The 539,230-nt window shown below is 42.7% G+C and overlaps 1 protein-coding gene across 2 annotated transcripts; it reads right to left on the bottom strand.

Moving 5' to 3' along the window:
• Nucleotides 1-68,335: 68,335 nt before the first annotated feature.
• P3H2 (prolyl 3-hydroxylase 2) lies at nt 68,336-341,225 on the bottom strand. 2 transcript variants are annotated; one of them, XM_077487547.1, is made up of 16 exons: nt 340,697-341,225; nt 179,699-179,842; nt 174,707-174,896; nt 145,622-145,753; nt 142,240-142,382; nt 136,800-136,889; nt 128,943-128,983; nt 127,866-127,904; nt 125,498-125,586; nt 101,695-101,822; nt 95,940-96,035; nt 86,065-86,215; nt 78,811-78,928; nt 73,368-73,443; nt 70,578-70,718; nt 68,336-68,961 (listed from the first exon to the last, which is right to left on the bottom strand). In XM_077487547.1, exons 1-16 carry the CDS (start codon nt 341,102-341,104, stop codon nt 68,860-68,862), a joined length of 2,088 nt encoding a protein of 695 aa, XP_077343673.1. In that variant the 5' UTR covers nt 341,105-341,225; the 3' UTR covers nt 68,336-68,859. The 2 variants fall into 2 exon arrangements, with proteins under 2 accessions (XP_077343673.1, XP_077343674.1); XM_077487548.1 differs by lacking the exon at nt 127,866-127,904 and having other exon boundaries at nt 340,697-341,224.
• Nucleotides 341,226-539,230: the final 198,005 nt, after the last annotated feature.

Genomic DNA, 539,230 nt, shown 5'->3' with positions numbered 1-539,230 from the left:
TCATTCTTATCCCAATCATTAGGTTTATTTGTTAAAAAAGGGGTGGTTTACCTGCCACAGACAGGGCAGCTCCCTGTACATAGCAATGAATATGGGGATAAAGTCCTCATCATAAAGTCCTCATTCAATAGATACATTTTCTCTCCAAAACACAACACAAGACAAACCCTAATGTCAGACTAAACTCTCCTAATCTTGTCTCAATATAGGCCTCAATCTAGAAGCAATATAGGCCACTGATGCACCAAATTCAAATTGTACCTTCGGCGCTTCTGATACTCCTTCCTCAGCTCACAGATCGTACCTACGACACATGTGTGTTACGCTTTATATACACTGTGCATGCATGAAACTCCACCCACCCCTGACCTTCTTTCTAGTATATTCCCCGCCCCTTGTCTTTCAGAGAGCACATGACGGAGAGACAACAGGTGCATGCAGCAGAGAGCAGCAATGACAAAAGGCTGGAGCCACAAATGTCCCGATCCCAGAGGAGATCTAAGGCCTCTGATATGGCCTTTATAGAGATGGTGGAGACGGTGGACATCTTCAAGATGCTATCCTATGATGGAAAGCATGGACCGTACCCAAACCCAATTGTCAGAAAGGCCAAGATCAGAAGAAATTTTGGGGTATGGCGATCCAAGGAGCAACTGAGGAAAAAATGGTCAGACCTCAAATTGAGGGAGCAGGATCAGTACAGAAGAATCAAGCGAGTGCTGCAAAAATGTATTTTGTTGTGTGTTCCTATTACTCTGCATGTGCTTTTCGTTACTGTTGTACAGCATAAAATGTCAAGTTTCAGGTTCGTGGGCACAGTAATCGTTCGTAATAAACATAGTTCTTTTTCGTCCACTAAGACAATGTTTTTGGCAGATGCAGGTTAACTACATTTGTTCATGACTATTTGGATTAAAAGAAGTTTAGAACATTGTTGTCTAGATGTATTTGTAACTAGAATAAAATGCAAACTTGATTCAGTGTAAGGAGAGGACACTCAGCAGCTGTTTACACACCTGGACGTAGGAGCACTAGTGTGGGACACCAGAACAAACTTTTTAGGGTGTCCCACATAGGTGTTCCAGTGGATACTAGGGGTGTCTCCATGTGTGAAACTTTACCCAAAGAGGTAGGTATTCCAGCTTTAATAAAGTGAAAAAAACATGTCTTCAGCTTGGAACTTTGCCAAAACAGACAATTGTGTTGAAAAAATTCTCAAAAACATCATTGATGTTTTTGTCAAAATTGAAAACACACCAACATTTCTAAAATTTTTCTATTTTTCTAACATTTCTCCAAAATTTTGAAAGCCAAATTTTGAAGATGCACACAGTGTGTCAATATGTGCTTTCTGCCATCCCGGGATATCAAGGTACGCGTTTTGGGGGTGCAACCCCTTTCTCGCAACTCAAGTAGCTGAGAGGAAGGGGCTGCACCCCCGAAACAAGTCCATTGATCCCCAATGATGGGAGCTAGTACATGTTGACATTAGGCATGGGATCAGGAGGGAAATCCCCATTTTGACTGTCAATTTGTGCGCCTCTTCAAAATTTGGCTTTCATAGGGGTGACATCACCTCATGTGATGAAAGCAATATCAACACAGTTTGGAAATACTAATGTCTCATATTGCCTTTACTTTGTAAGTTCCTGAGTTGTGTATTGTTTTATGGTTTTAAACATGCCTGTTTTAACACAAAAAAGGCTATTTGTACTGTACAAAATAAAAATGGTCTTACTAAAATATGTTGGTTGGTTCAAAAACCCTTTTCTAATGCACATGTGAATGTGCACAGAGTAAAAGGTTTTCTACTCAACAATGTGTGGCTTCTTCTTTCAAGGCTCAATATAATTTTTTGGACTAAGTTGGTGTTTACACTGAAATGGGGGTTATTTACTAAAGACAAATCCACTTTGCACTACAAGTACACTTTCAGTGCAGTTTCGCGTGCAGTTTCATGTGCATGTTTGCAGTGCACTTGGAGTGCAAAGTGGATTTTCCTTTAACTAACTCCCACAATGCTTTATAATTTTCCACAATCATGCTATTTTCGTGACTGACCAAAATTCATTCATGGTACAGAAAAGGATGAATATTTTTAACATTAATGCATTAACAACAAAAACAAGGTGTGTGTGTGTATAGCAGACCCACAACATAATAATAGTTTGCTAAAGAAAAGATTGTCACCTCATGTATCAAATAAATTACATTTGCACTATTGAAGAAAATGGCCCATGCAGTAAATCAAAGGAAATCTTATTTCAGTTTAAGTCAAAACATTTTTGGGATATCAATGGCCCCCCCTACCCGCAAAGTACTCAACATACTTCTGTCTTACTTTGCGGGCGCTTTGGGGGGGGTACAAGCAAGGACGGCCAGCTTAAAGCATCCTCAGGGTTTCTTCTTGAAGTCTGGCCTCAGGCCCAACTGAAGCCATATAGTTCATTGAATTTCTCCTTAACCGCTTGCCGACTGCCTCACGCCGATATACGTCGGCAGAAGGGCTCGTACAGGCAGAATCATGTACCTGTACGTTGCCCTGTAAGAGGCAGCCAGCGGCAAGCTTTGTGAGTCGGATCACGTGTCTCGCAGACTTGATCGCCGCGGGGATACCCGCGATTGCCTCACAGGGAGGAAGAACGAGGAGATGCTAATGTAAACAAGCATCTCCCCATTCTGCCTAGTGACAGTTTCACTGATCTCTGCTCCCTGTTTTCGGGAGCAGAGATCATTGACGTGTCACATGTTGCCACACCCCCCAAAGTTAGAAACATGCCCCAGGACACACTGAACCCCTACACTGCCCCCTAGTGGTTAACCCCTTCACTGCCAGTGTCATTTACACAGAAATCAGTGTATTTGTATAGCACTGATTGCTATATAAATGACAATGGTCCCAAAAATGTGTCAGAAATGCCCCATGTGTCCGCCGTAATGTCGCAGGCCTGATACAAAATTGCTGATCACCGCTATTACTAGTAAAAAATAATAACTATTTAATAACATGAATAAAAATGCCATAAAACTATCCCCTATTTTGTAAATGCTGTAACTTTTGCGCAAACCAATCAATAAATGCTTATTGTGATTTTTTTTTTTTTACCAAAAATATGTAGAAGAATACATATCAGCCTAAATTGAGGAAATTTTTTTTTTATATATATTTGGGGATATTTATTATAGTAAAATAATAATGCATTTTTTTCAAAATTGTCGCTATTTTTTTTTATAGCGCAAAAACTATAAACCGCAGGGGTGATCAAATACCACCAAAAAAAAGCTCTATTTTTGAGGAAAAAAAGGATATTGATTTTGTTTGGGAGCCATGTCGCAAGGCCGCACAATTGTCAGTTATGCAGTGCCAAATTGCAAAAAGTGCTCTGGTCAGGAAGGGGGTAAATTCTTCCTGGGCTGAAGTGGTTAAATAGTTGTGTAGAATGCAGCATGCAAGGATTATATGGTTAAGTTTATATTCTGCCATCTTGATTGGCATAAGGAATAGGCAGAACCAGCTGGCCATTATCACAAAAGCATTATCCACCACTCTTCTGGCTCTGGCCAGATGGTAGTTATAAACCCTCTGGTCCGGTTGAGGGTCCTCATGGCTTAAAAACGGTCAGCTGGTCAGAACAATCTAACAGAAAGCACTGAAAAACAGAAATGCCGGAGCTGAAAATCAGAAAAGAGCAGACAAGAACGCACTGAAAATCAAATACGTAATATGCACAAACTGAAGAGCAGTAATGATCAGAAAAGCATGAGCCTGAAAAGCACGAATCGTCTCAGACTCTCACCAAACTTCTACTAACACGAGATTAGCAGAAGGAGCCCATGGATTCCCATCATATGTGTTGTAGGTCACTGCGTTGAATTTCCGACAAGATTTGTGTGACTATGTATATGCTTTATACATATTTCTGAAATAAACCGTCTGTTTTGTTCAAGAACTGGATGCTTGTTGCCTCTACATTGAGTTCAACCTCATAATATAAAATCAAATATTTCAGCTTGTTCTTCATTTCCTTCAGTTAAACTTAAGTGCAATACAACATCTGAGAATTTACACAACCCCAGCAAAGTAATAAAAAGGGATACCGGTAATTAAACTTCAAAGTCACCCTTACTGTGCCTTCTCCTGTGATTACTGATTATTATTGTGTTCTATACACTGTGCATATTATTTAATAAGTCATTTTAATGAATTCAATTAATGCTAGTTTATTTTCTAAAACACTAAGCCAAGTTAGTACCCCTCCACAACAAACAAGAAAACGTGCTGTGCCATGATCCAGCATAAGAAGGCTGGTTGAAACTTTTTGAACTATAAAAATCATCACTTTGAAAATCACTCCCGATTCATAATGATGCTGATTGCAAGAATAGGTTTTCTAGTAAGACACTTGTTTTTCTAATTCAGAAACATAGAAACATTAATCAAAGCCTATGCTTTAAAGAGTTCCAGTATTAACTGTTAGGATGAATTTAGTTTTTGGTTCCTTAGAAATCATTGGAGCAGTTGTTGATTTCTTTTGGCTGTTCTGAGTTCCACAGGTTGCAGTTTTGATTGTTCTCCCCTGCCTTACAGAAAGTTCTAGAACATAGGGGTGGAGTAAGGAAAATGGGCAGCATTTTTCATGATATAGTGCCATGTGCCAGTCCCATGTGCTTATCATCAATTTGAATTAATTGATGAATATTTTTTTGCCTTTGCATTTATTAAACAATATCTCATTACTAAATGATACTGCAATACAGTGATCTATGTGCAGTTTAATGCAAACAAAATTTGTTAGGATTTTAGTATTATTGTTTTATTTATTTTCCATATATATATATATATATATATATATATATATATATATATATACACATATATATATATATTTATATATATTTATATATTTATTTATATTTTGTTGTCCTAGTTACATCTCTTAGCATTGTGTTCTTCCTGGACCTATGGTTTTCTATACACAGGCACCCTCCCCCTTTATCTTTAAGCTCTGAGTTTACTTGCTTTTAGTAAGTATTTCCTTTGTGAACTCTTTAACCGGTTCCCGACCGGTGCACGCCGATTTACGTCAGCAGAATGGCACAGCTAGGCAAATGGGCGTACAGGTACGTCCCTTTAAATATGCCACTGTGACATCACATGCAGGTTCCGGCCGGGACCTCCGCGAGTCAGGTTGCGGGTCCCGCGGACTCAATCGCCACAGGGATACCCACGATCGTCTCACGTTCTGGCTAGTGACAGTGTCACTGATCTCTGCTTCCTGTGATCGAGAGCAGAGATCGGTGACATGTCACATGTAGCCACACCCCCCCACAGTTAGAAACACTCCCCAGGACACACTTAACCCTTACCCTGCCCCCTAGTGGTTAAACCCTTAACTGCCAGTGTCATTTACACAGGAATCTGTGCATTTGCATAGCACTGATTGCTGTATAAATGACAATGGTCCCAAAAATGTGTCAAAAATGTCCGATGTATCCACCATAATGTCGCAGTCACGATAAAAATCGCAGATTGCCGCCATTACTAGTAAAAAAAAATATTAATAAAAAGGCCATAAAACTATCCCCTATTTTGTAACCGCTGTAACTTTTGCGCAAACCAATCAATAAACCCTTATTGCGATTTTTTTAAAACAAAAATATGTAGAAGAATACGTATCGGCCTAAACTGAGGAAAAGAAAAGTTTTTTTTATATATTTTTGGGGGTATTTATTATAGCAAAATGTAAAAACAAATGTATTTTTTTTCAAAATGTACGTTTTTTTTTTGTTTATAGCGCAAAAAATAAAAACCGCAGGGGTGATCAAATACCACCAAAAGAAGTCAGTTAAAGCGACGCACTGGCGAATTGCAAAAAGTGCTCTGGTCAGGAAGGGGGCAAAATCTTCCGGGGCTGAAGCGGTTAATTAATTATATCATTGAGGCCTACCTTTATGCAACTTATATCAACAAACCTTTAGATCTATTTAGGATTTATCCTACTTTTTCTTGTTAGCCTGGTCGTTGTGTCTGCTCACTATGGCCGCATTATTTGTTATTATTATTATTTAAGGTACTTATATAGTGCCGTCAATTTACACAGCGTTTTACATTTACATTGTACATTCACATCAGTCCCTACCCTCAAGGAGCTTACAAACTAAGGTCCCTAACTCACATTCATATACTAGGGCCAATTTAGACAGAAGCTAATTAACCTACCAGCATGTCTTTGGAGTATGGGAGGAAACCGGAGTACCCGGAGGAAACCCACACAGTCAAAGGAAGAACATGGAAACTCCAGGCAGGTAGTGTCGTGGTTGGGATTCAAACCAGCGACCCTTTTCACTGCTAGGCCACTGTGCCACCCATTTTTTGTGGTGATCTCCACATTATGGTTGACCCCTCTCTTGCCCTCTTGCTGGGGGTGGGGGGGGGGGGGCTTTGAGGTGGTGAGTTTCTGTCCTTTGGTGAATCTTGGCCAATGTGTTTTTGTGTCTTTCTTATGTCTTTGTAATTTTGATGAGTCTATCTGTGATGCATTTTCTAATGTAATCCTTTTTTTTTTTTGCATAGTTTGTTCGTTAATCCATGGTTGATGCATTTATACACTGATGAAGCTATAAGGCGAAACATGTTGGGATAACATATGACTATTCAACCTTTGTTCAACTGAAAAACCTCTATGCTTAACCACCATAATGGAGATATGCTATAAAACCCAACGACTTACCATGTCCTGTTATTAGTTTTAGCATTTCTCTGTGAAAAAAACATTTGTTTTATATATATATATATATATATATATATATATATATATATATATAGACAGGTTTCCATTATTATCTGTAAAGCACCTTTATAGTCCCTTCCCAAACCTGTTCCTTTTTTGACTGGGCAGCATAAATAGTTATGGTGCTGCAGCCAATCACTGGGGAGGTGTGCCCAGAAGGTGGTTGAGGAGCAAATAAACAGTCTGGGCTGCAGAACAGCAAGGTTCCAGGGATCCTACCTGTTTGAGTGGGGGTGGCTCTCCCCCTAACTCCAATCATCCAACTGTCTCAAGTGGTTGTTCACCAAGGTCCTGGCTGTGGCAGAGCTGGGGGGGGGGCTACATTTGAGAGTCCAGGCAGGCATTTGGAAGCATCTGGAAGAAGCATTGTTACTCCTCTGGCCTTTTGACTTCTGTAAGATCCTAGTGACTGAGTATTATTGGGATTGCTGGGCCTTGTAGTTCCTCTCTTGGGAAATTCAAACAGTCCCTTTTAGTTTTGCTTTGTGGAAGGGTTTTAAGTTAAGTAGCTCCTCCACTGAGAGGTGCAAACATTCGTCTCCTCTGATTTCTTCTGAGAGGACTGTCCTGAAAAACTGGGTCAAGTAGTTCCCCTCATGAGGAGTACATACCTCTAGCCTTTTCTAGCTTTACAGGAGGATTGTATGCTGAGCCAAGTAGAAGAATTGTTCCTACAGTTTGCAACTTAGAGAAGAGTGCCCTCTGTTTCTGTTTGTGGTTCTTAAGTATCCCATTCTACCCTACACCCCATCCAAGTTACTTAAAATAAAAGCACAAAATACATAGAGACAAAGAGACTGCTCTTTGTATCAGTGTACCTGGACTGTGCTCTGTGTGTGCTGGCAGCCTCTACATTCATGAGGGAGAGCTCTGGTCATCATCACCATCATCAATGTGCAATGCCTGTACCTTTGACCATCAACAAGCTGCCCTTACAGGGGTAGTGCGACATAGGTAACAGTGTCTGATGTTTACAAATTGTGTATTATTCCAATATCCAAACCTATTTCCAAATGCTGAAACTGTCCAATCCATGAAATAAAAAAAAAAAATGTCACATGAAAGTGAAAATATAATGATAAAATAATATGCCAAGTGTGTCAAGCTTTATCAAACCTAAAGCGGACGTCCGTCCCCCCCCCTTCACTAAACATCATATCAGCATGCAGCTCTTCATACTAATATGAAATCGTAAAACAATTATTTTTTTTGCTTTTTGTTATAATTACTGTTTTTCCACTTTCTTGAGGCACTGGTGACAAAATGCTGGTCGCACAGATGCATCCTGGGAAATTCCTGTCACGCGTTCCAGGAGGTAGACCAAAGTTCTAGGCAGAGTTCTAAGGCATAAAAATGGTCTTGGGGAGAAAAAGAAAAATAATGTGTACAAAAAAGAAAAAGTCTGCAATTATCTATACATATTTGCTTGTAAATTGCCAATACTAAACATTTATAAAGGTGCATTTGTTGTCATTTAAAAAAAAAAAAAAAAAGTTTTTCTTTAATTACCGACCACAAAATAACATGCAAATAAATTGTTCTAATCTAGCTGGAGGACCACAGGTTGAGCTCCCATAGACTGCAGTAGGGAACAGACACAAAAGATACGCTCAGCATCTTTCTAAATAACTGTTCTCTTTATTATGACGCATTTGAAGGTTTTTATACACATGATTATGTAGGTATCACATTAATATTATAATTGTACGTTTATGGTAACAAGGGTACAACTTACAAATTTCCATTACAATTATCGATTGTTTGTTTCAGCACTCAGCAGGAGCAAAATAAAATATACTATTACTATACATTTACAGGCAACTATACATTTTAAACATAGTATATGCAATAGATATATTGTTCTAATGGAATACACTCTCTCCTAAAACAAAGTCTACTGTATGGTAGGATAACTAGTATGTAATGGATGCATATCTGGCTTTTAAATAGTGCCACCTAGTGGTAGAAGGTAAACTTACAATCATGCACAATAATATCTGCTGTGGTATAAGTTGCTTTGCCATCCTGATTTTACTATGTAAACTTGGCAAGAATATATTAAAGCACATACAAATATTGAATGAAGACATAGAATTTTTTACTTACCATAAAATTATGAGTGCATTAAGGTACACAGAATGAAGTAATTTGGGTACATTGAATTACACTACTGCTGTAATGAGAGTGGACACTGGCAAGCAAAGCTGTAGGATAGCTTAGTACTACTTCCATCATGCCTCAAATTTGCAACAAACGCAACAAAAGGAAATGGACCTGCATCCCTTATTGTACTCCAAGAAAAGGATTTAATAGTAAGTCAAACATTCTATTTTCCTAATTGTACACTGGGATATTCCAAAACAGTTCAACGGAGGGGTGGATAAATGGGAAAAGCCACCAGTCCCATGAAAACCTGCAGGTTAACAGACGAGGCTCTACAGAGCCACCTAAAAAATCATATGACCCAAAGGCCTGAATGTCCACCTGGTAAAATCTTATGAATGTGTGAACAGAAGGCCAGGTGGCAGCATTGGAAAAGCAGAGAAACAAATGCTTGATGCTGAAAAGCCCAGGAAGCACTAACAGATATGACACAGTGTGCTTTGACAGGAAAAGATGGCACCTTGTCCATACGTCTTTAATTATGAGCTGCCAAATCCCCCTGGCAATAGTGAAATGAAAAGCATGCTGCTCCCTATGGGAACATTGAGGAATGGCAAGCATTCAGATTGTTTAAAGGGAGCTGTAGCTGAGATAAAGACTTGAACAGTGTGTACTACATCCAGATAATGGAGTGAAAACTCCTTTGCATAACATTGAGCAGGACATAGAAGGGGCAGAATAATGTCCTGGTTAAGGTGAAAAAAAGAAACCACCTTGGGTAGAAAGAAAGCTTGGGCCTCAAGACAACCTTCTCTGTTTCTGTGAAGCACTTAAAAATAGGCCACCATTAAGCCTAGAATCCTCATGTGAATGCAGGGGGTTAGATTGTTGACTTGAGGTCTCTAGAGTCCAAACATGGGAGCAGAGAGTCTGAGGTTGGCCTGTAGAAGGAACATCTTAGCCAGTACCAGGTCCAGATGATGAGATGACTTTTGGAAGTTAAGGATCCACTCAAACCACTGTATGGTCTGTGGGACATTGGCTGAGCCTGTGCTGACTGATCCCTCACAAGATTGTCATTTAGAATTTCCAATTTGGCAAGCAAAATAGAGTGAAAAACAGGGGCTTAGCACATTGGTGAAGACCCAATGTGCAGTGGACAGAGCTAAGGGAAGAGTGTATGCCCAAAGCAAAATATGTGTAGCGTTGGTGTGCCAGGAAGAGGGGAAAGTGTATGAAGGCTTCCTTGATGTCAGAAGGTTTCCTGGGTGGAGAAAAGCAGCAAATAACTCTGTGGATTCTGTGTGGAATTTTTGTATCAGGAGGAAAGTATTGTGAACTCTCTAGATCTAATATGGGGCAGATGCCCCCTTTTGCCATGGAGGTGGTGAACAAGTTTGGATGGAAACCTTAGAATCTTTCCTTTTGAGGAACACTAGTAAGTTTGCCAACATAAAGCAGTGTGGAGGCAGAGGCAGAAATTCCAGTTTGTACCCTCTGGACACAATTTTCTATAGCCAAATGTCTGAAATGTTCTAGTCAATTGGTAACATGCAAAGGCCAGCAGACGTCCCTTCATTCTGGCAAGTGGGGATGCCCCTTCATTGAGAGAGAGAGAGACTTGTTCACAGATTTGGAAGTCCAAACTTGAGAACCTTTAAAATAAAGGCACCCCAACATATCCAGCTCCTCTAAGCGAATGAGTAATGAGTACATATTACAGCTGGCAACTTACTCACAGAAAAGAAAAAATAGTAAATAAACAAAAAACACGGTGACAAGGTCCATTCTTTAACCACTTTCAGACCGGACCATTTTGCTGGTCAATGACCAGAGGTCTTTTTACAATTTGGCACTGCGCTGCTTTAACTGGTAATTGCGCGGTCATGCAATGTTGTACCCAAACAAAATTTGCGTCCTTTTTTTCCCACAAATAGAGCTTTCTTTTAAAGGTATTTGACTGACTCTGCGATTTTTATTTTTTGCGATATAAATGTAAAAAGACCGCAAATTTTGAAAAAAAATAATATTTTCTACTTTTTGTTATTAGAAAAATCCAATAAACTCAATTTTAGTCATACATTTAGGCCAAAATGTATTCAGCCACATGTCTTTGGTAAAAAAAAAGTCAATAACTGTATATTTATTGGTTTGCGCAAAAGTTGTCACATCTACAAACTAAGGTAAGTTTTCTGGAATTTACGCAGCTTTTAGTTTATGACTGCCTATCTCATTTCTTGAGGTGCTAAAATGGCAGGGCAGTACAAAACCCCCCCAAATGACCCCATTTTGGAAAGTAGACACCCTAAGGAAATTGATAAGAGTCATGTTGAGCCCATTGAATATTTTATTTTTTTGCCTCAAGCGATTGAATAATGACAAAAATTTTTTTTTTTTTTTTTTTTTTTTACACAAAGTTGTCACTAAATGATATATTGCTCACACATGCCATAGTTATATGTGGAATTGTACCCCAAAATACATTCTGCTGCTTCTCCTGAGTACGGGGATACCACATGTGGTCGACTTTTTGGAAGCCTAGCCACGTACGGGGCCCCGAAAGCCAAGCACCGCCTTCAGTATTTCTAAGGGTATACATTTGTAATTTCACTCCTCACTACCTATCACAGTTTTGAAGGCCATAAAATGCCAAGATGGCACAAAACACCCACAAATGACCCCATTTTAGAAAGTAGATACCCCAAGCTATTTGCTGAGAGGCATGTTGAGTCCATGGAATATTTTATATTTTGCCCCAAGTTGCGGGAAAATTACAAACTTTTATTTATTTTTTATTTTTTTTCACAAAGTTGTCACTAAATGATATATTGCTCACACATGCTATGGGCATATGTGAAATGGCACCCCAAAATAAATTTTGCTGCTTCTCCTGAGTACGGGGATACCACATATGTGGGACTTTTTGGGAGCCTAGCCGCGTACGGGGCCCCCAAAACCAAGCACCGCCTTCAGGCTTTCTAAGGGCGTAAATTTTTGATTTCACTCCTCACTACCTATTACAGTTTTGAAGGCCATAAAATGCCAAGATGGCACAAAACCCCCCAAATGACCCCATTTTAGAAAGTAGACACCCCAAGCTATTTGCTGAGAGGCATGTTGAGTCCATGGAATATTTTATATTTTGCCACAAGTTGCGGGAATATTACAAACTTTTTTTTTTTTTTCACAAAGTTGTCACTAAATGATATATTGCTCACACATGCCATGGGCATATGTGAAATGACACCCCAAAATTAATTCTGCTGCTTCTCCTGAGTACGGGGATACCACATGTGTGGGACTTTTTGGGAGCCTAGCCGCGTACGGGGCCCCGAAAACCAAGCACCGCCTTCAGGATTTCTAAGGGTGTAAATTTTTGAATTCACTCCTCACTACCTATCGCAGTTTTGAAGGCCATAAAATGCCAAGATGGCACAACCCCCCCCCCCCAAATGACCCCATTTTGGAAAGTAGACACCCCTAAATTTAGGGGTGCACTAGTGAGACTCACAGGTAAAAAAGCACCTAGGCTGTCAGCGACTGTATCAAAACGCTACAAAAAAAACTGTTAGGCCGCGTACACACGGGCGGACTATCCGTCCAACTAAGTCCGTCAGACAATCCGACAGACAGTCCGTCCTACTTTTGAATGAACGGACTTGACCACACACGACGAACAGACAGTCCACTGAAAGCTTGCGCGATGACGTATACGGCACGTACGACTGGACTAGAAATACGACGTCCAATACACTGCAATGCAACCTTCGGCCGTGTAAATCCTTTCTGAGCATGCGCCATACTTAGTCCGTCCAACTTGCCTACTCACGAGCGGACTGTCCGCTGAAACCAAGTTTGGACGGACAATATTACGGAAATTCCGAAAGACTTAGTCCGCCAGACTGTCCGCTGAAAAAGTCCGCTGAAGCCCACACACGAGCGGATTGTGTTTCAGCGGACCAAGTCCGTCAGACAGTCCGCCCGTGTGTACGCGGCCTTAGCGATTGCAGGGATCAGGCATGACTCTGCGAACACTGCAGTTATGTGTGTTGTGTTTTGTAAGTGACAGTGATCGATCGATACTGCACTTGGGTGGGCTGGGCTGGGCTTGGCGGAGGGGCTAAACGCAAGTGCTAGCAGGTATCTGGGCTGATCCCGCTAACAATGCGTTTTGGGAAACCTAAACTGCTGGCGACGCTAATATAGATCTGATCAGATACTATATTACTAAGGGAGGTGTATGCTTTGCGCGTGGGTGTTAGCGGTACTGGCACTAACCTGACGCTGCCTGGGGCGACGCAGACCCTATCTGACCCTCAAACTTATATCACCCGCCGGGTGATCAGGGGGTTAAACCTTTATTAGGTAATAAATGGCGGGTGCCCTGAAACTATAAAAAAATAACTAACCAACCAGCGTCACCTGTAACAGTTATATGGTGATCACTGGTGAAAGGGATAACTAGGGGGCAATCAGGGGGCTTTATGCGGTAGTATATGGGGGTCCCTGGCGCTATAAAAAGCTGCGGCGAACCTAAATACCTACCTGCCTAACTAGCGTCACCTGTGACACTAATACAGCGATCAGAAAAACGATCGCTTATTAGGCTGGGTTCACACTGGAGTGATGCGGGAACGCCACGAATCCGCGGCGGGTTCCCGCATCACACTGCCCTATGCGGACTGCTGGGAGTGTCAGTGAAATGTTAATGACACCCCCAGATCAGTTTGCATATCGCAGTGCTATCTGCAAACTCGGACAGGAATCGGAACGCATGGTGTGAACACCCATGCGATCCGATTCTGCTGCGGACCAAAAAAAGGGTCCCGTGCGAGTTTGCGGCGGGTGCGGCGGGTGCGATGCGAATTCAGCCATACTATCTGTATGGCTGAACTCGCATCGCACAACAGAGATCGGATGTGATTTGCACTGCAGTGCGGTGCGAATCACATCCGTTCTCATAAACCGCTGCAATGTGAACCCAGCCTTAGTGACACTGGCGACGGGGGGTGATCACGGGGTTAAACCTTTATTGGGGGGGTTAGGGGGGTACCCTAGAACTAAAGGGGGCTAACCCTAACTGCCCTAACAGTTATTACAGTCACAAATGACACCAATGCAATAAAAAAAAAAAAATGCAATTGGTGTCACTGTGACTGGGAGTGCAGGGGTGATTGGGGGGGTGATCGGGGGGTGAAGGGGGGGGTGAGAGTGTGCCTGGCATGTTCTACTGTGTAGTGTAGTGTTGGTGCAACTCACCGATCCTCTCTCCTCGGTGCCGGAACGAAAAATACCGACACGGAGGAGAGATTACATCACTTCCTCTGCCTGTGTTTACATTACAGGAGAGGAAGCCCCCTCATCCCGGATCGCTCCTGAATGGATTCCGACCGCCGCTGGCACCGGGGGGGGGGCGGTCGGGCCCCCCACCCACGGGAAGGCAGGGACGTACAGGTACGCCCATATGCCTGCCCGTGCCATTCTGTCGACGTACATCGTCGTGCGGCGGTCGGCAACTGGTTAAACAATAAAACCCCAATAATATAAAGTTCCACAATCTAAATTAATTTTCAATCATGTTATTGAGCGTTGTAGATCCATGTCAATTACAATAAACGATGCCTGACGACCCACTGAAACAAAACATGCCAAGATAATCTGCTCCAGATGCATTGAAAATTGAAATGCATTGAAATGCTGAATGTAAGTAAAAGAAAGACATGAGATTCCAAGTGACATCATTGTCAATGTTGAGGGCATGTGGCCTGGTATGGTTCAGTAGGCTGGGGAAAATATTCACTGCCACTTCCTTTCTTAGCCAGCAAGGCTGCATGCTCAGATAACAGTCTGGCATAGATTTTTTGGAGAACCTATACTTTTTTCATCTTACTTGTGGTGTACCACCTTGTGATCAATACCAGATACTTCTATACTAAAATTATTTTGGGAGAACTTTGTGTTGTTTGTGTTTTTTTCACAGCGTCGGTGGTTGTTATGGTGCAAAATAACAAACAATAACTCTGTGGCCATGCTGTTTATGACCAGGTCACTCCGAGGCAACATTGTACCCAGGCAAACATTCAGAAGGCCATAGAAGTGGTGCATAGGCAGAGGAGATGGCAGGATTGGAAAGCAACAAGCTTCATGCGTGTAGTGGATAATGGCATGCTCATGCACAGTGAGAACCCCCAGGAGTAGACTTATGCAGGAGCAATATCATCAGAGAACCCACACAGCTCTCCTTCTTGCCACCTGTGCAATCAGTAGTCAGATCCCCACAATTCTTCACCACTGTTGTGGGCATACTCCTTAAAGCAGAACTAAATTTACCTCCTCTCTAAAAGTCTGGATCATTCACCAGCATGTTTTCCGAGAGCACTGGTCATCTCCATTGGTTGGCATGGGAAGACATACAGTGATGCCGTGTACACACGATCGGAAATTTCTGCCAGCAAAAGACCAATGAGAGCTTTTCATCAGAAAATGCGACTGTGTGTATGCTCCATCGGAATATAGCTGTCCGAATTCCCACCAGCAAAAATTTGAGAGCATATTCTCAATTTTTTCCGACAGAAAAACTTTCTATCGGAAATTCTGATTTTGTGTATGCAATTCCGACGCGCAAAAACTCACACATGCTCAGATTCAACTACGATATGGAAGCTATTGGCTACTGGGTATTGAACTCCCTTTTTCTAGTCCTGTCATACGTGTTGTACGTGACCGCGTTCTTGACAGTTGGAATTTAGTGTGACTGTGTGTATGCAAGACAGCTTGAGTGAAATCCCATCGGAATTCCGTCGGGAAAACCATCAGAGCTTTTTCCAACCAAAATTCCGATTGTGTGTACGCAGCATAACTCTTGCACAAGTGCAGGAATCAGTCATCCTGGCACACAGGGACTGTGCATGCACAGCTCAGTTTACATGCTGCAGAAGACTGAGAGCAGACAGGTAGGTTTCTTTATTGCAGAAGAAACATTGCATGTCTAGTCAAGCGCCTTCAGCAGATTACAATTATGAATTAATGTAGTCCAGTTATGTCTTACATGGCAATACTGAGTATGCCAATTTGAAAAGCTACAAAACAAGCCTCTTCTGGTTCTGCAGCAGATGAAGAAACTTGCTAGAAATATTCATGATAAAAAAATAAAGAAAAGTTTTTTCTTCTCTCAGAGAAGAGAAGATGTCCATTCTCCAAGTACACTGCAAAAAAGAGGCATGAGGGGAGCAGTTATATTAGACCGTCCTTGCAGCTTTGTTTGCCAGTGTTCACTTTCCTGTAGGCAGCAGCATAACTCAATGTACCTGAAATACTTCATCCTGTGTCCTTTAGTGTACAATTAAGAAAAATTATGTTGTCAACATATTAGATAAGATATTGTGTACAAGATAATCAAATAAAAATCATTATAATCATAAGAAACACTCAGAAACTGAGAATGATATTCTGAGATTTATGTAGAGACAGCATAGTCTACCTGTTAAATAGTTCAGTTTTATATTTAAACATTATTGTTCTGTGCCCATCCTTTCCTTTTTACCTGTAATCCGGTGGTCCTGAAATATACCTGCAGATAATGCTGGAACATTCTGCTTTGTCTGGTGTAAAAAAGTTTCTACGTTTCTAATGACTAGTTTCAAGTCATCAATCAAATTCAAACTACCTTGGCTGTTTGATTCTGCTGGGCGATACAGGTAGTGACAAAGAGAAAGGTCCATAGTGCAAACTACAGGAAGCAGGTGTTTTCTGTCCTAACTCCATCTAGAGCTGTGCGCTTCTTAAACATCATTGCACAAAACTTGGATTATACTTTTAGTACAGTTATCCTCAAAAGTCCCTCCTCTTCCCCTATCAGCTACCTTTACACTATGATTCTGCTCATCTGAGATCCTCACTGTGCTGCCTGCTGAGAGTTACATAAGTGCGACACATGTCATAAAACAACAAACCAAAATTCCCATCTCCCTTACCAGCCAGCCTGCAACTAATCAAATTGGCCCTGTCTAAACAGTTCACATTAAAAACAAGGCGTTTCATTTGCACAGATTTGAAAAGATATGTGTAAGCTGCAGCGGCCACGTCACAGCACCCAAGTGTACTGCAGTTCTAACTCTATAAGAGACTGTGTAGAGGGGGTGTGTCCATTCCTTCCACTTACATTTCATATTACACTCTGTGATGTGTACTCTGCAGTGTGACATCAGATCCCACCCCCGCCTTCTGAAAGCTCAGAAATAGCATTTGATCTGTGTACTTTGAACAACTTTAGAGAAGAGAGGGCTGCAGATAAACAGGTACAGCTTATGAAGGAGGATCTGTTTTATTTCTGCGTATCACTTCAGGATAGTCACTTCACTGGGTATATGTAAGAGTTTACAACCACCTTAAAGTGGTTGTAAACCCTTACAACACACTAGATTAAGGCTTACCTGTATGTGCTGTAATTATCTCCTAAACCTACATGGTTAAGGAGATATTTAAGGAGATATTTACAATTCCCCGTAGGATTGCTTTTGCGCATGCGCCAATGTATTCGGCGCATGCACACTTTAGAAGGGTCACGGCGTGCCGTTTTCATTAAAGGGCATGCTGTGACTGGCAGCTCCCGTGCACACGTGTGGGAGTGACATCACGCGACTTCAGCCAGTCACAGAGCCGGAGTCCGTGACCCTGGAAGGAAGATGGATGCTTCCAGCCGGCGAGGAAATCGCAGGCTCCTGTGTCAGGTAAGACACATAATGAACTACTATGCGAAGCATAGTAGCCCATTATGCTTTGGCTTTGCAGGGAAACAAAGAAGAAGTAAACGCATAATGCCGCGTACACACGACCGGACTTTTCAACATCAAAGGTCCGACGGAACAATTCCGGCAGACTATTTGATCGTGTGTGGGCTGCAGCGGACTTTTGATTTGCAAAAGTCTGACAGACTTTAGAAATGGAACATGTTTCAAATTTTTCAGCCAGAACTCTGCCGGACCGAGAAATCCGCTCGTGTGTATGCTAGTCCGACGGACAAAAACCGACGCTAGGGCAGCTATTGGCTACTGGCTATGACCTTCCTTATTCTAGTCCTGTCGTATGTCATCACGTTCGAATCCGTCGGACTTTGGTGTGATTGTGTGTGGCCAAGTCCGTTCATTCGGAAAGTCTGTCAGAACTCTGTCAGAACTCCGTCAGAACTCCGTCGAAAGTCTGTCGGACCTAAGTCCGGTCGTGTGTACGCGGCATTAGGGTTTACTTCCTCTTTAAGGGCTTGTTCACACTAGCAGTTGGGGATGGTAAAACCCTGTGTTTGAGCCACACTCTTACCTCCCCTTAACCACTACCATCTTTAATTGCAGAGGCATCGGCTGGGGGTGTACACATGCTGTGGTCACGATGCTCCTTTGTGGCAGCAGTTATACCCACTGTTTTTCTTTGCCGGGCGTGGTGCCTGGCGATTTTGATCCATTCAAGTGAATGGGGTCATTCTGCAAGCACTCTGTAAACATGTGTAATGCACTAGTGTGGGTTTCACAGGGTTAAAGGAGGAGGTGATACAATGCCTACTCACTGCCTGTCAAATACTCTCTGAAGAGTTATTCAAGTTCAGATCGAAGCTAGCATGAACAAGCCTTAAATAGCATTTCACATGGAACATGTGCAGAGCCCGCCAGGAAGTCAGCGCTGCGCTAATCACAAGCAGTGAGACATTGCCCGATCTCTGCAGCCGCACATTGGGGTAATGTCTCACTGCCTGTGATTAGCACAGCACTGTGCCGACTTCCTGGCGAGCTCTGCACGTGGAGTGTGCGAACACGCCTGAGCTCATCCCTAGTGGAGACTGCTTCATGCATGCATGGAAGAAGCGTCTGGCCGATATACATTTCAAGTGTATATATTTCAACTGTATGGCTCCCTGCAGACTGCACAGTATATATCTCATAACATTGTGGATAGGTAAGTGTGAGACTTGAGAGTGTTGCTCGGGTCAAAGGTTAACTGTACTAAAAGCATAATTATTATTTAAAGTGATTCTAAAGACTGAAGTTTTTTTTTTTACTTTCATGCATTCTATGCATGAAGGTAAAGAACCTTTAGTATGCAGTCCCCCCCCCCCCCTTATGCTTACTTATTCCCAGTATGCAGTGCCCCCCCCCCCCCTTCCGAGTCACCCCTTGACTCTGCCCCCTACCCACCTCTGAGCACCGTTCCTTGGGTCCAAACCTTACCCACCTCCCAGTACTGCCCCTTTTAGAGAATAGAGAACCAAGTATTTTATATGGAGTTTGTTAATGATAACAAGAAAGGCAATAAAATAGATCTAGAAACAATAGACAGCCCAGCAACAATAGATACCCTCCGGCAACAATGCATACCCAACAGCCAGCATCAATTGATCCTTCAGCAGCCAGCAACATTAGACCCCCTCCCTAAACAGTAGATCCCACCCAGCAACGATTGACCCCCTGCAACATAACACTCACCCCCGGCAACAATAGATCCCCCATCAGCAACAATAGACCCCCCTGAAAAAAAAAAGATTCCATCCAGCACCAATAGATTCCCCAACAGTCAGCATCTATAGACCCTCCAGCAGCAATCTACAAAGACCCCTCCCTCAACAGTAGGATTCCTCCCAGCAATGATTGACTTCACTGAAACATAAGACCCACACCCAGCAACAATAGATCCCCCACGAGCAACAGACGTCCTCCCCAGCAACAATAGACCTCATTCCTTCCCAAAAATAGATTCCATCCAGCAATAATAGATTCCTCAACAGCCTGCATCAATAGACTCTCCAGCACACCCCAGCACCCCTTGCCATTCAGTTTTGGAGGTGCCGGAACTGCGTTTCCCCAAGTTCCTGCTGAAAAAAAGCCCTGCCTATGCCCAATCTTGATCCAGTGATGTGCACGAGAGCAGCTGCTCTCCCTGGCCACTGCCTACTAATTGGTTCAGACACAGCAGTGGGAGCCAACTGCTTTCAATCATAGCCAGTGAGGAAGGAGCGTAGGGCGGGCTGTATGTCTTATGGACAGATAGAGCAGGGCTCGAGAGTGAGCATGCATGAATTCCCCCCACAGCAAGTTGCTTGCTATAGGGGCACTCAGCAGGGGGGGAGCCAGGAACACCATTGGAGGACCAGAGAAGAGGCAGATAGGGGATGCTCTATGAAAAACCATTGCACAGAGCAGGTAAGTATAAGACCCCTTTTACACTGAGGCAGTTTACAGGCGTTTTAGTGCTAGAAATAGCGCTTGTAAAGCACTTGAAAAATGCCTCTCATGCTGCCCAAATCTGAAAGCCTGAGTGCTTTCACACCCGGGCAGTGCGCTTGCAGGACATTAGAAAAACATTTACAGCATACACAGCGCTCCCAAAACGCCCCTGCCCATTGCAAAGTTTTCATTTTTCTTTAATGTACCTTAAGGCTTCATGTACATCGGATGTTAGAAAAATATCAGTAGCGTTAGCTGTAGAAAGCTGTAGCTGTAGAATGAGTTTTGCAGTGTTTTTGTAGTAGCGTTTTTCAGCTGTAGCATTTTTTTTTTAACAAAACCATACTCCCACAAAAGCTTATGGCTCAAAAACGCTAATAAATACCATATAGCCATGTTTTTCAGCATTTTATAGTGTTGTTAAGGTTTTATTCGAGTTAGAGCGTTTTTACAGCTGAAAAACTCCTCTTAAAACCAACTAGTTCTGGGTTTTTTTCCAGCCAGAATACGCCCCTACCAAAAAACCCTGATAACAGCCTGTGTGTGCATGGACATAAAGGGTAACATGCTGGGGAGTTTACTGTCTGCGGTTTTCCCGATAGGAATTAGTTCCGTCAGATATATTTAAAACATGTTCTATTTCTAGGTCCATCAGAATTTTCGATAAAAAAGTCAGATAAGGCACACACACGGTCGGAATATACGATGAAAAGCTTCCGTCTGACTTTTTTGTCGTGTTTACGCAGCATTACTGTCACTTTAGCCTGGGTTCATACCACCGACAGATGCGGCTCACAGCAGGGGTCCGATGTGTACCTGTTCTCCGTATCAGGGACGAATCAGGGCTGAATTTTTGCCTGAATGCACAGGACTCCTGTGCAATTCACTCTGCAGCCATCACGGAGATATGTGAACCGGCTCCATAGAGAGCCAGGCACAATCACTTGACATGTGAATTGTTTGGGGAGAAAGACCCACATTCAATTCGCATAGGTGTAAACCCAGCCTCAAAGTAAAATGAAGGGACATTTAGACTTTACCACAGTTGCCTTATTTACTGAAAACCATTAATAACTTACTGAACATTTTCTCTCATTTAAAACTTTATCATTATCAGTTTGCCATCTTTCTTTCATAATTTTGTGGTAGTCAGAATATTGATATTAATATTATTTCTGCCAACTGTGTGAAAAAAGTGACAGATCGCCACAAGTGCAACTCCCTTGTGACAGCTGGATAAACCCAGGGCATTATGTAGATATGACTGTGGGAAGTGGGTGAGGCACCGTCTTATTAGCTTAGAACTTTGCATACATCAACCTATTGTGTCAGAACCTCATCATACTCCGATGCCACCCTGGCCTCAGGCTGCTTACAGCACTCATTGATGTACAATGGAAATTGTCTACCTGGTTTAATAATGTGTCTCACGCACAAATAGTGAGAAGAGATTTGTGGCTTTTACTAAGACCAATTTAATAATGAGTCAAAAAGGGCATCTGCCCTCAGCAGATCTTACTGTGGGCTGGTGTGGGCTCCTGTGGGCTGGTGTTGTAGAACAGCTCATATGTCAGACCCTTGAATGACTTGGAGTAGGCATAATCATTTAAATAAAAAGCAGAGACATTACAAGAATCATAAAATACTCTGGACTCTCCAGGGCACTATTCTACAATTAAATGAGGTACTTTTTAAAGCTTATATATTTTTTTGTCCTTCAGGCTTTTGTGCCTTTAATCTCACCTGGTGATCCTGCAAATAACACATGTCCTGTCCTAGGGTGACAACATGCACTCACTGTTCTGTATTTATGGCGCTGTTAACCGGGTGGACATATGCGTTTACAGTGTGAAAGAACTTTGACCCATGATGACACATCCATCATGGGGTACAGGACAGACAATTGAGACATTTCAGCACATGGACAATTGGATATACCCCCTACCATATAAATAGACCTGATCTGGTGGCCATTTTACATTCTGTCTTATGTCAGTGTAGGGACAGGATGCTGTGTGGAGCAGGGAGAGACTATAGTGACACAAATCACTAGCTATTAGGTCCACAAAAGTCCTTTTAAGGACTGGTATAGGTGTAGTACAGTATATAGGGTTCAGTGCACTGCTGTGCTGGTGATTGCAGCTGTCTTTTGTCAGTGTAGGGACAGGACGCTGTGTGGAGCAGGGACAGTCAGTTTAATCATTAGCTAGTTATTACTACTAGGTCCACAAAGGTCCTTTTAAGGACTGGTATAGGTGTACAATATATAGGGTTGTGGTGCACTGCTGTGCTGCAGATTACTGCTCGTTTCTGCAGCTGTCTTTTATCAGTGTAGGGACTGAGGGACAGTCTGCAAATCACTAGCTACTAGGTCCACAAAGGTCCTTTTAAGGACTGATATAGGTGTACAATATATAGGGTTGTGGTGCACTGCTGTGCTGCAGATTATTCCTCGTTTCTGCTTCTGTCTTTTATCAGTGTAGGGACTGAGGGACAGTCTGCAAATCACTAGCTACTAGGTCCACAAAGGTCTTTTTAAGGACTTGTATAGGTGTACAATATATAGGGTTGTGGTGCACTGCTGTGCTGCAGATTACTTCTCATTACTCCAGCTGTCTTTTTTCAGTGTAGGGACTGAGGGACAGTCTGAAAATCACTAGCTACTAGGTCCACAAAGGTTCTTTTAAGGACTGCTATAGGTGTACAATATATAGGGTTGTGGTCCACTGCTGTGCTGCAGATTACTGCTCGTTTCTGCAGCTGTTTTTTATCAGTGTAGGGACTGAGAGACAGTCTGCAAATCACTAGCTACTAGGTCCACAAAGGTCCTTTTAAGGACTGGTATAGGTGTACAATATATAGGGTTGTGGTGCACTGCTGTGCTACAGATTACTGCTCGTTTCTGCAGCAGTCTTTTATCAGTGTAGGGACTGAGGGACAGTCTGCAAATCACTAGCTACTAGATCCACGAAGGTCCTTTTAAGGACTGGTATAGGTGTACAATATATAGGGTTGTGGTACACTGCTGTGCTGCAGATTACTGCTCGTTTCTGCAGCTGTCTTTTATCAGTGTAGGGACTGAGGGACAGTCTTCAAATCACTAGCTACTAGGTCCACAAAGGTTCTTTTAATAACTGGTATAGGTGTACTATTTGGTGTGCAGTATACAGGTGTGTAAAATATAAATACTTGAACATATAGAAAGCATAGTATAGTGCATTTCCACTGTGCAACATTGTGACTGCTGAGCGGTTCTGCAGCGATACTACAAAGAGTAACAAACGCAATAAAAATAAAAGTATTATAACTGGTCTGATAGACCAGTGGCCCCCAAAAACGACAGATTGAAGCGGGGTGTTATATACCTTCTTCCACATACATACTGCACTTCTCTAGAGACTTTTGTCACAGGGTCATTTAACCACTTCAATACAGGGCACTTTCACCCCCTTCCTTCCCAGCCCAATTTTCAGCTTTCAGCGCTCTAGCGCTTTCAGTGACAATTGCGCGGTCGTGCTACACTGTACCCAAATGAAATTGTTATCATTTTGTTCGCACAAATAGAGCTTTATTTTGGTGGTATTTATTCACGACTCCGTTTTTTTTTTTTTGCGATATAAGCGCAAAAAAAGCGGAAATTTGGGAAAAAAACAATATTTTCTTTTTTCTATTTGAAAAGAAATCCAATAAAATCAAATTTTGTCATAAATTTAAGCCAAAATGTATTCTGCTACATGTTTTTGGTAAAAAAAATTCCGTTAAGTGTATAATAATTGGTTTGTGTGATCACGGACATATGTACGCAAATGATCATGTACATATGTGTGCAGGTGATCACGTACATATGTGTGCAGATAATCATTGGGACATGTGATTTTAGTGGGACATATGTGGGGGACATTTTTTATTATTAGGGACATGTGTTTTTATTATTTGGGGACATGTATGTTTTGGGACATGTGTGTTTTGGGGACATATGTGGGGACTGTGTTTGTACTGTGTGGTGTGTTGTGTGTTGACACTACACTGATGATCAGTGAGTAAAAAGCTGTGAAAAGCAGCCCATACTCACTGATCATCAGCCGGCTGCAGCGATCCGCTCTCCTCTCCTCTGCGATGACTTCCGTGTGAGGAGAGGAGAGCCGATTGCCTAGCAACCGGCTGTTTGTTTACATCACATGACGGCCGTGATTGGACACGGCCGTCATGTGATCAGGAGGGCCATTCACAGAGCCCTCCTGCCGATCTGAGATGTGCCGTGTCCGGGTGACACGAGCACATCGGGATCGCGCTGCTGCGCGGGCGCGCGCGCGATCCCGCTACTCCTGAAGGACGTTCCTGAACGTCCTATCAGGAGCAGGCGGCTCCCACCCGGCCGTATATATACATTGGCCGGGTGGGAAGTGGTTAAAAAATGACAGGCAGAGGAAGAGGCAGGCCCTTCCGCAGGGGTGGTAGGGGTAGTGCAGGAGCAACAGGCTTGAGCTAAAGTGGCAAATTGCAGAAGGTGCGTGCGATTTCGTCAAAGGACGCACCAGACTTGGTTGAATGGCTCACTCAGCCTTACTCTTCGGCACCCTCCTCATCCTCTCGATCTGCACCCTCTTCTTCACTCTCTGCTGTGTGCACCCCCAAAGACACTACCACCAACACCACCACCACCATATACCTTCCGCTTGAGTCACAGGAATTATTTTCCGATCCATATCAAGACATTTCCGATGCGCAGCCACTCTTGGCATTGGATCAGGAAGAGGAGGTAGCAACAACCGCCACTCAGAAGTCTGACGACAGTACCCAGATCAGCCCAAGGAGGAGGTTGGTCCCTGGTGTTGCTGCCTACTCCGAGATCTCTAATTATAGCGGTGGGGAAGGTGACGTTGATGATGACGTGTCTAGTGATGTCACGTGGGTGCCCACAAGAGAGGAAGAGGAGGGGAGTTCAGAGGGAGATATGGACCAGCAGATAGGGAAGAGAAGCAGGAAGAACTTACATTGCACAGGAGGGACAAAGCAGACTGCAAATGTATCAGGAGCGAGGCATCAACCATGTACGGTCACATCTGGCGCTCCCAGGATGCCGGCACATGGCTCCGCAGTGTTGGCTTTTTTTAACGTGTCCACTGCTGACAATAGTGTTGCCATCTGCAATCTTTGCAGTCAACTCATAAGTCGTGGTAAGCCCAACACTCACCTAGGGACGACCGCCTTAAGAAGGCACATGAGCTGCCATCACCGAGCCCAGTGGGAGCAACGGAACACACAAAGCCACACTCCAGGCTCTCACCATCCAGCCTCGTCTTCTACTTCTCCTTCTTCTCTCTCCTCACAATTGTCCTCCACTCCACCTTCCATCATGCAATCCTAAAGTTTTTCTGGAAAAAGGCAGGCTTCCGTGGGCCAAATGTTTGAGCGTAAAAAAATGATGACGCGGGATAACCCTCTTGCCCAACGGTTGACGGCTGGCTTGTCAGAACTGATAGCCTACCAACTACTGCCATATAAACTGGTGGACTCAGAGGCCTTTCGAAAATTTGTGGCCATTAGAACACCACAATGGAAGGTACCAGGATGGAAGTATTTCTCACAGAAGGGCATCCCAGAGCTATATGGCCATGTTCAGCGGCAAGTAAATGTATCTCTGGCACACAGTGTCGGTGCCAAGATACATCTGACCACAGACACGTGGTCTAGCAAACACGGGCAGGGAAGGTATATCACTTTTACTGCCCACTGGGTGAACCTTCTGACGGCCGTCAAGCATGTAACCCGTGGTACCCGTGTAGATTTGGTTTTACCACCACAGATTGCATGCAGGCCTGGCTCTTCTTTTCCTCCTCCTACTCCATCCTCCTCTCTCTCCTCCTCGGCGGACTCCTCCTTTTATGCTGCTAGTGTCTCTTCCACTGCATTGCCCAAGCTCCCCAGAACCTATTCGACATGCCAGGTGAGACGTTGCCATGCTGTGCTGCGTCTGTTGTGCCTGGAAGCCAAGAGCCACACTGGCCCTGCACTCCTTTCAGCTTTGCGTTCACAGGCAGATCAGTGGCTAACACCGCTCAATTTGACAGTTGGTAAAGTGGTGTGTGACAACGGTGCCAATCTGCTTAGCGTATTGAAACAGGGCAAAATTCTGCACGTGCCATGCATGGCACATGTCTTAAACTTGGTCGTGCAGCAATTCGTTGTCAAATACCCTGGGGTCCAGGACATCTTGCGGCAGGCAAGGAAAATCTCGGCCCATTTCAGAAGATCTTACATGGCCATGGCTTGCCTTGCTGACATTCAGAGGCGACACAATCTGCCGGTCAGACGTCTTATTTGCGATTGCCCGACGTGATGGAACTCAACCTTCTATATGCTTGATAGGCTGCTCCAGCAGAAACGTGCAGTTAATGTCTACTTGTACGAATTCTGCGGCAGAACAGGTTCTGGGGAGCTTGTTTTTTTTTTCACCGCGCCAGTGGCTGCTCATGCGCATTGCATTCAGACTTCTGCGGCCATTTAATGAGATCACTAAACTGGTCAGTTGTAGTCATGGTGCCATCAGTGACATGGTAACTTATGCCTTCTTTATGGAGCATGCATTGCGTCGTGTCATTGATCAAGCCGTGGAGGAGCAGGAAGATGAGGAAGTCGCAATGCTGGATGAATTCCCTGGGGGGGCTACTCTATCTGAGACAAGTCAACAACAGGAGTCTGAAGAGGAGTCAGAGGAGGATGGTGCCGGGGCAGATGAGGAGGAGCAAGAAGAGCATGCTTTAAACCTTTCTGGGATCCCTGTTGTTGTGTGTGGATGGGGAGAGGAGAACGAGGAGGACGACATTATCCTGGATGATGAGCAGGAGCCAGGCCACCACACCGCTTCCAGTTTAGTGCAAATGGGGGCCTTTATGTTCCAGTGTTTTAACAGGGACCCCCGTATAAAAAGCATAAGGGTCAAGTACCAGTACTGGGTGGCAACGTACTTAGACCCTTGGTACAAACACAAAATGGCGGAAATGTTACCACTGTCACAGAGGGCTGACAGAATGGAACACTTCTAGGCCTTGCTTCGAGAAATGCTGCATTCTGCTTTTGCGTGCGCTGGCAGAGGAGGAATTCCCACTCCCAGAGAAAGAGTTGTGGGTACCAATCCAACAGCACCGGCAAGAAGAGGACGGTTTGAAGATGTGTTGGTGACTTCTGATATGAGGTCATTCTTTCAGCCGACCCATCGACAGGTCTCATCCGGATCCAGGATCAGGGAACGCCTAGACCATCAGGTGTCCGACTACATCGGGTTAACGGCCGATGTGGACGCTCTGAGGAGTGATGAACCCCTGGACTACTTGGTGGGCAGGCTTGACCTCTGGCCAGAGCTTGCCCAATTTGCAATGGAATTGTTGGCTTGCCCCTCATCCAGTGTCCTGTCCGAAAAGGACGTTCAGCGCAGCAGGGGGGATCGTGACCGATAAGTGCACTCGCCTAGCTCACGACAGTGTTGACTACCTCACATTTATAGAAATGAATGATGCATGGATCTCGGAGGAATTCAACACATGTGACCAGTAGACCATGTATATCTCTATAAACGATTCATTTAATCGAGCACACAGACCTTTTTTCTACATTTGACTCACTTCCTTGTACAAAAAAAGCACACCGTACTATATGCCCGTACCCTCCTGTTTGAAGAGGTTGAGCGGTGTCATATTTTTGGTGCCCAGCAGCGAGATGCTTGTCTCAGTGCTGCTGTCAGTGCTCTCTATCTCGGTGCTGGTGTCAGTGCTCTCTCTCTATTTCGGTGCTGGTGTAGTGTCAGTGCTCTATATCATGGTGCTGGTGTCAGTGCTCTATATCACGATGCTAGTGTCAGTGCTCTATATCACGGTGCTGGTGTCAGTGCTCTATATCACGGTGCTGGTGTCAGTGCTCTATATCTCGGTGCTGGTGTCAGTGCTCTATATCACGATGTTGGTGTCAGTGCTCTATATCACGGTGCTGGTGTCAGTGCACTCTATATCACGGTGCTGGTGTCAGTGCTCTCTATCTCGGTGCTGGTGTCAGTGCTCTATATCAAGGTGCTGCTGTCAGTACTCTATATCTCGGTGCTGGTGTCAGTGCTCTATATCACGGTGCTGGTGTCCTTGCTCTCTCTCTATCTCGGTGCTGGTGTCAGTGCTCTCTATCTGGGTGCTGGTGCCAGTGCTCTCTATCACGGTGCTGGTGTCAGTGCTTTCTCTCTATCTTGGTGCTGCTGTCAGTGCTCTCTCTCTATCTCGGTGCTGGTGTGGTGTCAGTGCTCTCTATCTCGGTGCTGGTGTCAGTGCTCTCTATCACAGTTCTGGTGTCAGTACTCTCTCTCTATCTCAGTGCTGGTGTCAGTGCTCTCTATCACAGTGCTGGTGTCAGTGCTCTCTCTCTATCTCGGTGCTGGTGTCAGTGCTCTCTCTCTATCTCGGTGCTGGTGTGGTCTCAGTGCTCTCTATCACGGTGATGGTGTGGTGTCAGTGCTCTCTATCTCGGTGCTGGTGTCAGTGCTCTCTATCACGGAGCTGGTGTCAGTGCTCTCTATCTGGGTGCTGGTGCCAGTGCTCTCTATCACGGTGCTGGTGTCAGTGCTTTCTCTCTATCTTGGTGCTGCTGTCAGTGCTCTCTCTCTATCTCGGTGCTGGTGTGGTGTCAGTGCTCTCTATCTCGGTGCTGGTGTCAGTGCTCTCTATCACAGTTCTGGTGTCAGTGCTCTCTCTCTATCTCAGTGCTGGTGCTGGTGTCAGTGCTCTCTATCACAGTGCTGGTGTCAGTGCTCTCTCTCTCTATCTCGGTGCTGGTGTCAGTGCTCTCTCTCTGCTCTCTCTCTATCTCAGTGCTGGTGTGGTCTCAGTGCTCTCTATCACGGTGATGGTGTGGTGTCAGTGCTCTCTATCTTGGTGCTGGTGTCAGTGCTCTCTATCACGGAGCTGGTGTCAGTGCTCTCTATCTCGGTGCTGGTGTCTGTGCTCTCTATCTCGGTGCTGGTGTCAGTGCTCTCTATCTTGGTGCTGGTGTCAGTGCTCTCTATCTTGGTGCTGGTGTCAGTGCTCTCTCTCTATCTCAGTGCTGATGCTGCTGTCAGTGCTCTCTATCACAGTGCTGGTGTCAGTGCTCTCTATCTCGGTGCTGGTGTCAGTGCTCTCTCTCTATCTCGGTGCTGTTGTTAGTGCTCTCTATCTCAGTGACGGTGTCAGTGCTCTCTATCTCGGTGCTGCTGTCAGTGCTCTCTATCACGCTGCTGGTGTCAGTGCTCTCTATCACGGTGCTGGTGTCAGTGCTCTCTATCACGTGATGGTGTCAGTGATCTCTATCACGGTGCTGGTGATCATCTCCTGCACCCTCTTCATAGCCTACCCTGACCTTTCTTCTCCTCCATGGCCTTCATGCGCTCCTGATTGCTGGTGTCAGTGCTCTCTATCACGGTGCTGTGTCAGTGCTCTCTATCACAGTGCTGGTGATCATCTCCTGCACCCTCTTCATAGCCTACCCTGACCTTTCTTCTCCTCCATGGCCTTCATGCGCTCCTGATTCCTTAATTGTCAAAATTTCACAGATAAAAAAAGAATGCTTGTCGTTGTCGATCCCAGATTCACTTCATACTTTTGTTATGTCAGTGACCATGTGGTGGGACTACGTGTGCACAGCTAGTAAGTATTTTGTGGCTGAAAATATGACCTGTAGGTTTTTAAGGTTCGCCTGCCATTGAAGTCAATGGGGCCCGCCGTGAACTTTGCGGTTCGCAAACTTTTGCCCGCATTCGCGAAACATCCCGTCGGAAATTCGTCCATCTCTACTTGTCACCCTAGAACAGGAAGTGTGGTAGGATAATAGAAAACCTCCTCCTTCTCTCCATATCATAGGGTGTTATGAAGTTCACATATGATGAACTGGCAGAGCTGCTGGAGATAACACTGTAGAAAGGACAAGAACTTCCAAACTTACTGGATATATGGCAGGATCCACAGATATTTTTTACACTTCTCAAATTTGTTATAAGAAAACACTTTTGCTGGCCAAATTTCCGCCAGCAAAAGATCGAGAGCAGGTTCTCAATTTTTTGCGACAGAAAAAGTTTCTATCAGAAATTCCGATCGTGTGTATGCGGCATCACAATGGTATATTTATCAGACCAAAGCAAATAAGACACATTCATTGGTCTGTTTCACCAGTGGGTTTGCACCTGGCACAGGATGTCAAAGAAAACATTTGACACCATGAGTTCATTGACGTACTGACGCTGGTGCCTTTTGACAAGGAGACAGTGGATAAGTCTAGGCGGATAGATGTTAATGTTCAGGATGAAAAGACGAAGCAGCTTCCTTGCACATTTGGGAACTGGCTGCAGGGTTTCTGCTCCTATGCAGGGGTGCTCTGTGAAAAATTTCAGGAGCTGGTCCCTCATCTCTTTGGTTACATGGATCTCTTTTGGGGGGGGGCATACAAAAGATATGGTGGGCAGTACTGGTTCAATTATGACACCCAGTTTCGCCAGAGGATGGCTGCCCGAAAAGACCTGCATTTTGACTGCCAGGATGGGAGTCTGTGGCTGCCACTCATGTGCCCACATAGACCTTTTAGTCCCCTGCCGGCGTTCTTGCAGAAAGAAAGGTATCTGCTGGATGTTTAATGAAAGCCACTGAAAGTGGTACACCTTGTGTTGGTTTAAGTGTGAGTGTTTCATTTGCGGAGGGGCTCACCCAGTGGTCTGCTGTTTTCGGAAACCTAAAGGGCCCCAAACGACTATGCAGGGTTACGGAGCAGACCTTCCTAAGTCAGAGGATGCCAGTGAACGTCCCAAGGATGCTTCGCTGGCTCGACCAGTACCCCCTCAGTAGGGAGGCAGCGATCGTTCGGGATGTTTTTTCCCGGGGTTTTTGGATCCCCTTTGTGCCATCAGATGAGCCCACCATGTCCACTAATTTGATCTCTACTACACAGTTCGAGTCCATGGTAGCCAATAAAATTGAGAAAGAATTACTGATGGGCCGCTTGGCAGGTCCGTTTGAGCTCTCTGCTTATCATAACTGGGTTTCCCCACTTGATGTGGTACCCAAAAAAAGATACGGGCAAATTCCGACTGATCCATCACCTTTCCTTTCCGCCAGCTTCTTCTTTTAATGACGGTATTTACAAAGAGGAGTCCCGGGTGCAAAATGCCTCTTTTGATGGGGCGCTTGGTCTGCCGAGGGCTGCGGGTGCTTCTGTCCTCCTGGCGAAGGCAGACATAGAATCTGCCTTTTGTCTCCTGCCCGTCCACCTGGACTGTTTCCATCTCTTGGGTTGTTTTTTTCCTGTAGAGTTACTATGTTGATATGTGCCTCCCCATGGGTTGTACCACATCGTGCTATTATTTCAAACTTTCCAGCTGCTTCCTGGAGTGGGTTTTGATTCAGTTCTCTGGGTTGCACTCTACAGTTCTACACTACCTGGACAACTTTTTGTTTATAGGTCCAATTGGTAGCGACGAGTGCCTTTGCATGTTGTCCACCTTTCAGGAGGTTTGTAGTGACTTGAGCATCCCACTGTCGATTGCTAAAACCGAGGGCCCTTCCCATGTTTTCTCCTTTTTGGGTATTGAAATTGACTCAGTGGAGATGGTCTTCTGGTTCCCAGCAGATAAATTGTCCAAGCTTCAGGCATCGGTGCGATTCCCCAGGGACACCAGGAAGCTCCAGCTTCAGCAGCTTCAATCCCTGTTGGGACGTCTTGTATTTGCTTGCTGGGTGCTTACCATGGGTAGGGCCTTCTGAAGGAGACTATCATGGGCCACGAAGGGTATAGAGGCTCCTCATTATTACGTATACATAATGAAGCCTATACATGATGATTTGAAAGTGTGGCTTTCCTTCCTGAAGACCTATAATGGTCACTTCTGCTGGCAGCTGGAGTAAGTACCCAACTCGCAGTTGGAATTCTACATGGATGCATCCGGCTCCTGGGGTTTCGGTGCCTTCTTCCAAGGTGCTTGGTCTGCTGAACCCTGGTCGGCCTCATGAGCCCAACTAGATTTATTGTGGAACTTGACATTGTTGGAACACTTTCCCATCATGGTTACATTGGAATTGTGGAGGGAGGAATTGCGGAACAGGCGTGTGATTTTTTGAACAGATAATATGAGTGTGCTCAGGTTGTCAATCGCCTAACCGCATGTTCGGCCCCGGTAATCTCACTGTTGCGTTTCTTGGTTCTGAGATGCTTATAATTGAATGTGTGGTTCTGGAAACATGTCCCGGGTGTTTCTAATGTCATCGCTGATTCCCTTTCTTGTTCACAGTTCGACCGTTTCCACTCCTTGGCCCCGAATGTTTATCCAAAGTTCTTGTGGACCCTTGTTTCTGAAGCCTGTTAGACCATGTCAGTGCCCCTCTCTCCGAATACGTGGGTGGCGGATTTTGACTGACTTTCCTTCCCACAGGGCAGGTGCTTGGCTCTCTTCTTATACCTGGTCCACCTGCAAGAAAAGAAGGTCTCTGGCTCATTGGTGGGTACTGCTCTCTCTACTTTCTCCTTTTGGTTCAGGCTCCTTGGCTAGGAAGACATCACCAAGGATTTTGGTGTTCGGAGGGTCCTGAAAGGATGGAGATGTCTGACTTGCTTCCCTGACTCTCAGCGCCCAGTGTCGGTCCAAATTATAACAAGTATTTTATCTATTTTACCCAGGGTATGCTTTTCCTCCTACGAGGCCCTCCTTTTCCAGCTTTCCTTTTCCTGAGTATTCTTTGGCGCATTCCAGCTCAGCGAGTTGGTTTCCAAGGATAGACATTCCATTTTGGCCGAGAATGTACTTAGCTCGGATTCTTTTGTCTCTATTCTTTTGCTCGCTTCTAAAATGGACCATTCCTCCGAAGGTAGGCGCATCGTTCTCAAGGCCTGCGGGGGCCCCTTTTGCCCGGTTAGCTTCTTCCTTTTCTGCTGTCCGCCCCCCTTCTTCCATTTATCTGGTGCATGCTGATTTCTCCAATATCAGCAGATTTCAGTTCCTTCAGGTTTTCCTCCCTTGTCTTTTTCAGTTGGGCCTTCCTCCTGCGGATTTCTCTGCGCATTCCTTTTGCATTGCCGCAGCCACCACTGCTCATGGGATGGGTTTTTCAGACGAGGGACTGCAGCGCTTGGGTAGGTGGGATTCTTCTTGTTTTTCCCTGTATGTTCGTCCTCATCTTTTGTATTGATTTCAGGTTTCTCTCCAGTTCGGATTTGGATCATCGGCCATTCTTTTGTGTACCGGGCTGCCTGACGTGCCTCTGACAGTTGCTATGGGAGGAACCTTGGATTTCCTTTCGCAGTTGCCAAAATACGCTGGTGTGGATTCCGTGGGCTTCGATGGGTGCAAATGTTGCCTGAGCGGTTGAACCTCAGGAAATTTGTCCATGGTCTGATTGTACTGATCATCCACGCTAGGGGGAATGATGTAGGCGAGAATGTCTCATTCCGTGGACCTAATTTTGTCAATTAAACGTGCCATAAATCATTGCTGTGCCACGTTCACCAACCTGACTATTGTCTGGTCTGAAATTGCCCCCCGCCTGGTCTGGGTTCATCACACCCTAGGTGAAAGCCTGGAGCGTTTTCAGCGCAAGGTAAATGCGAAAGTTTCCAAATGTGTTTTACGAATCAATGGTATAGTGGTGCGCCACAAAGACCTGGAGGGGGACAACCTTAATTTACTTAGACCAGATGGGGTCCATTTGAATGAGATTGGCCTGGATATTTTCAACCTGGGCCTTGTTGGTGGTGTTGAGATAGCGCTGGCTGTGGTGGGGCGCTAGTCAGTGTAAAGCCGCGTACACACGGGCAGACTGTATGGCCTACTTAGTCCGTCATACAATCCGATGGACAGTCCGTCATACTTTCGAATGAACGGACTTGACCACACACGGATGCACAAACAGTCCGTTGAAAGCTTGCGCGATGACGTGTACAGCACGTACGACGGGACTAGAAATAGGAAGTCCAATACACAGCAATGCACCCTTCCGCCGTGTAAATCCTTTCTGAGCATGCGCCATTCTTAGTCCGTCGAACTAGCCTACTCACGAGCGGATTGTCCGCTGAAACCAAAGTATGACGGACAGAATTTCGAAAAATCCGAAATACTTAGTACGCCAGACTGCACGCTGAAAAAGTCCGCTGAAGCCCACACACGAGCGGACTGTCCGCTGAAATGTGTTTCGACGGACTAAGTAGGCCATACAGTCCGCCCGTGTGTATGCGGCATACCAATGACTTGCATGTGGAGGTTTTAGCTTGCCAGCAATTGCTATTACTTTATGGGCTATGCCCTTAAGTTAATTACGGGGTCAGTTTAATGCCTGCCTTGCACTGATGGTGGAGACAGGCCTCTTAGACTATACCGATTGGTTGTAGATGCTCACGGTGTAACCATGACCAGCATGGTATTTGTATTTGGAAGGTTGTTATACTAAGATGTTCAAAAAAGCTGTGGCCTTGCCCTACTTCCAACTTAAAGTGGCCTATGTGTCTTTTTTGGGGAGCAAGGTTTTGTTGTGGTTTAAATAAGTGGGGTTTAAGACAAGACTTCTCAGGAGTCATGCCTTTTTCATGATTGATGCACACTGTAAAGCAATCTTAAGTTGAAAATGAAAAAACAAAGAAAAAACAAAGCTAACAGCAGCAGCCAATAGATCATGGCATAAGCTCTCCCTTCAAGAAAAGGTCATATATATATTTATTGATCATACACCCAAATCTCTCATTGATCTCCATAATATACACTATATTGTCAAAAGTATTGGGACACCTGCCTTTACACGCACATGAACTTTAATGACATCCCAGTCTTAGTCCGTAGGGTTCAATAAAGAGTTGGCCCACCCATAACAGCTTCAACTCTTCTGGGGAGGCTGTCCACAAGGTTTAGGGGTTTATCTATGGGAATGTTTGACCATTCTTCCAGAAGTGAATTTGTGAGGTCAGGCATTGATGTTGGATGAGAAGGCTTGGCTTGCAGTCTCCACTCTAATTCAACCTAAAGGTATTCTATGGGGTTGAGGTCAGAACTCTATGCAGGCCAGTCAAGTTCCTCCACCCCAAACTCACTTATTCATGTCTTTATGGACTTTGCTTTGTGTCCTGGTCCATATCATTTGGTGGAGGGGGGATTATGGTGTAGAGCTGTTTTTCAGGGGTTGGGCTTGGCCCCTTAGTTCCAGTAAAGGGAACACTTAAGGTGTCAGCAAACCATGACAATGTAATGCTCCCAACTTTGTGGGAACAGTTTGGGGATGGCCCTTTCCTATTCCAACATGACTGTGCACCAGTGCACAAAGCAATGTCTATAAAGACATGGATACTGACAGGTGGATTTACGTGCTGGAACTTGGTCAGGCACTGGGCTCCGCTGCGGGGTTCAGTCCAGATTTGAGGTACAACAGGATTTACTTGAAATCCCGGGACAGTCCCAGCAAATCCAGGAATGGTTGGGAGATATGCAATATTATCACTTCAAGACAACATTACAATGCAGTTTCAATGTAGGGACTGTGGAAAGTGAGGAAACTGGAGGGCCCCAATAAATTTCCATTTTTATTAAAAAATCCTTTTAATTTTATCTGAACTGAATTTTAGTGAACATACTAAGAAATAAATCTCGTCCTGTACATTAGGTACATTTTCTCTATTTACAATACCTTAAGTGCTAGGTTTAATAGTGTTATTCTTACAGATTAGTAATCAATCATTTGTGGCTCCTGGCAGTCACTGAAAACATTGTGGAAGAAAACAGAAGAGCTTTGGCGAGACTTTAGCTTCCCTCCACCCTGTTCTTGACCTTGTTACATTGGCTTAACATTAGAAAGAAGAGAGCAGCTGATACCATAAAGCTTCCTACATACATGCAAATATCAGTAGGGCCAAAGCAAATGTGACATTGGGTAATGATCTGATCTCATTTAATAGTAAATGTTCTTTAGCCAGGTGCTGAACAGTTGCTTTCATTTAATTAAAGGGGAGGTAACAGCTGGCCATATTTGAATCGTTAATTGAAATCTGCATTCACATGGAGCCTCAGAGGAGAAATGCACTAGAGTTTACATAACTGGAGTTATGTTTGATATGGCAGAGTATATATGAATCTACGTTAAGGTGATATAATGTTTGCATCCTGTGTTTTTTATTTAAAGAGTAGTATTGACAATGATGTCATAGTGTACATTTCTTGTTCCACTGTCTTGTTTAGCAGAAACAACTTACCTAGATTACACATTTTAACACATAAGTGTGATTTTATTACGGTATTGCAAAAAAACATGCTGTAAAAGATAGGTAAACCTTGTATTCAGAATGGGCAGTCTCCTACTGACTGCTAGTGCTATATCACCACCCTCTAAAATGCTGTTCATGTTTGGGCATGAGTGCACAAATATAAACTTTAAACATGAAAAGCAGCACTGTTCTGTTTCAAATGCTGCTTTATGCATTGACATATACCTTCTAAGACACAGGCAGCCCAGACAGTATAGTCACCTGCTGACTTGGCACCATTCACAGGCAGCTTGACTCTTCAATAAGACACAGATGTTGAATGTAACACAGCTTTACTTCAGCTTATTGCAGTACAGAGGATGTTTTTTTCCCATTTTTTTTGAAGTGTAAGAACAAAATGGCTTTCCTGAGCCCTGTCTCTGTGCATAACTAGCACTGAATGACAGAACATGAAAGAAGTGGGAGGGTCTAGCTAGGACTAAATCAACTATCACTCCCCAACAGAAGCGGAGAACAGAGAAAGATACCAAAAGCACATTAGTATACTAATTGGACATGTGTCAAAGAATAGGAAGTAAAAGAGCCCCTGTCCCTTTTGTTTTAAATTTAATTTCCAATAATTTGTATTATTTTTTCCAATAAAAGAAAAAGGGGCTTTACAAAGCATAGTGGGATTGACACATACGTACAGTTGCCTCCCATGTATAAAAAGAGCAAGAAACAAATAAAACATCATATAAAAAGAAAGAAAAAGCAAATGCAAGTCAAATTTCACAACTTAGGTTGTAGGCAGTGACATACAAATCAGGGAATGCGACTTCAAACGTTAGATACAAAAATATACAGGCAAATAATGCATACGTTTGCCCAAAACTACAACTAGATGAGCATACTACAAAACAATAGCACCTTAATGCAGTACAACAGAGCAAAAAAGAAGTAAAAAGGGTGGGACCTTAAATGAAGCTCATGATAGCAAATGAATGAATGAATGAAGGTGGATGATAAAATATTTAATAATCCATAAATACATGTTTACATACATTAAATTTCATATACATAGAAATGCACACTTTCATAGTGTCAATTTCTGAAACAGTAATATCTGGTAATAACATATTTATAAACATTAATCACATGGTAAGGTTAACCACTTAAGGATCAGCCCCGTTTTGAGATTTTGGTGTTTACATGTTTAAAACTATTTTTTTTGCTAGAATAAATTACTTAGCACCCCCAAACATAATATATTGTTTTTTGTCATTGCAATATTTTTTTTCACACCGTATTACACCATATTACAAGCGCACTTTTTTTGGAAAAAAATCCCTTTTGTTAAAGATAATGTTACGCCGAGTAAATTGATACCCAACATGTCACACTTCAAAATTGTGCTCGTTCGTGGAATGGAGACAAACTTTTACCCTTAAAAATCTCCATAGGCGACATTTAAAAAATTCTACAGGTTGCATGTGTTCGCTTCTGCACGCGAGCTCGTCAGGACGGGCGCATTTAAACATTTTTTTAATTATTATTATTTATTTTACCTTTTATTTTTTGTTTTTACACTGTTTAAAATAAAAATTGTCACTTTTATTCCTATTACAAGGAATGCAAACATCCTTTGTAAACATCTCTTGTTTTTTCCCTAAGAAAAAAGCATGACAGGACCTCTTAAATATGCGATCTGGGGTCAAAAAGTCCCCAGAGCTCATATTTAGACTAAAATGCAAACAAAAAAAAAATTGTCATTTAAAGAAATCATTTAAATAAAATGGCCCTATAAGAGCTGTGGGCAGAAGTGACATTCTGACATTGCTTCCGCCCAGCAATTGGAGACAGGTGGTGGCCTTCTTTCCCTCATTTGTCTCCATACCCAGCAAATTGAGAGGATCTGGATCGCGGCGGGAGGGAAGGGGCCCCTCTTCCGCCACTGATAAAAGTAATCTTGCGGCAAATCCGCCACAGGGACCACTTTTATCTTGTAGCGGACTGCCCCCTGAAGACGAGGATACCGGGGTTATGGCAGCTAGTTGCTACCATAACAACGATATCCTCCTTCAAACAGCTGCCGTAAAACTGCAGCAGACGGTCCGTAAGTGGTTAAGGGGATCCACCGAAATTCATGATTGGATGTATACATATAACGAGCATAGTCTGGTCTTTCTGATCCTTGACACAATATAAAATTATAGATACAAGGGCACATATCTTAATAGGCATGTAATTGTGCTGCATGACAACTGGTAGCTCGATGCGTTTCGTGGCTTTAAGCCACTCTTCAGGAGCAGGAGTGTGATGTATCTGCAATGAAAAAATAGATTGACTAAGTAGACTAGCTTCTTATCAATGAAAGGGAGGATCAAAAAACACCCCCTCTAAAAAGATTGCTATCACGTACCTGGTGGAGACTGGAATGTGATAGAGGCCTCCCTTGCTCCTCTCGCCTACACTCCTGAAGGTGGGAACAGAAAGTGTAAAGCCAAGGAGTGGCACGATTGACGGGTAGCTGGCTGGTGATGTCCCCTCTGAAGGTGGGTAGAGCTGGCAGCCACGGTCCTTGGAGCAAAAAGTAGAAGCAGCTGAGCACCAGAGCGTGGACATGAGCGAAACCAGAAGAAGAGCAGCAGTCAGCAACAACCAGGCAGCCGGGTACTGAATCAGCAGGCAAAAGCAAGTCCAGAGGGCAGGCCAAGGTCAGGTAACAGCCGGGCAATGTGGTACCAAGTCAGCAGGCAGATCAAGTCCAATAATAAACAGGCCAAAGTCAGGATACCAGGTAACAGAGTAAAGGAGCAAGCAGAGGGGAAGTCCAAAGGCGAGCTGGGCCATACACGAACAAACAGGAGCAACGGATCAGGACTTGGTGGGTCCAGAAGGAGCTGAAAATCATCCAGCACTTGTTTGCAGTGACAGAGCAAGTGGTAATTGGTGTGTGCACGCGCGCACACCTGCGCACACGCATGCGCACATGCACACTTGTGCGTGCACGTGCACATATCCGTGCGCAATGACCTAGCATTATGGGCATTATGTTGGTCCTTTGCTTATGAATATTAGCATGTGTGCAATGTGTACGAGCATGAGCAGGTATCCGCACTGGCCTTTTAGTGCGGTCCGGTTTACCTTACAATCATTTACAAGTATATATGCACTTGATGGCACAATGTTAGGGACCCTAAGCCATCCAAGGGCATCATTATCGGGAGCTAAGGGGGCATGTTCAGCAGCGGCACCCATCACATACAACACCCCGGGCGGATCCGGGCACACAGAGCCCTCCTAGTGTAAACATAGGAAACATCAATAATGAGTCAACCCAGTGAGCCAGTAATTGGGCTATGTGAGTTAATTACAAATGAAAGCTAACTAAGTAGTGCAGATAGTATGTGCAGAGATAGAAACTAATATTATGGTGACTAAGCAGGAGTGGAGGTGGAAGGTCTCCACTAAGACACCTGAATGCAGGGGGGGGGTTGTGGAGAACAGAGGGAGAGAGTGACTTGTGAAGATGTGATAAGTACCTGGTGCTGGAGGAGGGGGGAAGGGACCAATCCAACTGGAGACGTGAGCGCTGAGCGAACCAATCCCAGCAAGAGCAGCTACCTATAAGGCCCCTTTCACACGGACGGATAGAATGGTTCTTTTAGCTGCAGATTTTCTAGTTTTCTACCGCAGCTAAAAGCACACAATGCTTTCCTATGGCCCCATTCAAACACAGCTTTTAGCTGCGATTTCGTTACATGCGGTTCGGTGCGAATAGAAAAAATAGAATTGAATGCGTCCAGGTGCGATGTAGCGCAGCTATATGCACATAACCACAGGTAATCGCAGACTTTTGTGTCAACTGTAGATAGCACCGTGAGAAAAAAAAACACCCGGAAGCACATCATAATCAGTAGGTGTACCTGGGAAATGACACATGAAGTTCAGAGGGATAGAGGAAAGGGGAGAAGACAGCATGGCAGCGCAAGACATTTTACATGAGGCCATTATAGCCCTGGTGCATGCCCGACCAGAGTTATGGGACTCAGAATGCCCAGGAAGAATATGCCAACCGAGTGCTGAAGAGAGCAAAGTGGGAGGAAGTATACACCTATGTCACACTGAACTGGGAAGAGATGTCTGCAACTGAACAGGATAACCGAGGTGAGTGCAAGGTTTGTTGTGTCTATGAAGCAGGGTACAAATGCATCATAGCTGTTTCCCATAATAACCATCCGCTGAAGATTTACCCCCTAAATGACCAGGCCATTTTTTATCGATACAGCACTGTGTCACAGACAATTGTGCAATGCTACAAACAAACCAAATTTGAGAATTGAAAATCAAATGGTTGGTGTCTTCCCTAAAAGTGTTTTGTGGGTGGGTGGGAGGTTTGAGAGCAGATCTCTCTCGACTTTTGTTCCTAACATGCGTTATGTTTTTTATATATTGCAGGAAAGGAGGTTTATACACGTTGGAGGTCCCTTTACGACCGGTACAAAAAAGAAGTCAACGAAGAGAAGGCTATGGAGAGAAGCGGAGCACCCTCAACTCGTCGCAGGCCTAACCCCCATGCAGAGGCTTTGTCATTTTTGAGGCGCACCACCGAGATGCGCGTGCAAGTATATATATTATTTATTTTACTTTTACGCTTTGTGGCCAGTATAGCCGCACTGTCCAATTGATTAGAATGGGCTAACCCCTTTTTTTAATGTTCCCCCAGCTCCATATAGAGGGTGTAGTGTACACATGACAGTATTCATGTTTATTTTTTTAAACTTGTAATGTTGTTATTGTTACCTAGAACTGTGTCAAGTATTCCTGTGAGAGCAAGCGCAAGGCCTGAAAGTTTGTCACCATCAGGAGACGCTGACACCAGTCAAGAAACCAATTCAGAGACAGTGTCATCCCAAGAATATCATCCATCCACTCAAGAACCTGCGGTATGTATTTTAAAGGGCAGCTGGTGTTGGTACATATGTTCTTAAGAGGAGAAACAACGGCTTTTTGGGCAAAGTACCACTTCAGTACTTCTGGCTTTGGAGGTTTTGCTGCTAATACAGTGACATCAGGTTTTTGGGGCTAAAACAAGTGCCTGTGTCTGATCTATTGTAAACAGGTGCTGCAAGCTCTGACATGACTTCAATATTTGTACAAGCATCATATAGTGTTCACTAAAGTGTGACCTCAATATCACCTCAATATCAGAAGCATAATCTATATATTTGATCTATTTGCAGGCAAATCTAGATTTGAGTCCGGTCTACTTCCACCACCCGTCGAATATGCCTTACTCAACAAGAGACATCTTTTGAGGAATATTTCAACTGTATTATTGAAGAAATGAGAAATCAATCACAAAACCAGTCCAAAGATGATGAATTCCTCAACATCTCAGACCCAGATGTTATGTTTTTGAGAATGTTGCTTCGTGTAATCAGAGAGATTCCTCCAAATAAGCACACTGAGGTCAGGGGTGATATACATGCCTATTTAACGTATATTGTGTCCGCTTGCAAAGAGCAATGCCCATATCCAAAATTTCAGCCATAGGCTATGGGTTTTACTTCACCTAGTGGCTCTTTCAGTAAACCAATGCCCAGTCAGCAGTGCCATGACACCACACCTGCCATTAACCCTTATGCTGGACCCCCACCGCTGTATACACCTTATGTGCGCATATAATTGTCTTTTTTTCTTAAAGCGGGGTTCCATCCTAAAGTGGAAATTCCGCTGATCGGAACCCTCCCCCCCTCCGGTGTCACAATTGGCACCTTTCAGGGGGGAGGGGGGTGGAGATACCTGTCAAAGACAGGTATTTACACCCACTTCCAGGCATAGACTCCCGTGGGAGTCTATGCCTCTTCCTGTCCTGCCACGCTGTCTGCTGGAACACACACGGGTCCCAGAGACAGCGCAGACAATTCCTATTGCGCTGCGCGACTCGCGCATGCGCAGTAGGGAACCGGGAAGTGAAGCCGATTCGCTTCACTTCCTGATTCCCTCACCTAGAATGGTGGCGGCAGCAGCCGAGAGCCGAGCGATCGATCGGCCTCGGCTGCCGGCATCGCTGGACCCCGGGACAGGTGAGTGTCCATTTATTAAAAGTCAGCAGCTGTAGTATTTATAGCTGCTGGCTTTTAATATTTTTTTCCCCAGTACAGTCCCGCTTTAATAACTATTCCTGCATTTAGAAATAATGGTTTTATGATAGGTTTCCCCAGACAATCTGATTTTCCTTCCAATTAACCATAATCTAATTAAACTCTGGTGATGTATTTCTACATACTTATTAGGCATACAACTGTGCACATGGCAACATGTTGGTTGACTTGTGGTGATGCCCAGATTCCATCCAGTTTGGGAGCTGCAATGCACACTGTGGACGTTCTTTCCCCCACCCACACTTCGACGCTCGGGGTGGATGCGCCGTCACTGCCCATTGACATCACGCCATCGCGCCGGATGTGCGGCGTCTTCATGATGCTGTTTTGCCAGCGGGTTTTCTCCATCTCCATGAGCCCCTTAGTGATGCTATGCTCGTGTGTGTGATGTTGGGGGTTGGTCTGTGGTGGGGCACATTTATAGACAGCTGTTCTGGCTGGGTTTGCTTCGCTCAGAGCTCTCTTGCACACTGGTTTTCACGTCTCCCGTTGGATCGGCCCCTTACCCGCTCCTTCAGCACCAGGTACTTATCATATCTTCACGAGTCACTCTCTCCCTCTGTTCCCACAAACCTCCCCCCCCCCGCATTCAGGTGTCTTGGTGGCAACCTTCCGTCATGGTCCTCCACCTCCACTCCTGCTTAGTCACCATAATATTAGTTTATATCTCTGCAAATACTATCTCCACCACTTAGTTCACATTCACTTGTAATTAACTCACATAGCCTCATTACTGGCTCACTGGGTTGACTCACTCATTATTGATGTTACCTATGTTTACACTAGGAGGGCTCTGTGTGCCCGGATCCACCCAGGGTGTTGTCTGTGATGGGTGCCGCTGTTGAACATGCCCCCTCAGCTCCCGATATTAATGCCCTTGGGTGGCTCACGGTCCCTGACATCGTGCCATCAAGTACACATATACTTGTAAGTGATCTTTTTAGAGGGGGTGGTTTTTGATCCTCCCCTATATTGATACAAGCTAGTCTACTGAGTCAATCTATTTTACCATTGCAGATACATCATACGCCTGCTCCTGAAGAGCGGCTTAAAGCCGCCTATTAAGATATGTGTTTAAAATAAACAGTATTCAGCACAGACTGATAAAACACACATAAAACAACAAAAATTGAAAGCTGACACTTAAGGTTAATTCAAAATAATACCTCACATGAACAGAAAAAGCAAATTAGAGCAGCGCAATAGATATTAATAGTCCATAGTAACTATATTAATGCTGATAATCCATAGAAAATCATCCAAGGATGTCACTTCTGCACCTGGATAAATCAAGACAGCTTCCCCAATTGAACTGGCAGACACGACAATGTAGTGCCGATTGAGGTCCTTCCACCACAAATACTCTAGCCTCTCACCTTATACATTCGACCTGAGACAGGACACTGAGCCTTATACCCACTCCTGGGGTAGTGATCGTAGATTGATAAAGCGGTTGATCTTCCACAGCATATGATAATAAAAGAGAGGAAGGGGACAAACGAATTCTCTCCATATAAACTTGTTTAATTTCAAGATAAAATAATAAAATCTACTTACAAAAGCTGCACTCACAAACGAGTGCCAGTTACACAAGCATGTAATTTTTTTGCCAACCTAGAAGATGGCCACGGGTGACAAAACATGACTCCTCCCCCCGTACACGTTACGTCCTGTAGACGGAGACTTCTTCAGCGTGGGGTTGGATACATGACGATGGCCCCGCAATGCCTTTATATTGCCATAGTGGCCGTCCAACAACAAAACACACTCTCAGACAGGGTGGACCAGCCACACACCTGATCATATGAATGTACATCCAATACAAGGAGAGCCATTAGTTGGAAGACAGATCACCACAAAACAATAATGCATAATAAAGAACAAAGAAAAAATCAGACCGATAGTGCCATTCATAAAGTGTAAGGGAACGGTTCAGCCCGGGCATAAGTTCGGGCCGAACTTTGGTTGTTCGGGTGTTCTGCAGAACACCAAACAATATGCTGTGTTCGGGAACAAATGCAAAAGCCGCCGGAACACCGTTAAAGTCTATGGGACAAAAATCAAAAGTGCTAATTTTAATAAAAGTAAAAATAAAAGTAATAAAAAGTGTTTGGGGACCTGGGTCCTGCCCCAGGGGACATGTATCAATGCAAATATTTTTTTTAAAACTGCAGTTTTTTCAGGAGCAGTGATTTTAATAATGCTTAAAGTGAAACAATAAAAGTGAAATATTCCTTTAAATTTCGTACCTGGAAGGTGTCTATATATTATGCCTGTAAAGTGGCATGTTTCCCGTGTTTAGAACAGTCCCTGCACAAAATGACATTTCTAAAGGTAAAAAGGTAATTTAAACATACTCGCGGCTATAATGTATTGTCGGTCCCGGCAATACAAATAAAAGTCATTGAAAAAAATGGCATGGGATTCCCCCAGTCCAAACCAAAATGTAAAAAAAATTTATTGCGTGGGGGTCCCTCCAAATTCCATACCAGGTCCTATATTAAGGGGAACCCCGTGCCCAAATTTTTAAAACGATGGCTTGGGGTCCCCCCAAAAATCCATACCAGACCCTTATCTGAGCACGCAACCTGGCAGGCTGCAGGAAAAGAGGGGGGACAAGAGAGTGCTCCCCCTCTTGAACTGCATCAGGCCACATGCCCTCAACATGGGGAGGGTGCTTTGGGGTAGCCCCCGAAAGCAACTTGTCCCAATGTTGATGGGGACAGGGGCCTCATCCCCACAACCCTTGTCCGGTGGTTGTGGGGGTCTGCGGGCGGGGGGCTTATCGGAATCTGGGAGCCCTCTTTAACAAGGGGACCCCCAGATCTCAGCCTCCCCCCTGTTTGAAATGGTAACGGGGTACAAATGTACCCCTACCATTTCACAAAAAAAGTTGTCAAAATGATACAAAAGACAAGACACAAATTGGCACAATTCCTTTATTAACCACTTCAGCCCCGGACCAATTAACAGCCTAAGGACCAGAGCTCTTTTTACAATTTCGCACTGCACTGCTTTAACTGGTAATTGCGCGGTCATGCAATGTTGTATCCAAACGAAATTTGCGTTCTTTTCTTCCCACAAATAGAGCTTTCTTTTGATGGTATTTGATTGCCTCTGCGATTTTTACTTTTTGCGATATAAATGGAAAAAGACCAAAAATTTTGAGAAAAAAATATATTTCGGGTAGCCCCCGAAAGCAACTTGTCCCAATGTTGATGGGGACAGGGGCCTCATCCCCACAACCCTTGTCCGGTGGTTGTGGGGGTCTGCGGGCGGGGGGCTTATCGGAATCTGGGAGCCCTCTTTAACAAGGGGACCCCCAGATCTCAGCCTCCCCCCTGTTTGAAATGGTAACGGGGTACAAATGTACCCCTACCATTTCACAAAAAAAGTTGTCAAAATGATACAAAAGACAAGACACAAATTGGCACAATTCCTTTATTAACCACTTCAGCCCCGGACCAATTAACAGCCTAAGGACCAGAGCTCTTTTTACAATTTCGCACTGCACTGCTTTAACTGGTAATTGCGCGGTCATGCAATGTTGTATCCAAACGAAATTTGCGTTCTTTTCTTCCCACAAATAGAGCTTTCTTTTGATGGTATTTGATTGCCTCTGCGATTTTTACTTTTTGCGATATAAATGGAAAAAGACCAAAAATTTTGAGAAAAAAATATATTTTCTACTTTTTGTTATAAGAAAAATCAAATAAACTCAATTTTAGTCATACATTTAGGGCAAAATGTATTCAGCCACATGTCTTTAGTAAAAAAAATGTCAATAAGCGTATATATTTATTGGTTTGCGCAAAAGTTATAGCGTCTACAAACTAGAGTACATTTTCTGGAATTTACACAGCTTTTAATTTATGACTGCCTATCTCATTTCTTGAGGTGCTAAAATGGCAGGGCAGTACAAACCCCCCCCCCCATGACCCCATTTTGGAAAGTAGACACCCCACAGAAATTGCTGAGGGGCATGTTGAGCCCATTGAATATTTTTTTTTTTTGTCCCAAGTGATTGAATAATGACACAAAAAAAAAAAAAGTTTACAAAAAGTTGTCACTAAATGATATATTGCTCACACATGCCATAGTTATATGTGGAATTGCACCCCAAAATATATTCTGCTGCTTCTCCTGAGTACGGGGATACCACATATGTGGGACTTTTTGGGAGTCTAGCCGCGCACGGCACCCCGAAAACCAATCACTGCCTTCAGGATTTCTAAGGGTGCAAATTTTTGATTTCACTCCTCACTACCTATCAGTTTCGAAGGCCATAAAATGCCAAAATAGCACAACCCCCCCCCCCCCAAATGACCCCATTTTGGAAAGTAGACACCCCAAGCTATTTACTGAGAGGCATGTTGAGTCCATGAAATATTTTATATATTGCCACAAGTTGCAGGAATATTACATTTTTTTATTTTTTTTGCACAAAGTTGTCACTAAATGATATATTGCTCACACATGCTAAGGGCATAAGTAAAATTACACCCCAAAATAAATTCTGCTGCTTCTCCCGAGTACGAGGATACCACATGTGGGGGACTTTTTGGGAGTCTAGCCACATACGGGGACCCCGAAAACCAAGCACTGCCTTCCGGATTTAAATATAAAACGCTACAAAAAAAACCTGTTAGCGATCGCAGGCATCAGGCCTGACTCTGCGATCGCTGCAGTTATGTGTTTAGTGTTTTGTAAGTGACAGTGATCGATCGATACTGCCCTTGGGTGGGCTGGGCGGAGGGGCAAAATGCAGGTGCCAGCAGGTATCTGGGCTGATCCCGCTAACAATGCGTTTTTTGGAACCCTAAACTGCTGGGGACGCTAGTATAGATCTGATCATATCAGATATTGATCTGTTCAGATTCTATACCACTACAGGAGGTGTATGCTTTGCGCGTGGGTGTTAGCAGTACTGGCACTAACCTAGCGCTGCCTGGGGCGACACAGACCCTTGACCCTAAAACCTAATTGATATCACCCACCGGGTGATCAGGGGGTTAAACCTTTATTGGGTAATAAATGGTGGGTGCCCTGATGCTATAAAAAGCAAATTAACCAGAGTCACCCGTAACACTTATACGGTGATCACTGGTAAAAGGGTTAATTAGGGGCAATCAGGGGGTTAAGATCTTTATTAGGTAGTGAATGGGGGTCCCTGGCGCTATATAAAAACCCAACGGGGAACCTAAATAACGAACTGGCTAACCAGCGTCACCAGTGGCACTTATACGGTGATCGCTGGTGAAAGGGTTAACTAGGGGCAATCAGAGAGTTAAAACCATTATTGGGTAGTATAAGGGGGTACCTAGCGCTATAAAAACCTGGCGGTGAACCTAAAAAAATAACTAGCTACCTAGCAGCACTAGTGACACTAATTCAGCGATCAGAAAAATGATCGCATAGTGACACTGGCAAAAGGGGGTGAAAGGGTTAACTAGGGGCAATCAGGGGGTTAAAACCATTATTGGGTAGTATATCGGGGTACCTAGCGCTATAAAAACCTGGCGGTGAACCTAAAAAAATAACTAGCTACTTAGCGGCACCAGTGACACTAATGCAGCGATCAGAAAAATGATCGCTTAGTGACACTGGCAAAAGGGGGTGAAAGGGTTAACTAGGGGCAATCAGGGGGTTAAAACCATTATTGGGTAGTATATTGGGGTACCTAGCGCTATAAAAACCTGGTGGTGAACCTAAAAAAATAACTAGCTACTTAGCGGCACCAGTGACACTAATGCAGCGATCAGAAAAATGATCGCTTAGTGACACTGGCAAAAGGGGGTGAAAGGGTTAACTCTAGGGGCAATCAGGGGGTTAAACCTTTATTGGGGGGTGGTAGGGGGCTACCCTGGACCTAACAATAACTGCCCTGACAGTTTTTACTTTTACAACTGACACTGAATGCAGTGATCAGAAAATAAATGATCACTGCAATCAGTGACACTGTGACTGGGAGGGGGGGCGATTGGGGGGGTGATCGGGGGGATTTGTGTGCCTATGTGTGCCTACATGTTAGTGTAGTGTTGGTGCACGCTTACTTTCACTCTTCTCCTCGTAGTCCGGTCAAAAAGACCGCCCCGAGGAGAATGACATCACTTCCTCCCTGCCTGTGTTTACTATACACAGCGGGGGAAGCTTCTCAATCACCAGGACCGATCGAGAGGAGATGGCCAGAAACCAACGGCCATCCCCTCATCCCGGATCGCTCGTGAAGTGAAACGGACCGCCGCATCCAGCGGGAGGGGGTCCGATCGGACCCCCCACCCGCTGAAAGGCAAGCACGTACATGTACGTGCTTGTGCCTGTACATGCCATTCTGATGGCGTACATTGGCATGTGGCGGTCCTTAAGTGGTTAAAAAATAAAAAAATAAAAATGTCCTACGAAGTCCATTCATCCTCTTCTCTCACCCTGCCGACGGACAGCAAAAAGAAAAAAAAAGCCTGCACACCGCCACCGATCCGCCTCCACAGGAGGCACCCGCTGTAAAGACCATCCTCTCAGGTGACAGTTCTTTCATAAATAAGGGCAGGGCCACACGGGACGTATCCGGGTGATCCGGCCCCCCTCTGATGCACAGGAAATTCCCCATGGGGCTTCAGAGGGGGCGGGGCCACCAGTTTATATAACTCTGGTGCCACGGGGAAGCCATGAATAACTTGTTGATGTATGGCGTCTGCTTCACAGCAAGGAGGGGGGCTATTTGTTTTACTGATCGACACATGTATCATATTCTAGAATAGGCTACTTCCTACTCAAGCACTCATTTACCCAATGTAGATGTTGCCTCTATAATGACCTGTATTCTGTCTGATCACTCTCTTATCATTTTAGAATTTTAGACATCGATCACAATATCTGGGGTGGAAGGGGAACTTGTGTCTTTTCTGTACATCATGAAAAATGCCCCATCTCCCCGATGATGATCGGAGGCCCACAAATGCATCATTAGGGAATTACTCATTTTCCAGGATACAGCATTATATTATTATTATAGGCTTTCCTGTAGGTAAAAGTTAAAAAATTGACCATACAACCACTTTAAGATGAACCTACTCCTCAGACTTTTATATTTATTCTAGACCCTTCCAAAAGGTGTTCTGGGATCTTTTCTCAGACAACTGACGAGTGAGTTCTTTAAGGGTGTGTCACAGATTGTACACTCCCATGGCGACTAGCTAACCACGACGTGCGTTCCGTGACTGGGGTATATGAGGAACTAAGGGAATAAATGGGAACTTATACTGAGCATGTAAGACTGGCTATGGTACTTTCACAGCCTGCACTACCTTTGGCCACCACTAGAGAGAGACTCCACTCTAATCCAGCTAGCTGACCACACACAGGCAGATACGAATCTTACATACAATCTGGTGCACTCTTATGCCCCATACACACATTTTTTCTGATGGAATTTGGCCGAAACTTGTGTTGCATACAAATGGTCGCACAAAGTTGTTGGACAATCTGATCGTTCTGAATGAGGTGACGTCAAACACATACGGTATTAATCACTCTTCCCACTGTCCCCACACCCACACACCAAACACACAATAAACAATAACCTGCCAACACCCAACAGTTTGTCCGCAGACTGTTCTGCGGAGCCACCACACACACAGATCTCTGTCTGGAAGATCTGTTAGCTTACAATCAGCATTCAATCTGCCAACATGCAGTGCAATTGCATACCGATTGGCAGATAACTTAGACCGAGTACTTAGGCACTAAAATACAACAAGCTCTCCAGAGATATGAGTCCTAGCTTAGTACACGGAAGTCACTAATTCATTTTATCATTTAATATCCCAAAAGTGGGAAGTGCATATAAGATATATAAAGAAAAAGGATTTACCAAAAAAAATACAAAAAATACAGAAAGACACACAAATTGGCAATTTGCTATGAAAATAAAAAGGGATAAAAACAGAAATTAACTTTACCAAAGTCTACCCTCTTGTAGAAGCATACTGGAACATGTGGGAACTCCCCAATTTCAAACTGGCTTCGTGGAAGAATGATGTCCATATCTCAGGCTACCCAATTTATTGAAATATCGATGTGGGCTGGACTTTAGCCCTTGGCCAATCAACCCTGGGGGTGTTCTTGTCTCAACCCACAGGATTCTTTGTGTTCTGAAATTACCAGAGTCGAATTGGCCCAGAACGGCGCTGATTGCTGGGTCATGGATAGGATTTGCGATACCAGCACATCAGTCGGATCGCAACAGTACTAATCACTGCCTGCCTGACGCAATCAGGCACCATATAACGATTTTGGGTGGTTCTCTAGGATTCCACACATACTAAAAATACAGAGTTACATGTACACGCAACCCATCACGTGTATGCTCAAAAGGAATTGTTTTCATCTCTCTGCCGCTAATATTTTAGCTTTTATGAGAGATAAAATAGGTTCCTTAGATCTGTTGATATTAATCAAAGTTTGCAGACCGACTGGGGCCTTGCGAATGCCCCCTGCAGATCTGTGTAGCGAAAATGACTAGCAGTTTTCTTTGAAGCCTCAGGCCGCGTACACACGGGCGGACTGTTCGCCCAACTTTGTCCGCTGAACAGTGTTTCAGCGGACAGTCCGCTCGTGTGTGGGCTTCAGCGGACAGTTTCAGCGGACAGTCTGACGAACAAAGTTTTTCGGAATTTCCGTAAGACAGTCCGCTGAAACCAAGTCCGCTCGTGTGTAGGCTTGTTCGACAAACTAAGTTTCGCGCATGCTCAGAAAGGATTTACACGGCGAAGGTTGCATTGCAGTGTATTGGACGTCGAATTTCTCGTCCCGTCGTACGTGCCGTTCACGTCATCGCGCACGCTTTCAGCGGACTGTTCGTTCATCGTGTGTGGTCAAGTCCGTTCATGCAAATTTTGAGCGGACTGTTTGTCGGATTGTTTGACGAACAAAGTTGGGCGAACAGTCCGCCCGTGTGTACGCGGCCTCAGGAAGGTGGCAATCTATGTTTACTCTAATGGGAACTTTTATTGGTATCTATGTGTCACTTGGATCCTAGAAACGGGTTCTGTCCTTTTCAAATGCTAATGAAAGAACATATGTTTTTTATTTATTTTTAATAACCGTGAATTAAACTACATCTACAATTACACTACTTCTACAGATCACATCACAGCTTGTTAAGGCAAAACTATCCTATGCTTACATTTTTGTTACCGGGTAGGTAAGGCCTTTAGGCTTTGCCAACAATTGTTGACCAGACCAAAGTCCCTGAGCGGTATTGGTTTACTGGACGTGCACAAATATCATATGACCTGGATTTTAAATTGTTATACTCCAGAATCAGGGAAAAGCTGGGTACAATTCAACAATCTTTTTCAGAATGCCTGTTAGGGAGTCTGTGGCATTCATCATAATGTACCACACTATCTTTTCAACCATCTGACTATTGGAGCTGACATTGATGTGGAATTCAGTAGGTTTGATCTTTTGGACTTTGACCCTTTCTGGACTAACCCTTGTGATTTCCCATCTGTACTTTTCTCCAGGAGTTCGGGATGTGTTGTTTTTTGTTACTCTTGGAGTGTGTTGATTTTGAGTTCTATGCTTCCACATTGGCGCTCCTTTTCAGAGATTTAAGCTATATTTGAACCCCCTCTTCCTACATGGAAAGCCATGCAGTTACTTCACTTTGTGGCCTACAACTGGGAAGAAAAGTGCTATTCTTAACTTTTCCCACTGAATTAGAAAATCTTTTTTATTGACAGGAGTGGTTCCACATGGCCTCTGGGAACGCAACCTAGGTACTACCTTTTCTGACCAAAAAAGAGACAGACCCATACAAATTACCCATAGGGCATCCATCTCTTGCAAGACTCAAGATATGGGTTTCAAAATATTTAGCTAGGTATAGGGCCCCTAAGGTTCTACATAAAGTATTCCCACAGATTTCTCCGCTATGCTGGAGAAACCAGGAGGAAGAGGGGTCTTTGTTTCACGTCTTCTGGTCTTCAAGACCTCTGGATGCAAGTTAAACCATTAAATCATTGGATTCTAAAATGAACAGATGTTAAAATGCCCAACAACACTGCTACTTTTCTTCCTCAGCTCACCCCTAAGTTGTTGAAGCACTATAAGCATTCTGTTGCTGCATCTACTTGATGATGCAAAGAGTTCTATCCCCTTATTTTGGGAACAAACTATTGCTCCTCCCATCAGCTTGTGCTTCATTAAAAATAATAAATTCAAGCTTATGGAAGAAACCATTGTCTCAGCAAATCAGAGGGAAGAACTTTTCCCTAAAATGTGATTCTTTTGGACTGAATTCACCTGCTCCTCTGAATACCATGACATAGCAAGTCAACTTCTGTAAAGTTGCCAAGGGCCCTGGGTGGTTTGTGGTCTTGTTGCACACATATCCCCTTTGTCTTTGTCCTCCTCCTTGTTTTTCTTCCTCTTTTCGCTCTCTTTACCCAAACCCATTCCATAACTTCATGGCTTCCTCATTTCCTCTTCAGTTTTGGAGTCCATGTTTATATGGTTGTGCGGGAGGTTTCCTCCATTCACACCATAGCATTCTGTTTTGTGAACGGAATCACTGTGATTCTGCCCGCGATTCAGAAATGCTGCAAATCGCAGGGCACCCTTGCAATCCCCACTATTTTGAATTGCACCAAACGAATCGCAGTAAAATTGAGGTAAAAATGCGTAAACAGAATCGTGGGAAGCCCAACGCCCAAAAGAAGTACAAGAGAGAGGTAATGCAACTTACCTATAGGCAAGACAAACCCCAGCTAAAATGCAATGCAGGAACAAAAAGATACAAATACCTCAAGTCAAACAATAGTGGACTCCTAAAATTAGCATAAGCCACAGAAGATTGGCACTCAAGTCTATCTCACTCAAGCTTCTGTCAGTCCCTGGAGTGAAGTGGTTTATGCTAATTTTGACTGCAATTATCAGGATATTGTATTAAATAAATGGAGTCCACTGCTGTTTGTCATGAGGTATATAGGAAGCAGAGGGCCATATTTGGGGGCCTCATACCTACTGACATAAAACAAGTATAGCGGAATGGGGTTCAGATTGGTTGAATGCTTGCTCTAAGTCAATGTTTACCGATACCAGGCAAGCCCCAGAACCTGCAGTTTTTTTCAACAGGTTCACTTTAACCACTTGCCGACCGCCGCACGACGATATACGTCGGCAGAATGGCACGGGCAGGCATATGGGCGTATATATAAGTCCCTGCCTGCCCGCGGGTGGGGGGCCCCCCCGGTGCCTGCGGCGGTCGGCATTCCTTCGAGAGCGATCCGGGAGGAGGGGGCGGCCATTCATTCATGGCCACCCCCTCGCGATCGCTCTCGACGAATGGAAATCCTCCGTGACATCACTTCCTCTCCTGTAATGTAAACACAGGAGAGGAAGTGATGTATTCTCTCCTCCTCCTCCTCTCCGTGTCGGTATTTTTCGTTCCAGAACCGAGGAGAGAGGTTCAGTGAGTTGCACCAACACACCACACATACAGTAGAACATGTCAGGCACACTCACACCCCCCCTTTACCCCCCGATCACCCCCCCAATTACCCCTGCCCCCCCAGTCACAGTGACACCAATTGCTTTTTTTTTTTTTTTGCATTGGTGTCATTTGTGACTGTAATAACTGTTAGGGCAGTTAGGGTTAGCCCCCTTTAGTTCTAAGGTACCCCCCTAACCCCCCCCAATAAAGGTTTAACCCCGTGATCACCCCCCGTCGCCAGTGTCACTAAGGCTGGGTTCACATTGCAGCGGTTTGAGAACGGATGTGATTCGCACCGCACTGCAGTGCAAATCACATCCGATCTCTGTGCGATTCGAGTTCAGCCATACAGATAGTATGGCTGAATTCGTGTCGCACCCGCCGCAAACTCGCACGGGACCCTTTTTTTGGTCCGCAGCAGAATCGGATCGCATGGGTGTTCACACCATGCGATCCGAGTTTGCAGATCGCACTGCGATATGCGAACTGATCTGGGGGTGTCATTAACATTTCACTGACACTCCCAGCAGTTCGCATAGGGCAGTGTGAACTGCCGCCGGGAGGCATGCGATGCGGGAACCCGCCGCGGATTCGTGGCGTTCCCGCATCGCTCCAGTGTGAACCCAGCCTAATAAGCGATCATTTTTCTGATCGCTGTATTAGTGTCACAGGTGACGCTAGTTAGGCAGGTAGGTATTTAGGTTCGCCGCAACTTTTTATAGCGCCAGGGACCCCCATATACTACCGCATAAAGCCCCCTGATTGCCCCCTAGTTAACCCTTTCACCAGTGATCACCATATAACTGTTACAGGTGACGCTGGTTGGTTAGTTATTTTTTTATAGTTTCAGGGCACCCGCCATTTATTACCTAATAAAGGTTTAACCCCCTGATCACCCGGCGGGTGTCATTTGTGACTGTAATAACTGTTAGGGAAGTTAGGGTTAGCCCCCTTTAGTTCTAAGGTACCCCCCTAACCCCCCCAATAAAGGTTTAACCCCATGATCACCCCCCGTCGCCAGTGTCACTAAGGCTGGGTTCACATTGCAGCGGTTTGAGAACGGATGTGATTCGCACCGCACTGCAGTGCAAATCACATCCGATCTCTGTGCGATTCGAGTTCAGCCATACAGATAGTATGGCTGAATTCGTGTCGCACCCGCCGCACCCGCCGCAAACTCGCACGGGACCCTTTTTTTGGTCCGCAGCAGAATCGGATCGCATGGGTGTTCACACCATGCGATCCGAGTTTGCAGATGGCACTGCGATATGCGAACTGATCTGGGGGTGTCATTAACATTTCACTGACACTCCCAGCAGTTCGCATAGGGCAGTGTGAACTGCCGCCGGGAGGCATGTGATGCGGGAACCCGCTGCGCATTCGTGGCGTTCCCACATCGCTCCAGTGTGAACCCAGCCTAATAAGCGATCGTTTTTCTGATCACTGTATTAGTGTCACAGGTGACGCTAGTTAGGCAGGTAGGTATTTAGGTTCGCCGCAGCTTTTTATAGCGCCAGGGACCCCCATATACTACCGCATAAAGCCCCCTGATTGCCCCCTAGTTAACCCTTTCACCAGTGATCACCATATAACTGTTACAGGTGACGCTGGTTGGTTAGTTATTTTTTTTATAGTTTGAGGGCACCCGCCATTTATTACCTAGTCTCACTAGTGTACCCCTAAATTTAGGGGTGTCTACTTTCCAAAATTGGGTCATTTGGGGGGGGTTTGTGCCATCTTGGCATTTTATGGCCTTCAAAACTGTAACGCCCTTAGAAAGCCTGAAGGCGGTGCTTGGTTTTCGGGGCCCCGTGCGCGGCTAGGCTCCCAAAAAGTCCCACATATGTGGTATCCCCGTACTCAGGAGAAGCAGCAGAATTTATTTTGGGGTGTCATTTCACATATGCCCATGGCATGCGTGAGCAATATATCATTTAGTGACAACTTTGTGAAAAAAAAAAAAAAAAGTTTGTAATTTTCCCGCAACTTGTGGCAAAATATAAAATATTCCATGGACTCAACATGCCTCTCAGCAAATAGCTTGGGGTGTCTACTTTCTAAAATGGGGTCATTTGTGGGGGTTTTGTGCCATCTTGGCATTTTATGGCCTTCAAAACTGTAATAGGTAGTGAGGAGTGAAGTCAAATATTTACGCCCTTAGAAAACCTGAAGGCGGTTCTTGGTTTTCGGGGCCCCGTACGTGGCTAGGCTCCCAAAAAGTCCCACATATGTGGTATCCCCGTACTCAGGAGAAGCAGCAGAATTTATTTTGGGGTGTCATTTCACATATGCCCATAGCATGTGTGAGCAATATATCATTTAGTGACAACTTTGTGAAAAAAAAATAAAAAAAAATTAAAGTTTGTAATTTTCCCGCAACTTGTGGCAAAATATAAAATATTCCATGGACTCAAAATGCCTCTCAGCAAATAGCTTGGGGTGTCTACTTTCTAAAATGGGGTCATTTGTGGGGGTTTTGTGCCATCTTGGCATTTTATGGCCTTCAAAACTGTAATAGGTAGTGAGGAGTGAAGTCAAATATTTACGCCCTTAGAAAACCTGAAGGCGGTTCTTGGCTTTCGGGGCCCCGTACGCGGCTAGGCTCCCAAAAAATCCCACACGTGTGATATCCCCGTACTCAGGAGAAGCAGCAGAATTTATTTTGGGGTGTCATTTCACATATGCCCATAGCATGTGTGAGCAATATATCATTTAGTGACAACTTTGTGTAAAAAAAAAAATAATTATTTTTTTGTCATTATTCAATCGCTTGAGGCAAAAAAATAAAATATTCGATGGGCTCAACATGCCACTTATCAATTTCCTTAGGGGGTCTACTTTCCAAAATGGGGTCATTTGGGGGGGTTTTGTACTGCCCTGCCATTTTAGCACCTCAAGAACTGAGATAGGCAGTCGTAAACTAAAAGCTGCGTAAATTCCAGAAAACGTACCTTAGTTTGTAGATGTGACAACTTTTGCGCAAACCAATAAATATACAGTTATTGACTTTTTTTTTACCAAAGACATGTGGCTGAATACATTTTGGCCTAAATGTATGACTAAAATTGAATTTATTGGATTTTTCTAATAACAAAACGTAGAAAATATCATTTTTTTTCCAAATTTGCGGTCTTTTTCCATTTATATCGCAAAAAATAAAAATCGCAGAGGCAATCAAATACCATCAAAAGAAAGCTCTATTTGTGGGAAGAAAAGGACGCAAATTTTGTTTGGGTACAACATTGCATGACCGCGCAATTACCAGTTAAAGCAGCGCAGTGCCAAATTGTAAAAAGACCTCTGGTCATTTACCAGCAAAATGGTCCGGTCTGAAAGTGGTTAAACTACACAGTGATCACAGAAAGACTATGATAGTTTGTTATAAAATTTGAACAATAAGCACAGTAATCATTTTAGAACTGGCTTTGATTGCCTGTTAATATGTCAAATACACAGATTTTTCCAGCTTTACCTGTTTTGTTTCACAACGTTTAACATAGATTATTTGCTGATTAGGAGGTTGCTTACTGTAGGTTTTAGTTTTTATGCCCTAATGTCAATTTTGTGAGCGGTTATCCCCTGCAGCAAAAAAACTAGATAAAAAACAGGCTCAGAGAGCTAAGGCAGTTTCTCTCAAACTACATAGTTAAGTTCAGCTTCTCATAAACTCCAAGGTTAGGTCAAGAATGTTGTGATGCCATACTCTATGTACGCTGAGACTCATGCTACGTTGTTTATTTGAATGGGCTACCTAACGTACCAAATCACAACAAAAATGGTGTATGTACAATTATTTATGACACAATGCACCACAACACCTGGTAGTATGTTACTGCGTGTTGTGTATGCTACAATGCATGTCTATTGGCAAGATGTGCTGGTACACAGCACAGCACTTCAACCTGCAATGTACAGTGTGAGCTCAGTGGTTCATTCCAAGGGAGGCTAAAATAACCCCAGACTTCAATGGTGAAATCCTTTCTGACCACAGATGGTTGGTTTTGGTATTCTAGATTAGTTAGATTTATTAGAAAAAAAGCACCAAAATGAAACAATGGAAAATGACAGCTCTTCTGTATTTCATATACATTTCTAAAAACCATGAAAATGGGGCCCATTTATAAAACAGCACTATTCACTGCAACAACATTGCTAAATTTCTAATAGTGCCAGCATTTTTAAATTCTTTATTCCACTCTTGAACACACTTCTCCTTAGTAGCACTGCTTGGGAGATATGAAACACTATGCATTCCTCCCAACTGTTTTGGATTCTGTGAGACTGTCCCAGAATTTCTACAAAATCTTGGTGTCCTGTGAATTTGATACTTGGCTCCACACCTAATGAAGCCCACAGTGTGACAGTATGCAGATGTGTAGGCATGGCCACTTGCCCTGCACGTGGGTATATCTTTCATTATGCATGTGCTCAGCAATGCCCAAGACTGCAGTCATTTGAAGGTCTAACATTTGAATGAATGAATGAATGAATGAAATACTTGTATAGCGCACAATGCGAACTGAATCGCCTCTAGGCGCTGTGGCGAGCTTTGATCATCTGCTAAAAGAGGAAGGTCTTGAGTTTTTTCCTAAAAGCCAGGTGATTTTCTTCCAGGCGGATGTTGATTGGTAGAGCATTCCATAGCAGAGGCCCTTGGACAGCGAATCTCCGATCACCCTTGGATTTATACCGGGCTTTGGGCACGAGAAGGAGGTTTTTGTTGGCTGATCGAAGACTGCGGTTTGGTGTGTAATGATTTATTTTCTCCATTAGGTATTGCGGAGCTTCTCTATGCACGCATTTGTGGGTGAGGCAAAGGGTCTTGAACGTGATCTGATTTTTTACGGTTAGCCAATGTAAGCTCCTCAGTGAAGGAGAAATGGATTCCCAGGGTTTTTTTCCTGTTATCAGCCTTGCCGCCGTGTTTTGGATCAGTTGTAATCGCGCAAGTTGATATTGTGGTAATCCTATGTAAAGCGAGTTTGCGTAGTCCAGTGCTGAATTAATGATTGTTCCAACTACCACTGCTTTGTCATTCTTTGGGATAAAAGGGATGAGTCTGCGAAGCATGTGCAGTAGATGGTGAGATCGACTGACTACAGATCCTATTTGCGCATCCATTGACATTTGTGCGTCTAAAATAACCCCGAGACTCTTCACTTTGGTCTTTGGGGAGATAGTCTGCCCAAAGACGGTTGGTGGAGACCAGGAGGTTTTGGTTGCGGGCTTATGATTTGGGTGTAAGATAAGAAGCTCTGTCTTTGATTGGTTCAGCTGGAGGGAGTTGGTGGTCATCCAGTCCTCTATTGATTTGAGGCAGTTTTCAAGTTGTTGTTGGTGATCTTTTTTTCCATTGATCCGGAAAAAAAGTTGCATGTCGTCAGCGTAAGAGTGGAAGCAGAGATCTGAGCATCTGATGATTTGAAGGAGCGGGCGAATGTAAATGTTGAAGAGAACGGGTGACAAAGGAGAGCCTTGAGGGACTCCGCAGGTGACTGCCCGAGTTTCGGAGAGGAATTTTCCTAGTTTCACTGTCTGTGACCGATTTCCTAGGAAGGACGCGAACCAATGGAGATCTATGTCTTGGACTCCGGCTACTTCTGTGAGGCGGACGAGTAGAGTATTGTGATCTACTGTATCAAACGCTGCACTTAGGTCTAGCAGTACGAGGAGACACGGCTCTCCGTCATCTGCTGCTTCGAGGGCGTCATCCCAAATCTTGAGGAGAGCTGTTTCTGTTCCATGACCCGGGCGGAAGCCTGATTGCAGCGGGTCCAGGAGTTTGTGAGTATCCAGGTGAAGTTGTAGCTGATGTACTACAGCTTTCTCCATGATCTTAGAAATGGTGTTGAGGCTTGTAATCGGCCTACGGTTGTTTGGATCCTGAGGGTCCAGGTTTGGTTTCTTGAGTAGAGGTTTGACAATGCCTTGTTTGAGGATGCTGGGAACAATCCCTTCGTGGAATGATCGGTTTATGAGGTGCGTTATGGTTGGAGCCACGATGTCGGAGCATTCTTTCAGTAGTTTTGTGGGGATGATGTCAATAGGTGAGGTACTGTCACGCAGTTTATTAATGATGTTTTTTGCGGTGTCTACGGTAATTGGGGATAGTGAAAATTTTGGCGGTTGCGGTTCACCTACTTGGAGATGAGCATTTGGTTCACCTACTTGGAGATGAGCTGTGTCACTGTGTGCAGCAAAATGACAGAGTTCCTTTGAAAAGTGCAGTCCTGTGTCACTATACTCAGTTGCCTGATGTATATTGCATTTAGAAGGGGGCCCTGCTTAGCCCATGCCCTCTCCACCAGTCCAGCGTACTTCACTCCCAGTAACAAAATGGGGGTCATGCACATAGGGTGGACCTAATGTGTACAATTTTTAATTCCTTAACTCTCGTACCATGTGACCAGGTCATGGATTTCTATAATGCAGGTTTGGTTGCAGTTGCTACTGGGGAGGAAGCCAGAACATCGATGCCCTCTCTACCAGAAGGCCTGTTACCCATACCAGGTACCATGCTTCACGACTGACTGCAATGTACCTTGTACTAGTCTTTGGTTACCCACAGCAAGTACATTGCTCCTCCTGCTTGACTTGCAGCGTTAACCACTTCTTACAGCTTTGCTTCATACCCCATGTGTGCTTTATTGACCCAAGTTTTTGAATATGCCAGAACCAACATGCACCCCTTTAAATAACTTCAGACCAGGCTCAGAACAGTTGATGAAACTTTACTTAAAATTATTTCACCATTAAAGTCCATGTTAGCTTCAGAATAACCCTATCCCAAGCTGGCTGCCCAGGCATACCTCCAAAAGTTAGTAGTCCATTTAGGCATCCTCCAAATGTTGACTAGTCTGTGGATCCATGGTGCCTCAGACAGAATGTAAGGCACAGCACTCCCCCTCCACAGATGTCACAGTAGGTCCTGCTTAGTGTGGCCATACAAGAGCCCATGATTTACCTGGAGAATACATCTTTAGGCTTGACTCTGTCTTCTTCACATGCAGCAGAGCTCTTCCCCTTTTTTTATTTACAGCACAGTGGAGAGGAAACAGAATGGGCTTGAATGGGCTGCCCTAAGCGTGACACGTAGGAAAGCGTGCGAATCACTGAAAAACAATTATGAGCGTGAACGCGCATTCCCATGTGTGAAATGTAAATGGGGCCTAATATAATACAGTATATCTGTCATGCACTGTATCATTTCTCCATCACTCGTATCATCTTTGCCAGAGATGGGATAATGTGTCTTTGTAGCTAATTTATTCTAAAGAATTTATGTAAATGTTAAAACCACAGCAAAAATATTGCACAATTCCTTTTTCTCAAAACTAGATTTGGAACACACATACATATTGGATTAATGTTATAGCTGCAAGTTTACTAGAATAAGGAAAACAAAGCAAAAACTTAAAAAAAAAACCAAGCAGGTGTGCTGTACTAGATATAGGCGTATTCTCCAGATTTTCAGCAGAAATAGAGTATATTTTAGAAATGCTGACTGTACAAGAATCAAGTTCTACCTATAATGACAGTGTCAGCAATCTTATTGTTGCAGGGTTCACACAGGGTGGGCAGACGGTAAATAATATCATCTCGTTTCCCTAAGGTGTGGTGACTACATTTTCCACCTCAGCCAGTTAGACAGGAATACGATTTGTTTGTTTTTTGTGATATTTTGATAGCGCACAATCAAACAAGAACCTGTATCAAACGCAAAATACTAGCAACTCCTGTCTTCTGATCACATTATGAATAAGGTGACGATGATAAATGTATGAAAGGCTGCTGACAAACCTTTCCTCCCCTCCATCAGTATATTACCTCCAGACAAATTATTCCTATGATGAGCCAGATACTGTAGATGAACATAGTTACAGTGTCACGAGAAGGTGAGTATATCTAATGTTCTTTGACTTCCCTGCCTTTTTCTGTTGACAAGTGAGTATGCTCAACAGCAATTTATATAAAAAAAAAAACTATGCTCAACATATTACAGTACTTTCGGCTCTCAGAAATAGTTCTTTAAAAACAACGCCACAGCTGCAGTTTTCTAGATGTTCCTGTTCTCACAGAATGGTTTCTGCACAGAGGGGGCTTACAATCAGCTGGACAAGATGGATGGAGCAAAGGGTTGGGCTTATGCCACGTACACACGTATCAGACTATCCGGTGGACTTAGTCTGGCGGACAAACCGCCGGACTTTCCGAATGAGCTACCTGCCCACACAGGGTACTTTTGCGGCGGACTAGGTCCGGCAGACTTAGTCCGCCGGACTATCCGCTGTACCGCCGGACTATCCGCCGTACTTTTGAAATGAACGGACTCCCCCACACACACGGAGGAAAGTCTGTTCATTTTGAGCGTGGCTCCAGGTAGCCGGGAGCAGCGAAGGAGGCGTCGCTGGCCCCGTCACCTGTTATGGACTTAAAGGGGAATCCCTACACTGAAAAAATGGCGTGGGGTCCCCCTCTAGGTCCATATCAGACCCTTATCCGAGCAGGCTACCCAACCGGTCAGGAAAGGGGGTGGGAACGAGCGAGCGCCCCCCCCCCCTCCTGAGCCGTACCAGGCCGCATGCCCTCAACATGGGGGGGTGCTTTGGGGAAGGGGGGGCCGCGTGCCCCCCACTCCAAAGCACCTTGTCCCCATGTTGTTGAGGACAAGGGCCTCTTCCCGACAACCCTGGCCGTTGGTTGTCAGGTTCTGCTGGCGGGTGGCTTATCAGAATCCGGGAGCCCCCTTTAATAAGGGGGCCCCCGGATCCCAGCCCCCCACCCTATGTGAATGAGTATGGGGTACAATGTACCCCTACCCATTCACCTGTAAAAAAAATGTAAAAAAAAACACAACACACAAGGGTTAAAGGAGGATGCTGGGACTGTGACATCATAATGGGCGGGGACATCATCCGGCGATGTCCCTATATAAATCGCCGCACGCCACGTGCCTGTCATGGTGGCCAGAGACAGCGACGAGGCAACAGCTGAAGAAGAGAAGGCGGTGACAGCGGCGACAGAAGACCGGGCCACCGCTTGTAAAAGAGCTAGAAGAACGCGTGGTGGCCCGGCAAGAAGAACCGAAGAGGGGGACAAGACCCCCGAAGTCGGAAGAAGAGGGCGGCGGCAAAGAAGAAAGCCAGGCTCCTCCGCTAGTAAAAGAGCTAGCAGAAGATAGCGGAGGAGTCTGGCGAGAAGACCCCCGAAGATGGAAGAAGACCCCCGGAGCTGTGCAATAAACTATTTTAACCCTTGTGTGTTGTGTTTTTTTTTTACATTTTTTAACAGGTGAATGGGTAGGGGTACATTGTACCCTATACTCATTCACATAGGGTGGGGGGCCGGGATCCAGGGGCCCCCTTATTAAAAGGGGTTCCTGGATTCTTATAAGCCCCCGCCCGCAGACCCCGACAACCAACGGCCAGGGTTGTCGGGAAGAGGCCCTTGTCCTCATCAACATTGGGACAAGGTGCTTTGGGGTGGGGGGGCCGCGCGGCCCCCCTTCCCCAAAGCACCCCCCCATGTTGAGGGCATGTGGCCTGGTATGGCTCAGGAGGGGGGGTGCTCGCTCGTCCCCACCCCCTTTCCTGGCCGGCCGGATAGTGTGCTCGGATAAGGGTCTGATATGGACCTAGAGGGGGACCTCCACGCCGTTTTTTGGGCATAGGGCTTCCCTTTTAATTTCATGCCAGGTGACGGGGCCAGCGACGCCTCCTTCGCTGGTCCCGGCTACCTGGAGCCGCGCTCAAAATGAGCGGACTTTTCTCCAGGCGGGAAAAGTCCGTTCATTTCAAAAGTACGGCGGACTAGCACACACAAGGCCGTATTGTCCGCTGGACTAGCACACACGCGGCCATATTGTCCGCCGGACATATTTATGTGCAAAACTACTTTCTTAGTCCGCCCACACACGGGCGGATTGTCCGGCGGACTTTTCCACCAGATTGTTTGATCGTGTGTACGTGACTTTAGAGTTATCATCAAAGTAGTATTAAACTGTCAGAAACCATGAAATCAGACCGAGACAGAAGTACAGATAAATCACACTTGTTTCATAATAAAAGAAAATAGAACAAACTTAGTCAAAACATAGCCAGAGTTCAAGAACCAGAAGGGATAATCAGACAAACCAAATGTCAGGGAGCCGGAGATGAGTGTAGTAAAACAGCAAGCAGAATCTGGAGCCAGAAGGGATGTCAGCCAAGCAAGTCTTTAACAGGAAAGCAGGAGATAGTCTCTGTGATGTTGACCAAGGTAGAGATCCTCTGGGCTTGACGGCTTAAGTAGGCAGGACTGACGAGCAGGATATCATCAACAGCTGAGTAACTGTGGAGAGATAGGAGCTGGCAATTAGCCGACAGCTGAGCAGCCAGCTCAAAGAAGGAAGGGCTAAGCCCAGCCCTGACATAAACCCAATCATTTAATATTTTTCAGCTGAAGGATTTTTTTCCTTAATTTTCACCTGGTCATTCTGGCGTGTCTCCACTCTGAATGGAAGAGCAACTAAGACAACCTTAGACAGGAGCATTGTCAGTCTTTGAAGAGAGTTAAGCCTCGTACACACAATCGGATTTCCAGCAGACAATGCATCGGCCTTTTGTCCGAAGGGCGTGTGCCAGGAACTTGTCGTGTATACAAACGGTACACAATTGTCGGCCAACAAACACGAACGTAGTGACGTACTACGAGGAATTTCAGCTTTTGAGCGCCAACCTTTGGGCACCTTCTGCTAATGTCGTGTTTGGTGAGCATTGATTCCAAGCATACGTGTTTGTACTTTCAACTTTTGTGTGATGGACTTGTGTACAGATGATAGGAAAATCTTACAACAGACCGTTGCCCGCGGAAAATTTACTAGCCTGCCATCCAACATTTGTTGGCGGAAAGTTGGACAACAATTGTCTGATGGAGCGTACTAACGGTTGGATTTTAGGCCAACAGTCTGTCATCACGCAATTCCCTGCCAAAAATCTGATCATGTGTACGAGGCACTAGCAAATATAGATGGAATTGGCCAACAAATTGAACAGACTCCTGCTCATCCACAGATGTTACATCATCCTGCAATGGCCAATCAAGACAGCTGAAGACTTGAACAAAGAAGGAGCTGGGGAGAGGGCCCCCTTGCTGACTTAAGACCAATGTAAAGGAGGAAAATATAGTGACTTTAGTTCCTCCTTAAGGAATAAGTTCACATTTTGAGGGAAAAAAAAATAAATACACATATTTTTGAAGGAAAAGATGTACATTGATTATTTTTCCTTAAGGAGCCTTGAAAGCATTCAGCCATGATCAGTGGATCAGGGGTGCAATGCCAGACTCTTGCAGACAAGTCCTGCAGCTTTCTTTCAGCCCCAACCTTCATACGGGGCTGACTGTTTACAAGCTGCAGTGCTTGTGAATGAACTAAGAGGCCACTCATCAGTGACATTGCAGTCCACTCAGAACTACAACCCATCAGCCACAATGGTCGACTATAGTTGTAGTTCATGCATTCACAGCAAACTGTGAATGAATGACGCAGCCATGTGGGTGGAGCCCTGCACTAGCACGTTATTTTCAAATAGTGACAGCCGGCACAGAGAGAAGTTCTCCTACATGCTGTCACAGGGAGGGGAGAGGCTGCAGCTTCTGGAACATGTTAATGTACAAGTGACTAACACAAGGGAACTCTGGTTCCGGTGTGTTATGCTGGCCATACACAGTTGGAATCTCGGCTGGTTCAGCAGGAACTGCCCGAGATTCCAACCGTTAATGGGCAGGCTGAATGTACCAAGTTGACAAATCTATCAACTTGGGTACAACCAGCCTGACAGATTTTCTTGCGATTATCACTAGCAGATGCTATAGCCGCTAGTGATAGTCACTGTCTTCTCCCAGTGGGGACGGCTTCCCAAACCACCTTGTCAGGAGAAGACAGTTGCCGATTTCCCAGTCAACACTACATGTGTTGATAGGGGAAACAAGCACATTTCTTTCCTGCAACCCATGGTTGCTAGAAAGAAATTTGCACCATGTATGGCCAGCCTTAGTTAGTGGCTGCTGCAGGAGAGAGGAGGGAGCACCAACAATGGCTGGTAATGGGAGCCTATGAGTGATATCACTGCTTTGGGAATTCACAACTGTTGTTGAGTGTTCCCTTACACAGGGGACCTTGATCTGCTGAATCATGTGACCAGACTGGATTAAAAAAATTCAGATGGACGTTTATTTGGTGATCAATAGCATTAAGCCAAGTTATGAAAAATTATGTAGGCCCAGCTTGTAAATTATTTACGTAGAATCATATCTTAATTTACTTACAACATGATAAAATACTATTTGTGTTACAAACCTGCCAACCATAGTCAGAGAGAGCCCACCCTGACCATTGCTGGGTTCAATGAGCAGCAGATTCTAAGGAATGAGCAGTCTTCAGAGCTCCTGATGGTGGAGATGTATTGGCGGCATCCCACACCCAGGTTCAGTTACCACCAGCTGTGGCAAGGTGAGAAAATGGCTCCAGCAAAGTGCTAGTCAATGGAATGGCAAGTGGTGGATTAGTACCACACACAGGTTTTGAAGGACTTAATACAGGGCAGCATACAGGGGTCCCAGGACACTGGAGACTGAACAGGGTACAGAATTTCCAGGGACAAGTTCTAAGGACTGGGTACTATTCAGCATGTAGGATTATAGGGACAGGTGGGTAGAGTGCAGAGTGGAAATTCCATTAAAAGGGTAACGCTCAGCATTCAGGATTTCTAGGTACAGGTGAGCAGAGTGCACAGCAGAACTTCCAGGGACATAGACTGTTTAACATGCAGGGTTTCTACGGACAGGTGGGCAGAGCACACAATGGAACTACCTGGGACAAGGAGCTACAAAGTACAGGGTTCAGCAACACATGGAAAAACATTGCTTGAGCAAGGATGGCTGAGATGTACACAGCTTAAATGGAGCCCCCAGGCTACCAAACTGGACAGAGACAGGTCCCATATTAGACAGCAGGTGGACTCAGTCAGCACCTAAGGCTGCCTGACCAGTGAAAGCATCTGGTGAGAACAGACCATCCGTCAATAGGACCACAGGAAAGGCTACATTAACAATGGAGTCGATTTACTAAAACTGGAGAGTGCAAAATCTGGTGCAGCTCTGCATAGAAACCAACCAGTTTCCATTTGTCTTTGTTTTTGTCAAAGCTTAATTGAACAAGCTGAAGTTAGAAGCTGACTGGCTATCATGTACAGCTGCACCAGATTTTGCACTCTCCAGTTTTAGTAAAGCAACCCCACAGTGTGTAAACACAGCAGCAGTGAAAGCCGTCAGACTTGTAGTTTGTAGAAATCAATGGCCAGCAATACCGCCGTCCACGTGTAACTGTTTATCTGAGTAGGTATGTGCAAATAAAGCCTCTGACCAAACCTGGACGCAGACAGTTAGCAGATAGAAATACAATTAAAAAATGTGACAATATGCTACCAAGGTTCCCAAAATAAAACTATTTTAGGGCCCCCAATAATTATAATCATAGAGTCAAACATGTAACGTTTGACCAGAATCAGTCTGTGGTGATTTGCAGTTCAGGCTGACAGTATAACATACAGTAAAATACAATGATTTCAAAAGTATTCATATCAGTGAAATATCTAGTCCTGATTTTTTAAAATAAAAAATGAAATAAAACCATAAAAATAGAAAATCTCCAAAATAAATTAAAAAAACCTACCTAGCAAACAGAATTTTTTAAAAGAGTGTATATGTGAAGAATCTATAGGTATGGTAAGGTTGTGGCAGTAGGAACCAGAGGGCGGAGGCATTTTAGGTAAGTACATATCTCATAAATAAAAGATCCATTTGAACCAAAATATATTGATATTTATCAGTGCTACAGACAACATTTTGCAATTTAATGTTATTAAAAATGTGCATGATACAAATTCAGTCTGTAGCCATTTTGATTTTCTTTTTTTGCCAAAAATATCAAAATGTTGCTTTCTAGTAACTATGGCCAATCTGTGCACCATTTGTATACTGAACACTTCCGAAGTATAATTTCCTCCATATATGACTGGAATATTGAGTATTACTCCCCTGCAGGTTCTCTCTCATTAGAACATTGGGAAAGTGATCCAGCAGTGATCCCCCAATCAGCACCCTGGAAGGAGGAAGGGCGGGCACTCCATGTGACAGCAACTACAGAGCGTCTCATTTCAGTTTGCTAGATTCCTTGCAATGTATATAATTGACCTGGAGAGTTTTTTCTCAACAAAAATGAGTTGTGTGAAGTAATTGACTGCAATTGTCAGCAAAGAGACAATTTTGTAACATTGTATTTATTAGATAAAAACACTCTAGATGCAAGGCTATTTCATTCCCCTGATTTATTTTTCATTTATTTTAAAAGTGAATTATAACATGTTTTCCTTATCATAAAAAATAAATATAATCTTGAATGAGAACGTTACATATACTGTATGTAAATAAATATACGAGCAGCTGAAACATAATGACAGACTCATTTACAGTAAAGAATTCATTCTTCTGACTAGTATGAGAACAACCTAAACAGGTTAACTCCTTGCATGTGTATCTCCAGTAGCACTATATATAAGTGAAGAGAACAATGGAACTTATTATGAAGTAAGCATTAACATATAGCGGATGGGTAATACTGGCAACTAACAAAAACTCTAACAGTAATACAGTACAATGCTCAGTAGTAATTTCCAGAACACAATACAGTTATAAAAAATATGTCTCAGGGGAAGTAGCTTTATAGGAGTTCATTTTTCTCCATTATATAAATTACATTTTTTCGCTTTGTACAAAAATAAAATTGTTCTAATAAGATTAATTAATAAATATTTTTTTAATTTAAATATTCTTTGTTATAGCTCATCCTTAGGATTGATATTCAGATCTTCACTTCTTCCTTGTGTATAGTCATCTTGATCTAGCGATCGTATGACCTCGTCTGCTTGCAGCCTCTCCTGGAAAAAGAGAATTATTGGTGTACATTACGTGGTTCATACAGAAACACTACAATATCTACGCTTAATAAAAATACAGATGTTTCTGTAGACTAAAGGCCCGTGCACACTATACAAAAATCGGATGGAAAAATTCGTACAACGAGCTGTCTGATGATTTTCGGATCGTTAGTACTGTGCTTTCGACAGGCAATTTAGCTTTTTCGACAAAATGTGGATGTGCAGACTATAACATTTTTATCAGATGTGAACTCAGTGTCTGATTTGCGTTTAATCAGTATAGTTTTCATTCTGAAAAAATCGTATGAGCAAGACTACGCATGCTCAGAAATGAAAGACTACATACAAAACTATTCAACACATTACATCACTTTTTGACCTTGTATTCCGTCATATGAATTTTTTTGTTTGGTGGGTAACCTCTTAACTTTCAACATGTGTACAAGGCTTTAAAGTAGATTAAGGCCTGCCATTAAAAAAGATATGTGCCACATACACTTAATTATTAATTCATCTGCAATTTGTTTTCTCTTCATCCCCCTGCAAAGTCCCCCAAGTACTCTTTGATCCTGCCAGGTAAGTCCACCTATTGCAGTGTCCTGTGATGGTGTGGCAACAATGCTGCACTGTTCTTGAATTCAAAGCAGGGTTGCCACTGGCTATAACTGCTTACACATTGTCACTGCTGATTTATAAACCTGTAACTTGTGAATCACAACCAGGTTCCAGGGCTTGGTATCTCTCACCTGTCTTCCCTGCTCCCGTACATATTTTGCTACCACTCGTTATCGACCTTTGGCTTGTTCCTTGAATATGCTTCTGCCTGATCCCAACCTGAAACTACTACCCTGTTTCCCCTAAAATAAGACCTAGCGTGATTGTCGGTGTTGGCTGCAATATAAGCCCTACCCCCCAAATAAGCCCTACCCTGTTTCCCTTAAAATAAGCCTTACCCTAAAAATAAGACCTACAGGGACTTTAACTAGGGCTTATTTGGAGGGGTGGGGTTTATATTGCAACCATCACCGACAATCACGCTAGGTCTTATTTTAGGGGAAACAGGGTAGTCACTGACCCTTTGGCGTGTTTACTTACTACTCAGTTTGATCCCTACCTGATTATCTTCTACTTCACTCTGGCTTGCTCACCTCCTGGTGGGGGGATCCTGAGAATTGCAACCTGGTACTAACACATGGCAAAATCAATTTCTACCATCAGAAGCTCTGGTGAGCACTGGTTAGTACTTAGACACTGCACCTCAAGTGAGCCTACGTCATTCACCAGGGTGACTGCCTTTGTACCTATCCTGCTGGTTGGTGGTAGTTCCACTACTGCTATAGCAACTGGTCTTCAAGGCTGACCCCTGATCATGACACCAGGCAATACCCAGTCCTGCCTACTGCTTTCTGGATTGATATCACTGCCTCTGTTGCTGGAACCCTCCCATTGTGAGCTGCAGTGTCTAGTAGGGGAGCTGAAGTGGATATTCTAGGGTTCCAATTCAATCCATTTAATGCCATTTACATTTTAATCAGGTCTTAAGCAGTGCTTTAAAATACAAACATTTTTTTATTTTAACAATGCTCGTATGTTTCATTTGGTTGCATAAAACTCACCACTTCTCTGTACATAGGATCCAGTGTAAACCATAGTGCTACAGCACATCTTTGTCCTTTGGTTACAGCTTTAACTCCATGAGGATTCTCTCCTCCTGAAGAGAACCCAACCAAACGGCCACATTTAGGTTTTATGGAAGCCTGGAGAAAAAAAAGAAGGGGAAGTTAGATTTCTTCCACATACTTAGATAGGATTTATATATATATATATATATATATATATATATATATATATATATATATATACATACATACATACATACATACATATATATATATACACACAAGCACACACACACTGAGCAAAATTATATATGCAACACTTTTGTGTTTGCCCCTATTTATAATGAGCTGAACTCAAAGATCTACCACTTTTTCTACGTACACAGAAGGCCTATTACTCTCTAAATATTGTACACAAATTTGTCTAAATCTGTGTTCGTGAGCATATCTCCTTTGGCGAGATAATCCATCCACCTCACAGGTTTGGCATATCTTGATTATTGTACAGATGTGCTTTAGGCTGGCCACTAGAAAAGGCCACTCTGAAATACAACCCCTTTAACTACTCTTAGAACCTTTATATATCTGCTGGGGGAGGAGCATAGGGAAATACTATAAAGCGTAACTTGATTGACAGCACTGAGTGTAGTGGGGCTGCTGACATCACATACCAGGTGTCAGCAGCCAGTAGAGAAGTATCAGGCCTTTTGGACATCTACAGCCAAAAGTTTGGAGAATGAAACAAATATGCATTTTCACAGTCTGCTGCTTAAGGGTTTTTAGATCTTTTTGCCAGATGTTACTATGGTACACTGAAGTATAATTACAAGCATTTTTAATTTTCAAAGGCTTTTATTGACAATTACACTAAGGCGTACACACGCGGGGACTGTTCGCTCAACTTTGTCCGCTGAACAGTGTTTCGGCGGACAGTCCGCTCGTGTGTGGGCTTTCAGCGGACAGTTTCAGCGGACAGTCTGCTGAACAAAGTTTTTCGGAAATTCCGAAAAACTGTCCGCTGAAACTTTGTTTCAGCGAACAGTCCCCTCGTGTGTAGGCTTGTTCGTCAAACTAAGTTCCGCGCATGCTCAGAAAGGATTTACACGCCGAAGGTTGCATTGCAGTGTATAGGACGTCGTTTTCTAGTCCCGTCGTACGTGCCGTTCACGTCATCGCGCACGGTTTCAGCGGACTGTTCGTTCGTCGTGTGTGGCCAAGTCCGTCCATGCTAATTTTGAGCGGACTGTCCGCTGAAACTGTTTGACGGACAAAGTTGAGCGAACAGTCCCCGCGTGTGTACGCGGCCTAAGTTTATGCAAAAAGTCAATATTTTCAGTGTTGACCCTTCTTTTTCAAGACCTCTGCAATTTGCCCTGGAATGCTGACAATCAACTTCTGGGCCCCATCCTGACTGATGGCAGATCATTCATGCATAATCAATTCTTGGAGTTCGTCAGAATTTTTTTGTTTTTGTTTACCAGCCTTATGAGGATTGGCCACAAATGCTCACTGGGATTAAGGTCTGGGGAGTTTCCTGGCCATGGACCCAAAATTTTGATGTTCTGTTCCCCAAGACACTTGGTTATCAGTTTTGCCTTATGGCAAGATGTTCCATCATGCTGGAAAAGGCATTGTTCCTCACCAAACTGTTCTTGGATGGTTGGGAGAAGTTGCTCTCGGAGGATGGTTTATGTATCATTCTTTATTCATGGCAAAATTGTGAGTGAGCCCACTCCCTTTGCTGAGAGGCAACCCCACACATGAATGGTCTCAAAATGCTTTACTGTTGGTATGACACAGGACTGAAGGTAGCGCTCACCTTTTCTTCTCCGGACAAGTTTTTTTCTGGTATTGCCCAAAACAATCGAAAAGGGGATTCATCAGAGGAAATTACTTTAGCCCAGTCCTCAGTAGTCCAATCCGTGTACCTTTTGCAGAATATCAGTCTGTCCCTGATGTTTTTCCTGAAGAGAAGTGGCTTCTTTGCTGCCCTTCTTGACACCAGGCCATCCCATCCTCCAAAAGTCTTCACCTCACTCTGTATGCAGATGCACTCACACCTGCCTTGCTGTCATTCCTGAGCGAGCTCTGCATTGGTGGTGCCCCGATCCCACAACTGAATCCACTATGGGAGATGGTCCTGGAACTTGCTGGACTTTCTTGGGCGCCCTGAAGCCTTCTTCACAAATGCAATGGAAATTATTTTTTGGGATTAGGTTAATTTTCATGGCAAAGAGGGACTTTGCAATTAATTACAATTCATCTGATAACTCTTCATAACATTCTGGAATATATGCAAATTGCCAACATAAAAATTGAGGCATTAGACTTTGTGAAAATTTATATTTATGTCATTCTCAAAACTTTTGGCCAGGCCTGTACACAATGGAGCCTTTTACAGGTAAATAACGCACATAACCTACATTGAAAATCGCATGAGAAGATTTTTGTTGAAATGAATGGTCTGGAGACAGATTCACTGACACTTAACCCTGCACTACCCCTAATCTTAATCTAACGCTACATAACACCTTAGAATAATAAATGTTTCCCATATCCATGGGCAATTACAGTTTAATATTGAACTGCAAATTCTTCAAAACAGTGAACTGAAGAAATGTAATCTGTTTGACTTCTTTAGTTTATTGGTATTCTGTCTCGCTGCTAATTGCTATTGAGACTCGTGAATGCAGAGCAATGCTTAGTAATGATCTATAAAGCCAACACAGCATTTCTTCCACACTATTTATTTCCACACTTAGAAGATCAGATATCTAGAAGATTTACCGTGACAGTTTTTGCATCCATTTCAGTAAACACAAATTCCCCACCATCAAAATCTCCATTAAGATATAACAGTGCGCTGCAAGAAGAAAAAAATAATTTATGGTTTCATTTTTTGGTAAGGTCTTACAAGCATAGTAGCAGTTATTGGCAACACTAAGATTAACATTATGCAGGTGAATATCACAGGTATATTTTTGTCAATAATAAATGCGGTGTTATTAGAGTGGCAGTATTTTCCACTATTAACCAACTTAAAGAGGAGGGCCGGTTATACAAAAAAAAAAAAAAAAAGTCAGCAGCTGCAAACACTGCAGCTGCTGACTTAATCAACACACTCACCTGTCCAGGGTGCCCGCGATGTCGGCCGCCCGAGGCCGACCCGTCCCTCGGCTCTCGGGTCCCGGTGCTGCCATTCCTTGTAAGGGAAACAGGCAGTGGAGTCTTACGGCTTCACTGCCCGTTTCCTACTGCGCATGCGCGAGTCCCGCAGCTACTGCGCATGCGCGAGTCCCGCAGCGCTATCTGAATGGGACGCGCTGTGTTCTGGAACACACAGTTCCCAGAACACAGCGCGACTCATTACCCAGAAGACGCCGCGACGAAGACAGAAGACAGAAGATCTCCGCGGAGGAGGAAGAGGAAGATTAGGAGAAAGTGCCTAGCAACAGGCATTTCTGGTAAGTAAAAAAAAAAACTTTTTTTCATTTTTTTTTTTATATTTTTTTGTAATTTTTAATATTTTTTTTGTTTTCAGGGTGGCCCTCCACTTTAAGTCTGGATACATTCACCCCCTTCTAGACCGCTTCCAGTCTGCACAGTATATATTGTTCTCTTTCCCTTTCTGCCTTTTTCTTTTTTTTCAGTAATGCATTTTTTTTTTTTTTTTTAAATGACAAAACAATAATGGAACTTAAAGAAGCACTAGATGCATTTTCGAATTGAATAAACAAAGTTATATTTACTAAAAGACAGGATTCTTTTCTTGCATATATTATCAAAAGGTATGTGCGATAAAGCCTAAAATAGTGATATTATCTGTCTGTCTTTGGATTAGGGGAAAGAAAGGAAATATTTGTCTTCCTGCGTGGAAAAATTTGCAACATTGACGTTCTGGTTTGGCCTTTTCCTAAAACTGTTGAACTTATAGGACCTCAGACTTTTATTTCAATTTAATGCTACCTTATTATCTTACAGAGTTGGCATAAATGCTTTTAGAGTCTATACATCTAGCAGTCATACACATGTGGAGGAATGTAAACAATAGGTCTTGTGTCTTGTGTCACCTCGTCCTCTCAGCAGTAGGTTAAAATCAGGTAGATATAAAAAGCCCTGCTCCTCTGAATTAAGCAACTGCTCTTTCTTTTGTTTAAGTGGCAATCATGAAGAGCAATGGTGGAGGTAGGCACAATCCCAATGGCCCCTCTTAAAACAGGAGGGCACAGAAAAATGATCAGGTTGTTTTTAGCAGCACATCAGCAAGAAAGCAGTAGCTACACTTCAAGCTTTAGCAACTACCACAGAAAATCTACGATAAAGTAATTTAGGCTCCAATCAGACCTATGTGACCCTTCTTCTGCAGATAAGACAGTCTGTTCATTTCAATGGGCTCCCCGACCCGCAGAAGCATGGGGAATGACATTCAGGAAACTTTTTGAAAATAGTGCTTCACAGAATCGCATGGTGCTTAAAAATGAATGGCACCTTGTTGCAGTTGAGTGCTAGGGTTAGGAGGCAGCGGACAGAAAGGCTTAATGGTCTATTAGAGAAAATAGAGGCTTTGGAGACTATAAACAAACAAACCTCAACACTAAAACTTAGGGAAGAACTGTTCGGGTTGCGACAAGATTTGCGTGCGTTGCTGGTCTCGCAGCAGGAGAACCGCCTTCGTTTTCTCAAAGCTCACAACTACAGATATGGCAACAAGGCAACTGCTAGCGAGCCAGCTTCGTGAAAGGTTGATACAGCAAAAAATTGGCTGCATGGTTAACCCCATTACGAAGCGTACAGTGCACAACCCTAAGGAAATCGCGGACGCTTTCAGCGACTATTATGAATCTCTTTATAATCTTAAGAATGACCCGGATACACTCCAACCATCCGAGCGATCGATTTCGGATTTTCTAAGTTCACTAAATTTACCCAAGGTCTCTCAAAGTGATTTAGAGGCATTGAACGCGCCTTGTACAATTACAGAAATTCAAAAAATCATTGGCAGTATGCCACATAATAAAGCGCCGGGCCCGGATGGTTACTCGGCTGAGTACTATCAACTATTCCAAGATGAATTGTCCCCATATATGCAACAGATCTTTGGGGCCGCAATGTCCGCTGCCTCATTTCCGTGCGAGATGCTTACAGCTTCCATTATTACGTTACCCAAAGAAGGTAAGGATCCCACACTTCCACAAAGTTACAGACCGATATCGTTACTAAACGTAGATATCAAAATCTATGCGAAGCTCATTGCTGGGAGATTGGCGAGATTACTACCGGGTCTTGTCAACCATGATCAGGTTGGCTTTGTGCTAGGCCGACAGGCTAATGACGCAACTAGAAGATTGATAAATCTAATTTATACGGCTGAAAGGTCGGGAAGGCCTTCTCTGCTCCTTTCTTTGGATGCAGAGAAGGCCTTCGATAGAATACATTGGGGTTATCTAGCCGAAGTTCTAAAAAAGTTTGGATTGACGGGAAACATTCACCAGGCCATTCTAGCTTTGTACTCATCCCCATCTGCCTATGTGTACACTGAAGGTATGTTCTCCAAAAAATTCATTATCTCAAACGGCACTAGGCAGGGCTGTCCGTTATCCCCCATTATTTTTGCTTTGGTAATGGAACCCTTTGCCGAAACCATTAGGAAACAGTTGGCAGTGAAGGGCATTATCTCTCAGACAACTCAACATAAACTGTCATTGTTTGCGGATGACGTCATTTTGACTCTATCTGATTCCTTTAACTCTATCATGGCAGCGCATAACGTTATCGTACAATTTGGGGAAGCCTCATATTATAAAATAAACGAAAACAAGTCCTGCATTTTAGGCATTGGTGTAGATGCCCACATGCAATCTCAAATTCAAGCAGCCCTCCCATACCCATGGGCCTCCAATTCCATTAAGTACCTGGGCACAAATCTTACTCCTTCAATCAAACAGCTGTTTCAAGCTAATTTTCCCCCCTTATTTGAATCACTGCAAATGGATATGAATAGACTTAAGAAACATTATATTACATGGCATGGAAGACTAGCGGCTTACAAAATGTTGCTCCTCCCAAAATTGACATATTTATTTAGGGCTCTTCCTATCCTCATACCTGACCAATTTTTTAAAGCATTACAAAAACAAATGTTAACATTTATTTGGGCGGGGAAGAGAGCTAGATTTTCCACCACGGTACAGGGCAAGAAGAAATGGGTTGGGGGCCTGGGTGTACCCATATTAAAGGACTACACTACGGCAGCGGTTCTAGATCAGCTCCGGGAGTGGTTCTCTTCCCGGGAGCTGAAACCCTGGTGCCAATTGGAACAGGCAGAGGTTCGTTATGGGTCACTACGCTCCCTCCTAATTGCATATAATATTGAACAATTTCATGTTAATACTGATCTACCAACTGTGCAGGCTTCCCTTGGGGCCTGGAGAACCCTCCTGGCATCGTACCAAGCCACAAACACATTTACACGGACTCTTATTCCAGTGGAGTCGCTCCTGTGGTTGATCCCGAACTTATCACTGGTCGGGTGGCGACAGAGCGGGATATCTACGGTTCAGGATCTTATGGTAAATAACCGCCCCATGGACTTCCCGACATTTCAAACCAAGTATCGGCTATCTCAGAATGCATTTTTGCCGCATTGCCAAGTTGTGTCTTGGCTTCAAACTAAGAAAACCTCAGGTACTCAATTTATTACGGAAGTGTGGGATTTCCTGACCTCGCCTCATACAAAAAATAAGGGTATTTCATTAATGTACAACGTATTAGGTACGAAATCTCAGTTTTCCAGATTTGGTCACCTGGAGAAATGGGAAAAAGACCTAGGTCAGAAATTTACTGAGTTACAATGGTTGCAGGCCTTTAGGACTAATGTTAGTTTTTCGAGATGTGCTAACTATGAGGAACTGGCTGCGAAGATTACGGCAAGATGGCACCTTACCCCTTATGTTTTAGCCAAATTTTCAGGTGACAGCTCAAGCGAGTGTTGGAGGGGATGTGGACAGGTGGGGACGTTACTACACATGTGGTGGAGATGTCCGCACCTGCGGAGCTTCTGGAACGAGGTATTTAAACTGATTGCCCGTATCACTGGCGTTCTCATTGAGCCCTCCCCGGAAAAAGCCCTACTCAGTATTGGTATGTCGTCTTATCCAGTCAACAAGAGAACGATAGCAATGTATGTTATCTTCGCGGCCAGAACTCTAATAGTATATAACTGGAAAACGAACAACATTCCTAGCATATCAGAATTGATTAGGAAAGTAAACATTATCTCAGAATTTGAGAAAATTTTAGCGTATAGAGATGGGTCAATTAAGAAATATCTGAATAACTGGTCTGAATGGAATACCTCTGCCAAGAATTGAGCTTCGTAAAAGTCTGGTATAAGCTGGGCCATCTATCAGTATTCTAGTTTCTCTTCTCCTTTTATCTTTGTTATTCTACTCTATTCTCTATTATTCTTTTTTCTGCTTTATTCCCATTCTGTTTAACTCTTGCTCTCCGTGGTCAGTAATAATTGTGTCAGTGCCTAAACTGGAGAGTAGTAGATTGTATGTGGCATACTATGCAAGTAAGTGATGGATGTGCAGTGGAGACTATTGTATAGCTCCGTACATATGTATAGTAGGCCTTGATTTCTTGTACACATACTGTTATGTATCTGATGTGTATGTATATTGCTGCCTAATATGGGCAAGTATTTAAAAGTTGTTCTTCTGTTTCTTTCTTGTAAAATCCTAATAAAAACCATTTTAAATAAAAATGAATGGCACCACCAGCAGTGTGTTTCTCTCAAGTGACCGGACACACAATATGGTGCACCTACCCTTAGACAAACATTCATATATTTTTGCACTCCAATATTCCTGAAAATCATTTTATTATATGAAGACTTCATACCCATACAGTGTATAATAAGACCTTCCATAAAACCAAAATTGTCAGGCAGTAGATACATCTAAAACTTTCAAGTACAAACTTTCAGAAGTCATGTAATATACTACTTTACAACCTATTGATAGTGTTTTAAAGGTGGCATCAGGGCCGGGACAAGGGGTGGGCAGTAGGGACGGCTGCCCCTGGCGCAATGGTTTATTGCAGGGGTAGGGGGCACCCTGACCCTAACTCTAAGGGAAAGGGGGGCGCAGTTTGGCATCTTTGCCCTGGGCATTGGATGATCTTGTCCCGGCACTGGGTGGCATGCACCAAGAATGGAGATATGCACCTGTAATCTCTGTATGTGTAGGCTGGAGACTCCTTCCAACATTCATTGGCTTCTGGATCTAGGAGACAGTTATCAGCATGAATGGGATGGCTCAAATCATTCCTGTTGTCTTGCTGACCTGCAACAAACAGCAAGGGGCTTAATTAATAAGATAATTTCGCCTTGTAACAAGATGTGCCGTAAACCACAACCACAAATACAAAAAAGGTGAAAACAGCATTTAATGGGAAAAACAAGTCTATTGCTTATAACAGTGCTTTAAAAAAAAAAATCTAATATTTCACCACTAAAATTTGTTATTTTACAAATAAATATATGTTACAGAGGGATCATTCTATATTGTAAACCTTCACTACAGAGGGTGCCCACGACACTCTAAAAAATACCCAGGACTTTCTTATAAGAAAGCCTAAGGCTAGGTTCCCACTATTTGTGGCCGCTTTTGTGTGGACACAGCAGCCCAGTCATTTGAATGGGCTGCCGTATCTATGGAAAAGGTGCTTGCAACTTAAAAAAAAAAAATTCAGCTGCAGGGAAAATGCATAGCGCTATGCAGTCCCCAGCACAGGAAAACATGCTGCAGTTTCCAATGTGTGGCGGCGTCATTAGGAATTAATGGCACTCTTGCACCTCTGCTAACAGAAGCAAGTTTTTGTTGCGGGTGCTTGTGATTTACGCATAGTATGTTTATTCGTAAGTGTGAACCTAGCTTAACACCACTTTTATATCTTTTTTCATACTGTGTTGATTCATCAATTAAAACGTTACCATCTTTGGTCTTAAATAGAATAAGATAGGCTAGGATCATATTGTATTGGTGGATATAAATAAAAGGTGCATAGTAAAATAAAACGCCTATAGATTTCCTGTAAATGATAGAGCATCTAGTCCAAACAAGGAAAAGTTATGAGCAGAACTTGCCAATAAAATTGAGTGCTCAGAGCAATCCACTATGGAACTGAGGACATCTAGTGTACAAACAGGTCAGATGCAGGCAGTTAATGTGCTATTATTATTCTAGGTATAAATCTAGGGCACGGGATTCATTTGCTTTTCTATGCCATGCATTGTTTGTCTGCTAAATGAAAGCAATAATGACCATCATTATTATAGTAATTTTGTAAAGCTGTACATGTCTTAACAAAAAGCTGAAACAGTTCCTCAGAAATAACTTAATAGGACTATCCTGTTGTTACCAGTGTTAACACTTCTGTTGCCAGGCCAAAAATCCCTTTTCTCAATGCTCAGTGAAACACGCATTATGGGCCTGAAAACTCAAAAAAACTTGCAAGTATTAGATACTTAATAATACGGTAAGTTCTTGATTTTGTACACTGCACCAAACTCACTAGCATTTTTTTAAAAACAATATTATGAATATAAAAACACCAGAAAATTATTTTTTTATAAACATAATCTCCTGAATTCCCATTAAATATTAATAGTTGAATTGTGTAGCAGTAAGTCACATTACAAAGTCTTATAATGCTATAGACTGAAAACTGGCATCACTTGTGCCGGTTTCACACTTACTGTATGTGCTAGGTGTTTTTTGTTAGGGCAGCCCTTTAATTTGAATAGGATGCCAAACCATCATAGTGGACATAAAAATGCACCTGCACTTTTTTCCCCCTCAACGTAGGCCACCATAGCATATGGTATTGTGTTATTGTGTGTGTTACAGTGCACTGTAACGCCATTCAATATGAAGGACACAGCACTTAAATAATGTAATGGGGTGGTAAATCAGAGTTTAGAGGAGAAGTACAGCCAAAGCTTGTTTTGCTGTACTTCTCCTGTGGATCACAAGAGTGTAGTTTGTTCTGCACTCTCGTGACCCGTTTTCCACCGACATCAGGCTAAAGCTGCTGCCGGCTGATGTCACAGAGCCGGTCCATACTAAGCCGGCAGCTCCCATCCCCTCCACAGCCCTGCACTCCAGTGAGCATGGGAGGGGGGGGGGGGGGCAGAGCAGAGAGTCGGTGACTGACAGTCCCCAGCTCTATGCTCATGGAGCTCTGAGAACTGAGCAATCAGCAGTGTTTGATGGTTTGATTCTCAGTGTTAGAGCCAATGGGAGACAGATGCAGCATTCGCCTGATGTTGCATTTGGCTAGGCAAGTCTGATAAAAAAAAAAAAAACTAAACTAAAATGTTGCTCTTAAATTATTTCAAAGTTTCTAACATCTATGGCAAATAATATGCATTTATACATATGTACATATTTATACATTATCTCACAAAAGTAAGTACAGCCCTCACATTTTTGTAAATAATTTATTATATATTTTCAGGTGACAGCAGTGAAGAAATTATACTTTGCTACAATGTAGTGGTGAGTGTACAGATTGTATAACAGTTGTGAGAGTGACAGCCCCTACCTCGGTGAAAATGAGTGTAAAATGGACACAGGACTTTCAAAGAGGCAGTTTGTGAAGTTCCAGCAGAAGATTGGTGAGCAGAGAAAATTATGCTTTAACTCTTCTCTGGATTTGTAAGTCTGGATTGGGGCTGGAGACTTGAAGACTTCAAAGAGTTTTGGGAGGGATGGAGTCTTCAGTCTTGTGTCTGGGCTTTCCAGAAGTTCTGCAGGTTGTGTGTGTGTCCAGGTGCACACATTCATTATAAGGCAGATATGAGCATAGCTCAGGGGAGTTGGTGTTGGAGCAGTTGCTATATCCAGGAGGGAGGTTTGCTACCATTTAAAAACCCGAGCAATATCCTTGAGATGGCACTCCATGTGGGAGAGTTTCCAGGTCAGTGGATTGATTGAGTTGGGCCAGCTGAGAGAGTTGGGGAGACCATAGCTGAGACAACTGGAAGAGAGAGTCCTGAGGACCAGAGGGCACCATGAGTCTTGGAGGAGAGCGAAAGTCTGGAGTGTCAGGAGAACCCGTTTCTAGAGACCAGGAGTGGACCTGTGTAGCAAGGTACTGCGGCCAAGGCTGATGAGCCTTAAGAGCCAGGTGGGTTGGCATTTTTCATTTAGTGTATGTCTGCTGGAGAAGAACCCCTGTGGGGGCAATCCATGTGTGTATGAACTTTCATTTGTTGATACTTTCAATAAAAGTGGGATACCACGCCCTTAAACTTAAGTTCCTGTTGGCTGTGAACTCGCTGAAAACACATCTACTACTGATCTAGACATCCCCCATATTACAGAGTGTAAATTTGCTATCCCATTAAAATAACTCACAGCCATTAATGTCTAAACCACTGGCAACAAAAGTGAGTTCAACCCTATGTGAAAATGTCCAAATTGAGCCCAAAGTGTCAATATGTTGTGTGGCCACCATTATTTTCCAGCACTGCCTTAGCCCTCTTGGGCATGGAGTTCATCAGAACTTCACAGGTTGCCACTGGAGTCCTCTTTCACTCCTCCATGACAGCATCACAGAGCTGGTGGGTGTTAGAGACCTTGCGCTCATCCACCTAACTTTTGAGGATGCCCCACAGATGATCAATAGGGTTTAGGTCTGGAGACATGTTTGGCCAGTCCATCACCTTTACCCTCAGCTTCTATAACAAGGCAGTGGTCATCTTGGAAGTGCACTTGGGGTCGTTATTTTGGAAAACTGCCCTGTGGCCCAGTCTCCGAAGGGAGGGGATCATGCTCTACTCCAGTATGTCACAATACATGCTGGCATTCATGCTTCCTTCAATGAATTGTAGCTCCCCAGTGCCAGCAGCATTCATGCAGCCTCAGACTATGACACTCCCACCACCATGCTTGACTGTAGGCAAGACACACTTGTCTTTGTACTTCTCACCTGGTTGCCACCACACACACTTGACACCATCTAAACCAAATACGTTTATCTTGGTCTCATCAGACCACAGGACATGGTTACAGTAATCCATGTCCTTAGTCTGCTTGTGTTCAGCAAACTGTTTGCAGGCTTTCTTGTGCATCATCTTTAGAAGAGACCTCCTTCTGGGATGACAGCCATGCAGACCAATTTGATGCAGTGTGAGGGATATGGTCTGAACACTGACAGGCTGACCCCCCCACCCCTTCAACCTCTGCAGCAGTGCTGGCAGCACTTATACGTCTATTTCCCAAAGACAACCTCTGGATATGACTCTGAGCACGTGCACTCAACTTCTTTGGTCGACCATGGCAAGGTCTGTTCTGAGTGGAACCTGTCCTGTTAAACCACTGTATGGTCTTGGCCACCGAGCTGCAGCTCAGTTTCAGGGTCTTGGCAATCTTCTTATAGCCTAGGACTTCTTTATGTAGCAACAATTCTTTTTTTCAGATCCTCAGAGTTCTTTGCCATGAGGTGCCATGTTGAACTTCCAGTGACCAATATGAGAGAGTGAGAGTGATAACACAAAATTTAACACACCTGCTCCCCATTCACACCTGAAACCTCGGCAGAATAACACAGTCCCAGTGCAGTGAAAGAACTTATATTAAAATAATGAAAGAACAGTTTCAAATAACCCGGCAGGAAGGCAGCCCAACCAGGAACACTCACAGCTCCAACAGTGTGTAGAGAGCAGACTGCAGCCAAACTGACAGTGCCTGTTGAAAGGGGCAGAATGTGGCCTCGCCATCTTATGTCAAACAGGCAAGGGTCCAGAGAAGTTGTGAGTCCTATGATTTCCCTCCTCATCAGGAACTGTTCCCTGCTGCTAGGATGGTCCCTACCAGACAGGGTACCTGTCCCTATTCTTCCAACTCTCCTGACTCAAGATGGCTGCCAGAGTCACTTGGGGTAGGAGCATCCAATTGGATGCTTGCCCAGTGACCCAGGATACCATAGTGGACCTGTATTCCTCCTGACCTCTTCTCCAACTGCTGCGCTGCTGCGGAAGAGGGCCACTTGCAGTGGAGAAAGGAGACTGCAACCTGTCTATGCACTTATAACTTGTACAGCTAATCCAATCTTATGCACGTGAGCTTAATTTAACACTTTAATTTCAATGGTGCATACCATTGGCAGTCTAAAGATGAAATTGTATTTTACTCAAAACTTAATTAAAACATGGAGCATATACATATGTATATACCAGAACAGAGGGAAACAAGATATTTCACACTGACTTTCACTTTGAAAAGGTCTTGAAAAGTTGAACAGGGAATTTATCACAACCACCTTGCAGTGGATTGGCACACCAAGGATTCGTTTACATCATACATGCATTAAAACTGATGGGAACTGAAGGGAAAACTGCACAGATTTCACTTACAGAGACATAAGTTTCACATCAGTTTACATCAGTTTTCATGCAGGTTGATATCAGTTTTCATGTGCGTCAGTTATGTGCCCTGTTCACACCAATGTTGATGTCTTATCATTTTTTTTATTTATTTTTTTTGTTGCAGATTCCTGTGCAGAAAAAAAAATCCACACGTTGTGGTGTGAACAGGGCACATTGAAAACAATTGTTTTTTTGTGCCCTTGCAGAAAGTGTGTCGAATAACTGATGTATCTGCACCATGGTGTGAACAAGGCCTAAATGTTTTGCACACCAAACTGCAGGGGAAACGTTTTTAAATAATTTCCTGCCAAAGGCCCTCCTACTTAGCCATGTACAAATCAACTTGCTTTCTGGGATGGAAAAGAGGGAAACCTATTTGCACAGAATACTTGGGTAAAGAATACATCCTTGCAAACATGCAGACCATGATGAATTAAAGCACAAGAATGATCATTAATCCCTACTTACCACTACTTTTTTGGTAAATTACCTTTTAAAATTAACCAAAATTAACCAATGCAATATTCTGAAGGATAGATGGAAGGTTTAGCATTTAAACAGTATACATATTTATATCAATCTCTATATCATCTATATCTATATCAGCTAGAACAGGGACATTTAAAAGGGAATGAAGGATTTGATTCTAAAGGACAAACAGTTCCTCCAAATGAGGAAAAGTCCTCCATGAACTGCAAGTGTGTTTCTTTATATTTCAGTTTAACTATCCATCAATTTCTGTTGAGACTTGTTAAATCGTAATCTATATCACCTTCAAACCTAATTTTAACTATCACAGTTCTGAAAATATTAGAAAAAAATGGACTAGTGCAAAAAAATAAAAAATAAAAAGTCCCTTACAAGCTTTATTTAGGTATTTATCACCATCACGCCCACTGCAGCGACTGAGCACAGCCTATACAATTAAGAATCATTACCATATATCTCTCCCAGCTAAACTACCAGCACCTACAAAGGAGAATGGTCTCTCCATAATGTTAATTTGAACACACACACACACATATTGGTTCAGTATGCACCTTGTAATAGTCACTGCTGCTAGCAGACACTAGACTTAAATAGGAAGTAAACCCTGATGGGTTTACTTCCTCTTTGTCTCCCTGCAAAGGTAAAGCATAATGGGCTACTATGCATCGCATAGTAGCCCATTATGTGTCACTTACCTGACACAGGAGCCAGCAATGTCACCACTGTCCCCTGTAGTTCGGCGCATCCATCTTCTTCCGGGTATTGCTGCTCCGGCCGCTCACAGCGCCGGAGCAGCGATGACGTCACTCCCGCGCATGCGCACAGGAGCCGCCACTAACGGTATATCGCTATAAGCAGTGGCATGCTGCTAATGGCGATAGTGCGCCTGCGCGCCACTGTCTACGGCGCATGCGCCGTAGACAGCTATCACTGTCTTTTAGTAAATATCCCCTAAACCGTGTAGGTTTAGGAGATATTTCTTGGACCTACAGGTAAGCCTTAATCTAGTCTTACCTGTAGGTCAAAGTGGTTTGTAAAGCCCCATACACACTATCAGTTTTTCTGCTGAGTTTTTCCTTCAGGTTTACCAAAAACCATATAGTGCAAGGGCCTGCTTGATTACATACAAATTGAAACTCCTAAGGTTTGACCTCATATTATATGGTTTTGGTAAATATGAAGGAAAAACTCAGGGGAAAAACTGATAGTGTGTATGTGGCTTAAGGGTTTATAACCACTTTAATATAGTCTTCCATAAGGCAGTTATGTACAGAATTTCTGAGCCCTGAAGTGTTCCACACTTAAAAACACTACAGTGAATCATTAATAATATCTTCAACTGTATAAATAAAGTGCATATGCATATTATTTAGTGTTGCACATTGTGTGACAGCCGCATAACAGCAATCAGACTACTAGCAGGTTAAATGGATCAGTTTGAGAAAAACTGGTTAAGAGTACAACACCTTTTTCTGGCAGCCAATAGCTTAGTATGAATGCTAAACTTAATTCAAAACTAAAGAAATAACCATAGCATAGCTCAACGTCTTTACTTACCATGCAAGGCTGTCCTGCATACTAGGTGCGTGTAAGAAAAGTACAGTGAAGTGTTCAGTATGAAGTAAGACTGGACAATCTTCCGAGCTTTTTCACTCACATCGTAAAACAAGCGAGCACTTTTCATTGGTACACGTCCTTCAAATCCAAACTTAAGAAAAATAATATCAATAGGAAATATTAGCATATTGCATATGGACTATAAATGATAAATTCTTTCATAAAAAAAAACAAAAGCGAGTTTGATTTACATTTTATTTTTTTCAATTTATGGTTGTTATAGATGTTTGGGATTAATTTCTAACTTCAATAAAACCAGCCAGGTGTAATAGGATTTTTCCTACAGTTTACCTGTAAAAATAGGATTTTTTCGTCAATACTTATCTGTAAAATCCTTTTCTGTGAGTACATCATGGGACACAGTTTTAGGCTAATATTCTTTACCTACTGGGTTATACGCCAGCTCTAGGTGAATGCACAATTAACAGGAAGTGATCCCCTATATAACCCCTTCCATACACAAAGTACATCAGTTTTTGTAGCAAGCACTGAATCCTCAAAAAAGAGGGGATGGATCTCTATCCCGTGATGTACTCAAAAGGATTTTATAGGTAAGTATGATAAAAACAATTCTATTTTCTTTTTCATACATCATGGTACACAGTTAGGCTAATATTAATTACCTACTAGGGTGTGCCAGAACAATAGCCTTGAGGGGAGGGAGACACCCTGCCAAACAATAGCCATCAGACCCTATACGGCGGCCCGCAGTACACTGTGGCTAAAAGCCGAATCCTTGGGCTGCTCGAACATCCACTTGATAAAATGTTGTGAACGTATGCACTGAAGACCAGGTGACAGCCTTATAAATCTGAGCCCCAGATACCTGATGGCGAAAAGCCCAGGAGGTTGCTACACCCCTGGTAGAATGAGCTCTCACCCTAAAGGGAGGAGCTTTGCGTTTCAGAGCATAGGTCTGAATGACCAATTGACGGACCCAATTGGCAATAGAAGCTTTGGAAACTGCCTGCCCCTTCCTGGGTCCTTTTGGTAAAACAGTCTGATCCTCGGATCTCCGCAGATATAGACAAATAATCCTTGACTGCCCAAACAATATCCAAGGAATGCAGTCGTCTCTCCTCCACCGAACTAGGCTGAGAGAAAAAAAAAGGCAAAATAATGTCCTGATTTAAATGAAAGGCTGACACCACTTTTGGCAAAAATGATGGAACAGGTTGTAACATGACCCTGTTGTGGTGAAGGATCAAGTATGGTTCCCTGCATGATAGGGCTGCCAACTCCAACACCCTTCTAGCTGAGGTGATGGCCATCAGGAAGGCTAGCTTGCGTGACAGCAAGTCTAATGGAATTCACTTGATAGGCTCACATTGTTGTTTCTGTAACACAGACAGCACCAAGTTCAAGTCCCAAGGACCTAATGGGGGTAAGCAAATGAGTTGCCCTCTGCAGAAAGGTTCAGACCAGCGAATAGGAGGCTAAAGGCCTTTGGAAGAAGACTGACAGGGCAGAAATCTGACCTCTGATTGTAGTCAAAGCCAATCTGATTTCCACAGCTGACTGTAGAAAAGAGAGAATTCTCCCAATCATGTATTTCCAAGGATGCCATTTTCTGGCTTCACTCCAAGCAATATAAAAGTCTTCCAGACCTCATGATGGCTCTTCCCAGTGACAGCTTTTTTAGCATTCACTAGTGTAGATACCACTGGTCCCAAGATGCCACGGACGTTCAACACCCTGGCTTCAATAGCCATTCCCTCAAATTTAGAGACTGTAAACTGGGGTGGAATATAGGACCCTGAGACAGAAGATCGGGGCAACGTGGAAGCGTCCATGGTCCGTCTATTGTCAGTCTCAATCTCCGGGAATCTGGGCCTTCTGGGCCAGGCTGGTGCCACCATAATGACTGGAGCCCCATCTCTCCAAATCCTGTGCAACAAAAGGAGAGGGATAGGGGGAAAGCATAAACCAGGGAGTACTGGCTCCATGGAACTACCAGAGCATCTGCTCAGATTGCCACAGATTGTTCGGGACACAAACTGCTGTAGCTTGTTGTTGAACCTGGATGCCAATAGGTCGACCTCTGGCCATCCCCAGCGCTGGCAAATTTCCTGAAACACCTGAAACACCCTAGGTGCAGGGACCATTCCCCCCGGCAGATCTGCTGGCGGCTGAGATAATCTGCATTCCCGTTATCTACTCCCGGGATATGGACTGCCAATAGAATCGGAACATGTCCCTCTGCCCAGGCTAGTATGTGGTTCACCTCCTTTAGAGATAAACCACTCCTAGTACCGCCTTGGTGGTTTATATAGGCCACTGCAGTGGCATTGTTGGACTGAACCCTGATAGGGTAGTCCTGAAGCGCCAATGTCAAGGACCGTAGGGCCATACATACTGCCCGTAACTCCAGGACGTTGATGGGCAGAATCTGTTCTGTCCTTGACCATTTCCCCTGAGCTGTGAGCCCCTCTATGGTTGTTCCCCAGCCTGAGAGACTGGCTTCTATAGTCAGTACTCTCTAAGTTACCTGCAGAAAGGATCTTCTTTTTCATAGGTTCTGATCCTGCAACCACCAGTTTAGGTTTAAGTGTGCCCGAGGAGATAAGAACATTGGATAATCCAGAGCTTGTCCTCTTCTGTTCCAAGCCAACAAGATGTCTTGTGGTATAGGTCTGGAATGGAACTGGGCATATGGCACTGCCTCGAAGGAAGACGCCATCCTTTCTAGAAGACTCATACAGAGCCCAATGGAGGGTTGTCTGGTGTCCCTTATCTGACGCACACCTGATTCTTCAGGGCACAGATCCTTATGGGTGGCAAAAATACCATTGCTTGGACCGTATCTAGGATCAGACCTAAATACTTCAGACTTTGAGCTTGTATCAAGGCTGACTTTTTGGTATTTATAATCCAGCCTAAGCTTTCCAAATACTGCACTGTGCAGGTTATGCTCTGTTCTAGAGCCTGTAGTGAGTGATCTCTGAGCAGGAGCTCATCCAGCTAGCCGAGCACCAAGATCCCTTGGACCCTTAAAACCACAAAAGAATCTTGGTGGATTTACGATGTAAACAAAATATAGAGTATTGAGAGCATGACAGCGGACAGTATGTGCAGGAGTGGAGTTTAGGTATATGACGTCAGCAGTATGTGCAGGAGAAAAGTGCAGAGTGTATGACAGCATCAGTATGTGCAGGAGCAGAGTGCAGAGGGTATGACAGCATCAGTATGTGCAGGAGCAGAGTACAGAGGGTATAACAGCAACAGTATGTGTAGGAGCAGAGTGCAAAGGGTATGACAGCAAAAGTACGTGTAGGAGAAGAATGCGGAGCATATGACAACAGCAGTATGTGCAGGTGCAGAGGGTATGACAGCAGCAGTATGTACAGGAGAAGAGTGTAGATGGTATGACAGCAGCAGTATGTGTAGAAGAAGAGTGCATGACAGCAGCAGTATGTGTAGGAGAAGAGTGCAGGACAGCAGCAGTATGTGTAGGAGAAGAGTGAATCTCTGCTGAGAAAATTAAACTCTAGTTAGGCTTATACAATTAAAGCATATCCAAACCCAGAAGAATTTTTTTTTTAAATATTTTGCAACTTATGAAACATTAGATGTGGTAGGTGCATTTGTTTGCTTTCAATATGCTTTTTCGTGTATTTTTACCTGGTAATCTGGTCAGTAACACACTTCCTTTCTTAGCCTTTGTACACACGGTCGGACATTCCGACAACAAAATCCGTCTGCTTTTTTCCGACGGATTTTGTCCGAAACTGGTGTTGCATACACACGGTCGGACAAAGTTGCCGGAAAATCCGATCGTTAAGAACGTGATGACATTCGTTCGTGGCGACGGGACTACGTTGCGGCTAGTAGCTTTGGTCTCATAATTTTATCTGAGCATGCGTGGCACTTTATCCGATCGTAATTCTCTACAAACGATTGGAAGTCAAATCGGATCAGGTTGTCGGAAAATTTTATATCCAGCTCTCAAACTTTGTTGGTCGGACATTCCGACGGAAAAAGTCCGATGTAGCGCACACACGGTCGGATTATCCGACAACATGGTCCAATCGGACCTTTTCCGTCAGAATGTCCGACCGTGTGTACAAGGGCTTAGGGTGGCTACCCTGACTCCTGCACTGTATCTATGGAGAAGCAAACCCTTGGATAGCAACACTGTCAACCTGTAGAGAGGGTAGTGTTAGATGCACTACTAGATTCAGATAAACCTTACATCAATGACTAACACAATGATTTTATTGCAGAAGAAACATGCAATGCCTATTCTACAATAAGAAAAAACTACCTGCTGCAGTCTTCTTTGGAATGTAAGCTGGCTGAGTTTGGATTCTGGCACAGTGCCTATGTTCCAGAATAAAAACAAATGGCCACTGCCCCCACCTATAACTGGCCTTTGCAGCAAGGAGCACATGGAAGGGACGACGGATGCCAAACAAAACCAAAGAAAATTCCCAGCTCAACTTGTCGTGTTATACGCCGATATAGGCTGCCACTGAGGGGAAGGGAGGGACGAGCTCCGCCGAAATAGACAAAGCCAGATCTCCTGTATACTCAGCTCTGATCTCAGTCACGCTCAATCCTGCCCCCTGGATGGCTCCTAGCATTGAAGTTCCAGCATTGGACCGGCGTTATGTCCATCATAGGATCCGGACCAAAGGGTGGGACTGGGTGTGACGCCGAACCATGTACACAGGAGATCCAGCTCTGTCTATTTCGGCAAAGTTGCAGATGGGCACTGATCAGGCTGCAGTGAGGAGCAATGCTGCAGATGGGCACTAATCAGACTGCAATGAGGAGCAAGGCTGCAAATGGGCACTGATTAGACTGCAGTGAAGAGCAAGGCTGCAGATGGGCACAGATCAGGCTGCAGATGGACACAGATCAGGCTGCAGATGGACACAGATCAGGCTGCAGATGGACACAGATCAGGCTGCATTGAGGCTGCAGATGGGCACTAATCAGGCTACATTGATGCTCACTGACCATTATTTTGCTTCAAAAGTGGTTTATTTAAAAAAAAAGTTATTTTCCTGAAACTTCCCTCTTAAATTGGAGTGCATGTTATACGCTGGCGTGCGTTATACGCCGGCGTGTGTTATACGGCGGCACGTGTTATACGCTGATAACTACGGTATATGTGTAGCACCCTGCTCCTAATGGGCAGATGCTATAATTTTTCAAATTTAGTTGTCTGAAGCTGCACTTTGGCTCAGGCAAATTTTTCCTAAAAGTTCTGGTTTCTGTGCCAGTCCAGCTGCGTTGCACTGGTTCCCACTTGACCGTAGGTGTCGCTGTCACCGCCGGTAAGTGTGGAAATGCAGCAGGCTGGATATATTGAATACCACCTCTTCGGAAGTAGCTCGGTGGGAGTGGGTTCACTGCTGTGCCTTTTGGGAGAGGGTATTTAAGGTACCAACGCCATTTTTGGTGGTTCTTTTCTGGGGTCTGCTATCCAGAACGCATGGCCCTCCTGGCCTGGGGTCTGTGTCGCATGGTCCTGCGCCTCGGGGCCGGATGGCTCTGCAACTGAGAGGGTAGGCCCAGAAAAGTCTTGGGGCCTACTGATCCCTGGGTGGTCCTCTGCTGTCTCACCTGCGGGGAGAGGCCAAGAAAACTGGAGGATCCAGGGGAGGACTTTTGTAGTAGAGGACCTCTCTGGAGGAGCCTGGAAACTCAGAGGGCGCAGCCCGGATCGACACCCATACAGTATCACCGGGTCGGCTGAAAGAAAACTGGTACTGTATGGTAGTTCTTTTAACCTCTCAAGATTTCTCAAGAATGCTTAGTTAATTGACAAGTCTGTGGCAGAGACTTTGTTGAGCATCTCATCGGTTGCTAGGTCAAGTGAGAGGGGCCTATCCGATGGTTTCTGGATCCAGTCTGTGGAACTGTTTGTACTCTGGATCTGACCAATACCTCTAACCCACAATTACTAGGTGCCTGAACTCCCCTTGACCCTTTGAACCGCTATTGAAGGACTTTGTGCTTATCCTGAATAAATGTTAAAAAAAGGATTCAACATCATTTGGGCTACTTTCCAACTGGACCCCTGTGATGGAGAAGCGAGCAGGTGAGGTAACGGTAAGCCCAAATAAAACCAGCAGCTCCTTCCGGGGTCAGTGCTACATATGTGTAAGCTACAGAGCCACTTCATGGCACCCCAGTATTATCTCAGTCCTAACTCCAAATTTTGAGGGCCTCCATAGTGGAAGCACATGCATTATAATGGATGGGCAAAGGAGCCTGGAGGGAACCCATCCCTCCTTAAAGGCTGCAGATAATACTGTGGAGCCGTGAAGTGGCTCTGCAGCTTACACATGTATTTGCAAATGTGCGCAAACTAAACCCCTGTTTTCAATGCATACTATTAAACAGGATATTTGGTTGGTTGCAGACTGGTCGGTAAGTTGAGCTGGGAATTTTCTTTGATTTTGTCTGTGTGCCAGGATGACTGCACTCTATTGCATAGGCATGATGTAATTCTGCACCAGACACTGATAATGGCTGCTGCCTGACACCCAGAAGAAGCCAAGTAGAAGATGCCGGTGCAAATGAGGGACTTCTTACCATTGAATGGAGGTAAGTATCACAAAGATTAGCTTTCCTTTAAAACCTAGCTCATGCAATCACTGTTTAACCACTTACAGACCGGACCATTTTGCTGGTCAAAGACCAGACCACTTTTTGCGATTCGGCACTGCGTCGCTTTAACTGACAATTGCGCGGTCATGCGACATGGCTCCCAAACAAAATTGACGTCCTTTTTTTCCCACAAATAGAGCTTTCTTTTTGTGGTATTTGATCACCCCTGCGGTTTTTATTTTTTGCGCTATAAACAAAAATAGAGCGCCAATTTTGAAAAAAAACACATTATTTTTTACTTTTTGTTATAATAAATATCCCCCAAAAATATATAAAAAAACATTTTTTTCCCTCAGTTTAGGCCGATACGTATTCTTCTACATATTTTTGGTAAAAAAAAAATCGCAATAAGCGATTATTGATTGGTTTGCGCAAAAGTTATAGCATTTACAAAATAGGGATAGTTTTATAGCATTTTTATTAATAATTTTTTATTATTTTTTTTTTTTACTAGTAATGGCGGCAATCAGCGATTTTTATTGTGACTGCGACATTGTGGGGGACCCATTGGACATTTTTGACACATTTTTGGGACCATTGTCATTTATACAGTAATCACTGCTATATAAATGCAGTGATTCCTGTGTAAATGACACTGGCAGTGAAGGGGTAAACCAGTGGGTGGCAGTGTAGGGGTTAAGTGTTCCTAGGGGTGTGTTACTAACTGTGGGGGGGTTGGGCTTTCATTTAGTGAACACTGATCTCTGCTCCAATCACATGGAGCAGAGATCAGCATCACTAGTTGCTAGGCAGAATGGAGAAATGCTGTTTACACGGCATTTCCTCCATTCAGCCGTCCCGTGAGACGATCGCGGGGATGCCCGCGGCGATCGAGTCCGCGGGTCCCGCGACCGGACTCACGGGGGTACCGACCACAGCGGGAGCGCATCACCGGCGGCGCGCTCCCGATGGCAGGGCGGCATTGAAGATTGGACGTACCTGTACGCCAATATGCCTGCCCGTGCCATTCTGTCGACGTACATCGGCATGCGCTGGTCGGGAACCGGTTAAAGTTACAAAAACTCCTTTCATGATTGGAGATAAAGATATTAACTAAGCGAATTAAAATCTGAGTAGTGTAAGTGTAGCAGCGGGCTCCTGAAGAGCATGCGCTATGTTTTCAAAATGAAAGCTTTACCCAAACCACAGTTTGGTTTGGGCCTATTTGACTAAACTTGGTTTCGATGTCAGTCTGACTGGACTGTGAAATGTTCAGCCTGGCCACAGGAGGCGCTGTCTCTGGTGGCAGGCGTGGAACTTTGGTCTGGTTGGGCGCTTGAATTATTCCCTCTCGGAGTCAGGTCAGTGGGAGTGGCCCTCCCGATGTGCCCTCTGGGAGAGGGTATTTAAGACACAGACGTCACGTGGTTCTGGGTTCCGGTCCAGTATGCTGTGCTGATTGTATGGTCCTGGTCCTCCTGACCAGCCCACAAGAAGGCTATGGCCTGGGGTGCGGTTCCACCCGACTTTGATGCCTCTGAGCTGGCTAGCCCAAGGCAGAGGAACTAAGGAAGGATTCTGAGGTGAATGGGTGCGGTCTCCGGTCCGGGAGAAAACCAGTGTACTTCGAGCATTCCAGGCGAGGACTCTTTAGAAGAATGCCCCATGTGAGGTTGGTTTTTCTTAAAGTGGATGTCCACCCTAAAGTGGACCTTCTGCTCATTGGATTCCTCCCCCCCTCCGGCGCCACAATTGGCACCTTTCAGGGGGGAGGGGGGTGCATGTACCTGTACAGTACAGGTATCTGCACCCACTTCCGGGATAGCTCTCTGCGGAAAGGGGCGTAGATTACGCCCCTTTCCGAAAGTCCCCCGCAGCCTGCTGGGAAACACACAGATCCCAGAGGCAGCGGGTCCATCCTTATTGCGCAGCGCGACTCGCGCATGTGCAGTAGGGAACCGGGAAATGAAGCCGAAAGGCTCCACTTCCTGATTCCCATACCCAAGATGGCGGCGGCAGCACCCGAGAGACGATCGAGAGATCGGCTTCGGGTGCCGACATCGCGGGCGCGCTGGACAGGTAAGTGTCACTATTTTAAAAGTCAGCAGCTGCAGTATTTGTAGCTGCTGGCTTTTAAAAAAAAAAAAAAAATGCGGACTCCCGCTTTAACAAGAGCCTAGAAGGGCTGAAGTAACTGAGAGAATCTGGTCTTGGGGGATATCACCAAGTGAGCTGAAAGATCCAGGTATCCTACAAGTGTTCTACAGCTTAGTTTCTCTGCATGTTCTGCAACAACTACAGTGATAAAGACTTTGTTCTTGAGTAAGCACCTTGTTGGCTGCTAGGCTTTGTGAGAGAGGGACTGTCCAACCTAAGTGCTCATCCAGCTGCGAATGGCTATTCTCTGGATGCAGTCAAAGTGAGCAAGTTCCTTAACGTTTATAGACTTTGACATTGAGAGTACCTGAACTTTCCTTTCCAACCCTCTGATCCCAAGTTAAAAAATGTTCAATGGTTGGCGTTTGCAAATAAAAATCCATTCAACTGGATCTATTGTCAGTCTCAAGTTACTGGGCCATCTACCACGGGACATCCCCTAGACGTGTCACAAGGAGAACGAAAGGTAACGGTAATCCCAAAAATAACCAGCAGCTCCTTGGGGGGTTAGTGCTACATAAGAACCTCTGTTAATGTTCAGACGTTTGCCTCAACCCTCGAACTGCCACTTTCGCTGGACCACTGGGCCTGGTACAGTTAGTGGAATAATAACACACTTATGGGCAGGCTAACCAGGTAATACAACTATATAACAAGGGGACTCAGAAAAACAAAGACTGCTGGTGTTAATGCTACTGACAGACTGTTTCATTAATGTCATTTTTCGATTGCATCTAAACTGTCTAAATGCGGTCATATTGGAGCAGAAACAATTATACAGATTGTCAGCAGAGGGCACTCTAGTTTTTGTTTTATCCAAGCAAGGTTTTTTTGTTTCATAAATTGTTTGAAGGAAGAACAGTTTTTATATCAATAATAACCACTAAATTATACTTTTGTTTCTTGCATAATGCAGACAGAAAGTAAATGGGAGTAAATGACTAGCTTGTACTGGCAATAACAAGTGTTCTTTTAAATACAACTAGACAAATAAAGTGTCCTATTTTTTTTGCAAAAAAAATAATAAAATTGCAGATAGAAATGTGTAGTAGCACATTCATTTTGTTACCCATTACTCATACAAAAAGTGATTTTACCTTTAAAGCATTCAACACCGTGGCACCTTCAAACTTCTCATTTGGAGTGTGAGGTGAGGTTTTTCCTCTGTATCCATCTCCTGCCAGAGTTATCATCTGAAAACACAGTTAAAATAAGCAGTTGCACAAAGTAATGCATGCTATTGAGCACAGATGAACATTTCAACTAACAATGCTAAATTAATAGGCTTAGGCAGTCTACTATATAGGGCAGATACCAAGGCATCTACATATTCTATATAGTACATGGTCAGATATGTTAATAGGATTTTTGGTTACTGCTGTTGAGGCGGCTTCACAATGATATGTTGAACTTTGGTCACAGTACGGTGTACCTGTGCTTTTTCGGTCAAGTTAGCTGCGCTCTCCCATAAATGTCTTATTTTCCATGTTTTTGGTGCATTTTCCTGCATTCAGGACTTTTGGTGCGATTTGAGAAAGTGCAGAAAAACTGCGGGATGTAATAGAAGTCTATGGGAAAGCCCAGCTAACCCACACAAAACCGCAAGCACATGGTGCTGGGGCCAAAGCGCAGCAGGGGCAGTGTGAAACCACCCTAAAAGAAGACATGATACTAAGACCCCATTACACTTTATTATACCGTGTCCACATGATCGGACATTCCGACAACAAAATCCATGTGATTTTTTTCGACGGATGTTGGCTCAAATTTGTCTTGCATACACACTGTCACACAATGTTGTCGGAAAGTCTGAATGTCAAAAACATGGTGATGTACAACGAGACGAGAAAATTGAAGTTCAATAGCCAGTGCAGCTCTTCTGCTTGATTCTGAGCATTGCGTAGAACTTGCGTTGGAATTGTGTACACACGATCGGAATTTCCGACAACAGATTTCAAATTTTGTGTGTCGGAAATTCCAGATGGAAAATGTCTGATGGAGCCTACACACGGTCAGAATTTCCGACAAAAAGCTTCCATTGAACATTTTCCGTTGGAAAATCTGACCGTGTGTACACGGCATTAGATTGTCTTCAGATTTAACAAAGCCATGTAGTGCAAGGGCCTGCCTGATTGCATACAAATTGAAACTCTTATACCCTGTACACACGGTCGGAAATTCCGACGGAAAAGGCTCCAATCAGATGTTGTCGGAAAATCCGATCGTGTGTGGGCTCTATCGGATTTTTTCCATCGGAAATTCAAACGGAGAAAGTTTGAGAGCTGGATCTAATATTTTCCGACAACAAAATCCGATCAGACTTTTTCCAATCGTTTGTAGAGAATTCCGACGGACAAAGTTCCACGCATGCTCAGAATAAGTTACAAGACGAAAGCTATTGGCTACTGGCCTCTACGTAGTCCCGTCGCACGCAACGAACGTCACCGCGTTCAGAATGATCAGATTTTCCAACAACTTTGTCTGACCGTGTGTATGCAACACAAGTTTCGGCCAAAATCCGTCGGAAAAAATCTGACGGATTTTGTGGTCGGAATGTCCGACCGTGTGTACAGGGCATTAAAGTTTGACCTCATATTATATGGTTTTGGTAAATCTGAAGAGAAAAATCTGCAGAAAATCTAATAGTGTGTATGGGGTCTTAGTTTGGAGGTTAGAGAATTTAGCATTCTCAAAAGGCAATTTTCAATTAACCTATTAACTTTTCTTTCACATTTTGTGTTAGCATTTTTTTTTTTTACATTATTCTTACATCATTATATTGCTTACATTAATTTTAGGCTGCATGCACATGGGCTGATTAAAATACGTCTATCCACGCTGAATCTTTCTTTCAGCAGTTAACAGAAAAATCCAGTGTAAAAAAAAATGGCACATATTTCTGCACATTTATGCACATATGGAATTTAGAAGCATATGCATGCAAACTCATTCAATTGGCTGGAATATTCATTTATTCTTGGATACATTTACATGCAAGCATGTGTCTTTATGTGTGTAAATTATGCTACTTTTTATGCCCCTGAAAGCTGCTCTAAAATAAAATCTAAACAGCACAATAACAGCTGCAATCAGAGGCATAACATAAAAAGATAAAAAGCCTTTAAAAGCAGTGTTTTTTTTTTCCTTGCCATGTGCACGAGGCCTAATGCATCTGGTAAATACATATTGAAGAGCACAAGGCCATTTGACTGAAGCATGGCAGTGGAATGTAATCATACATACCTAAATAATAACATAGGGGCAAAAACTTAAATTTTCCCTTCCCTCCCACTGCTCTGTTTATCCTGGCAACCATTATGACCAGATAGAAAGTAAAGAGAAACCCTCAATTTTAGAGCTGTTAAGTTAAGGGAAAAAACTCCAGTGTGGACCCCTGTTTCTAAATAACTATTTTGTTAAAGGTTTTCTCTAATTTCCGGTTGTATCTCCAGAATAGCAAGTTAAGTGAGCCTCATTAGAGTTTTAACACTTCCCTACTGTAAAAGATACAAAAAAAAAATTTGCAGAGATTCTGTGAATCAGAAGTGAATGTACTGTGACTGCATGTAGTAGACCCGTCACACTGGTCCAGTTTCCAATTCAGATACCCCTCTTGGGAATGGGACTTCAGGCACAAACTAAAGAGTGTTGACAATAAAAGATTTCGGTAATTTTTTTGTACAAAAAGTTAAAAAGCATACTAGAATAGACATCCTAAAATACATATAGTTCACAGCGACTCACTATCTGAGAGGGTGTTCTGACCAGCTTTCTTCTTCTCAAATCCTCACAGTGTTCTATTAGCATCCATCAATTTTCTTATACAACACCAATATCAATGAAGCTTCTCATTTTAATGCATTGATGGGAGATCTCAGCTGGTGGGCCCCTGTGGCTTTCGCCTCCCTCTGATAATGGAGTTGTTCATGTTGGTGCCACCAGCAACTATCCATGGTTTTATATGCAGCGGTTGATATGCTTTCATATATCTTTATTATTAGGCAGCGGTTTCCTTCTACAGACACCTCTGAAGATGAGTCCTGAAAACAAGTCTGATGTCTTCATCTATATTACTTTGGGACAGTTCCCTTATAATTGCTGTGCTTTTATCCAATTTCTGTATTATGTGTGTATACATACAGTATCTCACAAAAGTGAGTACACCCCTCACATTTTTGTAAATATTTTATTATATCCTTCAATGTGACAACACTGAAGAAATTACACTTTGCTACAATGTAAAGTAGTGAGTGTACAGCTTGTATAACAGTGTACATTTGTTGTCCCCTCAAAATAACTCATTACACAACCATAAATGTCTAAACCACTGGCAACAAAAGTGAGTACACCACCTAAGTGAAAATTTCCAAATTGTACCCAAAGTATCAATATTTTGTGTGGCCACTTTTATTTTCCAGCACTGCCTTAACCCTCTTGGGCATGTAGCTTCACAGGTTGCAACTGGAGTCCTCCTCCACTCTTCCATTATGCTGGCAACAAAAGTGAGTACACCCCTAAATAAAAATGTCCAAATTGGGCCCAATTTTTCCTTCCAGGTGTCATGTGACTCATTAGTGTTACAAGGTCTCAGGTGTGAAGCAGGTCTGGTAAATTTGGTGCTCTCTCTCTCATTCTCTCATACTAGTCACTGGAAGTTCAATATGGCATCCCTGGCAAAGGACTCTCTGAGGATCTGAAAAAAAGAATAGTTGCTCTACATAAAGATGGCCTAGGCTATAAGAAGATTGCCAAGACCGTGAAACTGAGCTGCAGCATGATGGCTGTTCAACAGGACAGGTTCCACTCAGAACAGACCTCTCCATGGTCAACCAAAGAGGTTGAGTTCACATGCTCAGCGTCATATCCAGGGGTAATACAGATATGCCCAAAAGGGTTAAGGCAGTGCTGGAAAATAATGGTGGCCACACAAAATATTGATACTTTGAGTACAATTTGGAAATTTTCACTTAGGGGTGCACTCACTTTTGTTGCCAGTGGTTTAGACATTAAATGACTGCGTGTGGAGTTATTTTGAGGGGGCAGCTAATTTACACTGTTATACAAGCTGTACACTCACCACTTTACATTGTAGCACATTGTCATTTCTTTACAAAAATGTGTGGGGTGTACTCACTTTTTTAAGATACTGCGTATATATATATATATATATATATATATATATATGTATATATATAGATATATTGATATACATATACACTCGTCTGCTCGCTTGTGCGAGTGGATTTTGAGGGCTGGCAAGCTATGACTACCTGGGAGCGAGGGGCGAGCATTGCTGGCAGCCTGGGTTGAATGGGAGCCCTTCTCCCAGCGATCGCAGAGGGGAAGAGAAAGAAGAGCCACCCCGGTGATCAGAGCGCAGGGAACACAGCAATAACAGGTTTCATTTTAATTGCTGTGTTCCCTGCTGCTCGCTGTCACATACAACCCCTCCTCCTGATTCCGGGACTTTGATAGACAGGTCACCCATCCAATCCCGGGATGGCCGATCTGTCATTCAAGGTTCTCTGGCCAGGGGGTGGGGCTATATGTGATGTTGAGCAGTGGGAAAACAGCACACAGGCTGCATTGGTGGGCACAGGCTGCAATGGCGGGCACGGATTCAGTTGTTGTTGTTAATATTTATTTTTATAACTTAATTCTGCATAAAACATTTAATTGTCATTTCATGAGATTTCGGGCGGAATTAGGGATGGGTTGGGGTCAGGGTTGGATGGGCAAGTGGTGGCCAGTAACCTCTGAGGCTGGCTAGTAGCTCAGGACTTGAAATTGTGATATATAAAATATCAATGGCTGTGAACAATATGTATTCTAGGATGTCTATACTACTGTAAAATGCTTTTTAACTTTTTGGACCAATAAATGATCAAAATTCTTTATTGTTAACACTGTTTAGTTCTTGCCTTTATAGTCCTATTCCCAAGAGGAGTATTTGTTCTATATATGTATTTAAGGGATGATGGCATACAGCATTATTTGACCAGATCTATATACTATATTTTCCAATTCAGCATCCCAGGTTCCTTAAATCCCAGGACGGGAATCCCAGCCTTGCTCCACCCTGCCTGCCTTGTAAGTCTCAAAATTGGCCCATTGCTGTGATAGCTATCCTCAGTAGCCCATAGTGATGCTTGGGAGGCAATAAGGGGCAAGGCTAAGCATTCAAACCAGAAAAAAAAGGGTTAATACATGCATATCTAGACACACCAGGATTTGGGGTCTCTAGGATGTTGAACTAAACAATGGTTCTAGCCTGTGGGCATCTAGAGGTGACAGCCATGTGGAATAGTAAAGAATTGGATACTTGTATATTGTGGTACTTCATAATTTAGTTTTCCTTTAAGTTTGTCAACCAAATGCTTAGGTTACTGACTACTCTTACAAAACAGAGATAACCTCTAGTGATCCATGGGTCAGACAGTATTTTCTGTTTTATATTAGAGCTGAAAAAAAAAAACTAGCGTTGAACTCAATAAAAATATCAAAGCAGTACCCATGCTAAGTTTTGTGTGTTGTAAAGTATAGAAAGCTTTAAAACAGTCTAATATGAAACACTCAAAGCTTCTGAACGCGTTAAATTAAATGGTTTAGTACAGGCTTTAAAAGAAACATAGATGTTTCATTCTGTTTTCCAGGAATCCTACAAGCAAATATTTTCAAACTTCCCTATTTCCAAGGACTATGCGTACAGGCCTTTCCTGTAATAAACAGCTATCATACCGTATTCATTATCAGTGTTATCAATACTTTACTTTTGAATCGGCATAATTGTTTTGTAGCAGAATGTACAAATCTAGAAAAACACAAGACAACGGGTGCAAAGTGTTCACTTACACTGGCAACTCCCTGGAGCTCTTGACATTCCTCCTCTGAAATAACATTATCCAGCTGTACCCTCTGAGTGCCATTAAGGTACTCTGAATTGTGAACAAATTTTACTTCATCGTACAGTAATGGTCCTCCTGAAATAAGCAACATTGTGACGTGTATTAAGAAACAGACATAATTTCCATTACACACATCAATAGACAATAATAAAGTACTAGGATGTAAACATGTTTCCAATAAAATTAACAAACATAACACATATTAGATTCACTGTGCAACTTTTTCATATGAACACCAGAGGGCACTACACCTTCTAAATAGCACCACAGCACCTGAGTAGTGCATAGAAATAGATTGCATTAACTTAGCAATACATATGAACATTCCGCTTCTGCTCTCTTAAAGGCCGCATAAAATCTAGAATACAATAGCAAATAAAGGCAACTAGTATACAGTATAGGTTCTTGCAGATAATAAAAAAAGCTTAATTTTCTTTTTGTATACACTGTATATTCCTCAGCCCCTGTACACACGGTCGGACATTCTGCCAACCAAATCCGTCGGATTTTGCCCGTCGGATCTTGTCCGAAACTGTTGCATACACACGGTCGGACTAAGTTGTCGAAAAATCAGATCATTCAGAACGTGATGATGTAATTTCGTTACGATGGGACTAGTAGCCAATAGCTTTGATGTAGGAATTTGATCTGAGCATGCGTGGCACTTGGTCCGATCAAAATTCTCTACACATGATCGGAGTATGTGCGATCAAACTAGTTGGTCGGAAAATATTTCCAACATGTTGGAAAATTGGGTCCGACGGAGATTCGGACAGAATCAGTCCGATGCATACCACACACAGTCGGATTATCCGACGACACGGTCTGATAAGACGCATTCCGATGGATTCTCCGACCGTGTGTACAAGGCTTAACACAAAGACTTTGTCATATCAGTAAAACAAAAAAAAAAGATGATAGGTAATGGAGTGCACTGCTCATTTCAGAGGATATAGGTTCTTGCAGAGATAACTATAGTGATAAATGTCCATAGTGTGAGAAGCAATGCATTATTAAAGAGGAAGTAAACCCTTCCAAACAACTTGGACCTATAGGTAAGCCTAGATTAAGGCTTACCTGTAGGTCCAAGCAATATCTCCTAAACCTATATGGTTTAGGAGATATTTGCCCGAAAATGGGCACCGCTGTCTACGGCGCATGCGCCGTAGACAGCGGCGCGCAGGCGCACTAAATGCGGCAAATCCAAGAATGGATTTGCCAAATTTGTCGACTCCCGTGCGCATGCGCGGGAGTGACGTCATCGCGGCTTCGCCGTATGACAGCAACGGAGCTGCGAGGCGCGACTCCCGTGCGCATGCGCGGGAGTGACGTCATCGCGGTTGCGCCGCTGTCATTGGTCGGAGCTGCGAGACGCCACCAGCAAGATGGACGCGGCGGACTACAGGGATCAGCGGCGACTTCGCTGGCTCCTGTGTCAGGTAAGTGACACATAATGAGCTACTATGCGATGCATAGTAGTCCATTATGCTTTACCTTTGCAGGGAAAAAAAGAGGAAGTAAACCCATCAGGGTTTACTTCCTCTTTAAGTGCTGTGACAGAGGGAGGCTGTAAGAATGTAGGAAAATGGCACACAGGAATATGATTCACATTATAGGCTAATGCGAGGTTCTGAACTTTCATTTCTGTGAAAAGCTGTGTTTTTGTCTTTATCCGGGTTCTGTAGTTTTGGATCCGAACATTCAATCCTGTGTGAGTTTTGCAAGATGCCACCAACCTGGCTGTCTACACAGTAGTGGTAGTATAGGATAGCTCAGAGCTCCCAATTGGAGACAGCTCCCAGTGTGGGAGATGGGAGGTCTCATCAGGGGATCAGAAGGCCCACCCAATGGCCATGAGACAGAGGTCTCATTAAAGTGGATGTAAACCCACTCTTGTTTTTTCTAAACTACTACAATATTGGTTATCTAGAAGGATATACATGCCTCCTGCATGTATAATTATCTGTCAAATGTCTCCCCTCTGTCTGCAGATTTTGTGGGTGGGTCTGTTTTCCAGGGCTCAGTGGGTGGAGTAGTGATGTCAGTAGACTCCCCACCCACCTCTACACTCCCCTTACCAACATGCATTTTCTCCTGTGTATTTCTTACACTGAACTTCTGCTATGATCACTAACATCTATTCAAAACCCAGAAAAGTCCCCACATGATTTCAGCATGTCAAATTATGCTGAGGTGTGGAACAGCCAATCCTTGCAGAGCAGCAGAAGAAAGGAGTGGGAGGGAATTAAAAAATAATGCATGTCTCTTAGGCTAGTGCACGAGATATGTAAATCACCTGTCACCCACAGCAAGGGGGAAGATTTGACAAGTTTGTTTGTCAAGATTTATCTCACTGAACAATAAAAGAGGATTGCTCAGAGCTGGATTAACTATCTGTGGCAAGAATGGGCTCAAATGATAATAAATCTTATACTCTAGATTATGACATCAAAAAAAAAAAAAATCGCATTTACATCTGCTTTAAGGGGTCAAATGGCCCAGCCGAAAGCCAAGAGCCAGACCTTCTCAGTTCTAGGAATCTGGTCCCTTCCTATCGGAGTGTCAGGAGAACCCCAACCCATAAGTCAGAGACAGGTCGTGGAGCAGGGCACTGCGACTAAACGCTAGAGAGCTGAGTGTTCCAGGAGAGCTGAACAACACAGTCAAAAGGGACTGGTACGAGGAGCAGCAGTGCTGCCAACAAGTGAGCCAGGCGGCTCAGTATTTTCCTTTGTGCATATTGTGTGGAATAATCCTCTGTGTGGGCAACTGATGTACATGTAAACTTTCCATTTATTGAATAAAAGTGGGCTGCCATGCACTAAAATACAGGTTTGGATTGGCACAAGTCATTGTAAATGCAACTACCGCTTGAGTTTAATCACCCCAATCCCACAATGCACATTATCTGAATCTGAGTCATGATCTGAATACACAGTAGTCAGTTGTACTTCCCACCTAATAGAAGACATTACTAAAATGTATAATACACAAAAGTTATTTCATATTTAGTGTATCCCCCGCCCTCCCAGCTGGCTTCCACATAAATATACTCACCCACCAAATCCTACGTTGTGCTGTTGTGACCCTCTGCTCCATCACCACAAGTCAGGCTATGTGTCGTCATTTTCTTTCTGACATCATCAGGAGCTTGTCTCTTCCACATACCACCCAAAAGTCACTCACTAATCTTACAAATGCTCCCCCCCCCCTTCTCTAATACCCAACACCTAATCTGACTAACCTTTGTTAGAATGATCTGTTTACTTACTTATTTTCAGGCCACTCTTGTCCATGTGACAAGATGCTTCACAAAGACTGGTTATGCCTGGAAGTGGTGACATCATCCATGGGCTTCTATGGTACACCTATTGTTGGTGCACCCTCCTCTCCCCTGCAGCCACCATTGACTGTCATAGGGGAGCCGGATCATGTGACCAGACCGAAGTTACCTGAAAATTAGCAATGTAACCAGGCATGCTGTCATTGAGCTATGCATGACATTCAAGCTACTTTCACACTGAGCCGCCGGTCAGTTCGCGCTAAAACGCTGCTCGTTTTAGTAGCGCCTTAGTGCAGTTTAAGCTTTTCGGCCTCTAGCGGGGTGCTTTTTACCCAAAAAAAGGGTAAAAAGTCCCATTTCACGGTGGCTTGAAATCGCTGCCCATCCGATGGGCAGGGTGTTTTGGGAGCGCTAAATAGAGTGCTCCCAGCTCGCCCCAAAGATGCTGCTTGCAGGACTTTTAGGAACGTCCTGCAAGCACACCATCCCAGTGTGAAAAGATGCACTGGAATGAATGTGAGGCGCTTTTCAGGCACTTTGCAGATGCTATTTCTAGCGCTGAAGCGCCTGAAAACTGCCCCAGTGCGAAAGGGTTCTCATAGACTATAATGCAAAATTACTGAGTCATGCAGTTCTTTTTGGCCACAAGATGAGATCATTGAGATGTTCACCCTTTCCTCAACCATCTTTTAAAATTACCTACAATTTCCCAGAGGCCTCAGGAAAGCAGCTGTGGTTAGATGGGGAGAGGTAAAAACAAAGCCCGGGAAGGATCAGGGCAGTTGCCTCCAAGCATAGGGTCTTGTAAAGAAGCTGCTTAGGGGACCTGAAGACTACTGCAAGCCACTGAGAAAGACTGAGTGGGCACGATAGCACTGCGTATCACTCGCCAATCTGCCCAGAGTGTCACAGTGGCCCCTCATCCAGCTTAAATAAAGGGCACTACTGTAATTACCCATCAGCCTAAATAAAGGGAACTAGCGTAATTACCTATCAGCTTAAATAAAGGACACTACCGTTATTACCTGTCAGCTTTACCGCTTGACGACCACCCACTGCACTTATACAGCGGCAGGTTGGCTCTGCTGCTGTAGCAGGCGCACGCTCATGGCGCATTGCCAAAGCCAATTCACGTGGCCGGCGACCGCAATGTCCGCCGGCCACCCACGATCGTTCCACAGTGAGCCAGAATAGAGATCTGTTTGTTTATTTTGACAGATCCCCGTTCTGGCTCACTGTGCAGTAGAGAGAAATCGTCTGTTCCTAGTGATCAGGAACAGTGAGCTCTCTCTATTTCCTGTCAGTCCACTCCCTCCACAGTTATAAACACCTCCATAGGGAGCAATTAACTCCTTGATCTCCCCTAGTGTTAACCCCTTCCCTGCCAATGTCATTTATACAGTGACCAGTAGCTATTTTTAGCTCTAAGCGCTGTATAAATGTCACTGGTCCCAAAAAAAAAAAGCGTCAAAAGGTCCACTGAAATGTTTCAGTCCTGCTAAAAATTGCTGATCACCGCCATTACTAGTACAAATAAATAAAAATAAAATAAATACATCCCCTATTTTGTAGACGCTTTAACTTTTGCGATTTTTTTTTTAACCAAAAATATGTACAAGAGTACATATTGACCTAAACTGATGAAGACAATTTTTTTTTCTTTTTTAGGATATTTTTTTACAGCAAAAAGTAAAAATTATAGTTTTTTAGTTTCAAAATTGTCGCTTTTTTTTTGTTTATAGCGCATTAAAAAAAACGCAGAGGTGATCAAATACCACCAAAAGAAAGTTCTATTTGTGGGAAAAAAGGACCTCAATTTTGTTTGGGTACAATGTCACATGACCACGCAATTGTCAGTCAAATTGACGCAGTGCTGTATCGCAAAAAATGGCCTGATCATTAAGAGGGTAAATCATTCCGGGGCTGAAGTGGTTAAATAAAGAACACTACTGTAATTACCTGTAAGCTTAAATAAAGGACACTCCGTAATTACTTGTCAGCTTAAATAAAGGACACTACGGTAATTACTCGTCAGCCTAAATAACTGCACTATTGTAATTACTCGGAAGTTTAAATAAAGGGCACTACCATAATTACCCATCAGTTTAAAGGGGAATACCGTAATTACTCATCAGATTAAATAAAGGGCACTGCCCTAATCAACCGTCAGCTTAACCACTTGCCGACCGCCGCACGACGATGTACGTCGACAGAATGGCACGGGCAGGCATAAGGGCTTACATGTACGTCCTTGCCTGCCCGCCGGTCAGGGGCCCTGCGGCGGTCGGTATTCGTTCGGGAGCGATCCCGGACGAGGGGACGGCCATTCATTCATGGCCACCCCCTCGCGATCTCTCCCAACGAATGAAAATGTCCCGTGACATCACTTCCTCTCCTGTAATGTAAACAAAGGAGAGGAAGTGATGTATTCTCTCCTCCGTGTCGGTATTTTTCGTTCCGGCACCGAGGAGAGAGCATCGGTGAGTTGCACAAGCACTACACTACACAGTAGAACATGCCAGGCACACTCACACCCCCCCTTTACCCCCCGATCACCCCCCAAGTACCCCTGCCCCCCCCAGTCACAGTGACACGAATTGCTTTTTTTTTTTTTTTTTTTTTGCATTGGTGTCATTTGTGACTGTAATAACTGTTAGGGCAGTTAGGGTTAGCCCCCTTTAGTTCTAAGGTACCCCCCTAACCCCCCCAATAAAGGTTTAACCCCGTGATCACCCCCCGTCGCCAGTGTCACTAAGGCTGGGTTCACATTGCAGCGGTTTATGAGAACGGATGTGATTCGCACCGCACTGCAGTGCAAATCACATCCGATCTCTGTGCGATTCGAGTTCAGCCATACAGATAGTATGGCTGAATTCGTGTCGCACCCGCCGCACCTGCCGCAAATTCGCACGGGACCCTTTTTTTGGCCCGCAGCAGAATCAGATCGCATGGGTGTTCACACCATGCGATCCGAGTTTGCAGATCGCACTGCGATATGCGAACTGATCTGGGGGTGTCATTAACATTTCACTGACACTCCCAGCAGTTCGCATAGGGCAGTGTGAACTGCCGCCGGGAGGCATGCGATGCGGGAACCCGCCGCAGATTCGTGGCGTTTCCGCATCGCTCCAGTGTGAACCCAGCCTAATAAGCGATCATTTTTCTGATCGCCGTATTAGTGTCACAGGTGACGCTAGTTAGGCAGGTAGGTATTTAGGTTCGCCGCAGCTTTTTATAGCGCCAGGGACCCCCATATACTACCGCATAAAGCCCCCTGATTGCCCCCTAGTTAACCCTTTCACCAGTGATCACCATATAACTGTTACAGGTGACGCTGGTTGGTTAGTTATTTTTTTATAGTTTCAGGGCACCCGCCATTTATTACCTAATAAAGGTTTAACCCCCTGATCACCCGGCGGGTGTCATTTGTGACTGTAATAACTGTTAGGGCAGTTAGGGTTAGCCCCCTTTAGTTCTAAGGTACCCCCCTAACCCCCCCAATAAAGGTTTAACCCCGTGATCACCCCCCGTCGCCAGTGTCACTAAGGCTGGGTTCACATTGCAGCGGTTTATGAGAACGGATGTGATTCGCACCGCACTGCAGTGCAAATCACATCCGATCTCTGTGCGATTCGAGTTCAGCCATACAGATAGTATGGCTGAATTCGTGTAGCACCCGCCGCAAACTCGCACGGGACCCTTTTTTTGGTCCGCAGCAGAATCGGATCGCATGGGTGTTCACACCATGCGATCCGAGTTTGCAGATCGCACTGCGATATGCGAACTGATCTGGGGGTGTCATTAACATTTCACTGACACTCCCAGCAGTTCGCATAGGGCAGTGTGAACTGCCGCCGGGAGGCATGTGATGCGGGAACCCGCCGCGCATTCGTGGCGTTCCCACATCGCTCCAGTGTGAACCCAGCCTAATAAGCGATCGTTTTTCTGATCACTGTATTAGTGTCACAGGTGACGCTAGTTAGGCAGGTAGGTATTTAGGTTCGCCGCAGCTTTTTATAGCGCCAGGGACCCCCATATACTACCGCATAAAGCCCCCTGATTGCCCCCTAGTTAACCCTTTCACCAGTGATCACCATATAACTGTTACAGGTGACGCTGGTTGGTTAGTTATTTTTTTTATAGTTTCAGGGCACCCGCCATTTATTACCTAGTCTCACTAGTGTACCCCTAAATTTAGGGGTGTCTACTTTCCAAAATGGGGTCATTTGGGGGGGGGTTGTGCCATCTTGGCATTTTATGGCCTTCAAAACTGTAACGCCCTTAGAAAGCCTGAAGGCGGTGCTTGGTTTTCGGGGCCCCGTACGCGGCTAGGCTCCCAAAAAGTCCCACATATGTGGTATCCCCGTACTTAGGAGAAGCAGCAGAATTTATTTTGGGGTGTCATTTCACATATGCCCATGCCATGCGTGAGCAATATATCATTTAGTGACAACTTTGTGAAAAAAAAAAAAAAAAAAAAAAAAGTTTGTAATTTTCCCGCAACTTGTGGCAAAATATAAAATATTCCATGGACTCAACATGCCTCTCAGCAAATAGCTTGGGGTGTCTACTTTCTAAAATGGGGTCATTTGTGGGGGTTTTGTGCCATCTTGGCATTTTATGGCCTTCAAAACTGTAATAGGTAGTGAGGAGTGAAGTCAAATATTTACGCCCTTAGAAAACCTGAAGGCGGTTCTTGGTTTTCGGGGCCCCGTACGTGGCTAGGCTCCCAAAAAGTCCCACATATGTGGTATTCCCGTACTCAGGAGAAGCAGCAGAATTTATTTTGGGGTGTCATTTCACATATGCCCATAGCATGTGTGAGCAATATATCATTTAGTGACAACTTTGTGAAAAAAAAATTAAAAAAAATGTATTTTTTGTCATTATTCAATCGATTGAGGCAAAGAAATAAAATATTCAATGGGCTCAACATGCCACTTATCAATTTCCTTAGGGTGTCTACTTTCCAAAATGGGGTCATTTGGGGGGGTTTTGTACTGCCCTGCCATTTTAGCACCTCAAGAAATGAGATAGGCAGTCGTAAACTAAAAGCTGCGTAAATTCCAGAAAACGTACCTTAGTTTGTAGATGTGACAACTTTTGCGCAAACCAATAAATATACAATTATTGACTTTTTTTTTTACCAAAGACATGTGGCTGAATACATTTTGGCCTAAATGTATGACTAAAATTGAGTTTATTGGATTTTTCTAATAACAAAAAGTAGAAAATATCATTTTTTTTCAAAATTTGCGGTCTTTTTACGTTTATATCGCAAAAAATAAAAATCGCAGAGGCAATCAAATACCATCAAAAGAAAGCTCTATTTGTGAGAAGAAAAGGACGCAAATTTTGTTTGGGTACAACATTGCATGACCGCGCAATTACCAGTTAAAGCAGCGCAGTGCCAAACTGTAAAAAGACCTCTGGTCATTTACCAGCAAAATGGTCCGGTCTGAAGGTGGTTAAATAAAGGACTCTACCATAATTACTCATCAGCTTAAATAAAGGGCATTGCCGTAATTACTCGTCAGTTTTAATCAAAGGCACTACCATAATTACTCGTCAGCCTAAATAAAGGGCACTAACCGTAATTACCCATCCATTTAAAGAAAGGGCACTACCATAATTACCCGCCAGCTTAAATAAACTTCCAGGGGAGGGCTTCCAATAAGGAGACAAGCTGGTGTTGGATGGGTGGATAAGCTACACGCTCGGAGCAGCTGCTCTTTCAATAGGCAGCTCCGAGCGTGTAGCCTATCCACCCATCCAGCACCAGCTTGTCTCCTTGTTGGAAGTCCTCCCCCGGAAGTGTTCCATGCTGGCCCCAGTGTCTTCCTGATGGCCACAGGAAGTATTCTCTGCTGATAGTCATTCATCTGCAGCCTTACATCTCTTCAGTGTCACCCGGATTGGGAATTGAGGAAATCTCCATGGACCACTGAATAACAGATGAGCCATTTTATCTTTGTTGTTTTGTAAGTGTAATCATATCTTGTGTAATTAAAACATATATTTTAATACTGCACTTAGGTGGCGCTTCCCTTTTTACCCTTCTCTAGCTTAAATAAAGGGCACTGAGGTAATTACCCATCAGCCTAAATAAAGGCCACTACTGTAGTTACTCATCAGCTTAAAAAAAAAGGGCACTACTGTAATTACTCATCAGCTTAAAAAAAAAAAAAAGGGGGCACTACTGTAATTACTCGTCAGCTTAAATAAAGGGCACTACCGTAATTACTTGTTACCTGCTGCTGTTGCCTTTAGTTTGACTTCTCGACCTAACCTATGTCTGCAAAATGAAATCACGACACATGGTAGGCTATTTTACTGTGTGCAGGATTACAAACATCATAAAGCGCAAGGCAGCCAGCTTGTAATGAGGACTGTACATAGTCACCATCCAGTTTAGATGTTTTGCACACTGTCTTATTTGCTTAGGAAAGCCTAGACCTAGCCCACCCACCATAGGTACACTCCGGCGAGTTAGCCCTACACGTTTTCTATATCAACCTTCTGTTGCTTATTGTTTTACGCTAGTGGAAAAGGCTACAGTTTACGTCACTTGGGTCTAAGTGCAGTTTTCCCTATATTTGTGTACATTGCCAGTGTGTTGCTTGTTTTGTTATATACTTTAATACTAAATTCTGTGCATCTGCTTCAAGAGATAATACACTCAGTTATTTACTAGTCTCAATATTAATATCAGGGTGATCCTAAGGTATTGAGAAACCTCTCATATAGAGTTGAGTGGGCATCTGGATGTTCGGGTTCGACCGGACTTAGCAAAAAAGTTTCAACTTGACCCCGAACCCGAACCCCATTGAAGTCAATGGGGACCAGAACTTTTGAGGACTAAAATGGCTCTAAAAAAGTAATGGAAAGGGCTAGAGGGCTGAAAATGGCAGCAAAATGTTAATAGTAAGGATGAGCCGAACACCCCCCATTTCGGTTCCCACCAGAACCTGGGAACAGACCTAAACTTCATGTGAACTTTAGAACCCTATCCATTTCGGTTCCCACCAGAACCTGGGAACAGACCTAAACTTCATGTGAACTTTAGAACCCTATTAAAGTCTATGGGACTTGAACGTTCAAAATCAAAAGTGCTAATTTTAAAGGCTAATATGCAAGTTATTGTCCTGCCCCAGGGGACATGTATCAATGCAAAAAAAGTTTTAAAAACTGCAGTTTTTTCAGGAGCAGTGATTTTAATAATGCTTAACCACTTCAGGACCGCCGTATTGCCAATGTACGTCAGCACAATGGCACAGGCAGGCACAATCACGTAGATGTACGTGATTGCCTTCCAGCGGGTGGGGGGTCCGATCGGACCCCCTCCCGTTGGATACGACGGTCCAGTTCGCTCCAGGAGCGCTCCGTGATGAGGGGATGGCCGTTGGTTTTCGGCCACCCCCTCTGGATCGCTCCTGGCCAATGAGAAGCTTCCTCCCACTGTGTATTGTTTACACAGGAAGGAGGAAGTGATGTCATTCTCCTCGGGGCGGTCTTTTTGACCGGACTACGAGGAGAAGACTAATAGTAAGTGTGCACCAACACTACACTGATATGTAGGTACACACAGGCACACAAACCCCCCCCCCCCCCCCGATCGCCCCCCGCCCCCCCCCCCCCCCCCCCAGTCACAGTGTCACTGATTGCATTGATCATTTCTTTACTGATCAATGCATTCAGTGTCAGTTGTGACAGTAAAAACTGTCAGGACAGTTAGTGTTAGGTCCAGGGTAGCCCCCTATCACCCCCCAATAAAGATTTAACCCCCTGATTGCCCCTAGAGTTAACCCTTTCACCCCCTTTTGCCAGTGTCACTAAGCGATCATTTTTCTGATCGCTGCATGTGTCGCTAGGTGGCCAGTTATTTTTTTAGGTTCACCGCCAGGTTTTTATATCGCTAGGTACCCCGATATACTACCCAATAATGTTTTTAACCCCCTTATTGCCGCTAGTTAACCCTTTCACCCCCTTTTGCCAGTGTCACTAAGCAATCATTTTTCTGATCGCTGCATCAGTGTCGCTAGTGTCGCTAGGTAGCTAGTTATTTTTTTAGGTTCACCGCCAGGTTTTTATAGCGCTAGGTACCCCGATATACTACCCAATAATGGTTTTAACCCCCTGATTGCCGCTAGTTAACCCTTTCACCCCCTTTTGCCAGTGTCACTAAGCGATCATTTTTCTGATCGCTGCATCAGTGTCGCTAGTGTCGCTAGGTAGCTAGTTATTTTTTTAGGTTCACCGCCAGGTTTTTATAGCGCTAGGTACCCCGATATACTACCCAATAATGGTTTTAACCCCCTGATTGCTGCTAGTTAACCCTTTCACCCCCTTTCACCAGCGATCACAGTATAAGTGTCACTGGTGACGCTGGTTAGCCAGTTAGTTATTTAGGTTCCCCGTCAGGTTTTTATATAGCGCCAGGGACCCCCATATACTACCTAATAAAAATTTGAACCCCCTGATTGCCCCTAGTTAACCCTTTCACCACTGATCACCGTATAAGTGTTACGGGTGACTCTGGTTAGTTTGTTTTTTATAGCATCAGGGCAGCCACCATTTATTACCCAATAAAGGTTTAACCCCCTGATCACCCGGCGGGTGATATCAATTAGGTTTTAGGGTCAGGGTCTGCGTCGCCCCAGGCAGCGCTAGGTTAGTGCCAGTACCGCTAACACCCACACGCAAAGCATACACCTCCCGTAGTGCTATAGAATCTGAACAGATCAATATCTGATCTGATCAGATCTATACTAGCGTCCCCAGCAGTTTAGGGTTCCAAAAAAACGCATTGTTAGCGGGATCAGCCCAGATACCTGCTAGCACCTGCGTTTTGCCCCTCTGCCCAGCCCACCCAAGTGCAGTATCGATCGATCACTGTCACTTACAAAACACTAAACACATAACTGCAGCGATCGCAGAGTCAGGCCTGATCCCTGCCATCGCTAAGGCCGCGTACACACGCGGGGACTGTTCGCCCAACTTTGTCCGCTGAACAGTGTTTCGGCGGACAGTCCGCCCGTGTGTGGGCTTTCAGCGGACAGTTTCAGCGAACAGTTTGCTGAACAAGGTTTTTCGGAATTTCCGAAAAACTGTCCGCTGAAACTTGGTTTCAGCGAACAGTCCCCTCGTGTGTAGGCTTGTTCGTCAAACTAAGTTCCGCGCATGCTCAGAAAGGATTTACACGCTGAAAGTTGTAATGCAGTGTATAGGACGTTGTATTTTCCGTCCCGTCGTACGTGCCGTTCACGTCATCGCGCACGGTTTCAGCAAACTGTTCGTCGTGTGTGGGCAAGTCCGTCCATGCTAATTTTGAGCGGACTGTTTGCTGAAACTGTTTGACGGACAAAGTTGAGCGAACAGTCCCCGCGTGTGTACGCGGCCTAACAGGTTTTTTGGTAGCATTTTATATTTAAATCCGGAAGGCAGTGCTTGGTTTTCGGGGTCCCGTACGTGGCTAGGCTCCCAAAAAGTCCCCCACATGTGGTATCCCCGTACTCGGGAGAAGCAGCAGAATTTATTTTGGGGTGTAATTTGACTTCTGCCCATAGCATGTGTGAGCAATATATCATTTAGTGACAACTTTGTGCAAAAAAAAAAAAAGTTTGTAATCTTCCCGCAACTTTTGGCAAAATATAAAATATTCCATGGACTCAACATGCCTCTCAGTAAATAGCTTGGGGTGTCTACTTTCCAAAATGGGGTCATTTAGGGGGGTTTTGTGCTATTTTGGCATTTTATGGCCTTCGAAACTGTGATAGGTAGTGAGGAGTTAAATCAAAAATTTGCACCCTTAGAAATCCTGAAGGTGGTGATTGGTTTTCGGGGTGCCGTGCGCGACTAGACTCCCAAAAAGTCCCACACATGTGGTATCCCCGTACTCAGGAGAAGCAGCAGAATGTATTTTGGGGTGTCATTTCACATATGCCCATAGCATGTGTGAGCAATATATCATTTAGTGACAACTTTGTGCAAAAAAAAAAAAAGTTTGTAATCTTCCCGCAACTTTTGGCAAAATATAAAATATTCCATGGACTCAACATGCCTCTCAGTAAATAGCTTGGGGTGTCTACTTTCCAAAATGGGGTCATTTAGGGGGGTTTTGTGCTATTTTGGCATTTTATGGCCTTCGAAACTGTGATAGGTAGTGAGGAGTTAAATCAAAAATTTGCACCCTTAGAAATCCTGAAGGTGGTGATTGGTTTTCGGGGTGCCGTGCGCGACTAGACTCCCAAAAAGTCCCACACATGTGGTATCCCCGTACTCAGGAGAAGCAGCAGAATGTATTTTGGGGTGTCATTTCACATATGCCCATAGCATGTGTGAGCAATATATCATTTAGTGACAACTTTGTGCAAAAAAAAAAAAGTTTGTAATATTCCCGCAACTTGTGGCAAAATATAAAATATTCCATGGACTCAACATGCCTCTCAGTAAATAGCTTGGGGTGTCTACTTTCCAAAATGGGGTCATTTTGGGGGGTTTTGTGCTATTTTGGCATTTTATGGCCTTCGAAACTGTGATAGGTAGTGAGGAGTTAAATCAAAAATTTGCACCCTTAGAAATCCTGAAGGTGGTGATTGGTTTTCGGGGTGCCGTGCGCGACTAGACTCCCAAAAAGTCCCACACATGTGGTATCCCCATACTCGGGAGAAGTAGCGGAATATATTTTGGGGTGCAATTCCACATATAACTATGGCATGTGTGAGCAATATATCATTTAGTGACAACTTTTTGTAAAAAAATTTTTTTTTTTTTTTTTTTGTCATTATTCAATCCCTTAGGACAAAAAAAATAAATATTCAATGGGCTCAACATACCCATTAGCAATTTCCTTGGGGTGTCTACTTTCCAAAATGGGGTCATTTGGGGGGGATTTGTACTGCCCTGCCATTTTAGCACCTCAAGAAATGAGATCGGCAGTCATAAATTAAAAGCTGTGTAAATTCCAGAAAATGTACTCTAGTTTGTAGACGCTATAACTTTTGCGCAAACCAAAAAATATACGCTTATTGACATTTTTTTTACTAAAGACATGTGGCTGAATAAATTTTGCCCTCAATGTATGACTAAAATTTAGTTTATTCGATTTTTCTTATAACAAAAAGAAGAAAATATCTTTTTTTTTCAAAATTTTCGCTCTTTTTCCATTTATATCGCAAAAAAAAATAAAAAATCGCAGAGGCAATCAAATACCATCAAAAGAAAGCTCTATTTGTGGGAAGAAAAGGACGCAAATTTCGTTTGGGTGCAATATTGCATGACCGCGCAATTACCAGTTAAAGCAGCGCAGTGCGAAATTGGAAAAAGACCTCTGGTCCTTAAGGTGTTTATTGGTCCGGGGCTGAAGTGGTTAAAGTCAAGCAATAAAAGTGTAATATTCCTTTAAATTTCATACCTGGGGGGTGTGTATAGTATGCATGTATGCCATACCAGGTCTGGTATGTATTTTAAGGGGAACTCCACGCCAAATAAAAAAAAATGGCTTGGAGTTCCCCCCAAAAATCCACACCAGACCCTTTATCCGAGCACGCAACTTGGCAGGCCGCAGGAAAAGAGGGAGGGACGAGAGAGCATCCCCCCCGAACCGTACCAGGCCACATGCCCTCAGCATTGGGAGGATGCTTTTGGGGTCCGTGACCCCTCAAAGCACCATGTCCCCATGTTGATGGGGATAAGGGCCTCAGCCCCACAACCCTGGCTGGTGGTTGTGGGGGTCTGCGGGCGGGGGGCTCATCAGAATCTGGAAGCCCAGATCCCACCCCCCTGTTTGAAATGGTAAGATGAGATGATCATACATCGCTGGATAGCAAGAGTGTATTACCACCTTTGGAATCTTTTTTTTTATTTTTAATAAAGGACTTTTCCCAACGGTGTGTGTTTAACAATTTTTTACACTTTCTTTGTGAAATGGTAGGGGTACTTTTGTACACAACAAAATCACAACAAAATCAAGGTAGATCGCTGAGTAATTAGATTGCTGAAGCAGGACTCCTATCTAATTCTCTCCATCAAAACAGCAGCAGCAGGGGCGCATGCGCGGAAGCGTCCAAGATGGCCGCATAGACCGGGAGCTCCGCGCCACCCTGGACTAACGTTCGCCGCCACGACTTTCTGAGCCCTCGTTTTTACCGGTAAACGGTCACATCGGATTGGGGAAAACGCAGGCTCCACACGAATGCCCGGTTCTAAGTCCCGACGGAACCCCAAACCCGCGCTTTCCACAGCGTTAGAGAGGTCAGGCCGATCCAAGGTGGCCGCCGTTACCTCACAACACACAGCCTGCAATGTGGAATCCATAGCGGACCAAGATTACACAGTTAAGCACCTCTCTTCAACTTCAAACGGCACAGTGAGTGAAATTCAACCCGGGACCCCATCCCCAGCATCCACGGACCCCCTTCTGAGACATATTGGGGGGGAAAGTAACCCATCCATACAGCATATGTTACCTATCAGCTTTGCCCCATGGGACATAGTTCCTAGAGATGCGCCCTCACCTCCCACAGACTTTGCCTCCATGATGAACGCATTCTCCCAAATGTTGTCCAGAGGTTTATCTCAGACTGCCACACAGATCACAGCTTCCATCCATGCTGATTTGCAACAATTAGGAACCAGAATTGATGCAATAGAGCAACAATCAGATCAGTCATGCATACGCATTAACCAAAACACAGCCAGGATTCAAGAACTCCAGGATCATTTGGAAACAGCCACAGCTAAAATTGACGACCTCGAAAATAGGTCGAGGAGATATAATTTCCGTGTTAGAGGCATTCCTGAATCTATCAAGGACATTCATCTCGCTATCCAAGACCTCATCAAAAGTTTAATTCCCACAATTTCACAGGATCGTCTAGAATTAGACAGGGCTCACAGGGCTCTGCAACCTCTTCGCACAGATGGTCTTCCTAGAGACATTATAGTGAAACCTCACTACTATTTAGTGAAAGAAGAGATAATGAAAGTTTCCAGAACCTCAGATTCTCTGTCATTTCAGGATCATTCCATACAAATTTTTTCCGATCTATCACCATACACAGTCCAAAAACGACGAGCTCTTAAACCACTACTTCAAGTTCTGATGAGCAAAGAAATCCCTTATAGGTGGGCCTTTCCTATACGCCTGAATTTTTCATATCACAATGAAAAGAACGATGGAGAACGACTTCTGCTTCAGTTGGGATTGATTAATCAGGAACTTCCACAGACTCCTACACCGAAAGGAACCTCTTCATCCAAAAGCCCCTCACCGACAAGCCCCTTGACGCAAATATGGCAGAAACAGATGCCCAAGAGGTCGAGGGAATCTCCACCAACCTGAATATACACCTGAACTGTCAAATTTTTTGTTTGAAAAATTGACTTCCTTACGGTTTGTCCTCAGGGCCGAACCTTTACCCCGGGCCGGGTTGATAATAGGTCCCGTTTTTCCTTGGAAAATCTCCAGGTTTTTTTTTTTTTTTTTCCTCAAGAAGAAATTATTTTTATTTTTTATTTTTTTTAGTTTTTGCTTCCAATGTGGAAAATTTAAAAATATCTTTTCTTTTTGACATATAAGTTTACTGTGGTGCCTGTATTACCCTCCTCTTCCTCTATAATTGTATTATTTATTTCTCTCTCCAATTGACCTTTTGGCTATATATTTGATGTTTTTTTTTTTTTTTCTCTTATAATGGCTCTTTCTGCCATTAATTCATGGTCACCCACTTTGTAGAGGAAGAGGAGGGCAGCTGCTCATTATTTATATATCCCCTATGCTTATTTTAGTAGGGGCTCAGATTTTTTTTTTTTTCTGATTTCAGTACCTTTGAGATAATCAACCTCTGCGGCGGGGTTGTCCAGGGTGGGTACAATGCACCCCCCTCTTTACTTCGATGGGAGAACTAAATCTCCTACCGGGGTTTGACTGCAGCGTCCCTTTAGGGCCGCTTTGGGATTTTTCCCTTCCTATTTTATTTATTGTATACATTACTAATTTTTTCTGTCCTGAATTGCTATTTTATATAATGCATATTCTGATGTTCTTTTATTTTTTTCATCTTTTTCTAGCTCTATTCTCTCTTTACCTTCTTCTTCCCCCCTTTTCATCCTCTCTTTCTTACCCTTCCCATTCTACCCACATCCTCCTTCCTATCTCCCTTGTACAGGATCAGGGCCTGGTTGGATTCTCCTCGTTTTTTTTCCACAAGCATTTCTTCAGAAGAATGGGTGTCATCTCCTATCTGCCAGGGATCACCACAAAGACAGGTACTCCTTTCGCACATAGCATAAACTCTTCCATGCTCTTCCCTTGATCTCTACTTCACCGGTACAATCTAATCTCCGTATAATGTCCAATAATGTTCAAGGCCTTAATTCCCCAGTGAAAAGGCGTAAAATTATGCAACAATTTCATGCCCTCAAAGCTGATGTTATCTTGATGCAGGAGACGCACTTCCCCATTTCTTATAACCCCATTTTCCTACACAAAAACTTTTCTCAATTTTATTTAGCTAATGCTCCCAATAAAACAAGAGGGGTTGCGATTTGCTTTGCCAACAAAGTTCATTTTCATCATTCCAAAACGATTAGAGACCCAGAAGGCCGATACATCCTGGTCTCTGGGACAATTAATACAGTGACTTACACGTTTGTATCCTACTATGCTCCAAACTCCCGCCAGGACCATTTTTTTGAAAAGACTCTCTTGATGCTGAAATCCCATCTGAAGGGATTTATTATACTGGCGGGAGATTTGAACATTCCATTTGACCTTTCCTCAGACAGATCTAATCCTACAAAGCCAATGCCCAAAAGACCTCCTAAAAGCAGTCTTAGGGTTGCACATTCCATACAATCAGCAGGCCTAATAGACATATGGAGAGAAATGAATCCCCGATCCAAAGACTATACTCACTTTTCTATCCCTCATAATACATTAACCAGAATAGACCATATTTTTATTCCTCCACATTTCATCTCTTTGGTCGAATCCTCCAAAATTTATGATTCCTCTCTCTCTGACCATTCCATTGTTTCTTTAATTATTCGTGGGGGAGGAGGAGATAAACGACCATTCCAATGGCGGCTTAATGAGTCTCTACTAAACAATCAAGCTCACTGTGCGTTATTAAACTCAGCCCTTTCGGACTACTTTACAGATAACAATACAGACTCAATTTCGCCAGGCTCCCTGTGGGCGGCACACAAGGCGGTTATGCGGGGTAAAATAATTCAACTCTCAGCCCGTCTCAAAAAGGAACACTCTGCAGAGCTTATACGACTCAAAGAGGAATTCCAAACACTTAGCAAAAGTCACAAACGACATGCTACCCCAGAGAGTCTGGCTGAACTTGATAGGGCACGCATCGCACTTAATCTTTTACTCACTACCTCAGCAGAAAAACATCTGCGATGGACAGGAGCTCGCTTCTATTACCAAAAGGATAAAATAGGTGCCAAACTCGCGAGTAAATTGTGTCCTCGAACTCGTACCTCGGTCTTCCCCAAAATTAGACAATGTTCGGGTACCCTCACACAAAATCCGGTAGAAATTTTGAAATCATTTCATGGATTATAAAAACCTCTACACTAAGACAACTCATACACATTCCAAAGCTAGGAATCAGTTCCTCGATCACCTCGATCTACCTTACATACATCAATCTCATAAAGAACTAATGGATGAATCCTTTACCCCTGGCGAAATACTTGACGTCATTAAAACCCTTAAATCTGAATCAGCACCGGGCCCCGACGGTTTCTCCGTCAGATATTACAAAACTTTTGGATCAAAATTAGCTCCCTACATGGCCCGGTTCTTTAATTCTCTCCGGGATGGAGCCCCCCTCCCGAATGATTCTAATACCGCATTTATCTCTGTTATACCGAAACCTGGTAAAGATACTAGTGAAGTGGGAAATTACAGACCCATCTCGCTGATCAATAATGATCTTAAAATTATGACTAAGATATTAGCCAACAGAATGTCCAGTTTTATATCTAACTATATTCATAAGGATCAGGTGGGCTTCATCCCGGGGAGACAGGGAACGGATCAGGTGAGAAGGGCAATTGACTTAATATCACTATTGAATTCGCAATGGGACGGGGGCCCGGCACAAGAAGGCCTTCTGCTGTCTTTGGACTTGCAGAAGGCATTTGATTCTGTTTCATGGCCATATCTTTTTGAAATTCTCACCAAATGGGGTTTCGGGGCAAATTTTATGAACATTCTAAAATCCCTATATTCAACCCCCTCTGCTCAAGTACGTCTATTAGGCCACCTTTCTCAACCATTAGATATCTGTAGAGGTACTAGACAGGGGTGTCCCTTGTCACCGTTAATCTTTATTATAGCTATAGAAACTCTAGCCATCGCCATTAGAGCAGATACAAATATTAAAGGTGTTCGCTGTGGTTTAGAAGAGCATAAATGTGCTCTCTTTGCCGATGATATGCTTATATTTCTGACCTCACCCCTAATCTCCACCCCCGACTTACTTCATCTCCTCCGGGACTTTGGAACTATCTCAGGTCTCCAAGTTAACACTTCCAAGTCAGTTGCTCTTAATATTTCAGTTCCCTCATTAACCATCTCCCGTCTTGCGCCCTTCTTTCCCTTCTCCTGGGCTACAGATAGGATTCCCTATTTGGGTATTTCTCTCACTAAATGTGTCAGTAATTTATACAATGCTAATTACCCACCCGCCTTCAGATCTTTAGAAGCAGATTTAACTAAATGGTCTAAAGAAGGATTGTCTTGGCTGGGCAGGCTCAATGCAGTCAAGATGAACTTATTTCCTCGAATTTTGTACTTATTTAGAGCCCTTCCCATACCTATTAAAAAGTTGACCCTCAACAAATTCTAATCAAAAGTGGTTGGATTTGTCTGGGGAAAACAGGGACATAGACTGACGCGTGACATCCTGTTCCGCCGGACAACCCAAGGCGGTTTAGGACTTCCTAACCTCTTTTTATATTATTAAGCAGCACAACTAGCACAATTTTCAGCAATATATACTAAAACTAATAGCCCAGACTGGGTTTCTATTGAGAACCAGGCAGTACCTGACTACACATTAGATCATCTATTATGGAGACCAACAAAACAAAGACCTGCCATATTGTCCCCCACACTTTCTCAATCCCTAGCACTATGTGACAGACTATACAAAAACGAACACCTGATTTCCCCACTGAAACCTCTCGTACATTTATTCCATAACCCTGATTTCCCTCCTGGCCTGAATACCCAAGATTTTCAATGGTGGTTGAACAAGGGCCTTTTCAGAATTGGACATTTCATTACACCAAATGGACCCATTTCAATGGGACACTGCTACTCCAAACTAGAGATGACCGATTCAGAACAATTGAGACTTTCACAGATTAAACGTTTTATACATTCTCTTGAACTTGACAAATCAAATAGTTACAATGCTACGATTTACGAGCAATGGTGCTTAAAACAAGGTCACCGCAAAGGAGGTATTTCCCTCATCTACTCGTCCCTGGTAGATACGGGTGACAAACCGACATATGCTCGTTCTTGGGAGGAAGACTTGGACATCCAACTAGATACGGAAATGTGGTTTCGAATTTTTAGACGTTCTTCCAAAGGTATTTTGAATATTTCCTTAATCGAAGCTAATGTCAAAATTCTAACGAAATGGTATTATGTTCCTGTGAGACTTTCAAAGATCTATTCAGAGATTTCACCGCTTTGTTTCAGAGGATGTGGTCTTTTAGGTACAATGTTACATATATGGTGGACATGTCCCCGCATACGAAATTTTTGGAATAACTTTATACATCTAGTGAGGAAGGTCTCGAAAGCCCCAATCCCACAAGATCCTTCATATATCCTTCTGAACCGCAGGCTACACAATACCCCTAAACATACTCAACAACTAATCTTTTTTATGTGCTTGGGAGCCAAGATCACTTTAGCAAAAGCTTGGAAAACTTCTAGGGTTTCCCTTGTGGCTACCAGGCACAAAATCTCCTGGATTATGGTTCAAGAACAAATAGTAGCTAAATTACGGAATACCATTCAACAATTTGAATTGACATGGGATCCATGGGCCCAACACATCAAAGTACAATTGTTTCCAGGACACCTTCTGTCTTAAATTCTACATGGATGGAGCCAGGACCCTGAATCCTGTACATCTCTCCCTTCCTTACCCTCCCTCTTTTCTCCTGAATTCATTTTCTACTTCTCCCTTTTTATTTTTTGCTTTTCTTTACGCAGGATTTTTCATATTTAGTTATGGATTTGATGTTGCCTTATTCTACTACATTCTTCCTCAGTTAACCTTTGTAGTTCTAACTGGAGTTTACTAGTTCTAAAGAGTTCATTTGGAATTGAATTGGGAATTTTGAAGTTTGGCAGTCCGCTTCCCTCCGGGGAGCACAATTTCTGGGTGCTGTCCGGGGGTTTAAAGGGATGTAGATGGGGGGTTCTTCGGCGGGAGTCCCCCGAGCTATCCCACTCCACAGTGTGAGCCCATTGGGGTGGAGTGGTGACCTTGGGGGTCTCCTTAGAAGTTGCCGCTATGTTTATGACTTAAATCTTCTACACCTCCCAATTAAACCTTAATCAAATCCTTTTTTTTTTCCTATTTCCCTTTTCTCTATATATATGTATGTATATATATATATATATATATATATATATATATATATATATATATATATATATACATATATATATATATATATATTTTTTTTTTTTTTTTTTTGTGTCCCCTTTTTTATACATCATTAATATAAATTTTAAATTAAGTGGATCTTTACACTCCAATTTTTTTATGACATATAATAGTCCCAAATATATCTGTATAAGATACCTTGTATAACTTGTCTTTTTCTGATTGATGCATCCTGCCTTATTTGAATTCTCTGTCTTTTATGTTATGTTTTTGCTTTATATTTATTTTTTGATTATATATGATGTATTTACCAAAGAGTTAAATTCAATAAAAATTATTGAAAGAGAAAACAGCAGCAGCAACCTTTCCCTACATTATCTAAAGCAGAGTGACGTGTTGTGCTATGCACCTCTAGCTTATATAGAGGCTGGGTCACATGCTGCACTGGCCAATCACAGCCATGCCATTAGTAGGTATGGCTGTGATGGCTTCTAAGGTCACACAAGTTAAACAAATGTTGATTGGCTGCCCTGCAGCTGTTTAAACAGCGCCATTATATTACCGGACACTGAACTCGAACATACAGTAAATTGTTCGAGTTCGGGTCCGGGACCCAAAAACCCAAAAGTCCGGTACGAACCCGAACTTTACAGTTCAGGTTCTCTCAACCCTACTCTCATATAGAATATGCTAAAGTAGGGCAACCTGGTATCGGTGGGGCTGATGCCTTTATCAGAGTCCAGGTAAGAGCACAGGACCCAATACAACCAGCAGCTCCTGCGTAAGTATATGCATCTTTCTTACAGAGATTAGTCAGCATAGGTGATGGGAGGGGGGAGGAAGCATTTTTAAGCCTATATAGGTTTAGCCTGGACTTCTACTTTGCTACCATAAGTGTTACATTACACTACGCTACACTGAACCTTTCATACAGATGTTTTTGTTATAAAATTGCTTTATAAGGCCAGTATAAAGGAAACCATGATAAAAAAAATCCCTTTTGAGTTTAGCCAAATATTTTTTGCTTATTAATTCTTCATGGGCCACATAACTGGGGGTGTTGCAGTTGCAGGGGGTATATCCTTTGTCTATACACTTTGTACTAAAGGGTGTCCCTCTTTCCCATATCTGAACATTTTCAAGATATGATGTCTGGGTTCAGACAGCTAGGCCTTCTGATGATGCACACCAGCTTCTCCTCCTTCAGTGCTGCGTTTTTCCTCCTCTGGTCACTTAAAGGAACCAGGAGGCTGCAGAAGAGGAAGAGACAACCATAGCAATTATATAATCCTGTTATTTACACTCCTGTGGCACACTGCATAACCAATACAATAACTCCACTATTTCCATTCCACTTCTTGTGTCAACGGACAATGGACAATGAGCAGATAGGTGACTCCGAAGCACAAACAAGTAACTTGCTTAGCTAGCTGTCACTTGCTATGATATGGTAGGGATGTGTGAATTACAAGACTGAAACACAAAATACAAAACTTTAGAAGATAAAACAGTTCACGTATATTCATTTTACTGGTGTATTTATTTGTTTGCATGGAGTTTTGCATTTATGTACAGCAATAAGGAACATGAATTTTAGTCTGAACCAATCTTGTTGACTGGCTAGGACAGTAGATTTTGCAATAAACTCAACCAATAAAAATTCTTATATATAATACAGCTGGTAATTGTTAGTTGCATTTAATTTGACTTATTCTCTATACCTGAAGATCTTTCACCACTGATTCAAGTAGTGTATTAGTTCTATATAAGTAGAGAGCCACTCTCACTATATAAAGAAATTTTGTACATACCTTCCCTGAGCTCTCTATCAATCTTCAGGACTGCCTTTTTTCCTGATAGAAGCCCCTTGACATCAATCAACTCATTCACAGATGGAACCCTGTTAGATATCAAAAGTAGTGTTCAAATACCAGATACAAATCTATACAACTACATTTTAGCATCCCCTTTTCTCAAACAAAAAGCACAATCCTAGTAACTTTGGATTACTGGAAAAAAATGTTCACAATTTGAATCTCTTCTACATCCCAATATCCACCTTGCTTTACCTATTGCTGTCATAACTCTACTGTTACCCGACTTATGCTTATCCAGGTGGACATCTGGGGGAATAAAATGGATTTCAGACCTTTACAACAACATTAAACTGAAAACCTTCACACAACTACAATCATAATTTAACCTCTCCCCACATGAACAATTCAACTATCTCAGGATAGCATCATATCTCAACAATAAAAAAAGCTACACTACAATATGTATTGGAAAATACATGTTTATCTCACTACTAAAGAAAACAATAGAGGCAGTATATCGCTCTTCTATAATTTTCTAGATAATAAATCTACTCTCGAAAAAACAAACCTTTACTTGCATGGGAAAGGGACTTAGACATAACCTACACAGAAGACCAGTGGCACAAAGCATTACAACACATACACTCAGCGACTAAATGTACCAATCTTTGGGAACTGGCACACAACGTTTGACAGAGATGGTATCTTACTCCTTACAGAATAGCTAAGTTTGATCCATTTACATCCTCCTTATGCTGGAGGAACTGTTCACAAACAGGAACCTTATTCCACATATTATGGACATGTGGGAAACTAGCCAAATTCTGGCCCAGTGTATTTGCAATTTTCCATCAAGTCACAGGACTCTCGACACAATGTACACCCTCACTAGCCATACTTAATTTGGGAATAGAAAAATACCACTACTCTTCAGAAAATTTACTAACCATCTATTTCTAGCTGCCAAGCTAGTCATTCTTAGACTATGGAAATCTCCTGCTCTTCCTGAAGTCGCAGAGATCATCTGCATGCTTACAATTCACCACACGTATGAAGGCATGTTAGCCAACATAGCAGGGAAATACAAAAAAATTCTTAAACATTGGGAACCATGGATAGAATGGTATAAAGGTTATAATACTCCCACAGGTCGATAATCTCTGAACAAATATAGTAGGATAAAATAACCCTTTCCACAATCTTTGCGCCATCCAAAATTGTCCTACAAATAAGGCTGACATCATCTATAGGATCATAGTTCCTTTTAATTCTTATTTCCATTTTTTTCTTCATTCATTTCCTTCCATCCTTCCTTCGTTATCTCCAAGTTCATTTCCCTTATATGCCTCAAACAAACTAAGAAATCAATGATACAGGTCGATGGGTTATACAATACCCCAAGATAAGCAACATTGAAGGTACCAGGACATTCAAAATTCAAATGTTAGCCTGGAAGGTACCCCTCTTCTGGCTGCAGCTAGACCCCATTGGGGCGACCTAGGTAGAGGGTCAGACCTAACAGCTAAACGTTAATAACTGAGATGTTTGTAGAAGTATAGAATATAGTTAAAATGTCTAATATCTAGATTACATTTTAACGTCTGTTCCAACCTCATACTGATGATTTCTGTTATACCTGATTTTGTATTATTGTGAAACTCAATAAAAATGTATTAAAAAAAAAAAAATGTAGTGTTGAGTGCTAGGAGTAACAGATTTACACTATTAACTGCTTTTGTTGTGTGGACATTCCTAATCAAAAGCTCTAATTCTCATAAGTATGTAAAATGACTTAAAGTGGTTGTAAACCCATACAAACCACTTTGACCTACAGGTAAGCCTAGATTAAGGCTTACCTGTAGGTCCAAGCAATATCTCCTAAACCTATATGGTTTAGGAGATATTTGCCTGAAAATGGGCACCGCTGTCTACGGCGCATGCGCCGTAGACAGCGGCGCGCAGGCGCACTGAGCGCGGCATTCTCAGAGACGGAGCTGCCGCGCGTGTCGGCTCCCGTGCGCATGCGCAGGAGTGACGTCATCGCGGCTTCGCCGAATGACAGCGGCGGAGCTGCGAGACCCACCGAGAAGATGGATGCGGCAGACTACAGGGGACAGCAGTCTTCGCTGGCTCCTGTGTCAGGTGAGTGACACATAATGGGCTACTATGCGATGCATAGTAGTTCATTATGCTTTGCCTTTGCAGGGAATGAAAGAGGAAGCAAACTCATCAGGGTTTACTTCCTCTTTAATTAACCTTATACAAATAAAAACATAATTATTTTAAATACATAGTACCCTTGCGTGTATGCATCTATATGCTATATGATAAAACGGTTTGGAGAAAATGATATGAAAACTACCTGTAGTAGTGCTTTCTGGCTTGAGGCAAGGATGTGTTTCTGCAGTAATTGTATATAAATATTGGAAATGAATAACAGCAAAATTAATTGACAACACGTTATTATAGTTCTAATGAATCTGCTGGCCGATTGGTGCCCTTACTAATTATCATTACCTATATGCAATCTAGAGAGAACAACTAAGGTTAGGGTGCCTACAAACTTTAGAAGCCAGCTGTGCATGTACACAGCTATTAAACAAATGTTCTGATCAACATCCACTGAACAAATATGCAAGTGCCCATGGTAAACCATGCAGACGCCAATTGTCTCTACCAAAAACAAACACAATTGGATTGAACAAGCCTTCTCAGTCAATTTATTATTTCCCAGAGCAGGCTTGGCCAGGTAGAATCAGGGAAGACCTGTAGACTTGCAAATGTTCCCTGATCAAACACTAAAGGGTCACATCAGGAAAACATGAATTTATGCTTGTAGGCCAGCTGTACATTTTAATATACAAAGAGATCATGGGGGTCAGTGTAAGCCACACCCCATCTTGGTTCTTGTACCCCCACTCCACTGTTTTCAAATCTTGATGTGATCCAATTACGAGAATCTGTATTAGCACCATACATGGCTATGGATAGGTCTCTAGTTCTTGGGGACTATAATCCAACTACCAGCCTTGTAAATGTTTTGCAGTAGGACTTGCAAAGAACAAAGATTGAATATACTTCTCACCTTTCCCCTTTAACATGGTCTTCGCTTTGTATTTATATGTAGAGTTACTTTTTAAAAGAAGACCCGTTGGCATATCTAGATATCTAAACTGACATCAAAAATGAAAAGCAGGTAGGCATAGTACTTCTGTAGAACTTCATGAATACCTAGGAATGCTAAATCCCTGGTCATAATAGTCAAGTACTTTTTGCCACTCTCTCTTTCCCCAATTCACTATTATTCAAAGAGGACCACAGGGAATTAGAGGAGTAGGAATGGATGAGTTAGTCCTCAATTTTATTTAGACTGGAGCTCCACTTTAATGACCAAGTGCACATTACTGTCTACAAGTGTGATAGGTTGTACTAGACATACCTGTTTTCATCTTGCCTATCTCCACTGGTAACCCAAAAGTCCTGTAAAGAGATAATTCATAATTCAATAAATGTTTTAATCATAGAATAGTTTGTTACTTCATCTTTTTTTTATATTTCACATGATGAGTAAACTGGTTTCAAAACTGCAAACATTTTAAAGTAAAATATTAGAGCCTATAATCACATGTGTATGTTAACCCATTCAGGCCCGGCATGTTACACCTCTTTCTTCTCAGGCTATTTTTCATTTTTCAGTGCTGTGATAGTCTGACAATTACTTAATCATGCAACCCTGTACCCAAATTAATTTTATATCATTTTTTGAGAAAGATGGAACTTTCTTTTGGTGTTAGTTAAGACTTCATGCACACGAGACGCAGATGCAAACGCTGCTGGACACATGTTGAAACCGGCGTTTAGAAACGCGCATTTTGCCGCGATTTTTACCGCGATTTAGCGGTGTTTTACCGCGTTTTACCGCGTTTGCGTCTAGAAGCGTTTAGTTAAGCTAACATCATAGACCCTCCCCAGCTCAAAAATTAACTATTTCAGCAATTTTGTGAGACCAGAGTGAGTAGCAGCAGCTGTGAGAGCTGCAGTGTACTTGTATTTAGCGTGTCACTTGCCACGGCACCTGCCACAAGTTGTGGATTGTCCACTTGCCAAGTGACTTGCCACATCACCTGCCACGTCACTTGCCATGTCATCTGCCACAAGTTGTGGATTGTCCAACTGCCACGTCACCTGCCACAAGTTGTGGATTGTCCACTTGCCACGTCACTTGCCACATCACCTGCCACGTCACTTGCCACGTCACCTGCCACAAGTTTTGGATTGTCCACTTGCCACGTCACTTGCCACGTCACTTGCCACAAGTTGGGGATTGTCCACTTGCCACATCACCTGCCACGTCACCTGCCACAAGTTGTGGATTGTCCACTTGCCACGTCACTTGCCACATCACCTGCCACGTCACTTGCCACGAGATATGGATTGTCCACTTGCCACGTCACTTGCCACGTCACCTGCCACGTCACTTGCCACGTCACCTGCCACAAGTTTTGGATTGTCCACTTGCCAAGTCACTTGCCACGTCAGCTGCCACGTCACTTGCCCACAAGATGTGGATTGTCCACTTGCCACGTCACTTGCCACATCACCTGCCACGTCACTTGCCACGAGATGTGGATTGTCCACTTGCCACGTCACTTGCCATGTCACCTGCCACGTCACTTGCCACGTCACCTGCCACAAGTTTTGGATTGTCCACTTGCCACATCACTTGCCACATCACCTGCCACGTCACCTGCCATAAGTTGTGGATTGTCCACTTGCCACGTCACTTGCCACATCACCTGCCACGTCACTTGCCACGATATGTGGATTGTCCACTTGCCACGTCACTTGCCACGTCACCTGCCACGTCACTTGCCACGCCACCTGCCACAAGTTTTGGATTGTCCATTTGCCACGTCACTTGCCACGTCAGCTGCCACGTCACTTGCCACAAGATGTGGATTGTCCACTTGTCACATCACCTGCCACATCACTTGCCACATCACCTGCCACGTCACCTGCCACAAGTTGTGGATTGTCCACTTGCCACGTCACTTGCCACATCACCTGCCACGTCACTTGCCACGAGATGTGGATTGTCCACTTGCCACGTCACCTGCCACGTCACTTGCCACGTCACCTGCCACAAGTTTTGGATTGTCCACTTGCCACATCACTTGCCACATCACCTGCCACGTCACCTGCCATAAGTTGTGGATTGTCCACTTGCCACGTCACTTGCCACGTCACCTGCCACAAGTTTTGGATTGTCCACTTGCCACGTCACTTGCCACGTCAGCTGCCACGTCACTTGCCACAAGATGTGGATTGTCCACTTGTCACATCACCTGCCACATCACTTGCCACATCACCTGCCACGTCACCTGCCACAAGTTGTGGATTGTCCACTTGCCACGTCACTTGCCACATCACCTGCCATGTCACTTGCCACGAGATGTGGATTGTCCACTTGCCACGTCACTTGCCACGTCACCTGCCACGTCACTTGCCACGTCACCTGCCACAAGTTTTGGATTGTCCACTTGCCACGTCACTTGCCACGTCAGCTGCCACGTCACTTGCCACAAGATGTGGATTGTCCACTTGTCACATCACCTGCCACATCACTTGCCACATCACCTGCCACGTCACCTGCCACAAGTTGTGGATTGTCCACTTGCCACGTCACTTGCCACATCACCTGCCACGTCACTTGCCACAAGATGTGGATTGTCCACTTTCCACGTCACCTGCCATGACACCTGCCACAAGTTGTGGATTGTCCACTTGCCACGTCACCAGCCACATCACCTGCCACAAGTTGTGGATTGTCCACTTGCCACACCACTTTCCACGTCACCTGCCACGTCACCTGCCACAAGATGTGGATTGTCCACTTGCCACGTCACCAGCCACATCACCTGCCACAAGTTGTGGATTGTCCACTTGCCACATCACTTTCCACGTCACCTGCCACGTCACCTGCCACAAGTTGTGGATTGTCCACTTGCCACGTCCCTTGCCACGTCCCCTGCCACAAGTGGATTGTCCACTTGCCACATCACTTGCCACATCACCTGCCACAAGTTGTGGATTGTCCACTTGCCACGTCACCTGACACAAGTTGTGGATTGTCCACTCGCCACGTCACTTGCCACATCCCCTGCCACAAGTGGATTGTCCACTTGCCATGTCACTTGCCACGTCCCCTGCCACAAGTGGATTGTCCACTTGCCACGTCACCTGCCACAAGTTATGGATTGTCCACTTGCCACGTCACATGCCAGTCACCTGCCACAAGTTGTTGATTTTCCACTTGCCACGTCACCTGCCAGGTCACTTGCCGCGTCACCTGCCAGGTCACTTGCCGCGTCACCTGCCAGGTCACTTGCCACGTCACCTGCCACAAGTTGTGGATTGTCCACTTTCCACGTCACTTGCCACTTCACCTGCCACGTCACTTGCCACAAGTTGTGGATTGTCCACTTGCCACGTCACTTGCCACCTGCCATGTCACTTGCCACAAGTTGTGGATTGTCCACTTGCAATTGCAATTGTTTAAAATATTTTTCTAATGGTTTTTCATCATTTGCAATCATTTTTGAGATTTTTAATGTAAAAAAAAAGGTCACCTTTAAAAACGCATATAAACGCAAACGCGGCTAAACGCGGTAGCGGCGTTTTGCCACGTTTTACCCCGTTTTGCCGCGTTTTGCGTCTGAAACGTGGAAATTTTTGCTTCTGAACGCATTTTTTTGCTTCTGGAAAAACGAGATTAAACGCAACTGCATAAAAACGGAAAAAAACGAGACTGTGTGCATGTACACATAGGATAACATTGAATGAGTTCAGGAGCAGTTGAAAAAACTGTCCAACTGCATCTGAACGCGCGTTTAACTGCGTCTCGTGTGCATGAGGCCTAATAGCCACAGGGCTATTTATTACTATGTAAAGGAAAAAAAGTTATATTTTTTCTAAATGTTTGTATTTTTTCTCATTATATCTCCTATCTCCATCTTGGAGGTTAGTAAATGTAACGTAAAGTGTAACATATGTATAGACATATTTTAATGTTTTCATGTGTACTATTCAAACTGTTGTTCTTCCTGTAACATGGATTTGTTTTTCGTTTTTATTACTTTTTGGTACAAATAAAAATTTAGAATTTTATATCTTATGTGTACTGTGTTCAGGGTACCGAGATAGCACTTTTTTTCTTCTTTTCCCTGGAGACTATTAGGGGAATTGTTAGCTTCAAATGTATTCATTGTCATTAGGATGAAGGTACCCCCTTTTGTATACAATCTTAAGTTTATTAGAGGCCTTTCTTTTGTTATAAGAATAAATACATAGGTAAATTACTTTTTTGTCTTTTGCTGTGCTTTGAGAGCTGTCATCAAGGACCCTACCTGTATCTAACACTTCCTTTTTATTTTCTCTTATGCTGTCTCTCACACATGCAGTAATGGATGAAGATCTAAGTTAATACAAGGAAGGCATCTCCTGATCTCTGTAACTGTGCACTGCTACCTCAAAAATGGCTGACCTGGATTGGATAGGGTAGAATATGAGATGGGTGTAGCTAAATTCATGTAGCCTCATTTTTGCGGCTTCAATCATTTATACACTATAAAAAAATTATATTATCATTGGGTAGGGAATGAGATGGGTTTAGGTAAATTCATATAGCCTCATTTCTGTGGCTTCAATAATTTATACATAAAAAAATTATATATATATATATATATATATATATATATATATATATATATATATATATATATATATATATATATATATATATATATATATATATTCTTCTGTGATATCAACTTCTGTGTGAAACCATCCTCCATTGATGTTCTTTTTTTTTAATATCTCTTTATTAGTTTTTTTTTGCATATCCATGATACATTTCACCATTTATATTCATTCATGTCCTCAAATACTGTAAAATTGTACATGCATTTATACATTCATATCCCTCTTACCCCCTCCCCCCTCCCCCCTTTTGGTGTGGCTTGCCCTATCTCCATACTCCATGATTGATAACACAAAAACTTTTCTTTCACTCATGGTTAGTATTTGGCTGAAGCCATTTCTTATCAATCAACTGTGTTTAAGTCATAATCACAACAGAAACTACCCAAATGACCCTGATCAAAAGTTTACATACCCTGCTGATTTTGGCCTGATAACATGCACACAAGTTGACACAAAGGGGTTTGAATGGATTTTAAAAGGTAACCATCCTCACCTGTGATCTGTTTGACCTTTAATACACACACACACTAATTAGAAGCAATGAGTTTTTGGACTCCTGAGAGACCCTTGCATCTTTCATCTAGTGCACTGATGTTTCTGGAATCTGAGTCATGGGGAAAGCAAAAGAATTGTCAAAGGATCTGCGGAAAAGGTAGTTGAACTGTATAAAACAGGATTACACCATTCCTACTATGAAACACGGAGGTGAATCACCGATGTTTTTGGGATGTGTGAGCTACAAAGGCACATAACAAATTGGTCAAAATTGATTGCAAGATGAATGCAGTATGTTATCAAGAAATACTGGAGGAATATTTGCATTCATTAGCTAGGAAGCTGCGCATGGGACGTACTTGGACATTCCAGCATGACAATGATGTAAAACACAAGGCCAAATTGACCTGTCACTGGCTACAGCAGAATAAAATGAAGGTTCTGGAGTAGCTGTCTCAGTCTCCTGACCTCAATATCATTGAGCCCCTCTGGGGAGATCTCAAACATGCAGTTCATGCAAGACAGCCCAAGAATTTACAGGAACTGGAGGCTTTTTGCCAAGAGGAATGGGCAGCTTTACCATCTGAGAAGAGCCTCATCCACAAATACCACAAAAGACTTCACGCTGTCATTGGTGTTAAAGAGAAAGTAAACCCTGATGAGTTTACTTCCTCTTTCATTCCCTGCAAAGGCAAAGCATAATGGATTACTATGCATCGCATAGTAGCCCATTATGTGTCACTCACCTGACACAGGAGCCAGCAAAGACTGCTGTCCCCTGTAGTCCGCCGCATCCATCTTCTCGGTGGGTCTCGCAGCTCCGCCGCTGTCATTCGGCGAAGCCACGATGACGTCACTCCCGCGCATTCGCACAGGAGCCAAGACGCGCGGCATTGCGCGGCATCTTCGTTATCAAGGTTGCCACGCTCAGTGTGCCTGCGCGCCACTGGCGGTGCCCGTCTTCGGGCAAATATCTCCTAAACCGTATAGGTTTGGGAGATATTTCTTGGACCTACAGGTAAGCCTTAATCTAGGCTTACCTGTAGGTCAAAGTGGTTTGTAAGGGTTTACAACCACTTTAAAGGGGGCAATACACAGTATAAGAACTGGGGTATGTAAACATTTGATCAGGGTCGCTTGGGTAGTTTCTGTTATTATGATTTCAAAAGAGTAAACACAGTTGATTGATAATAAATGGCTTCAGCCAAACACTAACCATGAGTAAAAGAAAAGTTTTTGTGTTATTCATATTCTCTGAAAAATGGTCAAGAAATCATAAATCATCTGCCAGGGTATGTAAACTTATGAGCACAAATTATATATATATTGAGATATATATATATATATATATATATATATATATATATATATATATATATATATATATATATATATATATATATATATATATAAAAACAGTTTTGCTATGGTTACCCTTTACAATCAAAGAACTTTACATTTTGTGTTTTAAAGCATTCATCTATCCCTTAAAATCCCAGCTGGAACACCACAATGAATTTGTTAACTCCTTCTGTAATCAGTGTATTATCACACAAGGGTATCTGTAGCCACCCCTATTCGCTTACACAAGCAAAAAAGTTGTCACGTAATCTTTTAGAATTAATACGTTGCAGATAGACAAATCGCACCCAAGTAGAAACAATAACTGTGAATTTGTTTCTGAAAGTCCTGGTTTTCATGCTGCATTAATATCTGTCCTACTCTGTTTGCTGTAAAGTGCTCTGAAAGGTGGGGGAAGCCTGTTTTATCACCATAGGTTCTGCTCTGCTAAACACTTTCTATTTTAACTATTGAGCTAAATCATGTATTGTTGTCTAGGGATTCCTTCCTCACCTACGTTCTTCAAGGATGAAGGAATTTCAGAACGCTTTATATGAGTTTATTGTTTGATGGATCTGACTACTCATATGCATTGAACAATGTTGTTTTTAAATGAGGCATGATAGGCTCAATTTACAAGTGCCTTGACATCATGGACAGTATAGTGGCAGGGAAAGAAAAATGTAAGAGGACGCTTCAAGAGAGTTTTCAATCAATCACCATACTGACAATTAAGTAAATGTTGGCTTTTCAATGAACACTATAAAATAATTCACACAAAAGAGTTGTTGGATTTAGGCCCCTTCACACCCAGCCCCACTAACTCTTTAACTGGGCTAGTAACCCTGGGGGGGGGGCAAGAAGGTCTACCCGATCACGTGATCACTGTTATGGGCTATTACGGTGGTCACATCATCAGGAACCAGTCCCACTGTTTTTAAAACTCCTTAACTGTGCTCTCTCAAGTTGCAAAGGCAGCAAATGTGGGTGTACACTTGTTACATCCCACAGCGTGACAAAGGTTGTCCCCAACTGAATGGAGCCACACTTCAACTACCCCACAGTCAAATGCAATACACATAGTTGCAGCATGGTGGTGCAGGTTTTTGGAGATTAAGACAGGCAGCGAGGTGGCGACATAACATCTCTTCACCATTTGTCAAATGCCTTTTGCAATTCACTGTGGATCCCTCATCAAAGGGTAATGCTAGTGTAAGTGAGTCCTTCGACAGTTGCCACCAAAACACGTCACCTATGGACAATTTCTGTCTATTTCTGTTGTAGGGAACAGGATTTTGTGTTAAATACACAGCCAAACGAAATATATCACATGAGAGAAAAGCCTAAAAAAGCCAATTAAGGCAGAAATATACAATTCATGAATCCCGATGATTGGCATTCACAAATTGCATGGTTTTCCTTGGATGGGGTAATTGCTTGCTAACTGCTTGCATGTTCATAATAATTGGTAAACTGCATTTTGCCTGGAAAGTATCATTCATACCTGTCCTATTTCTTTTTCTTAGTCTTTTATTTTTTTATTTTTTATTTTTTTTACAACTGGTAATAATAATGATAGACTGGTAGTAATAATGATAATAATAAAAAAAAGAAAAATAATAACTGAAGTGCTATATTCGTAAACACAGACTCTTTGATCTCTCAGTACTTACTGGCTCATTATACTCTCAGTACTTACTGGCTCATTATATGAAAACCCAAGTCCTTGAGCTGCAATGTGTATGATTTCTGATTCCAGTCTGTGACGTCTTATAAATTCTTCAGCCTCCTGGAAAAAACACCACATGTCTATTACATGGAAACTTATTTATATAACCAATTATATTAATGCCTACCTTTAAATTACTTTCCACTGAAGTCAACACAAAAAAAACAACATATTCAAACCAGTCAATTGAACAGAATCACATACACACATGCACAGTCCATTCAAGAATACTATGTAGAGGACCTGTTTTTTTTTTAGTTCAATCATTTTTATTCAAAGACATTTGCAATTGCAAATATAAAAGGGTGGGCACACCCTTTATCCAAATCATTATTCAGAAATACCCAAGTACATCAAACTTGATAAGCCAAATCTACAGGCTATTAAAGAACAAGGCAGGTATTATTCCAACTATACTGAAAAATAGGGAACTGTAGTATTAATCAACTAGTATTTCCTTTACTGCAAAGTGTTATGCTTTACATCCCAATTTAGGTTAAAAATGTTTTTTTCAAGGAAAAAAAGATTTTGAAAAAACAAAGCAATTTTTGAGAAAAGAAGAGGAAAGTTAGGCCTGCCATACACGTTTCAAATCTTAGCTGGTTCCTGCTGAACTGGCCGTGATTGGAACTATGTGTGGGCAGGTTGAAGGTATCAAGTTGATCAATCAACTTGGGTACTACCAACCTGCCGCCGGATTCATTTGCAATGATCGCTAGTGGTTGTTATAGCTGCTAGCAATAATCACTGTATAATCACTGACTTCCCTCAGCTGCCCAGACCCCCCCCCCCCCCCCCCCCCACCGGGAGCAGACAATTTCTCAACAGGAGGGATTCCCCTGTCAGCACTGACAGTGTTAATGGGGGAACCATGCAAATTTCTTTCCTGCAACCACTGCAGGAAAGAAATTTGGACCATCTATGACGGCCTTAATAAAGGACAGAAAAGCGAAGAAAAAAAAGAGCAAAATGGGGGGGGGGGGGCAGGAGTGGGTGCCCCCATCCCCGGAACTAAGGAGCCAAGGTATTCAGTTCAGGGACTCCATATTTTCTCAAATCTGGCTTGTTTGTCCCTTAGAATACTCGTCAATTTTTCATTAATCAGGATCCAAGATATTTTATTTTTGACCAACGCTAGATTAACCATGGGGGACTTCCATTCTTGTGCTATGGCAATTTTGGCTGCTAGTAAATGAAAGAACATGAGGGTTCGCAGGTGTCTGGGGATCTCGTCCAAGATCTCCATAAGCTGTCTTTGCTTTCTTGGGTATTTTCATCCCTGTAACCAAATAGATAAGGTTGAATATTCTGATCCAAAATTGCTGGACCTTTGGACAGGCCCACCAGACATAGGACCTGTTTTTTTTCAAAATATAGTGATCCTCATGCAATTGTGTGTGTGTGTGTGTGTCCCTTTAAATTGCCTGCTTATGGCAGTGTTGGTGGCTACCAGTGTCCACCTTCATAACTCCAGGTTCTGAAGGTGTTTATAAAATCTATGGCACTTACCACTTCAAAATACATTGCTTACACTATTTTCCCTGTGTGAGCCTTGACATCATAGGATACTAGTGAATGCAACAAAGTATTTGGCTAGTCAAAAGCTAACACAGTTAAAAATGGGAAGCTCTGCTTGTCTGCCTCTCCCCCCTCCACTGCCAAATTTTGCACCTTTCTTGGTAGGGATGGGGTAGCGGGTTTTGACAGGTGCTCGCTTGCCGCTCCCACTTTTGGCTCAGTTCACCATGGCGAACTGAGCCAGAGGCCCGTTGCACCTCCTTCCCCCACAGCCTTCTGGGACATTTCACAGGCCCCAGAAGACTGTAACCCATCCACAAAGAGCAGCTCAATTCGTGCATGCACAGTAGAAAACTGTCTGTGAAGCCGCAAGGCTTTGCTGACGGTTTCCCTTGATCAAGATGGCAGTGCCAGCACCTGATAGCTGATTGAAGAATTGGCTCGGGTGAGGACACTGCTGGACGTCTGGACAGTGCCCCATTATTAAAAGTCAGCAGCTACAGTATTTTTTGGGGGGAGCTTGGAGCTCCGCTTTAATCCCAAAATGTTGTAGGGTCTGTCAACCCCAAAGTAGTATTTTAGATATAGATGGAGTATTGTGGTTGTCAGCCACTGTCTTCTCGCTGTATATGTCTTGGATCTGTCAACATATAGATAGCTTTAGCATTTAACAAAAAATGAAATTTTCGGTTGTTTGACACTTACCTACACTCTTTACATACAAAGCTTACTTAAAGCGGGGTTCCACCCTAAAGTGGAACCTCCGCTGATCGGATCCCTCCCCCCCTCCGGTGTCACAATTGGCACCTTTCAGGGGGGAGGGGGTGGAGATACCTGTCAAAGACAGGTATTTACACCCACTTCCGGGCATAGACTCCCGTGGGAGTCTACACCATTTCCTGTCCTGCCGCGCTGTCTGCTGGGACACACACGGGTCCCAGTGACAGCGCAGAGAATTCCTATTGCGTTGCGCAACTCGCGCATGCGCAGTAGGGAACCGGGAAGTGAAGCCGATTCGCTTCACTTCCTGATTCCCTCACCTAGAATGGTGGCGGCAGCAGCCGAGGGATCGATCGGCCTCGGCATCGCTGGAACCCGGGACAGTTGAGTGTCCATTTATTAAAAGTCAGCAGCTGTAGTATTTGTAGCTGCTGGCTTTTAATATTTTTTTTTTGGTGGAATCCCTCTTTAAATATACAGGTTTACTTGCAAAACGAATGTACTTCTGTAACCATATGTCAGATGCATTTGTTTGCTAGGAGGAATACCAATGCAGATATGGTATACCCCAGCATTCCACCTAACAGAACTCTCCTGTAATGTAGAAAAACTTAAAGTGAATTTCACACTCCCAATCAACATTGACCTTTTTAGTCCTTATGCTGCTAGCATTAGTAAATAGATACAATGGAATATCATATTTACTTGTTTTAACCTTTTTTTTTTACATTTCTTCAGGTACTTGATATGATGTCATACATCCCAGGAGTCTCCAGGTAGGAAGGAAGGGATTTCTCAGCTAAGCACGCCTTCCTGCCTGCATGTCTGAGCTAAAGACAGATGAATTCCAGGAAGTAAATGCTGTATGAATCATCTGCCCTTACTGAAAAAAAGGCCAGGGCCAGGGCCAGAAATGCTAAGAGGTGTTTTTCAAAGCATTTTCTCAGCAAAATAAAGCATGAAGACGTGGATGAATAGCTACATTTGCTTTGAATATTAAAAATGAATGAAAAAGCATTTTGGTTTGTGGTGCTCAGATGTAGTGTAGTTCCATCAGGTAACAGTTGTTGAAAATCTTGAATAAAAGCAAGACAAGGGGTAGATAGTGTTGATCATGTACAAGAACATAAGAGGTGAGCATCAAAGAAAAATAATTATGATATTTGAGACTGCTGGATCGGATTACTGCAACTTCTGCTATGCACAGTCAATGATAACTAAACCCAAGAAAAATACAAATTTCATATTTTGCAGTTTTACCAGTACTTAGATGTGGAGACTGCATTTGTTTTCCACTTCAGGCTTAAACCATTTTTATAAAATACAGAAAATATCTGTTGAACCTGCTAAAAATACAGTATCCTTGGCGCTTCCTGTGAGCTAAACTGGAATGCCCCATACACATGGTTGGACATTCCGATGCACATGAACTTTAACGGCATCCCAGTCTTAGTCCATAGGGTTCAATATTGAATTGACCCACCCTTTGCACAAAATCCGTCTGATTTTTTCCAACAGATTTTGGCCGAAACTTGTGTTGCACACACACGGTCGCACACAGTTGTCGGAAAAGAAGATCGTTCTGAACGAGGTGACCTCAAACACGTACGTCGGGCTACAAACGGGCCAGTAGCCAATAGCTTTCGTCTCTTAGTTTATTCTGAGCATGCATGGCACTTTGTCCATCGGAATTGTCTGCACACGATAGGATTTTATGCAATCGGATTTTGTTGTCGGAAAATTTTAGATCCTGCTCTCAAACTTTGCGCGTCAGAAAATCAGACGGAAAAAGTCCAATGGAGCCCACACATGATCCGCTCACACATTTTCCATTGGAAAATCAGACCGTGTGTATGGGGCATTAAGCATGAAACAATCTTATTTTCCTTCTATAATCTCCCCATCCTCCGTGTAAGAGATGAACAAATGCAAACATGTCCACCTAGTGTGACAGCCATGGCTCCCTCCATAGATACAGTGAACTGAGTCCCATAATCAGCTAGGTGACGGGGGGTATTATTTTGCAGAATTACCAGTTACAAATTGAAAAAAAAAAAAAAAGAAGCCAGATAATATAAAGTACCAATTGTTAATATGGATCTGCAATATATATATATATATATATATATATATATATATATATATATATATATATATGTCATTTTTGTTTTTGGGTTTAGATACACTTTAAATTAGCTGTAAACCTTTACTGGATTACATCTAGCTTGCTTTATGACCAAGTATCATAAACAATTGGTATTTTTTATTGTTTTCTTGTAAAATAATGTTTTCACCTTTTTTTAACCTCTGCTACATCCCAGTGCTATTGATTTTTTTCTGCCTTTTACAGTCTACACACTCATACTCTAGTGGCGGCTACACATCATTGCTCTGGATAAGCTTTCTAGTAATTACAATAGTGGACAATGCCTATGCAATATGTGTTGGCACAACCCCCAGTGTCAGCAGCAGTGTTGCATGTGAAAGGGTAATAATTCATTAGCACAACCGGTAGATTGTCACCAACTTAACATTAAGTGCCTGGACAAGGACCGTCATGATAGAATCATCAGCCATTATATTACTGAAAGCTGTAGATGTAAAAAAAAAAAAAAAAAGACTTAAGGACTTTTGAAATTTTAATAACATGTTGAGATATATTTATGATTGGGTTTTGAGGAACTTTAAAGGATCTTTTCCTTTACTAGTTCTTTATTTGTTCACTTAAAGCAGAACTTCATTGCATCTGAATATCACAAACCAAAAACGCAGTTTCATAATTTTTTTTAGATTCAAAGCAAACTCCCTCATCCCTCTCACGTCTTCTTGCTTTATTTTGCTAAGAAATCACAAGCCATGGCCATCTTGTGTAAGGGCAGATGATTTATGTAGCATTTACTTCCTAAATACCAATCTTCCCTGAGCTCAGGCATGAATTCCTCCCTCCCTGAAGACTCCTGGGATGTATGACATCATTTGCCTAGGCATGGAAACCAGGAAGAAACTGAAAAATTAAAAAAAAAAAGTTTAAAACAAGTAAATATGATATAAAATCTTATGTGTTTACTAATGCTGGATTAAAAATAAGGATTAAAAATAGTCAAAGCTGATTGAGAGACTGAAGTTCCGCTTTCAATTTCAGGGAGATTTAAATATGGATACTTCTGCTTACCTTCCTAGGCCTGACATCAGCTGGATCCAAATAATCTTGTAAAAGACCCTCATAAAAGCTGACATTTTCCAACACATCCTTATCTTCAGGATGGAAGAGCAGATAGGATTTGGCGCATTCCAAAGCTTTCAAGTGATCTCCAACTAAATGGAAAAATCCAAACAATGCATTACAGCCAAAAACAGAGATGGGTGCCTGAATAATTTAATGACAAACATAATAACTAAGGCCCCTTTAACACTGGGGTGTCAGTGGTAAAGCGCCACTATTTTTAGCAGAGCTTTACCATTTTGCAGGGGTTTTCGGCTGCTAGCATAAAAGCTGCAGGGGATGATCTTATGGAGGTGACTCAAGTACAGGTGGAGGTGAGGTAGGCTTCCCTGAATAAGTGAGTTTTCAAGTATCACCCAACAGCAGACCGGGTAAGAGATGACCGGACCTACTGGAGCAGAGAGTTCCCGAGGATTGGACAGGCTCTGGAGAAGTCCTGGGAGGTGGTAACAGGGGAGCTAGAGAGCAAGAGGTCCTGGGAAAAGTGGAGAGGACGATTTCTGTGATATCTGCAGATGAGATAGCTTGGGGTGATGTTGTGGATGGCCTTGTATGTTGTGGTTAGTATTTTGACTTTTATAGGATGGGGTAGGGGAAGTCAGTAAAAAGAGATTGTCAGAGAGGGATTGGAGCAGGTACTTGAGAAAGGGGCCTCTGACTGTTGTCATAGACAGTGTGCATTCACTTTGGCATTTCTGCATGAGTGCAAATTGCACAACATGCACAAACTGAACATAACTTAATCGGACAGTTAGTAGTAAACTATCTGCTGCTATTCTGCCATGTGAATGTAGCCCAAAACTCTAAAAATCAAAAGTCTCCAACTTTTTAAAATCCTGCTTAAAAATGATGTTACCAACTAAAAACCTGCAGGTGAAACAAAAAAAATCAAGTACTTAGTGCAGTTTTTATTTCTTCTAGCTACAATGCAAACTTGCAAAATGTGTATAACATGCTCCAAATTTTGACTACTCCATAAGGAGTATATTCCTTAGTGCTGCCCCCTCCTTCCTAGCATGTCACAGCCTTCTCCCCTTTTGGAAGTGTGTAGTTACTCTCATGTACTGGCCCTTCTGCTCCAACTCATCCCTCACCTGCCCCCCTTTTATGCAGGTGAAGGGGAATAATATAGCTTGTCACTTGAATCGCAGCACTAAATTTAGTGGGGCTTCTGACATCACATCAAAGGTGGGGACACCCAGCAGCAGTCTTAGGGCTTTTATGTGTCTACACAAGGGGTCTTCTAACTTCTACAGCTAAATGTTACAATGGGGTTGGCTATTTGCAGGGATTAGCCCCTTAACCAGTAGAGTTGCCACCCATCTGGGATTTAACTGGACAGTCCGGGTTTTAAATCATTTGTCCGAGTTTCAGATTACCGGACACCCGGACATATTATTCAGATACATAGGCGCGTTCACAGGGTGTGCCAGGTATGAGAGCTGCTCCTTCTCCTCCCACCTCTATCCTTTAGTGTCTGCCTGATCACACTCCAGTCCCTGGCATGCTATGCCTCAGAAAAGGGATTTGTGGGTGGGAAGTTTGAAGCCCAGCAGCCAGCAGATACAAGGTGCCGATGCCTAAGCCTCCATCCTCGGGTGAGTGAGCTCACCATACTCTGTCTGTGACTGATATCTCCTCCCTCTCACCCTTTTCTCTCCTGCTTCCAGTTGAGTACACTAAAGTAAGTGGGGGCTTTGGTGAGTAGAAACACCTTTCCATCAGAGTTCCCCTTTACACCAGTCCACAGTGTTCACCCTAGAAAAAAAATTGCTGTGCACCACTAAAGTGTTCAGGTTTGGCTTGAAGAAAAAGTGGGATTCCTATTGACCAGTGAGGGTGCATCTGCTGTCAATAAAATTCATTGCTTGTCAATGAACAAGACAGGGAAATTGCAGTTGTTTGGATCTAGTTCAGAAGTAAGCAAACTCAGAATGCTAGAAACAGAGAATTGTATATATTAAAAGAATGTAAACAAGAATCATATTGTTGCCCATAGCAGCCAAACAGCGGCACAGTGGTTTAGTGGGTGGCACTCTCTCCTAGCAGTAAAAGGGTCGCTGGTTCAAATCCCAACAATGACACTACCTGCCTGGAGTTTGCATGTTCTCCCTGTGCCTGTGTGGGTTTCCTCCCACGCTCCAAAGACATGCTGGTAGGTTAATCTGCTTCTGTCTAAATCGGCCCTAGTATATGAATGTGAGTTAGGGACCTAAGATTGTGAGCTCCTTGAGGCTAGGGACCGATGTGAATGTACAATGTATATGTAAAGCTCTGCGTAAATTGACGGTGCTATACAAGTACCTTAAATAATAATAATAAACAGTGGTCAGCAGGACAAATGGAGAGGGTGAATACCCTCTCTCCTACCTGGACACAGATGGCATTAAAAACCAGAGAGGAATTGTGCCCTCTCTCATTCAATCCAACATTAGGGCCTAATGCACAAAGGGTATTTGCCCAGCTCTCCTAAAGGCCTTTCCTCCTGGTTTGATGTGTGTAAAGACATCTAGATCAGGGGTCTCAAACTGGCAGCCCTCCAGCTGTTGCGAAAACTACATGTCTCGTGATGCACTGCAAGGCTGACAGTTACAAGCATGACTCCCACAGGCAGAGCCATGATGAGACTTGTAGTTTCAGAACAGCTGGAGGGCCGCCAGTTTGAGACCCCCGATCTAGATGCTTTTAGGTGCACCAAGCACTTGGGTAATAATTTGTTATGTTAAAATAAATCAACACTCAATCACTAAACACACCTAGAGTTAACACATCTTTACATACATCAAGCATTGTTTTCTGCCAAAAAGCTGCTGCTCCTAGACGTGCCTGCAGTGTTTTTTTTCTACCTGTCAATGCCCCTGCTTCTAAACGACTATGGGGGTTATTTACTAAAGGAAAATCCACTTTGCACTGCAAGTGCACTTGGAAGTAAAGTCGCTGTAGATCCGAGGGGGGCATACAAGGAAAATAAAAAACAGCATTTTAGCTTGCACATGATTGGATGATAAAATCAGCAGAGCTTCCCCTCATTTCAGATCTACTCCTTAGTTTTACATCGACTGCACTTCCAAGTACACGTGCAGTGCAAAGTGGATTTGCCTTTCGTAAATAACCCCCTATGCGTGCATGGGAGCATAGGCTAACTCGGAGGAGCATTTAGAGACAGAAAAAAAAGCCAGACTCCCCTAAAAGCAGCGTTTTTAATGAAAGGTTAAATGCTTCGATTTTACATATATTTTAATTATTTAGTGCATAATTCAAAAAAAACGACATACAACTTGTAAGAAGCTTAAAGACACCAAAAAAGGAATTCGAATAAAAGTAATATTACCTCTGTAGTAGCTGAATTGCAGGAAGTCATAATGTAAGGGAAGGAAGTTCTCAATAGGCGATAGGCGTCCTGGACGTGTGGACAGCTCTCTTATGCATTCATGTTCACAAACTAAGATCTGGATATAGTGATCTTTAAATGGGGGGGAAAAAAAAACATATAATTCAAAATAACTTAACTGGATGCCAATTATACATTTTTTCTTTATTTTATACCATAACTGTACAGAAGGAAATTCAATCTATTGTCAGCAGTTACCCACTTCTCAAAATCATTGCTTATAAATCTGCTAGTTCGTGTTTTCTGTTAATAGAAATTCACTGACTTGGCAAAGAACATATAGCCACATAAAAGCTATTCATCATAAGGCTTGTCTTCAGGAAAAAAAAACTCCAATGAGAAAACTTTTTGCTTGCCAATTTGGGAAGAAACTTCCCAGGTTTTAAGGTACATCACTAAAAACATAACATTTCCATAGTCCGGACACTCTGCTAATGACTTGCAGAGCTTGTCTACAAGTTCTTAGCTATCTGACAATCTTTTTCTTTTATGGGTGTAATCCATCTCAAAATCAGCAGTACCAAGTCTCCTGGAGTCACACTGAGCAGTAAACCAATTTGCGAATATTCAGGGTCATAAAACAGACTGGCCCTGAAACATTTTATCTTGATTATTAGCAGCCTATTTTTCAGCCATTATAATGTGGTATAAAGGCAGATTGCAGTCAAAGAACGAGTGACCTCCGCAGAGTAATTGTATGGCTGCTCAGTACTACAGCTTACTAAAGACTTCCATATGTGCAATTTCTGGGCAGTGTGCAAAGATTTACTAGGGTGGTGGCTGGGACACAGACATGTGATAATCATTGTGTGATGGTAATAATCAATACGCCAAGGTGAAAGAATAATTAATGGAATGAATTTAACCTTTTTAGTGTAAAAAACAAACAAACAAAAAAAAAATGTGTCTTTTATAATGTTACTTACTGGGTTTCAAATGGCATCATTCATCATTGAAGCAGGTCTCCAAAAATAGGTATTTTCCTTGGTAACTAAACAATTCCATTGGTAACTTGGTGCAGTCATAGAACTCTCAGATAAGAAAAATCTGTAGTCCTAGTACCCTCTCTGGAAATGTGCTCTTTCTCCGTTATAGAACTGCTCTCAAGTAGATGCATCACTCCTGAAAAGCACTGCTCTCCTATCACTCTCTCTAGTAAATGCACCACTCTCAGATAAAGCACTGCTCTCATATCACTCTCTCTAGTAAATACACCACTCTCGGGTAAAGCACTGCTCTCATATCACTCCCTCTAGTAGATGCACCACTCTCAGGTAAAGCACTGCACTCATATCACTCTCTCTAGTAGATACACCACTCTCAGGTAAAGCACTGCTCTCATAACACACTCTCTAGTAGATGCAGCACTCTCAGGTAAACCACTGATCTCATTTCACTCTCCCTCTAGTAGCTACACCACTCTCAGGTAAAGCACTCCTCTCATAGCACTCTCTCTAGTAGATGCAGCACTCTCAGGTAAAGGACTCCTTTCATAGCTCTCTTAGGTAAAGCACTGATCTCATAGCACGCTGTCTAGTAGATGCACCACTCTCAGGTAAAGCACTGCTCTCATATCACTCTTTCTAGTAGATGCACCACTCTCAGGTAAAGCACTGCTCTCTTAGCACACTCTCTAGTAGATGCATCACTCTCAGGTAAAGCACTGCTCTCATATCACTCTCTAGTAGATACACCACTCTCAGGTAAAGCACTGCTCTCACAGCATGCTCTCTAGCAGATACAGCACTCTCAGGTAAAGCACTGCTCTCTGAGCACGCTCTCTAGTAGATGCAGCACTCTCAGGTAAACTACTGATCTCATTGCACTCTCTAGTAGCTACACCACTCTCAGGCAAAGCACTGCTCTCATAGCACTCTCTCTAGTAGATGCAGCTCTCTCAGGTAAAGCACTGCTCTCCTAGTACCCTCTCTAGTAGATACACCACTCTCAGGTAAAGCACTGCTCTCATTGCACTCTCTCAGGTAAAGCACTGCTCTCTGAGCATGCTCTCTAGTAGATGTACCACTCTCAGGTAAAGCACTGATCTCATAGCATGCTGTCTAGTGGATGCACCACTCTCAGGAAAAATATTTCTCTCATAATACTCTCTCTCTCTCTAGTAGATGCAGCACTCTCAGGTTAAGCACTAATCTTATAGCACTCATTTTAGTAAATTCAACACTCTCAGGTAAAGCACTGCTCACATAGTGCTGCATCTACTAGGAAGAGTGCTATAGAGCAATGTTTTACCTATGGGTGCCATACATACTAGACAGAGTGTTACTAGGTAAAACATTGCTCTCATGCAGCAGACCTCTCTCTCTAGTAGCTACAGCATTCTCGGTTAAGGCACTACTCTCATAGCACTCTCTAGCAGATGCACCACTCTCAGATAAAGCACTGCTCTCATCACACTTCCTCTAACAGATGCAGCACTCTCAGATCACATATCACACTCTAGTAGAAATACCACTCTCAGGTGAGCATTGCTCTCATAGCTCCCCCTCCAATAGGTGCTAAAAATATGCACAGTCACTGTACTAATGGCACTGGCTAGGAAGGGGTTAACATTAGGGAGAATCAAAGGGTTAACTGTGGGCCTAGCCTGTGCTTTCTTTCGGTGTGGGAGGTGCTTTCACTAGGGGAAGGCGTTGATCCATGTTCCTTGATTTGAAGGAACACAGGATCAATGCCTTCCCTACTGACAGAGTGGCAATCTGCCTTGTTTACATAGGCAGATCGCCATTCTGCCTGTGTACTGTATATACAGTGGGTGCCAGTAGACATTGAGTCCACAGTACCCGCCACTGGGCTTGCACTAGATACATGATCTGGCACAGAATGGCCTCCCTGCCGCAGTATATGTACGGTGGGCGGTCCACAACTGGTTAAAGTGATTCTAAAGGTACATTTTTTATCTTTTGCAATGGTTTTGCACAGAGCCCTGATTCTCCTCTTCTTGGGTCCTCCCCACAGATGCTTCTGGCTCCTTCCACCTGCCTAATGTCTCCATAGCAAGCGGCTTGCTCCGGGGGGCACTTGAGTGAGCTTGCTGCTGTCTGTGTGCCAATAAGACTCACAAAGCATAACTCGGCCCCACCTCTGATCCCTCCACACTGGCTGTGATTGACAGCAATGGGAGCCACTGGCTCCTGCTGCTGTGTCTCAGCCAATAAGAAGGGAGAGATCGGGGGAAGCTGCTGCTCTCATGTACATCGCTGAATCAGGATCGAGCTCAGATAAGGATAGGTGGGGGCTGCAGGGGAAGCTGCACTCAAGGGTTTTTACCTTCATGCATTGAATGCATGAAGGTAAAAAACCTTCTGTGTTTACAACCACTTTAAGGACTGCTCTCATAGCACTCTCACTGGTAACATGAAACCTTCAGAGCACTCTCTCTGCAATCCTGCAAGACGTGCTAGAGCCTGAACTGTAATGATCCTACAGCCTACCATAAAGTCACACATTTTTTGACACATTGTTAAAGAGTGTTTTTTTTTTTTTTTATTCTGGTTAAGAGTAGGAAAGTGTTATATCCTTCTTAACCACTTGATGCCCGCCCTATTACAAATAGACGGCGGCAAAGTGGTTTGATAATCCTGACCGGACGTCATATGACGTCCTCAGGATTATGAGCCGCTGCGCGCTCCCGGGGGCGCGCATCGCGGCGATCGTTGTTGCGGGGTGTCAGTCTGACACCCGGCAACTACGATCTCGGTAAAGAGTCTCCGAAGGAGACTCTTTACCACGTGATCAGCCGTGTCCAATCACGGCTGATCACAGTGTAAATGGGAAGAGCCGGTGATCGGCTTTTCCTCACTCGCGTCTGTCAGACGCGAGTAGAGGAGAGCCGATTGGCTGCTCCTCTGACAGGGGGGGGTCTGTGCTGATCGATTATCAGCACAGCCCCCCCGAGGATGCCCACACTGGACTACCTGGGACACCACCAGGGAAAAGGTAATCCTCCCTAGACCACCAGGGATGCCCATGGTCAGCACAATGGATGCCAATCAGTGCCCATATAGGATGCCAATCAGTGCCCACAATGGGCATCACTGATTGGCATGCATTATTGTTTGGCACTGATTGGCATCCATTAGTACAGTATAAAACCAATGCCGCCTATGAGTGCCCACCCGTGCCGCCTATGAGTGCCCACCTGTTATGAGTGCCCACCTGTGCCGCCTATGAGTGCCCACCTGTGCCGCCTATCAGTGCCCACCTGTGCCGCCTATCAGTGCCCACCCATGCCCATCTGTGCCGCCTATCCATGCCCATCTGTGCCAGCTATCAGTGCCAATTTGTGCCACCTATCAGTGTCCATCCGTGTCGCCCATCCGTGTTGCCCATCCGTGTCGCCCATCTGTGTCGCCCATCCGTGTCGCCCATCCGTGCCGCCCATCCGTGCCACCCATCCGTGTCCATCAATGCCACCTCATCAGTGCCACTTCATTGGTGCCCATCAGTGCCGCCTTATCAGTGCCCATCAGTGTAGCCCCATCAGTGCCCATCAGTGAAGGAGAAAACTTACTTATTTACAAAGTTTTGAAACTGAAACAAAAAAAAACATTTTTTTTTCAAAATTTTCGGTATTTTTTTATTTGTAGCGCAAAAAATAAAAACCATAGAGGTGATCAAATACCACCAAAAGAAAGCTCTATTTGTGGGAAAAAAATGATAAAAATTTCATTTGGGTACAGTGTAGCATGACCGCGCAATTGTCATTCAAAGTGCGACAGCGCTGAAAGCTCAAAATTGGTCTGGGCAGGAAGGTGTTTAAGTGCCCTGTATTGAAGTGGTTAACCACTGTAGCCTCGGAACAATTTACCCCCCTCCTGACCAGAGCCCTTTTAGCGATTTGGCACTGTGTCGCTTTAACTGACAATTGCGCAGATGTCCTTTCTTCCCCACAAATAGAGCTTTATTTTGGTGGTATTTGATCGCCTCTGCGGTTTTTATTTTTTGCGCTATAAACAAAAAAAGAGCGTCAATTTTGGAAAAATGCAATATTTTTTTACTTTTTACTATAATAAATATCCCCAAAAAATATATGATTTTTTTTCCTCAGGTTAGGCCGATATTTATTCTTCTACATATTTTAGGTAAAACAAAAAAGAAGAAAAATCCCAATAAGCCTATATTGATTGGTTTGTGCAAAATAGGGGATAGTTTTATGGCTTTTATTATTAATTATTTATTTTTTACTAGTAATGGTGGCGATCGGGACTGCGACATTATGGTGGACAATTTTGACACATTTTTGGGACCTTTGGCATTTTTACAGCGATCAATGTTATAAAATTGCATTTATTACTGTAAAAAAATTCACTGTTAGTGAAGGGGTTAACCGCTATGGGGCAGTGAAGGGGTTAAGTGTGTCCTAGTATGTGTTCTAACTGAAGGGGGAAGGGACTGTGCAGGGGAGAGGACAGATCGCTGTTCATACTTTGTCTGTTTATACTCTGTATAAACAGACAATCTGTCTGTTCTCCCCTCAGAGCACCGGAAACTGTGCGTTTACACACACAGATCCCAGTTCTCGGTGTGCCCAGAGTCATCGCGACTGCTGGGCACTCGCACGCTCCCCCTAGTGGGCGTCTATGGTACCAAAGTACCATGACGGTGATTTGCGCAGCCTAGCCATGTTGCCACAGTACACCTGAGGCGGCTGGTCGGCATGCAGTTAAAGTTGCTCTAGCTCTGACTGGTGAGTTCCTGTTTGCTCTCAGATGGGGATTTTATTCATATTTTGTTCACTCTCTAGTACAAAAAGTGATAGGAAATCTCCACAGCAGAACACAGGCAACAAAAAATAACCTTATAGGGCAGAGGTCTAAACATTTTTTTAAACAAAGAGCCAGTTTAATTTCCTTCAGACTTTAGGGGGGCCGAACTGTGCCCAGGGGGAGTGGAAATCTGACTGGTATCAGTGGGGGTAAACATCACAATATTTGGTATTAGGGGAAGGAATAGTGCACCATCACTGGTATTGTTGGGAGGCATAATGCCCCATTGTTGGCGTAAGTTGGTGTCCCAAGGGCCAGATAAAAACAAGCAAAGGGCTGCAGTTTGGAGACCACTGTCATAGGGTTTTTAACCATTCTCTAATAGTCTCGCGCTGCCTGAACTAAAAATAAATAAATATGGTGCTTGGTTGTGGCAAGCACCGATTGGGTCAAACACTACCCAGCAGGAAATATAATAAAAAATTAATATATGGTGCTGCGCTCCAAGTATAGAAAACAAATAAAGTGATCGGTGATTCATACAAAGTGCTAAGTGTACAAGATAATAGACTCCAAAAAATTATTCAAATTCATACACTATAAAACACAGTAAATGCAGAATGTGCTAAATGATCAAAGAAATAGGTGATGAACTTCCCATGTGCAATAGGTGCAAATAGTCCAGTATAGTACAGAGTCCAACACGACGCAAATCTAAACAGAATAAGGTGCAAGTGAGACAAAATTCAAAGTAAACCTATATCTTCAGAATGGTGCTAGTGATTACAGTGTTAAGTGCTGATTTCCAAATGGCATTTGTGATGTGAATAAGTTATTCTTTTCTTCAGTGCAGTTACACCTAAGGGTGCAGTGGCTCCTTACCTTACCGCTGTAAGGTAACAGCATTAAGATAACCAAGGGTAATCTGAATTCCAGGATCCTGCAATGGGTCTCCCTGAATATTTCTTTATGGATGGAGATCTATATGGAGCCTGGTATTCTGATTAATGCTTCTTATTTATATATATGTGTCTCCTTTACATGGGTTACTAGCGATGGAGATCCCCTCAGGTGGACACATCACCTGATGGAGAAAAAAAAAAAAAGAGAGCGGGGGGGGGCCCCAATGGTGAAGTATATAAAACTAGAGATTTATTTGCTTACAGCAAAAGTAAGGTACTCACAAAAAAGTAGTTAAAATTAAGTAAAAAACAAAACGAGTAGCGAGCTCACTGCCTGACGTTACTTCGGGTGCCCTCTGTAGAATTCCGTGGTGACGAAACCTGTCAGGGTGTGGCCTACACGACAGCCCAGCAGTGACGCTCTGCGCTTCACAGCCCTCCTGAGCTTTAACCGGCAGTGTTTACATCTTTTCCCTGGAATCGTGTGTCCCACTTGGATGGCTGAGTATTGCAAAGAGCGTCCTCTGCTTGCACTGAATTATGCTTGTGCCATTTTATTATTATGTATGCAGTTTTTACTAAGGGGTCTATTTGCGCAAGGGGGGGTTGTCTTTAATAAATGATATTACACTATATGTGACTTTTTGTTTGCATTCTTATGACAACACTGTGGAACCCCTGCACTTTTGGAGATTTTTTGATGTTGATGAGGAAAGAGGACGAGGCTGTATAACGAGTTATTTGATTGAATGCCTATTGACCAAGAGGAATCTGGTGAGTGTGCCCCCCCCAGGGGGAATGCGTTACACGTGGTGGACTGCATTTGGGTGACAGGTACACTTTCAGATTCTACCCCGAGCAACAGCTGCTGCTCTACACTTTTTAAATATTTTAGTATATTTTTAAGGTTATTTATCTCTTCCGCTGCTTTTCTGTTAGAGGTCAGAACTGGCGCTGAGTTGGTGTTATTCGTAGACCTCACATACACCGTTGCTAAGACCTTTTGTATATAAATTTAAGGTTCTGAGGTAAGAGCCCTTGAAGATGTTTATCTGTTAGCAGTATGTGCCAATGCCATTTTATGATTCTTTAAATTTTTTTTATATTGGGCATTGTAATCCAAAATGATCAGTACTGTATTTACCCTAGAATCTCATTTTTTCTTGTCTTTAACCACTTGCCAACCACTGCACGCCGATATACGCCGGGACAATGGCAGCGGTGGGCAAATGGACGTACCTGTATGTCCCCTTTAAGAGCCGGAAATAGCAGGCGTACAGCATGACCATGCCCACGGCCCGGCAGACTCAATGTCAGCCGGTCTCCTGGTGATCGTGTCACAGAGCTTCAGAACAGGGAAGTGCCTTGTACACATCATCATCACCTGTCATCAGGAGCGGTGATCGTTGTCATGTGACTTGAAGCCCATCCCCCCCAGTTAGAATCACTCCCTAGGACACACTTAACCCCTTCATTGCCCCCTAGTGGTAAACCCCTTCACTACCCATGCCATTTACACAGTAATCAGTGCATTTGTATAGCACTGTTTGCTGTATAAAAGACAATGGTCCCAAAATAGCGTCAAAAGTGTCCAATGTTTCCACCATAATGTCGCAGTCCTGATAAAAATTGCAGATCGCCACCATTACCAATAAAATTTTTTTTAAATAAAAATGCCATAAAACTATCCCCTATTTTGTAGACGCTATAACTTTTGCGCAAACCAATCTATATACGCTTATTGCGATTTTTTTTTAACCAAAAATATGTAAAAGAGTACGTATCAGCCTAAACTGTGGAAAAAAAAAGTTTCTATACTATTGGGGATATTTATTATAGCAAAAAGTAAAAAAATATTTGTTTTTTTCAAAATTGACGCTTTTTTTGTCAATAGCGTAAAAAATAAACGCAGAGGTGATCAAATACTACCAAAAGAAAGCTCTATTTATCGGAAAAAAAGGATGTAAATTTTGTTTGGGTGCAACGTTGCATGACTGCGCAATTGTCAGTTAAAACTAATCTTCCAGTCTTTCGATCCATTTCTGCAACTTCTAATATTTTCTCTTTTATATGTTTGCTGTTGTATCCTTTATTGATGAATCCGTGTCCTATTTTATTTGCTTGGGCTAAAAAGTAATTCATTTGGGTGCAATTTTGTCTCAGGTGCATCAATTGGCCTTTCATTATATATTATAGAACCAATTTTGACAATGACAGCTCTCCAATGGGAGATTGATGTTTTTATCTATATTTTTAAACTTAGTTTTTGAACCGAGTATGCACCTTTTTTTGTATAATTTCTAAATCCAGAAATTATATAGTCTTCTTACTGATGACCCAGGTTAGTTTAATACTTCTATCATTCCTTTTCAGTTTTTCTAGGAAATATACCAAATGGTTCTGTTCCCCTTTTCACAAAATAAAAATGTCATCAATATATCTTTTGAAGATGACAAGTTCCACTGATGTATTTGTAAACACAGTTTCATCTTCCCATTAGGTCATAAACAGACTCGCTACACTGTGTGCAAATTGTGCTCCCATAGCAACTCCTGTTTTTTGATAGTAGTAGTTGCGATTATACCAGAGGTAGCTGTTCTTTAGGCAGAAGTCTAGACATTTGACAAGAAATTTTCTCGGAATACAGGGTAGTGTGGTATACATTCTTAAGCCCCATTTTGTAGCTTCACACGCCTGATGGTGAAGTATTACTGTATAGAGTGATGACACATCGGCTGTGGCGATAATCCATGGTCCTTCTTCCTTGGCATCCTTTCTAGGATTTGCAGCATTTGCTTTGTATCTTTCAGGTACACTCTTGTGTTCTGTACGGCTGGCTGTAAATAGTTGTCTATGTATTGTCCAATTCTAGCAGTAAGGGAATCTATCCCATTAACTATCATTCTGGGAGGAGGGTTCACATTATCTTTATGCAACTTTGGTAATTAATATATAATCAGTGTACTACAGGATTCGGATATTAGGAACTTGGCCTCTTTTTTACTCAATATATTCCCTTTTAAACCTAGATGTACAACTTGTTCAAGTTCCTTCCTACATCTGAATATAGGTTTGCTGGGTAGTAAGTGTTTTCATCCTCTAAGTGTTTAATCGTACTCTCATTATATTGTGCTTTATAGAGGATCACAATTCCTCCTCCCTTATCCGCTGGTCAGATAACGCCATCTTTCCTTCTTTTTTCTTTATCTTCAAATCTTGTAGTACTATTTTTTTTGAACACCTCAATGTGTTTATTATTGTTCACAGGGGGATTGAAAATTTATTTATTTTCTAAGTTCGTTGTGTAGAATCTCCTGTTTTTTTACTTAAAGTCCGGTTTTAATTGGGTTAATTGCTATGTATTTTTTAATATTCAGCTTCCTAATAGATTTTTGGATCCCTATAGGTTTGAAATTTGTCCAAGTTCTTCGTAGGTGCATATTTTAACCCCTTGTCCAAAACTCCAATTTCTTCTTGTGTGAGTGGCATGCCACTTAGATTAAAGATACCCTCTTTTTTTACTCTCTTTTTTGCTTGTTGCCTCTACCCTGATCTATATCCTCTCTTCTTCCTGGACTTCTCGTCCCTCTTATTTCGTCTGTTCATCTTGTGGATAGTTCTCTGTGCCCCTCCCTAAAAAAGACCTATTGTGGTGTGGATCTTGATAGTATGTCTGATAGCATCTCTCATCTTTCTTCTTCATGGCGGTCTCTAAGGGGAGCATAGTAGTTGTGTGTTGGTATAGGGCTATGTTCGTAAGGACGGTCCTTGAGGTGGACCCCCTCTATCTCTATGTCCATGTTCATAGTTGGGTATTGGGCTTCTTCCACATTGTCCATGTGTCACATGTGGTACCCCCCTTGTGTTTCTTTGTTCTTAGGGTGGTCTATTCCAATTGTTATTTCCATTGTAAGGCTTCTTGTTATTTCTCCTATGCACTTTTTTTCCAACTGTTTTGAGGAGTCCAATTGTGGTATGGAGGTCTTCTGTCTGAATATTGTGCGGTATGATGATTGGAGTTCCCATACCATTCATTAGGTCTTGGTTGTCTTGGAGTTTCAACTCTATTTCTATCATGTCTGATCATTATACTGATAGAGTCTATTTGATGTATTACAATCAGATTGTGTGTTCACATGTTGTGGATTAACTCTAAGTTTTCTCTGGTGTAGAGTAGGTAGAGATGGGATCTAAATGTCCCAAATGGCTTTGCCATTTAAAAACGTAGTCATTTTTAAAATTACTAATATCTCTAGTGTATTTCTTACTTTTTGTACTTTGAACATCTTTATCTTTTTTAATCATGAACATCTACAAAAAAAATGGCCGCCATACTGTTTTAACTATAGGATTACAAAAAAATGGCCGTTCGTTAGTACACAACATTAAACCTATTTAAGGACACTTCGAGTGCTAATATTTATTCCCTGATGAAGTCACCTGATCGTGACGATACACGTCAGAATAGATGGGCAACGGAAGTGACATCATGCAGCAAGCTCGCTGCTTGTTTTTGTGTTTTACTCCATTTTAACTGCTTTTATACGAGTACCTTACTTTGTCTGTAAGCAAATAAATGTCTAGTTTTATATACTTCCCCATTGGGGCCCCCTGCTCTCTTTTTTATCTATCTGTTGATGTGTCCACTTGAGAGGATCTCCACCGCTAGTAACCCACGTAAAGGAGACACATAAATAAGAAGCATTCACACGGATACCAGGCTCCATATAGATCACCATCCATAAAGAAATATTCAGTGAGACCCATTGCAGGATCCTGGAATTCAGATTACCCTTGGTTATCTTTATGCTGTTACCTTGCAGCGGTAAGGTAAGGAGCCACTGCACCCTTAGGTGTAACTGTACTAAAGGATCACTTATGCCAGTTGGAATTCAGCACTTAACACTGTAATCACTAGCACCATTCTGAAGATATATGCTTACTTTGAATTTTGTGTCACTTGCACCTTATTCTGTTTAGGTTATCATCGTTTGGACGCTCTACTATACTGGACTATTTGCACGTACTGCATATGGGAAGTTCATCACCTATTTCTGTGATCATTAGCACTTTAGAGTTTGCATTTACTGTGTTTTTTTAGTGTATGAATTTGAATAATTCTTTGGAGTCCATTGTCTTGTACACTTAGTACTTTATATTAATCACTGAGCGCTTTGTTTTCTATACTTGGAGCGCAGCACCATATATTGATTTTGTATTATATTCTAAACCATGATTCAAATGATACACAAATACCATTCAACATCAGCAATCAGGCACATAGATCAAGTTCAAGATCAGCCCACCTACAAGTTCTTAATATATGGGAATTTTACAAGCTCATTTCCAGATGTGGATATCTATAATTGTTACTGATAAGATATGCTTTTCAGGAAAAATCACATACAGATGGCTGCTAGCCATATTCCACACATTATAAATCACATAAAAAGGCCGGAAATATTACATTGTTTTCTTTTAAATTAATCATTGGCACCTATCATATGTCCTTGACAAACATGTTACAGACAAGTGCCCTAGACCACTACAATTATTTTGCAGTCAACATATGCACTATATATATTATGGTAAAGAAGAAGTATGGCCAAAGCTTTTTTTGGCCCTACATCTCCTGTAGGTCACAGAAGTGTACTTACAGTATTTCTGCATTCCTGTGACCCAGATTCAGCCAATAGTGGGCTAAAGTCTGCTGCCAGCTGATGTCACAGAGCTGCTCCAGGCACTGTAGGGATCCTGACAATGTCAAATTCACCCAGATGTCTGACTGGCAGCTGGCCCAGCCACTCAGTGCATTGTTGAGAGCCTGAGCCAACTGCTCCTGCCTCTCCACAGCCCGGCTCTCCAGTGAGTGCTGGAGAGGCAGAGGAGAAAGCCAGTGACTGACAGTCACATCTCTGTGCTCAGAGGACCCAAGAACTACGGTAAGTGACCAGTGGTCTTTGATTGTTTATTTCTTAGGGTAGGTCTGTTGGGGGACAGCTGCAGCATCAAACTGATGCTGCAACGATTTAAGCGAGTATGAATTTTGCAAAAAGCTAAATTGTACATTCATTTTCATTGGAGCCTGCAAAACACTGCACAATGCTGTGGCTCCTGTAGACTCTTCCTCCAGCCCCGGGCTCATACAGAGGTAAAGACCTTCGACTACAGGGCTGGATGAAGTATCAATAGACTACAAGTGTGGTGACATCACCACATTTGTGTTCCACTGAGAATTACAAGACCCACTGTCATGGTAGAAGATGGGACTTGTAATATTTTCGTTCACGGCTTTCAACTTCCTGTGAAAGAATGATGCCTCTGATGCTGTAGGGAAAATGACCTTCTGATTCTGTAAAAATAAGGAGGAAGGAATGGACAGTTTGGGGTTGGGGGGCTGTGCATACTGACCATGATTCAAGTTACAGTCTAAATATGGGTGTAACATAATATATGGTAAGAAAAATGAAGTGATTTTTGTGTAAAAAATCTGGATAAGTTATCACATTCTTGACAGAGCTAGAGATAAAACCAAGAACCCTGGTGTCTTTTTCCAACAGTCTTGTGGTATTAGTGTGCCTATGTGTTAAGAGTGGTATTGAGGGCTAGGTGCTTTGATGCAGGTTTAGAATTTTCTATATATTTACTTTCTTATTATTGCAAAAACAAAGAACTGGAAGTCTTCAGAAAGCTGCTCCAGAAATGCAACTGTAGGTGAGAAGAAATTCCTAAAAAGTGAGAGCAATTTGGTTCTTTGACAGTTGTCACCAAACAGGTCTCCCCATTTGGAAGATCTACCCTTTTTTTGATGACAACATAACATTTTGGATTTCCCATCACTTCTTATTTCAGTGATTATGATCACCAGAACAAATGAAGAGGGGCAATCTCCACATTGGGAGATAAATAAAATCCCACACAGGTTCTAACATATTCCCATTCTATTCAAAAAGAATTGCGCTATATATACACTTTAAAGTAGTTCTAAAGGCTTGACATTTTTTTATCTTAATGCATTACCTGCATTAAAGTTAAATACCACTAGCAATATGGCCCCCCACCTCTCTTTATACTTCCCATCTCGATCCAGTGCTGTGCCCATCAGCACTAGTGCTGCTCTCTTCTCGCAGGCCATTGACTCCTGCTGCTGTCATTAAAATCCTTTAAGGAGGGAGCAGGGGGTGGGGCACAGTCATGCTGGGTGTGCCAATGGATGCACACAGCCCACAGGTTTGCCACCATAGGAGACAGCTTTATATAGTGGCACACTCAGAAGAGGAGGCGCCAAGAGTACCAGCGGGGGACCCCAAAAGAGGAGGTTCTGGGCTGCTTTGTGCACTACCATTGCACAGACCAGATAAGTATACCATTTTTATTAATTCCTCTCAATGAATACCATCCAGTCAATGCACATTTGAACTTGGTGACTTGCACAAGAATTTATCTTTCATTATGAGATAAAAATATTAAAAATGATGGAGCAGGTGTGACATGGCGTATACTTTTCTATGTGCAGCTTTGTGGTCAAGAGTAATATGTCGGAGATAGAATTAAATGGACACACTTAAAAAAAAATTACATTTCAACTAACGTAGGAAGGAAAAAAATAATAAATAAATGAATAAAATAAAGCTTTGCTTAAAACCATTGTAACATAAGAAAAGAAAATCATATTAAAGCTCTTCTAATTGCCAGAAACAAGGCATTTTGGCATTAAGTCAAGTTTCATTTTAATAAAAATTCCAGAGAAAATGGAAAATGTGAAAATGTGTGTTCAGCCTGATGAAGGTCATGTCCATCTATTCATGTTATTTTTTTAATACAATAATCATCATTGTGAAAATCTCCCCTACAACAGCTATGGAGGTCTGCAGGGGTAATATAAACCACTACTCTATGTGCCAAGGTGCTTCAACTCCAGCCCATGGTTACTTTTGCTTCTACCAATAAAACTCAATATTTAGGTGTTATGCAAAATAGGCCCGGCATAAATAAATGAGCCAGGCAACATCTATGTATGTGTTCTAACACAGTTATATACAGTATAGTGGTAATGTGTATAAAAACTGGCACCATCCTTAACTCAGGAATGTACTGAGGTTGGGCACAAGAGATATGTATGGGTAAAAAATACACATACTTATGCATTAATGTGAAGGGCTATATGAGACCGTGTCCTAATGGCATCTTTAGCTTTATAACATGTCTCGCCAGCATGTCTTACCCCACACATAAGTTCTATACTCATTCGGCAACATGGATCTCTAAAAGTGGAACTTTAAGTAACAAATAAAAACAGGCGAACAGGCAGGATTTTTAATGCAGAAGAGGAGTGCTTTGTCTCTTCTGCATTAAAATGGCCTAACTGCCTGTCCATCCCTATACAGTGAGCTGCGCACGCATGTGTGACATTTGTCAATAAATGTTTTATAAATAGACCCTTAATATTTAATTTATTACATTTTACCACATAGCTTTTGTGTCCTGTAGTCTGAGAGGCAAAGTAGTTATAGAGTGCTTTATTAACAAGTTCAGGCATCCATACTACACTTGTAGGCTTCTGAGTATATTATAACTGGAAAAGGAACTAACTTGTATACAGTATAGAAATTATTATAAAATTTAACAACTGGAATTAGTAATATCTACCGGCCATTACACCTCTTCCAGCCAAGCCCCAAAATCCCATTTAACAAGGTCTTTACTCTATAGGGCGGGAAGGACAATCTGATTATATGACCACTGTGATTGGCTGTCACAGTGGTCACATGAGAGCTGGTCCTGCCAGCCCCCAGTCATAAGTAGAAACCAGTACTTTACTGGTACCTGGAATCCCACCAGGCCGAAGATGACAGCTTTAGGAGACTGCAGCTATGGATAGAAGGTAGGTATAGCTCTGATTTATCGATGTGTTAACAAACACATGGATGCATACCGCTTTATGTAGACATGGATGTCCTACCTAGATGTTTCCATTATAGACAGTAAAGGGTCAGATAAAAGTGTAAACATTATTTTCATACCCATTAGCCAGCTTTGCTTCCAGTGACTTTTTTAAAGCATTCAAAGCATGATACATTGGGCCTGTAGGTTTTATCTTCTTCCTCTTGACTATTCAGTGGTGGGGTTCTCTTAAGCCCCAGAAGAATGTACAGAATGATGACCTCATGGAGAGGTAACGCTGACGTGGGCACAGAATACAGTTCTGGCTCACCTGTTGCCATTCATGGAAGCAACACCAGCAAAGGCACCGACAGTGTAGATAGGCAGTGTTTTTTTTAAGTGGATGAATGGGTGGAAGGGAAGAATGGGAGAGGGCTTCACCCTTATTCAGACATGGGCTTTAAAAAGCAAATCTATACTGAAAAAAATGGAAGGTTCTTAAAAATGATGGCTTCCTTGCTTGCATGCTGACACAAATGGCTTCAGTGCTTGTTAGTATGTAATGTGGAACAATCATGGATTTCAGAGGGAGGTTCTGACATCACCTTGACTTTGCTCACCACATGCTTATCCTGCTGTAGTGACTCTGAGGCCAGAGGCAACCAAGCCCCTACAATTTCTATGGGGGGGAGCAGTAGTGGCAACCTTAATATTTCTTATACTAGAGGTTTTCTTTAGCATGGATGGGGAATAGATTTTTTTTCATTAAGGTGGTCTGATGTTAGTAGATTATTGCTTGATCATCTTCCTTAAAAGTAAATGCATTTTATTAAAAGGATATGAGAGCCTGTCATAGCCATGTGTTACGCAAACCAGAATCGAATACTACAAATTAATCACACTCACAGAAAAACTCCAGCACATGCCGTTCTTGGATTCTAAGTTATAAAGTTTTATAGAACTTCTAGGAAGCTTTTTAGGAATTATATACTGACAAATTGTGAGTGTCCAAAATGAAATGTTTAAATTTAAATTATGGTAGCTATATTAAAATTTCCCTCCTCACAAAATAGCCAGCGGTCCAATTCTGGCAGACAATTCCCACGATAATCTCAAATGATTCACTTTATTTAACAGAAACTTCCAAAAAGCACTGGATTCCTTTTTCTCTGCCAAGAAAACGGTTTAATGCTGAAATACAGCATAAATATCCCAGAAAGTATACAGCAGATGATGCATGGATCCAGACTCCTGTAGGGAGAACCAAATATGTCCCTGTGGCCAGCTGGCTTGTGACAGCTGCTTTTTATGTTTCTGCCATTTTAGAGCAATTTAACTTTTGAGAAAAGGTTTTGATTAGTGTTACGTGGGCTTAGCACCAAGTCGAACGTGCCAGTGACATGAAAAACAGAATAATGAGTTGAGCAGAAAAAGAAATGATATCTGGTCCCTATTGCGTAATGAGATGAATTTTTTATTTCTATTTTAAATCTCTTTAAGCTGTAATATTATTGCTCCCATGGGATCTTTTATTATATAGATTTGGATGCTAGTCCAAAAAAGATTCAGATTTTACTTAGTTGCTATAGCACTGTCTTTCCACAATCCCAAATATTTCGTAGTTCATGCATTGGAAATTCTTATTCGGGTTTGGAATCCCTTTACTCAGAGCCAGATTTATGACTTCCAGCTTGGTCAATTTATGTTTGATGGCTTAAGCCGTCAGGCAAACACTAGCATGAAGTGCCAATAAATCTATGGGTGACACGAATACTACTGAAAAGTAAATACATCCCAGCTTCCTCTTGTCAATAATGATATTTACCAAGGCATGTTTCCTGCTAATTGCCACCTGGACAGCAGATGACATCAAAACAACAGGATACAAGAGAAAAAACTAAACATCTCCATTGCAGGAGCACAGAAACAGTGATAAAAATATAGTAGAAATTTAGATACTTATCAAATTTTCATAAATTTAGTAATTTTGTAATGAAATAATTATTTATTAGGACAAAATTTTAAAAAGCATGTGTCAGTGGAAGAACTGCACTTCCTCCACGGGGCTCATGGTCTGAAAGTAAATCTGCCAAGAGAGAAATATGTGGACATGTATATGTGTGGGGAAAGTGCTGAAGGGGTTTTTCTTGCCCTTTGTCGGTTTTTCCTCTCCTACTTGGCCTTTTTTACTCTAAGGACTGAACACCTGGACATGCATATAGATATTGGATCGAGTCACTATACTCCCAAGACCTCATAACCACATATATGGGCACTTTTTATCTGGTGTAATATCCCTTACCTGGGTGTGATACATACAACGAATTTGACCTAAATCCATACTTCTTTACAGATCAAATAACCATGGATTATCCTCCAAGGTCCCCTGGTTGGGTTTCTCAGGCTTCCATCTTCATGATTTTGAGTATTATGATGTGTATGATTGTTTATCCCAATATTTGAGTTAGAATTTTGATTCAAGATTATGGGAACACATCCCCAATCTTTTCACACATTGTTGTGTTCTACCTGTTCCTGATGAAGCAGGCCATAGAGCTTTAGAAACACTTTGAAGAGCTATACCCGTGCTCACACAGGTGGACCATCTGTCAGGGATGGCTTAACCCTTCCTCTTCTGGGCTGGCCGCTCAGCTGACGGCTAATTGCCAGCTCTCTTCTCTTTCCACGGTTACCAGCTGTTCCCAATGATGCTAGTTTGACCTGCCTATTTAAAGCCTTCCAGCCCACTTCTCCTTTGCCTTCACGTTGGTCACATCACAAGGAACCATCTCCTGCTGCTTGTTTCAAGACTGGAGAAAGTGTACTGCATTTGTGTAAGAATTAAATGGGTACTAATGTGATTAAGCTATTCTGATATGTAGATAACATTATAGGTTATGCTAAATTGTAAATCCACTTCAAAGCTGCCACAACTTTATGGTTTTTATTCAACTTTTTAAGTATGTTTATACAAATAAAATACACGTTTTTTAAATAAGTTTTATGAGTTATGACTCTTAAGGTGCACCTGAAAAGTCCTATGTGAGTTTTGTTTTCTATAGTACATACTCACAAAAGGTGGTACATTTTTCCAACTGGCAGTGGAATAGAGTGACCGGACTATGAAGAAAAGGTGGAGCTGCACAGCTTCCTATCCCAGGGCTGTCCCTCCTCTCCCCTGAAGCTGGCCACTGGGAGCCAATGACATGCCCATCTCCGAGGGCCTTGAGAATAGGTAAGTATAAGCATCTTCCTTCTACAGCGTAGTTAGTAAAGCTTTAGGAAAGGGGATGGGAGCTATTTTAGGCTAAGTTAGTTCTAGCCCACATTTCTGCTTTAAGTTCATTCCAATTATTATTTTTATTTATTTAAAGTAATTTTGTGCAGGACATAACTGTAGGCAGGTGTCCAATTTGTTATGGGTACTTCTGTTAAACTACACCAATGTGTTGAAGTTGAACAGGTGCCATGTGGGAACCCGCAGTGGATTTGCAGGGTTCCCGCATTGCACCAATGTGAACTGAGCCTCAAAGTGTGACTGCGCTGAAAGCTCAAAATTGGTCTGGCTAGAAAGGAGGAGACAGTGTCCGGTAGGCAAGTGGTTAAATGACAAGGCTGAGGGAGAGGAATTTGGGAGAGTAAAAAGGAAGAGAGGGAGGAGGGGAGAGTCTGGTCACAGCTCACTCACTTGCACAGTCCCAGTAGGAGGTTCACTGGCTCAGTCAGCTTATTCATGTCTAGGATTGTGGCTGCCGACTTTAACCATCATTTTGCTATGTTCTGTTATCCCGACTGGACGTCATATGGCGCAGTGCAGTGATCAGTGGTGCAGTGTGCCAGTCTGACACACCGCAACACCAATCTCGGTAAAGAGTTTCTGACAGTCTCTTTACCTCGTGATCATCTGTGTCAGATCACAGGGAGAGCCGTGCATTGGATTTTTCTCACTCGCGTCTGACAGACGCGAGTAGAGGAGAGACGTCTGGCAGCTCCCCTGACGGGGGGGGGGGGGGGGGTCTGCACTGATTGATTATCAGCGCAGCCCCCCCCCCCCCCCCGAGGATGCCCACCCAGAACCACCAGGGATGCCAGCAGGTCCACCAGAGATGCCCATCACTGATAAACACCAGGTATGCCACACATGACCTGCCAATCAGCGCCCATATATGATGCTAATCAGTGCCCGTTAGTAATGCCTGCCAGTGCCTGCTAATCAGTGATGCCCACCAGTGCCATCTATCAGTGTCCATCAGTGCCACCGATCAGACTTCATCAGTGCCACCTATTAGTGCCCATCAGTGCCATCCATACGTATCCATCAGTGCCACCTTTCAGTGCCCAGTTTCACCTATCAGTTCCCATCAGTGCTACCTACCAGTGATGCATATTAGTGCCCCTCATTAGTGCGCATCAGTGCCACCTTATCAGTGCCAACTCATTGATGCCACCTCATCAGTGACCATTAGTGCCACCTTATAAGTGCTCATCAGTGCAACCTCATCAGTGCCCACCAGTGAAGGAGAAAACCTACTTATTTACAAAATTTTATAACAGAAACCCCAGAGGTGATCAAATGCCACCAACAGAAAGCTCTATTTGTGGGAACAAAATAATACAAATTTGGTTTGGGTACAGTGTTGCATGACCGCACAATTGTCATTCAAAGTGAGACAAAGTGAGAAGAAATGAAAATTGGCCTGGGCAGGAAGTTGGGAAAGTGCCTGGTATTGAAGTGGTTAAAGTTCCCCACCCAAACATTCTCTTCACAGCACACAGGCTGCATCGAGTCACAGTACACAGGGCGTGAGGTGTGGGAGGAGGCAGAGCAGATCCGTTCTCCCATTTGTGTAGAGGAGGGGGGAGGACTGTGCTCTGTAAGGCAGAACACACACACTTTCACCCCGTGAGAGGTGCAGCTAACTTCCCTGTCAGAGGACACATCACCGGCTTGCAGCTGCAGCACGGGATGGAGGGATCACCATGTTTTTTCACTGCTTATCGGCCGCTAATTCAACCCAGTTAACACCCCCCCCCCCCCCCGCAGGGCCACACAAGCAGTAGCACTTGCTACACATGGGCAATTCTGAGCTGGCAGCAGAGCAACCTTTTTACAGGGAATCAGAGCGGCCCGGGCTCCCTCTGCCCCTCTGGCCCAGTCTGCCCCTGGCCACTTTCACCTAGGTGGGCCAACCTTGTGGTGGAGGGAGTCTGCTGTATGAAGCATACAGTGAGCACCTGTGTTAACATGTAAGCTCTTATTCAGGCTAACCGCCTGCAATGCGACCTGTTCTTTGTGGCTTGGTCTCCATCTTGGAACCTGTTTTGGTACAGGGTTTTCCTAAGGACCAAGCCTGGGGTCACATTCTGCAAGGCCTTGTAAATCAGTTCATCATCTTGGCTTCATTGTGTGCTCAATAGTTGGTATCAACTAAAAATACAAATTTGAGAGTTAAAGATTACAGTGCCTAGTGAAGATGAAAGAGGGCTGGTGGAGTTTAGGAAATGAATTGCTCAAAATTGAATTCATTATCGAGGCAGGCAGAAACAGACCTAGCCACCAGCTGAGAAGGGGATGCGATCCTTCAGTAAGTGTGTGGGGCTAAAGTGTCAACTGGCTTTTGGCCTGAAGTGTGTTAACACCTTCATTGAACAGTGAATCGGAGTTCACTAACGGCTTGCAGGCCATGTGGCCAGACCCTAGTAGGTGGAAAAAAACAAAACATAATTGCTTCACTTGGTTCCATTATAGGCACTTCCTGGATACAAGACCTTCTTGTGGTGTTTTCCTCAACTCAACAACACACATGTGCAGAGTTACCTGACTATTGTGCTTAGGGATACATCTGGTTATTGGTATTATAAAATATAATATATACTTGAGTCACATTTTGGCTGTAATAGCCTGAATTTACTACTTTCAGATATGTGCTGTTCTTGTCTGGTCATGATAGATTGTGTTTAAGATTACGGATATGAAAAATGTGCTTAAGTCATAAGCCAACATTAAAACATAGAAGGAATTACATATTAGATCTTGCACATATAAACATTTACTCAACCTGCTGAGGCTATGGAAAAATATCTTGAAGCCAATTTGTGAGCTGGATAGAGTCCAGATTCCCCAACAATTCCATTTGCATTAGCAGAGCAGCTTACAGAAACAGCTCACAGAATAAAATACTCAATGGGCATTAATTAAAGAGAGAGAGAGAGCACTGTATAAATATTTATCATCTTATGTATGTGATGTAACCAAACTATCATCAGCTTTAATGAGTTCTTGTTTTGTAGGATGCCTGCAAGGAGTGAAATATGTACTGTAGGATGCCATTGCTGACCTCCTTGTGTGATTGCTAGTTGCCTGGGTCTCTCTGGCTTTAATAGTTTCTGAGTCAGTGGTCCAGGAGAATCATGTAGTTGGTGATGTTATAACTGTAGCTCTGTATACCCAATTATGTTTATAAAAGGTATCGAGGACTTTCTATGCACCATCATCCAGTTGTCCAGCATTTTTTGGAAAGAGTATAGAAAAGGCAGTCTATATAAAATTATTTAGGTAATGGTTTGCTTTAAAGTGATAAATACATTTTTTAGGGATGAAAGTAAAAAGAGGGCAGAACCGTGTGTTGGAAATGTAGCCAAAATGGCAGCTCACATGGTATTTCTTCAATAGGCAGACTTGAAGTGATTGTCGCCGTATTAGTGCAATAGGCAGAGAAAGGCATGCTACTGCTATTGATATTTTGCATTGATTTGCTATTGGCATTTAGTTGGGCACAGCCACATGTTCACGTGCAATATAAAGAAATTCTTAAGTGCATGAGGACAGCCAGGTCAAGATATTTACTATGCACACATACTGTATAGCAGTAAAACTCAATTATCAAATCAAGCTGCATTGAAAAGACTATAATTAGAATCCAATTTCAAGCAGGTGCTGGGAAACTTTTCCTTTTCAATAGACTGTGCTTTGCTGTAATGGAGATGAAAATGTAATTACAGAACTATATTTATTATTAATAACGATCTTGTGCTAGCTATATTTATGTTCATATGGACTCCTAATTGTGCCAAAGAAATTGGCCAATACAAAGAATACTACTAAGAGGAAGTGTGGTGTTTCCCAGGCTTTATGGAATGAATCCCTCATAATGTCCAGTAAAATCACTAACTTAGAGCAGTCCAATGAGGTTCAAATACATCATTGATAGTATTAATAATACATATTGATTTTTTTTTTATACCCCCATATACCATCTGACAGATCCTTATGGGCAGAGGTTGGCAGTCTATATATGCCTTGTACCGAAGCTGCCGCATGCAGCCCCTTGGTACTTAATGTGCGACCCTGCAGCTCTAGCTGTCTAAAGTGGGAGTCATAGATTTGTAAAGCAGTAATAGCAGTGCTCTCTGTTGACCTCATATAACATATCCCTGCTTTCTCACTGTCGTCTGTAGCATATCACTCTCCAACCACACCTGTAGCATGTTCATCATCTCGGACCATCATTTCCTCCAGTAAGTCTGCAGTCTCTGACAATCCTGTCCAGGATACTGGCTATCATTTACTAAACATTATTGTAGTAATTTTTAAAGAATTTGCATAGCTATTCACACAGTGAAAGTGCATATACTTCTGTTCTGTGCGAATGGGGTAACAAACAAATGTAAATAGGATATATTCTGTGCTGTTCAAATGTAATACATTGATTTTAAAAGAAAAATACTACATTTGACCACTAGATGGAAAACCATAGAAAATTTCTTAGCTCCATTTAGTGGTCAATGGGGTAGTTTCTGTTTTAATTCAATGGTTGACATTTGAGTAGTACATCACATAACCATTTTAAATACATTTTTTGCCCCATTTGCGCATAATAATGTACATGCACTTTTACTGGGCAAATGGCTATGCATTTTATTTTATTTATAAATCAATCCCTATGTGTGGTTATTTTCTGATGCCAGGGGCTGCAGTGGAAAACTACTGCTGCCTATCTAGCCCCATAGACCGTACTAGCTGGCTATTTGTTAGGGCATATAATTGGCAATCCATTCTATATTTAGGCAATGGAGTTTAATTACTAAAGCTGGAGATTGCAAAATCAGGCTCACTTTTTCATAGAAACCAATCAGGTTCCAGGTTTAATTGCCAAAGCTTAAAGCGGAGTTCCAGCCTTTTTTCTTTTATTAAAAGTCAGCAGCTACAAAAAGTTTAGCTGCTGACTTTTAATAAACAGACACTTACCTGCTCCACGGTCCAGCGATGCCGCTGCACTAAGCTCTCCTCAGCGCATCCATTGGAACTGTGGGCACCTGGTCATGACAGCTTGCGGCTTCACGGCCTGGGCGCGCACTGCGCATGTGCGAGTTGCGCTTCACTCTCCCAGTGGACAGGCAATCTTCACCTGTCACGTGTCCTAGAAGAACGTTGAGAGGGAGGGACCGCCTAGGGGAAGTGGAGGAGTCGCACTCTAAAGTAGTCACCCCCCCAAAAAAACAATTGGCATGTAAGGGGGGGGGGGAGTGCTTAAAGTGGAAGTTCCACTTTTGGGTGGAACTCCGCTTTAATTAAATAAGCTGAGGCTAGAAGCTGATTGGTTTAAGCTTTATTAAATAAACCCCAATGTGTGTAAAACCTTATCTCAAAAGAACAAAACTGTTGCTGTAACTGATTAAAAAGTTTTCGATGGAGTTTGGCTTAAACTTTAACCTCCCTGGCGGTATGATTCAGTCTGGAATAAGGTGCTGAAAGCGGTACAATTATTTTGCATGGAAATCTGGCTTTTATTTTGTAGTCCTGTAATTCTTAGGAATAACGCTCTGAAATCTCTTCAAACCAGAGTCTAGCAGACATCCCGGGTATGATAAAGTTTATAATATAATAAAGAATAATAAAAATTATTCAATAATGTAATCAAATCCCCAAAAAAATGAAAAAGGGACATGTTTTGGTTGCTATGGACAATCTCCAAATTACAAGCAGTAAAAAACAGTATTTATAATATAAAAGTGCATGCAGGGCATTGCACAAACCACTAGGGACAAAGGGGGTGTGTATTTTTTACTACAGCACTGTAATCTGTAAGATTACAGTGCTGTGTGTCTTTTGTGTCTTTTTACATTTTTGAATTTGCCGCCGTTCTCCGCTCCCGTGCGCCGTAACGTCGCAGGGAACGGAGCTCGGCGGCATTCGGCACTGTGAATCGAGCGCAGGACGGCTCGATCGCACAGCGCGGCGGACATCGCTGGATCCAGGGGACAAGGTAAGTGACGTTACCTGTGTCCTCCCCTGCATCGAGCGGTGCAAGCCCGAGTCTGGCTCGGGGTTACCGCTATTGTAATGAAATTCCCAACCCGAGCCAGACTCGGGATTACCGCTAAGGAGGTTAATGTATATAAATCTGCTAGTGCATCTAACACTCCCCTTCCCCTAATCTGACAATGCTGCTGTCCAAAGATCCCCGTGCACCTTCATCCAGAGTGTAGGCATGGGTAAACTGCAATACATTACCTTTTTGGCGTTGGGTTTATTACCACTTTAAAAAGGTATACCCGAAGACATTAGAACACCATTCAGGTTTTTATCACCATCTACGCCCCCATATTGGAGATTCACTCTCCGATTGTCTTGTTTCGGCTATCTCCAAGGGAGAAATAAATGTGATAATGCAAAATTAAACAAATGTGCGGTGCTAAGACCAAACAGTGAATAAATAGATGAATAACTATAAAAATATCTAATGCACAAATCTATTAATAAATAAATTAAATAGATTAAATAAAATATATTGACTTGAATAATAAATATATCATGTGCAAAAAAAGTCCAAAAATGTGCAGAACGGGGAGATACTTATGTAAGGCATTTCCCTGTTCTGCCTAGCAACATGAGAGAGATCTACTGCTCACTGCCATTGGGAGCAGTGATCTGTCATGTTGTAGTGAGCCCACCCCCCCTCACAGTTAGAATCACTCCCTAGGACACACTTAACCACTTGATCGCCCACTAGTGTTTAACCCCTTCTCTGCCACTGTAATTTACACAGTAATCAGTGCATTTTTATAGCACTAATCTCTGTATAAATGACAATGGTCCCAAAATAGTGTCAAAAGTGTCCGATGTGTCTGCCATAATGTCACAGTCACGATAAAAATCGCAGATCGCCGGCATTACTGATAAAAAAATGAATAATAAAAATGCCATAAATATATCCCCTATTTTGTAGACGCTATAACTTTTGCGCAAACCAACCAATATAGCTTATTGCAATTTTTTTTTACCAAAAATATGTAGAAGAATACATATTGGCCTAAACTGAGAAAAAAAATAGTTTTTTATATATTTTGTGGGGATATTTATTATAGCAAAAAGTAAAAAATATAGAATTTTTTCAAAATTGTCCCTATTTTTTTGTTTATAATGCAAAAAATTAAAACCACAGAGGTGATCAAATACCACCAAAAGAAAGCTACATTTGTGGGGAAAAAAAGTACAGCAATTTTGTTTGGGTGCAATGTCACACGATCGCGCAATTGGCAGTTAAAGAGATGCAGTGGCGTATCGCAAAAAGTGCTCTGGTCAGGAAGGGGGTAAATCTTTCTGGGGCTGAAGTGTTTAATATATTAAATCAGAATCTGACAGTCCATCATAAAGATATGGATAAAAGTGATGCTGGTGCCTTCATGCAGTGCGCACACAATCCTATTGTACCCCTCCACCAGATGTACACAGCCAGTTACAGGCATACCCCACTCGAAAGTGCAAAATCAGGCTCACTTATGCATAGAAACCAATGAGCTGCTAACCTCAGCTTGTTCAGTTGAGCTTTGGTAATACAACCTGGAAGCTCATTGGTTTCTATGCAGAAGTGAGCCTGATTTTGCGCTTTCGAGCTTTAGTAAATAAATCCCATTGTGTACTTAAAAGCGGGGCATGCCTGTAATGTGTAACAGCTTAGGGGATCCTCCTGTGATTCCTCCTTCCTATAGTAACTATTTGGCTCAAATTGCGCATCAAGAACAACTCCTTCCTCCTGGTTAACAGTGACTTCCTTTCATATATGCCACACAAACAACAGAAGCTTGCAATAGTGTGATACTGTGTTTTTTTTTTTTTTAAATGTATTACAACGTAAACTCCACAAAATTACACTCACATTTCATAGTAAAAAAACAAACATGCCTTAGTATACTCATGTGTGATGGGGGGATGGTGTCACTTGAAACCCGATCTGCAGCCCCCTAAGCCTGTGCTCCAAAGCACTTCCTAATTACTTTCACATTAGCCGATCAAGCTCCTCCTACCGACTTCATCACTATCTTTTAACTTAAAAAATTTTTAAAAATTTTTTAACGCTAAAAATAGTGCCTGCAAAGCACCCTGAAAGAGCCACTGCTGTGTCTCCAGTGTGAAAGCCCTGAGGGCTTCCACACTGGAGCTGTGTGCTGGCAGGACCGTAAAAAAAAGTCCTGCTAGCAGCATCTTTGGAGCGGTGAAATAACGGGGTGTACACAGCTCCTTCACCGCTCCTGCCCATTGAAATCAATGGGGCAGCGTAGCTATACCGCCGACAGCAGCGCTTAGCAGTGGTTTTAACCCTTTCTCGGCTGCTAGCGGGGGGTAAAAGTGCCCCGCCAGTGGCGGAATAGTGACACAAAATTGGCGGTAGTCGCTAAAAATAGCAGCATTTTGCCGCCAACGCCACCCTGCCCCAGTGTGAAAGGGGTCTTACAGTAAAGAACCCTCTACGTAGTTTAAGGTTAAACCTCTTTTCTTCTAATTTTAATGAGTGGCCACAAGTCTTATTAAACTCCCTTCTGCGAAAAAGTTTTATCCCTATTGTGGGGTCACCAGTATGGTATTTGTATATTGAAATCATATGCCCTCTCAAGCATCTATTCCCCAGAGAGAATAAGTTCAGTACTCGCAAACCTTTCCTCATAACTAATATCCTCCAGACCCTTTATTAGCTTTGTTGCCCTTCTTTGTACTCACTCCATTTCCAGTACATCCTTCCTGAGGACTGTTGCCCAGAACTGGACAGCCTACTCTAGGTGTGGCCAGACCAGAGTCTTGTAGAGTGGGAGAATTATCGTTTTATCTCTGGAGTTGATCCCCCTTTTTAATGCATGGCAATATTCTGTTTGCTTTGTTAGCAGCAGTTTGGCATTGCATGCCATTGCGGGTCCCATCATCTACTAGGACCCCTAGGTCCTTTTCCATCTTACATTCTCCCAGAGGTTCTCCCCCCAGTGTATAGATTGCATTCAGATTTTTTCCACCCAAATGCATTATTTTACATTTTTCTACATTGAACCTCATTTGCCATGTAGTTGCCCACCCATTAATTTGTTCAGATCTTTTTGCAAGGTTTCCACATCTTGCGGAGAAGTTATTGCCCTGCTTAGCTTAGTATCATCCACAAATATAGAGATTGAACTGTTTACCCCATCCTCCAGGTCGTTTATGAACAAATTAAATAGGATTGGTCCCAGCTCAGAACCCTGGGGGGCCCCACTACCCACCCCTGACCATCCAGAGTACTCCCCATTTATCACTACCCTCTGAACTCGCAATTGTAGCCAGTTTTCAATCCATGTACTCACCCTATGGTCCATGCCAATGGACCTTATTTTGTACAGTAATCGTTTATGGGGAACTGTGTCAAATGCTTTTGCAAAATCCAGATACACCACGTCCACAGACCTTCCTTTATCTAGATGGCAACTCACCTCCTCATAGAAGGTTAATAGATTGGTTTGGCAAGAATGATTTTTCATGAATCCATGCTGATTACTGCTAATGATACCATTCTCATTTCTAAAATCTTGTATATAGTCCCTTATCATCCCCTCCAAGAGTTTACATACTACTGATGTTAGGCTAACTGGTCTGTAATTCCCAGGGATGTATTTTGGACCCTTTTTTTTTTATATTGGTGCTACATTGGCTTTTCTCCAATCAGCTGGTACTATCCCAGTCAGTAAACTATCAGTAAAAATTAGGAACAATGGTCTGGCAATTACTTGACTGAGTTCCCTCGGGTGCAAGCCAGCTGATCCAAATTGTGATAGGAGATCTGTCTCCCATTTAATTTAATTAATTTATTAGTAGATTTTTGTAGTTGTATGTCTATTCATTCACTATTTGGTCCTAGCGTTGCACATTTGTTATTTAATTTTAAACGGAACTCTCTCTAATGTAACAGAGATGGCAAAAAAAATTAAAAAAATCGACAGGGTTTATATCCCTCCCTTTTTCTATTCCAAATAATAAAATGAATTGCCTTTTGCTCTACTTTAATATAAATTGTCATCCAAACTCTGAAGAAAAGCGTGGTTTCATCTATAAACACTACATGAAGTAGTTTCCATGTTGGAACCATTTCCATTGCCGATGCTGACCTCAGACAGGCTGCTTGGCTCCAACTTTTTAGCATTTTGCATTACATATTCACTTTATAGGATTACAAGTGCCAGCACTAAGTACATGAAATGTAGTACGAGCTTACCTGCCATGACTTCATACAACGTTGCTTTGTAGTCCACATATTCATATTCATCAAATTTCTGTGGCCCCCAACACATAGCTCTGCAGTCAACATCTGCTCGAAAATAGCCCTTCAAAGCATCCTCAAAGTGCTTGATAGCCTGTTCAAATTGTTCCTTATCATAGAGCTTCAAACCTGTATGATAATCTTCCTAACAGACAGAATGAGATACATTTAAGTCTTTACCGTAGTTATACAATCAGTATGCAATGTCAGAACTGTATTGCTTCTACATTTCTACGTATACAATATGCCTGCAGATAATTTCTGTCTGGAGTAACAATTTCCCCCACGTATGTGACCTGATATGTGTGGTTGTTTTATTTTCCACTTTGGTGTCCAGAAATGATTTAAAAAGGAAATGTAATCTCCATCTGGCAAACCAGTCACAGAAAATGTGTTTTCAGGCAGTGAAGGGTATTTTATTGTCAGAGGTAGCAGAGTCAGCTAAAATCTCAAATGTCATTAGCTATTACTGCTGGCTCAGTCTGACACAATATTATGTGTATGTGTAGGAGCTAATAAGTACTATACCTTTAAAGTCACTAATGCTGGGTGAGCCTCCCATGCATATTGACAGGATAGTGTCATATAGGGGCCGATTTACTAAAGGCTGCCGGGAATAAGAAACCAAAGAAAGTATGCAGGCAGTTGCTGTGAATTAAATAATAAAAAGTACCGTAATAAAGCCAGAGGCAAGCATAGCACTGTGTTATTTTTTTGCATCCTTTACAAAATATGTAGTATATATATAAAAATAAATAAAATGAATGGTATTTTCTATAAAATGTTGTTCTAATTCCTTCTAAGTCTATGGTGTTGATTTACTAAAGGCAAATAGACTGTGCACTTTGCAAATGAGCAAAAGCTCAGCTGACTTCCATCATCATGTGCAAGCTAAAATGCAGTTTTTTTTTTGTTTTTTTATTTTTCATGCGTGTGATTGGGCATTCTTTGCAAAGTGAAGCTTTACCTCATTTACTAAGCTCTGGATCAACTGCAGTCTATTTACCTTTAGTAAATAACCCCATTGCTACATCTGAGCATGGTGAGTAAATAGGCACTCTGGCAGTGGACATGTCACTATAATACAGAGAAGGAAATAATTTAAATCTTTCAGTACAGTACAATTCCAATTATTCAGGAGTGACAATGTAGGTTTTTGTTTTTTTGGTATTTTAAGAGCTTCCCCTTCTATTACACAATAGAAAGGAGTAAAAAAAAAAATGGGATACCAAAACTGTATGTATAGCAGTTAATCTTTATAGCTGAACTTCACCCAAAAGGTAAAGTTCCACTATTCCTCTTCACACCCAATTCTTAATATTTGGAATCTATTTTTTTGTGGGGGGGGGGGGGGCGTGGGTACCTGGTTTTGACCTTCCCCTGCAGCCTTCTTGGACTTGGCACTTGGAAAGACGTGGGACCAATCAAATAGAAAAGCGTGCCTCGTGCATGTTTAGTGAGCAGCCGGCTGTGACTGCTTGCAGCTTTACAGCCGACTGCCGACAGTTAGTATGCCAGTGCCAGGGATCGAAGAAGAAACCGGCCAGGTGAGGACTTAGCTGGATCCTGGGGCAGGTGAGTGTCCCACTATTAAAAGTCAGCAGCTACAGTTTGTGTTCATTTTTGAACAGTTGACTGGACAACCACTTTAAAGTATATCTAAAGTCAAACTTTGTTTTTGTTTTTTTCTTTTTTTATGACAATGGTTCCCAAGACAAATAGAGAGGGTGAGGGTCAGTTCACACTGGGGTGACTTGTCAGGCAACTTAGCCGCCTGACAAGTCGCATTCCATTCTGCACAATGGATCCATTCTAATCGGAGCGACACAAGTCTCCCGTACGACTTTGGGGGCGACTTGAGGCGACTTGCATTGACTTATATAGAGAAGTCATTTTGCAAGTCGCCGCAGCTGTTGTGGCCAGGAGGCAGCACGACTTGCAGAATGGGACGCGACTTGTCAGGCGGCTAAGTCGCCTGCCAAGTCGTCCCAGTGTGAACCAAAAAGAGTAATTAAAACCCACTCCCACTCTAGTCAACACACACACACACAAAAAAAAAATGCTTGAGATAAACATTATTGTTTTGAAGGACACCCTAGGAAGCACTGATGGGTGAGGTGTTTACACCATGCTTTACACTTCATGCCCACAGGTACAATGATTACTTCCCTCTTTCAACCCCATTACTATAGACAAGGTTGCTAAACTACTTGCCAACGCTCAGATATCTACCTGCCCTCTGTATCCTGTTCCCTTGCAAATGCTACATTCACCCTCTGGCTCTATTCTACACTCTCTAAACCACATCTCCAATCTCTCCTCTGGCATCTTCCCCAACTCTCTAAAATATGCACTAGTCAGCCCCATACTTAAAAAGCCCTCATTGGACCCAACCAATCTTAAATTACACCCCATCTCCTTGCTCCCCTTTTTATCCAAACTCCTTGAATGTCTGGTCTACAAACGAATGAGGGACCACCTTGCTGAGAAAAGCCATCTTGATCCCCTTCAGTCTGGATTTTGTCCTCAACACTCCACAGAAACTGCTCTCCTAAAACTAACAAATGATCTACTAATGGCCAAAACCAATGGATACTTATCACCTACTCCTGGACCTTTCTGCTGACTTTGATACGATTGACCACCCCCTCCCCTTCACACCTTTGGCCTCCGTGACTGTACTCTTCACTGGCTTTCTTCCTACTTATCCAACCACACAGTTACTCATAATTCTACTTCCTCCTCTCCCCTTCTTTTCTCTGTTGGGGTCCCCCAAGGTTCTGTTTTCAGACCTCTTCTTTTTTTCAATCTACACCTACTCCCTGGGTCAGCTGATGGCCTTTCAATACCATCTCTATGCTGACAACACTCAAATCTATTGCTCTACCCCTCAGCTCACTCCCTCCATCTCCTCACGTATCACTAATTTACTGACAGGTATATCAGCCTGGATGTCACACCACTTCCTCAAACTCCATCTATCCAAAACAGAACTTAGAATTTTTCCTCTCCCATGTGCCCCTTCCCCTGATCTCTCTGTCAAAATCAATGGCACAACTATAAGCCCATTCCTGCATGCCAAGGTCCTAGGTGTAGTCCTGGACTCTGAACTTTCCTTCAAAAGGGTAACTCCACTTTTGTGGGGAACAAAAATAGCAAAGAAAAAATAATATAGCGCATATAATTGCAACAGAAGTCATATTGTAATAGAATGTTATTAAAAATTACCTTTCCTTTTCAATCTGCAGCAGCTGTAATTTTCTGAAAATGGGCTACCTGGAGTTGTGCTGTACACAGAATATGTACTGGACACACCCCAGAAACATAATTTCCTGCTTGTGTGATTGGCTCACCAATTTTCCCAGAAGTCTACCTAAGATATAAGTCAGATTTCAGGCACCCCTTGCAATAAAAATGTCATTTTTGGAGAGATATTTTCAATAGGAACATGTCTACAGGGATGCAGGCCCAGCAGATTTCTTCATTAGTGCTCTGCAGTCACACAGCTGACAGTTAATTATGAAACCACTCCCATTAGACCCACTCAGAACAGAGGCACAGAAAAACACAGAGGGATTTCTTCAGAATAACAAAAAGGTAGAAATCTGCAAAGGTTGTTATAATCCTTGCAATGTACATAGATCACCCAGAGGGGAATGTTTTTTTCTCAACAAAAGTGGAGTTACACTTTAAGCCCCACGTCCAATCACTGTCCATATCTTGCCACCTCCGCAAAATCTCCAAAATACGACCCTTTCTAACCAATGACTCAACAAAGCTCTTAATTCACTGGTTATCTCTCGATGCCTCGACTACTGCAACTTGACTACCTCTACACAGTCTATCCCCCCTTCAATCCATCATGAATACTGCTGCCAGACTTATCCACCTTACCAATCGCTCGGTGCCTGCTACTCCTCTCCGTGAATCCCTCCATTGGCTTCCACTCACCAAACAAATGAAATTCAAAATAGTAACAACTACTTATAAAGCCATCCACAATTTAGCCCCCAGTTACATCACTAGTCTAGTCTCAAAATACCAATCTATTCATTCTCTGCATTCCTCTCAAGACCTTCTGCCTCTAGCTCCCTCGTCAACCCCTCCCATGCTCACCTCCAGGACTTTTCCAGAGCTATCAAACCTACAGAACTCCTTACCCCAATCTGCCTGATTATCTCCTACTCTATTAGCTTTTAGACAATCCCTGAAAACCCTCCTTTTCAGAGAAGCCTACCCTACCCTCACCTAACAACTGTATTTTCATTTTCTCCATCAGCTCATCCCCCACAGTTATTATCTTTTGTTTCATTTGACCCTCCCTTCTAGATTGTAAGCTCTAATGAGCAGGGCCCTCTGATTCCTCCTGTATTGAATTGTATTGTAACTGTACTATCTGCCCTCATGTTGTAAAGCACTGCACAAATTGCTGCTGCTATATAAATCCTGGGTAATAGTTATAATAATACTTCATTTCAGAGCCTGAAATCTTCTCAAACATGAAACAAACCCATAGTAGAAATGTCTGATATCCCTTTAATCATGTGGTTCCTAACTAGCCGAAGAACTGTGAAATTTGTGATATCCCTTTAATCATGTGGTTCCTAAATTCCTTCAAGGTGGGATAGTATTATTGTGCTAAAACACACAAACACAAACCACATTTTAAAAAAAGCACAGTCACTGAGGAAATGGTTCAATTTAATCACAGATGCTAAAATAAAAAGGCATGACAAATACGGTCGCTTGAATTGAAACTGAATGACCAGTGGGAAAAGCTTTATAATTAGAAGCATGTGTGCTGTGGTTTCTGTTCAATTACGTAAACCAACTTGGATTCCAGCACACTAAAGATTGGATAATGTAACAGAAAAATTCTACAATTTTTATACCGGACTACCTGGACTAGCAAATTCAAAGATTTATAAATCGGACAGGGATACTTACCATATAAGCATGACTCTCCCTGTCGACCAGTGGGCTATCTGACTTGGTTTGATACGTTTTTAAATTCTGCTGCACTTCCATATGCTCGGGATTGGCCATAAAGAAGGTATGAGCAGCTTGAGTGGCTTCATCCAGCTGATTCAACTAGAAAATAGAAAAATACATCCAATCAGTTTCTTTGACTAGTACATATATTTTATTAAATCATAGCATATAAAGCAAAACATTAATCTTGTTGACCCAATTAAAAAGACATGAGTTTATCCCCCACAATGATTTCTAAGTCCAAGTAAATCTAACACTAAATACTCAGCTTTTAGAACATTTATAGTGTTTATGACACTCAATATAAAATATCCTTGTGAGCTCCAATGCCATTTATTACAAAGTCCTGCACAGCATAACATTGGTGTCATATGAAAGAATATTGCAGCACATGCCAAAATGTTCATACATGAACCTGGATATATTGTTACAGGGTCACTAAAATGCTAGCATTTCTTTTTTTATCTTGGGTATACTTTTATTTGCGTATAAATCCATCTTCTTCTTCTTGCTGTGATCTTTTCAGATTACCAGGTAAATGATAACAAAAAATGTAGGAACCCCTAAAAAACAATTCAGATTTGATCTTCAGGTCTGTTAGCTGAGACTACATCAAACTGAAATCTGGGTTCAATTCATTACGAAGGCTTATTGTGAGGCCTTAATTGGGACATATTTAAATATACAGTATTTATAAACAGGAGGATGAATCCAAGCACAAATTCAATGTCATGAAAAATGGGTGCATGACCATTCCTGAAGATCATCTTATGGTCCAGTGCATAGAGTCAAGGCTGTGCATGCATCAGGCATATTGAAGTGGATGTAAACCGCTTTCATGAAATTTGGGCTGGGCACACATATCTGCAGTGTTTTCTTATCTCTCTTAAAAGCACCAAGTCATGTGGCTTTTTCCTGCTCTGTTCTTCTGTTATCAGCATGATAACTTCTGACAAGTTCTCCGACACAGGAGATAAAACTAGCCTGACATTTGTGTCAGGGTGGGTGCTATAAATAGATTAGCAGAAAGCTGCTTTACTCACAGGACAGCTCTGAAAGTCTCTGCTTATCTGGAGGGGGGTTGTGTGCCTTTCCTCCAATGTTTCATCTCTGTGTATCGTCTGAGGCTGTTCACTTCACTAGGTGTATATTAGGGTTTACAGCCACTTTAACGAACGCGTATACACATGAATGTTTAGCACAGGCTTTTGGCACCCAGAACCAGCCGTGGCCCATCCTTTAGGGGAGCCCGGGCACTGCCCCTTGTCTCCAGGCCACCCCTAAATGCAATAGATATGCATGAATCTTTCCATGGCCACACCTAATTCATGCATCCAGCCCCTTTAAGAACCTGTTTAGAGCCAGAGGCTCTAATAGGCTTCAAAATAGGGTAGACTCAGGTCAAATAGCCCCCCGCCCCCAGGTGTGTTACAACAGTGAATGAATAGTTTTCATGGGGACCAGATAATCCACCAGGCTTAACAGACACACCCCAATAGAGGGGGTAATGACCGATTTGGGTATAACTTACTGTACAATCTCCTGCCAATGTTGTTGACTGAATGGGCACTATATGTATAACATTGGCATTAGGGATGAGCCGAACACCCCCCCGATTCGGTTCGCACCAGAATTTGGGAACAGACCAAAAAATTTGTGCGATCATGTGAACACCATTAAAGTCTATGGCACACGAACATGAAAAATCAAAATTGCAAATTTTAAAGGCTTATATGCAAGTTATTGCCATAAAAAGTATTTGGGGACCCAGGTCCTGCCCCAGGGGACATGTATCAATGCAAAATAAAGTTTTTTACCAGGAGCAGCGATTTTAAGAATGCTTAAAGTGAAACAATAAAAATTTAATATTCCTTTTAATATAGTGCCTGGGGGTCAGTCTGCCTGTAATATAGCACATTTTTCCCATGTTTAGAACAGTACTGCAGAAAAATAACATTTCTAAAAGGAAAAATGTCATTTAAAATTGCTCATGGCTGTAATGTATTGCCAGATTCCGGCAACATACAAAAAAAAAATAATTGAAAAAAACAGCTTGCCCCCCCCCAGTCCATACCAGACCCAAAAAGCCTGGTATGGACGGGGAAACCATGCCATTTTTTTACACTATATTATATGTTGTACACTGCACTATATACTCTGAACTGCAGTATATACACTATACAGGCTGCACTATATACTCTGCTGATAAATGGGCCTTAGGTGTTGGTGGTGGCAGAACACGGTAACCCCTCACAGTTACTCTTGTTATGTGCAGGAATGGTCCCTGCTGTTAAATATTATTTTGAAAGTTGTAATTACATGCCTCTGTTAAACAGGAGCAGAAACATTGGGCCTTGGGTGGTGGGGGTGCCCTAAACCAAAAATATTGTTGGAAGCAAGCCTCATCATGATTGAGGAGGAATAGGATAGGCAGCATAGGCAGCCTTCAAGGGATCCCAGATCCACAGCAAATTCAATCAGCATCAGGTGCTTGATAGTTGCTAACGCAGGACTAATTCATTTTATTAAATGTGAGCCTATCAACGAAGTCTGTGGACAGGCACACTCTTTGATCCATTAGAAACCCTCCATCAGCACTGAATGTGCGTTCAGAAAGCATGCTGGATGTAGGACAGGCAAGTAGATCAATTGCATATTGAGCAAGTTCTGGACAGTGGTCTAACCTCAAGACCCAGTAACTCAGTGGATGCTCTGTTGGAAAGGTCTCCAAGTCTGCTCTTACCCCTGGATATTCCTGCATCACATAATACAGACGCTGGTTATGGCTGCTGGAACCTATCATACCTTAGCACTCAGGACTAAAAAACTGTTTAAAGGCATCGGTCAGCTGGCCATCTTCTCCACCACTCTTCCTCTGACCAAACGAAGCCTCAAACATGTTGTCCAGCACCAGGAAATGGTAACCTCCCTGGGTCTGGAAATGCGTTACATACACTTTTCTTCAAGGCCTCCTGAAGAGGTTTCATCCTCTGCTCCCTCTGGGAAGGCAGGATGAATTCTGAAACCTTACCCTTGTAATGTGGATCAAGAAGGGTTGCCAGCCAGTAATGATCCCTCTTCTTAATACCAGGAAATCCTAGGGTCCTTTTGCAGGCTTTGCAGAATCAGGGAGGCCATGCAGTGGCATTTGGTTCTGAGTCCTCTGTGTCACCGAGGATCACATTACCAGTAACTGCCTCCACCCAGCCACATACAACTCCTTGGGTTTCTGAGGACTGAAAACCATCCATTGAAGACTGCTGCAGAGTGTTATCCTCTACATCCATGCTGATACAATCCCCCTCCTCCTTCTCCTTTCCTGTGTGTTTGGTGAGCCCACAGGAATGCTATCTGGATAAAGGGGGCCTTGAGAGGAAAGGAAGTCCTCCTCTTCCTCCCGCTGTTCTGCCTCAAGTGCCCTGTCAATGATTCCATGAAGCATGTGCTCCAACAGGAAGACTAGAGGGACAGTGTCACTGATGTATGCATTGTCACTGCTCACCATCCGTTTTTCCTCCTCGAATGGTGACAGGACAGTGCATGCATCCTTATCAGTAGCCACTAGCGTGATGAAAAGAAGCTAAGCTCCCCTGACCCTGTCCTGGTGCCATACTCACACAGGTACCCATTGATAGCCCTCTGCTGTGTGTGCAGCCACTGTAGCATTGCCAACGTTGAGTTCCACCTGGTGGGCATGTCACAAATGAGGCGATTGGTGGGCAGGTTGCATTCCCTTTGAATGTGAGCCAGCCAAGCACTGGCATTGTATGACTGCTGGAAATGACCATAGACTTTTCTGGCCTGCCTCAGGAGATCTTGTAAGCCTGGGTACCTGGTCAAGAAACGGTGCATCACCAAATTCAGGACATGTGCCAAACATGGAACATGGGTCAAGTGTCCCTGTCGGAGGGCAGAGAGAAGGTTGGTGACATTGTTGCATACAACCATTCCTAGCTGAAGCTGGTGTGGTGTCAACCATCTCTGAGCCTGCCCCTGCAGAGCTGACAGAATTTTGAAGATACGGACATGCGTTTGCATGTTCAATTGTGTGAGCTAGTTCTTAATTCTGGCATACATTCTTATGCGTACATCCTCTACAAGTGGTTGTGCTTCTGTGTACTTTACTGTAAATAGTACTTTATCTTTATTTCAAACTTTTTTCTATGTATTATTTGTGTGAAATGTGTTATAAACCTATTATAGTAATTTATTGAGCCAATTGTGTTGGTTGGATACTTTATTAGACTTGCAAACATATTGGACTTATGAACATGCTCTCAGAAAAGAACTTTTTCATATGTAGGGGGCTTACTGTACACCCTGGCTGTTTTGGTACTTCTGATGGTCATTTGATATTGACCCTGGCCTAGCTTCTGACCATGCTCCTGTCTTTTGGTTTGGTACCACTACCATTCAGTTACTGCTGACTCTGACTCATGTTGACTATGAAATATAGATTGGATGCCTGGATCAACCGATAATAATTATGACCATAAATAAATTAAATTGCTCTAATTAATCACTAAATTCTGGAAGATTACCACCAGAAAAGTGATCCTCCCGACCCTAAAGCACATCATACAAAACAGAGAGAAGACAGTTCTCCCAAGAAGGACGATGAGGGTACTGTGATTAATTAATAAATTTATTGAATAGAAAAACACACACTAATCAAAAATAGCAAGACCGAGTATACTGTAAGTGTATTCAACAGATGAATTAAAAAGACAATGTTGTCGTGTTAAAATGGGGGGGGGGGGGGGGGGCGCAGCTGCACATACACACCATGCTCACAAACACACACTCTCATATGCACCAGTTAATCATTGAGGTAGAAACTACAAGTTAATAATCAGTTAAGAATCAATAGGCATATGGCAACTTAACGGTGTTTAGTGGCAATACAGCGAGGTCATCAACAAACAGGCAGTCTAGTAATCTAAAACCGGGTAATTGGACACAGTTCACAGAAACTCCATAAATAGTAAAGATCCCTTCTGTAAAGATTATTGGTTAGCCTCGTTTAATGGAAATCTGAGGTGTGGAGTGTGGAGTGTGTACTGCACAAGCTCCAGTATGAGAATTCACAGTATCCCAGCAGCATCCAGATTGTCACCTGGACAAACCACGGTGCCAGGACCTACCACAGGTACCCAAGCTACTCCTTGTCCTGCTACACCCTGTCAACAACTCCAGGGGCCATTGGACAGGAAATGTAATAGAAGCCCCCTTATTGGCTCTACTTCAACAAGAGACATGACATCCAATATCATTTCCCTCTGCAGAATTCATTACATTTAGTGGCACTGGGTGTAGAGATCATTTACTGGTGTATGCAAATACTTTTTTGCATATAAATGTACAGCTGTAAAAGCAATCAAGGCTAAAGAAACAATGGTCATGATACAAATACAGCAAACATTACTGAGACCTAGGATCTCCACTGAAAAACTGTAAATCCAGACATTGAAGGAATGGAGGCAAATTCATGATCCATACAGACAAATCCAGCCAGTAATTACACTCTAGTGGAGAACTCTCACAGGTGGGCAGCAGCCAAAAAGCTTTGAATGGTCAGCAAATCAATCATTTTCTGCTTATTAAATATGCCCTGTTTCGAGTCAAGTTTCAGCTTGCTAAAAATCAAGCCCACATTCCTAAATCATTTGTTGCTTTTGAATAGTAAAATGTATACTTAAAACACATCTGCAAACTGCATTATTTAGATAAAGATTTTCCACTTGAGGTCAATAATCAATTGCAGAAAAATAAAATGATGATAGTTTAGCCAAGTATTCAAGACGATAAAAAAAGCACATGGTATAAGGTAATAGATTATATGCTATGCCAAATTAGACAACTCCTTTTAATCAGCGTTCAACAAGCTATTCTGTGCTTTGTTCCCAAGAGACTAAGTCTAAGGATGGAAGTTTTTTTTCCAGGACCTTATAGGTTGAAATGCTAGATTTGTTTGGAGAGTTTCAGGCTTCCTGGAGTGACATCATGACCACACAATGATTTTCCTGTTCGGAGTGACGTCGCTGACTGAGAGCAGGCTTTCCCCTTGAGCTCTGCATTCCAAAGCAGTGAGCTCTGTTGTATTACGCTTCCTTCCATTCTGAATGTGGCTATTAGATCTGATTTTCATACATTCTAAAAGGATCCCTTCGGGGCTTTACAATCTTCATACCTTCACAGAAAGACGTCCTTCACTGACGTAGTGTCAAAAACTGCATTCTTTGTTGTAGAGATTTTTCAGATCACCTGTGTTTAATCTGGAAAATTTGTTCTAAGTAGTGAAATGATAAAATGGTCTTGTTGGAATAGCTATAACTTTTGACATAATGACAATAACACAACTAGTTGGTTTTCCTTGCTGTGCCCAGACATAAGTAAGATGTTAAGGCTTGTTTTTTATTTAAATGCTCTCCACCTCAAAGCAACGGGATCTGACTTATGTTCCAGCACACCTGTGTATATCAGACATCATAAATCTAGGTGTTTGGACATTACTCATCATTTTACCACCACAGATGCCATTGCTAGAAGCCATTTGCTGCATCAGTGTAAAGATCTCATCATGGAAATTTTGTTGTGTGATGGACTGACATTTTACAGGATCTGGTGATGTTCTGCAGTGCATCCAAGGTAACCTATGTCTAGCAAGAATATGCAACAATCACTTCAGAAATATGACATTTGTAACACATATCCCTCATATGTTGACATCTGTGTGAGGGCAGAAATGTGTGCAAATCACACACCCCCCCCACACCTACATGCTGCTGTACACAACATGTGGTGCTTTAATGGAAACGTGCGGGGTGCCATTAATTCCTAAAGGCACCACCGCAAACTCAAAAATCTGGTGCAGTTTGCCACACATGGAAACACATGGTATAAAAGTATTAAAAATAAATAAAAAATGAAGGTTTGTACTAGCAGTCTAAAACAGAATCACACAAGCTGTGCCAAAATAGAATCGATATTGTTGGATAGAATCCCTAAATATGAGGAGCCATTGGGTTGAACACGATTTACCCTCCAACTTTGAAAATTCAGTTTTACTTCCATAGATGTTCCCATGTACAAGCGCAGAGCAATGTCCACAACACCCCCTAGATGACCCAGTTTCCCCCGGGGATAGTTACCTCCTCCCCTATTATTTCTTCTACCCTTCCACAATTCACCACCTATATTCCTCTCTTCTGTACTTAACACTCTCTCACATTTCTTTCTCGTTAATTTTCATGGTTTATCGTAACCTTAACATATTCCATATCCAATCATCCCACAGGTCACCATCTACCATACAACACAGGTCCACTCTGATACTTAAGGTTGGAAGCAACTAAAAGATGCCTTCTTCAACCTCACTTCCAGGCCTACACATATTGCTGTTCAAACCCCTTATGGTTTTCAGTACAACCTGGAACCACTCCATGACTTGGGCATCATTTATAAAAAAAACAGTTTGCTGCGCTTAGGGTTGATCACATTCATGTAAACATGCAGAACACACAAAAAAAATAATAAAGTCACATTAGGTGATGAAACAAAGTGCTCGTGCTTAAATTGACATCTCATGTGCAACGGTGCTCAGACTGGGTGCCCCACATAGATGTACACTCACCCTGGATGTTGACCAACTATTGCTAGTATGGCCGCTTAGGCATGTGGGGATACCCACATGCCTAAGCCACAAATGCCACAAATTAAAATATTTCACTCACATTTAAAAGTGCCTTATAGTCCTGGCACCCAGCATGTGTAGCAGGTGATTATTAAGGGTAATCGCCCCTGATAGGAAAAGCCACCGTTTGCGGCGTTCAGCTCAATTCCCGGGTAGTTTCGTATGGGCGGAAGTAACGCGATGACGTGGTGTAACCTTCAAAGTTACACAGCGTCATTGCGTAACTTCCGCTCATACGAAACTACTCGGGAATCGAGCTGAATGTGGTGTAATCTTCAACCTTTAAGGTTACACTGCGTCATCGCGTTACTTCCGCCCATATGAAACTACCCGGGAATCGAGCCGAACACCGCGAATGGCAGCTTTTCCTATCAGGGCCGATTACCCTTAATAATCACCTGCTACACACGCCGGGTGCCAAGACTATAAGGCACTTTTAAATGTGAGTGAATTATTTTAATTTGTGTATTTAACCCCCCTGGCGGTATTCCCGAGTCTGGCTCGGGGTGAAAATTCAGAACCAAAAGTGGTAACCCCAAGCCAGACTCAGGATCGCATCGCTGGATCCAGGATGAGTTTACTTACCTTGTGCCCTGGATCCAGCGATGTCCCCCCGCTGTACGAAAGCGAGCCATCCTCTGCTCGATCTTTAATGGAGTAGGGCTCCGTTCTTTGCAAGCATTGCGACGTTCGGGGACGGAGAACAGCGCCAAATTCAAAAAGTAAAAAACACACATTACATACAGTATAATGTAATCTTACAGATTACAGATTACATTGCTGTATGTAATTATTTCACATCCCCTTTGTCTCTAGTGGTTTCTCCAGTGTTCTGCATGCAGTTTTATATTATAAAAACTGTTTTTTATGACTGGAAACTGGAGATTGTCCATAGCAACCAAAACTGTCCCTTTACATCAAAATGGTTTTAGACCAGCTAGAAAACAGTGATAATAAATTAGAAATCAAATTTCTTTGTTTTTGATTTGATTACATTATTGAATTATTATTATATTATTATTTGGTATAATTATTTATAATGTATTATATTATAATTTATGATTAAATTTTTCAAACTTTATCATACTCGGGATGTCTACTAGACTCTGGTTTGGACAGATTTAAGTGAGTTATTCCTAAGAATTACAGGACTACAATATAAAACGCAAAATTTCCATGCAAAATAATGGTACCGCTTTCAGCACCTAAAATCTTAAATAATCATACCGCCACAGAGGTTAATAAACCCGTTTTTATGGCATTGCGCAAAAAAGGTTCCAATTTGTCATTTCCATCCATACTTATGAGGTGCATTCATGCATGAGACGTCATTTCAACAGGCTCCTTAGGGGTATCCCCACATGCCTAAACGACCATACTAGTGATAGTTGGTCAACATCCAGGGTAAGTGTACATTTATGTGGGGCACCCAGTCTGAGCACTATTGCACAGGAGATGTCAATTTAAGCACGAGCACTTTATTTACGAGCACCATTATTCATCACCTAATGGGACTTTATTTTTTGTGTGTTCTGCATGTTTACATGAATCTGATCAACCCTAAGCGCAGAAAACAGTTTTTATATTCTCGCTTTACTTCTTTGCCATTTGCTTATTAGCGAGTTTATTACTGCAGCTGGATTTTGCTGATCAGTTATTTTATCCAAAGGCTCTAAGGTTTATATTTTTCTTGAGTGTAGATTGCCTTGACCAAACCTTGACCATATAATTCTAAAGCAATCACACTACGTTGCACTGTTGTCAAGATGGTTTTCATTTCCGTTTCAAAGGAGGATGAATCTTCCTGCGCCACAAAATGTATCTGTGACATGTTCATTGTATTTTGTTCATTTCCACTCCAATAAAATATTTGAAAAAAAAAAAAGGTTCAGGAACTTTTTCCATGCAGGAAACGCAGGTAGAGCAGCCCACTCAAATGAATGATCTGCTGTGCCCACGCAAACATGGCATGCAGAGCCACTTAGGTGTAAACCTAGCTTCAGTCTTCATGCACACTTGGCATTTATCCTCAGTGCATGAGGCTCTGGCATTTAAGTGAGATTGGGAAGTACAGGTGCACCATCCAGCCGCACTGCTGGCAGCCTGTAAAAATGTATGAGAGGTTGACAACTAGTATTTTATATTATATTATATATAATATTTTTATATTATATTCAATTTCTTGCATTTAATATAACCTATTAGTACTGAAATAAGGCATTACTACAGAGGAAGAATGGTTCTGTAAACTCAACATACTTTCTGTCTAAGGCCCCTTTCACACAGAACGGATCTGTAATGATCTGCCCTGTGATGATCCCCTTGCTCAGCGGGATCACTGCGTTTATCCCCGCTGAGCTGGCGGATGACAGGGCGGTCCCGACACACTGTGCCGGGACCACCCTGTCAGATCTCCACTCTCCTCTATGGGGGATCGGACGAGCACGGACCGTCTGTCCATGTTCGTCTGATCCACTCTGCAGACGGATAGAAAAATAGGATTTTCCTCAGTCTGCAGAATCGGACAATAGCGGAGAAAGACGGTATTGGGTTTCTACGGATGTTCATCCGCAGACACCCACTATCCCATAGGAATGCATGTATGTCTGTATTTCATCCGCAAACGGATGGATGAAATACGGACATACGGCCGCATGTGTGAAAGGGGCCCTAAGGTGACAACTAGTGATGGACGAACTTCCGACGGGACGTTTCGCGAACGCGAAACGCGAACGGACACAAACGTTCGCGAAAACGACCGTTCGCCGCGGGCTCCATTGACTTCAATGGGAGGCGAATTTCGCAAACCTTTAGGTCGAATTTGCGGCCACGGGGTAATTATTAGGGGGTAGCACGTAGTCCCACCACCTGGACAATAGCATAATACATGTATGAGGTGAATTTGGGATCGATAACTACAAGCATTTTTTTTTTATTTGGGAAATTGTTCTGACAATTCAGGACTATGGAGCTAATGAAGGCAATGGAGGAGAGGGAAGGTCAGGGACCAGGGTAGGCAAACAAGAGGGTGCAGGAGATACAGAGCACTGACAGCAGCACCGTAATACAGAGCACTGACATCAGCACCGTGACATACAGCGCTGACAGCAGCTCCGTGACATACAGCGCTGACAGCAGCTCCGTGACATACAGCGCTGACAGCAGCTCCGTGACATACAGCGCTGACAGCAGCTCCGTGACATACAGCGCTGACAGCAGCTCCGTGACATACAGCGCTGACAGCAGCACCGTGACATACAGCGCTGACAGCAGCTCCGTGACATACAGCGCTGACAGCAGCTCCGTGACATACAGCGCTGACAGCAGCTCCGTGACATACAGCACTGACAGCAGCTCCGTGACATACAGCGCTGACAGCAGCTCCGTGACATACAGCGCTGACAGCAGCACCGTGACATACAGCGCTGACAGCAGCTCCGTGACATACAGCGCTGACAGCAGCTCCGTGACATACAGCGCTGACAGCAGCTCCGTGACATACAGCGCTGACAGCAGCTCCGTGACATACAGCGCTGACAGCAGCTCCGTGACATACAGCGCTGACAGCAGCACCGTGACATACAGCGCTGACAGCAGCTCCGTGACATACAGCGCTGACAGCAGCTCCGTGACATACAGCGCTGACAGCAGCTCCGTGACATACAGCACTGACAGCAGCTCCGTGACATACAGCGCTGACAGCAGCTCCGTGACATACAGCGCTGACAGCAGCACCGTGACATACAGCGCTGACAGCAGCTCCGTGACATACAGCGCTGACAGCAGCTCCGTGACATACAGCGCTGACAGCAGCTCCGTGACATACAGCGCTGACAGCAGCTCCGTGACATACAGCGCTGACAGCAGCTCCGTGACATACAGCGCTGACAGCAGCTCCGTGACATACAGCGCTGACAGCAGCTCCGTGACATACAGCGCTGACAGCAGCTCCGTGACATACAGCGCTGACAGCAGCTCCGTGACATACAGCGCTGACAGCAGCTCCGTGACATACAGCGCTGACAGCAGCTCCGTGACATACAGCGCTGACAGCAGCTCCGTGACATACAGCGCTGACAGCAGCACCGTAAGCAGCCCCAGGAGGAAGTCAGCACAGCACAGGGATGGTGTGATCCCCTCATAATAAGAACCCCCAGGAGGAAGTCAGCACAGCACAGGGATGGTGGGAGCCCCTCATAATAAGAACACCCAGGAGGAAGTCAGCACAGCACAGGGATGGTGGGAACCCCTCATAATAAGCAGCCCCAGTAGAAATATGACACCGCTCAACCTCTTCAAAGAGGAGGGTAGGGGCATATAGTACGGTGTGCTTTTTTGGGTCAGGGAAGTGAGCCAAATGAATTAAGAAGGTCTGTGTGCTTGATTCCAAAAATTGTTTATAGACATATACATGGTCTACTGATCACATGTGTTGAATTCCTCCGAGATCCATGCCTCATTCATTTTTAGAAATGTGAGGTAGTTAACACTGTGGTGAGCTAGGCGAGTACGCTTATCGGTCACAATCCCCCCTGCTGCGCTGAACGTCCTTTCGGACAGGACACTGGATGAGGGGCAAGCCAACAGTTCGATTGCAAATTGGGCAAGCTCTGGCCAGAGGTCAAGCCTGCCCACCCAGTAGTCTAGGGGTTCATCACTCCTCAGAGCGTCCACATCGGCCGTTAACCCAATGTAGTCGGACACCTGACGGTCTAGGCGTTCCCTGATGCTGGATCCGGATGACACCTGTCGATGGGTCGGCTGAAAGAATGACCTCATATCCGAAGTCACCAACACATCTTCAAACCGGCCTCTTCTTGCAGGCGCTGTTGGATTGGTACCCGCAAATCCTTCTCTGGGAGTGGGAATTGCTCCTCTGCCAGCGCACGCAAAAGCAGAATGCAGCATTTCTCGAAGCAAGGCCTGGAAGTGCTGCATTCTGACAGCCCTCTGCGACGGCGGTAACATTTCCGCCATTTTGTGTTTGTACCGGGGGTCTAAGTACGTTGCCACCCAGTACTGGTCCTTGACCCTCATGCTTTTTATACGGGGGTCCCTATTAAAACACTGGAGCATGAAGGCCCCCATTTGCACTAAAGTGGAAGCGGTGTGGTGGCCTGGCTCCTGCTCATCATCCAGGATAATGTCGTCCTCTTCATTCTCCTCTCCCCATCCTCGCACAACAGGGATCCCAGAAAGGTTTAAAGCATGCTCTTCTTGCTCCTGCTCATCCGCCCCGGCACCATCCTCCTCTGACTCCTCATCAGACTCCTGTTGTTGACTTGTCTCAGATAGAGTAGCCCCCCCTGGGAATTCATCCAGCATTGCGACTTCCTCATCTTCCCGCTCCTGCTCCTCCACAGCCTGATCAATGACACGACGCAATGCACGCTCCAGAAAGAAGGCATAAGGTACCATGTCACTGATGGCGCCATGGCTGCGACTGACCAGTTTGGTGATCTCCTCAAATGGCCGCAGAAGTCTGCATGTGTCGCGCATGAGCAGCCACTGGCGCGGTGAAAAAAAACCCAGCTCCCCAGAACCGTTTCTTTCGCAGAGTTCATACAGGTAGACGTTAACTGCACGTTTCTGCTGGAGCAGCCTATCAAGCATATAGAAGGTTGAGTTCCATCGCGTCGGGCAATCGCAAATAAGACGTCTGACCGGCAGATGGTGTCGCCGCTGAATGTCAGCAAGGCGAGCCATGGCCGTGTAAGATCTTCTGAAATGGGCCGAGATTTTCCTTGCCTGCCGCAAGATGTCCTGGACCCCAGGGTATTTGACAAGGAATCGCTGCACGACCAAGTTTAAGACGTGTGCCATGCACGGCACGTGCGTGATTTTGCCCTGTTTCAATGCGCTAAGCAGATTGGCACCGTTGTCACACACCACTTTACCAACTGTCAAATTGAGCGGTGTTAGCCACTCATCTGCCTGTGAACGCAAAGCTGAAAGGAGTGCCGGGCCAGTGTGGCTCTTTGCTTCCAGGCACAACAGACGCAGCACGGCATGGCAACGTCTCACCTGGCATGTGGAATAGGTTCTGGGGAGCTTGGGCGGTGCAGTGGAAGAGACGCTAGCAGCGGAAAAGGAGGAGGCAGCTGAGGAGGAGAGGGAGGAGGATGGAGTAGGAGGAGGAGAAGAAGAGTCAGGCCTGCATGCAATCCGTGGCGGTAAAACCAAATCTACACGGGTGCCACGGGTTACATGCTTGACGGCCGTCAGAAGGTTCACCCAGTGGGCAGTAAAACTGATATACCTTCCCTGCCCGTGTTTGCTAGACCACGTGTCTGTGGTCAGATGTATCTTGGCACCGACACTGTGTGCCAGAGATACATTCACTTGCCGCTGAACATGGCCATATAGCTCTGGGATGCCCTTCTCTGAGAAATACTTCCTTCCTGGGACCTTCCATTGTGGTGTTCCAATGGCCACAAATTTGCGAAAGGCCTCCGAGTCCACCAGTTTATATGGCAGTAGTTGGCGGGCTATGAGTTCTGACAAGCCAGCCGCCAACCGTTGGGCAAGAGGGTTATCCGGCGTCATCATTTTTTTACGCTCAAACATTAGGCCCACGGAAGCCTGCCTTTTTGCAGAAAAATGTGAGCTTGGCGTGATGGAAGGTGGAGTGGAGGACAATTGTGAGGAGAGAGGAGAAGGAGAAGTAGAAGACGAGGCTGGACGGTGAGAGCCTGCAGTGTGGCTTTGTGTGTTCCGTTGCTCCCACTGGGCTCGGTGATGGCTGCTCATGTGCCTTCTTAAGGCGGTCGTCCCTAGGTGAGTATTGGGCTTACCGCGACTAACGCGTTGACTGCAAAGATTGCAGATGGCAACGCTATTGTCAGCAGCGGACACGTTAAAAAAAGCCCACACTGCGGAGCCATGTGCCGGTGTCCTGGGAGCGCCAGATGTGACCGTACATGGTCGATGACTCGCTCCTGATACATTTGCAGTCTGCTTTGTCCCTGCTGTGCAATGTAAGTCATTGCTGCTTCTCCTCCCTATCTGCTGGTCCATATCTCCCTCTGAACTCCCCTCCTCTTCCTCTCTTGTGGGCACCCACGTGACATCACTAGACACGTCATCATCAACGTCACCTTCCCCACCGCTATAAGTAGAGTAGGCAGCAACACCGGGGACCAACCTCCTCCTTGGGCTGATCTGGGTACTGGCGTCAGACTGCTGAGTAGCGCTTGTTGCTACCTCCTCTTCCTGATCCAATACCAAGAGTGGCTGCGCATCAGAAATGTCCTCTTGATATGGATCGGAAAATAATTCCAGTGACTCAAGCGGAAGGTATGTGGTGGTGGTGGTGGTGGTCGTGTTGTTGGTGGTAGTGTCTTTGGGGGTGCACATAGCAGAGAGTGAAGAAGAGGGTGCAGATCGAGAGGATGAGGAGGGTGCAGAAGAGTAAGGCTGAGCGAGCCACTCAACCAAGTCTGGTGCATCCTTTAAAGTAATTGAACGCACCTTCTGCAACTTCCCACTTTGGCTCAAGCCTGTTGCTCCTGCCCTACCCCTACCACCCCTGCGGAAGGGCCTGCCTCTTCCTCTGCATGTCATTTTTTAAATGACCCTGTGACAAAACTCTTAGTCCCTATACCGCTGAAGGACTGCTGCAGTATAGGTGAGCGGTCAGCAGTGGTGCACGTCAACCCTATCTATTGTGGACCTATAGCGGTCCTTACAGAACAGCAGACTGTACCGCACTCAAGCCTATGTACCGTAGCACCCTATACCAAGTTACCAGTCCTTATAAGAACTTTTGTGGACCAAGCAGGTTGTGTATTAGTGTTTAGCAGACTGTACGTCAGTCCCTATACCGCTGAAGGACTGCTGCAGTATAGGGCAGCGGTCAGCAGTGGTGCACGTCAACCCTATCTATTGTGGACCGATAGCGGTCCTTACAGAACAGCAGACTGTACCGCACTCAAGCCTATGTACCGTAGCACCCTATACCAAGTTACCAGTCCTTATAAGAACTTTTGTGGACCAAGCAGGTTGTGTATTAGTGTTTAGCAGACTGTACGTCAGTCCCTATACCGCTGAAGGACTGCTGCAGTATAGGGCAGCGGTCAGCAGTGGTGCACGTCAACCCTATCTATTGTGGACCGATAGCGGTCCTTACAGAACAGCAGACTGTACCGCACTCAAGCCTATGTACCGTAGCACCCTATACCAAGTTACCAGTCCTTATAAGAACTTTTGTGGAACAAGCAGGTTGTGTGTTAGTGATTAGCAGACTGTACGTCAGTCCCTATACCAATGAAGGACTGCTGCAGTATAGGGCAGCGGTCAGCAGTAGTGCACGGCAACCCTATGTATTGTGGACCGATAGCGGTCCTTACAGAACAGCAGACTGTACCGCACTCAAGCCTATGTACCGTAGCACCCTATACCAAGTTACCAGTCCTTATAAGAACTTTTGTGGACCAAGCAGGTTGTGTATTAGTGTTTAGCAGACTGTACGTCAGTCCCTATACCGCTGAAGGACTGCTGCAGTATAGGGCAGCGGTCAGCAGTGGTGCACGTCAACCCTATCTATTGTGGACCGATAGCGGTCCTTACAGAACAGCAGACTGTACCGCACTCAAGCCTATGTACCGTAGCACCCTATACCAAGTTACCAGTCCTTATAAGAACTTTTGTGGACCAAGCAGGTTGTGTATTAGTGTTTAGCAGACTGTACGTCAGTCCCTATACCGCTGAAGGACTGCTGCAGTATAGGGCAGCGGTCAGCAGTGGTGCACGTCAACCCTATCTATTGTGGACCGATAGCGGTCCTTACAGAACAGCAGACTGTACCGCACTCAAGCCTATGTACCGTAGCACCCTATACCAAGTTACCAGTCCTTATAAGAACTTTTGTGGAACAAGCAGGTTGTGTGTTAGTGATTAGCAGACTGTACGTCAGTCCCTATACCAATGAAGGACTGCTGCAGTATAGGGCAGCGGTCAGCAGTAGTGCACGGCAACCCTATGTATTGTGGACCGATAGCGGTCCTTACAGAACAGCAGACTGTACCGCACTCAAGCCTATGTACCGTAGCACCCTATACCAAGTTACCAGTCCTTATAAGAACTTTTGTGGACCAAGCAGGTTGTGTATTAGTGTTTAGCAGACTGTACGTCAGTCCCTATACCGCTGAAGGACTGCTGCAGTATAGGGCAGCGGTCAGCAGTGGTGCACGTCAACCCTATGTATTGTGGACCGATAGCGGTCCTTACAGAACAGCAGACTGTAACGCACTCAGGCCTATGTACCGTAGCACCCTATACCAAGTTACCAGTCCTTATAAGAACTTTTGTGGACCAAGCAGGTTGTGTGTTAGTGATTAGCAGACTGTACGTCAGTCCCTATACCAATGAAGGACTGCTGCAGTATAGGGCAGCGGTCAGCAGTAGTGCACGGCAACCCTATGTATTGTGGACCGATAGCGGTCCTTACAGAACAGCAGACTGTAACGCACTCAGGCCTATGTACCGTAGCACCCTATACCAAGTTACCAGTCCTTATAAAAACTTTTGTGGACCAAGCAGGTTGTGTGTTAGTGTTTAGCAGACTGTGCGTCAGTCCCTATACCGCTGAAGGACTGCTGCAGTATAGGGCAGCGGTCAGCAGTGGTGCACGTCAACCCTATCTATTGTGGACCGATAGCGGTCCTTACAGAACAGCAGACTGTACCGCACTCAAGCCTATGTACCGTAGCACCCTATACCAAGTTACCAGTCCTTATAAGAACTTTTGTGGACCAAGCAGGTTGTGTATTAGTGTTTAGCAGACTGTACGTCAGTCCCTATACCGCTGAAGGACTGCTGCAGTATAGGGCAGCGGTCAGCAGTGGTGCACGTCAACCCTATGTATTGTGGACCGATAGCGGTCCTTACAGAACAGCAGACTGTAACGCACTCAGGCCTATGTACCGTAGCACCCTATACCAAGTTACCAGTCCTTATAAGAACTTTTGTGGACCAAGCAGGTTGTGTGTTAGTGATTAGCAGACTGTACGTCAGTCCCTATACCAATGAAGGACTGCTGCAGTATAGGGCAGCGGTCAGCAGTAGTGCACGGCAACCCTATGTATTGTGGACCGATAGCGGTCCTTACAGAACAGCAGACTGTACTGCACTCAGGCCTATGTACCGTAGCACCCTATACCAAGTTACCAGTCCTTATAAAAACTTTTGTGGACCAAGCAGGTTGTGTGTTAGTGTTTAGCAGACTGTGCGTCAGTCCCTATACCGCTGAAGGACTGCTGCAGTATAGGGCAGCGGTCAGCAGTAGTGCACGGCAACCCTATGTATTGTGGACCGATAGCGGTCCTTACAGAACAGCAGACTGTAACGCACTCAGGCCTATGTACCGTAGCACCCTATACCAAGTTACCAGTCCTTATAAGAACTTTTGTGGACCAAGCAGGTTGTGTGTTAGTGATTAGCAGACTGTACGTCAGTCCCTATACCAATGAAGGACTGCTGCAGTATAGGGCAGCGGTCAGCAGTAGTGCACGGCAACCCTATGTATTGTGGACCGATAGCGGTCCTTACAGAACAGCAGACTGTACCGCACCCAAGCCTATGTACCGTAGCACCCTAGACAGACCAAGTTACCAGTCCTGATAAAGAGCTTTGTGGAACAAGTGAGTTGTGAATGATTAGCAGACTGCAGCAGAAGGGCAGCAGTCAAGTATAATATTCTTTCTATATTTGGAAGAAAGAATATTATACGTGTACAAGCCTATTACCGTACCACTGATACCAGTCCTGAAAAGAACCTTTGTGGAACTAATAGTAACAGCAAGTCTTTAAAATTATCCTCACTGCCTGACACACTGCTTCCTGCCTGTCCCTATACAAATTGGCAAAAAAGAGTAGGCTGGAACGATTAGCTGGAACAGCTCTTTTGTGGACCTGATAGTAACAGCTAATGATGATGATGATGATGATGATGAAGAAAGACTAATCTGGCTGAGCTGTCCCTAAAATAGCAGCATACAGCGCTCTGTCCCTTTATCTAAACTGACAAAAGAAACTCAGGCTGCTGACCTAACACCTATACCAGTCCTGAAAAGAACTTTTGTGTACCAAATAGCTAGCGTTTTCTCTGTCCCTACTCCACACAGGATCCTTTCCCTACAGTGACAGAAGAAAGAATGTAAAATGGCCACCGGATCGGGTGTATTTATAGGTTAGGGGGAATGTCCAAGTGTCCATGAGCTGTCATGTCTCAATTGGTTGTCCTGTAACACATGATAAACGTGTCACGAAAGGTTAAAGTTCTTGTATACATTAAACACGTAAGTCCGCCGGGGCGAACGACGGAAAAAGGCGTTCGAACCCGCGGACGGCGAAAGTCGGAAATTCGCCGCGAAACGACCGCCGGGCGAACCGTTCGGCCATCACTAGTGACAACACTGTTCCACCCCATATACAGTACGGCGAGTGTTGCCACCATAAGACAGAAAGTATGTTACTGACAGGATCACCAATTAAAAAAAAGAAAAGAAAATAATGCACAAAAAACAAATGCAGCTACCACATGGACCGGTAATCTGCCATGTATTGCTGTTCTTGTGGTATGGTATGACAGTCTACTATATTTAGGGTCTGGCGAGCGACCCATTACTATGTCTTGTTAATGAAAACACAAGTTGGATCTTGGTTGGACAAACTGTCATGTTGTTTATAAGCCAGAAAATGCTGGTGACTGATGTCCTCAGTGAGCTGATGAGGTGCATATTCCCCAGTGAGATTGTGTAGGGGGGTGTGTGTTCATTCCCTTTACTCAGGTGTCAGATTACACTCAGCTTTGTGCAGTGTGTGAAGTCAGATCCCTGCTCACTGACCTGATCTGTGTACTTTAGAGGGCTCTGGAGGAGAGAGTTGAAAATAAACAGGTATGAAATGTATTGGAGCATTTTCTTCATCATTGCTGATCACCTGAGGCTAGTCATTTCAGTGAGTTTATGTAAAGCTTTATTACAACTTTAAAGTGGATCTCCAGATAAACCACACAATCTGTGAATAATCAGACTCTCCTCATTCACAGTGTTAATCAGGAAAATACCTTTTCTCAGTGGAGGAGAGGACAGGAGGGGCACGTCCCTGATGGATCATCTTTACTGCATCTGAGCCTGGAGACCCATTGCCCATGGTCCAACAGCAGAAAGAGAATCCAGCAGACAAAAAATTGTGGGGCATAAGGTCTTGTTCACATGGGTGTACTTAAAGTGGTTGTAAACCTCTGAAATAAAAATTAACAAAGCATATCCTTCTATAGTGTCTACTTGCTCTGATTCAAAGAACCTATTGTGACTTCTGTGTCTCTCATTCCTCTGATCTGATCGGATTAGGGGGGTGTCTATACTGCGTGGGTCTGCACTAAATGTGGGGTGTCTATACTGCAGGAGTTTTCTCTAAGGGGGTGTCTATACTGATGGGGGGGGGGGTCTATACTAATGGAGAGTGGTCTGTACTGAGGGAGGGGGTCTGTACTTAGTGGGAGGTCTATTCTGATGGAGGGTGGTCTGTATTGAGGGAGGGGTGGTCTGTACTTAGTGAGGGGGATCTATACTGTGGGAGGGGGTTCTGTACTGAGGGAGGGAGATCTGTACTTAGTGGAGGGGGGGTCTGTACTGAGGGGGGGTCTATAGTTGGTGGAGGGGGGGGTGACACCAATGTTTTCCACACCCGGTGACATCAATCCTGGTGATGCCACTGATCTGATATAGCCTTCTGACAGCCTATGCTGACAGGAGATTGCTCCAACCCCCCCAGTACAAAGCACGTGAATGACAGCCTCAGCTGTGCATGTTTCCCTATAAGACTGTGTGTGTTCATTCCCTCCACTCACATCTTAGATTCGATTTAGCTTGATGCTCTGTGCTGTGCAGTGTGTGACATTAGATTCCTGCCTTCTGGAGCACAGAAATGCTGTGTAAAATGTGTGCTTTAGGAGGCTGTAGAGGAAGAAGCAGATAAACAGGTACAACTTACGTCGGAGGAAAAGTTTCATTTGAGGCCAGTCACTTCAGGGGGTATATGTAAGGGTTGATAAGCATTCTAAACGTACACGTGTGTGAGGACTGTGTTTTTCCTGCATGGGATGCTCAGGTGTTCCATGCATTTGTGTGCATGCAGTACCATTCATGCTGCTCCCAAATTCATATCTGTGTGGGTGCATGTGGGTCCCCAAACTCACATTCAAGGACATGCACCCGCACGAAAGCTAAATTAGAAGCAGCGGCTGTGTCCATGCAGCAGCTGCGTCCCAGTTGACATGAATTGTATTGCCTGCACACAGATGTATAGAGCACCTGTGCATGCAAAACACGGCCCTCAAACTTCAGCTTTAACATACTGGGGGTTATTTACTAAAGGAAAGTCCACTTTGCACTGCAAGTGCACTTGGAAGTAAAGTCGCTGTAGATCCGAGGGGGACATGCAAGGAAAATAAAAACAGCATTTTAGCTTGCACATGATAGGATGATAAAATCAGCAGAGCTTCCACTCATTTCAGATCTACCCCTTAGATTTAGAGCGACTGCACTTCCAAGTGCACTTGCAGTGCAAAGTGGATTTGCCTTTGGTTACATTCTATTAAAATGTAAACTGGTTAGAGTCATGTACAACACGATTAACTCACAACAACTCTGAACAAGTTTGCTAATTATTTAGGGTTTTTACAGGGCGTGGATGCTATTGATGTTGCCCTCCAGATATTTATGAAAATTCCACCTTGGTTACCCTTATACACTTTTTAAAATATTTAGAAATATAATACTGTTTTTTTTTTTTTCTTAAAGATTTCAGTAAACAAGATATCCTCCAAAGCACGTGCTTACTAGGGATGGGCTCGGGCGTGTTCGCACACTCCACGTGCAGAGCCCGCCAGGAAGTCGGCACTGAGAAGCGCAAATCACAAGCTGTGAGACATTTCCTGATCTCTGCAGCCGCACATCGGAAAAATGTCTCACTGCCTTTGATTAGCACAGTGCAGTGCCAAATTCCTGGGGGGCTCTGCACGTGGAGTGTGCGAACATGCCCAAGCCCATCCTTAGTGCTTACAAAAAGTCCTTTATTTTTTTTTAGGGTCCTTTTTTTTTCTTTTTGTATCAGTGCAAAAGTACAACACAAAAACAACTACATTTATTCAAGTACACTCATTTTGTCTGACAGTTACAAAAGTTAGTTGCTTGAATATTAAAGCTAGTCACTCATTATGTTTTAAGGAAATTTGCAACGATCAGCTTTGACCCTTTGACATCTCCATCTTAATTTGGCCGCTTTCACACAGGCTGTCTGATCGGGTCCACCTGTCAGCTTTTCAAGCAGACCTGATCGAATCCTGCATTGTCCTCTATGGAGCGACAGATACCCGCCACCATCCGAGCGATCATGTCCGCCAAAAACAGATGGATGGTGGTCCCATTTTCCATCTATCCAGTAGATCGGATTGGATGGCATCGGAGGGAAATGGACAGACTGTTTCCAACTGTTTGCCCCATAGAGAAGAGTGGCACTCAGGAGGAAAGGGTGGGGGGTCCCCTGCTGAGCAAGCGGATTCCACTTAGTGGAGGGGCCTGTGTTAAAGGGGCCTTAAGCCTCGTACACACGATCAGATTTTTGGACGACCGTTCATCCGTTTTTTGTTACATGCTAGTCTCATGTCAAAAGTGAAGATGTTATTCACCATACGAAAAAATCTAGTATGACAGAATTCAACTTCAGAAGGGACGTAATATGTTGAATAGTTGTGTATGTATTCTTTCGTTTCTGAGCATGCGTAGTCTTGCTCTTACGTTTGTTTTCGGATAAAACGAAAATTGGACGTTGTGTTCACATGCAACAAAAAGGTTCTAGTCTGCACATCCAGCTTTTGTCGTCCGAAAAATCGGAATTGACTGTGGAAAGCACCATCCGAAAATCGGCAGATCGTTCATTTTCATAGTGTGTGTGCGCGGACATTTAGGCCTGATTCACACCTATGCATTTTTAGTGCTTTTTGCTTATTTGCACTACAGAACTGGTTCAATAGGAAACCATGGTAAATGGACTGTAGTGCAAATCTGCAAAATGCAAAAATCACTAAAGCTGCATAGGTGTAAATCAGGCCTTAGCGGCAGTTCACACTGGTGCAACACGACTTACAGCGCAACTTTGCGAGGCGACTTGGAGGCAACTTGAATGTAAACTTCAACGCGACTCTGATAAGCCCCCCACCAACGGCCAGGGTTGTTTGGAAGAGGCCCTTGTCCTCATCAGCCCCCCTTCCCCAAGCCAAAGAGGGCATGTGGCCTGCTACGATTCAGGATGGGGGGTGCTCGCTCATCCCCACCCCATTTCCTGACCGACCAGGCTGCATGCTCAGATAGGGGTCTAGTATGGATTTTGTGGGGACCCCCACAACATTTTTCGGCATGGGGTTCCCCTTAAAATCCATATCAGACCTAAGGGCCCGATGTGACCCTGGAGGGGAACCCATGCCGTTTTTTTATTTAGAGAGGCCACATTGTCGCTTCTTTCTCGCGCTCGCTGCAGTAGGAAAATGTGTTTTTTCTATTGCAGCCAGTGCGAGATGTACAGTATTCTCTTGCCGAGAACCAGCACAATGGGATCAAGTTGGAAACACATTCTCGCGGGCAGGTACTGTAATTTATTTTCCTGTAAAGTCACTTCAATATAGATTGAGATCTGACTTGGAGGTGACTTCCACTGAATTCTATGAGTACAAGTTGCCTAGAAGTCGGATTCAAGTAGTACAGGAACCTTTTCTTAAGTTGGAGCCACTTCAGTAGTGTACATTAAGGTGGCTCTCATTGATTATAATGTAATTCCTAATGTCAAGTGACTTGGGGTGACTTGAGGGCTGACAAGTCGGATCCCAAGTCGTTGTAGTGTGAACCGCAGAACCTCAAGTCTACACCTGAATTTGTTTGTTCGCTCATACTCTGGACTCAGGTCTTCCTGTCTTTGACTGCTTATGCTTGGGGATCTGTTTGACTGCTTATGCTTGGGGATCATTCCTATGTATTGTTTGGACTTTGTTTGTACACATCTGCTAATGGATGTCATTCTGCTACTGTTTGTCTTTTTTCCTGACCATCTGTCTGAGGACACACACCATTGGAACATCTGTTGACTGTCGCCCATGGCAACACCGAGAATCTACCAAAGTGAAAAATCATCTCTAAATGTTTACACATATAGTAAGGTAACAATCTTGTTATGCAAATGATTTTTGCCATTTATTTATGTATCACCAATATTTTAAACAATGGTCTCCATTAATATCATTTGTTGGGGTTGATTTACTAAAGGCAAATAGACTGCTCACTTTGCAAGTGAAGTTGTAATTTGCATTGGAATTTTCCCAGAGCTCAGTGAATAAAGGAAAGCTCTTCCATCATCCAATCATGGGCAAGCAAAAATGCTGTTTTTTTTTTTTGTTTGTTTGCATGCAATTAGCTAATATTTGCAAAGTGAAATTTCATCACATTCACTAAGCTCAGAGGAAAATTCCCATGAAAAGTGCAACTTTCCTTATAAAGTGAACAGCCTATATGCCTTTAGCAAATCAACCCCTTCAATTCAATAGCGGTTACTAAAATGATCACCATTACAAAGGTCAATATCTAACCAGATTTCAGGTAATGGAACAACTAAAAACGGGACCCTCCACATGGATATGAACTGAACACATACACACCACCAAAAACCTTGAGCTGAATGTACCTGAAATGCTCTGCACACAAATGTACATTTTGGGGATTATTTACCAAAGGCAAATCCACTTTGCATTACAAGTGCACTTTGAAGTGCAGTCGCTGTAGATCCGAGGGGGACATGCAAGGAAAATAAACAGCATTTTTGCTTGCAGACGATTGGATGATAAAATCAGCAGAGCTTCCCCTCATTTCAGAGTTTCCCCTCAGATCTACAGCGACTGCACTTGCAGTGCACTTGTAATGCAAAGTGGAGTTACCTTTCATAAATAACCACTTTTGTGCTAGTTTATGTTTGTGGAATAAGGACGCTAACCTGGGTTGCTGTTGCCAAAAAAATTTCATGTAGTGATTAGTCGCTATGACATTTCTTCATGGCTTGCACATTACATTTTCTAGACAATATATGTAATGTAAAAAGACCATTACCTTTTCTTAGAAACATACTTGCTTTTTGAAAAACATTTTGTGAAGTCTGTAACTAATTCTAAGCGTTAGTGATATCCTATACTATCTGATAATTGTCGGCAAAATGTGTGTCATTTCTACTGGAAAGTAGGAATGTATGGTATTTAGAACCAAAAATGTTGAGCAATGAGAGAACTACTGTTTACTTATTCTCTATCCAGTGAGATACTACGAACAGCAGTTCTGTTATATATACTGTGTGTGTGTGTATATATACACACACACACACACACACACACACACACACACACACACACACACACACGTGTATGTGTGTTCTAAAAACTAAATGGCGGTATGCTGCTAAAAACTAAATGGCGGTCTACTGTTAAGTTAAACTCTGTTTTTTACTACCCAGCAATAACCCTGATGCAATTTATGTGAATATGCCTTGAGCACCATTTTACGACTGCTGGTGTTGAACAAGCCGAGGTATATGTGTTTCCAGATAGCGTAACTTCAGTGCATGTCAAGACTGGATGTCCAAAGATTGACAAATAAGATTAAGGAGAAATGGAAAACATTAGATGTGCGTGGGTTTATAGCTTGAAACTGCAAACACCCCCTGTGATCCTCATTTGAGACCCTCTACTGATGTTCAAGTCAACAATGCTTCAAGGATCTTTAGTCAGCATGAAAGAAAAACACTATATTAATTTTTTACTAATAATTTATGCAGTGCTTTACATATTGTGCACTCACATCAGTTCGGTATAGCTAAAGTGGTTCACATCATTACAATAAAGCTGATTTTGGACAGGAACCAGTATTGCTATGCATATGATTAGATTTTGGGTTGTTAACAGAGATTTTTGTGGGTTGTGCAGTTTCTTTTAAGTGTGACTAGTACATACAAACTCCATACAGATGGTATTGTGTGGTAAAACATAAATCCACATGTCAGCATTCTTATGCCATGTACACATGACCGGTTTTCCCATCGGAATAAACTCTAAAGGTTTTTCCGACGGAGTTCTGCTGAAACCGTCTTGTGTACACACAATCACACCAAAGTCTGACCATCAAGAACGCAGTGACGTACAACAAATACGACGAGACTAGAAAAAGGAAGTTCAATAGCCAGTAGCCAATAGCTTCCGTCTCGTACTTGCTTCAGAGCATGCGTCGTTTTTGGTCCATTGGAAACAGCATACAGATGAGCGGTTTTCCCGATAGGAATTGGTCCTGTCAGAAATATTTAGAACATGTTCTATTTCTAGGTCCGTCAGAATTTTCAAAAAAAAAAGTCAGATGAGGCACACACACGGTCGGAATATACAATGAAAAGCTTCCGTCTGACTTTTTCTGTCAGACATTACGCTCGTGTGTACGCGGCATAAGAGAAAGAAAGTACAAATGTAGTCCCTGAATTAATAGCCCAGTAATTTAGTTACTAGCAATCCTGATATATGTGAAAAAAAAAAAAAATAGAATTTTGTAAAAAAAAAAATAGAATTTTGTAAAAAAAAAAAAAAAAAAAGTTAAAAACGGCTACAGCTATGCACTTGTTTTGATCAACCAGGTTTATGATTTAGGTACCACTGTCAGACAGTACAGTCAGCTCCTGGAACTTTCTGTAAAGCACAAAGAAGTTGAGTAGTACAGCTTTGCCTACGTCCTTCCCTAGCGTAACAATGAAGGAGCAACAGCACACAAAGGATGTCGTTATTCTTCTTTTCAGTGAGTTTCCAGCTTATGATTGACAGTTATTGAGAAATGCAGTGGAGCTTAACTGGTGCAGAATGAGGCCTCTTCTCTTCCCAAGGCCCTCATTGCACGGGGATAACAGAAACATATCAAGAGCGCTTCAGATTCAAATATTAGGTGTTTTTAATCTACATTGAGTTGAGCTTTGTATTATATTGCGATATTTTACTGTAATGTCTTTTGCTGTCTGTATAGCAGCCGTTTTCAACCAGGGTGCCTTCAGGCTTCTTCAACGGTGCCTTGCCAAAATTCCTAAAAATTTTATACAAATCTGTAAGGGGCCTGCCTTTCATTTACACAAATTCATACGTTTTCATTGTGCACCATTACAACTTTCCAGCCGTTGGCGTCCTAACAAATGATGACATCATTGGTTGATAAGGAGGGTGGCAGGCCCCTACACAGCATGCTTGTTTGTCCCTCTATGTCAGCACTGGGGTCACATTAGTTGAGTGAGGGACAGAAACATTACAATACAAGTCAGTACCAATGTGCAAAGGTGTATTGGATGAATAAATCACATTGCGTGACCTACGTGCGTGATGCTCCTGCGTTACGTAAAACTATATACTTTAACATTTTAGGATCGGGTGCCTTGAGATTGTACATCATTTTAAAGGGTGCCTTGACTTAAAAAAGGTTGAGAAACTGCTGTATAGTATGTGTTGCTTATAGCTGTCCATACAGAAGGCCTATCATCATTATTATAAAATGGATAACCTGTGGAAGACTCGTATGTCTAATTACACTGCCAGCTGCTCTAGTCTTAAGCATATCATATGATCACTGCATAACCTACAACCAGGGCTTTTTTCTCAGAGAATAGGTGCAGACACTCCCCCTCCTTGTCGCCGGCCCTTACCCACCTCCAAGCACCGTCCCTCAATTCCACCCCCTGTCCACCTCCCAGTACTGCCCCAAGTATCATTTGCTAAATAATTTGTATGGAATTTATTCTTGGCTAATAACAAGAAAAGCAGTAAAATTAGATGCACTGGAGCCAGCAACAATAGACCCCACCCTAGTAATAATAGATCCTCCCAAGCAACAATAGATTCCCCTCCCACAAATAATAGACCCCACTCCAACAACAATAGATCCTCCTCCCAAGCAACAAAAAATCCCCTCCCAGTAATAATAGACCCCACCTCAGCAACAATAGACCTCTCACCTAACAATAGACTCCCCCAGCAACAATGGGCCCCACCCCAACAATAGGGTCCCCTGCCAGCAACAATAGAGCCCTCACCCAACAATAGACCCCCCCAGCAACAATGGTCCTCACCCCAGTAACAATAGTTCCCCCCCAGTAACAATAGACCTCACCCCAGAAACAATAGTTCTCCACACAACAATAGACCCCCCCCCCCCCCCCACACAGAAACAATGACCCATACACAACAAAATACCATCCCCAGCAACAAAAGATCCACCCCAGCAACATTAGATCCCCCCTTCCCCCCCCCACCCCCCAGCAGCATCAACAGATCCCCCAGCAGACAGCATCAATAGACCATCCAGCACATCCATTGCTATCACATATATTTGGTGCTGGAGGTGCCGGAACTGCGTTCCTCCATGTTCCCGCTGAAAAAAAGACCTGCCTACAACATAATACAAACAAGGAACCAGACCAAAATGTTTAATTCCTTGGATGTTTCCCAAGGATGCACTTCAGTGTTCTGCACTGATATTACAATCTTTTGTACTATGTGACAATTTCTGTTGTACTCTGTTATCTGGGCTATGTGGAAAAGACTGAGCATAACCACATATACTGGCATTTCTTCACAGCCAAGGTAGATGATTGGCAATATACTTGGTGGGTTTCACCTATTGCTGGTCAGTAAAATAAAGAGCAATGCTTGCCAACTACTAATGCTATTCAGATAATTTTACTTTTAAAGTAAGTCCACTTTACCTTTATTATTGGATTTATACAGTCCACTGTACATTGATTCAGCAATGCTTTTGGATAAAATTCCTGCTTCTTGTTACACAAATCTGTGTAAGCGTTCTATCTTAGAAGTGCAGAGGACAGCATTCAGACCACTTGGCCTTCATCTCCACAGGCTCAAATTCAGGGTCATTAAGATACGAGGAAAGGATGCAGGGATTTAGCAAGTGTGGCAGCCAGCTGCATAAGTTGAATGCCAGGATGAAAATTAAAGACTCTCAGCAAGTTGACTATGTCTTCCAAGAGAAAATTAAAAACAAATATGTTATGCTTTGCTAAGTTGTACTTGTATGTTGCATTCATGTTATCAAAAATAGTGGAAGGGCTATCTAAATGGCATCCATTTTCTGATAGACCTTTAATTGAAACTGCATATTCAGCTTCAGCTTAATGTAGCTCTAAATCCAATTTATTGAAATTTTCCATAAGCTTAACCTGATAATATCATTTAAAAAGTAATTCTTAATACTCTTACATTTTCAGTTTTAATGAAAAGAATCCCTGATTATCTTGCCATATAGGTCCTTGTTCAGGCACGTTGTGTAAAAAGGGGCGAGCATTGTCTCCCAGTTGTGCTCCTGCATTTTTACCCTGTCACATGTAGCCCTGGTGGAGACTTCAAGTAGCCATACTGACATTCACTATATTGACATACACTACACCTGCCTTTACACGGCATTTCAGTCTTAGTCCATAGGGTTCAATATTGAGTTGATGCACCCTTTGCAGCTATAACAGCTTCAACTCTTCTGGGAAGGCTGTCGACGAGGTTTATGAGCGTGTCTATGGGAATGTTGGACCACTCTTCCAGAAGCACATTATTGAGGTCTGGAACTGATGTGGACGTGAAGGCCTGGCTTTGCAGTCTCCGCTCTAATTCATCCCGAAGGTGTTGTATCGGGTTAAGGTCAAAACTGTGTAAGCCAGTCAAGTTCCTCCACTCCAAACTCGTTCATCCTTGTCTTTATGGACCTTGCTTTGTGCACTGGTCCAAAACATTTGGTGGAGGTGGGATTATAGTGTGGGGTTGTTTTTCAGGGGTCGGATTGGCCCCTTAGTTCCAGTGAAAGGAACACTTAAGGCGTCAACATACCAAGACATTTTGGACAAATTGATGCTCCCAACTTTGCGGGAAGAGTTTGGGGAGGGCCCCTTTCTGTTCCAACATGACTATGCACCAGTGCACAAGGTAAGGTCCAAAAAGACACAGATGAGTGAGTTTGGAGTGGCGGAACTTGACTGGCCTGCACAGAATTCTGACCTCAACCCAATAGAACACCTTTGGAATGAATTTGATCGGAAACTGCAAGCCAGACTTACTCCTCCAAAATCAGTGCCTGACCTTACAAATGCGCTTCTGGAAAAATGGTCAAACATTCCCATAGACACACTCTTAAACCTTGTGGACAGCCTTCCCAGAAGAGTTGAAGCTGTTATAGCTGCAAAGGGTTGGCCAACTCAATATTGAACCCTACGGACTAAGACTGGGATGCCATTAACGTTCATGTGTATGTAAAAGGCGGGCTTCCCAATACTTTCAGCAATATAGTGTATATTGTATTTGCCTGGTCCACCATTTTCACTATCAGGTAGCCGGTCCAGAGCAATAATTTGCAGTCAGTGCTGAAGCACATGCATGTAGACAGGGAGTGATTTAAAGTCTGCAAGAGACCAGCAGCACCAATATAATAGAATAATATTCTATATTTTAAAAAGCAGCAATTGCTTTTTAAAATAGTGAAAAGTAAATGTCACCCAGTTAAGGTTTAGATCAACTTGTAAAATGCAATCATTTCAATATACACTAGTGTGCTCTTATTGTGTGATGAAAGACTTTGTTATCTTTGTTACACTAAAAATTCCCTTCAAGCAAAAATCTAGTAAACACCCAACCATATGCCTGGTGGCCCACTTCTAAAGGGCTCAGCATACCACACAGTGACCTTAAGCAAATTAATATAAGACTGGATTGTTTAGTTGAAAGATTAAAAACAAACCGACACCAAACGTTTGCTGCTTTGGTTAACATGAAGCAGACTGGTTCTCTTTACCTTTCGGCTTATCCACAAGTCTTATAGAGAAAGTCAAATAAATGATCGCCAGCCAACAGCAATACACCCTCCCTTCTTGGCCCCCAGAGGAGAAACTGCATAAAAGTAATGCTGTGTATACTTCAAAACCAACTAGCTGCTATGAGTTTGGAATCCATGCCAAAAAATGGGAATGCGATTACATACAGCTCACCTGCGACTGGAATGTAAGCCATTCATTTGTACATACCACCAGTCAACAAGCCCTGTGCACCAATACTTAGAATTAAAATAACAAAAAACAAACTAAAAGCTAAATCAATGAAACAGTGGGCCAGGCTGAGTGGGACACATTAGGGCCAATTTACTAAAGGCAATTAGACTGTGCACCCAAGTACAGTTGCCCAAAGCTTAGTAAATGGGGTAAAGCGTCATGTTACAAAAACAATAGACAATCACATGGAAGGAAAATACATAAAAAAAATAACAAAAATAGCATTTTTGCTTGCACATGATTAAATGATGGAAATCAGAAGGGCTTCCCCTCACTTACTAAGCTCTGGAGCAACTGCACTTGTAGAGTGCACAGCCTATTTGCCTAATAAATGAACCCTATTATGTCAACTATAGGATGCACCAATCTATTTTCTGAAAAATACTGTATAATAGCACTTAGGTGATTAACATTTTTGTAATAATTACAACTTGCAGGATAACTAAAAGACAGCTGCTATTAAACATTTCCTTAGGGAACTCAACTGCAAAATTAAGTAGGAACAGTGGCGGTGCGCCCATAAGGGCGCATGGGCGCCGCCCCCTCTCTCCTGCCACCCCCCCAGCACCAATAGATAGATTCATGTACTGCATAAATCTATCTATGGCCACCACTGCCACTCCCTATTCAGGCGCCCGGCCCCATTTCAGGTGCCTGAATTACATCGGCGGGGGGTGATTTTGAAGCATCTGATTAGAGCCATAGGCTCTAATAGGCGTAAAAAAAAGGTGACCTGCGAGCGCCATGCTAGGCTGGGTTAGAAAATTTGCTTTCCTAACACTAAACCCCCCTCTCCACCAATCAGGTGCTCGGATCTGTTACCCGTCACCTGATTGGCTGAAACGACAGGCGCTGTCATAGCAGAGCACAGAAATAAAGGACGGGAGAAGGCATCGAGGACCTGTCCCACCGAGACAGGTAAGTGCAGATGGCGGGGGGCACACTGGCAGCATTTGATATGGCACAGTGGCAGCATTTGATGGCACAGTGGCAGCATTGGATATGGCAAAGTGGCAGCATTGGATATGGCACAGTGGCAGCATTTGATATGGCACAGTGGCAGCATTTGATGGGCACAAGGGCTGCATATGATGGACACGATGGCTGCATATGATGGGCACACATGGCAGCATTTGGGCACAGTGAGGCTGCAATTGATGGGCACAGTAAGGCTGCAATTGATTGGGGGGGTTTCAGTATTTTTCAGTTTGTTTGCACCCCCTAAAAATTTTGATTACCAGCTGCCACTGAGTAGGAAGGTAAAGTTTTAATTAACCAGAAAATAGTTGGGGCCTTGTTCAGTTGAAATGATTAAAGTGACTAAGGGCTGCAAAGGAGAAGAAGTGAGAGGCCCCACGTGCAGCCCAAAGAATACCAGCTTTCAGGCTCTGAACACAATGGCATTTTGGATCGCAGGCGGAATATATCCGATTCTGAATTGCAGTAAATCGCGGTAAACCCTTGCAATCCCCATGGTTTCCAATCGCACTCAAATCACGGAGTGATTTTGCCACAAATGTTGCCCGGCGAATCGCAAACAGAATCACAGGATGCTTGTCGTCAGAACTTCTTTTGGGCGACAGGCATCCTGCACCAAAATCACAATGTGATTTGGGAGCCATTAAAAATAACGGGGATCGTAAAGGCATCCCGCAATTTGCAGCAATTAGGAACCGCTGTGATTCCACCCGCAATCCAGAACGCCATAGTGTTAACGGAGGCCAAAGCAGTATTATACCCAAAAGCAAACATTTGTTATATTGTAGCTTAACATTACTTAGAATTGATGGCTGCATTCATTTTCTTTTTAGGCTTTCTTTCTTTTATTTTTACCCCCTGAGCTCCTTCATCCAGAGTGGGGGCTCTCTATTACAGGAGGTGTGCTACTGGCTAGATCAACAGGGGAAAAAGCCTAAAATAAGAAAACCGATGCAGCCACCACATCCAATGACTGGTAAACTGTTTTTGGGTTTAATGCCACTTTAAGAATTTAGACTCATGTGACCATTTTTTAATTTTTTTATCCCTAGATTGGTGCAAGTTTATAGAACTGCATGGGGTCATACAGAGGATAATAACGGCAATCTGGCACCTACAAAACACTATGAAGTCACACAGCACTTCACAAAAAAAGTAATATCATTCTACAGCATCCAAGCACAGAGAAGTGTTAATGTCTTTGGCTTCAATTTATTCAACAGCTACGCACTTCGCAGTTTGCCAAACCCACTGATTTTCCAATAGTAAGTACTGGGCACAAACATAATGTACAATTACTTTCAGACAAATTAGTTTTAAACTTATCAGGATAGACACATGGGAGCTGCTGTTGCAGACTTTTTTCTAAAAAAAAAATGCATGGTGTGGGGCTATTATCCTTATTCTTCTCTACCTGATCAATCACTGTCAAGCTATACAGTATCCATGCTCCAGAATAATGATTTGCCTAATATCTATGGTCAACATGTAAAATCATTATATTCATTTCTACATTGTATTTCAAGGATGCCTACCACTTAAGCCCCAGACCATTTGGCTGGCCAAAGACCGGAGCACTTTTTGCGATTCGGCACTGCGTCGCTTTAACTGACAATTGTGCGGGCGTGCGACGTGGCTCCCAAACAAAATTGACGTTCTTTTTTTCCTTCACATAGAGCTTTCTTTTGGTGGTATTTGATCACCTCTGCATTTGTTTTTATTGTTTGTGCTATAAACCAAAAAATAGCGACAATTTTGAAAAGAAACGCATTGATTTTTACTTTTTTCTATAATAAATATCCCTAAAAAATATATAAAAAAACTTTTTTTTTCTCATTTTAGGCCGATACGTATTCTTCTGCTAATTGTTGTTAAAAAAATAAAAATAAATCGCAATAAGCATTTGATTGGTTTGCACAAACGTTATAGTGTTTACAAAATAGGGGATAGTTTTATGGCATTTATATATATATTTTTTTATTAGTAATGGCAGCGATTAGTGATTTTTATCATGACTGCGACATTATGGCGGACAGATTGGACACTTTTGGCGTGATTTTGGGACCATTGTCATTTATACACCTTCATAAACAAGTTGGAAATAGCAGTTGCCTCATTTGTATTCTAAATTTCTTTAAGAGAAGAGTGAAAGCGGAGAGAAGGGTCAAAGCGTGCGTTAGTGACTGCAGTTTTAATAACAATAAAGAAAAATATATAAATGTGTTCCACTCACAAAAGGTATGAACAAAGGGTTTGGTGTAGAGATGTCCTGCCCATGGAGAAGCCGTCAGTCCATCCTGCTGCAGCATCCCAGTGTAGGAGGTGGTCAGAGGACAGCAAGTTAGCTTTCAAAAGCCAGGTACACAGTCTGTCAACCTCGGAGGGCAACAGCCAATCAGGACGCATTTTGGAGGCAAGTCACACCTCTTAGCTAGCTTTGGTTGAGGAAGGAGGCGTGCCTTGCCTCCCAAAAATGTTGGCTGAGGAAAGAGGCATGCCTTGCCTCCCAAACGTGTTGGTTGAGGAAGAAGGCATGCCTTGCCTCCCAAACGTGTTGGCTGAGGAATGAGGCGTGGCTTGCCTCTGAAACGCTCCCCAATTGGCTTTTCCCCTCTGAGGTCAACAGACTGTGTTCCCGGCTTTTGACAGCTCGCTTCCCTGGCATCGTCCAACATCCTCCTACACTGGGGCCACCGCAGCGCCATGGACTGACGGCTTCTCCTCACCTTTCGCGAGTGGAACACTTTTATGGATTTTACTTTTTTGTCATTAAAACTGTACTACACCAGAGCACGCTTGGCGCTTCTCTCCCCTTTCCCTCTTCTCTTGCAGCATGGGTCTCCCAGCCCGAACATAAGCAGCCTTGCATCCCTCTTGGACTACAGTTACGTATTTAAATGCTTCCAGGTTACGTGCTTTCATCTAATATCCTGGACATTTATATGGACAGTGCACCTTAGCATTTTATGGACAACAATTTTCAGTCATTGAATTCTTGAATCTTTGAAGTTTTTGGCATCCCTGCTGAGTAGGGTAGTGCTGGGAATACTTTTTGTTTCTAAGTTTATGGTCAATACCTTTGGACTAATGGCATTCTCACAGGGAAGGGTAACGGTAAGAATTTTTGTCTGTATCTAAATTCCTTACACAACTGTAAAACATTCAAATGAATAAATTTAAAGGATACTTCTTTTTTAGAAACAGTTAGCAGCAATATTATTGCTCTGTTTAAACAGAGAAACACTTCACCATATCAGTCCATGCACCTTTAACCACGGATAGCAGATTCTGTCATTAAGGTCGCAGTTTTGCCCAGGCCACCACAGAAAAAACCAATACCACCTTTTACAGTGGTCTTATAACATAAAATTAAGCTAATACACTGCTATTTGATTTGCAGAGGCATCTGTACTCAAATTCAACTATTTGCACCCACTGGAAGAGAAAATATGACATAAGAATTGAAAACCTCAGCCTAGCTCCTTATTTTATTTTTATTTTTTCTCGTTTGAGTGCATTTTCTAATAACCTGTCAAGGACAGTACTAATCTGAATTTCCACACTTGAATAGTTAGAATAAAATAGCCTTACCTCTCAGGGATTTTTTTTTTATTTTTATTTTTTTTTTATACATTTGCTTTTTCTCATTTGCAGAAAAAAGTGTCAGCCTGTAAGGCTGTACTATTTTCTGGACTATATATATATATTTTCTGAAAAAATAACTGATCTTTAAAAAAGGTGCTGCCCCGATTACATATATGAAAATTAATGACATTAATTATCCTTTTCCAACAATCAGAGCAGAGTGTCACTTTTCATTTCTGAGCTCAGGAAATAAATATGTTAGCCTGCATACTGGCCTTTACAGACCAAGACTGAGCTGTCATTTCCATTCTGACAAGGAATGAATACAAGTTAGTACCTGCACATACACCTATCCCTGAAAAGTAAGAATGAAAACCTATTGCAAATTACCAGGGGACATTAAAGTGGGGTTCCACCCTAAAGTGGAACTTCCGCTCATCGGAACCCTCCCCCCCTCCGGTGTCACAGTTGGCACCTTTCAGGGGGGTGCAGATGCCTGTCTAAGTCAGGTATTTGCACTCACTTCCAGGCATAGACTCCCACGGGAGTCTATGCCGTTTCCTGTCTCGCCGCCGCTGTCTGCTGGGACACACACGGGTCCCAGAGACAGCGTGGACCATTCCTAGTGCGCTGCGTGACTCGCGCATGCGCAGTAGGGGAGCCACAACGCTTCACTTCCTGATTCTCTCACCTAGAATGGCAGCGGCGGCAGCAGCCGAGAGCCGAGCGATCGAACGGTCTCGGCTGCCGGCATTGCTGGACCCTGGGACAGGTGAGTGTCCATTTATTAAAAGTCAGCAGCTGTAGCATTTATAGTTGCTGGCTTTTAATATTTTTTTTTTTAGGTGGAATCCCTCTTTAAGATACCCTTTTCTGAATTGATTGTGTATTGACTTTCAAAAGTACATGTGCTACTATGACTTTTTTTGGTGATTTTTTTTTTATAGTATAGATATGTGAATTGTGCAACCTGGGGCCCTCCAGCTGTCATGGAACTACATTTCCCATAAGGCATTGCAAGTCTGACAGTTACAATTACTCCCAGAGGCATGATGGAACTTGTAGTTCTGCAACAGCTAGAGGGCCCCAGATTGCCTACCCCTGCTTTAGACCATATATTATTTAGAAGCTAATATTCCCCTATTGATATGCCAATGAAACTGTTGGACTGGTTCATGAAGCTCGGAACAGGAATTTGTGCTACAGGAAATAGGAGGAGGAGAAAGGTCTCAAACAAGCCACGTGTAGACAATAAAGGAACAGTTGTTTGCAAGACTCTGAGAAGGAAGGCGCCCCAAGAAGATGCCATTAAAGGAAGGCCCAAGTTAAATAGAGGTTTAGTGTACTTATAGCATACATTGCGCATGCTTATTTATTAGGAAGGATAGATAGCTTGTATATTGTAGGCATATTTTGTAATATCTGTCAGTCTTTTATTGTAACAATGTGTAGGTATTGCATTTTTGTGTGGTAAAAGCACATTCATATACTACGGTTTTCTAATAGGGGTGCACCGGATGGGTTTTTTGGTGCTGAAACCGATAACGAAAATGAAAAATACACTAGGCCAAAAACCGATACCAAAAATGACAGTTTTAAAAAAATGTTTTTATATATTTTAAATAAAATGTATACATTTTTATATAACACTTTGCTAATAGTATTAGCAAAATTTCAATGCGGTGCACCTCTAGAAAATATGATGCAGGAAATGGTCAGAGACTGGGGACATGGTACAGGAGGTGGTCAGAGACTGGGGACATGGTACAGGAGGTGGTCAGAGAATGCGGGCATGGTACAGGAGGTGGTTAAAGACTGTGAACATGGCACAGGAGGTGGTCAGAGACTGTGAATATGGTACGGGAGGTAGTCAGAGACTGCGGACATGGTACAAGAGATAGTCAGAGACTGCGGACATGGTACAAGAGATCAAATGCATCCTCACCAGTGCCTGTCAGATGCAGCCTCACCAGTGCCATCATGCAGCCTGGGTGTGAACTCGGATGCAGCCTGCCTGTGCCCATAAGATGCAGCCTGCCTGTGCCCATAAGATGCAATCCAGTGGATAAAATCCACTTTGCACTGCAAGTGCACTTAGAAGTAAAGTTGCTGTAGATCTGAGGGGGACATGCAAGGAAAATAAAAAACAGCATTTCAGACCTACCCCTTGGATTTAGAGTGACTGCACTTCCAAGTGCCCTTTCAGTGCAAAGTGGATTTGCCTTTCATAAATAACCCCCCCATGTGTTAATGACAGGTTTGCTTTAAGAATTTATGGAAATAAAGGCAATTGGGGAGATTTACTACAACTAGAGCGTGCAAAATATGGTGCTGCTCGGCAGAGAAACCAGTCAGCTTCCAGGTTTAATTGACAGGGTTTAACAAGCTGAAGCTAGAACCTGATTGGCTACAATATACCGCTACACCAGATTCTGAGTGCTCCAATTATAGTAAATCTCTGTAATGTCAAACTGGTGATCCTGTCACTGGTGGAAACTTGCTAAAGAAACCACTCCTCTTTTGTTACAGTATTAATCCTCCTCTGATTGAAATGGTGTGGAATTTTGCTCACTAGCAAGGAAGCATCACCTTGGATATTCACTCTACGAGGGAGAAGCTCCATAGGAACAGAAAATTTTATTTTTTCGTGTCTTTGCACTGATTAATTTTGTAGCACTAATGATGGCTTTATATTGAAGGTACTCACTTAGCCTTCTAATATTAATACTTAATTCACAGACCTAATCTTTGTTGACGGCCATTTGTCATTGAAATAGGTTGTCTGCTGTGCCCAAATACCTGCTCTTGCTAATATGGCAGAGCACCAAAAGTTTTATTACTGTACTTGAGTATTCTGTCTTATTTGCTGGACTAGTCTGTAAGGGAATGAAATGAATTTGCACAGTTTCCGTTAAATATTTTTCTAGTCCCGGAACTTCTCTCTATTTTCTGTGTTTTTTGTTCCCAAATTGGATTTCTCAGCTATATTGGAATCTCACATGTACTGCCACAGGCTTTCCATCCACATTTGTGCTCTGGTTTTACACTTTGGAAACTTTCATAAATGACTCTCTCAGTATTTCAGATTCCTTGGGCAAATGTAGTTGAGCTAATGTCAATATCAATAGAATGTGGTCCTCTTATATACACGCCTTTTACTTCCAGAAATAATATAAATATTTTTTTCCTGTAAACACTGTGCTCGGCATATCACTGGCCATTTGAAATCCCTCTGATGTTTTATAAATGCTGACAGTGACAGCAGGGGTCCAAGTAGAACCTGCTAAAAAATAAAAACACGCTAAAGGAGCAGGAAAAAAGGAGAAAAACACCTTCAAAGTTAAGGCGAATGTATGACTAGCCCTGTACTGATTGACTTCACCTATCCATTTAGGTTAAGCACTGAAAGGCTTATTTATTGATCTGCAAGAAAGATGGCTAAATGAAAGGATAGTACAAGAATCCTTTCATACACTCAATTGGTAAAGAAGAACAATTTTAATTACTCATGCTCTGCAATCAACAAATATTTAGAAAATTATTTGTACTGCCCATGGACCATTTACTACAAGTGTATAGCTGGCAAAAGAAATGAAATATGTAGGAAAGAAAAAAAAAAAAAAGAAGGTTAAACAGCTAGTTTATTTAGTAAAAAAGAACTGTGCTGACCCTAAATATTAAAACTAAACACAAATAGGCTGCAGTAAAAGTGGGCTAAACACAAAAATAGTAAAAAACAATAAAACTGAGCCACCAATAAGTCCACCAAGGTCCACCACAGACCAACAAATTATGGTTTAAATGTTCAAAAATGAATAGTGAAGACGGCAAATAAAGTCTCTTATTATATTGGTGTCCTAATTAGGAATGAATGAACCACCACCGTGCCCCACAACATAAGTGAAAACCGCCACCAATTGGAAAGCCACTTACCAGAGGGTAAGCACAAACAGCGTTTGGCTATAACCCAGTCGCACCCTTTGATGTCCCTCCAGGAAACCTTTTCAGTGCGATCAGGGTGCTGGACTCAGTATGTGATATGATCCGTAAGATCGCGGGGCATATAAGAAAGAAGGGGGCCATAGCATGATACCGCAACAAAGATAGATTTATTATAAAAAGTAAGTTGTACTTGCAAGCATCCAAATATTAAAAGCATTGTAGGAGCCCTACCTCCAGTGGTAGGGCGTGCAAAGACGTCACTGCATCGTTTCCATAGGAGGAAGGGCTCCTAGAATGCCGGCCGGTGTTTTTCCTACAATGCTTTTAATATTTGGATGTTTAATCTATCTTTGTGGCAGTATCACGCTATGGCCCCCTTCCCCTTCTGGCTCTGAAAGCGAATGACCTATAAGTCCTGACCTCCTTAGTGGCTGTCGGCTTGTAGTTCTCAATGGACTACTACTATGTGGAGCGCTGTGGTAGTTCACTGATTCTAACTGTCAGTGTATCTACTTGGCCGTACAGCAAGTAAGGCACACAGACACACTGACAGATGTGCAGGAGACCTGCATGGCACCAGCGATCTGCTGATCACTGATACAATGCTTTACAGGCTCCAAAAGTTTAAAATAAATAAAAGATTTTTTTTACCTGCAAAACTTATCCTTTTAGACCCTATGTACACTGCTGCTGCTAAACGGACGTTCAGAGGCAGTTGGACACTTTTTTCAAATGTCCCTGAGCTCATTCAATGTTATCTTATGTGTACATGTACACAGGTTTGTTTATTGTCGTTTTTAGGCAGTTGTGTTTATATGCCTTTTTTTGAAGGCAAAAATATGAGTTCAGATGAGTTCAGATGCCAAAGTTTCCAATGTTTCAGATGCCAACGTATTTTTCCTTTATAGGCGTTTTTCATTTTTGGCCATTTAAAAAAAAAAGAATGTAATTTTTTTTTAGAAACGCTTCTAAACGCAAATGCGGCTAAACGCGGCATGTAAATGCTGCAAAACAGATATTTTAAACGTGGGTTACTATATGTCTAAGTTAAGCCATTCAGAAGAGGTTGTGAAAACGTCCCCTGTACATGAAGCCTAAATGAGTGTAGGGAAGAGATGGCTGCAGATAAACAGGCACAACTTATGTAGAAGGAGTTCATCTCTGTGTATCACCTGAGGCTAGTCACTTCACTGTATATGTAAGGGTTTACAACTACTAATATGTAATAAAAGGAAAACAAGTCACAGACTCAATACTGCTTAGGCACGTATACATTCTGGCCTGTCTTTGTATTTGCAGTCACGTATTATTTGCCATTGTTATTACAGATTTGGAAACCACATTTCTTTAAAAGTTTTACACAATAAACATGAAAATAAAAACAAATTACTTGACAATATAAACCACAATTGTGCACAGACAAGTCCTAGCACATCCACAATTTTTTTTTTATTATTTGTTCCTGTTATTTAATCTTGAGAACAGGCATAGTAAAGATTTCAATACAAAGACAGCATTCTTATGGAACTCTTTAAGCAAAGGCCGATAGAGATTTGTCCCAAGCTTCCATTCAGCAATATCCTTATCAGTTTGAGACTTTTACCTTCCAAGTATTGCTAACCATCAAAAAGTAAAAGAAAAAGGATAGAATCCTAACTTACTCAGCACTACTGCCCCAACTACAACATTATATTAAACTGAAAAAAGGAAGCATAAGCCAGAATCAAGTGAAGGATTGTTAGAATAATATTACATCACTCAATAAAAATTCTGAAAATGAAATAAAGGAAACTGAAACAAGTAGCAAGCTGAAGTTAAAACTTAAGAAGTTTTTTGTTAAAGGAAAATTTGCTGTCGACTTTGGCCAGTTAGATGTACTGTCTCTGCACTTTTGCTTGGTTATTTGACCTGCCTATTCTCCCAAAATGTTTCCCAAAGGAAATTTCTTTTTCAGGTTTACATGACATTTCCTATTCTGATTCATCCTACCATGGAACATAAATCAAATGTTATGAATTTGCATCTTGGTGTTTTACAACATCTTGTGCCCAATAATGGATTGATGCACTAATGTCTTTAAATTTAAAAGTCCCCAAAGCAAAGCAGATCTATGACATTTAGTAAGAAATGCCATTTATGTCAAATGTTTTTTTTTTGTCTCATGTAACCATGGTCCTGCTTATCAGATACTAATGCCGTGTACACACGGCCAGACTTTGACAGCAAAGGTCCGATGGATTCGTTCCTTCGGACCTTTGCTGTCAAAGTCCGACCGTGTGTACATGGCATTAGTATCTCATAAGCAGGACGATGGTTACATGAGACTAAAAAAACATTTGGCATACAATGCGACCGGGTGTGGGCTTCATCGGATCTTTACTGTTGAAAAATCAGACGGACTTTAGATTTAGAACATGTTTCAAATCTTTCAGACGGACTTGAGTCTGGTTGAAACATCTGTTCGTCTGTATGCTAGTACCACGGACTAAAACCGACACTAGAGCAGCTATTGGCTACTGGCTATGAACTTCCTTATTCTAGTCCAGTCGTATGTCATCACGGCCGAATCAGTCGGACTTTGGTGTGATTGTGTGTAGACAAGTCCAATTCGACGGAAGTCCGTCGAAATGCCGTAGAAAAGTCAGACGGAATTCAGTCCGTCGAAAAGCCCTGTCTTGTGTACACAGCATTAGGAGTCCTACAAAACTTTTCAAAAGGTGTGAGAGCATGTTGTGTGACGCTTTGCTGGTAAGATACTTCCAATACTGGGTAAGTGATATTTTCTGTCTAAGGTCCCTTTCACATAGGGCAGATTCCATTCCAATCAGCAGGGGATCAGCTCACAGATCCCCTTCTGATCATTGCAGAACTGGCGGATGACACCTCTATGTGCGCTCAGTTTCTGCAAAGTGGACAGAGCCCGCTCCCCTGTATGGGTGGCAAGGAGTAAACTGACTCCTCTGTCCACTTACACATGACTATCTTCCGATCTGCCTAAATGGAAGAGGACAGATCCCCTTCTGTTTCTTTTTAGTGGACCAGATCAGATCCAGAGGTAGGCAGGTTTAAATGGACATAAGTCAGTTTACACCCACCCTTCCATAGGAATGCTTGGACCTTCTGATCCGGTCTGCCTGAAAAACTGACAGTTGGACCTGCTTGGATTGCCCGTTTGAAAGGAGCCTAACTATAGTATTTAATGAATCCTTAATTTCTGCATCTATCTTTTCTACATCCAGTAACCAGAGATTGATTTTTAGACCACCTTTATCATTTACATTAAACACAATCCTTGTGTCTCTATAACAGTTTTTACATTTTCACTCATGATTAACCCCTTGACGTCAACCACCCACATATTTACAGCCACTCGCCAGGTGGACCTCAACACTGAGCAGCTGCATATATGCTGTTAAAACTTACCATGCTCCCAAATCACTCTCAGCACGGTGGCTCACGTGTGCCTGAAAGTCTCCGATGCATACTAGCAAACTGGAACATTCCGTTCATGTGACCACTGTGACAGCCAATCATAACCAAAATGCCCACTTACGCCTCCCGCTTTTAGAACACTTAAAATGTCTGGGAGGTGGTCGGCGGGAAAGGGTTAACCAAGTACAAGCGCATGCACAACACCCCAGAATGTAAAGCAGCCCAAGCTGTAGTCACTCCAGCCCAGTTCCTGCATGGTTCCCACATCAGAGAAATTTATTTTTCCCCAGGTAATGTCAGGTAATGTCATCTCTCTTTTTCTGATGCTTATTGTGAGAAAGCAGTTTGGGTTAGCAATAGAGGAGTCCTAAAATCTGTATTAAATGGGTGGACTTTGATCCAATCTGACAAAAACCAGAGAAACCAAGCTATGGGAACTTTCCAAAAAACGTCTCCTAAGATGGTACCGAACTCCCTCTTCAAAGGACATACCTCTGACTGCTGTTGGAGAGACTGTGGCCAAAGACATACTCCATGTTTTCTGGTGTTGTCCTAAAATTACACACTTTTGGGGCGATATATTTAATCTCATATCGATTATTTCCCAGGTCCACATTTCATCCCCCCCCTCCACCTGGGAACAGCATTATTGAATCTGGACTCCTAGACTCCTTGCCATATAATACCCAACATACAACCATTCATATACTCCTTGCAACACAGCTTATCATTACTAGGCACTGGAAATCCCCCATACTTCCTGTCTTGCTATAAACCATTGATCTAAATCACATGCACTATTCTTATGTGCAATTGATGGCTGCTAGTAGAGTGAATCTGCAACAATTAACTAAAAATGTAGCAACTGTGGCAAAGCTGCGGGTCAGGCAAGACCGAAACTTATTACTCAACTTGACTCTTGGTGAAACAGTCTAATGATTCCAGTTCTTTTTCTAAACTTGTTTCTTAAGTTGTGTTTTTTTTTTCTATTAAGAATCAAGATCTGATATGTGAATATGACTCTAGTAGTAATCTATGTGGGTTATTTACTAAAGGAAAATTCACTTTGCACTGCAAGTGCACTTGGAAGTAATATTGCTTCATCAGTTTAGGGTGAGAGATTATATATATATATATATATATATATATATATATATATATATATATATATATATATATATATATATATATATATATATATATATATATATAACCATAAGCCAAGAGTTAAGGCCCGTACACACGATACCAAAATCAGAAGTAAAATTTCATCCGAAAAAAGATCTACCGGTACTAATTTTTGGATCGTTAGTACAGTGTTTTCGATAGCCAAATCATTTTTTTTGTCCAACAAAAGCTGGATGTGCAGACTATAAAATTTTTGTTGTACGTGAACTTAACGTCCGATTTTCATTTTATTAGTGCGGTTTTCGTCCGAAAAAAATCGTAAGAGCAAGACTGCGCATGCTCAGAAATGAAAGAATACATACAAAACTATTCAACACATTCCGTCACTTCTGAAATTGAATTCTTTCGTACAAGAATTTGCATATGGTGAGTAACCTCTTCCCTTTTGACATGAGACTAGCATGCAACAAAAAAACGGATGAATGGTTGTCCGAAAAATCTGATTGTGTGTACGAGGCTAAAGACTGTCTCACTGATGGGTCAGAGGAGTTCCAGCCAGAAGCCAAGAGACAGAGGGTCTCACTGAGGAGTTAGAGGTACTGGATGCTTACACAGCCAGCCAGCAGTCAGGAGACAGGAAGTCTCATTCCAGAAGTCAGGTTAGCTCCTCTCAGGGTGTCAGGAGAGCCCCAATCCAGAGGCCAAGAGTGGGTTGTGCAGGGCATTGCAACCAAAGGCTAGCAGAGCCAAGTGACCCAGGAGAGCTGGGCAATAGTCAGGCTGGTAGGAGGAGCAGCGTTGCTGTCAACAAGCGAGCCAAGTGGGGTGGCATTTTCATTGTTTGGATTTTGTGTTGCAGAAATCCTTGCTTGGGCAACGAATGTGCATGTGAACTTTCTGTTTATTTAATAAAAGTGGGCTACCATGACCCAAAATACAGTTTTGGACTGGCACAACTCATTGTAAACGTTCCTACTGTTTGAGTATTATCTCCCTAATACCACAATAGTTAGACACAATTTCAATACCATTGGGTAGTGTAACCTCATTCTTATATGCTGTAGTGATTATACGTAAGTCAACAAGAGCAAAAACAATGAGTACAAGCAATATTAACATTGGGATCCTTGCACACAAAAGGGCTAGAGAAAGCACTGAATGATGTAACAGGAAAAACAACCCATTGGGTCAGAAGCAAAGGGAAAAGATATCATTGTGAACTCTGAGTGGAAGGCACTCAGTGGTGCAATTATACCCTATTTCCCCGAAAATAAGACCTAGCGTGATTGTCGGTGATGGCTGCAATATAAGCCCTACCTCCACAAATAAGCCCTACCCTGAAAATAAGACCTACAAGGACTTTAACTAGGGCTTATTAGGGGGGGTAGGGCTTATATTGCAGCCATCACCGACAATCACACTAGGTCTTATTTTCGGGGAAACAGGGTATCACAATCCTGTCAATCTCTAACATTATAAAACAGGGGACAACTTTATGTAAAATTGTAAAGTGATCAGACTACAGCACAACTGAGTAACCTCCACCCCCCCCCCCCCCCCCCCAAAAAAAAAAAATTTTACGTGTTTGAAATTTACCAGTGACATCTAGCAAAATGCAAAAAGACTGAACTTTATTTGGAACAATTACATCACTAATGCATGGTATTACACGAATCACTACCTCATGCACAATGTGTTTTGTGTCTGGATCCAAGACATCCTTGGCCATAGTCCCAACTCATCAGGAGCAATTTATCAAGTAGTTGTCACTTACTTCCTGCTTTTCTGGGACCAATTGTTCACCTAGGAAACACACTTGTGATAATGGATTCAAAGAATTTCTCAATTCACAGAAATTTCCCCCTAGCGTATATCCTTCTGTTAGTAATATTTAACTAATGTACAGTAAATACTGTGCTTAGTACATTGTTAGCATTATGACATTTCTTCTCAGAATTAAATTTTTATAAATGTGCAACTATTCTGTAGGAAACACTGTAAAAATAAAAAATAAAAAGACTAAATCCAGTAATACATGGATAGAAATTCAGCCAGTTCAGCAGGGACCGGACGAATTTCAGTCCATGTATTGACAGGGTGATTGTACGGAAGTTGATCTTCTGAATGACTTCTGTACAACCGCTCTTTTGGATGTTTGCCACTTGATCAGCACCGCCAGCTATAGCCTGTAACACTGATCAGTGTATTCTGATGGCACTGTCAGAATAAAAAGACTCAGCAGGAGGATTCTCCCAATCACATTAAGGCCGCGTACACACGGGCGGACTGTTCGCTCAACTTTGTCCGCTGAACAGTGTTTCAGCGGACAGTCCGCTCGTGTGTGGGCTTCAGCGGACAGTCTGACGAACAAAGTTTTTCGGAATTTCCGTAAAACTGTCCGCTGAAACTTGGTTTGAGCGGACAGTCCGCTCGTGTGTAGGCTTGTTCGTCAAACTAAGTCTCGCGCATGCTCAGAAAGAATTTACACGCCGAAGGTTGCATTGCAGTGTATAGGACGTCGTTTTTCTAGTCCCGTCGTACGTGCCGTTCACGTCATCGCGCACGGTTTCAGCGGACTGTTCGTTCATCGTGTGTGGTCAAGCTAATTTTGAGCGGACTGTTTGTCAAACTGTTTGACGAACAAAGTTGAGCGAACAGTCCGCCCGTGTGTACGCGGCCTTAGGCCTGATTCACACCTATGCATTTTTAGTGCTTTTTGCATTTTGCAGATTTGTACTTCAGAACGCGTTCCATAGGAATCCATGTTAAATGGACTGTAGTGCAAATCTGCAAAATGCAAAAAGCACTAAAAATGCATAGCTGTGAATTCAGCCTAAATGTGTGGATGAGGGAATTGGGTCAGTTTCCTTTTTTAACCCACTGGTTAAATGAAAAAAAAAAAATGAATCATCGAAGGCCAGCCTAAAGCTGGATTCACACCTATGCAGTTTTAGTGCTTTTTGCATTTTGCAGATTTGCACTACAGTCCATTCAACATTGTTTCTTATGGAACACTTTCTGTAGTGCAAATCTGCAAAATGCAAAAAGCACAAAAAATGCCTAGGTGTGAATCAGGCCTAAGATAACTATCTTGTGAAATGACAGTGCACGCTAACACAATGTGACCTATTTTAATTGTTAACTGTTATGTGCCAAATATGGACATCTCCTCTCAGCTCTGACCCAAAGAGATATGTGTCAGAACTCTGCAAAGAGACCACTGCTTCCATGCTTGGAACAAAGGTCCTTCTTTACAGCATACTGCCTGGAGCCAGACCTTTCTACTCAGGTTGTGGATGTGCTCTAAAAAAAAAAAAAAAAAAAAAAAAAAACTGTACGACTTTACATACCTTTTTGTTTTGATGCACCCGGAATGTTTTTATTGGATTTAAACAAATTAGTTGGGTTTTAAAAAGGTTTTTATTGAAAATGAAAATAGCAAAAAATTAAAACTTTTAATTCCCAGAGAGAGTTCCAGTTGTCTTAGGTCAGAAATTATAAGGCCTTAACATTTTGGGTTGTGGTCAGTTTTAGTCGTTTAGACTTAACATAAAACTAGTGCTGGGACTGGAAAATAATGTCCTAAATTCCATGGCTGATGATTGAAATAGAGATGTGTCACATGCTACTTTTTCTATGTCTGAACATGATGTACTTACTACTAGACTGACAAATAGCTTTTTTTTTTCTGAAGCTATTATGTTTGAACACTTAAGTACCTTAGAATGTCATTTGTTATTGCAAACACATGTGAAACATGGTATACTCACAAGTTAGCTTTCCAAGGCCTTATCCTTGCAACTCAAAGCAACTAACAGCTGTAGAATGCCTATTGTCAACTAGCAGAAAGGAGTTCTTGTTCCCTACCTAACACTTCACATCTGGTCATATCTGATTGATGTATGATGATGTAAACCCAAGAATATGTCAGCACTCAGCTGAAGGGTCTTTCCATTTATTTGTGCTAGAGGCCAAACAAATATGTAATTAAGGTTCTTTTTCTTAAAGAGGACCACTAAGGAAAAAAAAAACAACACCTCCCCTCTGGCATCACAGAGCTCAAGAATTGGCAAATATCCCACATTTCTGATTTTCTCTATATATGTACAGTAGTGGCTGACAGTATGGCTGTTAGGCTGTCCTACTCGAATGTCTTATGCCGCATACACACGATTGGAATTCTCATCAGAAAAAGCGCTGATGGTTTTCCCGATGGAATTCTGCTGAAGCTGTCTTGCACACACCAAATTCCGATCATTTAGAACACGATGACGTACAACACGTAAGACGGGACTAGAAAAAGGAAGTTCAATAGCCAGTAGCCAATAGCTTCCGTCTCGTAGTTGAATATGAGCATGCGTGATTTTTAGCGTGTCGGAATTGCATACACACGATCGGAATTTCCGATAGAAAGTTTTTCCGTTGGGAAAATTGAGAACATGCTATCAATTTTTGGCTGGCGGAAATTCGGACAGCTAAATTCCAATGGAGCATACACCCGGTCGCCTTTTCCGATGAAAATCTCTCAATCGGTCTTTTTCTGTCCAGAATTCCGATTGTGTGTACGCGGCATTAGTTGTAGCCAGATTTGTAAGATGTTGGCCTTTAAATCTTTATCAAGCTTTCAATAAAACTGAGTTTTTCTGTATTTTATAAAGATGTTGCAAAGATGACAAAAACATAGAAAATGTAGCGATGGTTTTTATAAGGGTTCACTAAAATACCATTTTATTAGGCACATGCAAAAGTATATCCTTTAAATTGACAATATTCTAAAATGAATGGTTTGGAAAAAAAAGGAATTGCATTGTGAGTGAAGCACTGGCGGACATATCAATTATATCAGTTCTATAACATCAATTTCAGGGAACAGGAGTTGTGAGCTAATTTCTTACCACACATTCACACTTGTTGCAGTAATGCACAGTAAAACCTTTTGGGGGGGAGGGGGGTATTAATTGCTTTTGTTAGTGTGTTGCACCCAATTCAAAGAACATCTGCAACATTTTTGGTTCCGACAGCAATTCCACTTTTAAACTGTGGTAGTCCTAATTTGCTCCACTTCTACATTGTGGTAGTCCTAATTTGCTCCACTTCTACATTGTGGTAGTCCTAATTTGCTCCACTTCTACATTGTGGTAGTCCTAATTTGCTCCACTTCTACATTGTGGTAGTCCTAATTTGCTCCACTTCTACATTGTGGTAGTCCTAATTTGCTCCACTTCTACATTGTGGTAGTTCTACTATGCTCCACTTCAACATTGTGGTAGTTCTACTATGCTCCACTTCTACATTGTGGTAGTTCTACTATGCTCCACTTCTACATTGTGGTAGTTCTACTATGCTCCACTTCTACATTGTGGAGCAACACCTATGCCAAATTCCAACTATAGTAACAACAGCTCAAATCTTATGAACGTAGAGCTAAATGAGCCCAACTTTCTTTTGGTTTACAGGTATCCGTTGACATTTGCTGCTACATAGAGGACAATGATGGTCCGATCGGGCCTACCTATAAAACTGACAAGTGGACTTTATCGGCCCTCCTGTGTGAAAGGCACCAAGGGCTTTTCTGGACACAGTTTCATGCTTGTCTCTTCTAAAACCAATGCTGGGTTAATAGCCCTACATCGTATGTGATAATGCTAAGGGATTGTCCACAGCCCTGAGTGTCAGGGAGAGTGCTGAAGCCTGCCAAAGCAGAGGATTAAGGTAAGACCCGGAGTCAGTCTTTAATGTATAGGACAGTGGTCTTGGTTGCCCATTCAGGCTTAGCTTGTCTGCCTTCCTTGTCTGCCAGCTCCAGTCTAAATACCCTTGTACATACATTCCTTATCAAATTTTCCCATCACTAGTATAAATAATATAATTTTCCTTGCATTTAACTTTGTCATATTTTTTTGTCAGAAGATGTTATTATTTTCTTTTTAAAGCTGAACCCCAGGAAAATATTGAAAACAATGTTTAATCCAGTTATAGATTAATCAGAAAAATCATTGTATTATTTTTTTTTACATAGAACGTATGTAGTGTGTATATATATATATATATATATATATATATATATATATATATATATATATATACACACACACACAATTTTTTTAGAACTACTGTAGTATAATTTTCTTATATCTCACGCACATATTTGAATGCACTTGATCTGTTTTTGATATATTTTAGTTTTTTTTTTTGCCTGTGCTTTTGAGTAATGTTAAATACCTATTGTACACTACCTATTTTATCACCTTAAACTGAAGAAGTGGAAATGCAAAGACACCAAACACATTCTATTTAATGAAATCAAGTAACTGGATTTTTCAATAAAGTAGACGACTCAGGGTTACCCATACAATATCCACTTTGGGCACCTCTGCCAATTAGACTAATCGACAGGCTTTTTTTGTGGTCTCCTCTTATCAAGTATAAAATACCTAAATCTGTCTTTATTTTCACCTTCTGTAATTTAATTTACTATACAGCATCACTCACAATCACAGACATAGAGGGTCAGTGCTTCAGGCCAGCATAATGCACAATGCTATATCTAATACTAAAAAAGCTTACAGGAGAAGAGAACAAGGATCTCCTTAGGGATAACCTCATCAGTGTGCTGCTCTTTCATTGGCTAGTCACAGGCGGAGGATGGTAGACCAGTTCGCAATATATTCTGCATAGAGATCCAGGACTTGGCTGTACTGTTTGGTAGGAGTGGTTGGATCATAAATGTGGCTGAGAAGAATTACAAATCCTTTAAAAGGATATATTTATTTTAACTTAGGGATATTTGTAAATGTTCCTGCACATTTAGGGGTTTCATGCAGTTTTGGATCTCAAAGTTTATGTCTAGGCAAAACTTTTTTGAATAGCGTGGGGAAGAATTGCAACACATGTTGGGTTTTTGCGACCCTGTCTATAACCCTATTGCAGATCTTCTACAACAGAAATACACAGGCCATTCATGAGGCCCTTTGAGGCTGTTACACACCATCTTCAGTGCATGTTTAGCATGGTGTATGTCCAGCCCTTCAGTCACACAATGCCATTGGGTGTTGTGATACTGTAACCAATTATGCTGTGTGACCTGTCACTTGTGTCCTAGCAACCAATGATGGGGGAGCTTCAAAAATGTCCGCCTCGGGTGTCATCAACCCCATCATGGTCCTGGGTATATAGACAGCAATTCCCCTACTGTACCCAAAGCATCACTTTCATAGGTGTACACAGCGTATTGCATTTGGGTGTTAGCAGGGCAGTGGATGGTGTCCATAGAGCAGTGGACTTGTCAGTAGCTTTATTATTATTTTATTGCTTTATTATTATTTTTTTTAGGAGTCCCCTTGGGAGGCTTTGGTGATATATCAGCAGGGGGAATCCATGCCACACAGGGTGATCAGGGTGTGCCCAGGCACATCTGGTACACCCCCTGCGCATGCCTATGATTACTTTATTGTATTGTTTACTTATTTGTTTTTTCTAGGGCCCAAATATTGTACATTACTTTTAAGTTTATACTATTCTAAAGTAATAGATACATGGCATATGAGTTTATATTATTTTTATACTTTACAGATCCATGTGCCTAGAAGACAATGAAGACATTACAGCAGAATAGTATCATGGTGTTGAAAAGGGTGTTAGAGGCAAGAGGAAAGCTAAAAATCTCTAAACTGAAGAGTTACCTGATTGGAGATAATACTTGCTACGATTTATTACATTTTTGGGTTAGGAAAGAAATCTAGAATAGCCATCTGCTTTTGAAGGCTTTATGCTATTAGACACAATAAAATCCTATAAGTGAACCCTCCTTCTTCAAGGTTTAGAAGCTTACCTTTGACTGTGAACGGCTGATTTATAATGTGTAGTGTTCTGTGACAGATACTGCCGCAACTCCGAAACAAAAAAAAAGAAAAAATACCACATTTGTATGCTGACTGTAGTTCTCAGTTAATTCTGCACTTCATCGTCATTTCCAGGACTTCTGTTTGCAGTGACTTAAGAAAAATGGTATTTCAAAAGAGTTGTGTGTGTTATGATATACTGTTGTCACAGTAAAAGCTATTAAATATTATCCTATGAATACAAGGCAATAGAATGATCTCACAGCTGATAATGAAATGTTTTTATAACCAGTCATTTTCGATATTTCCTAAATAAACTTTTTCCTGATTAAGCTCATCCATATTTGCTTTCTTTGCCTGGGGTGTTTATTTTTACTATATAATCACATTAATTTCATGGGAACTCATGGATATGCACCCAAGGCACGATATCCTGGGCTTGTAGTATTCAAAGCTTTTATCTTGTTATAAATGAATTTTGTGGAACAGTAGAAAAATAAAGCAGAGCTCTGGGCACAAAGATGCCAATCTGTTCACTGATGATGATGTTGCTGAATATATTTTATATATATATATATATTTTTTTTTTCGGCATATAATACGCACGTTAATTTTAAGAGAGAAGTTTCAGGAAAAAAAACCTTACATTTTAAATAAAGAATTTTGAAGCAAAATAAGGGTCAATGCCCATCAATGCAGCCCTATCAGTGCCCATCCTCTATTGCCCATTAATGAAGCCTAAACAGTGCCCAACTGCAGCCTCTGCATTGCTCATCATTGCAGCCTGAGCAGTATCCAGCTGCAGCCTCGCCATTGCCCATCATTGCAGCCTGATCAGTGCCCATCTGCAGCCTTGCTCCTCACTGCAGCCTGATCATTGCTCATCTGCAGCCTTGCCATTGCCGAAATAGACAGAGGCAGATCTCCTGTGTACTCGGCTCAGCTCGGTGTCATGCCCAGTCCTGCCCCTTGGCCTGGATCCTATGATGGACATAATGCCGGGACATGCCATCCAGGGGGTGGGACAGGGCGTGACTGCAAGCCAAATACACAGGAGATCCGGCTATATTTCAGCAGCTTTCGTCCCCTCCTTCCCCACCGTGGCAGCCTATATCAGCATGTAACATGCACATGCAATTTTCCCCCTATTTTAAGTTTGTGTTATACGCCAATAAATACGGAATATATATATATACACACACACATACACACATACACACACACACACGCACATATATATATATATATATATATATATATATATATATATATATATATATATACACAGTATATCAATTTTAACTAAGGCACAAGTCATCTGCTTTATAGTAGTGACGAAAAACCATTCTGTTGGGACTGGTGACGAAAAACCATTCTGGTGGGCAGGTGACATGCTCCCTAGCTATATCAAAGCAACTTTTGATGTAGCCTCCTCCCATTTGTTTCTTTGAATCTATAGCCCTATCCTGGTCATTCAATATTAGAAGGATCAGAAGAAGGAATGCCAAGATGACATGGGTATCTGAGAACTGTTGCCCCCCACTGTTGTACTGCACTGTCTTTTCTTTTTTTTTTTACTTTTATTGATAGGTTGTGGTATGATGTAGGCTTTTCATTTAAACTTGATTTCAGGTTTACAGGAATACTAGAGAAGCCTTATTGTAGGCACCATTCACATCCTTAGATCATCTTCACTGCTCTGGGGATACCCAAGTCTTGTGTGCAAACAGCAACCACAGCTTCCTGGTCATACCTGCAAACTATTGTCTCCTCCCCATTATTCTTTTTTGTTGGCCATTGTGGCTTTGATTTTGGTAGCCAATAAGAAGATGGCATGGGCTGGAGTGGGAGTGCCAAAAGTGTGACCAGACCACTGTGCGGGAAATTTACTGAAATTGAAGTGTACCAAATCTGGGGCAACTCTGCATAGAAACCAGCTTCCAGGTTTTAATGTCAATGCTTAATTGAACAAGTTGGAGTTAGACGCTGATTGACTACCATACACAGCTGTACCAGATTCTGAGTGCACCAGTTTTAGCAACTCTCTCCCAGTGTTTGCTGTTTATGCCCCAGCTATTGGAATCCTAGAGCATTATAAAGATGTGAGGAAATACACTAGGGGTGGGGGCACGTTTAGGATATAGGAACTGCTCACAGGTTCCTTAAGTTGACTAATTAATATGGCAGTACATAGTTGACTGAAGCAGTTTTGCGGGCAGTAATATACATTCATTTATATAGCATCAAGATATTTCAGAGCATTTTAAAGGAAAAATGAAATATATGTATAGGTGTTAGAGCTGCACGATTATTCATTAAGAATCAAAATCGCAATCTTATTCCCCTCCCGATCTTAAAACAGCATTTCCAAATTGTATGTAACAAGCGCAGAAAGCTCTCTGCTCACTTCTGACAGCTGAAATCTGTCAGGTTTATCTCAACTGATAACTATAAACAAAGTAACATTTCATCCTTACATCAAAGGGATGAACTTTGGTCTGTAAATTAGGTCAGTTTAACCACTTAAAGACTAAACCTTTTTCTGACACTTGCTGCTTACAAGTAAAAAATCTGTATTTTTTGCTAGAAAATTTTTGGAGAAAAAATACACTTTAATAAGAAAAAAAAAACGGAATCTTTAACCACTTGCCGACCAGCCACCGCAGTTATACTCGGCTGCATAAATCGCTGTAGGTGTACATCGGACTCGTACACGGCACTCTGTGGACAGACTGACCAGCAGGGAGGCCAATCAGCGGTCCAGGGGGCGCAGTGTCTGCCGGCCGTCCACGATCGTTCCCCACAGAGACAGAACGGGCATCTGTCAAAGTAAACAAGGCAGATCTCTGTTTTGTCAGGGGATGACACACAGATCCTGTCTTTCTGCTATGCAGGAAGACGGATCTGTGTGTTGTCCCAGGCAGCCCATCCCCCATGCAGTTAGTAAACACACCGAGGGAACGCAGTTAACCCCTTGATCACCCCTGATGTTAACCCCTTCCTTGCCAGTGCCATTAGTACAATGTCAGTGCATATTTTTAGCATTGATTACTGTAATAATGTCACTGGTTCCCAAAAAAGTGTCAAATGTCAATTAGGTTTCCAATCTGTCCCCTGCAATGTCGCAGTTCCGCTAAAAATCACCGATCACTGCCATTACTAGTAAAAAAATAAAAATAAAATGGGCCTAAATTAATGAAGAAATTTGATTTTTTTTTTTTTTTTAACAAGAAGGAAATTTGATTTTTTTTAATTAAGTTATTGGGTATGTTTTATAGCAGAAAATAAAAAAAAAATTCTTTTCAAAAAATTGTCAGTCTTTTTTTGTTTATAGCGAAAATAATAAACCGCAGAGGTGATCAAATACCACCAAAAGAAAGCTATTTGTTGGGAAAAAAGGACATAAATGTTATTTGCATACAGCGTTGCATGGCCGCGCAATTGTCGGCTAAAGTAACGCAGTGCCGTATCGCAAAAAATGGCCTGGTCATTAAGGGGGTAGATCCTTCCGGAGCTGAAGTGGTTAAAGTTATCCCAATTTTTTTGTATAATGTATGTAGCGCCGGATCCTGACGAGCATGCGCTATATGTTTTTGAAAATTAATATTTCTGAAACCACAGTTGGGTTTTAGGGCTAATTTTGCTAAATTATGGTTTCGGTACCAGTATGGCTGGATTGCACTGAGTTCTCCTTGGCCGCAGGTGTCGCTGTAACCGCTGGCAAATGGTGGAATGCAGTTTAGCTGGGTGTATTGAGTACCACGTTTTCTCAGAACCAGCCCAGTGGGAGTGTTCTCCTGCTGTGCACTCTGCGAGGTGGTATTTAAGGTACTGACATCACGTGCTTCGGGGTTCCGGTCCAGAAGATATTTTCTGTCTGTTGGGTCCTGGTCCTACTGACCAGCCCTCATGGCCCTCCTGGCCTGGAGTGCAGATCCATGCAATTCCAAGTCTCGGGGCTGGATAGCCCAAGGCGAAGTAACTGCAGGCAGAGGCCTGAATGGATATCGAGGCCTGTGGATTCAAAGGTGGTCCGGTGCCGTCTCATCTAAGGAGAGGCCCAGCCACTGGAGAAGCATCCAGGGGAGGACTCTTCAGGAGAAGGCCATGCACAAGGCTGGTTTCTCTGAAGGAGCCTGGAGGCTCAGTTGAAGAACATTTCATGGAACTACACTCATACGGTATCGCCAGATCAGCTGAGAGATACTGGTACCGTATGATAATTCTCAAAATTTGTATATGTCCCTCGATTACGCTCAAATCCGTGGCAGAGACTTTTCTCAAGTATTTTACATTCAAGTCTGTGGCAGAGACTTTTCTTTACTTAAAGCGGGGTTCCACCCTAAAGTGGAACTTCCGCTGATCAGAACCCCCCCTCCGGTATCACAATTGGCACCTTTCAGGGGGAGGGGGGTGCAGATACCTGTCAAAGACAGGTATTTACACCCACTTCCGGGCATAGACTCCCACGGGAGTCTATGCCTCTTCCTGTCCTAGCGCGCTGTCTGCTGGGACACACACAAGTCCCAGAGACAGCGCGGACAATTCCTATTGCGCTGCGCGACTCGCGCATGCGCAGTAGGGAAGCGGGAAGTGAAGCCGCAGCGCTTCACTTCCTGATTCCCTCACCTAGAATGGTGGCGGGAGCAGCCGAGAGCCGAGCAATCGATCGGCCTCGGCTGCCGGCATCGCTGGACCCTGGGACAGGTGAGTGTCCATTTATTAAAAGTCAGCAGCTGCAGTATTTGTAGCCTACAAATGTGGCCTAGTGAGAGGAGGTCTATCCGGAGGTTGTGAGAATCCAGCTGTGAAATGGTTATTCTCTGGATTTCTTCTATAGGAGACTTTCTATTTTTGCAGTCCAAAAGTACCTGAACTTCCTCCTAACCCTCTACCCTAAACTGAAAGATCGTGTTTCTATTTCAAATAAATAACCCAAAAGAAGATCCAGTGTCAGTTTCTGCATTTCTTTGGGCCATCTACCACGGCAAACCCTAGACAGAGACGAGGTCAAGAAGGTAACGGTAAGCCCAATAAAACCAGCAGCTCCTTCGGGGGTCAGTGCTACATGTAAAAGATGATGTTACGTGCTGAATAGTGATCTTTATTCTAAGCAAAAAAATGTATTCTCATTTTAGCCTGCAGCTCTAATAGGTGTGCAGTTCTTTGAGACGATCCACCTTGAGTCTCTTCCCAGACAGCTCACTTTTCCCAGCAGACACTATTGTACAGCAATTGTCTGAATGCATCCTCTGTATTGTAGCTCAACAGTCTTTCTTGAATATGCAGGACAGTCTATCAGACTATCTTCTGTTTGAACAGGTAGCTGAAAATATAGTAGTACTGTATGGTAGCAAAGTAATGCGATTCTGGAAACCGGACAGACCTTTACTGTGACACAAACAGATTCTCTGTTCTTTCCTCTAGGCACAAACTGCAATCGGACTGAAGGTTGCCACAGAAAGTCTCTCTGAAAACTCCCTTCTTACAGAAAGTTCTGTCACTGATCTATTTCTGCCCAGCCTGTGCTGCAGAATATCCCTTCCCCTAAATGTTACATCCACACACCAGACTGGCACATGTGTCCTTTTTCAGTAGCCATCCCATAGAGGTAAATCGGCCATCTTGGGATAGCCTGAAATCCATTGCTGGCAAGCTACTGGGAATAGAGTGTCTTCTAGTTGCAAGAAACAGGAAACATTTGCTGCCACAAGACAGGCGGAAATAATTATTATTTCAAAGTGTAACAATTCTGCTGAACACCTACACAATGGGGGTTATTTACTAAAGGAAAATCCACTTTGCACTGCAAGTGCACTTGAAAGTAAAGTCGCTGTAGATCCGAGGGGGACATGGAAGGAAAATAAAAAACAGCATTTTAGCTTGCACATGATTGGATGATAAAATCAGCAGAGCTTCCACTCATTTCAGATTTACCCCTTTGATTTACAGCGACTGCACTTCCAAGTGTACTTTCAGTGCAGTACAAAGTAGATTTGCCTTTTGTAAATAACCCCCACTATGTAGGATAGCAAACGTCATTGAGCTGGCTCCATTTGGAAGCCAACTACTCTACTAGCAAGTGTTTTGATTGCTGGATGAATTCAAATCATCTGGTGTAAACCCATGCTTGGAACTGTATTGTTAGTGTGTAGTGTTAATGCGCTGCGTCACAGTACAGGGTGGAATGTACCCCGTTGTAGTATTTGTTTTTTGTATATTTTTATGCAAAATAAAGTATACATTTTCAATCTAGTGTAAACCCATGCAAACATGGAAAGAACATCCAAGCGCTGTGAAGAAATTATTGGCAATGCTTATTTCAGGCAAGGGTACCAATTAGTTAGCCATTACGCTGACCACATTAACCACTTAAGCCCCGGACCATTTTGTAGGCCAAAGACCATTGACAATTGCACGGTCTGCGTCTCCCAAACAAAATGTATGTATTTTTTTCCCACAAATAGAGCTTTCTTTTGGTGGTACTTGATCACCCCTGGGGTTTTTATTTTTTGCGCTATAAACAATAAAAGAGCGACAATTTAAAAAAAAAAGCATGAATTTTTTACATTTTGCTATAACTATCCCCCAAAAATATATTAAAAAAACATTTTTTTTTCCCTCAGTTTAGGCCAATATGTATTCTTCAACATACTTTTGGTAAAAAAAATTAAAAATAAAAATCGCAATAAGCGTTTATTAATTGGTTTGCAGAAAAGTTATAGTGTTTACAAAATAGGGGATAGTTTATGGCATTTTTATTAATAATTTTTTTGTTACTAGTTATAGCGGCAATCAGCGATTTTTATCATGACTGCGACTTTATGGCGGACATATTGGACATTTTTTATACATTTTTGGGGACCATTGTCATTTATACAGCAATCAGTATGCAAATGCACTGATTCCTATCCTAGCCTATCCCACACCCACCTAACTGTCCTCGAGCCACCCCCATCAAATCATTCTCTGCAGTTATTACCTTTTGTACCACCACCCCCTCCCTTTAGAATGTAAGCTCTACGAGCAGGGCCCTCCTGTAACTTTTGTATTGTACTGTAATTGTGCCCCCCCTATAAATTGTAAAGCGCTGCGCAAACTGTTGGCGCTATATAAATCGTGTATAATAATAATTCCTGTGTAAATGACACTGGCAGTGAAGAGGTTAACTACTAGGTGGCAGTGTAGGGGTTAAGTGTTTCCTAGGGGAGTGTTTCTAACTGTGGGGGGGGGGGGGCGTGGCTGTGTTTGACACCTCACTGATCTCTGCTCCGATCACATGGAGCAGAGATCAGTGACACTGTCACTAGGCTTGTTTATATTAGCATCTACCCGTTCTTCTTCCCCATGAGGTGATTGTGGGTATCCCGCGGCGATCGAGTCCACGGGACTTGCGATCGGACTCACGGAGGTTCCGACTGGGGCGCGCGCCATGGCACAGCGGCAAATTTAAAAGGGACGTACCTGTACGCCCATTTGCCTGTTCGTACCATTCTGCCCACGTACATCGCCGTGCGCCGGTCGGCAAGTGGTTAAAGCAGCATTCCACCCAAAAAAGGGAAGTTCCACTGATCGGATTCCTCCCCCCTCCGGTATCACATTTGGCACCTTTCAGGAGGGGAAGGGGGGGGAGCAGAAACATTTCTAATCCAGGTATTTGCTCCCACTTCCGGACATAGATCACCGCAGGCTCCGCGGTGATCTACGCCATGTCCGGCCCCTCCTCCCCCCTGCTGTCTTCTGGGAGATACACAGGTCCCAGAAGACAGCAGGGACCAGTAAGGACTCGCAGTAGGGAACCAGGCTGTGAAGCTGCAAGGCTTCCCTTCCTGAATCCCTTACCGAAGATGGTGGCGCATCCACCCGAGAGCCAAGGGACAGATCGGCTTCAGGTGAAGACATTGCGGGTGCCCTGGACAGGTAAGTGTCCATATTTTAAAAGTCAACAGCTGCAGTATTTGTAGCTGCTGACTTTTGGGCGGAACTCCGCTTTAAGCCAATTAGATGCACTAGGTTACGGTATTTACATTCAATTGCCTTTTGCTTTAACTCAGCTCATTTGTATATATTTAATAACAGAATGTTGCAGGGCAACAAGACTGGATGATACATAATGTCCTTTTCACAGTATTAACCATATCATCATATCTGTGAATCACCTCTATAACGGAAAACACACATTTCTGAGGTGACATAAGGACACCTAGCATAGCATCCGAAATAAACAGGACCATCTGGTAAGTATTTATTTTTCCCCTACTTTCCATAAACAGCAAGGTATAATTTATATGGATCTGACAAAACAGATCAAAAACTGGCAAAATGTATTTGTAGTAGTTTTACTATACTTTTTCTTCCAACAGTCTGTAAAACTTTAAAGACAGCCATCTTTGCCAAACTGGACATATGCCTTTACACAAAAAGATAATACAATTGGGGAGTAAGGCTAAGTAGTCACATGTGGCAGTCTTTTCTGACCCTCTGAAAATTAATCAATGGTGGATCATTTTTCAGAGGTGTTTGACAGGTGACAAGGAGGTGATATGTTGCTACCCCACCACCTGTTTTAACCCTATACATGATGCAACACCAGACTGCAACTACATGCATTGCACGCACCATTCATTTGAATAGGTTGCTTTGGTGATGGTACTGCTCACTGAATGTGACAAGAGGGATCATTTTTGGCACAATGTTTTGTACAACCCTATCCAGATGCCTTTGCAGTTTAAAGCAGAACTAAACTCTCTCAATCAAAATTAACTATGTATAACCCTTTATGGTAGCATTAGTAAATAGATAGGAAGGTATATTATTTTTACTTATTTTTTTACATTTATTCAATTGCTCCCTGGTTTCTGGCCTAGGCCAAAATGATGTTATACATCCATGGGCATTTTTTTTTTCTTTCATGGGGAGGAGGGGATTTTTCAGCTAAGCATGCCTTCTTACCTGCATGCCGGAGCTAAAGGTGCATGGATTCCAGGAAATAAATGCTATATGAATTATCTGCCCTTACTTAAGATGGCTGCGGCTAGAAATACTAGTGGGTGTTTTTCAAAGTGATTTCCCAACAAAATAAAGCATGGAGGCATGGATGGATGGGCGAGTTTGCATTGAATAATAAAAATAAATGAAATAGCTTTTTTTCAGTTTGTGGTGCTCATATACATATATAACAACAATATTGCGCAAATAGAGAAAAATAGAAAAAATGTTGAAAAGGTGATAAGAAAAAGGAAAAAAATAATAATTAATAAGCAATCAGCTGCTAACACGCTAAAATTAGGGACCCTTTTAGCTAAAAGACATATCAAAAGTATAGTGTAAGCGCTCTACTTATATATACCTTAAGGTGATCCAAAATGGTATGTGTTCACGTGTACCACCACATGTGAAATTACCCCAAAAAAACAGGGATGGTGCTACATGGTAACAAAACTTAAATGTACATATAAAATAACATCCAAATATGTGTATAAACAGAAATACTATATAAATGATTGTCCCAATGATAGGACAACCAAAAATTATAAATAAATAATCACAGTGATAAAGTCCATAAATGTACATATAGTCCAAATGAACGTGTAAGATGTTGATCCGAATATGTTGTGGTAACAACCAAGATTCTGTGATATTGTGATCCAAGAAAATAATATTTCACCCTGTGACGATCCCACCACCTTATAGGGCACGAGCTTACCAGATCAATATGACCCTAGTAGACATACGCCTCAGGGGTCAATCAAAGCTTGTGATCTCAGCCAGTATAATGGACATATCAGTCATGGCATTTACGATTCCAACAAACGATTAGATGAAGTCACAGTTCTTCAAGTACAAGTCCGACAACAGATCAATATGACCCTAGTAGACATACGCCTCAGGGGTCAATCAAAGCTTGTGATCTCAGCCAGTATAATGGACATATCAGTCATGGCATTTACGATTCCAACAAACGATTAGATGAAGTCACAGTTCTTCAAGTACAAGTCCGACAACAACTCAGGCATGGAAGATGAAGAAATAAAGCATTTCCGAGATGAATAATACAGCATATCAGAGAGAAAAAGGTGGCAGTAGCGAAGTCCTCCCGACGCGTTTCGACCCACCGGTCATCATCTGGGGTGGGCTACCGCTACTGCCATACTGCCTTATATAGGTACTCACAAAAATGAAGCAATTCACTCGTGTCGCAATTATGCCCACTTCCGGTATTTCCAAGATGGCGGCCGGGCGTGCGTTCCACGCCTCGATTATTGTGTGTTCCACCTATACATTCAATCTGTTTAAAGTTGAAATTGGAAATAGGAAGTGATCATGGCCCCACTTCCGATGTAAGTGGAAATGGTGGCCTTAGCGTGCGTTCCACGCCTCGATCTAGCGTGCGTTCCACGCCTCGCATTGCGTCCGTACCGCACATTCCGGTTCCGGTTCACAATCGGCGAAATGGATGGTGACATCCTCCTATGTCCACCCAATTCATATCGAGGATTGGTCTCCCCTTTGTTATTCAAAATTGTAACACACGAGAAGGTTTTATACCCTCCTTTTTTTCCTATATACCAATGCAATTGCGCGGACGGACGTAATGCGAGGCGTGGAACACACGCAAATGTGCGGTACGGACGCAATGCGAGGCGTGGAACGCACGCTAGATCGAGGCGTGGAACGCACGCTAAGGCCACCATTTCCACTTACATCGGAAGTGGGGCCATGATCACTTCCTATTTCCAATTTCAACTTTAAACAGATTGAATGTATAGGTGGAACACACAATAATCGATGCGTGGAACGCACGCCCGGCCGCCATCTTGGAAATACCGGAAGTGGGCATAATTGCGACACATGAGTGAATTGCTTCATTTTTGTGAGTACCTATATAAGGCAGTATGGCAGTAGCGGTAGCCCACCCCAGATGATGACCGATGGGTCGAAACGCGTCGGGAGGACTTCGCTACTGCCACCTTTTTCTCTCTGATATGCTGTATTATTCATCTCGGAAATGCTTTATTTCTTCATCTTCCATGCCTGAGTTGTTGTCGGACTTGTACTTGAAGAACTGTGACTTCATCTAATCGTTTGTTGGAATCGTAAATGCCATGACTGATATGTCCATTATACTGGCTGAGATCACAAGCTTTGATTGACCCCTGAGGCGTATGTCTACTAGGGTCATATTGATCTGGTAAGCTCGTGCCCTATAAGGTGGTGGGATCGTCACAGGGTGAAATATTATTTTCTTGGATCACAATATCACAGAATCTTGGTTGTTACCACAACATATTCGGATCAACATCTTACACGTTCATTTGGACTATATGTACATTTATGGACTTTATCACTGTGATTATTTATTTATAATTTTTGGTTGTCCTATCATTGGGACAATCATTTATATAGTATTTCTGTTTATACACATATTTGGATGTTATTTTATATGTACATTTAAGTTTTGTTACCATGTAGCACCATCCCTGTTTTTTTGGGGTAATTTCACATGTGGTGGTACACGTGAACACATACCATTTTGGATCACCTTAAGGTATATATAAGTAGAGCGCTTACACTATACTTTTGATATGGTGCTCATATACAGTTTAGTTACATTTTAAAGAGGCTTCTGGGGGTGGTAAACTCAATTGTCTGTTTTTATCACCCACCCACTCCCCTTTGCCTCTGACTACTAGTGTATACAAATCCTAATTGTACTTTTATATTCTGAGTCAATTCCCAATCTTTGTGCCAATATCTAAAAAAGTCATATTTGTATTATTTTTAAAAGACCAAGCTCTGTCTTTATTGTGCTAAAAGAAGATGAAACTAAGATTTGCATAAAGACTCCATTAAATAATGTAGTGATGTTTATATATATATATATATATATATATATATATATATATATATATATATATATACACATACACACACATACATACACATATATATATATATATATATATATATATATATATATATATATATATATATATATATATTTTACACATATACACACACACACACACACACACACACACACATATACATACATATATATTATATATATATGTATGTATAAATTAAATAAATAAATATAATAATATATCAGGAAATATGCTGGGTTAATAGCACAAACTCTGCTTAACCACTTAATAACCGCCCTATAGCCGAATGACGGCTTCAGGGCGGTTTCTTAACTCTGGGAGGCCGTCATATGACGTCCTCCCAGAATTCCGCTCTCGCGCGCCCCCTGGGGTGCGCACTTGAGAGCATCCGTGACCGCCGGGTCCACAGGACCCGGCACATCACGGATCACGGTAAACGGCCGCTCATAGCGGCAGTTTACCACGTGATCGCTCCGTCAAATGACGGAGTGATCACTTGTAAACAAACCGGCGTCATGTTATGACGCCGGTTCCTCCCTCCCCCTCTCTGTACCGATCGGAACAGCGGAGGGGGAAGAGATCGGTGTCAGCAGCGATGTGGGCTGCATCTGCAGTGCCCACATCGCTGCTCACCGAAAATTAACCCTGCAATAACCCTGCAATAACCCTGCAATAACCCTGCAATAACCCTGCAATAACCCTGCAATAACTCTGCAATAACCCTGCAATAACCCTGCAATAACCCTGCAATAACTGCAATAACTCTGCAATACCCTGCAATACCCTGCAATACCCTGCATTACCCTGCAATACCGTGCAATACCGTGCAATACCGTGCAATACCGTGCAATACTCTGCAACGCTCTGCAATGCTCTGCAACACTCTGCAATGCTCTGCAACACCCGCCAATACCGTGCAACACTCTGCAATGCTCTGCAACACCCGCCAATATCCTGCAATGCTCTGCAACGCAATACTCTGCAATGCCATACTCTGAGATACCCAGCCATACCCAGCCATAGTCGGTGATACCCTGCAATACCCAGCCATAGACACCCCCCCCTCCCGCCGCCCTCCGGTGCTTCTACCGACTCGCCAATACGATCAAATCCAGAATCTTTTTTTTTTTTTCAGGCTTCCCAGCTTAGAGGTGAGATGTGGGGTCTTATTGACCCCATATCTCACTGTAAAGAGGACCTGTCATGCCATATTCGTATTACAAGGGATGTTTACATTCCTTGTAATAGGAATAAAAGTGATCAAAAAATTTATTTTTGGGGAAAAAAAATTTCAAACTAAAATAAATAAAGTAAAATGAACAATAAATTTTTTTTTATTTTTTTAAAGCGCCCCTGTCCCCATGTGCTCGCATGCAGAAGCGAACGCATACGTAAGTCCCGCCCACATATGAAAACGGTGTTCAAACCACACATGTGAGGTATCGCTGCGAACGTTAGAGCGAGAGCAATAAATTCTAGCCCTAGACCTCCTCTGTAACTCAAAACATATAACCAGTAAAAAAAATTAAATCGTCGCCTATGGGGATTTTTAAGTAGCGACGTTTGGCGCCATTCCACGAGCCTGTGCAATTTTGAAGAGTGACATGTTGGGTATCGATTTACTCGGTGTAACTTCATCTTTCACATTATGCAAAAATTGGGCTAACTTTACTGTGTTTTTTTTTTTTAAGCACAAAACTGTTTTTTTTCCCCAAAAAAAGCATTCGAAAAATTGCTGCACAAATACCGTGCGAGATAAAAAGTTGCAACAACCACCATTGTATTCTCCAGGGTGTTTGCTAAAAAAACATATATAATGTTTTGGGATTCGATGTAATTTTCTAGCAAATAAATGATGATTTTTACATGTAGGAGAGAAATGTCAGAATTGTCCTGGGTGCTCCAGAACGCCTGATGGTGCTCCCTGCATGTTGGGCCTCTGTATGTGGCCACACTGTGTAAAAGTCTCACACATGTGGTATCGCCGTACACGGGAGTAATAGCAGAATGTGTTTTGGGGTGTAATTTGTGGTATGCATATGCTGTGTGAGAAATAAACTGATAATATGACAATTTTGTGAAAAAAAAAAAAAAAGTAAAAAAAAAATCTTGATTTGCAAAGAATTGTGGGAAAAAATGACAACTTCAAAAAACTCATCATGCCTCTTACTAAATACCTTGGAATGTCTTCTTTCCAAAAAGGGGTCATTTGGGGGGTATTTGTACTTTTCTGGCATGTTAGGGTCTCAAGAATTGAAATAGGCCGTCAGTACTTCAGGTGTGATCAATTTTCAGATATTGGCACCACAGCTTGTGGACTCTATAACTTTCACAAAGACCAAATAATATCCACCAATTTGTACTTATTTTTACCAAAGATATGTAGTAGTATACATTTTGGCCAAAATTTATGAAGAAAAAATTACTAATCTGCTAAATTTTATAACAGAAATTAAGAAAAATTCATTTTTTTACAGAATTTTCAGTATTTGTTCTTTTATAGCACAAAAAATAAACAACCCAGCGGTGATTAAATACCACCAAACGAAAGCTCCATTTGTGTGAAAAAAAGGACAAAAATTTCATATAGGTCCAGTGTTGCATGACTGAGTAACTGTCATTCAAAATGTGAGAGCACCGAAAGCTGAAAATTGGTCTGGTTATTAAGGGTGTTTAAGTGCCCAGTGGTCAAGTGGTTAAATATAATAGATTTGCACACTAGAATAAAGCATATATAATAAACATCAAAAAAATTATTATTTAAAGTGACTAAAAATATCTGGTGAAAAAATGCTAAAAGTGAAAACTAAGGCAGAGTCCCAAAAAGTGAAAATCAGTCCATAGATACAAGTCCTTAGGTGAATTGCCAACAAAGATCAGCGAGTATGAAATCCCTTTGCCAAGTTGAAAAACACCCAGGAAGTGAGCAAATATTCTCCTTACCGACTCCAAAGACCAATAGAATGGTCTCAGCAAGCCCAGGGAATTCGGTCTCCCAAAAACCTATGCCACAATACAGCTGATCCTGGATCGGTACCACTCAGGGAATATAAATAATAAAAGCTCCCATTGTGTAGTATTTAAATAAAGAATTTAATAAAAATAAATAGATCACACTTACAAGAAAGTTGTAATATAGCGCGATATAAAATCATCGGTGTCCCATAACACTCTCCCTGCTCGCTGTCCTCCGCAGAGCTACACCTGCAACGATGTCAAAGCACCTCCCTACATGGCGTTTCGTCACAAGTGGACGTTGTCTGGGGATTGGCTGAGGCTTCTGGGGGTGGTAAACTCAATTGTCTGTTTTTATCACCCACCCACTCCCCTTTGCCTCTGACTACTAGTGTATACAAATCCTAATTGTACTTTTATATTCTGAGTCAACTCCCAATCTTTGTGCTAATATTTAAAAAAGTTATATTTGTATTATTTTTAAAAGACCAAGCTCTGTCTTTATTGTGCTAAAAGAAGATGAAACTAAGATTTGCATAAAGACTCCATTAAATAATGTAGTGATGTTTACATATATATAAATACATAAATATAAAACTATCCATTGAGCTTTTATTATTTGTAGAACAACCCAGGAAACATGCTAAAGTGTCAACAACATCATTAGGCTGTGCATTGAAATATTAAATAATGTTGTTCAGTTGCCAATGCTGTTTATTAACGCTTCATTTCTGCTAACAAAATAACACCCTGAAGTACAAACTCCATTTTACACCACACAAAGACATTTTTTTTTACTATTTCTAAAGCGATAAGTATACTATATTATTATTATATTATACACAATTTATACAGCGCCAACAGTTTACACATCACTTTACAATGTATAGGGGGGACAACACAATTACAGTACAATACAAAAGTTACAGGAGGGCCTTGCTCGTAGAGCTTACATTCTAAAGGGAGGGGGTGGTGGTACAAAAGGTAATAGCTGCAGAGAATGATTTGATTTGATGATTTGATACATCTAAAGCTGAGCCTAAATGTGAAACTAAAAAAGCTAATTTCCTAATTCCTACACCAAGCTACATCATTGGATGGTTAACCTGTAATAATGGGCACTCGTTTATTCCTTTTTTCAGTAAACATAATTTTAGGAACTCATCTTAGTAGGAACTCAAAGCCAAGACAGTGGAATGAAAACGATAAAAAAAGGAGAGATAAATGATAATATTCTGGGCATGGACTCATGGCCTCATGGACCCAGGAGAGTTGAAACCCCTTCGCCCCTTGCAATGATTTCCTTGGCTGGACCAATGTTTCCTGTTAGCTACTTTTAGGCCAATTACATCCAGAACCTTAACTGTATCATCATCCCTCTGGCCAACCACTTTCCCAGCAGAACACCCAGATCTGACTAGCAAGGCCCAGACACTGCATGCAACAAACAGGAAATGCATACTGAATTATTCAGTCCTATATAACTTTTCATATGTGTGGTTTGTTAACAAAAGGGAAAATATGTATCCTTTTTATTTATATTGTTATTGTAAATATGGCCATATTTCTTTGCATGGCTACCACCTGTCATTTATTTGAAGGGACTATCCTTCTTTTAGGCCAAATCCATCTTTTTTCCTTAGGTGTCCATGTTTTATCACTTTATTTAATTTAATTTATAGATCTCTAGAAAATAAAATGTTTTAACTATCAAAAGTGTTTTTTTTGTGCACTAAGACGCCTTTTACACCTATGTAGGTGCAACAGTGCATGTACGTGTTTGTGCACATTTTTGCAAGTCATGTTTAGGGCAGCCTATTAATTTCAATGGGCTGCGCTATATTAAAATGCACGAAGGAAGTGCAGAAGAACCTTTTTTTTTTTTTTAAAGCGCACCTCATCAAAATGCATTTTACATTGGCCCCATACAATAACAAGTTTAAAATACTCCTGCACAACCACTATGAAAATAAACCAATCTATTATGAACCTTATATATTCATATATACTACTGCTAGACACTCATGTGCTGTACACACCACTAACCAGTATTTTAACCTTCAGTGCTGCATAAATTAAATTCTTAGAAATGTAACACACAACGCAACAATTTTAAGAAAAATAAACAGATAATAAAAGTTCTGAAGTACTGTATGTCCCATATGTGAAAATATCAGTCCAAATCTTTCCAGTTTCATGCTTCACACTTTATCTTCTGTGTTTGACATCCTGCGATACCGCAATCCCTCTGAGGCCACGTATGGGGTGGAGCCGGAGATGCACAACAAATTTACAGGAAGTAGGATGAAAGATCTCTTTGCCAAGTTCAAATGGTAATGTCAAGCCCACTACATTTATTAAGGAGACGGTTTTAAAAAGTTATATTCTTGCCCAATGTCAATACAGACTGCAGCTTCATGTTGGATTGCCTCCAGTGGTATATTGTGGGATGGTGAATGCTATATATCGGAGGTGCACCAATATTGTGAACTTTTTCATGTGAGTGTATTTTCATTTGGTAGATTAATACATTTTTGGTTATATGGAAAGAACTATGATGGTCTTTTTTTTTTGTCATTGAGCACTAATGTTAAGATTTGAGAGATTTACATATATTGTCCAAAGGAATTGTGGATCGATTTCAGGCTCATGCTGAGCAAAGGAAACAATTTCCCTTAAAGTGACATGTGCAATTAGACGGGGTGTCATATACAAAGGATAAAGTGTGGAGCATGAAATTGGAAATATTTGGACTGATATTTTTACATACGGGGCATATTTCAGAACTTTATTATTAATTCCCTTTTCTTTAATTTTTTTCAGAACTTTATAATCTTTATAATTTCATTTTCTTGCAATTTGTGAATTGTACGATGCATTTCTAAGAAGTCATTTATGTGTCACTGAATCATTTGGTTAAAAAACATTTGTACCATGCTTTTTGGCAAGCAATAACATGGTGCATTGGGGTGAAATTACAAGTTTTGGCATAGCCTTGCACTTGCAAAAGGGACAATTATTTTGCCAATAAAAGGAAATGTGAACCTAGCCTAGCCCTTTAGTCAAACCTCTGAATTATTGCATAGTGGGGGTTATTTACGAAAAGACAAATCCACTTTGCACTGCAATCTGAGGGGTAGATCTGAAATGAGGGGAAGCTCTGCTGATTTTATCATCCAATCACGTGCAAGCTAAAATGCTGTTTTTTTATTTTCCTTGCATGTCCCCCTCGGATCTACAGGGACTGCACTTCCAAGTGCACTTGTAGTGCAAAGTGGATTTGCCTTTCGTAAATAACCCCCATTGATTCTTTCTGGTCCATGTAAGAGGAGCATAGCAGGGGTAAGTCTTCTTACATACTTTGTGCTAAACGATATCCCTATTTCTCATTCCAGAAAGTTGGGAGGTATCCTTTTGCACGCTAATGTGCTTTTCATATTCTGTTAATTACAAGACATCTATGGACCATTAAATTAAAATAGGCTTTTACAAGTTACAGTGAGTATTCTCCTCTTTTAGAAGGAGATGCTTTGTGCCTAGCCCCAGCAAGTACTGTATATTTTATGAATAATTCCACTACCGTATTTGAAATCTCAAACATAAATGTTGTTGTCTGTCTTCATAATTTGGCACTTTCTTTGCTTACCTAATTTAGAAAATCCTTCTGCAAACTCATGTCAAAACCTGAAATGAACATGCAATTCCAAGATACAGTAGGAATTTTATCTTTTGACCTCACTTGGCATGTAAGCCAGTCTTCAGTTTAACTTATGACCAATTAAACCATAAACCAATGACCTCAGAATTCTGCTTCAAAGGCATTGCAATTTATGCTTGGAAAGGTTATAGGTGAATGCTTGGGAGGCAAAAGGGGGTAAGGAAATACCACTTTTCTGGAAAGATTTCTGAAATATTCTAAAGTAATCATGAAGAGCAGAAACTCTAGAATGTCATATATTATTGAAAAGTCTCCAAAGATAATTGGACCAAGATCCAAGTTCATAGCAAAGTCACAGTGTGTGGTGTTAAACTATGTTCATGTACATTTTTGTATGGTTTTACAGAAATCATAGAGATCCCTCTTCAAACTCTGTGATTGATGGGCTGAAGGAAGCCACAAGTGTCTTTAAATAACATTCAGGGGGAAAGCTTGCCAGAAATGTATTAAGATTGAAGATCAGGAATTAAACTGCTTCTTTTGAGACCAGAGGAATAGGAAGAATGTTGTCCAGGGGGAGCTTGTATCATTCAGCCTAGACGGCACCAAGCAGGGGACTTTAAGCTGCCAATGATTTACACAGCATACAAATGTGATTGAGCAATGCACTTGTGTGAGATACCACCACCTTGATATCAGTATGTGCTGACAACACAGGAGAATTGCTCCAAAGCGCTCAGCATGAGCCGGTAGAGACAGGCAGTAGTCAGACATACAACCACTCATTTCATATATTACAACCTGAGGCAGAGAAGGGTGATCAAGAAGTCAAATTTGTTCACTTATCACAGGTGTATGCAGGGGCGGACTGACCACTGGGCCACTCGGGCCCTGCCCGAGGGCCCCAAGCCACTAGGATGCCCCATCAGGGTTGCCAGCCTCAGTAAAACGAGGGGCAGTATGTCTGTGTTTTTTTTACATCTGTCTCTGAAATGTCCCTTACCGACATCCTTTTGGTCTAAAAATCTCAAGATTATAGCTTCCCCACCTCTCCAGTACCTTCTCAGCCAATAGAAACATGTCTGTGTATACTGTGTGTACGTGTGTGTGTGTGTGTGTGTGTGTGTGTGTGTGTGTGTGTGTGTGTGTGTATACTGTGTGGCCCCATAAACTCGGATTGCTTGGGGGCCCCATAATCTCCTATTGCCCGGGGACCCCATGAGTTGTCAGTCCACCCCTGGGTGTATGTGTGCCAGTTTCAGAGCTCTGATGGGCATACTTTCCTTCCATGTTTCTAAAGGAACCCTGTGGGTAGAAAAAGATGGCGGCTGCCAATAATTACCTTTCATTTGGAAATATTAGATTCCTGGGTGTCAAAGTGACGTCAGTAAGGGCCCCCTCAGACCTTTGTGGCCTGTTACTGCATCTGAGTTAACCTGAGGTATTTCACACTTTAAAGTGCATTGCATTAAGTCAGCCCACTCATTTTACCAATGGGATTACATGCCACACCCCTCCCAAAAATGCTTCTTTCCCCAGGTACAATATATAAAATAACGACTCAAGACACCAAATTTTTTGGGCAAATAAAATGGTCATGGCCAGGGGCGTTGCTAGGTCTACAAAAGATATGGGGCTAGAGCTCATAGCAGTGTAGTAAAGAAAGTCATATGCTTGGGTGGGCATACACATGTATATACAGTACTATGTGTGTGTGTGTGTGTGTGTGTGTGTGTGTGTGTGTGTGTGTGTGTATAGATATCCCCAGAGAGCCCCACCTTACATCAGGGTCCCCAGGGACCCGCCTTACATCAGGGTCCCCAGGGACCCCCCTTACATCAGGGTCCCCAGAGAGCCTCCTCCTTACATCAGAGTCCCCAGAGAGCCCCCCCCTTGCATCAGGGACCCCAGAGAGCTCCCTCCACTTACATCAGGGCTCCCAGAGAGCCCCCCTTACATTAGGGTCCCCAAAGAGCCTTGGTGACCCCTGCAGAGACTCGGGGCTATGGGCCCCAGATTCAGAGCAATAGCCCCAAAAGCCAGCCCCTAGCAACGCCACTGGCCACGGCACTTTATTGACTTTTCACATAAAAAATTCTTCAATACTTTTTATTATTAACCAAATGACATCATGAATTCAAATAGACCTCAATTATTGCTGCTCAGTTTTTGGAACACAAGCAGCAGTACCACATATTTTTTTTTACATAGAAATTAACAGGGTGACCCAACCACAAAGTGCTTGTGACTGGGGTGGGGAGGAGGGAGCTTTCTTCTTCTCGTCTTGCCGCCAGGAAAGAGGGAGAACTCTATCTCCCCAGCCCTTAAATAAAAACTCTCCCAAAAAAATACCAGCTGCCGCTGTGTATAATCACAGCGGGAGTGAGTCGCCGGAAGTGCAGGATCATGTATATATGTGTGATCCTGCGGACAGTGGCTGCCCTGTAGCAGTAAAACTGCTATAGGGTGGTCTGCAAGTGGTTAATACATTCTACAACATTCGGCATGAGTGGTGGTGACACATCTGTTTGTAAGCAAAAACCTATTTGTCGAGGTCAGACATGACCTCTGCTGATGGCATAGCTATAGATCTGATTTAGTAGGGGGCATGCTGAACCTTTGCAATGAGGTCACTGCTTCCATAGAGAGCAAGGGTCTCAATCCGCAGCTGCAGGCAGAAGACAGGCTTTTCTATGCAGGCTGTGGCTGCTTTTTGAAAGAAACCAATTTGTGAGACTTATCTTTGCTTTGGTGCTCCTAGGATGTATTTAGCAGATTTAAAGGGTATCTATAGTCACAGAATAAATTTTGATTTTATAATATCAGCATTCTTGTAGCAATACAAGCAATAGTTATTTTTGAAAATCCAATATAAGCTTCTGGCCAGTAAGTCTGTTTTTCAACAGACCAAGCTCTCCTACACATGTATCAGTTAGCATGTTGAGACAAACCATTTACCACTGACAGTGTGCTTACAATCATCAGATTTTAGTTATTCATGTAAAACGTTTATCCCAAAAGGAAAACAACTGTTTGCTGTAACTGCAATGTGATTTGGAGTTTGGCTTAAATTTGTTTAGTGTATTCAAATCTGCTAATACATTAAACATTCCCTTCCCTGCCAGACTGACAATGCTGCTGTCTGCTGTGCCCCCTATACTCCTTCATATAGAGTGGTGTCTCACTAAACAGACGTTGTGTTACTGGCCATATCACCAGGTGAAAACAAAGGAAAAACTCCTAGAGCAGAAGGGCGGGTGAAACGGTCGGTACTCATGGTCCAGTCAAAGTTCCTCATAAAGGACTCAGGGCTGTTGAAAGGTTGGTGAGTGTTACCACAGTGGGCCTGGAGGTGCCAAGGGCTAGAAGTGCCAACGAGTCTGTGAAGGAAACTCTGCTAGTACACGGTCACTAGTGGAGTCTTCATCAATACACACGGTGGATGATGGGGGGTCCTGAATCAGAAAAGAGACTGTGGGGATCTGTGTCAAGTCGATGTAGCCTGCAGGCACATGATTTGCAAGTTGGGCTGGCTGGGAACAGTAGCCATATTTCCTAGAAGATATGCTTTTAACCCGCTAGGCCTCCGGAGGTTCTGCAGGCCTCAGGCCTAGTGGCAGCGAGCAACCAGAGCCACAGTAGGGAGGCTTATTCAGAGTGGGCCCCTACCATTCAATAGAAGAGGATGTGTCATATTTTAATACAGTAACTACAAGTTTGTGCAGGAGGAAACAAGTTATGGGCAGGAGGGGAAAGAGATCTAAAAACATTGCTTTTACACGGTCATTAGTGATGTCTCTGCCACCACACGGTCGGATCGCAAGAGAACTCTTAGATGGAATAGTCTGTGGAGGTTGAGCCGCAGGAGGAGCAACAATCTGCATGGGGATGCAGGAGATTCATATCTAATTCAAATTTCACATTCATTCCTCTGGCTCTAACTTTGTCAAAAGCGTATTCAAATCCTTAAAAATGATAGCAAAAGACACTATGGGTATCCCATATTCCTATCCAAGTTGTACCCCCCCCCCCCCCCAATAAAACAACAAAAACAAAGCTTGCAAATGACTGTTCATTGTCCCTGGAAGTGATATATTAAGTCTGGCAGTGGGGTGATTTGGCGGATTGTTTGTCATTAGCTGCAACACCATGGCTACACACAAATGGCCAGAGTGAATTTTTTTACATAAAGAGATACCACACACACACCAAGCAGCACGTTTCTGTATAATTGCATAGGATGTCTGAAATATACATCCTCCCTATTTTAAGGTGAAAAGGACTTTTAGTAAGTGTCCTGCTGACTAAATAAAGGACAAGTGAAGTGAGGGTTAACAGGCGCTGCCATTCCGGTGACATCACATGGTACAGTCATGTCAGTATGAATCTTCAGCTCTCCTATCCACTTTGGGAAATAGGGCAAAGAAACTTTTCAGTCTCCTGCATCCTGCCAAATAAGTAGTTTGGACTGCGAGTCTGGAAGCTTTCTCTTGTTTGGACAAACTCTCTGGCACAGAGACCTAAAAAGTTTGAAATTAAAAAACATACACCACACTTTGACCTTGTGACAGTAATGCTTTGCCAAGAATTAGCAAATGTAGAAACTATTCTTTGCTACATCTGACCACAAAACGCAATGGAGATTTTTTTTCACATGACTACTTGGAAAGAAATTCCAAAAAACAATCACAATTATTCTCTTTAAAGGTTTATTTGATTTTTTTTTTTTTTTTTTTTTTTAACAAAGAACAAGAAATGATACATTGAATGAGAAGTGTTACTGGTGGCTGTTCTCAGTTAAAATCTGCACCCCCCCCCCCCCCACACACACACACACCCCTACTTTCTTATTGGGGGTTAATACAAGCCACTGGGCCTGTCATAGGCACTCATCAAGAGTGCCAACTATACCCTCCTATTAGTTTCCTATTATAGAAACTATATTAGTAATATAGTTTCCATGAATAAAAAAGGTTATATGAATGAAGGTGGTGGATCTTTCATTCATCCATCTGTCCTCCATTCATAGAACAAGTTTCATTCCTGAAAGCTTTAGTACAGGGTAGAAAGGACAGGTATAGTCAGCACTTTTGACAAGTGTCTATGACAAATCCAGCAGCTTGTATTAAAGTGTAACAAAAGGCAAAACTGTCCTTTTAGTTTTGGATAGAGATGGATTAGAACTCCTATCAGGTTTTTTATTGCTGGAAAAAACAATAATGTTGGTATTATTTTTGTGATTCTTTCAATGATACCTGATACCCCCCCCCCCCCCCAACAAGGAGGGGGAGGAGCATGGGATTTTCGCATGACATTCTGTTAGATATACAAGGCCAGGCTACAGGCAATACACCATTTGGCTCTGATGAAGAGGAGACTCCCCTTGAAACACGTCAGCCATTTTAACCTGGATGCCTTCTTCCCGTAACAAGGAATATGTGCAGTAGATCTGGCACTTCTGCTTCTGAAACATATCTATGAGCTTGTGAAAAAAGTTGTTTGTGAGTATAAATCTGTTTTATACAATTAATAAAAGGTATATAAAAAAGGTAACACACTAGGCTGATGCACCCTCTTTTTTTCTCCTGTGCCATGTGTATCAGGGCTTTTATTGGTTGCAGGTTTTTGATTTCTGTCTATGTCCCCTTTTAGGGAGATTTACCCTCTCTAAATGGTCCCGTTTTCTGCTAATATTGAAAGTGAAAGAAAATATCCCAAATTTTGGATTGTCCCCAGAACAGTAGTAAAGGGGAACTCTTCTGGTGACCTTGGCAACAACATGGGTTTCCCTCACTTTGGTGGGATTTCAACTCACCTGCTATGTAGAATGGGACAAGAGGCAAAGGGAAATCTCCCCATGTAGACAGAGATGGAAAAATAAACCTGCCAGGGATTATAACCCTCCCTTACTGTATCCAAAGTGAAAAAGGATGTATGGGGAGTGTGGCAGAGGGCAGAAGATGTCAACTAAGAGAGCAACCACCAGCACAAGGCACACTTCTCACTGAATGTAAGTACCGTCCCGTGTGCAGATTTAAAAAGAATAAATAAATAACTAAACTTAAGCCCTGTACACGCGATCGGAAATCCTGCCAGCAAAAGTCTGTTGAGAGCTTTTGGTCGGGAATTCCAACCATGTGTATGCTCCATCAGACTTTTGCTGGCGGAAATTCTGCCAGCAAAAGATTGAGAGCAGATTCTCTATTTTTCTGACGGAAAAAGTTCTGATCGTCTGTAGCAATTCCGACGTGTAAAATTCATACACATGCTCGGAAACAATTTTGACGCATGCTCGGAAGCATTGAACTTAATTTTCTTGGCTCGTCGTAGTGTTGTACGTCACCGCGTTCTTGACGGTCGAAAGTTCAGAGAGTTTTTGTGTGGCCAAGCTTGAGCGGAATTCCGTCAGACAAACCATCCAAGATTATTCCGATGGAAAACTCCGATCGTGTGTACACGGCATTAGGCTTTAAAAAATCTACAGGAACAGGATATTTCATAAAGGAAAATAAGCCAAAAGTAAACCTTTAGTATAGAAAATAGCTGCGACTGTCCACATTTATGTATAGTTTTCATTTTATGGATAGCGTGTCCCCCTGATTGATGGCTCTAAAGACCCACCAGCTGCTTTGGAGGAAAACCAGACATGCACTGTTTTCTAAAGTGAAATTCAAGGATTCCTTGATAAACTCAACAGAACTTGCATATTATAAGTTTCATTGCTGGATCAAACTGCAGTATATGTAATGGCAGGTTTATCATCTACTGTATCCTCTTTGCTAGTTTCTCATTCTTACAACAGGTCTACATTGCATAAACAAACACCACAAAGGAGACATGGGTAACCATCCTTTCACTTTCACCCAGCCTGGAGTGCCCTTTTAAAGTATGTTTGAATGCATTTTTACATCAGTAGTCCCAGGACACATTTTGTAAATGTGCATATTACTACTAGCCATAGCTGGTATATCTACAAATACATTTATGAATATAGAATGACATTTAGCAGCAAGCACATTTTCTTTTGATTAGTAAGCCAAGACATAATTTCAGTGGATCAGTGGGGCACAAACAGCATTTATTTGTAAAGGAGAGAGAGCATCAAAGGCCTTCTCTCCATGCCAAGTTTTACGCTCTAAAAGATTTACCAGATCAGTGCATCCAAAAGGTCATTCTTTAAGAATGAGCAATGAAAATGTATCCCCCTCGTTATAGCTCTAGCAACTACTTTACTAAAAGAGAAAAACAGATCAGAAGCGTGAAGGAAAACAAAAGGAACCAACAAAAAAAAAGTACTCTGGTATTTGATATAAAGCACGTCACTGAGCGTGAGAACAATTTGTTCCTGCAGACACAAATAAGTGTTTTTGTAGTGCTTGCAGTATTGGCTTTAAAGTGTACTCATCATTGCTTTATAAAATCCTCCTGCTTTTTTTCTTAAGAAATCTTGACCTGTAGTCAAGACTGATGGAAATAATGAGCTAGGAGGCACAACAATTTTATACTTATCCATCATTTTTTAGATGCTGCAGTTCTCAGTAATATTATCCTTTAAAAATGGGTTTTGTGGCTGACTGCGGGGGAGTTCTTTAGTTACCTTGCAGATACACAGATAAGGGCTCATTTACAGTTGCAGCAGGAGGCTCTAAAAAATTAACCAGCTGAGCTGTGTTTATAGCGCGCCTCTTAAGCTGCTAAAACAGCCAAACCGGGACGTACACATGCCACGGTCACAACAAAAATCAGCCCACTGTTATGTTCGGTGGGCAGTACAGGTGCTGACTTTGACCCTTTCAAGTGAATAGGGCCAGGGTACAACTGCCCTGCAACCGTGTGTAATACATACAAGTGCAGTGCAGTGCAGTGGTGCAGCATTTACAGGGTAGAACAGGCAATGAGGAGGAGGCGTATTGCTTTCTCACTGCCTGTAAAATTCTGAAAAGCAATTCACTACTTTTCAGGGGCATGGCAATCTTAGCCTTATGTCCACCCTCAGACCCCTTTCACACAGAGGGCGTTTTGCAGGCGCTATAGCGTTAAAAATAGCATCTGCAATCCGCCCTCAAACAGCTGCTCCATTGTCTCCAGTGTGTAAGCCCGAGTTCCTTCACACTGGTGCGGTGTGCTGGCAAGGCCTCAGGAAAAGTCCTGCCAGCAGCTTCTTTGGAGTGGTGAAGGAGCGGTGTGTTTACCTCTCCTTCACCGCTGCTCCCCATTGAAATCAATGGGACAGCAAGGCTATACTGCAGGCAAAACGCCGCTATTGTGGCGCATTTCTGCCCATTTTAACCCTTTCTCTGCTGCTAGCGGGTGTTAAAAGCAACGCAAATGCGTCGGGCGGCACAGTGTGAAAGGGGTCTTAGGGTACTCTTACTAAGGATCTCAACAGCTATTCTGCAAAGAGTACTGTAAAAAAATGTAATTGGTAGTTGCTTACAATTAGGTTGGGGAACATTGGCACAGGATAACTAGGGGTGTATTTACAAAACATTGCTAGCAATTCACCCTGTGAAAGTGCACGTACATTCATTCTGTGCAAATCCAGAAAAACAAAAAACAAATGTAGTTTAATAACAAATGCTATTATACTATTTCCTACGGTTGAATGTTTTTTGTTGATTTAAAATGGAAAATACTGCATTTGGCCCTAGATGACCTCTAGTATTATAGGACATTTTTTGACACTTAGTGCTGTCTAGTGACTAAATGTGGTAATATATGTTTTAAATCCATGAAAAACCTTCCACTAGCACAGGTAATAGCTTAATAATTTTTGCTGTGTTCCCACGCTCACAGAATAAACGCATATGCACTTTCACTGGGCGGATTGCTATCCAAATACACCCCTGTTCATACCGGTGTGACTTGTCATGCGATTTGACAGATCAAACTCGCATGACAAGTCACACCCTATTTCTGGCACTGGAACTGTTTAAATCAGTGTGACTCCAACTTGCACGACTTTGAATAGGTTCCTGGACTATTTATTTTTGGCGATTACACATGCAAATTGCATTGACATCTTGACCTGAAATCCCACTGACCGACAGCTTTGAAATTGTGCTATTTCAAACTGCATTCGGTGTAAACCGGGGCGTGTGTTTCTCAATCCCCTGTATAGAGTACAGTTCTAAAACTTAAGAAAAAAAACATAATCGTTGTATATACAGAACACTGATACAATTATAAAACATTCTAAGCATTTTAGTTATATAATGATATTCAATCCCTTCCATGTTTTCATCTCCTAGAGACAAATTAAAGTTCCTGTGTGTACCAAGCTCCTCCTACTCATCAAGTTATTGTTCAAGAAAGAACAATCCTCTAAGGTGCTGATGTGTCAAAAGAGTTAACAGATGTTCTATCTTCATCCCCTGCTGCTTACTGGTGAATCACCCTTGTGGACTGCAGTATTTGTCTGAAATTGAACGGAAGATGATTTTTCTATCATACACTTAGTAAGAACCTGATGTCATTCAATGGTTCAATGGCTTTACTTTTGTCAAAAAAGATTTACACCTACCGATATTCATTCTGTAGACAAAGAAAATGCAGACTAGGCCAAAGCAAGCATATTAATACATCTGGCGTTGTAAATACATGTTTTTATTCTGTATTCTGCTTTTCTTAAAGTGGTACTAAATTCAGTTTTCCCTAAATCAGATAAAAATAACAAATCTTACATGTACTGTACTTGATTTTCTTTAACTCCTACTTAGAAATAGTTTTTTCAATTGTCCCCTAGCCACACTTCTTGATGGCTGTTCTCTCTGTGCCCCCTGTACCTCCAGGATCTATGAAGTCCTGTATGAGTCTCCATTACCTGTAAATGCCTGCTCTTTACTCCAAGTCTACATGCAGTTGTTTAGAGTGCCGCACATACAGCCAGCCCCAGAGGAACACAGAGGCAAAGCCACGCATCTCCTTCTACCACACAGTGACAGACACTCCTCCGGTGGAGGAGGAGAGGTGTGGCTTTTATGCATGTCCTTGTGTTGGCTGTGTGTGCGGTACTCTGAGTGGCTGTATGTAGACTTGGAGTACAGAGTTGGAGTGTGCTAATAACGCAGACTAACCACTTCCGCTTCCGCAGAATGTTTTAACTGCCCTTCCTGAACAGGGCATTTTTTTGTGATATGGCACTGCGTTATTTTAACTGACAATTGTGTAGTCATGCGAGGCTGTACCCAAATAAAATTGATGTCCTTTTTTTTCCCACAAATAGAGCTTTCTTTTGGTGGTATTTGATCATCTCTGTGGTTTTTATTTTTTGCGCTATAAACAAAAAAAGTGACAATTTTGATGAAAACAAAAAATTTTTTTTTATTACTTTCTGCTATAAAACATATCCAGTAAAAAATTATTCAATTTAGGTCAATATGTATTCTGCTACATGTTCTTGGTAAAAAAAAAAAAAAAAAATCCCAATAAGCGTATATTGATTGGTTTGCATAAAAGTTATACCATCTACAAACTATGGGATAGATTTATGGAGTTTTTTTTTAAATTGCTTTTACTAGTAATGGTGGCGATCAGCGAATTTTAGCGGCACTGTGACATTACAGCGGACAAATCTGACACTAATGGCACGTACACACAATTGGATTTTCCGACAACAAATGTTCGATGGGAGCTTGTTGTCGGAAATTTTGATCGTGTGTAGGCTCCATTAGACATTTTTTGTCGGAATTTCCAACAACAAATTTTTGAGAGCTGGTTCTCAATTTTCCCAGCAACAAAATCCGTTCTTGGAAATTCCGATCTTGTGTACACAATTTCGATGCACAAAATTCCACGCATGCTCGGTATCAGGCAGAAGAGCCGCTCTGGCTATTGAACTTAATTTTTCTCGGCTCATCGTACGTGTTGTACGTCACCATGTTCTTGACGATCGGAATTTGGAACAATTTCCAACAACATTTGTGCGACCGTGTGTACTCAAGAAAAGTTTGAGCCAACATCCATCGAAAATCCCAGGATTTCGTTGTCAGAATGTCTGATCGTGTGTACGCGGCATAAGTGACACTTTTTGGGGACCAGTGACACCGATACAGTGCAATACAAAATACACTTACTGTATAAATGACACTGGCAGGGAAGAGGTTAACACCAGGGGTGATCAAAGGGTTAAGTGATAACTATGGGGGAAATGTTGACACTGGAGGAAAACAGACCCGTATTTCTGCTTAGCAGAAACACAAGATCTCCATTTTCCTCTCTGGCAGAATGATCTGCCTTGTTTACATAGGCAGGCTGCCATTCTGCCTCTGCTCATAACTATTGCCCCAGAGCAGGAACAAACAATGACATATAGGTACATGAATTTGCGCTAAAGGGCTGCCCTGTCGCAGTATATGCATGTGGGGCGGTCCTTACGTGGCTAATGCAGGATTCCATAGTGGTATGGGTTGCAAAGAGAGAACGGTTTTCAAGTAACCCAGCCAGGGGACAATTGAAAAACCAAGCTCTAAATAGGAACTTTAAAATAAAAAAATAAAACATTAAACACTCATGCAAGTTTTGTTATTTTTATCAGATTTAGGGAAAAAAATGATTTGAATACCACTTTAACAAGCAATAACATTTCAATAGTAACTACAGTAGGTGACCCCGTTCAACAACTTAATTTTCTCATATTTGCTAGTATTCCCCTTACTTTGCGCCAAGTACTTCTAGTTCATAAGAACTGGATATAATTTCAATTTTTTTTAAGAGACTCTAAAAATACTATATCTTAGTTGACATTATTAAGTGACCATCACTACAGTACTTCACATAGTAGGGCATGCTGCCCAAATACAAAATAGTTTACAATACACATTGGAGAAATCAGTTTATCTTGGCTCCTACAAACAATCTGTGTAGCCTAGAACTGAATATACATTGTCGTAAGGTTATTAGCTGTTACGTTACACTTACATGGCCGTGGAGGGGATAAGGGAGTTGCTGAATACTCAATAGGCCAGTGTTAGTCATGGAAAAACTGATGCATGTCTCTATATTATGCTGTACATTTTGCCAAAGAATTGTGGAGCAATACAACTTTGTAGGAAGGAAACTGGAGGATTACACTTCAGTTTCCTTTTTCTAGGAACAGAATAAGGGGCAAAGCAATAAACTGCTGGAAAACATCAAAATCAGTGAAAGTGTAAAAACCCAGTTAGAGATCGCATTTTCAACCATACAATAATGTGTTCAAAAGTCAAAGAGTGTTTAAGAAAGTTTCAGTTTTGGAGGTTGAGAAGCTCCTGAATGTGGTCGGGTTAGGGTCCTATGCAGGAAGCCGTTACATTAATGACAGCTTCCTAGCACAGACATGTCCCACTCTGGGTACTGTTGTATCGCTTTACACCAGATCAGAGTTGGTGTTAATTACCACCAGTTTGATAATCTGAGAACTGGCGGTATTCCTTTAATCAGCCACAGTGACAGGTTCCTAAAGTGGCAGTAATAAAAACTACCTGAATTTGTCGTGTGTCGGTGCTTGCCTGAATTAGACATAGTTCTTATCCCCGTGGCTCCAGTGCCTCCTGGCCCATTAAGGGTTTTTAGATGGCGGGAGGTGGGGGTCTATGATCATGTGACTGTCGTGATTGTAAGCTTTCCAGTCATGTGACAGCCAATCGCAAGCAGCGATCGGGAGCTTTCCATTAGCCACTGATAATTGTGCCTGAAGCTTTGTTTGCAATGAGATATGCTGAAGGGTCACATATTTGTGTGCCATCAGCACCAACAGGCTGAGGAATCCACCACTATAAAACTGTCTGAAAAGCTTTAATGAATTGCCCAAAGTGTGTATGAGTGCGTGTGTAAGACAGCAGGCCAATAAAAACTTCTATTTGTAAGGATGTTTTTTAAGGTTTTGTGGTTTGATGGTTTTACGCTAGGGTGACACCTATGCGTGTGGCTGCAGGAATCACAGAGATTCCCATGTCCCCAACCACGTGCAGTGAAAAACGCACTGCTCTGAGAAATGTGCGGGGCTGCAATTCATGATGAACGGCACCCCCACTAATGTAAAAACGATGTGAGAGATGGGGGCGGGGTCATGGGGGCATCAGAGGGGGCGGGGGTCACCCGGTTATGTCACCGGGTGGCCCCGCCCCCTCTGACACTACGGGAAGGCAAAAGGGATGTCCCCGTGCGTCAGAGGGGTCAGGGTCACCCGGGTACGCCCAGCCCTCAGTTATAAAAGAACTGCCACCTGAGAGGACGGTCATTACAGTAGGTGCCTCCCATGGAGGTGGATCGGTGGCAGCATGCAGCTTTTTTTCTTTTCGGTCTGTCGGAGAGAGAGAAGAAGATGAATGGACTTCATGGGACATTTTAATTTTTTTATTTTTTAAGAAAGGAATTGTCCCAAGCCATGTCATGTCATTTTTACCATTTTCACACTTTTTTTGTGAAATGGTAGGGGTACATTTGTATTCCGTTACCATTTCAGACAGGGGGAGAGACTGGATCTGGGGGTCCCCTTGTTAAAGGGGGCTTCCAAATTCGATAAGCCCCCCTCCCGCAGACCCCCACAACCACCGGGCAAGGGTTGTGGGATGAGGCCCTTGTCCCCATCAACATGGGGACATGGTGCTTTGGGGGGCTACCCCAAAGCACCCTCCCCATGTTGAGGGCATGTGGTCTGGTACGGTTCAAGGGTGGGTGCTCTCTCTTTTTCTGCAGCCTGCCAGGTTGCGTGCTTGGATAAGGGTCTGGTATGGATTTTTGGGGGACCCCCCACGCCATTCTTAAATTTTGGCGTAGGGTTCCCCTTAATATTCATACCAGACCTGAAGGACCTGGTATGGAATTTGGGGGGACCCTCACGCAATTTTTTTTTTTTGTTTCGGGTTCCCCTTAATATTCATACCAGACCCAAAAGGGCCTGGTAATGGACTGTTATCCTATGCCGTTTTTTTCAATGACTTGTATGTGTATTGCTGGAACTGACAATTCATTACAGCTGCGAGTAATTTTAAATGATTCTTTTCCTTTAGAAATGTAATTTTGTACAGGAACTGTTGTAAACACGGAATACATGTGCCACTTTACAGGCATACTATAGACACCCCCCAGGTATGAAATTTAAAGGAATATTTCACTTTTATTGTTTCACTTTTAGCATGATTAAAATCACTGCTCCCGAAAAAACTTCAGTTTTTAAAACTTTTTTTGCATTGATACATGTCCCCAGATCCACAAACACTTTATGACAATATCATGCATATAAGCCTTTAAAATTGGCACTTTTGATTTCTTCCATAGACTTTTAAAGGGTGTTTCACAGCTTTCAAATTTGCAGCAAACACCCCAAATTATTCGCTATTCGGCGAACACCCGATGTTCGAGTCGAACTTATGTTCGACTCGGACATCGGGCTCATCCCTACCAAGGGTCCTGTATGTTAGTAAGTTGCCAAGTTTTCTTTGTTTCTTGTTTTTCTTTAACTTTGTATGTAGTCTTTGTAAATAAGCATGCATGTTTTGCTAAGGATTATTGTTTGTCCTGCCTTTTTAAAGTGTTGTGAACTGATACAGGCTATCCAGTGCTCTATACTTCCCTTCCTGAGACTGTGGAAGGTATATGTGTCACTTAGGCTTCTCAACTACACACTGTGAGGGGATCCAGGGTTTGTGCTTTCTTAGATCTTAATAAGTTCTAGTATGGGAGCTTTGGTTGGGATAAAGCCACTTGTCCTAGGTCCAAGTTTTACCTGATAGTCGGACCTTACTAATTCGTTAGCTGTACAAAAAAACATTTTATATCGGAGCTAATAAATGCAAGGGGTGTCACTGTCTCATCTGTGGAAGTCTGTTGCTTGGTGAAAAATCCAGACTTCTGAAAGAACACTAAGCGTCTATTTGTGTTGGTGAAACAATTAGGTGGCACCCTGTTAGCTGTTGACATACTGTAGGTTTAGTTAGTGGCTTGGATGGGTAAATGCTTTGTGTGCTTTAGGTTATATACTTGCTGTAAATAGACCTCCTGCATTGAACTGCATTGTTTACTGCCTTGTTGAATAAAACAGCAGGACACAACTGTATGGAATGTTCCCGGGTGTCCTTGTCTCATGCATAGTTAACTGCTGCCACTACCATTTGAGCCTGTCCCCTTTACAATATATTATCCAGGACTGCTCCATCTAGTTCGAATTTTCACAATATAAATGAAAATCTAACAAAAAGGTACAGAGTAGACCATGAACAATGGGTGAGGCTGGGAACACAAGAGATCTAGCAATGCCCTATGTCTTAAACACAGCTGGTAGCATGACTGAAGCCTGTTCCTTTAGGACATGGCTTCGGATTTAGAGGTAGAGTTAAGGGCTTTAAGATACGCCACTGCAAAGGGGATTCCTGATTTGGTCACTTTTTTTTTTGGTTTACTTGCTCATTATTTATGTTTACATTGTATTAAGCTGTGGGTTCATACCTAAAAGTATCAATCCAGTTGAAAAAAACAATGTTGTCAGTTTGGTTATTTATGTAAGGGGAGAAATGCACGCTGGATCAATCATGCCATCAGTCTCTACCAGCCTTCTTAAGAATTACAGCAGAAATACTAGTCCACCAAAAACAACAAGGATCAATGTGGGTTGACTGGCCTTTTAAGTTTCTCAGACCTACAGTATATAACTAGCAATAGTGCCAAGCCATACCAAATAATAACACATGTGATACAATAAAAATGGTATGAATCCCAACCACAGCACTACCTGCCTGGAGTTTGCATGTCCTCCACGTGTGGGTTTCCTCCCACATTCCAAAGATATACACTTATAGGTTAGTTGGCTCCTGTCTAAATTCGCCCTAGTATGTGTATGTATGAATGTGAGTTAGGGACCTTAAAATTGGAAGCTCCTTGAGGGCAGGGACTGATATGAACAGGGCTCTCTTTAACACAGGGCAAAAAGGGGCAACTGCTCCGGGCCCAGTCATTGTTATGGGGCCTAAAGCAGCTGCTCCTTGAGTCCACACTGCCCGTAAATAGTTGATAAGTGGATTTGGGTGGGCCCAAGAAAATGTTTGCCCAGGGTCCAATCAATATTAAAGACAGCCCTGGATGTGAATGTACAATATACTGTATATGCAAATCTCTGTGTAAATTGACGGTACAAGTACCCATAATAAATTTATAGTACAGAAAATTAAAGAAGTCCAGCCTAAGCTTGTTTGGCTGTGCTTCTCCTATGGATAACAGGAGTGCAATTCGTTTTCCACTCCTGTGACCCATTTTCAGCAGACAGCGGGCTGAAGTCCACTCTCTGCTAATATCACAGAATCAGTCCAGGTACCACATCATTAGGACAATTAAGTCTGGATCTGCCAGGTGCCTGGACTGATACCCGTCTCAGCCTCTCAGCGAACCACTGAGAGCCTGAGACGGCCTGCTCTGCCCCCTCCACAGCTCAGGAGGGAGATGAGTAGAAACATGTGACTGACGGTTTGCAGCTCTCTTCTCGGCGAGCTCTGAAAACCAAGAGGTCACGGTGTCCCATCACTCGGTTTTCAGTGTAGAGGCACCGGTGGACAGATGCAACATCAGACTCATGCTGCATTCACCAAGGTAAGTATGATGGGGGAAAAAGAGAAACCCATACTTCTATTTTAAGTTTTTTTTTTTTTATCGTCTGAATGGTTACAAGGTGAATGAACTTTTCAGATCGGAAGCTTGTGTAGGAATGTTCCAGAAACTGGTGGCCTAAATATTCACCACCCACTAAAACCACTTAACATTTCCAAATGATACAAACAGAACATTGTTTCTGAAAGAGGTCTAGTAATATAAACACATATTATATATATATATATATATATATATATATATATATATATATATATAGGAAATGTGCGAGTGCTTCATTAAATGTGTTGTTCACAGTGTTTAAAAGCTCTTTTCATCACGTATGACTACTGAACTTGTTTTCCATTTCCAAAACACGTGTAAATATAGAGATCTATGTTTGATAGGACACTTCTAATGAATATATATTTCATGATTAACAGTTGTTGGGTATGTATTCATTGGCAAATGATGGGTACAAGCCACACAAGTCGGCAGCAATGTCCGTTCTACAAGTACATTTAAACACTTTACGTGCAGTTTTCAGAGCAGTGAAAGTACTGTATGAATCCATGTATTGTAAACTATAACAAATTGTATGCCGAATGAACTTTGGCTCAGGAATGTGTGTGCCTGTTCTGAAAAAAAGTAAAAAGTATATACAAGCATATATTTACATTGTTGATGCTTCATACAGAGAGTCAGTCACTTAGGAGAACCTTGATTACGTGCATTCCTACACATCATACAAGTCTCCCTTATGTGCATTATAGGATATTTCTGTTTCTTATGAGTCAGTTCTGGGGAAGAGATTCATGGAAAATCTGACTAAATCTTGGAATAACGCAAACAACTGTATGTATTAAAGAGGAGTTCAATTCATCTTCCAAAGAGTACAGTTCCTTGTTCATTTACATGTTTCCGATAAGCTTTTGAGGTTTCCCTACTCAATCCAACCAGTGATAATACACAACGTTCTATAAAAATATCAGGATTCTCCTGCTTAACCACTTGCGCTCTGTGCCAGATCACATACCTAGTACATGATCTGACACTTCCGGGTCTGGTGCGTGTGCTTCCGGCAACCTGCTGTGATTCTACACAGCGGGTACCATGGACTTGAGGTCTGCTAGCACATGCTGATTACACAGGCCACAGACACTATGTAAACAAGGCAGACTGTCGTTCTGTCAGAAAGACACATATCCTGTGTTTCTGCCTAGCAGGGACACAGATCTTTGCCTTCCCCTAGCCAAAGCACCTCCCACACAGTGAGTAATCACAACCTAGGCACACAGTTAACCCTTTGATCACCCCTGATGTTAACCCCTTCCTAGCCAGTGTCATTAGTACAGTAACAGTGCATATTTTGTAGTACTAATCACAGTATTATTGTCACTGGTCCCCAAAAAAAGTGTCAAAAGTGTCAGTTAGGTGTCCAATTTGTCCGCCGTAATATCGCAGTCCCGATACAATTCGCTGATTGGTGCCATTACTAGTAAAAAAAAAAATCCCATAGTTTTTAGACGATATAACTGTTTGCGTTAACCAATCAATATACACTTATTGGGATTTTTACCAAAAATATGTAGCAGAATACATATTAGCCTAAATTAATGAAGAAATTAACAATTTTTTACTGGTTATTTTTTTTTTTCTTCAAAATTGTTGGTCTTTTTTTGTTTATAACGCAAAAAATAAAAACCACAGAGATGATCAAATACCACCAAAAGAAATCTCTATTTGTGGGAATTGTTTGTTATATTTGGGTACAGAGTCAAACGACTGCACAATTGTCAGTTAAAATAACGCATTTGTTAAAATCCCCTGGTCAGCAAGGGGGTAAAACCCTCCAGTGCTCAAGTGGTTAAAGTGATTGTTATTTTAATAAAAAAAAAAAAATCAAGCTTTACAAACATGTTATACTTACCTGCTTTGTGCAATGTTTTTGCAATCCTCCTTTTTTGAGGTCCCCCAAAGGCATCCTGGGCTCAATCCCCCTGCCGAGTGCCCCACAGCAAGCCACTTGCAATAGGGGCACTCTTGCATGCTCGCTCCCTAACCCCGTGTCTCTATAAGACACACAGAACAGGGTTAGGACTAGGCCCTGCCCCCGTTCCTCCTCACTGACTCCAATTAGCAACGGCGGGAGCCAACGGCTCATGTTGCTGAATCTGAACCAATGAAGAGCCTTGGCTCTTATGTACATTGCTGGATCAAGATGGGGCTTGGGTGAATGTTAGGGGGAGTGCAGGGGAAGCTGCATGCAGTCAGTTTTTTACCCTACTGTAAAGAATGCAGTAAGGCAAAAAAACCTTCTGCCTTTACATCCATTTTAAAGCAAATCTATCGTCAACATGTAAAATTGTGTATTCATTTCCACATTGTAATTTCATTATTTCTAGTGTACCCCTATTAATCTGAATGATCTTGAGGTTTGCAAACTTACTTTGTGAAGATCCCCGCACATTTACTTCCTTGAATTCTGTGACATGTGTTCACTATACGTGTGTGAGTAGACATTGCTGTGTTACTCATTTCACAGAGCCTGTTTTCCATCAGAATCAGTGACCTGTAAGATTAGGTAATGGAAGCGACATTCAGTCAGCTGCGCATGCCTAATTACATAATCTGACGGGTCACTGATTCTGACGGAACACCTGCCTTTTGAACTACAGTAAAACCTTGGTTTAAGAGTAACTTGGTTTGAGATCATTTTGCAAGACAAGCAAAATTCTAAACTAAATTTTGACTTGATAAACAAGCGATGTCTTGATACACAAGTAGCGTCATGTCACAACTGAGTATAAAAGAGAAGAGAGGCGCCTATAAGTGTATAAATATGGTTAAATTTAAAGAACGTACAACATTTAGCAACTCACATGTTTGATGATTAAAACAGGCACATCCAAGTTTGCAGGCATCCGGATAAAGCTGTCCTCAGACTGTCCTACTCACCGCCATCAACGTCCTCCCTTCCACTCTGTGCTCCACAATCGCTTCAAGCCTCGCTTTTGGATCGTTCTACTGCAGGGTAGTCTTCCCGATCACAATTACAGACTGACAGCGGTGAGAGCCGATGGTGCGGAGGATGATCTATGTGGACAGTTTTACCCCAGATGCCTGCATACTTTGAGGTGCCTCTTTTAATCATCAACCATGTGAGTTGCTAAATCTTGCACCTTCATTAAATGTAACCATATTGCTGCACTTAGATGCACCTCTCTTCTCTTTTATACTCTGTAGCTCCTGATGGATTTTACTTTTAATCCCTTTGTGGAGGCTGCCATTTGTGGATGGACATTTTATGGTTACACAACCTGGTCACATTTCTATAATCTTTTTATATGGACTATAAACTGAAGGACTTATGAATCAAAGGTTGTGAAATGGATCATCTGAGTTTCCATTTCTTATGGGGAAATTTGCTTTGATATAGGTGCTTTGGATTAAAAGCATGTTTCTGCAACGGACTCGCAATCCAAGGTTTTATTGTACAGAGGTTCTGAGAGGAAGAACCAGTACAGGAATCACTGTTTATAGGCAGCGAGGTACCATGGGATATGTAGTCCTTATAAACTGAAAGTAAACAGCTGCAAAGCATGCTGGGAATCTAGGAAGTTGTGGAAAGAGATGGCCAGCAGAGAGACAGTATTCACAACAGAAAGATTTTTTCTTTTTGTAAGTAAGCTTACGTAGGATTGTTGAAAATAACTATTGATTGTATTACTATTACAAAGCTGACATATAAAATGAAAGGCCCGAAGAATTCCTTTAGCATTTTGCTAAAACTTGGTGTTATCAGTACTGCTTGAACCAAAAAGAAGGAATACTCCAAAAGCTTTCCTTGAAAATGTAAAAGTTAGTGCAGATAACAAAAGTATCTTGGACAATACAGATATATTACAATACAGTTATTGTTGCTGTAAGTAAACTAATAAGGCTACAAGCGCCTAAAGCATGGTTTGGGTTCATTTATAAAAAAGATAAAAAAGTATTTGTCCAATATAGATATTAAATAAATAATGGGGTGTGGTTTGATAGCAGACTATATAATGGGATATTGTGGAGGTGTATGACCTTTTATGGATATCCCTTAAAATATCAGTAACGCAAAACAATGAATGTATGAATGATTCAAGAATAATCATAGAAGCATAGCTACCTAGTGTCTTGAATTCTGTGGGACAATCCTAGAATTTTTTAAAAAGGTCCCCCAGTGCATGGTCTATGCAGGATCCAGGACACTTAACATTTTGCAAAGTGTCAGTAGGGTATTAAGTGCTAGAATGTTTCAGCACTCTCACTGCAATTGTGGCTGTTGGGTGGAGCGATCTCCTAGCTGACAGTCACAGTATAGTCCCAGCATCAACAGGGGCAGAGCAAGAGCACAGAAGTGTGTGTTCAGATAAGTGATCACTGAGCAACAATTTTTTCTTCTTTTTTTGTCCCCATTACCAGCAACACTATTGGGTTAATTTAGCTTCCATGGATACCAACAATCATGCTTATTTTATCTTATCAGAACCACCAATGAGACTTTTTTAGCCCACTGACAATGGTGGGGCTTATTTTATACCAATGGCAGTCCTAATGGGACCTATTTTATTCTACTAACACCAGCTATGGGATTTATTTTCCTCCCAATAGCATCAACAATGGGGCTTTTTTTTATTTCCCCAAATCAATTATGTTGTTTATTTTCCTCCAACTGGACAACAAAGATGGGGCTTTTTTTATTCCACTGACACCAAGGATATGCTAATTTTCCTTACACTGACAATAATGACTGGACTTTTTATCCCACTGACATCAGTGATGGATTTATTTTTCCCCTACTGACACCAACAATGGGGCACATTTTTTTATCACTGGCAATAGCAATGGTGCTTATTTTCATCTCCAGGACACTTAAAATGGAACTGAGTTTCCACCCAGTGATGGAGTTTATTTTGTTCCACTGACACCAAGAATGCTGCTCATTTTCCTCATGTTGACAGTAACGATGGGACTTTATCCCACTGACACCAATAACAGGAAGTATTTTTCTCCTACACACACCAACGATGGTTCTTAGTTTACACTCATTGACACCAATGATGGGACTTATTTTCCTTCTACTGACACGGACAATGGTGCTCATTTTACTCACACTGACATCAGTAATGGGATTTTTTTTACCCCCCTCACTTGCTTCCAAGCATACCCCAGGCCCTATTTTGTCTAAAATGTAGCAAAGCATAGGGGGAAAGGTTGCAACATCATAAAGCCAAGAAAAAAAAAAAGCACTATTTGATACGTCCACTTTTGGCCATGTCCCCATCTGTCTAGCAGCTACTAGCTATTAGGGAGTTACTCTTAATGTTTTTTTTTTTTTTTTTGGTAACTGTCATACATAAAACGCCCCCATGAATGCAAAAAAAATGTGTGAAAAATACCTTGTTTAGATTCCTTTTGTACAGTAGTCATACAGTAGTCATATGAACAATAGCTCCCTGCTCTGGATAGGAGCAGCTATCAATCTATGTAGGGCTTACAAGGTTGTGCCAACCTGTGATGTCAAAGGCTGAAAAAAAAAAAAGACTGTAAGCACACCCTGCACCTACAGGACATCCTGTTGTGTGTTGTCCAGAGGCTAGAAAGGCTCATGTATGCTGACAATGCTGCGTCAATTACATTCTCAAATCCCACTGTTGCAACAAGAATGTGAGCAGTTGACCCTTTACAAACCTTTTACACACACAAAGTAGCCACAACCATGTTATAATGGAAACATGCTCCATTCACAACATCTGCTGTTGCAATTGTGACCTTTAAAGAAAAAAGGGCTATATCATATGCTGCAATGCCTAGACAGAAATCTAACAAGAGTTTACACTATGGTAGTTACCTAAAGGAAGAAAAAAGTGCTCTCAGTTCTAATTAGAGCAATCATAGATTCAGCTTAACAAATTATAAAATATTGTTTTTATGAAAAAGGAAAAAAATGGTTTAAGAAATACTTTACAGAATTTTTTTTTACAAAAAAAAGACATAAATAACAGTAAAATAGCAGGGATTAACATGTGAAAAAAATAAATAAAGAGTAACTCCACTTTTGTTGAGAAAAATCTATGTACATGGCAGGGATTTTAACAAACTTTGTTGCAGATTCCTTTATTATTCTGAAGAATTCCCGGTGTGTTTCATAATTATAAATCAGCTGGGCTCTAATGAGGAAAGTGGACGGGTGTGCATCTCTTTAGACATGATTTCCTACTGGGAGTATCTCATTGAGGCTAGGTTCACATTGCTGCGATGCGGGAACGCCGCAAATCCGCGGCGTTTTCCCGCATCGCATACCTCCCGCCGGCAGTTCACACTGCCCTATGCGGACGGCTGGGGGTGTCAATGTTATGTTAATGACACCCCCAGATCCGTCCGCATATCGCAGTGCGATCTGCCGACTCGCACAGGAATCGGATCGCATGGTGTGAACCCCCATGCGATCCGATTCCGTTGCGGACCCAAAAAAGGGTCCCGTGTGAGTTTGCTGCGGGACCGCTGCGAGTTCAGCCATACTATCTGTATGGCTGAACTCGCAGCGCTACGGAGATCGGGTGTGATTTGCTGTGCAAATCACATCCGGTTCTCCCCCCGCAGCGGTGTGAACCCAGCCTAAAAATGACATTTTTGTTGCAGGGGATGCTGTAAATCTGACTTGTATCTTATTGCACACTTCTGGGAAAATCAGTGAGCCAATCATAAAAGCAGGAAATTATGTTTTGGGGAGGGGGGGGGGGGTTGTACACATTCTGTGTACAGAACACCTCCAGGTAGCCATATTGCATTGTATTTTACAGAAAATTTACAGAGTTGCAGAATGAAAAGGAAAGGTAATTTTATTAACATTCAATTACAAAATGACTTGAATTGTATACGCTATATTATTATTATTTTTTTTTTTTGATAATTTTTTCCCCCACAAAAAGTGAAGTCACCCCTTAAGTAACGTTGGTCTGCTCTTTTTTTTCATCCAGGATTCAATTGGCTTGCAGAGTATCTCCAATCAGGTGTTTGAAAGAGCCTCTGGCCCTCAGAAATGCGACTTAACATGTGGTTCTGATGGTAAATGAGAGCTCAGTGTTGCAAATACAGCCATATTTTCTGGTCCCTGGAGAGGGTATTAGAGACTGAACACACCCACGTTTGAGGGTTGTGTCGATAGATGTGCTGGAGTATTTCATTATGCTCAGGGGACACACCCTTAAAAAGGATAAGTTCACCTTTGTTCTCCTTTTCTTTTTCTAAACTCCAGCTCCCCTATGTACCTATATAACATTCATGTACTTTTTTTGCTAAAATATCAAAGCTTTCCTTTAAATCTACAGACACATATTTCACTTGTCCTCATCCATGTTTCCAAACGTATCTATTTGTTTTTCCTTACTTTCTGGTCAGACTATAGGTCATGACACAGGAAGGAGTTGACCAGCTGACATCATTAGCACACAACCTGCATAATCTACCCTCCTACCCACCACCTATTCCCAGCTGCACGTTTTGTAAATTAAATGCAATCAGTGATCACCCTTCTCACTAAATATACAATCAGATTGCATAGTGTATGGCCATCTTTATACAAGTACATAGAAGGGAGTGGACAGAAACACTCAGCTGTCAGCATTTGCCACTCGTTCTTTCACATGGCAAGGTCAATTTTCAGACTTTGAATTACAATTGCACGGTAATGCAACACTGTACTCATGACATTGTTAGCATTTTCTTCCCACAAAGAGAGCTTTATTTTAGTGGTATGTAATCACCACTGGGATTATTATTTTTTGCTAAACAAACCAAAAAAAAAAAAGACTAAAATTTATGAAAAAAATAAAAATTTGTTATAAAATTTTGCAAACAGGTACATTTTCTCATTCACTGATGTTCGCTGATGAGGCAGCACTGATGGGCACTGATAGGGGCCACTGATGAGGAGGCACTAATGAGGCTGCACTGATGGGCACTGATAGGCAACACAGAAAGGCACCGATAGGTGCTGCTGATAGGCACTGGTAGGTGGCACTGATAATTAGGTACTGGTGGGCACTGTTGGGACTGCACTAATAATCAATCAGTGCCCTGATTATCAGTATCTATGTCCCTTTAACACAAGCTGGTTATCAACTCTCTTCTCTCCTCACACTGACAGCATGAGGAAAGAAAAGCTGATAACCGGCTTGTGTTTACATCTGTGATTAGCTGTCATTGGACACAGCTGATCACGTGGTAAAGGACCAGAAGGATGTCCATGTAAGCCCTCCCAGCAAAATAAGCCTGTGTGGTAGCCATCTTTTTGTTTTAGCGCTGGCGTAAAGTGGTTAAGGATACTAGGATTGTGGATACTGTGAAAGTCTCTTAGGAGGCCAAAAATGTCACATTTGCCTTCTGAACCCTGTAATATAGGCACGTTTGGTGCCCAACTGATTGGCATCTTTCCATACATTAGTATAACCATTTTTTATGCAGGTGATTTCATTACAGCAAGAGATATGGAATATTGATAGAGTTTGACTTTGTTAAACATACAGATGTGCATTGATAAAACTATTATGCACACTGTTTATGATCTGCCAATTTTATGGCAGGCCTAATTATAAGTATTTTACAGACCCTAGCTAGTGGGGGGGGTTAATACCACTGCTTTTTGTTAAATGTGTCTTAAGCTGGGCTGTGTTTTTCATCAAATGTGTCACCTTCCGTGAATGCCTAGCACAGACATGAGGTTTAAAATTAAATCTGACTGTTTGTTACTGATGTTGGAAAACTGGCACCGGGTGGCACCATAATCAGGAGGACTCCCCCCATTCACTCCACACAGGTTGGTGTTCATCAGAACTCATTATCATCACAAACACTGCCAAGGGGTTGCAACCCTTGGATAGCATTGTCGACAAAATACAAGAAGCACTGCAAGGGGGAAGATACTGACAGAATTTACTAACTATTGAAAATGTCAATAATCAGAAGGCTTACATTCTTGAATTCTAAATGTGACAGAAGTTTACACAGGCTTTAAAATAACTAAAAAGAGCATTACTCACAGTACTGCAAATATTAGTCTACCCAAAAATGCTCCTGCTATTGCTGAGGATCAACAGTGAAAACCGAAGTGCAGTTTTCAGAAAAAGCCATGCTTCTCAATGACTAAATAAGCTGTTGGATGAAAACTACATTTTGTAGTTGTGATTATAAATTGGGGTCCTAACTGTTTAAATAAAAACTTCCCATCCAAATTTGACTGTGTGTGGACATGCCATGCCCATTTTTGTTAAAAACCTGAAAATTGAGATTTTAGGGTGGTGGTATGAGTACGGGGGGGGGGGGGGAGGCATGTTCGGCTGTATATTTTACTGATTTAGGGGGTTCTTTGCCTGATGAACATAACTTCTGTAAGGCTCTGCATAAAATGTTGTTACTATACAACAGCCTTTCTCAACCTTTTCAACACAGAGGAACCTTTGAAATAGTTCGTCGGTCTCGGGGAACCCCTGCTAAAAATGATAAATCTATAACTCATGATACAGTAGTGTGATGGTCAGTGAGAGGAATGGTCCTTACACTTGCGGTCATTGGGAAGAGTTACCTCTTTACAGATAGCTAAAAAGATCAGTGGTGTCAGTGGGAATGTATCTGAGAGGCAGAAATTGCCCAATGCTGAAGGAACCCCTAGCAACCTTTGGAGGAACCCTAGGGTTCCACAAAACTCTGGTTGAGAACCACTGCTCTACACGTATGGATGGAACATAAGGGACATTCTTTTTAGAGGCCTCAGTATAGTTATTCAAATTAGATATTTAGAATTGTTTTTCCTAGATTTATCAATATACACATGTAAAAGTGAGGGCAGCTTTAGTCTAGCGACAGATTTTACAGACTTTTCCACAGCTAACGAGCATTAAATTGATTCCTATGCAATTTCCTGTATAGTCTCCATAGTTTGAACTAATGGGGCAAAAGAGATGCATTTTGATCCAGCTGGCAGCTGAAACAGCTGGCAATAGAGCTATTCTGACAAGCACTGTGAAATTAGTGTATCATTTAAACTGTTAACAGATGGAAATTATCACTAGCTCTCCGCAAGTTACAGTCTTTTGGAGAAATAAAAGAGTAAATCTGTGTCGCGTAGGTAATAATAATGTTTTAATAATACACTGACCAATTTCTAAACAAAACAAGATGGTAATAGTAGGAAAAGCCACTGCAGGTGAATTACTATAGGGAGGCTACAATGTTTAAAGTGTTACTAAACCCAGGACCCTGCATTCACTATATCTGGTCTCTCACAGAACATATAAACGGCTAAATATCTTTTCTGATCAGCAGTTAGAGCAGTCTTGTGACTTCTATCAGTGCCCAGCCAAGCACTGGTTAAAGTTTGTGGGAGGAGTTTTCTGACTGACCTATGAGACCGCAAGAACCCTGACCCTCTGTCTGGACAGTGCCGATTGGTCCTTTGATGATTACATGCACCCTCCCTAGACAAAAAAAAAAAAAAAAAAAGCTCCATAGACTGTGTGTTCAGGAAATTATTAGGAGTCAGTAGAAGGAGGGGAGGATCAGAGAAGTCAGGATCAAACAGCCTTTTTACACAATGCAGAGGATTAACCCCTAAGGTTCCACAGTGAGTATAACAAGCATGCTTTACTGCACATACAGACTGATTTTACTATTGTGGATTTAGTAACACACAGCCAAATCTGGGGGAACAACAGTGTAGGCAAATAAAACTCTGTTGTTTAGTTATACCTAAGAAGGTCTGCAATGGTAAAACAACAATGTGATCATTCAAATAAAGTGAAAAAAAGTGATGCGCACTACACAGCTCTTTGCCAGCACCCACACTACACTAGTGTGCATGGCAAAACACTGTTTTACCATGCAGGCCAGTATGAACATATACAGAGACTCTTTACCACGTAATCAGCCGTGTCCGATCACGGCTGATCACGATGTAAACAGGAAGAGCTGTTGATCGGCTTTTCCTCACTCGCGTCTGTCAGACGGGAGTAGAGGAGAGCCGATTGGCTGCTTCTCTGACAGGGGGGGTCTGTGCTGATTCATTATCATTGCAGCCCCCCCCCCCCCCGAGGATGCCCACACTGAACCACCAGGGATGCCACCACTAGTCACCACCAGGTATGCCACCCTAGACCACCATGGATGCCAATCAGTGCCCACAATGGATGCCAGTTCCCACAATCCCAGGGCATCACTAATTGGCAGGCATTGTTTGGCACTGATTGGCATACATTAGTACTATCCATTAGTGTACATCAATGCCACTTAATAGTGCCCATCCATACCCATCCATGCCACCTATCAGTGCCCATCCGTGCTGCCTTTCAATGCCTATCAGTGCCACCTATGTGTATCGATCAGTGTTGCATATCTATGCCACCTATCAGTGCCCATCAGTGCTGCCTATCAGTGCTCATCAGCACCACCTCTTTTTTATTTGTATAGCAGAAAATAAAAATCCCATAGGATCCCACCAAAAGAAAGCTCTATTTGTGGAAACAAAATGATAAAATTGTAGTTTGGGTACAATGTAGTATTACCGCGCAATTGTCATTAAAAATGTGTCAGCGCTGAAAGCTGAAAATTGGTCTGGGCAGGAAGGTGTATAAGTGCCCTGTATTGAAGTGGTTAAAGAGCTTGAATAAAGATGATCATGAACTACATTAAAGTTTCACAATTTATTGAATACAAATATTAAAAAACATTTTATATTAGACTACACAATCTGTACATAGTCTTTTTGTGGTTACTTCCATACTAATATAGCAGTGATAATTCCCAACATGTTTCGCCCTTGAGGGCTTCTTCTGGAGGATATACAGCATCTATTGAGCTGGAAGCCTATACTTTGCTGTGTGGGGAGGAAAGAGACGAAGTCCACAGCAGTGTCCAAACGTAGACCTATAAGTGACCACAGGATATAGAAGTACCATAAGGCCGCGTACACACGGGCGGATTGTCTGGCCAACTAAGTTCGTCAGACAATCCGACAGACAGTCCGTCCTACTTTTGAATGAACGGACTTGACCACACACGATGAACAGACAGTCCGCTGAAATCTTGCGCGATGACGTGTACAGCACGTACGACGGGACTAGAAATACGACGTCCAATACACTGCAATGCAACCTTCGGCCGTGTAAATCCTTTCTGAGCATGCGCCATACTTAGTCCGTCCAACTTGCCTACTCACGAGCGGACTGTCCGCTGAAACCAAGTTTGGACGGACTGTATTACGGAAATTCCGAAAGACTTAGTCCGCCAGACTGTCCGCTGAAAAAGTCCGCTGAAGCCCACACACGAGCGGATTGTCCACTGAAACACGTTTCAGCGGACTAAGTTGGCCAGACAATCCGCCCGTGTGTACGCAGCCTTAGAATGTGATATTCAAAAAAAAAAAATGCCACAATGGGGCACCTGCACAACAAGTGGGGGCGGGGTCACAGCCAGCTTTGTATAGGCCATCATCTAACTGTCTCCTATCTGGAATGCAGGCTGCCCACATGGCTTTGGTAAAGAATAACTACTAGCCGCCTACCATGGTGCAATATGGGACTAGTAGTTCTAACATTCACAGATTTCTGTGAATGAATGATGTGGCTGTGCAAGCGCAGCCATAAACGCTACACTGATTTTAAATGTGACAGCGGAGGCGGAAAGAAGAACTCCCACCCACTATCATGAAGGGGGACCAGGAGAGGGGTGATTTAGGACCCCCTAAATATGGATGTAACATGCTCCAGAAGGTTAATGTAGTCTTTAAACTAAAAAGAGATAACATTTCAAATATACCTCCAGCAGAAAAAATTATTTGATGTTTTATAGTAGCACACAAAAGCCACACAATATACATTTTATTGTTTAAAATTTACGAAGCTTACGTCCTTAGAACAGTCTGCAGTAAAATTTCCTGTCTGTTCTGCTCACTTAAAAAGCCGCAAGTATTTTATTTTAGCAAGTATTTCCCTTCTGACAGCAGACTTATTCTCCAGTTATTTATACTAATGTAAGCTTCAGCTGGCAACAGAAGTTTGCAATAATCGGGCTAACCACAGGCCTGGAGGAAGTATGCATTTTACGTGTAGGTCTACATGCACAAGCTATGATGTCACTCAGTAACCACAGTCATTCACAGGGTGTATTAACTCACCAAAAAAAAAATATATATTATATTATATTATATATATATATATATATATATATATATATATATATATATATAGCTGTATTTGATTTTTTTAAAAACAATAAATGATGCCCATACATACATCTTAACCCTTCATTAGCAAACATGTTGTACTAGGGACTGCTCATGCTCTTCAGAGCTCTCCACCAGCTTACGTTCCAATCAGAGTGCTGTTAGTTGCCCCCAAGGAATAGTGGTCCAGTACAGGGCAAGTATGGTTGCCACACGACTGGTATTTTAGCATCTTAGCTAGTAAACATATGGCTAGATACTTTGACTTGCCATGCATTTGGATTCATGGGAGTTTGTTGGGTATACAGTAAAGGTGTTATAGTTACTTCTCAAGGTTGTTACTTTAGCACTTTTTATTGTACCCTCAGCCAATTCAAATTTTTTCTAGTCAATATAGAATAAATTACTGTTTAACTGTATGTTTAGTGAAATTAAACATGGAAGAGTGCCTACAAAAATAAGAAAAAAATCTGGGGGTGTTGCCCATAGCAGCATTTCAACTTATAGATTTATTTAAATGTATATAGATTTAACAAAGAAGAGGTTGTTCTTCGGTAGAGAGGATCTGGGTACAGGATACACAAGAGGCCAAGTTTACCTTGGTGGGAGGAGGGGGTTAGTGTTAGAATTATAGGTAGTTAAAGGACATTAGGGCCTGTGTTGACGAGCTTCACAGGGCCAATGTTGGATGCCTTTGACATCAGTTTGAGATGTTACTGCCATTGTTCAAAATGTATTGCAGCTGCAGCTGAAATGCAACGGCCCTTCTTTCAGCTATTTTTGTGTTTCTGTAGATTTGTATAGGTTTATAAGTAGTTCTAAAGCAAACAAAAGTCCATAGCTGGCCTTTTCGGGTATGGCCTTGCTCTCTGAAAACTACAAGCACGTATCTTTTCAGGTATTGAACTCTAATATGAAGTATGAACATATTACTGCATGAACCAGTAATATCTCATTCACACGAGGGGATTACCTGTGTGCCATGTGTAGGGCTATGTTTTGCCAGCACAGGGATGCATAGGTTTTCTCTGCATCCCTGTGCTGACATTCTAATTGTTGTCTATTGGAATGCAGTGGCTGCCTGGACACAGCTATTGCCTCCAATATGACATATGTGCAGGAGTGAAGTGGGGGACACTCATTCCTACCCACACAGATTTTATATTGGGACACAGCCACGGTGTCCATTCAGCCACTGCATTCCAAAAGACAAGAATGGGACCATTGGCACAGGGATGCACAGAATACCTGCCAATCCCATGCCAGCAAAACACAGCCCTGCATGGAGCACACATGTAATCGCCCCTTGAAAATGAGACCTTAAAAAACAACAAAAATGAATTTCCACTTGCCTTCCCTTCAATGTACATACAGCATATAAGGTCCATTCTACTTACTGCACCTACCAAATTAAGGCAGTTACAGAATACAGAATAAAATATATAAACATTTTTCCAAACATGTGGAATTAGACCAAAAAAAGTACAAATAATCTACAGTCTCAATATGATACTTCTGTCTACTGTAATATGTATATGTCTGCTTAGTCATCCAGCATGTTAACATACCAACTTTAACAAAAATAGTCTGTTCTACAGCCTAAAGAGTCTAGTTGGAGTTTATTGAGGTTTTTAAGACCACAACTAGGTTAGTACACATAAGGGATTTCTGGATATGCTCTTTAATCAAGGTAGTCAGAGCATGAAAAGAGTTTGATGTGTGTCACTCCTTAATTATACTGCATAACATAGCCATCATTCAAATCTAAGAGTCGATTCTTCTCATCATAGACTATATTATGGAGGCACCCACAGGCAACAGTTGATTAGATTTTTCAAACTCCAAAAAACACAAATACCTAACTGAAATGCTGAGTCATTTAAAAATAAATGAAAAATAAGACTATATAATCATTAATTTAATTTGCATGCATTATTAATGTATATGTTTATTAATTTACTAAAGATAATAGCATTAATATATGCTTTTGTGTTATATTATTAACCTCTGCAGTAATTACTATGTAAACTTTAGTTAATTTTAATGGGGTACCTTTTAGGAAGAAAAGGAAAATGAAGCAGTTTACGGTATAAATAAAACATGATTCCTAAATCCACATTTAATGTGAAAATAAAAATTCCACAGCTATTTATTCATATTTAGTATTGAACATTTCTAAAAATGTTAGAACATAAAATAAGAAAAAGCATTCAAGTAACTCATACATCTTAGTGGCTTGACCCTTTTATGCACCTAGTCTTGTGGTATATATCGGAGATCCAAGCTGCTTTATTAATTTAGCAATATTAAATGTTAAGGTCAATCAATACTTGATATATAGCAACAGAACATTGAATAGTCTGGATTAATTTAACTCTCAGGGCATACAGTCAGTGTATGACCACCTCCTTTATCCTCCATATGATCCTACAAGTTTGCCTGGAACACACACTTAGACCGAGCAGCTGTGTCCTCCGGGACACTGTATTATATTAGCCATAGATATTGGATAACAGCCAGCAATTTCCAACTGACAAATGGTTGCTTTGTAGTAAAGGATCATCCCAACAGCAAACATGCTTGTGTTGCCCAACTGTTACTTTTCATGAGAGCTTGGATTCCAGTTAGCAGTCTTTTTTATTATCAGCAGTAATCCTTGTGTTGCCCAAATGGTAACCCTTGCTTGTATTGGAGGAATATCAAAGTTTCATTTAAGAAGGGATTTTGGTTATAAAACTTTAACTTAGTTTTTATGTATTATCCATAGAGCCATAGGTCCATACAGTATATTCATAACTATGATCACTTCACAGAGCATTTGAATGCACACACTTCTTTCTGTACATGTATTGCACGTGTGTGGGCATTGGTGCACCCTCCTGTGGATGCATGCATACTAGGAATTTTGAAAAAAAACAGCTAGTTTAGATGTATGCCTTACTAAAAAAATATACAGTCAATTGGGTAGTAGGTCTTTATCATGTGTGTGGAGTTTTGGGGGGGGGGGGGGGGGGCATCTTATTTAGAAAAGAGGAAGAGATCTTTAGTAAGACACTGAATTCTCTCCAGTAGCACCCACACCTGCATCAGATAGATTTCATATGCTCCCAGGCCACATGCCAGACAGTGCACCATCTAAAAATGTTTTCTTCCAACATCAATTGACAGGACCTCATAAGGCAATGGGCTTATCACCAGCAATCAACTAGCCAACACACTCTCTAGGTCTGAATGAGGGAAACCAACAATTACCAACACAAAAGGTCATCTGATCTTCTTGACTCAATTCAGACTTGTTTTTTTTATATCTCAAGAAAACTCTTTTCTTCTGTCACTGTCAACCCCTTTACCCTAAGTTACACAAGCCAGCCAGGTTCTTTCTATGGTACAAATTGGTAACCAGGATCCACACACTTTATTTCTTAAACAATGTAAACAACTTACTGCAAAGTTATTTCTCAATAGGCAAACATGGCATTTTGTTAGTTTTGCACAGTACCATGTTTGCCACAACTCCTAACAGGTACACCTACAGAAGTTTATTTACAGCATTAGATAACGACAGGCTCATGCTCTCATTCTCCTCATATCAGGGCCTCCCATCATCTCCTTCCCATTTCGCTGAGATCCCCCAGGTGGGGGGGGGGGGGGGGGGAACAGGTTACCCAGTCTGTTTTCCTTCAGGAAAGGGGACTCACTTATTGGTTACTTGAAGAGGCCTGCAGTCCAGAGACATGTTATAGAGATTACAACAGAAAATGTGGCAATCCAACAGCTACACCAGTCTAATGGATAAGTTATAAATCATATGTCAGGATTCTCCAAGAATCATAATAAAACATACCACATTCCAATGTATTCCTTTCATCTCCAAATATTTCTCAGAACTGTAATGTACTATATATTTGGTTATATAAGCAAAAAAGATTCAACCCACCCACAACATATATTTCACTTTATAATGATGTGCTGAAACAACATCCCAAATATCTTGAGGCTATTGCATATATGGGAAATGCTCTATTGGAAGTGAACTTCCTCCTGTTGCAGCAGAAAAGGGGAGACTCTAGGGAGCCAGAATCTTAAACCTCAAGGTGCTCACTTTTAAAGGGGAAGATATACAGAGCTGGTAAAAAGTTCACTTCTGGCTGGGTTAATATGAGAACTAATCATTTAATAGACCAAAACTGAACATTTAATTTTTATGCAAAAAAGTAGCAACTGGCATTCATATAGTGTGGCTTGTCAAAATATCCCATCTACCCCCCCCCCCCCCCCCCCAAGCAGAGGCTCCAATGACATTGGACTGCAGCTTCACTTCATAAATATTACTTAAGTATGAAAAGATGTCACTATAGTCAGCGCCAGCTAGTGTCTTCTCTTTTCCACGAGGAATGTGCGCACTTTGGGTAATAAAGGGAGGCTGGCACTGATTTCAGTGGAGTTGAGTGCCTTGAAATGTTTTCCTACTTATGGAGTATTTCATTTCCAAAATAACCAGAAAAAACCCAGCAGATCAGTAATGTATCATTTCAATAATAATCTTTAGGAGCTGCACATGTGCATTCAATATAAAAGGAATTTCTGTTGCAAATTGAGGCCCTCTAATAAGGCAACGCAATGGACGATTTTCCACCATTACCCCTTAGTAGGGGTCAGACTGGAAAATCTCCTCCCCATTGTCAGGCTCGTCTGCAGGATATGGAAAACAGGCATATTATGTGTGTGGTTTGTGTGAACAATTCATTAACAGCTCAGACTCTTCATATTGCTCTCATTAATGGTCTTGCTGGGAGATGTATTGGAACATTTTTTTTATTTGACTATTGAGATGCATTCAAAAGGACACCAAACAATAATGAAAGTTTTAAAAAAAACTATACAGTCACAATGACATCAGTAGGGATACTGAGAAGTGTAGCCACAATGAGCAATCAGATAGAAATGTACTTTTCAGCAAAATATTCTGTTAATTTTTTGCCTAAATCAGTATTTTGTACTGGAAGTGCTTTATTGTATTCTTAAAACACTTTTTTCATTCATTTTTATGTATCTGTACTGTTGATCTCCTCCAGCCTCTTTCAGCCACTTCCTGTCTGCATAAACTCCCTCCATCATCGACTGCACATTGTTGCTCTGGAGCAACTTCCAGATAGGGGCAATTGTGTTCTCTGCCTGTTCCATGTGTGTTGCTTGGACACTTGAGGTTGCTTTGGCATTTAGGGGTTGATTTACTAAAGGCAAAAAGACTGCACTTTGCAAAGATCAGTTGCACTCTGCAAGAGCATGAAGGATTGAAAAGTGTAAAAACTCTCAAAAATTGCAAACTTTGTGGGCATAACATGAGGCAGTAAATTATAAAAAAAAAAAAAGTATTTATTACAATAATTTAAAAGCACATACAATACCACACAAACACCCTTTACTTGGCAAGGTCAACAGATAACCAATAGCGCAAAAACGTGGAGGCATGGATCCTTGTAAAGTTATAGAAGATCCATAATTCACATGGAAAGGATGTACAAGTATCAACGAATTAGGTCCATGGTCTCCTCCATGCTAGCTTGTCAACACGTTTCACAACATAAATTGCTTCTTCGGGACATACTGGGTAGGTGCTCCTTGACCTTGAAAACCAGTTATGGGATGACAACACACAACAGACTGGGAGCCGATTTAATCCACCCACAATTCAGAGTATTCAAGGCATAGAATTCTCCTATGATGCACCTCAATAAGAGTGAAATAGAATAGATCACTATAAGAAAGATATCAAGGGTAGACGAGTCAAGGAGATGATTTTACTTGTAATTATCGTAAATAGTCTTAGCACATTTCAGGCATGAAGTTAACCCTTTTATATAAATCAGACAAAAATGGCCAATCAGGAGAGGCCTTCTATTATTATGTGGGATAACCCTTGTCTGAGGGCTCAATAGTGGAGCCAAGCCCAACCTTGGTAGGGTAACAGGTACCCAGGAGTAACTCGGAAAGCAGGTATCCCTGCCAGGTCAATGGGGGCCTCCCTTTTTATTCTGCAAGCACAGTTGCTCCAGAGCTTGGGAAATGAGCAGAAGCTTTGCTGACTTCCAACATCCAATCCTGCGCAAGCAAAAATGTTTTTTTGAATTTTCCTTGCATACAATTGGGTATTCTTTGTAAAGTGAAGCTAACTCATTTACTAAGCTCTGGAGCAACTGCACTTTCCAAAGTGCACAGTCTATTAGCCTTCAGTAAATCAACCCCTTGTAGTCTCTACCAGGATTGTATGTGATGAGGTAATGCAGGAGCACAAAAAGTAGACAGTTGTCACTCCAAATCAGGAATTGTCCAAACAGCCACCGTCAAGGCAGGATTACCTAAAAACATTTTAACAAAATAAGAATGCTGAATCTTTATAAAGATTCAAACATTTAAATGACCTTGTTAAAGCTTATCCAGCATTGCAATGATTGGGTAAAGATTTAGGTTAAAGCCTAATTCCAGGCAAAACTTTAGCTTTGGGTAGAGTGGGAAGAGGTAGAACTTCGTCAACCATTTGCAAGACATTTCATTACTTCCTGTGCATTTGACAGGTATCAGACAGAACAGGAAGTGAATGGAAATCTCACCAACTGGGACGACAACAATAAAACCAGATATTTTAGTACTGTTCCCTCTATCGTCATTGAGAAAATTTCCTGACACTTCCTGTTCAAGTGAGGAGTGACAAACAGGAAAGTGGATGTAAGCTTCTCAACAGGAACTCAGGTAGTATTAAACACCTACAAGAGGCTTTAAAATTCATTTTCTCACTCCAACGCTGAAAAAAAAAAAAAAAAAAAAAAAAAAACTTTCTTGGCTGGAATCAGGCTTAACTTTCTTCCTAAATTTGCCTTTCCATTGAGCCAGCAGTTTATACTTTTTCATTTCACTCTTCTGCTCCACACTAGGGATGAGCCGAACACCCCCCGGTTCGGTTCGCACCAGAACTTGCGAACGACCCCCGCGTTCGAAACGAACGTTAGAACCCCATTGAAGTCTATGGGACTCGAACGTTCGAAATGGAAAGTGCTAATTTTAACGGCTAATATGCAAGATACTGTCCTAAAAAGGGTTTGGGGACCTGCCTCCTGCCTCAGGGGACATGGGTCACTGCAAAAAAAAGTTTTAAAAACTGCCGTTTTGGCGGGAGCACTGATTTTAATGACGAATAAAGTGAAAAAAAAAGGTGAAATATTCCTTTAAATATGGTGCCTGGGGGTGTCTGTAGTATGCCTGCGAAGTGCCACGTGTTTCCCGTGTTTGGAACAGTCCCTGCACAAAATGACATTAAACGGAAATAACACCATTTAAAACTGCTTGCAGTTTTAAAGCGGAGGTCCACCCTAAAATGGACCTCCGCTCATCGGAATCCCCCCCCCTCCGGCGCCACAATCGGCACCTTTCAGGGGGGAGGGGGTGCAGTTACCTGGATAATCCAGGTAACTGCACCCACTTCCGGGCTAGCTCTCTGCGGAAAGGGGCGTACGTTACGCCCCTTTCCGCAAGCGCCCGCCCCCTTCAGCAAGTGCCCCGCTGCCTGCTGGGAAACACACAGCTCCCAGAGGCAGCGGGGACCGTCCGGATTGCGCCGCGCGGCTCGCGCATGCGCAGTAGGGAACCGGGAAATGAAGCCGAAAGGCTCCATTTCCTGATTCCCATACCCAAGATGGCGGCGGCAGGACCTGCCAGACGAGCGAGCGATCGGCTTCGGGTGCCGACATCGCGGGCGCGCTGGACAGGTAAGTGTCACTATTTAAAAGTCAGCAGCTGCAGTATTTGTAGCTGCTGGCTTTTAAAAAAAAAAAAAACGCGGAGTCCCGGTGGACTCCCGCTTTAATGTTATATCTGGTTCCTGCAATATGGTTGAAAATCATTGAGAAAAATGGCATGGGTAGCCCTCCCTGCCCATTACCAGCCTATTTGGGTCTTGTACGCATATTAAGGGGAACCCCATACCCATATTAAAAAAAAGGAAATGCGTGTGGCCCCCAGGCCCTATATACTCAGAACAGCAGTATACAGGCGGTGCAAACAAGACAGGGACTGTGTAGGTTTGTTGTGTTAAGTTGAATCTGTTTGTAATTTTCAACTGGTACATTTTTAAAGTGTAGCTCCAGTCAAACAAACTATTTTTAAGCTTTTTGGAAAACATAGGGAAGGGTTATCACCCCTGTATAATTTGTTTTGTCGTCCATCTTTTTTCATCTCACTTGCTGCTGTCTCCTTGCGTTTGCAAGTAGGAGATGTTTGTAAGTTGGATGTTTGAAAGTAGGGGCCTGCCCTATATTATAGCGGTATGTACTGGGTACCGAGCACGCAGACAGCACGCACTATCTCCTAACACTACTGACTGCAAGCTCTATTATTAACCACTTGACCACTGGGCACTTAAACACCCTTAATAACCAGACCAATTTTCAGCTTTCGGTGCCCTCACATTTTGAATGGCAATTACTCAGTCATGCAACACTGGACCTATAGGAAATGTTTGTCCTTTTTTTCACACAAATAGGAGCTTTCTTTTGGTGGTATTTAATCACCTCTCAGTTTTTTATTTTTTTTTGCTATAAAAGAAAAAAGACCGAAAATTCTGCGAAAAAATGAATTTTTCTTCGTTTCTGTTATAAAATTTAGCAGATTAGTAATTTTTTCTTCATAAATTTTGGCCAAAATTCATACTACTACATATCTTTGGTAAAAATAAGTACAAATTGGTGGATATTATTTGGTCTTTGTGAAAGTTATAGAGTCCACAAGCTATGGTGCCAATATCTGAAAATTGATCACACCTGAAGTACCGACGGCCTATTTCCTTTTTTTTTTTTTTTTTTCCACAAAATTGTCATATTATCAGGTTATTTCACACACACAGCATATGCATACCAAAAGACCCTGGAGAATACAATGGTGGTCGTTGCAAATTTTTATCTCACACGGTATTTGCACAGCAATTTTTCAAACGTGTTTTTTGGGGGGAAAAAACTGTTTTGTGCTTAAAAAACAAACAAAAAAAACAGTAAAGTTAGCCCAATGTTTGCATAAAGTGAAAGATGAAGTTATGCTGAGTAAATAGATATCAAACATGTCACTCTTAAAAATTGCACATGCCCGTGGAATGGCGCCAAACGTCGCTACTTAAAAAATCCCCATAGGCGACGCTTAAATTTTTTTTTACTGGTTACATGTTTTGAGTTGCAGAGGAGGTCTAGGACTAGAATTATTGCTCTCGCTCTAACGTTCTCGGCGATACCTCACGTGTGGTTTGAACACCGTTTTCATATGTGGGCGGGGCTTACGCATGCGTTCGCTTCTGCATGCGAGCACATGGGGACATGGGCGCTTTAATTTTTATTTTTTATTTTTTTATTGTTCATTTTACTTTATTTATTTTAGTTTGACATTTTTTTCCCCAAAAATATATTTTTGATCACTTTTATTCCTATTACAAGGAATGTAAACATCCCTTGTAATAGGAATATGGGGTGACAGGTCCTCTTTACAGTGAAATCTGGGGGTCAATATGACCCCACATCTCACCTCTAGGCTGGGAAGCCTGAAATAAAAAAAAGATTCTGGCTTTGATCGTACTGGCGAGTTGGTAGAAGCACCAGAGGGCGGTGAGGGGTGGGGGGCGTCTATGGCTGGGTATTTCAGGGTATCACCGAGTATGGCTGGGTATCTCCGAGTATGGCTGGGTATGGCAATTTATGGCAGGGTATTGCAGAGTATTGGCGGGGTATTGGCGGGGTACTACAGAGTAATAGCAGGGTACTGCAGAGTATTGGGGGGTACTCCAGAGTAATGGGGGTTACTGCAGAGTAATGGGGGTTACTGCAGAGTAATGGGGGGTACTGCAGAGTAATGGCAGGGTACTCCAGAGTAATGGCAGGGTACTGCACTGCAGAGTAATGACGGGTACTGCAGAGTAATGGGGGGTACTACAGAGTAATGGCAGGGTACTGCAGAGTAATGGCAGGGTACTGCAGAGTAATGGCAGGGTACTGCACTGCAGAGTAATGGCGGGGTACTGCAGAGTAATGGCGGGGTACTGCAGAGTAATGGCGGGGTACTGCAGAGTAATGGCGGGGTACTGCAGAGTAATGGCGGGGTACTGCAGAGTAATGGCGGGGTACTGCAGAGTAATGGCAGGGTACTGCAGAGTATGCACTGGTATTGCAGAGTATTGGCAGGGAATTGAGGGGTTAAATTCGGTGAGCAGCGATGTGGGCACTGCAGATGCAGCCCACATCGCTGCTGACACCGATCTCTTTCCCCTCCGCTGTACCGATCGGTACAGAGAGGGGAGGGAGGAACCGGCGGCATAACATGACGCCGGTTTGTTTACAAGTGATCGCTCCGTCATTTGACGGAGCGATCACGTGATAAACGGCCGCGACGAGCGGCCGTTTACCGTGATCCGTGATGTGCCGGGTCCTGTGGACCCGGCGGTCACGGATGCTCTCGAGTGCGTGCCCCAGGGGGCGCGCGAGAGCAGAATTCTGGGAGGCCGTTAATTAACGGCCTCTCAGAGTTAAACAACAGCCCTGAAGCCGTTAATCGGCAATGGGCGGTTGTTAAGTGGTTAAAGCTAGATCACAAGCTATATAGGTGAGGTGAATATAGTGGTGTATACTGCGGTCAGGGCACAGACAACAACCACTACACAGCAGCAAGATAGGAAATCAGCCAAAAACGATTGGTGTGTACTGTGTTGAAGGTACACAGAACACCCACTGCTTCAGATGCTAACACACTACACGAGGCCGCCTCAAAGGCGGCCTTATATAGTGTGGGGCGTGCACTACACAGCCTGAGCTATGATTGGCCACAGGCAGGATGCCTGTGGCCAATCATGGCTCTCCTCGCTGCTGGTGCTACGATTGGCCAAGCATGCGGGGTCACAGTGCATGCTTGGCCAATCATGAGCCAGCAATGCACTGCGCCACCGCAGTGCATTGTGGTCCACGCGCACGCCACTCGAATTTTGACGCGAACGGCCCAAACGTTCGGAATTCGCCGAACGGCCGAACAGCCAATGTTCGAGTCGAACGTACGTTCGACTCGAACACGAAGCTCATCCCTACTCCACACAACTGCTTGGAGGAAGGTTTAGTGTGATCGTGACTTACTTCCATTCAACCCATAGGATAACCCTGGTTCAACAGGACTTGAAGAAATCTGAATGAAAACTATGATGTGATATATGATGCAACACATATCGGTGCTATATAAATCCTATAAAAAAGTGGGTTACAATTGCCTTAATAATAGTGACAGCTAGGGTCCAGTGCTAAGCCCAGAAGGTAAAAGAATCTGTTCCTGGGCTTCTAAAACAGATCACACCATAGGAATGCAGTGTTGAGCTGAATTTAAACACAACACTTGTATTTATGTGAGGAGGGTAGTAATGTCATGAGTGACATCATACCACTTCCTGTTACTACAGAGGCCAGGACAGAGCAGTTCACTATTAGACATGATCTGTTGCTGTACTTAACATGTAGGGACTGCATCTGGTTCTCCACAAACCAGATTGAAACCCTCATCATAAAAAAAAAAGTGAAATAAAAGTTGTAAAAAATATTAAAACAATATATACAGTATATATAATATCTTAAAAACAAATAATAAAAAAAAAAAAATTAACTCTCCAGATGAGTCTGCAGGCCGGAACCTTGAGGTCGGATGATCTGAATGACATTTGCATTCACTGTGCAAGCATCAAATGCTCAAGTAAGTGAACGCAATGGATATTGAATTTTTAGTTTCAAACCTGTGAAAAACAATTAATACAAACAGTTTTTTTCCCCTGCATGTGTCGCATTGTAGCATTGAAAGGGGATTAAAGCTCCCCTAAAGTAAAGTGCTTACAGTCACATTGAGCTTTACCATTTTGTTGTACTAATGTGATATCATTTTATTCAGCAGACTTTGTTGATTATCTTTTGGGATAAATATATGGGGGTGCACAAATTACGTAAAACTGGCACTGGGAAAAATGACAGGAAAATGCAATTTTTTTTTTAACAATATATGTAAACAAATTTTCTTTAAAATAAGGTCATATCTGTCTCAAAATAATGATGTATCATTTGTTAGGGCCTTAAAGATATAAAATGTGTGGAACCAAGAAATTGTCAAAACATAAAAATTCCCTGGGACTCAAGGGGATGTAGGGAGAAAAAAGCCTGGAGACTGAAGTGGTTAAGCATCAGTGCTGTCACATAGGAGATCAACTAGACTTCAATACTGGGCACTTTCACCCCCTTTCTGCCCAGGCCAAATTTCAGCTTTCTGCGCTGTCACACCTTGAATGACTTGATTTTTTTTTTTTTTTTTGGTATTTAATCATTACTGGATTTTTCATATTTTGCTATATAAATGAGAAAGGAAATTTGGAAGAAAAAAAAGGTTTGCTTTGTTTCAGTTATAAAATTGTGCAAATAAATATTTCTTCATAAATTTAGGTCAACATGTATTATTCTACATTTAGTGAAAATAACCCAAATCAGTGTATATTATTTAGTCTGTAGAAATGTTATAGAGTCCACAGACTATGGTACATACAGTATATCTGAAAATGGATTAATCCTAATGTACTTACACCCTATCTCACATGTGTCAAATACAGGGCCCAGTTGCCCAGTTGCCGAATCCAGCCCTCCAGACCATTTCATGTGGCCCTCGCACCTCTCCTGCAGCTCCGCCCCCCAGCTTCTTCCCAGCAGCAGCACAAAGAAAGAACGGGACTCTTGACTTCTGCTGTAAGAGGGGTGGCGTGCTTTGGACATCTGCTTATAATTATTATGAGGATAATACAATTCTATGCCAGTTGAAATAGAGGATCACGCACCGCTGGTATCATCCACAAGAAACTTTATTGGAGACTGCTCAGACAGAACACCATGGCAGAACCATGTTTTGTCTGAGCACTCTCCAATAAAGTAAATGATACCAGCTTTGTGCAACCCTCCTTTTTGGACTTACATCATCTTCTACAGAACTGAGTGGGCTCTGTGCCGGTCTGCACCTGTCCTTTACAGCTTAAGTTTTGAGTTATTACTAAAACCAGTAATAATCAAATGCAAGGCAATTTTATGATATGATAAAGAGTAGATACAGTTATACATTCTTACAGATACAACCGGCCCTTTGAGGGCAACCATAATGCTGATGTGGCCCGCAAAATTAAATGGAGTTCAACACCCCTGCCCAATCTCAGTTCTTGGGGTCCGAAAGTTCCAGGACAGTACAAATACCCCTAAATGACCCCTTTTTGGAAACTAGACAGTCCAATGTATTAAGTAAGAGGCATGGTGAGTTTTTTGAAGATGGCATTTTTTTTGTCCGAATTATTTGTAAAATGAAGACATAAAAAAAACAAACTAACATTTTCACAATTTTTTTTTTCACATAATGTCATCAGTGCAGTACAGCGTTATAACTGGTGTGGCAGTGACCAGGGAAATTTTACTTTTTTTTTTCTAACACACTGTGACCAAAACAAAGCAGTGTTAACATAGTGGCATTGTACTATTCTTACTATTCTGGTGAAGTGATCAGGATTTTTTTTTTTTTTTTTTTTTTTTTTTTACACATTATGATTGCATATACCAGGAATCTTCAAACTATGGCCATCCAGCTGTTGCGGAACTACACGTCCCATGAGGCATTGTAAAACTCTGACATTCACAGACATGACTTAGCATGATGGCAATTGTAGTACCTGAACAACTGGAGGGTCGTAGTGTGAAGACCCCTGGCACATACCAATGAATTTCATTGGTATAAGCAATCATTTTTGCTAAATTAAACTCTTCATTATGTGTCTTTTGTTGTGATTCACTGTGCTTGGTCAAGGCTAATCACATGGTACAGATGGGCTGTGATTGGTCACAGTGAACACATGGTACAGACAGACCAATCACAGCTAGTAACACAATTGTATACAATGGATGTCATGAAAGGAAGCCATCCATTGTTTACAATGGTCATGTGATCTGCTGTAATTGTTCACAGAAAATACATGACACTGGCAGGGGGCGGTGCAGTGATCAGTCATCGGCTGTGTCTGGTGGGTATATGGCAGCGCTCCCACCCGGCTATCATTTTACTATAGGCCAGGCGTTACATTTTCTCATATTGCTGGATTTGGCACAGGCACAGGATATAAACAACAATTACCACAGTAGAAAAACCTTCATGCATGGAAAATACTTTTTAAGGGATGAATCTACTTTCTTAGGCACAGCCTTAACTACTTGATGATAACATAGATTGTTGGCCATATTTGTGGACGTTCCATCCAAAGTGCTGACATAGCCCCTACAGGATACCAAGAGATACATTTAAACTCCAATAAAATGACGTTACCTAACATGACCTATCTGGTATTGGATAACCCAAGTAACACTGTTCCATTCACTGTGCCGACCAAAATTGTGCTGCCAAGATTCCACCTCAGTAGTGGTTTCATGAGAGCCTCAGAAGTAGGACTGAAAATAGCGTTCAAAGAGCCAATAAAAGGTTTATTTTTGTATGCTACAGAGCAGGAGCAGAATGGCTGGAATACCAGCATAAAACTTTGCTGGAAACATAAGAAGCACTTATGTACACAGGATGGTACTTTATTTTTGCACGTATTAGTAAGATCTCAGGAAAAGATCTGTCTGGCAAATGGCTAGAATGTATATTATAAATCTACTGACTGTCTCCATGAAAGCAGTCATGAACATGTGCACCAATGGTTTTTATGGGTGTTATGTTCCCCGGAGATGTCATTTTTCTAGCAGCGCTTATAAAATGAGTCATGATCTAAAGGGAAGGGCTATCCTTGCTTTCATCTATACATAACTGAAGTTTGTAAAGCTTAGATACCGGTCTGATAACTGTTTTTACAGACCATCCAATGACTTAGTAATCAGCACTTAAATTTACTGCCGTCTCAATATGTGTGTGGTATGGTGGGACTCCCACAGTGTCTAATTAATGGATGTCTAAACCAAGGAAGAACGAAAATAATATATTTCAGATTACCAGCCCAGATGTGACGGCATTAGTTTTCATTTTTTTTTTAGCTAAGAACATTTCTAGAAAGTACAGAAAATAGCTTGATGGTCTTGCCAGAAATGTGGTGCTCTTGTCACTTCCTGTCAGTGAAAGCACAATGTCATATTTTGTTGTCAGTAATCTGCTAATCTCTTCATCCCCCATGTAATGAAGGGATGTTAAAAAAAAAAAAAAGTGAGCATAGCCCCCAAGGACAGGAATTATTTAATTATTTTCTTATTCACAGTATCACCAGGTTTAGATAAAAGAAAAAAAAATAAATCCTGAAAAATTAAAACTATTGCAGCCACTGCAAAGAGTGGTAAAGTTGCAATATATTTTTGTTGTTGTTGTTTTTGAGTTAAGATACACTTATTTTTTTTTAAATAAAAGACTACAATGATTTTAAGTGACTTTATATTTTTTTATTTTATTTTTTTAACAACCATTTTTTACAAGTGTAGAATACTATCATTAAAATTTCTCTTAAATTCCTATTTTGGGAATCCATACAGCTCTGTCTATAGCTCCATAAACCTACTATTGTGAATACACAAGCGTATTACTGTACCTGTACAAAAATATGAACAATTATTGTTAAATATTGGATAATACAACAGGAAATGTATGGCTCTGAGGTATGGCAGAGTATTCCAAAATTGTTGAGTTCCCTCGATTAAAAACCAAACAATAACTCAGTCCTCTGTCAGTTAAATATCAGTTGCAAGTAGGTCTAAAGGCTTGTACATACTATAAGAAAAAAAAAAAAAAAAAAAAATCGGGCGAACATTTTCCTCCAAAGAACAATTTTTCTGAGAATGTGTACACAACTTTCGATAACCGATTTCGACCTTGTGAATGAAAATTTCTGAAGGTACAAAATCATATGGGAACAGAACGAATGATTTTCGTGTAATATGTACTGTTTTCATACGATTTTCATACAAGAAAATTCAGAAACTAAAAAGACTGCATGATCAGAAACAATAATATAAAAAATAATGAAAAAAAGCCTTGTTGCACGAGAATTCTTGTACATTATTCCTTCCTGGGTTCCGGCTTGCCATGAAACAAGGAAAATCGTACGGCTGATTTTCTTATATGCACCCCCACTTTAAATTGCAGATATTACCCCAAATATGACACACTAAAATCAGAATAAGAATGATCCATAGGTTACATTCTGCAACGATCACACAAAAATAATTAAGTATATTTTAAACTAGTAATAAGCTTGTTTTAACATAATATCCTGTACAGAGAGAAGGTATCAACACTAGGAGCCAATCAGAATTTGTTGCAATGCACATGTGCTGACAGGAGAGCAGAGAGAATAGAAGAAAACAGACTTGAATGCCTTGTACGCACGGTCGACGACAAAATCCGTTGGATTTTTCCAACGGATTTTGGCCCAAACTTGTCTTGCATACACACGGTCACACAAAGTTGTCGGAAAATCCGATCGTTTATAACGAGGTGATGTAAACCACGTACGACGGGACTATGTGGCTTTCGTCTCGTAACTTATTCTGAGCATGCGTGCCACTTTGTCCGTCGGAATTGTCTACACACGATCGGAATTTAAACAAATCGGATTTTGTTGTTGGAAAATTTTAGATCCAGCTCTCAAACTTTGTGTGTCCGAAATTCCGACGGAAAAAGTCAGATGGAGCCCACATACGATCGGATTTTCCGACATCGCGATCCAATTGCACATTTTCTGTTGGAAAGTCTGACCGCGTGTACAGGGCAGAAGACTCATCACTTTACTGCTTTTCCTTCACTGTCCTAATAAACAGACTGAGGGGGGTGACCAAGCTATGCTGCTGCAACAGTAGGATTGCATATCTGCATGTGGTGTTTCATAGAGGTGCCTAAATAAAAATAAAAAAACACTAGCTGGACAGAATTACAAACTTTTAGCAGATAAAAAAAAAAAACAAAAAAAAAACAAACAAACACACACACACACACACACACACACACACACACACACACACACACACACACACACACACACACACCATGTGTATATATGATCCTACCTTTGAATACCTTTACACACTCATGAACTTTATTGGCATTCTTAGTTTTAGTCTTTAGGGTTCAATATTGCATTGGCCCACCCTTTGCAGCTATAACAACTTCGACTGAGAACTGTGTTCTATCAGGTTGAGGTCAGGCCAGTTAAGTTCCTCCACCCCAAACTCGCTCATCCATATTTTTATGGACCTTTCTTTGTGGACCGGTCCAAGTCATTTGGTGGAGCGGGGATTATGGTGTGAGGTTGTTTTTCAGGGGTTAGGTTGGCCCCTTAGTTCCAGTGAAGGGAACTCTTAAATCATCAACATACCAAGACATGTTCCATCCTTGTGGGAACAGTTTGGGGATGGCCCCTTCCTGTTCCAACATGACTGCACACCAGCAGGGCTGGTGCTAGCACTAGGCGAACTAGGGAGCCGCCTAGGGCACAGCCACAGCCACTGGTTCTCTAACTCGATGTGTGACAGTAGTAGTCCTTGCCTGTGCACAGTCAAGTGGAGGAAGAGGAAGAGGCACTGGGAGCTCATCACAACCTCGATCATCCAACAGTTTTTGGGTCAGTCGGAGAGCCAGTCTCAAGGTACTGTGCATGATGGTCCGCTGCCTGACACTGACAGCATCCCATGACGTCACTTCCTGATTGAGGGCACACCGAACATCCCTGCTACCAGCTGCCCGTGATGACCTCACACACAGCCCTAATGATATGATGGCACCTACTGTCTCCTGTCATCATCATGCTCCTCGTCATCCCCCTGTTCCTGGCATCCCACCACCCTACCTCTGAGGCCTGTCATCATACATTTTATAATCATCCTCCCTGTCATCTTCATCCTCCCTGTCAGCTTCCTACCACCCACCCTTGTCATCTTCATTCACTTGTCAGCTTCCAACCACCCACTCCTGTCATCTTCATACTCCCCTGTCAGTTTCCTACCACCCACCCCTGTCATCTTCACCCCCATCAGCTCCATCCTCCCTGCCAGCTTCCTGCCACCCCACCCCTGTAATTATTGGGGGGGGGTGCACACAGCTGGTCTTGCCTAGGGCACCAAATTGCCTAGCATGGGCCCTGCACACCAGTGCACAAAGCAAGGTCCATAAAGACATGGAATAGCGAGTTTGGGGTAGAGGAACTTGACTGGCCTGCACAGAGTCCTAACCTCAACCCAATAGAACACCTTTGGGATGAATTAGAGTGGAGACTGAGACTGGCCTTCTTGTCCAACATCAGTGCCTGACCCCACAAATGCACTTCTGGAAGAATTGTCAAACATTCCCATAGACACACTCCTAAACCTTGTGGACAGCCTTCCCAGAAGAGTTGAAGCTGTTATAGCAGCAAAGGGTGGGCCAAATTAATATTGAACCCTACAGACTAAGACGCCATTAAAGCTCATGGGTGTGTGAAGGCGGGTGTCCCAATACTAATATTTATATATATATATATATTTATTACACACACACACATACATAAAAGTTCAAAGGTTGCTGCACTTAAAAACCATTCCTTTATTTATCGATTTCTCCAAGAAAGAAAGCTACAGTAGAAAAAAATAATTTCAGAGCATGACAGAAACATTCCAAATTCAAATGTCGTTCAAACAAAGATTTCCGTTTGGGGCTCGTTTGTTCACGCCCTTCTTCAGATCAGTCAGAACGAATCTAGCAGTTCCACTACAATCATGTGTTTTATAAATAAAAAAGTATCATCACATATGGAATCAATTACATGGTTTTAATTATATTCAACTTCAATTAAGTCCTCACTTCAAGTTATAATTTCACACCATAGATACAAAGAATGATTAACAAGACAGCTCAGCTCACAATCTCATTATTCCCTTATTGATCATCCCATTATCTGAAAAACAATATGTATATGTATGTATATATATATATATATATATATATATATATATATATATATATATATATATACACACACACACACACACACACACACACACCAATATAAGTAATAAATAAAGAAACTTTTTTTTGTTACAAGACTATATAATTATAAAAACAATAAATGGAGTTGATATGTGAAAAAAATATAAAATGTATATATTTGTATATGTAAAAAAGCATCAGTTAATAATGAATATCTCCAATTCATATGAATAAATAAATATCTAAATCTACGTTTAAACCATATGGTGAAATTGTGTTAAGAAAATTAATCCAATGCAAATCTTTTTCTGAGGGCAAGTTCACGATCACCCCCTCTCCTATTTCTCTCTATACCTTCTAATACCATGTATTTTAATTGTGAAACAGCGTGTCCATGCTCCACAAAGTGTCGAGTAAGTGGCAGCCGTGTTAATTTGTCTCTAATTGAGTATATATGTCTGGCAATTGGGTCTTTCACCTTCTGTGTGGTTTCATCGATATACACCAATCCACATGGACACTTAATGGCATACACTACAAACGATGATTGACATGTGCAGTGTCCCTTAATAGGAATATTGATACCCTTATGGGGATGTGTAAATTACACATACATACACACACATATACACCCTTGCATTATATACTGTAGATATATACACTCACCAGTCACTTTATTAGGTACACCTGTTCAAGCTACTTTGTTGCTTTGAAAAATAATTTTTATCACACAGTTGACATAAATGCTCAGAATTATCTTGATGCTATATAAATGAATATACTATATACAGGTATAAATATATATTGGTTTCTTTTAAGCATGCATTTAGCTACTTATTTTGAATTCAGTCTTTATCTAAAAATAGAATTTGGTGTCGTAGATCATAAATTATTATCAATATCTCTGTCAAAAATGTTTAGTCTGTACTTGTTGCTTCATCTGGCACATAAGTTGCAACAAGCAGAATAACAAGAGTGAATGACTGATTACTATGGAATGTGTGTTTGTATTTCACATTATATAACCTCTCCTGATGTTAAATGAAATATAATGTTGATATCCATTTTTTTACTCATGTAAATAGAAAATATCACTATTCAAATATGTATATTTTTGAGTGGAGCATTTTGGAGGAAAAACAACATTATGTTATTTTGGTCTCATTGTACTAGTCAATGAAATGGACAGTTTACCTAGAATTTTAATTTTGAAAATGTTGTTGAACGCTTTAAAGCGGGGTTCCACCCTAAAGTGGAACCTCCGCTGATCGGAACCCTCCCCCCCTCCGGTGTCACAATTGGCACCTTTCAGGGGGGAGGGGGGTGGAGATACCTGTCAAAGACAGGTATTTACACCCACTTCCGGGCATAGACTCCTGTGGGAGTCTACGCCATTTCCTGTCCTGCCGCGCTGTCTGCTGGGACACACACGGGTCTCAGAGACAGCGCAGAGAATTCCTATTGCGCTGCGCGACTCGCGAATGCGCAGTAGGGAACCGGGAAGTGAAGCCAATTCGCTTCACTTACTGATTCCCTTATCTAGAATGGTGGCGGCAGCAGCCGAGGGATCGATCGGCCTCGGCATCGCTGGAACCCGGGACAGGTGAGTGTCCATTTATTAAAAGTCAGCAGCTGTAGTATTTATAGCTGCTGGCTTTTAATAATTTTTTTTGGTGGAATCCCTCTTTAAAGGCTGGATCATCTGCTGGCTTCTTAGAGCTTTTAGGGACTGCAAGGATTAGAAACAATTGCTGAAGTTCCCCACTCTACCTTCCACCAACATGGGTAGCTGCTAGGTTTCCAAAATGGCTTTAGCACGTGTGCGCACAAATGCATGTACACCAAATGTATACACTTGTGCGAGGATGCAAGGTATACTGGTAGAATGCACATATTCTGATACAAGTCACATGTGTCGCATACCTCAATTCTTTAGATAAAGATAGAGGGCCTCATGTTGACATCCTCCAAGCAAATGAAACTAAAATGTTCCACGTTTAACTGAAACAGTGTTTAATTTTTGCGTGTTTTAAACTTTATTTTTTTACATTTTTTAAGTTACTTCCTGGTTTCCAGGCCTAGGCAAATGATGTTGTACATCCCAAGAGTCATCACGAACTAATCACACCCTCCTGTCTGCATGCCGGAGCTAAAGGAAGATGGATTTCAGGAAGTAAATGTTACATGAATCATCTGCACTTACTCAAGATGGCCAGAAATGCTAGGGGTGGTTTTTTAAGTGGTTTATCAGAAAAATAAAGCATGGAAACAGAGATGGATGGATGAGTTTGTGCTAAATGTTAAAAATGAATTAAATAGTGTTTTGCTTAGTGGTGCTCAGATGCAGTTTAATCCTGCTTTAACATGGCTACAGTGGAAATGGAAGAAAAACCTTGATGGATCATAGACATTGCTTTCACTATTTTCTAATCCTGAGGTCCTGTTTAAGAATGGTGAATTGATATGAATGACCACCCCAAATTTTTGAAGGCTAGACAGAGCAGTACAAGTGTCTCTCTCCAATGATACATCCTTTATCGGTGCCACTCGAAATATTTGAATAAGTTATTCAGATTTACTTCAATGTTTTCCAATGTAAAATGTGTACATACATAAATGAAGTATAAATAAAAGTTGTACTTTTGAAGAAAATGTAATTCACATTTTTTTTTTTTTTTTTTTGGCCACTGGCATGCAATTGTTCAAAAAGATTTACTTTTAGTAATACTGGACTATTTCATTCACTTTGATTAAATTGCTGGATACACCCATCCTGGAGCTGTTCTAGAATAGAAAGCTTACTCTATACTTAAGTTTCTATTATGATTTTACAGAATCCTTTTTAGGCGGTGATTCTATGTTGGTTACATTTCTTGTTGCAAGAAATGCTACTTTGATAACAGTGGTGAAACTAGGGTTTGAGTGGTAAAACCAATAGGTAGGCCAAAATTAAATGTTTTGATACATAAAGACCATTTATATTAAAAAGCAGAAGGAACATTTTTTTGCGCTCAGTGTGATTACTTTATACCCAGAGCTGCACCTATTTCACAACAGAATTCAAAGAGGAACAAAAAAATATATACACATAGAACAGGGGTGCTACCAGGTAATTAAATGAGTGCTAAAAAACAAATGAATGTGAACAATCCAAAAGGTTCAAAATGGATTATATATAAAGTGCACTGCCAACTGAATGATTTAATAAGTGCTAAAAATCCAATATATGTGACCAACAGTCCAATAAAAAAAAAGAAAAAAGGGAAACAGTCAAAAAATTAAAAACTATTAAAAGTCCATCCACCAAATATTAATGAAATGTGCAGGTTCCTGGGTTCACCCACAGCATTGTGAATAATGGTGTAGGAAACACGCCAAACATTCTCGTGCCCTCCACCAAAAATTTGTCTTTTACCAGATGCTATGGATCTCCAGTAACAGAGATCAGTCAAGCATGCGCCATAACATCCTCATCCAACAATCATTCTAAAGAGCTCCAAGTTGACAAACCCAGGGAGGCCATTTGTATCAACCACATTGGAGGAAGAAAACAGGCGCATATACTGTGAAAACTACGCTCCTGTTCCCTGACGATGCCCATTGAAGTTATACTCGTCGAGAGGGCCTTGAACTTGTGACGTCATACGCCCGCTGAGGAGGTGTGAAGCATATATTTATTAAAAACCATGGACAGGTAATTACATACTAGAAGCAAATTGTATGTGCAGAAACACTGATGCCTCATCAGCAAACCTCCTTTTGACACTATATGTGGCCTCTGTTTTCTTACTCCAATGTGGTTGGTACAAATGGCCTGCCTGGGTTTGTCAACTAGAAGCTGCTCAGCTTGATTATTGGATGAAGATCCCCATGGAGTATCTAGCGGCGCCTGTTATGGCACATGCTTAATTGATCTCTGCTACTGGAGATCCATTACATCTGGTAAGAGGCTTATTTGTGGTGAAGGGCACAAGATTGTTTGGAGCATTTCATACATCCTCATTCACGCTGCTGTGGGAGAGCCCAGCAACATTCACATTCCATTAATATTTGGTGGATGGACCTTTATTTATTTTTTGTTGTTTTTATATTTTCACTTGTAATTTATATTGGACTTTTGATTGGTCAAATATATTTGATTTTTAGCACTAATCAAAATCATTCAGTTGACAGCACACTATACCTGTTGTCCATTTTGAACCTTTAGATTGTTCACATTCATTTGTTTTTTTAGCAGCACTAATGTGTATCCATTTATATAAAAAGCCTAGGGAAAATACTTTTTTTTTTTTTAATTGAATAAAAAAAAAAAAAAAAAAAAAAAGAGAGAGTACTAGGAACAGCCCTTCTTTTCTTCCAGTTTTTTTCAGATTCTTTAGCTTTTTGAATAGTCCTTTTATCATATAATCTTGCAAGTAACTCTTTAACCTCAGTGAATTGAAAAACAACAAGATGGTAGGGAAGGCTTAAGCCGCGTACACACGGGCGGACTGTCTGCCCAACTTAGTCAGCCGAAACACATTTCAACGGACAGTCCGCTCGTGTGTGGGCTTCAGCGGACTTTTTCAGCGTGCAGTCTGGCGGACTAAGTATTTCGGAATTTCCGTAATATTGTCCGTCAGACTTTGGTTTCAGCGGACAATCCGCTCGTGAGTAGGCTAGTTGGACGGACTAAGTATGGCGCATGCTCAGAAAGGATTTACACGGCGGAAGGTTGCATTGCTGTGTATTGGACGTCCTATTTATAGTCCCGTCGTACGTGCTGTACACGTCATCGCGCAAGCTTTCGACGGACTGTTTGTTCATTGTGTGTGGTCAAGTCCGTTCATTCGAAAGTAGGACGGACTGTCCGTCGGATTGTCTGACGGACTAAGTTGGCCATACAGTCCGCCCGTGTGTACGCGGCTTTAGAAATTGTTTTGCTGCCACCTGTGAACCCTAGGTTCAGATTCCTAATTTTTTAAACTAGGATAATGGTATAGAATGTGGGCAATTGGAGGTCGTCTGAAGAGAAAAATATATCTTAGAGATTATATGTCACTAGAGATTTAAAATGTACCCCATTCTGAATCTTCCCTTCACTTATGCCTCTGAGTTGAAGTGAGTGGAATCCTCCTGCGGAAGCACTATAAGCAATAAGCTTTCTGTGCTTTCTCTGTGTTACTAAACAAGGGTGTCGCCTGGTGTTATAGTTTAGGTGTAGATCAATCACATTTTTTATGTAGTAAGGATGTCACAAATGTCTGCCTGGTCCAGCATTGGTCTTTTTTCTCTAAACCTGCTGCTGCTCACTACTTTTTTTGCTGGTAATGCTAATGTTCCTCCTGTTGAAGAAGACTTTACCAGTTTTACTGGAGCACCTACCACCTTTCCTAGGCATGAATAATTATTTTCATGAATTGGGAATTCACTTTCCAGTTTCCAAGTTAGAATTAAACCAGCTAGTATTCAGGTTTTGGAAGGCTAGATGGCTTGAAAATATGGAGCTGGTTCCCAACTTTTTTTTGTTGAATATGAGATGAACACCTTCTATTAATGGAATGTCTGCATGTTGTTTGGTGGAAAACAGGTCTTCATGTGTTCTAATGATTTCAAAGCAGAAGCCATGTGTTTGTCTACCTTTGTCTTTGACAGCATAATAAACAGTTTGCACACAAGTTTTCTTAAAGGCATACCTAAACATTTTTGATGGACATACATAATTACTTTAGACATATATACGTCATTTGTTTCTCTAGGGTATAACACACCTAAAATTAAAGATTTAGTATACCAGAGATCTGAAGATTACTGTTCAATTTTCCTGTTAGCAGAGTTTAGATGTTTGAAAATGGATACTTTATAATCACAGCTAGTCTAGTGATGCACATCTGGTTGACTAGCATCAAGAGTGGCAAATAGAATCATGTTTTTTTGTGGGGGTGTAATAGCACTTGCAAGTGAACTATTGGCCTATCGATTACTTACAACCACTGTTCAGTTCAGTGTGTAAAGACTAAAATTGATGGTGCAATATTTGTGACAATATTTATTGCTACGTATCAAATATAACTAACATATCTATTGAATTAGAATTAAATATAAATACAAATAAAGTAAAAATCAACCCAACACAATTAGCACCACTAATATACATCTAGCTCAGTTTTTACTACATGAAATCATGGCAATAGCTTTTTTTTTTTAGAAGTCTTTAATCACTACGTGACCACTCAGTAACCCTGGGCCAGGGGGTGGTGGCTGTGAAAGACACTGAAATCTACAGCTTGTTGTAATGAAAACATAGCAGTACAATATCTCGCATGTCACTTTTTCTGACATGGCATATACTGCCATGCTGTCTTTGCAACTGAAAAATCTAGGGCAGACTTTGCTCTGAAGAAGAGGGGACACCCTCAGGACGTGCCACCATCTGTGATTTGCTTCTTACCAACATCTCAGCTGACCTGGAGCACATGTAAGCTGTTCTGGTTGGAGTTTCTCTTGGTTTATGGGATGAGCCTTTTATAAATGCATATTTGTAAGTATAAATTATTGTTTCTTCTTTATAAATCAAACAGTGCTTTCCACAATGCACTAGGCTGGGGCACCCTTTCTGTCTTTTGCTTCCATGCCTAATGTGGTCAGTATCGGTAACACGAAGGGGATCTTTCCTAAGAAGACTGGCAGGATTACCAGGTACCTAATAATTTTACAGCATATATTTTAGAATGCAATTATTTCTTTAATCCAGGATATTGCGCTAGCTCACTTCACCTTTTTTTGTTTAAAATCTGGTGACCTGATTACTTTCTCTTGAAATTCTGAAACACAGCTCATTGCTATTTGTTACATACAGAAACCTGATTTATCAAAGTGTCAGAAATACACACAGTGGGTTTACTTCACAGTCACCAATAAAATTCTAACTTGCAGCATGAATGTGATTGGTGATACATCAATATCAGAGGGAGGAATCTGCAAAGTAATTAGAACAATTAATATGCAACTTTTTAGCTTTTGCAAAAGGTGAAACATTTCCTTAAAGAGGAAGTAAACCCTAATGGGTTTACTTCCTCTTTGTCTCCCTGCATCGCATAGTAGCCCTTTATGTGTCACTTACCTGACACAGGAGCCAGCGATGTCACCGCTGTCCCCTGTAGTCCAGAGCGTCCATCTTCTTCCGGGTATCGCTGCTCTGGGCACTCACAGCGCCGGAGCAGCGATGACGTTACTCATGCGCACGAGGGCCACCACTAACGGCATATCGCCGTTAGCAGCGGCATGCTGCTAACGGCGATAGTGCGCCTGCGCGCCGTGTAGGTTTAGGAGATATTTCTTGGACCTACAGGTAAGCCTTAATCTAAGCTTACCTGTAGGTCAAAGTGGTTTGTAAGGGTTTACAACCACTTTAACCACTTACTGACCACCCTCCCACACTGTATTATGGATGAGCAGCTTGTACAGTCTCAGCGATCGGTGTGTTCTGGATAGAGACAAGTACACACTATAGAGGGATATGCTTTGTTCATATTTCATGTTGGAGGTTTTTGACCACTTTGTAGAATATTTCTACATATGCCGCATAATATTGTAAAAGAAAATTATCAGTATAGTTAAAGGGTATATCCTAACATTACCCTAATTTATCCCTAAACCTCCATTTCTCCTTCTAGGGCATGTCCAAGCATTACTTTCTTTTACCTTGTTTATGTAGTGATAAAGCTGTTTTATTACTCCTTGTGACATCATTGCCAAAATTGATTGCAGGGGCAGTTGCTGGTAGCTCAGTCCCAACTGACACAGAGACACTCTAGAACTACATCTCCCAGAAGCACCTTCCTTAAAAAACAAACAGTCTGCTGGCAGGCTCTTGGAAGAAAAGGCAACGGTGCTGTTGTGCTGGGAAAAATCTATTTATCAATATGACATGGGACAGAGAGGGGCGGGGGGTGAAGCTCTATAGTCGAGCAGGCACAGCTAAAAACAATACTTGGGATTTCAGTTCAGGAAAGTCACTTGTCATTCCAAAGAAGAATGTAGGAGCTCACTGGATTTCTTGCAACTTGAGTAAATTTGCAAGTATTGTAGACATGTACTGATTTTTTTTTTTATTTCCCCAGACATATAATTTAAGCTACACCTGTTTTTATCTCCGACTACCTACTTTATTACTTGAAGTTAAGTAAACAAATAAACCATTATCCATTTAAGCTTAATACAGTTGTATTAGTCTTCAGACTTTAAGCAAAGACAAGAAAGAGAATGTAGCGGAAGACAAAGGACTAAATAAAACAAGACTGAGGATGCCAGGTGAAATTAGAGAATGATTTGCCAGCTTTGTTAATTAAATGCCATAATTTTATGTCTTCAATCTTTAGAATTTGTTTTGGCAGAAAAATGTCACTGCTGGTCTAGGCCTAATTACATATAAATGATTTCTAATTAAAATGTCTATTGTTCAACTAATACAGAACCATCTGGCAGACACAATGCAAAAAGCATTTTCTTTTCCACAAAGTTGTGCAATAGAACAGTTGTTCTGGATCCAGAGCTTGCTTTATTGCTTGGAAACTAAGTTTATTGTGTACTTCCTAACCACCATATACAATTTTAATAAGAAACAGCCAGTTACAAAGAAGTACATTTTAGCTCACCTGCATAAAACTGACTTGGATTAGGGTCAAGTAATATTCAATTCTCCATACAGAACTTGAAAATGATTTTGTTGTATTAAGTTGATACAAGATCGCTGGAATAAAGCAAATGATTCAATCTACTCTTTTATTTATAACAAGACTTTTCTGTGAATTGTTACTTCATACTGGAGACCTGTTGCTTGAGTCTCAATATGGTCAGTGCTGTCCTATTGCTAGAGTGCAAGAAACAACCATCATGTTTATTTGATTTAAAATAACAGCACCAGCGCATACAAACATTTTCCAGGAATGGTGAATGTAGAACTATTTAAAGGAAATCCCCAATTTTGAGGATATATACAGTATATTTAGTATATGAGATTGGGAATTTGTAAAAAGAGGATTTTCAGGAGAGCAGGCAGTGTGCTTACCCCAATGTCAGTAAATCAATACAAAAATTATCTTCTCAAACATCTTCTCAGTGCCGCTAAGGCCTGTATACCAGCTATGTAGAAGAACCCCTCTCTGCCTATTGTTGAGCAATGACTAGACTGGGTATCTGACAGGGAACAAACTGAAAAAACATTTCAAAATATGGACCCCCTGGTTTATCTATGGAGAGGCTGTGAGACTACGTGAACCAGCTGTATAACAGACTTCCTTTGGGTTATGGCCCATGGGTGCTACTCCACTCTCTACCTTCTCTTGCCTCCCCTTCCCCATTTTCTTTCCTGTCCACCCAATCCCCTCTTGACTACCTATCGGAAAACAGAAAATAATAGAGGGAGTGCCGGTTCCTCTGGTAGGCAATCATTTTAGTTACTGGTGACATTCTGTGGGTTCTTCCTTGTTATGCCTTTGTTTCTGCCTGACCATTTTATCCCCCCCCCCCCCAATAATGAGTTAAGTGAGCTGCAAAATTTGTAGTCAGCATTTTATGGGTACATTTGGAGCCAGAGGACTACTAATAGGCATCATCATTCAGAGTATATAAAGGACAGATCATACTCATCATGAATAATCCCATAAGGTAAAGTTGATTGGCTAGTTACAATATTCACTGCAAGCTGACACCAATACTTTTTATGACTCATTGGCCCAAGCTCACTATCACTATCCTACTCACAAAAGGTTGCAGGCATTAGATAAGTCAGTTATAAAATGACCCCAGTTGTGGAATGAAACTGGACATTATAAGGGCACAGAGGATTCAAGGCTACATTTTGGCTTGTCCTTTGTGCCTCAAGAACCACCACAAGCACTAAAGAATCCTCTAGCCCAGCGGTCTCAAAACTATTGCCCTCCAGATCCCTGCTCTAGCCAAAGAGTTTCTTGAAAGGTGAACAGCTTCAACATGCATTTTGTAATACTTTGCCGTTGTTCAATAAATACCAACCACGTTTTGCATAATTTCTGAAAGGATTATATTCCACACATGTACATATGTTGACCATATATGCTGTCTGAAAAACCCACATTTAAAAGGATCATTACTTATGTTGTAAATCTGAATGATGGTTATGAAAATAAAAACACTAAAGACAAAGAAATTGCTGATAAATAATACAAAAACCCAAATTAAAATAAAGGGTGAAAATAAAATTCATGTGTTTGTATTTCATGCAAAAAAAAAAAAAAAAAAGCCTGTTAACTCTCAATGATATTTTTGAGTTCTGCGAGGCTAGATTCTAGAATCTTATGGAATTTAATATTCAACTCACAAAAGTAAATAAAAACTGTAGAATATATTAATCCATACAATTCACGTTACATTGCCAATGGTTTCAAAACAATATCCAGATATTTTTCGAGAAAGTTTTTAATCTTTTGAAGTCTGCAGCTTTCATTATCTGAATAGCTGGTCATCCGTGTCATGGTGAGTCTATGTTCAGGCCCTTATTGTTACAGGATGACAACACTCTGTTCCTGTTCATCCCAATTTTGCTCCTACATTTCTACAGTATCTCATGTGCCCCTGATTGAAATGACAAAACAATGGTGTTCATTTGACACTGCAGTGAATGTAGACAAGTATCCGAAACAGACTGGAAGAGATTCATAGCACTGAGATGCATAAAATTTTAAAAAAGGGTAAAAACTTTTTTTTTGTTAATAAAATACAAACACACAACAGTCATTAATGATACATATACAGTAGATGGAGCAAAATACATGGCATGATGTCAGAGTTTAATTCTAGTGCAATTTTTGAGTTCATAAAATAATAAAGCATTAACACTGCTGCAGATCCATTAGCACTAATTCCGGAGCTTGCAACTTTTACTCACTTAAATATTTCTGACATCCCACCAATCCCACAAGCTATTTTGGTCACAGAGGCTTGAAAAAGGTAGAAGCAGTAATCACATTAGACTCCTTGATTACATAGGGCACTGTAAATGCTGAAATATAAATATATATATCTATATATCTATATATAGTATAATCCCCTGCAACAGTTTTCTTTTGTGAACTCCAGTCAATGACATCACATAAAAAATAAAAATAAACTGTATTAATACACAGCAGATTATTCTTCAGTTGACATGAAATAGGTTCTGCTCATTTCAAGGCCAACGTCACCTAGTCAAACCTTTTCCTTTATGTTATACCAACATGTTTAAAGAAATCTGTCTCATGCTCCAAATTTCAGAGGAATTGAAAAAATATGTTAGATGCTGTCAAACACAGATGATGATGTTCCAAAGGGACCGATAGCCAGCTTCTTCTGTTATGTCTCATTCTGAGTAGCACTCAGTTTCCATCAGTCACACAAGAAGAAGATAAAAGGATAAAGGTCCAGCTTCTGTACATTTCCTGTGCAGATTGTTTATCTCCATTACATGGGATGAGAACTCTTATTTGTAGCTACTTTTTTGGAACATACTCACTTTTTTCACTGATAAGTTATGTTTCTTTTTTTTTTTTTTACTTTTCTCAGCTAGAACCAAATTGCTGGTAACTTGGCGGCTTATCGATTGAGTTTTTTCACACTGATGTCCTTGTATAGTACTGGACCACAGTCAAATAATGCAGTTTTACTAATGCAAACAACATGATATCTAGAAAATCTCTAACGGTAGCCATACATGAGTTTGACTGCTGCTGAAGCATTTGGATACTTCAGTCAAAACTGACAAATGTTTTCCACCACTACCGGTATTTCAATTCTTTCTAACTGATTTCATGTCATTAAAAGGAAGATGAAAAGAATCTTGCAGGTTGCAAAGGAAAAACCACCCATGAGATTGTTTGTCCATTGGCATCATTTTAACTGACCTCCACTCAGACGAAGGGTTCCTTGTGGAACTTCCAAAACAAGCAAACAAACCAGAGGATGAAAGCATAATAATACGCTTGTTGTCCCATCAGCAGTTGACCATTTTCAATTGGACTTATCCTTAAAAGAGATCAGTTAGATGCATACAATCTTTGTTATTTTGAGTGAATATTCTCAGTGGCTGATTAAATAAAGCACCGGATCAAAGGATCGGTCAGCTAAAAAAAAAAAATTGTAGTTTGTATGGTCAGAATTAGAGTTTTCCAGAGCAATGAAAGCACTTAGGGGCCTTTTATCTATGATAAAAAGAAGCCCGTAGGCTCGGTTCACACAGGGGAGACTTGTCCAGGCGACTTCGCCGCCTGACAAGTCGCGCTCCGTTCTGTACTATGGAACCGTTCTAATAGGAGCGACTCAAGTCGCTCCAACTTAGAAAAAAGGTTCCTGTACTACTTTGGGACGACTTGCATTGACTTCTATACAGAAGTCGTTTTGCAAGTCGCCACTGATCGTGTGCAGGTCGCGGCGCTGCAAGTTGTGCCGCCCCTGTGTGAACCGAGCCTTACTGCTAGCAGACTTATGGGCAGTCGATTCAATTTTATCCATATACTCCCCAAAGATTGCTTTAGTTATTTATACTGTATAAAAGGTTGCCACCATGCTGTTTGGGAGGGGGGATTGCCATTTGCTGTTAAAGCTGCCCAACTAAATCAGGAAAATCCCCACTTGCCTGCCCTCTTTTCCATTTGTCACAGGTTTATTGTGGCACTTACCTTGGTATCATTTTGAAAGCTCCTTAAGCCCTCTGTGAGTTTTGATTAGTCAGATGCCTGTCTGGAACTTGTGGTGACCACACGTGTTTAGCCTATATTAGAATTATACCTGGGTGCTCACAGTTTGAGTCTGGCAAAGGGTTTTCATTTATTACAAATTGTTGGTTTACTTTACATTGCAACAAAATGTGTTATTTTAAGCAATAAAGCCATGGTTTTGCCATTTCAAAACAGAAAACTGAGCATGGCCTACTTTTGTACAAGTATTTTCATAGTTGTCATCAGCTTATGATTCTCAGAAGTCAGGATGTATTTGACTGCTCAAGAAATGCACTAAGGCTGCTTTCAGATTGATGTGGTGCAATCTGACCATACCATGGGAGCAGCGCTGTGTACCTGAAGATTTGGTGTTGATTAGCTGTGCTTTCCCGTAGGGCTCCATTTGGTCCTGTGGTTTTGATGCACGTACCAAAGATGCAGGAGTTTTGCTGTGCTTTCAGAAAGTGCACCAAAACTGCAGGACCTAATAGAACTCTATGAAAAAAAGAGAAGGTAACCCACACCAAACCTGTGGGTACATGGTGCTGCTCCCACAGTGCAGTTAAACCACCATCAATCTGAAAGTAGTCTAAAGCAGCAAGTTGGTTTTATACACTCTTCGTTGCTCAATAAAGCACCACCCCTGAGAAATATATTGCCCTGCCCTGCAAAGTAACTGTGGGTGGGACAGACTAGAACACGGGCATGGGGTGCTTATAATGATCAGCATTTCTTTCTGTTTTTCTGTATGTCCAAAACGTTAAATTTTTAGCCCCATCTATCAGTTTTGCAAAACATTTTACAGTAAAGGTAAAAAAACCTTTGTGCAGCGCCCCTTCAGGAACCTCCAAGATCAGCCGCACTCTCCACTCTATCTCCTCACTGGACATAGGGGCAGCATTGGGAGCCATTGTGGGAACTGGTATTACAGTATTTATGAATGAAGCAGGGGGTGTAAAAGGTGGGCACAGTCTGCAGTTTTGAGGAGTCCCTGGTGCCATTAAAAAAAACAACAGTCATCTGCAGTACTTTTGAACCTGGAAAGCCTCCTTTGGACAGGAGAGAAATGGCTATTTTTTCTGACTACTGTCTGTTTTCCATTTCTGCCATAAGTGAATGGTGCATTATGTTGGATCATGTAGATTAACAATGTTGGCAGTCCCTATCAATAAAACATGATAAGACTGGCTGTCCTTACCATGGGGACCTCTGCAGGTAAAAACAAACAAGGATCTTGATCCTTTCATGACTGATGTTATTATATGAGGATGCGTTTTCTGGCAGCCATTTTATACATGTACCTACAAAACATTGTTTATTTTACTGCAAACTATATTAATCAACACTAAATCATACAGTGTATGAATTTTAGATTTTAAGAGTAACATGCATTCACAAAAAAAGCACATTTCAAGAGAGCAAGTTATTAAAACCCACCTGGGCCTAAAGTGAACCTGCAAGGCAGAGCCACTGGTTTTCTTTAGGGCTCATTCACACAGGCAGAAAAAAAACACTGCAACTAGATGTGTACAGCCGATAATTTTGTACGCTTCTAAATGCAGTGCTAAAGTAATCAATCAGCCCATACACACAGCTGAGTCTACATAGGAAAAGCCTCGTACTTTACGTGGGATATTCCTTTCATGCAGAAAATGTGTCTAAATGTAGCGTTTTTGCTGCAGGTGTGAATGGGCTCTAGCTCTGCCAGAAAAAACCTCTTTCATGTAGAAAATACGTTTCTAAACTCAGCGGTTCTTTTGCCCATGTGAATGAGCCCTTAATTCCCCCGGCTTAGCACCACACATTTAACCACATTTTCTGTAGCTGTGTTCAGCTGCTGGGTGGCAAAAACAAACAAACAAGAAAAATGTCCTATGTAAGTCCATCGCCTGCAGCTTACACAGGAATGATAACCCTCTCTGCCCACATAATACAGTAGTAGGTCCATCACCAAACACCAGTGCTGTCCTTGTCAGTCACATTACACAAAGTATTAGCCATTTTCTTTCATTTCAGTGGCCTAACGCTGGGGTAGGGGAGCATGGAAAAAGTATGCGCTTCCGAGCATAGCACATAAATCTGTGAAGGTGGACTGGATATGAGAAAATGTACTCGGGTCTTCTGATGATGGGCACCTTAGTGTATTTTTGTTTCATTTAAAGTGGTGGTAAACCTTTACATGTACCCAGTGAAGGGAATGGCATTAGGAGATACACAGAGATTAAACAAATCTTCCTACATAAGTTGTACCCGTTTATCTGCTGTCTTCACTACATCCGTAGAGAGTGAAGAAGAATGTATACAGCTTGTCTGAGTTAAAAAACGGGGCAGAGAGTTGAAGTTACACTCTGCTGAGCTTAGTGAGGAGATCTCTGAGAGTTGATTGGAGGGAAGAGACACAGCTGAGGCTGTAAATCTGCTGGAGCCCCCACCCCTGTCACTTTTTTTTTTCTTGGTGTCAGGAAAATTTGTCAGAAGTGATTCATGCCCATAGCAGAGGAATGAAGCAGCAGACAGAAATGACACTAAGTGCTCTGGATTGAGACAAACTCACACTATGGAAATAAATGCTTTGTTCTTATTTTATATCTGAGGTTTGCAACCACTTTAAGGCTTAATGATCAATTTTAACCCCTTCCCACTGTCGCATCCTGGCCCTATATGAGCTTCTAAATGCTGGGAGGTGTCACAGCGGTCACATGATCGGAAAACTTGTGATCGCAAGTATGCATCAGGAGCTTTCCAGTACAGATTTAGCACAGAAAATGGTTTACATAAGGCTGCATATATGTGGCCTCTGGGCATTAAAGCCCAACTGCCGAGAGGCTGCATATATGCACCACATCAGGGGGTAGAGGCTAAGACCTGTCTGACGCCATACTGTTTACTGATACCGTGGTAATGTAGAAAAGAAGGCTGTGGAACAGTCAGGTGTGCAGCCAATAAACTTCTCACAATACTACCCTTAATAATATAAAATTATATAAAATTCAGCCTATAGCAGAATGTCAGCCAGTCTGTGGCTTTATCGTTCTGAGTTGATGTCATATAATGTCCAGTCAGAAAGTGCTGCTCGTGGGGCTGCGTAGCGGCAGGATCTGTCACTGGCTGTGTACCTGCTCGCTGCTGGTACCAGGTGACCAATGACATTTCTTTCATGCTGCCCATTCTGTATAATTGTGTTGGTCAATGTGATCACATGGTACAGACAGGGCCAATTAGAGCTCATCTGTACAAACAACAAACTGAATGGATCCGTTTTATTCAGTAAAATGCTTGCTTATAGCAATGTTATTCACTGCTATAAGCAATTATGGAAAAAACAAATCCTGATTACTTTCCCAGAGTAGTACAATGTTATTATGGTAACATTATACTGCTCTGGTTACAGTGTGTTAAAAAAATGAAACAAAAAAAAAAAAAAATTTGATTGCATTTTTTTTTTCCATACTGTCACCAGACTGTGTCCCTGATCACTGCCATACCAGGTACATGATGAAGCTGTACTGCACTTGTGACATTTTCCAAAAAATTATGACAAAAATTTACAACTTCAAAAAAACCTGCCCTGCTTCTTACTAAATACTTTGGACTACTTGGTCTGCTTTCCGAAAAAGGGGAACTTGTCCTGTCTTGGAATGTTAGGGCCTCATGAAATTAGGCCATCAGTACATATGGATTAATCAATTTTCACACATACATTATCTCACAAAAGTGAGTACACCTCATTTTTATATATCTTCATTATATATTTGCATGTGACAACACTGAAGAAATGACACTTTGCTACAATGTAAAGTAGTGAGTGTACAGCTTGTATAACAGTGTAAATTTGTTGTCCCCTCAAAATAACACACAGCCATTAATGTCTAAACCGCTGGCAACAAAAGTAAGTACACTCCCAAGTGAAAATGTCCAAATTGGGCCCAATTACCGGTAGCCATTTTCCCTCCCTGGTGTCATATGGCTCGTTAGTGTTACAAGGTCTCAGGTGTGAATTGGGGAGCAGGTGCATTCAATTTGGAGCTATCACTCTAAGGCCGCGTACACATGCGCGGACTGTTCGCCCAACTTTGTCCGCTGAACAGTGTTTGGGCGGACAGTCCGCTCGTGTGTGGGCTTTCAGCGGACAGTTTCAGCGGACAGTTGGACGGACAAGGTTTTTCGGAATTTCCGAAAAACTGTCCGCTGAAACCTTGTTTGAGCGAACAGTCCGCCCGTGTGTAGGCTTGTTCGTCAAACAAAGTTGCGCGCATGCTCAGAAAGGATTTTCACGCCGAAAGCTATAATGCAGTGTATAGGACGTCGTATTTTTCGTCCCGTCGTACGTGCCGTTCACGTCATCGCGCACGGTTTCAGCAAACTGTTCGTCCGTCGTGTGTGGCCATGTCCGTCCATGCTAAGTTTGTGTGTACGTGGCCTCATTCTCTAATACTGGTCACTGGAAGTTTAACATGGCTCCTCATGGAAAAAACTGAGGATCTGAAAAAAAATTATTGCTCTACATAAAGATGGCCTAGGCTATAAGAAGATTGCCAAAACCCTTAAACAGAGCTGCAGGACAGTGGCCAAGACCATACAGCAGTTTAACAGGTTCCACTTAGAACCAAGTTAAGTGCACATGCTCAGCATCATAACCAGAGGTTGTCTTTGGAAAATAGACGTATGAGTGCTGCCAGCATTGCTGCAGAGATTGAAGGGGTGGGGGGTCAGCCTGTCAGTGCTCAGACCATAAACCGCACACTGCATCAAATTGGTTGCCATCCCAGAAGGAAGCCTTCTCTAAAGATGATGCACAAGGAAGCCTGAAAACAGTTTGCTGAAGACAAGCAGGCTAAGGACATGGATTTACTGGAACCATGTCCTGAGGTCTGATGAGACCAAGATAAACTTATTTGGTTCAGATGGTGTCAAGCATGTGTGGTGGCCACCAGGTGAGGAGTACAAAGACAAGTGTGTCTTGCCTACAGTCAAGCATGGTGGTGCATGAGTGGTGCCAGCACTGGGGAGCTACAGTTCATTGAGGGAACCATGAATACCAACATGTACTAGTACATAGTTACATAGTAGGTGAGGTTGAAAAAAAATGACACAAGTCCAACCTATGTGTGATTATATGTCAGTATAAGAACCGTCTACACAGTTCAAGGTTAAACCTCTTTTCTTCTAAATTTTAACGAGTGGACACGTGTCTTATTAAACTCCCTTCTTCTGGAAAAGTATACTGTGACATACTGAAGCAGAGCATGATCCCCTCCCTTTGGGGACTGGGCCACAGGGAAATATTCCAACATGATAATGACCCCAAACACACCTCCAAGATGACCACTGCCTTGCTAAAGAAGCTGAGGGTAAAGGTGATGGACTGGCCAAGCATGTCTCCAAACCTAAACCCTATTGAGCATTTGTGGGGCATTCTCAAATGGAAGGTGGAGGAGCTCAAGGTCTCTAACATCCACCAGATCTGTGATGTCGTCATGGAGGAGTGAAAGAGGACTCCAGTGGCAACTTGTGAAGCTCTGGTGAACTCCAAACCCAAGAGGAGTAAAATAATGGTGGCCACACAAAATATTGACATGTTGGCCCCAATTTGGACAGTTTCACTTAGGGGTGTACTTACCTTTGTTGCCAGTGGTTTAGACATTAATGGCTGTGTGTTGAGTTATTTAGAGGGGACAGAAAATTTACACTGTTATACAAGCTGTACACTCACTACTTCACATTGTAGGAAAATGTAATTTCTTCAGTGTTGTCACATGAAAAGATACAATAAAATATTGACAAAAATGTGAGGGGTGTACTCACTTTTGTAAGATACTGTATACCAGAGTTTGTGGACTCTATAACTTTCCTACAGATTAAATAATATACACTGATTTGGGTTATTTTCACCAAAGAAATGTAGCAGAATACAGTTTGGCCTAAATTTATACAGAACAATTTTTTACTTACAAAATAAAGCTCTAGTTTATAATAATGAGTTTGTTTGGGTACAGTGTTGGATGATAGCGCATTGTCATACAAAGTGCGAGAGGGCTGAAAGCTAGGCAGGAAAGGGATAAAAGTGGCCATAAACAGGGATTAACTAGCACAGGCAAGCTATACTTAAAGCGGAGCTCCACCCAAAAGGGGGAAGCTCTGCTTATTCGCACCCCCCCTTCCACTGGCACTTTTTTTGGTGGTGGGGGGGGGGGGGGGGGTTGAAGCAGGTACCTGGTTTTGACAGGTACCCGCTCACACTTCTGGGTAAGATTGCCGCACGGTGATCTACGACATCTCTGCCCCCTCCTCCTTCACACTGCTGCCTTCTGGGACACTCTGAGGTCCCAGAAGATGACTGAACTATAACAAAGCGCAGCGTGACTCGCACATGCACAGTAGGAACCAGGCTGTGAAGCTGCAAGGCTTCACGTGCTTTTTCCTTTACTATAGATGTTGGTGCCTGCACCCAAAGCCGATTGACGAATGAGCTAGGGGTGCCAACATCGTGGGATCCCTGGACAGGTAAGTGTCCTTATATTAAAGTCAGCAACTACAGTATTTGTAGCTGCTGGACTTAATTTTTTTTTTTTTTTTTTTTAAGGACTGGAACTCCTCTAACTGACATAGAGTTTAAAGTGGGATTAAAGTCAATATTTTTCTTAAATCAGGTAAAAATATCAACTCTCACATGTGTTTGATAAAAAAATATCTTCCTCCTAGGAACCTTTTTTTTATTGTCCCGTGACTGCATTGCTTGCTGCCGATTCCCTCTTTGCCACCTGTGCTGCTAGGAACACTTGGGTCGGTGATTGACAGCAGCTCCCAGTGTGGAAGCGGAGGAGAAGCATGTAGATGCAGAGTACAGAACAGGAGCATGCATGTAATAGAGACTCGTATAGGACTCCATCGATCCTGGTGGTAGGCCCCAATGTAGCATATCATTTTCTTCAGTACAATAGGTGCTCTTTACAGTAGCACATTGGGTCCTTTGTAGTCTATCATTGCATACTGCCACACTTATGTAACCTCTGTCTTTTTAGATTCCATGCTTCGTGTAGGTTTCCGTTTATCATTTGGCCTGTGGTGGACATTGACTAATGTCTTCAACGCGACACATGAGCTATGGAAAGAATAAACAGCCATATAGATTTCATGTTACTGGGGAAACATGAATAGGAAGAACACTATAAACGTATGTTGTATATAAAGAAAATATTCCACATGCACCTCCTGAACTTATTTAAGAGATTGAGTCATGGGTCATCCTCACAGGTGGTAATAGCATAGCAACAAAGTCATGGAAACAAGGAGTTGTCCTGTAGCTCAAAATATTTTGACATGGAAATATGGATATGCTGGCAGGGGATCCTGGCCATAGCACAATCTTCTTCTTGCTTTCCCTGTCCTCTCATACCATGAGGTTAATCCTGGCCATTTGTCTTCAGTCAGAGGTGTGGGATGGGATGAGTCTCCGACGTGTTCTAGCAATGCTACTGACTAAGCAGCGAGTGCCAGCTGGATGCTGACAAATCTAAATGATTTCCTGAGTGAGTTGCCAGCTACATGAACAGGCATAGCCTGAGGTGGGCCACACGAGAAACACCCATGTACTCTCTGACAAGCAGCTCTCTTTAGAAACTAAACGTATGCACAAAAATTGTTCTAAAAACCTCAGTCTGGTCATGTTCCATAAAATTAGAAGTCAATGCAAAGTACAACACTTTCTAAGGGAGTATGCCAAAAGGTGTATGTGTGTATTTTGTGCACTGTCTGGAAGAAAATAATGTTTTATCAATGTTAGGACCTTAAAATATTACTAAAGGCAAAACTTTTTCTTTAGTTTTGGATTAAGTGGAGAGGGATTCGAACATTTTTTTGCTGTCTGTGACCATATTAGGGAGATTCACTCTATTTGCCCTGTTTACCATTAACATTGCTAGTAAAAGTAAAAGTAAAAGAAAATCCCAAATTTTGGGTTGTTCTCTCCAGAAAAGTAATGGAGGGAAAATCTTTCAATGGGGACACTAGTTCTGGTGGCCTGGGGGTCCCCAAGGGTTTCCCTTATTTTGCAGGGATTTCCTCTCACTTCCTGTTCTGGCTATGGGACAGGAAGCAAAGGCATATCTCTCCAGGGGGCAAATATGGCAAAAAATAAACCAACAGGGGTTATAACCCTCCCTTACTCTATCCAAATTTTTATTTTTAAATTGCCCATAGTTCTACTTTAAGTAACACACAATGTACAACTTCTGCTATGGGATTCAGACTACAACTGACCTTTACACCCATTCTGGCCATTCGAAGGGAAATTAGCTTTTCTTTTGGATGGATAAGAGAATGTATTTGTTTTGTTGAAGGTACTGCCATAGCTAACAGTAAGGCAAATAAACACCTCTGACTTGCTCTGTAAGTCAGAGTTCAATATGCTAAGCGAAAAAAAACCAATTGAAAATAATGTAAAGTATTGCTTCATGCTTTTGATAACAGTAAACTAAAATGTGGCTGGTTGTATTTGGTTTTTGCATCATGCACATTGGCACTACATTTTGAACTGTTACATAGTTGCATAGTAGTAGGAGAGGTTGAAAAAAGACACAAATCCATCAAGTCCAACCCATGTGCGTGATTTTATGTTAGTATTACATTGTATTTTGTGGTCGTTCAGGTGCTTATCTAATAGTTTTTTTGAAATTATCAATGCTCCCTGCTGAAACAACTGCTCCATGTGGTAGAGAATTCCACATCCTTACAGCTCTTACTGTAAAGAACCCTCTATGCAGTTTAAGGTTAAACCGCTTTTCTTCTAATATTAGTGAATGGCCACGTGTTTTATTAAATTCCCTTTCGCGGAAAGGTTTTATCCATATTGTGGGATCAGCAGTACGGTAGTTGTACATTGAAATCATATCCCCTGCCTCTCCAGAGAGACCAAGTTCAGTGCTCACAACCTTTCCTCATAACCAAGGTCCTCCAGACACTTTATTAGTTTTGTTGCCCTTCTCTGGACTCTCTCCAGTTCCAGCACATCCTTCCTGAGGTCTGGTGCCCAGAACTGGACAGCATACTCCAGGTGCGGCCAGACCAGAATCGTGTAGAGTGGGAGAATTATCGTTTTATCTCTGGAGGTAATCCCCTTTTTAATGCATGACAATATTCTGTTTGCTTTGCTTGCAGCAGCTTTGCTTGCATGCCATTGCTGAGCCTGTCATCAACTAGGATCCCCAGGTCCTTTTCCATCCTAGATTCCCCCAGAGCTTCTCCCCCCAGTGTATAGATTGCATTTATATTTTTGCCACCCAAATGCGTTATTTTACATTTTTCTACATTAATCCTCGTTTGTCATGTAGTTGCCCACCCCATTAATTTGTTCAGATCTTCTTGCAAGGTTTCCACATCCTGCGGAGAAGTTTTTGCCGTGCTTAGCTTTGTATCATCTAGACATGTGCATTCGTTTTCGTCCGAATGCATTTTCGTCCGAATTTCAGCTATTTTCGTTTTCGTTTTGACAAACGATAACGAAAGCACAAAATCCGAAAAACGAAAGATCCGACATAAATAAATGCTTTATTTTCGTTTTCATTGTTACAACAGTTCGATATAGAATAGGAGATTCGACGTGACTCTGACAATAACAATCTGTCTATAGAACCTATGGTCGAATGTGCCTAACCTTACCTCTATTAGTCCAAGATTATATAGAGAAAATATTCGACAGAGAAAAAAGATTTGACAGAGAGAAAAGATTCTGCAAGTTACTGTCCTAAAAAGTGTTTGGGGACCCGGGTCCTGCCCCAGGGGACATGTATCAATGCAAAAAAAAGTTTTAAAAACGGCCGTTTTTTCGGGAGCAGTTATTTTAATAATGATTAAAGTGAAACAATAAAAGTGTAATATTCCTTTAAATTTCGTAGCTGGGGGGTTGTCATAGTATGCCTGTGAAGGGGCTCATGTTTCTGGTGCTTAGAACTGTCCCTGCACAAAGTGTCATTTATGCAGGAAAAAAAGTCCTTTAAAATCACTTGCAGCTATTATGAATTGTCGGCTCCGTAATACAGAGAACACTCATTGAAAGTCATTGATAAATAAATAAATAAATAAAAAAAAGCGTGGGGGGTCCCCCAAATTCAATTACCAGGCCCTTCAGGTCTGGTATGGATATTAAGGGGAACCCCGCGTCAAATTTAAGAAAAAATTGACGTGGGGTTCCCCCTAAAAATCCATACCAGACCCTTTATCCGAGCACGCAACCTGGCAGGCCGCAGGAAAAGAGGGGGGGACGAGAGAGCGGCCCCCCCTCCCTCCTGAACCGTACCAGGCCACATGCCCTCAACATTTGGAGGATGCTTTGGGGGTCTGTGACCCCTCAAAGCACCTTGTTCCCATGTTGATGAGGACAAGGGCCTCATCCCCACAACCGTGGCCGGTGGTTGTGGAGGTCTGCGGGCGGGGGGGCTTATCAGAATCAGGAAGCCCCCTTTAACAAGGGGACCCCCAGATCCCAGCCCCCCCCTGTTTGAAATGGTAAGGGGGTACAAAAGTACCCCTACCATTTCACAAAGAAAGTGTAAAAAATTGTTAAATAAAACCAACACACTTTTGAAAAATTCCTTTATTAAAAATAAAAACATAAAAAAAAAAAAAAAAAAAAAAAAAAAAGATTCCAGCGGCAGTAATCCACTCTTGCTATCCAGCGACGGACGGTCATCTCTCCAGCGATGGCTCATCTCATCCAGCGCAGCGAATCCATCCTTCTTCTGTCTCCGTGGAGGAGACACTGCAGGCATTCCGGCGGCTTGACGTTTCTTATAAACGGAGGGCGGGGCCACCCGTCACCTGACCCCACCCCCCTCTGACGCAAGGGGAAACCCGGGGTTCCCCGTGACATATGGGTGACCCCGCACCCCTCTGATGTAACACAGGCAGATTTCCGTTACATCAGAGGGGTGCGGGGTCACCCATACGTCACGGGGAACCCCGGGTTTCCCCTTGCGTCAGAGGGGGGCGGGGTCAGGTGGCGGGTGGCCCCGCCCTCCGTATATAAGAACCGTCAAGCCGCCGGAATGCCTGCAGTGTCTCCTCCACGGAGACAGAAGAAGGATGGATTCGCTGCGCTGGATGAGATGAGCCATCGCTGGAGAGATGACCGTCCATCGCTGGATAGCAAGAGTGGATTACCGCCGCTGGAATCTTTTTTTAATTTTTTTATTTTTAATAAAGGAATTTTTCAAAAGTGTGTTTGTTTTATTTAACCACTTGTTACACTTTCTTTGTGAAATGGTAGGGGTACTTTTGTACCCCCTTACCATTTCAAACAGGGGGGGGCCGGGATCTGGGGGTCCCCTTGTTAAAGGGGGTTTCCAGATTCTGATAAGCCCCCCGCCCGCAGACCTCCACAACCACCGGCCACGGTTGTGGGGATGAGGCCCTTGTCCTCATCAACATGGGGACAAGGTGCTTTGAGGGGTCACAGACCCCCAAAGCATCCTCCCAATGTTGAGGGCATGTGGCCTGGTACGGTTCAGGAGGGAGGGGGGGCCGCTCTCTCGTCCCCCCTCTTTTCCTGCGGCCTGCCAGGTTGCGTGCTCGGATAAAGGGTCTGGTATGGATTTTTAGGGGGAACCCCACGTCAATTTTTTTTTAAATTTGACGTGGGGTTCCCCTTAATATCCATACCAGACCTGAAGAGTCTGGTTATGGATATTTAGGGGGAACCCCACGTCAAATTTTTTCTTAAATTTGAGGCAGGGTTCCCCTTAATATCCATACCAGACCTGAAGGGCCTGATAATTCAATTTGGGGGACCCCCACGCTTTTTTTTTATTTATTTTTTTTTTTTTTTTTATCAATGACTTTCAATGAGTGTTCTCTGTATTACGGGAGCCGACAATTCATAATAGCTGCGAGTGATTTTAAAGGACTTTTTTTCCTGCATAAATGACACTTTGTGCAGGGACAGTTCTAAGCACCAGAAACATGAGCTCCTTCACAGGCATACTATAGACAACCCCCCCTACGAAATTTAAAGGAATATTACACTTTTATTGTTTCACTTTAATCATTATTAAAATCACTGCTCCCGAAAAAACGGCCGTTTTTAAAACTTTTTTTTGCATTGATACATGTCCCCTGAGGCAGGACCCGGGTCCCCAAACACTTTTTAGGACAGTAACTTGCAAATTAGCCTTTAAAATTAGCACTTTCGATTTTGAATGTTGGAGTCCCATAGACTTTAATAGGGTTCTAAAGTATGCTATATACTAGCTCCGTTGAATCTTCTTTATACATTCGACAGACACCATAAGCCTTCAAAGACAGATTCGACCATAATTCATGTGGATTTTCGGACGAATGCAATTTTTGAACGAAAAACGAAATAAATAAAAACGAATTTCGGGAGTAACTAAATAAATTAAGTTTTTGGACGAAAACGAAATTCCGAAACGAAATATTTTACTCTGCACATGTCTAGTATCATCTGCAAATACAGAGATTGGGCTGTTTATCCCATCCTCCAAGTTGTTTATGAACAAATTAAATAGGATTGGTCCCACGACAGAACCCTGGGGGACCCCGCTACCCACCCCTGACCATTCCGAGTACTCCCCATTTATCACTACTCTCTGAACTCGCCCCTGTAGTCAGTTTTCAATGCATGTACTCACCCTATGGTCCATGCCAACGGACCTTACTTTGTACAGTAAACGTTTATCGGGAACTGTATCAATTGCTTTTGCAAAATCCAGATACACCATATCTACGGGCCTTCCTTTATGTAGATTGTAGCTCACCTACTCATAAAAAGGTAAATAGATTGGTTTTGGCAAGAGTGATTCTTCATGAATCCATGCTGATTACTGCTAATGATACAGTTCTCATTACTAAAATCTTGTATATAGTCCCTTGTCAGCCCCTCCAAGAGCTTGCATACAATTGATGATTAGCTAACTCATGGGTCTTCAAACTATGGCCCTCCAGTTGTTCAGGAACTACAATTCCCATCATGCCTAGTCATGTCTATGAATGTCAGAGTTTTACAATGCCTCATGGGATGTGTAGTTTCGCAACAGCTGGAGGGCCATAGTTTGAGGATCCCTGAGCTAACTGGTTTGTAATTCCCAGGGATGTATCTTGGCCTTTTTTTAAATATTGGTGCTACATTGGCTTTTCTTCAATCAGCTGGTACCATTCCAGTCAGTAGACTGTTCGTAAAAATTAGGAACAATGGTCTGGAAATTATCTGACCAAGTTCCTTAAGGAACCTCGGGTGCAAGCCATCTGATCCCGGTGACTTATTAGTGTTATGTTTTTCAAGTCTATTTCTAATTCTGTCCTCTGTTAGCCATGAGGGTGCTTCCTGTGACATTTCATGAAAATAAACATTGCAGTTTTGGTTACTGAAGCTCCCCCCCCCCCCCCCCCCGATTCCCTCGTGAAGACTGAGGAGAAGAATACATTCAATACCTTCTCCATCTCTCCATACTTTAGTAACCAGATTCCATTCATGATTCTTTATGGGACAATGTGATCTGATCTCCTTTTCTTACTATTTATGTACTTAAATAATTTCTTGGGATTTTTTTTTACTCTCCTCCGCTATGTGCCTTTTGTGTTCTATTTTAGCCGACCTGATTGCACCCTTACATTTCTTGTTGTATTCTTTGTAAAGTTGAAATGCTGGTGACGATCCCTCAGCCTTGTATTTTTTGAAGGCCTTTGCTTTTGTATGCATTTTTACATTGGAGTTAAGCCACCCAGGACTTTTATTAGCTCTTTTAAATGCATTTCCCATTGGGATGCACTGGCCAATGTCCTTATTTAATATGCTCTGAAAGCATATCCATTTTTCCTTGGTGTTCTTTGTTCCTAAGATTTTATCCCAATTAGTAATTGAGTACACCCCTCACATTTTTGTAAAGTGTCCTTTCTTCGGTGTTGTCACATGAAAAGATATAATAAAATATTTACAAAAATGTGAGGGGTGTACTCACTTTTGTGAGATACTATTACACACACACACACACACACACACACACACACACACACACACACACACTGTAGTATGTTTACTATCAAATTTTGTATTACCAAAATTCTCCTTTACACCCTATACCAGTGATGGCGAACCTTGGCACTCCAGATGTTTTGGAACTACATTTCCCATGATGCTCATGCACTCTGCGTTGTAGTGGAGCATCATGGGAAATGTAGTTCCAAAACATCTGGGGTGCCAAGGTTCGCCATCACTGCCCTATACACTATAAATTGGAGTTATCATAACATATTGAAAAACTTGTGGTGTTAATCTTAGTTCTCTAGGAGCTTTTTAATGGTATCTATCACTATTGCCCTGGCAATTGACATGGCAAAACATGAGAGTAAATAAAAATCTTATTTCAGTATTCCTGTTCTACCAATTATATATCTTGCACAAGCATATCCATATATTTTGTCCTTCAGTTTGTTTGACTTGCAACCGGTGTTAAAAATCACAGAAATATAGGCTTTCCAGTGTACAGTAGGGGAGAACTGAAAATATACAGATTATATATAAAAAATGTTGTTTATGGGTTTAGATGCACTTTAATGGAAATATGGAAATGAGGGTGGCATTTATGTCTCGCTCACTTTAAAGGAGATTTATGGGGTATATAAAAATAAACATATATACTGACCTCCATGTTGCAGCTGTCACCAATCAACTATAAGCTGGCTTTAGCCAGCGGGATGGCTCTGGGACATAGAAGAGCAAAATTAAGTGCACCCACAAGAGAAGTATGGACAGCTTTGGCCAAATAATCTCACTTTCCCAAGGACAGACATTTAGTCAACCTTTAATATCATTGGAAACGTCTGGTTGCTGAGTTGCTCTTTCACGATATATGCTATAATGGAAACTCTATGTGTTAATTGCAGCAAGCATCATGCAACTTTTTAAGCCGCGTACACACGGGCGGACTGTATGGCCAACTTAGTCCGTCAGACAATCCGACGGACAGTCCGTCCTACTTTCGAATGAACGGACTTGACCACACACGGATGCACAAACAGTCCGTCGAAAGTTTGCGCGATGACGTGTACAGCACGTACGACGGGACTAGAAATAGGAAGTCCAATACACAGCAATGCAACCTTTCGCTGTGTAAATCCTTTCTGAGCATGTGCCATACTTAGTCCGTCGAACTAGCCTACTCACGAGCGGATTGTCCTCTGAAACCAAAGTACGACGGACAATATTACGGATATTCCGAAATACTTAGTCCGCCAGACTGCACGCTGAAAAAGTCCGCTGAAGCCCACACACGAGCGGACTGTCCGCTGAAATGTGTTTCGACGGACTAAGTTGGCCAGACAGTCCGCCCGTGTGTACGCGGCTTAAGACTGCTAAATTTAGCTTTGAGATAGCTTTCCATGACTTCAGCCTTTGTTTTTTGTATTTCTAAGGGAAAGATGGAAATAGATACAGGGCCCTCATTAGGGATTTGCTGCGTATCCAAAGACACAGCTTTTTGTTGATGTCCATTAGTCAGGGCAAAGACTTCAAGAAAGGACATTGAACTCTGGGATTGATGTACAGGATGTGCTCGTCCCCTAAATTGCTCCCAAAAGACAAGAAATAGGACATCAATATCTCGGGAATGCAAAGCAGGAGCCTAATTAATGTAATAATAAAAATAATGTTTATACACTGTGTAAGAGCAAAAGCAAACCTATCATGGGCCTCATTAAACTTAGCCTTATTCATAACCATTGTGCACAGACAAATAATTGTATTTACTATGCCCCTACATATGCACACAGTCCCATGAAACCATTCCAATGTCATCATGTACACTAGGGGATCAACAGTGAGAAATTGAGTGCCCACCCATGTCCTTGGGGTGGAGAGAAGAGTTGCTTACCAGGTATAAAAGGTAAGTATTTGACCCTATGTCTTACCTTTAGACAAAACAGGCAGGTAACTCATGTAATTTTTACTGCAGACTGGATTTTTCCTCAATGCACCTTAACCGAATACAATGCACTAAAACAGATGGTATTGATGTTTATCATGCATGGCAAATGAGAATCGCATTGAACAGCTTTGTATGACATGCTAAATAGGTTTGGGGATAACACTTGCATATCTGTGCACTCATGTGAGCCCACAATATAAGCATACCATAACGATTTACAGTATGTATGCACTTGTGCATTTACTTTAGTAAATGTAGCCCCCGTGTGTCTTCTTTGGGTTAACTGGTCCATGTTTTACTGTAGATAATTCAGAGGAGAGGGAAAGTGAACTTGCATCAACACAGTTGAGTACTGCCTGTTGCACTTTGTTTGCAATAACCTATAACTTTTCAGGAAAAGATTTAGAGGGTTTATCCCCTTCATCTAGTGCCAAGCAATAATGAAAACAGAGATTTACCAAAACTTTAAGAGAGGTCTGCAATTACAATATGTGTAATGACAATATGTGAAAGGGAACAGGAAAGGGTAATAAAATGAGAAAGTGAGCAAGATAAAGGAGTAGAGAAATGAGGAGGGGGAAATGAGGTCACAGAAATGGAAATGGTCATAAAACTATATGATAGTGGTTTAGAAAGCTGAGATCCACATTTAGTCCATTAGCTTTTGTGGCAGCTAGAGCTATCATTAATTGTTTAAAGGTTTAACTTCCCTGGGTATTATAAGAGTTCAATTTAAGGGAGCCCATCTCTCTCTCTTTTTGTGGCAGTTGAATGAAAAAAAAAAAAAAAACACGATCCCCCCTTCTACACATTTGAGGTGAATTGTGAATCCTCGCCACTAAGCCTATGCATTTTGACAGTGGGGAGACTTCCAACAGGGCGATTGTATAGAAGTTGATTGGTAGATTGACTCATGTACAAGCACTCTGCCCAACCATGGATCAAAATTTGGCTAGTCCCTGCTGAACTGGCTGAATTATGATCCATATATGGACAGCCTTAGGCTGGATTCACACCTATGCACACCTATTCACACCTATGCATTTTTAGTGCAAATCCAGACTTAGACCTGATTCACACCTGTGCATTTTCTGTTTTGCAGAAACGCACTACAGTCCATTTAACATTGTTTCCTATGGGTCACGTTCATATCTGTGCATTTTATGGAAAGGGACAGGGACTTTTCTGGTTTTTGGTTCCATAGATTTCAATGAATCAAAGACATGTATTGAAAAACGCGAAATGCACCTGGTATATGCAAACTGCAACTTGCATAGGTTTTTGAACCAGGCCTAAGACCCAAGACATGTCCTACCTACAGGTATGCAATAGTCACCTTTCTTATATCCTGGTATGGTATACCCCCCCCCCCCCCATTTCTATCCTATATTATCAATGTAACATCCCTGTTTGCACGTGTTGCATTGAATGAGATGTGCCCCATTACTGAAGGTGTTGTATCATACAGTAATATTGATCTTTCAGGAAACCATTTAAATTTTGATTCAATCAGTCATGAACAGTTTCAAGTTCAAATTAGGTCTCATAATGTAATTATGTGCTTCAGAAATAGTCATGTATGAGTGGCTTTTATGGAGAGATAGTTGTACTTAGATGAATGCAAAGTTTAGGATTAAATGCAGAGAAAAAAAAAATAAAATAAAATAAACAAGAGAACAGCACAAATAGAAGTCAGGATTATTACCTATAAAGCTGGGAAGAGATTAATTTATCAGCATATTACTATTTTACCATTTGAAAACATCTGTTTCACCCTTGTGCATACAGTTACTATGGTCTGCTTTATTCAAAGAGTAACTTCACTTTCGTGAAAAAAAAAACCCCCAAAAAACAACCATATACAATTGTGACACAAGTCATATTGTAATTGAAAAAAAAAAAAATATATTATATATATATATATATATATATATATATATATATATATATATATATATATATATATACACACATACACACACACACACATTTTGGTAAATATTTATTGGTATGTGTGTGTAGATGTGTATATATATTTATATTATTATTATTATATTACACGCACACACACACACACACACACAGTATCTCTCAAAGGTAAGTACACCCCTCACATTGTTGTAAATATTTTATTATACATTTTCATGTGACAAACACTGAAGAAATGACACTTTGCTACAATGTAAAGTAGTGAGTGTACAGCTTGTATAACAGTGTAAATTTGCTATCCCCTCAAAATAACAACACACAGCCATTGATGTCTAAACCGCTGGCAACAAAAGTGAGTACACCCCTAAGTGAAAATGTCCACATTTGGCCCAAAATGTCATGAAGTTTGTGGCAATGAGGAACATCTTGGTGGCCTAACATGAGGAAAGGCTGGTGATTGGACCATTGTGTTTGAACAGTCAAATATCAGTCTATGATAGGGATGAACAAACCAATTCTCACAGCACATCAGAAGAATTCCCTAAAGGAGGGATTTCACAAATATTTTGCACTCTGCCCCAAGCAGATGTTCTCATCAATAAACTCAGCAGGGACCCTTTATCATCTCTTTAAGCTGGCTGCTTGTTCCAAATACCATCATTTCAGTCACCATGTGATTTAATCAATCAGTAAGCTGTATTTATTAAGCTGGTGCAGAGTGTGGATTTATGGGTAAGCTTTGTCATCACCATTATATTTGCTCATATGCCATTGCCAAAATGGGGACCTTCATTTTTTTTTAAATCTCTTTCATTATATTGTGTTTATATTTCATGCAGGCTGGATAATAATATGATGGTCGTATTATTTATACTGTAGGATTTCTTTAAAAAAAAATTGCTAAGAGGTCATGGCAAGTGAGCAAATAATGCCTGTCTTGATATCAAATGCCACATTTGCATAAGAGCTGGCATTAGACAGTTGCTGTATATATGATGTCAATCATCAAATATGACCTGCCTAGCATCTAATGTGGGTGTGATATCACGAAGCAACAGTCCAGAGTAGGAATGACCGGTCTGCAAAAGATAGAAGTTAAATAGATTGAGTTGTACATGGTAGACAATCAGCTGTCAACTTCAGCTTGTTCAATTAGGTTTTGACAAAAATGCTGGAAGCCGATTGGTTTATATGCACAGCTGCACCAGATTTTGCACTCTCTGGTTTTAGCAAATCAACCCCAAAGATGGATTTTTTTTTATAGCTAAACTATAGTTTGCTGGTACACCTCTTTGTTTTAAACTTTGTGTTCTTATTACCTTGAGTTATATCAGCTTTAGCTAAATCAAAAATATACACTCAAGTGTTTAAAATAATTATATAATACAAATTAATATACAGGGGTAGCAATTTGGCAAGCAGCTAAAAAAGAAGGAAAGGTAACTTTTTAAATGTAGTACCTTCTAGTGTGCCACTAGTATTAGTGTAGGCATATTTAAGCTTAGGACTCTGAAGTTCTGTGAATCTGTAATTGGGTTGGGTTACTGCAGGTCAGGCTGAATAGCTCTAAAGATTCAGGTACCTCCCTCTGGATCTAGAAGCTTTTAGAAGCTTCTTGAAGTCAGTGGGCGGAAGCCAGGAGGGTCTGACCTGCATACTTGAGGGGGAAAAAAAAAAACAGAGTGCCAGGATCAACCAAAAAATATACCGATTTATAAATTCTATAAATTTTAGCATTCCTCCCCAGAGGTGCAGTCCTATGACCCTAAAATCCCATATAGCAAAAAAAGAGGGAAGCAAGTTCTTCCAAGAGGGCCAATTAGGACACCAAGATTGATTTAATGATAGAAAAAACAAAACAAAACAAAAAAAAAAAAACACACACACACACACACACACACACACACACACACAACAAAATTGAAATAGAACAGAAGATACCTGATGTGTACCATACAGATGTATTTAAAATAGACAACGATGTCATATTAAAATTGGGGGACGCAGCTGCGCATGCACCATACACTCGCAAAGTGATCATCAAGAGTCTTCAGGGGGAACTTGGCTAATCCCCAGGCAGAATGTCCTGGCAGGGTGGCTAGTTCAGCCCTTAAACATGGCAGAGCTATGCCAGCAAGGGAGTCAGGTGGAACATGGAGTTCTGAGGAGGCTATTGATGGCCTAAGTGGGGTCCCCTAGGTCTAGGGGGGGGGGTTGTCTCTAGGCTGGTTTGGGCTGGCTGGGAAAAATCCTTTCAGTGTCCGCTTTGAGAAGGAATCTTACAGAAGAGCAGCAGGGGGCAAGGAGGGCAGAGTGAGGACATCAGCATTCCCAGGGATTCACAAGGGGAGAAACCGCCACAAGTAGCAAACTTTCAAAGAACAGCGCTGTGCTTAACCTGTTCATCCCTTGTCCTGGGAGATCTTCGGAGCAGCAAGGTGGGCTGGTAGACAAGCAGCCATTAGGGCTGGTAGTACCTGCAGGCAGTGAAACAGTTCTACAGAGGAGAGGAGATACTCCTGCATGCAGTTTTGCAACATTTTTTGCTATTTTCCAAAGGAGACTAAAAGCTTCTAGTCCGCAAAGGGACTTTTGCCACTGATCCCTAAAGAATGATTATGATCAGGAAGGAGAACAGTCCAGGGTCTTTTCTCTGCACATAAGAAGAAGAAAGTTTTGCCCAATTGTTGTCTCAGTCAAGTTGGACATCCCATAACCCCTCTACCCCATCCAAGATATTATCCCTAATAAGGGGGAACCAGTTACCAGCAGACCCTGCAGGGGGAGTGCTATATAAAGAAAAACAACAATCATCTAATAGGAGTGTGGACCTACCGTTTTGAAATAAATGGATTAACATCACTTTAATCATAGTGAGAGGTGACCTTACTTACTGGCCAATACTAGTGATGCTCAAAATGGACAGCGATACCAAGCTGTCAGCCATGAAAACTAGTTGATATGTGCAGATCAAAGCACCCCAGGACTCAATGATCATAGTTCTCTTCCCAAGTCAGCAGACCAAGTGCCTAGGACATTCTAACAGCAGAGATACTGCAGATGATTTTGACTTGTTTCAGTGCACTCTGTGCCAACCAAAATAAACAAATGGACATAAACTACTGCTACAGCAGCCACAGTGTTAACTAGAGACAAAAACAGCAGGTTGAATGTCATGACACATGAACTAAGGGAAAGTTCAGCCATGTAACACTTCACCTCACAGGAGAGACTCAGTAAGATAAGTCTTAGTACAGACTTCTCTAGAAATGTTGACAATTTCCTCCTCAGTTTATGACATTTTTTAGATTCCATCATCCTGCCTGCAGTGACATTTTGGGCCAGCACGTTCTTAAAAGGATTCCGCATAATGGATAATGCGTCTTGCATAATCTGTTTAAAGTGAGTGGTGTGCTTTGCTTTGCATGCCAATGAAAGTGTGTTTATTTGTTGGCTGATAAATCCCAATTGCTTCATAATAACCGCCAAAGACAGGCGGGCATTGTTACTGTTCAGAAAAAAAATCATATATTCATTTCCACATTGTATTTCAAGAATTTCTGACCCACTCTATTAAAGTGGTTGTATACCCCCGATTGTGAGTTGTACCTATAGGTAAGCCTAGAATGAGGCTTACCTATAGGTAGTAGAAATATTTCCTAAATGTGCGCCGTTTAGGCGATATTTACCTTGTAGTGCGCCAATGGTGTCATGGTACACGCGCTCTGAGGAAAGGACCTCCCTGCCATTTCTTCCTGAGCGTGTGCTGTGACTGACGGCTCCGTGCACATGCAGCTCTGGCTGCGTGCATGCGTCACATGGCTCCGGCCAATCACACAGCTGGAGTCCACGGCCCTGGAAGGAAGAGGGGCGAAGATGGATGCTTCCTGCAGCGGGAACAGCGCAGGCTTGTTTGCAGGTAAATGCACATAATGAGCTAGTATGCAATGCATACTAGCCCACTATGCTCTTACTTTGCAGGGTTTGCTGGAAACAAACAAGGTAGTACAGTCCATCAGGGTTTACTTTCTCTTTAATGTGAATGATCTTGAAGTTTGTAAACTTACTTTGTGAAGATCCCCCACACTTTTACTTTCATTTGATTCCTTGAATTCACTATGCCCTGTGAGTAGACCCTGCTGTTTCACAGAGCCTGTCTTCGGAACTACAGAGGTGCTGAGAGGAGGAATTGCAGGAGGCAAAGTCAGTACAGGAATCACAGCTTGCAGGCAGCAAAGTACCATGGGATATGTAGTTCATAGAAATGAAAAGTAAATAGAAGTTGCAAAGCATAGAGGAAATATAGGAGGTTTGCGGAAAGAGATGACCAGCAGAGATGTTGTAAAATGAAGTGAATGCTGTGACCATAGAACTTATAGGGCTTATTTACACTTGCTTCAGCTTCAACACACATTAACGGCTAGTTTACACTTGCTTCAAATCAAGGCTTCGGACAGGCTTTGTTAAAGATCTCTGAACGCTAGCCAAAGCTCCTGTCACTAAATAAAATATTTGGCTTACAGTCCTGTTTACACCTTGCTTTTGCCTCACTTCAAAAATTATACCCCATGTAATGGTGTTTCAAAGCCTCCATATAAGTCTAAGTCTATGGCAGAGCTCGCTTGAAGCCCCACAACGAAACCTTATCGAAGCCCCACCAAAGGCTCATCGAAGCCCCATCAAAGGCTCAACGAAGCTCCACCAAAGGCTCAACGAAGCTCCACCAAAGGCTCAACGAAGCTCCACCAAAGGCTCAACGAAGCTCCACCAAAGGCTCAACGAAGCTCCACCAAAGGCTCAACGAAGCCCCTTTGAAATCCCATCGAAGCTCCGCCAAAGGCTCATCGAAGCTCCACCAAAGCCCCTTTGAAACCCCATCAAAACCTCATCAAAGCCTCATCTAAGCCTCACTGAAGCCTCATTGAAGCACCTAGCAAAAGCAAGGTGTAAACAGGACTGTAAGCTACCCATTTTATTTAGTGACAGGAGCTTTGACTGCAGATCAGAGAGCTCTAACAAAGCCTGTCCAAAGCCATGTTTTGAAGCAAGTGTAAACTAGCCCTTATAGTACAGTATAAAATAACTGCATATTCATACACGAGGGATGTTTATAAAGCACACATAAGATTAACTTTCATACTTTTACTATTCAATTTACTTTTTTTCTACTATGATAAAATGTTCCTTAAACTGATGACTAAGCATTTATGATAGTTCTTAGATATTAAATATTCATCTCTGAATAGATATTGAGATTTATAAAAGCCCCAAAGTGTATTTTAGGGCATTCTTCCCTGCAGTCACAACTTCAGTACTTTGCTTGTAGTAACAGTATTCAGGAACATTTATTATAAATAATAGATGTAATATGTGTATGATTCAAAATTGCCCCTAGAAAGGGAACAATTGAGTGTTTAGAAACCCTGCAATACAGAAATGTATGAGTTAAAGAGTAAGCCAGTGGATGTACAAAGCTGCTAGCAGTTTGATATGAGTCTGGATTTCATTTCTTAAAATAAAACCTTTAAACTTTTTTTATTATAGACAAATGTGCTCATTAAAGCTTATGTCAAAGCAAAAATTAAAACAAAAAAAACCCATATTTAATATGTATCATGCACATTTGGCCATATTTCATCCCTTTAAACATGCTGGAAATACATGAAGATAACCGTTGATGTGCCAGAAAATTAGTGTGCTTCTACATTCCTTATGAACATGACAGCACAGCTTAATTCCTAAGCATGTGGTGTCAGCCCTGCCTACTTCATTTCTGATGGATTAAAAAGAACCCAGACCTCTCTCCATCCACCCCACCTTCTTGTTTCCCAAACTTCTCTTTGTGCACAGGACTTTATCGGCTTACATGATTTCTGGCAAGGTCAACAAGTATTTTACGCACTTATCAAATAAATATGACAAAACATATTCAATTGTGTTATTAACAGACTAAAAAAAAAAAAAAGAGCACAGGGGGCTCTGAATTCAACCATAGGCGGATCCGATTCTGATAATTGGGGGCTCTAACACTGGGAATGGGGCAATGACACAGACAAGGGGGTTCTGTGCTGGACTGGAGGTAACTGGGTTAGAAGGTGAACTCATACTACCTTCAGGAGTACAAGGAGCTAAGTACAATTTAACAGTACAAGGGATCTGGTTGGGGGCATAGGGGTCTGGTGTTATCTAGGAGTGGGGAGTATAGGGGTTCTGGTGTTATTTAGGAATGGGGAGTATAGGGGTTCTGGTGTTACTTGAGTGTGGGTGTGACTTGAGAGTGGGTGGGGGACACAGGGGGCCCCATGATCTACTATTGCCCAGGGGCCTCATGAGTTGTCAGTCCGCCCTCGCTTCCGGGTCCCATGCTGCGTGGCTTACTGAACACAGCAGGGCCCTCGTTTGGCAAAGACACTATTCTGAAAGCATGACTTTCCATTTTCTCAACAAATGGAAAGTGTTCTTTGATTGGATGAGGTGGAAATTTGACATCACCTACCCATTTCATCCAATCAGCAAACTCTTTGCATTCACTGAGAAAATGCAGTGTTCCCTGAAGGGAGCCAGTGCAAAGCAAGTGACCTCCTGTGTTCGGTAAGCAGCAGAGACCTGGAAATTAGTGGAGATGACTGTAGTAGTGGTGTCTACTTCAGTGATTTCCAGCTTCCACAGGAATCCCATGGGTATGGCACATACATACTCATATTGGTCCAACCTGGATCAATGTAACTATGTACGAATACCTGGAATTCATTTTTATTATAATGATGAAAACAAAAATAAAAGCACGACTTTGTATGTGTCCATTACGTATGACTTCAGGGTTATATAAATACCCCAGATCAAACAGAGCATAACCTCTAAAATGACCGGCATATTCAGGATTACTGGAGGAGAACATGAATCTTCTCATATGTGTTCTGTCCTTCTCATGCAAATGTGTCCTCCTTCTGTTCTTGTAGCCACTACAAAGTAATGTTTAAAATTTATGTAAACCCCAACAATGAATTCATTTTAGTTATGTTTTCATCTGTTAAATACACTATTGAAAGCATTTTTATATATCTGTTTAATAAGTGCAGAAGATTACCTGTTGATCCTTCTAGAAATTTTTTGAGCTGACAACTTCCTGCACTGTTTTAAGAACATTGTTCCCAGCTATCTCTGTGGAATTCAAAACACGTCCAACCTTACCTATTAATGAAAAAAGAAAAAAAAAAAAAAAAAAAAAAAAAGGGGGGGGGGAGGTACACTGTAATCCACTCCCCTCTCCAAGAAAAATGCTGTAGGAAAACTATGAGGTCATCCATCTCCTGACCACTTCTCCAATATGCCAAGGCAGACCCTTAAAATAAAAAAAAAACTGTACTTCTGTGTGTTTGGTAAATGTGCACATTCCTTGTCCTACCCCACAGTATCGTGCTTGGTGCCTGGGTGGTCCCTGATTATACATGAGTACTGCTACAGGAGAAGAGGGGAGGAGGTGTCTAACTGTATACAAATGCTGACTTTGCCAGAAGTAAAGTCAGTATTTGCATAGAATTCTAAGGTGGCTAGTGTGGCACACAGTGAAAGTGTACAGAAGCCTTGAAGGAAAAAATGGAGCACAGGAAGGCAACTGCTATGCAGATGGAGGGTTATGTCGATTTTTTTGTGCACAGGACGGGTGAACTAGAATAAGCTTTCAGCACTTCACTGTCAGCCGCACATTGTTAGTAGACAAAGATGAACAGTTGGTCCTAGGCCTGGCCTATCTATGTTGGCCACAGATGTCTTTCACAGCCTGGGCAATGATATGGGATAGGAATGACAACTGTAGCTATATGCCAGTAGCATATTATATATATATATATATATATATATATATATATATATATATATATATATATATATACACACAAATACACACACACATATACACACACACATACTGGCCACTTTATTAGGTACACCTGTTCAATTGCTTGGTAACACAAATTGCTAATCAGCCAATCACATGGCAGTAACGCAATGCATTTAGGCATCAAGATGTGGTGAGGATGACTTGCTGAAGTTCAAACTGATCATCAGAATGGGGATTTAAGTGACCATGGGCATCCGCAGAACTTTTTTCAGGGGGGGGGCATCATTTTAGGGTCACCCATGTACCGCCCCTTTTCGACAAGGTCATTATCACGGTCAGAGACTGCAGACGTAGTACAGTTCCTAAGATGAGTAATGGATAATGACCAACAGGCCCTTTTACCAGACCCAGTAAAACTACAGCAGTGATCCCTCCGGCTGGACGATCAATTACTCTGGGTCCTCCGGGAGCGACTCTGGTCAGTAGTGTAGCATGTCTGTACCCTGGTCTCTCTGGCTTCCGCCCGGCACACTCCTCATTCTTTGTCCTGTAGCACTCTTTGCCTCAGCTTTTTTCCAGGCTAGTCTATCAATCTCTCTTTCTTGATCCAGCTGTAGCTTCCTCCCTGTAGAAAATGGGGCTGCCAATCTTTGGGACTACATGTCCCATGATGCTCTCGATAGCATCGCAACTGTGCTGAATTAAACATCTGATCCCCAATCTTGACCCCCTTGCCCCTACCTGCGGACACCCATGTAAGTGACTTTGGACATGGCATGGCTCTTGGTGCCAGGTGGGCTAGTCTTTTTAAAAAAACTGTTGATCTACTGGGATTTTCACACACACAACCATCTCTAGAGTTTACAGAGAACAGTCCAAAAAAGATAAAATATCCAGCGAGCAGCAGTTGTATGGCCAAAAATGCCTTGTTGATGTCAGAGGCCAAAGGAGAATGGGTAGACTGGTTTGAGATGATAGAAAGGCAACAGTAACTCAAAAAACACTCCGTACAACCAAAATATACCATCCCTGAATGCACAACACATTGAACTTTGAAGCAGATGGGCTACAGCAGCAGAAGACCACACGGGTGCCACTCCTGTCAGCTAAGAAGTGGAAACTGTGGCTACAATTCATGCATGCTCACCAAAATTGAACAATAGAAGATTGGAAAACATTGCCTGGTCTGACGAGTCTCTATTTCCGCAGCAACATTCAGATGGTATGGTCAGAATTTGAATCAATTGAGCATCGTTTAAATGCCACGGCCCACCTGAGTATTGTTGCTGACCATGTCCATCCCTTTAGGACTACAGTTTGTACCCATCTTCTGATGGCTACTTCCAGCAGGTTAATGCACCAGGTCACAAAGCTCAAATCATTTAAAACTGGTTTCTTGAACATGACAATGAATTCACTGTAATCCAATGGCCTCCACAGTCACCAGATTTCAATCCAATAGAGCAGGGATATGCAATTAGCGGACCTCCAGCTGTTGCCGAACTACAAGTCCCATCATGCCTCTACCTGTAATGCTTGTGGCTGTCAGAGTCTTGCTATGCCTCATGGGACTTGTAGTTCTGCAACAGCTGGAGGTCCCTATCCCTGCAATAGAGCATCTTTGGAATGTGGTGGAACAGCACAGCAGATTCGCAGTGTGCGTGTGTGTTTATACAGACACACACTATAAATATAAAATCATATATGTTCACTGCATAGTATGAGGAAGAAGAGCATTGACAAAAATTACTTTCTGAGTGCATGTGCCAATATCACAGATAATGGGATTGCCTTACACCATTAAAATAATGATATTTTATTATTTAGTACATTTAAGGAAAGCATCTCTTTAATAATTTATGGATCCAAATATTCCTCACTGTAGGTTCTTAAACTGTACCCCTGGCTATGACTTTCTATCCTGCCACTGAAAGCCATACATGATCTGCAGGGACTGGCCGAATTTTGATCCATGTATAGGCAGACTGGCTGTACAGAAATCAATTTCTGTACAACCAGCCTGTTGGATTTTCCCTGCTCTATCAGAATTGCTGGCTATAGCCGGCAGCACTGATCAGTGTATTCTAACGGTGGGGAAGACTCCTGTCAGAATAAAAAAAAAAAAAAAAAGGAGGACTGATCTATGGGATGCTTTCTGTCCATCCACTATTTTCTCAAAAAGCAGTAAAGTAAAAAAAAAACCTCAATGGAAACATTAAAAACCAGATGATAACTACAGTATGAAGATGGTAAGACCCACAGCATACAGGCAGCCCAAAAAGTCACATGTATAGATCATGTCACCAGAATCCCCATTTTCACTCTACAAACTCTACAAAAACCTGAATTTGGCTGGAGTAACTGTTTAATGATTTGTTACACTAAATTATGTTGACAATGGATGTATCACTTTGTAGCTGTGCATCAGATTGCACTGGTTCATACACTACAAACTCCAAATGCATTCATTACCAAGAAAGAACATAAATAGACAAATACATAAACAAAAATACAGATGTACTATATGCACTATACAGTAAATCTCAACTGTCCCTAATATGTTGGCTCACCCCATTTTAAAAAAAAATGAACCCCCTAGTCACAAAATAATTTGTGCTGCCCCTCTACACAGTATCCAGTTCCCCTCTATGATACATGATTACCAGCCTACATCATGGTCACATTTTAATTAATTATCCAAATATCGGTGTATTCCTTCCAACCTGTAAAACAATTTTCCAGAACTAAACGTCTCAGTTATTTTACAAGTCCATAAATGAATGAATAAAGAATTCTAGGTAAATTTAAATTTACTTTGTAAAGTACGCTTTTAAAAACCGGGAGCACACAACTTCAAGAGAAGCAAAGCCTTTTCATTGACACCTTTTCTTTCCAACTTAATTCAAAGTTATACAACTGATGACGCCACACCTATACTTAAAGTAATAGTCGTTTAAATCTTCATATGGACTGTTGTTAGGGGGTCTCTTCCCTATTGTGCGTATTATCTTAGGTGATTTGCACCTCTACTTGTCCTATGTCTAATAGTCACCCATAGCCCATTGTGAACGAATAGGCTGCTTTAACACAATGCATGTCAACATGCGAAATGATGCACCGCAACAAATTGCAAAAGTATAAAATAAGGTGTAACTAAAAGAAAGAGCTAGCTATCTAAACAAATATTCAAAATGGAAAAAAAAAATAGATTAAAGTTCCTTTGTTCAAGTCTGATAGCCCTATACAATGTTAAAACTTGTATTATTAACTTGTATTATATCATTCTCAATAAATTATTTAAAAAAAAAAAAAAAAAAGATAGATTGCAGACAATTCCTATGCCTCAGTAAAACAACATTCACATCCGATCAATATTCTATTTCAAAGATATCAGTTCTAAAGTTGCACTAGCAGCACTGATGACTTGCAAAAAAAATAAAAAAGTTGCAGCCTTACCTTAAAGTACGCCCTCTGCAGGAAGTTGTAGGGAATTCTGCGGTGGAACTCACTTTTGACGTCCTCACTGACTCTGTGCCTGGACAGGGCTCCCAGCCTGCTCTCTTCACATTGTTTAACACAGGCTGACCTAGACAACATTACACTGGCAAAGCTTAAATCCCAGTCCCTGGGGGTCAGCTCTAAAGGGTACCTCTGCTTACAACCCAACCTGCAGCTTATCTTGGTGTGCCTAAGTTGGGAGAAGCTGCTCAGAGCCTTTTCTATAGAATCAATGACCATTTGGTAATCATTTCTGTAATATGCTTCTATTCCATTTTCATAGAGAAGATCATAGGGCTCCAGACTCTTGACTGAGGAGTGCAGGAAAAGCAGCAAAAATGGGGTGTACAGCTCCTTGAACAGCATGTCTGCTCTGGTCTCACTCCTAGAATGTCTAGATCCCTTTAAAAGGGGGTTTGTGCTTCTCCTGTAAGCAGCATGTGCAGCTCTGAGCGACTCACACACTGAAATGAGCAGCCGGCTTGATCTTAAAGTGACACACACTATTTTTAGGAGGAGTCCAGAGCAGCAGCACAAGTGATCAGCCCTCCAGTAGGAGCTCAGCAAGCTTTCCTCTAGTACACTGAACGCTTGCCAAGTGAAGAAACCAACGAGCGATGTTGTTGTTTTTTTTTTTACTTGTGTGTTTGCTGCTAAGTCGTGTTTTCTTGTGCTGGTCAAGTATTTCCTTTTTATACAGAAGCTTGTGTGCTTTACAATATTTCTTTCATGATGATCCATCTTTTCATACTAAAAATGTTATAGCGTTAGCAAATAACTGAGTGCGTTGTGGCTGATTAATGAAAGTTAAAGGTGAAAAAGTTGCCTTTAGCAACTGTTTAGGTTCAGTAGAAGCTTTGAGGCTGGGTTCACACTATCTTCGCATGTGGCTCCCATTAGGGGTCCGGTGCGTCCCTGTTCACCGTTTTAGGTTCCGATTTCAGCCCAAAATTGCTGAATTCAGACCTGAAACAGACCAAAAGATGCACACAGGGCTCCTGTGCAAATTCGCACCAGATCCGCAGCGGAGATATGTGAACTGGCTCCGTAGAGAGTCGGTCAAAATGTCCGACTATTGCGAATTGGATGCAGGGAATCCACATTCAATTTGCAATAGTGTGAACCCAGCCTGAATCTTATTTCTATAGCCAGTTTTCTTGTGTCTAGTGCTTGTTCCATTTGAAAGAGAAACCTTCATTGGTTTATTTTATTTATTTATTTCAGTGACTTATATAGCGCCATCAATTTACGCAGCGCTTTACATATACATTGTACATTCACATCAGTCCCTACCCTCAAGGAGAATCTAAGGTCCTTTTAAAAGGTAAAGGTCCTTTTACTCACATTCATACATACTAGGGACAATTTAGACAGGATTCAATTAACCTGCCAGCATGTCTTTAGAGTGTGGGAGGAAACCGGAGTACCCGGAGGAAACCCACACAGGCACAGGGAGAACATGCAAACTCCAGGCAGGTAGTGTCATGGTTGGGATTCAAACCCTTCTTACTGCTAGGCGAAAGTGCTACCCACTACACCACTGTGGTTGCTATGAACTAGACCAGCCTTTCTCAACCAGGTTTCTGTGGAACCTAACCTAATGCTGCATACACACAATCGGACTTTCCGACAGCAAAACCATGGATTTTTTCGAAGGATGTTGACTCCAACTTGTCTTGCATACACACGGTCACACAAATGTTGACCAACAATTACAAACGTAGTGACGTACGTGATATATTAAGAACGCTAGTTTTACAAGAAAGAACGCTTCCAGCTCGTACTTGATTCTGAGCATGCATGAATTTTTGTGCGACGGACTTGTGTACACACGGTCGGAAAGTCCGACAACAAACATTTGTTGACGGAAAATTTGAGAACCTGCTAGCCAACATTTGTTGGTCGAAAAGTCCAACAACAAATGTTTGATGGAGCATACATACGGTCGGACTTTCCGCCAATAAGCTCACATCCAACATTTGTTGTCGGAAAATCCGATCGTGTGTAAGGCTGCTTTCACACTGGGGCGGGAGCAGCGTTATTTTTAGCGGCGCTTTACCGTCGTTTTAGCGGCGGTGTGCGGGCGCTAGCGGGGTGGTTTTAACCCCCGCTAGCGGCCGAAAAGGGGTTAAACCCGCCCGCAAAGCGCCGCTGCAGCGGCGCTTTGCCGGCGGTATTGCCGCGGTGTCCCATTGATTTCAATGGGTAGGAGCGGTATAGGAGCGGTGAATACACCGCTCCTTCACCGCTGCAAAGATGCGGCTAGCAGGACTTTTTTCACCGTCCTGCCAGCGCATCGCTCCAGTGTGAAAGCCCTCCGGCTTTCACACTGGAGTTAAAGGGGCCGGTTTTTTTCAGGCGTTACACAGGCGCTATTTTTAGCGCTGTAACGCCTGAATACCGCCCCAGTGTGAAAGCAGCCTAAGGGGCATAAGGGTTCTTCCTGATGTTGCTAGCGGTTCCTTGAGAAGTGAACAATAGCGAATTAATCTTCCACTTGCAATCACCACTAAGGATGGGCATGTGTTTGTCTGAACTGGGTTTGCGTAGGAACCTGGAATTCAGTTGTTATTCCTGGGCCAATGAGCTGTCATACACTAAGGCAGGCTTTTTTCAACTAGGGTGCCCTGAGGTTTTTTCAAGGGTGTCTTGGCAAAATGCCTAACAATTGCGCAAAAATTGTATACAAGCTGGCATGAGCTGCCTCCGAGCATGTGCACTTTTTTTGCACAGTCTCACGTGTCACGTTTCTTAACAGACTGCTAGCATGATTTTTGATATCTCAAGGCACCAAAAAATTTTGATATGATAAAGTGCCAGTATGATTTTTAATATCTCAAGGCACCAAAACGTTTTAGCAAGTGTGGACATATGCACATTTGCAAGATGTGTGGAAGTGCCATTAAGAACTTATTAATATCTGGAAATGGTAGAACATTTCTGTGCGGTGATTTCATACTGGTTACCACACTGTACCTAGTGTGAACAGGCCCTCACATGTAGTTTGTGAAGCAAAGTTCAGTGGTTTGTAAGTTCAAAATACCCCCCCCCCCCCCCAGCACACATTCTCCCTTCACAATACCCTCTGCTCAGACAAATCTACCCCAAAGAAATTCCTCCTCCTACCACATCTCACCCCCCCCCCCCCGCAGAACTCCCTCCAAAATCACACCTCCTTTCATAAATCTCACCCAAAAAATCCTCCCCCCAATATCCCTGCTCCTAGCACAAATCACCTCACCTTCAAAATCCCCCATCCTAGCACAAACTTTTCTCCTCCAAAATCCCCGCTTCTAGCACAAATCCCCCTTCCTAACACAAATCCGTCCCTCAAAAATGAGCCCAAATCCCCCCCAGCATGAATCCCGCCGGCGGCTGGCTTCCGCTGTGTTTATGCACAGTGGGAGCCGATCAGCGGCAGTCGCAGCTGGTGCTAAAAAATGTTGGGTGGGGCGCAAACAAATTGAAAAATTAAACTGTTAGTAATGCAGGACTGTAAATAGCCATTTAAATTGCAGCCTCGCCTTGCCCATCATATGCAGCCTCACTATGCACATCAATTACAGCCACACTGTGCCCATCAATTGCAGCCTCACTGTCCCCATCAAATGCAGCCTCACCGTGCCCGTCAAATGCAGCCTCACCGTGCCCGTCAAACCCAGCCTCACTGTGCCCATCAATTGCAGCCTCACTGTGCCCATCAATTGCAGCCTCACTGTGCCCTTCAAATGCAGCCTCACTGTGCCCTTAAAATGCAGCCTCACTGTTTCCATCAAATGCAGCCTCACTGTGCCCGTCAAATGCAACCTCAGTGTGCCCGTCATGCAGTTTCACTGTTCCCGTCAAATTCAGCCTCACTGTGCCCGTCAAATGCAGCCTCACTGTGCCCGTCAAATGCAGCCTCACTGTGCCTATTATGAGGGGTTCCCACCATCTCTGTGCCAAGTTCTTAGGTCTGTACACCTGCTGGCTGCTGTGCAAATTATGAGAGGTTCCCACTGTCCCTGTGCTGATTTCTCGGGTCTGTACACCTGCTTTGCCCATTATGAGGGGTTCCCACCATCCCTGTGCTGAGTTTCCGGGTCTGTACACCTGCTGTGTCCATTATGAGTGGTTCCCACAGTCCCTGTGCTGAGTTCCTGGGTCTGTACGCATGCTTGATGCTGTGCGCATTATGAGGGGTTCCCACCATCCCTGTGCTGAGTTCCCGGGTCTGTACACCTTCCGGCTGCTGTGCGCATTATGAGGGGTTCCCACCATCCCTGTGCCAAGTTCCCAGGTCTGTACACCTTCTAGCTGATGTGCCCATTATGAGGGTTCTCACCGTCCCTGTGCACATGATGTGCCTGTTATGAGGGGTTTTTACTGTCCATGTGCTGAGTTCCCAGGTCTGTACACCTGCTGTGCCCATTATGAGGGGTTCCCATCATCCCTGTGCTGAGTTCCCAGGTCTGTACACCTGCTGGCTGATGTGTACATTATAAGAGATTCATACAGTCCCTGTGCTGAGTTCCCCGGCCTGTACACCTGCTGGTTGCTGTGCCCATTATAAGGGATTCCCACCGTCCCTATGCTGACTTCCCTGTTATGTACACCTGCTGGCTGCTGTGCACATTATGAGGGGTTCCCACCATCCCTGTGCTGAGTTCCTGGCTGGGTCTGTATACCTGCTGGCTGTTGTGCCCATTATGAGGGGTTTCCACTGTCCATTTGCTGAGTTCCCAAGTCTGTACACCTGCTGTGTCCATTATATGGTGTTTCCACCATCCCTGTGCTGAGTTCTCGGGTCTGTACACTTGCTGGCTGCTGTGTGCATTATGAGGGGTTCCCACCATCCCTGTGCTGAGTTCCTGGGTCTGTACACCTTCTAGCTGATGTGCCCATTATGAGGGTTCTCACCATCCCTGTGCACATGATGTGCCTGTTATGAGGGGTTTTCACTGTCCATGTTCTGAGTTCCCAGGTCTGTACACCTGCTGTGCCCATTATGAGGGGTTCCCATCTCCCCTGTGCTGAGTTCCCAGGTCTGTACACCTGCTGGCTGCTGTGTGCATTATGAGGGGTTCCCACCATCCCTGTGCTGAGTTCCCGGGTCTGTATACATGCTTGATGCTGTGTGCATTATGAGGGGTTCCCACCATCCCTGTGCTGAGTTCCCGGGTCTATACACCTTCTAGCCCATTATGAGGGGTTCCCATCATCCCTGTGCTGAGTTCCCAGGTCTGTACACCTGCTGGTTGCTGTGCCCATTATAAGGGGTTCCCACCGCCCCTGTGCTGAGTTCCCTTTTATGTACACCTGCTGGCTGCTGTGCACATTATGAGGGGTTAATTTTGTTTATTGAAAATCTTACAAACAACAACTTATATACAATAAGACCATAATAAATAAATAAAACATATTTACTAAATAATTGGATATGATTATACAAACCAGAAAGAACAAGAACAAAATAAATGATGCAAACCAAATTGCGCACAACATAATCCCTACGGGAGAGCCAGACTAAGGAACATCACCGCCACCATACATGTAGCCTTTTATCAAAATTATATTGGATCTGAAAATCTAGGGGAGTGAAAGAAGAATACAAGAAAGCCGCACACCCGAGATTAACAGGCAGCAGCTACAGAGTCCCGATATTCCTACATGCACTTATCCAGGCCTCCTGCTGCCACCTGTCTTTCTCAAGACCCCAAATCTTCCCAACCTCACCCAGAATGTTCTGCATCACCACTTCCACAGGGAGGATTTTACCTGAGGGGTTCCCACCATCCCTGTGCTGAGTTCCTGGCTGGGTCTGTATACCTGCTGGCTGTTGTGCCCATTATGAGGGGTTCCCACCGTCCCTGTCCCTGTGCTGAGTTCCCAGCTCTGTACACCTGCTGGCTGCTGTCTCTGTACACCTGCTGGCTGCTGTGCGCATTATGAGGGGTTCCCATCGTCCCTGTGTGGAGTTCCCGGCTAGGTCTTTACACCTGCTGGCTGCAGTGTCATTTTATGAAGGTTCCCACCATCCCCGTGCTGAGTTCCCATACCTGTACACCTGCTGTGCCCTTTATGAGGGGTTCCCACCATCCATGCACTGAGTTCCCGGGTCTGTACACCCGTTGGCTGCTGTGCCCATTATGAGGGGTTTCCACCATCCCTGTGCTGAGTTCCTGGGTTTGTACACCTGCTGGCTGCTGTGCCCATTATGAGGGGTTCCCACCATCCCTGTACTGAGTTCCCAGGTCTCTACACCTGCTGGCTGCTGTGCCCTTTATGAGGGGTTCCCACCATCCATGCACTGAGTTCCCGGGTCTGTACACCCGTTGGCTGCTGTGCACATTATGAGGGGTTCCCACCATCCCTGTGTCAAGTTCCCAGGTCTGTACACCTTCTAGCTGATGTGCCCATTATGAAGGTTCCCACTGTCCTTGTGCCGAGTTCCTGGGCCTATACACATGATGTGTCCATTATGAGGGGTTTCCACTGTCCATTTGCTGAGTTCCCTGGTCTGTACACCTGCTGTGTCCATTATAAGGTGCTCCCACCATCCCTGTGCTGAGTTCCCAGGTCTGTACACCTGCTGGCTGCTGTGTGCATTATGAGGGGTTCCCACCATCCCTGTGCAGAGTTCTCAGGTCTGTACACCTTCTGGCTGCAGTGAGCATTATGAGGGGTTCCCACTGTCCCGAGTTCCCAGGTCTGTACACCTTCTGGCTGCTGTGAGCATTATGAGGGGTTCCCACTGTCCCGAGTTCCCAGGTCTGTACACCTTCTGGCTGCTGTGAGCATTATGAGGGGTTCCCACTGTCCCGAGTTCCCAGGTCTGTACACCTTCTGGCTGCTGTGAGCATTATGAGGGGTTCCCACTGTCCCGAGTTCCCAGGTCTGTACACCTTCTAGCTGGTGTGCCCAATAAGAGGGTTCTCACCGTCCCTCTGCTGAGTTTTTGGGCCTGTACACTTGCTGTGCCCATTATGAGAATTTCCCACTGTCCCTGTGCTGAGTTCTTGGGCCTGTGCACATGATGTGACTGGTCTCCAGTTTATTGATGAAATCCAACATGTCAGAACCTTCAACCTCCTGCTCAGATGTTCCACATTGCCGGGGAGAAAAGGGGACAGAGGTCTGCGCCATTGAGGGCTCAGCAGATGTCTGAGGTGTTGAAGAGCTGGGCTCATCCTCCGGGCCCACTTTGTCACTCTCTGCTGATTCTGTCTGTACCTGCATCACCTCACTGGTTGGGCATGCAGGAAGTGGCTCCTCTCCTCATGCGATTAAATCGCTCCTCATTCCTATATTTTTCTTTTAATATGCCACTGTTCTCCTTCAGAGAGCTGACCAGCTCCTTTTTCTTCTTAACGGCTTGCTCCAAGTCCTTCAACTCAGGCTTCAGAGCCGGCCTCTTCTTGCTGTATAATTTGGCACAAACTTGTTTTTTCTTCTGAAATTCAGTCATCAAAATCAACAATTTCTCCTCTTCTTTCTCAATGTGCTTCAGCTTTCCAACAATCCTCTGTCTAAAGGCAGACAGGGACTCCTCACTCCTTTGGCCAGGCCCAGAATCTTCCACAGGCTTAGCCAGGGGACCCCCGCCAGGGTCCTCCCCAGGATCCAGCATCCCTCCTGGGGCAGAGAAGCAACTCTAGCCCCTGGTCTCTGGAAGCACAGGAGCAAAGGAACTAGCAACCTCACACCTTGCTATCAATGGCAGTTTCCCACCATCCCTGTACTGAGTTCCCCGTTCTGTTCTGCCCCGTTCGAGCCTATTATAAGGGGTTCCCATCGTCCCTGTACTGAGTTCCTGGGTCTGAACACCTGCTGGCTGCTGTGCCCATTATGAGGTGTTTTCACCATCCCTGTACCGAGTTCCCGGGTCTGTACACCTTCTGGCTGCTGTGCCCATTATGAGGGTTCCCACTGTCCCTGTGCTGAGTTCCTGGGCCTGTACACATGATGTGCCCATTATGAGGGGTTTCCACTGTCCATTTGCTGAGTTCCCAGGTCTGTACACCTGCTGTGTCCATTATAAGGTGTTCGCACCATCCCTGTGCTGAGTTCCCGGGTCTGTACACTTGCTGGCTGCTGTGTGCATTATGAGGGGTTCCCACCATCCCTGTGCAGAGTTCCCAGGTCTGTACACCTTCTGACTGCTGTGAGCATTATGATGGGTTCCCATCGTCCCTCTGCCGAGTTCCCAGGTCTGTACACCTTCTAGCTGATGTGCCCAATAAGAGGGTTCTCACCGTCCCTATGCTGAGTTTCTGGGCCTGTGCACCTGCTGTGCCCATTATGAGGGGTTCCCACTGTCCCTGTGCTGAGTTCCTGGGCCTGTACACATGATGTGCCTGTTATGAGGGGTTCCCACTGTCCCTGTGCTGATTTATCGGGTCTGTACACCTGCTTTGCCCATTATGAGGGGTTCCCACCATCCCTGTGCTGAGTTTCCGGGTCTGTACACCTGCTGTGTCCATTATGAGTGGTTCCCACAGTCCCTGTGCTGAGTTCCTGGGTCTGTACGCATGCTTGATGCTGTGCGCATTATGAGGGGTTCCCACCATCCCTGTGCTGAGTTCCCGGGTCTGTACACCTGCTGGCTGCTGTGCCCATTATAAGGGGTTCCCACCATCCCTGCACTAAGTTCCTGGGTCTGTACACCTGCTGACTCTTGTGCCCATTATGAGGGGTTCCCACTGTCCCTGTCCCTGTGCTGAGTTCCCAGGTCTGTACACCTGCTGGCTGCTGTGCGCATTATGAGGGGTTCCCATCGTCCCTGTGTGGAGTTCCCGGCTAGGTCTTTACACCTGCTGGCTGCAGTGTCATTTTATGAAGGTTCCCACCATCCCCGTGCTGAGTTCCCATACCTGTACACCTGCTGTGCCCTTTATGAGGGGTTCCCACCATCCATGCACTGAGTTCCCGGGTCTGTACACCTGCTGGCTTCTGTGCCCATTATGAGGGGTTCCCACCATCCCCGTGTTGAGTTCCTGGGTTTGTACACCTGCTGGCTGTTCTGCACACTATGAGGGGTTCCCACCGTCCCTGTGCTGAGTTTCCAGGTCTCTACACCTGCTGACTGCTGTGCCCATTATGAGGGGTTCCCACCATCCCTGTGCTGAGTTCCTGGGTGTGTACACCTGCTGGCTGCTGTGCCCATTATGAGGGGTTCTCGCCGTACCTGTGCTGAGTTCCTGGGTGTGTACACCTGCTGGCTGCTGTGCACATTATGAGGGGTTCCCATCGTCCCTGTGCTGAGTTCTCGTGCCCATTCTCGGGCCTCTCAGGATTCTGGGCTCCTTACATTTATATCCGCTGTCCCCCCTGATGGTGGTAGTGAACACTTTAGAATTAACTAAAGCCGCTCTTCCCTAGCAGCTGCAGCCTGGCATGCTCACCGGCTGACCCCTCTTTTCAGCAGCCTTGTGTTCCAGAATCCATCCACCTTCAGATCGGTTGGGATGAGTCAGTCGAGAAACCAGAAGTGACTCTGGGGGACTGATAAAAGCACCGCACTACGGACCCACCAGTCACCAACCACCACAGGAAATATAATGCTACATAATCTTTTAGATTGTAAGCTCTTCTGAGCAGGGCCCTCTTAATCCTCTTGTATTTAATTGTATTGTAACTGTATTGTTTCCCTTTTATATTGTAAAGCGCTGCGTAAATTGCTGGCGCTATATAAATCCTGAATAATAATAATAATAATAATCGCTCTGCGCCCCAAGGAAACTCTAAAGGAAGCCAATAGAGCTTCTTGTTTGCAATCACATGATTGCAAACACATCATGCTTACCATAGCGCCTGTGTGTCTGGTGCCCCACACACACTTAAAGGGACTTTTTTAATAAATTTTTTTATGATGAGTAGCTTTTAGGGGATGGGCCACTACTGATTAGCACATACCGCAGGCTCGATGTCCGCCGGCATCCACTGATCGTTCGATACAGAGGCAGAACTGCAGTCTGCCTATGTAAACAAGGCAAATTTGCTGTTCTGTCAGTAGGGAAGGCATAGATCCTATGTCCCTGCAAAGCAAGGACTAGGATCCATGTCTTTCCTTAGTAAAAGCACCTCCCACAGTACACACAAACATTGGCTAGACACACATTTAACCCTTTGATTGCCCCTGTTGTTAACCTCTTCCCAGCCAGTGTCATTAATAAGGTATATTTTTAACACTGATCACTGTATTAGTGTCACTGGTTCTCAAAAAAAATGTCAGTTAGTGTCAGATTCGTCCGCTGCCATATTGCAGTCACCATTACCAGTAAAAAAATAAATAAAAAAATACATAAGTATATCCCATAGTATATCCCAATATTGGCCTAAATTGATGAAGATATTTGATTTTTTGCATTTTTTTTATTGGAAGTGTTTTATAGCAGAAAAAAAATAGTTTTTTTTTTTTTTTTTTAATAATTTTTATTTAGAAAAAAGGAAATAAGAACATACAAAGGCATACAAGAAGGCACAATCAGTGACAAAAAAGAGAAGATATAAATATCCAGGGTTAGCCCTGGGGCGGGGGAAACCGTGAAACACAGAAGAATTCAGCGAACAGTAATACTATAATAGCATAGGGCAGCAGGGACCAACTGGATGAATCAGGGACTGTTTCGAACCCTAATTAGCACAGGTATTGATATCAGCTCCCTAGCGGAACAAGTGCCTAAATACACTTTAAGGATCCAAGTAATTAAGAGGGAGGGGAGGGGGGAGGAGGGAAAGGTAGGGAAGGATAAATACAAAAGAAGGGGGGGGGAAGGGGAGGCAGATTAGGAACAAGGATAACATCTTAAGAAGGGATTCATATGCAATGACCACATAGGAGAAACCTGGGGAGCAAATAAGGACATAGGCAGTCTAGGCAGTTAAGCAGATCCTGAAGATATATTAGGAGTGAAGCAAATCATTGTAGGTGAAAGACAGTTGATCCATAGCACGTTGATCAGGTGGTGACATGGTTGCGGTGATGAACAAACGCCATTTGGCGAAGAAGGCAGCTTTTTGGGAGACATGGGAAAAGTCAGCCAGAAGCCTCTCCTTGTACAGGAGAGATAAAAGGTCCTTGGGAAGTTGAGAGGCCGGAGGTCCAGGGGGCGAAAGCCAAAAACGAAGTATAAGGCAGCGGGCCAGAAGTAGACATAGTAAGATCCAGTCGACTGTAGCATGATGGGAGTGGGGCCCTAAGATGGGTCCGGCATCCGGCAGTGTAGACCAAGGCAACAGCAAGGGGTCCCAAAGATTAGGAGCAGAGGGTCCTTGGGTAGTTTCATTAGAGTGATATCGAAAATGAAAGCTATGACCTGGTCCCAAAATGTAGATATTGTTTGGCAAGACCAAAAACGATGAGAGAGAGGTGGCTTTAAACATTGACAGTGAGGGCAGGATGCCCCGTCTTGCTTTGATTTAGGAGACAAAAACGGGACGTAGGCCCTGTGGGTTTGTAGATATCAGAGATCTTAAAACACTCATCCTGTATCAGCTGATCCATGAAGCTGGGTTGGAAACGAAGAAGCTCTTCCTTGCAACTCTGGGTAATAAAACTGACACACTGTTGGTAGTGCAAAAAGTGCGATGCGGGTATGGAGAACAATTTCATCACTGACTGAAGAGGAAGAGGTCTGCCAGTAGCCGGGTCACACAGGGAGGAGAAAAGGGACAGACCCCGTGTCTCTGAGGACAAGGTTATGTTGGTGGGGGAGGGGTACCGACTTCCAACGGCAATGCAGCAGGGCAGTTAAGGAGAAAGGGTGAGCCATAGCAGTTTCGAGATCAAAGTTAGAATACCTGGACGAGTGTGTGATCCAATCTAGGCTGGTTCTAAGAAGACAAGCTAAATTATACAATCTAACATTAGGTAAGCTGATACCCCCTTTGCCCCTGGGAAGGTGTAGTTTTTTGTAGGCAATGCGCGGTCTTTTGCCATGCCATAAAAATTTTGAAATAGCAGAATCCAATGAGGAAACATCTTTGTGTTTAAGCAATAATGGGAGAGTTTGCATAGGGTATAAGAGTTTGGCAAAGCTGGCCATTTTCACAAGGTGGCACCTTCCCAGGAGCGAAAGGGGCAGATCCATCCAGTTGGTCAGTTCTTGGGAAATCTTAGAGAGCAGGGGAGGGTAATTCAGCTGGTATAATGAGGAAGGTAGTTTCCCAATTTTGATTCCTAGGTACGTGATAGGAGCAACCGAAAATAAGGAACCTGTAACCCAGGGGGGGGTGGAATGGGAGCCTATGGGAAGAATCTCACTCTTGGAATAATTAATGCGAAGCCCTGAGCAAAGTCTAAATTCGTCAAAAATGTCTTTAATAGTGTGAATGTCAGCTGCTGGATTAGAAGTGAAGATAAGTACGTCGTCTGCGAACAGAGATGTGCGGAGTTCCTTGCCTCCTATGTCTATGCCGTGGAGGGAAGCCGTATGGGTTAGGTGTCTAGATAGAGGTTCGAGGGCGATGTTAAATAGTAGAGGGGATAGAGGGCAACCCTGTATGGTGCCTTTGTGCAGGGGAAAGCTGGGCGAAAGGAGGCCGGCCGCTACCAGACTGGCGGAAGGGGAGGAGTACATAGAGCTAATGAGGTGTGAGAAGGGGCCTGAGAAACCAAATTTGGAGAGGGTAAAAGAGAGCCAATCAAAGCTGACATTGTCAAAGGCTTTCTCTGCATCTAAAGTGATAATGGCATAGGTGCCCTTGGGGTTTTGTTTGGCTGCTTCAAGAGCTAGTAGAACTTTGCGGATATTTAAAGTGGCCGTTCGCCCCTTAATAAAGCCTGATTGGGCTGAGTGGATTAAGTGGGGAAGGACGTCAGCCAATCTCGTGGCAACGATTTTTGAGAGTATTTTTACGTCTAAATTGAGGAGGGAGATGGGCCTGTAAGAGCCGGGCTGTAGTGGATCCTTTCCTTTTTTTGAGAGGAGTTTAATGACAGCTTGATTCCTTGAGGGGAGGTATGGACCTCCCGCCCAGATAGCGGAATAGACGGAGAGGAGTGTGGGTGCCGCGATGTGTGTATGATTTTTATAAAAGTCACTAGTGAAGCCGTCGGGGCCAGGCGCTTTGTGTGAGTTTAGATGGCGGATGGTGTTCTCTATTTCAGGGAGAGTGATGGGGGCATTAATGGCCTCTAATTGCTCCGTCGAGATGGAGGGGAGAGACAGAGTATCTAGGAAGTGTCGAGCCTTTTGTTGTATGATGGGGTCTGGGGCGTATAAATTAGTGTAGTACCGTAACATTGCATCATTAATGGCTTGAGGGGAAGAGAGTGTGCGGCCCGTGTGGTCACAGAGGGCGGTGATGTGTGTGGGGCGATGACTACCTTTACATAATCTGGAAAGGAGTTTCCCAGCTTTATTACCATACCTGTAAAGGGTGGCATCTAAGTGAGCCTTCTTCGTGCGCTCAAGGGTGTCTGCCCAGTTGTCGAAATTCGACTTGGCAGAGACCCATTCGTCGTGGTGTTTAGGGGTACTGGCGGAGGATAGCTGCCGTTGGGCAGCATGCAATCTGGCGCTTGCCAATTTGTAGTGTTGGAGAGCGTTGCGTTTAAATGATGTGGCATAACTAATAATGCGCCCCCTAAGATAAGCTTTCCCGGCATCCCAGAATAGGTTAGGATTAGCAGAATGAGTGGCATTCGTGGAGGAGTAGTCAGCCCAGGCCTTATCTAGATACATGATAAAATCAGAGTTATTGGTTAGAAAAGCAGGGAAGCGCCATAGGTTAGGGTGAGGAGGGAGATCCAGCCTATCAAGGGAGATTGCTACTGGGGCATGGTCTGAAATCGCAATGTCGTGTATTTCGGAATCCGAAGTCAAGGTTATGATATCGTCCGACCCAAAAAAGTGATCAAGTCTTGCCAGAGATCTATGGGGGTTGGAGTAAAACGTGTATTCCTTGTCAACAGGGTGGGACAGACGCCAAAGATCTGTCATGTGTAGGGAGTCCATGGTGGACGAAAATAGGGTAGGGTTAGATGTGGTCGTGCCCGATGTCGGTGGTCTTGGAGTGGATCTGTCTAACGAGGGGTGCATGACGTCATTAAAGTCAACCCCTACCAAATGAGGCAGGCGGGTGAAGTCAAGCAGCCATGTCGAGAGTTCCTTATAGAATTGTTTAGTGGGGTTATTAGGAGCGTATACATTGGTGATGAACAGCTCTTTGGTACCTATCCGTACCGTTGCGGTGAAGAAACGGCCTTTATCATCCGAGTTGGTGGATAGGATTGTGTATGGGAGATTTTTGTGTATTAAAAGCAGGACACCAGCCTTCCGTCCCAATGATTCAGCTCCATGAACTGTGCCCACCCACATTTTTTGCATGCGCGGGAAATCGGATGCAAGTAAGTGGGTTTCCTGTAGAAGGGCAATATCCGCCTTGAGGCGTTTAAGATGCCGAAGGATCTTCACCCTCTTATGAGGGGAGCGAAGGCCCTTGACGTTCCAAGAGACTACTCTAAGAGGGGCAATGGTTGGGGACTTGGAAGGCTGGTATTCTGGCTACAAGGTGCAGGAAAGATTAGGTGGCCTAGGTTGGAGATAATATGGATCTGAGATGATGAGCCTTGTTCATAGATCCTAAACGGATGGGGGGGCGAACCCCGGTAAGCAGGGGGGGGGGGGGGAAGAACGGGGGGGGTTTGGGGGACTTAAAGGGGGAAAACGGTGGTAAAAGAAGGGTAACCAAACAAATAAACAAAATCACACACTTCACTTTTTTCCGCATGAGTTCACTGTGTAGAGAGGGAAGCCCCTCAGACAGAGCCCCTGGGAGAAAATGGAGTGCCAGCGGTTCGTCTTGAAGGTGCACAGTAAGCACGTGATTCAGGGAAGAATGGCGCGGCGTAGCGGCCGAATGGTAGCGGTGGAAGAGGATACACAGTGGAATCATGCCAGAAATTGTCACGCGGAGGTAACCACAGTTGTATAAGACATGGCAGTGAAATACACAAAAAGAAAAGAACAACAACGAGCATAGTGCAAAATAAGACAACATGAGATAATAAACATAACCTGAGTAGTCCTACGTGAGTTTGGGGGAGAACAACGAAGGTGGGGCAGAGACAGGAGGCCTGCAGTGCCCAGTGTCCCAGTCCTCCAAGGTCGGCAGGGAAACAGCTCCCAGAATCGGAGAGTAGCAGACCTGGTATCAAGAATGATAGAGGGAGAAAGAGAAAAACGTTAGGGAGACACGAGTAGCGAGTAACCGCTACTCGACACAACTTGCCTTATGACCTGTACGGAGGAAGGAAAAAGGATAAATCGTCCTTAGGAGACCGGTGAAGCTTCAGCGTGGAATATTACGGTGTCGATGATCCGGGGCAGATGCTCTAAAGTGCTTAGGTGAGTCCTTCCTGGGGCTCCTCTGATCCAGCGCTCGGATTGATGAGGCCGGCTTGGAGGGTGTGACTGGCAGCGCATCCGGGCGAAGAGAACGTAGAAACGCTTCTGCTTCCGAGGGGTCCTGGAAGGAGAGTTGCTCCCCTTTAGGGGATTTGAGACGGAGCACTGCGGGGAATGCCAGGGAGAATTTAATCTGAAGTTTAAACAGTTCTGAGCAGATCGGTTTAAAAGCTTTGCGCTTCTTTGACACTTCAATAGAGTAGTCTGCAAAAATGAGAATTTTGACACCATCAACATGTAAGGAAGGGGATTGCCGAAAAGTTTGAAGAATAACGGCTTTATCTGCATAGTTAAGATACTTGGCAATGATGGGGCGAGGATTTTTGCGGTCAGCGTTGAAGGAGCCCATACGGTGTGCCCTTTCCACTGTAAAGGAGCCCGAAAGTCCCATGGCCTCTGGCACACGTTTGGAGCAGAAGTCATTCAAGTCGGCCGTGGGAAGCGACTCAGGGACACCGACGAATCGCAGGTTGGAGCGTCTGGATCTGTTCTCCAAATCATCTAATTTCTGGATGATATATTGGACTGTTCTTTCCTGGGACTGCTCTGTGGCCTGGGCCTGATAAAGATCATCTTCCACCTCAGAAACACGGTGCTCAAGGTCGTTGAGCCTGGTACTATGTTCTGTGAGCTGGGCCTTGATTTGCTTCATGCCTGCCTGGATGGCTTTTTCCACCGAGGCAGTGATCATAGGGGACAGCAGGGCCGCCACCGCCTGAGCTATGCGGTTAGTATGGCCTTCCTCACCGGGGGACGGCAGGTTGGTATCCCCAGGCATATTTTGAGAGGTCACTGTGGCTTGCCCCAGGGAGTGGAGGGGTCCGGTGAAGGCAGGAGATGTGTGAGAGGTGGTCCCGCTTACCTCCATGGCCGCATCTGGGAGATCTGGAGCCGAGGCCTGTGACGCCAGAGCAGAGTAGGCCGAAGCCAGGGGCTCGATTTGCGGCCGTTCAGGTGGCGCCGCCGCGGCCGCGTACGACCGGGCCGCCGTTTTTTCTACAAACCGATCCATAGTAGCGGGGATCGTGGGGGGGACGCTCGGGTCCAAGGTAGGTTACCGTGTCCGCTGGCAATGGCTTTATAAGCCGATTAGTGAGGCTCTGTGGCGGGAGCTAGGCTGAGACGCAGCTAGCTCATGCGGTGCCGGAAACGGAAGTGTAGTTTTTTTTTAAATTGTTGATTTCTTTTTGTTTATAGCACAAAAATAAATACAAATACCACCAAAAGAAATCTCTGTTTGTGGAGAAAAAAAAAAGGACATACATTTTATTATTTAGGTACAATGTCGCAATTGTCACTTAAAGAAAAACAGTGCCATATCACAAAAAATGCCCTGGACATGAAGGGGGGTAAATCTTACAGAGCTGAAGTGGTTAAGACAGCACACACTCAGATAGGACTGTCCAGGTAGATTTTTACCTTTTGCTGCGGAACCCTTGAGGACTCTTTGTGGCACTCCAAGGTTCCGCAGCACACCAGTTGACACATTCTGATCTAATACCATTGATATTATTTGTTTTATTATTTATTCTTTAATGTACAACTTTATAAAAAAATTGTTATCACACTAATGTTCCATGAGCTGTAGATATAATAATTTTTAGCAGGCGTTCCACCAACATCAGAAAATCATTTCAATGGGTTCCTCTGTGATGAAAAGGTTGAGAAAATCTGGACTACAGTTTATTGTGTTGGTAAACAAGCCCTAGTGTTTACATTTTTTTAATGCCTGATGTTGTGCATTCTTTGCAACTCTTGTAGTCACATTTCTGCAATTTTATGTTGTAACAATAAAACGTATTCTACAGAGTTCACTGCCTTTGCTAGCCACACAAAACCATATGACATTAGGTACAGATCTGGTTAAGCTTGCTAGGTTCATATACTGCATCACTGTCCACATTATATACCTAAAAATGATGAACTGTGAAATATCAGGAAAAAAGCAGTCCAATTTACAGCAAAACAACAAAACATTTTAGGTAATACCATAAAGGACAAATAATATATACAAGACAAAGTTTTACAGATGTAGAATTAAAAAAGTGAATTCCAACAGAAGAAGCTGGTGTTCTGGCATATAGTGTCCTGCAATCGGATACTGTCCGCCCCGTACTGTGCATACGCAGAGCTTGCGCAGTACGGAGCAGAAGAAGCTTCGGAAAATCTCAGAGGATGAACGGCGCCTGCGCCGTGAGTCGAGGTGGTAGCCCCACCATCCATGCGGACATAGGGCTGCCGATATTACAGGGTCGCTCGCCATGCTTCTGTCTCAGCCTCGCTGCGCTTGGCTCTTTTATATTCCAACTCTATGTCCACTTGGATGGTGGGGCTAGAACCTGGACTCACGGCGCAGGCGCCGTTCATCTTTGGCTATTTTCGGAATCTGTGTGCGGACACTATCCCGATGGTGGAGACTATATGATAGGACACCGGCACTCCAAATCCTTAGTAAATGATAGATAGAAGATATAATGATAGTACTATTCTCTCTCACACCTAAATCATTAACACAGAAAGAGATAGAGTTTTTGCACTGTATGACTACAGCTGCAAAAGTTGAAATAGCGCGAAAATGGAAAAAGGAAAATGCTCCATTAATAATAGAGTGGAAATGTGAAATGAGTGAAACACACTATATGGAGAAGCAAATAAGAGAAGAAGGATATGTGGAGAATCCGATTTCAAAGCATTGGAAAAAGTGGGAGGAGTTTTGCACCTCAGGGATCCTTAAGGAATATTTGTAAGTGAGGAAGTGAGGAGCGATGGGGTAGGGGGGAGGGATGAGGGCTGATTTATATATATATATATTTTTTTGTTTTTGTTTTGAGAAATATGTAGTAGTTGATGGATGTTAGGTATGTTGATGGATGTTTTGTATGTTTTATAATTATAAAGAAATAATAAAGAAAGATTTGAAACAAATCCTTAGTAAATGGTTTATTAGGTACACATAAACGGTACAAGGGGCTAACGTTTTGGCACAACCGCCTTGATCATTAGGAGTCAGGCTGCACATGCTCAGTTTGGTGTGTATTGCTAGACAGTTGTTGTTTTTTTTTTCTTGGGAGAGTGCATGTAAATCAGCACTGTCCAGACAGAGAGTCAGGGGAGAATGAAAACTCCTCCTACATGCTTAAGCAGACAGTGACACAGTTCACAAGACTACTATATACTGCTGATGAGAAAATGTGTTTAGCAGTTTTTATTTACTAAACCCATTGCATTTCCATTTTCTGTGTACTGTGGGAGATCAGATATAGTGAATGCAGGTCCTGGGTTTAGTAGCAAGACTAATTTAAAGAATATTTTACCCTGACATTTCATATTCCTGATATGTGTCTGTAGTACTTGTGTTAAAAAGTAAACTTTATAAAACAAAACTAAAACAAAAAAGTAACCTATTCCCTTTTATGTATTTCTTTGTGTGAAATACCTTTTGTTCCTAACAGTCCCCCTGCTTTCCTATTTCAAACTGACCATGCTTGGCATAAGAGCACAACTATTCCAGTTTGGCCACGTGTGTGACAGTCTGCCTGCCCTCAAATGCTCAGAGTTGTGCTAACATGCCCTCCCTGCACAGCTCTTCGATGGGAAGATCAGTGCACTGCAATGTCTCTTCCCCCTACTTTTTCAAGCCCCTATGCAGCTAAGAACAGAGATTATTGATCACTGCCCCATATTGTCCAACACGTTTTAGCAGGACATGCACTTTAATATGTAAATAGGGTTCATTTTAAAAGAGAGATCGTTAGAAGGATATACTGTATCACAGTCACAGACTTAAATTGTAATTTTAGAGTACACATATAAAACATTTGCTGGCTGACAGACTGGCTTCATAGCAGTATAATTGAATGACCAGAGTGCCACATGTGCCATATAAGTCCAGCTAGTCTTTATTAATCACAACAAATAGCCATAATAGTATCGAAGAGGTTTCAGGGGCTCAACAGACCCTCTACATTAGGGCTTGAGCCTGACAGTTAAGCTCTCTGACCAGTGACCCAAACATGCACTATCTATCAACTTTGCAACTCTTTTGAACTGTTGTCCTGTACCCTTTGTGTGAGCACCAAATCCCCGATGAAGGAAGCTCAAGAAAACATGTTGGCTACTTTTGTGACATGTTGCTGTGATTAATAAAGTCTTGCTGGGCTCGAACTACATGTATAGCACTCCTGTCTCAATCACCCTAACTGAAACAAAAATGTTGTTTGCCAAAGTACAGTGTATAATAAACAAATGTTGTTGACCTGTTTTTCCATCCTTTATTGCATCCCAGTGCTGTAGATCACCTAAATACTCTTTCTTATTTGCATGCACTACAGAAATGGCTGCATATTATTTCTCGGTGAAGGTTTCTTGGTGGTGACAACAGCAGATTATGCCAATGTAGCGGGTGCTGAAACAGCCACCTGTAGTCACCACTGGAAGCTTTTGTGACAGCCTGAAAACACAGGAGCACAAAGGGGAGACAGAGCATTGTCAGCCTATAACATCAAGTGCCTAAAGAAGGACATTCATGGTAATATTACAAGTAGTATTAAAGGAGAACTAAAGTCATTATACCTACCTCCTCTCTATTGGTCCAAGTCCCTTGATAGTGCCGGCATCATATCCCTGGGTTTTGGTCTTCGGCATCCCCATTGGCCTGCATGAAACAATATAATTCTATGTATGCACAGGATTTAGTCATCTTGGAGCACAGGGACCATGGCAGCAATGTAAGCTTCGCTTCGCATGTGTACATGTCGCAAAAGACTGTGAGCAGGCAGGTAGTTGCATTTTATTTTAGAAGGTACATTGCATGTCTGTTCTACCATCACAGCCTGTCTGCTCAGTCTATTGAAAATTGCCTACAGTTCTGCTTTTAAAATGAAAGCTGTGATTAAAAAAATGAAAAAACAATACATTTGAATTGACATTAAAAGCTTATGTTAAGCATTTTGTAGTCAATGTTTTAACCTCTTTAGCTCCAGGAGGGTTTATACCTTTTTTGACTAGGGCATTTATTGCTATTGCATTTTTTGTTATTGCTATTTGACCTGTTCTATTTTAACTGGAAATTGCGAGGACATACAACATGATACGCAAATTAAATTTTTATAATTTTGGTTCACACAAACAGAGCTTTCTTTAGGTGATATTTGTTTGCCACAGTTTTTATTATGTATAAAAATTCAAAAAAAAAACAAAAACAATATTTTCTACTTTCTGTTATAAAACATATCTAATGAAATCAAATTTCTTAATAACTTTAGGCCGAAATGTATTCTGCTACATGTCTTTGGTAACAAAAAAAAAAAAAATCCCAATAAGTGTAGATCAATTGGTTTGTGTGAAAGTTAAAGCATCTATAAACTATGGTATATACAGTAAATTAGAAAATTGATCAGCCCTGATGAACTGACGGCCTATCTCATTTCTTGAGGCCCCAAAATGGCAGGGCAGTACAAAAAACCTCCAATATAACCCCTTTTTTGGAAATTAGACTGAGGCATTTGGTAAAAGGCATGGCGAGATTTTTGAAGTTGTACATTTTTGGCAAACTTTTTTGGAAAATGAAAAAATTAAATACAATTTGTTTGTTTTTCACATACTGTTACCAGTGCAGTACTGTGTCATCATATGACTGGTGTGGCGGTTATCAGGGCTACTGACTGGTTACAGTATGTACAGTATCTCACAAAAGTGAGTACACCCCTCACATTTTTATAAATATTTTATTATATCTTTTCATGTGACAACACTGAAGAAATGACACTTTGATACAATGTAAAATAGTGAGTGTACAGCTTGTATAACAGTGTAAATTTCCTGTCCTCTCAAAATAACTCAACACACCTAAACCGCTGGCAACATAAGTGAGTACACACCTAAGTGAAAATGTCCAAATTGGGCCCAATTAGCCATTTTCCCTCCCTGGTGTCATGTGACTTGTTAGCCCTTGTACACACGGTCGAAAAAACCGTTGGAATGTGTCCTATCGGACCGTGTCTTTGGATAATCCGACTGTGTGTGGTATGCATAGGACTGATGCCGTCGGACCCAACTTTCCAACATGTTGGAAATATTTCCCGACCAACTGGGCCGATCGGACATACTCCGATCATGTGTAGAGAATTTTGATCGGACCAAGTGCCACGCATGGTCAGATCAAATTCCTACATCAAAGCTATTGGCTACTAGCCTGAATGTAGTCCCATCGTAACAAAATTACGTCATCACGTTCTGAAAGATTGGATTTTTCGCCAACTTTGTCCGACCGTGTGTATGCAACAGTTTCGGACAAGATTCGATGGACAAAATCCGACGGGCAAAATCCGACGGATTTGGTTGTGGAAATCTCCGACCGTGTGTACAGGGGATTAGTGTTACAAGGTCTCAGGTGTGAATGTGGAGCAGGTATGTTACATTTGCTGTTATCGCTCTCACTCTCTCATACTGGTCACTAGAAGTTCAACATGTCACCTCATGTCAAAGAACTCACTGAGGATCTGAAAAAAAATATTATTTCTCTACATAAAGATGGCATTGGCTATAGGAAGATTGCCAAGACCCTGAAGCTGAGCTGCAGCACGATGGCCAAGACCATACAGTAGTTTAATAGGACAGGTTCCACTCCGAACGGTACTCGCTATGGTCGACCAAAGAGGTTGAGTGCACGTGCTCAACATCATATCCAGAGGTTGTTTTGGGGAAATAGACGTATGAGTGCTGCCGGCATTGCTGCAGAGGTTGAAGGGGCGGGGGTCAGCCTGTCAGTGCTCAGACCATACCCTGCACACTGCATCAAATTAGTCTGCAGTTTGATGAAGACAAGCAGACTAAGGACATGGATTACTGGAATCATGTCCTGTGGTCTGATGAGAGCAAGATAAACTTATTTGGTTCAGATGGTGTCAAGCATGTCTGGCGGCAACCAGGTGAAAAGTACAAAGTGTGCCTTGCCTACAGTTAAGCATGGTGGTGGGAGTGTCATGGTCTGGGGCGGCATAAGTGCAGCTGACACTGGAGAGCTACAATTCATTGAGGGAACCATAAATGCCAACATGTACTGTGACATACTGAAGCAGAGCATGATCCCCTCCCTTCGGAGACTGGGCCACAGGGCAGTATTCCAACATTATAACGACCCCAAACACACCTCCAAGATGACCACTGCCTTGCTAAAGAAGCTGAGGGTAAAGGTAGTGAACTGGCCAAGCATGTCTCCAGACCTAAACACTATTGAGCATTTGTGGGGAATCCTCAAATTGAAGGTGGAGGAGTGGAGGATCTCTAACATCCACCAGCTCCGTGATGTTGTCATGGAGGAGTGGAAGAGGACTCTGGTGGCAACCTGGCAGTGTTGGAAAATAATGGTGGCCACACAAATTATTGACACTTTGGACCCAATTTGGAAATTTTTACTTAGGGGTTTACTCACTTTTGTTGCCAGTGGTTTAGACATTAATGGCTGAGTGTTGAGTTATTTTGAAGGGACATCAAATTGACACTGTTATAAAAGCTGTACACTCACTACTTTACATTGTAACAAAGTGTAATTTCTTTAGTGTTGTCACATAAAGAGATATAATAAAATATTTACAAAAATGTAAGAGGTGTACTCATTTTTGTGAGATACTGTAAAAAAAAAAAAAAAAAATTATTCAAAATTTTCAATATATTTTTTTCTTTGTAGCTCAGTAATATCATAGTACTACTCTGGGGGGTGATTAGGAATTTTATTTTTTATTTTTCTTTACACTGTTATTGTTCATACAGTGATGATATAAGCAATAGGTTTAGCCGTTATGAATGGATTGAACAGCTTTGGCTGTGATTGGCTAAGCTAATCACATGGTAAAAATAGCCAGGTACCATATGACTGCTTTGAGCCAATCACAGATCACAACAGTAAGCACGCTGTTAATGAACAGAAAGCCATTCATGACAGGCTGCTTACATGTGATTACATGATAACCCAGTTACTGATTACAGGTAACAGTAATCCGCTGTGCCCGGTAAACACAGTGGTCACAGGAGCGTGCTGCATGATCCCAACCTGGAAGAGGCTCAGTCATGTGTATATATAGCCTGCCCATGCCATTACTGAGCCTGCATGTGCATACCTACCAAAGTATATCTGCAGGAGCATGGGGACAAGTGGTTAAAATGACAACATAAAGATTCAGTATTTCATTGGTGAGAAGCCAGTACAGTAGCTATAAAACTTTAACACACACATTTTTGGGAGCAGTGTCATAGTGGTAAATAACCATTAGTGTTGGTAGAGAATGTGCTTCTTATATCTTTTTTATGTCTCATTAATTACCGGCTATCAGTTCATGGCTGAAGCTATCGAAAATCTCATTGCTTATTAATTTTTGGGAAGCTTGTCCACCACCTAGAAAAATATGCAGCTATAAATAAAAATAAACTGCAAAGAATGTCAACATAAACCTCTGGCTTTGAGCCAGTATTTGATATTTCTTGGGAGAACTTCTGAAAACTACATAATGAACAACTCTAGAAATACTTACTGCACCAGTTCATTCAATTATATATTTTCACATATTTTATGCTAGAAATGATGCTGGCTAGTCTGAATGTAAAGTAAGTTCATCAATTCAAGGCTTTCATTCTTCAGACATTTACATCAATTGCTGTTGACCTGAGGAAAATTCTGTTTCAAAGCACAAGTGAGTTAGTACATAATCCTTAGTACACAAGCCACACTAGTTTGATTCTTCGCCAGAGCCCTAATTTATCTAAAACTTTTGGGTAGCTTGGGAGCACATCTGCTCTTTAACTCATTGCTGCGTGGACCCATGAGTAGTGTCCTTGTCTAACACCATATAATGGTATGACATTAGACAACATGCAAGAAAAAGTATTATAGTTCCCCTACTGTGAGGCAACCCACCCTGGCATAAACACTACCTATTGACACCAACAGACCTCATTCTGCTTGGGCACAAGTTTTATTTTTAGGAGACAAGGTATTGTGGTTGCAGATAGTTTTGCTTAGCTAAAAGAAGTGTGGCGTGAGAGGAAAGACAAGAGACCCCATACTCACAGGAGGGTGTCCCAGAGTCTGGCATACAAAAGCAGGGGGATGAAAGTAGTCTCAGAAATACATATAGGTCTTCCATCCTTCCAGCCTCCCCCAAAGAAGAAAAGGACCACTAAATCAATTGCGTTCAACTGCCTAAATGTTGATCTGGACCAGTCCACCCACAGAGAAAAACAGTAATCACCGTTTTCATGGAAAATAACTCTGACCACTCAAGGAAGCTCTTCCCTTCCTAATCTAACCTTACTCAGTATTCCCTCTCCTAGCAAGGGTAGGGCTGGCACTAGAACCATGTGACACCTATGCCGAGTCTCACTTTCAAGCTATGGGGTCATCTAGGGGCCAGCCAAGGGAACTACAACAGGCCACATCTGTGCTCTACCCTACAAAACCATCAAAGACACCATTACTCAATGGTAGACCATTGGTATATCATTGTACTAACTCCTAGTGACCTACGTGAAAAGTGAAAGCAGTACTTCAAGGCTAGTGATATGTAATCATGCTAAATCCTTGCAGTGTGGAGGAACGGTTGTAATAGCTCTGACTAATAGCTCAGAGGTAAATAGTAGTGTTAATGGTTCGTAGCCTAGTGACAAATCACACCACTAGCCTTCGTTACCCTATTGCAATCCTGAGTGCATATCAGATTAACCTTAATAGCGATACCTGTTATTTTTAGTGCAAATTCTGCAATCCTGCCATGCCACTTTGCCCCTCCACATTCACCAGTAATATAAAGGGTTTCAGGAACATATACAAAAACATTTAAGTGTATCTAAACCCAATATTGCAGCTTTCCAGTCATATGAGATGCCTGCATTCCTTTTTTTTCTTCCTTTGGGCTCTTTTGGGCTTTTTTTGAATCTGGAAATTCTGCAAATAACGTACTTACCCCCCCACCCCCACCCCCATTGTATCTATGACAGAAAAAAATATTACAGAGCCGTTTCTTGAGAGCTAAAGTAAATCTGCTGAGAAGGAGCAGTATCCTGTGCTAATCCTTCCCTTTCAATGACTGTCTCTGCTGCTTTTCCCATTAAAACTGGTCATTTGCTCAGGGGGTTGTCAAAAATTGTATAATGTATGGCCAACCCTAGGCTGTCTCAAATCATTCTAAAGCTGGCCATACATTATACCATTTTCTTGTTCAATTTCCTTTAGATTTACCTTCAACTATGTAGTGCAAGGGTCTGCTTGATTGCATGCAAAGTGTTTAGATTCAACTTCATATTATATGGTTTTGGTAAATCTAACGAAAAATTGTATAATGTATGGCCAACCTTAGGCTATCTCAAATAGCAGCTAAGGAGCCTGCCCCACTGCCACCAAAAATGTTGTGTGGCCACACACACACACACACACACACACACACACACACACACACACACACACACACACACACACATACACACACACACACAGGAGCATAGACTGGTCTGCAGTGTGGCTTTGGCAGCTCCTTCTCACACACAGATGAATAATTTAATTGTCATCTGTCATTAAAGTGAAGCTTCACCCAAAAGGAGAATCTCTGCTTTTTTTTCCTCCCCTCCTCCACTGCCACATTTGGCACCTTTCGGGGGGGGGGGGGGGGGGGGGAGAGAATACCTGTCAAAACCAGGTACCCACTCCCACTTTCGGGTAAGATCACTGCTTAGCGGAGAATTTAACAAAATAAGGATTATTTCTCTTGATAATGTTTACTAAATTCTGTATTAGGTTGCAAGCAAAAATTGCGGGACCAGTGATCTTGTTTTAGTTTCTAAGAATAGTGTAAAGAATAGAGTAAAGCGCAGTAAGACCATCTGTCAGTTCTTTTTTTGTATGGGTTTCCCCTGGAGAATATTCTCTAACAGGGAAACACAGATTAAAAAATGCACTTTATTTTTATCGCTTTCCTATGCTTGATGGACAAGCCATGGAGTGAGAGCAGGACTTGGATGACCTTGATTGGCTATTGCTGCAGGCGAGGAGGAACCACATCTAGTAACACTGGCAAAAGAGGATTGTGATTGACTGGGCAAGCCAGGAGAGCTGCTATTTGCTCAGCCAGGACAGTTAGGCCCTGCCCACTGCCCAGTGGGAGCGCTACAATATCTTGGAGTTTCAGGTGGAGAACAGGCAGCCTGGACAGTATTTGGATGCCCTCGTAAGGGTAGACAGAGCACCTGGGATCCACAAGTGAGAGGAAGGTGCTCCAGGGATACTGTGAGCCCAAAAAAAGGACTAGTGAACACTGGCCGGGAACCTGCAGAGGGTCTTAGGGGCCCCAAAGTACAGGACCAGGTGCATATTGCTTCATCCAAGGCACATGATGCAGAGGGCTCAGGAGCCAAAAACACTTTACAGCTGCAGTTTCATTTTGCAGAGTATTCCAGTTGTTCTAGAGCTGCAGTGAGCTGGAAAAGAGCTGTGCTGAATATAGCTGCATTAGCCCCTGACAAAGGCTATTGACTGGAGGGCTTGATCTTTAGGGGACAGACAACAGCTGGAGAGTGGGGCTTGTAACAGCATGATGCTTTTTGCTTCCTACTAAGGAATGCTTCAGGATCTGCTGATGGTGAGGGCCCCAATGTCAACAGGGCATTGTCTAGTGTAGCTCTGGAAGTGATGTAGATGGGGCCCTCACCTTTCAGCATGCGTTTGGTGGTTTTGTTATTCCTACAATATATATGGTTGTGTTCCTTATTCCTTACTAATTTTCTTTTGCCGGGCTTTAGCCTTCCTTGGAGCCCACTAAAACATTCATAGGTGTGTTGGTGGTGTTACTTAGGTCCAGGTAAGGGTGGGTCATCACAGGTGCAAGGCAGAAGGGACCCAAACAAACCAGCAGCTTCTCTGGGTTAGCATTACATATAAGTTCACCTTTTGGGGCATGTTATATGTTACACTCATATATATTTAGGATGTAATGTGTAACATGCTCTAGCACATGTCCTCCTCACCACCTGATTCTCTACCTGCACCTGCTGTCACATTTTGAAACAGTGAAGTCATGCTGGGCTCCACCCACACAGCTGCGTCATTTATTCACTCACAGGAATCTGTGAATGAGAGAACTACGAGCCCATCTAGCACCGCAGCAGACGACTTGTAGCTCTCAATAAACTGTGAGGATTCTAATGAGTGTTTTGTAGTTCATTCACTAGCCCTGCAGCTTTCAAACTCACAGCCCATATAGGAGGTACAAGCTGGAAGTTGTAGGGTTTGTCTGCAGGAGCCCAGCATTGCACCCGTGATCCACAGATCACGGGTGCAATGCTTTGCAGGCCCCTGTGGGAAAAAATAATAAATGCACATTTTTTCCCACAAAATAAATGTACATTTATTATGTTTTTTCCAAAAGGTGAACTTAGCCTTTAACACAAACGACCTTGCATTCACTATATAGAATTTTGATCAGGGAGCTGTATAATCTAACCTAACCAAATTCTCTATTACTGGTGATCTACCAACAAAGAGTCCCTGTGTCTTTTGTGACTCATCCCCAGCTGGTGAAAAGCTGTAGTGGTAAGGGTGTAGGAAGACAACCTTTTCCCAGATTTTGTGACCTATGCTCTTGTGGTTTTAAGTAGCCCTAAGTTCTGTGAGCTCTACTTACAGTACATGGTTGTTATATGTTTTTTGAAAACAAAGAAAGAGTAAATACTATGAGCAACAAATATAGTTTTTATCTGGCATTTTAGGCCCCACAATACTTTAACCACTTCAATACCAGGAACTTACCCCCCTTCCTCCCCAAGCCAATTTTCGGATTTCAGCGCTGTCACTTTTTAAATTACAATTGCGCGGTCATGCTACACTGTACCCAAACAGGATTTTTATCATTTACTTCCCACAAATAGAGCTTTCTTTTGGTGGTATTTGATCACCTCTGTGCTTTTCATTTATTGCTAAACAAATAAACAGACCTGAAATTTTTGAAAAAAAAAAAATAGAATTATGATAGACGTACCTGTAAAGTGGATCCCACCAGTGGCACGCTGTCACCACTAACAAGACTTCCATCTTCACCTGGTCTTCCTTTGGGGTTAACACGTTCTGATCTTTTGAATACCTGGGCTGTGATGATGTCACTCCTAGGCATGTGCACAATCGAGGTACAGCGCTCTGCATGGATGGCACTGTAGAGTGTACCGTCCATTCAGAGCGCAATGTGCATAGCCTGGTGGCATCGCCAGCTGCTACAAACATGAATATTGTATCTCCTAAACATTGCAAGTTTAAGTTATATTCACTGTACCTACAAGTAAGCTCTATTATAGGTTCACTTGTAGGTGCAACTGAAAAAGCTGACTTTGCTTCATCTTTAAAATGAGAAATTCCAGCAGTGATAAATTCAAGCAGTAAAAAGATGTAAAAACTGTCCAAGAATAGAGGTCTGTTAATAATAATGATACAGAATGGCATAGTACAGTCCTCGCTAATGCAGAGCATCTATCAACTATTATTTATATTTTAAAATCAGTAATATAGTTTGGGTTACTTGCATCATTTTGAAAGTGTTCCATGACTGAGTTCATTACTGTCAGAGCGGGCACTGAAAACCATTGAAATACTAATATCACATAGACATAATGTTAAACAAACTGTGAAATGCTGAGGAAATTTACTGTGAGGGAAAAATCGTTTTCCTGTCATCAACAACGAAAAAGATTAGCAATTGCCAGCACCACATATTGAGAGCTGCAATGGTTTGTAAAAATAATAGTTATGGTTGGAAAAAATGTTTGGTTTTTAGTGGCTTAGTCACTAGTTCTAAAATGAAATAGATCTAAATGTAAACATTTCTTTCAATTTTGCAAAAGTGCATTAGGTCCTACCATGGTTATTGGATTGCAAATACTTCTGAAGGCAAATTTTGCCTCACATATGTTATTTTTTTTAAATGTATGCAATGAGCCAGATCTGACGTAGCTGGCATGCTGTGGCAAGAAATAAAGTATTCATTCTTTTGCATTCCACCCATCATTCTCAACTAAGTGGAAGTTGTTTGACTGCCAGGGCACCTTTGGAAACTTCATTTAAAAATGAAATATACATTTTGAGATGAAAAGATGTTAAACCCCGCCAGCCTGGTGCCAAACTAAATAGAGAAATAGACAAACTTAGAACAAAATCTTTTTTGTATATGTGCATTAATCTTAATCTTCTTAAATGAGATATTTTATTGGCTTTCAACTGTTTGATGTCACTCTCACATTAGATGACATTTAAAGGGAAAACACTGGCAATAATATAAATTACATGTCATATGTAAAAAAAAAAAAAAAATGCATATTTTTATATATACAAACATGATTACCTATTATAATTTTTTTTTTAAGAGTTAAGGGGATTGAAAGACTAAACTCAGTACTTAAAAAGATATGTGACATCTGCATATAGTGTAGAACAGGGTTTCTCAACCTGTGGTATACATACCCCTGTGGGTACGTACACCAAGGGCAGGGGGTATGCCCAGTGTCTCCTGAGTCCCGCCTTGCACAGCCACTTCCCGCACACACATACAGTCCCCAACGGCTTGCTGTAGCGTGGTACTGTGGCATACCAATGGGGGGGCAGTCTGCCGCCTGTGTCACACATTGGTGGGGGAGTTGTCAGGCCGACAGCAGCTGCCCGGGGTCCGGTCATCAATGGAGCCCTTCATGCTCCTGCAAGATTTTTCCCTGGCCAGGACTGACTGATCAAGGTCAATTGGTGGCCCCATGTCCTCCCATCTCCCGGCTCCTCCCCCGTTTAGCGTGCCTTGGATCTCCTGCCTGTGTGAAGAGCCCTTCCGGAAGATGGCTGCTGCAGCTCCCTGATCTCTTCTCCACTCTGAAATCCTGCACATAGCTAGCACACTGCATACAGGAATACAAGGTAAAGTGAGTCCTGCCTGCCACTTCCCATCTCCCTGTGTCTGCTCAGAAACTACACATTCCAGCATGCCCAGCTATCAGTAAAGCCTAGTCAGTGCCCCCCATCAGTGCAGCCTCATCAGTACCCATCAATGCAGCCTCATCAGTGCAGCCTATCAATGCACCCTCATCAGTGCCTCCTATCAGTGCCACCTATCAGTGCAGCCTCATCAGTGCCTATCAATGCCACCTATCATTGCATCCTCATCCATGCCCCCGATCAGTGCAGCCTCATAAGTGCCCCTTATCAGTGCAGCCTCATCAGTGCCCATCAGTGCCCCCTATCAGTACAGCCTCATCAGTGCCCATCAGTGCTGCCTATAATCACAAACACATACTGACATTACACACACACACAGAAACCATGACATCCAAACAATAGAAATTACTTTCTCAAGACAGGGGTACTTAGGACATTTTTTTAGACCTGCAGGGGTACTTCACCGTGAAAGGTTGAGAAACGCTGGTGTAGAATATAAATAGTCTACAAATATACCTATACTTGTTTTTTGAACAATCACTTTTGACAAAATAACAATTAAGCAGAAAAAGTACAAAATATGTGAGAAAATATACCACTGAAAAAGTGCAATATTGAAGATAAACATTATATCCCTAGGATTAAACCTTGCACTTGTAGAGATCCACTGCCCTCTACTGTCAGCTGCTAGTATCACATTATAAAGAATAATTATGTATGTCACTACCTGGTTCTGGGGGTGTAGGGAGAAGATCCTAGAATGTATCTATATCAGTGTTTCTCAACTCCAGTCCTCAAGGTGTCCCAACAGGTTATGTTTTTAGGATTTCCCTCAGCTGAAACAGTTGTGGTAATTACCAAGGCAGTGAAACTGATCAAATCACCTGTGCAAAATAATGGTAAGCCCAAAAACATGACCTATTGGGGCGCCTTGAGGCCTGGAGTTGAGAAACACTGATCTATATACATAACTATATACACCTGGGTATATGTTCAGTTTCCCATCGGACTCCTATCGGGCTGTTAATATCTGTTTGCACATGGTATGCACTGTTATTAATCTTTTCTTATATGAAGCTTCTATTATTTCTATACTGGTGTGCATCTATATATGCTTATGGTTACTGGTATATGCTGGTTGCACTAGTTCTGCTTCCAATTACTTTGATTTGTTTACTGGTTTATTTCCCAAGTAGGGAATCCGCTCTGTTCACAGAAGCCCTGTCCTGGGTGGAGGCACTGCCAACTTATATATCAAACCCACTCTTCTACTTAGTAAAGGTTCTGTTTCTCTTATTTACCTACAGGTTTAGCGCAAAATCCTGTTTGGGGAGGGCAATGTCTCGTAACCCTCCCTAAAGGAGGGCTACACACCCATTATAATGCACTTTATTAGTGGCACCAGCTAGAAAGGAACTTTTGTAAATCAACCTCCTTGGGTGACTTTAGTTTATTGACAAACAACTGTGACAACTACTCAGTCAGCCTGCAGTAGTGGTCATATTCCGTCACTTTTTTAGCATTACACCTTTGAGCTTATAGTTATACTACTAATACCAGCAATTAATGTTTTGTAAGCAAACATTTAAGCAGTTTGCTTTGTTGAACTTAATAGCTGTCTAGCATAATGGGATACCAGTTGATGGTAGATCTTTAGATGGTTATTACCCATTACATGCCAAGCTCAAACTGCAAGGTCACCACCAACAAAAACAGAAAGAAGGAATACTCATTTAGTGAGTGATAAATCGGAAAACCTGACCCCTGCAAGAGTTGGCACTTTGAATTAAAGATCTTGAGAGGGCAATAATTATGTCTCAATGAATAACTTAGGAAACTTTGTTAGTGGAGAGTTCTAGTTGGACCAGAATACAGTAATATATAATATATGTTGTATTAATACATGGCCACTGTACTACATTGGACACATCAAGGACACATCAAAGGGATGGATAATGTCTTTATGAATGATTAGTAGCTTATCTAAATTAACATATCCCATACCTTTTTTCTCAGAGAAGCAGTCATAGAATTTTTAGGGACAGAGAATTCCAGCAGACCAGAGACCCCTTTTACCAAGCTATATAAATCTAAAATTATTAACCATGAGAGCCAAAAACACTCACATGGCTATAAAGAATATTTATACCAAATAAAACATCATAGCTTTTCAATTGAGCCTTGTTACTGATGATCGTCATACATATTTAAACATTAAGGATTCATTCAGAATCAATGTGCAACTCAGGCCCTTTGTCTATTTAAATGCCAATATTGATATTTGGCTAGAGTGTACTCTGAACTGGAAGGTATCATACTTTTTGTGTTTTTAAATCCATAAAGATATGGATTAGCTAAACATATTATATAAAGTTGCCAAACATGGAAGAGCATCAGAGAGAATTAGATTGGTTTCTTGCTGTGTTAATCCGATACACAATGTTGAATTAGTGTTTGGAACTGTCAGAACTCTGATGTTGGAAATCTTCCCAAGATGTTAGTATTGGGAATTGCTGTAATAGGAGAAAACACTATCACAACAAACTGGGGCATGTTTAATACTTTAATGGGGTATCAGCTACGCAGCTGTGCTGGAACTAACTTTGTTTAGTTTGAAATAATAACTCCAAGAACAGCAAAGTCTTATTACTTAGGTTCTCCACTGAAACAGTCACATTATGCATCATTTGTCCATAATGCTTAACTTTAAGTTGGTTTGAACATAAGCAACCTTCCAGCTTACCCAACCTATAGCACTCTTGCTTGATTCTAGGGGGTCTCAGAAAATCAGGAATATGTAATTACTTTGCAGTTTTACTAGTTTTGTCTTGGCACTGTCATTTATACTGATAACTAATGTCAGCATTACTTTCTCATCCCCTGCCATAAAACTATTAAACTTTACTTTTAGTAAAGTTGGCTTTTTAGCTCCTCCCCTCCCTTAACACATAGCATAACCCACATATCAAAATACTTACTGCGCTTTTCTCTAAAAAAAATGTCCCAGTCAGATATTATACCACCTTCAAATCCTCTCCCACAATAGCCAACTGTAAAGCACTTGACCAAGCATGAACCGAAAACGTATGCCTTACGGATCTAGCTAAACGCGAGTTGGACCCAACAAAAATTTTATTCCAAAGGAATAAACCTGATAACAATGCTTGTCAACAGATCTTTGCTTCCAAATATTCTCCTATAACGCTTGAAGAGTTTAAACATCACCTTTTCAGTTCTATATTCCACCCCACCCCCATTTATGCCCTACCTACTGCTGCTGGTTTTCTGCAACAATTATCTCCCCCTTAGCTTTCTGTGTCATGAAAAAATATCAAAGAAGCAGACAATACTGTCGCAGGGATATTGCAAGCAATTAAGAATCTAAAACCAGGTAAACACCCAGGATCAGACACCTTTTCTACTGATTTTTAAAAAAAGTGTCTGCTAAACTAGCCCCCTTACTACCACAATGAAATAAAACAGATGCATCCTTTTTCCTCTACAATGATGCCTATAAACATAGTCATGTTTTCTAAGCTAAATAAAAATCTGCACAGCTGGTTCAATTGTCAACCTATATCATTACTTCATATAGACATCAAAACACTTCCTAAAATCTTAGCCAATAGGCTCAAATTGTTTTCTTACCCAACTAAAAAAGAAAGACCAAGTGGGGTTGCCTCTGTAGGATACTATACCTTATTCACATACTGTAGCTTGTTTACATTCACAGAAAAGTATGCTACTTTTGTTAGACATCTCTTAGCCCTTGTACACACGGTTGGACATTCCGACAACAAAATCCGTCTGAATTTTTTCCGACGGATTTTGTCTGAAACTGGTGTTGCATACACATGGTCGGACAAAGTTATTGGAAAATCTGATCATTCAGAATGTGATGACATTGATTCATTGCGATGGGACTGTGTTGCGGCTAGTAGCCAATAGCTTTGGTCTCGTAATTTGATCTGAGCATGCATGGCACTTTGTCCGTCAAAAACAAACAATCGGACAAAGGCCGATCGGATCATGTTGTCGGAAAATTTTATATCCAGCTCTCAAACTTTGTTGGTCGGACATTCCAACATAAAAAGTCCGATGTAGCCCTCACACAGTCAGATTATCCGACAACATGGTCCGATCGGATCTTTTCCGTCTGAATTTCCGGCCGTGTGTACAGGGGCTAAGGCATTTGACACCTTATCTTGGTCCCTTGTACTTTGTCACCTAGGCTTTACCCCTCAATTTATGACATGGATCACTGACCTATATAGCACCACCCCAAGCCAAACTTAAAGTATAACTAAAGGCAAAACTGTTTTTACAAATGTAGATAGAGTGGAGAAGAGTTAGAACACCTGTCAGATGTCATTGCTGTCTTTATCCCCGTCAGGGAGATTCACGCTCTCTATTTGTCCTGTTTACCTTTATCATTAAAAGTGAAAGTAAAAGAAAATCACACATTTTGGGTTGTCCCCAGAAAAGTAAAAGAGGTGAAATCTTCGAATGGGGACACTAGTTCTAGTGACATGGTGAGCCCTAATGGATTCCCTTAATTTGCAGGGATTTCCCCTAACTCCCTGTTTATACTATGGGACAGGAAGTGAAGGTAAATCTCCTTGATTGGACAGTGAAAAAAGTAACAGAGGTTATAACCCTCCGTTACTCTATCCAAAAAAAAAAAAACTCTTGGCAATATTATTCAGTCTCAGTCTTAAATCACCTGCAGAAGAGATACACACACATGCCAATACAAGGACTCGGGATGTCATGATCAGCAGAGGTTTCATGGTCCGGGTTCAGGCTCGGAGACCAGTAGCTATAGCAGTAGAGAAACTTCCACCGATCAGCAGGAGAGGTATACAAGCAGGTCACCCTGATGGATGATGCAAGTTCACTCGATGTGCAGGATTAAGGTACTAACCAGTATTCACCAGAGCTCCTGATATTGGAGATGGGTGTTCCTGTGTGTTAGTACCAGGATGTGGTCCTTAGGATCACCCCACCAGAAGGTGAGCAAGCAAGGGTCCAGTAGCAGATATAGCAGGTAGGGATCAAGCAGAAGCATAGTCAGTAAATACTGTAAGCCAAAGCTCTGTAAAAAGTGGTTGCAGGTTGTGATCAAGCAGAAGCATAGCTGAGGAACAGTCCAAAGGTTGGTATTAAGTGGTAGCAAAGATATTTACACAGCAAGAGTGACAAGTGCAAGATATTAGTACAAAGAATAGTGCTGCGCTAAATATCACAATGAATACTCTCCTCATCCAATAAATCAATACATGAAAGATATAAGAAAGGAGAAATCATAAAAACATCATATAGAAATCAAATTACAAAAAGTGACAATGTGCATCAATAAAGACTGAAAATCGGTGCCAGAAGTGTGATCTCCACCATAAGTCAAAAAAGGGTCAAAAAGGCTTTCCCTTATGGGCAAAATCCTGGAGTAGTGATAAAGCTCTTCAGAGTGTAAAGCACATGGATCACCACATCCGTTCATATACAGGGGATCTCAGCATAAGATCATCAGTGTCTCAATATCCTGATATATGCAAATATTACAGGAAATATCTAGTGCTCTCTGCTGGCATGTATTTAATATGATAAAAAGAAAGAATCACACTTACATACAAGGCATGTCCATTAAGTGGCAGCAAAAAAGCATTCTGTCACATAAAACCAGCATGAGGAGATGGCCAAGGAGCAGGACTTCATCAGCATAACGGATGATGGATTGAGCAGTGCTCTGTGAGATGTTCAAGGCTTGGGATATTTTCTTATAGCTTAAAGAGGAAGGAAACTCTCCCACGCTGATGCTTCTTTTCATTTAGTTCATTATAATAAGTAATTATCAAACTATAGCCACTGTAATCCAACCCAAATTGCATATTGCTTACTGTTTAAAGAAACTTTAAAAAACTTGTTTCCAGGGGTTAGGCAGTGCCATCTTAAGTATTGTTTTCTGAGTCCACAGTGGAGTGTATTTCCGCCCTTACATTGAGCACTGTACTGTTAACCAAGCCTCCTTCTCAATCCAACGTTTCTATGGCAACCCTGCTTCCCTGTTCATAACTGACTTGTTTTATTTCATAGTATGTACTTGTGCTGATTACCTAGTGTTTGCCTGTGTGAGTCTTATCAGCTTCAGCTGATAAGACTGCAGTACTGCTGTCCCATGCCCTGCTTTACACTGCATATGATGTCACATGGTCACATGGTCTGTAGGAGGAAGCTCTGAGTGATTATGCAGCCTCCTGGGAGTTCAGTGTTGTGTGCTGCAGGAAGTCCTGATAACAGATAGATAAGCACATAGAGAGTGTGCCATACATCAGGGGAGATCTGGGGATGCTCAGTGACCTCATTCTAAAGAACAAAAAGGATTACAACAATACTAAGCAAGTAAGGAGATATCTACAAGCAGTGTTCATTGGTTTTTTTTTTCATGCTGATTTACATGAAACAAAATTGTGGGGGAGGGTTTACAACCACTTTAAAGAGGAGCTGCACCTAAAAAAAAAAAAATATTAAAAGCCAGCAGCTACTAATATTGCAGCTGCTGACTTTTAATAAAATCACACTTACCTGTCCCAGGTTCCAGCGATGTCGCCGGCAGATGACGAGCGATCGCTCGTCTCGCTGCTGCCACCGCCGCCATCCTCTGTCAGGGAATCGGGAAGTGAAGCATGACGGCTTCACTGCCCGGTTCCCTACTGCGCATGCGCGAGTCGCGCTGCGCGTCTCTTATGGTCCCCCGCTGTGTCTCTGGGAACTGTGTGTTTCCCAGAACACAACGGGGGGGGGGGGGGGGCGGGGCGTCTGCGGGGGTCTGTTAGCGGTCTGGCCGTGAGTAGGTGCAGTTACCTGGATTATCCAGGTAACTGCACCCCCCTCCCCCCTGAAAGGTGCCGATTGTGGCACCGGAGGGGGGGGGAGGGATCAGATTAGCGGAACTTCCCCTTTAGGGTGAAGAACCGATTTAACCCTGCTTTAAATTTCACCACAACTTTATCCCTGACCTATCTGGCGTGTTCTTTGGCCTTCAGGATGCTGTTTATTCACCTAGCTTCTCTAACAAACCTCTGAGGGATTCACAGAACAGCTGTATTTATACTGAGATTACACACAGATGAACTATTTACTAATCAGGTGACTTTCTGAAGGCAATTGGTTTCACTTGATTTTAGTTAGGGGTATTAGCGTAAAGGGGGGCTGAATACAAATGCATGCCACACTTTTCAGCTATTTATTTGTAAAATCTCTTGAAATCCATTTATAATGTTCTTTTCACTTCACAATTATGCCACATTGTGTTGGTCTATCACATAACAGGCTTTATTTTTTCTGGTGCTTGACACTGCAAACTATCAGCCTTCCAAGCCCTCATTGCCCATTTAATTATTTTTTCCTCACAGGAAAGATCCCTTAGGACTCCCTCATACCAGCAGAGATGCTATACACTCAGCCATTCTTGCCAAAAGATTTCAAAGATGGAGGAGCACCCATACTGGACACTGATAAGAACATATACTACACTTGATTAGGGATGAGCCGAACACCCCCCATTTCGGTTCGCACCAGAACCTGCGAACGAACCGAAAGTTTGCACGAACATTAGAACCCTATTAATTACAATGGACGCGAACGTTCGAAATCTAAAGTGCTAATTATAACGGCCAATATGCACGTTATTGTCCTAAAAAGGGTTTGGGGACCCGGGACCTGCCCCAGGGGACATGTATCAATGCAAAAAGAGGTTTTAAAAACTGACGTTTGTCATTTTAATGATGCATAAAGTGAAAAAAAAGTGAAATATTACTTTAAATATTGTACTTGGGGGGTGTCTAAAGTATGCCTGTGAAGTGGCATGTGTTTCCCATGTTTAGAACAGTCCCTGCACAAAATGACATTTGTAAAGGAAAAAAAGCCATTTAAAACTGCTTGTGGCTATTAAAGCATTAATTAAGTAATTATTAAGTAATGTCTTGTCCTGGCAATATGGAGGAAAATCTTTGAGGAAAAATGGCATGGCTACCCCATCACTCCCCTACCCCAGCCCATTACCAGCCCCTTTCGGTCTTGTATGGATATTAAGGGGAACCCCGCACCCAAAATATGTTATGTTAATGTTAGGCAGATGCCTGTGTTGCACAAATGAACTACACAACACCAGCAACGAGGGGGTAGATTCAGGTGTATGCTGTGCAGGAGGCACACTACACTGACTGAATATTAGGCAGATGCCTGTGTTGCACAAATCAACTACACAACACCAGCAATGAGGGGGGAGGGGGGGGTAGATTCAGGTGTATGCTGTACAGGAGGCACAATACACCCACTGTAAAAGCGCTAGGTTAGGAAGCAAAGCAAAGCTGACACTGTCCCTGCCTATCCTGCTCTCTCCCTGAACACTACACTCACTGTAACAGCTCTATCTAAAGAAGTAAAGCACAGCTGACACTGTCCCTGCCTATCCTTCTCTCTATGAATGCCGCAACACACTACACAAGGCCGCCGCGCTGGCGACCTTATATAGTGTGGGGCGTGTCCTAAAACCCCTGAGCTATAATTGGTCGCAGGCATCCAACCTGTGGCCAATTATGGCTCTCCTCGCTGCGGGCGCTGTAATTGGCCAAGCATGTGGGGTCACAGTGCATGCTTGGCCAATCATCAGCCAGCAATGCACTGCGACTGGCGCAGTGCATTGTGGGCCATTCGTATCACACGAATTTGATGCAAACGGCCCACAAAGTTCTGTTTTCGACGAATGTACGAACGACCGATGTTCGATTCGAACATGGGTTCGAATCGCACACCGGGCTCATCCCTACTCTTGATCTTAGCCAAAAGGCTGAGAAGTGATGCTGAATGATTAAGACATTCAAAATATGTCTGATGACAAGGACCAAAAGGCATACATTGTAAACATACATTCTCTTTCTCCTTTACCACTTTTGGGGACAAGTTAGACAATTACAATTTGTCATTTTCACAGTTATGCACCAAAACATTTTGTGGTGTTTTCTGCTCAGAATGGCAGAAAACATTGGCATTCATTTGCTAATGAGTGACATACAAAAAAATGGTGTATAAATATCTGTGTAGCCAAGTCCCGGGCCTCCTGAGGACCAATGGTGACCTCTAGAGTTAGGGACAGCTGACATCCTTCTGTGTAGAGTGGGTTGCAAGGCATGGTGGCTGTAATGCAAGGTAGATTGATGGGTGCCAGACACTTCTTGAATGCAAAGAGATTTATTTTCCTTTACACAGAACTGTGGCAGAGAGGGTTAGGGCCAGGATACCCCTTAGTGGATACAATGTTAATTGGCAGACTCCGAGACTTCTATATGCAGACAGCTATTCAGGGAAAGGCATCCAGCTAGACACCACATCTGCATGAGTAGGACCGCTGTCTTCTATGGCAACAATCTTATAACAGTTTCTAACAATGGTTTCAATGAACGCTTCCACTTCTTCTACAATCACCTATTGTAGAACTTCACTCAGCTGAGCTCCCAGTTTTTCACTAGACTAACAGATCCACTCGCCACTAGATCTTTTGAGCTCCTTCAATCTTCTCACTCAGTATCTTCCTCAATCATCACCCACAGATCCCTGCTGGGTCCCTAGCTTGGCACTCACATCACAGATACTCCTCAAGTGTCACCCCACTGACCTGCTTAGTCTCTGGCTTGGCATACAATAATGCTCCGCAAATGTCACCTCCACTGGCTGGGTCCCTAGCTTGGCACTTGCTGAAGTTTTCCCAATTCTTCACCGGCCCCGGCTGGTGGGAATACTGCTCAGGTACTTGCTTCATCTACTCAGTGGTCTCCGATAGCAAAGTGGATGGTCCCTTAGTGGCGACAGCTTCCCCCTCTACCTCTGACCACAGCTGTTTCTCCAGGCGGTAGAACCGTTGCTTCTGGTTGGACTGCAAGCTGCAGTGCCAAACCTACTCTGCTCTCTTGCTTCTGGATAGGCCCTCAGACAGCCTAGCAGCCAGATCTCCCAGGGATATGCCAAAGGCTTAGCTAGCAGCCTGGGGCATTACAACACATGTCCACCCAGATAGCTGTCCAGGTGGCCCAGAACCCCAATCACCTGACTCCACCCAAATAGAAAGGCTCTCCCAGCAGGCCAAGGGACCCAAGTAAATCCCTGCCCATTGGCTGACATCTCATTCATTCCTAATCTGTCCTTGCAATGCCCTTGTTTTATCTAATGCCACCAGATACCCGACCATCCGGTGGTAGAAGAGAGAAGTACAGCAATTCCAGAATTAGTATGAAATCAATTGACCTCCTATCAATTGGCCAAGGCCACTATCACTTGGCAAATTTGATAGCGACCCTGCCTAAACATCAGGGTGCTACATCTGTATACCACGTCTCTATAAATAGGCTCCTAAGTTTTAAAGTAAACCTCTTACAAAATGTGAAAATTCAAACTGAGTTTGTGATGAAACAGTTCATAAGCACTGAAAATGAACAATGGATCCAAGTGTATAGGCAGCTAAAATTATGTTAAAATATCTAGTTAGCCTGTAAAGGTTTAGTTTGTTACTGCCCCTTCCCACCTTCCAAGTATCTGTATTGGTACCCTACCATGATAAGTCTTATCGTCTAAAAGGGAATCTTAGAAGGGGGGAGGAGTTAGGGCTATATTTAGATTTTAAGATTTTCACAAATGATCAATAATTGTACTTCAGGGGTAGACAACCTAATGAGGTGGAGATCTACCCAAACAACATGGGAGAAGTCAAAGATCACCAGGCACAGTGTTGCCTCCTGACACCTGATTTAAACCTTTAATTGCCATACTATCCTGTCGCAATCGTGTGTAGCTATGACCCCGTGGGTTTGCTACGTGTTATGGCAGCCACACATTTCACCCTGCTGCCAGACATCCATTAGACACACTTCTCAGTCAATGAACAGTCTCTTGCTTGTTTTTTTGTTGTTTATTTATTAGGGGATTGAATTTGGTTGGGAAAAGGGACATGGGATGCCCATAGGATAAACTGTACTTTGTAGAATAAAAGGAACTGCATCACACTTCTCAGCAGAACAAGATGACTGACCCTAAACTTGACAGATTTTTACCTCAGAACACTTCTTCCAGCTCACTTCCTCCAGCATGCTACTTCACTGTCCAATTTTAGTAATCCTATCACACCATCAGAACATGACTAGGCCTCACTCTGAATAAGTCCCAGTGTCTTTACTTGATGGCCATTTGTAGGTTGGGTCTGCAGTATCCCTTTGTGGTAGCAACCGATTTGATAGAGAAGAATAAATGTAGATTGACTACTAATCCCAGAAAGTTCCATTTGCAAATCCTGCCTGCCCTTCTGGCTGCAGCAACTTGACACAAAACTCCCACAGTCTCTCCCTCTGGCTCTACATCCAGCTCCCCTGGCTTGTCTCTTCCAGAGCTTTCCACTGTGCTTAAAACTCACCAACACCTGCCCTGGATCCTTCCTGAATGACTTTACTCCGGAAATGCTGACCAACTGTCCTTCCAGCTCCTGTTCCAGGACAATTTTCCATGACCGTGTAAGGAGAGACTCCCTCCCAGCTCCCGAGCTCACCGCCTGAGGTACACCCCCCCCCCCCAGAAAGGGGGTTCCCTCAGACACGACAGTCTAACACTCTATCATCCAGTTTACCCAGCCGACAACTCCTCCTCCAGCAGGCTGACCATGGGTATATATAGGAGGTCTGCCCCCTGCCAAACCTAGTTGGGGATTTGTCAGAGCTCCCACATGCAACCCATGTCACTCCAGCTCTCTGCCCTGCCCCTTTTCTAGAACCTTCTCCCTGGAAATAGAGGAGGCACCCAAGAGTTGAGGCACATGTCAGTCACCTACTACTACACTAAACCACTCCCCTGCCCTCAGATCGAAATGAGCAGGCCTAGCTCACAGCATAGGCCTGCTTAAATTTACCTGCACTGACAGCTTACACAAAAACCGACACTAGCACCTACCTACCTAAGGTAGAGGGTGCTACACGTGCATTGCACAGCAATTGTGGGATTAAATCAGGTGGTGGGGAGGCAACAAATCGCCTCCTCAACACTTGTCAACACACATTCATATCACTTTTTAGAGGAGCAGCAGGGCCTGCTGCACTTGTGAATGAGCCCTTAGTTGTATTTGGCAGCAGCATTGTTAGGGCTCGTTCACACATTGGGGGGGGGGGGGGGGAGTAAAACAGCAGGATATAATAGAAGTATATGGCTAGGTGCAGCAAACCTGCAGGAAAGCTGCAGGTACACTGCACTTCACCCGTGGTTTCGGTAAACCACAGCCCATCAGTGTTAAAACAGTCATAAATTATTATGCTCAGTGTATTGCTTCACACTGATCTGAAGATCTCTTCTTTCTTGCTGCTAGCACTCTGGAGACAGTTCCCTGGGATAAGAGGTGGAGTGCAGTTGGTATCACTACGCATGGGACAGGTACCAGCACTACTGAGGAGGCATTGGCTTAGGCAGCTCTTGCTCTCTACTACAGTTCCATCTTTACGTTAAAGTAGTTCCTCTGCAGTGCACTGGTAGATCGCAATCTACAGGTTGCTGATCCCCATTGTACATTAAGTCAGCCAGGGTTGGGAAAGGGGGGGGGGCAAGGTCAGGGGAAGACAGTGGCTGTGGCCAGCAGTGTGTTGGTCATCTTACTTTAAAAAAGTAATTAGTTAAGTTACAAATTACTTCTCCCAAAAAGTAATTGCGTTAGTAACTAGGTTACTATATGGAAAATTAATTAGTTACTCAGCAAAGTAGCTGTGATCTTTTTTTTTATATTCTTTAGACTGGACTAGCGAAGAAAGTGAATGTCACCGCCTCCATCGGCGATATTGACACCTCGCGATCCCCGTCGCCTGGTATGGATTTAAAGGGGAACTTCTATGCCGAAAAAACGGTGTGGTGGTCCCCCCAAAGTCCATAGCAGACCCTTATCTGAACACGTGTGCCCTCAACATGGGGGGGTGCTTTGGGGAAGGGGGTGCCCTGAGGCCCCCCACCCCAAAGCACCTTGTCCCCATGTTGATGAGGACAAGGGCCATTTCCTGACAACCCTGGGCGTTGGTTGTCGGGTCTGCGGGCGGGGGGCTTATAAGAATCCGGGAGCCCTCTTTAATAAGCTCTTTTACTAGCGGAGGAGCCCGGCTTTCTCCTTCGTCACTGCCCCCGTCCAGGGGTCTTCTTCCGACTTCGGAGCCTTGTCCCGCTCTTCGCTTCTTCTGCCGGGCCTCCGCTATCTTCTTACAGCTCTTTTACTAGCGTTGGCCCGGTCTTGTCGCATATTGCTGCCACTGCCGCGTCCTTCTTCGGCGGTGGCCGAAGGAGAGGAAAAGAAAAAGAAGAAGAAGGTGGGGATAAGTGACAAGACCGGGCCAACACTAGTAAAAGAGCTGTAAGAAGATAGCGGAGGCCCGGCAGAAGAAGCGACGAGCGGGACAAGACCCTCGGAAGAAGACAATCCGGGCTCGGTTTGTTTTCTTCTGACTTCGGGGGTCTTGTCCCGGGGGTCTTGTCCCAAGTAATGGGAATGGCGTTAGCATGAAGGGAAAAGTAATCAGTTAGATTACTCGTTACCTTCTAAAGTAACTGCGTTAAGTAATTCCTGAGTTACTTACATCACTGGTGGCCAGCACAGAGAGCAGAGCGAACGGGGGGGACCATTCTTGTACAGTGTGTGATCGCCTCATCCTAGTGGCATATTCATGTCAATTGTCTGCACTCTCCGCTTTTTAACACCCCCCCCCCCCCCCATTGCCATCATCCCAGTAATGTTTGCTAGAATTGGCTGCTAAGACCGCAGGTGTTCTAGTTTTCTTCTAATATGTTCATTTTGCAATGCCTGGATTTGTGACAGATTTGCTTTACAGTCTGCAATTTCAGCACCTATAATTTTTTTCCTGAAAATAATGCTTAGCGAGGGGTGGTACAGTTATTTAGGGTATCTATCTACTAATGAAGCTTTTTTCCACATCCATGTGCAGCTAATGTTGTGGGAGTATGCAGAATTGGCTTAACAAAATGATCAAATATTCACAACAGAACTGCTGTAGACAGAGCAACAAAATAACTGTGCAAAACATGCCACTAGATGAAATGAAACAGATGTAGTTAAAAGTAAGCATTGTACATATAAGCTCTTGAACATAATATAAAATGTGAACAGTCTGTTCCTAACATATGGTCCACTTTTGGGTTATCCCAACACTAAACCAGTAAGCATATAAACAACATTCATGATCAGGGCACCAGCAAACTACGAGGGTTCATCCGACTGTTTGCTTAGTGGTTGCCTGTGATCTGTGGTGCATTTAGGCGGTGATGGGTTCCCTTCTACATACCTTTCTTTGGGGCTGGGTTTCTCCACATCCAATTTGCATGCCAGGAGATTGTGATGGCTCTCTATGGAGCCGGTTCACATATCTCTGCATTGAGTCCTGTGCGTTTTCTGGTCCATTTCAGGTCCGAATTCAGCCAAAAATTTGGACAGAAATCGGACCTGAAACAGTGAACAGGGATGCACCAGACACCTGCTGTGAACCACTCTGTGTGGCAGTGTGAACCCATTCTGAATCTTTTACTGCTACCTAATGCTGTTCCTGCTGTCCTCTCTAGGTCTTGCTTATCTGCTGCTCTTGCTGCTATTCATTCCTTCATTCCTAGATCATGCTGTCTACCTGTTGGTGCTCCTCTGGCTGCAATTTGCAATTGAATACTGTCTACCTTTCACTGCATTTGAGGTTTCTTTGCTGTGGCTCATGCAAGCACACTTTATTTTACTATCCCTTTTAGGTGTGCCATGCAGGTAAGTGGGAATGGCCACTCTGAATTCCCATATAGGATCACATGTGCTTCCTATAACATGTGATCCTATACTCAGTTCCTGTTCTTGTTAGTTCCATCCACAGATTGCACCTTGATAATCCTGTCATTACATATTTCCTGTATCTGTATACAGTATTGCAGGATTTGCCTCCTAACTAACATACTCCTCTGTTCCTGACTGCTTTCGGCCTGTACCCAACTACATTCCAATCCCTCCAAGAAAAAAAGATATGAGACATTGTATGTGATTTCCTGTCTGTCAGTCAGGGAGCATTGGTTGGGCTTGATGACTGAACCTTAGCAGTTCAACACAAAGCTGTTCCTCTAATAAAAAGGGGAAAAAGGCTCCACTGAAAAATCCAAGAATAATCTACAAAAAGAATGCCAGCTGGTCATTTTAAGAATCCACAATCGCCTATTGCTAAAACAACTGATATAACAGACAGATGAGTTTTGGGAACAAACAATTTTGCGCGATCTGAAATGCTTTGATTGTATTTTATCTTTCTGTTATGTCGATTTTTTTAGCTATAAATGACTGTGGACTCTTAAGACGACCAGCTGATGCTCTGTTTGCGGATTTACCTTTCAACCCCTGACCTCCCTCAACATACTATTTTCTACCTCTAGCCTGTTGGATTTCTTTAATCTAATGCCGCGTACACGCGACCGGTTTTCCCGTCGGAATAAACTCCGAAGGCTTTTCTGACGGAGTTCCGCTGAAACTGCCGTGCGTACACATGATCACACCAAAGTCCGATTGTTAAGAACACAGTGAAGTACAACAAATATGATGGGACTAGAAGAAGGAAGTTCAATTGCCAGTAGCCAATAGCCTCCGTCTCGTACTTGCTTCCAAGCATGCGTCGTTTTTGTTTCATCGGAACAGCATACAGACGAACGGTTTTCCCAATAGGAATTGGTTCCATTGGAAAGATTTAAAACATGTTCTATTTCTAAGTCCGTCAGAATTTTCGTAAAAAAAAGTCAGATGCGGCACACACACGATCGGAATATGCAATGAAAAGATTCCGTCTGACTTTTTCTGTCGGACATTCCGTACACGGCATAACAGCTTACGTGTCATGACCTCACTAGTACTCTACCTGCCCTAACCATTTTTAATGTTCCTAACTAAAAGAGGTATTTTTAAGTGAAGCGAATACCAATATCCAACCCCTGTTATACACTGTGGATTCCACTATCTGCTCTCCACTATACAATGCAAAGCTACTCCACACTGTGGCCTGCATTGTATGCCCCATTTGTAAAATGCAGGCCACAGTTAGGAGCCAGCAGTAATGTAGCACAGATTATTTTGTGACTAGAGGAGAGGCTGGTCATGTGACAGTTCCTCTGGCTGGGCTCTCTTGCTGAAATTTTTTTTCTTCTTCATTTATTTTAGTTGTTATGACCATCATTTACCTGGGGGATATAGAATTACCAGCAAGATTGAAACATGATCTACTGAATGTTATATAATTTTACCATAAGTGAACACACTTTACTGCTCTATCTAAGAGAGAGAGAGAAAGACACTTCTTCCAAGACTGCTGCTAAAAGACTGAGGATAAAGGAGCCAGAAACAGTGTCACCCACACAATCCACCTTTGTTCCCCTTTTGTTCAGCCCATGGACTCTGCTCAGCAACTAAGCACCATCTATCTCAGTGGAAACAACCCACACACCGCTTTGGGGATAACAAGACCCATCCAGGTGTCCTGTTGGCCGTTGTCCCATCACCCTGCAAGTTTAGCTACTAGCCATCCTGAACAGCTGACAGAAGGTGATCCAGTGCCTTTCAGAAACCTGAACCACCATTTGGGACTTCCTTCCCAGAGGATTGGTGAGTGGGTGTAAACCCAACATCTTTCTTAGTACAGTACAGACACTGCATGCAGACACCTATTGCCCTTTCTACTGTCAAGGGATGCTTGTTAGGAGCTGCCACTTTTAGTCATTCTGTTCTTACAAACCACTACCTAATAGGATTTCCTAGAGAATTACTGTCTCATTTTTGATTGATTAAACCTACTCTCTTCACAAAGGGCCCCAACGTTTGCTAGCAGAAGACACTAGTAGCCTTCAACTTAGGACCTGTATTGTTACAGAACTGTGCTTACTGTACCTGTTAACCCATTTATTCTTTTTGTATTGTTACTTTCAATGGTGTTTGTGGCCCAGAAGGAGCTGAGAAATGTATAGATCTTCTCTCCTTTCTCTCAGCGTCTGTGTTATGGACATCTAGAATACTGCCCTTTTTCTAAATTTACAGTTTCTAAGTATTGAAGGTTGTCTTTTCTAATGTATTAATTCTTTGCAGGAAGGTTTAACTGTGTTGTAAGCTTCCATATGCTTTAAACCCTGATAATATATTAAATTTGTATCACTACCAGGCGTCTTTTTTTTTGGTGATAGTCCACAGCCGGGATAACAGTATGTTTCACTTGTGTCTTTAAATGTGTATGCAGTAATTTAATTTAACCAGGTATGCCAGAGAGGCTGAGGTCATTTTTGGGGTTGAGGACGAGATCAGAGAACAAATTTTACTAAGAGGCTCCTTTGGAGGGCTCGTCCGAGATTTCCTGTTCTGCTAGCAAACCACCAAGTCAACACCCTTGAAAGCATCAAGATGGATCCTGTCGAAATGAGCCCAGAAAGTTCAGGCCAAGTAGTCTCGTGGGAAGAAGCTACCTTACTGACACCTGTAGCCATGATAGGGCCGAAATTCATTGCCTCCTTGGAACAGTTTGTGGCAAAGTGTCAGAAGAGTAGTCCACTATATACTGGGTCCGAATACCAAAAGATGGGAAACTTTTCTGGATAACAGACAGTTCCTGTCAGTGAAGAGAGTTTTGAGGAATGGCTGCAGCCAGCCATGCAAGCCTTAGATGAGTGGGACATCCCTGATGCTCAGACAAGCAGAGAATCACCAAGAGTTTAAGGGTTGCCAGCCTCAGAAGCTATTTGCAATCTGAAACTTAGCAAACAGGACTGTACTGCTCACGACTAATTATGCCGCGTACACACGACTGGACTTTTAGCGGACTAGGTCCTACGGTCTTCACAATGAACTTTTGGCGGAGGTCCGACTGACTTTTTGAACGAAACAGACTTGGCCACACACGACTGGACTAAGTCCATTCGAAAGTCCATTCGTTTTGAACGTGATGACGTAAATGGGACTAAACAAGGAAGATCAATAGCTAGTAGCCAATAGCTGCCCTTGCATTGTATTTGGTCCGTCTGACTAGAACACAGATGAACAGTTTTCCAGATTTTTAGTCTGTCGGATAGATTTGAAACATGTTTTATTTCTAGGTCCGTCTGACTTTTGGGAAAAAAAAGTCCACTGGAGCGCACACACGATCGAATTGTCTGACAGATTGCGGTCCGCTGGACCAAGTCTGCCAGAAAGTCCGATCGTGTGTACGCGGCATTAGATATGTTGGGGAGAACAGAAAAGGCCTCTAACCTCGTGTACCAGTTTGAGCATACCTACCAACATGAGGAGGAGAAACTGGCTGAATACATGAGGCATCTTGACAAGATAAGATTGACAAGGTCAGTTGACAGGGTCTGAGCACAACAGGTTTTAAGGGGGGCTCAGGCCTTAGATCCTATTATAATACAGTTGAAAGCTCAAAGCGATGGTCGAATTTTGAAGTACCCTGAATGAATCCAGATTGTGCGAGAAGAACAAGCTCTGTTGGAGAGAAAAAAAAGAAACTTGAAGCCAGAATCTGTCACTGAGGTCAGAGTGATTAGTGCAACTAGTGATGACACAGAGATAGAGTTCTTGAAATCCCAGGTGTCACAAATGATGGAGATGATGATGCAGCTAGCAGCCAGGATTTCCCCACCAGCTAACAAGAATGTCTCAGAGCCCAAGCAGACTTTGAACCCTACAGTCGTTTCTGCAGAGAAGACTATGAGTCAAGTAGTCTGTCTTAATTGCGGAGGAGTGGGTCATTACTGACACAACTGCACAAGTCCTCTAAAACATGTCAGCTGGTTCCGAGAAGCTGTCAGGAAACCTCAGAGGGCCCTGGAGAAGAAGAAAAATGGGTGCCGACCTAGAGCAGGTAGCTGAATTCTGTTAGGACAAGGGAATCCAGCTACCCCAGTCTCACCATCTGATATGAGGAACAGTTTTACTCACAAAACACCACACTATCACCTCAGTGGAATGAAAAGGTCAAAGCCCAGCTCCTGAGATGGCAGAATATGTTCTTGAAAGATGAGTTTGATGTGGGGTGTGCGAAAAGTGCCCAGCAAAGGATTCACCTTCAAGAAGACAGGCAATTCAGGGAAAGAGTGGATCCCTTTGGGGACCCAGAAGATTTACCTGAGCAGCTGGCAGAATTTAAGAGATCAGGCATCATCAGGGAGTCTAGGAGCCCTTATGCCTCCCCTATAGAGGTGGTGTGGAAGAAAAATGGGTCCCTGAGGCTGTGCATCGATTATCAGATGCTCAAAAGGAGGACCATCCCTGATCAGTACACCACTCCAAGGATAGAACATGCCCTAGAGAGCCTGTGGCAAAGTGGTTCAGCGTGCTGGACCTGAAGAGTGGCTACTACCAAATTCCCATGCACCCTGAGGACAAGGAAAAAACAGCTTTTATGACCTCAGTAGGGTTCTTCGAGTTTTATAGGATGCCTCAAAGTCTGTCCGGTGCCCCAGCAACGTTCCAGAGGCTGATGGAGAAGACAGTAGGGGACATGAAGTGCTGGTATATTTGGTCGATATTATCTTCTTCGGCAAAACTCTTGAGGAACATGACGAGCATCTGGAGAAGGTTCTGAGGGGGCTCCATGATGAGGGATTATAGCTGTCCCTGGAAAAATACTACAGGAGATTTGTTGAGGGATTTGGTAGAATAGCCCACTCCATTAATGAGTTACTGAAGAGGATGAGAATGATGATCCGGACCGAAGCCAGTCAAACAACATGGAGGGCCCAGGAAGCCTCGGAGTCAATCCAAGAACAATGGACTGACCTGTGTGAGCAAGCCTTTTGCCAGGTGAAGTGGAGTCTAACAACTGATCCTATTCTGGCCTAGGCCAATTCCGCCAAGACATATGAGCTGCATGTTGATGACAGTCAAGATGGGCTGGGCGGGGTACTGTATCAGGAGCACAATGGACACCTATAACCTGTTGCTTATGTGAGCCGAAGTCTGAGAAGCGGCTGTTTTATGGGCATATAGATTACTGCACTTTTTCTTAGTTTACAGTTGCTAAGTATTGAAGGTTGTCTTTTCTAATATATTATTTTTTTGCAGGAAGGTTTAACTGCTTCCATGTGCTTTAAACCATGATAATATATTAACCAACTGGCCCACAGTCGAACAACGACGACAGGGCGGTTGCATAAGTCTGGGAGGGCATACAGTGACGTCCTCCCAGAATCCTGCTCTTGCACGACCCTTGGCCATGCACCCGAGGACACCAGCGCTTCACGGATCATGGTAAATGGACACTGATATCGGCCATTTACCGTGTCGATCCCTCTATCAAATGATGGAGCGATCACATGTAAAAAAAAACAGCGTGATATCTGGATCCTCTTTCCCCTCTCCGTCCAGTGTGAGCGGAGAGGGGAGAGATCAGTGGCAACTGAGCTGTGGGCTGGATGTGTATTGCCCACAGTGCTGCTCTGTAACACAGAGCCACATCAAATCACCCATGCTCAGCCATCCGTCCATGCTCAGCCATAATCTGTAATACCATGCAATACCCTGCAATACTCTGCAATACCCTGCCATACCCTGTCATACCCTGGCATACCCTGCCAAATTCTGCCATATTCTGCCATACCACGCAACACCCTGCCATACTCTGCCATACTCTACCATAGTCTGCAATACTCTGCCATACCCTGCAATACCCAGCCATACCCAACCATACTCTGCAATACCCAGCCATACTGTACAATACCCAGTCATACTCTGCAATATCCAGCCATACTCTCCAATACCCAGCCATACTCTGCAATACCCAGCCATACTCTGCAATACCCAGCCATCCCAGTCATACTCAGTGATACCCAGCCGTAGCCAGCCATACTCAGCCATACGCAGACATACTCAGCCATATGCAGCCATACTCAGCCATACTCGGCCGTACTCGGCCTCTGTATGTGGCCAGGCTGTGGAAGTCTCACACATGTGGTATCGCCATACTCAGGAGGAGTAGGAGAATCTATTTTGGGGTGTCATTTTTGGTATGTACATGCTATGTGTTAGAAATACTATATAAATGGGTGACTTTGTGTTAGAAAAAAAAAAAAGCGGTTTAACCACTTCATATGACGTCCTACAGGCATCATTCAGATATCAGCTTTTTCAGCCGGCGATTCCCTACACCATAAGAATGATCATAGCGGCTTTTCCACTGCTTGATCGTTCTTACGGGAGGCAAGAGGGAATGCCCCCCCACCTCCCTCCAGTGCTTCTACCGACTCACCGATACGATCGAAGCCAGGACCATTTTTTTTTTATTCTAGGCTTCCCAGCCTCGAGGTGAGATGTGGGGTCTTATTGACCCAATATCTCACTGTAAAGAGGACCTGTCATGCCATATTCCTATTACATGGGATGTTTACATTCTTTCTAATAGGAATAAAAGTGATCAAAAAAATTATTTTTGGGGAAAAAAGTGTCAAACTAAAATAAATAAAGTAAAATGAACAATAAAAAAAATAACATTTTAAAGCAGCCCTGTTCCCGTGCGCTCGCATGCAAAAGCGAACTCATACTTAAGTCCCACCCACATATGAAAACGGTGTTCAAACCACACATGTATCGCTGCGAATGTTAGAGCGAGAGCAATAAAGCACAAAACAGTATTTTCGAAAAAAAATACACATTCGAAAAATTGTTGCACAAATACCGTGCGAGATAAAAAATTGCAACCACCATTGTATTCTCTAGGGTCTTTGCTACAAAAATATATATAATGTTTTGGGGTTCTATGTAATTTTCTAGCAAATAAATGATGATTTTTATGTGTAGGAGAGAAATGTCAGAATTGGCCTGGGTGCTCCAGGATGCCTGAAGGTGCTCCCTGCATGTTGGGCCTCTGTATGTGGCCACGCTGTGTAAAAGTCTCACATATGTGGTATCGCCATACTCAGAAGTAATAGCAGAATGTGTTTTGGGGTGTAATTTGTGGTATGCATATGCTGTGTGTGAGAAATAACCTGCTTATATGACAATTTTGTTAAAAAAATCTAGATTTTGCAAAGAATTGTGGGAAAAAATTACACGTGTCTTTAAATGTGTTTGCAGTAATTTAATTTAACCATGTGTGCCAGAGGGGCTGAGGTCATTCTCGGGGTTGAGGCGTGGATCAGAGAACTCAAATTTACCAAGTGGCTCCTTCGAGGGTGGTGCTAAAGAGGTATGAGAGAATGGGCAGTATATTTAGGACCCTACAGCAGCAGTCCACAAAGCCACTTCTGCCACTTAACTCCCTTATGGTATTTGCACAACTATCAGTCTCCAGCAAGGCCTTTACTTACAGTATCCCAGGTGCTTGCTTCTACCCAGCATCTGCAAGTAACTCCTAAGTGGGGGAGATAACAAGATCCTTCTCTAGACCCGAGACTTCAGTGCAGTGCCCTCCAACAGCTGTTGAGGCCTAGACTGCAGCTTCTTATATTTAGCAGAGCTGCCTCCAGGAGCAACAGCCCCAAGAGAACTTGGAACCCTCCCTGAAGAGAAAAAAACATTCTGCTCCAGCCTCCCACACATCCATCACCTCCACAGCCACCTTCTGGGTGCCTTCTTTCAGGGATTGGCTGGGGCATGATACATATTCAACAGATCATTTAAATATCCTATGCTTTGGAAACTTCTTTCAGAAGCAGGGGGAAGTAATCAAACTCCCAGCTCAGGAAATCCTGAACAGGCCAACCAATCACTGCTCACAAAATAAATATATTTTATTTTTGTATAGATTTTTAGTTGCCTGAAGGCATCCCAATTCAGATTCTAATCAAGGTGGCAAATGTGCATTGCATAGCATATGCATAACACTTTGCAGAGCCTTACCTGAACGATTTCTCCTAAAACACGAAAAATCAGTACAAGGGACAGTTCATACTAACTGCAAGTTGTGTCCCTTTTGCCAATTTTTGTTTTTAATTTAGTCTAAACTTAGGCTTTAATGTGGCATCTTCTTTAGAGTTTATTTTAGTGTCAATGGCTATAATTGTATCACTAAAAACAGTTTGCCATGCCCAAGGAGCAAATATTTAGACCCATTCAATATTTAAACTCAGATTTTTTAGGGGTGAATGAAGGAAATTACTCTCAGAGATTATTCTGCAATTTGTTTAACTTGCTATTGTTCAGCCACTAGATAGTATTGAACACCTTACACTATAAGCATTTTATTCCCAAATTCCCAAAAGAGAAATTGCTAAATATTTAAATGCCATTCCAAGTAAATTAAACATTTAGTCTAACCCCAGCCATTTGTTTTTACAATTTAAACAGAGTACGGAAGAGTTCACTTCCTGTTCCTGTGGTACCAATGCATTAAAATTGGAAGTATCATTGTCATTGGGACAGGGAGGCACAGAAAGCATTGTAAACTTGACAGAGGCTCTAATCCTTCACTACTATACACTAAACAAAATAAAACATTTAAGCTGTGGTCCGGTCGGGCTTTAAGTTAAGCACATGCTGCTGTATATATTAGTGTAATAAAGGTTACTGTCAACCATGAACAAGGTGGGCTGTGATCCACCAAAATTCTGTTAATAACAGTTGTATTTTTTTTTTTAACTCAATATACCAGTGAAGAGAACTATTCGTCCCACTGGCACCAAAGATGAGGCACTATTCTTCCCACTGACAGTAACCATGGGGCACTATTCTGTCTACTAACACTAATTATGGGGCACTTATTTTTCCCATGGATGCCTAGGATGGGGCAATATTCCTCCCATTGTCACCAAATGGACTATTCTACCAACTGACACCAACAATGGGACATCAATCTTCAAATCGACACAAATGTACAAATGATGGGGAACTATTCCTCCCACTGACGCCAATGATGAGGCAATATACCACCCAGTGGTTCCCAACCCCAGTCCTCAAGGTTCCCAATGGGTCATGTTTTCAGAATTTCCTTTACCTTGCACAGGTGCTTTAAATCAGTGTCAATGGCTTGGTATTTGTGGCAGATGATTAATATAAGGGAAATTCCCAAAACATGACCTGCCAGTGGTATTTGTGGAATGAGTTTAAGAAAAACTTCTAACCTACACCAACTCTGGGGTACTATTCCTCCCATTGACACAAACAACAAGGCAGTACGCTTTTTACTGACCTAATAACAAGCCACCATTCCGTCACCTGACAGTTATTTTGGGGCACTATTCCTCCTATGACTGCCCATCAACACTGGGGTGTTGTTAACTTATAATGACCACCAACACTGGGACATTTTTCACTTTCATTGATCATCAACACCAACCACTGACTCTGTGGCATTTTAACTCCAGTGGAAAGGGAGCTTTATTTTACTCCCATTGACCACTGACACCCTGGCTTGACACTTGGGCATGTTTTACTGCATTGGCCACTAGTCACAGTCTCTCCCTTCTCCTTCAGCAAAACTCTGAAGAACCCTGAACTGCCCTTTTCCAAAGTGCTTGAGGACTCCAGTTTTAAAGAATGGGCATACTATGCAAGTTGAAATAGTACTGTCTATGATGGACAGCTATTGTTGATGACTGGAGCCTGTTAGGATGCACCCAAACTGAAAGAGAAGTTAATTTGGCTAGTTATATAATTCATGCATTCATTTGTAAATACACTATGTGTTGAATAACATTTATCATGGTGGGTTTACTATTATAAACTTTTAATAACTGTTCCTAGGGCCAAACAAATAAATATGCACACTGCAAATAGACTTCATGACCTGTCTAAATAAAATCTCAGGCAGTACTGTGGGCTCTGTGTTTATAACTGAGACTTGAAAAATTGATGGCTTGTCAGGCTGAATCCCTGAATGAAGTACAGTGTGGTAAGAGGAAGTGGCTCCGTCACTTAACTTGTAAGTTCGTTTATTTTGGAATGTATATTAATGCCTTAAGGGTGTTGCACAGAGCATTAGGGAATGGATAAATTTAATAAGTTATCCAACAAATTAAATTTGTCTGGTAGCAAAATGATACCTTTTAAAATGCACAATATTATATATTGACTATCAGTAATTACGATTACAAAAAGTGTGAAGACATACATACCCTGCATAAAGATTATTGAGAAAAATCAAACATATTGTGACTAATATAACTGCCAAAGCAAACTTTGTCAACTGTAAGAAGCATATTTTTGTTTACTTTCTATATCCTCACATGCATCCACTAAATATGTCCTGTTGACTTATTTCAAACACACCTCATTCTTTAAATGTACTTTAATAAAAAGTCAATGAAGTTGCTTTCACAAACATGTAACTGGTTACAATGTTTACATTCCAGGCCTTGAAAGAGTCAAAAAACAAGGGAAATGGTTGCCCTTGGCTAAAGAACCATAGTCCAGTAAAGTATATGTAAACCCTCACCTTGTAAAATAACCAGTTCAGTTTAAAACAGAAATGAACAGCAAAATGTTTGTGCATACATATAAAAACATTATAAATATCTTTTTCCCCTCTTTTTTTTTTTTTTTTTGTGATCGCATACCCTTTGTTCTCAGCCGCATAAGGATTTTAGAGAACTGGGGAAGGAGAAACAGCAGTAGACTGGTTTTCCCAGTGAATGGCTGTGTAGAGGAAAGCCATGCCAAGACAATCTGATCATTGGAGAAGAAAAGGCTGAGTTTCCAGTACAGCTTGACAGTTGACCACGTTGTGCTCTCATGCCCAGTGTGGTCAGTTTTGATAAAAAAAGTAGAGGAACTAGCAGGAACACCATACATTTCACACAAAGGAAGCAATAGAAAGAGAACAAGATACTTTTTCATACAAGTACATGTTACAGCAGGCACATATCAGGAATATGAAACCTTGGGGCTACATATTCTTTAATATTACTGTGTGTAGGGTCCATTTTTTTTAACATATGTGGTTGATATTATGGGTTAGAGCAGGGGTCCTCAAACTTTCTCAAAAAGACAGTTTACTTTTCTTCAGACCATAAGAGGAACCCCTGTGGCTAGCGGGAAAAAAAATGCCTTGGCAGCAACAGGAGTAAAAAAGGGCTCAGAATTAGTGAGTAGTGGGAACAATAGCCTAGTTTCACATCTACCCCAACGCAGGTGGTCAAACACTATGTGTTCTTCACCTATAGCAGCCCCTTTTCCCATAAGGCAAGCAGGCCTACCAGTACTTGGTTGCCCCCAGGTCTTTTACACAATGCTATAGTGCCTGGCCACCAAGCAAACAAATACTTGCTATTAGCAGACAGGTTGCGTGGTTCTATGACAGCCCAGGTAAAGGCAGGCTGAATTCCGGAATAGCCCAAAATCCAATCCAAGGTCATACACAGGTAAATCAAAACTAGGAAAGCAAGGCAGACAGACAGGAGGCTTGATCAGGAATAGGGATGAGCCCGATGTTCGAGTCGTACACCGGGTGTTCGCCTGTTTGTCAAATAGCAAACAATTTGGGGTGTTCACGGCAAATTCGAAAGCCTTTAGAAATCAAAAGTGCTAATTTTAAAGGCTTATATGCACGGCATTGTCATAAAAAGTGTTTGGGGACCTGGGTCCTGCCCCCGGGGACATGCATCAATGCAAAAAGAAGTTTTAAAAACTGAAGTTTTTTTCAGGAGCAGTGATTTTAATAATGCTTAAAGCGGAACAATAAAAGTGAAATATTCCTTTAAATTTCATACCCTGGGGGTGTCTATAGAATGCCTGTAAAGTGGCGCATGTTTCCCGTGTTTAGAACTGTCAGGGGTTCAGACCATCCAGGCGCCTCAGCCGCATCCCTGCATGTATGCGTGGTGGAATGGCTCTCCGGCGTATGTGCATGCGTGGCCCGACGCTTAGGCGCATGCACAGCGCACTGGCGCATGCCTGTGCACATTGGCGCACGTTTAGCGTCCCCCTGGCGGCCTATAAAAGCTGCTCTGGCACACACATCAATTGCTGGTTTGTCTTCAGCTCCTGTTACCTGAAAACCTGTTTGTGCATCTGATTACCCGTTGTGACCCAGATTGTTCTTTGACGCTGCTGCTTATCTCCTGGACTTGACCCTCGGCTTTGTTATACGGACTCTCCAGTGTTTGACCCTCTGCCTGTGACCCGGACTTGCCTCTGGTCTCCTGCCCTGACCCACGGCCTGTGACCTGGACTTGCTTGTGTCTCCCTAAGACACCTTACCTGAGCCTGTGCCTGTATCTAGGATTATCAGTGTTTGACCCCCAGCCAGGCATTCCACCCTCTACAGCTACCAGCCAGGTGCTACACAAGGTGTCCATCTCTACCAGACCTTCAGGCAAGGTCCCCTGCCACCTGGGTTGCCTATGCCTCTTCGTGCCATTTGCTCCCTGTATCACCTCCAGGGGGCGAACTGCGCTTAGTCGCAAGGGTGAACCGCTCTCAGCATCTCGGCCTCGGTAAGTACTTCTCTGACAAGAACAGTCCAAGAGCAAAATGACTATTCTAAAGGAAAAAAAGTACATGTGGCTATAATGAATTGTCAGTCCCGGCAATACACATAAAAGTCATTGAAAAAACGGCATGGGATTCCCCCACAGTCCAGTATGAATATTAAGGGGAACCCCGAACCAAAATTAAAAAAAAAATTGTGTGGGGGTCCCCCAAATACCATACCCGGCCCCTGAGGTCTTATATGGATATTAATGGGAACCCTGTGACAAAATAAAAAAAAAATGGTGTGGGGGTCCCCCTCAAAATCCATACCAGACCCTTCAGGTGAGGGTCTGTAGCTATTCCTTCAGCAGACCGGCTTCCTTAGGTCTGAGTCATCATTCTCATCCTCGTTCTTCAGTAATTCATTAAGGGGACGGGCTAGTCTAGCAAATCCCTCAACGAATGTCCTGTAGTATGAGCAAAATCCCAGGAATGACCTAAGCTCAGTTACATTGGTAGGCGTTGGCCAAGAGGTGACAGCTTCCAGCTTCTGGGGGTCAGTAGCTATTCCTTCAGTGGAGACAACGTGGCTGAGGTAATTAACTGAAGGCTGCTAAAACCGACATTTTGCCAGGGACAGCTATAATCCCTCGTGATGGAGCCTCCGTAGAAACTTCTCCAGATGCTCTTCATGTTCTTCAAGGGTTTTGCCGAAGATGATGATATCGTCCAGATATACCAGCACTTCGATTAGGTTCATGTTCCCTACTGTCTTCTCCATCAGCCTCTGGAACATTGCTGGGACACTGGACAGACCTTGAGGCATCCTATCAAACTCGAAGAATCCTACTGCGGTGATAAAAGCTGTTTTTTCCCTGTCCTCAGGGTGCATGGGAATTTGATAGTACCCACTCTTCAGGTCCAGCACACTGAACCACTTCGCCCCCAACAGGCTCTGTAGGGCATCTCCTATCCTTGGAGTGGTGTACTGATCAGGGATGGTCCCCTGTTGAGCGTCCAATAATCAATGCACAGCCTCAGGGACCCATTTTTCTTCTGCACCACCACTATGGCTCCTAGATTCCCTGATGATGTCTGATCTCTTCAATTCTACCAGCTGCTCACGTAAATCTTCTAGGTCCCCTGAAGGGATCCATCTGACTCTTTCCCTGAATGGCCTGTCTTCCTGAAGGTGAATCCTGTGCTGGGAACTTTTCACCCCACATCAAACTCATCTTTCGAGAACATATTTTCATCTTTTCTTTCCACTCAGGTGATAGTGTGGTGTTTTGTGGGTAAAACTGTTCTATGGAGATTTCTTTATTCTCTCCCTTCCCCAAATCTGACGGTGAGACTGGGGTGGCTGGATTTACTTGTCCTAACAGCATTTGGGCTCGCAGTTTTACAGGCGAGGCTGTAACATTCCGGATGTTGACAGGGATCTTCCCATGACTCCCTTGCAGAGCCCTAATTGATATGACTTCTGGGATTACAGCTTTTATCACCCCAGTAGGGTTCTTTGAGTTTTATCCTCTGCCTGGTGGTCAGCTTCAAGAACAACAAAGGGGCCGGTTGTTCCCAATTGAGCTTGACTGAAGCTTGTAGACAGACCACCTCCAGGTTGTAGCTTGCCCACTCCTTCAGCTGGGGCTCTCTTTTCTTCGACTAGGTGCTGATACACATGTCTCAGCATAAGTTATATGCCTTTCCTTGGGGTGTCAGACTTCAATACAGAAGAACTCTTGTTTGGCTCCTGATGGGCAAAAGCATACAACGGCTAAGGTATAAGCCCCTGTACACACAGTCGAACATTCCGAGGGAAAATGTCTGATTGGACCGTGTTGTCGGATAATCTGACCATGTGTGGGCTACATCTGACTTTTACCATCGGAATGTCCGACCAACAAAGTTTGAGAGCTGGATATAAAATTTTCCGACAACATGATACGATCCGTTTGTAGAGAATTCCGATCAGACAAAGTGCCACGCATGCTGAGATCAAATTATGAGACCAAAGCTATTGGCTACTAGCCGCAACGTAGTCCCGTCGCAAAGAAAGAACGTCATCACGTTATGAACGATCAGATTTTCCGACAACTTTGTCCGACCGTGTGTATGCAACACCAGTTTCGGACAAAATCCGTTGGAAAAAATCAGACGGATTTTGTTGTCGGAATGTCCGACAGTGTTTACAAAGGCTAAAACATTTATGTTTGTTCGGTCACAGAGGGGTCAAAAATCAACTTGACCAGTAACTATCCATCATATGGGAAATTTTGGCTTCCAATACCCCATATCTCCAGTTCCTCCAATCTATGCAGGGGTAAGTGTTTGAGGTGGTGGTCATACAAGTCTCTATATAGCAGGGTAACTTGCGCCCCCGTGTCCAGAAGGGCCTTTGCATAGATGTCTTCTACTTGAATTGACACAATGGGAGGAGGTCCCACAAGTTTGCGTCAGGGCTGGGCTCAGTCCTTCCTTCTCTGAGCTGACTGCTCAGATGTCGTCTAATTGCCAGATCCTATCTCTCCACAGTGACTCACCTGTTGATGATATCCTGCTCGTCAGTCCTGCTTACTTAAGCCATCTAGCCCAGATGATCTCTGCCTTTGCCTTGGTTAACATCACAGAGACTTTCTCCTGTGCTCCTGTTAAAGACTTGCTTGGCTGACATTCCTTCTGGCTCCAGATCCTGCTTGCTGTTCCACTACGCTGATTCCTGGCTTCCTGACTTTCTGGCTTGTCTGATTATCCATTCGAACTTTAGCCATGTTTGACTACGTTTGTTCTATTTACTTTTATTATTAAACAAGTGTGATTTAATTGTACATCTGTCTCAATCTATTCAAGGTTTCTGACAGTTTGTCAGGGAATCTACCAGGAGTAGGGTAGTTATTTTGTCTTGTCGTCGTGCCCAATTCTTGATGGGCTTCTGGTTTTTCTTGCGTCTCCTTTGGGCCAAAGAGGATTGATGTGCATCTACTCTTAGTGATTGGGCACCTGAGGTTGAAGAGAGGAGGTTGTATGGTCGAGACAGTGGTTCTGGCTGTCAGTAGAGTCATCATCCCCCTCAATGGTGACACCTGGGTTTTCAAAAGCTCTATCTTTGTGCTCCCATCAGTCACACTAGCTACTATAACCCCAGCACCAGGCTCTGATTTCTAGGGTCCTCTTTTTGTTTTCCATGACCTCCTCTTCTTGTACAACCCGGATTAGGTCAGGATACTTTAGGATTCCTCCATCACCTCGAGTTTTCCGCTGAAATGTGATGGGGTCTAGGGGTTGAGTTCCGCTTTAAAACCTGTTGTGCCCGAACCTCATGTACTGACTTGGGATCCAAGCCCTTTTTTCGTAATTCCTGGAGCATTATCTTGTTCTCTTGATCTGGCTTGATATCTATCACCCATGCCTTCTGATCTGGGACTAGTGTCTTCACAGTTTGACTGATCCATTTCTCAGTCCAGGCCATCCCAGGGATGTCGATTACAACACTTGACTCCCTTCACCATTTTCCTTCTCACACCACTGGGTTGCAGGAGCAAGGTCCATCTTGTAAATTTGGTATATACTGTTGTGCACAACCTTTGCCAGATGTGTCTGATATTAACTTTAGGAAGCTGCTCACATATAAAAGTGTTCTCTGCACTCCAAAATTTAAATCAACATTGTTTATGTCACTCCAAAATTTAAATCAACAGTGTTTATGTCACTCCAAAATTTAAATCAACAGTGTTTATGCTTATGTTTAAGGTCCATCTTGACACTCTCTGGGGTGTTATCTTGGAGATTTGCTAGGAGAAAAGAGGATCCTGGATGAGCCCCCACATGTAGCCACACCCCCGAATGATCAGCTTGGTGAATTTGGATTTTCTAATCTTCGCCTCAACTCCAAGAATGACCTCAGCCCCTCTGACACACCTGGTTAAATAAAATTACTGCAAACACATTTAAGGACACGTGGTAAATACCGTTAACATGGCTGTGGATTATCACCAAAAATAGACACACCAGGTAGTGATAAACAAGTTAAATATATTAGCATGGTTTAAAGCATATGGAAACTTACAACACTGTTAAACCTTGCTACAAATAACTAATACATTATAAAAGACAACCTTCAATATTTAGCAACTGTAAGTATAGAAAGGGCAGTAATCTATATGCTCTTAACACAGGTGCTGAGAGGAAGGAGAGAAGACTTGTCAACTTCTCAGCTTCTTCTGGGCCACAAACACCTTTGAGAGGCAAACACACAATGAGAAGAAAAGGGTTACACAAGTAGAGTAAGCACAGTTCTGTACTGTTGCTGGTCCTGAGGTGAAGAATACTAGTGTCTTCTGGTAGAAAATGGAAGGGGGCCTTGTTTTAAGAGAAGGTTTAAACAAGCTTGCATGGAGGAGTAATCCTCTAGAATGTTCCGTTAGGTAGGGATTTAAAAGGGTAAACTACTAGAGATGGCAGCTTCAAACAAGCATGCTGTGACACTAAAAAGGGAAATTGGTATCTGCATGCAGTGTCAGTATGGTGTCAAGAAGGGTGTTAGGTTTACACCCGCTCACCCGTCCTCTGTGCAATGACACAACAATAGTCCCAGGTTCTGGTTCATGCTCCTGATGCTCCTAACAATATTGTAAGGCACTGGATCTCTTTCTGATGGCCCATCGAGATGACTGGGGGCAAAACGGGCGAGGGGTACAGGCAGCAGCTGACCCGATATCCGGATGGGTATCTTGATCAATGAAAGGCGTGGGTCATCTCTGCTGAGTGGTGCTTGGCTGCTCAGTAGGGTTCCTAAATAGTAGTGTACCACGTGGCTATCTCTGCTTCTGACTCCCCTCAGGATATCCTCCCTCCTCTGTTGGGGCACACAGTCCCTAGTGTCAGCGTGTGTCTCTCTCCTCACTCTGGCACCTCAGTTCCTTCCCCTCACACACTCCTCCTCTCCTCACTGTTAAGTGTCACTGTGTCCGAGCAAAGGACCTTTTGAGCCTTGCTATCTTCCTCTCTTTTAGGCAATCTCCTTCTCCTCTGTCTCCTGTCAGCACTCTCTCTCTTTTTCCTCAGTACATCCATCTCTTTTGTCCTCAGCACTTCCTGAAACCCCCTTTTTCACAGTGTTCTCTCTCTCTCTCTCAGTTTTCTGGACGGACCAGTTAGCATCTCTCTGTCTCCATCTTGTGGCCAAAAGGAGATATTTCATTACAACATGCCTGATACATTAGTTAGAGGACTCTGGCCACCATCTTGTTTATCTAATTGAGCACTCCAGCACAATGGCCCCATCGCTGGCAAACGCTGTCAATAATCCCAGATGTCAATAGTCAGGTAGACCATCTTTGTTGTAGGTAGACAATACTGTTTTTGCCAAAGTCATTTGTGCTACTGTACTGTATTGAAAATTGTTATTATTGCCTTATGTACCAATGTCTCTCTTGTCATCCTAGTGTGCATTTCACACCAGTTGCTTCAAAGCTAGCTGTGGGGAACAACCAGTGCCTCTTTCTTTTGTATTGTCATGATACTGAGACTGTATTGTCATTTGGAACTGTTGTCTACTATCCCATTCTGTTACAAGGCTGTACTCTAGTTAAAAAAGCCCCTTTAACAATTTTTGGTTGCGACAATGTAGTCTTGGGTCCAGGTAAAGACAGGTCATCAAAGCTGCAGGGCAGAAATGACCCAAACCATCCAATTGTCTCTTTGGCGGCCAGTGCTGAAGGAACATCTGTTATGTCATAAGGGAAGGAATCAACACTGAGACAGAGCCTCTTGTAAATACATTTGGCAAGCAGGTGGACCCTGAAAATAAAGATTTTTTTTTTATACCCTCCAGTAATAGGCATACATTGATTTTTGAGACCTGACATTTATGTTACAAAATGCAAGTATTTGAGTTTAATGTATTACACCTAAGTCCAAACAGGTTTGCTTTACTGGGGTCTTAACACATTGGCGTATGAAGACATTGGTGTGGAGTGGAGTACCTGGGGTAATGGAAGTTTACCAAGCAGCCTGTCGATATTGTGTATCAGTTATAGGTGAAATAGCCTCTATCAGCGATGGAGAGGTTGTTGGCACTTCTTCCACCAGCAGTCTGTCTCTCATATCAGCGGTAGTGGATTACACTGCAGAGGTTCCCATACTGTACAGAGGTACAGAAGTTGAAGAGTTAAGTTAAGTGCACATATAAAGGCCATGCACAAGGGGCTTAGTAGTGGCAAACGATGGATAGGTGGATGTGTACATTGGCTCAGTGTGTCCCTCCAAAATGCCAGTTATGGTGAAGGTGTACATTGTCATGGGAAACCAAGGGTTACTGGAGAACAGTTGCAGTGCGAGTGTACATGGTGTAAGTTCATTTCTAACAGAAGAGGCCCGTATTAAGTTTCAGTATTCCCCCATGGCAGCCCCAGCCTTGTCCCCATACATTGGTGAAGATGACACAAAACAAAGGTAAATGTGATAAAGTGATGCTGTAAAAAAGTGCCTAAGAAGAACCCATGCGGGGTAGGTCTTGCAGAGTTCAGGGGTTAGAGATAAATGACACAGAGATCAGGGGTCAGTAGTAAGTGACCATTTGTCTGCCAGTATAGTCAAAAAGCCCTACCCTGCACAACTTACCTCTGGTCTCCCTCTCCCTCAACCCATCACTGTACTGCAGCTCCAGCTCTCTTTCTCCACATCCACTGCTCTGATCCAGTAGGCAAGGCTAAACCATAGCCTATCACAGTCCCGCTACAGGGGCCCACGAGAGCTTCACAGGTTGCCACTGGAGTCCTCTTCCACTCCTCCATGGCAACATCACAGAGCTGGTGGATGTTAGAGACCTTGCGCTCCTACACCTTCCGTTTGAGGATGCCCCACAGATGCTCAATATGGTTTAGGTCTGGAGACATGCTTGGCCAGTCCATCACCTTTACATTCAGCTTCTTCAGCAAGGCATTGGTCATCTTGTAGATGGGTTTGGGGTCGTTATCATGTTGGAATACTGCCCTGTAGCCCATTCTACGAAGGGAGAGGATCATGCTCTGCTTTAGCATGTCACAATACATGTTAGCATTCATGGTTCCCTCAATCAATTGTAGCTCCCAGTGCCGGCAGCACTCATGCAGCCCCAGACCATGACACTCCCACCACCATGCTTCACTGTAGGCAGACACACTTTGTAGACCTCAAAAGGTTGCCGCCACACACGATTGACACCATCTGAACCGAATAAGTTTATCTTGGTCTCATCAGACCACAGGACATGATTCCAGTAATCCATGTCCTTAGTCTGCTTGTTTCCAGGCTTTCTTGTGCATCATCTTTAGAAGAGGCTTCCTTCTGGGACGACAGCCATGCAGACCAATTTGATGCAGTGTGTGGTGTATGGTCTGCGCACTGACAGGCTGACCCCTCCTCAATCAACCTCTGCAGCAATGCTGGCAGCACTCATACATCTATTTTCCAAAGACAACCTCTGGATATGATACTGAGCACATGCACTGAACTTATTTGGTCGACCCTGGCGTGGCCTGTTCTGAGTGGAATCTGTCCTGTTATACTGCTGTATGGTCTTGGTCAGCATGCTGAAGATCAGTTTCGGGGTCTTGGCAATCTTCTTATAGCCTAGGCCATCATTGTGTAGAGCAACAATTTTTTTTTTAGATCCTCAGAGAATTATTTGTCATGACGTTCCATGTTGAACTTCCAGTGACCAGTATGAGAGAGATTGAGAGTGAACAGATTTAACACACCTGCCCCCCATTCACACCTGAAACCTTGTAATACTAACGAGTCACATGACACCTTGGAGAGAAAATTTGAACATTTTCACTTAGGGGTGTACAGACTTTTTTTCCAGCAGTTTAAACATTAATGGCTGTGTGTTGAGTTATTTTAAGGGGGCATCAATTTTAAAATGTTATACAAGCTGTACACTCACTACATTGTAGCAAAGTGTCATTTCTTCAGTGTTGTCACATGAAAAGATAGAATAAAATATTTACAAAAATGTAAGGGGTGTACTAAATTTTGTGAGATACTGTATAATAGATGTCTATGTTAGGTTTTATTAAATTGATGCTAACATTTCTTATATGTACCATGCTGGGTTTGCCCGTTTCAAACTTGATGTTGAAATACCATATGTAGCACAATGTATTATCTCTTGCCTCCTGGCATGTCTATGACACACACATATCTCACTATTTCTTTATGGCTTTAATTATTGTACATTTTATACTTCATATGCTTTAAAATCAACATTTTTTTTTTTTAATTCAAGCATCCCATGAGGCATAATTCACATTTTTATGAAATGTGTCTTCCATTATCACTATGACCTTACTTGGCTTACTCTATCCTGCTCTTGCTGCTAAGTTTAATGAGCATGGTTCTTTGCTTACCGTTTTTTGTTACCTTTCTGCTACTTCAAAGGCAGTTAATCATCAACTTTATTTAAAATCCCTGTATATCGCCTTAGGACATCATACTGTTCTAATAACCTTACCGCTCTTTCAGTGTCCCCTTTGCATGCATTTGTCCCTTTCTTTTTTGAAAGCTGCTTGGAAAGAATACCCTATAATTCTTTTTTTTTTGTAATACACAATTTTATCATTAACTCAAATTAGTTAGTATTTTGTCATTTATATTTAAAGCAGCAACAAATACATTTCCTCTCATACTACAAGCAATATAACTACTATCCCCAATTCCCCAACAACAAAAGGTGGGGAAGTTTCACTGACTGTTTTGACATTGTATACCCAGAATGTTTTTTGACATAAATAAATACTGTATGTATAATTTATGTGCTCTGTATTTTCATAGGATATTTGGGCCGCAAGGATGAGGTTTCCAATGGTGCCATTTTAGTATTTCTACTAATTGAGAAAACCCTGATATATGTTCATTTGTTCCTATTCACACAGCATGCCTCAAAAAATGTTTTTAAACATATTTCTAATATTTAGTTGTTTCTCGGTAGAAGGTGTCATCTTCAAGGTTTTTGAACAATGATGGGGTGAATCTGTCCCAAGTCTGTCCTTATTAACATGCAAATAATTACAACAGCTTCTAAAAATTTAGTGCCATTTCACTCCTGAATTACCCAGGAACACGGTTCATGTTCCTGTGTACAACTCAGTGCGGTGCGATTTTTAGCCCCTTAATTTTAATGGCCTGAATTTGCACTGGACCTCACAAAAAACAGTGCACGGTGCACTACTTTTCAAAAACGTACCACACCGAATTTTATGGTACTGTGGTACTATGTGATCTGGTGTAGGCAAACAAACTGCGTTCACAATTTATGTTTGGGATGTTGTTAGAAAACTTCCCTGGGCCAGTTGATAACCTCCCATGGCTTCCAATACCATCTCTATGCTCACCACAACCAGATCTGTCTCTCGACTCCTCAACTCACCCCCTCAATCTCCTCACGTGTCACAAACTTACAGTACTGGGCGACATATTAGCATGGATGTCACACCACTTCCTCAAGCTCAATCTTTTTAAAACTGAGCTTGTATTATTTCCCCCGATCCCCTCCTCTTGACCATTGAGATCAACGGAACAACCATTGTCCTTTCATAAACGCCAAAGTGTTGGGTGTAATCCTAGAATCTGCCCTCTCCTATAGCCCCACATCAAATCACTGGCTACATCTTGCTGCCTTAACTTCCACAGCATTTCCAGAATTCGCCCCTTCCCGACCAACAACATTGCAAAACAACTTATTCACTCCTTGGTTATTTCCGCCTTGACTACTGCAACTTCCTCCTCACTGGCCTACCTTTACACAGGCTATCCCCATTAAGTCTATTATGAATGCTGCTGCTAGGCTAATAGAAAAAGAGTTCCAAGATCCATGGAATCATAAGTTCCTGGTCACCACATCCCAAAGTGAAGTAGAGAAAGAAGACAACCCCCATGAGTTAGTGGGACTTTAAAAATGACCAAGAACAATAAAAAAAAATCAAAAATACCAAATTTATTAGAAATTACATATATTGAATAAAAGACTTAAGTCAAACAGTGACAAAAAGTGCATCAATAATGTTACATATAGAAGTATTGCATAGTATGTGGTAACAATGAACCCAAAGTTTTCGGCTTAATGCCCTTCTTCAGGGATTTTTTTAACATCCAGAGCCTGGTGTCTATTGAAAAAATATATACACATAATTTAGTAAATATTTAATGCAAACAATATAAACAGTGTAAATCTATCTTGTCTGTATATCTAAGACAATGAAGAGTTGCGCAAATACACATAAAAGGAACAGCATACATAACATACCAGGTGATAATGTTGCCCTCACTGATAGGAGGTAGAAAATATTAGACATGTGCAATTCATAACAATTCGAAATTCGGCCAAATTTTGCATATTTCGGACATTCGGATGCATCCGAATAAAAAAATAGCGAATTTCAACTAATACGAAAGAAATTATAGCGGATATAACGAATGAATTCAACATGATTTGAGATTCAGCATAACTAATATCAACACTCTATGGAAATAAAGAATTATCCAAAAACAAATTAGCATAACATAACTAATATTACAGAACTAAATTATGTATTTTACGAATGACAATGAAATGAAACTAAACAAAATTTTTCCTCTGTGCACAAGTCTAGAAAATATCCCAAGCGGTAATTAGAAAAAGCTGCTAATGTGTGACCCCAGAATAGTCTCACATGAATTCCCCAGCGATGATCCGCATAAATCACGGGTATAGATCAGATTGAATGATCTGAAATAAAAGGAGCAAGTTATATATACAAATATAGCAATATAGCAGAGTATGCACCAGTATAAGAATGTAAAGCATCTTAGACAAACTTCATAGGATAGTACATACCCATGGAGACAGCATATCAGTGATATCATCGTACAGTGGAGGCGCATCCAGTGTATATGAACCAGCTGAAGAGATAAACAATGTGTTGTTGTGTGTGCATATAGATGTGGAAAATAAGGATAAATTCTAAACCAATCAAGGGGCCAAGCAATGTAAGCCCATAAGTCCAGGGATAATACATGCTTACCTTCACTGGATGTAACGCTGTTTGGCCTGCTGGTGATCAGAGCCGTCGCAGCTCTGTTTGCATGCTGCGAACAGCTCTGATAAATATGTCCATAGTGTTTGCACATGCGCGATGACATGGTGACGTAGCGACGGGCGCTCGGCAGCACATAAAGGCCACAGAGCAAGAAAACTACCCGTGATGTGAGACCCAACTGTACCTCAAGCGCAAGACGCCACCCCACATCCAGTGAAGGTAAGCGTGTATTATCCCTAGACTTATAGGCTTACGTTGCTTGGCCCCTTGGTTGGATTAGAATTTATCCTTATTTTCCACATCTATATGCACTATTACAGGTAGATTGCCTGGGCTGGAAACACATTGTTTATCTCTTCAGCTGGTTCATACACTGGATGTGCCTCCACTGTGCTGTGATATCTGTGATACGCTGTCTCCATGGGTATGTACTATCCTATGGAGTTTCAGATGCTTTACATCCTTATACTGGTGCATACTCTGGTATATTGCTATATTAGTATATAATTTTCTCCATTTATTTCAGATAATTTGATCTGACCCATGATTTATGCGGACCCTCGCTGGGGAATTTGTGTGAGACTATTTCTAATAAATTTGATATTTTTGATCATTTTTTGTTCTTGGTCACTTTTAAAGTTCCACTCACCCATGGGGGTGGTCTGTTTTCTCTACTGCTAGACTAATACACCTTACTAACTGATCCATGACTGCTGCTTTTTTAACCATAGCATACAAGGCCATCCACAACATCTCCCCCAGCTACATCACCAACCTAATCTGCAGATATCGCCCAAATTGCCACCTCAGCTCCTCTGAAGACCTCCTGCTCTCTAGCTCCCTTGTTACCGCCTCCCATACTCACATCCAGGACTTCTCCAGAGCCTCTCCCATCCTCTGGAACTCACTGCACTTGTATGTCCGGTCAGCCCCTACACTGTCCGACTTTAAGCGTTCCCTGAAAACTCACTTATTTAGGGAAGCCTATCCCATCTCCACCTAAGACCTGTACCTGAGTCATCTCTATCAGATCATCCTCCACAGCTATTACCTTTTGTACCACCTCCCCCTCCCTTTAGATTGTAAGGTCCATGAGCAGGGTCCTGCTATTCCTTCTGTATTGAACTGTATTGTAATTGTACTGTTCCCCCCTCTACATTGCAAAGTGCTGTGTAAACCATTAGCCCTATATAAATCCTGTATAATAATAATTCATATATCGATACCTGCAGCAGATCGCACACACAGTGCATTTTGAACACATTGTGGGAAACACACATGAGACACAGGTTTCCTACACCATATTCTGTCATAAACAAGCCCTTAACCATTTTTTAGAACCAGGGCCGTCTTTAAGGCAGGGCAAAAGGGGCAGCTGCCCTGGGCCCTGTCATTGTTGGGGGCCCAAAGCATCTGCCTCATACTTGCCAACTATCCCAGTTTAAATTCCCTTGTCCCTTGAAGTTTTAGTCCTGTGCTGTGTCCTGATATCTGGTACTAATGCTGCCCAGCTCTGCCCTATTGTTGTATACAAGTAACTCACCTGTAGACCCTGTGTTTACATGTAAATAACCGGCATTCATATGTAAATAGCAGCAGCATTAGTAAGTAAATAGATGCGGCCGGCGGCATTGATATGTAAATAAAGGCAGCATTCATATGTATATCATGCTCCCCTGCAGTGAGGTGATGATGTGCTGTAACCTCTAGCAACGAATCAGTGAGCCATAATGTGTGCTGTAACCTCTAGCAACCAGTCAGTAAGCAGTAGTAATATGCTGTAACTTCTGAAAACCAATCGCAATTTCTGCCTGATCTGATACAGTAAACTGATTTTAAGTCTAGCTGTTATTTATTGTATGTCTCAGAGCAGGTGGAGAATGAAATTACATGGGGGGGGGCAAGAAAATGTTTGCCCAGGGTCCAATCAATATTAAAGATGGCCCTGGTTAGAACAGACAGTGTTCAAGTCTAGTTACAACTGATAATGAAGATCTGCACAGTACAGACAGAGTTGAATATGGCAACAAAATAATAGATAATAAAGTCGGAAGTATCCTAATTTGGCTGCAAAAAGGAAATTCTGGTGATTGTAGCAGTCTTTGCACAGTGCAACAACACTGTGTTTAGGTGGGCTGTAGTGCAGTGAGGCAGAATAACACACAGTCCCAGTGAAGTCAAAGAACTTCTACTGAAATAATGAAAAGACAGTTCACAAATAACCTGATGTGAAGACAGCATAACCGGGAACACTCACAGTTACAACACTGTGTAGACGGCAGCCGACTGTCAGCGTCTGTAGAGAGGGGACAACAGGCAGGTGTAAAGAGAGGTTGTGAACCCTACACTTTCCCTCCTCTTAGGAACCTTTCCTTATCACTAGTGCTGTCCCTACCAGGCTGGGTACCCATCTCTAGTCAACCAACTCACAAATACACACCAAAACTGGGAGCCAGGGTCCTAAATAGACTCTGCCTGACTCAAGATGGCTGCCAGAGTCACATGGGGCAGCAGCATCCAATTGGATGCTTCCCCAGTGACCCAAAAAACCATAGAGGAACTATGTTCCCATTGACTTCCTCTCCAGCTGCAGTGCCACTGTGGAGAGCACCACCTACAGTGGAGAAAGTAAACTGCACCTGCGTACATCTGCTCAGCTTAAAGTACATCTAAACCAAAAAGAAAAAAAAATGTGAGTATTGCAGCTTACCAATCCTTAGATATGGTGAATAAATAAATTTTCTTTTTTCACAAGTTTTTCCTTTATCTTAACTGAGTAAACCTTCCATTAACACACTTCCTATCCTAGGGTGACAATCGTATTGAGCAGCATTATCATCCTAGGACAGGAAGTTTATCAGAACTGTATAACACATTAAGGTTATCTCTTGCATCTCATGTTTCATAATATACAGTCTTATTTTAGCTACTTAGTGTACCCATTATATGCAGAATAAATCCATGCTATTGCCTTGGTCATATTTAGCATTAGTGAACACTGACCTCTAGAGGCTTTTCTTGAGAACTGTTATTTGCTCGCAATGATCTTTAGCCAAAGAAGTATAATAGAATAGATAGATGTTCAATAGATTCTTTTTTAAACAAATATGTCTTTGAAGGGTCTCATTTATCCAGGTCATGGTATAGTTAGTAGTAATTAGTCATATACATCTAAACTGAAAGAGAACAAGCCCAGTTGCAATTTAATAACTACTACTAGCTGTTTTTAACAAACTGCACTTTCCTTTATTTCCAGCAGTCATAGCACTACCTGGCCATTTATAGTTAATAGTTATTGTATTTGTTTTTTCTTTAAAGCGAATTCACTTTCACGTAGCCCACCATGTTAACCTCAGTATGTGTTGCTAATCAGTTTAGAAAGAAAAAGTGCAGTGACCCATAGTAGCTAATTATATTTCAGTTTATTTCAGTGAGATTAGTGCACAATGGATTCGGAATGGTTTGCTTGGATTACTGCACATTGTCCTTCCTTGGCTTTCATATGGAATAACTTCTATCAGAGGGCATACCTGTAGCTGTATCTGCAGTTGAATAAACTATATGGAAATGTGCTGCTGTGGCAGTATGCTGGGCTCGGTATGGTGCCACAACAGTTTGCTCCATTACTGCCACTGTATGCCTGAACAACAGATGGCTAAGTGTTTTTCTACTGTTCAACTAAAATACAGAATATTAATTGCTCAGGGAGTTTGGATCAGATCTAAAAATTAAAGTGTAACTAAAGGCAAAAGTGTTTTTTTTTTTTTTTTAGTTTTGGATAGAGTAGGGAGAGATGAGAACTCTTGTCAGCTTTTATTGCTGTCTGTGCCCCCATTAGGGTGATTCACCCTCCCTGTTTGACCTGTGTACCATTATCATCAAAAGTGAATGTAAAGGAAGACCCCAAATGTGGAGATCTTTCAATTGGGACAGTAGTTCTGGAGAAGTTGGGAGCTCCAAGGATTCCCTTAATTTTCAGGGATTTCCTCTCACATCCAGTTTTGGTTATGGGACAGGAAGTGAAGGCATATCTCCCCAATGGGACACAGATGGCAAAGAAAACCCCCCTTACTGTATCCAAAAAGAAAAAGAAATTGCCTATAGTTCTACTTTAACAATGGTTCTGTAATTCTCTTCTTAACCACTTCACCCCGGAAGAATTTACCCCCTTCCTGACCAGAGCACTTTTTGCTATTTGGCACTGCGTCACATTAACTGACAATTGCGCAGTCGTACAACGTTTGTACCCAAAGAAAATTGACATCCTTTTTTTCCCACAAATAGAGCTTTCTTTTGGTAGTATTTGACCGTCTCTGCGGTTTTAATTTTTTTGCGCTATAAACAAAAAAAGAGCGCCAATTTTGAAAAAAAACACATTATTTTGTACTTTTTGCTATAATAAATATCCCCATTTTTCTTTTAAAAAAAGCTAATTTTTTCTCCGTTTAGGCCGATATGTATTCAGCACCCTCGCTGTGCAGCGGGCGCGTGCACATGCCTGCTATCCCGACCCCGCAAGCCGACATATAGCTACGACAGCTCGCGCAGGGGAGCCAACCTGCCACAGTATAACTGCGGTGGTTGGTCGGGAAGCGGTTAATTACTACCATGGGCTTCTTTCAGCAGCTAATTATACTTTTTTTGGTGAACTTAAAAGAGAATTTGCTTGAAGATTGACACCAGACCATAGTATTAAACTGTTGTCATTATGCTGTTCTGAATGAACAAATTATTAGAAGTAGAAAACTTAAATCATTGAATGCTCTCCATTTAGTAGTCAATGACTTAAAGCGGAACTAAACCCTCCCATCCTTTACTGTCAAGGAAGCTGCCATCTTAGCCTCTGTGTGATCTGCAGTTGCCATGGTGTTGCAAATTTGATCAGTTATGGCACCAGACATTTGATGGCTTGGCAGTTCAGTTGAGCACTCACAGCATGCCTTAAATGTAAATGTTTTGGGAAACAATTAACTTGATGGGTTTAGTAACACTTTAAACTTGGTAGTAGAGAAGACCAAATCATCACATACAATAAGCAGGACACTGGCTCATGTACCCCACAATGTGTATTGGCATAGTTCCCTCTCTTAGAACCCTCATCAATTAGCTGTATCAAATGTTTAAAATAGCAGCTGCTAAAACAGTTGGAGCTACTTGGCCTTTTTAGCGTAATGCAGCTCTGATCTTTGTTTTTATCGGATTTCCAAGCCAGAATGGCATTGTACCAAAAGGAAAGCAGCTCTGTGTGCTTCTGCAACCTGCTGACCGCTTCCAAGTGAAGAGGCTCTTGCCAGTCCAAATCATGAGAAAATCGGAGAGGTTTTTTTCATGATAATTGTTGAAAATGCAATTAACTATGTGTGAAAGTTGGCATTTGTCAAGTTAGGAGGAAACATTTGTGCAAGCGGTATGTCTAGAATGTTATTAATACTAAGACCTTCGCCTTGTCCACACAGGACATACTACAGCATATACCCACGCAGGAATGCACAGGTGTTCTATGCATCCTTCTACAGGCAGTCCCATTGATGCCAATTAGGATGCAGTGGCTGCATGGACACAGCCCTGAACACAAACAGTGTGAGTTTGAAGACAAATTGGGAGCAACTGCTGTGTCATTTTTTGTCACTATTTCCTATGAATCTATGCTGCTAGCTTTACCTTTCAATTTGGAAAGTACAGGAAGCATGCACTTTAGACATCACAAGACTGCTCACAACAGCAGTACTTGGTCCCTCTGGAAGACTGATAGCAAAATGCACCCCCCTCCCAGGCCCACCTACATCAGCATACTGCCCCCTGCCCCTCTTTACACACAATCCCATATCAAGTTGAAGTGTGCCCACTTTAGTTGCAGTACATAAAGTAAGTAAGGTCACATATTTACCCTCATTCCTGTAACCATAATTACAAGGCTCATGCACAGCCCATCACAGGCTAAAGTGAGCATGGAAAGGTGACTCCAGGAGACCCAGCAGGGCAGTGGAGCCACCCTCAAGATGGAAAATTCAAAGACAAAATGAAAAAAAGTTACAGGCTGCAGACAAAAAGCAATGACAAAACATGACAAGTCCTGTAATTTTCTGCTATACTCTATATCACATTTCTTATTAAGAGTTTAAAATAATTTTAAGGTTTTTGGGCTGTGTCTTAGTAGCGATCCCGTTGAGAACTTTGTTGGGAAGGTGGAGAAAGGGAGATGAATTCCAGCAATTAGATCTATGATTTGATTTTTTTCACTATTTGTGCTTCTTATAAGAAATCACACATTTTTGTTTGACCTCGAGCTACATGCAGCAATTGCAGAGAAGGAGAGGAAGCCACATAGGCATGCTGCATTTTTAAAAATTTCTGCATCTGGTTGTCTTTTAGAGCCATGTAGGTCCCCAAAACAGTAAGGGCTAGTTTAGCTTCAAAACATGGCTTCGGACATGTTTTGTTAAAGCTGAAAATTCTGAAAGCCAGTAAAACCCTCTGTCACTAAATAAAATGGTTAGCTTACAGTCCTGTTTACACCTGCTTTTGCTTGGTGGTTCGATGAGGCTTCGATGGGGCTTTGGTTGGGCTTTGATAGTAATTCGGTAGGGCTTCGTCGGGCTTCGATGAGGCTTTGTGGGGCTTTGTTGAAGCTTTGGTGGGGCTTCGATGGGGCTTCAGTGGGGCTTCGGTGAGGCTTCATGAGGCTTTGATGAGACTTTGGTGGGGCTTTGATGAGGCTTTGTGGGGCCACAGTAAATCTTTGGTGGGGCTTTAGTGAGACTTCAAGCGAGCTTTGCCATAGACTTCTAAGGAGGCTTTGAGGACGCTTTGAAGCACCACTGAAGCTACATGGGGTATCATTTTTGAAGCGAAGCCAAAGCAAAGTAAAACAAAAGCATGTGTAAACAGGACTGTAAGCTAACCATTTTATTTAGTGACAGGAGCTTTGACTAGCCTTCAGAGAGCTTTAACAAAGCCTGTCCAAAGCCTTGTTGAATATAAAGCAAGTGTAAATGAGCGCTAAGTGTTTTATGACAGAGATGGGTTTCAAAGGGACGGTTTAGATACAAATATTGCTTTCTGGCGGTACTCCTTACAAAGTTATAGAACCTGCATTTTGGAGAGTTCCAGTGAAAAGGAAGGACAACATGTAGCTATGTAATGCAGCCTATCGAACTGTTCAGATGGGTACATGGCCCAGGTAGCTGGTGGCAAAAGGAGATGTGCCCAATCGTAGGCTAACTTTCCTGGAACCTTGAGCAGAAACCTCTGCTTTTGGACTGCTACTTCAGCCAGACTGTAGTCAGGTGTTGGAGATATGTGGGAATCATATAAGGTACCACATTCTGATCTAAAAAAACCTTCTGTGCTGCAGGAGCCCCCCAGCCCTCCCCCCTTATTCTCACCTGAGCCCGATCTGATATAGTGATATGCATGAGAGCAGAAGCTCTTGCCGCTATCTCCCTCCTCTGCTGTCAATCAAATGCTGTGATGAGGGAGCTGGTGGGGGGGGCAGTGTCACCCAATCTGTGCCAATAGACGCAGACTGGGTGGCTTGGGAGCTAGCACACATGGGTGCCCTAATGGAAAGTGATTTTCCATGGGACACTCAACAAAGAGGAGGAGCCTGGAGTGCTGGCAGAGGACCCCAAAAAGGGAGGATCAGGGCTGCTCTGTGCAAAACTATGACACGGAACAGGTTAGTATGACATGTTTGTCATTTTAATATAAAATATCACTTTAACCACTTGCTTACTGGGCACTTAAACCCCCCTCAGTCCCAGACCAATTTTCAGCTTTCAGCGCTGATGCACTTTGAGTGACAATTACGCGGTCATACAACACTGTACCCAAATGAAATTTTTATCATTTTTTTCCCACAAATAGAGCTTTCTTTTGGTGGTATTTAGTTACAGCTCGGAGTTTTATTTTTTGCTAAACAAACAAAAAAAGATGCAAAAAAAAAAAAAAAAAAAAATCATGTTTTAATAGTTTGTTATAAAATTTTGCAAACGGGTCATTTTTCTCCTTCATTGAAGTGCGCTGATTAGGCGGCACTGATGGCTGCATTGGTGGGCACTGATGGGCTGCATTGGTGGGCACTGATGGGCTGCACTGGTGGGCACTGATAGGCATAGTTAAGGCGGCACTAATAGGCACAGATAAGGCGGCACCGATGGGCACAGATAAGGCGGCACTGATGGGCAAAGATGGGCACATAAGATGGCACGGATGGGTGGCACAGATGGGTGGCACGGATGGGTGGCACGGATGGGCACTGATAGGTACCACAGATAGATGGGACTGATGGGCACTGATAGGTGGCACTGATAGGTGGCTCTGATAGGTGGCACTGCTGGGCACTGATGGGCGGCACTGCTGGGCACTGATGGGCGGCACTGCTGGGCACTGATGGGCGGCACTGGGGTGCAGCACCTTTGAGGCAGATTGGGTGGCACTCTGGGTGGCACTGTGGGTGGCACTGTGGGGTGGCACTGTGGGTGGCACTGTGGGTGGCACTGTGGGTGTCACTGTGGGCACTATGGGCACTGACGGGGGGCACTGACGGGGGGCACTTACTTTTGCGTTTTATTTAATTTCAGGATGGCACTGCGGGAGGCAGGTGGGCACTGGCTGGTGGCAGGTGGTCCCTTGTATTGATGGCCGTGATCGGGACTGATGTCCCGATCACGGCCGCCGGTGATCGGCTTTTTTTTTTTCTCCTCGCGCTGTCAGCGCGAGGAGGAATAATAGCTGATTACCGGCTCCGTTCTATCACATGATCAGCTGTCATTGGCTGACAGCTGATCACGTGATAAGGGGTCGGGATCGACCCCTTGCACGGATCGGTGATCAGGCGAGTCTCACGGACTCGCCGATCACAGAGCGCGCCGCGCGCGCCCCTCAGGGGGCGTGCAGGCCGCTCGTACCCGGGACGACGTCAATAGACGCAGTCCCGGAAATGTAGGTCCGCGCTGTTGCCGTCATTTGGCAATAGCGCGGATCTGTAGTGGTTAAGGCCCTGGGGAATATTTCCACAACAATTTTAAAAGGCTGGCTTTATAGTGACTCTAAATTATATCTTTATTCTCCAAAAATAATCCATGCACATCAAATAAATGGCCCTGTAATCTATTTTATTTTCTCATAAAATAATTTTCTACTGTATTTTTCTGCCTCCTTGTAATGTTCTTAATGAACTTCCAAACCTCTGTTTTTTCCCTCTTCTGTTTGTGTGGAGCTACCAGGACACACGTTAATTGTGTTTGTATGTACTTAGTCCATCTCGAAAGCAAATAAGAGTGGGTGGCCACATACATACATACAGTAGGACAATGGAGAAGGAGTCATCCTCTAAAACAGTGATTCTCAACTCCTGTCCTCAGGGCCCACTAACAGGCCAGATTTTAAGTATTACCTTGGGGAGATGCAGACTAGAATACTGCAATCACAGAGCAGCAAATGATAACACTTGTGATATGTATCTCAGTTACCTTGCAAACAGGGCTGTCTTTAATAGTGATTGGACCCTGGACAAATGTTTTCTTGGGCCCCCCCCCCCCATACAGTTTCGCTCTCCACCTGCTCTGAGACATACAATAAATAGCAGCTAGACTTAAAAGCAGTTTACTGTATCAGATCAGGAAGCGATTGATTGCCAGAGGTTACAGTGTATCATTACCTTTACTGACTGGTTGCTAGAGGTAACATCACACATTACGGCTCACTGATTGGTTGCTAGAGATTATTGTACAGTAATACTGATCACTGATTGGTTGCTAGAGGTTACAGCACATCATCTCCTCACTGCAGGGGGCATGATATACATATGAATGTCGCCCTTATTTACATATCTATGCCGCCGGATGCAGCTATTTACATATGAATGCCGGTTATTTACATGTAAATAAAGGGTCTGCAGGTAAGTCATCTGTACACAACAATAGGGCAGAGCTGGGCAGGATTAATAGCAGCACTTCACACTGAGATATCAGGACACAGCAAGGGACCAAAACGTCAAGGGCCAAGGGAATTTAAACTGGGAATAGTTGGCAAGTATGAGGCAGCTGCTTTGGGCCCCACAACAATGACAGGGCCCAGGGCAGCTGACCCTTTTGCCCTGCCTTAAAGACGGGCCTGCTTGCAAACCTGGCCTGTAAGCGGGTCCTGAGGACAACGGTTGAGAACCACTGCTCTAAAAGGAAGTCAGTTCAAAGATGAAAAAATACAAAAAACAGTGGTAAATTAAAGCCCACTCCCTCCCTCCTCATGCCAACTAACCAGCTAATCTGGGCGAGTGATATTACATGATGATTGATAGAGGCTTCATCTCCCAGTTATTCTAATGCCTCGTACACATGACTGGAATCCATCAGACAATTCAATAGTGTGTAGGCTCCAGCGGACTTTTTCCCAAAAGTCAGACGGACCTAGTAATAAAACATGTTTCAAATCTATCTGATGGACTAAAAATCGTGAAAACCATTAGTCTGTGTGCTAGTCCGACAGACAAAATACGACACAAGGGTAGCTATTGGCTACTAGCTATTGAACTTCCTTGTTTAGTCCCGTTTACGTCATCACGTTCCAAAACAAACTGACTTAGTACGGTCATGTGTGGCCAAGTCCGTTTCGTTCAGAAAGTCCGTCGGACCTCTGCCAACGAAAAGTCCAGTCGTGTGTAGGCGGTATAAGACACAGGTTGGAGGGGAGTGACTCAACCTGTGACTGACAGAAATCCACCCAAACCATGATATTGCCACAAATAATAAAGATTTGATTTCAAATTTAGATTTGCATGACAATTTAAAACAGTTTATTGATATTAATTATTTATTTTTACTCTGTATCCCAAAGGCTGTTTTTTTTTTTTTTGAATGTGTGACCAGCAGCAGAGGGGAGATAGGCTGGGAAAGAGCTGGATCATGTAGAAGCTGTATATTGACTAGGAAAAGGGTATTTTTTATTATTAAAATAATTACAGTGCCATCATCCATATACAGATAAAAAATGGACACTGTAAATGAAACAGTGTGTGTTTAGCATCACTTTACCTTGAAATATCAAATTATACCTAGGATATTCAGCTTTTATCAGTTTTAAACTCAAGGACAGTTGACTAATTGTTTGAATGAAAAAAGTGCCGTCCTTGTAAGAAACTTTGCTAATGATGAATGAATCTGGATGTCTACATCCAGTCATGTAATAAGGCCAGAAAGAAAGTCATATGCCAGCAAGAAACATTCATTCTGCTTATTCTACTTTTTCCAGCAGTAAGGAAACTGATGAACTGTGAGCAGACCTTTCTGAAGCATGTAAAATTAGTTCAGTGAAGTGAGTTTTAGACTGCAAAAGTGCTTCCAAGACTGTAAGTAACATACTGATTAAAAACAAAAGGGAAAAATTAAATAAAATGGTACAATGCTTCCACATTTTAGTAATTAACAATACTGCGGTTATTTGAATATATATTTTCTGAAATCTGGCCTTTCTTTCATCTCTTCAGTATAGCCTCTGTCACTTTCAGGTTACATGCAGATGTATACAATCGCGTGCAGGTATACTGTAGATTCTGCTGACTGTAGTCTCTATGCAGTCCACTAGTACACTGACTGTACAAGTTAAAGTGTATGTATAGCCGTTTTTTTTTGTTTGTTTGTTTTAATAGATTAGGTAAGGGTAATACTTCCACCAGTTTGTGTTTTTTTGTCTGTTACCACTGGGAAAATTTACAAAAGTGAGGTGAATGAAACGCTTAAGCCCCGTACACGCGATCAGACTTTCCCATGAGAAATGTTGGATGTCTGGCTGTTGGCGGAAAATCCGACCGTATGTCGGACTTTCTGCCAACAAATGTTGACTAGCATGTCTTCAAATTTTCCGCCAACAAATGTGTGTTGATTTTCTGAGCGTGTGTACACAAGTCTGTCGGACAAAAGTCCAAAGTACATACACTCATGCTCGGAAGCAAGAACGAGCCAGAAGCGATCGGTCTTGTAGACTAGTGTGTGTAATGGAGTATTAACATTCGTGACGTGCCAAATTATGAAATCTCCAAATGCAGCGAAACATTCTCTTCTTCTTTAATGGGATAATAATGAAGCTGATTTGCTGGTGATACTGATGGAGTTATTGCAAACAAATTTTCAAAAGCTTTTTTTCTAGTGATATCAAAAATAATATTATTATACTTTTTTTTTTTTTTGGGCAAGTTACCACAACACCATTATCCCGTAGTTTTTAAGATCAAAGATACAATTATGTTGGTGCCCCTTGTAAATTTTACATTGTATTTTTTAAAATGTAACTGCCTACTCCCAAACTGTCATTTGAAGTAAAACACATAACCAAGTATTACTCTACACAATTTTTTTATTGTGCATTAAAAAAAAATTAGACATGCTATCTGTCAATAGAACTTAACCAAAAAGTGCATTCTATGCTTCCAAAATATAGTAAATATACTACATCAAATCATTATTTAACCAAAAAAGTAATGTGAAAGCAATACTATAATTCCAAGGCCAATAATAAATAACACTTTATCTCCTCTGATTCCTCAACATGTCTGGTTGACGAACATCCGTTCAGAAACTAACTGAAAAGCATGAAATGAAAAGCGCAAACTGAAAAGCGCTAAATGAAAAACACAAAAAAAAAAGCACGAACCAACACTCACCAAACTTCTACTAACACAAAATTAACAGAAGGAGCTCAAAGGGTGGTGCCAAAAAGCAGAAAAAAAACACGTAGTATGTCTAGTATGCCACTGCGTTCGTAATTGTTGGCCAACATTTGTGTGGCTGTGTGTATGCAAGACAAGTTTGAGACAACGCCCTTTATGTAAAAATTCCATGGTTTTGTTGTCGGAAAGTCCGATTGTGTGTACGAGGCATAAGGTCAACCATAGACGGTTTCAATCTCGAGCGGTTCAGCAGGAACCACCTGAGATTCTAACCATGTGTGGGCAGGCTGAATGTACCAAGTTGATTGATAAATCAACTTGAATTCAGCCACCCTGCCGGATTCAGTTGCGATTATTAGTCATAACTGCTAGCAATAATCACTGTCTTGTCCCAGCGGGGATGGCTTCCCCGGCCTGCCCCCACTGGGAGCAGACAAATGTTCAACAGGAGGGCTTCCCCTCTCAGCACTGCCGTTGTTGATGGGGGAATCGTGCAAATCTCTTTCCTGCAAGCCATGGTTGCAAGAAAGAAATCCACACTGTCTATGGCCTTCATGCACATGGGGCGTTAGAAAAAAACGAGATGCAAAGGCACTACCAATGGCAGTAAAAAGCATCTGTAAAAATGTGCTTTTAGTAACGTTAATGCACACTTAGCCACGTTAGCTTTTAGCAGCGTTTTTCTACCTCTATTCAAAATCAATGGTTCCCTATGAGAGCCGTCTTAATTGATCCAACTTTCAGCCCATTGATTTTAATAGAAGTCCCATGCAAGATGGATCATCATGCTCTGAGGACCTTGAAGGGGAACCCCACACCAAAATTTTGAAAAAAATGGCGTATAGCCCCCCCCCCCCCCGACTCATACTAGTCCGTTTGAGTCTGGTATGGATCTTGGAAGGGAACCCCACGCAAAAATGGAAAACGAAAAGAGCGTGGGGTCCCCCTCCAAGACCATACCAGACCCTTCGTATGCTCCTAAACGTAAGTTGTCTCTGGAATAGTTGTGCCCATTGCTAACAATTTCCACATGCCTGTTGTTTTGGAGACAGTCCTAAAATGTTGGCATTTCCCTCATTTTCTTTCTTGGTGACAATGGTCGCCAGTAAAAAAGAGTGGTGAATCTCCCCAGTCGAGGCACACAACCAATAAGAACTTGAAAAAAAGGTAACACTACCACACTATTTACAAAACTAGAAAAAAGGATTGCCCAGAGATACACTTTTAATACAAGAAAAACATAGTTATTTGTCCCAATCATAGTTTAACTAAAGGGGAAACTTTTTCTTTTTAGTTTTGGATAGTGTGGAGAGGGATTAGAACAACTTTTATTGCTGTTTATGTAACCAAAATGTTGGTTGGCACCAGAAAAGTAATACAGTAGAGGGGAAATGTTCCAAAGGTGTCACTAGTTTTGGTGACACACCAGGGTTGCTTTACTTTGAAAAGCTTTCTTCTGTTTTGGCTTTGGGACTGAAGGAAAATCTTCTCTATGGGACACAGATGGCAAAAAAAAGAAAAAGACAGGGGTTATAATCCTGTGAAAAAGTGTTTCCTTTAGTTACACTTTAATTAAATACTTGTCGTTTTGTGTCTGACTTCTATAACCCTGGCAGCTCTTCTGAGCAGCATAACTGGCCACATTAGGTACACTATAACAGACACTTCTTTCCACCAGCATTTTCTTTGTTGTTGTGCTATTTTATCCATTGGAAACATTGTTTGCATACTTTGTGCCAGCCATTCTTAAAGCGGAGTTCTACCCAAAAATGGAACTTCCGCTTTAAGTTCTGGTGAACCCCCAACATGCCACATTTGGCATGTCATTTTTTTAGGGGGGAGGAGCGGGTATCCTATTTTTACAGGCACCCAGCTCCCACTTCCTCCCCTGGCTCCATGGTGCCAGATGGAATATCACCTCTCCCTCCCTGCAATCTTCTGGGACATGTCACAGGTCCCAGAATATTTTCCGTCCTTTCACAGCGTGCAGCGTAACCTGCACATTGACAGTTAGTGCCCGGCTGTGAAGCCACAGCCGGGCGCCCACAGTTAGAATGCCGCAATGAGAGTAGGGGGAGAGGAGCGAAGGAGCCGTAGGACAGGTAAGTGTCTGATTATTAAAAGTCAGCAGCTACACTTTTTGTAGCTGCTGACTTTTAAATGGGTGGAACTCCGCTTTAACCAAAGTTCTTTCACAGATTGTATGTGGTTCCTTGAGCTATAACGGGTTGCCCTCCCATCTGATGGGGCCTGTATAATTACAGTTCCAGCACCACTTGGCAGAACCAATAGAATGACACCTAGTATCCTTTTAAATATTCATAAGGGTGTCATTCTGACCACCACTGTAAGGAGAATAATTCCCTGCTCACCAATGTAAGGGGCATTGCTCCCACTGACCCATATGAATAAAGTTTAGCAGGGATTCCTTGAGAGTTGAATATTATTTTAAGGGTTGCTCTGGGGTAGAAAGCCGGAGAAAAACTGTTCTATACAGACTGAGTTCCTGCAAAGGGGTTATGTACCATTTGTTTGCACTGTATTAATGTTTGCATTTTAGTTTCTATACTATGCTCTAGGTTGTTTAAAGTAGGCAAAACATTTTTCTCATTTTCAATAGTGTAAGGGAGGATTTAAATCTCCATTAGTGAGAGTTAGAGCCAGTTCACACAGGGGCGCGTTCACAAGTCGCGCCCCATTCTGTACTATGGAACCATTCTAATAGGAGCAACTCAAGTCACTCCGACTTAGAAAAAGGTTGCTTTACTACTTTTGGGGCGACTTCAGGTGATTTGTATTGACTTCTATACAGAAGTAATTTTGCAAGCCGGCGCTGAAGTCATGTGCAGGTCGCCTGGGGCAGTCGCGCTGCAAGTCTTGCTGCCCCTGTGTGAACCGGCTCTAAATTTAGATTTTTCCCAAAACAGGAAGTACAGTCATGGCCAAAAATATCACCACCCCTCATTTCTGTCAGATAATGCACGACTTTGCCCAGAAAATTGTTGAAATCACAAATGTTTGGGCATTCCCATGTTTTTTGTTTGAATTGGTATGACACTAAAAAGGGGAGAAACAAAAACACATTACACGGAAAACTCAAAAAATGGATTGGACAACATTATTGGCACCTTTTCAAAATTGTAAGAAATAGTTACATTCCAGTTAAAATGGTGAAAATTTTACTCAACCTTTCTGTTGTGTGTCTCTGTGTGCCACGCGGCGCATAGAGAAGAGAAAGAGCAGCAACTAATTGTCTGGAGATTTGATTAAAAAAAATTGGAAAAGCATGGACAATCTCAAGGTTACAAGTTCATCTCCAGAGATCTTAATGTTCCTGTGTCCACTGTGTGCAACATTGCCAAGAAGTTTACAGCTCATGGCACTGTATCTAATTTCCCTGGACAAGAGATTAAAATTGATCAAAGATTTTGCCAAAACTTGCATGAGGAAGCCAAAATCAATTTTTGGAGAATGTGCTGTGGACAGATGAAGCTAAATTTTTGTAAAGCCCTTCATTCTACGATTTTCAGAAAAAGAAATAAGGCCTTTAAAGGAAAGAATACAGTCCCTAGAGTCCAACATGGTGGAGGTTCACTGATGTTTTGAGGTTTGCTTTGCTGCTTCTGGCACTAGATGTCTTGACTGTGTGCATGGCATTATGAAATCTGAAGACTACCAAAGAATTCTGGGGTGCAATGTAGGGCCCAGTTTCAGAAAGTTGGGTCTTCGTCAGAGGTCATGGGTCTTACAGCAAGACAATGACCCAAAGCACACGTCCAAAATCACCCAGAAATGGTTTAAGACAAAACGCTGGAGAGCACGGAACTTGCCAGCAATAAGTCCAGATCTAAATCCCATAGAACACCTGTGGAGAGATCTCAAAACAGCAGCTGAGAAAAGGAACCTTTCCAATCTGAGAGACCTGGAGCAGTTAGAAAAAGAAGAGTAGTCCAAAATTCCAGTAACAACTGATTTCAGTTGTTTTTTCCAAGGCATGTGCTACCAATTATTAAAGGGTGCCAATAATTTTGTGCAGTCCATTTTTAGTTTTGCGTGAAATGTATCAGATTTGGCTTTTTGTTTCTCCACGTTTTCGTGTCATACCAATACAAGCAAAATAAATAAACATGAAAATGCCTAAACATTTGTCATTGCAACAATTTTTTGGGTGGATTATCTGAGAGAAATGCAGAGGTGACAATATTTTTGGCCATGACTGTAGGAGGAATCCCTTCAAAGTGAGGGAATGCCTTGTTGGCAACAGGGTGAGTATCCCCACTGGACATTTTTCCTTGCATTCTTGTTCTGGTGACAACCCACAATTTTTGATTTTGATTTTACTTTCACTCTTGATAATAAAGGTCTTTAGCACAAATGGATAGGGTAAATCTCCTAAAGCTTACCACACATGTTACAATCTGATTGTACAATCAAACTATGAAGTACAAGGACCTGCCTGGTTAGACACAAACTGAATAGATAGATTAAGTAGGTTCTCCATATTACACAAGTTTGGTAAATCTAAAGTTGATTGTACCAAGAATGTATGGTCTGTAAAGTGTATGGTGACTCTAATGGGGACACAGACAGCAATAAAACCTGACCTGTGTTCTAATACTGCTCTACTCTATCTAAAAAAATAAAATTAAAATAAAAATCTTTAAAGCTTTACCTTCAGTAATTTTTTCAACTTTCCATTAAATCTTCTGCCCTTGTTGTTTTGAATTTGGATAGTGAAACATATTTTTTTTCCACTTACTGTTTTACTGTTTCTTTTCTGTTAAAAAGCCTAGGCTTATGACATCATGCACAGCTCTCTCTCGTGAAAGTTTGCTAGGAAGGGAGGGGGGATGAGTCATAAGAGGGCCAATTAGAGCTGCAGGGGTGCAGAGCTGGAGGAGTGCCTCTGTGTGTCTGTGTAAATCCAGGAAGTGAACAGCCAGCAGCTTCAGCTGCCCACAGTTAAAATGGATGCAGCCAGACTTAGTGGAGGGAGATTTCTGCAGCATAGTTGGCAAGTACATAATCACAGTATTTAAAAAATTATATGCAAAGTAGTTGGAGGGAAGCTTTAGAATGGCTAAGATGTATCTATTACAAATTAAGCGAACAGACTGCAGTTCCACTTTAATGATACTTTAGGCTGCAAGAAGGACAGTTTTTTTGAGCACACCCTTGAATTAAAATTGTTTTGAGCATTTTTTATGTTTCTATTGATGTTCATTAATTTTTAGTGCTCTAGAAAAAAATACTTTTGTTTCAAATTGTCAAATTAAATAAGGTTTGTTTACCTTGAAATTGAAATGTGCTCTTTTTTATGTACTGTTACTCTTCCTCATAAAAGACTATGCTACTCCCTTCTCTCCTAACACACATTTTCTTACACACCCCAGAAATTCTAGTTAACTGCAAACTGAAACTAGACATTTATTAATGTACCAAACACAATTTTGTTTAATCAGCAATATTTATGGAGGCCTTTTCTAGGACATTTATTTGACCAGTGTAAAAATATGAATCTGGAAACATCTAATAATATTTCTAGCAAGTGCATTGATTTCCGCTACTGTTTCGGGAAGTCTATTGTGTCATGTGGATGAACATATGAATAGTTTAAAAAAGAAGGAGAGAAAATTCATCTTCAAATCGATGTTTAACTTTTGTCTGTGGATATAATTCTGGTGTGCTCAATGATGCATTGCGTGGCAAGAAAGCGACAAGCACAAATATTGCAGCTTACACGACCATGTGGTGAGGTAGGTGATGGTAAGAACTTCCACAAGTGGCTGTTCACATTTCCAATGAAACCAGTTACATAAATCATTTATTTATCTGAACATCCACTGACCGCCACTACAATGGGGCACTTTACCAGTTATCACCAGTGTAATAAATACAAAATGTTTTGCTAACTAGTTGGAAAAAAGGAGGTTCAGGTCTACATCCCCAGTACAATATGTAAAAACAGGGTTCCTCAAAAAGTGTGACTTTAGAGGACCATGAACACTCAGAAAAATAGAAAATGTATAAAAGGAAATACAAATGTATTACAATCAGTAAATTACATGATACAAAAAATTGATAAAACTGAAACACGTGATGTGAGAAAGCAGTCCAAAGACAGACAGCTGGAAGAGGCCCAAATCAACTGTCGAAGAAGACAGGGGAAATCCAACGCGTTTCAACAGATGAAGTAAAGGTCTTCTTCAGGGAAAAATTGGGCTAAGGACATTCCAGATAAATACAAACAATCTACAATATTAATATAAATATACTGTATTTGCTGGCGTATAAGACTACCTTTTACACTTAAAAAAAATGCCCAAAAATCAGGGGTCGTCTTATACGCCGGGTATACAGGTATACAATGCTGCCTGATGGATGTCAGCCCCCAAATGTCTGCTAATACTGTATGTGGCTGCAGCTACACACAGTATACGCCGTTGAGCCAATCCCAGCGAGCGATGTATTCTATTAAGAGAGAGAGAGAGACAAGGGCGGACGATGCTACAGCCTCTGCCAATCCAAGCAGGAGTTGTATTCATTAAAATAATACACCGCTCACCATACTTCCCTGGGTAAATCCATTCACTGATCTCCTACTACTATACATCCTGCTGTTTGCCTTTGAGGTCCCAGGCACCCAAGAGGGACAGGTAAATCTGGGACATATGACAGGGGGGTTATTAAATGCATTTTGGTGGACAATTCCCATAGAATGTAACCCAAAAGTGCTATAGGTTTGGTTAGTGAAAAATTCTACTTTCCAGTGTTGTGGCATTCAATAGATCTGTTTGTGTTATTATTGTTTGATTTACTTTATGACATAACACAGCATGGCGGATGAGTAGTTGGCATTCTTGCTTTGTATTTTTTAATCGTTCTAATGTTTTTTTAAAATGGTGTTGCCTCAGAAGGGGGGTAGTCTTATACCGCGAGTATTGCCCAAAACCTATGTTTTCACTTGAAAAATAGGGGGTCGTCTTATACGCCCAGTCGTCTTATACGCCGGCAAATACGGTAAACATAATTACACTCAAAATACGAAATATTCAAAATATTACATAATTCATAAGCTAATCATCTTTACAGTTATTTACAAAGCAAAAGCACAAAACGTAGATGTAGGTATCAATACCATATCATGTGTTGCGTGTTTCAAACAAAGGAGATCATAACTCAGCAAAACTACGACGCCAAAGCAGCATCATAAAAGCCAAAGCAAGATGGAGATAAACCATATCCACATGAAACCCCCCATGTCTCTGAAAAGGGGGGGGGGGGGGGAGCAGTCTCGAGGGACAAACCAACACTAATCTGGGTACATACAAAAAAGGGGAGTAATAAATAAATCATGATGCAAAACATAGCCTGATGCACCAAAACAAATGGATGCTCAAAAGAGTCGTCCAAGTATATACATTAAACATACCTATTGCTTTGAGATTTAACCACTTTCAGACCGGACCATTTTGCTGGTAAATGACCAGAGGTCTTTTTACACTTTGGCACTGCGCTGCTTTAACTGGTAATTGCGCGGTCATGCAATGTTGTACCCAAACAAAATTTGCGTCCTTTTCTTCCCACAAATAGAGCTTTCTTTTGATGGTATTTGATTGCCTCTGCGATTTTTATTTTTTGCGATATAAACGTAAAAAGACCGCAAATTTTGAAAAAAAATGATATTTTCTACTTTTTGTTATTAGAAAAATCCAATAAACTCAATTTTAGTCATACATTTAGGCCAAAATGTATTCAGCCACATGTCTTTGGTAAAAAAAAAGTCAATAATTGTATATTTATTGGTTTGCGCAAAAGTTGTCACATCTACAAACTAAGGTACGTTTTCTGCAATTTACGCAGCTTTTAGTTTACGACTGCCTATCTCATTTCTTGAGGTGCTAAAATGGCAGGGCATGACAAAACCCCCCCAAATGACCCCATTTTGGAAAGTAGACCCCCTAAGGAAATTGATAAGAGGCATGTTGAGCCCATTGAATATTTTATTTTTTTGCCTCAAGCGATTGAATAATGACAAAAAAAAAAATTTTTTTTTTTTTTTACACAAAGTTGTCACTAAATGATATATTGCTCACACATGCTATGGGCGTATGTGAAATAACACCCCAAAATAAATTCTGCTGCTTCTCCTGAGTACGGGGATACCACATATGTGGGACTTTTTGGGAGCCTAGCCGCGTACGGGGCCCCGAAAACCAAGCATCGCCTTCAGGCTTTCTAAGGGCGTAAATTTTTGAGTTCACTTCTCACTACCTATTACAGTTTTGAAGGCCATAAAATGCCAAGATGGCACAAAACCCCCACAAATGACCCCATTTTAGAAAGTAGACACCCCAAGCTATTTGCTGAGAGGCATGTTGAGTTCATGGAATATTTTATATTTTGCCACAAGTTGCGGGAAAATTACAAACTTTTTTTTTTTTTTTTTTTTTTTCACAAAGTTGTCACTAAATGATATATTGCTCACACATGCCATGGGCATATGTGAAATGACACCCCAAAATAAATTCTGCTGCTTCTCCTAAGTACGGGGATACCACATATGTGGGACTTTTTGGGAGCCTAGCCGCGTACGGGGCCCCGAAAACCAAGCACCGCCTTCAGGCTTTCTAAGGGCGTAAATTTTTGAGTTCACTTCTCACTACCTATTACAGTTTTGAAGGCCATAAAATGCCAAGATGGCACAAAACCCCCACAAATGACCCCATTTTAGAAAGTAGACACCCCAAGCTATTTGCTGAGAGGCATGTTGAGTCCATGGAATATTTAATATTTTGCCACAAGTTGCGGGAAAATTACAAACTTTTTTTTTTTTTTTTTTTTTTTCACAAAGTTGTCACTAAATGATATATTGCTCACGCATGCCATGGGCATATGTGAAATGACACCCCAAAATAAATTCTGCTGCTTCTCCTGAGTACGGGGATACCACATATGTGGGACTTTTTGGGAGCCTAGCCGCGTACGGGGCCCCGAAAACCAAGCACCGCCTTCAGGCTTTCTAAGGGCGTTACAGTTTTGAAGGCCATAAAATGCCAAGATGGCACAAACCCCCCCCAAATGACCCCATTTTGGAAAGTAGACACCCCTAAATTTAGGGGTACACTAGTGAGACTAGGTAATAAATGGCGGGTGCCCTGAAACTATAAAAAAATAACTAACCAACCAGCGTCACCTGTAACAGTTATATGGTGATCACTGGTGAAAGGGTTAACTGGGGGCAATCAGGGGGCTTTATGCGGTAGTATATGGGGGTCCCTGGCGCTATAAAAAGCTGCGGCGAACCTAAATACCTACCTGCCTAACTAGCGTCACCTGTGACACTAATACAGCGATCAGAAAAACGATCGCTTATTAGGCTGGGTTCACACTGGAGCGATGTGGGAACGCCACGAATGCGCGGCGGGTTCCCGCATCGCATGCCTCCCGGCGGCAGTTCACACTGCCCTATGCGAACTGCTGGGAGTGTCAGTGAAATGTTACTGACACCCCCAGATCAGTTCGCATATCGCAGTGCGATCTGCAAACTCGGATCGCATGGTGTGAACACCCATGCGATCCGATTCTGCTGCGGGCCAAAAAAAGGGTCCCGTGCGAATTTGCGGTGGGTGCGGCGGGTGTGGCGGGTGCGGCGGGTGCGGCGAATGGCTGAACTCGAATCGCACAGAGATCGGATGTGATTTGCACTGCAGTGCGGTGCGAATCACATCCGTTCTCATAAACCGCTGCAATGTGAACCCAGCCTTAGTGACACTGGCGACGGGGGGTGATCACGGGGTTAAACCTTTATTGGGGGGTTAGGGGGGTACCTTAGAACTAAAGGGGGCTAACCCTAACTGCCCTAACAGTTATTAGTCACAAATGACACCCGCCGGGTGATCAGGGGGTTAAACCTTTATTAGGTAATAAATGGCGGGTGCCCTGAAACTATAAAAAATAACTAACCAACCAGCGTCACCTGTAACAGTTATATGGTGATCACTGGTGAAAGGGTTAACTAGGGGGCAATCAGGGGGCTTTATGCGGTAGTATATGGGGGTCCCTGGCGCTATAAAAAGCTGCGGCGAACCTAAATACCTACCTGCCTAACTAGCGTCACCTGTGACACTAATACGGCGATCAGAAAAATGATCGCTTATTAGGCTGGGTTCACACTGGAGCGATGCGGAAACGCCGCAAATCCGCGGCGGGTTCCCGCATCGCATGCCTCCCGGCGGCAGTTCACACTGCCCTATGCGAACTGCTGGGAGTGTCAGTGAAATGTTACTGACACCCCCAGATCAGTTCGCATATCGCAGTGCGATCTGCAAACTCGGATCGCATGGTGTGAACACCCATGCGATCCGATTCTGCTGCGGGCCAAAAAAAGGGTCCCGTGCGAATTTGCGGTGGGTGCGGCGGGTGTGGCGGGTGCGGCGGGTGCGGCGAATGGCTGAACTCGAATCGCACAGAGATCGGATGTGATTTGCACTGCAGTGCGGTGCGAATCACATTCGTTCTCATAAACCGCTGCAATGTGAACCCAGCCTTAGTGACACTGGCGACGGGGGGTGATCACGGGGTTAAACCTTTATTGGGGGGGTTAGGGGGGTACATTAGAACTAAAGGGGGCTAACTCTAACTGCCCTAACAGTTATTACAGTCACAAATGACACCAATGCAAAAAAAAAAATGACATTGGTGTCACTGTGACTGGGGGGCAGGGGTAATTGGGGGGGTGATCGGGGGGTAAAGGGGGGGTGTGAGTGTGCCTGGCATGTTCTACTGTGTGTGTAGAGTGTTGGTGCAACTCACCGATCCGCTCTCCTCCGTGTCGGAACGAAAAATACCGACACGGAGGAGAGAATACATCACTTCCTCTCCTGTGTTTACATTACAGGAGAGGAAGTGATGTCACGGGGGATTCCTATTCGTCGGGAGCGATCGCGAGGGGGTGGCCATGAACGAATGGCCGTCCCCTCGTCCGGGATCGCTCCCGCACGAATACCGACCGCCGCAGGCACCGGGCGGGGGCCCGATCGGGCCCCCGACCCGCGGGAGGCAAGGGACGTACATGTACGCCAATATGCCTGCCCGTGCCATGCTATCGACGTACATCGTCGTGCGGCGGTCGGCAACTGGTTAAGGGTTACATCTTGCAGTGCAAATGTTCTTTCAAACACGTGAACCAACCTAACAATTGGCCACTAATGTTGAGACAGGGTTCAGCCGCAGATGATACCATAAAATCATCCCATGTTTGAAGGTAGATACACCCAATGTATAGGAACTGGCTAAACAATCAGCGGCCAAACCTAAAAAAAATAAACAAATCAAAAATAGTATACATTTCTATTACACCGGAAGAGTTCTAACAGCATTTGTATTGCACAGTAAAAATTACCCATTATCATTGCAAAAAGTACTATGCTCTTTTGACAGGTGTCAGCAGATCCTAGCACTGAATTTTCCCTACTGGATGTCATGGGTGCAGCGATTCCCTGTGTCTCCAGAATGAAGCAGAGATCATAATGGTGGTGGTGGTGTCACACTTGGGAAGAGTACACTTTTGGAAGTTTTCATTTAAATCAGGTTCCGATTATAAGGGTTTTTATAGTAACCACAATAGGAAGGGGGTGTGGTAAAAATAATCCACCTGTGACATTCCCTAAATGACACGCCACGATTGGCCCCCCCTGAACTGGCAGCACACCACATCACGCCACTGACAGTGTCACGATGGCGCTGAATTGCGGCGCCACCCACAAATGATGTCATCGCAACAAATCCCAGCGAATAACATAATCACGAGCAGACGCCGCAGCCGATCACGTGACGGCACGGCGTGCTACGTCCTCTGCCCACTGACGCACATAAGGCTCAAAGGTGCACTGAAACCCATGCACCAGAGCCCAAACAAGCCGCCGTCACCGCCCCTAAAAGGGGCAGACCATTAGGCCTGGGTGCGTCAGATGGGAGAGCACGTAAATAAAACACGGGGGAAAAGGAACACATATCCCTAAGAAGTATGCAATATATTAAAACTCTAAAAATGGTAATATAAAATAAATAAACAGATAAGAGGATAATTAAGTAAAATATCCCCAATTATAGTGCAGGTGCTGATTAGCAGATGAAAAAGTGCAAGTGCTCAGTGTGTGTTATACACAGTCCTCAATATTGATAAGCAAGAAAAAGTCCATAAACATATTAAAGAAAAAAGGTGAAACAAATGGTGTCTTCCTTCATGCAATGTGCACTCTCCCCCATCAGGTATGCCTTCACCTTAAGGGCTTTAAAAACAAGCTTATAGTAAATGGTAACAGCTTAGATGGTCATCATCCATATAGTGGCTAGTTAATGGTAAATGCAGATCCCATATTCACTCCACCTCCTGCTAAGAACGCTGATCAATAGAGCCACAACTTCCATCTGGTATTTGCAAAGATCACCTCATATGCATATAGAGAATAATAGAGGTGTGCAATAGTGTAATTCCATTTAAAAAGATTTAAGAGCAACTAAAAAGTCATCACATTGCACTCACATTTAATATATTTAAAAACCACATTGAGCTGTGCTGGTGTGAAAGGGTGAAATGGTCACCTTTTTTTCCGGTCTGCAGTCCCGGGGTATGGCGTTTCCCCTGTCCTGAAAAGGAACATGGTTATGCTATAAAGGGCTAAGAGGCTTTTGGAAATGGTAGAGCTGCACTCAGAAACAAAAACACACTGGGCTAATACACCAATGGTCATGGGCTGCAGTGAGGCAGACAGAATCTCAGCCATAAATACCAAAAGGAAAGAGATGAAAAAAAGAAAGGAAAACAGGAAAAGAGGATTTAAACTACAGTTAAAGATTAATTAACACATGAGATCAATATATGACCCTGTGCATACAGAATTTACAGTGCGTGTCATATTCAGTGTGTTAATTCAGTATCATCAGGTAATGCCCTTATTCAGAAAATTCAGTTCATTTAATTAATTTAATTATTAAATAATTGAATTCAGTTAAGAATAATATCTATAGCAGATATAGCAAGTATGTATGTATATATATATATATATATATATATATATATATATATATATAGATAGATAGATAGATAGATAGATAGATAGATAGATAGATAGATAGATAGATAGATAGATAGATAGATAGATTGATAGATTGATAGATAGATAGATAGATAGATAGATAGATAGATAGATAGATAGATAGATAGATAGATAGATACATAGATAGATACATAGATAGATAGATAGATGTGTGTGTGTATATATATATATATATATATATATATATATATATACCCCCAGCAATATTAATACAGAGACTAACAGATGGATGGATGAGTTGAGAGGGACTAACTGCACAACTGACTATTCATCAAAAAAGGAACATATCCTAGTAGATGGTAACACATACATATGACAGTCTCTTGATAGTGTGTAGTCCATCTTATAAGACATTTGTATAATATTCAAATAACTGTTATCAAGGTTGGGCTTAAGACATTGTAAATAAATGGGACACAAGCAAAACAGTAGATACAAAAACTAAAAGGGGTGGAGGGGCACACCATGGATTTCAACATTGCATATATATTAATAAAAGTAGGATTGTATCATTTGAGCGGGTAAAAACTGGTTATGTGTATGGCATTTAATCAGAGGTATGGGATGTTGTCTCTGGATTCAATGGGGAGTTATCCCAATGATCCCATATCTTTGAGAATTAAGGTAACGAGTCATGGATCATTGCTGTCATACATTCCATTCTACGTACAGTATCTGTGCTATGGTTGGTATCAAATTGGGGTTGTGTTGGAGAATTGGAGGATAGCCAGTGGATAAGTATTACTCTCTTGGCAGCCAGCAGGATATATGACATAAATTTTTTAGCATGTTTAGGTATTCCAGGGACTGGGAAGCCTAGTAAGTAATGGACAGAGTCTAACGGGAAATCCATCTCTAACACTGTCTGGAGTAAAGATTGAACCGAGGTCCAAAAATGTACGATTAGTGGACATTCCCAGAAGATATGGTAATGTGTTCCCAGATCCTGTAGGCATCTCCAGCATTTCTGGGATACAGAGGGATCATATTTATAAATAGCTTCCAGGGTCCTATACCATACCAGAACATGAGGACCTTATAAGCTGTCTCTCTCTGCTCCACGTATCTGGAAACTTTCGATATGGCGTCCCAGATCCTTTGCCATTGAAGGAGGGATATAGAGGTCTAAATTATCTTAGCCCATTTCCACATGAATACATGAGAGTTTATTGTGGGTGGGTTTGATTCATGAAGAATTTTGTATATAGAAGATATGAGACCAGGTCAGTACGGGCCTTGGGCACATAACACTTCAAAGGCATTCGGCTTTTTCTAAGGTTAGATAAGGTGATATAGAATAAAAATAATGTTTAAATTGGAGATAAGAAAAGAAGAGATTTTTTTGTAGATTTCAAATTTGTTTTGGAGGTCTTGGAACAAAAGTAGTTTATGAGTCACAGGGTGTACTAGGTGACGAAGCTGGAAAATGCCCACCTGTGACCATGGATACATGCTGGTGCAGGATAGGCTGTCCGGAATATCCGGGTTGAAAAGTATGTTTAGGAGAGGTGGGCATGGAGAAGCAAGAGAGAGCCTCTTTTGGCATTTTTTCCAAATGGAGAGGGTAAATAACATCAGTCCCAACCATAGATTTCTCAGCTGGAATATAGAGGTGGTTAGGTCAGATCAGAGCATGGAGCAAGGATGCACAGGGCTGGTAAGGCTAAGCTCCAATTCTGACCATCTGTTTGTTGCAAATTGTGTTGACCAGGAGATGGTCGGTGTGAGATGGGTAGCATAATAGTATTTGGTAATGCCAGGGGATCCCAGCAATGAAAAGTGGTTTAAACCGAATAAACAAAGAGTGAAAAATAGGTCAAAAGAGGATCTATAAAACATAAATTTTTTGAACTGTAGCCTAAGGGTTCAGGACCACTCAGGATTCCACAGCCAGGCCATGGATCAAAAAAAGGCACACAAGGGGCTCCAATTTGTCTGGAATGATCCCCGCCATCTTCCAACGAAATATAAGAAAGCTGGTAAAAAGTTTTTGAATTATAATCCATTATAAAGTCAACCCATGGGTATGGGTGAAAAACTCCCCAAATTAGGGGGAACTCGGTAAGGTGGGGTCCGAAGCAGGATCAAACAAAATATATCAAAGAAAGCTCTCAAGTTGGGAGCCTGGGAAAGGGATATGGTTGGGGTGTGGAGAAGGTCTTCTGCGATTTCTGGCGAGCAGGAGTCCAAATCCAACCTGGATTGGATGCAGCTTTAGGTGTTGCAGGGAGTGGTATGGGTTCCTCATCTGGCAGCAGTGGAAGACCAAGATTGCATATGAATGTCTCGCTTTCCTGGAGATCCCTTATGGAGAATTGGGTACCATCCCGTGATGCAGACAAGTGAAAGGGGAAGCCCCAGCGGTATGAGATTTGATGATTTTGCAGGTGTGTGGACACTGGGTGAAAGCTGCGTTGCTTAGCAAGGGTTATAGGTGACAAATCGCTAAAAAAATATATTTTTGCACCATTAAATTCCAGCCGTGTTTTATTGTGGGTGGCCATACTTAAGGCTTCTTTGCTATCATATTAGTGGAAGTGTACTATGATATCCCTGGGATTTGCCCCAGCAGGGGGCTTAGGGGCCAGTGATCTGCATGCTCTGTCCAGGCGCCAGTCTATGTCAGGTATTAGGAGGGCTATAGTGTTAAAGAGACTCAAAAGATATGGTCGGACCTCCTGGTCTCCAACAGATTCGGGAATGCCCCTGATAAGTAGATTCTGATAGCGTTCCCTATTCTCCAAATCTTCTTGTTGGGATTGAAGCTGGGAGACAGATTGTTTTAAACCTGCATTGTCTTCTTCCATAATGTGAATGTATTGTATTAAGTCATCAAATTTAGTTTCCGGAGTGTCAGTACGTTCTCCTATGTGAGTTATCTCCCCCCTCAATTCTTGGGCCAGCTTCCCCACGTCTCTAGTGATGTTACATGTCACGCTTTGCAAGAGAGATTGCAGCTTATTGTCCAGTATTTCAACTGTGAGGAGGGCTGACATCTCTGTAATTGGGGTGGGTGCAAATAGCAGGGGAATGTCTCCTACCTCTTTGTGCGTGTCTGCTGGTGCAGGCGGGGCACTTTGCATAATCGGGGCCTGGGGATTCGGGCCTACGCAGGAGTTTGTGTAGGCTGCAGCTCCAGGGGGGATGATGGAGCCGTTTGCTTAGTCCCATACTTCACCATGGGTTGCCTGAAACGTTTGGCGGTTCGGTAGGTGTTCTCCCGTGGCTGATGCAGCTCTCGGTTGCTTTGCGGGAGAGATGGCAGGTGACGGGGATCGGAGAGGAGGAATTACACGTCCTCTATCATCGGATGCCGCGCATGAGCTCCCATAAATGTTTATTAAGTCCATTAAAACGTTACATTAAAAAATGTGTTGCTGAAAGAAGTATATACACCAATTTCAATACATATACCCCCAACACCCCAAACAACTGTTGATAAGCTATAAACAGCATAGGATGTTTAATTGTTTTCAAACAGAGAAGATGAGATGGGGGTTTCAATTTTCAATACATTTCTTGGGCTAAAACCTGCTTCTTCAGGATAAATTTGGTAATTTTTCATAAACAAGTGAGGAATTTAGGCCAAAACCAGCTTTTATTTTTTATTCTAAAGTTTTGCTTGGACTATATAGAGTGTAATAAATAGATCCCCAGCTCCTAGGGCTAAAACCATAATGGACTTTGTCAAAACAAACTTTTCTTTTCCATCATAAAATGCAGTTTGGTACATGGGCTGTGAAAGTTGAGTGCCAGTTCTTTGATGTACACAGTTGAAATCTTCTTTTTATAGCCAAAACAGTTTGTAATACACTGATTTGAACTTGAGTTTGAAATGTATTGTAAGCACCTTGTCCTTAAAGCAGTCCTTCAGTAATTTTTTCAACTTTCCATCTATTAAATCTTCTGCCCTTGGTGTTTTAACTTTGGACAGTAAAGCATTTTTTTTCTGCCAGTAAATACCTTATACAGCCCACTTCCTCTTCCTTGTCTGGTCATTAACCTAGGCTTATGACATCATGCACAGCTCTCTCCCTCAATCTCTTGAGAGTTTGCCAAGAAGGTAGAGGGAATGAGTCATAAGAGTGCCATTGAGAGCTGCAAAGCTGGAGGCAGGAAGTGAACAGGCAGCAGCTTCAGCTACCCACAGTTTAAATGGTTGCAGCCAGACTCGGTGGAGGGAGATTTCTGCAGCATATCTGGCAAGTACAGACTCACGGTATATATTAAATAATATGCAACGTGGTTGGAGGGAAGCTTCAGAATGGCAAAGCTGTTTATTACAAATTATGTGAGTAGACTGCAGTTCCTTTTTAAAGTTTAACTTTGTTCACTTTTATTTTCTAAATTCCAGCTCCCCTATGAACCAATATAGCATTAAAGCAGAAGTAAACTCTGTTATCTTTATTACGTTTTTCATCTAGCTAGTTATAAACACTTCTTTGCAATATTTATATAGTAAAATGTATGCATTAACAATTCTTAGTATTTTTGTAAAGTTTGTAAGAAAAATTGTCTTCCGGTATAAAGCGGCACCATCTTGGGTACTGTTTTCTGAGTCGGCTGTGTATATCATTCCCTGCTTTCCCCTGCTGTAATCTTGCGCATGCGCGTTAGTGTAATACCAAGCCCCTTTCTCTATATGAAAAAAAAATCCACTTGAAATCACAAAAAATCAGCTGAAAATCCAGTTGATTTGTTCCTAATACATGCCGTTGAAGATATTACGCTGAAAGCTCCAGATAACTGCCACAATAGGAGTCTCTATGCCCTGGTTTACTTCACAAAGCTGTGAGTGAATGCCTTGTGAGTCTTCACTAGTGATGGACGAACTTCCGACGGGACGTTTCGCGAACGCGAAACGCGAACGGACACAAACGTTCGCGAAAACGACCGTTCGCCGCGGGCTCCATTGACTTCAATGGGAGGCGAATTTCGCAAACCTTTAGGTCGAATTTGCGGCCACGGGGTAATTATTAGGGGGTAGCACGTAGTCCCACCACCTGGACAATAGCATAATACATGTATGAGGTGAATTTGGGATCGATAACTACAAGCATTTTTTTTTTATTTGGGAAATTGTTCTGACAATTCAGGACTATGGAGCTAATGAAGGCAATGGAGGAGAGGGAAGGTCAGGGACCAGGGTAGGCAAACAAGAGGGTGCAGGAGATACAGAGCACTGACAGCAGCACCGTAATACAGAGCACTGACATCAGCACCGTGACATACAGCGCTGACAGCAGCTCCGTGACATACAGCGCTGACAGCAGCTCCGTGACATACAGCGCTGACAGCAGCTCCGTGACATACAGCGCTGACAGCAGCTCCGTGACATACAGCGCTGACAGCAGCTCCGTGACATACAGCGCTGACAGCAGCACCGTGACATACAGCGCTGACAGCAGCTCCGTGACATACAGCGCTGACAGCAGCTCCGTGACATACAGCGCTGACAGCAGCTCCGTGACATACAGCACTGACAGCAGCTCCGTGACATACAGCGCTGACAGCAGCTCCGTGACATACAGCGCTGACAGCAGCACCGTGACATACAGCGCTGACAGCAGCTCCGTGACATACAGCGCTGACAGCAGCTCCGTGACATACAGCGCTGACAGCAGCTCCGTGACATACAGCGCTGACAGCAGCTCCGTGACATACAGCGCTGACAGCAGCTCCGTGACATACAGCGCTGACAGCAGCTCCGTGACATACAGCGCTGACAGCAGCTCCGTGACATACAGCGCTGACAGCAGCTCCGTGACATACAGCGCTGACAGCAGCTCCGTGACATACAGCGCTGACAGCAGCACCGTAAGCAGCCCCAGGAGGAAGTCAGCACAGCACAGGGATGGTGTGATCCCCTCATAATAAGAACCCCCAGGAGGAAGTCAGCACAGCACAGGGATGGTGGGAGCCCCTCATAATAAGAACACCCAGGAGGAAGTCAGCACAGCACAGGGATGGTGGGAACCCCTCATAATAAGCAGCCCCAGTAGAAATATGACACCGCTCAACCTCTTCAAAGAGGAGGGTAGGGGCATATAGTACGGTGTGCTTTTTTGGGTCAGGGAAGTGAGCCAAATGAATTAAGAAGGTCTGTGTGCTTGATTCCAAAAATTGTTTATAGACATATACATGGTCTACTGATCACATGTGTTGAATTCCTCCGAGATCCATGCCTCATTCATTTTTAGAAATGTGAGGTAGTTAACACTGTGGTGAGCTAGGCGAGTACGCTTATCGGTCACAATCCCCCCTGCTGCGCTGAACGTCCTTTCGGACAGGACACTGGATGAGGGGCAAGCCAACAGTTCGATTGCAAATTGGGCAAGCTCTGGCCAGAGGTCAAGCCTGCCCACCCAGTAGTCTAGGGGTTCATCACTCCTCAGAGCGTCCACATCGGCCGTTAACCCAATGTAGTCGGACACCTGACGGTCTAGGCGTTCCCTGATGCTGGATCCGGATGACACCTGTCGATGGGTCGGCTGAAAGAATGACCTCATATCCGAAGTCACCAACACATCTTCAAACCGGCCTCTTCTTGCAGGCGCTGTTGGATTGGTACCCGCAAATCCTTCTCTGGGAGTGGGAATTGCTCCTCTGCCAGCGCACGCAAAAGCAGAATGCAGCATTTCTCGAAGCAAGGCCTGGAAGTGCTGCATTCTGACAGCCCTCTGCGACGGCGGTAACATTTCCGCCATTTTGTGTTTGTACCGGGGGTCTAAGTACGTTGCCACCCAGTACTGGTCCTTGACCCTCATGCTTTTTATACGGGGGTCCCTATTAAAACACTGGAGCATGAAGGCCCCCATTTGCACTAAAGTGGAAGCGGTGTGGTGGCCTGGCTCCTGCTCATCATCCAGGATAATGTCGTCCTCTTCATTCTCCTCTCCCCATCCTCGCACAACAGGGATCCCAGAAAGGTTTAAAGCATGCTCTTCTTGCTCCTGCTCATCCGCCCCGGCACCATCCTCCTCTGACTCCTCATCAGACTCCTGTTGTTGACTTGTCTCAGATAGAGTAGCCCCCCCTGGGAATTCATCCAGCATTGCGACTTCCTCATCTTCCCGCTCCTGCTCCTCCACAGCCTGATCAATGACACGACGCAATGCACGCTCCAGAAAGAAGGCATAAGGTACCATGTCACTGATGGCGCCATGGCTGCGACTGACCAGTTTGGTGATCTCCTCAAATGGCCGCAGAAGTCTGCATGTGTCGCGCATGAGCAGCCACTGGCGCGGTGAAAAAAAACCCAGCTCCCCAGAACCGTTTCTTTCGCAGAGTTCATACAGGTAGACGTTAACTGCACGTTTCTGCTGGAGCAGCCTATCAAGCATATAGAAGGTTGAGTTCCATCGCGTCGGGCAATCGCAAATAAGACGTCTGACCGGCAGATGGTGTCGCCGCTGAATGTCAGCAAGGCGAGCCATGGCCGTGTAAGATCTTCTGAAATGGGCCGAGATTTTCCTTGCCTGCCGCAAGATGTCCTGGACCCCAGGGTATTTGACAAGGAATCGCTGCACGACCAAGTTTAAGACGTGTGCCATGCACGGCACGTGCGTGATTTTGCCCTGTTTCAATGCGCTAAGCAGATTGGCACCGTTGTCACACACCACTTTACCAACTGTCAAATTGAGCGGTGTTAGCCACTCATCTGCCTGTGAACGCAAAGCTGAAAGGAGTGCCGGGCCAGTGTGGCTCTTTGCTTCCAGGCACAACAGACGCAGCACGGCATGGCAACGTCTCACCTGGCATGTGGAATAGGTTCTGGGGAGCTTGGGCGGTGCAGTGGAAGAGACGCTAGCAGCGGAAAAGGAGGAGGCAGCTGAGGAGGAGAGGGAGGAGGATGGAGTAGGAGGAGGAGAAGAAGAGTCAGGCCTGCATGCAATCCGTGGCGGTAAAACCAAATCTACACGGGTGCCACGGGTTACATGCTTGACGGCCGTCAGAAGGTTCACCCAGTGGGCAGTAAAACTGATATACCTTCCCTGCCCGTGTTTGCTAGACCACGTGTCTGTGGTCAGATGTATCTTGGCACCGACACTGTGTGCCAGAGATACATTCACTTGCCGCTGAACATGGCCATATAGCTCTGGGATGCCCTTCTCTGAGAAATACTTCCTTCCTGGGACCTTCCATTGTGGTGTTCCAATGGCCACAAATTTGCGAAAGGCCTCCGAGTCCACCAGTTTATATGGCAGTAGTTGGCGGGCTATGAGTTCTGACAAGCCAGCCGCCAACCGTTGGGCAAGAGGGTTATCCGGCGTCATCATTTTTTTACGCTCAAACATTAGGCCCACGGAAGCCTGCCTTTTTGCAGAAAAATGTGAGCTTGGCGTGATGGAAGGTGGAGTGGAGGACAATTGTGAGGAGAGAGGAGAAGGAGAAGTAGAAGACGAGGCTGGACGGTGAGAGCCTGCAGTGTGGCTTTGTGTGTTCCGTTGCTCCCACTGGGCTCGGTGATGGCTGCTCATGTGCCTTCTTAAGGCGGTCGTCCCTAGGTGAGTATTGGGCTTACCGCGACTAACGCGTTGACTGCAAAGATTGCAGATGGCAACGCTATTGTCAGCAGCGGACACGTTAAAAAAAGCCCACACTGCGGAGCCATGTGCCGGTGTCCTGGGAGCGCCAGATGTGACCGTACATGGTCGATGACTCGCTCCTGATACATTTGCAGTCTGCTTTGTCCCTGCTGTGCAATGTAAGTCATTGCTGCTTCTCCTCCCTATCTGCTGGTCCATATCTCCCTCTGAACTCCCCTCCTCTTCCTCTCTTGTGGGCACCCACGTGACATCACTAGACACGTCATCATCAACGTCACCTTCCCCACCGCTATAAGTAGAGTAGGCAGCAACACCGGGGACCAACCTCCTCCTTGGGCTGATCTGGGTACTGGCGTCAGACTGCTGAGTAGCGCTTGTTGCTACCTCCTCTTCCTGATCCAATACCAAGAGTGGCTGCGCATCAGAAATGTCCTCTTGATATGGATCGGAAAATAATTCCAGTGACTCAAGCGGAAGGTATGTGGTGGTGGTGGTGGTGGTCGTGTTGTTGGTGGTAGTGTCTTTGGGGGTGCACATAGCAGAGAGTGAAGAAGAGGGTGCAGATCGAGAGGATGAGGAGGGTGCAGAAGAGTAAGGCTGAGCGAGCCACTCAACCAAGTCTGGTGCATCCTTTAAAGTAATTGAACGCACCTTCTGCAACTTCCCACTTTGGCTCAAGCCTGTTGCTCCTGCCCTACCCCTACCACCCCTGCGGAAGGGCCTGCCTCTTCCTCTGCATGTCATTTTTTAAATGACCCTGTGACAAAACTCTTAGTCCCTATACCGCTGAAGGACTGCTGCAGTATAGGTGAGCGGTCAGCAGTGGTGCACGTCAACCCTATCTATTGTGGACCTATAGCGGTCCTTACAGAACAGCAGACTGTACCGCACTCAAGCCTATGTACCGTAGCACCCTATACCAAGTTACCAGTCCTTATAAGAACTTTTGTGGACCAAGCAGGTTGTGTATTAGTGTTTAGCAGACTGTACGTCAGTCCCTATACCGCTGAAGGACTGCTGCAGTATAGGGCAGCGGTCAGCAGTGGTGCACGTCAACCCTATCTATTGTGGACCGATAGCGGTCCTTACAGAACAGCAGACTGTACCGCACTCAAGCCTATGTACCGTAGCACCCTATACCAAGTTACCAGTCCTTATAAGAACTTTTGTGGACCAAGCAGGTTGTGTATTAGTGTTTAGCAGACTGTACGTCAGTCCCTATACCGCTGAAGGACTGCTGCAGTATAGGGCAGCGGTCAGCAGTGGTGCACGTCAACCCTATCTATTGTGGACCGATAGCGGTCCTTACAGAACAGCAGACTGTACCGCACTCAAGCCTATGTACCGTAGCACCCTATACCAAGTTACCAGTCCTTATAAGAACTTTTGTGGACCAAGCAGGTTGTGTATTAGTGTTTAGCAGACTGTACGTCAGTCCCTATACCGCTGAAGGACTGCTGCAGTATAGGGCAGCGGTCAGCAGTGGTGCACGTCAACCCTATCTATTGTGGACCGATAGCGGTCCTTACAGAACAGCAGACTGTACCGCACTCAAGCCTATGTACCGTAGCACCCTATACCAAGTTACCAGTCCTTATAAGAACTTTTGTGGACCAAGCAGGTTGTGTATTAGTGTTTAGCAGACTGTACGTCAGTCCCTATACCGCTGAAGGACTGCTGCAGTATAGGGCAGCGGTCAGCAGTGGTGCACGTCAACCCTATCTATTGTGGACCGATAGCGGTCCTTACAGAACAGCAGACTGTACCGCACTCAAGCCTATGTACCGTAGCACCCTATACCAAGTTACCAGTCCTTATAAGAACTTTTGTGGAACAAGCAGGTTGTGTGTTAGTGATTAGCAGACTGTACGTCAGTCCCTATACCGCTGAAGGACTGCTGCAGTATAGGTGAGCGGTCAGCAGTGGTGCACGTCAACCCTATCTATTGTGGACCGATAGCGGTCCTTACAGAACAGCAGACTGTACCGCACTCAAGCCTATGTACCGTAGCACCCTATACCAAGTTACCAGTCCTTATAAGAACTTTTGTGGACCAAGCAGGTTGTGTATTAGTGTTTAGCAGACTGTACGTCAGTCCCTATACCGCTGAAGGACTGCTGCAGTATAGGGCAGCGGTCAGCAGTGGTGCACGTCAACCCTATCTATTGTGGACCGATAGCGGTCCTTACAGAACAGCAGACTGTACCGCACTCAAGCCTATGTACCGTAGCACCCTATACCAAGTTACCAGTCCTTATAAGAACTTTTGTGGACCAAGCAGGTTGTGTGTTAGTGTTTAGCAGACTGTACGTCAGTCCCTATACCGCTGAAGGACTGCTGCAGTATAGGGCAGCGGTCAGCAGTGGTGCACGTCAACCCTATCTATTGTGGACCGATAGCGGTCCTTACAGAACAGCAGACTGTACCGCACTCAAGCCTATGTACCGTAGCACCCTATACCAAGTTACCAGTCCTTATAAGAACTTTTGTGGAACAAGCAGGTTGTGTGTTAGTGATTAGCAGACTGTACGTCAGTCCCTATACCGCTGAAGGACTGCTGCAGTATAGGTGAGCGGTCAGCAGTGGTGCACGTCAACCCTATCTATTGTGGACCGATAGCGGTCCTTACAGAACAGCAGACTGTACCGCACTCAAGCCTATGTACCGTAGCACCCTATACCAAGTTACCAGTCCTTATAAGAACTTTTGTGGACCAAGCAGGTTGTGTATTAGTGTTTAGCAGACTGTACGTCAGTCCCTATACCGCTGAAGGACTGCTGCAGTATAGGGCAGCGGTCAGCAGTGGTGCACGTCAACCCTATCTATTGTGGACCGATAGCGGTCCTTACAGAACAGCAGACTGTACCGCACTCAAGCCTATGTACCGTAGCACCCTATACCAAGTTACCAGTCCTTATAAGAACTTTTGTGGACCAAGCAGGTTGTGTATTAGTGTTTAGCAGACTGTACGTCAGTCCCTATACCGCTGAAGGACTGCTGCAGTATAGGGCAGCGGTCAGCAGTGGTGCACGTCAACCCTATCTATTGTGGACCGATAGCGGTCCTTACAGAACAGCAGACTGTACCGCACTCAAGCCTATGTACCGTAGCACCCTATACCAAGTTACCAGTCCTTATAAGAACTTTTGTGGAACAAGCAGGTTGTGTGTTAGTGATTAGCAGACTGTACGTCAGTCCCTATACCGCTGAAGGACTGCTGCAGTATAGGGCAGCGGTCAGCAGTGGTGCACGTCAACCCTATCTATTGTGGACCGATAGCGGTCCTTACAGAACAGCAGACTGTACCGCACTCAAGCCTATGTACCGTAGCACCCTATACCAAGTTACCAGTCCTTATAAGAACTTTTGTGGAACAAGTGAGTTGTGAATGTTTAGCAGACTGCAGCAGAAGGGCAGCAGTCAAGTATAATATCCTTTCTATATTTGGAAGAAAGAATATTATACATGTACAAGCCTATTACTGTACCACTGATACCAGTCCTGAAAAGAACCTTTGTGGAACTAATAATAACAGCAAGTCTTTAAAATTACCCTCACTGCCTGACAACACTGCTTCCTTCCTGTCCCTATACAAATTGGCAAAAAAAGAGAACGATTAGTGGTTACTGGAACAGCTCTTTTGTGGACCTTGATAGTAACAGCTAATGATGATGATGATGATGATGATGATGAAAGACTAATCTGGCTGTCCCTGTAGCATACACCGTCCTTTCCCTTTCTCTAAACTAACAAAAGACACTCAGGCTGCTGCAAGAATCAGCAGCACAGCAAACCTATCAACACCTAACACCTATACCAGTCCTGAAAAGAACTTTTGTGTACCAAATAGCTAGTGGTTTATCTCTCCCTACTCCACACAGGAACCTGTCCCTATCTTAACAGAAGAAAGAATGTAAAATGGCCACCGGATCGGGTGTATTTATAGGTTAGGGGGAATGTACAAGTGTCCATGTGCTGTCATGTCTCAATTGGCTGTCCTGTATCACATGATAAACGTGTCACCAAAGGTTAAAGTTCTTGTATACATTAAACACGTAAGTCCGCCGCGGCGAACGACGGAAAAAGGCGTTCGAACGTGCGGACCGCGAATGTCGGAAATTCGCCGCGAAACGACCGCCGGGCGAACCGTTCGGCCATCACTAGTCTTCACAGCTGGACCGCAGACACCTGAACTAGCAGACACGGAATGCTGTCACTAGAGAGATGGCACACAGAGTGTGCCATGAATCAAAGGACAGGGAGTGCATGCGCCGATGACATCAGCAAAATTTATGGGACAGATTGCAAGAAGACAATACAAAAAATTAGACTTTTACAGGCAGCAATCAGTAGCTTTAGTAAGGAGGATTAGACTGTGCTGAAGTTGGGTTACAGAGTTTACAACCATTTTAATGTACTTCTTTTGCCAAAATAAAACAGCTTTCCATTTATTATACGCACGCTTACAGTGGTGTGAAAAAGTGTTTGCCCCCTTCCTCATTTCCTGTTCCTTTGCATGTTTGTCACACTTAAGTGTTTCGGAACATCAAACCAATTTAAACAATAGTCAAGGACAACACAAGTAAACACAAAATGCAATTTGTAAATTAAGGTGTTTATTATTAAAGGTGAAAAAAAATCCAAACCATCATGGCCCTGTGTGAAAAAGTGATTGCCCCCTAAACCTAATAACTGGTTGGGCCACCCTTAGCAGCAACAACTGCAACCAAGCGTTTGCGATAACGTGCAATGAGGCTTTTACAGCGTCCTGGAGGAATTTTGGCCCACTCATCTTTGCAGAATTGTCCTAATTCAGTTACATTAGAGGGTTTTCGAGCATGAACGGCCTTTTTAAGGTCATACCACAACATCTCAATAGTATTCAGGTCAGGACTTTGGCTAGGCCACTCCAAAGTCTTCATTTTGTTTTTCTTCAGCCATTCGGTGGTGGACTTGCTGGTGTGTTTAGGATCATTGTCCTGCTGCAGAACCCAAGTTCGTTTCAGCTTGAGTACACGAACAGATGGTCGGACATTCTCCTTCAGGATCTCTTGGTAGACAGCAGAATTCATAGTTCCTTTTATCATGGCAAGTCTTCCAGGTCCTGAAGCAGCAAAACAGCCCCAGACCATCACACTACCACCACCATATTTTACTGTTGGTATAATGTTCTTTTTATGAAATGCAGTGTTCCTTTTACGCCAGATATACTTTGACACACACCTTCCAAAGAGTTCCACTTTTGTCTCATCGGTCCACAGAATGTTGTCCCAAAAGTCTTGGGGATCATCAAGATGTGTTGTGGAGAAATTGAGACGAGCTTTAATGTTCTTTTTGCTCAGCAGTGGTTTTCTCCTTGGAACTCTGCCATGCAGGCCATTTTTGCCCAGTCTTTTCCTGATGGTGGAGGCATGAACGCTGACCTTAACTGAGGCAAGTGAGGCCTGCAGTTCCTTGGACGTTGTTGTGGGGTCTTTTGTGACCTCTTGGATGAGTCGTCGCTGCGCTCTTGGGGTAATTTTGGGCGGCCGGCCACTCCTGGGAAGGTTCACCACTGTTCCATGTCTTCGCCATTTGTGGATAATGGCTCTCACTGTGGTTCGCTGGATTCCCAAAGCTTTGGAAATGGCTTTATAACCCTTTCCAGACTGATAGATCTCAATTACTTTCTTTCTCAATTGTTCCTGAATTTCTTTGGGTCTCGGCATGATGTGTAGCTTTTAAGGATCTTCTGGTGGACCTTACTGTGTCAAGCAGCTCCTATTTAAGTGATGCCTTGATTGTGAACAGGTGTGGCAATAATCAGGCCTGGGTGTGGCTAGAGAAATTGAACTCAGGTGTGGACAACCACAGTTATAGTATGTTTTAACAAGGGGGGCAATCACTTTTTCACACAGGGCCATGATGGTTTGGATTTTTTTTCACCTTTAATAATAAACACCTTCATTTACAAATTGCATTTTGTGTTTACTTGTGTTGTCCTTGACTATTGTTTAAATTGGTTTGATGTTCCGAAACACTTAAGTGTGACAAATATGCAAAGGAACAGGAAATGAGGAAGGGGGCAAACACTTTTTCACACCACTGTACCTTACTGTATTTATGGATGTTTCAAAACACTGCCAAATTACTTCTGCCTTGCTTCCAGGACAGACCTTAGGTCTAAGAATTAAAAATAGCAATATACAGTGCCTTGCAAAAGAATAACATCCCCACAGCATGATGCTGCCACCACCATGTTGCATTGTTGTGATGGTGTTCTTTGGGTGATGTGATTTGTTGGGTTTGCACCAGACATAGAATTTTCTTTGATGGCCAAAACATTTAATTTTAGTCTCATCAGACCAGAGCACCTTCCTCAATACATTTTGGGAGTCTCCCACATGCCTTTTCGCAAATTCAAAACTTGCCATTTTGTTTTTTGCTGAAAGTAATGGCTTTCTTCTGGCCACTCTGCCATAAAGCCCAACTCTATGGAGCGTACATCTTATTGTCGTCCTATGTACAGATACTCCGGTCTCTACTGTGGAACTCTGCAGCTCCTCCAGTGTTAGCTTAGGTCTCTGTGCTGCCTCTCTGAATATTGCCCTTCTTGCCCGGTCCATGAGTTTTGGTGTGCGGCCGTCTCTTGGCAGGTTTGCTGTTGTGTCATGTTCTTTCCATTTGGTTATGATAGATTTGATGGTGCTCCTAAGGATCATCAAAGATTTGGAATTTTTTATAACCTAACTCTGACTTGTACTTCTCAACAACATTGTCCCTTACTTGTTTGGAGAGTTCTTTGGTCTTCGTTGCAGTGTTTCGTTAGTGGTGCCTCTTGCTTAGGTGTTGCAGCCTCTGGTGCCTTTCAAAAAGGTGTGTATATGTATTAACAGATCATGTGACACTTATGCCGTGTACACACGATTGAATTGTCCGGCGGACCGAGTCCGCCGGACCACAATACGCCAGACAATTCGATTGTGTGTGGGCTCCAGCGGACTTTTTCATCGTACAAGATAGTTTCTTTCTTATGCACCAAACTGATTTTTTCCCTCCAACCTACTTGTACTTCTGGCTCGTTGGGAAGCCCTGTTTGAGGCAGTACGGGACCTGCTGTTATGCGGGGTGATAGTACCTGTACCGATGGTGGAAAGGTTTCAGGGATTCTACTCCAATCTGTTTGTAGTCCCCAAAAAGGAAGGGGTACATACAATCCTGGACTTGAAGGCCCTCAACAACTTTGTGAAAGTGCAAAGGTTCAGGATGGAATCAGTTTGCTCCATGGTCACTGCACTCCATCAGGGAGACTTCCTGGCATCCCTGGATATCCAGGATGCGTACTTACACCCATATGCCTCAGGCATCAGAGGTTTCTGCAATTTGCAGTCGGGGAAGAGCACTACCAATTTGTGGCTCTCCCTTTTGGCCTGGTGTCAGCACCCCAAGTCTTTACCAAAGTGTTAGCTCTAATTCTGGTGCTGTTAAGGCAACATGGGATCGCAATCGTGGGTTACCTAGATGACCTCCTCCTGAGGGCAGCTTCTGCCTCAGAATTAAGGGAGGATGTAGCGGTCACCATGCAGACTCTCCAGGAGCTTGGTTTGGGTGATGAACCTAAAGAAGTTGGTGTTAGTGCTGACTCAATGCCTGGGGTACCTGGGCTTAATGTTGAGCTCCTCAGAAGCGAGAGTTTTTCTCCCTTCAGACAAGCTGCAGACTCTTCAAGCTGCAGTGAGGTTAAAATGGAACAAATCTTCATTATGCCTGGATTGTCCAATTCGGGTGAGCCAGTTAGTCAAGGATTCCCTTCTCTGGTGGCTGCGGTCTCCGGCCCTTCAGTCTGGGAGATCATTCCTTCCTCTCCCTTGGACAGTGATCACAACAGATGCCAGCCTGGCCGGTTGGGGGGGGGGGAGTTTTGGGCGTACTGTCAGCCCAGGGCCTCTGGTTGTGGGAAGAATCCCAACTGCCGATCAATGTGCTCGAGCTTTATGCGATCAGACAGTGCCTATCCACATGATCCAGGAGGCTACAGGTGCGTCCGGTTAGGATCCAGTTTGACAATGCCACGGCAGTGGCATATTTCAACCATCAAGGAGGAACAAGGAGCTTGGCCGCAGCACGGGAGTCCGCTCACATCCTCCAGTGGGCAGAGCACAACATGCCGGCCCTGTCGGCCATATACATTCCGGGCATAGTCGTCAGATGCTGGACCCAGGGGAATGGTCCTTGCATCCAGGTGTATTCTGGCTCCTTTACCTAAGGTGGGGCACACCAGATGTGGACCTCCTGGCCTCTTGGCTCAATCAGAAGGTGCAGAGGTTTGTGTCCAGGACAAGAGACCCCTGGGCAGACATGTCAGACACGTTGGTGGCCCCATGGGGGCCTTATCGGCTAATTTATGCCTCCCCTCCTCAAACTTCTACTACGTTTACTGCGCAGAGTGGAGGCCAAGGGGATTCCAGTTATTCTGATTGCCCCAGATTGGCCTTTGTGTCCTTGGTATGCCGACCTAGTACGACTGGTAGCGGATGCTCCTTGGAGGCTGCCGATGAGAGAGGACCTTCTATCGCAAGGTCCGATACTTCATCTTGCTGTACCATTGCTGGCTTTAACGGCATGGCTGTTGAAAACCAGGTACTAAGGGACAGAGGTCTGTCAGACTTGGTTATTTCCATTATACTGAGGGCACGGAAGATTTAACATCGTCCGTGCACATATTCAGTGTCCAGGATCCTGCTGTTTTTGCAGCAAGGAGTGGATCAGAAACTTGTCTTAAGTACCATCAAGGGGCAGATATCAGCCTTGTCTATCTTTTTCCAATGTCCTTTGGTGACTCACTCATTGGTGGGTACTTTTGTGCAAGGGGTTCGACATGTAGTCCCTCTGGTTCGACCACCACTACCTCCGTGGGATCTGAATCTGGTGCTATCGTTAAACCGCCATTTGAAATCATTAGGGAGAGTCCCTTGTTAACTCTTTCTCAGAAAGTAATCTTTCTAGTGGCTATTACATCTGCCAGGAGAGTTTCTGAGTTGGCGGCCTTGTCATGCAAGTCTCCCTACCTGGTCATCCACAAGGATAAGGCGGTGCTACGTCCGCAGCCCTCTTTTCTTTTAAAGATGGCTTCGGCATTCCATCTCAATGATGACATCGTGTTACCATCCCTATGTCCTAAGCCGACACACCCGAAAGAGGTTGCCTTACATTCCCTGGATGTGGTCCGGGCTCTACGGGTGTATCTGTCTGCTACGGCTCCCTTCCGGAATTCAGACTCTCTGTTTGTCTCAATGGCTGGTCCGAGAAAAGGTCTGGCGGTCACGTCGTCCACCATTTCTCAGTGGATCAGACAGATCGTGGTTCAGGCCTATGCCTTAAAGGGGCGGGTACCCCCTTTTCTTGTCACGGCTCATTCCACCAGGGCAATTGGAACCTCCTGGGCTTCCCAACATCAAGCGTCTGTTTCCCAGGTGTGTAAGGCAGTGACTTGGTCATCCGTTCACACTTTCACTAAATTCTACAAAGTTGACGTAAGCGCAACTTCGGATGCTTGCTTTGGCCGCAAGGTTTTACAGGCGGCTGTGTAAGGTTGCAATTTACACTCTCTTACAGTTTGTTGTAAATGCATCTTTTGATGCATAAGTTGGCCGCTGGTTTTGATGGTGGCCGTTTAAGGTGGCAACTCCTCTGTTGAGGTGTTCCTTTTTTATGGATGAAGTTATGTTTTGCTGTTTCCACCTCTCGTTTTTTTGACACTGCTTGGGGACGTCCCTAAGGTCAAGAATGAAAGGAGCTGTGTCCGTTAATGAACGAAAGAGAAAATTGGATTTTTGTACTCACCATAAAATCCTTTTCTCTGAAGTTCATTGACAGACACAGCACCCACCCCTCCTATTTATGTTTGTACTATTTATGTTTGTACTGCTTTTTGATTAACTGAGCTGCAGGAAGCAGGGTGAGGGGTTATAGCCAGAGGGACCGTCCCCTGGGCGGTGCTGTGCAGTCTTGCTGTTTTTACATGTTTTACATGTTCTGCCTAGTCCTCTCCTGAAGGTGGCACGATAACCCTAAGGTCAAGAATTAAAGGAGCTATGTTCATCAAGGAACTTCAGAGAAAAGGATTTTACGGTGAGTACAAAAATCCAATTTTTTTCAAATAGACCTCTAATGCCGCGTACACACGAGCGGAATGTCCAACAGAAAAAGTCAGACGGGAGCTTTTCATCATATATTCTGATCATGTGTATGACCCATCGGACGTTTTACGTTGAAAATTCTGATGGACCTAGAAATAGAACATGTTCTAAATATTTCCGATGGAACCAATTCCTATCGGGAAAACCGCTTGTCTGTATGCTGTTCTGATGGACCAAAAATGACCCATTCTCTGAAGCAAGTATGAGATGGAAGCTATTGGCTACTGGCTATTGAACTTCCGATTTCTAGTCCCGTCGTATGCGTTGTACATCACCACGTTCTTGACAATCGGACTTTGGTGTGATCGTGTGTATGCAAGACAGTTTCAGTGGAATTCCGTCGGAACTCTGTCGGAAAAACCTTCAGAGTTTATTGCAACGTGAAAACCGGTCGTGTGTACAGGGCATAAGTGTTTTTCACTAAAAGGATTATTGCTATATGAAACTGCAAGTGACACATTTTGAGTACTCAATTAACTTGATATACAGTTACTGGGGAGCCTTCCAGATAGGATAAAGAGAAACCTGACAGATCTGAGATGTGAGAAAAATATTGAAATATCAGACACACAGAACACAAAGGAGAATCTAGTTTATTCAGAATTTGCCAAACCCCTTTAGCTTATTACCGTAAACAGTTTTTGCCTTGCACACAATTTATGCGCCACAACATCTTGCAATCTGCCAACCTCCTGCTTAAGCTAGAGTATACCCCTTTGATTTGGAAACTAAGAGATGCCACAAAGAATACCAAATAAAAAAGCAGCTTTACACAAACACAGTTAATAGGGGGAACTGCAAGCACTCTCTATGGTTCTAATTAAAGCTTCCAACAACTGGAAACTAATAGGCCTGCTATTATCCTGACGCAAAAATTGCTTGTGGAAATTTTTCAAGAACTGAAGAAAGACACAGTAGCTTTTACAAGCAGGCACAGTGTTACAATTTCCAAAAAACAAAAAGACATTTGCCAAAGTTGCAACTGAGCTAAAGAAATTCCTTCCAGTGTCAAATCGGTTATTAAAGTAAAACTAAAGGCATTTTTTTTTTGATTTGGATAGGGTAAAGACAGGCTATAACCCTTGTCAGTTTCTTTTTGCCATCTGTGCCCATTTGGAAGATTTATCCCCACTTAAAAAGATTAGGTCCCAACCTAGGTAAAGTAAACAGAAATGAATGCACCGTAATTATTTGGACGTATGCTTTTATTGTTCCATATCCATAGATGTGTGCAGCCTGTTACATTAGGGTGTTTACATATATACATACACACGCTGACACACACACTCTTATAAATAAATGTAAACAAACATTTTAAAATGTATTAAAACATACACAATGTCAGTAAAGCAGTGGACGGTGTCAGTCGTTTTTATTTTATTTTTTACAATTTTTTAAAATCTTTTTTACAATATTATTATTTATTTTTTATTTTTTTAGGAACCCTTTTGGGGGACCTTGGTGAAATATCAGGGGTCTAAACAGACCTTGATTTATCCCTTTTGAGACAGAGAAAAGGGCTGAGGACAGACATTCCCTAGCCCTTTTCTCTGCAGTCTCAGCTGCACTGAACAGTGAATTAATGGAAAGATCTCTGTGCTGAGCAGCTTCCTGTTCCTCCACAAACACAGTTTTCAATGCTTCAGTTATAAATGGACACAAGAGTGTTCAGTATCGATTACTCATTGTATTCATTCAGAAAATAAAAGGGCCGGTAAATGACATATGTACCAGCCCCTTCCCCCACACTCTAATCCTGACCCATTCCCCACAGCAGCCGGTTGGAGAGGAGGGAAGCCAGCAGAGGGACAGGGGGTGGACATGGGGAGCCCAGGCAACAGGGGCAATCAGTACTGCACAAAGTGATTATGGTGTGCCCAGGCACAATGGCACACCCCCTGTGGACCCCTATGAGATCCCGATAAAGCATGATTAAGATATGAGACAGGAGAACCTCGTAATGCAGTACAATCCAATAAAAAAAAATGTATATAAAAAGTAAATGCATTTACAAATCCGTAACTTGTATAAAGCAGTGAGAAGACAGATACTAGCTCCACCGCGGGATCCAGCTCCCAGCGTGAACAATGATGTCACAAGTTCGGCTCTACCCAATGCATTTCCCCCAGTAGGGAATCTTCAGGAAAGGAGCTAGTATCTGTCTTCACACTGCATTATAGAAGGTATAAATTTGTAAGTGCATTAACTTTTTAAATACATTTTTATCACATTGTACTGCACTATGAGGTTCTCCTGTCTTATATCTTAATTAGACATGGGCGCCGTCATTAAATTCATTTCGTTCTGTTCAGTTACGGTTTGTATTAAAATGTATTCCTACTTCGTATTTCGTGTCAGAAATTAAATTTCAATTCGTACAAAATACGAATTGTCGTTAGGTTCGTTAACTTGTACGAACGTTCCTTACGATGAATTTAAAGGCAAAAATATACCTCAATATGGCAGTCGATGCTGATGGAAGTTTGGTTTTTATCCGAAATACGAAATTCCGTTGAAGAATTTCCTATCCGAAATACGAATTTTCGTTAGATGAGGGGCTCCCACCATCCCTGTGCTGTGCTGACTTCCTCCTTTGGATTCGTAAACAAAAGTCTGTATTTCGTACAAAATTCGGATGCATGGCAATTCGTATTTTGGATCCTCACGAACGTACGAATTTAGGGAAATTCGTACGAATTTGAGATTGGTATCAAACGAATCGCACATGTCTAATCTTAATTGATTTCCTGCATGTCAATGTGGAAGTAAAGTCTCATGCTCTATATCAGGGTAGTAGTGACAGCCCTTTGAGGCAGTTGGTTAGTGAGTTTGTACCTCTGTTCAGCTGGCCATTCAAAAGAATTCTAGGCAGTGTGTGGCAATCTCTGCTCAGCAGAAGTAGATCTTCTGGGGAACTTTTCTCAACTGATGTTGCGGTTCAGTCTATTGTGACAGCTGAGGATACCGGAATGTCAGAATACAATGCCCCAGCAGAGGTGATTGCTCCATCCACCTCGTTTTGATGGATGAAGGAATCTGTGTGTGGCCAGCTTTACTCTGCTCTCTCTTCTGATCAGCATGCTTTTTGCACAGCAGAACAATGGATTGGTTCTTTGTGCTGCTTCTGTCTCCCCCTGTCTGAGATCTGCCGTAGAATACACAGCAAGAGGGTGATATCAAGTCAAATTCAAGACCAGGGCTCGAGTTTTGCGGGAACGCATGGGAACAGCGTTCCCGTACTATTTCCACAACGGGAACGCCATTCCCATTAGCCGCCTGAAGCTATTGAGTACGTAATCCGCCACTCCTCGGCCGCCCGAGTGACTGGTTGCTAGGCTAGGGCCACTCCGCGTCTAGCAACCGGTCACATGACGTCGGCCGTACACGTGGGCACGCACTGGCAGGAGTCAGTGGGCAGTGTGCATATGGCCTCCAGTGCAGCCAACGACAGACACACGCCACTTGGATCCGGACTGTCCCCTCCCTCCCCTCTACCCAGTGGCAGACAGTCCTGGCCTCCTGGGGCCACAGCCGCTGCACTGCTACCAGTTTACTTCTCTCCCGAGAAGTAAACCAGGTTAGTCACTAGTGTGTTATTAAGTTGCACTCTGCAATACCCTGCCAATACTCTGCATTACCCTGCCAATACTCTGCATTACCCTGCCAATACTCTGCAATACCCTGCCAATACTCTGCATTACCCAATACTCTGCAATACCCTGCCAATACTCTGCAATACCCTGCCAATACTTTGCAATACCCCACCAATACTCTGCAATACATACCCGGCCAATACTCTGCAATACCCCACCAATACTCTGCAATACATACCCTGCCAATACTCTGCAATACCCCACCAATACTCTGCAATACATACCCGGCCAATACTCTGCAATACCCCACCAATACTCTGCAATACATACCCTGCCAATACTCTGCAATACCCTGACAATACTCTGCAATACCCCACCGCTACTCTGCAATACATACCCGGCCAATACTCTGCAATACCCTGCCAATACTCTGCAATACCCTATCAATACTCTGCAATACCCTGCCAATACTCTGCAATACATACCCTGCCAATACTCTGCAATACATACCCTGCCAATACTCTGCAATACCCTGCCAATACTCTGCAATACCCTGCCAATACTCTGCAATACTCTGCAATACCCTGCCAATACTCTGCAATACATACCCTGCCAATACTCTGCAATACCCTGCCAATACTCTGCAATACTCTTCCAATACTCTGCAATACATACCCTGTCAATACTCTGCAATACATACCCTGCCAATACTCTGCAATACCCTGCCAATACTCTGCAATACTCTGCAATACCCTGCCAATACTCTGTAATACTCTGCAATACCCTGCCAATACTCTGCAATACCCTATCGATACTCTGCAATACCCTGCCAATACTCTGCAATACCCTGCCAATACTCTGCAATACATACCCTGCCAGTACTCTGCAATACCCTGCCAATACTCTGCAATACCCTGTCAATACTCTGCAATACCCTGCCAATACTCTGCAATACATACCCTACCAGTACTCTGAAATATCCTGCCAATACTCTGCAATACATACCCTGCCAGTACTCTGCAATACCCTGCCAATACTCTGAAATAACCTGCCAATACTCTGCAATACATACCCTGCCAGTACTCTGCAATACCCTGCCAATACTCTGCAATACATACCCTGCCATTACTCTGCAATACCCTGCCATTACTCTGCAATACCCTGCCAATACTCTGCAATACATACCCTGCCAGTACTCTGCAATACATACCCTGCCAGTACTCTGAAATATCCTGCCAATACTCTGCAATACATACCCTGCCAGTACTCTGCAATACCCTGCCAATACTCTGCAATACACACCCGGCAAGTACTCTGCAATACCCTGCCAATACCCTGCCAATACTCTGCAATACCCTGCCAATACTCTGCAATACTCTGCCAATACTCTGCAATACTCTGCAATACCCTGTCAATACTCTGCAATACCCTATCAATACTCTGCAATACCCTATCAATACTCTGCAATACCCTGCCAATACTCTGCAATACCCTGCCAATACTCTGCAATACATGCCCTGCCAATACTCTGCAATACCCTGCCAATACTCTGCATTACCCAATACTCTGCAATACCCTGCCAATACTCTGCAATACCCTGCCAATACTTTGCAATACCCCACCAATACTCTGCAATACATACCCGGCCAATACTCTGCAATACCCCACCAATACTCTGCAATACATACCCTGCCAATACTCTGCAATACCCCACCAATACTCTGCAATACATACCCGGCCAATACTCTGCAATACCCCACCAATACTCTGCAATACATACCCTGCCAATACTCTGCAATACCCTGACAATACTCTGCAATACCCCACCGCTACTCTGCAATACATACCCGGCCAATACTCTGCAATACCCTGCCAATACTCTGCAATACCCTATCAATACTCTGCAATACCCTGCCAATACTCTGCAATACATACCCTGCCAATACTCTGCAATACATACCCTGCCAATACTCTGCAATACCCTGCCAATACTCTGCAATACCCTGCCAATACTCTGCAATACTCTGCAATACCCTGCCAATACTCTGCAATACATACCCTGCCAATACTCTGCAATACCCTGCCAATACTCTGCAATACTCTTCCAATACTCTGCAATACATACCCTGTCAATACTCTGCAATACATACCCTGCCAATACTCTGCAATACCCTGCCAATACTCTGCAATACTCTGCAATACCCTGCCAATACTCTGTAATACTCTTCAATACCCTGCCAATACTCTGCAATACCCTATCGATACTCTGCAATACCCTGCCAATACTCTGCAATACCCTGCCAATACTCTGCAATACATACCCTGCCAGTACTCTGCAATACCCTGCCAATACTCTGCAATACCCTGTCAATACTCTGCAATACCCTGCCAATACTCTGCAATACATACCCTACCAGTACTCTGAAATATCCTGCCAATACTCTGCAATACATACCCTGCCAGTACTCTGCAATACCCTGCCAATACTCTGAAATAACCTGCCAATACTCTGCAATACATACCCTGCCAGTACTCTGCAATACCCTGCCAATACTCTGCAATACATACCCTGCCATTACTCTGCAATACCCTGCCATTACTCTGCAATACCCTGCCAATACTCTGCAATACATACCCTGCCAGTACTCTGCAATACATACCCTGCCAGTACTCTGAAATATCCTGCCAATACTCTGCAATACATACCCTGCCAGTACTCTGCAATACCCTGCCAATACTCTGCAATACACACCCGGCAAGTACTCTGCAATACCCTGCCAATACCCTGCCAATACTCTGCAATACCCTGCCAATACTCTGCAATACTCTGCCAATACTCTGCAATACTCTGCAATACCCTGTCAATACTCTGCAATACCCTATCAATACTCTGCAATACCCTATCAATACTCTGCAATACCCTGCCAATACTCTGCAATACCCTGCCAATACTCTGCAATACATGCCCTGCCAATACTCTGCAATACCCTAGCAATACTCTGCAATACCCTGCCAATACTCTGCAATACCCTGCCAATACTCTGCAATGCAATACCCTGCCAATACTCTGCAATACATACCCTGTCAATACTCTGCAATACATACCCTGCCAATACTCAGCAATACATACCCTGCCAATACTCTGCAATACCCCACCAATACTCTGCAATACATACCCTGCCAAAACTCTGCAATACCCTGCCAATACTCTGCAATACATACCCTGCCAATACTCTGCAATACATACCCTGCCAGTACTCTGCAATACCCTGCCAATACTCTGAAATAAACTGCCAATACTCTGCAATACATACCCTGCCAGTACTCTGCAATACCCTGCCAATACTCTGCAATACATACCCTGCCATTACTCTGCAATACCCTGCCATTACTCTGCAATACCCTGCCAATACTCTGCAATACTCTGCAATACCCTGCCAATACTCTGTAATACTCTTCAATACCCTGCCAATACTCTGCAATACCCTATCGATACTCTGCAATACCCTGCCAATACTCTGCAATACCCTGCCAATACTCTGCAATACATACCCTGCCAGTACTCTGCAATACCCTGCCAATACTCTGCAATACCCTGTCAATACTCTGCAATACCCTGCCAATACTCTGCAATACATACCCTACCAGTACTCTGAAATATCCTGCCAATACTCTGCAATACATACCCTGCCAGTACTCTGCAATACCCTGCCAATACTCTGAAATAACCTGCCAATACTCTGCAATACATACCCTGCCAGTACTCTGCAATACCCTGCCAATACTCTGCAATACATACCCTGCCATTACTCTGCAATACCCTGCCATTACTCTGCAATACCCTGCCAATACTCTGCAATACATACCCTGCCAGTACTCTGCAATACATACCCTGCCAGTACTCTGAAATATCCTGCCAATACTCTGCAATACATACCCTGCCAGTACTCTGCAATACCCTGCCAATACTCTGCAATACACACCCGGCAAGTACTCTGCAATACCCTGCCAATACCCTGCCAATACTCTGCAATACCCTGCCAATACTCTGCAATACTCTGCCAATACTCTGCAATACTCTGCAATACCCTGTCAATACTCTGCAATACCCTATCAATACTCTGCAATACCCTATCAATACTCTGCAATACCCTGCCAATACTCTGCAATACCCTGCCAATACTCTGCAATACATGCCCTGCCAATACTCTGCAATACCCTGCCAATACTCTGCATTACCCAATACTCTGCAATACCCTGCCAATACTCTGCAATACCCTGCCAATACTTTGCAATACCCCACCAATACTCTGCAATACATACCCGGCCAATACTCTGCAATACCCCACCAATACTCTGCAATACATACCCTGCCAATACTCTGCAATACCCCACCAATACTCTGCAATACATACCCGGCCAATACTCTGCAATACCCCACCAATACTCTGCAATACATACCCTGCCAATACTCTGCAATACCCTGACAATACTCTGCAATACCCCACCGCTACTCTGCAATACATACCCGGCCAATACTCTGCAATACCCTGCCAATACTCTGCAATACCCTATCAATACTCTGCAATACCCTGCCAATACTCTGCAATACATACCCTGCCAATACTCTGCAATACATACCCTGCCAATACTCTGCAATACCCTGCCAATACTCTGCAATACCCTGCCAATACTCTGCAATACTCTGCAATACCCTGCCAATACTCTGCAATACATACCCTGCCAATACTCTGCAATACCCTGCCAATACTCTGCAATACTCTTCCAATACTCTGCAATACATACCCTGTCAATACTCTGCAATACATACCCTGCCAATACTCTGCAATACCCTGCCAATACTCTGCAATACTCTGCAATACCCTGCCAATACTCTGTAATACTCTGCAATACCCTGCCAATACTCTGCAATACCCTATCGATACTCTGCAATACCCTGCCAATACTCTGCAATACCCTGCCAATACTCTGCAATACATACCCTGCCAGTACTCTGCAATACCCTGCCAATACTCTGCAATACCCTGTCAATACTCTGCAATACCCTGCCAATACTCTGCAATACATACCCTACCAGTACTCTGAAATATCCTGCCAATACTCTGCAATACATACCCTGCCAGTACTCTGCAATACCCTGCCAATACTCTGAAATAACCTGCCAATACTCTGCAATACATACCCTGCCAGTACTCTGCAATACCCTGCCAATACTCTGCAATACATACCCTGCCATTACTCTGCAATACCCTGCCATTACTCTGCAATACCCTGCCAATACTCTGCAATACATACCCTGCCAGTACTCTGCAATACATACCCTGCCAGTACTCTGAAATATCCTGCCAATACTCTGCAATACATACCCTGCCAGTACTCTGCAATACCCTGCCAATACTCTGCAATACACACCCGGCAAGTACTCTGCAATACCCTGCCAATACCCTGCCAATACTCTGCAATACCCTGCCAATACTCTGCAATACTCTGCCAATACTCTGCAATACTCTGCAATACCCTGTCAATACTCTGCAATACCCTATCAATACTCTGCAATACCCTATCAATACTCTGCAATACCCTGCCAATACTCTGCAATACCCTGCCAATACTCTGCAATACATGCCCTGCCAATACTCTGCAATACCCTAGCAATACTCTGCAATACCCTGCCAATACTCTGCAATACCCTGCCAATACTCTGCAATGCAATACCCTGCCAATACTCTGCAATACATACCCTGTCAATACTCTGCAATACATACCCTGCCAATACTCAGCAATACATACCCTGCCAATACTCTGCAATACCCCACCAATACTCTGCAATACATACCCTGCCAAAACTCTGCAATACCCTGCCAATACTCTGCAATACATACCCTGCCAATACTCTGCAATACATACCCTGCCAGTACTCTGCAATACCCTGCCAATACTCTGAAATAAACTGCCAATACTCTGCAATACATACCCTGCCAGTACTCTGCAATACCCTGCCAATACTCTGCAATACATACCCTGCCATTACTCTGCAATACCCTGCCATTACTCTGCAATACCCTGTCAATACTCTGAAATACATACCCTGCCAGTACTCAGCAATACATACCCTGCCAATACTCTGCAATACCCCACCAATACTCTGCAATACATACCCTGCCAAAACTCTGCAATACCCTGCCAATACTCTGCAATACATACCCTGCCAATACTCTGAAATACATACCCTGCCAATACTCTGCAATACTTACCCTGCCAATACTCTGCAATACCCTGCCAATACTCTGCAATACCCTGCCAATACTCTGCAATACATACCCTGCCAATACTCTTCAATACCCTGCCAATACTCTGCAATACCCCACCAATACTCTGCAATACATACCCTGCCAAAACTCTGCAATACCCTGCCAATAATCTGCAACATACCCTGCCAATACTCTGCAATACTTACCCTGCCAATACTCTGCAATACATACCCTGCCGATACTTACTCTGCAATACTTACCCTGCCAATACTCTGCAATACCCTGCCAATACTGTGCAATACATATCCTGCCGATACTTACTCTGCAATACTTACCCTGCCAATACTTACCCTGCCAAGACTCTGCGATACTTACCCTGCAATACCCAGCAATGCCCTGCCAATAATCTGCAATACCCAGCAATAATCTGCCATACCCTGCCAATACTCTGCAATACTCTGCCAATACTTATCCTGCCAATATTCTGCAATGCCCTGACAATACTTACCCTGCCAATACATATTCTGCTAATACCCAGCCATACCCATCCATGCTCAGCCAAAATTTTATTGGGGGAGATGACGTGGATATTACAGTGGGGGAGATGTATATTACAGTGGGGGAGATGTATATTGCAGTGGGGACTATATGGTGGTGACATTTTCACAGGTTTTTGAAAATTCAATTATTATTTGCTGATCCAAAAAATGATCCGATCCGTGACTCTGATCCAAGGAATGATCCGATCCGTGAGTTTTTGGATCCGTTGCCGATAATCTTGCACAGCAAGGGCAACATTATTCCAGTTTGTGGGATATTTTCTAATTTGCTGTATTTGAATTTGGAACAGGGTGTATTTGTGTTAGAAATTCCCTGCGAGGGAAAGATCATCACCCATTGTGTTGATTATTCTGTTTGACAAATTAACTTATTTTGTTTTTGTAAACTGGCACTTTACAATAAATGTTGTACTGTATTTTCTGTGAAATATATATGCATATGAGCGTACCTTTTTTTTTAGTGGGGGAGTGGATCTTGGGTGGGAGTTCCCACACTTTTTTCCCCAGGACTTGACCCCTGTTCAAGACCTTACACTGCTTGCATTAAAAAAATAAAAAAAAATATGATTTATTAATGATTACAGATTTGCATTAATTTTTTCTTTAAAAAAAATGTATAGAGCTTAGCTTTAGGTTTATCTACAGATTTTAAATTCTCAACACATGTACAGTACAGTACAGCCCTTGCAATTAAAAGGGAAATATGTAAACAGTTACTGCAACCACTTTTAACTTATGAATCTGAGAATTTTGGAATGTGCTAAACATGAAACTCATTACAGTAAGCTTCAAAGGTAATGCCTAGATGTTAAAATAGAGCAGAACATTTATTCTGGATTTTATTGCAAATGCCAAAGCCCAAGAAAGCAATTATTGAAGGATCTCACCATGCACCTTCTTTTCCCTGCCTTAGTATCCTTCTAGTTTTTAGCAAGGAACACATTAATAGATGGTTAAAGTGAAAGGAAAGGGACATATTCAACCACCTCATCCTTTAGATCTTTTTTTTAACATTCCAAACTACATGGATATTAGTGGAAAGAAAATCACACCGGAACAATTCTGCAAAACAGGAACAGAAATTTGTCCCAAAGACTGTAAAGAAAGAGACATAATGGTTACTGTTTTTGGTATGAATACACAGTCCAACAAAGGGGCACAGGAACACTTTGAGGATATGAGACTGTAAAGACTAGATTTTGGTATTGCAACCTTAAGCGTTAACCCAGTGATATTGTAGTAGGAGATATCAGACATGCAGGGGAAGCAGGCACAGTGGCATTAACCAATAACCATATTACATGCATATCAACCACAGAATGCAGAAGGATTTTTTCCACTATCAACCCTGCAATCCTTAACAATATACCTCAGAAACATTTTTTGATACTTGTATAGTACAAAAAGCTTGCTCCTTGGGTAACCCTATCCTCTCCAGCATTACCAAAGCCTCAAATAAACTTGGTCATGTATTCCCATCATCACCTGCCAACGTAGCACTCTTAGAACAGCTCACTCTGATATTCTCTCCTTTTGAGTGTTATGCAAGGTCATTTCTTCTACCTCCTGTGGCCGTTATTGAACTTCGGGATGGTCAGATGTTTACTTCTAAATTGGGTATTTTTATTGTTTTTTACAGGCATTTGCAAGGTGGGCTGGTACACACAGCATAGTGAAGAATAACATGAAAAGAGTAGTCTCACAAAGTTCTGCAAATAAACAAGAGTCTCATGGTGGTCCACTACAAAGTCCTTGTAGCACAAGCAGGGCTGGTGCAAGGATTTTTGACGTGCCTTGGTCACATCACAAGAAACCATCTCCTGCGGTTCGGTTTAAAGACTGGATTACTGACATCCCTTCTGGCCCCTTATCCTGCTTGCTGTTGCTCTACTTGGATCCCTGACTTCTGGCCTGGCTGATTACCCAATATGGTTATTGAATTCTGGACTGGCTGACTACTCGATCCGGTTACTGGACCATGGCTCTGCTTTGAATACGCTTACTCTATTTACCTTTTTATTAATAAACAAGTGTGATTTAATTGTACTTCTGTCTCGGTCTGATTCATGGTTTCTGACACAAACATCTTCCATTTGAGAATTATGGAAGCCACTGTGCTCTTGGGGACCTACAGTAATTTTTGTAGCCTTCCCCAGATTTGTCTTGCAATAATTCTGTCTCTGAGCTCTACAAGCAATTTTTTTGACCTCATGGCTTTTGTTCTGATACAGTATGCATTGTCAGTTGTGAGGCCTTTTATAGAGAGGCATGTGCTTTTCCAAATCATGTCCAATAATTTTAAGTAATTTGCCACAGGTGGACTCCAAGGTGTGGAAACATCTTAGCAAGGATCAAGAGAAATAGGAAGTACCTGAGCTAACTTTTAAGTGTTGATGCAAAGGGTCTGAATATTGTACTTATGCCAATGTGGTATTTCAGTTTTTCCTTTTTTTATACATTTGAAAACATTTCTAAAATTCTATTTTCACTTTGTCATCATGGGGTACTGAGTGTAGATTAATGAGAAAAACAATAATTTAAACAATTGTAGTATCAGCATGGTAGTGTCAGAAACTATGAAATCAGACGAATACAGAAGTACAGTTAAATCACACTTTAATAATAAAATTAAAAAGAACAAACGTACTCAAAACATAGCCAAAGTTCAGTAACTAGAATGGATAGTCAGTCAAGCCAGAAGTCAAGGATCATTGTAGTGAAACAGCAGGCAGGATCTGGAGCCAGAGGGGATGTCAGCAAAGCAAGTCTTGAACAGGATAGCAGGAGATAGTTTCTGTGATGTGATCAAGGCAAAGGCAGAGAGCCTCTGGGCTGGATTGCTTAAGTAGGCAGGACTGCCAACCAGGAAATCATCAACAGCTGGGTACCTGTGGAGAGATAGGAGCTGGCAATTAGAACGACAGCTGAGTGGCCAGCTCAGAGAAGGAATGGCTGAGCCCATCCCTGACAGGTAGACAGCGACACACTACAGATTCATCTGCACACACATATAAGGATTTGCCTGTTTCTACTACAGAGAAAGAAGAGTCTTATTCCTGAGATTTGTTTCCCAATAAAAGGAATGGCTGTCAGAAAAACATTGACAATTGCATAGAGAAAACTATCACTTTGAAATAAAGAGAAGATATTACTTCCACAGAAGAGAATACAGGGTCCATCGCTCTCTCCCTTTCTTTGTTTTAAGTAAAAGAGGAGGCAGCACGGGCCAAGCTATTAAAGGGACAGTATTACTGAAGTAGCTGCTAATGGCAGGAGGAGGAGTTGCAAGGATAATCTAATAAGGCGCAAGTGACCTATTTTATAGGTCTATTATTAAGGTGAGAGGGCCTTGCACTTATTCAGTGAATTTTGGGCACTGAAGCATGGTCGTCAGCACGATTGAACTTGGGCACCTATTTGAAGGACTTTTTTGTCACAGGTAAAAAGTGATTTTTGGCACCATATTATATAGCCATTTTGCACACAGGATTGTGACTTTATGAAAAGGCTGTTTACTAATTAATTGAGTCTGTTTGTTTTCTTATATCACAGTATATGTTTTAATATCCATATATTGATTTATAAGGAGGTTATCTCATTAGTAAGGATGAGCCGAACACCCCCCTGTTCGGTTCGCACCAGAACCTGCGAACAGATCTAAACTTCGTGTGAACTTTAGAACCCTATTAAAGTCTATGGGACTCGAACATTCAAAATCTAAAGTGCTAATTTTAAAGGCTAATATGCAAGTTACTGTCCTAAAAAGTGTTTGGGGACCTGTGTCCTGCCCCAGGGGACATGGATCAATGCAAAAAAAAGTTTTAAAAACTGCCCTTTTTTCGGGAGCAGTGATTTTAATAATGATTAAAGTGAAACAATAAAAGTGTAATATTCCTTTAAATTCCATACCTGGGGGGTGTCTATAGTATGCCTGGGAAGGGGCACATGTTTCCCGTGCTTAGAACTGTCCCTGCACAAAGTGTAATTTCTGCAGGAAAAAAAGTATTTTAAAATCACTCGCGGCTATAATGAATTGTCGGCTCCCGTAATACAGAGAACACTCATTGAAAGTCATTGATAAAAAAAAAAAAAAAGCGTGGGGTTCCCCCAAATTCAATTACCAGGCCCTTCAGGTCTGGTATGGATATTAGGGGAACCCTGCGTCAAATTAAAAAATTTTTTTGAAAAAGATACTGTGTTGTTGGATGTTACCCCTGCAAAATAAAAAATTTTAAAAGGACTTTATTGGTGTCAGCGTCCAAGTTGTTGGGTATCAACCCTGGTAACCCCTAGACGTGGAAGAACAAGCCAAGCGGAGGTAACTGGTAAGCCCAATAAGTCAAGGCCGCCCTACAAAGGGTTATGGCCGGTACATATACATATGTCCAGGAATTTACCCTATTATTACCCTGCAGTGATCTATTCACACATTTTTGCTACTATACTGTCCATTTTTTGGGTGGAAGACACCTTGATTTTTTTTTTCTGTTCCTACAATTGTTCTGTTGCCAATACTGGTTACAACAAACATCAGTCATCCACCTAGGGGATGGGGAATGAGTGGAGTTTAGATACATTTATGCAAGGGCCATCATCTTCTTGCAGCTTCTGATTTGTTTCTTCTGTGATTTCATGTGTTTCATGAAAGTGAAATGCTGTATATAAATCATTATTTATAGTTCCTGACAAAGAAGATATTGAATAAAACAGACACGTAGAACAGCATAAAATGTCATTTTGATTTTTACCACTAAAGTACACATATCTTTTAATCCTCTGTGAGTCTTTAACACAAAAGGGATTGTAAAGCATTCTCTGCAGAAACAATATATTGTTGAGAATTCTTTTTTCTACTCCAAACAATGTATAAAAAAAAGAAGATATAAAATGGTATGCATATTTTAACAGTTTTAGGATGTATATAGAAGTTTAATCTGTAGTTCTGCGTTAGGGTCCTTTCATACCATACCGCACAAAAAAAAATACACTGAAAATGTATGTAACAAAAGATTGCATGTATTTTTATGCATGTTGCTTTGCATTTATATGTGTAGCACCCTCCTAGTTAGGTTGCTAGGATGGTAGGCAAATTTTTTTTTTTTTTTTTTACTCCTCTGTAGTCATTGGAGCAGTTGTTGATTGCTTTTGGCTTCTATCATCTTATAGAGGCTTCTGGAAGATAGAAGGTTGGGAAAGGCAAATCTCAGCCTGCATATTTGTGCTTCAGCCAATCCCTGGGGAGTTTTACCCAGAAGGTGGCTAGGTATGTATATAAATAGGATGGGTTAGAGCAGCAGGATTCTTTTTCCTGTTGGAGGGAATCCACACATTAAAAGGGGTTGACTACTTTCACCTGCCTCCAGCAGCCATTTATCAGGATCCCAGCTGTGGCAAAGCTGGGGTGGGCATCTTTTAGGATCCCTTTTGGAGCTAATCAAGAGATTCCTTGCCTGGGGACCCTGTCTGCAGAACACACTGATAGGGATGGGCCGAACAGACCCCTGTTCGGTTCACACCAGAACTTCCAAACGCCGCAAAAGTTTGTACCTGAATAACAAAACCCATTAAAGTCAATGGTACCAGAACGTCAAAAATCACAAGTGCCCATTTTGAAGGCTTATATGCAAGTAATTGGGCATACAATGGTTATAGGGATCTGTGTCCTGCACTGGGGGACACGTATCGATAAAAATAAGTTTGTAAAAAACTTCATTTTTAAATAAGCAGTGATTTTTTGGATTTTTTGATTTCAATTAGTTTTTATTAAGATTTCAAATTTAAACAGAAGGTTACATAACATTTATATAATAGGTATCTGTGTGCTATTATAAAACATAATGATACAGTTAATCACATTTGCGGCATATTGGGTACATCCACATTGCAAATCGTTTATCATTTGCAGTTGGTCACGATTCGGGGGCGGCGCTCTCCCCACACCCGTCACCCCCAATGGAAGCTAGCTGTGCCCTAGCGTGGAGTACAACGCCTCCCCCACGCACCATCTGCCCAGGGCAAGATATTCCCCCTATGGAAGAACACCTGTCACCCAACAAACATGTAATCACCCTAGGTCAAACTTTAATATACAGTGTCCATATGTTCAGATTTACCATACATCAATAATTGCTGTAATGGTTCTGTTCACTTCACATTCAGTAAATAAATTCTCATTAAAATGTAGGATATTAAAGGTTAGGATTATAGAAGATATACATAAAATAAGGGAACTAAACAAAAAATAACAAGTGCTGACTACCCCTCACCGCCACACCTCGTCTCAATTCTGAAAGCTGGTGATGATAAGGGTTACATTCTCATGACTTTTCTAAGTTAAGCTCTGGTAGCGGGTATTCACTTAACCAATATTTCCAGTTATCATTACATTTTTGGATAGAGTCCTGACTAAAAGCCAGAATCTTTTCGTATTGAGCAGAGTTCTGTATACTTTTTATGGTATCTGACACGTTAGGGGCTTTATTCGATTTCCACAAAGATGCAATGGTTATACGGGCGGCAGTGAGAATTTGGTTGACTATAATGCGAAATTGTTTAGGAACAACTCCTATATTTTGGTGAAGGAGGGCTAAGTCCACTCGTGGAGAAACGAAAAAGCCTGTAATCTTTGAGATCAGGTTGAATATGCCATTCCATTTGCAAGATCAAAATATATGGTACATTGAACCAAATTCTCCACACTCTCTCCAACAGTTAGAGTCTGCAGAAGGAAAGATCCTGGACAACCTAGAGGGAACTAGATAGCTTCTATTGGTCATTTTCAGGAAGTTGTCCCAATAGTTGATACATCTGGAGGCTCTAAACGTTGTTTGTCTGGCATATTTTCAATCCTCAATACTGAAGGAAGATTTAAGATCTTTTTCCCACGTTAGCATATGGGTTGTTTTGGTGCATTCCTCCTTGGACTGTAAATGAGCATAATATCTTAGAGATACCTCCTTTTCTGTACGGCCTATTGTGAAGTTCTTGCCACAACACTTTATTCACCTCTATATAGTCCATGTCTTTGATTTTAGTCAGATGTTTAACTTGAAAGGTTTCATAGTAGTTATAAGTCGGTTGTGTAGTGTTTAGGTCTTTAATGAACATAACTCCTCTGGTCAGCCAGGGGAGAACTTTAAGTGATGGGATTAGGTATTCTAAGCCTGGAATCGGGGTTTTAACCTTAAGTTGGTTGTGTTTTATGGTCTGTGTTTGGTGGGCTAAGTCCCAGGCCTGTACTGAAGCCCTAATTGCTGGTAGGTTTGGCATATGAATTTGGAGGCCTGTTTTAGCGGCCAGTAACAATGAAGGAAGATCCCTCGATGTCGTGGATGCTGTTTCAAGTTCCACCCACAGTCGGGAGTCCGATCGAACCATGAATGGAGATGGTCTATTAGCACTGCAGTATGGTAGTGTTTTAGTACCGGGAGACCTACCCCCCATCTTGTTTTGATTTCTGTAATGTTGTGAATGGAATTTTGGGAACCTTCCCTTGCCAGATGAATTTTTTAAGCAAAATGTCAATTTAAAAAAAAAATCTAGGTGGAAGTATGATAGAGATTGTCCTAAAAAGGTAAAGAATTTTGGGGAGTACTAGCATCTTGAATGCTGCTATGCAACATAACCAGTTTAGTTCATACCTTGCAATGTGTTGGGTGTCCTGGGAGATGGTTTGTATGAGTGGCTGGAAGTTGGCCTTATATGTATTGACAGATGGGGTTGACAGGGTTATGCCTAAATAGGGTAATTTATTACGTTCCCACATATAGGGAAATCGTTTTTTAAGACTAGCTAAATCTAAGGTGGGGATATTAATTGGTAAAATAGTGGACTTAGTAGTATTAAGCTTATAATAGGAGATATTGCTAAATTTATTGAGAATAGATTGGACCACATTAAGGGAAGACTCCGGGTTGGTGAGGGTGTGGTGCTGATCCGCTATCTTTATGCCAGTGACTTCATGGTCGGTTCTAATTGTTTCTGCTAGGGGTTCCATTATGAGATTAAAAATGAGGGGGGACAGGGGGCACCCCTGTCTAGTGCCGTTGGAGATTTGGAAGGATGTTGATAGAGCATTAGAAGTGTATATATTTGCCGAAGGGCTAGAGTAAAGCGCTAGGATGGCAGATTGTGCAAACCCTTGTATACTGAGTTTGTCCAGGGTAACATGCAGATATCCCCAGTGCACCCTATTAAATGCCTTTTCGGCGTCAAGAGCCAAAAAGGTCGTTGGTGATTTTCGTAGTTCCACTATGCGAATAAGGTCAAGCATGCGACGGGTGCCATCTGGGGCATGTCTACCCTGGACAAATCCCACCTGGTCTGTTTTAACTTGTTTAGGATTAAATTTTGCTAATCTATTTGTTAATACTTTCACGTAGATCTTGAGATCCGAGTTCAGCAGCGAAATAGGGCAGAAGTTCTGTGGGCAGTCTGGGGGTCACTATTATGGCTCTAAGCATTTCAGGGTGAAACGATGAAGTGGATGCTGCTTGATTGAATAATGTGTCTAAGTGAGGTACTAAAGTGTTTTGGAAAGTTTTGTAAAAATCCTGGAGACTTATTGGTAGGTAAAGCTTTGATAACAGCCAGAATCTCATCTTGTCTAAGAGGGGAATTCAGTGTTTCCATCTCCTCTGTAGATAGTTTTGGCAGAGATAGTGAATCAAAAAATTCAGCTATCAACGAATCCGAGGGTTGAGGCGCCAGTGGATCTTTGGATAAATTGTAGAGGTCTGTATAATATTTACGAAAGGCCTCGACTATATGATCTGGATGAAAGACTTTAGTTTGCGTGTCAGGGTCAATAATGGAGGTCAATTTAGATTTTAGTTGTCTTTGTTTGAGGTAGTTCGCTCAGAATTTACCTGCCCTATTGCCCTGAGAGTAGTGCAAAGCTTTAAACTTCCTCAAGGCCTTAGCATGGCTGGTTTCCAATAACTCTTTAAATCGATTCCTAGAATTTTTTAGTTCCTGTAATTTGTCTTCTGCCAAAGTGGTTTTGTGATGACACTCTAGTTGTTTAATTTTTGACAGTAGTTCAGACATTTCCATGGATTTGCGCCTTTTTTCCCTGGCTGTCATCTGTATTAATAAGCCTCCTACAAAGGCTTTATGAGCACACCAGACCATTGAAAAGGGCATGTCTGGTGTGCTATTGGTGGAGAAAAATTCTTGGATTTTCCACTCCAAGTTTTTTTTGAAGCGCTGCCGGGAAAAAAGGCTTACATTGTTACGCCAAAGGTATACAGGTTTGGAAACGTGAGCTTCTTCAATAATTATAGAAATTGGGGGAAGATTTTTTTGATTTTTAAAGTGAAAGCATAATAGTGACAATTGTGCCAATATAGTGCCTGGGGGGTTCCCCTAGTCTACCTGTAAAGTGGCAGATCTGTACCATGTCTAGAATCTGCTACAGCAATAATTGCATTTATAAAGCCCAAAAAATATATATTTTCCCGGCAAGCTGCATTTATTTTGCTTGGCAACAGCTGAGGAGCCAGTGTGAATGATGAGGCCACAATCTAATGCATTGGGAACAAGATTAGAGATTTTTTGTATACATTCTGGTGTCACTTTGACTTTGGATAGAAGTAACGGGTGTGTAAAAATTGGTCTTTGGGTGTCGGTGGTGCCTTCCCACCGTAACCCTATAGAGGTAATTTTGACGATAGTAAGAATTGGCCTTGCTGTAAAAAAAATGCAATGATATGCACCTGTCAAACAGATGCAGAAAAATTGGCCTTTGGGTGTTAATTTTGTCCATGAAACCTATATCAAAAACATTCTTCCAGATGAAATGATTGAACGCCCTCAAAGCTAGGCAACCTTGAAGTCCTGCAAAGGTTCTACATCCAAAAAAGACTTAATCAGTGACATCAGCATAAGGGGCTGATTCATGTTTATAAAAGTCAAGTGGTCCACGGAGTCTGTGGACAGACGCATTCTGTGATCAGTAATGAAACCTTTTGCAGTACTGAATGCCCATTATGAAAGCACACTGGATGCAGGGCAGCCTAACAACTCAATAGCATGCTGGGCAAGTTCTAGCCAGTGGTCTATTCTCATGATCCAGTAAGTCAGTGGATCATCAGATGGAAAGCTCTCCATCTCTGTTTTGGCCCTGAGGTAATTGTCCACCATGTGATGCAGATGCTGCTGATGGGATGTGGAAGCTGACATCCCTGGGCAGCAAGGACTAAAACATTTCTGAAATGCCTCACTTAGGTGGACGCCTTCTCCAACGCTCCTCTCTTGACCAACAGAAGACTCAAAATGACATTTTCCACCACACTGTAACCTACCGGAGTCAGGAAAAACGTTCAATAAAATCCTCTTTAACGTGTCCTCAAGATATTTTATCTTCTGCACTCTCTGTGGGGACGGGATGAGTTCTGAGACCTTCACCTTGTAATGGTAGTCAAGGAGGGTTGCCAACCAGTAATCTTCCTTCTCCTTTACGCCACATATTCTTGGGTCCTTACGCAGGCTTTGAAGCATGAGGTTGCCCCTTCGCCTCAAATTTGCTGAGGCTTGAGAAGCAGACTCCTCAGTGTCACTCAGGGTGACAACATCTGGAACTTCCTCCTCCCAGCCACGTACTACTCACAAGGGTCCTGGGGTTGGAAAGCTATTGCTTATAGATTGACGCATGTCTTCCTCTTCTTCGAAGCCTACGGAAGTGCCAGAATCCTCCTCCTCATCCTCATCCCCTTTCTCCTCCTGTGTGTTCTGTGAAATAGGAATGATGGTGACTGGAAAAAGTGGGCCTTGAGATGAAAGGAAGTCCTCCTCTTCCTTCTGCTGTTCTGCCTCCAGTGCCCTGTCCATAAGTCCACACAGTCTGCTCCAGCAGGGACACAACAGGGATTGTGTCACTGATGCATGCACTGTCACTGCTCAACATCCTTGTGGCCTCCTCAAATGGTGAAAATACAGTGCATACATCCTTTATGATCAGCCGTTGGCATGGGAAAAAAAAAGCTGAGGCCATACTGACACAGGTACTCTTTGACGGCCCTCTGCTGCATGTATAGCCGCTGCAGCATTGCCAAAGTCGAATTCCACCTGGTGGGAATGTCACAAATCAGGCGTTTTATGGGCAGGGGGAATTCCCGCTGAATTTCATATTAGCCAACCAAGCACTGTCTGTGTATGCCCACCTGAAATGGCTACAGACTCTTCTGTCCTGTTTTAGTACATCTTGCAACCCTGGGTACATACTTAGGAAATGCTACAAAATTGAGGACATGTGCCAGGTATGGCACATGTGTTAACTTTCCCTGTCTAAGGGCTGACAGGTGGTTTGAGTCATTATCGGACACCACCATTCCTGGCTCCAACTGTCATGTCCTCTAGGCCTGTCCTTGCAGAGCTGCAAGAATCTCTGCTCCGGTGTGGTTCCTGTCCCCTAAACACACCAGCTGAATCACTGAGTGGCACCTTTTAGCCTAACTCATGAAATAGCCCTTTGAACACTTAGGGGGTACCTGATGTTCATAGGACAATTCTGCAGAGGAGGGCATGGAGGTGGCGGAGGAGGAGGAGTAGGGTGGGGTAGAGCTCAAAGGTCTGGAATCATCAGCACCAGCTGTATAGAGACATGGGGGCACAACAAGCTGCAGCACATCGTCCTGTTCTGCATCCTTTTGAGTTGCAAGCAGCGTTACCCAGTGTGCTGTGACCGAAATATATTGTCCTTGCCCATGCTTGCTGGACCACGTGTCAGAAGTAAGGTGAATTTTACGACTGACTGCCTTGCCCAATGATGCCAGAACATTTCCTTCCACGTGATGGTAGGGAGGTGGAACAGGCTTACATTAAATGTAGTAGCAACTAGGAACGGTGGATCCTCTCTGTCGATATCGGAAGTGGCCCATTCGCAGATCATCAACTACACCTGCTGAATCCAGGTGAGGTTATTTCTCATGAATGCCTGTTTGACTCCTATGCTGTATAGCAGTGATGGTGAACCTTGGCACTCCAGATGTTTTGGAACTACATTTCCCATGATGCTCAACTACACTGCAGAGTGTATGAGCATCATGGGAAATGTAGTTCGAAAACATCTGGGGTGCCAAGGTTCACCATCACTGCTGTATAGTATACGAGTCCACCAAGTCTAGTAAGTGTGTCACCTTATCCTTTGTTTATACAAAAGATTCAGTTTGACTTCACCGGGAGGAGTGTGAGACACTTTTCCCTACACAGGATTCACCTTCGAGCTGTGTTTTCTTGTTTATTGAAGAACTTTTGTATGTTTTTGTTTCATTCACCTTGAGCTCGTTTTGTCCATACACAACATACTGTATATTGTTATATTCATTTATATTATATTGTTGCTTCTGGTGTATTTACCTCTTTTCACGTTTATATTTTTTTCACGAACAATTTTTGTCACGATTTTGAGCGCCACATTATTTTAATTTTTATCTGTATCTACGCTTTATGTCTAGTGGAAATATTGGCAGTTTACTATATTTATGCACAATTTTTTGATTCTTATACCATTATTGATACTACAGCCTTTGTTTTTTTTGTTTTTTTATTTTTACTGATTATTGTATCATCTCATTCATTACTTGTTGTGCTGGTGCACAGGATGCGAGGGCTTTGAATTTCCACTGAAGCCTTTAAATCTAAGATATTGAAAAATATTGGTGAGAGGATACCAGAGGGTATGCTGTTCCTTCAGAGCATGTGTGCCGGTGACGTTACCGGCTGCCAACCAAGCGAATATCTCCTAAACTGTGCACATTTAGGAGACATTCATTTAATCAACAGGTTTATGTGACCGTGACTTTCTTGCAGCTTGGCCAATAAAGTGGCTGCAGCCTGTGAACCCGGAAGGAAGACCGAGTGACAATGGAAGCCTCTGCAGCGGTGACAGCACACCACTGAAGGAGTTTGTTTCAAGGTAAGCCTTTCATAATGTGCTAGTATGTTATGCATACTAGCACAATATGCCTTTACGCTGCAGGGAGAAAGTTTATTTTTTTTATTTTTAGTTTCAGAGTTAACTACTACTTTAATAAACATAAATTAAAAAATATATATATAAAATTGATTTGACCAGAAATGTATTTTCCCTTTGAAGACACATTTAACCCTTTATATTGGTTATTTTATGAATACATCCAAAAATGTATTAGAACAACTTCCAGTGGAATGCATTTTTTGCAACAGTTTTGTCAAAGAACACTTCTTACTTGTAAGAGTTCAATTTGATTTCTTTCATTTGCAAGGTATGCCCATATACCTTTTGTAATCTGTTCCAGGACATTGTTTTTGTGAACTGGCACCTGAATTTAAACTGCATATTCAAGATAAGGTTATACTAATACTTTCAGTGAAATTGCTAATCCTTCTCCTCTCAACAGGAAACAAAAATTCATTAATCTTATTGTCAGTGTGAATACCAGTAAGCTATAAAATTATATCACACCTCGATTCGCTTTAGCTACTTAGTGGCGATCGCAGCATTATAGGAAGATTATAAATAAATTTTGTTCTACAATGTCACCAGCCAGATTTTTAGGAGTAGAAGCTAAAATAACATTTTATTTATTAAGCATAAAACACATATTTAAAAAAAAAAATGGTTGAAACCCCATATCCAGCAACCTAAATGCAGCTCAGTGAACCTTTATAAGTAATGAAACTGCACCAACAGCTGCCTCTCTGTTTGTTTTCAGCTTATTGAGTTATAATATATAATCTCTCAGCCTTCCAGCAAATGCACTCATGGCCCCTGCTAAGAATGTGATGCTGAGTAAATAAATAGATTGATGAAATCCAGCAAGAGTGACCCAAGCCTCCATGCGATCCTCTGTTGGGAGGCCTCCAGTGGGGGTCCCCTTTACGCCAATTCTGTCTGCTCCTAGTCTAAATCAGCCTTTAATACATGCCTCCTGTATTCCATTCCTCCACCTCACAGATTCAGGCAAGCATAGTTTTAAGCTGTTATACAAAGATCAGTCAACACAGCTGACACTGAGTCAGGGCTCATTCTCACTATGTGCGTGACCAGCATTTTTTTGCACTGGATATATAGCAGTCACTGGAAAGATATATAGAGGATACTATTGTTTTCACAGAGGTGAAACAAATCCTTCTACAAAAGGTGTACCTCTTTATCTGCAGCCATCTGTCCTCTACAGCCTTCTACAACAGATTAAAAGATTTTTCTCTGCAGCAGAAAGCAGAAGGTGAGGATCTGACGTGAAATAGGCTGTAGAGCTAGAGCACAGAGCTGAGTGTAATCTGAGAGTTAAGTGGAGGAAAGTGACACACTCCTTCACCTGCTCAGAAAAACATAGAGCTGATGGCATGAGTCATCTGCTCTGTGCTGGAAGGGGCTAGGGCAGGCCATCTCCCACAGTGCTGAGGTGTTGGCTTTACCTATTAGCAATGATTCATGCATATAACAGAGAGAGAGAGAGGAGAGATTACATAGGAATTAGACTTGGTGCTTTTGATTCAGATAAGAACACACTATAGTGGGATGTGCTGTGTTCACTTTTCATATCTGAGGTTTACAAACACTTCACAAACACCTAAGAACACACCTGTTTCCCATCATTACAAAGTTATGCTACCTGAGATCACATCCCTATATATAAAATACAATAGTATGTGCTTAAAGTGTTACTAAACCCAGGACCCTGCATTCACTATATCTGGTCTCCGACAGTACACAGAACATGGAAATGCAATTCCATATATATAATTTCCAATTATATTTTTGCTACCAACCTCAACAATCTGTCTTTTCTGCCTTTTAAGGTTATCAAACTCTTCCCAGTTACTTTTGGCAACCAAGCCATCAGAGTAGCAACACGTTAATCTGTTTATCATCAACACCAATATTCCATACTGGATTACACACCTCCTCCAATGTCATCAGGCCCTCTTCTCCCAGTGTTTGTTAGGACAGTGCCTGAAGTGGGACCATACACAGGCAAGCGCTTATTCCCTACAGGACCTTCAAAACGTTATGTAGCCTGTCGCCCAAAACTCCACAAAGCTATAAAATTATATTTCTACAAGAAAAGTTTTGTATGAAGAGCAATTAAACTAAATTGAAAACTAATTACAAGTGGTTGCTATTGTCGCTGGATGAATGAACACCTATTGTTGCTTTATGCCTGCAATTTTCAATGGGACTGTAGACAGCAAATGGAGCACAGAAATAAAACAAGAGATAAATGGTGGAGTTAAAAGGGCCACAGCAGGTTTATTATTGGTATACACTTTACAACATAACAAGTCAATAATAAATAATGCTGTTATAATAGAATAATAACAAGCTCACTCATAACATACCAGTGGAAAAAACAATCCAGCCATTATGGCTCAGCTTACCATACATCAAATCATTTTTATTAACTGCCCCCCTTTCTAACAAATGCAAGGTGACCAAACCACATAATATTTTAGGCCAGGGAGGCAGGGGAGCTCACAGGCAGAAGGTCTTAAGACTGGCAGAGTAGGACCCCCGGAGCTGCCTTATATGGGGGGACTCCCTTCTACAAGACTATAATAGGTCATGTGACCGGTTCTTCCAGAATGTTCCCTGAGATCATGTAAGCTGACCCCATTTGACCCTCCTGAAAGGTGATTTGCTCTATTTGAAATCCTAACTCCACCCACCTGCCTGGCTGCCTAGAGGAAAAGGAGAGCCTGCAAACTGCTCAGCTGTCACAACCCCATGAGTTTGGGGGGGTCCTAAAAACCAGCACCCCTTACTTTCATTCTGTTAGAAAACAGGTGTAGGGATCCACTGACCTCTACTGTCTGTAAATGTTTCTACTGCTTAATGTTCACAGAGTTTATTTATGTACATTACTTCCTGTCTCCATATGTCTGGGTCCGAAAACCTATAAGGAGGAGGTGGAAAGAGAGACAGAGAACTGAGCCACATGACCTTATACATAGGGGCTGCTTTTGCTGCTGTATTTTCATCCAGACCAGAAGCAGAGACTATGTGTTCTCATAGTTTTACTGCAGCTGTCCATAGCTTCATGAGTGTGTATCTAAATCCTTGTGACAGACTTATCTCTGTTCTATTGTTATCTCACATGCACAGTGCCAAATAGCTAAGTCTGTGCTATTATATATGTGCAGTGGTCATCTTCCAGTATATTAGATGAACCTGTTTATTGCAATAGAGGTTTTAGGTAGCTCCTGTTATTCTAGTTAACCCTGTCCAGGGGCGTATCATGAAATCAGTGGGCCTGTGTGAAAGATAAAAAGTGGGCCCTAGCCATTGATAAAAAAAAGGTGGTGCATGCAGTGTGCTGCGGGGAGTTGTAAGCGTAGCTTAAATTACGCTTAATATTGGGTGTGGCATAAAGTGGGGTTTAATAGAGTCTGAGATGACATACATAGTGCAGAATGTGTTAATGTTAAATTTGGAATGTAGAGTGCGTAGTGTACAGCGGTGAGTAGTATGTGCAGGAGAGGAGTGTGGAGTGTATATCAGTGGGTAGTATGTGCAGGAGAATGGTGTGGAGTATATGGAGATGGGTAATATGTGCAGGAGAGGAGTGCGGAGTGTATGGAGGTGGGGGATATGTGCAAGAGAGGGGTGTGGATTGTATGGCGGTAGGTAGTATGTGCAGAAGGGGAGTTTGGAGTGTATGGCGGTAGGTAGTATGTGCAGGAGAGGGGTGCGGAATGTATGGGGTGGGTAGTATATGCAGGAGAGGAGTGCAGAGTTTATGGAATTGGGTAGTATGTGCAGATAAGGAGTATGGAGTGTATGGTGGTGGGTAGTATGTGCTGGAGAGGAGTGCTGAGTGTATGGTGGTGAGTTTATGTGCAGAAGAGGAGTGTATAGTGTACAAAGATGGTTAGTATGTGCAGGAAAGGAGTATGGCATGTATGGTGATAGGTATTATGTGTAGGAGAAGACTGCGGAATGTATGAAGGTGGGTAGTATGTGCAGGAGAGGAGTGCAGAGTGTATGGACTGGAGGTGTGTAGAATGTGCAGGTAAGGAATGCGGAGTGTGAACTGCAGAATGTGGAGTGAGGAGTGCACGGTTGTGAGTAGTATGTGCAGGATGGTGTCAGCAGGGCAGTGGACGTTGTCAGTAGTTCTTTATTTTTATTTATTTTTTTATTTCATTTTTTATTTTTATTTTTTCTCCAAATGCTTTTTGAGGGCAAGTGGATGGTGCCAGTAGGGCAATGGACAGTGCTAGAATTTTGTTTTTATTATTATTATTTTTTTTTTTTTTTTTGACCTGACAGCATGCAACACAGAATTTTACATTTTTGATATGACAAGGAAAAGGAGGAGTGTAAATCCTCCTATTCAAGGGAACTGGGAATGCAAGCTCATGCCAGTGTGTGTAACAGAGAAGGACCTGGGAATGTAAAGTCTTGCAATATTTAACATTCAGGTCTGTTCCTTTCTATGGACTGTGTCTGCATGTGGTGCTATTCCTTAAAAGCTGGGTTACTCACAGCCGCACTGAGAGTGGTATGGTGAGGGAGACTGGAAGCAAAGCATTCGCTAACATTAATCACTGTGGATGCTGGGATGGTCACACTGTGCAGTGAATCAGCTGGAGATGAAGGAGTGAAATTTCGGCACATCATGCAACTTTAAAATTTTGTGTTGCATGCTGTCAGGTCACTAGATATCTACTCCTTACTTTGTGTAAGATAGGATTACCCATCAGCTCTCTCCCCCTGGGGCCAATACGCAGATAGGATGTCATTATCTCAGATCAAGAATTTTGTATAGTAGGATACTCTTCAAGCGATAATTTAGGCATGACATCGCATCTGCATATAGCTACATGGCGTCCAGATGTCCAGTTGGATTTTATGTATATGTTTATTATGTTTATGTTCTCATGTTCCATGTTTGTCTTTGTTTGGACACATTCATACACTCATCTGAGGTGCAGATGTGAAACTGATGTTCCTGTGAAGCTGTTTATATATATATATATATATATATATATATATATATATATATATATATATATATATATATATATATATATATATATATATCAATGGATAGCAGCATTGTTATTTATTTTTAAACCTGCTTGTAATAAATAAATATATTTTTCGAATTAATCACTCTAATATGATCCTTGTGTCGCCATTAGTAACCCCCTATGTTTCCCTGGTTTTTGTTACTGAGATTTTTTCATTGTAACTCTTTGCTTATAATACCTGTTTGTACATTTGATGTATGTACTATTAATAATCTTTTCCTATATAAAGCTTGTATTATTTCTATACTGGTGTGCATCTACAATATATAGACATAAAGCAGCATGTAGTGTTAAATCACACACAAAAAGTTTAAAAATGTGCATTAAAAACAAAAATGCAACAAAATGTTATTGTTGTTGAATAAAGCATCACCATTTGATTATTTTTTGTTTACAAACTATTTTTATTTGGTACAAAATGTAGTACAAAGAGAATGCATAGATATAACAGAATAATTACAGTAGTAGCGGGTTGTACATAAGAAAATGTTAGAAAAATCTTGTACAGTGCGGTAAATATATATTGCCATAGTTTGTGACTAGTATTAGTATAAATTTTGGATGTGATTTATAATAGTACAGTATATGAGATTGGATGGCCCATTGTGGCCAATAATTTTTAAACAGGGTTAAAAAAAGATGTGGAATATTTAATCCAAGGGTCCCATTTTTATTATATAAATGGATGGTATTCTGTGTGATATGGAATATCTTTTCCATAAGATTAATGTTATTGATTCTGGATTTTAAATGTTCCAAAGGAGTGGATTGGGATATCCAATGAAATGCTATCAGCCAATGAATTGCAACACAAATTGTATTTATTAATCTCATATTATGAATGGAGAGACTAGTGACAGGGGGCAAATAAGAGACAGTTGTGTAAGGTTAGATGTATATTACTATTTGAGATCTCAGAGGCAAAACTTGTCTCCATATGTGTATGATCTTAGGACAGTCCCAGAAAATGTGTGAGTATGAACCTGGGGAATTGCAGACTCTGAAGCATATTTGTGGTGTTGTGGGGAATATGGAATGTAATTTGACTGGGGTATAGTACCATCTGGTTAATAGTTTTAATGCAGTCTCTTTAACCATAATTGATCTAGTACATTTATGTAAATTATTAATACATGTTTCCCAATCTTGAGCGGAAAACAAGAGATTTATTTCTTGTTCCCATTTGATCATATAGGGGAGTTTGTTTATATCTGTATTGTTAAGTAGACTAAAGTATATTTCTGATATCAGACCAGATTTTCTTGGTGACTTTAGACAGATAGGGGGAATGAGAGTTTGCTGTTTGAAAGTATGTGTTAAAAAAAATGTCTGCTCTGTAAAAATGTATGAAATTCTGTATTGGGAATTTGGTGTTTGGATTTAAGGGAAGAGAATGAGGTGCAATTATTGTTTTCTATGAAATTCGTGAGAGAGATCAGGTTATTATTAGTCCACCATGAGAAGTCACTCACCTCATTAGTGTTTTGGGAAAATGTTGGGTGGCCTACAAAGGAGGCGTGAGGTGGAGATCTAGATATAAGGCTGAATTTTTTATTGGGCAGTTTCCATAATTGGTATGAATGTGAAACTATTTGATTAAAGGCATCTATGGTGTGATTCAAAATTTTATTTTCTCAAAGAATACCTGAGATGGAAAGTGGTTTGATAGACTCTCTCGAATCTAACCCACGGTATCTTGGGATTAAGAATATGCCATTGTGCCATTTGGGACCATCTGGAAGTTAAATAGAATAGCCAAAAGTCTGGGAGGCCTAATCCTCCACTTTTTTGTGGTTTGTATAATACCAATCTTGAGAAACGTGGGTGAGAGTCCAGCCATACAAATCTATTGATTTCTATCTGAAATTTAGTGATCATTATTTTGTTTAGTCTAATTGAGAGTGCCCTAAATAGGTATAATATTTTTGGTAGAATTGTCATTTTTACTGCTGTGATTCTGCCTAAAAATTATATTTTGAAGGATTTCTACATTTTTAATGTAGATCTTAATTTTTGTATTAAAGGTTTTTAGTTTTTGGAAGATAAATCTTTGATATTAAGAGTAAGAAAGATGCCTAAGTATGGGAGCAATTCTAGTGACCAGGAGAAATTAAAAGAGGAACGTAAGGGATTCTAGCTGGGATGGTAGGATGTTAATTGGCATACCAATAGATTTGTAAACATTTACTGTCAGACCTGATAAAGATGCAAAAGTATTAAGGGTCTGTTGAAGGTTCGGTAACGCGATATTTGGTTGTGTAAGGAAGAGGATCATGTTGTCTGCGTACATGCTTAATTTATATGTGTCCTTATTTAATAGTTTTTAATATGCGGGTTTAGTAGGATTGCTGTTGCTAAAGGTTCAATCGCTAGAGCGAAAAGTAATGGGGAGAGGGGGCAGCCCAATCTGAAAAAGTCTGAGTTGCAACCTGGTAATCTTATTCTAGTGGATGGGCTGTGATAAAGAGCATGAAATGCGTGGGTGAATTCACCTTTAAAACAATATTTATTTAATACTATATCTAGGAAGTTCCAGGAAACGCTGTCAAAAGCTTTGTTGATATCTAAACTTAGTAATAGGACTGATTTGGAATTAATATTGGTGTCTTGAATAATATTTGTAACTAGCCTTATATTGTCTGTAATTTGCCTACCTGGTATGAATCCTGATTGATAGGGGGAAATCAAGGAAGGGATTATTAGTGCTAATATATTTGCTAAGAATCTGCTAAATATCTTAAGGTCGTTATTTATTATTGAGATTGGTCTGTAGTTTTGTGGTAACGTGTGATCTTTGTTTGGTTTTGGGATGAGGGACATATTTGCATGTAGCATCTCTTCTAGGAATTGATCACCTTTTAGAATGCTATTATATAATTTTGTTAAGTTTGGTATCAACAGTTGATGATATTGTTTGTAATAGAAGGAGGAGAATCCATCAGTGCCAGGTGCGGAGTTTTTCTTAAGAGCTTTAATTATCAGGAGTAGTTCGTCTTCCATACAAGGGGCATTTAAATTGTCTATTTGTGTTTGAGTAAGCTTAGGTAATGGGAGTTTATCTACCCAAGACAGTACTGAGGGAGGGATCAACGAGGAGGGAGCTGAGAGTAAATTTGAGTAGAAATTTTTGAAAATGGAAAGTACTTCTTGTGGATGGGTAATTATTTGATTGGAGTTATTCTTAAGTTCATAAACTTGGGTGGGCTCAATAGATTGATTAAGTTTACGTGCAAACATTGTATAGTAAGTATTACTAGATAAAAAAAAAATTGCTTTTGACCATCTAAGTGCTTTTTCAGCTTTGAATGTAAGTAGTAAATCGAATTCATTACGCTTTTGGGAAATTATTTTCTAATAAGATGTCTGGGTCATGAGTGTTTGTATGAATTTTGTATAGGTTATTGAGGTCATTAGTAAGAGAATGGATTTTTTTCAATTTGAATCTGTTACATTGGGCAGCACGTTTGATGAGGTGATCTCTTAATACAGCTTTATGCGCTAGCCAAAGCGTAGATGGAGAAATGTCTGGTGTTGAATTTAATGAAAAATATTATTTTATTTCTGATGCAATTTCTTGTTGGTGGGTGGGGTTTGTTAATAATGACTCATTAATCCTCCATGAGTATGGGGTAGAGGAGAGGCCAATAAACTGTGTACTAAGAGTGACTATATGGTGATCTGACCAGGAACAAGGATCATCTTGTGTGTTTGCTAAAATTATTGGGGTACAAAGTATGTGATCAATGCGTGAGTATGAATCATGCGGATGTGAGTAGAAGGTGTACTCACGTGCACCTTCATTTAATGCTCTCCAAGAGTCAATCAATTGTAGATCATTTATGTGTGAAATGGTTGTTTTCGAGAAAGATTTAGAGTTTTTATTTTGTTTGCTATGGTCTAGGTTGGGCTGGGGTACTGAATTCAAGTCACCACCCAAAATGATATGTGGTGAATGGAATTGTTGAAGTTTATTAAAAAATTGTATGAAGAAGGTGGTTTGAGTCTCATTTGGTGTGTATACATTGGCAATTGTAATGTCTCTACCTGAATGGGTGCCCTTTAATGATAATAAACCGACTGTCAACATTTGATTATTAAATCACTTATGGGATCTTTTTCACAAAGAAATATATTATAACCAGAGGTTTACTGGCTAAGAGGCTTCAGGTGGCACACACTTCTGGAGGTAAGGTGAGGGATAGAAAACCAGGCCAGAATGTCCATACTGGACACACCTAGAAAACAAAAACCTGTAGTATCACCAGTATCTCCTCAAACAAACAAAATAACTAAAATGATAATGTGGCTGAATAAAGTAGAGATGTAGACATCAGGGGCGGATCCAGAGTCTAGTCTCGGGAGGGGCACTTCTATAAAATATGTTTTTTTGGGGGCAATTTATATGGGAAATGGCTGGTATTGGCACTTCAATCATTATGGCACCATGGTTGTTATGGTGTCAGGATGATTGAAGTACATTACTTCTATTAATACATTGTAATATAAAATTAAATGGTTCAACTCACCATAATGCAGAATCAATGGGAGCCCTGAGGGTGTCTTTCGCCATGTCGCCTGCCACCAAATGTGGATTGTCACTTGCCACGTCACTTGTCACCAAATACGGATTGCTACTTGCCACGTAGCCTGCCACGCATTGCGGATTGTCACTTGCCACTTCACCTGCCACACATTGCGGATTGTCACTTGCCACATAGCCTGCCACACATTGCGGATTGTCACTTGCCACGTCGCCTGCCATACATTGTGGATTGCCACTTGCCACGTAGTCTGCCACACATTGCGAATTGTCACTTGCCATGTCACCTGCCACACATTGCTGATTGTCACTTGCCATGTAGCCTGCCACACATTGCGGATTGTCACTTGTCACGTCACCTGCCACACATTGCGGATTGCCACTTGCCACGTCACCTACCACACATTGCGGATTGTCACTTGCCATGTCACCTGCCACACATTGCGGATTGACACGTAGCCTGCCACACATTGCGGATTGCCACTTGCCACATAGCCTGCCACACATTGCGGATTGTCACTTGCCACATCGCCTGCCACACATTGCGGATTGCCACTTGCCACGTAGTCTGCCACACATTGCGGATTGTCACTTGCCACGTCATCTGCCACACATTGCTGATTGTCACTTGCCACGTCGCCTGCCACACATTGCGGATTGCCACTTGCCCCGTCACCTACCACACATTGCGGATTGTCACTTGCCACGTCATCTGCCACACATTGCGGATTGTCACTTGCCACATAGCCTGCCACACATTGCGGATTGTCACTTGCCACATAGCCTGCCACACATTGCGGACTGTCACTTGCCACATAGCCTGCCACACATTGCGGATTGTCACTTGCCACATCGCCTGCCACACATTGCGGATTGCCACTTGCCACGTAGTCTGCCACACATTGCGGATTGTCACTTGCCACGTCACCTGCCACACATTGCTGATTCTCACTTGCCACGTCGCCTGCAACACATTGCGGATTGCCACTTGCCACATCACCTACCACACTGTCATGGTCGTTCCCGAGATTCAGCGGCCCATGGAAGACCTATCCACAGAATTGGTCCGTTGAGCGCTAATAGGTCTTCCTGGGCACGCGTTAGCGCGAATGGACGCACGCGGGTGCGAGCAGGTATGAACGTGCGCACGCGGGTGCGCGGGGTCACGAACGGTTGCACGGTTTCACGTGGGCGCGCGCGGGCACGCCGTGCGACCGTTCTTGGCGCCCAGAGGGCTTTTTAAGGAATCCGTTCTAGTGGCCCGGTGCTGTTCTGTCTACAGCGTTCCTGTGAGTTACCTCTGCTAACCTGATTGTTCCTGCCTCTGATCTACCCGGCCTGTTCCTGATTACTCCTGCTTGCTGCCAGCCTTGACCCTCGGACTTCCTGACCACGCTTCTGCCTTCTCCTTCGGTACTTCTGCTGCCTGCCCGTTGACGACCCGGCCTGTGTTTGACCCTGCTGTTTGCCAGCTGATCCAGTCTGCCATCTGTGACCACTGTCGTCAGTTGCCGCCTGCCAGTCGCTCCAGTCTGCCTTCTGTGACCGCTGCTGCCTGTTGCCCGCCTGCCAGCCGTTCCTGTACTATCTCCTGCACCTGCTGCCAGCCGCTGACTGCTCACCAGCTGTTCCAGAACCACCTGCCTGCACCCGCCGCTGTCTGACGTCAGCTCCAGGGCCATACCCACCATCACTGACTTGGCACTTGTGCCCTCTGACCTCTAGAGTCCCTGTTCCCACTCTCAGGGGATCTCGAGGCAGAGGCTTACGAGAGGCCGCTCCCTGCACTCCGGGCTCCTTCCACCAGGTACGTGACAGTACAGAACAGCCATGTCCGAGCCCACGCAGGGAGCCTCTCCTATGGACGAACTTTGCCGCCACCTCGCAGGACTCACCCAAGTGGTGAAGAGTTTACAGGAGGGCTACAGTCAGCTGGAGGAACGGGTCCAGGCCCTGTCTACTGCCTCCCCAGCTGCTTCCGGGACTTCTGCTACTCCTTCTGTAGTGATGCTGCCCGCCGAACCCAGGGTGCCCACACCCGAGAGATTCTCTGGAGATCGTGGAAAATTCCGGACCTTTCGCAATTCGTGTGAACTTTTCTTCGCTCTCCAGCCCAGGACCTTTTCCCTCGAGGCCACCAAGGTGGGTTATGTCATCTCTCTACTAACTGGCGAACCTCAGTCCTGGGCCCACCGCTTGCTAGAGAAGAAGGATCCTTCCCTTGAAACCCTGGACATCTTCTTTCGGGCCATGTCGCGGTTATATGAAGACCCACAATTAACCGCCACCGCTGAAGCAGCCCTGCACTCACTACAGCAAGGCCGCCGACCTGTAGAGGACTATGTGTCGGAATTCCGACGCTGGAGTTCCGACACAGATTGGAACAATGCAGCATTACGCTATCAGTTCCGTATGGGCCTATCGGAACCCTTAAAGGACGAGCTCGCCTGAGTGGGCATTCCAGAGACTTTAGAAGCATTGGTGGAACTAGCTATCCAAATAGATAGGCGGCTGAGGGAACGCCGTCTGGAGCGGTCCTCAACAATTCCTCGTCCGGTGTGGATGCTTCCTCGGTTCCCCACCTCTCCTCATCCTGCCTCTCCCGCTGTCACCACGACGAATCAGGATCTCCCCGAGCCCATGCAGCTGGGCCTACTTAGGCCCTCCTTAACGCCAGAAGAACGCCAACGCCGTCGGGAGGGAAATCTCTACTTATACTGTGGAGGGTCTGGACACTTTGTGCGTAGTTGCCCTGCCAAGCTCCGTAAGTGCCTCTCCGTATCTCCTGCCCTTACGTTAGACTGTCCTAGTACTACCTCCCATTTGACTGTGTCCATTTCCTTGCAGCTACCAGGAGGGAACGTCCAGACCAACGCCATTATTGATTCGGGAGCTTGCAGTGGCTTTATGGACTTATCTTTCGCCACAAGACATAACATCCCTCTCCGGCCCAGGGCAAGGGGACTTTCTATACATCTGGCCGATGGTTCTACTCTCAAGTCCGGTCCTGTAACCCAGGAGACTCAGCCCTTATTAACCTCTATTGCCGGGATCCACCAAGAGTTGCTCTGTCTGGATGTTATTACTTCCCCCCTCTTCCCTATCATTCTCGGCATGCCCTGGCTAAAGGCACATAACCCCCTTATTGACTGGTCCACCGGGGAATTAAGATTCCTCTCACCTTACTGTCTCCAGCACTGCTTGTCGGGAACCAACCAGACCTCCTCTTCGTTGCTCTGCCTGGAAGTTGACGCAGAAACCCGCCAAGCTGTACCACCTGCCTACCATGATTACCTGGATGTGTTTAGTAAAAAGGGTGCGGAGACCTTACCCCCTCACAGGCCATATGACTGTCCTATTGAATTACTTCCGGGGGCAGAAATCCCCTTTGGGAGAATTTTCCCACTATCAGAGACTGAGTTGGTGGCCTTGAAGACCTACCTGGATGATAATCTAAGGAAGGGATTTATACGTCCCTCTACTTCACCGGCGGGAGCGGGAATCTTTTTCGTGGAAAAGAAGGACCAGACCCTGCGCCCCTGCGTTGACTACCGGGCCCTTAACAAGATAACTATTAAGAATCGTTATCCTCTACCACTTGTGCCGGAACTCTTCCAAAGACTGGGGTCAGCAGCAGTATTTTCGAAGCTGGACCTCCGGGGGGCCTACAATCTGGTCCGGATCCGTGATGGCGACGAGTGGAAGACTGCCTTCTGTACTCGCTTCGGGCATTTTGAGTACCTGGTCATGCCCTTCGGTTTATGTAACGCTCCCGCCACATTCCAGCACTTCATCAACGACATCTTCAGAGATTACCTAGACCTGTTCGTCATTACCTATCTGGACGACATCTTGATCTTCTCCTCCTCCCTGGCAGAACACCGGGAACATGTCAGGAAAGTACTATTCCGACTCCGACTTCACGGGCTATATGCCAAACCGGAGAAATGTACCTTCGAACAACAAAGCATTCAATTTCTGGGGCTGGTAATTTCTGTAGATGGCATCGAGATGGACCCTCAGAAGATCTCCGCTATCCGTGATTGGCCCGCTCCCACTGACAGAAAAGGGGTCCAGCGATTCGTTGGATTTGCAAATTTCTATAGGAAATTTATTAGAGGATTTTCCACCATTATAGCCCCCATCACAAGACTGACCAGGCAGGGTCTGAAGTTTCAATGGTCCCCAGAGGCTCAGGAAGCCTTCTCTACTCTGAAGAACCTGTTCGTGTCGGCCTCTATTCTCAAGCATCCTGACCCGACCCGGCCTTATATTCTAGAGGTCGACGCCTCTGAGATTGCGGTTGGGGCGATTCTATCCCAGAGACATGGGCTTAGGTCCCGTTTGCACCCAGTCGCATTCTTTTCCCGTAAGCTATCTGAAGCAGAGGCGAATTACGACGTCGGAGATCGGGAGCTATTAGCCATTAAAGTGGCCCTCGAAGAATGGCGCTACCTACTGGAGGGGGCCACACATCCAATCCTTATTTACACAGATCATAAAAATCTGGAGTATTTGAAGTCCGCCAAGAGGTTGAGGCCACGTCAGGCCAGATGGGCTCTTTTCTTTTCCCGGTTTTCATTTCATATAACTTATCGCCCGGGGTCCAAGAATACCAAACCGGACGCCCTGTCCCGAATGTTCAACGAGCCAGAGACTTCTCCACATCCAGATACCATCCTGACCTCAGGGAACTTTCTTCTCCTTCAAACAGATCTGCTGTCTCTGATCAAGCAAGCTTCCGCTGGTGCCACTCCTCCACCTAACGTCACACTTCTGGCCAAAGACGAACTTCTCTGGTATGAAGGCAAAATTTTTGTTCCCCAGGAGACTCGGGTGCCAGTCCTCAGTGCATGCCATGATCACCTGCTGGCCGGCCTTTTCGGAGCCCTCAAGACCACTGAATTGGTTCAGCGCACCTTTTGGTGGCCCCAGTTGAAGTCTGACTGTAAGAAGTACGTGGAGGCATGTGTCATCTGCATCCGGAACAAAAGCAACATGTCCAGGGCCTGGGGTCTGATGAAACCATTACCCGTTCCAGAGAGGCCTTGGCGGATGATATCAATGGACTTTATCGTAGAGCTTCCACCATCAGAAGGCTATTCCACAATCTTTGTGGTAGTGGACAGGCTAACCAAGATGGCCCACTTCTTGCCGATGAAGGGCACCCCCTCCGCTGCGGAAACAGCCGAGGTATTTATTAAAGAAATTGTGAGGCTACATGGCGTTCCCGCAAATATTACTTCTGATCGGGGAGTGCAATTCACGTCTAAATTCTGGAGAGCACTCTGCAGGGCCCTGAAGATTGATCTTTGTCTCTCATCTGCTTACCACCCACAGACCAATGGGTAAACAGAACGGACGAACCAGACGCTGGAGCAGTACCTGCGCTGCTTCTCGTCTTTTTCTCAGGACGACTGGGCTCCTTTGCTCCCGTTAGCAGAATTTGCTTACAATAACTCCATCCACTCTGCCACAAGTCAGTGCCCGTTCTTCGCTAACTACGGCTTCCATCCCTCATTTCTGTCCCAAGACCTGCCTGAAAGCCCGGTACCAGCGGTCCAGGAGAGTATTGACTTTTTCAGCTCCAATAACAGACTGCTGCAGGAGACCATGGCAAAGACCCAAAGATATAATAAAGAAGTCTTTGACAGGAGGAGAAGGGGGGAACTTGAACTCAAAGTCGGGGACCAGGTTTGGCTCTCCACATTGAACCTAAAGATGGCCTGTCCTACTAAGAAGTTGGGGCCAAGGTTTGTGGTTCCCTTCCCAATTGTGAAGAAGATAAATGACGTAGCATTTGAGCTAAAACTGCCAGAATCGTTCCGGATTCACCCCGTATTTCATGTAGCTTTACTCAAACCAGCCGTCCCGGATCCCTTTGACAGCCGGAGGGTTGTTCCACCTGAACCTGTGATCATCGACGGTGAAGTCGAGTACGAGGTGGAATCTATCTTGGACTGTAGGTGTAGACGGAATCAAGTTCAATTCCTGGTGAAGTGGAAAGGATACGGACCCGAAGAAAATTCTTGGGAACCTGAATCTAACATTCATGCCAGGAGACTGATTCTCGCCTTCGAGAGGGCCCATCCGAATAAAATGGCTCAATTGGGCATCCGGAGGCTGCCCCTTGGGGGGGGGGGGCAATGTCATGGTCGTTCCCGAGATCCAGCGGCCCATGGAAGACCTATCCACAGAATTGGTCCGTTGAGCGCTAATAGGTCTTCCTGGGCGCGCGTTAGCGCGAACGGACGCACGCGGGTGCGAGCAGGTACGAACGGGCGCACGCGGGTGCGCGAGGTTGCGAACGTGCGCACGCGGGTGCGCGGGGTCACGAACGGTTGCACGGTTTCACGTGGGCGCGCGCGGGCACGCCGTGCGACCGTTCTTGGCGCCCAGAGGGCTTTTTAAGGAATCCGTTCTAGTGGCCCGGTGCTGTACTGTCTACAGCGTTCCTGTGAGTTACCTCTGCTAACCTGATTGTTCCTGCCTCTGATCTACCCGGCCTGTTCCTGATTACTCCTGCTTGCTGCCAGCCTTGACCCTCGGACTTCCTGACCACGCTTCTGCCTTCTCCTTCGGTACTTCTGCTGCCTGCCCGTTGACGACCCGGCCTGTGTTTGACCCTGCTGTTTGCCAGCTGATCCAGTCTGCCATCTGTGACCACTGTCGTCAGTTGCCGCCTGCCAGTCGCTCCAGTCTGCCTTCTGTGACCGCTGCTGCCTGTTGCCCGCCTGCCAGCCGTTCCTGTACTATCTCCTGCACCTGCTGCCAGCCGCTGACTGCTCACCAGCTGTTCCAGAACCACCTGCCTGCACCCGCCGCTGTCTGACGTCAGCTCCAGGGCCATACCCACCATCACTGACTTGGCACTTGTACCCTCTGACCTCTAGAGTCCCTGTTCCCACTCTCAGGGGATCTCGAGCCAGAGGCTTACGAGAGGCTGCTCCCTGCACTCCGGGCTCCTTCCACCAGGTACGTGACACACACATTGCGGATTGTCACTTGCCACGTCACCTGCCACACATTGCGAATTGCCACGTAGCCTGCCACACATTGCGGATTGCCACTTGCCACGTAGCCTGCCACACATTGCGGATTGTCACCTACTGTGTCACTTTTCTGCTAAGGTGTTCTTTTGTTGAGTTTAGAGTGAAGATAGGCAGCAGAGAGATGATGTAATCTCTCTGCTGCACACAGCTTCCTGCACAGTGAGGGCAGAACTGGAGGGATGCAGGGCAGTGAGAGATGATGTCATCTCTCTGCTCCCCTGCCCGCTGGCTTCCTGATTGGCCAGCAGCCCTCCTAAGCCGCCCAGCTGCCCCCCCCCCCCCTCACCCGTCCACTCTGCACAGTCACCCGCGGAACGGGGCGCGCTGGTACCCGCGGAACCGGCCGTGCTGGTACCCGCGGAACCGGCCGCGCTGGTACCTGCGGAACCGGCCGCGGATACCCGCGGAATAGACCGCGCTTGTACCTGCGGAACCGGCCGCGATTGTACCCGCGGAACCGGCCGCGCTGGCACCCGCTGGGCATATTCTCGGAGGGGGCAATTTCCCCATTGCCCCCCCTGGAACTGCCGCTGGTAGACATATAATAAGAAAAGCAATCCTTGACCTTTCCTTTTATCCTGTTTTAACAAGAAAACGTACAAAAACAGTTTATAGATAAAACAATAAAATATACGTAAACAAGATATTATATGCAATTTTCTGCAAGGAGGACTCCAATCTCAGTAATGCTAATTTTATAGTAATAATTTCCTGTTCACATTTTGTAATGTTGCTATAATGATCAACACTTTTTAATTCCTCATCTCTATGGTGTACTGTTTTCATCTCTGTTTTCCATTTCAGAGACAGAGCTGTCACTGTTCTTGTTGGAAAAAATACTAGTATTTTCTAAAAATGTAAAACACAATGTGAGTGCTAAAGTCCAAAATATTTACCTTCACTCTATCGTAGTGATGTTCTCAATATACTATATCAGTAAGAGCCCGTTCACACTGAGGCAGCACGACTTGCAGCGCGACTGCCTCAGGCGACCGGGATCCGACTTTAGCGGCGGCTTGTGAAATGACTTCTGTATAGAAGTCAATGCAAGTCGCCCCAAAAGTCTTACAGGAACCTTTTTCTAAGTCGGAGCGACTTGAGTCGCTCCGATTAGAACGGTTCCATTGCATAGAGCGGGACACGACTTGTCAGGCGGCTAAGTCGCCTGACGGGTCGCCCCTGTGTGAACCGACCCTTAGCAATATTATTGCACTTTTGTTATAGTTTTATTTTGGATTTGACCATTATTGAGCAAGCTAGTTGTGAGGTACACACACAAATATATATATATATATATATATATATATATATATATATATATATATATATATATATATATATATATATATATATATATATATATATATATATATATATATATATATATATATATATATATATATATATATATATTTGTGTCCCCCCCCCCCAAGAAGCAACACAATATTTCCCAGCAGCCAGCATCACTAGATTCTCCAGCAGCCAGTAAAAATAGACCTCTCCCTCAACAGTAGATCCCTTCCAGCAACATAAGATCCTCCAGCAACAATAGACCCTCACACAAAATCAGATCCCAACCAGTGACAATAGATCCCCCAGCAGCCAACATCAATAGACCCTCCAGCACACCCCATACCCCATGCTATTACATACATTCAAAGCCATATATATATATATATATATATATATATATATATATATATATATATATAAATGTTGAGGGGTGAAGTGCAATTTGATCCAACATTGCAGTGCTGAGCAATCAGGCCCTTCCACAGGCCATATATAGAAAAACAAACAAATGGGATTGCTGCACTGAAAGAATTTATTGTAGAATAGACATCAATTCATCAATTCATATTGTATTCAGTTTCAAATGCATGATGGTTTCAGTCTATACAGGTAACACCCTTCTTCAGAGCAGCACACATATAGCAATGGTAATCTTTACAAGTATATTAAGACTTTCACACTGAGGCGCTTTACAGGCACTAGAGTGCTAAAAATAGCGCCTGCATAGCACCTGTAAAGAACCAGGACAGTAAAAAAAACGGCCTGCAAGCAGCATCTTTGCAGTGCTGTAGGAGTGGTGTATACACCGCTCTTAAAGCACCCCTGCACTTTGAAATCAATGGGACAGTGCCGCTAAACCGCAGCGGTGCTTTGCGGGTGGTTTTAACCCTTTTTTGGATGCTAACAGGGGTTAAAAGCACCGCTAAAATGATGGTAAAACACCGCTAAAAATAGCAGCGCTTTGCCGCTGACACTTCGGTGTGAAAGCACCCATAGGCTTCTTTCACACTGAGGCGCTTTTTTAGGCGCTGAAGCGCTAAAAATAGCACCTGCATAGTGCCTGTAAAGAGCCTCTTCTCTCACTCTAGTGTGAAAGCCCAATTGCTTTCACATTGGAGCGGTGCGCTTACAGGACGGTAAAAAAAGTCCTGCAGGCAGCATCTTTACATCACCTAAAGTGCCCGTACCCATTGAAATCAATGGGCAGCGCCAGCGGTTTTAGACCTTTTTCGGTCGCTTACCGCCGATGCCCCCAATTACCCCAGTGTGAAATTAGCCTCATACACACACTTTTCTTAACCACTTCCCACCCGGCCAATGTATATATACGGCCGGGTGGGAGCCGCCTGCTCCTGATAGGACGTTCAGGAACGTCATTCAGGAGCAGCGGGATCGCGCGCGCCCGCGCAGCGGCGCGATCCCGATGTGCTCGTGTCACCCGGACACGGCACATCTCAGATCGGCAGGAGGGCTCTGTGATTGGCCCTCCTGATCACATGACGGCCGTGTCCAATCACGGCCGTCATGTGATGTAAACAAACAGCCGGTTGCTAGGCAATCGGCTCTCCTCTCCTCACACGGAAGTCACCGCTGAGAAGAGGAGAGCAGAACGCTGCAGCCGGCTGATGATCAGTGAGTATGGGCTGCTTTTCACAGCTTTTTACTCACTGATTATCAGTGTAGTGTAAACACACAACACACCACACAGTGAAAACACAGTCCCCACATATGTCCCCAAAACACACATGTCCCCAAAACATACATGTCCCCAAATAATAAAAACACATGTCCCTAATAATAAAAACATGTCCCCCACATATGTCCCACTAAAATCACATGTCCCAATGATTATCTGCACACATATGTACGTGATCACCTGCACACATATGTACATGATCATTTGCGTACATATGTCCGTGATCACACAAACCAATTATTATACACTTAACGGAATTTTTTTTACCAAAAACATGTAGCAGAATACATTTTGGCTTAAATTTATGACAAAATTTGATTTTATTGGATTTCTTTTCAAATAGAAAAAAGAAAATATTGTTTTTTTCCCAAATTTCCGCTTTTTTTGCGCTTATATCGCAAAAAAAAAAAAACGGAGTCGTGAATAAATAACACCAAAATAAAGCTCTATTTGTGCGAACAAAATGATAACAATTTCATTTGGGTACAGTGTAGCATGACCGCGCAATTGTCACTGAAAGCGCTAGAGCGCTGAAAGCTGAAAATTGGGCTGGGAAGGAAGGGGGTGAAAGTGCCCTGTATTGAAGTGGTTAAGCATATGGGATCAATTAATTAATCATTCAATATCAATAAAGTCAATTAACTAATGAGTGAATACATGTGGACATATGTAGAATCATGACTCATTAGGTACTACCATTTTTCTCTTCACATTCAGTATATTCTAGAGAAAAACAAACACATGTTGTGAATTTGCATATAAAACCAACTATTTAAAAAAAAAAAAAAATATATATATATATATATATATATATATATATATATATATATATATATATATATATATATATTATTTTGCAAGCCTAAGCAGAGAAAAATAATTTAAATAAATAAATATAAATCAAAATCTGAGTTTAATCAATTAGGCAATAATGCATTCAAACGATGTATCCACTGGACTTCACATTTTTTAATGGTTAATTCTCTTTTTCCTCCACGTCTGTTTTTAATTATGCCATCTATAGCCATAAATTTTAATTGGGAAACATTGTGTCCCTGTTCTAGAAAATGCCAGGCTAAGAGGAGCTTATCCAATTTGTCTCTAAAAGAATACTTACCTGGTAATCCTATCTTTAACTTTCTGAATGGTTTCTTCTACATATAATAACCCTCAAGGGCATTTGATTATGTATATTACATAAGAAGATTGGCAGGTATAATGCCTGGTGGATTAAACTCAAATTTTGATTCATATTTATTTCTTTTAATTACTTTTCTCTGCTTAGGCTTATAAAAAAAAAAATATATATATAATAATAATAATAAATATATATATATATATATATATATATATATATATATTGTTTTTTTTTTTTAACTAGTTGGTTTTATATGCAAACTTATGATATGTGTTTGTTTTTCTTTAGCACATACCGAATGTAATGAGAAAAACAGTAGTACCTGATGAGCCATGATTTCACATATGTCCACATGTGACTTTATTGGTATTGAATGATTACCGTATTTATCAGCGTATAACATGCATCTTTTTCCCCTTAAAATATTAAGGGGAAATTAAGGCTATTTTCGGCCGCACTTGGCTGTTCTCGGCTATTTTAGGCCACACTCGGCCGTTCTCTGTGAAAATAGCCGAGAACGGCTGAGTGCGGCCGAAATTAGTGGAAAATAGCCGAAAGCCGCCGAGAATGACCGAGAGCTACCAAGCGCCGCCGAGATACACAGGACATCCGCTCTGTATCTCGACGGCACCATTTTTAAATGCAAATGCACTGCAAATGACTGACAAGGCTGCAATGTAAGACTGCAAATGACTGACAAGGCTGCAATGGAAGGCTGCAAATGACTGATAAGGCTGCAATGCAAGGCTGCAAATGACACTGACAAGCCTGCATTAATGAACATTTAAATGTAAATTTTTTTTCCTTAAACTTCCCTCCTAAAAGTTTTTTTCTTTTAAATTCCCTCCTAAACTTTGGGAGCTTGTTATACGCCGACGCGTGTTATACGCCGATAAATACGGTAATTAATTGAGCCCATATGCTTAAGAAAAGTGTGTGTATAAATATACTTGTAAATATTATCATTGCTATATCTGTCCTGCTCTGAAGAAGGATGTTATCTGTATAGCATTTGACATGGAATACAATATGAACTGATGAATTGATATCTTTTCTACAATAAATATTTTAAGTGGAGCATTCCCACGTGTTCGTATATATATATATATATATATATATATATATATATATATATATAATGAGCTCTTTAATCCCTCATTGAGCCCAAACAGGCTCACTACACAATTCAAACAAAAAGGCAACCAGTGTATAGCATGAACCCGTGACAAATATATCTCCTATTCTGGACACAACCCATAGTTATTCCTGGCTTCCTGTTTCATTACCCCCCTCCTTGTTTTGACCCTAGGGTTGGATTACAGGTTGCCAGGCACGCATGCACTCAGGACAAAGCGTCTACATTTCTCATTCTAACACGGGGGGTCGGTGTTTCACTGTAAAATTCCTGAAGGGCCAGGAACCACCTATTCACCCTCCTATTGGTCTCTTTGTTCTGCCCCCTCCACTTTAATGGAGTATGATTTGTTACTAGTTCAAATTGTCTACCCAAAAGATACCGGAGAGAATCTAAAGCCCATTTTATCGCTAAACATTCTTTATCAATGGTGGCATCATTTTCTTTATGGGGCTTCGATTTTCGGCTGAGGTAAATGACAGGGTGTTCTTCCCACTTACAAACCTGAGACAACACAGCTCCTAATCCAACATTTGATGCATCAGCCTGGACCACAAAATCCTTTGAAAAGTCAGGTGAGTACAACATTGGCTGACTTACATAAGGATAATTAAAAAAGAGTCCTGCGCAAATAATGCCACAAAAAATGAGTAATGTATAAAAATGTGAAAAAAACAAGAGTCAATGAAAATATTTCAAAATAAACACACCAATAGTGTAAGTGTGTAGTGAAAAAGCACTGGAGAAAGAACAGGACCAAATGTTCCAAAAGATCAGGCTCCCAGAACTCTCACCTCAGAGATGGAATAATCAGGCAAAAGAAAGTAATTCCAATGGACTTCTCCTTCACTTCTCTGTACACAATCATCAAATGGTATAAACTTCTACCACTAGAGGGCCGATTCAACCTCTTATGAGTAATGCTGCAGCATATGTATCCTCGTGGTATGAAACTTAAAGAAAACACAGAGGGGAAGGGGGAAGGGAGAGAGAAAGGGGACTCCAATAGTGTAGTGGTTTCCAAAACTGAATAAATTTATTTAAGAGAAAGCAAATGGACTCTCACATTTAAAAAGAAAATATCAAACAGAAAGAGATCTGGCGTGTACAGCCAGTCTTACGCTTGTTCCGGTATTCCTACGGCCACTCCCTACGCGTTACGTCACCACGTGACTTCTTCATGGGGATCTTTTTTAATTATTCAAGTGATAGTTTGTGTTTACTATTTTGTCCCGCTGCATTTTCTGTTTTATTTAGTAGCACTTGCACTTTTGTTATTCCACAGATTGTTACATTATATTTTGTTATGCACGTAGATTTATTTCACGTCTAGCACATAGTGGCGCGAGGGTCCATTTTACACATGACTTACATAAGGGCTGCTTTAAGGTCGCAAAAGCTGCTTCTGATTTATGGGCCCATTTGATTATGACAGACTCCTTCTCTTTTGTCAAATTGCCCAGGGGAGTAGACTGTGAGGCAAAATGGGGAATAAAAGCGTTGTAATAGCCAGCAATTCCTAAAAATGCTCAAACCTGCTTCTTGTAGCTGAATAGCCACAACATTGTTTACCTGGGGTTCTATTAGGCCTCTCCAAATGTTATACCCCAAATACTTGGCTTCCTCTAGCCCAGGAATATGCAATTAGCGGACCTCCAGCTGTTGCAGAACTACAAGTCCCATCATGAATCTGCCTCTGGGTGTCCTGCTTGTGGCTATCAGAGTCTTTCTATGCCTCATGGGACTTGTAGTTCTCCAACAGCTGGAGGTCCGCTAATTGTATATCCCTGCTCTAGCTCAATGGTACATTTTTTGTGATTGGCTGTAAACCCAGATTTCCAGATGGAATCTAACACAGCCTGGACCTTAAGTAATTTTGAGTCCCAATCCTCACTATGGATGACCACATCATCTAGGTATGCAGCAGCATAGGCTCGATGGGGCCGAAGGGTCTTATCCATCACCCGTTAAAATGTGGCCGGAGCATTCTATAACTCAAAAGGCCACCTTCGATACTGGAAAGACTCCTCACGGAGTTACAAATGCTGTCTTTTCCTTGGCCGATTCCTGAGAGGAATTTGCCAATACCCTTTTGCCGGGTCCAAGGTCGTCATATGCCGGGCTGTCCTTAGGCAATCAATCAGTTCATCTATGCATGGCGTGTGATCTTATTCAAGTGCCGAAAGTCATTACAAAACCACCAACTTCCATCTGATTTTGGTATTAATACAATAAGACGGGACCAATCACTATTTGACTCTTTATAACCCCCAGCACAAGCATTTTTTTGGGGGTTTCTTGGCGAATTGCCTCTCACCTAGCTTCTGTAAATAAATAGGGTTTCAACTTGACTCTTTCCCCTGGTGTGGTAACAATGTCATGTTCAATGTTCAATGTCAGAACCAAGTCTGAAAATGTATCTTTATTGTGCAGCACAAACTCGTTAGCTTCTTGTTGCTGAGTTTTAGACAGAACCTCTGTTATCCCAACCTCAGGGATCACCAGGTTTGCAGGAAGTGGGATAGTCTCAGTTACCAAGGATCCCTTATTCTTCCTTGGTTTTAGGAAATTTACATTATATACCTGTTCAGGTTTCCATCTTCCTGGTTGGCTAATTTTATAATTTACATCACCCATTTTTTCCAACATTTCATAGGGATCCTGCCATTTGGCTTGTAATTTACATTGGATCATTGGGAACCAACACCCTATCACCAGGTGAAAAAGAACGTTCCTGTTAAATGTTCCTTCACAATAGGCATCACTTGTACAATTTTGACTTTCATTTGTGCCATGTTCAATCACACTTCTGTGAGGGGAATCCTCACTCTCCCATGTTTCCCTGCAATGTCCAATAGCCCCTGTGTGTGCCTCCCATACTGTAGCTCAAAAGGAGAGAACCCTATGGATTATTGAGGAACCTGTGATAGCAAACATTAAATAAGGGAAAAGGCAATCCAAATTATTTTTTACTTTAGCCACCACCTTTCTGAGCATTTGTTTTAACGTTTTGTTAAAATATTTTAACCAGCCCATCTGTTTGTGGGTGACACACTGAAGTATGTAATTGGGTCACTTTAAGAACTTTGCAAAGCTCTTTGGTTACTTTGGACATAAACGGGGTGCCCTGGTCAGTTAGTACTTCTTTAGGAATGCACACACAGATGAAAAACTTGAAATAGCTCTTTAATAATAGTTTTGGCAGAGGTGTTTCGGAGAAGAATCACTTCTGGGTAATGGGTGGCATCGTCCATTATCACCAAGATGTGCAGCTGCCCTCTAGTGGACTTCAGCAAGGGGCCAAACAAATCCATGGGGATCTTCTCAAAATGGACCTCAATGATGGGCCGGGAAACCAAAGGACTATGAAAAACGTGGGGTTCCCCCCAAATATCTATACCAGAGCCTTCAGGTCTGGTATGGATTTTAAGGGGAACTCCACACCAAATGAAAAAAAAAAATGATGTGGAGTTCCCCCTAAAAATCCATACCAGACCCTTTATCCGAGCATGCAACCTGGCAGGCCGCAGTAAAAGCACCTTGTCCCCATGTTGATGAGGACAAAGAACTCATCCCCACAACCCTGGCCGCTGGTTGTGGGGGTCTGTGGGTGGGGGGCATATCTGAATCTGGAATCCCCCTTTAACAAGGGGACCCCCAGATCCTGGCCCCCCTGTTTGAAATGGTAAGGGGGTACAAAAGTACCCCTACCATTTCACAAAGCAAGTGTAAAAAAAATAGTTAAAAAAGACACACACACTTGGGAAAAGTCCTTTATTAAAAATAAAAAAATAAAAAAAAGATTCCAGCGGTGGTAATCCACTCTTGCTATCCAGCGACAGGTGATCATCTCTCCGGGGTCCAGCGATGGCTGATCTGATCCAGCGATGGGTGATCTGCATTACATCAGAGGGGGACGGGGTCACCCGTACATCACTGGGGAAGCCTGGGTTTGCCCTTGCATCAGAGGGGACGGGGTCAGGTGGCGAGTGGCCCTGCCCTCCTCAGATAAGAAGTGTCAGGCTGCCGGGATTCCCGCAGTGTCTCCGGTGGAGACAGAGGATGAATGCGCTGCGCTGGAGGGAGAGATCACCCATCGCTGGATCAGATCAGCCATCGCTGGACCCCGGAGAGATGATCATCCATCACTGGATAGCAAGAGTGGATTACCACCGCTGGAATCTTTTAAAAAAATAATAAAATAATAAAATAAAATAATAAAAATATTAATAAAGGACTTTTCCCAACGGTGTGTGTGTCTTTTTTAACATTTTTGAAACTTTCTTTGTGAAATGGTAGAGGTACTTTTGTACCCTCTTACCATTTCAAATGGGGGGGCGGGATCTGGGGGTCCCCTTGTTAAAGGGGGCTTCCAGATACTGATAAGCCTCCCACCCGCAGACCCCCACAACCACCGGCCATGGGCCATGGGCCGTGGGGATGAGGCCCTTGTCCTCATCAACATGGGGACAAGGTGCTTTGGGGGGACCCCAAAGCATCCTCCCAATGTTGAGGGCATGTGGCCTGGTACGGTTCGGGGGGAGGCTCTCTCTCGTCCCCCCTCTTTTCCTGCGGCCTGTCAGATTGCGTGCTCGGATAAAGGGTCTGATATGGATTTTTAGGGGGAACTCCACGTAATTTTTTTTTTAATTTGGCGTGGAGTTCCCCTTAAAATCTCAGGTCTGGTATGGACATTTGGGGGGTACCTCACATAATTTTTTTTTAATTTGATGCGGGGTTCACCTTAATATCCATACCAGACCTGAAGGGCCTGGTAATTGAATTTGGGGGAACCCCACGCTTTTTTTTAACAATGACTTTCAATGACTGTTCTCTGTATTATGTGGAGCCGACAATTCATTATAGCCGCAAGTGATTTTAAATTACTTATTTTCCTTGAATCAATTTTTACTTGACATTTTAGAATTTTGTCTAACACATAATCATTTTGAAGCTAATGGTGATTTCAATATTCAAACACAAGCAACAGCTAAATTTCGGCCCCAGTTACACAAACCTAACCATGGGAGATTGGGTATTGGTGAAGAAGTTAATGAGGAAACACACCCTTGAACCCAGATACGATGGTCCTTTCCAAGTCCTTCTGACAACCTCCACATCAGTAAAAGTGGCCGGAAAGAACTTGTGGAAAGTCCCAGTGCCCGAAGAAGAAGGAGAGGCTGAGAGGACCAAGCCATGATCCTGTTTATCCTTTTAATCGTGATTTATGCTCAGGCCCAAGAGGTGGCCATAAAACAAAAAGATGGTATGACTTAATTCTGATATAACTCATCTAACACATGTGTTGCTACATTCATATCCCCTTATGGTAAGATACTGGGCACAGACTATTCAGTCAGAGACATAGCACTGGATCTGGGAACCTTGTATGTGTGTGTCACCGACACCTACTGGGGTGACAACTGTGATTATTGGGGAGCAGTGGGTTGGAACACTGGAGATACAAAATGGGGATACGACCCCGAAACCGCCAAAAATAGGAAAGACAAGAATGGGAAATCACTTCTAGACAGAATGACAATTAACAAACAACAAGGATGGTATGCTGAAAAGGAGTTTAGACTGACCATTGAAAACCCCAGCCCAGGAGACAACGGGACCTATGTTTTCGGTATATGGTGGGGGAATGGGTATTACAGCGATAGGAAACCTTTCCAACTAAAAGACATGTTCAACAATCCAGAGTGGACAGGTTCCCAGTTTACACCTAACTCTAACCCCCTTGAGGCCCCATATGCGAACAATAGGGGACATGGTAGCCATAGCGAACCCTTTGAGGATACTATGGCTGCAGAAACCGGATTCTCAGACCTTAGCCATCCAGAAACTTGAGGACTTGTCCAGAGAGCTAAAACAGAATTCAGGGCTCACCAATCCTTGGGATCAGTATTTTACCTGGATAAAGGGGGGGTGGCAGGGATTGTTGACCCAGATAGGAATAGCTATCCTGGTAATGGCGGCTATAATCTGCTGCATTCTGCCCTGCATCAGGAAATGTTGAAAAGGCAGTTAATCAAGCTACCGCTTCATTGGTGAACCAAGAAACCCCAGACGATGACGACGATGTTTATGTAAGACTTGATGATGCCTATGATGACAGTTATGTGTTACGCTCCGTTACAGTCACCCTCCCCCGAGATGCAACACTGTAGGGCCATAGGGGCAGACAGAACCTGGCTACATTTCACCAGCTGTATCGGGGGGTGGGGGTGGTGAGCTAGTCACTGCCCTTTCCCTATGTACAGCTTAAAAGAGTTGCAGAGGGGAATGATAAGCCGGTGGTTTTAGGTGGTCTTATAGTGTGAGGGACGGTTTAGTGAAATAAGCATTTCAAGGGGAGAACTGTAATGGATGTGATCATGAGTGTTATAAGTGAAATGCCTATTTCTGGTACTCTTATAGATATAAGTGCTTATCTTTCATTATCAGTTATCAACCTTAAAGCGGTTCTGCACCTAAAAAAAAAAATATTAAAAGCCAGCAGCTACTAATATTGCAGCTGCTGACTTTTAATAAATTGACACTTACCTGTCCCAGGGTCCAGCGATGTCAGCGGCAGATGAGGAGCGATCGCTCATCTCTCTGCTGCCCCCGCCGCCATCCTATGTCAGGGAATTGGGAAGTGAAGCGTTGCGGCTTTACTGCCCGGTTCCCTACTGCGCATGCGCGAGTCGCGCTGCGTGTCTCTTCTGGTCCCCGCTGTGTCCTGGGAACTGTGTGTTTCCCAGAACACAACGGGGGGCGGGGCATCTGCGGGGGTCTGCGGTTGTCTGTCCCGGGAGTGGGTGCAGATACCTGGATTATCCAGGTAACTGCACCCCCCTCCCCCCTGAAAGGTGCCGATTGTGGCACCAGAGGGGGGGAGGGATAAGATTAGCGGAACTTCCCCTTTAGGGTGAAGAACCGCTTTAATCATACTCATTTAATCATAATTAAGATGTCTGCCAGCTTCTGCCTTCATGTGAAACTGCAAGAGTTAAAAGAAAGAGAGCAACGTCAAAGAGAAGAATTGCGCCTGTTCTCGGCCACCGTGACAGTACAACCAAGAAGACTGGGGCTGGGAACAAGACTCTATTTTAGCTACCGTAGTTTGCTGTTACCTTTTTAAGACATGACCCAGCTAAAAAGCTTATCCTTCGTCACAATAATGAGTATGTATAATTTGTGGTTTGTACACGCTGTCTTTTATCTAATTTTTGATTTGATAGTAAGATATCCGGCTATAGTATATCAGCCGGAGTTCAGGAAATAAAAAGGAGAAGTATCTATATACTGAACTACGTGTCAGTGTCTGACTTCAAGAGTGTGCACAGGGGGTCAGAAACAATACCGAGCTTTTCTAGTTCAGGTCCAAAACAGTAATAGTAACACCATGGACCTATCATTCACCTGGGTTACAGATAGTGAACAATTGGCCTTTTTAGATCTAGAAATGTTTCATTACGATAATACCATTTGTGCCCAGAGCTACACTAAATCTACTTCTGGGAATTCCTACTTGCACTTTAATAGTTGTCACCATCCCACGATGGGTTAAAAATATTCCAAAAAGTCAGTTCTGTCTCTTGAAGCATAATTGTACGCGTTTACAGGACTATGAAACTCACGGCCAAATATTAAAAGTTACATTTTAAGATAAGGGTTACCCAGATCATATTGTCAATGATGCTTTTCAATATTATCTTTGTGAAAATGAGAGGGACATGAGAGAAACCAACACTGATGACACTATCCAACCTGTTAAATTTGTCACACAATTTCATAACAAATTTAAGAAAATGGAAAAGACCTTTACCAAACACTGGTCCATCTTGTGCGAAGATCACTTAAATGTCCACTAAGACCACTAGTGACTTATAGACAGGCCAAGAATATAAAAGACCAAATAACACCTAGTAAAATGAAATCAACACATCCTACAACTAGCATACCCTTAACCTTTTTTAATATCAAGGGCGTGTATTAGTGTAAGAAGCCCCTATGCCTCACATGTGCTCATGTTACCCATAGGCAAAAAGACTTCCCTCACAAAGGAAGACAGTATATAATTCCTGACTTTTTTAACTGTGGTTCTGAATAGGTAGTCTATTGCCTTAAATGCCCTTGTGGCCTACTCTACGTAGGCCACACCATATGTACACTCCGGTTTGTAGAGCATTGCAACTTTGTAGAGAAGGGCAGTGACCGGCACAGTGTACCTAGACATTTTAAAGAATGTCATGAGCAAACATCTTCAGGATTACGTGTGTGAGTATTAGAGTCCATCCAACATACTCTCCCAACCCCTGAACGTTATCAGCATTTGTGCGAAAGAGAGAACTACTGGATTTATACACTAAACACTTTATCGCCAGGATGCCTCAATGAGGGCATCCAGATTAACATCCTGTTATGACCTTAAACGTATGTCCATCTGGATTTCCAGTTATCCTTTTTAATTTTTAATTTTAAGATATATAGGTGTGTAAATATACACATTGTCTATACACTTTTAGTATTTGTCTCTATAATCCTTACTGATCGTAAATCCAACTGATCCTTGTGTTTATCTGGTCTTGTACTATGCACTTTTTGTGTATGTATTCATATATGTATTTTTGTATATTTTGTATATAATATTGATTAATCATCCACTTAAAGCCTTTTTGTTCTCTTGCCGCCCCTGCCCCCCCCACCCTCTTCCCCCCTTCTCTCCCCCCTTCCCCCCACCCTCCCTCCCTAACCCTCACAATTCTCCCCATCCCTCCCAATTCTCCCCAAAACCAACCCATTCCCCTTTCTTATCCCTAATACTCGTCTGGATAAGTACAACAATCTATTCTATTTTATATTGATCCTATTTTATTATAGTGGTTATTCTAAAAATAATGTAAAAAAAAGTTGCTCAAAAAAATGATATGATAGATATCCAATTTAATATCTAATATACAAATCTAATTTTACTAAATATTCAATGTTTTACAATAAACAGCATTCAGAAAAATATGCACTTTACAGCTTTTGATTTTGTTATGCAAGCAATGACAGCTAATTTTAACTAATGTTTCTGCATTATCAATAATAAATGTTCTATGAACATTTTATATATCCCTTTATCCCTTGTTGTAGCTTATTGCTCAGTGACACACAAGTGATGATTAAAAAAAAACAAAAAAACAATTATTACAGGGGATGAGCATGGTTAAAATGGAAAGAACTGATTCCCATTGTGTCCACTCGTGTGCAAATCAAATACCGTACTTGCTTAGGTATGTGATGTGCACATGATTTTGAGATCGCTAATAGACTCAATTTGCCTGGAACCCTGTATTACAATCATGCACCTAATATACAAAGACATTTAGCACTTTAATTTACATATTCAAAATTCTTCAAATTATATTATTAAAAAAAGCCCCAACTTTTGAAGGAACGTACATTGGGAACACTTTGTTAACTTACCTGGTTTTTAATGTTTTTTTTATCTTTTCAAAGTCTTCTCTTTTCTTTTGTTCTCATCTGTCCTTTAAAAAAATCTTGGAAGAGGTATGAAAAAATACATTTGTTATTATCATTTTAATGTACTTTTTAAATTAATATTGCATTATTTTCTTTGCAATAGATTTTTATTTAAAGGTTTAACAAAGTTACAAACAGTATCAGACAGATATGAAAATATAAATGCACCCTCAAAGATAATCAGGGCATTAGCAAGATAGATATAATTGCTCTTATATAAAAAACAATGCAAAGACATTACTCTGAAAAACAATACTGCAACAGATGGTCAAGTGTTAACACAGTAGCAGGAAAAGATATGGACCACTGACATGAACGTTCACTGTATTGTTCATTTAAGCACAAGAAACTCCATTTTGTTCGCACTGTTGAAATGTGTTTTGTAACCTTCACTTAACACACAGACACATCTTCTGCTAGAAGCTCTCTCACTCTCTCTACTCCCCCTCCCCTCTCAAGGTTTTACTCTTGCAATTGTTCTATTCGCTAGCTTTTAATAATATATTTATATTTGTTAGCGTTCAATAATGTATTTCTATTTGTTAGTTTTTAATAACATCTCACACCACCCCTTTCTTATGTATAAAATAACATGTCATAATAAATGTTGGCACTGAACGGACATTTTAAATGCAGTGATTGCGTCCTGTCAATCTGTTCCTGCAGCTGCAGTATTAACTTTTGTTTTAGAGTCCCAATCATAAATTATTCCATAACAGTTTTTGGAGAGTCATATCAGGAGTTTGGCAGAATCTCCACAAGGATCCGCACTTTGATCGGGATCATTGGGAACTCAGACCTCTAAATGCTGGCTAGCTAAGCTGTCCTTAAGCTTGCTATATTTCTGCCTTTCCTATGTATCCTATCTGTCAGTTCTCAAGGAAACCAGACCAGTCTCTGACCTTTCTGGTTAGGTAACGTGTGTGTTTGAATGTGTTTGCGTCCCCCTTTGCGGGTTGGACTGTTTGTGGATAGGGATAATTCTCTGCAGTTCCCTGCATTGACTCCTTGTCGGAGACCTGGATCAGAGGCGCATGGTAGGGTCAAATAAAACTCACAGAGAAGAGACGAGGAGGGTCTCTTAATGAGTGTTTTGTCTATTGTCATAAACCCCTTCTATCCACGTATATAGGAGGAGACTATTCTTGTAAATCTGCAGATTTGCTGTACTATTTGTTTTAGAGTCAAGAAGGTATAGGCACAAGTAGAGAAGACTGGCCAGTCATTAGGGGCATTCAATTAAGTAAGGGAATGAAGGGTGAGAGGCCTTCAGAAAATGCCCAGCGCAAGATGTGCGCTAGAGAATATATGAACCAAAGATACGGTCCCCCCTATACTGAGCCCCTAGATAAATGGGTAGAATGGACAAAGGGAACAGCTAAACCTTTAAAATCTGAAGGGACTTTTGATTTACATGTATGGCATACTTTTCTGCACGATTATGGCCCACTACTGTGCAGTGAAGGAACATGGAGAATAGCTTGCACATGGGAGACAGAAGCTAAAGTAGCAAATCAAACTGGCTTGACGGAGATGTTTAATAAAAGTACTGCTCAAATTTACTATGTTTGGCCAGAAGACTCTGTAGAGGAGGACCCCCTACCTTATGTGATGGCCAGTTTGGCTTTAAGGGGTCCACCCACAAAAGCACTAGAATTAGATTACTTTGAACACAAAAAAGATGAGCTGGGCACTATAGTAGAGAGCAGAGGGTTAAAAGACCCATATCAACCTACAAAGAGGGATTTGGCTCGTATCCTAGAAACAGATGATTGACATAAATCAAAGGGCACATATAAAACCAGATTTCTCTGAACTTAAGGCTTTGGCCAGAGAAAGAGAGATAGAGTCTGAACTTCTGGAGCAAACCACCATTTCGATGCCACCCCTTCTGCCCCTGGCACAGAGCAATATGTTGCCATTTATCCTGTTAGAACCCAATTCGTTTTTGAAGGTAAGGCTGTTGACAGTACTGTAAGTCTCAAATTAAATGGCATGTACCTTTTAGTCCCCAAGAAATGAGAGCCATATTAGAGGGATTGGGAGATCCTAGAAAGAATCCAATTGAGTTTGTAAACAAACAGGAAGCAGTACTGCACAGGAAGCATATGAAGCTTCTGCTACTAACATTCATCAGCTTCTTATTAAAGCAGTAGGAAGCAACATGTCTGGCTATATACTTGTGATGTAGACATCCAAAATCTAGATAAGATGGTTAGTGGACGGGAGGTTTGTGAGAAATTTAAGGAAAAATTGCCCCAAATATATGGATAAACCAGACATGCTGAATTTATTAATGCTAAGCAAGGGAAAGAGGAAGACATAGGGTCTTATTGGAGGCAGTTAAGTGATATGGCTGAGCAAGCAGGCCTTAACCACTTCAATACCGGTCACTTAAACACCTTCCTGCCCAGACCAATTTTGAGCTTTCAGCGCTGTCGCACTTTGAATGACAATTGCGCGGTCATGCTACACTGTACCCAAATGAAATTTGTATCATTTTTTTCCCACAAATAGAGCTTTCTTTTGGTGGTATTTGATCACCTCTACGGTTTTTATTTTTTGCTAAACAAATAAAAAAATACCGAAAATTTTGAAAAAAAAAATGTTTTTTTTTTGTTTCAGTTTCAAAACTTTGCAAATAAGTAAGTTTTCTCCTTCGCTGATGGGCACTGATGGGGTTACACTGATGGACAATGATAAGGCGGCACTGATGGGCACCGATGAGGTGGCACCAATGAAGTGGCACTGATGAGGTGGCATTGATGGACACCGATATGTGGCACTGATAGGCGGCACTGATGGGTGGCACTGATGGGCGACACAGATGGGCACTGATAGGTGGCACAAATTGGCACGGATTGGCATGGATGGGCATGGATAAGTGGCACAGGTGGGCATGGGTTAGGCGGCACAGGTGGGCATGGGTAGGCGGCACAGGTGGGCATGGGTAGGCAGCACAGGTGGGCATGGTTAGGTGGCACAGGTGGGCATGGGTAGGCGGCACAGGTGGGCATGGGTAGGCACTGATAGGCGGCACAGATGGGAACTGATAGGCGGCATTGTATTATAATATATTGCACTAATGGATGCCAATCAGTGCCAATCAATAATGCATGCCAATCAGTGATGCCCATTGTGGGCACTGATTGGCATCCATTATGGGCACTGATTGGCATCCATTGTGGCACTGACTAGAATCCCTGGTGGTCTAGGGTGGCATACCTTGTCCTTGGCATCCCTGGTGGTCTGGTGGCGTCCCTGGTGGTCCAGTGTGGGCATCCTCGGGGGGGCTGTGCTGATAATCGATCAGCACAGACCCCCCCTGTCAGAGGAGCAGCCGATCGGCTCTCCTCTACTCGCGTCTGACAGACGCGAGTGAGGAAAAGCCGATCACCGGCTTTTCTTATTTACACTGTGATCAGCCGTGATTGGACACGGCTGATCACGTGGTAAAGAGTCTCCGTCGGAGACTCTTTACCGAGATCGTAGTTGCCGGGTGTCAGACTGACACCCCGCAACAACGATCGCCGCGATGCGCGCCCCCGGGGGCGCGCAGCGGCTCATAATCCTGATCACGTCATATGATGTCCGGTCAGGATTATGAAACCACTTTGCTGCCGTCCATTTGCTATAGGGCGGGCGGCAAGTGGTTAAAATAGAGGAAGAGAAGGCAGGAGAAACTGCAAGGTCCATCTACACAACTGGTGAAAGAAAGGTTTCTTGATGGTTTAATACCCCAGTTGAAAGAAAAGTTTTTCACAGCAAGGCCTGAGTCAGGCAATATGTCTACTCAAGACCTCCAGCCTATCCTGTTATCCATAGAAAACAGGATCAGAATGGGTGGAAGCTTTACCATTAGCCCTATATTCTGTAAAAACGACCCCTAAACAACCACATGGGCTGTCCCCCTATGAGATTTTATTGGATGGGCACCCAAAAAAGGGCTATATTTTCTCCAACAGTCTCACTCTAGTCTGTTAGAATATGTTCAGATTTTGCAAAGAACATTGAATAAAATACATGAAGGTGTTTATAAATCGATCCCCGACCCAGATTCTGTTTCAGGTATTCACAGAATCCAACCAACATTTGACGGACCACATTTGGTGCTTTTGACAACCGGTTCCGCTGTCAAGTTCACAAGTTGGAAGCAAAGTCCACCTGGATTCACACCAGTCACTGAAAGAAAATTCTGAAGTGATGATATCCTTTGAAAAAAATGATAATGATGTTTCTTTTCCTTTTGTTGTTTGTGAGAACTGAGACATGGAAAAATAAACCTTTCATCCAAATATTAAAACTGTATGCAACCCATAGCAACGCTATTAACTGCTGGGTGTGTTCTCACTTACATCGCCAAACAGGAACAATACCCATGATAGCAATGCCTCTCAACTTCACTGATCTAAACAGGACCAGAATAAATGGTTCATACATCGTCTCCACAACTAATGAGTACAGATCAGTAACTTTGATGGTTTCAAAACAGATAGACACTCCACAGATTTGTTTAAACATTACATGCTCATTTAACACTAAATGTACATGGTTGGGCAATTCAGATTGCACCGGAGCAAAGATTACAGTTTATGGAAGAAACCATAGTCAATATTATATCCCAGATCCAGAACTAAATAGAACCCTTTATTGTACAAATTGCTCACAGTTCCCAATATGTGAAAATATCAGTTACCTGAGATTCCATGTCATTGCTTCCAGTTTTTTAGAGGCGGGTATACCATCCATGCGTAGAGGGTTATATTATATATGTGGAAATAAAGCTTACACCTGGCTTCCTAGTAATGTTACAGGTACATGTTATATTGGGAAGTTACCCCCTTCCTGACCAGAGCACTTTTTTGCGATTCGGCACTGCGTTGATTTAATTGTCAATCGCGCGGTCGTGCGACGTGGCTCCCAAACAAAATTGACGTCCTTTTTTTTCCACAAATAGAGCTTTCTTTTAGTGGTATTTGATCACCTCTGCGGTTTTTATTTTTTGCGCTATAAACAAAAAAGAGTGTCAAATTTGAAAAAAACGCATTATTTTTTACATTTTGCTATAATAATTATCCCCCAAAAATATATAAAAAAAAGTTTTTTTCCTCTGTTTAGGCTGATACGTATTCTTCTACATTTTTTTGGTAAAAAAAAATCACAATAAGCGGTTATTGATTGGTTTGCGCAAAAGTTATAGCGTTTGCAAAATAGGGGATAGTTTTATGGCATTTTTATTAATATATTTTTTTTACTAGTAATGGCGGCGATCTGCAATTTTTATTGTGACTGTGACATTATGGGGGACACATCAGACATTTCAGACACATTTTTGGGACCATTGTCATTAATACAGCAATCAGTGCTATACAAATGCACTGATTCCTGTGTAAATTACACTGGCAGTGAAGTTTAACCACTAGGGGGCAGGGTAAGGGTTACGTGTGTCCTGGGGAGTGTTTCTAACTGTGGGGGGAGAGGCTACATGTGAGACGTCACTGATCTCTGCTCCCAATCACAAGGAGCAGAGATCAGTGACACTGTCACTAGGCAGAACGGGGAGATGCTTGTTTACATTAGCATCTCCCTGTTCTTCCCCCCGTGAGACGATCGCAGCGATCGAGTCCATGGGACCCGCGACTCGACTTATGGAGGTCCCGGCCGGCATGCGCATACACGATTGCACGGAGGCAAATTTAAAGGGACGTGCCTGTACACCCATTTGCCTGTCTGTGCCATTCTGCCGATGTACATCGGCGTGCGCTTGTCAGGAACCGGTTAAATAGGAGATCTGGGGTTAACAAGACCTCAGATCTCATATTTACACTAAAATGCAATAAAAAGAAAATTATATAAAAAAAATGGCCCTTTAAGAACTATGGGCAGAAGGGACGTTTTGACATCTCTTCCGCCCTACATTGTTATGGAGATGGGTGGGGGCCATCTTCTTCTCACTTGTCTCCATGCCCAGCAAGGATGAAGTTCCAATCGCCTCTTTTGGCTTTCTCCAGTGAGCTCATTAGACCCAACTTGATCCCTAAATGTGGATTTGAAAATAGGCCCTCCAGCTACACCTAGCTGGGACCTCAATATTTCTTCAGGGCTTCCTCTATGATCCTGCACTCGGAGCAGGGGCCCCTTCACAGGAGACTTCTTTTGCAGGACTGGACCTAGGAATACTTGTTGCTCAGGCTATTTATGAGCTACAGTATCTCTCCACCTTCTGAGCACACCTCTTCAGGGATTGGCTGGAGTCCCAAGAATATTCAGGCTGCTTGCTCTGTCCTTCATCCTACTCTACTTCTAGAATCCACTAGAAGACAGGGGGACGTAACAGAACAGCAGCCTGTAAAACACAGAGCAGCCCTAGATAATCAACCTTTGCTTTACTGATTACAGGGAAGCCAAACTAAATTTACTTAGCAGCCTGCTCTACACTACGAGGGTGCTACACATAAACTTTTCTTTTATTCTGGTATAAGAGATTAAGCTATCGCTGTGCATGTCTCAGGAATAATTTTTCCAAGAGCAAGTTGTCAAATGGCTGTGAAAGCTAGATTTGAACACTGTCTATCCTAATAAAGGGTTAAAGAACTAGAAGTTGGGCTTCTGCATTGTATGTTAATGAATGAGAAACTTTTAAATTGTCCAGAAATGCTTACAATCTGCCATGAGGCTTTCTCCCCAAAAACATATAAATAGTAAGGCAACAAGAGGGGGAGTTTTGGGACTTTAAATGAAGTACAGTTAAGTACCTCCATCCCGGTAATTAATGCACATAAAAAAAAGGGAAGTTTGGGACTTTAAATGAAGCACTTGGATAGTAAAAGACAGAGATATATCATTGGACCATATAAATTTATTTAATTGAGTGTTCAAAAGAACTACTCATTATAAATAAGTCCAATTTATGATATATATACATATCGATACAATAAAAACATAATATATGACATAATATATAGTATCCACATGTAGTTATACATAACAGTAATACATAGATTAATTAAGTAATGTGGCAAAATAATGCCCATGACAGCATGTCCGACATCGCAGATGTATGCACATGATAGATATGCATCCCATAAATGAGGACAAAATTAAATTTGTAATGAATGGTCAAGGACTTCTAAATAGGTAATTAAGGACTTATAGATGTGGTTCCATATACAGGTATAACCCGAGCATCAAAAAGCAGAGCTCAACGCGTTTCGTGGGTGTCTCCCCACTCATCAGGAGCAGATGCTACCACAAAGTTTCTATAAAATAAAAAATAAATAAAAATTATACAAATAATATACTGACCAGTAAATTAAGATAGTAGATTCATAAAACTATATTATGAATAGATAGTATGGTTAGAGTGGACTCACCAGTCCAGGCGTCAAATGCAACGCACAGCGGTAGGCGCCGGGCGGGCCAGGGACAAGCTCCCCCTACGGGCACTGAGGCGGCAAATAAATGGATACGACATATGGCACAGAAGGAGTGTATCAGCATGAGAAAGTGTGCCGAAATAGCGTTGAGACTAAGAAAAGTGAAAGTGAAAATAAATCAACAACAGCAGACTTCACAAAATGATGAACACAAAACAAAGTGATAATGGGTGGTGAGTATGCAAAAATGGCTAACATATTGAAAATGGAAAAAGTATGAGGGGGTAAAGTGGATGTATGTGTGGGAGTGTGAGTGCATGGGATATGGTGAGTGTGAAAATGAAGAGTGAGGTATGTGTTGGTGATGATAAACAAGGGGGGATAATCAATTAGCAATAGACAGAGAATATGTCAGTGAGGATAGAGAGAGAAAAGGAAAGAGAAATGGGAAAAATAAGCAAGTATGTACCTTAATATCGATCCTGGAACAATAACCAGCTAACCAGATAGCTGGTGTGTTCAGACCCCATGCAGAGACTGGCCTGTCAAGTAGCCATCCCCGAATGGGGTTTAAATATGCCGCCAACGCCATGTGCGTCTTTTACTATCCAAGTGCTTCATTTAAAGTCCCAAACTTCCCTTTTTTTATGTGCATTAATTACCGGGATGGAGGTACTTAACTGTACTTCATTTAAAGTCCCAAAACTCCCCCTCTTGTTGCCTATATATACATATAAACCGGGATGGAAGCACTTGGATAAAAGGGTTTGGTAATGTTCCCCTACCTTCCCTGGGTCTAAATTGTCAATATAATGTTATTCTGAAATCCACATACATTTATTATATCTTTTTATTCATGTACATACTGTATAATGACAGCATTTACCGACACCGTTTAATATGCCTTAGATGGATATTTAGTCATTATGGTTTGATGTGTACCCACTGGCCGGCCGATTTTGCTCCGGGCGAGGCGATTGGGCGGTTGGGCGGTACTTGGTCTTTTCTTTCTTGCGGGCACTGCGATGTGCCAGCGGGTCCTCCCCTCCTCCCTTTTCATTTTGATCGGGAGGTTCGGGCGGACTCCACTCTGCACATCGACGCCATGTTACCTATGCCGTGCGTGTGACGTTGGTCTTAGCGTCATCACGCCGGCTTTTTTGGTTTTTCCATTCTCCGTGTATCTGGGAGGGGGGGGTGGGTCTACGTGCCTGTCGCTGGTTGATGACCGGGGTTGGGTGCGGCCCCTCCCCCTCAGTTCTCACGCACATGGCGTTGGCGGCATATTTAAACCCCATTCGGGGATGGCTGCTTGACAGGCCAGTCTCTGCATGGGGTCTGAACACACCAGCTATCTGGTTAGCTGGTTATTGTTCCAGGATCGATATTAAGGTACATACTTGCTTATTTTTCCCATTTCTCTTTCCTTTTCTCTCTCTATCCTCACTGACATATTCTCTGTCTATTGCTAATTGATTATCCCCCCTTGTTTATCATCACCAACACATACCTCACTCTTCATTTTCACACTCACCATATCCCATGCACTCACACTCCCACACATACATCCACTTTACCCCCTCATACTTTTTCCATTTTCAATATGTTAGCCATTTTTGCATACTCACCACCCATTATCACTTTGTTTTGTGTTCATCATTTTGTGAAGTCTGCTGTTGTTGATTTATTTTCACTTTCACTTTTCTTAGTCTCAACGCTATTTCGGCACACTTTCTCATGCTGATACACTCCTTCTGTGCCATATGTCGTATCCATTTATTTGCCGCCTCAGTGCCCGTAGGGGGAGCTTGTCCCTGGCCCGCCCGGCGCCTACCGCTGTGCGTTGCATTTGACGCCTGGACTGGTGAGTCCACTCTAACCATACTATCTATTCATAATATAGTTTTATGAATCTACTATCTTAATTTACTGGTCAGTATATTATTTGTATAATTTTTATTTATTTTTTATTTTATAGAAACTTTGTGGTAGCATCTGCTCCTGATGAGTGGGGAGACACCCACGAAACGCGTTGAGCTCTGCTTTTTGATGCTCGGGTTATACCTGTATATGGAACCACATCTATAAGTCCTTAATTACCTATTTAGAAGTCCTTGACCATTCATTACAAATTTAATTTTGTCCTCATTTATGGGATGCATATCTATCATGTGCATACATCTGCGATGTCGGACATGCTGTCATGGGCATTATTTTGCCACATTACTTAATTAATCTATGTATTACTGTTATATATAACTACATGTGGATACTATATATTATGTCATATATTATGTTTTTATTGTATCGATATGTATATATATCATAAATTGGACTTATTTATAATGAGTAGTTCTTTTGAACACTCAATTAAATAAATTTATATGGTCCAATGATATATCTCTGTCTTTTACTATCCAAGTGCTTCATTTAAAGTCCCAAACTTCCCTTTTTTTATGTATATAAATAGTAAGATCATCAGAGAAAGAAAGAAACACCACTCACTGACCCAGTGCATGAATATGTGGAGGAATGTGGCCTTAGCCAGTGCTGCTCTAGCCATGCCCTCTGACATGTTTCGCCTCGCACACCTCAAGCCCCGTGTGCAGCGCAAAACATGTCAGAGGGCATGCCTAGAGCAATACTGGCTGAGGTCACATTCCTCCACATATTTATGCACTAGGTCGGTGAGCGGTGTTCCTTCCTTTCTCTGATGATGCTTCTACACCCCTGAATGGTGCACAGGCGCCTGCTCCCTCCACTTCATCCAGCAGGGAGATCTTTGTCTCAGCTTAGAGCAGCACTGTAAGATATAACTGGATGATCTGAATGATAAGAAATATATATATATATATTTTTTTAACAGAAAATAAATATTTTTACATTTTTGTAAGTATGCAGTGTGAATAGGAACACATAACAAAAATATATTTGTTATGGGGCACTTTGAATTCAGAGCAGCCAATCAGGCCAGAACTTGGTAATGCACGCATGCGTGGTGAGGTCACGGGTTCTGGCTCAGCCCAAATTATGTCATGAGAGCATTCCCGTGGATTCTTGAAATTGTAGTTTGATGAGCCATTTTACATGCTACGTCGTTATACATGTTTTTAACCATTATAAATAAAGGAACCAGCCGGATTGACACTATTGGGAGTTTCTTCTTGTTTCCACATGCTTTGTGCTATGATATTTGCTGGATATGGAGAGAGACCTTTATTATCATATGGGGAATCCCATACAGTGTTCTATTAAGGTTGCTATAAGCGCATTCTGACATCTTTCATAAGAGTCATATTTTGTTTAGTAAGCCTCTGTGTATGTTGGTGGAGGACACATGGCATCACACATATAGAATAACAAGTAAAGAGGATCTCAGTGCACTTACCATCACTACTAGTACTATTGTTTGCGTTTTATTTTTACTCATGGACAATATGCCACTTATGTTTTTGGACTTTTTGTTTAGATTTATCACTATGTTAAAGCGGGAGTTCTGCCATTTTTTTTTTAAAAGTCAGCAGCTACAAATACTGCAGCTGCTGACTTTTAAAATAAGGACACTTACCCGCCCATCGCTTCCGCGATGTCGGCACCCAAAGCCGATCTCTCGATCGGCTCTCGGGTGCTGCTGCCGCCATCTTGGGTATGGGAATCAGGAAGTGGAGCCTTGCGGCTTCACTTCCCGGTTCCCTACTGCGCATGCGCGAGTCGCACTACGCAATAAGGGTGGTCCCCGCTGTTTCTGGGATCCGTGTGTTTCCCAGCAGACAGCGGGGGACCCGCAGGAAGTGGCATAAATATCTGCAGATTCTGCGGATATCTATGCCGGAAGTGGGTGCAAATACCTGTACTATACAGGTATCTGCACCCCCCTCCCCCCTGAAAGGTGCCAATTGTGGCGCTGGAGGGGGGGAGGGTTCCAATGAGTGGAATTTCCACTTTAGGGTGGAGCTCCGCTTTAAGTGCTCCATTTATATGTATATGTGTAGTTCATATGCCAGCAGCTGATTGTGAGACGTGAGGTTGGGATTCTGGCTGACATAATTGATCAACTATGGCAGGGATGCACAGCGTTGCTGGTTGCTAGGATGTTAGTGGCCATCATAGCGAATAATAATGCTGTGAGTCACTGCATATTTGGTCCCAAAAATCACCTAGGGATGCCCACCAACTTGTTTACAAGCCTGCAGGCAGTGAGATACCATTGAAGCTTTGCTGTCATTCATGCCAAGGGGATCAGTGAGAGAGGATTGTCCCGGTACATTTACTTTGTGGGACATTAGTTTGTGGACATCAAGAAACATTTTTAGACATACTTTTAAAATAAAATACTTAAATTTAGGTTGTGGGGGGGGGGGGTGAGGTTGGATATCTAGGGGTTCCTTGAAAGTAGGGGGAACGCAATAGCGCCCCCTACCTATGGGAATAGGAACAAATCAATAGGGAGTTATACTGTAAATTTAAAAAAAGAAAAAGTACAGTACAGTTAATATTGGTCACTTACCTTTCAGCTAACATTTAACTTCTAGAAGATTCTACAGTTGGTCAGGTGATTCAACAAACCTATAAGAAAAAAGAAGAGGTTATAAAAAAAAAATCAGACCAATATTTTTTAACAGAACAAAGGCTACAGCAGAAGAAAAGGCATCCCTCCCTCCCTCCCTTCGTTTGTTGCAGTCCTTCCCTGTTTTGCATATCCTTTCTGTTGAAGGGGATAGTGGTCTTTTTGTTATAAGTTGGTTGGTTCGAGTTTTTAAAGCTGAACTATTGGTATGTTAATTTATGTAAGGTCATAAAATGTTATATCGTCAAAATAAACATTGGTTTTTATTGGTTATATATCTTTATACCAGTAATAAAGGGCCATTCATACCACACTTTAAGACTATTTGTTTTATTATATTTAATATATTTAAAGATTAAGATAATATTGAATTTGGTCTCTAGTCCCATTCTTTACCCTCCCAGTGTTGAAGGCATGTGAGCTGATATGATTAAGCGGGAGGAGTGGGGGATATACATACGCCGCCCCTCTCCTTAACCATAGGCTAGTGATCTGGTATGAATTTAATGGGATCCTTCACTGTTTTTGTTTGTTTTTTTTTGCTTTTGATTTAAAATCCATACCAAACCAAGGGTCCCAATGCCGTTTATTATTATTATTTCTTTTTTTGCACAGGGACCCTAATACTAAATAAGGTTCTGGTATAGATGTTAAAGGGGATACCTGGCTTTTTAAAATTACAAACAGAATGAAGGGACCAAGAATCATCGTTTAAATTATAAATGAAATACCATTTTTTCTCCACCACACAGGCAGGTGTAAGGCATCCCCAAGCATGCTAATTTAATAAATTGTGCATTTTTAATTTTTGCCTTTAAGCCTTTTTAGCCTTTTAGCTCTTTTACTGTCAACATCAGGATTGTGTGTACATTCTACTAACTGACTGTCAGCTTTCTAATGAATGATGTATAGCGATGTATTTGCCACTAGTAACAGATAATCCACCAATTCACCCAACTGCCAGACTACATACATCACTTATAGAGACAATGAACAGTTTTTTGCTGGTTTTGTTTATGTTGTTTTATTAGGGGGGTACAACTTGGATGGGAAAACGGATATGGGATGCCCATAGACTATATAATTGCCATCATATTTTAAGATTTAAGCACAACAGCAAATAGTTAAAGCCAGAAGATTGGATGTGCATTTATTCTGAGTATGAATCTCTCTCTCTTCCTGCATCTCCATGCAGACTGTTGCTCCTCCTCTGTTCAAATCCAGCAGACTATTCCTTCTAAGATTTCCCCATCCATCACCATGTGAAGGGTGAAGACATCACCTTTGACCATGTAAAAGTGATGGTCTTAGAGCTCCCTCTCCTCCTGCACAAACTTGTTTCCTCATGTACAAACTTATGATTACTGAGGTAAATTAATGTCACATCTTCTTCATTTGAGTAATAACGACCCACTCTGAATAAGCCCCTGAACAGGCTCTGGTTGCTCGCCACTACTAGGCCTGGGGCCTGCAGTACCTCTCCCCGGAGGCTCAGTAGTTTAAAAGCATTTCTTGATGGTGGACTACTGTTCCTAGCCAGCCCAACTTGCAAATCCTGTACCTTCAGCCACATCGATTTGACACAGATCCCCACAGTCTCTTCTCTGATCCAGGACTCCTCATAATTCACCGTGTGAAGAATGAAGACTTTGCTAATGACCGTGTAAAAGCAAAGTTCCCTCACAAACTTCCTAGTACATCCAGCCCTCCACTGTGGTAACACTTACCAACCTTCCACTGCCCTGGGTCCTTGATGATGAACTTGACCGGACCATACGTTTCGACAGCTTAACCTGCCACTCTGCTCCGGGAGTTCCTTACCACCCCCCGTGTGGTGATAAAGACATTGCCAATGACCGTGTAGAGGCAAAGTTCCCTCACAGCTCTCCTCGGGCCTCCTCTTGTGATCGGCGCACCCCCCCCCCCACATTGGGGTGCTTTCCTGCTGCTGCCTAGTATTCCATTCCTCACTTCACTCAGCCGACATCTCCCCCCAGTGGCAAATCACCTCAGCTTATATAGGAGGCCCATCCCCTTCCAATGCCAATTGGGGATTGGTCAGGGCTCCCACACATGCTGCCTGCCACTCCAGTTCCAAGCCCAGCCCCTCTTCCTGAATATTATCCCTGGAAGCAGGGGAGGCACCTCAGAACTAGAGCACAGGTGGCCACACCCACTGCTACTCTGACCACTCCCAGCCCCCAAATCAAAACAGACAGGCCTAGCTTGCAGCATAAGCCTATCTAAATGTGCCTGTGCTAACAGTTCCTAGTAAAAAAAATACTAGCACCTACCTATTGATAGAGGGTGCTACAGATTCTTTAAAAAAAAAAAAAAACATATATATATATATATATATATATATATATATATTTGTACATGTTCCCCATAGCAGTGTCCAGCTTATCATGCCATTTGTTTGACAACCTCTTACTTATTAACATTGAAAATGGCCAAAACTGATTTGCAGGATTCGCCTCTCCTGTAGTCTTCAATGGGTATTGAATTAATAAACACATTTGGTGCTGAGTGTTGTAGTAAAATATTGGAGTTAATTTACTTAAAATGGGGAGTGCAGATCTGGTGCAGCTCTGCACAGTAACCAGCCAGCTTCTAGGTTTTTGTCAAAACTTAATTGAACAAGCTGAAGTTAGAAGCTGATTGGCCACTATGCATGGCTGGCTGCACCAGATTGTGCAACTCCAGTTTTAGTAAATCAACGCCATTGTGTTTTCCATTGCATGCAGCTGCCTTTATATGAAAAAAAGTGTTGGAAAGGAAAAGGCCACGTTTGACCTGCTTTGTCTGCAGTTCAAGCTCACCATAATACCACAATATGATACGCTGCATCTAGAGAAATGCAGCAAAATGCAAAACTGGTCAATTGCAGCCTTTACTGCTATGTTTACTGCCAAATTAAAGTCAATAGGAATTTGATGACCCATCTGAACAGCATGTAAGCAGGGGTTAGTAACCCTTTTAGGGTAGGGTTGCCACCTTTTCTTCAATCCAAACCCGAACACTTCAGCGGGACTTGGCATTTTTTTTGTAGCATAGACTATGAGATTGTAAAATACCTGGGACACCTCTGTGTGCCTTGGGAAGTAGTAATGCGGCAAGCGCAGCGGTGAACAGTGGGTGTAGCCAATTGCATATAGTGCAGGCATGTGTAATGTACAATATAGTGTATATGTAGTGCGTAATGTTTGGTGGGTAGCCTCCCAGTGTAAGTTTGGGGGGACAGGAGAGTCCTTCTGTATGGCATTGGCTGAGGATAGTTAAGCTGTGCATGATACACAAGCCTAAGTATGTATGCATATTGTATGGGGCGGAGTGAGGACTGTATATATGGATGGTACATGGAGAGTTCCCATTTACAGTGGTGTGAAAAAGTGTTTGCCCCCTTCCTCATTTCCTGTTCCTTTGCATGTTTGTCACACTTAAGTGTTTCGGAACATCAAACCAATTTAAACAATAGTCAAGGACAACACAAGTAAACACAAAATGCAATTTGTAAATGAAGGTGTTTATTATTAAAGGTGAAAAAAAATCCAAACCATCATGGCCCTGTGTGAAAAAGTGATTGCCCCCCTTGTTAAAACATACTATAACTGTGGTTGTCCACACCTGAGTTCAATTTCTCTAGCCACACCGAGGCCTGATTATTGCCACACCTGTTCACAATCAAGGCATCACTTAAATAGGAGCTGCTTGACACAGTAAGGTCCACCAGAAGATCCTTAAAAGCTACACATCATGCCGAGACCCAAAGAAATTCAGGAACAATTGAGAAAGAAAGTAATTGAGATCTATCAGTCTGGAAAGGGTTATAAAGCCATTTCCAAAGCTTTGGGAATCCAGCGAACCACAGTGAGAGCCATTATCCACAAATGGCGAAGACATGGAACAGTGGTGAACCTTCCTAGGAGTGGCCGGCCGCCCAAAATTACCCCAAGAGCGCAGCGACGACTCATCCAAGAGGCCACAAAAGACCCCACAACAACGTCCAAGGAACTGCAGGCCTCACTTGCCTCAGTTAAGGTCAGCGTTCATGCCTCCACCATCAGGAAAAGACTGGGCAAAAATGGCCTGCATGGCAGAGTTCCAAGGAGAAAACCACTGCTGAGCAAAAAGAACATCAAAGCTCGTCTCAATTTCTCCACAACACATCTTGATGATCCCCAAGACTTTTGGGACAACATTCTGTGGACCGATGAGACAAAAGTGGAACTCTTTGGAAGGTGTGTGTCCAAGTATATCTGGCGTAGAAGGAACACTGCATTTCATAAAAAGAACATTATACCAACAGTAAAATATGGTGGTGGTAGTGTGATGGTCTGGGGCTGTTTTGCTGCTTCAGGACCTGGAAGACTTGCCGTGATAAAAGGAACTATGAATTCTGCTGTCTACCAAGAGATCCTGAAGGAGAATGTCCGACCATCTGTTCGTGTACTCAAGCTGAAACGAACTTGGGTTCTGCAGCAGGACAATGATCCTAAACACACCAGCAAGTCCACCACCGAATGGCTGAAGAAAAACAAAATGAAGACTTTGGAGTGGCCTAGCCAAAGTCCTGACCTGAATCCTATTGAGATGTTGTGGTATGACCTTAAAAAGGCCATTCATGCTCGAAAACCCTCTAATGTAACTGAATTAGGACAATTCTGCAAAGATGAGTGGGCCAAAATTCCTCCAGGACGCTGTAAAAGCCTCATTGCACGTTATCGCAAACGCTTGGTTGCAGTTGTTGCTGCTAAGGGTGGCCCAACCAGTTATTAGGTTTAGGGGGCAATCACTTTTTCACACAGGGCCATGATGGTTTGGATTTTTTTTCACCTTTAATAATAAACACCTTCATTTACAAATTGCATTTTGTGTTTACTTGTGTTGTCCTTGACTATTGTTTAAATTGGTTTGATGTTCCGAAACACTTAAGTGCGACAAACATGCAAAGGAACAGGAAATGAGGAAGGGGGCAAACACTTTTTCACACCACTGTATGTCATTGTCCACAGAGTTCCAACTTGCATTTAAATTGTAAACTCTAATGTGTGTGTGTGGGGGGGGGGGGGGGGGACTCTGGTCACCATAGAGCACCTTCTGCATAATGAATGCAATAAGGTAAGGTGGGGGGGGGGGTACTGATATAAGGGGTAACCTTTATATCAGTGCCCCTTTACCTTACTGTATTCACTGCCCCCTACATCAGTGATCCCCCTCAGACAGGCCTTGCTACGCTGTTACTGATCACCACTCAGGTGCACCGTACAGAGCTCAGTTAAATGGTCCTGTCTGGGCTCCGGCTTGGTGGCTCTCGTTTCATCCTATATTAGGACTATGAGACTGCACATAGTCCTATATTAGGACTATGAGACTGCAATACTAGAGATGATCAGAGGTAGGGATGAGCTGAACACCCCCCGGTTCGGTTCACACCAGAACTTGCGAACGGCCCCCACGTTCGTTACGAACGTTAGAACCCCATTGAAGTCTATGGGACTCGAACGTTCGAAATGGAAAGTGCTAATTTTAACGGCTAATATGCAAGATACTGTCCTAAAAAGGGTTTGGGGACCTGGCTCCTGCCCCAGGGGACATGGGTCAATGCAAAAAAAAGTTTTAAAAACGGCCGTTTTGGCGGGAGCACTGATTTTAATGACGATTAAAGTGAAAAAAAAAAAGTGAAATATTCCTTTAAATATGGTGCCTGGGGGGTGTCTGTAGTATGCCTGTGAAGTGCCACATGTTTCCCGTGTTTAGAACAGTCCCTGCACCAAATGACATTAAACGGAAATAACACCATTTAAAACTGCTTGCGGTTTTAATGTTATATCTGGTTCCTGCAATATGGTTGAAAATCATTCAGAAAAATGGCATGGGTAGCCCTCCCTGCCCATTACCGCCTATTTGGGTCTTGTACGCATATTAAGGGGAACCCTGTACCCATATTAAAAAAAGGAAATGCGTGTGGCCCCCAGGCCCTATATACTCAGAACAGCAGTATACAGGCGGTGCAAACAAGACAGGGACAGGTTTGTTGTGTTAAGTTGAATCTGTTTGTAATTTTCAACTGGTACATTTTTAAAGTGTAGCTCCAGTCAAAAAAACTATTTTTAAGCTTTTTGGAAAACATAGGGAAGGGTTATCACCCCTGTATAATTTGTTTTGTCGTCCGTCTTTTTTCATCTCACTTGCTGCTGTCTCCTTGCGTTTGCAAGTAGGAGATGTTTGTAAGTTGGATGTTTGAAAGTAGGGGCCTGTCCTATATTATAGCGGTATGTACTGGGTACAGAGCACGCAGAGAGCACGCACTATCTCCTAGCACTACTGACTGCAAGCTCTATTATTAACCACTTGACCACTGGGCACTTAAACACCCTTAATAACCAGACCAATTTTCAGCTTTTGGTGCTCTCACATTTTGAATGACAATTACTCAGTCATGCAACACTGGACCTATATGAAATGTTTGTCCTTTTTTTCACACAAATAGAGCTTTCTTTTGGTGGTATTTAATCACCTCTCAGTTTTTTATTTTTTGTGCTATAAAAGAAAAAAGACCGGAAATTCTGCGAAAAAATGAATTTTTCTTTGTTTCTGTTATAAAATTTAGCAGATTAGTAATTTTTTCTTCATAAATTTTTTTTTTACTGGTTACATGTTTTGAGTTGCAGAGGAGGTCTAGAACTAGAATTATTGCTCTCGCTCTAACGTTCTCGGCGATACCTCACATGTGTGGTTTGAACACCGTTTTCATATGTGGGCGGGGCTTACGCATGCGTTCGCTTCTGCATGCGAGCACATGGGGACATGGGCGCTTTAAATTTTTTTTGTTTTTTTATTGTTCATTTTACTTTATTTATTTTAGTTTGACATTTTTTCCCCCAAAAATATATTTTTGATCACTTTTATTCCTATTACAAGGAATGTAAACATCCCTTGTAATAGGAATATGGGGTGACAGGTCCTCTTTACAGTGAAATCTGGGGGTCAATATGACCCCACATCTCACCTCTAGGCTGGGAAGCCTGAAATAAAAAATAAAAAAAAGATTCTGGCTTTGATCGTACTGGCGAGTTGGTAGAAGCACCGGAGGGCGGTGAGGTGTGGGGGCGTCTATGGCTGGGTATTTCAGGGTATCACCGAGTATGGCTGGGTATCTCCGAGTATGGCTGGGTATGGCAATTTATGGCAGGGTATTGCAGAGTATTGGCGGGGTATTGGCGGGGTACTACAGAGTAATAGCAGGGTACTGCAGAGTATTGGGGAGTACTACAGAGTAATGGCAGGGTACTGCAGAGTAATGGGGGTTACTGCAGAGTAATGGGGGGTACTGCAGAGTAAAGGCAGGGTACTGCAGAGTAATGGCAGGGTACTGCAGAGTAATGGCAGGGTACTGCACTGCAGAGTAATGGCGGGTACTGCAGAGTAATGGCGGGGTACTGCAGAGTAATGGCAGGGTACTGCACTGCAGAGTAATGGCGGGGTACTGCAGAGTAATGGCGGGTACTGCAGAGTATTGGGGGGTACTGCAGAGTAATGGCAGGGTACTGCAGAGTAATGGCAGGGTACTGCAGAGTAATGGGGGGTACTGCAGAGTAATGGCAGGGTACTGCAGAGTATGCACTGGTATTGCAGAGTATTGGCAGGGAATTAAGGGGTTAAATTCGGTGAGCAGCGATGTGGGCACTGCAGATGCAGCCCACATCGCTGCTGACACCGATCTCTTTCCCCTCCGCTGTATCGATCGGTACAGAGAGGGGAGGGAGGAACCGGCGTCATAACATGACGCCGGTTTGTTTACAAGTGATCACTCCGTCATTTGACGGAGCGATCACGTGGTAAACGGCCGCGACGAGCGGCCGTTTACCGTGATCCGTGATGCGCCGGGTCCTGTGGACCCGGCGGTCACGGATGCTCTCGAGTGCGCGCCCCAGGGGGCGCGCGAGAGCAGAATTCTGGGAGGCCGTTAATTAACGGCCTCTCAGAGTTAAACAACCGCCCTGAAGCCGTTAATCGGCAATGGGCGGTTGTTAAGTGGTTAAAGATAGATCACTAGCTAGCTATATAGGTGAGGTGAATATAGTGTAGTGGTGTATACTGCAGTCAGGGCACAGACAATAACCACTACACAAGAGCAAGATAGGAAATCAGCCAAAAACGATTGGTGTGTAACTGTGTTGAAGGTACACAGAACACCCACTGCTTCAGATGCCAACACACTACACGAGGCCGCCTCAAAGGCGGCCTTATATAGTGTGGGGCGTGCACTACACAGCCTGAGCTATGATTGGCCACAGGCAGGATGCCTGTGGCCAATCATGGCTCTCCTCGCTGCTGGCGCTGCGATTGGCCAAGCATGCGGGGTCACAGTGCATGCTTGGCCAATCATGAGCCAGCAATGCACTGCGCCATCGCAGTGCATTGTGGGCCGTGCGCGCCATACGAATTTTGACGCGAACGGACCAAGAGTTCGGATTTCGCCGAACGGACGAACAGCCAATGTTCGAGTCGAACGTACGTTCGACTCGAACACGAAGCTCATCCCTAATCAGAGGCTACAGGCATGATCCAAGAGATGGTCAGAGACTGCAAACATACTACAGGAGATGGTAAGAAACTGCAGATAATAATACAGGAGAAGATGGTCAGAGAGTGTACAGACATGGTACAAAAGATGGTCAGAGACTGCAGACATAGTACAGGAGATGATCAGAAACTGCAGACATACTATAGGAGATGGTAAGAAACTGCAGAAATAGTACAGCAGATGTTAAGAAACTGCATATATGATAAAGGAGATGGTCAGAGAGTGTGTAGGCACGGTACATAAGATGGTCAGAGAGTGTGTGGACATGGTACAGGAGATGGTAAGAAACTGCAGACATACTACAGGAGATGTTAAGAAACTGCATACAATAATACAGGAGATGGTCAGAGAGTGTGCAGACATGGTACAAAAGATGGTCAGACACTGCAGACATAGAACAGGAGATGGTCAGAGACTGCATACATGATACAGGAGATGGTCAGAAAGTGTGTGGACATGGTACAGGAGATGGTGAGAGACTGCATACATAATAAAGGAGATGGTCAGAGCGTGTGAGGACATGGTACAGGAGATGGTCAGAGACTGCAGACAAAGTACAAGAGACGGTAAGAAACTGCAGATATAGTACAGGAGATGTTACCAAACTGCATACGTGATACAGTAGATGGTCAGAGAGTGTGTGGACGTGGTAAAGGAGATGGTCAGAGACTGCAGACATGATACAGGAGATGATCAGAGACTGCAGACATGATACAGGAGATGGTCAGGGACTGCAGACATGATACAGGAGATGGTCATAAATTGCATACATGATACAGGGGATGGTCAGAGAGTGTGTGGACATGGAACAGGAGATGGTGAGAGACTGCATACATAATACAGGAGATGGTCAGAGCATGTGAGGACATGGTACAGGAGATGGTCAGAGACTGCAGACAAAGTACAAGAGATGGTAAGAAACTGCTGATATAGTACAGGAGATGTTACGGAACTGCATACATGATACAGTAGATGGTCAGAGAGTGTGTGGACGTGGTAAAGGAGATGTCAAAGACTGCAGACAAAGCACAGGAGATGATCAGAGACTGCAGACATAGCACCGGAGATGATCAGAGACTGCAGACAGACTACAGGAGATGGTCAGAGACTGCAGACATAGTACAGGAGATGGTCAGAGACCGCATACATAATTGGGCTGAAATTGCCCCCGGGTCACATGTGAATCGCACAGAACGCACAGCACATTCCTGTGTTTTCATAGTGTGAACCTACCCTGTGACCCGGAACCCCCACTTTGCTCCACTAACTTGCCTGGGTGGGGTATGTATGGATACCTGGAGCAATTTTCCACATCTCCTGTGGGGTTCCAAGGGCCATCCCCTCTGTGCCAGACATAATCTCTTAATATTGGGGGGGATACGTGCTAAGGGGGGTGGATTTCATATCAAAGCCCCCTTGTAGCACAGGTACTTAAGTGCCCCCTAGAAGATATCCCCCCAATCGCTCAAAGTGAACTGTGGGCTAGTTCCCCCTCACCCTCTTGTTCATGCCCTGCCATTAAAAGTGGAGGCTTTGGAGCTCACGGGTGGCATGTGGGAACAAAGATACCCCGCATAAGCTGCAGGCATTCCATTACTATGATTCGCCGTGAAGTTAGAGGGCCGCCTGTCACTGTGAAGGCAAGGCACGCTACACAGGGAGCCACCGGCGGGTCTGAATAATGTGCCCGGGTCTCAGGCAGGCACAGACCCGGACACATATTTCAAAACCCGTGCTGTCCGGGCGAATCCCAGACAGGTGGCAACCCTATTTTAGGGAGATCCCTCCTCTGGATGGGTATAATGAATAAAGCTAATTTAGCTCAGTATAATCTAGATCTGGAAGGGCTCAGCACAGAGTGATGGGAAAGGCTACATTTAGTATACTGTCATGTAAGCTTATAGCCTTAGGAATGGAACCCTTTGGAGTAGGCCCAGGACAGGGAACCTACCTATGGGGACCTACTGTGAGGACAATGGAAAATTTGGGTGGCTATTTTATGTTATTTGTGGACTAGCTATGCAGAGTTATTGCAACTGGCACAAAATTGTGGTTAAGGCATGTTAACTAAGAACTGTTTATTATGCTTTTGCTACAGTAAAGAAATATTAAAACTCTTATTAACATGTAGATATTCCTTATTTCTAATGGGCTTTAGGCCAGGAGAGGGTGAATGACCAAAGGTGGTTGAGTTTTTCCATGTTACAGATGTGTGTGCCCCAATTTCTGTTCCTATGCCTCATGCTAGTTGTTGATGGTGAATCAGGGCCCGGCTAACAAGTGCCCATCAACATGAACCCTAAAGCCGCGTACACACGGGCGGACTGTCTGGCCAACTTAGTCCGTCGAAACACATTTCAGCGGACAGTCCGCTCGTGTGTGGGCTTCAGCTGACTTTTTCAGCGTGCAGTCTGGCGGACTAAGTATTTCGAAATTTACGTAATATTGTCCGTCGTACTTTGGTTTCAGAGGACAAACCGCTCGTGAGTAGGCTAGTTCGACGGACTAAGTATGGCGCATGCTCAGAAAGGATTTACACGGCGGAAGGGTGCTTTGCTGTGTATTGGACTTCCTATTTCTAGTCCCGTCGTACGTGCTGTACACGTCATCGCGCAAACTTTCGACGGACTGTTTTGCATCCGTTTGTGGTCAAGTCCGTTCATTCGAAAGTAGGACGGACTGTCCGTCGGATTGTCTGACGGACTAAGTTGGCCATACAGTCCGCCCGTGTGTACGCGGCTTTACTGTGCCAAACACTTTAACAAAGCTATCCTTCTCAAGTTTCAACTTGCTTGTAAACAATAAAAAAAATGACATCTATTTTAGTAAATTCATGCTGATTATACACTATGACTTTATTTTGTATGCCATAATATTATTTGTGTTGTGTATCTCAGCCCAGATACAAAAATTTAAAGTGGAACTTTAGTCAGAAAATGACATCCTGCAAGATCACTTCAGGCTGGCCCCTTTTGCAAGTAAAACATTAAAAATAGGTTTCCATTCTGTTTAAAATCCAGCAATACACTGTCTCCACCTGTTCTGCACATGCTCGGTTTCTCTCTATTTTTAGTCACTGTGCATAAATTGTAGAGGCCAATCGGCTGACAGCCTTAAGATTTATTGCTGTTTAGGGGCTCTGAATTTCAGCAAAATGGCAGCCTCCAGCAAAAGGAAATTGAGACAATGCTAGAGGCAATTCACGGCACACGGTAATTTTGGTAGAATAATTATTACTGTGGAATGCATGTTCTTTGCTAAAGAGCATTATTTTATTTAAGTTGTTATGGGTGATATTCCACTTTAATATACTGCAGCTTACCATTTTTTAGGCGAGGTTCCTTAATTAGTATTCTGTTTTCAGGCTTTCCTCCATTTGTTATTAGTTGGCATTCCTGTGAATAACACAATTCCTGTCTCTTGGCTACACTTACTTCTCTGTTGTATCTATAGAGGCAGGCTATTCTTCAATAATGTATGCCTTTGTTCATCTCTATACATTGTGGATGAAAAATAGCAGTTTATAGAAGGAAAATAACATTGTTTGTGCTGTCAGTTATGAAACAATAAGGGCATAATATTTCTGCAAAGATTAACAGGTATTTTCTGTGCTCGTTGAAAATGTTTTTAGCCTGAAAAAATATGCAAACACCATATCTATGTACTGTGAGCTCCAATATTTTACATTTTTGGTCTTTGGTTTAGTTTTCCTTTACAAACCCTGTAAATAAAGTTTCAATTATAGAAGTTAAACTTAAATGTCTTTAGTTTTGAGAACTTTTATCCCTTTTTAAACATAGGAACCGTTTGCTTTATACCAATGCATTGGAAACATGCCAATCAAAAGAGAGTCTCTAAAATAAGAAACAGCAGCTAAGAAACAACTTCTCAGCTCTTTGGGCACTTCTGGGAGTAAGCCATCTGGTCCTGGAGCTTTATTTACATTAATTTTCGGTAATTGTTTCTGAGCCATATCAATGTTAAACAAATGCCTAATAACTCTTTATTAAAAGGTTTAGGCTTTTCCACATATCTTTCAGTATGTTAGAGCTGATTAGTTTCTAAAAGTGAGCAGCTTACAACTGAGAATGTTACCACAGTGTGACCCCATGAAGGCAAGCTCAAGGGCAGCACTAATGAATAAGTGATGATGAACTCCTTAGATCCTTAGAAGTTACATAGTTAAATAGTCTGGTTGAAAAAAGGCACAAGTTTAACCAACAAAAGAAAAATTTTTTTTTTTTACAATCCTATACCCAAAGTTGATCCAGGGAAAGGCAAAAAAAAAAAAGAAGCAAAGCATGATCCAATTTGCTCAAGCAAGGGAAAAAAAAATCCTTCCTGATCTCCCAAGATGTAATTGGATATTTCCTGGATCAACTTTACATATAAATATTAGTATCCATATACATATAAATATTAGTATAGCAATCTACTGAGCTGGACAGAACCCCCCCCCCCCCTGGAGGGAGCTTTTTGTCGGAAATTCCGACTGTGTGTAGGCTCCATCGGACATTTTCCATCAGAATTTCCGTGGCACAAAATTTGAGATCTGGATCTCAAATTTTCCAACAACAAAATCCATTGTAAATTCCGATCGTATGTACACAATTCCAGCGCATGCTCGGAAGAGCCGCACTGGCTATTTAACTTATTTTTTCTCGGCTTGTCGTACGTGTTTAATGTCACCGCATTCTTGACGTTTGGAATTTCTGTCAAGATTTGTGTGACTGTGTGTATGCAAGACAAGTTTGAGCCAACATCCGTCAGGAAAAAATCCATGGATTTTGTTGTCGGAATGTCCGATCAATGTCCAATCGTGTGTACGGGGCATTACTTTTTGTATTTGGAGAATAAATCTAATTTCCTCTAGACGTAAAGAGTGCCCCCTTGTCCTCTGTGATGACCTTAAAGTGAATAACTCACCACCAAGTTCACTATATGGACCACTTATGTATTTATACACGTTGATCATATCCTCCCTTAATCTCCTCTTCTTAAGAGAGAAGAAATTTATCTCATCTGATCTTTCCTCATAGCTGAGCTACTCCATGCCTCTTATCAGTTCTGGTTGCTCTTTGCTGCATTTTCTTCAGTTCCCCAATATCCTTTTTGTGAACTGATGGGGCAAAATTATATCTCTATCTCTGGAGTCCATACCTCTCTTAATTTTGCTCACTTTGGAATCCGCTGCTTGGCATTGCATGCTATTAAGCTTATGATCTACCAGCATACTCAGATCCTTCTCCACCATTGATTCCTCCAGTTGTTCTCCCTCTAATATGTATGATGCATGCATATTCTTAGCCCCCAGGTGCATAACTTTACATTTATTAACATTAAACCTAATTTCCCACATAGTTGCCAAATTAACCACTTGCCGACCGTGCTATAGCCGAATGACGGCTACAGTGTGGCCGACCAATTCTGGGAAGCCGTTATATGAGGTCCTCCTGTGATCATGATTTCCGTGGTATGCTCTGTGATTGCAGTGTCCTCCAATCAGTTGCTCTTTACCATGTGAACAGCTGTGTCCAATCACAGCTGATCATGATGTAAATAGAAGCTGGTTATTGGCATTCCTTTCCTAATGCTGACACAGTGAGGAAGGGAGAAGAAAGCCAATAACCGGCTTCTGTAAAAGACATATGTACACTGCATATGTACACTGATATACAGGGCACTGATTATCAGTGTCCTGATTATCAGTGCAGTCCCAACAATGCCCACCAGTGCTGCCAATCTGTGCCCATCAGTGCTGCCAATCTGTGCCCATCAGTGCTGCCAATCAGTACCCACCAGTGGTGTCAATTGAGTATTGGTATTGAGTGCTGCCAATCAATACCCATCAGTGCCTTCTCATCAGTGTCACATATCAGTGCCACCTACCAGTGCCCATCAGTACTGTCTATCAGTGCCCATCAGTGCCACCCTTCAGTGCAGCCTCATCAGTGCCTCCTCATCATTGCCTTTCAGTGCAGCCTATCAGTGCCCATCAATGCCCATCAGTGCTGCCTCATCAGTGTCCATCAGTGCAGCCTATAAGTGCCCATCAGTGAAGGAAAAAAATTACCTGTTAGCACAATGTTATAAGAAATTATGAAAAGGTTTTTTTCTTTTTTCAAAATTTGGGTCTTTTTTCATTTGTTTAGCAAAAAAAAAAAAAACCTGTGGTGATTAAATATCACCAAAAGAAAGATCTATTTTTGTGGGAAAAAAAAACGATAAAAATGTTGTTTGGGTACACCGCTGAATGACTACGAAATTGTCATTCAAAATGCGACAGTGCTGAAAGTTGACAAATTGGCCTGGGCAGAGAGGGATAAAAATGCTCAGTAGGCAAGTGGTTAAAGAGTGCATTGAGGTTGGTTTGTAAGTTGGAGACATCCTGTAAGGACATTATTCCACTGCATAGCTTGGTGTCATCTGCAAAAACTGAAATGGCACTTTTAATCCTAGACTATTTATAAATATATTAAAAATTAAGGGTCCCAACACTGAACCTTGGGTCACACCACCAACAACCGTAAATTAAGAATCATTAACCACTACTCTGTGAATTCGTTTTTTTAGCCAGTGATCTATCCATTTACAATCAGATTTTTCCAGGCCTGTGGATTTTACCTTACACATTAGCCATGTGTGGAGAACTGTGTCAAACAATTTTGCGAAATCCAAGTGTACCACGTCCACAGCCACTCCTTTGTCTAAGGTTTAGAAATCAGGTTTTTTTTACAGAAAGGTCTACAAAAAATCAACCCAGCCCAAAAGACCAGACCTCTCCCTCTACAAAATTTTGAGTCATAATTAGGTAGGGATGAGGTTTACGTCTGGTGCTACCACAGTTTGTTGCAAATACTGTGTGTTCAAGATTTGCGGAGAAAGGCAAACTAGGACTGAATTCTTTGTAACCATAATGCAGTGTAGGGCCTTTGAACTTAGGTCATTCTGGTTTAGAAGAGCCAATATTGGGGGCTTTGTTATGTGCCAGACACTTAAATCTGAAAGGTGGATTCTGAGCAGCCATTTGTCAATGCGTTTTGGAGCAGTTTAGGGAGAGTCCGTAGTCTGTATAGGAAGAGCTAGTATACATTTTGTCACTTTGCCAGAGGGCTCAGGCACCCAGGAACTGTCATGATAGTTTTGATCAAAGTATAAGTTCTGCATAAGTGTTATGGCAGTTTAAAGTGGGCGTAAACTCCCATGCATGCCTTTTACCTATAGGTAAGCCTATAGTAAGGTTTACCTATAGGTACAGTAAATATCTGCCAAATGTGCATTATTTATGAGATATTTCGTTTTGATGCAGACTATGACATCACCAGCACATGCGCTCTGAAGAAACGGCATATCGTGTCGTTTCTTTAGAGTCCTGTGCTGTGAACAGTGGCTCCTGCACACATGCACGGGAGTGACATCATTGCGGCTCCGGCCACTCTCACAGCCGGAGTCTGCACACCCGGTAGGAAGATCAGGTGAAGATGGAAGCACTTTCAGCGGTGACAGCACACTGCTGGATGGCTTTATTATAAGGTAAGTTTCACATACTAGTGATGCATACCAGCACAGGATGAAATATCTTGAGGACACCTTAAAGAAGAGTTTTTGTAATGCCTTTCCAGACTCTGGTGGGTTGCAGTCTCATCGAAAAGCTAGTTATGAGGCTTCTGTTGGTCAAACTTGTGGAAAAGGGGGCCATCTCAGTGATGCATTTTAAAATGTATTTAGTCCTTGGCTCTCAGGGCTGTCAGCTTCAAGATCAGTTTTGCTGCAGCAGGTTCTATACATGGTATAGATGCACCACATTACAGGCAGACTAAGTGGACCCCAGGGTTTATAATTAAAGGCATTTTTCATTTTTATTGTTTCACTTTAAGCATAATTAAAATCACTACTTCTTTTTAAAAGCTGTTTTTTAAAAGTTTTTTTTTTCATTGATACATGTCCCCCAGAGCAGTAGGCAGGCCCCTATACCCTTTTTATGACCAATAACTTGCATAAAAGCTTTCAAAATGGGGATTTTAACATTTTCAAGTTCGGGTCCAAAAGCCATCAATGGGGTTTATCGTTTGGGTCTGAATTTTTGCGAAGTTCGAGAGTTCTGGCGAAAACCGGACTGGGGGTATCACTCGTATTGAACGAGTAAAAAATCTGATTCTGAGATCTGAATGCTCGAACAACAGCAAGGGAGGTTTTTGTTCAGGGGCAGCTTACAGAGGACTAGATGGAGGAGCTGTGCTAATCCATCTAGTGGCACTGCTCCACAGGTACAGGCCAGGGCTGATCCACAGAGCTCTTCAATGTGAACTTTCTTTTAAGATATCTGCTGCCAAATCAGTGCCATTGTGGATCCTGCATCCACATGCAGTGTATCAGGCATGGCAAATCCTGCCATTTGGGTACCTCATGCATAAGGAAACACATGAGGCACTATGTGGCTCAATGGGAGCAGCATCTCATTGAAAAGTCAGCAGCAAAAGGCCCATATTGCTCATACACCCATTTCTGCATACCCCCACCCGAAACACACACACACACAATTCTCTTTATGCATCTGCCACTCCTGCGGCCTCTAATGACAAGGAGTATAGTCTCACAGGGACATTGGTGACTATAAAGTCACCTGTCTCCCATGCCCCCCACTGGCTTCATCTTCCATCTCCTCAGGACCAGGTCCAGTAGCCCTCCACTAAGTGCTACAGAGCATATGCAATATTCCAAGACAAGGGCTGTTTTGCAGTGCTTATGTCTTTGGGACAAAGGCCACACTTTGCCAGAGCTTCTGGTAGCTTTCAAGGCACAGACTGGCTCCACGCCATCTTCAGCAGTGCAAGATTGTGTATGACAATGGGACTAACCTGCTGGCTGCTCTTTGCCACTTGAAAGGTACCACCAAAGGTTACTGCAGCTGGACTTCAGCAGGCAAATTTATAATATTTGCTGCAGGATAATTCCTATGTTGCAACTCAAAGTTTGGAGGCTATTCTAGTGATTCAGCACTTTAAATGTCACACTTTGTTTCTACAGGTAGACCTCGGTTGACAAATTTGTAATGTTTAATGTTTAATCTGCTTTGTAAATATAAGTTTATGGCCAAAATTTCAACTATTGGAATAGTGTTATACTGTTTTACCAGCAGGTGGTGCTCTAAGAAGAAACCTTACACCATTTTACCACTGTACTTTGCATTTAAAACATTTCATTCCCTTACCAACACACAGGAATATCATTTTAAAAAACACAACATAAAAACATATTTTTTAGTACTTTTTAAAAACTCCACTGGAAACATAATTTTGGGATTATTGGCATGTTAAAGAAAAAATATTTTATCTAACCATAGTTTAAAATCTTTGAATAAAGGGTGATAAATAATGTGCAGAATTTAAAATCTTTTCTATAGTTTCCATAAAATCCCTAATTTCTGGAAGTACAGTTGCTCATTTTCTGTGATTTGTGCAACTGCTATCTTGTACTTAAAACTCTAAAATTACATTGTTTCTTGTAATTGATTATGTTTAACCTTTTTTTGTTGCATACATAACTAACATTTAAAATATTGCAGCATAACAGTATTTGCCTGTATTTCCTGCTTTAGTTTTCTTCTTTCAGTCTTTTTTGCCTTTTTTTTGCCTTTTTTTCACCCGGTAATCGTGAAATAATACTTTTCCTGTTCCTACTGTAGGTGGCTATGCTAATTTCCCCACTGTCTTTATAAAGGGAGCAATGGTTGTCACATTACATAGTAGGGGGAATAATTAACAGTTTACAAAATAAAGTTAAAGTGGAACTTCGGTAATTTTTTCATCTATAAAAT

The sequence above is a fragment of the Lithobates pipiens genome, unplaced genomic scaffold, assembly GCF_037356315.1.
Source record: "Lithobates pipiens isolate NorthernLeopardFrog02 unplaced genomic scaffold, aLitPip1_a1.2 Scaffold_18, whole genome shotgun sequence".
NCBI lineage: Eukaryota > Metazoa > Chordata > Amphibia > Anura > Ranidae > Lithobates > Lithobates pipiens.
The sequence above is the reverse complement of the archived record's forward strand: the minus strand, read 5'-3'. Positions and strand labels throughout refer to the sequence as shown.

Bases quoted from the DNA above. Each gene is read 5' to 3' on its own strand.
- P3H2 (XM_077487547.1), bottom strand. From the start codon at position 341,104: ATGCTGTTCAAGGAGCTGTACACCCCATTTTTGCTGCTTTTCCTGCAC. The intron at 174,897-179,698 runs GTAAGTATCCCT...TCTGTCTGTTAG, and splicing joins GGGAGAGTCATGCTTATATG to GAAGATTATCATACAGGTTT. The intron at 142,383-145,621 runs GTAATATTACTT...TTTTCCATTTAG, and splicing joins GCAATTCAGCTACTACAGAG to TTGGAGATCACTTGAAAGCT.